This window comes from Miniopterus natalensis, chromosome 9 (genome assembly GCF_054644295.1).
Source record: "Miniopterus natalensis isolate mMinNat1 chromosome 9, mMinNat1.hap1, whole genome shotgun sequence".
Classification (NCBI taxonomy): domain Eukaryota; kingdom Metazoa; phylum Chordata; class Mammalia; order Chiroptera; family Miniopteridae; genus Miniopterus; species Miniopterus natalensis.
Window position 1 is genome coordinate 16,869,874 of NC_142089.1, and position 576,716 is coordinate 17,446,589.

A 576,716-nucleotide genomic window follows, 5' to 3' on the forward strand; every position below is an offset into this window, starting at 1 on the left:
ACAAACAACTACAAAATACAACGCTTTAAAACAGTACGTATTTCTTATCTTACCCACCTGTGGTCAGCTGGGCGGTCTGATTCTGAGCTCAGGCAATTGCAGTCAGCCTGGGGGTCCGCAGCGGGTCGGCTTTGCTGATTGTGGCTGAGACAAAGGGCTGACTCAGCTCCACGAGGTCTCTCATCCTCCAGCGGGTAGCCCAGTCTTGTCCACCTGGAGACCACAGGGATCAAGGTCAAGGCCTTTGGAGACCTGGGCTCCCATGTCACATCTGCCACATTCTCTCTGCCCAAAGGAGAGCCCAGATCGAAGGGGTCGGGAAGGCACTCCACTTCTTGATGGAAACAGCTAAAAACACATCGCAAGGAGGGAATGGAGACTCAGGCTCCTTTACCAACCAACCTCCCACAAGGTAGGCATTACTACAATATCTCATGGAGACTGAGAGGAGTGGTGACTTGCCCAAGGTCACACAGTTACAAAAAGGTGGAGGTAAGCTTTGAGCCCAGTCCTGTGCCCTTTCCCACAACTCTCCTGCCCCTTGGAAGCTGTGAGCAAACCCATAAAGAGAGAAACCCAGGGCTTCCAAAACAGAGAGCCCAGCACTCCCCCAGGGTGGAGGGAGACTCCTGTATGTTTGTGTCAGGTGGACTGAAGCCTCTAGCACCAAAGAATTAAGGGGCTTTATCCCCCAGGAAGACAGAGGTGGACTCACCAGGCTCTGAGAGAGAACCTAAAGTTCACCAGAGCTCTCTGCTGCCAAATGGAAGGTCTGAATTAGATTCATTCATTCATTTGTTCATTTACTCATCCATTCAATAAATATGACCTTGTAGGTGAGTCCCCTAGACACGTTTTGGCCTGACACTAGCTTATTAAAACTCATCTCAAACATTTTCTCCTCCAGGAAGCCTTCCCTGATTGCCAGGGCCAGTTGCCTTTTTGCTTTGCTCCATAGGCCTCAGGGAGTGTCCTTGGGTTGTCAGTGCTGATCCCTGCGCTGCCCCCATCCCACCCCGGGTCCCATTTGGGATCCAGACTCTGGGAGGCAGACGGGGTCATCTTTCCTCCACACAGGGGGCTCTAGGATGCCTCCCTGGACCAGAGCCTTCCGGAGCTCGCAGCAGAAGCTGTGATGAAGGAAGAAGCAGCAGGGAGACTGCAGGGCCTCGCTTCAGAGGCACCAACAGAATGGGAGGCAGAGAAGAAAACCGGAAATTAGTAGGTTGTGGGAGTGAGGAAACCAGAAAAGAGTCACCATAAAACGTGGTCACAAGGTGACCAGTGACATTTTGCTTAATCAGGAAGAAATTGCTCTGCACCCCAGTAGATCTGAGAGGTTTCTGGAGCAGAACAATTCCTTGCATTTCTCGTGTTTCCTGCTGAGCTGGACACGTCCCAGATTCCAGGAGCCAGAGAGAAACCCCATCACCCGGGCCTCTGAGAGAGCAGAGGCTCCGATCCAACGTGGGGTCTGAGCGCTGCCCTCTCCTCCCCGGCCGCGTGATGCCCTCGAGTTCCCATCTAGTGGACAATCTTCCTGCGTCCCAGGATGGGGGGATCAGAGTGATAGACATAGGGCCAGAGACACAGGGCCCACGCACTGTCGGAGCTCAGGCCATCCTACAGGGCCTCGACGCTCTGCCCAGCCAGGTCGCCAAGCCCCTTTTCCTCCCCAGCCCTGGCCCATCTGCTCCGTGAGGGCAGACTGATCCCAGCAGGTCCCTTCCCGGCTGGGTGACTTGGCCATTTGGTCTACCTCCCTGGAGCCACAGCCCCTTTCCCTGTAAAGCCAGGCAAGTTGGGGGCTTTCTTCTCTGTAACAAGGGAATACCAACGTGTCCCTCCGACGGGGCTGCTGCGAGGACTCAGTGATGCAACCTGTGTCCATTTCTGAGCAGAGAGCCTGGCACATGGTCACTGCTCAGTATTTGGGAGTTTTTAACAACCACAAAAATAATATTCCTCCCTCGCATTTGTGCAGCCTCCCTGAAAGTAGGGCCCCCCTTGTTGTCAGATGTAATGGCCACGGACTCTGCTCACAACCAAACACATTCTGACATCAAGGGTCAGCTATGGGCTCCCCAGCCCCTAACCCCCTCTCCCTTTCATCGAGTGCCTTTGAGCTTCTGCTGTGAGTTCTTCAAGATTCTGGATGAAGCTTAACAATGTGCTCACTATGAAGAATAAATGCTTAAGGATTCCAGTCTATCATTGCAGAGTGAGAAGCAACACACTGATAACTGGTACAGTCCACCCCTTTGGCTGCTCGGCTTCCATATGCTTCTCCACACCTTTGAACACCAGACCACAGCTGCCTCCTCTCTATTGTTCCCTGGCCAGACGTAGCTCTCCTTTGTTTTTAGGCGCAGAAATGCTCACCCTTCCCCACACTGGGAAGTTGTGTAATCCCAACACTCCTTCTCCTTGTATTCATCACTAACCATATGAATTGCTGCTGGAATTTACTGATGGTTCCACTGAATATGCTCTAAGTTGTAAAGTCAACCTTCAACGTTATAAAATAAAAATGGGGAAGGGGGGGATCGAAGAAGAAAACGCTTAATATTATAAATAAACACATGCATAACACAAACAAGGAGGAAATATGCGAAGTCATGACAGCCCTCGATTCTGTAATCGATCACGGGGCCGTCGTTGATATCCACGGCTTCCTCCTCTAAATATTCATTCCACGTTTCCGTTTCCCTCAGTTAGAGTCTCAGGTGGTCAGGGCTCTTTACTTGGTAATGTGTTCCAGACCTTAATTTATGAAGGGCCTGAGTCCATTTAATCCACCTTTTTCGCTTGCTATAGTTTTCCATTAACCTTTAGTATTGGACATGGAAGGGCTGAGAGGCGCCCCAGAGAATCCCGGGATTCCAGGCTTCGTCCTCCCTGCCCCTATTCTGTAGCAGCAACAAATCCCCCTTGCTAATCGGATAAATAAAGCATCGCCGAGAGCAGATTAACCCTCTCCCGGCCTGTTGGTTCAGTGGCACAAGGAGCCCAACACGGCCACGGTGGCAGCCTCGCCGCCTAATTCCGCGGAATCACTGTCATGCCCTTGTCCCCCGGTGTTTTCCATCAGTTGAGGGCGAAGCTCTTCGAGCCAGAAGAGTTCAGCGTTGCCAGGGCGGGAAGCGAAAACCCGGTGGGTGGTTATTAGGTGTAGCAGCGGCAGGAGCCCCTCCCGCTTCTCCCTGCGGCCCGGCTGTGGGGGGGGGGGGCAGCCGCGGCCGGTGGGCTCAGCTCCCAGACCTACTGGGCACCCTGTAAGCGAGAACGCCATCTTCTCGGGGTGCTGTCTCCCAGTGGGCTCCACAGAACCTTCAGCAGCCACTGCACGTTTCAGTTAGGCCGGCCTTCGGGGGTGTGGGAAGACCCGTTCATCCCACACAGCCCATGGCTGCGTGTCCCTTGCTGCGACAGAGCTCCCTGGTCAGCAGCAGTGCTGGGAGGAAGGCCATGGTGGTGGAGAAGGTATTCTGGGATTTCTTGGATGACGCTGCTGCAAGAGGAGTTATGGGCAGGGAAGACAGGTCCAAATCCAGAATATGGGTCTCTCACTGAGGATGAGCCTCTGTCTCCTCTGACACAGACACCACGCCATCCAGCCCTGGCGCTCCCAACACCACGCCCGCCCATCTCAGCTCGCCTGAGCTCCAGAGGGCTTTTCCTGCTTACCTGGAAACTGCGGTGACAAGCCAGTGAATGTCCCTACCACCCAGCGGCTACGAGCACACATTCTCCAACAAGTCCTGAAGCCCAACTTTGCAAAGGGGCCCCTTCCAAGAGTCTCTTTCCTTTAAGGCGCTCCCATCAGCCCTGGTGTACTCTTTAAAGTTCCCTTTTCAGCTTTATGATTACTCTCCTGTTGGAGTAAATTATTTTCATATTAAATTTCCCTTGTTTAAATTACTGTGTGGGCCCTGGCCGGGTAGCTGAATTGGTTAGAGCATTGACCTGAGACACCAAGGTTGGCGGTTCTATCCCAAGTCAGGGCACATATAAGAATCAAACCATGCATGCATAAATAAGTGGAACAACAAATCGATGTTTCTCTCCCTCCCTCCCTCCTTCCCTCCCTCCTTCCATCTAAAAAAAATCAATAAAAAATAAAAAAAATAGCCCTGGCCAATGTGGCTCAATGGTTAGAGCGTTGGCTCATGCACCAAAGGGTCTCAGGTTCGAGTCCCAGTCAAGGGGGCATACCTGGGTTGCAGGTTTGATCCCCAGCCCCTGTTGGGGCGCATGCAGGAGGCAACCAATCAATGTGTTTCTTTCACATCAGTGTTTCTCTCTCTCTCTCCCTCTCCCCTCCTTCCCTCTCTTCCAGTCTCTCTAAAAATCAATGGAAAAAATACCCTCAGGTGAGAATGAACCCCCCAAAAAATTTAAAATAAAAATATATCAACATAAATATAAATTCCTGTGTGGTTTGTCCCCTGATTGAACCCAGACTGATACAGGTCCCTCACTCACGGTGATACAATGAGGAAAGAATGCTACTGTGTAGCAATAGGCTCACGGAAATCACTCAGCAAATATTTGCAATTCTTATTTTGAACTAGAAAGTCTTTTTATTTATGCTGCAGTGTATCCAATGGGTTTGAACTTGACTTTGTTTTGTTTTGTTTTCTGTAAGAGGAACCATTGAACCATGGACATGAAGGACGGTGGGCTTTAGAATGGGTAATTTTCCTAAGTAGCCCAGGGCCTTCAGGGAGGGAATAAAGAAGCAGATCGATGCCTGTTCTCTGAGATTCAAAGATCTGAAAACACATCAGGACGGTCCAGGCTACTCTGACGGAGGCCCAGGGGTAGGAAAGGCAGTTGGTCCCCTGAAATGACACCTCCATTTGCGGGGGAGGAGGGGGAAACACAGCTCGTCCACTGGGGCAAGTCAAGTGGCTAAAAATTCTGAGTGCTGAGTGTGTTGGGAAGCGACTGGGAAGAAACACGCGGCCCCTCTGTTGGTAACCTGGTGTGTTCCGAAAGGTGCCATTAGGTGGGCCTGGAGGATTGTCCCTCTGGGGGCCCGCCTGTGTCGAAAGGGAGCAGCCTCTGCGGTGAGCGGTGAGCCTCTGCCAGGCAGGGGGAGGGACCGCAGGCAGGGCTGGGGTGTTGAGCTGCGGCTTGCCTCTTGCTCTGAGACAGAGCATTTTAAGACATGAGAATTTTTTCTTTCTGAGGGTCAGAACCAAAGACCTTTCTCCCAGGTCCCAGTGCTGTCAACCCCACGGCCCTCAGCCTCAGGGTGATGCAACACCCAGCCTGGCACCACGCGGCATCTCTCATTCATCACGCGCCCCTCACTGTTTGTGGAAAATGGATACACAGACTGGGGGGGGGGGGTAAGGGAGCACAGTTATTCAGCCTAAAGGATCTGTTTTGCACACAGGCAGCGGGTGACAAAGGGACTAGCTGGCAAGGCCAAAATGGCAAAGGCTTACAAGGGGATGTGGCAGCTCCGTTGCTTAATGGGGGAGGCCAGACATGAGGACACCAAGGCAGAACTCCTGCCTTGTCCTCTCGGGGACAGGGGTGCGGCCAGGAAGCCTGAAAACATTTTCCAGCAGGAGGGCCGGTGTTGGTCTCACCTTCTCCCCTCACCTGGTTTATTTTTCAAGACATAAAGGAGGATCCTAATGTGAGTTCTCCGAAATTTCTCCATCCTATGGTTTGCACTGACTATTACGTGTCTCTCGTATTTGTAATTTTTCCCCTTTGCCACCTTAAATGTCAAGCATCTCTTCCATAGAAGCGATAAAGTGATAAAGAGGATTAGGGGATATTTTTATCCCATTTAAAGATAACCTGGATCGAATGGGGGTAAATAGACCCACTTGGAGGGCTCACCTCATTTTACTTCTCCCCCCTGGCTCCTGCCCCCCTGCCCCTCCTTCCACCCTCAAAGTTGCCCTGGGAGCCGCCTGACGCAGGGTCGGGAGCAGGGGTAGGATTAATGCCTCCTCCAGGGCCTGCGGTCCAGAAGCCCAGTTCCCACATTAACCCTGATCAGAAGCGAGTTAGCATGAAAGGCTCTGATTTTCTGGGAAACTGAGGCAGGGGTCTGGTGAGCAGGGTGGAGGCGCTCTGTGCCTTGGGGTGAGATTCCTGCAACTCTCCTCTGGGGCAACACCCTGGAAATCATCCGCAGGCCCCACCTGTAGGCCACGGGGAGCCACCTGAGAAGACAGGCACTTTGAATGGGTCTGCAGCAGGATGTTAAAATCAGCTGACAGGAGCTTAGCGGGAACTTATTGAGGTTTAACACAGAGCAGCCAAGGCTGCTGAAATATTTAAAAGCCCAGTTAATCACTTAAAGGCCAGTTAGGGCTGCAGAGAGATGCCAGTCTTCTGGGAGCTTCCTCATCAGGATTCTAGCTCTCTTGCACCAAGTACTCATTCATAATAATACTTTTTACGTATTGAACACCTACTATGTGCCAGGTACTATGTGATAAACTTTACATACATGATGTCATTTTATCTCCACAATAACCCTGAGAAGTAGAGACTATGTTAACCATTTCAGATATGAGAAAATACAGGCTCAGAGAGGCTGAATGATGTGTTCCAGGGAAGTAATAAAACACCACTTAGAGGGAAATTTACACCTTTAACTACTTGGAAAGAATAAATGAATAAAATTAATGACCAAAGTTTTTACAATAAAAGCTAAAAGGGGGGAGGTAAGTTAAATCTAAAATAAGGAGAGAAAGAATATGAGTAGAAATCAGTTTTTTTATATGTTTTTATTGATTTCAGAGAGAGGAAGGGAGAGGGACAGAGAGACAGAAACATCAGTGATGAGAGAGTCGTCCCTGATCGGCTGCCTCCTGCTCTCCCCTGACTGGGGATCGAGCCCGCACCCCGGCATGTGCCCTGACTGGGAATCGAACCTCAATCTCCTGGATCCTAGGTCAACGCTCAACCTCTGAGCCACACCTGGCCGGGCAGTAGAAATCATTTTTGATAACAGACAATATTGAAAGATGAATAAAACCGAAACCTGGGTCTGTGAGAAGATTAATAAAATGGATCAACGTTTGGGTAGACTGATTAAGGAAGGGAAGTCTCAACTCAAGTATCAAGAAAGAAATGAGGGACTTTCTCCAAATGTATCAAAATGAAAAGAATGAGACTATTGTTAATAATATGCCAAGGAATTTGACAACTTACATGAAATGATCCGATTCTTTTAAAGACACAAATCACCAAAAGGAACACAAGCAAGTGCCCAACCGTGGCACACAGGCCGTCCCCGGCTGACCATTCCAGCTCCCGTGGAAATGGTGGGCACTGAAAAGCACATGCACTTTGGTATCAGAGAAGCCTGAGCTCTAGTCCTGGTACTGGCTCTTATTTGCTGATAGTTTGGTGTGTGGGGGTCTCTTAACCTCCCTGAGCCTCCACTTCTTTATCTGAAAAATGGGGTAAGGAAAGTTTCCTTGCACTGTGATGAGAGAACTTGCTTGAAAATGCTTCGCACAGGGTCAGGGAGGTGATGGGCCCTCCAAGAGTGATCCTTCCCTGGTCCAGAAGGTGGGGGAAGGGGGGGGAACTATCCCTGGAGTAGGAGGAGGCAGGCACAGGGCCTCAGGGATCTTTTAATGGGGCCGATGAATTCAGATTGCGAGAGAGAGAAGTTAAGGAGTAATTCACACTCACCAACTTACTTGAGCACCAACTTTGTGTTGGGATGGTGGTAAAGCATTTAGCCTGTAGTATCTCATTTAATCTTCCCAACAGCCCCCACACAAGGCCTGGTAGGTTTGATGATGTGGAAAAAGGAGGCTTGTGAGCAGCGTTTGAGGTTATAGCCTCATGAATTATGGGGGGGGGACCCCACAATTTTGTTTAGGTATTTAGGGGAACTCTGGGCTGCTTGGCTGCTCCTGCAGCTGAGACCTGGGGAGCCCACCTGGACAAAGCAATGACTGCCCAATGACGGCTTCATGGCCCCCCCAGACTCCCACCCAGGCCTTTGGTCAGCAGGACAAACACGGCAGGTCAAACCTTGTGAGTAGAGATAGTACCTCCGCTGGGGACAAGTCTCTTTGGCATGGCTCAGAGAAAGCAGGACCCCATCTATCTGTTCCTTAAAAAGTAGCATTTTGAGAGAAAGAAGTATACATCAGCCACCTCCTGCACATCCCCTACTGGGAATCGAGCCTGCAACCCGGGCTTGTGCCCTGACCAGGAATCTCTAAAATCAATAAAAACGTACTTTAAAACAAAACAAAATGTTAAAAAGCAGCATTTTGAGATTAGTTGAAGTCCATGCATACCCATTCTTTGGAACCAGGTTAAGTATGGCAGCTAAATAAATCTGACACATTTGTTAGATGGGAATGTGTGGCAACCAGTGCCTACCACTTGTTTTTAGAAGGGTGTAAGCAAGATGCACTCTTTAGCTTGGCTCTGGGAAAGATTTCAATCCACCATTGCACTGCCATGTATCAATGACTATGTAAAAACTTAAATCTAAAGCCTCAGAGGAAAGAGTTCAGTTCCCAACAGCACAGCAAAAGCGTAACAATGTAAAAACTTTAGAGTATATCAGCATTAAATTAGTACTGAGTTACAGTAACCCCTGGAGGCCCTTCCACGTACATAAAGAGAGGCACAGAAACTTTTGGTATTACCAAACTTCTTTAATGGCCTTACAGATTTGGTGAATCAAAAGGAAACATTTCCATTGCACAGCCCATCCTTTTTCTCTAAATTAAGGTGAAGTTGATTCTTATTTTCAAGGTAGAGTTTTAAGAGTCCATGTTCTTTAAACCCGATTGGTCAGCTGATTTTGGCTATTAGCTCTTCTTTCAGCCTTGTATACAAGATGCTGGCAGATTAATATCACACCGAATTCTTCAGATGCTCTTCAATGCCATCCAATGTGATGTTCTCAACATTACATCAATAAAATATGGAGAAGAATTAGTAGGCTTGTTCTTTTCCTTACAACACTGACCATCCAGAGCCATTTGGGTTGAGTTTTAAAAGATGAGCTGGAAAAATGAAAATGTTTCTCGGCCTGAGTCTCTCAGAAGTAGAGACGGAGAAGAAGGGAAGAGAGTGAAGCCATGAAGACCTTGACCGTAGACTGCCAGATTCTGCTGCTGCTAGCGGTAGGAGCGGGGGTGGTGGTGGTGGTGGTGGTGGTGGTGGTGGTGGTGGTGGCTGCTGCTGCCATAGTCAGAGGGGGAGTAGCATCAGAATAAACCTGCTGGGGTATGAGCAGTGACAGAAGGAGCAGTCCCAGCTGCAGCGTGATCAGCATCCTTCCTCTTCCCATGTCCACTCTATGACCAGTGCTGTGGAAGCTAAAGGACCATGAGCCCTGGAGATTTCAGGTGAAATAGCAAGTTCGATTGCCACAAGACCTTATATACTAGAATGTCACAATGCCGTGATATGTCGCCCACCCACCCGTGTCACAATGCATGACATGGCACTGGCCAACCAGAGTGTCACAATGCCATGACATGACCCTCATCCACCCAATCGCCTGCCTGCCCAATGCTTTGCTTTTGAAATAAAACATGTGTAAGTTGTTTAGACTGCCTAGTTTCCATTACATAGAAAGGTAAATTTCCCATTGTCTTTCTTCCACATGGCATTATTTATTTCCTGATTTTTTTTATGTTTTATCCTTATTGTTGAAAGTAGTACAAATGTCCCCTTTCCCCCGCCCCCATTGATCCCCTCCACACTGCACGCCCCCCCCCCCCAGGCCTTTACTACAGTATTGCCTGTACCCATGGGTTATGCATATATGCATGTAAGTTCGTAGATTAATCCCTCTCACCCACCCCTGCCTTCCCTCCGAGATTCGTCCAGTCTGTTCCATGCTCCTGTCTCTGGATTTATTTTGTTCAACAGTTTATTTTGTTCATTAGATTCCACATATGAGTAAGATCATATGATAATTGCGTTTCTCTGACTGGCTTATTTCGCTTAGCATAATACTCTCCAGGTCCCACCATGCTGCCTCAAAGGGTAAGGGATCCTTCGTTTTTACAGCTGCATTGCATTCCATGGTGTAAATGTCCTAGAAGATGCTTGATATTATTTCAACCTTCTTGAATTTGTAGAGACTTGTTTTGTGTCCTAACATGTGTTCTGCCTATGAGAATGTCCCATGTGCACTTGAGGAGAATGTATATTCTGCCGCTTTGGGGTGAAACGTTCTGTAAATGTCAGTTAAATTCATCTGATCTAGTGTGTCATTTAGAGTCACTGTTTCCTTGTTGATTTTTTTGTCTGGAAGATCTATCCAGTAAAGTCAGTGGGGTGTTCAAGTCCCCTACAATGACTATATCATTGTCCATCTCTCCTTAAAATCCTCCAGAAGTGGTTTTTTTCAGCCTGTGTGAGTCTTTTGCTCTGAGGTGGGTCTCTTGGAGACAGCATATATTTGGGTCTGGTTTTCTTATCCATTCAGCTACCCTATGTCCTTCGATTGAACCATTTAAGCTATTTCTATTTAAGGTTATTATTGATAGGTACCTATTGCCATTGTATTTCTTTATGCCTATGTTTCTCATTCTCTCTATTTCAACTTCTTATTACAGCAGTCCCTTTAATATTGCTTGTAATTCTAGTTTGGTGGTGAAAAACTCTTGTTAGCCTTTTTTTGTCTGGGAAGCTCTTTATTTCACCACCTATTTTGAATGATAGCCTTGCTGGATAGAGTAGTCTTAGTTTTAGGTCCTTGCTTTTCATTACCTTGAGTACTTCATGCCATTCCCCTCTGGCTGTAGAGTTTCTGATGAGAAATTGGCTGACAGCCTTATGGGAGCTCCTTTGTAGGTAACAGATTGTTTTTCTCTTGCTGCCTTTAGAATTCTCTCTTTGTCTTGAATTTTTAACATTTTAATTATGATGTGTCTGGGCATGTGCTTCTTTGGGTTCTTCTTGCTTGGGACTCTCTGTGCTTCCTGAACTTGTGTGACTTTTTCTTTGACCAGGTTAGAGAAGTGTTCTACCATTATTTCTTCAAACAGGTTCTCCAACCCTTGCTTACTTTCTACATCTTCTGGCACTCCTATGATGCAAATGTTGTTACATTCCATGTTGTTCCATTGCTCCCTTAAACTGTCTTCCTCGTTTTTTCTTTTTGGATCTCTGATTGAGTGATTTTTTTTCTACTCTTGTCTTCTAATTCACTGATCTGATCCTCCGCTTCCCCTAATCTGCTGTTTATTCCTTCCAATTTTTTTTTTTTAATTTCTACTGTCATTCTTAATTTCCTTCATAAGCTTCCACTTGTTTTCTCATGCTGTTGAGCATCCTTATGATCAGTATTCTGAACTCCATATCTGATAGATTGTTTATCTCCATTTCATTTAGCTCTTCTTCTGGAGAATTGTGTTCTTTCATTTGGGGCTTGTTTTTTGTCTCTCCATTTTGGCTGCCTAGTTGGATTTGTTTTTATGTATTAGGTAGATCAGCTAGGACTCCCAGTATTTTGGATGATCTCTGGTGCAGGCCAATGTCAGATGCTGTTTGTGACTGGCCTTGAGCACCCTGTTTGAAGCTTTCTGCACTCCACAGCCTGTGGTTCCCTCAGTGCATTTAGAAAGGACCAAGTTGCCCACCAAGGTCTGCTTTTCCAAGCACTAGGTCCAGACGCAAATCAGGCAAAGACTCAAAGCACCTAGAGGCTGATTGTTTATTCAGTCTCTTAATGAGCCTCAGGCTGTAGAAACTCTACAGGGTGGACTGAGAGGTTTTCCAATTGGGTGGGGCAATTGCTTCCCCCTACCCCCAAGTATCACCTCATTCACATCACCACCACTGTCACTTGCGGCCCTCAGGCCTGTGAAGTGCTGCCCACATCCTTTGCAAAGTGGCCCTTAATCTGTGGGGGGAAGGAAAAAAAAAAAAAAAAACTAGAAAAATTCCTGGGCAAGTGGAATGGGGAAACTGAGACAAGAAAATTAAACAAGGCTAAACAACTTGAACAACTTACAGCCAGCTAGTGAATAGCAAGACCTTATCTCCCCTAACCAAGGACACGAGACCAAATGGTTTATACCTCTCCTCCCCAACCAGAGAATACATAGCTTAAATCATCCTGGTCTGGGAGATGGAGAACAGAGACCCAATTAATGCCATTTGTGCCAGCCAAACCCAAGGGCAGATGAAGTTGGGGAACAAATAACTAAAACCTCATCAGAGCAAGATAGACCCAAGATAAAAGTCAAACAGATCAGAGCCTCCCACGCCTCCCACAGCTCCTTTCTTCACAGATGGATGTGAAGAAGTTGGGGAGAAGCAAATCAGGGTGAGCCAGAGCCTGCAGTGAAGGCAGAGGGCAGGAGGCAAAGGGGCCTTGGGTCCATGAGCACCCTGGGCAAAGCAGGATTTTATCGCCATGAGCAGCACATGACCATGAAACATGGACTCTGGGAAGAGGAGTCTTTGCCGGTTGTGACAAGGCCATTGGTGGGCTCATACCAACTGGACCGGAGGTGGTTTTGGGACTGATCCCAACAGACCTGGCTTTGAATCTGGTTCTGCCGTCTCCAGGCTGGGCTGGCTTGGGCTCATCTGATGGCCTCCCTGAACCTCAGTTTCCACACCTGAGTCCTTTGGGCTGGACAGGAGTGGGTTGGGCAGGAGCTGGACCCACAGGGCCTTGAAAGCCAGGCTCCAGGCTGAGTCTTTGCTTTAGGAGCAACAGAGCCTCTGATGAGCTTTCACCAGCTGGAGGACAGGGAGGTTTTGCATTTCAAATAGATCAGGACCTTTATCTCAGCCCCCCTGTGGGTTATGAAGACAAAAAGATAAAATGCTGCTGAAAAGCTTAGACCAGTGATGGCTCAGCTGCATTCCAGGAAATAACAGCAAATGTCATGGCGGGGGCGGGGGGGGGGGGTTGAAGCTCAGCAGTGGCTCAGGACTGATGTCCTGTCAGGCCCAACACACATCTCCTCACTATGTCCTCCCAGCCCAGGGAGGAGAGTGTTGTTAACCACCCTGTTTTACAGCAGGAGAAACTGAGGTTCAGAGAAGGGCAATGGCTTGCCCAAAGAGTACTGCCTTAATGAAACAATTAAATGAAATATATCTTGCAAAAACCCTGTGTCTGGGGCCTGTCGTGTATTTGAGGTTCAATAAACAGGGATTTCCTCTCTGCTTCTCTGGCCCCTCCAAGGCCACTGTCTCAGAGTTCCAGCTGGTGAGCATCCTTCAAGCAACATCAGGAGGCAACTGAACCTGGATGAACAATGTCAGGACAGTCAGTCCTCCCTGTTCTGTGACCCCAAACCTGCTGGAGCCCCTCTTTGCCCAGGGTGTGATGGGATCCTCTCTCTGATTTACAGGCTGGGCCATGCTCCACTGGCTCCCAGCACCCAGATGTCCTCTGAGACCTCTGAGGGCAGAAGCCAGGGCTGGCCCCACTGGGACCCAGAGCCCAGGGAGGGGGCTAATGTTGATCTCAGCTGCAGAGGATTGGGGCGAGGAAGGGGGGTGGGCTGTGTGGGAGCAAGGAGGGCTTTCTGCCCCCAGGTCACACAGGAAACTGAGGAATCCAGAGAAGGGAACAGGGGTGGGAGGGGCCTGGGGGTTAGGTCACATAGGGCCAGGTAGGGGACTATGGGAAGCAGGGGTGCTGAGAAAGGACTTCAAGGAGCTGCCACACATGGGAAAGGACCAGCCAGGACCTCAAGGGGGACTCAGAGGTTCACTGCATTAACTTTCCCTGGAGATTTGAAGACGTCTCCCCTGTCCATGCTCTGCTCAGAGGGTCAAGTTCCTGGGTGGGGCATCAGTGCTCAGAGGACACCCCCATTCCTACATCACAGTGCCTTGTGGAAGGAAGCCTATTGCATCGAAGGCTGACAGTAGAGAGGGTGTGGTTTCTGGGCTGGGAGGAGTCTAGAGTGGTGCTTAAAGCCATCTGGTCCACCCCACCTACCTCTCATTTTTCAGAGGTGAAACTAGGCTCAAAGACAAGTGGTTTTTGTCTGGCCAGCATGGCTCAGCAGTTGAGCATCGACCTATGATCCAGGAGATCAAGGTTTGATTCCCAGTCAGGGCACATGCCTGGCTTATGGGCTCAATCTCCAGTCAGGGGCGTGCAGAAGGCAGCTGATCAATGACTCATCATTGATGTTTCTATCTCTCTCCCTCTCCCCTCCTCTCTCTGAAATCAATAAAGACATATTTTTAAAAGAGAGAGAAATGGTTTTCTCAAGGCCTCACCACAATTTGGAGACAAGGCATCTCTTTTTCTCTCACTTCTCCACCCCTCTCCTTCTTTCCCACGTTTTTTCTCACGGTCTTTTATCTGCATCTTGCCCCAAGTCACATGAGGGACCTTGTAGTGTTGTTATCACAAGGCCTGGGGAGTCGGCAGACCTGCGTTCAAATCCCAGTACCGCCACCCCCTGGTCATGTCATCTGGCAGGAGTCTGTGAGATTCTTGAAGCCTCAGTCCCTCCCTGGGACATGAGCTAGTCTGAGAGCCTGCCTGGTAAGATCCTGGGGAGGGTTAAATGAGGTAACATGTAGAAACAGCACTGTGCCTGATCTACCCTTATAGAGAGCAATGGGAAAGGGAGGGACAGACAGACCGTCAGAACAGAGCCAGAACCAGACCTCCTGACCCCTCTTCCTTGGCTGCAATGATGATAAAGTGATGAAGGACCTGCTGTGTGCTGGAACTGCCCTAGGTTGTGTTTAAAGGACAAGTGGAAGACTGCATATCAGTATCAGGATTTTTGCAAGGCCAGCTTATAGGAAGGCAGGAAGTAGCATCCTGCATTTGGCGCCACTATCCAGCCTTTGACTGGCACTGAATCCCTCTAGGACATAAGTGTGGAAAAGTCCTCCGCCAGCCACTGTGAAGCCTGGCCAGGGCCACCAGCCCATCCACGGCTGTCGTTGCCTGGCAAAGCAATGGGAGGAAGCGTGAAGGGGGTGGGTGGGCACATTTTTGTCTCAGGTGTTCAAGGAAGGCCTCTTGGAGGAGACTTTAAGTTGAGAGTCATAGAATCTTAGGCCTGATCCTCCAGCCTGGGGTCACCCTCCTGAGGTCAGAGGGTGATATATTCAGGTGGCAGGAACACAGCAGGACAAACACAATGCTGCCTGGGGCTTAGCCTCAGTGCTGAGGGGCCATGAGGAATGGCAGAGCCAAAGTGAGGTCCTTTTGTGGATAGAAGCTGCCCAGCTCCACTGTCCAGGCCAAACCCAGAGTGGTCAGAACTCCCATTTATTCAGGAAAAAAGGAAATCAGATTTTCATATGTATTATCCCAATTTTAAGCACTGGGCCTCCACCTCCACACTCTGCTTTCTCTCCCACCTTCTTTTCTTCCCTTCCGTGCAGAATGTTTATTTTCATACATCTCCCCCAGCCGCTGACATTTAAATTTTGGAATTAGAATATTTTCTATTTCTCTTCCCCAGAGCAAGGCTGCTGGGTGAGGGTTCCCTGGGATTCATGCCTGCCCTTCTGGAGGTGAAGGACCAGGGCAGTACTGGCTTTTGTGAACCAATTATAGCTTCCACTATTTACTGAGCACCTACTGTGCAACAGGCCTCCTCTCATGAATGGTCAGGTTAATCTATTCCAAGAGCCCTGTGAAGTTGGTGTTACCATCTGCACATGCCTGGTGGACAAACCCAGGCTCAGGGCTGTTCAGAAACAAGTTTGTAGTCACACAGCAAGTAAGGGATGGAGCAAAAACAAAAACTCCTGATGCAAAGTCTATTTTTCCCCCTATACCAGTAGTTCTCAGTCAGGGGTATTTTGCCACTCCCCCAGGAAACATTTAGTAATTTCTGGAGATGTTTTCAATTGGCATGACTCAGGGGTGCTAATGGCATCTAGGGGATAGAGGCCAGGGATGCTATAAGGCATCCTATACTACATAGAACAGCCTACCTCCCATTAACAACCCAAAATGTTAACAGTGCTGAGACTGAGAAAACCTGATCTAAACTTCAAGGTCAGTGAGCTTACAGGTGCACTGAAAAATGTGCAGCATTTGGGCAGAAAAAGAATTTGTGAGGGGCTATTCCAGACAGAGATTATGACAAGAACAAAGCACAGAGTAAGGAACAGGGCATGTTGAGGGGCCAGTCAGTGCGTCTGGGTAGAAAGTTCATGCCCCAGAGCAGGAAGAGACAAGCACAGCTGCAGAGGGTGAGTTGGCCTGTATGGGCCAGGGCCCTGTGGTTGCAAGTGACAGAAAATGCAGCTCATTCTGGCTGAGTTTAAAAGGAAATCCATTGGCTCAGCTGAGTGGTCAGTCCAAGGGTGGACAGGCAGGGATGGCACAAGAACCTGAACAAAGGAAAAATGTGACTGGGCAAAAAAGAAAATGATATGCACAAGAGTCAATACGAGCTGAGGGCGTATATGCATCAGCCCCTGTTCTAAGCATTCTCCATGGATTATTTCTCTTCACCACGATCCTATGAGATGGATATTATTATTTACAGCTTATAGACAAGGAAACTAAGGCTCAGAGAGGTTAAGTACAATGCTCAGGGTCACACAGCTAGTAGTAGGTGGCAGAGACCAGATTTGAATTTGGCTCCAGAATTTGCATCTTAACCACTATACTGTCCCACCCTCCTGCTGTCATAGGCAGAATCATGGTGGCTTGGCCCATGAAGCTAAGTGGCTTATTCGGGTAGGAAATGAAGAGCCATCAAATATAGCAGTGGCAGGAAAATAAGAAACTAAGGGAATTCCTGGGCAAGTGGAACGGGAGAACTGAGACAAGAAAATTAAACAAGGCCAAACATTTTGAACAACTTACAGTCGGCTAGTGAATAGAAAGACCTTATCTTCCCTAACCAAGGACACGAGACCAAATGGTTTATACCTCTCCTCCCCAGCCAGAGAATACATAGTTTAAATCAACCCAGTCAGGGACATAGAGGACAGAGACCCAATTAATGCCAATTGTGCCACCTAAACCCAAGGTCAGAGGAAATCAGGGCAACAAATAACACAAACCCCGTTAGAGCCAGGCAAGCCCAAAATAAAAGTCAAAGAGTAAAAAGACCAAAGAATACTCCCAAACTCCCCCATATGCTCATTTTAATGCATCAGCATATTAAAAACATACTTGGAAAACTGAAGAATATTGTGATGAAACCCTCCCCTAAAATTCTCACCTGCAGAAGAAAGATAAAAACCCTCAAGACAAAGACCCAGCACAGGCTCACTCTAGAGCACGCTCAGGTCCCTTTCCGGGCATGAACTTTTTACTTCCTCCTAAACTCTAAGGGTCCCCACGAGACTTGCAACCAGAGGAACAGTGGGCAGCAGCAATTTGTCCCTGGCTTACCCCCTGATCCTGTCTCCAAACCCCCCTTTTCTCTGACTTCCCAGTGAGCTAAAGCAGCCCACTTTGGCTCACTTCTATCACTGAGACCTTCACTTCCCAGGGAGCTGACAGCAGCCCTGCCTTAGCTCACTTTTTCCAGTAATGTTCCTAGAGAGCTAAAGCAGAGCACCGCTCAGGCTCTCTCCTGTTGCTTCTTCCACCTTAAGTCCTTCCTTTGTTCCACTGTCCCCAGCTCTAATAAACATATTCTCAGAATCACCTGGACTTGTGTCGTGAAATCTTCCCTGCACAAAGTCAGGAGCCACAGACCACATGCTGGCCTGAGGCAGACCTGCTCTGGGCCAGTCCCCATCATGTAACACACTCAGAGGCCGTGCAGGAGCAGTCCTGGGGGGATGACAGGGCAGTGGCCAGGCCACAAACCTAGGAGGCCTGGTTCTGCAGTGGGGACCGTGGGAGACTCCCATGTGAGATGCTCACTAGAATTCCCTTGGACACTTGGTCTATGCTGGTGGAACAAGTGGTGGGTACAGGGTGGGGGCTTGAAGATGATTGATGACCTGGCTCTGAAGGTGCCTCCGGGTTTGCATCATTTTCTGGCTCATCCCCCTCACTCTGGCAGATGGAGACTAGGTATGTAAGTCATCCATCTCCTGCTACCTGGAGGGAGGCGGGAGGGAGACAGGGACTAGTGGCAGGAAGGCAGCAGTGGTTCTTCTCCCTGATGCATTTGGTGAGCAGCAGGCCATCATCCTTCCTCATTACTGTCCAGCAGGAATTCTGTCCCAGAAACTCTTGGAGGCTGAGATCCCCAGGGATCAATAGGGCCATTAGCTAATGATGTCCTTTTCTTGGTCCTAGAGGGATTCTGGGATGCCCAGCTTGCCTCGCTGCTGGACTCAGCTGTCTTTATCCCATCCCCTCAGATCAAAGCCCCATTCCTCACTGCCACCTTCACCACCTCAGGGCTGGCTGGTGACAGACTCACAGCTTCCATACACTCAGCTCCACCACTGACCTGCACCCAGAACCAGGGAGGGAAGGCAGAAGACAGATGCTCCTGCAACCCCCCATACCCCCACCCCTCACCCCCGCCCAAGCACCAAGTCCACCCCCTGCCCTGTCCAAACTAACAGCCTCTCAGTCGCTGACTCACTGAGGCTGGCCTCTGCAAGTTGCCTTCTGAAGGACTGGGTGCTGTTCCATGAGGCTGCATTTCTTCCTTCTTCCCTCCCTCCCTCCCTTCCTTTTTCTAGCAAACAGGTGAGCCTTATGCTGTGCTGAGCCCTGAGGAGCACAGTGAACTAGACAGACCAAGGCCTGTTCATGGGGCTCACAGTCCAGCTTTACCCACAAAGGATTCAGCGCCCCAAGAGGCTCCTCCCTTCCCCTCTGAACCTGCTTCTCCCTCTGTGTTCCCATCTCAGTGATGACTTCGCCATTCACCCACCCCCCCAGCCCCAGACCCAAAACCAGGGGGTCATCCTCACTCCTCCCTCTCCTTTGCAATCAATCATGAAAGCTATTGACTCTAAGTCCTAAATTCCCCTAAAAGATACCTTCCCCCTGCCTTAGCTTAGTTCCCCACCATCTCCTGGTGAGCTGGGTCAGTTCCCTCCTGGTCTCCTGCCTCTAGTCTCTCCCTCACCAGAGCCAGAGCATTCCTTTTAATTCAAAATCTCTGACCCCATGGTTAAAACCCTTTAATAGCCACTAAAGCACAAAGGATAATTCACAAACTCCACCATTTGGCACAAGGGCCACTTAAGATTCATCTTCCACTCCCTTCTCCAGACTCAATCTTGCCTCTCTCTTGTGACAAGAATCACTCAACTCCATTGAACCTCTTGAGGTTCCCCAAAGCATCGTGTCCTCTGCCTAGTGGATTTTCCTTTCTTCTTCTTGGTCACCTTCTAACATCTCCTTCAACATTCAGCTCAAGCATCAGTCCCTCTGGGAAGCCTTTTCAGATCCCCAGGCTGAGTTAGATTACCCATCAAGTACTCACTCACTGCTCCCAGTGTTCACCTCTAACACTGCCAGCCGACAGGTGGCTTTCCTCCGTGAGGTGATTCAGTGCCCAGGCTCCTTCTACCTTGTGGCTCCGCCCTCCACCAAGGCCTCAGAGTTCCCTTCGTCCAGCTGGCAGAAGGAAAGAGAGAGTGGAGAAGACAACTGCGTGTGCACATGAAACTTTCATGTTGTGTCCTTGCAGGCAAGGGCCTTCCATGTCCTCTCACAAAGGAAATGTGGATGTCCTCTCATTCCCCCTTCCTTCTGGCTGAAATGTGTATGAGGAGGTGAAGCGTATCGAATCAAGTGGATGAGATGAACACCTTAGGAAGACAAAGCAACAAAATAAAAGAAGCCTGGTCCTCAACACAGCGGAACCATCACATGAGCCCTAGATAGCTAACACTGGGGATTTACCTCAGCAAGAAATACAGTTCTGCCTTGTCCAAGCCACTGGTGTTTGAATCGTATTAGCCATGTGTTAATAATACACTGATCAGGGCACTTGTCAGCTTTGCTCAGCAGCTAAGCAAGGTCCTGTGTGTCAGTTACCTAGTGCTGTATACTAAACCACCCCAAAGCTTAGTGGTTTAAACAGCAGTCTTTCGTTTCATTTACGTTTCCAAAAGTCAGCAATTTAGACGAAGCTCAGCCCGGCAGTTCTCTCCTGCAGATTGGCTGGGGGGCGGCTGGGACAACGGGGTGCCAGGGTTTCTCACCCTCCAGCAGGTTAGCCCGGACTTGCTTTCAGAGTGGAGACAGGGTTTCAAGACAGGGAAACAAGCATAAGGGCGCACGGGCTTTGGCACGTCACTATTTGCACTGCACTCTACTGACCAGAGCAAGTCAAGGGATAGAGGCAAGACTCCACCTCTTGCTGGGGGGAGCCACACACTCCCTCAGGGCAGCCTTCCACAATCTAATCCAGTGGATGTTCTCAGAGCTCCTGCACAGCCCGTCCTGTAACACTCTTTACATTTTATTATTATGACTTTTCCCGTGTTCTGCCTCCTTGGCTCGACTCTGAGCTCCATACAGGCAGAATTCTTGTCTTCTTCCCCTCAGACTCACTAGTGCTTCACCCAGTTTGTAGCAGGCACTCAATATAGGCTTTTGAATGAATGAACGAACGAACAAGGAAGGAAGGAAAGGAACAGGTACTGCTGCTTGGCCACGCCTTCCCCACTATGGGCAGACAATGGACTGTGAGGACCAGTGCTCAGGAACTCCCTTCACACACTGGTTCTTCCACACTCCTGCAAAGGGGTATGGAGTCCTCTGCCTGAGCTGGAACTCCAGGGAGACCACTTCTTGTCTCTGTGTCCTTGGGCAAGGGGTTCTCCCTGTCTGTGCCTGAGTTCCAATTTGGAGAAGTAAAAGTATCTCTGTTCACAGATGCCATGATCTTATACATAGAAAACCCTAGAAATCCTACCAAAAAAGAAAACCTGTTAGAAGTAATAAGTAAATTAATCAAAGTTGCATGTTGTAAAATCAACATGCAGAAAATCAATGTTTCTGAACACTAACAGTGAACGATCTGAAAAGGAAACCAAGAAAACAATTTCATTTACAATAGCATCAAAACGACTAAAATACTTAGGGATAAATTTAACCAAGGAAGTGAAAAACTTGCAAACTGAAAACTACAAAACATTGTTGAAAAAATTAAATAAGACACAAATAAATGGAAAAACATCCTGTGTTCATGGATTAAAAGACTTAATATTGTTAAAATGTCCATACTACCCAAAGTGGTCTATAGGCTCAATGCACTCCCTACCAAAATCTCAATGATATTTTTTGCAGAAATACGAAAACTCATCTTAAACTTCATATGGAATTTCAGGGGAACCCAAATAACCAAAACAGCCATGAAAAGAACAAAGTTGAAGGCCTCACACTTTCAGATTTCACGACAAATTGTTACAAAGTACAATACTCAAAAGAACCTGATGGGAGAAGCGAGCAGAAGAGCTATTGCCCCCCCCCCCCCCCCCCCCCCCCCCCCCCGCCCATCACAGCCCAGCCTGGGACGCCAGGGACTCCTCCCAGGCTCTGCTGCTGGCTGCATCTGGCACAATGCTGAGGGCCCGCAGAGTTGCCCCTGACAACAGCTTCCTGGGCACGTTCTGCCTTCAGAGCCGCCTCCGGGGGAGCACGGCAGCCTCCACCTCCCTTTGAACACGGGTCTTGCGCATCTTGGCTCCCCCACACCCACCGCACCCTGCACAGGGCCCAGCACTTAATAAGAACTTAGAAACATATTGGTTGAATCAAACCGAACTTGAAACAGACATTGAACACACTTTTAAGGTGGCATGGGACCATAAAAAGAAAATGTTTGAAAGCCCGAATCCTTTGTCTGTTGCTCCCTGGAGAGCCGGCACTTGAAGGAAGCCTTTGGCAAATCCTTTTCTGAAGAGCAGAAGTGCAGAATTCTTTGGTACAGAAAATACCCCTCACTCGTGATCCTGTGAATGTACATATGCGTGCGTGTGTATATGTGTGTGCGCTATTAATGTTAACGTTGAATATAGACTGTTAATGTATACTTAATATTAAATAGTTAAACAGTAAAGAAAGCATTCAGCGACATATGAAGCCTCTACTTTATATCTCTCTAGCCCCATCCCTCCAGGACACTCACTATTATATTTGGGGTTTTAATGAAGATTTTCTCAAATTAGAGATATTTCATCTTCTCAGGATCAGATAAACTTTAATAATTTTTTATCACAAGGCAGGAAATTCAGGAAACTAAATAACAGGATCTGGCCCAAAGAGTTTTTCTGTCCCTCTATTCCCTAGGATAAGTGGTACCCCCAATATACAGCTGCTACCTGCCCTCGGACTGTAGGGGGAGCTGCCATCTATCAAATTGGTCTGAGGCCCAGAATCGCTCACGTCACAGATTTGGGCTGGGGGGCGGGGGCTGGGTGGGGACGGAGGAGGCGACTGGGAAGGCAGCTGTCTCCAACTCAGCCTCTACCAGCAAGTTTGGGCAACTGCTCCTGACGAGGGGTTCTGACCACGGGACAGAAGCGAGGCCCAGGGTCCAAATCTACTCACATCTGTCTTATCTCCTTCAGGACGCCGAGGTGCAATAATTATTTCCCTTTCTATCCTTGATAGAAATGTTAAGAGGCAGGAAGACACTCAGAACTCTACAGAACTTTGCGTGAGAATGATATATGTGGTCTGTGGCAGGTTTCTGGTGTTTGTTGTTGTTTTTTTCCTCATCTAAGGATATGTTTTTTTAATTGATTTTTAGAGAGAGTGAGAGAGAAAAATATCAATATAAGAGAAAAACATTAATCGATTGCCTCTTGCGCTCACCCCGGCCAGGAATCAAATTTGAAACCTTTTGGTGTATGGGAGGATGCGCCAACCAACTGAACAGCTCGGCCAGGGCTGGTCTGTGGCAGTTTTTAAACATGTTTGCAATTCCCTGACACTCCTCCCATTGAGACATGGGTCCTATGTCCCTCCCCCTGAATCTGGGCTGAGCATTGGCACCTGTTGGTCCACCAGGAGACACAGACAGAGCACCCTCACTCCCTCCCTAGGCCCCTGAGAGGCCCATGGAGGATGTCATCAGGCTCAAGGCCCAGGATTTCATCATCTAAGGCAGGTCCAGGGACAGGTGAGCCCCTCAGGTACAGCTCAGTGGGTACAGGTTCCCTAGGGCAGGAGGAGTGGAGGAGAAGGGTGCAGAACTTCCTTCAAGGATGGGACTGCAAAATGGACAGTGAGATGCGGGTGTAGCATGACTGTTTTCTTGTGATTGAAGACCTAATGGCTGTGCACTAACGGGAATGCCACTGATGGGAAGGACCTTTGATGACTCCTGGAAGGGAAGTGTTACTAGAGCCATGTCCTTGCTCAGTCAAAAGGGGTAGAACCGGAGGAGGAAACAAGCTGGTAGCATAGGTCACAGCTGCACCCGCCGCCTCCCACAACCACATCAAAATCACAACTAAAATACAGAACCACCATCACTCAGAGCCTCCTGAAATCTGGCTGAACAGAAGCCCCACAACCAGGGAACTGAAGAAGCACCGAGACCAGGAGGAGGGGTGGACACAGGCGGATGGGGGCTGAATCTCGGAGACATGGCCTCAGGCCCACACCCGGTGCCGGGGGTTAAACCTGGGAGGGAACCTCGGCAGGGGGGTGGTTCCCAGAGAAGCAAGGGGTCCCAGCCCCCCAGCAGGCCCCAGCTCAGGGCTTCAGGGCCGAGAAGAGATGTCCCCACAACTCCGGGCTGTGAAACCAGCGGGGACTGTGGCTGAGGGTCATGAAGGCTGCAGGAGCCCCAGGCTTTCCTCTCAAAGGACCCGCGCACTGACTCACTGGGACGCGCTCCCTCTGAGTCCAGCGCCGGGCAGCAGCCTGAAAGGACCTGGGACACTCAGGGAGGAACTGACCTGCCTGAAGTTGGGGCCAGAGCTGGAGGGGCGGCTTCCTCCCAGGCAGAAGGGCTGGCAGAGGCCCTGGCTCCTTTGGCGAGTCCTCCCCGCACACAGCCGGCAGGCAGGCGCCATATTTGAATCGCCAGCACCTGGCTCTCACCTTTGGCCCCACCCCGTGATTCCCGGAGGCCCCGCCCCTCCCCACCTGCAGGCTCATCCAAGCCATTTCCAGGGGCTTTTCTGTGCAAGTCGCCTCTCGAGCCTCATGCTTAGGACTTTCCTAAAATCTCTCAAACAAGCAGCAGCTGCCCCATACAGCTTGATAAGCAGCCCCAGGCCTGGCACTACACGCAGCCTGCATTGGCTCATAGCTTGGCCTCTCCTGGACACCTCCAAGCCCAGCACAAGTAGCGGCCAACTACAGTTTGCTGTGTAGCTCATGCTGGGTGGTCCTGGGCAAGGCACTGGCACAGGCTGACTTTGCATCTCCCGGGGGGCCCCAGAGACAGTGCACCCGGTGGTCAGACTTGACCACGCTGGACTACAACCCTACCACATCCACGAGTGACACTCAAGGGATGCACTCAAGGGAACACCAAAGCTCCACTGAAGTAAATCCTGCTCCATAGGGGTTTCTCCAGTGCAGCAGCTCTTTGGCTGTAGTTGCAGCTGCTCCTACAGCTGATTGGTCTGGGGGTCAATTCCTCCCAGTGATGCCAACAGCAACCAAGGCTCAACTGCAACAGGCCAGTGCACACAGCCCACATGGGGGAGCACCTAGAAGGCCCAGCTCAAGTGACTGGGGAGGCTGAGCCACTGGACCCTACAGGACACCTACTACACAAAGCCACTCTACAAATTCCAGGAGACGTAGCAGCTCTACCTAATACATAGAAACAAACACCTGGAAGCAGCCAAAATGGGGAGGCAAAGAAACATGTCACAAAAGAAAGAACAGAAGAAATCTCTAGAAGAGGAACTAAATGAAATAGAACCAAGCAAGCTACTAAATACAGAGTTCAGAATTATGGTTATAAGGATACTCAAGCATATTAGTAAGAGTATTACAAAAACAACTGAGACCATCGATGACATAATAAAGTACTAATTTGAAATGAAGGCTACAGGAACTGAAATGAAGAATAATTTACAGGGAGTGCCCGGCTGGGCTTGGCTCAGCGGTTGAGCGTCGACCTAGGATCCAAGCGACTGGGGTTCGATTCCCGGTCAGGAGGGCTCGATCAATGAGTCTCTCATTATTGATGTTTCTATCTCTCTCTCTCCCTCTCCTTTCCTCTCTCTGAAATCAATAAAGATATATTTAAAAAAAAAAAAAAAAAGAATAATTTACAGGGAGTCAACAGTAGAATAGTGGACGCTGAGAATCAAATCAGCAATTTGGAACATGAGGAAACAAAAAACACCCAACCAGAAGAGCAAAAAGGAAAAACAATCCAGAAATATGAAGATAGTATAAGGAGCCTCTGGGACAACTTCAAGAGGCCCAACATTCGTATTATTGGGGTGACAGAAGGAGAAGAAGGGGACCAAGAAATTGAAAACCTATTTGAAAAAATAATTACAGAAAACTTCCCCTACCTGGGGAAAGAAATTGACTTACAAGTCCAGGAAGCACAGAGGGTCCCAAACAAGAGGAACCCAAAGAGGCCCACAGCAAGACACATCATGATTAAAATGCCAAAGGTTAAAGACAAAGAGAGAATCTTAAAAGCAGCAAGAGAAAAGTAGTTAGTTACCTACAAGGGAGCACCCATATGGCTGTCAGCTGATTTCTCAACAGAAGCCTTGCAGGCAAGAAATATTCAAAGTGGTGAAAAACATGGAACTACAACCAAGATTGCTCTACCCAGCAAAGCTATCATCTAGAATTGAAGGTCAGAGAAAGAGCTTCTCAGACAAGGAAAAGCTAAAAGAGTTCATCACCACCAGACCAGCACTACAGGAAAAGTCGAAGGGTCTTCTTTAAGAAGAAGCTAATGAACAAAAGAATCTGACTAACTAAATAGATCCAGAGACATTGACGCATGGAACAGATGATCATATTTCAGAGGAAAGAGGGAAGGGGGTGGAGGGTGGGAAGAGATTAACTAAAAAAAGTTATATGCATATACGCATAACCCACGGACACAGTCAATAATGGGGTGAAGGCCGGGGGAGCGGGTGGGAGCAAAGTGGAGGGGGTCAATTGGGAGGAAAAATGGTATACCTGTAATACTCTCAACAATAAAGATAATTTTTTTTAAAGGGGGGGGTGGAACCTTGTGCACAAGTGGCCTCCATGGGTCACAAAGAGCTTCTTTCAGAGAGTCCCTGACCCATGACAGGTTTCCCCCGGGGTTTCCCAACATGGGGGCATACCCTTTCTTGGACAGGAGGCAGATTTTAGCTGGGGAAGCACCAGCCAGTGTGGGATCCAGGAAAACATCCGTCACCTCTAAGCTATGGGTGCTGCCTCACCCAGGGACTGAAAGTGAAGAAAGGGAGACCCAAAGGAAAGCGAATGCTGCTGATAAATAGGTAAGGAAAGCAAGCAAGCAATCCTAATGGACACACCACCTCATGGGCAATGGTGAGGGTGAAATGAAGCCCCTTATGAACTGCGTCTATAAAAAGCTGGTGCTTAATAAATTCTGATTTCTCCTCTGCCTTTCCCTGGTGAACAGACTATACGCGAACCACCCCTCACTCTTCTTCCCAATGGAGTGTCCCCTGTGGCGCATGTTTCAAGCACATAGTTTTCGCCTCTTGATAAAGCGTAATTCGCTTCAGGCTTTCTGATGGTTATCTCATATGTCTCCAAAGCACACTTTTCAGGGACAGATGAAGCTGGGGAAAGTAAAAATTTTTAAGGAGTGCTAAGTGGCCAATCCCGGAGGGGGTCTTTGACAAAGACCTAGAATTGATAAAAACTCTGACTGGGCCACTCCGCTGGGAGCCCTAGAGCACCATGGACAACAAGGCTTTACAAGTCTTAATTATTTTTCCTCTAGCTGAACTTAAACTTCATTTCTGAGTCTAGAAGAAAGATTAAGGGAGACTTGTCCGAGGGCAAATCAGCCACATGTTGTGGATGGAAGAACCCCTCTCAGATCACTTCCAAAGGGTCTCTGTTCCAAAAACTCAGTGAATATGTCAGGAAACAGCCTCTGGTCGCCACAGACCCCAACCTCCACCCCAGAGTTTGGGCATCAGGCATCCTCACAAGTTCAGGGACAGCAGGGAATGAGGACACCTGAAATGCTACTTGAGTACCACAATCCACCAGGAAAGGGAGGCCAGGTGGGGATTCTGCACCAACAGAGGCCATTTCTAGGGGTTAGAGAGGGCTGGAGGTTGGGGGGAAGGAGGCATGGGAGACAGTCTCTTAATTCTAATACACTCATTGAGATATCATTTCCCAAGACTCTGAATCCTGGGAGTGGACAAAACTCAGAGCCTGGTCAGATGCCAGAATGCTCTCAATTTAAAAAAATACAACACGGACTGTGGTATTGCCATCAGCTCTCAGCCCACTGAGAGCTTCTATGTGCCTGGCCCTATGTGCTTGCATTTATTATATCATTTAAATCCCTCCATAACCAAATGCCATACATAATATTATCCCTATTTTACAGATGAGAAAACTGTGGCTCACAGAGTCCAAGTCACTTGCACTAAAACACCCAAGTTGCAAGTCAAAACTGGGTGTGTCTGATGCCAAAGCTGAAGCACTCGCTTTACTGTATGCCTCCCTGTATCTCCTACTTGCAGGACCCATGTGTCCAGGTCCTTTGCAATTCCTCCTATCAAGAGGCAAAACATATTTCCCCTCTTTTTAATCTGAACTGGCCTTATAACTTGCTTTGGCCAATGTGGAAGTGACATTGTGCCATTTCTGAATGTAAACCACAAAATGCCTTGTGTACTTCTGCTCTATTTTTTGTAACCCACCGTCACTATGAGAATGACTCTCTCATCACTGGAGAATGAGAGAACATAAGGAGCTACCCCAGTTGAGGCCATCGCAGACCACCCAGCCTCCAGCCAACACAGCAGCTGTCTAAATATTAATAATCCCATCTAAAATCAGCCAAGCCCAATTCACAGCAGCAGAACCTGCCAGCAGATCTGAAGACTCCTATGCTAAATAAGTGCTTTTTATTTTAAACCACTGCTTTGAGATAGTTTGTTATGCAGCATCACTACCTGATACACACAATTCCTGATTCCAAAGCAGTTGCTCTTGGCCATCTTTCAACCCTGCATCTAATACCTTGTCTCTTCCAAATTCTCCCTCTTTACTCCTGAAAGAACAGAGGAATGCCTCCCATGTCTAGAGACCATAGACACTCAATTGCTAGAATGCATATCTCCTTCATCCAGTCATTCAACAAATGTTTATTGTGTGCTCACTATATGTGCAAGGTTGTGGTCCCTCCCTGCCATCCGAGAACATGCAGGGGATACGGGCACTGAAGGAATAATTGCAGCAATAACATTGGAATGAAATAGCATTTCACTGAGTTTGCATGAAGTACCCCAGCCTGAAATTAAGTTGCAACCTCAGTGCTTAGAGAGCACTTTATGAAAGAGCAGGTGCTCACAGGGAGGAGCCCTCACACCTGTGAATGAACAGCTGGCTTGCCCTTCGTGGTGAGAACATCAGCTCCAAATCACAAGGGGAGCTTGTGGGCCTCGCCGAGGATTTCAGGATAGTGCTGACACATGGGGGGAAGGGGAGGCTTCAGCTGGCAATACATGAAGAGCTCAGTGAGTCCTCAAGTTTGTCCCTCAGGACACATCCTGAGTGGGAGCCAATCCAGGGAGGAAGGGGAGGTCCATGAGGAGAACCAACACTGCCCAGCAGAGCCTGATGATGTAAGAGGCCCCATGGCGAGTGGGGAAACTGTGGCCAGCAGAGCCAGGCACATGGGGAGCGAGCAATGGCTCTGCCACTTGTGAGTAGTGTGTCCCGCCAAAATACACACTTTGAATAGTTAAAAGGCAATGTTTGTACTTCAACTGTGTTTTCAAACTTCTAGTAGCATTTTAGGATGAGTTTCCTTTGTTCAAACCTTAGTCTGGCTGAAAAGAAAGAAATATCAATTGAACTATCAGCTGTTAAGTGTGTATACAAGATTTTGGGACACGCTGTATATGCATGTTCCATGACATAGGTGCAAGCACGTTGTTTGGCTCAGTAAAGGCTGGCTGAGCCTGGCACTGGGTGCCCAGCCCCAACCTCTGCAGCCCTGCCTCTTGTCCAGAAGCAAAACCCAGCTTCAACGGTCTCAGAGACGACAGGGGTAACATCACGTGAGGACCCTCCTTTACTCCTAGGCCCTTTCTTAAGTGGCCAAAATATCTGAATTAATCAGGCAATGTCAGTCACAGGGGTGCCCCAGTCCCCCTGCCTCCCTTTGTCCTCTGTCCCCCATCACCCTCTCTCCCTAGTGCTTCCGTCCCTGAGCGCGTTTGCAGAGAGTTCCTAACTGCGGCTCGGGTCCCTCCGAGAATGCTGCGCATTCCCTACAATGACATTCATTAGTCTGTTCGACATCAATACTGTTCTCAGGTTAATATGTTTAACTTAATGAGGCATTGCTTTTCCATTTGAAAACTCTTGAAGAAGCATGTTTTCTTCCTATGAGCTAAACTGATTAATAGATTAGTCCTAGACTAAAAATAAATGAAGCTAACCAGCTCATTTCTATTCCTCAGTTATGGCGGGCAAGCCTTGAGGTGATTTGAGTTAAGCTGGTTATTTCTTATGGGAATAAATAAGAAGTCCCCTGCTTGGCTCTGTGCTGTGTCCTCTGTTCACCTGTTTTTTCCCTTTCTATCAACTCCTAGGAAATACAAAACCAATACCAGCATATAAATTGCAGGAGTGGGAAGAAAAATGCCTGGAGTTGAGCAGTTGGAGACTCAACAAATGGCTCTTATTTATTCAAGGAATCACATGATCTCAGTGTCCCAGACACATCTAGTGGGTGAGCCAGTGTCCACAACTCCTAGCCCCAAACCAAGGATGACCTGAAGGCCAATTTCTTTGCTGACCTGACTGGCAGCTACACAATGTCTCTCCCTGCAGCTCTTTGAACCACTGTGAGCCATGAGATGCAGCCAGCTCATAGGCCCTGCCTCCCAGGAATGGGCTGCCAGGCCACGCCAACGTAATGCCTGTCCCTGGCCAAAGTTGACAGCACAGGGGGCTCTGTGCACTTCTGTGACTGCCCCTCATTGCCATCCCTGCTTGCTCGATGACCAGAATTCACCCTAGAGGCAAGGCCAGCCCTGATTTTAATGTGCTGGCAGGTGGGGGAGGGCTGTGGTGAACAAGTGTGGGCTTCTCGGGCACAGACAGCTGATTTCCAATCTCAAGTTAAGAGGCTTTGCCAGCTGAGAGGCTTGGCAAGTCCCTTCACCTCTGAGGTTCCATACCTAAATTTAAAATGGTGATGACATTTTCTTTCTTAGGTTGCTAACACGATGAAATAAAACCACGCGTATAAACTGGCTAACACAGTAAATGCTCAGTGCCTGTGTTGAATGGATTTGAAAAGAGGAGGATTTGATATCACTGAGCACAGCTAGCATGTTACCTTCATTTTCTTCAAATTTCTCTTCCCTGCTGCTGGTCTGTTCTCTGACTTCATCTGATTCCGAACTTTGAGTCTGAGTCGGATCTGTTGGCTTCTCCTTGCCCTTCCTGACCCAGATCCCTCATCTTCCAGGATGCTTGCCATGGTTCTGACAGCTCATCTAGGATCTTGGATGGTAGCCTGACCATGACCCCTGGATGTTACTCCTTTCTAATTTATCCAGCACCTATTGAGGGAAGGTCACATCCAGTTCCCTCCACCTTCTGGGGAGGCCAACTCCTCTCCCAGACCGGAGTTCACATAGGGATGTCGAGTCAAATGAAAGAGAGCTTTGATGTCCCTGATGTTAGACTACCCCTAGACTAGGACAGATACAGCCTGGAAAACACAATCCATACAGCCTCCTTCCCCTCCATTTAGGAATCCCAGTGCATCATGGAGCTTTGGTCCTGGTTTCAAAGGCACCTACCATTTTCTGTCCTTAAGGCCGCAGGAAAGGGCGATATGGTGGTCAGAAGAGAGAGTGATCTTAGGGTAAAAGAAGTGCCCCCACCCTGCCCTTGGTGTTGAATGCCCTGTGGCAGTGCCAGGCCTTTGGCTGCTTCAGAACCTTGGACAGCAGCCACGAAGCCCTAAACTCTTACCCCACAGACTCAGAGACCATCTTAGTTCAACAGTACATTTTGTTTCTACATTTTGCAGGTGAAAGAATCCTCGGAGCATTGAATTGAGTAGTGACCTGGTTTGATAAAAAGGTCACTGGACTAGAAAGCTCAAGCATTGAGTCTGCTGTGTGACCTTGAGCAAAACACTTTATCTTATGAGGCCCAGCAGCCCTAAATCTATGAGTCTGGGATGCCTGCTTTGAGGCACCAGGGGCAGGTACTAGTGCGCAGCTCTAATCCTGACCCTATATGGGGAAAAGCGCCCCAATAGCCTTGTGGAGCTACTGATGCCCTACCTAGTGTTTTTCCTTACAAGCATTTTTACCCCTCTGCCCTACACAGAAGCAGTTTGATGGTTAATCGTTGTAGCTGTGCCCATCAATGCCAAGCTAATTAGAGGTTTCCTAAAAAGCTCCTTCATAATGTACCTCATGGAACGCTGAAAAGACTTCCAAGTCAAAAGAGCAGCTCCAAGGCTCAGAGACTATTCCAGCCAGAAGGGCTTTGGCAATTGTTCCACCCACTCCCTTCATTTTCCAGATGGGGAAACAGAGAGGAAATGACGAGTTAGTGCCAGAGCTGGGGCCAGAATTGGGGCTGACTCTTGGCCTCCAGCCAATAGCTGTGACTATAGGTGGTAGAAAAATTGACCAGAAACATTTTTATCATGTAACTGGGCTGAGCACCCCGAAGATGGGTACAAATAGCAACGATGCTGCCACAGGCAAGAGACACCATTGTTGGCTCCGCCGTAAAGATGAGGAATCTTAGACTCAAAGAGACTTGAGAATAATTGGCAGGAGAGATGAACAAAATACCTGGGTCTTGCTTACAGCAAAGCTCACATTCTCCCGCTCTCGGGGGCACTCTGGCTGCAATCACTGACTCAGCCTCCTTTGCTTCAGACTTTTTTTGTTTTAACAAAGCATGTCCCGCATCCCAGGAAATCCCTCGGCCCTGGGCAAACCAGAGGGTTGGTCACTCTGTCACTCCAGATGGCACCCAACTGACACCCATCTCTACATCTATGCTTTGCCCACTGCTGGAGTGCCAGGCATGGGACATCTCCCCAGGCCGTGAATATTACGGAAAGATTTGGAGGGCAACGTTTTTACTAAAGTAAATATAGCTATGTTATGGAGTCAACTGCAAAATTCACAGGGCTCTAGAAGATATGCTGTCAGTCTTTAGACTGTTTTATTCTTGGGGAGGATCAGCTCTGTTTATGCCCCTGGAGCCCCTGGAGGAGCATCTGCCCGGCCCTGAGAAGCCTCTTCACTAGAGGTCACCTGATCCCAACGTCGAGCTTGCTCTGTACATTGACTCAGCCCTTCCCTCTGTCTGGCGCTAACCCCAGCTTACAATACTAAACCAAAAGTTAGCTCCGCCTTGTCCATGAGGCTGATCCTGAACTTTGCCCTTGAGCTGATCCTAATCTATCTCAACCGAAAGCCATCCTCGGATGCCTGAGTCTAAGAAACACACTTAGGCATTAGACAGCTGAATTTGAGGACCAGCTTTGATGCCAACAAAGAATATCACTCACTAAGTCTCCATTGTTTCGTCTTTCAAATGAAGACAATGATGCCTCATTGTGATATGTTACATAGTTGCAAGGATACATCAGATGGGATCATACACGCTAGCATTCAGGACAGGGCCTGGCAGGTCAAAGAATTCTTGACGGGACTCTAACCTTCACTTTAAACTTAGCCCAACCCTTCCCCAGCCCTTTCCCAGACTGACCTCAATGTTCACTGTGATGGTGACAAATTCAGACCCGCTCCCTTGCAGCCTCTGGATTTATCACGCAGGTGACCAGCACTCCACACTGAATCTCCTTCTCCACATATACTGTCTTGTCAAGAATCTTTCTAGAAAAGGTAAGTAAATCCCCCAAAGAGCAACAGCCTTGTGAGAGCAGCTGTCGGGTGATTGGAGGGGACCGGTGTCAGGAGCTCAGAGGCAGCGGGAGGACGCACCCCTCTTTTGGCCTCAGAGCCTCTCACCCTGACGACCTGGGCTAGGCTGCGAGCCCGGTCTGCGCCCCAGCTCTGCCCCCGACCGTCCCGTCCGCGCGGCCCTGGTCAGTCCCTCATCCTTTCTGGCCTCAGCATCCCACCTCTATAATAAACTGCCTGGGTCTGAGCCTCTCTAAGTCTCCTCCAGCCTGACCTTCAGGAGACACTGCTCAGCACTGACTCTAGGACATGGGTTTTCCCATGCGTAGGGCTGTGGGGACTTCATGTGCAGCCAGTGCTTCCCCAGACATCTCCCCAGAGGCACAGGAGCCCCCATTCTGAGTCACCTGGATTCCTGTCTCGACAGCCAGGCTTCCAGAGCCTGCCTTGCAAGGAAGTGGTATGGGTAGGACCCGGAGCAGGAGACCAGAGTTCAAGTGGGAACACGGACACTCACTCAGAGTGACCTCAGGCACATCCATACCCTACCCTGGGGCTTAATTCCTCCATATAAATAAAATAAACTTAGTTTTCTCCAGGATGCTCACAGCTTGATAGTCCCTAAAGCTTACATTCTGCAACATACCCTCACCCGCCCCACCTGAGATTCATTCAAAACCCCCCTGCAGAGGCCCTACTCTGTGCTGGCCCTGTGGGTGGTCTTGGGGACACAAGGATGCATGAGGCCCTGTTTAATGTCCCAGTAGCTCTTATTCCCATTAGGAGAAAAATCATGTGGAGTGATGACCACAAGGCAAAAGGACTGAGCAAGGTCAGCACAAGGCACCGCAGGACCCAGGCCTCTGTCAATTTTGGTGTCCGGGAGAGCACCCCAGAAGCCTGGGCACCCCCTCCCTGCAGCCTCAACTCCTGCTCCCCCACTCTCCGCCTGCACAGCCTTGGACAAGCCATCCCCTGCCTGGGCTTGTTGCCTGGTCTGTCCAATCCAGATCTTAGCTCAAACACCACCTCCTCCAGGAGGCTTTCCTAGATCCCAACCTGAAACGGCCCTGGTCACTCTCTTCCACATGGTTCTGAAATTGTATTTTTATTTGCTACTTGTTTATTGTCTGCACACCATTCTTCCATTCATCCATACAATAAATATCTATTTTCTAAGAGCTGGGGACTCCGTGGTGAACAACTGTCCAATACCCCTTCCTTCACAGAGCCTGCATTGTAGTTGAGGAGACAACAGACAATCATCAAGGTAAACAAAATAGACAGAAGGCGCCACATCGTGGTAAGTGATAAGGAAATGAATTAGGCAGAAAGGAGGGGAGAGAAGTGTCAGGAGGTTGGGGTGCAATTTTTCATGGGTGCTTAGGAAGAGCCTCACTGGGAAGGACTCTTGTGAGCACAGACAGGGTGGACGTGAAGCTGTGAGCCAAGAGTGGACCTGGGAGGGGTGCCCAGGCCCCACGAGCCACAGCACAGAGGCTAGAGGCGAGAGCATGCCCGGTGCTCTCAAGGGTCAGCACGGAGGCCTGGGATGCTGGGGTGTTGCAGGGATAATCAAGTTCAATGAAGAACTCCAGTTCTACCCTGAGAAAGATGGGAGCCATGGAGGGTGTGAGCAGAGGAAAGAAGCGGTGGCACCAGCGTTTTTTAATTTAATTTTTTTATTTTTCAATTATAGTTTACACACAATATTATATGCATTTCAGGTGTACAGCACAGTGATTAGAGATTTATCAGCCTACGAAGTGATCACCCTGAGAAGTTTGATGCACCAGGATTTTTACAGGCTCTTTTCTTAGTGCTCAGTGGGGAACAGAGCAGGACTAGGGAGACGGCTGGGTGGAATAATGCAGGCTACAGGCCATGGCAGACAGAATCAGAGTGAGAGTGTGATGTCAGAGACGAGCAATTTTTTAAAGTATCCAGTGCAGCTCCTGGCCCTCAGGAGATGATAGCTGTGACAACCGGTGTATGGAAGGTGCTGAGAAATCGGAAATGAAATCTCTCAGCTGCCTGCCCTCATCCTTCTGTGGCCCAGTAACTATGTTCACTCTCTCAGAGGGGATTAAAAAAAGACAAATCTTCAAGCTGCAAAGAGAAATCACCAATGACATGGTGAGGGGGCAAGTCGCCTGCCAAGGTCTTCAGACGGTGGGAAAAGACAAGATGGCCAGATTTTACAAGTGACAAACCACTAGCATTCACACATCTGACATGTGCTTGGGAGATGCACGCCCAGATTTTTAAGGGTAGGGCAACCTTTAAAAATGGTTTGCTCTTTCTTGATTTAAAAAACTTTTGAGAGATAAAATAAGTACGTGTGTGTGGTGACGTGAATTTTCCCAAATGAAACCCTTCCCTGTATTATATTCTGTCCCTGGGGTTTGAACTGGATGTAATTACACCAGTAGCCATGTTATGTTCACATGGGTGACAGATCACATACATTTCTTTTGGTGTGAAACTGACAGCCAGTTTCGATCAGCAAATCTGCTTGGTTTGATGTGTGTGTGTGTTTCTAGTTTAAAAAGAAATAAAATAGCCCTGGAGCAATTCGGCCGTTCAAAGGCAGCCATCCAGTTTGTTGGGTCTGAGAGAATTCCTAGGCAAGGTCAGAGGTGACCTTGAGTCCAGCAGAGCAAGAAAATGGGGCTGGGCCAGGGCTGGGGCTCGGGTGGGCGTGCAGACTCTGCCCCACACAGGCAGGGTGACCCGGAGCCCATAGTTTCTCTTCTTTGGGCCTCAGCGTTCCCAATGTGTAAAACAAGGGGGTTGGACTATTTCATCTCTAAGATCCCTTCCTTCCAACTTCTGCAATTGTAAGTAAGTGAAAGAAGAAGAGAGCCCAATGAGGCAGAAATGGAGAGGCGGCAGGAAGGGTAGTGATACTGTGCCTGGGACTTAGACTCAAAGAACAAAAGTAAGAAAAAGCTAAGATCTCTGCTTCACCTGTCAAACCTTCGCCTCTTCCATCTACAGCTGATGATGACACCTCTGTCACAGGGTTGCCGGGCAAATGGAAATGAAAGACCATGGGAAGCACAGCACAGGACCTGGGACGCTGAAATCACTCAAATCACTGTTGCTCCTTTATTGATGGAGTGAAAAATAAAGGCAAAGCCAAGTTGTTGGGAGAGAGGCTCTTGCCCCTTCGTCTCTTTGGAAATTGCCTGGAGGGACTGCTTGAGACAGTTTGGAACCTCTTATTCTCCTGATAAAATAAAGCCTGATGGAAAGTAAGAGTATAAATAAAAGAAAATATTTTTGTACAGCTGGACAACATGGTTGAGTTTTGAGCTAAGTGTTATTACAAAAGAGTCAAAAGGTTTTTAAAAAATCAAAAACTTTAGAAAGTAAAAAAATTACAGTGAGCTAAGGTTAATTTATTATTAGATAAAGAAAAATCGTCGTAATAAATGTAGTGTAGGCTAAGTGTCCAGCGTTCACGGAGGCTGCAGTGGTGGAGGGTAATGTCTGAGGCCGTCCCGCTCGCTCACCACCCGCCCGCTCACCCACCCAGAGCAGCTTCCAGTCCTGCGGGCTCCATCCACGGTCAGTGCCCTACACAGATGTAGCATTTCTCTTTTACACCAGATTTTCACTGTACCTTTTCTATGTTTAAATATGTTTAGAAACACAAATACTTGCATGGTGTTACAAATGCCTTCAGTATTCAGCACAGGAGCATGCTGTGCAGGTTCGGAGCCTAGGAGCAGTCGCTGTATCCTAGCCTACTATACAGCTGTTCGTAGCCTAGGTGCGCAGTAGGCTGGACCATCCAGGTTTGTGCCAGTGCACTCTCTGATGTTCGTGCAATGAAATAGCCTAACAATGCATTTTTCAGAACATATTCTCGTTTTAACTGATGCATGACTGTATTTGATCAAACTTTTCTGGGGTTTGCAGAGGGAAGATTTGCAGAAGTCAGAACCCATCTCTATTTGGGGTTGTTCCCTGCCCCACCTACCTAAAGCCCATCTGGGCTCACTGTTTCAGAGGATCCTGTGGGTCCTCCAAGGGCAACTGTCCAGGAGGCAGCGGGTATATAGGTGAGGGCTCAGCACACAGGGCCGGGGTCTGGACAGACCTGGAACACAGCGGGTGTGCTTGCTTATATCCTTGGGAAAGTGCAAGTGTCCATATGGGTGTGTTTGGAGTTTTGTTCCTTGCCTGTGTGTGCCTAGCCTTGTGTGGGTGGAAGCATGTATTTTTGTGTCTGAGGCCTGGATCATAACAAATATAAGTGGGAATTTAGGGGGCACCACATCCTGCTGCCTTTAGGGGAGGAACTAAGTGGGTTCTTATGAGCTAAAGAAGAAAGGCCACAGCTCGGGGCTGTGCCAATAGCCCAGGTTCTGGCATTTATTAGGTATGTGACTTTAAGCAAGTCGTTTCTCCTCACTAAGCCTCAGTTTCTTCATCTGTCAAAAGGGGATGACAGAGAATGCCTTCCAGGAATGCATGCTGTGAGGATTACCTGGGATGAACACATCCAGATGCACCAAGGCAAGCACATAATGGGAACAGGAACTTACCAAGTGCATGGGGAGCCCCTGCTCTGTGTCCAGAGTCATGTCAAATAGATCCGGGCTCAAAGTATGACCGAGAAGATGATGTCTGATTTGGGCCTTCAAAGATCAAATTTCACTAGAGAGGTGGAGGGAAAGGCTTTCCAGGCAGAGAACACAGCGTGGAGATATTGAAGAGTATAGAATGTTCCAGGAGCAGTGAGTGTTCTGTGTTGCTGGTGAGAGCAAGGGGAGAGGGGGTGCAAACTCCGTGGACATCTAGGAAGATTCAAGGGACAAAACCGTGTATAAAAATGATCCTACTGCTCATAGTTGGCCACAGGCTGAGTTTGGGTGAGACAAGAGAAGCCTTGATGACAAGAGCTACCAGGGAACTGAACTGTCTGTGCCCAGAGGAGTCAGGGCTCAGAGGCCAAGCAGCGAGCCCTCGTTCTGGGCCTGCTGCTACACATGCTCATGAAAGTGTAGGATCCTGTGTGGCTCTTCCTTTCTAGTGGACATGGGAAGTCCGGACAGAGTCCAGAGGAGGACTCAGAAGATTGCAGGGCTAGAGCCAGCTGATCTCCAAGGAGGGAAGGATGATATTATTGATTACCTGAATTAATCAAACCTTTGAAGACGATTCCTGTGAGGAAGAACTTGAAATTCTAGAAAGCGAAGCAAAAGCTTCCCTGAACATACTGGGAAGAAATAAATCACCAGGGGGTAGATTGGATACTCACAGAATTATTTCAAGCCACAGAGATTGAATCTGTCAAAATCCTAATAAGAGTAAGTCGATAAATATGGAAACGAAGCCGTGGTCTACAGAAATGGAAAGGGTTGATATACATTCCACTTTCAAAAAAGGAGATGCCAAGGAGTGGAGCGTCTACAGGATCATTGCTCTCATTTCCCACGCATGCTCAGGGTGATGCAGCACAGGCTTCTGCCTTCCATGGAGCAGAAAAGCTGCACGTTCAAGCTGGATTCAGAAAAGGGAGAAGCACTTGAGATCTAATTGCCAGAATCCATTGGATACTGGAGGTCTCCAAAGACTTTCAAAAGGTTAGTCTGTGTTTTATAGACTATAGTGAAGTCTTTGGTTGTAGTTTATGTGACTGTCAATTATGAAAAGCTATGGGTTGCTCTGAAAGAAATGGGTGTCCCTCAGCGCTTGATTGTCCCAGTGTGTAACCTGTATCGTGAAGCCACTGTCAGGACAGAATGACTTCTCCTATAAGCAAATGTGTCAGACGAGGGTGCATTCTATCTCCCTATACACTTCATCTGTACGCAGAACATGTCATACAAAAAACTGGCTGGACTCAGAGGAAGGAGTGAAAATAGATGGAAGAAATAGCAGTGGTTCCAGATCTGCAGATGACACCATCTGACTGGCAGAAAGTAGCAATGATTTGAAATGACCTCTGATGAAAATGAAAGAAGAAAGTGCCACAACAGAACTGCATTTGGACATCAAGAAGACAGAAAATCGTGGCTACAAAAGAAATACACCACTTCAACACAGACAGTGAAGACATTGAAACTGTGAAAGATTTTATTTACCTTGGTTCAGTCATCAATTCCAATGGAGACTGCAGCCAAGAAATCAACAGAAGGCTGAGACTTGGAAGGGCAGCAAAGGAAGAATTAGGAAAGATCACCAGGAGCAAAGATGTGTCATTAGAGATCGAGGCTGAGATCGTCCACACCCTTGTTACTATGTGCAGGTGTGAAAGTTGAACAGAAAAGAAGGCTGATAGGAAAAAACTGATTCATTTGAAATATGGTATAAGCCTGAAACATCACTGGCAGCAAAAATGACAAAACTGAAGCTGTCTTACTTTGGGCACATCATGGGGAGGCAGGGTTCCTTGGAAAAGACAATAATGCTGGGGAAAATAGAAGGCAAGAAGAGGAAGCCCAAATACGAGAGGGGTTGACTCCATAAAAGAAGCCACAGGCATGAATCTACAGGAGCTGAACAGGGCTGCTGTGAACAGGACACTGTGGACATCACTCACTCACAGGGGAGCCAGGAGTCAGAGCCGACTCAGTGCACATAACACACACATCATAGCTAACATCTGTTAAGGGATTTCTATGCACCAGTCACTGTTTTGTGCATTAACTTATTTCATCCTCACGACAAGCTCATGAGGTAAGTGCCACTATTATTCTCATTTTACAGATGAGAAAACAGAGGCACGAAGGAGTTGAATTGACTAGAGAAAGGGAGGTGGGTGGGTGTGTGGCATGAACTTGGGAGTCAGGCATGTCAGAGTTCAGATCTCCATCAGGCCCCTCAACCTGCTGTGGCCTTGAATAAGTGACTCCCATATCTCTGGCCCTTAATTTCCCTCTCTGTAAAATGGGGGATGGGATATGACCCCTGGACCTGGGGCAGAGTAGAAGCTAGAGAGAAGAGAGTGCCCTCTCCATCCCTGAAGCTGGCGTCAGCACCAACTGCCGTCCAACTCCAGGCACCTTTGGGGTCAGAGATGCCCAGAGGAGGATGCTGGACCCTTCGTGAAGGGGTTGACTGAGCTGCCTTCTGAAAACTGCTCTGGAGACCTGACCCCCAGTGTCACTTTTGGGGCCCAAGCCCACTTGGCCAGGGACAGTGGGTGCTCCATGCCAGCCCTAAAAGCCTTTCAGCAGAGGAGCTGAGCTACCACTGCTGGAGGCTGGACTCCCGCATGCAAGGATCCCTTCAATTACTTTCTAATGAAAACCACGTTTGCATTCAAACTGAAATTATATTGTCAGCAGTTAATTATCACTTGTCAAACAAGTGTGTGCCCAAATTGTGGGTTTAATTTTCATATCGGTTTGCAAACGCCTCCTTCCTCTTATTGGATGAGGCCTCTCTGAACAAGAGACACTCATTGTTAGAATTGTTGCTTTTTTTTAACTAGTTTTTTTTTTTGTTTTTTTTTTTAATAAGCAGATTTCTTTGCCATCTGAGTCGGGGCTCTTTGCAAATAACAGAAAAGCACTCGGTGTAATTTAAGCCAAGAAAAATGGGAAGGGAGGTACCAGGCTCCAAGGGTGTCTGGGAATTTAAAAGCACCTGAACCTGGCGCAGGCCTGGAACCAGGAGCTGGAACCGGGAGCTGGAACCTCCCACTGGGACCCAGGCAGGCGCTCTGCCCAGCCTCTCCCGAGGGCCGTGGCCTCTCACTGCTGTTTCTCTTTGTGTATCTGTTTCCTTCTTCCTCTTGCTTCTTGGCTTCTCTTCTCATATTGCAGGAATGGCTGTCCCTCCTCTCACTAAGGAATGACAGAAAGGGCAGTCCTGGAAACAAGGACCTGGGGCCCGGCTGTGTGAGAGAGACCAGGAGCCCGCACTCAGGCCTCAGTTCCCGCGTGTGCACAGTCTCTGCCGCACCGCCCTCCCCGAAGCCCTGAAACCGTCCGAGTCTCTTTTGAGTGCAGCCGCCCAAGCGTATTTCCAGCCGGTGTATTTCTACCTCCAGGGCCGGTCCCCAGTTCGGCTGATCTGTATCCCAGAGCAGGGCCCCTCCGCACAGAAATAGTTCAGAGGCAGATACATTACCTACCAAGAGCTAGAGAAGCCCCGGACGCCTGTGCTCTGGCTGGGACAGACTGTCTTCTAGTAAACGGAAGAGGGAACAGGTCACACAAGGTCATGGCAGTGGGCACAAACCAAACAGGTGACGTCGGATAAATCTAAGAAGAGAAATAGCCTGGATTGGAGGGGGTGCAAGTGTGTGCGTGGAGGATGTTTGCGTATTAGTCGTGTGTGTCTGTCTGTGTGTGCGTTGGGGGTGTTTGTGTATGTGTTTCTGTGTGTCTGTGTGTACGGGGGGATATCTCTGTGTGTGTCTGTGTGTCTGTGCACTTGTCCGTGTGTGTGTCCGGGTGTGCACTGTGTCTGCACAGTTGTCTGCACATACAGATGTTCCAGGTGGAGCCCTCAGAGGCTCACTAAGGCCAGAGCCCAGTTAGAGCCCTGGGCCTGGCGCTCCCTCCACTGCCCACGCTGCCCCCCACTCTCAAGGAAGGGTCTCCTCCCCAGTCCCCCCCCCCCCCCCCAGGCCATCTTTCTCTCTGTCTCCAGCCATAATTGATGTAATGTTGTTCTAAGCTCTAACCGCTTCATGCAATTTGCAAAATGGTTTCTTTGGTGCAAAAGGGGCTACACAGTCAGCTCTGATCTTCTTTCTTTTTCTCATAGTTAAGCAAAGGGAAGAGTAAGAAAGTGACAAAGCATCATGAGCGGGGAAAAGATGAAGCGAAGAAAGGCAGCCCGGGGCTGGAGGATGATTACAGGGAAGTGATGTGAGCAAGTCATTTCGCTCAATTACATTTTAACTACAGATGAGCCTGTTCACTTAATTGCACGGGCCTCACTGGCCCTGTGTTACGCGCCCAGCAAGGAGGGCGAACGGCCTGATTCCTCCTGACTGCCCACTAACCGGCGCCCATGGGGTCTTGTCTGCAGAGGGCTGTGGCCTCCGGTTCCATCCTGATCATCCAGGCAGCTGTGAGCAGAGCAGGCAGATCCTTGAGCAAAGGCGGGGTTTGTCCCATACTGGTCCCCATCCCCTGTCCCTGTCGTTCCCTCCCTCACCTCACAGGGGCCTCTTGCTTTCTAGTCCCCTGAGCAAGCTGGGTCCCCAATATGTTTAAGCACCTGCTCTGAACCAAGTACAGAGCTGGGTGCCAGGGAGTAGGGTGACTAAGGCAGACATAGTCTGTGCCCTGCAGGGTTTCCAGTCAAAAAGGATGGGCTGACATGAAAGCAGTAACTACCTAAAGAATCAGCTATAACATGATGGGGGCCACAGGAGAGCCACCCTGTTGGGGGGTGGTCAGGTGGGCTTCCTGGAGGAAGTGACACTTCCTTGTTGAGACATAAACACATAGGAGTCAGCCAGGTGAGATGTCCTAGAAGATGATCCAGGCAGAGGGCAGCACTGCTTGAGAGGGGCAGCATCATTTTGTGACTGTGGCCATCACTGTCCTCTGGGTGGAGGCCCGTCAGGCACAGCTGGGGTGAGTGGTGGCCACCTCAGCTCCAGAAGCCCTGAATCACTGTGGGCCCTAAATCTAGGGCGTCTCTCACCAGCATAATTGTTCTGATTGTCGTTGTCACGGCTAATAACACTTTGTTATGGCCATAAACTCAGGCAGTCTGAAGTGGGCCCAGGAGAAGGGAGAGGCCTTGGATGGTTTGGACAGAATTTGAAAGGGAAAGGGGATAATTTGAGGCCTTGGGGGGACTCAGGTTGGGGGGCTGGCTGCCTATTTTGGAGAGAATGGAAGGCATTTCACAGTCACAGAATGCGACCCTCACCAAATATTAAAATCAGAGACTATTAAAGTAAAATAATAAGTTATAGTTGTTGGACATGAAAATGCATAACATTAAAATAGAATTGTTAAAAATCACAAAGCAAGGTTCACAAAACAGTGAAATAGTTGGGTATTAGAACGGGATGTGTCTATGGCCATACCATCTGAATGCACCCGATCTTGTCTGATCTCGGAAGCTAAGCAGTCGGGCCTGGTTAGTACTTGGATGGGAGAATGGGAAGGGGGTGTTACTGGATGCTTAGAACATCTCAGACCTTAGAATCAGCACGGAGCATCGCGGGCTCAGAGAGAGGCCCCGATTTAAGGCTTGGCTCTACCGCTTACTAGCGCTGGGACCACTCACTTATCTTGTTTAAAAAGGGTCTTCTTTAAGAAGAAGCTAGTGAACAAAGGAAACTGACAAACAAATTAGACCCAGAGATATCAAAGCATGCAACGGACTGTACCACAGAGGGAAGAGGGGTGGGAGGTAGGAAGAAATTAACCAAAAAAATGTGAGCTTCCCAGAGCTCAGCAGCAGCAGAGCCCTGGGAGGGGGCGTGTTAGAGATGCAGCAGGCAGCCCACCCTGCACCTGCTATCTGCCGTCTCAAGAAACAGAACCTGGCTCCCCCGATGCTGCTGATGGAGCCAGGTCTCCGGTCAACACTTGGGGAACGTGGCTGCAGAGGATTTCTCTGAGTTCTGTTAGGGATTAACTCATCTAGGGAAAGAGAGGGGAGAAGGGAAGGCTGGAGGGAGGACCAGGCAGCTTACTCGCAGCACGTGTGGCTCCAAGAAAGGAAAAGCAACCTGGTCACTGTTGGTGGCAAAAAAATATTACTTTGGTTTGATGGAAATTGGTGTTTTATATGTCACAGTGGTTAACTGTCATCAATCATATGTGGTGATTCAACTGAATATGTCTATTTCTGCTGCTGAGGTTGCATTTACTGAGAAAGTCAGAAGTAGGTGGGCTCCAGGAAATGAGGGAGTCCCTATCTGGTGACAGAAAACCCCCAAAGACCTCTAGCCTATGGCAGCCCTGTCCCATTCTTGCCTCCCTCCTCTTTGTCCCAGCTCCCAGTTCTCAGCCTCGGCCCAGAGCCTGGGAGCTGGGGAGGGGAGGGAAAGGGAGGGGAGACCGAGGGCAGCTGCTCCTCACCCCTTCCTAATGCGCTGGTCTCCTCCACCCTGACCCTGTCCCTGTCCAAGAGGCCTGCAATCTGCTCCCACCCACCCGGGGCCTCTCCAAGCCTCCCTCCCCCAAGCCCCTCGCACTGTCCCAACCTTGGGCTGGCCTCAGCTCCTCTGTCACTGAGCCCTTCCTGCCACAGGACCCTCATGGGCGCTGCTCCCTCCGCCCGATAGCCACAGACTAGGTCATCTCTCTGGGAATCGGGGAAGACCAGGAAGGCGAGGAAGGGGAGGGATGGGAGCAGGTCGGCAGCAGTGACAGCCAGGCCCCCAGCAGGGCTGGGCTGCACGTTTTGTTCAACACTTGAAGCCGCAGCTTACATCACGGTGCTGGCCAGGGGCCTCGTGTGCGGTTATTAAACGTGATGTGCCTGTAGGTGTTTAATTGTCAGGAGTGGTTTTGGGTATTTGAGAAATCTATAAATGTGGAGTATAATTACCCATCATTAGCATATGCTTATGTTCTGCATAAATGTATATTGTTTCCTCAATAATGCAAGTTGCCAATTCATCATCCAGTCACAGGGACACCAGCCTGACATGTGTCCCCACCAACAAAGACAGAACCTGTCCATTCATCATCCTGGGGGTGGAGCAGCCGGGACGGTGGGCAAGTCGCCCATGCTTCAGGCAGGTTCTGGGTCCCTGGAGCTCCAGGAGGGACAGAGAGCAGGCTCAGGAGAGGTCAGCCCCAGCCACCGCCTGGACCCGGTGGCGGTCAGCAGGGCAGGGAGGGGCTGCCTGACCACCCCGCTGTGCGGCTCCACCCAGGCCCTGCAGGGGTCAGAGTGGGGGTGAGAAGAGCCCCCTCCTCATGGGTGGTTGTGAGGATGAAGCGAGTGAGCGCCAGCGAAGGGCGCCCAGCACACGGAGGAAGTGTTCACGTGTGTGCACTGGTGCTCCCGCTGCTGTCACCCAGGACTGCTACAGAGGAGGCACCGCGGGCCCATTTTACAGATGGGCTCATTGCTGCAACAGCAAACAGCTGTCAACACCCCCTGCACCAGGCACCTACACATATGACCCCATGTCACCTTCATAACAGGCACTGCTATGGTCCCCACTCCACGGGGAGGAAAGCTGTGCTATGAGTGGGTCAAGTACTTCCCAAATCACACAGCCCCAGGGTGGGGAGGCAGAGGATCAGAGCAGGGCTTTCTGCCCCCAGGAGGGCCTAGGCTTGGCCACCATCCCAGTGCCTACACTGCTTGGGAAACTCAGTAACAAACACTGAGAAGGTGGCAAACACAGCTGCCCACCCAACATCCACCCCCTTCCTTCCTTCCCTTGCAGAACTCTGTGTTTGTTCTGCAGCAACAGGCTCAGGCCTGCCCCCAAGGTGAATGAGGCCAAGCCTGGTACTCTATCTTCCTTCTCCAGAGATTATTTCAGGAGTGGGCATGTGGCCCAAATCTGGTCATTGAGGTGTGGGAAAATCTGCTCATAGGAGAGGACTGCTACTGCTACCAAGAAGTATCTTTTCTGCCTCTTTACTCCCCTTGTTCCTGAACTGAATGCTGTGAGGAGAGTAAGTGATGTTTGGAGCAGTGGCAGCCATTTTGTGACCATGAAGCAAAAGCTAATGACAAAAAGCCAGCACAGCCAAGAATGATGAAAAGGAAAAGGTCTTTGTTGACATCCCTGAGCTTCTGACCAAGGCGGGACCACCTCCCTCAGGAAGAGAATTCAGGAAACATTTCAATAGAGGGAAAGACAGCAAATAGTTTAGGCTTTGTGAGCAAAGAAGCAAAATCAAGGATGTTATGTAAGTATTTATTTAACAAGAGAGAAAATAAATATCCACAAATATTTTATTGATAAAATTCAGAATATAATAATTAAATGCAAGCTTTATAACACAAATCTGGTAATGAGAATAATGGCATTCTTTTTATGGCAGTGAGGGGGTAACAAATTACTTACTTGAGATTCAGTTAGTTTTCCCTGTCATCAGATTGATTGCAAATGTTCATCTGTAACAACCATCCTTAGCTCCTGGCCATGCAAAACACAGTGGGTCAGACTAGCCACAGGCTGTAGTTCACCAACCGCTGCTCTAAAACTTCTGATATGTGAGAGCATTTCTTGTCCTGACTGCTTGAGGCATTGCTGTGGGGTTTCCTGGTACATGCCGTCCAATGCGCACTAACCGGTGGAAGCGCCTGCTGTGTGCCAGGCACACGTCTCTCATACGGGTCATGGCCATCTGACTACACCCCATCCAACCCTGGAATGCTGGGGGCGGGGGTTGTGTCTTGTCGGTCTCCAGAGCTTCATATGGATTATGACCCTTAGTAAGCCCAGTTAGCATGGTGTGAATAATATGAATGAATGGATGACGAAATGAAGCTAACTGAAAAGTGCTGAGCTCAAACGCAGGGTTGGGTTCTGGGAGGGGCCCAGACATGGGGTGGGAAAGTGTGCAGGGCAGAGCAGGGGCGGAGGAAAGGCGGCAGCCCCTTGCTCCTGCAGAAGGGAGGCACCGCCATGCTCCCCGCCGTCCCCCTGCCTCTGCGCCCCCCAGCCCCCCCCCATGCCGTCACCCCCTGGGCTGCTGGAGCCGTGACAGCCAGCGCCTCTCCCTCCCCCCAGACACCGAGCAACAAGGCTTTGTGCTCTGCCGTTTCCTCTAAGAAACTGCTGCCAGAAGCCAAATGGTTATCACCCCGCCGGCGACAGGTCTTTGCTGTGTCATTTTGTGGGAGACAGAGGACGGGGCGCCGGGAGAGGAGGCCACGGGAGGGTAGGAACGAACTTCTCAGGGTGAACAGGCCTCAAGATTTCAGCTCCAGGTTTTGCAGGGAAACTGGATTAAAGGATCATTGCAAATGAATTTTGCCATCAGAGTAAGAGATCTGTCTCCCCCAAATGCTTCACTTTGACAGTTGGTTTCAAGAGATTTGACAGATTTCATTTCTCCAGCAGACAAGAGATCAAGGTATTAAACAAAACACGTTCCGCCGGGAGAGCTCTGTTAGCCGTTTGACACCTTTGGTCAGAGTCAGGCAAGGGCTTTGGCCTCACCCTTCCCTTCCCTTCCTTCTTACCTGATACGCTGGGGAGAGGCCAGGTGGGAAAGGCCCCACGTCTCTGACCCCCAGGCCCCCACTCACCAAGATGACCTTGTAAGGGGAGGGGACTGAAGGCAGGGAGTCTGAAGGCAAGGAGACCCCTGGGGGCTGCTGAGTGTCTATGGGGACATGACCAGGAGCAAACAAGGCGGAGGCTGGTAGAGGGGAGGTGGGGAAAGAAGTGGAGAGTGGAGGGGAGATCTTCAAGACTGGTGGCTCAAGGGACTCAACAGGCTTTGGGGAGGGTGGCAGGGAGGGGAACATGGGGAGGAGCCACATTTTCTGGTCACATGAGTGGCCTCTAATCAGCTGAGAGTCCCTGGTGCCCTTCTCCTGCAGGCACTGTAGGGATCCCAGGGAAAAGCCAGGAAACCAGAGCTGGAGCTTGGTGACAAACTCTGCCCCTGATCAATTACTGTTCCCACTAGCAGTAATTAATCGTTGAATAAAAGGTCACACTGGGCATGATGTATCTGGATAAACACTCTCAGGGGGGCTGAGGAGGACCAGCAGGTCATAGGAGGGCCCTGCCCTATTCTCTGGACAGGCCGGGTGACCCATCCACAGATGGAGACTTTGGGGTCAGGCAAACCTGAGTCCCTGTCCTGGTCGCAGCCAGTTACTTGCTCTGTGTCTTTGGGCTTCACCTGGCTGAGCCTGTTTCTCATCTGGAAAATAGGCTGATACCAGCATCTCCCTCAGAGCTGTGATGAGAGTGAATGAGAGACCATGCTGACCTGTGAGCAGTGCCCAGAAGAAAAAGTCCCCTTCTAGTGCCTTCCTCTGTCCCTGTCCCCTCACCCAAACCACGCTGCCTTCCCTGATTCCAGGACATGACTCAGTATGACAGCTGCGATCCAGCCTCCTGAGCCCCCCTGCCGGGCCCTATGCTGAGCTCTCCGTATCCATTCCCTCGTTTCTCTTATGGGTCTGCTATAGGCTCTGCTATTGGTCCCATTTTACAGGTGAAGACCCTGAGCCCCAGAGAGTAATATGAAAAGTCGCAGAGCTACAAGGGGCTAGATCCAGGCCACAAACCCAGTATGATGCTGGCATTCCCTCTCCTCAGGAATGTTACTTATCAATAGCGGGGACACAGACTATAAAGTCACAATCTTTTGTGTCTCTCCAATAAGGGACCATTGAAAGCCCAGAGATTCTGAGAAGGGGAGGAAAAACTCAGACAAAACGCTGTGGGAGTGAAGAGAAAACAGAGATGTGTCAAGGAGATTAATCCACCGCTCAGACATGAAAGAAATATGCTCAATTATTTTGTATTGCATTTCATTGAAATGTACATGTAACTAACTGCCTGCAAGCCTTGGATTACCTGGAGAGAAAGCACAGTGAAAGACTAGAATAAAAATACTGACAAAAATATTCCTGAAATTGGAATTATTTAGAGAGAAATAAAAGCCAGGCTTCAGGCAAAGAGGCCACTTGGCACCAAAGCCATCAGCACTGGTGCCTGGTCTCCCAACCAGATCAGCCAGAGTCCGGACCCAGGCTGTCATCTTGGACTTGTCACCAACATGCTGTGTGACTTTGGGTAGGTCACTGTCCCTCTCTGAGTCTCCTTCTCCGAAAGTCCTATGGGGCTTCTCAGCAGCAGCACTGTTGACATTTGGGACTGAATACTTCTTTGTTGTGGGGACTGCCCTGGGCATTGTAGGATGTTCAGGAACATCCCTGGCCTCTACCCACTAGGTGGGCACCCACCATCACCATTCCAGTTGTGACACTCAAATATGTGTCCAGACTTTGCCAAGTGTCCCCTGGGGAACAAAATCACACCTCCTCCTTTACTTTCCATCACCCACCCTTTGCCATGGGAACCCAGAGCTGAGCTCTCTGCCCCTCCCCCATCAACACCCTCTCAGAGAAGATTCTAGACATCCCCTTTCACTGCAGCAGCATGATTGACTGAGGAGGGGAAGAGGCAGGTGCCAGGTCCCCCAGGGGCAGCATCCTCCATTTTCAGAGAGAGATCTTAGAGGGAAGGGCCTTTGGGACCCAGGCCACTGATTCTGCCTACCCTAGAATTCGGAAAACCATGAGAAGATGCAGCAGGCAGAGAGCTAAGGAGGGACCCACAGCTCTGAGAGTGTGTGTGTATGAGAGAGAGAAAGAGAGAGAGACAGAGAGACAGAGACAGAGACAGAGACAGAGAAAGGAGAGAGACCAGTGCCTCAGTAACAGCGCACAGTGGGAGGTGACTCAGATATACTTTTTAACCCCGGGCAGAAGTAGTGAAGCTTCCTTAGTTTCCCAGACCCCCAGCAGCTCTGGAGACACGGTCATGAACCAGACACAGCCCTACACTGGAAGGGCCAGCAGTCTGGCTGAGCTCCTGCCATGTCAAGCCTTAAAAAAAAAACAAAAAAAAAACAACCCAGCATCCATTCATATATTCATTCAGCAAATATTTACTGAGCATCTACTATGTGCCAGCTCTATTCTAGGCACTTGCAACAGCAATGGGCAAAACACAAATATCTCATGGAGCCTATATTTAAAGCTCTCCACAAATGGCAAACTTTAGGTAACATTTATGGAGCATTTGCTGTGTGCCCTGTGCCATGCTAAGCACTTTGCATGCCCCATCTTGGAGTTACGAGTCCTCATTTTAGAGAGGAGAAAACTGAGGCTCAGAGAGGTTAAGTAGTTTACCATCATTATTCTCATTGTCACTATGAAGTCAGATGGAATCAACCCCATCAGCCCCCTCCCACCCCCATTGCCAGACCCTCCAGCAGTCAAGATACCACCTGACTGGGCCTTCTGAGGTCATGACAACCATCACCAATGACTGAGCAAGGCCTATGGGGCACCACGGCCAGTAAGTAGACAAATACCACAAAATTCACACCCAGGGCTCCCTGTTCCCTTCCTTGATCTGAGCCTGCAGGGGGACTGACGACCAGGCCATAGCTGAGGGGAGGGGGCTGCAGGGACAGGGGCCCAGCTGGGGCCTGCAGGGAGGGCAGCCGGGACAGCCAGCCCCCAGGTCTCTGATGTCACCCAAGTTCTGAACTTTGCCAGGAACTTCCGACTTCAATCCTTTGCACAGCCAGAGCCTCCTCAGAGAGCCCAGAGCTGGGAGGAGACGAGGCGCAGCTCTCTCTCTGTCCCCTCCCCGAGGCATCTGCAGAGCTGTACATGTGCATCAGAAGCTACATCTTCAAGGACCCAGGACAAACCCCACACAGATGGATTTTTTTCTTAACCTCATTATCTTTCCCTCTCAGGGTCCCAGGTCACGCCAATAACTTCCTGCCCACTGGCTGGTGCAGGTGGGAGGCAAGGCTGCAAGCTGTTTTCGAGGCTTATGGCTCCATCCCCCCTCCCTTTGGAAATCAATGGAAACCCAGTTGTTAAACCCACTTAAATCCAGCGGTTCATGGATCAAAGGCCTCTTCTGGGCTTGTGCTGGGCTGGACGAAGTTCCATCTCCCCAGACCTGGTTTCTATGCAGGGTCCAAGCAGCAGAAGGACCCACCAGGGACAGAATGATGGCAGGAGGAAAACCCCAATCTAGGTGACCAGCCTTCCAAGGAAAATGCCAGGCAAGCCTGAAGGGAGAGAAGCCACACGGGTTCTAGAGCCTCACCCTCAGGCAGGTCTCTTCCCTCAGAAACAAGCAACTGTCCAGCACCGGTTCCAGAGATCACCCCTGTCCTGAGGTTGCCCAGGACTTTGCCTAAAGTCCCATCACTTTGCAAGCCCAGAAGGCTTAAGGCTGTGCCCCCTCCAGGTGGTGATGTTGGACGGAGGTGAGTGGAGCCCATTTCCAGCTCCCTTTCCACATGGCATCTGAAGACTAGGAGCTCTCGGTGCACTGGCACATGCACACCGCCGCCATCTAGGGCCTCTAGGGAAACAGCGGAATTATTTCCTGATCCTCCTGCTCATCCATCCAGCCTGATACCCCATCGTCCTACAGACCCTCCCAATACCATCCGCTCCAATTTCAACAAGCCCCAGGTTGCTCCTCTGTGGGAATTCTTTTCCCACCCATCCCTGAGCTCCAGGAGAGCAGGAACCTGTGACCAGGTTTGCCCAGAGCTGGCCCTTGACTGCCTGATAGGAGCTCAACACATACCTGTGAACAAATAAATGAGTGAGGGATGGAATGATCAAGTGAGTACAGAGATTATCTGCCCCGGGCACTTCCTGTGAAGAAACTTGGCCCCCAACCACTGTCCTCACACTGCCAACAGCAGCCCTCACAGGTGCCCAAACTACAGGTAAGGCGATTTTTCCCCTTTCCTCATTTTACCTGCACAGCATGGGAAGGTAGGGGTAGCTATCATCCCCATTTGGGAGGTGAAAATACAGAAGCCAAGAAGGACTGAGTAAATATGGCAAGACAAGATCAAACCCATATCTGCTCACCCAAATCCTTGCCCTTACCTTGGCTCTTGCTTCCCCAGGCCCTTGGCCAGGCAGTATTGTTGTGTCAAGACTCAGAGTTAGCGCCTCCCACTCCCTGGACTCTGAGGGCATTCCCTCTGAGCCTTACTCTCTGCAGGGGTCTATTAATAAAGATTTAACATCCAGATTGAAGAAGGTGAAGGTCCTGACAGAGGATGCTGGGCTTAAGAGGAAGCCAGACTAATGGGACCATGTACCAAGGATTGGGCTATAGGGTAACAAGAACCACCCCTATACCTCACCCCACCTTCCCCAAGGCTAGAGTACAGTGGCCCCAAATGTGTTACCTCATCTCCTCACACACCCTGTGGAGAAGCAACTGCTATCAGTCCTGGATTGTCAGGATTGGTTTTGTTGAAGTGAAGGAGCCCAGCTTGCCCTGGCTGAGACCAAGGGGCCACTGGTGGGAAGACTGGGACAATAAGATGCAGCAGGGCACACAGGAGGTCAGAGCCGGGGCTCAGAGGCCCCAAGGCTCTGTCTCTCACCTCTGCATCCGCTCCTCCCACCCGCTGAAAACCCAAGGCCCAGCAGTAGTTGGAAGTCACGTCTTCAGCCACCATAGAGAGAATGGCAGCTTCAGTGATGGGTCAGATGTCCAACCCTGTGGCCAAAGGCACGGGGCTCAGATTGGCCCAGCTCCAGTCAGGTGCCATGCTTGTCAGCCAATGAGCTATATAGCCAGGGGTGGTGACGGAATCAAGTAAGACCATGGGAACCTCCAGTATTCCCTTGTGGAAAGGGATGGGGGACAGATGCCAGGAAGAGGGAGGGCAACTAGGCAGACAGCGATCCCCATTTTACAGATGAGAACTGAGGCTTCTGGAGCAGAAGGAACTTGCCTGAGGTCAAGTTCTGCCTGAGTAAGTGGTGGAGCTGGAACCTGAACCCAGGTCCATTGGGTTTCAGAGTCTGTGCTCTAATCACTAGGCAGCACTGCCCACTTGGCAGTCCGGCCCACAGAGGTCAGAGGGGGCTACAGGGAGGCAGAGCCAAGCCTGAGAGCTCCCAGTCCCAGGAAAGCAGTGAAGGCAAGCGCTCTGCCCTGGCTCCCTCGGCTCCTTCCAGCGTCCCGGCTGTGAGAGCGCGCCCAGGGCATGAAGCCGAGGTGGGCCGTCCCGAATGCTCCATGCCTCACAGCCCAAGCCCGCGCCGGCAAATTACTCCCAGCAAGAGGATGTTTGCCAAGGGAATTAAAGAGGCAGTAAACAGTTACCAGGGTAATTAGACATGAACGGTAGACGTGCCAGGCTTCTCCAAGCTGTCTCCAAGCCACCTCCGTCGCCCCCTCCCCTTCGCAGGGTGAGGTGAGGTTGCTGGGTTGCACTGTTAAGTTGAGAGCTAGAGAATCGGACTCTTATGCACGTGAGAACCAAAACGAAAATCATCGATTCTGTTCTTTTGGCCCATGTTAAAAATATGCATCAAAATGGGCACCACCTCCCTACCAGCAGGTACCCTAAGGTAAATGGTTAAGTGAACTGCTCAGCATCAGCCCTGAGACCTGGCGGCCCAGGCACCCCTGCCGCTCAGGATGCAGGGCTCAAGAGAATGGGAAGGGAAAGCCTAAGGACAATAATTTAAAATTTTCCAACAGTATCAAAGTGTAATTGATTATTCTTATCTCCATTATAAAAACAATGCCCAGGGCCCTTCAGACAGAACCGGAGAGAGTATAAACAGAGACAGTATTTTAGAAGGCAGTTGGGCGATGCTGGTCAAAATGTAAATATTTATACCCTTTGACCCAGCAAGCCCACATCCAGGAATTTATCCTGCGGAAATAGACACACAGATACCTGAAAATGTTCCGACAGGAGTGTTCTTAGAAGTGCTGCTCATGCAGGGAGAAACCAGAAACCCCCAAATGTCCATCACGGGGGACGAGCTAATAAATCATGGGTCGTCCACGCAATGGAACTAAATACAGGTGCTTTTTAAGTAAGGTAAATCTATAATGCTGTCAGAGAGATATTTCCAAGACAAATTAGAAGGGGGAAAGAAAGTGGAGAAACAGTATGAAAAGTGCAATCACATAAAAGAACTCCAGAGGTCAGAAAATGGAACTGCCAGCTCTTGAAGAGGAGGAGGAATTGTACTTTCTACCATGGGCGGAGGACATATTTGAAGGCTTATATTAACCGTTTAGTCAGATAAAACAGTAACAATAACCATATTCATTTTTAAATTAAATTAAATCGGTGAACACTGGTAATAAAAAAAAATAAGTGTTTTGATCTTTCTTTTTAATATGCATCCTTAATACCCGAAGGTGTATTTTTAACATTTGGTTGCACGTCTTTCAGTATTTTTTAATCAGTTTTTCAGGCACGGCTGCTATTGATCTGTATGTATAATTTCACATCCTAGAGTTTTTAAAAAGTTAATATTATAGCATTAAGCATTTCCCACCCAGAATGAGTGTAAACAATATTTCCATAGCCTCTGGAATATTCCAGATGGTCCACAGTTTAGTTAACCAAACCCTCTTGTTGAGTTGTTTGGGTTGTTTTGTTTTGTTTTTCACTATTATAAGTAGCCCAGTGGTAAATATATTTATGTCTGAAGCTTTGGAGGAGAGGCACATGGGAGTCCCCGAGCCTTGTTTAACAACACAAAATATACATATAACCTGTCTATTGAATGGGCTGAACTTGATGGAAGCACAAACAGAAATGACGTAATTTTCCCCCAACTCTGCCTTCAAATGTGCTTCAGCTAAGGCCCACCTCACCCCACCCCCACCCCAGGACATGCCAGGTGGATCCCGCAGCTCTGCACTGTCCACTAGCCAGCATCAAAAGGTCCAGTCTGATCCAGCCACACATCTGTTCCTGCTCCCACTCAGGCCTAAATGAAGCTTGGGGACCCCAGCTGGGAAGAGGCAGGAAGGTGGGGCCGAGGGTCCTCTCACTCCCTCTCTTCCCTCCTGCCCTCCACACCTGGTTCAGCAGCAAGACTTAAACTTTGGTGGGAGGCCAGCAGGTATCCTCTAGGGCCTGAATCGCCAGCACACACTGGGACACACTACTTTCTATCCCTGGGAAGTTGGGGGGCAAGAGAGCAGCCAAGCTTGGGAGATGCAAGGACTAAAACCAGGTCTTAGTTCTCTCTGAACCTCACTGTCAGCATAGTAGCAGCTCAGGAATCTTGAGGACCCAGCCCCTTGACACAGACACTGGCGTCTCCACTGGGGCACTGCCAACAGGGGCACCTTAAGGCAGCCCCAGAGGCTTCCCCAGTAGAGGAGCAGGGAGGAGAGAACTGACTCATGAATTAGCAGTCACCAAGCACCTATTATGTGCCAGGCTCTGGGCTGGGCATTTCACATTGGCTCCTCCCAGGCCCAGGTGGTAAGTTTGGGCATCTCTAGTGAGGAATCTTGGACCCAGTGAGGATGTGTCCAAAGTCACCCCTACTAAGCAGCAGGGCCCATGTCCAAGCTCTAAATGGTTCCAGGGACATTTCTGAAACAGAATCCATAGGCCCCATGGGGGTCTAGGATGGGGTGAGAGGAGGGAATCCACAGGCCTCCTTGCCCTTCCCCTGTCAAGCACAGCCTCACGGCCTTCTTGTCCAACACTGCCCTCACTGCCACCTGACTCACCCAAGCCTGACAGCTGGCCTACCTGAGGCCTCTCAGATGGAGCACTGAACTTGGAGTCTACTGGCCCAGGGCTGGACCTCATCTTAACACTTTTAAGGTTGCCTTCCAGTCCCATCCCCTCTCAGAGTTTCAGTGTCCTCCTCGGTGACGTGGAGATGACAGTGTGCTCTTGCCCATGTTGCTGCAAGAACAAAGCAATCCGTGCATGAGAGAAGCCGCGGGGACCCAGCCAGGCAACGCTACCCACGCAGGCGCTAGGTCAGCTTGCTCAGTGTCCCTAGGCAAGGCTGGATTTTACTCAGTTTGGAGCATTCCAAGTTGTGGCACGCAGTTGGACTTTGATGGATGTTTGTTACATGAATTAGTTAATTATGGGCTTGAATTTTGGCTCTGACAGTTATTAGTTCTGTGACCTGCAGCTGGGGGCCTGCCTCGCTTCCCTTGTCGGTGACTCTGTAAAGCAGAGTCACTCACTCCCTAAGTTCCGAATATAAAACATAGTAAAACGACTCCACCCTGGTTCCAGGAGGGAGAAGCCCGGAGGGAAGAAGTAGAGAGACACCCTGTGGGGAGAAGGCAGGTATCACAGGGCTCACTCTCTGCCAGGGCTGGACCAGCTGTGTTCCTAACTCCCTGGTGAACAGAACCCAGTAATTAAGCGTGGACCTAGGGAAATGTGAATCTGGGAGGAAGTTTTTAATTAACTTTCCTCTGGATGGAGGGAGAAGGTGGGTGGTAGGGAGTCCTGCAGGAGAGTGGAGCCCTGGACACCCTCCCTAGTCTGTCTGCCAAGTCCAGTCCTCTGAGTCTCCACCGCCTTGGGCTTCCCCAGAGCGCCTTGGGCCTCCCCCCAGCTGCTTGTTTAGAGCCTGGCCCCCAGTGGGGTACACGTTCCCAGGGGCCCAGAACCTGCCTCCCTCAGACTCTCCTCCAAGTGCCAGCCTGTGCTTCACAGGAAAATGCTCACTGTCAGCTGGACTGAATGAGGACTTGGTCACATTTGCATCAGTGACAAGTCCCACCACCGGTGTCTGGAATCCCAGCTCCCCCAATGTACAAATCCCCATGTCTCTCCTGCATATGACCAGGGAAAGAGCAGGGAATCCAGGTCCACCAGACCCGGGCTCCCCTCCCCTCCTGCCACTGACAAGCTCAGTGACCTGGAACAAGTCACTACATCCCTCAGAGCCCCAGACTCCCCTCCAGAAAAGTGGGAGCAGCAGTGCCCACCTGGGGTAGAGTGAGGGTTGCCAGGACTCAGCATGAACTCAGCTTTGCACACAGTAGGCACTCAGTAAATGCCCGCCCCTCCCCTGCAAAGGCAGGCACACTCTGTGAGCTGCATCCAACTCAGAGCTAAGAGTCTAAGAAGCTTTTGAATGAATCTTTGTCCAACAGCCTCCGAACCCCCAGCCCACCTCCCTCAGAGGCCCCAGCCCAACCTCCAGCCCACCTCAGCCCCACTTTCCTGACATAACTTGTGTGGTTTTGTGGGATTTGTTCCAAGCACTACATACAATAAATCTTTCCGGATGTTTAAATTCCAATCTTTTTTGTAATTTCCCCCTCCTCCCTCAGGGGAATGGCTGTGTTCAGCAAAGGTCACACATAAAACACCCCTATCAGACAGGAAGAGGAGGCGGGGACTCGAGTGAGGAGCAGCTGCCATTGATTAGGGGACATCGCAGTTCCCTGTTCAAGGAGCACAGGCTCTGCTGGGGCTGCAAAGCCCTGAGAGACGCCCTGTTCTCCCCACAGCCTCAGAAATACCTGATTTAGGCGCTTCCAGTGGGACTGCTCCTTACAGCAAGGACGTGAGTCCTGTTTATTGAGCATCTGCTTCCTTGCCTCCCACCCCAGCCCTGCACAGTCGAGAGTATTATCATCCCTGCTGCACAGTGGGGGGCACATGGCACAGAGAGGGGAAAGGACTCCCCAAAATCATGCACAGCAATAAGAGGAGGGGCTGGGATTTGAACCCAGGTCTGACTGGTGCTAAGGCCCCTGCTCCCACCCTCCTGCTCCCTGGGAACAGGAGAGAATTTCAATGGGAAAGGTGAGCAGAGAAATCAGCCCAGTCCAGGTGGATGCTCACCAGGCTTTGGGTTCAACCCACTCCTCTGGTTATTTGCATATATTTGCATACCATGGCTCCAGAGGCCTCAAGTATAGGCGATAAAATCAATTAATTAGTGCAACCAACCAGTGGGCCCTTAGACCACTGTAACACACAGGATTGATTCTGGACGAGACCCATCTCCTTGCCTCCTGAGTCAGCAGAGCCCACCCTGAACTAGGCCCAGCCGCAGCAAGGGCCCTTCCTCATCAAAAAGTGAGATCCTCAAGGGAAAAAGACTGTTTAATTTTCTGGAATAAAGAGCCTGCTATTTTGTGTTGTTACACCATCAAGCACCTTAATAAAATCAGGGCTGTAACAGGATGGACAATAGCCTCTGTTCTCTGCAAATGCACCAGAGGCAGCACCTCCTCCCAACCCAGAGCTCATGGGTGCTCAGACGCCCTCCCCGGAGGTGAAAGGACAGAGCAAGGGCAAGTGGTCTGGCCCAGGTCTCACAGAAACCACATAGAGGCAATGGGTTTCCCTCCAGATGCTGCTCTGACCAACCCTCCAGGGTCCACCCACTAATGGGTGGTTCCCAATTGAACAGAGAGAAGACCCCGGTGGTCTTGCAATTCCCAACAACTTTAAGTTACACGGGAGTGATCACAGGTTTTCTACCAGCCCCATGGCCCAAGTCACTTCTGGGGCCCCGACAATCTGCCCACAAGCTGGAGAAAGGCAGGCCAGCAGCAGGGTTGAGCATGCCAGGACGCCTGAAGGAAGTAATGTGTTGAACAGTGCAGGAACAAGAAGACTGATGCCTAAATGCATGAATGATGCGGAGAATGGGTGAGAGCATGAATGAATGAATGCACTGAGCAAGTGACAGGATGAATTATCGGAAGGATGGAAGGAAGGAAGGAAGGAAGGAAGGAAGGAAGGAAGGAAGGAAGGAAGGAAGGAAGGAAGGAAGGAAGGAAGGAAGGAAGGAAGGAAGGAAGGAAGGAAGGAAGGAAGGAAGGAAGGAAGGAAGGAAGGAAGGAAGGAAGGAAGGAAGGAAGGAAAGAGAGAGAGAGTCAGGATTCCCACCCAGACCTGTCTGGCTCCAAAGTATATGATTTTCCTTGTGTCCCAATCAACATAGATGGGAAATAACCAACAGTTCCAGGATCTGTCCAGCACCCAGCACAGGGCTCCAGTCCACAGGCCTAAGTTCCAGGACGGCCTGGGGAAGGAGGTTCAAACCGTGACACTCTCACCTTCCCGATGTGTGACCTTGGACCTCTCTCACCTTCAGTTTCCTCATCTGAGGAGGAAAGAAAGGCTCAGGGAGGTGTAGTAACCTGCTCAGGGTCCCTCAGCCACAGGCAGAGCCAGGCTGGACCCTGGGGACCTCACTTGGGGCTCACAGGCCTCATCAGTGTCTCCCCAGCTCCATCTGCTCCTCTAGTCCATCCATCCTTGCCATTGCCACCCTCCACGTGCATGACATTGACTCAACCCCTCCCTTTATATTGACTTGAAATGGGATCCCTTTTTCAACTTGTCTCACCCTGAGTAAAAATATCCATGAAATCAAGGGTTCAACACACTGTTTGTGGGGGTTTTCTGATGCCCATTAAAGCACAGACACAATTGGTAAAATAGAAAATATTAATGTTTGTTCATGCACCACCCATAGTCACCTCTCAGACCCCCAGTGAGGCACTCAATTCCCCTGAGAGGCTCAGGCCTGCTGCTGGGGAGGAGGGAGGAGGGGGTGGAGGTGGCATCTGGGTAATGGATGTAGTCTAGCCTCTCTCAGCCCAGCCCAGCCAGGACAGTGGGTTTCTCTTGCAGGGGAAGCCCCACCCTGCCTGCTGCCCACAGGCTGGCCTCAGAAAAGGAAACCCTGTGGCAGGAGGAGGGAGCTGGGCTTGCCTCAGACCCTGTGAGCACAGCCCTGTGGGGAAGGGATCAAAAGGCTGTGATGGCCCCAATGCCCCCTGAGCATGGGATGCATGTTGGGGTGCTCACCACATGCTCTCCCCACCAGTCCTGGCTCTTGGAGGAAGCCCCAGGCCTGGACAGAATTCTGGGCCCTGTACCACCCACAGGAGAGAGGCTGGGAGGCGCTTGCTGTCCTCGGGCCAAGGGCTCCTGCCAGGAATGAAGGCAGGAAACTGCAAGGGAAAATCTGATACCAAGAAGAGGGAAAAATACTTTTTTCAGTTGTGGCCACCTGCCCAAGCAGCAGCCATGCCAACCATGGAGAGAAGCAGGCAGGGAGGCCTCCAGACGGGAGGGGAGGCTGCAGGGGCCGGGCAAGGGGTCTGTTCCAGCCCACACTGTAGAGGGGACATAGAGGGATTAGCTGAGCTGGAGGGGTCTAGAGACAGGGCTAGGACCCTAACCTATGAACCCCAAAGAGCACCAGGGTGACAAAGGGGTTTCTCTCTAGAGAAAGGAAAGCTCTGGGGCCATGTGGGGCAGGCAGGACTGGATTCAAGTCCCAGAGCCTCAAGCCTCTTCTGCTGAACCTCACTCTACCTAACCTTTAAAATGGAGATAGTCCTTTCTCCCAAAGTGGGTGTGAAAAATGAGTGAGATTGGTTTAGCATTATGAGGACAGTGCTCTACTCATAGAAAGCACTGATATATGTTAGCGATTCATAGGTTCATATTTATAAATTACTACTTATAGTTTAATATGCTATAAATGCATTATTATATAACAGTATTTTATATTTTATATTTATATGTATTATTTATATGGTTATATTTTTATTTAAATATCTTAATATTTATATATTATATGTAAGCATGTATAATATAATCCATATACTATATATGCTGTAAATCACTATTTATAAGTTATCTATTATTAAATCTATTATTATTACCACTGAAAGGCTATGGGACACAGAGCAGGCATGTTCGTGTGGCCTAAATGTTTTTCATTCTTTCACACATGCAGAGTGGGGCACAAGTAAGTTTATAGTTGTGAGTTCTCAAAACACAGAGTTTATTCTTGTATTATTATTTATCAATTATTGTATTCTTTTCTATGCCAACAACTGTAAACCTACCTTTGCCCCACCCTGTATTTATCAAGACCCGGGGAAGCAGAGTGGAGCTCATTCTGGGGCATAATCGAGCAGCGCCCCCGTCAGGGTGGCTACCTTAGAAAGGATGCGAGGAGTTGCTGTAGCTGTGGGGGTGTTGGGATTTCCAGTTCCGGTCACATGGATGAAATGCCTACTATGTGCCTGGCACAGCTGGAGGTGCCGTCAATAAAATGAGGCTCAAGTGAGGTGAAAACTTGCCAAGGTCACCCAGGGCCTGACTGAGCCACACTTCACACCCAGGTCTGGGCACTGGACACCACCCCCGGCAGACCCCAGACTCCTCCTCAGGTTCATCTAGTAGGGCAGCCACTTCAGGTCCTTCAAAAATGAGGGGACGGAGAAAAACAAGCTGGTGGCGTAGGTAGCAGCTGCACCCGCCGCCTCCCGCAACCACATCAAAATTACAACTAAAATACAGAACCACCAGCACGCAGAGCCTCCTGAGATCTGGCTGCACAGAAGCCCCACAACCAGGGAGCTGAAGAAGCATTGAGTCCATAGGAGGGGCAGAGACGCGGAGGGATAGGGGCTGGATCGTGGGGACCTGGCCGCGGGCCCACCCCCGGTGCCCCTGTTTAAACCCGGGAGGGAATCTCAGCGGTGGAGGTTTCCTGGAGGAGGGAGGGGTCCCAGCCCCCCAGCAGGCCCCCAGCCCAGGGCTCCAGGGCCGGGAAGAGACGTCCCCACAACTCCGGGCTGCGAAATCAGGGACACTCGGGGAGGAACTAACCTGCCTGAGATCCAGGCGAGAGGCAGAGGGGCGGCTTCCTCCCAGGCAGAAGGGTTGGCAGAGGCCATGGCTCCTTTGGCGAGTCCTCCCCGCACACAGCCGGCAGGCAGGCGCCATGTTTGAATCGCCAGCACCTGGCTCACACCTTTGGCCCCGCCCCTCCCCACCTGCAGCTCATCCAGGCCATTTCCAGGGGCTTCTCTGTGCAAGTGGCCTCTCCAGCCTCATGCTTAGGACTTTCCTAAAATCTCTCAAACAAGCAGCAGCGGGCCCCATACGGCTTGATAAGTGGCCCCAGGCCTGGCACTAGCGGCAGCCTGCATTGGCTCATAGCTTGGCCTCTCCTGGGCACCTCCAAGCCCAGCACAAGGAGCAGCCAACTATGGTTTGCTGTGTAGCTCAGGCTGGGTGGCCCTGGGCAAGGCACTGGCACAGGCTGACTTTGCACCTCCCGGGAGCCCCCAGAGACAGTGCACCCGGTGGTCAGACTTGACCATGCTGGATTACAACCCTACCACATCCACGAGTGACACTCAAGGGATGCACTTGGTGAACGCCAAAGCCCCACTGACGTAAATCCTGCTCCATAGGGGTGTCTCCAGCACAGCAGCTCTTTGGCTGTAGTTGCAGCTGGTCCTCACAGCTGACTGGCCTGGGGGTCAGTTCCTCCCAGGGACACCAACAGCAACCAAGACTCAACTACAATAGGCCAGTGCACACAGCCCACACAGGGGAGCACCTAGAAGGCCCAGCTCAGGTGACTGGGGAGGCTGAGCCACTGGACCCTACAAGACACCTACTACACAAAGCCACTCTACAAATTCCAGGAGACATAGCAGCTCTACCTAATACATAGAAACAAACACCTGGAAGCAGCCAAAATGGGGAGGCAAAGAAACATGTCACAAAGGAAAACAGAAGAAATCTCTAGAAGAGGAACTAAATGAAATAGATCCAAGCAAGCTAACAGATACAGAGTTCAGAATTTTGTTTATAAGGATGTTTAAGCAGACTATTAGGGAAATAACTGAGAAAATCGATAACATAATAAAGTACCAATTTGAAATGAAGGCTACAGGAACTGAAATGAAGAATAATTTACAGGGAATCAACAGTAGAGTAGAGGAAGCTGAGAATCAAATCAGCAGTTTGGAACATGAGGAAACAAAAAACACCCAACCAGAAGAGCAAAAAGGAAAAAGAATCCAGAAATATGAAAATAGTATAAGGAGCCTCTGGGACAACTTCAAGAAGCCCAACATTCGTATTATTGGGGTGCCAGAAGTGAAGAAAGAGAGTAAGAAATTGAAAACCTATTTGAAAGAATGACAGAAAACTTCTCCTACCTGAGGGAAGAAATAGGCCTACAAGTCCAGGAAGCACAAGAGGGTCCCAAACAAGAGAAACCCAAAGAGGCCCACAGCAAGACACATCATATTAAAATGCCAAAGGTTAAAGACAAAGAGCGAATCTTAAAAGCAGCAAGAGAAAAGCAATTAGTTACCTACAAGGGAGCACCCATAGGACTGTCAGCTGATTTCTCAACAGAAACCTTGCAGGCCAGAAGGGAGTGGCAAGAAATATTCAAAGTGATGAAAAACATGGAACTACAACCAAGATTGTTCTACCCACCAAAGCTATCATTTAGAACTGAAGGTCAGATAAAGAGCTTCACAGATAAGAAAAAGCTAAAGGAGTTCATCACCACCAGACCAGCACTACAGGAAAAGTTGAAGGGTCTTCTTTAAGAAGAAGCTAATGAACAAAAGAATCTGATGAACTAAATAGATCAAAGGACATAGACGCAGTCATATAACAGACAATCGTATTTCAGAGGAAAGAGGGAAGGGTGGGAAGAGATTAACCAAAGAAGTTATATGCATAACCCATGGACACAGTTAATAACGGGGTAAAGGCTTGGGGAAGGGGTGGGAGCGAAGTGGAAGGGGTCAATTGGGGGGGAAAATGGGATACCTGTAATACTCTCAACAATAAAGATAAATTTTAAAAAAAAGAAAAGAAAATGAGGGGACAATGGGAGGGGAAAGTTCCAACCTGTTCGGAGGTTTCTGTGAGGGAGGAAAGGAAGGTTCTTGATCTGGAGATCTGCTGCCTCCTCCTTGAAGCCCTGGTGGGAGATCTGTGGCTGAGGTGGCACCTGGGCCCAAACCCAGGCAAAGATGCTGTCCCTTGAGCACCCACGGGCATGCGCCCTGCTTGGCACTTACCAGTCTCCTTTCAGTCTCCATGCCCCAGGGGGAGGAAACTGTTCTCCCCATTTCCTAGGTTAATAAACTGAGACCCACAAAGGCAGTTACATGCTCACAGTCACAGGGCACATCAGGGACAGTGCAGGGCTCACCCAGCCCTTTGGATTGTGGAGTTTGTTCTCTCCAGAGTGTCTGAGGGGGCCTTACTGGGGCCCCCAAGTCACCTCCACTTTGGAGTCCCCAATTCCCAGCCTTCCCTCACCAGGCCGCATGTATTGGCTTCAGAAAAAATTGTATCCTAATTTGGAGACAAAGGGCTCAGCCATTTGACCACAGAAACAAGGGAGGAAGAGGGCAGGAGGCTCCTTCCCTGGGGCACTCCTACTTAGGTCCTCACCCAATGCCCTACATTTAAGTCTGAGCTGCCACCCTCGGTCCAGCAAAGCCGCTGGACAGGTCCTGGGAGACCAGATGTGCATCCATCCGGGGCCCTTGCAAGCACCCGGTGAGGGACAGGAGAGTGCTGGCTGGGGTAGGGAGGTAACACCTCTTGGGAGACCCACACCCTCGGTCTGCCCCTGGAGAGAGGTCACTGCCTCCTAGGGAATCTTTGTGTGTGGAGGGAGGGGACAGTTTAAAGAGATTAGGTTAGATGCTACATGTGACAGAAATTAGCCCAGCTCAGAGACAACAGCCTGAACCCCATCCCCCAGCTGGGCTCAGCCAGCCCATTCCTGTGCCAATGCTGCTATCGTGTGGCCAGATGCCTCCATAGCAGCCCAGGTCTGCGGTTCCAGACGCACAAAGATCACTCAGCTCCAAGGTCCAAGGAAGTCCTTGAGATCATCTTTTCCAGTGTCAGGGAACCGTTTCACAGAGAGGGAAACTGGGTCACCCGGGGGCAGCAACGGGGGAATGGGAAGAGGAGGAGGTTTGTAGTCCAGGAAGCCTGGGCACCAGCCGGGCCACACGGTACCTAGGGTGTCCAGCCAAGTTTTAATTTTATCCTAGAGACAATAGGGAGCCGGAAAAGGCTCTTGAGCAGGGGTGGGACCTGATCAGAGGTTCACTGTAGGACCGTCACTCTGGTACCAATGTGCATAATGGGCTAAACAGCAAGGGAGGAGGGCCAGTCAGCCTGCTGTGGTCCCAAATTGTGGAGAAAGGCCTAGAACTCCCTGTCGACGTAACTTCTCAACCTCAAAGAGGCAATGTTCTGGAAAGAGCCCTGACTTTAGAGGCAGGATTCCAGAGTTTAAGTCCCGGCCCTGCCACTTACTGGCTGTATGACACTTCACAACTGGCAGCCTTGGTTTCCCCTTTTGTGAAACAAATGTATTAAATGAATCACTGAGAAGTCTGACTTAGAAATATGTCTATCACCCAGCACCTGAAAGATCAGAAAATGGCAACACAATGGGTGACCTAAGTCTGATTCTGACCTCAAATACTCAAAGGTTGCCATGACCCCATGAGCAGACCTGGCCTGTTCCCGTGTCAACATACTCAGCTGAGCTCTGGCCCGGAGCCTCCGAGCCTCTGGCAGCTCTGAGAGGAGGCAGGCCCACCCCCCACCCCCCACACACACACCCCCACCACCCCCACCACCACCCCCCACCCTGTAGCAGGAAGCCTCTGAGCAGCTCCCGCCTCCTCCCCTATCAATCGTATTTGCATCTGGAACAGACGGCATGCTGGGACTTCCCTTCCACCCCATTTTTCAGAGCATTGGTCCAGGAGAAAATGGTGTAATTAAAAGAGGAGAATGCAGAACAATCCCCTTAGCGGACTTGCATCTTCCCTCCCTTGTAAATCCACTAATGAACTGTAATTGCAAAGACAAACCCCTCATTGAAATCTGGTACCCAATTCACTGTGGGCCAAGAGACTCCCATTGTCCTCCGAGGCGTAAGGAAAGAAAGGAAGAAATTCTAATTAGTTTAGTTCCATTTATCTATATTTTAAAGAAACAAAAGAACAAAAATATCAGTTACAAAATAATGCGCTGTCTGCCAATAAACTGGCCGCCCTGGGGAAGTGCTGAATTCCTTCTTTCTGGGATTTGCTTATAGCCTTCTGTTAATCAAACCAAGAGCAGAGACAAGGGAATGACGGGGAGGGCAGATTGCTTGGGGACCCGGAGCAGCTATGGGGAGAATTATGATGCGTTAGGGCAGGAACTCATGAGTATGGCCTGAGAGACCCCCAGATGCTGGCTCCACCTTCCTCGGAGCCTGGCAGCATGATCCTGAAGAGCTAGCTCCCCCACCCCAGATACAGGGACCAGTGAGATCCACAGGATCTAGTCCAGGCAGGGCTTCCAGCCCGACCCTGGCCCTACCCTTGGGGTCACCTGTGGGTCCTGCCCAACCAGCACCCAGGGATTGGCACCTGATAACCACCCTTCCTTCTCCTTAAGGAACCCCTACTGAGCCTTCTCAATCCTGAGGGGTATTATGCAGCTGATCCCAGCCTGGCTCCAGGGACAGCAGAGCCTCGGTTCAGCCAGTCAGAGCCTTGCATGGCCCTGGCCACCGTGGTTGATCAAAGATGGGCATAGGATGCAGGCTGAGCCCATGAGGCTGAATTCTGCGACTCGGAACTGTCGGGGTGAGCGTGGAACTGGGAGCCACCCAGAGGAAAAGGCCTGCCTGGGCGTGAGGTCCCGGTGGAGGCCAGAGTCAAGAGCACAGAGAGACCCAGGCCTGAGGTCTGCACCTCCCCCAGCACCTTCAGCCATGGGGTCCCACCAACTTCTTGTGCTTAAGCTGGTTGGTGTGAACTTTCTGTCACTTTAACCAAGAGTCCCAACTCACCCATTCTGGCCATGTGCCTGTGGTCCAGTCCCCAGATGGTTGCTTTCGCTACTTTTCCCACCAGCTGCGTCTTGCACTCACCCTCCTGCCACAGAATTCCTCATTCCTGGAGCAGGATACTGGAGAGAGGAAGTAGCCCTGCCCCCACCAAATGGCTGTGTTCTGGGCACATTTGTTGCTTTCATGGACAATCCTGAGGCTCAGCCCCAGAGGCTTCAGGTCCCCAACCCACCTCAGCTCAGCCTAGACTGGGGACGGAGCTGGGCCTGACCGGGTAAGGGGACACAGCGGCAGCCTCAGGTCCACCAGTTCTAAGCTCCTGGGCTGGGGCTCCCCCAGCCTTTGCTCAGGGGGCCCCTCCTTGGCCTTGGTTCTAATCAGTCTCTTTGTCCAACATCTTCTCCAACCCCCGGCTTGCTTGGTGGGGACCTCATTCCCTGCCTGGCTCCCACCTGCCCCTCCTTTGGGGTCCAACCCTGGCCCCTCTGCCCTCAGGCACCTGGTCCAGCTCACACAGTGATGAACAAAGGGACTTTTATCTACTTTTGTTCTCTGTTCTACCCCTGGTGCTTAGAGAGGGTGTGGCTAGGTGCTGTACAACCTGTGTCACATAACTGAGTGATGGACCAGCCAGCTGGCCCGGAGCTTGCAGGCTGACCACGCCCCATGCCTTGCCCCCCGGAGCCCTGGCACACCCAGGCTGGCACCTCTCTAAGCAGAGGCAGGGCTGTCCTCACCCGCCTCCTGGTGGAGCTGGGCTTGGCATCCATTAACATGAGGCAAGTGGGCCGAGTCCCCTGCTGAGGAGCCAAAGACACGCAGAGAGCGTGGTCTACACTCAGAGTGGTCTCCCGGCAGGTAACAGGTGCTCCAGGTGGCGCAGCCTCTGGAAGCCAGGTGGCCATAGCATCTCGAGGGACACCAGTGCCAGATGGGAGCATGGGAGGTGTTGAGAAACTGACAGGTATGAATGTGTCCCTGAGGCCCAGAAACCACCCCCCCAGATGGCAGCAGTGACACCAACTCCAGCTTGGATGCAAAGTGTGGGCGGCACTGTGCTGAGTGCTCCCCACACATCATCTCATTTGCACCCTGAAACCCCCCATGAGGTAGTGCCAGTGTTTCTTTTCCATAGAGAGGTGAAAGTCCCCGCCACGTCACCGGGTGGCTGAGGAATGCTTCTGGAGCCCGGGATGGTCCAGTCACTTCCCAGAAGAGAAGGACAAGAGCCAGGCCAACAAGGCCACCAACGTAAGTGGAAGTAAATGGAGGTGAAAGGACAGGGCTGTTGCACTGCATGAAACAGAAACTGACCTGGCTGTGTTTAGCACTGTGAGCAGGTTTCCTGGGTGTCTTACAAATGGCCAGTGAATGACCCCATGTGGTAGATTAGAAATGGCCACAAATTCCTTGCCACTCCCCCCTGCCCCGGGATGTCTCCATGGAGTTTCCCTCCCCACCCCTGGAATCTGGGCTGGTTTATAACTTCTTTGACCAATAAAATGCAATAAAAGCAATTCAGTGCCAATTTGGGGGTCTCAGATCTGAAAAGCTTTTGGAAGATCTGAGATGCTGTGTAAGAAGTCCAGTTTCCCACTGGAGAGATCACTTAGAGAAGGGAAGGCCCTGACTACAAAGGCCAAAGTCACACGAGAGGGCCATGCTGGGTGTTCCAGCCTGGCTGAGACCCAAAGCATTGCAAGTGTGGGTGGGCACTGAGCCGCACCAACCCACAGAATTGAGACAATAACAGAGGGCTGTTTTGAGCCACGGAGTTTGGAACGGTTTGTTACACAGCAACAGATGACTGAAACACCCTTGGATGGGATGCCATCAGCAACCCAGCAGATGCTGCTTTTCTCCTTCCTGAGGATGGTTGCCTCCAACCTCTGCCTTTAGTGCACCTGAAAGAAGATCTAGGCCTCCCAGCTCCAGGACCAGCAGCCAGATAGCTAGTGTCCCCATGTCCAAAGTCCCATGTCTACCCATTGACCAATCAGCTGAGTTCAAGAGGCAGGCTCTGTGGGGGTGGGGAGATAACCTCAGGAGAAGAGAAGTGTGGGATGAGCAATCACCACAGGGTGTGTGACAAGGAACCTCCTCAGACAGCAGGAAAACTTTGGACTGAGACCTGGCCACCACGCATACCCTTCACTGAGCCCTTTCTTTGTGCCAGGCCCAAACCTCCTCAGACAGCAGGAAAACTTTGGACTGAGACCTGACCACCACACATACCCTTCACTGAGCCCTTTCTTTGTGCCAGGCCCAAACCTCCTGAGACAGCAGGAAAAGCCCTAGTCCGGGGCTTGGCACAAAGAAAGGCTTCAGTGAAGGGTGTGCGTGGTGGTGGCCGGGTCCCTGTCCCTGGGTGGTCGCTCTTGTCAGGTGGTCGTTGTATGATGTGGCTCCTAGTTGTTGCTGGTAGTAATTCTGCCTCCTTTACCTGTCCCTGAGGAAGACCTTCCAAGATGCTCTGAGCTTCCTGTGAAAGCCTGTTACATCCTCTCAAGTGTGAATCTGGTAGTAACACTAAAAATGCTCCATCAGACAAGAATGTGTTCAGAAAGTCACCCAAGCTCCCCCTCTGGAAGGCGAGAACTTGAAATTCCAGAGGGGCGCTGATCCAGAGGGCCTGGGAGAAGCTGGCAGACCCCTAGTAGGGGTGGGGGCTTGGGGTCAGCAGTCTTTCCCTGTGCTGCCCCTGAGGTGGGGGCTGCAGCTGTCTGGATGGGGGTGGGGGTGGGGGTGGGGGTGAGGGTGGGAGCGAAGGTTGGGAAGCACAAGGAACCAGCAGAGAGGACTCCACAGGGGCACCTGGGCCAACCCAGGCTCAGGCCAGGCCCCCTCCCATCAGCTGTCTCACACACACTCACCTCGCATGCAACCTAAACACTCTTTTCCTCCAGCTACATGAGGTGACAGGGCACCCTGCTCAGCTGTAAGTACCTTAAGAGCAGGGACTGTGCCTTTCATAGGCCACCATCTCCCCACTGTCTGGCATGGGTATATGCCTGCGTGGATAGATGGATGGATGGATGGATGGATGGATGGATGGATGGATGGATGGATGGGTGAGTTTGATCAGGAGCCACTGCCCTTCTCTGTGCCTTTTTTTTTTTTTAATGCCCTGGAGTCCTGGATGCAAGTCCTGTCTCTCCAATGGACCCAGTGCCGAGCAGTCACTTCATCCTCAGACGCTCAGCTTTCCCATCTGGGAAATGGGGATGACTCAAGTCTGTTCTGGGTAGGGTTACTGGAAGGGGGAAATGGGATCATGTGTAACAGGACAAAGGTGAGCCAGTTTTGGGTTTTGGAGCAGTCACTGTCATCACTGTTACCGCCACTGTCACCAGCCTGCAATCACTCTCATCACCTCCACCCTCACCCATCCTTTCTCCTGCTCCCCAATAACCACACTGCCTCTGGCCCATTCAGTGCTTAACTTAAATCACATTTAATTGTTTTTCAAAAAGGAATACAGAAATTGGAAGAGATTCACAGCACTCACAGTCAGGAAGGGTTAACTGAAAACAGGAATATATTAAGCTTTTGGTTAAAAAATGCAAACGCAATTCCAGTTACACTCACCCTGTGCTCTCACTCTTGCACTGCTCCCAGACACACCTTCAGCCTCAGGCACATGTGCGCGCACACACACACTCACACACACACGCTCCCAGACTCATGCACTCCCAGCACTCACACTCAAGCACACACTCCCCCGAGCAGGGCTCAAAGGCTGGTGGGAGAGGGAGAGGCCTGGTGCCATTCCAGGGGCCTGTCCCTCCCAAATCCCCCTCACTAAATGACAAAGCTAGACTAAACTCAGGCTCTAGGGGACACACACAAGGCTCTGTGAGCTGTGCTTAGGGCAGGGAGATGGAGAAGCCACAGCAGGGACAAGCGGCCTTAGACAATCCTGTTCTCCATGATGGCCAGTCGCTTACTCACAGCTTCCAGTGGACTCGGAGTCAAGGAGAGGTGCAGGTGGACCAGAGCAGAGCAGTCACGGTGCGAGACCTGAACTCAGGATCCCCACTTTCTGGCTCCTGCAGAGTACCCCTCTCCCAGGGTTTTCTCTCCCCATCCCCACCCATAGCATGTGTTTTCCCCAATGTCAAAACATATCCACCTACTGATCTCAGAATGGTGCTCTCCAAAAACACAGCCAGTACCATGAGCCCCGCATGCCCAGCCCTGCCCTCCTAGTCCTGACCAAGCCAGGGAGCTGCCCGAGGCCCAGCCCCACCTGATGGGGGCTGGTGAAGAGCCTGAGAACTGGAGCAGCCACGGGCACCATGTTTTTCTGAGTGTGTCCAGGACTCCGTGTGTGCTTGTCCCTAGATCTTGACCTCTGCCTCAGTTTCTCTGATTGCCCTCTAGGAACCCCTGCTTTTGACAAGGTCAGTATCATACCTGGTGTCAGCCTGTCTGGCCAGGATCTAGCCCATCTTCAGCAGGAAGCAGGCAGGAGGAGCCCGCCCCGACCCCATTACACCTCCTCTCCGCACAGTGCCCTGGCCTCTGCCCTATGACCCCTGTCCCTTCCCCCTGTCTCCTGCCCCCGGCCCTCCCCTTCCCTGCACTAGCCTCCAGGAAAGGATATGTTTCCTGGTCAAGGCCTGCAGTAGCCCGTCCACTTTGGCCTGGAATTTCAGAAGGGACTCACAGTCACACGGATCTTCCTCTGGAATGGACAGGGAGCAGAGAAAGACAAGGGATGGTGGTGGTTGCCAGGCAGGGAGGTGGGGTAGTCACTGCTCAGGGCCAGGACCTGGGAGTCTTGAGGGGGTGTGTGGCCTAGGACATCTAAGGGGGCAGAGATATGCAGAATTCTTGAGACAGAGCTCCTGGGAGTAATGGAGGGTGACCCCTGAATGTCTTCCTGATCCCCAGAGCCTTGATAAAGAACTCCAATAACAGCATCACTGCACTGAGCACCTACTATGTGAAGGACACTGGTGTCAGGAACATTTACGTCATCATGGTGACTCCTCACCTCAATCCTTTGGATTTGAAGTCATTAATCTCACTGTACAAATGAAGAAACTGAGAAGTGAAACAACTTGCCCATGGTCAACAGATAGTTAGTGTCAGAGCAAAGATGCAAACGCAGGCACGTTTGGCTCTGGAGTCCATGTTCTACCACTGGGAACCAGCTGGCAAGGTCACCAGGCAGGGTCAGGGGAGGTGACAGGGTTCAGATCCCAGATCCTCCAGTTATTAACAATTGTTCCACCCCCCTGGCCTTGGTTTTCCTGTCTGTAAAGTGGGGATAAAACTATTCCTACCAATTAGAATGGAATGCTTTGATACCTGGAGAGCACTGAGGACAGTGTCATTCATGTAATGAGCATCCAATAAATATATGTTTGCTGGCCAGCTCACCTCCTGGTTCTGCCAATCCTTGGTGCCACCCCAGCTCCTGCTTTCCCCCACCCACTTCCAGTTCCAGGATGGCTCCATGCTCCACCCCAGAGCCCCACCTGCCCCTCCCATGCATGCCAGCTCTGGCCTCACTCACCCACGCAGATCTTCTTCTGCAACTTCATGCCAATCTGGTTGATGGTCTTGAAGTCAGCTGTGTAGAAGTAGTGCTCTGCCACGGGCTCCGAGGCGATCTCCCTCAGCTCGTCCTCCACAGCGTTGCCCACACCCACGGCAAACATCTTAAAGCCTGCCAAGGGGGACAAGACAAGTAAGGGTGGGGGTGGGGACAGGCAGCCATGGCCGGGCCTCTTGGAGGATGCCTAGGAAATCAACATCAGATACCTCCTGGTGGCAGCTTCTGGAATTGCAGGCACAATGCCTGGGACAATGAACCTTTGGAAATGAACCTGAGGAAATGAACCTTTATTGAGATACTACTATATATCAGACCTGTCCTGACTGCCCTGGGAGCTTTGTGATATCATTTACTCTCAAAACCATTATCTGGAGGTTATTATTACCCTCATTTAATAGGCAATAACACAAGACTCAGGTTTGTCCCAAAGTGGGCTGCCTTTCAGAGGTTGGTATGCTCTTGAGAACATTCAACTAGAAAAGTGCCCTCTTACTAAAGGACCATCAAAAACAAGCCACTTACATTTCTGGAGCCTCAGTTTTGTCCACCAGTATAAAAAAGACATGGATGAACCAACCCTTCCTCATTCAAATCAAACCTGGGTTTAGGGCACTAATCAGAATACACACTAAGATAGATAAGAGTTGGATTGTGCCAAGTACCCCTGGCCATCGGTGGTGTTCAGGGTCCAGGAGGGAGCACCTACCAAGGTCCTTGGCCTTCTTGGCAGCATCATTGATATAGTCCTGGCTCCGGCCGTCGGTGAAGACAATGCCCACCTTCTGGGCGCCAGGCCTAGCCCCACTGGACACAGTGAAGGAATTGTCGATGAGGTACTTGAGGGCAGCCCCGGTCATGGTGCCCTTTTCCATGTAGGACATGTTCCGCACAGCCGCCTTGATGTCCTTCTTGGTGTGGTAGCGGCCCAGCGGGAACTCCTGGCGCACAGAGCTGGAGTACTGGACCAGCCCCACCTGGGCTAGCTTGTCCGACACATCCAGCGTGTCCACGATCTGGTTGATGAACGTCTTCACTAGCTCAAAATTCTCGGGCCGCACGCTCTTGGATCCATCGATGAGGAAGACCAGGTCGGTAGCCGAGCTGCTCCCGCCCCCGCTGCAGACTGGGGAGTGGGGGGGGGGCAGGGAGATGCAGCTTAAGGACAGTTACCCATGTGGCCACCGTCTGGGCTCTGCCACACACCAAGCTCTGTGCTGAGCGTCATCCCAGCGTGTCCTCAGAACCCTCTCTATGAAGCCAAAGCTTTTCAGCATTGAAAACTGAAAAGCCACACGGCTCAGATGCAGTGGCACTAAGATTTGAACTTAAGACTGTGTGACTCCTTCCACCACACTAAACCCACCACCCATGGTGTCAAAAAGGGAAAATCAGAAGAGAATTCTCGGCTGACATCAAACTCTAGAAGGAATCTGTCACCTTTGCAGATCGGTCCAGAGGCACAGTGTGGGAAGGCTCAGGTGCCCTGGGGAGTAGATGAGGCTCCGTCCCCTCCCCCAGCCCACCCTGCCCAGGGCTGCCCAGGGCTCCAGCTCACTGACCATTGCAGGTCTTGCCGTCGCTGTTCAAGGTGAAGCCCTCGCGGCAGGCGCAGGTGTAGGAGCCCGGGGCGCTGATGCACACCTGCTCACAGTCATGGTCTCCCGTGGCACACAGGTCTGACACCACTGTGGGGACAAGAGGAGTCTCAACCTCACGGTCACGGGGCCTTGGATATCTCAGCCAGGGTGGGCCCTCACATACCCAGGGAAACTGAGGCACCCTACTGGGTGGGGTCCAGGCCCCAGAGCCCCAGCCCAGGGCCAGATGATAAAACTAAAACTTCCCGCTAAGGAGGTAAAGGCCACAGGGACAAGAGCTTGCTTTTGGTTTTGTTCACTGCTGTATCCCCGGTGTCTAGAACAGCACAGGCAGCGAAAAACAGGGCATGCGCAAGACGCTCAACAAGCACTTGTTAGATACCACCTACTGAGCGCTGTACCATGCGTCATCTCACTGAATCCTCACAAGAAGGTGCATGTTTTTCTCAGACCCATTTTACAAATGGGGATAAGTCCTTGCCCTGGTCCCTCCCCATCCTACTTGAGACCCCGCCCCTTCTGAAAGGTTACATCCCAACGCCGGCCCATAGGCCCACCTCCCTTCTTCTAAGGACTCTCAACCTTTTCCTACCCAGAGCCCAAGCCCCCCCCCCCCCAGACCCTCCTGCATCACGAACACCTTGGCACCCAACCCCTCGTCCCCCAACATCCAAACAAGCACAGGTTCTTCTAGGTCCTCTCCTCGCTGGATTCCTGCCCCTCCTGGGTCCCCAACAGGACCCTCCACATAAAGGCGTTCTTGGACCGCCTTTCCCCAGCGCCCCCAGCCTGGGCTGAGGACCCGCCCCCAGACCAGCGCCCCTGCCCCAGCCCCAGCCCTGGCCCCGCCCCAGACGCTGGCACCTCTCAGTCCCCGCCCCAAGGCCACCGCCCGCCCCGCCCCGCCCGCCCCGCGCACAGCAGAAGGCCTCCTGGAACTTCTTGGACAGCTTCTCGATGACACTGTAGCTCTCCACGTAGTCGACGTGCTCCTCCTGCGGCTCGCTGGCGATCTGGCGCAACGTGGCCTTGTCCACGCGGCCCACGCCGATGGCAAAAAGCTCAACCCCACTGGCCCGGGCTCGTGCAGACACGTCCCGCACGCTGTCCTGGGGTCTCCCGTCCGTCACCACGATGACCACCTGCGACACGCGGGGACACGTGTGAGAAGCGGGCCCCCTCCCGGCGCTGGGCTGGGCTGGGCTGGGCTGCGCGGGCGCTTGGCCCTGCGGTAAACCCCGGGACCGCTGGCAGGAGCGGAGACTGAGGTTAGCTGGTTGCAGGGGGATCTAATTCCCCGCCAGGTTTCTGCCCCAGGGAAGAGAGCAAGGCTGGAGGAGGAGAGACCGGTTCCTCTGACGGAGAGAGCCTAGGCTGAGGTGTTCTCCCATCCGACTAGGGCCCCTGGGTGTCCCCGGCACCAGGCAGGCGGAGGTCAGGAGCGTGTCTCCCCCACGCCCCTTCCCCCGACGGGCCTCTGAGGACAGGCCCAACGGGTGTGCCCAACACCGTGCAGTTCCGGTTTGGGGCACCAGGTGGCGGCAGAGGGAGCCATTCCCTCATAGATGCCCATTAAACCGAAGGAAGAGGGCAACTTCTCTCCCTCCATTGCCAGATGCTGTATGTCCTTCCCAGAGAGGAGAAGACTGCCTGCTGTCCTCCCACAAGTCTCCTCTGTTCTGCACTCTGGAAAGGGAGACAGAGGGGACCCTGGCGCTGAGCCTGGCCCTCATCACCCCCTACCTGAGCCTGCCCTGAAGCTGAGTCCCCACAGCTCTTCCAGAATCTGGGACTCGGCATCCAGCCCCTTTGGCTGCTTGTTGGCTTCTGACCTGGCTCTGCTTCTGATTCCTGGGTCCTCACCCCTGGCCTGGGTGCCCAACCCTGGGCTTGTGACCTGTAGTATAGTGATTTAGACAGGCCTGGATTAGAAATCCCCCCCCCCCTCAGTTACAGTTCACCTTCCAGCCTGTTTCTTCATCTGCAAAAGGGGGTTGTGGTGAGGTTCAGGTGAGATGACTCAGGGAAGAAGCCAGGAAGGAGAACTATTATTTGTGGTATCATTGCCCTGGGTGCCCTGGGGAGTGAGTTTGCACAGTCTCTTCCCCTCCAGAGGCCTAGGCTCCTGGCTCTGAAAACCTAGCTGGGAAGATTCACTGCCACGTGCATTCCTCTGAGGCCCACTGTCTCTTTGAGTCCCTAATGTCCCCCTTCAACCAGTTTTGGGACTTTCCTTCCACCTTATAGGACTTCCCACAGATGAATCCCAGGTGGAACGCCTAATGTCTGGTGCCAGCTCCCCCGATCTCTGTCTCTATCTCACCTAAAGGATTAACTCTCCTCAAGTGCCCACCCCAGGCCACTGGCTTGAACTGGGACGAAGCCATTAACTCTAGAGATGTAACAACTACCGATGTCACCATCATCCCCTTTCCCTCTCTCCATTAGGATCCTCTGGGGCCACCATGCCCTTCCTGTCACCAGGACCATCAACCTGGGCCTACGGCCAAAACTTGTAAGTGACCCCACAAAATAACACCAACAGGCTCGCCCAGCCAGGTGTGGCTCAGTGGTTGAGCATCAACCTAGGATCCAGGAGATCGGGGTTCGATTCCCGGTCAGGGCACATGCCCGGATTGTGGGCTGCAGCCGATCAATGACTCTCTCATCATTGAGGTTTCTATCTCTCTCTCCCTCTCCCTCTCTAAAAAATCAATAAAAATAAAAAAATAAAAATAAAAGACCAACAGGCTGCCCAGTGTCATTTCTTTGAGGGCCGTAATGGCTGGGGTTATATGCTACTGTCTGTGAACATTTCTACCACTTTTTAGCTGGAAAGCTGCTTAAGCTCACTGTGCCTCAGCTTCCTCATCTGTAAAATGGAGACACCACCTCTGAGCAGGATTGTATTCATTTGACACTCATGCCTCAGTTGTGTACTGTGTGTCAGAGAGTGGGGGATAGAAGGGGGTAAGAAAGACTGCTTCTCTGTGCTGGGGCCCTGGGCAGGTAAATGGTGAGTCCTCAGTCCAGCAATGGCAGCAATGGGGAGGTACAGGAGCCTGTGGGAGGACCAGTAGGGGAGAGGACACCTAACTGGACTCACAGGCCCTGGGCTGAGTCCTGAAAACTTATACCATAGACACAAGGTCTGTGAAAATGTTAAGCACTCTACCTGGAGCCCTCACTGACTGTGCAGCTTCAGGAACATTGCCTCATGTTTCTGAGCCCCTCCCCATCTAAGGCTTATTAAATAAAATATTAGCTAATGCTTATATGGGGCTCGTTAGGTGCCAGGTGCTGTTCTGAGCACTTTGTGCTCATGAACTCATTTCTTCCTCCCAGGAGCCCCTTGAGAAGGTGCTATGTTGCTCCCGTTTTATAGGTGAGGAAACTGAGGCACGTGAGAGGAAGTAACTCACTCCGAGGCTAGTTTGGTGGAGCAGAGCATTGAACCCAGACAGGCTGGTGGCAGTGTCCATACCGTTAACCATCACATAAACATTTGAACTGTCTCGCTCTGCCTTCGAGGAGCACAAACTGGCTGGGAAGCCAAGGTCAGCGAAACTGAAATAACCCAGTGCTTGCCTGGGGTCAGAAGGGTGGGGAAAGATGGGTTCAGCTCTGCCACTTCTCTTAGTTGGTTCTGGTCCCCAGCTGTAAGTGGCCACTTCGTAGGGGTAATGGGAGAATTTAAGTGTATGCAGGCAAAGCTCTCGGTACCCAGTGGGAGCCCGCAAAGAGCAGTACCCCAGCATGGGGGGGGGGGTACCTTGCTGATGTCCGGGGACTTGGTGCGACCACCCTCAGCATCACTCAAGGCCTTGGTGATGGCGAATTGGATGGCCAGGCCGGTCATGGTGCCTGTAGACAGCGGCTGGATGCGGCGCACGGCCTGAAGCAGCGCGGCCTTGGAGTGGTGGGCCCGCAGCGGGAACTCCTGCTTCACCGAGCTGGCGTAGTTGACCACGCCCACTCGGGTGGCATTGGGCCCCACATTTAGCGACTCGATGACCTGGGACAGGAACACCTTCACCTTCTCAAACTCCACGGGCCGTACACTGCGGGAGCTGTCAACAACAAACACCAGGTCCGTGGGCCGGGTCCTGCAGAGGTGCCCTGGGGGCACAAGGAGAGAAATGGCAAAGAGCAAGGGTCAGAGGTCAGAAGGCTGGACCGAGACACACAGACAAAGCAGCAGGGCACCAGGGGCCACTTAGACTCAGACCAGAGGCCTCAGGCTGCGGAAACTGGGCCTGAGCTGGGCTATCTTGAGCCTTGGCTGACATGAGGACACAGCCAATCAACTTGCTAAAGGCCTCACAGTGCTGCTCCTGGGAAGAGAGGCTCAGATTCCGGCCTCGGCCTCGAGTAACTCACTTTACCTCTCTGAGCCTCATTTTCTTCATATGCACAATGAGCTGATAATCCCTTAAGCAAAAGTGCACCCAGGGTGCCAGCAAAGGCAGGGAGGCCTTTAAAACCTGCTTCTCAGGTTTGAGCCAAGAGCAGCTCCATAGACAAGGGGCAGCTGTTTCTCCGAACTGGGCAGTGGGGCAGAGGGTGGGCCCTCCAGGGTGGACACAACCTGGAGGCCCAGCACCGTGCCTGTCCACATGGCCTCTTTCATCTGAATATCAAAGCAAATCCCCAAAGTGGACCCAGTTTACTCAGCCAGGCAAAGCCTGCTGGCTGCTGTCCAAGGGCTGAGGAAGGACTGAAGTAGCCACCTTGGCAGCGTGACACACGCTAAAGACATTTCCTTCCAAAAAAAGACACATCCTTTCAGCCCTGGGAGGCAACTTTAGGAGTTTCCATTTCATCTGTTGGATGGGGAGAGAGGCTACTGCTTGTTAAGGTTACTGGTCTGGGCCTGTAGCCAGAAATGCCGTTCTATCCCATACCGATCTCCATCCCACACTGAAGTTTGGCACAACCTCTCCCAGATAAGGATGAAGGGAGATTCAGGAAAAGGCCTGTTCTCTCAGCGGTCCCAGCTCCCAGCACAATACCGTAAATCCAGGAATAGCAGAGCCCCTCAAGAGACCTTAGACATGACCTTGCAGCCGCTCCCTGTTCCTCTCTAGCTAAGAGCACAAAAATGGGTAAACTGAGGCCCAGAGAGAGAGAGAAATGGCCACAACATAGAGCAAGTGGATCAAGACCCAGGGCCCAGGGGACTCTGGGGCTCTTTCACTGTATGGTCTTAGGCCCACCCCTGTCCAGCTTCAGTTTCCCCATCTGTATAGGAAGAGTTGGACATTCCAGGATTCAGTGCCACACTGAAACTCTGGAAGTGGTACAACAAGCAGGGAGTCCAGTCCGGGATATGCTGAAAGGGCTGGTCACCAGAAATGGACTCCTTCCAGCAGAGCCATGAGCTCAGTTCTGGGCACAGTGCAGCCTCTGACATTAGCAGCTCTCTGTGTAGCTTCTACCCTCAATGTCCCAAGAGAGAGCGGTCCCTGCAGCATGCATGGTCCCTGAGGGCAGCCCTGGAGCTGAGAAACCTCAGGAAAGACTCTGGGGCTCCAGAGAGAAGCCCACTCATGTCCCCTGACAGAACAGACTGAGGGTCACTCCAGCTTGGCCCTGATGCATGTCACCATCTCTGTCTGCTCCTGTGCTAGCCACCCTGCCCCCCTCTCCTCACCTCTCCTCCTGGATCCCATTTAATCTCTGCCCATCTCAGTGCCCAGCCCCCCAGGCTGTTAGTCAGGGGCCACTCGTCCTATGTCCCCCACCTCACATAAGCCCCCTCACCTCTGGGCTGGGGGGCAAGGCCATGTGTGCGAGGAGCCAGGTGCAGCAGCAGCAGATGGCAGAACACGAGGATGGCACCAGAGATGACCCTCATGGTCCTAGCAGCGCAGGCGGCAGCCGGCACAGTTGTGGAGGCCAGTGGGAAGATAGCTAAGAGCTTAGACTTGGAGCCAGCTTAGCTGGATCTGCTATATGCTACCAGTGGGCTCCTGGTCTTATCAACCTTGCTGCGCAGCCTCCCAGCGAGGAGGCCCTCCCTGCCACTCGCCTCCCCGCCCCTCACCTCCACGCCTCCACCTCCGCTTCCTTTTGAAGTGATGGACGTGTCTGGCCTGGGCTAGAAAGGATAAATGACCTCAAAGCACACATTTTCTCCAGAAGCGGACCACAACTGTCAACTGCAGTTCACAAAACTTCCAGTAGGTGGAGGGCCTGCACTGGGGCCTGCACTGATCTGAAGCTGTGACTCTGAGGCCAAGAAACCTGAGTTCCAGGGCCTCACACCCCTGCAGCCTCATCCCACACCCAGATTCCTCTTACCTGCAATTTCAACGCCAATTTTCTCATTAAACACACTTCCCTTCTCCAGCCTCGGCTATCCCCTGCCTCTCCATGTAAGTCCTGCTCTCCAACTACACCTGGATTCCCGGAGTTCTCTTCCAAGTCTTTGCACACGCAGGGCAGTCTGCCCAGAAGGTTCCCCTCTCACTCACTCTGCCAAGCCGAATCTTTCAAGATCATGATTGGAGTAACGTGCACATTAGTACTTGGCATGTGCAAAGCAGCAGAGAAGATAGCTAAGAGCTTAGACTTGGAGCCAGCTTAGCTGGATCTGCTATATGCTACCTGTGTGACCGCGGGGGAGTTACTTCACCTCTCTGTGCCTCCAATTCCTCATTGGGAAACGGGATGCTAACAGTGCCTACCTCCTAGAGTTGCTTAGAGGAGCAGAGTTATACAAACTACCTCAGTTCTCTTGACAACCCTGTAAGGCAGCTACTATTATTACCCTCATTTCCCAGATGAGGAAGTGATGAACAGAGAGGTAAAGTGACTTGTCTAAAGTCACACAGCTAGGAATTGTCATTGCCAGGAGAGTGCCCAGGCTGGTCTTCTCAGCCACCCTGCTTTCTCAGGTGTAGCTTGGTGGAGGTGCCTTCCCCATGCCCACCTCTTCCCCCTCCCCTGGGTTAGGGCCTCTGCCTGTGCTTCCGTGCATTGTCTGTCGGATCCATGAGTGGGTAAGAGCCTGTTTGATTCATTCCTGCATCCAGGCTCAGCTCAGGGTCTGCATGGAAGAAGCAAAAATAAAGGTTTGTCAATAAAGGAGCACACCCCTGGCCGACGTGGCTCAGTTGGTAGGGCATCGTCCCATGCACTGAAGGGTAGCCCTCCAGTTTGATTCCTGGTCGGGGCACATGCCCAGGCTGCAGGTTCTATCCCTGGTTGGGACGCATACAGGAGGTAGCCAATTGATGTTTCACTCTCACGCCATGTGTGTATCTCTCTCCCTCTCCCTTCCTTTCTCTCTAAAAATCAACAAAAAATTTTTTAAATAAAGGACCATAACCAGGAATGGTCCCTACTGTTGCATCTAGAGCCAGTTGTCGATGGGATAAAGCGAAATGAGCATGGGCTTAGCCACCTGAGAGACCCAGTTAACAGCACTTCCCTCCTACTTGCCCCAGTAAGTTTCATTAATTCATGTAATTTATAGCCCTCCCCAATTCTCCAAACCTGGAGGCTGCTGGTTTTTTCCTTTCCCTCTGCAACTTTTAAATCTAATTCTCTTCTCTAGGGACACTGCAGGAAGGATGTTGTGCTACTGGAATCACTTCCTCCAGTTGTCACCTGCCTCCCCCTCCCCAGCATGTCAGCTTCCTCTGAGCAGGGGTCTTGCCTGTCTCAGTCACCACTGAATCTCCAGGACTCAGCATGGTGCCTGGAACAGGGTATCTGGTGTGCAATGAAGAAATGAATTAAAAGAAAGAACTAATGACAAAGTGTCAGGCTGGAGTCAGCAATGGTGACCGATGGTGACAGAGGCAGAGTGGTCTCCCCATGGCCCCACTGAAGGTGCACGAGGACAACGTGAGCTCAAGTCCCCTCGCCCACCACCCCCTCTCCCCGTGGACAGGGCTGTGTCCAGAGCTCAGGGTACAAAGCTCTCTTGGCCGGGGCAGCAGCTGGGCCCATGAAATAGCTCTTTCAGCTCCAGCTCTGAATGGCAGTTCTATGGACTCCTCAGAGGAACACAGGCGCCTTTTCTGGGTCACTTCTCCGCTCATTAGCGCAGCCACAGAAATATGCTACAGGTAAGCTTTCAGGAACAGAGATGGATTTCCCCCAAAAAGGGGCAGCTTTAACATTCCACAGCGAGAGCAGGGCTTGTGGGAAGGGAGACCTGGAAGTTCAGCATATACATTGAGAAAAGAAAATAAATATTTGTGTTTTAAAAATGTGAAACATTTGATTCCCCAGGAATCAAAACTGGGAACAGAGTGTCCGGTATTGGCCAGAGGAAAAAAAAATGCGTTGAGGGGCTTTGCTCCAGGCTGCTCACCAGTCAGGATGCCCACTGTTCCCTCTTCTTGTTTTCCCACACCTCAGGCTGCCAGAAACTTAAAGCCTTTAGTGTTTTATCCAAGAGAAAGAGCATTTGTGATAAAGTGAGAGGCCCCTGGGCAGAGTGTGGCTCAGTGGAAAGCGCACAGGCCACCGCCCCACCCCCACCTCCAGCCCCAAGGCTTAATTTCTTTCTGAAAGAATTAGCCTGGTTACCTCGGGCTCCCATGACAAGAGATGCAACCTGGCCTAGGGCTGCATGTCCCCCTTGTCCTCACCTACCATCATCACAATGTGGCTGGATCTTCATCTACCTTTACTGCTATTTATTTCATCTTTCTCTTTAACTCCAAAGCCACTTGTTGAAAAATTGTCTCCTCCTCCTAAGAAGTAACAGCCATAAAATCACGGTTTGATCGAGTTTATGTAATATTTATTCTGATATGCCTTTAAATAAATTAGAAATAAATTAAATTTAACCTTTTCATCCACTTAGCACCAAAAATGATCTTGCCTTCTGCCAGGGGCATGCAGGCCAGACTTTGAGGAACCCTGTGAAGTGAAACAACTTTGGGATCAGACAGAGCCAGGTTTGTTTCTGTCACCTGCCAGCTGCATTGACTCCAGGTGACTCCTTTCACTTTTCTGCTCTTGGGTTTCATGTCTTTAAGTTGGGATCGTGATGGCATTGTCACAGGTGGTTGAGAAGAAAATATATTGAACGCTGCGTCAGTGTTGCTTTCAGCGTGCCTTCTGTCTTAGTCAGGATAGAACAGGCTAAGTTGCAGTAACAAACAGTCCCTCCAGTCACAATGTCTCTAACACAAGGGTCTGTTTCTGTCTCATGGCACAGGCTGGGGCTAGACAGGCAGCTCCCTGCACAGACCCTCAGGCTGCCTCTGTCCTGCTGTCCCACTGTGTCCAAGTCCTTCATCTCCAGCCACATGGATGAGAGAGAGACAGCAACTTAACTGCCTCAGACAAGGCATGCACATCACCTGACTCTCTAGAAGTCCAGGGGTGGGAAATGGGTATTTAGTGAGCAGTGACCCTTCCCAAGTGAAAAAAGCTTCTGTTGGCTCTATATTACCTCTCAGTGAAAATTCAAACTTAGCTGGGCATTTAAAGCACTTCACGAGCTTTTCCCAAACCAGTGCTGGCCTTTCTCCCTCCCCTCCTTCATCACCCTCTCTTCTCTGAAACACAATGAGTCACACTCTTGTTTTAGCACATTTTGCCTTAATTGCAGCAGATTTTTTTCAGATTTTCTTACTGGTTTTAGGGACTCTCACCCCAGGGGACTTTGAGAGCCTTGAAGGCAGAGACTGCCTTTTGCACCAGGCATTTTCAGAATTCGAGCTCAGTAAACAGTGACTCATTTTGTTTGGGGGATGGCGCACATAAAACCTTAAATCTCAGGCTTTAAAGGAAACTCAAACATCATCTGTACATTTTATCCAGCCTGCCACACATCATACTCATTCTGGAGAGGTTGTGAGTCATCAGAAGTGAAGTTTCCAGATTGGAGTCACCCTCTGACATGTCCATCTCCAGACCTTCGCCCAAGCTGTGTCCCTGCCTAGATTGTGCCCCCAGCAGGTGGAGTAGAAGAAGTTGTAAGGCCAGTGTCCTGCTTGACCACCTGGGCCCCGGAGGTGGCAGCAAAACTGTTTACCACATGGACTCTGTTGACTGAGGGCTGTAGCTCCCTTGTGCTGGCCACTCTCTGCCAAGCCCACCGCCTACCGGACACTCTTGGTGGCCAATTAGACAGGCTTCCTCCTGGAATCCCAGGAGAGTGTGAGCACTGGCTCCCAGAGAGCCCATCAGGGCAGGTGGTGGGCTAGCCTGTGGCAGCGAGACCCACAGTCATTGCTTCTTAGATGCCAACCAGAGACCCCAGGTGGGCCCAAGGGTGGGTCCTCCCCAACTTCCTTTAACCTGGGAACTGCTTTTCTTGACACTTAAAACTATTTCATTGCAAACTGGAGACATTCTCAGGGTGCCTGATTGGATATGAATTTCTGGTCTCCCCACCTGTCAGCAGAGACCCCGCAAAGTGGAGAACTTGTCCATCAGCACAGGGCAAGTTTTCCTCATCTGCACAGTGGATACACACCCCACTGCCAGGCTGTTGCTGTGTCCCTGGGCCTCCCATCCTATCCAGGCCCCTTCGGGTCACAGCCCCTGTGCTGTAGGTCCTGCTTCCCAAATTCCTCTTGAGCCTACCCAGCCCCATAGCCATGGCCTGGTCCATGTTCCCAGCATCCCTCTGCTGGGCCACCTCCCCATCAGCCTTCTGCCTGGGCCCCGCGTCCACCATGGGCCCCACCTTCCATCACACATCACAGCTCTGAACCAGGCCTGTTCCCAGTGCCAGGCATATGACAATGACCATGCCTCAGCCCATCTTCAAGAGGCGTCCCAAGGCTATTACTCTGCTCACCTTTGACATGGGGGCAGGAGGGACCAGAGGGACAAGCTCAGGCTCTAGTCAGGCCTATTGGAGTCAAATCTCATCTCTGCCCCTCAACCAATTGTAACTTTGGGCAATGGCTTGCCCACCCTGAACCCTAGGAATAGCCATTGCATAGCACCTGCTGTGTGGGGCCAGCGGGAGAGTCATGAAGATGACACACTGCAGAGCCCTCTCAATTATGGGGACCCTTCCTGCCACCGTCTCACCCTGAGGACAAAGGTGCCCCTGCTTGGCAACCCGCGTTTGATTTTGCAGGCTCTCCTCCCCAAGAGACAGCCCTCCCGGGTGGCCCTCACCTGCCCAGCCTGCGCACAGTCCCCTCTGTCCTGGGGCCAGCTCCTTTTAGGCTTCTAGCTCAAACAGGCCCTCTCAGTGGGTCCAAACCTGGCCTTGTCAAAGGACCCCTGTGTGAGCCTCAAACAGGGCATTGATAGGGCCGTGGTGAGAGCTGCCCAGCGGGTTGTGGGCTGGCTTGGTTTGGCCGGTCCACGCGACTTCCCCAAACCCAGCTATTTCCTGTCCCTTGGGCCGGCCCCCTCCCAGCCGCCTGGCCACAGGGTACAATCCAGCTATACATCGCAGCCTATTTCCTGGCTCCAGGCCAGGGCTGGGGGGGGCATCGCCTCAGCTATTCCTCATGGCCCACAGCCGTGGCCCCTTGGTGTCCTCTTGACGAGGATGCCAGGCTGGAGACAAGGCCAATCCCTTCTCTGGTAACCCCTGCCCTTAGTCCCCATTTGATGGGGGCTCCTGGGGGGCCTCTTCATATGGACCTGCGTAAGGAGCAAGAGCTCACATAGACTGGGACCCCAGCCCCTCTTAACGGCCTCCATTTGGAGTAGGGGGGAGAAAGGCACTTGGTATAATCCCTGCCCGCTGTGTGGCCTCAGGAAAGTCACTTGATGTCTCTGGGTCTCAGTGCCCTCATGTGTGGATGGCAGCTCATTGTCCATCCCTATCACAGCCTCACTTTATCAGTTGCTTGGGGATCCAATAAAGAGCAGATGAAATCCATGAAGAAACCTGCTAACCCCAAGAAAAGCTGACAGCACCTCTCAAATCCATCCCCTTCTCTTCCCCACCCCACAGGATGACTTCATTAGCCTTCTATGGGCCCCTGCATTTGGTCTCTTCCTTCCTAAAACCCAAACCCAAACCTGACCCTGTAACTCCTCTGCCCAAAACCCGTCAAAGACTCCCCCATCCCAGGAGAAGTCAAAACTCCTGGGCATGGCATTCAAGGCTCTGTTAGGTCTCTGGGTACCAGTGAGGGAGTCCAACTCCAACTGCCTCAGGCTGCCTGCTGACTTCACTCAGGCAGGCCTGCAGCTGCTCAGCCAGGGAGGAAGAAGGCGAGAGGTGGAGAAAGAGGAAAAGATTATTGAAGAATCTGATTCCTAGGTCCAACCATACCTGAAGCCAGAAGTCCCTGGACTTTTCATTTATGTGAACCAAGAAGCATCATGACCACCTTTTTTGTTTTTTTTAATAAACTTGGTTCACTAACATCTCTGTTACTTGCAACCATCTCCTTCCTGTAAATGTCCTTCTTGACTGAAGTTGACCAAGGTGGGCTTGAACCAAAGAACCCCAAGGTGTGAAAGGCTCCTCCTGATCCAGGCCCCAAGACCTCCCAAGCCACCTCTCCTAGCCTTTGCCACTGGCAGCCAAACTGAGCTACACAGCCCAGCTCCCTCCCCCCACATCCACAAAGGCCTTCCATATATCCTGCTACTCTTGCCTAGAACATCCCTCCCCACTTTGCTTACTGCCGTTCACTCATCCTTCAGACTCAACTTGGTGAAACTTCCACCAGGAAGCCTTCCTTGGCTGCCTGAGGTTCCTCACACTTCCCCTGGCATGGTGTTGGCTGTTCCTCAAACTATTATAATTAGTTATGGACCTGTCATCATCTACCCTGGGCTGTGGGTAACTGGAGGCAGGTCTGACCCATTGCAATCACCCCCAGTGCCCAGTGCATCACCTGGACCCAGGCGGGTGCTCTCCAGGTGAGTGGAGCTCACACCTTACCCAGGAGACATCATGGTGCTTAGTGGTCTGTGATTTGTAATCAGAAACAGTGCCAAGTCATGACACTCTCCAGCCAGACATGACCCCCTGTAGTCTCTGGACTGAACAAACAGGTGTGTGTGGTGTGTGTGTGTGTGTGTTGGGGGTGATGGAGCCCCACCTACTCCATATTTGAGGAACCACATCAGCCCGAGAGAAGCATGTCACTGCTTTATTAAAACGTCTTCCCCGTCACACACAAAGCAATTCATGAGCGGGTGTTGGCGGGGAGCCTCCTGCACAGCCCTCTCCCTTTGTACCTCCCTAACAGACACCAGAGAGCCTGCCCCTGTCGCCCCATCTCCACCTTCGAGTCAGCTCCCTCAGGAGCCCCAGTCCTCCGGGAAGCGAGCAAAAGAGGGAGTGTTGGGGCCAAAACTTCCCTGCAGTTCCAGCAAAAGCAGCCCCCGTGGCCAGGTCTGCACCCACGAAGGGTTTGCCTGTTTTGAATGAGCTAACCTGTGGATTTAGTCCAACAAATGGATTCGCCTGATTTCAGGGCTGAATTTCTGCTTGACCACAAGCGTCGGGCAGAACCAGGTCACCTACAACCAAACTGGCGATGGATGGACTGGGCTGTGGAATGGACTGACGGCTCGTTACTAGAGGTGACCGTGGTTGAGGCGACCCATTTCACAGAGCCCACTGCTATGTGACTGCTTTGACCATGTGACTGCTCTGGCCACGAGTCACTGATCATTGACGATAACAACTCTTAAACAAAACAATGTGTGCTCCAAGGGACTGTATGATTATTGAAACTACAGCTATTTCCTGGCACTAGCTGTTGAATGACGGTTTGGCAACTGTCTGAATTTTCACTTGAATTAACAATTCCTCAGCCACTCGGAAGTACTGAATGGACCAGAGTGGGCAGCCATGGATTGGATTGGATGATTGGATTGGATTGGATTGGATTGGATTGGATTGGATTGGATTGGATTGGATTGGATTGGATTGGATTGGATTGGATTGGATTGGATTGGACTGGACTGGATTGGACTGGACTGGATTGGATTGGATTGGATAGTTTGGGAGGCAATCTGATTTTTTTATTATTGAATTTAATCCCTATTCTAAATGGACTGGGTTGGCTGACTCAATAACTATTTAGCAAGCTATTTGAAGAAGTGAACATATAGACTAATTGATGGTCATGTCACTAATTGCTGTGTGAACTGACAACTATTTACAAACCAGTGCAATGGACTGCTGTAGTTTGACTAAGTTATTTTACTGAACTGACAAGTGAGTGCACGTGTTTTTAATTTGTCAGCCGCTTGGTTAAACTGGTCAAGCTGAACGTTATTTAACCAAACTCAATGAATTTAGAATGACCAATTGTTTAAACAAATGTCAGAGCTGATCAAAATAAGCCAGGTGTTGTTGGACCGAATCTTTGAGAGACCCAAGGAATCATTTAGCCTAAAGGGTTGACCCAGTTGCAAGCATCTCCCAGGCCCCGTAGGAAAAGCAGGCCAGCAAGTGGTACACAAGCAGGTTGTCCTGAAGTCAGCCGGGTGGTTCTCCCAGGCCATAGGGGCCACCAAAGCGAAAAAGGGGATTGCGAGGCAGCTCCGCCCCTCCCAGCACCAGGGCTGGGGCCTGGCACTGTCACACCTCGGAGTATGGGGGAGGCGCTGGGCCCATCTCGGGAGTCTTGGATGGCAGAGACACAGCTTCCTCGTAGGACGGCAGAACCACCTGGTAGGGACAAAGATGAGGACTGATGACTAGCCAGAAGGAACCTCTGTCAAAAGGCTGACATGACTAGCACGCCTTGTACACTTGCTATGTGCTGGGCATTGTGTGCACCAGACAGGTGCAATTTCTCTTCCTTTAGTGAACAGACTTCCCTCTGCCTGTTCAGCATCAAGCCCCCTTATGTTGATGGCAACACACCATTTCCCCTGGGAAAGCATTCTCAGTCCATGTGCTTTCAGAAAAATTGGTCCCATCCTTCAGATCGAGGGGGTGGACATATGACCTAGGCTGGGCCACTCATAGTAGGATTTCATCCGCCCGGCTAACTATAATCTTGATTTGGGGGTAGGCCTGTGACCCAAGCTGGTGCAATCAGACGTGCTCCTGGGACTTCCTTTCTGCGGGGGTTGCTGAGAGGATGGGATGTCAGCCTAGGGATTTGGGCAGCAATTTTGCCACCAGGGAGAAAGGGCTGCCTGAAAATGGAGCCAACACTAAGGAAAGTGGAGTCAAGGGATGGAGAGGGTGAGATCCCAATCTGGATGTCAGGACTCGGCAAGGCCTGAGCCAGACATATATTGGACTTTCAAGTTCTGTGAACTAATAAATTTTCTTTTTTAACTTAAGTCAGCTTAAGTTGGATTTCTGCCACTTGTAACCAAAAAAGTCTTGACTAATACAATCCCCATTTTATAGATGAGGAAAGTGAGCCACAAGTAATTGAAACCAGCTGCCCTTTTCCCATCACTTCTTCAATCAGCTGTTTCTAAGTGCACCTCATCCCTCTGCCTGGAAGGCCCCTGCCCTTTCCCCAGCTAACCTGTACTATTGACAATCTAAGACTTGGTCAAATGTTACCTCCTCCAGGAAGCCTTCCCTGACACCCCAGATGAGACCAGCTGCCTCCTCTGCTCCCATTGCCCCTATGCGGCACACTGGGTTGTAGGATTCGCTCTGGACTATACCCTCCTCTAGAACAGGGTGGCATCTTAGTTTTCTCTGTACCCACAGGGTTGGCTATGAGTCCAACAAAGAGTAAGAGGCAGAAAATGCTGAATGTGTGCCTGCGAGAAAGAACCCTAGACTATCAGAGATCTTCACATTTCTTCCGGTCCAACCCTCATCTTACAAGTGGAGAAACTAAGGCACAGCAAGGGAGAGAGACTTGCCCCAAGTGACATAGCAAGTGGCGGAGCTAACACTTGCCCCCCTCCCTGCCCCAGGCTCACCTTCTGCAGCATCTTGGAGCTGCTCTTCTCTTCGGCTGAGTTCATGTACTTGATGAGTCTGTAACATCGCCACACGCACTTGAACATGTAGACCTGGAAAAGGCTTGAGTCAGGCTGCGCATTGCTGGCCCTCTTCCTCACTGCCCCAGAAGGCCTGAGAAATGCAGGGCGCTTTCTGGAGGTCCCAGCTCACCCTAGAAGGCAGCATCCAGCTGCTGCAGCTCAGACCCCTATTCTGGTTGAGGGTTGCCTCACCTGCCAGTCGCAGGTGCTACAGATAATTCCCTTTTTACTGCCCCAGAGACTGAGCACAGGAAGGGGCTTTTAGAGGTTTCTGAGCCACCCTCAAGCCCCCGTCAATAGTCCTGCAGATCCTGCTTGTCTACCCCTGGTGACTGGGGGCTCACTACCTCCCAAGATACCCTTGCTCATCTTGAGCCAGAGCTCACAGTGGGAAAGGTTTGCTTGAAAATTGGTTATATATTGCCTTTAAAGCAGGTTACAAAACAGTGTATGCAGTAGTATCCCATGTTTATAAATGCAAAAAATATATATGTACAGATGTTGTAAGGAACTGCTTTCTCTTAGCAGTTGAAATAAGAGCTGGGGCGATGATTCCCAGGGTGGCAGTGAGGTCCCAGGGGCATTCTCAAGTAGCAATAGCCAAGTTTCTGCCCAGACTGCCCCCTAAGGGAGAAGAGCTGGTCCTGTCATCTGGAAGGTCTCTTGTTCTATGGAGTCTCATGATGGGGAATTAGAGGAGGCAAAGATAAATAAAATGAATTATAGAAGAATGAAGTAGGAAAGGCCAGGGGAAAATCAAGTAGGTGGAGGGTGGCCAGTGAGGCAGAGTGAGGGCCCAGAGATAACCTCCATCCATGGAGAAGGGGTGGAGATGGGGTGGGGGGGTTGGGGAGTAGTTCTCTAGTCGAGTGTGTGATGTAAACCTACACTGGTTTCCCCCCTAGGCTTCAGGAAAGTTCTCACTACCCATCACTAATGCACTTGGATTTTGGGGAGAGGTTTCAAAGAGTGAAGTTCTGTTTCCAGGTTGGATTAGGTGAGGCCAGAGGCTGCTCAGGGCCTCCAATGAAAGGAGGCAGCGACATCTCCTCATACCACCCACATAAAAGACGGGGAGGAAGTGCGCCAGGTATCGTGGAGTGCCGGTCCCTGGGGGGGAGTGGATGGGGCCTGATTGTCTTCTTTCTGCTCATCCGTAGTTTCTAAACTTCTACAATGAGCGTACGTTACTTTCACAGTCTGATAGGAACACTTTTTAAAGCCCTTTCTTCTGTTGAGTCAACACCAGCCTCCCTGTGGCTTCAGGCCACAGCTGTGGCCTCTAGAATCCCCATGAGAGCCCTTTGAGTATTTGGAGATGGTGAGCATGTCCCCCTTGGGCCACCTCTTTTCCAGCCGAACTGCCCTGGTTGCCTTGTCCCTCGGAGGGCAGAGCTTTTCTTGCCTCTGCAGCCTCTGTCTGTCACTGTCTCGCTAAGAACTGGGGCCTGAAACTGGACCCTGTCCTCTGGGTCCAACCACCCCAGAGAAGAATAAAACCATTTCCCTCCCTCCTTCTCATCACCAAACCTCTAGTGATATGACCTCAGGACCCATCTACATTTTGGTGCCTGAATCATATGAAACTGTGACATGGGCAAAGCAAGACTTATTATGTCCCTTTCACAGAGGAGACCTGAGGCCCAGAGAGACGTGACTTGAAAAGTAACCACACAGCTGGTGAGGGGAGAGCTGGGATCCAAACCCAGGTCCTTCTGAATCTAATTCCAGACGGAACAGCTCCTCCTTCCCTAGATCAGGGCCTGTCTGGGTTACACACTAAGCTCCTGACACCTGAAGTAGGTGGTCTTCGCAGATCCACTGCCTCTAACTGGGGTGTCCCCGAGGGCTCCCACCTCAGAGGAGCTGGTGTGGGGAGGGCTGGAGTAAGGAGCCACGAGCAGGGAGGGTGGCAGCGGGAGCCGTACCCCCCGCCTCCAAACAGTCCAGCACAGTGGCTCTGGGGCCACACAGCCTCGCCGCCCCTCCCGGAGCCATGGAGCAGGGGCCACTCACCTTCAGGATGAGGACAGTGATGAAGGCGACAGAGAAGATGATCATCATCTTGATGAACTGGTTGTAAGCCATTCCCTCCTGGCTGGGGAGGTAATTCTGCAACAGATTTGGAGGCCGTGTCAGTGCCTCTGGCCACATGAGGAGGCGTGGCGGGCCTGCTCTCCGCACACGCAGGAACACGTGTGGCGCAGCCGTTATCTTGGCTGATCCCGCAAGGGCCCTGGGGGGCAGGTGCTACTTACCATCAGTCCCACTGACAGGTGAGCAAACCAAGAGCGGCAGCCCAGCCGCTGCGGGCCCAGATGGCCCTCACCTGGCGGTGCCCCCACCCCCCAGCTGGAGGTGGGCAGGCCCTTCCCTAGAGCACAGTCTTGGCTGATCGAGCCACCTAGTCCTGAGTCCCTGGGAAATCGCCCCCTCCCCAGGGGTAACTCAGAAGCAGCAACTAACGACTAACTAACGGTGCCAGGCTACTGCTCACAGTGGGACAGCCTCTATGGCATTGGCAAATATGTGCACACACTCTCTGACACTCCTCCCTTCAAAACGTAAAGCTCATTTCTCCTCCCTCGAGTGTGGGCCAGACCTAGGGGCTCACTTCTCATGGATATTAGCGGGTGGCAGAGGTGAGTGTGACCTCCGAGACATAGTCTTCTCTTTGCTCTGCCTCTCGGGTACCCACTCTGGGAGAGCCAGCAGCCACGACAGGAGGATGCTTAGGCAGCCTTCTTAAAGGTGCACAGTGTGCAGAATTGAGGCAAAGAGCTGACAGCCATGTGAGTAAGCCGTCTTGGGGGTGAATCCTTCAGACCTAGCCAAGCCCTCATTGTCTGCAGCCCATCTCCATCTTGGGTGCGACCTCATGAGAGACCCTGATCCCCCAAAAACTGTGTGAGATAACAATTGTTTATTGTTTCAAGTTGCTATGTTTGGGGAGAATTGGTTAGACAATAATAAAAAGATAGCATTATTTCTGAGGTGCAATTCATACTCCAAGGCTCCCTCTGGGGTGGGGCAGGGCTACTCCTAAAGCCACACATCTGCCTGGTTTCTTCCTTGTGTCTAACCTGCCTCCCTTTCTCTTTTCAAGGTTCTTCCTGACACTCTCCCTCAATCAATCACTCAGACAAGAATCTTCCTCCCAGGCTCCACTTCCAAGGAACCCAGCCCAGCCTAAGCACCGAGGCTTAGAGAGGGGAAGCAGCTTACTCAAGCCCACACAGCCAGCGACAGGACTGGATCCTTGGCCCAGCTTACCATGTGGTTCATAGACTTGAAGTTGAGATAGGTGGGCACTTCCATGTAGGAGCTGCAGAGGGTCAGGATGCTCAGGCAGAAGTCCAGCAGCTGCAGGGTCATCAGTGGGACCTTGGAGGGGTGCTTAGGAAGACAAAGACAAGGAGGAAGATACATCAGCAATTAAGGCCAACCAGAAGCCCTGGTACTGTGGGGCATATGGGGGGCCCTCGGCCTGAGAGACTCCCTGCTAGAGAGTACCAATGCCCCTCTCTAGTCCACCTCACCCAGAAAGAAATGGATGCCTGTTGCTCAGACATTCACACCAAGGGCCAGTGCAGACACTGGGACTAGAGCCAGGGTCCTGACTCCCTGCCCAGGGCCCTTCCACAGTGCAGCTCTCCAGTCTTTTCAAGGACAAGAGTCAGGGAAAGCGTGGAAAGCAGCTTTGGGGAGCCATGTCAGCAACTGGCACCAGCCATCACGGCATCCCACTGTGGCTGCTCAGTGTGGCTTTATCATCTTTATTTTCCGTTAGAGCTCGGTTACAAACGAGGGACAAGGCAGGGCTGGGCTGAAGCGGAGCATGCGCCCTTCCCTCCACTGTGGACTCACCCGGGACTGGCATTCGTTGAGGGTCTGCCATGTGTGAGCACCCTCTATACCCCTGCCTCATTCCCTGCTGCTGGGGCACACTGAGCAGATGGCATCCCGGACCCATTTGACAGAGGAAGGAACTCAGGGTGATTCGGAGGAACTCAAGGACTTGCTGAAGGTCACCAACTAGGAAGGGGCCTTGGGGGCTTCCCATCACTGCCTGAGCCCCTCCCACCTTCTCAGGCTGGGTGGGTCGAGGGCAGGACTGGGCACTCACAGACCGACTCCTGGAGACAAACTTGAGGTAGGCAGGCAGCTCCACGTAGGAGCCCAGCAGGGTGAACAGGCACAGCAGGTAGTCCATGATTTGCAGGGACATGAAGGGCAGCAGATACTTCTCCCGGTTCTGAAAGGCAGGCCCAGCGCGGTCAGGGCGTCCCTCGCACACTTCCCCATGCAGCCTGATGTCCCCATGCACCCACTCACTGGCAGCTCCCTTCCCCCCCCAAATTCTCCCACCCCGCGTGGATCCACATGACTTCCTCTGAGTGAGGCTCTGGGGATGGGGAGACGGCAAGACCCAGGCCCTAAGTGCAGGGAGCCTTGGTGTCCGGGAGACACAAGAAGAGTCCCTATCTACAGAGGTAAGTGCTCCAGGGATTCTAGGGGCAGGCTTGGTTGAATTCCCTTTCAAGAACTCAACCAGAATGGACCATTTTACAGATGAGAAGGGATCAGAGAGGACTTCCTGGAGGTGTAGACACCAGGATAGATCTGGGAAGAAGCAGAAGAGAAAGGGGGAGGGGGTCCTGGAGGCAGACAAGCCAGCATGAGCAAAGGCCCTGAGGTGGGAAAGGCCTGTGCTGCTAAAACAGTCAGATCTCCCTGCCTGCGGGCGCTCCTGGGGACGTTCATGCTAAGAGGCCCTAAAGGGCTGAGGCTGAAGTCCCTCTCTTTCAACTGAAGGCAGGTGACCATTGCAACCAGTATTACTGCATAGGATCCCACAGTTGGGGACAGGTTCACAGAAAGGGTAGTTTTTTGGTTTCTCACGTGGTTGAATAAAATCACTCAGGAGGTGGCCAAAACAACCCAAACTGAGGCTCAGCACCTCAGGGGATGACTGATCCATTTTTCTAACTGAACCATCTGCATTTCTTTACAAGCACCACCCTGAACAAGGTGGAATCCATCCCTGGTTGCAGGGCTGGGAGGATCACATTAGCCCGAGGTGACAGTGACATTTCATGCGAGGTGGAAACATTCCAACCTAGCACCAAATCATTGACTCCTTGTCTGGGCCCTGAGAGTGCCAGGCCACCGTCTGCCCAGGAAGGACCCTGTTTCCGGTCTGGCTTTCCCTCTCCTTGGGCCAAGGGTCAGGTGGTTCCTCTTTCAGGAGGTTGAGCCACAACCTGTCTCTCTCATGCACTCACTGGATGGAACTGAGGTGGATGCGTCTACACTCGCCCCTCTGCTTTGGTTCCTCTCACAAATTACAAAACCCACTGCATTCTCCCCTCCTCCCTCCTCCAAACAGTTCTTCCTCTTTTCTCTACCAAAATTCCCTGCCTCCATTTGTGTTATAGAAGGGTGCGGGTCACTAGTGATGATCTCTAGGGTGCAGGTGGGGTCTCAGCAGCCAGTTCTGGCCACCCCGTGGGTGTGACTAGAAGGGGGCAGGAGGGCAGCTGGGGTTCTCCAAGTCCTGGCTCCCCTCCCCCAACGGGGCCCTCACCTTGACCACACCGACCAGCAGGCTCACACTGATGACAAAGAGCATGGCGATGAGCAGGAAGCTGGAGATCAGGTCAGCTGAAAGGCAAGGAGAGTAGTGAGGGACCAGAGGTGCCCCAGGGAACCCCATTGGGCTCCTAGGATCACACTGAGAATCACTGGTGTGGGGCTATGACAATGAACAGGAAAGCCCAGGCCCTGCCCCCTTGTAGTTCTCACTCTTAAGAGGCTACAAAGATGCAAACAGAACATTTTGGGTGACACAAGAGGGTATAACAGAGGGCCCACTGGGGCAGGGAAGGGCCAGGCTGAGGGTCTGCCTTAACCAGGCTGAGGCCTCTGAGGAGGCAGCCTGTGAGCTGCGGGACAGGGCACGCAGGCAGGGGCCTGAGACAAGCAGCTGGAGCACGGAAGCCAGGGGACCTGGAGGAAGCCCAGAGGGAGATTCAAGTGACTTCTGTGGCCGGCAGGTCCTCAGGGCCTGGACTTCACGACTTTCTTCTAGTGTGATGGGCAGCCACTGATGGCTGTAAGTCTGTCTAAGCTGGGTGGGTTTGCAAAGCGCCATTCTATCTGCTCCGGGTCAGGGCAGGTGGAATAGCCCCATTTGCGGCTGGAAGATCTGAGGCTCAAAGAAGGGAAATGGCAGGGCCTCAAACCCCAGCCTGTCTGCCCCCAGCCAGGGCCCACTCCCCTCTCCTTCCCTGCTCCCTCTTCCTGTCCCCTGGACCTACCAATCCTGAGGTAGCCTGTCTGGGAGAATTTACAAGAGGCTTTGCCATGGGCCACCTCCACGGAGTGCTCGATGAACAGCAGGACACTCATGATCTGGGGGCGGAAGAGAACATCAGTCAGTGGGGTCTGCACCGCTCCCCACTAGCCCCCCTCCCTCCTCAAGGGTGGACAGTCAGGGGCCTGCGAGGAGGGGTCCTGGAGGAGATGGAATGGCAGGTCAGTAGAGCATCCTGGGTAAAAGTGTGGCCTGTACAAGCTCATGATCACGGTTCTTCCTCTGCCCAGCTGTTTGAGCTTGGGCAAGTTACTTGATCTCTCTGTGCCTCAGTTTCCCCTTCTGTAAAGTGAAGATACTGTCATAGCTACCTTAGGAGGCTATTACGACAAGCAAATGAGAACATCCCAGTGGAGCCCTTAGACCCATGTTCTCATTAAAGCTGTAACTGGAACTACTGAAGGTCAGTCTGGAAGAGGAGATGGGGGGCTGAGGCTGGGCCCCTCCTCTACACCCCCTTTTATAATGACAGGCATTGGGCATCATGGGATCCTAGTCAGAGCATCTGAACATCAGAGAGCTTCAAGTTCATGGAGTCATCAATACAGGCCTGGGGGCGCCTGACTCGTGAATCCCCAAGGGTGCCCTCCAAAGCCGTCCCTCGTGGCCCCTCAATTTCCCCATTTGCAAAATGAGGATTATAACCATACCTGCCTCCTGGGGTTGTAGTGGGAACAAATGGGATAAATTCACTTACAGTGCTGGCAGATCGTAAGCACTCAGTCTATGTTTCTATTATTATTACTATTGTCCCCAGTGGACTATAGTTTCCTGTGTCTCTCTTGTTCACCCTGTAGCTGTTTTATATGATGAATAAGTGGCTGGATGGATGGATTGATGGACCCCAGGAGAATAATAGAGAAGGGGCACATTTGATAGATGAGTGTTGGGGTGGCCCAAGCAACTGATGAAGTCCAGCCACAAAACTGCAATTTGAAAGGACATGGGAGGTCACCTTGCCCATGCCCTCCACCTTCCAGTGCAGGAATCCTGTCCATGCAGCCTCTATTTAAATGCTTCCAGTCACAGGGAACTCAGAATCTTCCATGTCTTTGTCCTTGCAGCAGGCCCTCTGCCCTTCCCCCACCACACTCACAATTCTCTGGGCACCTTCTACCCACACTAAGAGCAAGACTATCTCCTCCCTCGTAGTAGGTGTCCTACCTCTATTAATATGGTCTACGTTTACAATGGCTTCTAGGCAGCCCTGCTCTGGTAATTCATGCTCAGCTGACAGGCAACCCAACACCCACCATCTGTTTCCCCCTTGCTGACTATGTGGATTTTTTTAGCTCAGACACAGGTCTCAGTCTGTCTTTCTGCCATGTTACATCCTGTTCAGTGGGGCAGAAAGGGACAACACAGAGGAGTAATGTAGAGCTGGACTCCAGAGTCAGACAGAGATGGGTTTGAATTCGGGTCACTGTGTGACCTGGGGCAAGCCACTTCACCTCTCAGTTTTCTCATCTGGAAAATGGCAATCGCTGGATTTAGTAAGGAATAAATTGCATTGTATTTGCAAAATACTGATCTTGGAGCCTGGCAGTAGATGCTCAACAAACATAACCTGCTTTTGGCTGATGTGAGCTTACAAGGGGTGGTCAGGCAATACCAGCAGCAGGGCGCCGGCGCACTGACAATGAGATTGCTCTAGCTGCCCTCTCCACCTGGGGAACCAAACAGGCTTTGTTTCACCAGGAAGGCTGAGAGCAGCCCAGAACGGAAGGCAGATGCGGCGGGGCCTGTTGCTAACAGCCACATGAAACAGCCCTGAGAGAGAAAAGCTACTTCCTCGGCCTCTCTCCTCCCAGTTTCAGCTTTAACGAGAGAAAGAGAAAGGGAGGCAGACGACAGTTCAGTCTAGGACAGGACAGGGAACAGGGCACCCTGCAAGGTGGTAAGCTCCCCATCCCAGGGAGTGTGCAAGCAGAGCACAGATGAGTCACAGCTGGGCTTAGGAAGGCCCCTAATTTCCACAGAAGACACCAGTCCCCAGTCCAGGTGTGGCACAAAAAGACTTTTGAAGTCCCAAGAATCCAGGATTGTCTGAGATGTGGAATGAAGCTCAGAATCAGACAATCCCAACTTGCAGTTGCTGAAAAGAGCCTTCGTCCACTTACTTTATAAGCTCCCTCTGCTTGTTTTATGAACTCAGAGAAGTTAGGTGGCTTGCCCAAGGACACACAGCAAGTTGGAGACAAAGTAGAACTGAAGTCCAAGTCTCCCGGTGCTGTCCTGGTGCCATCCCACATACCCTGCCCCTCAAACCCTTCAAAGCCCCTGCTAGCCCTGACCCCTGAGGGTTCAGATATTTTGATTGCACACCTATGTCAGTGAACCTTTTGAACATGCTCCTCTGTGTTTCTTTATTTCTAAATTGTATGCCTGTGCTACTATCCTAGTTTCTCATGAACATCATGAAACATACATATAAAAATTTCAGATATTAATAAAGAATGTGATTGAAATTTTTATAAATTCTAATACTGTCATCCTGAGACCCCAGTGGTCACTTTGAGCATCGCCCTGCTCTTTGGAAACTGCTGCTAACTCCCAAACCTTCCCGCCTCCCCAATTCCTCAATTCTGAACCTAAGCAGCTGTCACGACCCTGCCACCATGACTGAAATTCTGTCATTAGCACCCCAACCACCCCTCCTGAATGTCCTGTAACCCCAGAAAGGAGAGGCACATTTGTACAGCCTGACTCCACGTGGGCCAGGTGAGCCACCCACACCATCCCAATGATCCTCCCACAACCCAGTGAAGGGACTGTTCTTAATTCTCCCACCCCCATTTCAAAGCTGAGGAAAGCGAGGCTCAGAGAGGTCCAAGGCTTCCCAGCTTGTAATCTGTAGGGCCAGGGTTCAAACCCTAGGTCTGATTTTCATCCCCTCTCCACTGTCCCCCCAGCATCTCCCAGCCTCCAGGCTCCGTGAGGCCTGTCCCCACTCCCATGTCAGTGCCTCAGGGGGGTCAGAGAGGGATGCCCTCCTTCTGAAGCCCCCCCTCTCCCCGCAGCTTGTGTAAGAAGCAGCAGCAAGCACCAGAACAGGGCTCCCTGTGAGATGGGGAACTCCCCGTCTATGTTTAAAAACAGCTCACCCTTCACCCACTTCACCTTCTCTACGATCCTGTAGGAGGAGGGATATGGTTCTGACCCCTTTCACCAGATGAAAACCCTGAAGCTCAAAAAGACAAGAACCAGCCCCAGGTCACAGAGCAAGGCAGCCTCAGAGCCTGACTCAGGCCCTCCTCGGGCCCCTAACCTTCAACAAAGACACAGGTCCCACCCAGCGGGTGTGGCTCAGCAGTTGAGCATCCACCTAGCATCCAGGAGGTTGCGGTTGGATTCCAGGTCAGGGCACATGCCCGGGTTGCGGGCTCCATCCTCGGGATGGGGGGCGTGCAGGAGGCAGCCGATCAATAACTCTCCCATCATTGATGTTTCTCTCTCTCTCTCTTCCTTTCTCTCTCTGAAATCAATCAAGATATATACATATATTTTAAAAAGACAACAGTCCCCAATCCAGGAGAAAGATAGGAGACTCAGCAACCTAGAAGATGGGATGGAGAGAAACTGACACTTATTAAGCGCATACTGTGTACTCAGATCTGTACCCAGAGGCCTGCACCACAAGCTCCCAAACGCTGCAAGGAAGGCAACATTTCCCAGTGTTACAGATGAGGCAATGGAGGCTCAGGGGGTACTCACATGCTCTGTGTCATGTGGCCTGGCTGGGCTTTGAGCCCCGGTGCCTGTGCTCCCAGGGTCCAGGGCTCCACTCAAGGCCGAGTGACTGCTGAGGGCCCAGCCCCTGGTCCCACCAACCTTCTGCCCATCCTCCTTCAGCTTTGGACACTCAGAGCACAGGACACAGCAGCTGGAGCAGGATGAGACGCCTCCCCCACTGCCTCACTGCTATCCTACCATAGCCAGGCCCTGGCTCTTCCCTGGCCTCAGTTTCCCCCTCCAGTCAATGAGCAGAGACACTCCAATTGCACCCACTGCCACTGGGATGATTGAACACATGAGAGTCAGAGGAGTGGAACTTTTGCAAACTGTGGCAGGTCACAGCCAGGCTCCCAGCCCGGAGCTGCACCCTGCTGGTCAGATGCCCCTCACTGCTCCACCCAGATCTGGAACCAAGAGCCATTTGCAGCTGTGGAAAAGTACCTGGTTTACCTACAGCATGTGCTGGGAGAGCCTGGAAACCCCAGGATCCAGTTTCCCAGGCCTTCATTTTCCCGCACCTCCCTCCACCCCACCCCCACCCGGCTTCCACCTGGACTCTGCTTCCCTCTCCCTGAGCTCGGAGGGCCTGGCTGGGCTGAGACCCACACCCTCTTAGAACAGGGCTTCTCTCCTCCTACAAAGCCCGGGCAGACAGCACTCACTCACCCACCTGTTCCTCCATCACAGCATCTTCTCACCCTCTATTCCTTAGTTCACAAGGTGAGATCATGTGGTTAAGAGCCAGGTGCTGGAGTCAGATGGTTCTGGGCCTAAGCCGAGCTCTTTGCCCTTGAGTGAGCCACTAAGCTCTCTGAGCCTCGGTCTCCTGGTCTGGGAAATGGGCATAATAACCGGACCTGCCTTGTAAGGCTGCTGTTAGGTCAAATGGCAGCTGGCACAGAACCAGGCATAGGGCAAGCACTGCATAAACTAGCACTGCCGGGCAGTGTTTGTTAATCTGTGTGGGTGCTCAGTCTTCCCCTTGTTTATTTGTCCAGTAAATACTCTCTGAGCACATGCCACGTCCAGGTCCTGTCTGGATAAGCCACTGACCCTGGTCTGCAGGTGTCAGTGGCTTATCCAGAACCTGATGGGTGAACAGTGTGTTCAGAGCCATGACAGGGGACACGCAGGGAGTTTAAGGTCCCTGATGAAGAAGTGATCACCGCTGCCTGCAAGATGTGGGAGGGTTTCACAAATGGGAAGGGCTGGAGCATGGCTTTGAAGGATGAAGAGGAGTTTTCCAACAGAGAAGGAAGAAAAGTATTCCAGGAAGAGGGAACATCATGTGCAAAGGCCCGGACTCTGGCAGTGCAGATCCAGGGGTCTGGGGGCAGGAATGCCTCCTCTCTGAGAGAGAGGATGTTACCAGTGGGAAAATGAGGCTCAGAGAAAAGTAGCAAGCAGCCTGAGGTCACACAGCAAGACTGTCGCAGAGGCAGAACCAGCCATTAGGGCTCAGGCTGTGTGACTGAGTCATTTCTGCCTGTGCCCAGCCCCCCTCACTGCCACTCCCACCCTCCATTCCCCTTTCTACCTCTTCTTGCTACTTCTCCCTGGTTTCTGTTCCCACTCCCACCCCCAACCCTGCTCCTTCTTTCTCCAAAACAAGCACAACTTCCCCAAGCTGAGCAGTGAGGCAAGTGGCCAAGATGCCAGAGGTTCTGTTTTCCTGAGGTGCGACCAAGGGCTTGAGCTAAAACAAAGGTTGCAGGAGTTCGGGGGTGGGGGGGGGTGTCAGGGGTCAGGGTCGGTGGGGGAAGGGGCACTATTAAATATGGCCTTGCCCAAGATGACAGCGATGCCACAGCTGAATATAGCAGAAGTTTTGGTAGGGAGAGGCTGACAACGGTGGCCGCGCTGGGAGGTGGGGACTGGCTTGCATGTCACTGGGTTTGGTGTGGTGGTAACAGTTATGATCATGTGAGTGGTGATTATAGAGGTGACAGTGGATGTGGCTGTGATGGTGGTGATAGAGGTGACACCGGTGAGCATGCTGGGAAGTGACGATTAACTGCAGTGATCACACAGCCTTGCTGCTGCTGATGATGTCGATAGTGGCGGTGACATCATGATACGATGGTGATGAAGACCATGGCAACACCGGACCCCTTGATTCTGGGGTTCAAATGCCAGTTCCCTCTCCAGAAGTTGGGCCCACTCTCTTGGACCTCCTGGGGGTGCAGGACCCATTCTTTCAGAGGCAGGCAGAGACCTACCCTCTGAGATGTCGGGGGATAAAACTGACAGAGAAGGCAATCCTCAGTGAGCACCTGCTATGTGCCAGCGGGACGAGGGCACGTCCCTGTCCATGAACTTCACTGCCTCCTCCTACCAAGTCTGTGAGATCAGAATCGTTCCCCCACTTTCTCATGGGCTGGGGTGGGGCGGGACAGGGGGCAGGATGTGTGTGACTTCGCAGAAGTTGCACAAGCAATTGAGCCCGGGCTTGATCTCAACGCTTCCCCCACAAATAATGCAGGTTGCAAAATTAGTCCCAAGTGCACACCCCTTCCTGCACCCTCTCCCTTCCACCCTGGCCTCCGCTCAGAGGGCCTAGGGGCTGAGAGCCCTGCACACTTAGGCCATCATGGTTATCATACCAACCTTGTCCTGAAGCTCGGTCTTTTCCATCTCCCAGGCCCACTGTTTTCCCTGTGGCCCCACCCCCCAAGTTTTCTGGAAGGAGAAGAGAACCAGATGTGTCAGCAGCAAGAGGAAGCTCCCCTCCCCCACCCCCACCCCAGACTTCCTGTCGCAGCTTATCAGGGGGCAACCGGGTGGGGGCCATTCCCCAACAGCATAACCTCCCCAGCCACATCCCGGGCAGCCCAGATACCATCACGACGCCCCCCTCCCGGAGCCTCGGCTCAGCTGCAGCCCCAGTCAGGCTCCCCGCACCTGCCCCAGAGACTGGCTTCCCTCCCCCCATCTCTGTCCCCTCCTGGCCACTTTACTTCTCTGTGCCTCAGTTGCCTCATCTGTAGAATAGAGAAAAGGACCCACCCACTAGTAAACCGGTGTGCAGAGTAGGTGAGGTGACATACGCCTGCCCCCAAAGTGGAAGGTTCAGAAGATGGACTGGCCCGCAGAAGCTCTTGTGTGTGGAAACCAAACCCTAGGTCCCCAAGGCAGTGGCCGCTCTATTCGTAACTGCCCCAAGCTGGAAACACCCGATATTCCTCACCCCCAAAAGAACAGGCGAATGCATTGTTATATATTCACGAAACAAAGTACTTTATGGGGGGGCGGGGGAATGAGCTGGCTGCGCACAGCAAGATGAAGGAAGCTCCCAGGCATACTGTCGGGAGAAAGAAGCGGCCCAAGAGCACGTGTGTGATCTCATCCCTGTGTCGTCCCAGAACCACACACGCTGGGAGACGTCAGTGGGGGCAGGGGGGCACTAGGGGCCTCCAGGTGCTGGTCCTGCCCTTTTTCTTTATCTGGGTAGAGGCTGCATGGATGTGTTCACTCTGTTAAAGTTCATCCAGATGTGTACTGATGATATGTCAATTATACATCAATAAAAGATTTACAAAAGTAAAATAAAATAGAGATCGCCTGACCCCTACTCTGTGTCAGACTCTAGGGATGAGCCCCCAGATATGAGCACATGGCAGCTGCGAGCGGGAGCTGCCCTGGGACAGCGGTAGGCCCTGGGAGCGCGGGTCCGGGAGGGGGCTTCAGCTTCTGAGAGGTGGTGAGCCAAAGATTTCTCCCAAAGAGCAGTGAGAGGGGTGTTCCAGGCAGAGGGAATGGCAGGAGCAAAAGCAAAAGTGGATGAGACGTATTCAGGAAACTGCAAGATGTTTCTCTTGAGAAATTGTGACTCGGGGTAGGCCCCCAGGAAATGGTAGCTGCCATGTGGCTGGGCTGGTGGAAGGATGTAGGAGAAGCTGGGGGGCCTATGGTTTAACAAGGGTGGCGACTCTGGGCCTGGCAGGGACAGAAGAAAAGCACTCCAGGCAGAAAGGACAGTTCATGCAAAGGCCAACAGACCACGCTCATAGCTGTTTACCATCCCGCAGTGTAGAAATTGCCGGGACAAGAGCGTTATACAAGGAGCAGCGAGCTCTGGCCCAGGGCCACCTGGGAAAGCCAGTGTGTCATCCTCAGCCCCTCCCCTGCCTGTGCTCAGCCCGTGGCACCCAGCAAGGCATGCCCTCTGCCTTCTGATCTTCCGGACCTGCCCCTATGAAAGAAGACAGGATGGCAAGGAACGGGGGCTGAGGGTAAAGCTCCTGGCCCAATAAATTCCAGTGGCCTCTGCCACTCTTGGGGGTGGAGAGTAAGTCACCAAATCTCCTTTTATGGGCAGCCATTCAGGGGCACAGATTCAGCCTTCAGGCCTGGCCTGGGCCCCTGTCATCCTCCGCTTCCCTAGTTTCTAGGGAAACAGCCTGTACCCCGCAATCTGTCCCCATAAACCATTACTTCCCCTTTTACATTCAGAGCCACAGCCCCCCATGCCCCATGGTGATAAGTATCGCTATTGCTGCTGAGCAGGTAGGAGAGGCAGGTCCTCCTCTGAACACCGGCACACATCCTCTCACCCTCGCCTCAGCCTTGGGGGCCGGCTCTGCTATCAGTCCCATGGGCCCCATTCTGCAGGTGAAATTGGGGCAGCATCTTTCCACGAGGGCTCTGTGTTAATAAGAACAAGGCCCGTGGATAAGAGGTACAAACGTCCAGCTATAAGCTAAAGAAGTCAAGGTGTGGCGTGGAGCACAGGGAATACAATCAGTAATACAGTAACTTTGCTCGGTGACAGATGGTTACTAGAATAGTGGTGATCACATCATGAGGTACAGAAATGTGGAATCACTGTGTTGAATGCCCAAAGCCAACATAATATGCATGTCAGCTACACTTCAATAAAAATTGTTTAAAAGAAAAAAGTGATTAGGGCAAGGCTCCCCGATAGTATAGCTGACCACCCCCCACCCAACCCTCCCTTCCCCCTGCCACAGTCTAGAGCAGCAGAAGAGCCTGGCCCCTCTGAGCCTCAGTTTCCTCTTCTGTCAAGTGGGGGTTCTGGTAGGAGCTGTCATTTGTGGGGTGCCGACTAGGTGCCAGGTGGTCTCTTCTGAGACTCCAGATGGCTCTGCAGATCATGATCATGACCCCCATTTGACAGGGGAGAAAACTGAGGCTGCAAGGGACGCACTGGCCCGTGGAGGGCTGAGGACTGGAAGGGCAAGGCGCCAGCAGCCTCATTTTGCACCGCTCCTCCACCAGCTTCACGCCTGGTTAGGCATCCTGTGCACCCCTCCTTTCCCCTGTCAAGGTAGAGGCCCCTGGGAGACCAACACAGGCCTCATAGTGACCTCAGAGCAAAGTCCTAGTTCCAGACCACTGCCCTGGGCTGAAAATAAAAGCCTCACTTCCTGGGAGCTCGGGACAGGGCGGTGACAGAGGAACTGCCCCCCCATCCCAGGCTCTGCCCGCCAGCCACAGGCCAATCTGAGTGGGGCCCCAGTCCCTGCACCAGGGAGGACCCTCTCCCTGCCTGGTGCCTGCCCTAGCTGTGGTCCTCTGACAGCAGTGAGTCCCTCCAACCAAGGTGACCCCTGGTGATGGGGACACCACCTTCCTCCTGCTCCCAGAAGCCTCTTCCTTCCCTTCCTCTGGGCCTAAGAACCAAGAAGCTGGGGAGAGGATAAGGCCCAGGCTGGGGTCTGGGCCACCCTGGCTGAGCTCACACAAGTGACTGGCCATTGTCACTCAGTCCACCAGACCTGGTGTGGCACGAAGAGCCCAGCTTTGCCCATAGTGGGCCCTGCGCGCCTCTCCCCATCGTCCTAGTGGGTCCAGTGATCTATGGGCCTCCAACGTTTTATAAACTAGACAGTGGGATGCACACCCCAGAGATGCGGAGCACAGCTCAGTTGCCTCAGCCAGGGTGCTGGGAGAGGCAGAGACTCTCACCCTCCCCCACCAGCCTCCCCACCCCTCCAGGAAGGGCCTAGACTCTCAATAGCACCACAGAGCCAGACCTCTCTGCCCCACATGGGGGCATTAGGCATGAAGGCTTCTCTGGCCCACACGGGGGCATTGGGCGTGAAGGCGAAGAATGTAACAGATTGTCAACCGGGGCTTTCCTCATCTGACAGTTGGGGCCTATTTTAAGGGCCGAAACAGCTGAGATTTGAAAAGGAGAGTAGCCTCTGTGGCCTGCTCTGGGCACTTGTCTGCCAGCTCCCCACCCCACCCCACTACAGTAGGGACACATCAGCACCATACCTTGAAATGGTTACCCTTGAGACAGGCACCACTATTCACATTTAATGGATGAGGAAACTGAGGCCCAGACAGCAAAGGCGCCTGTCTGCTCAAGGTCACATCGAGAGTTAGCGATGAAGAGAAGTCTGTGATCTTTTCTATTCCAAAGTAGAATGGAGAGAGAAGCCCCTGAAATTCTAAGGAGGACAAATCTGGGGGGCTTCCTGGAGGAGGAAGCTTTCTGTGAGCTGGACCATAAAGAAGAAATGAAGGGCTTCCAAATACTCGGACCACCCTTAGCCTGTGAGCCTGGTAAAGAATTCATTTGTTCACTCACTGGCTTATTCCACACGCCTGTGTGCCAGTAGTGGTGACCCAGGGGAAGGCCCTGCTCAACCTCCCTGTGTGACCTGAGCAAGTCAGGGACCATCCTGGACCTCTGTTTTCTCATCTGTAAAATTCAAGAATTGGACCAGGCAGAGGTCCATCATGTTAGCTATGACGCCTGAAAGAAGCGAGGGACTTGGTCCAGTCCCATCCCCTGCTGACCTCTCCAGCTTCCCCCGCCTCACCTCACAGCCATCCCTTCCTCCACCCAGCTTCACGAACTTCTCAGGGTTTCCAAAGCATCGCAGGGCCTCCCCAACTCCAAGCCCTTGCTCATGCTGTTCCCTCTACCTGGCATGTCCTTTCTTTCCCAACACACCCAAGCGAAGTTTTACTCACCTTTAGCACTCAGACCCCCTCCAATAAGCCTTCCCTGAATCCCCCACCTCCACCAGGAGCAAGGCTAAGAGCCCTCATCTGTGCCCCCATAATAACCAGCGCTGTCATCCATCAAAGCCACAGTCACAGTTTCCCCCACACACACACACACACACACAGGCTAGAGCCCCTGGGGGGCAGAGGCCATGAATGAATCAGGCCTGGATCCTGGCCTGAGGCTGAGCAGAAAAAACAAAGACATGTTCGAGAACCTATCTGCACTCACTAGAGACTCCTTTAAATAGCAGAGGTAGTTTTGCTATATTTTTTTCCAATTTAAAAAGTAGTACACTTGAGCAACCAAATAAATAAAGTAGCATTGGATTATAGCCCAAAGTATAAAATAAATATCTACGAGGCCCTGCTGATAAAAACATAAATCAACCATTTATTTATATAATAAATGAGGAGAACTAACAAATGTCCCATGAGGAATTTAAAATAATTTATGTGGCTACTCTGCCCCCAAGGAGGGGGAGCACACCTCCCCACTCCTCAAGTGTGGGCTGTGCGCCGTGGCTTCCTTCCCAAGAGGACAGGGCAGGGCGGGGGTACCCTAACTTTGCAGTGGGGAAGGCGGCAGGCACCCCTCAGCCAGCTGGTCAAGGTCAACATCAGCAGAGATGCGATGTGCTGAGAATGGCACTTTAGCTCTGCCGTCTGCCTCCCAAAAACAAGTTACTCGAGTCCAGCCAAGCAAAAACTATCAGACAAGTCCCTTTGAGGAATATTCAATAAAGCGCATCTCCGGGACCCCTCAAAACTGTCAAGGTCATCCAAAACAAGGCAAACCTGAGAAAACGCCCAGCCAAGAAAAAACTAAGGTCTGAATGTAACATAGGAGTCTGGATGGGCTCCTGAAACAGAAAAAGGGCAGCAGGGGAAAGCTGAGGAAAGCCGAATGAAGTCTGGATTCGGTTAATAACAGTGGACGATACCAGCTCATCGACTGGGACAAATGTGCCTCATTCGTGTAAGGTGTTAACAATAAGGGAAACCTGGTGTGCGGTAGACACGAACTCTGTACTATGTTCAAAATTGTTCTGTAAATCCAAAACCGCTCCAAAATAAAAAGCTTACTTTAAAAGGTAATCATGCTCATTGTTCCAAAAATAGAGAAAAGTGGAAAACAATTAGAGCTCGAAATCCTGTAACCGAGAGACAACCAGGGCCAGCACCAGGTCCTCTCCTCCTCACCCATGTCCTGTCGCTACATGGTTGGAATCAGCAGATGTGAGCTCCATCAGGCGATGCTTTCTGATGGAATTCGAGGCACCCCCTGCCATCGACTTAGGACATGCTTTCGGCTGCCAGCTAAGCGAGGACCAAAGTGGCCCCTTTAAGAAAGTTCTCGAACTCAGCACTACCTGTGCAAGTTTGGGTTAGAAATCATCTGCGACCCAGCGAATCCTCTACCCACACCCAGCAAAATCCTGAGGAAGGCCCTCCAGCCATCGGACACTGGAGGGTCCTCCAGCAATAACGCTCCTGATGAGTCCATAATGTGTGACGCCCTCCCAAGACACCCAGGACCCGATTTAACCCTCCCCAGGGGGGCCAAGTCTATGAATAGCTCAGTGTGCAGGGTCGTCACCCTTGACTGGCTCCAGATGAAGACGAACCTGGTGAAGGACACATCTGGAGGGTGGCTTCCTTTTTTCCATCCAGATGTTCAAGGCCCTGACAACACACCTGCCACCCAACTGCTGGGCCAGGCCCTGCCCTTTCTGGGAAGAAGCAGAAGCCTATCATAGAAGGGGCAGGAGGACTACCCCCACTGGAATCAACGAAGGACCCCAGTCCAGAGGTAGATGCTTGAGCCAGTCGTACAGTTTCCAGGCTTCTCCTCTCTTCTCATACCTCCTGCTCTAGAACACACCATGGTTCCCCATGACTCACACTATAAAGTGTTTCTCACACCATGGTTCCCCATGACTCACACTATAAAGTGATTTTGCCCCCAGGGGACATTTCCCAATGTCTGGAAATATTTTTGGTTATCACAACTGGAGGGTGCTACTGGCATCTTGTGGGTAGTGGCCATTGATACTGCTAAACATCTTACACCATACAGCTCAGTCCCCACAACCAAGAATTCTCCAGCCCAAAATATCAACAGTGAAGGTCCAGACTCTTTCGCTTGTCACTCTAAGCCCCTCCTACCTCCTGCTCCCCAACCTGAAGCCTCCAGGTTGGTCTGTGTAGTGTGTCACCTGCACAAGCCAATGTCCTTCACCCTCCACACTTCTGCATACCCATGCTCCCCCATCCATACTCCCCACAACCCAACTCTATGCCTCTACCAATGGCACTACCTCCAAGAAGTCTTCCCTGATCACTTGCCCACAGATTATCCAGCTCTGTGGGCAGGCACTGATATCACTTAATGACATGTGTATCATGTCACTGATGTCATCATGTACAGGTCAGGACCTCAGACAGCATGATCAAGAAGAAACCTTGCCCAGCCGGGCGTGGCTCAGCGGTTGAGCGTCGACCTGGGATCCAGGTGATCCGGGTTCGATTCCCAGTCAGGGCACATGCCCAGGTTGTGGGCTCGATCTATGACTCCCTCATCATTGATGTTTCTATCTCTCTCTCTCCGTCTCCTTTCCTCTGTCTGAAATCAATAAAGGTATATTTTAAAAAAAAAGAAGAAACCTTGAGAGTCACAGAGTCTGGGGTTTGTAGGGCCCAGGCAGCCTGCAAGTGGATTTGGCTTGCCTGCACAGGGATTATTTTTTTACTTTGAATCAGTCACCAACATGGAAACATCAGAAGATATGACATCATAGCCTGTGTTCCCTCCTTCTCTAAACATCAGGGGAGCCACTGCCAGGGCCACATTCCTTCATGGCAACAATCAACGGAAACAGAGAGCAGCTCCCAGAGTAGCCCCAGAACAGGCCCCCCATGTCACCACAGGTCCAGCTGCCCCACGACACTCACTCACATGCCCTGTCTGGCCCCTGGAGGCACTGGAGTTTGAGACCTCCTAGCCAGTCCACACCTCCTACACACCCTTCATTTTATAAGGCCCAGGAGAGAAGATTGTCCAAGGTCACACAGCCAGTTAGTGGCAGAGCGTGGCTAAGGACCAGGGGCCTGCTTCCCATGGGGCCTCCTCTGCATAACCACACCGATCTTCCGAGAATGTTGCGCAGTCTTAGAGCTTGAAGAGGCCCTAAGGACATGGTGTGGGGACAGCCCAGGTGCCATTTGCTCCTCTCAAAATCACTCTTGCATTGGCAGAAGCCAGGCAGGGCAACCTCTGAGCTCCTTCCAAAACCAGCGTCTGAGGTCTGCGAGGTGGACTCGGGTGTGCTAGCAGCAAGCTCTGCGTCTGATGTACCGCTAAGAAGGTGCTCAACTTTGCCCAGCACTCCTTGTAGATGTTAATGCCCTTGATCCTCACAACCAACCTATCAGAGGTTGCAATAATGCCCATTTATTAGAGGAGGAAACTGAGGTTAAGCAAGTAGGCTAAGGCTGCACAGTCAGTCAGTGGTGGGGCCAGGACTTGCACCCAGGAGTCCAGAGCCAGAGGCCGAGTAGAGCAAAGGGCACCACCCTTCTGAGGCCTGGGCTCCTACCACAGTCCTGCCAGCCCAGCCTTCGACAGGAAGCAGATGCAGCCAGGTCTGAGCGTTTAGAGCACCCACCACAGCCTGCGGGTCCAGGCTAATTTTGAGGAAGCCCTTCCAGGCTCATGACAGAACTATCAACCACAGGCTATGAGTCACCCTGGGAGCAAGGCTCCTGGGCCTGGGGGCGCTGGGCCTGGCTTGGAGTTATGGGGTGGGGAAGGGACAAAACAGAGACCCCGACCGTCAGTCACTGAGATGGGGGACCTCTGGCCCTGGGGAGGCTGTGGCTCACCCAGAGTCAAGGCTCCACATCCAGCGGGTGCACACCAGCCTCCAAAGTGGACCGGCTCGGCCTGCTCCCCCTCAGGTTGCCCCACAAGAGACTGGGCCAGGCAAGCCCTCCTATTCATTAGCACAAGGTCTCAAGCTTTCCTTGATGGGGAGAAGGCAACGGTTTGGCAAAACTGTAAACTAAGAGGACTCCTTCCTCCCTCCATGAGAAGCACAAAGGGAGATTCCCGCTTGTCAGCCCAGGCCCCAAGGGGGGTGGCATGAAGCTGGAGCTGGAGCTGTGCCTGTGGCCCGGCCCACATCCTGGCAGCAATCCCAGCCCCTGGTTCTCCCAAGAGTCCTGGCTCCCGAAGCACCTTCCCATCTGCGGTTCCATTCGCACCCAGTTGACCTTGTGGCTGTTATTTTGTTCCATTTTCCAGAGGCAGAAACTGAGCTTCAGAGGGAATGTGAGTTATGTTATCCTGCAACGAGGACCCTACTTCCACCACTTTCTGCTCAAGCGGCTGCTACAGGGTCGACAGAGTGGGAGCCTGACACCCAAGCAGGATCCCACAGAAAGTGGTGAGCAGCTGCCAGCGTCCAGTTGGAGGGGGCTCAGTAGATCAGGGGCCCCCTCTCTCTCTCTCTCTCTCTCTCTCTCTCTCTCTCTCTCACACACACACACACACACACACTGGGTCTCCCTGGGCCTGCCCCGCACTCACCACATGGTAGATAGCCAGAGCGGTGGTGGTGATGCGGACATTGAAACAGCAGCAAGTCTGGCGGACGGTGGTGCTGGGGGCCATGGCGCTGCTGTCCCCTCCTCCGAGGCACTGAAGGGGAAGGACCCCAGCTCCTGGAGCAGGACAGAAAAGGGGAAGCTGCCGGCTGCCCTCCTCACTTCCTTCCTGCTCCTCAGACAAGCAGAGACAAGGTCGTCACAAGTGGGGCGGGGCAGCTGGGAAGGGCCACAGCCTGCCCTGGAGCACCACGCTGGCCCCCTGCCACTCCCAGAAGGGGTTTCCTGGGGAAGGTAGACCCCTAGGCCATCAGCACCTACCTACCTTGTTTAAGCAGTTTCACAGGACCTGCTGGCTGGGTGCTCACCACCACCCATGGAAGCAGGGATTGTTACCAAACCCACTTCCAGATGGAGAAACGGAGGCCCGGAGAGATCAAGGCATTCGCCCAAAATCACACAGTAGGTAGTGCTGGTGGCAGGATTCAAACCCAGGTCTGGCAAGCTGCAAAAATAACAATTACTGACTAATTCCTACCTGTTCTAAGCATGCTCTTGGACTCAATCCCTTAATCTTCACCTCAACCCTTTGAAGGGGGTACTATTATGATCCCTATTTTATAGATGAAGAACCTGGGACACAGAGATGGGAAGTGATTTGTCCAAAGTCACTCAGCTAGCCCGTGGAGGAACGGAGATTTGGACCAGGGCTAACTGGTTCTAGAGGCTGCCCCTTCGGAGCTGGTGTTTTCTTCCCTCTCCCCACACCCTCAGAGGGAAGCATGTTCTTCCAGAGCTCTGTCCAAACCAAAAGAGAAGAATAATTACTAAGCAAATCTATCAAAACCGTGTGTCAGGCCCTGAGCTAGGCCCTTCCTATGGCTGAGTCATTCATGCCTCGCAGCAATTTGGGAAACCCTCAGTCAAACCCCTCCTTGTGGACCTCAAGACCCCCAGTGATCACTGGCAACCAGAGATTTTTTTCACCTCACTCTTAGGAAAGGTTGGAATTAATAAACCATGACTATTCGGCAAGCAACACTGGGATCTATATTCCCTCTCGGATGATAACGATCCATATTGCAAGAAGAGAAGGGAATATGAGGCACTTGCAAAATTCCTGTAGGAAATCTGCTCTGAGCTCACTTGCAAACTAAAGCTTCTAGTGAAAACACTGCAGGACCCACAATGAAGTCCCGCCCACACATGAGATCATGGAGTTGGGATTGGCCACTACAGCTGCCCATCATTTCTGCCCCAGGAGGGCTTATGAAAGGCCTCTAAGCTCCTCCCCCTTGACAGGAGTTGCTCTTTTGGACCCTCAGAACTTGTCTGGTGAACTTGATCAACACTTTCTGTTTGCCAATGTGACCAAGGGGGTCTGCTAGCATGGGGTTCCTGGGTGACCCAGCCAATCCCTTCCCTGTTTCATTTTCAACCCTGCTTATTTTTCATCATAGGCTTTGTTGAGACCAGACATTGTAGAAAAGTGGTACAATGTAATGGTTAAGTGCTTGGGCTCCAAGGCTCACGGCCTAGGTTCAAATCCTTGCACCTTCTGGCTGGGTAGCCAACACAGCAAGAAAAGTTTTACTTTGTCAAGAGCACCAGGACCAGAGTGAGTGGAGATGAGGAAAGAGGGGCCAGTGGGGCCCTGAGGGCATGTTGAGGAATCTGGATTTAATTGTGCTAGGAAGCCATTTGAAGTGTAATAGCATAATAAATGATAGCTATTGATAATGTTATGATTTGGTGAAACCGGAGCAGGGTTGGAGCCAATTCCCAAAGAAAAGGCCAAATTCACTGCTGGTATATGAGACCGTTTTATGTGATATACAGATGAACACTTCTTCTTTATGGTGATAGATTCATTTTAATGTGCATTATAAAAATACACATAACCAGCTCATAAATTCTGTGATTTTTCCATTTATGAGAGTAATATAAGGTCTCATTTTAAAACAGATACATTTAAGTAAAAAAACAAAGCAGTAAGTTGATTGAAAGAAAAATATCAAGGCAGCCGCAGGCCAGGAGGCAGACAGATGTGGCAAACAGCCACGGAGGTGGAGTGGGCATCACCAGTTTAGGCATCCTGGTGGGTGAGAAATCCCACAGTAGCTGTATGATCTCAGACAAGATGCTTGATCTCTCTGAGCTGTCGTTTCCACATGTGCAAAACAGAAGCAGAAGCTTCTGTGACAATGAAATGAGGTCACTTGCAAACTCAGCTTGTTTGTTTCCTCCCTTCCTGGCCCATCCTGCTCCCCTCCCCTCCCCACAACCACCCTCAGGCTGCTGGGAGGCAGAGCCAAGATTTAAACCCTGATCTGTCTGATGCTAAATCCTGGGCCTAGCCTCCAAGGGGCCAGAGACCACAGGACAGCCTCTTCCTGAGCAAGTAGCATCTCCCAGGCACCGGGTGCCTTGAAAACTTCAGGTCTTCCATCATAGCAGCACAGTTCACAATAGCTAAGATCTGGAAACAGCCCAAGTGCCCATCAGTAGATGAGTGGAAAACAAGCTGTGGGACATTTACACCATGAATACTACGAAGCTGTAAAGAAGAAGAATCTCGTACCCTTTGGGACGGTATGGATGGGCCTGGAGAATATTATGCTAAGTGAAATAAGCCAGGCAGCGAAAGACAAATATCACATGATCTCGCTTATACGTGGAATCTAAAGAACTTAATAAACTGATGAACAGAATAGATTCAATGACATGGAAGCATAGATGAGACTGATGAATGTCAGAGGGATGGAGGAGGGCGGGTGGGTGGAGGGGGAGAGAGTAACCAAAGAATTTATATGCACATATACACAACCCAAGGACACGGACAATGGTGGGGAGAGGGACTGGGGAGGGGGAAGGGATGGGGTGGAATGGGTCATTGGGGAGAAAAAGGAACATCTGTAATATTTTAAACAAAAATAAAGATTTTTTTGAAAAAAGAAAAAGTAAATCCCACTATGGAGGGGTTACTCTGCCTATGGAGTAGCCATTCTCTGTCCCACTGCTTTACTAATAAACTCATTTCACTTTAAACTAAAAAAAAAACAAAACGAAATAAAAAAAAACTTCAGGTCTTCCGAACTCCTCAAGATAAGAGGGAGGAAATGTTCTGCGTTTCCCTAGTCACAGCCAGACGGAACAGAATCACTTGTGCAAGTGTCCTAAATGTTACTTCTGACCAAGGAAGTCCTTTAAGACCCACTGACTGCAGAGGTGCTTCTCATGCCCCAGAAAAGCACCTCTAATCCCGAGACAGTCCGTAATCCTGGCTGGCTGTCTCATTTAAAAATCACTGCTGTGGTACATTAATATGTCAGCGGGCATCTCTGCTCTCTCAAAGGAAGTTATGAGTTTTCTTTGTTAAGTGAGAACATCACCAGAACTTCCCTCTTCACCCACATGCCTAAAGGTAAAAATAAAACCTACGACTCTGCCAAGTTTCATATTTAAACAAAGAGCTGGACAGTCCTGTGTCCCTTCTGTGAACAGAGGGCCTGGCTCGGAGTCACACCTCGGCGGAGCGGTGTTGAGTGTGATTCCTGCTATGATTGTCTCTGTCCTTGCTCAGCCCTTTCCCAGCCCGAAGCTTAGCGGGGCGTCCCCCGCCCCCCCAGGCCGGAAGGCAGCAGAGAGGTGCTGATCTGTGCCCGGCGGGCCCAGGAGGGCAGCGGCTGGTGCACAGCAGGTCAGCAGCAGAATGAGACCTGGGGTCCTGCTCAGAGAGGCGTGGGAGCCGCGCGGCCATGGGCAGCTCCGGGGCTCTCTACCCTGGCGAGCTCCTGGGTGCCCTTAGCACCTTGCCAAGGCCTGGGTTCGAGCTCCCTTCCTGCTAGACCGCTGGCCTGTAACTCCCTCCTGGCTGCCCTCACCACCTTGCTCCTGCCTCTGACATTGGAGCTGCGGCCTGGAAACTGTAAGAAGTCACACGGCACTCCCTCCCCTTATCCTGTCCCCCCAGCCTCGCCTGCTCACCAGGGGCTGGAGCCTGAGCATGCAACCTCGGGGTCTCTCCCCCACTCCCCTGTCCCTCAGAAAATCCCCCTGGCAAGGACAGCCCACAGGCCTGGGCTTGGGGACAGCAGGCCCTCCAGTAACCAGCCAGTCAGTCCCACGGTCAGGCAGGGGCCCCTGAGGCTGTCTGCCCAACACCTCATCAAGGAGGCCACCTCTCAGCCAAATCAGAGGTCGCTGGCCACCCCCAGGGCCACATAGTGCCATATTCTGGTCTGTCAACGCTGCTGTGACTCTAAAAGCAGAGGCCCTGGATAGGAAGCTGTAGAATGAGGGCACCATAGCCCGAGAGGGTGCTGTCTGTGGGGAACAGAGTGCTGACCCTGGAGCCGGGGACCCCACTCCCCTCCGGCTCTGGCCTCCACCCAGCCCCTGCCTGGCTCTGAGGCTCTAGAGTGGGAATTGTCTGCTGTGTCCAGGGCTGCTGTGAGGACCAGAGATCAGCACCTCCCTCCTCCCAGCTGTTAGCCCACCCTCGGAAAGAACCTCAGAGATCCAGGTCCCTGAAAAGCTGGTGCTACAGTAGCACACCTGCGGTCAACACCGTAGTAAGAATGACTTCATTAGGGCATTTCCCCCAAAGAGGGGATTTTTACTTAATCTAATAAAAACAACAACAACCACAACCAATAAAAGTGATAGGCCCTGCTGAGGGCCCTGTCCCTAGAAGAGATTTAAGAAAAGAAAAAGAAAAGAAAAACACTACTACTCTTGGTTCTGGCCAACGCACTATTAAGGGACTTCTAGGAAATCTCCGGTCACCCTGATTAAAGACGGGCAGACTCAGTAAGCAGGTGCCTCTGCCCTTTATCCTCACTCCCCTACTCCTGCCAGGAATGCAGGCACAGTGTCCGGAGAGGCAGCAGCCATTTGGGAAATGTGAGGACAAAAGCCACAGCCTGAGGGTACAGGGGGAAGGAAAGAAAGAGCCCGGGGGGCCTGATGGCATCATGAAGCCTCTGTTGCAGCTCCGAACCCCCATCTTCTGGACATCTGCAACGTGAGAAGAGGAACCCAACCAAGGTCTCTGACTTCATCCATTCAGCACGCAGCTTGGGTTAGGTGCGTGGGACACAACAGTGGACAAGATCGACAAGGTCCCTGGTCTCACAGGGTGAACATTCTAGTGGGGACATAGTGAACAAGGACCCACATAAGCAAGGGCATCTCAGCAAGTGAAAATTCCCAGTCCCTGCTCTGATGTCCCCACTAGCCTGGCTCTGGTCTGGACTGGAGAACAGGCTCACCGTGGGGCTTGGGGACAATCCCTTCCCCACTCCAGCCTCTGTTTCCCTGTCTGTCACATCAGGGAGGGGTCCAGCGCCATACTCAAGCCTCCCTCTCAGCCAGGCCTCGGGGCCGGGCAGGTTACTCACTCTGAGCAGCTGTAGCCCGCGCCTGGACCCCCTCCAGCCTGGGTGTTGCTGCCCTCAAATTCCTTAGCGCTGGGTAAACAGCTGGGAGGCCCCATCGGCCAGCGCAGGCCTCCTGACTGCAACCCTTTCAGGGCTGCCAATAAATCTTCAACGACTGCTGAAAGATCTGTCCCCGGCCGGCTGCAGGCTGAAGAGCCTGATTGTGGCCAAGTCCTCTCCCTGCCAGCACTGGGCATGGCTCCAAGCAGGTTGAGAAGCTGGGCCGCAAGGCCAGGCTGGACTCTGCAGCCACCACTGCTGCTGGTCCAGGGCCGCCAGCCGTGCTCTGGGTACCTCAGCTGCCACCAGCCCCATGCTCAGGTCAGCCGTTGGCCTCATGGTCAAGGGAACCTGGGTCTGTTCCAGGGTTCTCATCGGGGAGTAGAGGGAGGACCTACTAATGGGACAGGTGGCTGCCTCGCTTATTTACTCATTTAGCAAGCATTTATTTTGCACTAGGTGTCAGGCCCCGTGCTAGGCCTTGGGGATTGAGCTGTGAATGAGACCAAGATCCTGCCTGCAGAGGGCTGCCATTCAAGCAGGGTGCCAACTAGGTCCCAGCCCCCACTCAGAAAAGTCAGAGCGGGGCCCTCCTGCACCGTCAGGGCAGCCTAGAGGCTGAGCAAGGCTGGGCCCACAGATGGCAGCCCCAGTGACCCGCCAGAACCCATCTGGGAAAGACAGAGGCCAGTAATAGTCACAATGCTAGTAATAGCATCACAGGAACAGGGTAACAATACTACCTCTTAGTAAAAAGAATAATTGAGATGAAGCTGGTGATCTAAAATTAGCGGGCCCCCTGTTAGAGAGGTATCGGGTGTAGGGGAAGTCCACAGACCCTGGCAGGGGGCAAAGCTGGGTTCACACCCCACCTTTGCACCTGGCAAGCTGGGTGGCTGACGGCCAGTCTCATTGTCTCTCTTAGTTTTTCCTCTGTGAAGTGGGCATAACAACAGGCCGGCCTTTCTTGCAGAATTTCTATAAAGATTAAGACAATGAGGATGTTGCACTGGATACATCGTGGCCTCTGAGGCATTCATTCTCCCCCAGCTCGTCACCTTTCCCCCTTCCAACCACGTTTCCTAGAAGCTGACTCAGGAACTCTCAGTGGCTCCTTAGGGCCTGCGGGATCCATCCTTTGGCACCACTCACCATCTGCAGCTCCCCGATGATGTCAAGACCTTCTCTGGGGCAGAGCTCTTCTGGACCCCCCAGAGTGGGGCAGCCAGGAGCCCAGAGTCCTGCAGGGGCACTCCCCACCCCCCACGGACACCTCAGCCAAGAGGGTTTGGGGTACTAGACCTGAAGGCGGCACTGGTATCACCAGCCACAGCCCCACCCCATTCCCCCAAAAGCCCCTTGTGCTGGAGGGAAACGTGGGGGTGTTTGTGGTTGGAGAAGTGTGCTGTTTCCCATCGGGCTAATCTGATGTTGACATTTTCCACCTCACCCTTCGGTGGCTTTGCTAAGCAACGTGGCTGTGTGCTCCTTCGAGGAGGTGAGACGGAGCCGTGCCCCCCAGGGGGTTCCCGGGAATGATGGAGGGCAGTGACAATGGCCAAGGAGACCAAAGAGGCGGTATCATGGCCTCCGTCATCCCCGGGAACCCCCTCGGGGTTACAGAGCACCCACAGAGGCTTGGCCTTTCGCATGCATTGTCTCATTTTAACTCTGGGACAGCGCTGTGCTTGTCCCCATTTTACAGACTAAGAAACTGAGGACTGCAGGGGTGAATAGGTTTGCCCACTAGAATCCGGGTTCGGGCTTGAGACGTTCCTATTTCCCACCGCATCACAGGGCCCCCTGATGCTGCTCGGGACTGGAACTCAACGCTGAGGTATGCCCAGGCGCAGGCCTGCTCTGCCCTCCCCACCTCTTCATTCTGTGCTGCCTGAGACTCCCCCATCGGCCCTTCTCCCTATGGGTAAAGCAGTGCCCTTGCCATTCGATGTTTCACAATTATTTTTGAATAGATAACAACCACAAGTGCTATAAAATTGAAAATATACAAAAGGATAGAAAGTGAAAAATTGGTATCATTCCACCCCTGCCCAGCAGCTACTCCAGTACCCTCCCCTGGGGCAACACTAATACCTGGTTCCTGGCTTTTCCTTCCAGAGATTTCTATGCATATACAAACATGTCATTACACATCTTACCAAAAATGATAGCATACCTTATACATGTTCTGCACCACATATTCTTCGCTGAATGATATATTTGGTGCTTGTTCCATTTAAGTACATAAAGTGTTCCCATTCTTTTATTATGGCTGCATAATATTCCTTTGAGTGGCTATCTCATAACTACATAAACTTTAACCAGTGGATATTAGACTGTCTCTAATATTTTGCAGTTACAAACACAATAGCAATTGATCTCATTTTATATGCATTATTTTCACATTTGAGTACATGTGTAAGATCAATTTCTTAACAGTGGAATTACTAGGTTAAAGAACACGAGTACACCAATCCTGGTTAATACTGACAAATTGCTCTTCATAGAGATTGTACCAATATATACTCCCACTGGAACTGTTAAAGAGTGCCTGTTTCCCACATCCTCACCAACACACCGAGTTATCAAACGTTTTTATCTTTACCAGTATGACAGATGAAAAGTGGCTTGCACTGCATTTGAATTTGTTTTATCAGTAAAGTTAAAAATATGTTTGTGTGTGTTTATAAGCCTTTTGTATTTCCTTTGCTATAAACTGTCAGATCCTTTGCCTGCTGGTTGTTGATCTATTTCTTATTGATTTTAAGGTGCTCTTTACATAATAAGGAAGTGAATCTCTTATAAGTAATATAACTGGTAAGTATTTTTACACAGTTTAGCTTTTGATTTGCTGGTGGGGGTTTTTTCACTGTTTTTTAAAGATACTTGAATTTATTGATATCTTAAGTTATAGTATCAGTTATAATGTCAGATTATAAAAATATTCTGAGTTACTGATGGTCCTGGTTTGTATCATTTTCAGTCCCTGATTATGCCGTCTCTCTATCCTGCTTGTGTGTTAGGTCTGGAGTGGAGACTTACCCAGGCAAGGGCGAGGCTGGGCACAGAGTGGGTATCCATAGATATTTGTCCACAGGCTACCCGGGTTACTGGAAGGGAAAGGGTGCAGTTCCAGGAAGCCTGGTTTGGTGCTGGGAAGAGCTAGGAGCTGGGGATGAGGGGAGAAGTACATACTGAGCCCCTGCTTTGCATCACACTCTCTTACCTTCACAACAACCCAGTGACCCTGCAAGACTGTTACCTCACTCTCCCATTTTACAGGTGAGAAAACTGAGGCTTTGAGAGGCTGAGTTATTTGCCCAGGATCCCACAGCCAGTAAACAGCAGAGCTGGGACTCAAATGCTGGCCTGGGGCAAATAAAAGCTGATCCCCAGCTTCTATGAGGACTGAAGGGAGCTGGGGAGGCTGTGTCAGGGCGTAGACAGTAGTTGGCGGTCAGTGACTCTCCTCCGTGGTAGGAGGGTGGGTGGGGGAAGCAGCTGAAGTTAGGAGATAGGAAGCCAGCCGCCACAGATAAAGCAGGAGGTGCACATCCCGGTAGCTGGAGCTGAGATAAAATCTCGACTAGCCCAGCACAAAGGCTAGAAAGGCGACCATGCGGCTCCCAGGCCCTGCTGGGCCCACTCCCTGCTTCTCAGGCCGCATCCCAGAGCACCCTTGGGATGTCTCCCGGGGCCTGGATGCTGCAGCCCTTGGGGAGACAGAGTGACAGAGCAAGAGCAAGCGGTCTGTCTTTCTGTCTCATGCCAGCAGGGCCTGCGAGCTCTCAGTGCTTCCTGTGACCACAGGTACGTTGATCTTGTTGCTGTTTGACTTCAAATGCCGTCAGGCAGGGCACACTCTCCAGCTCTCCACAGTCCTCCCCTCTCCCTTTCATCTCACCACGGCTCATGTCACACGTTTACCTTCTCTACCTGGCCCCTGACGACTCCTTAGCGTGAGGACCTGAATTAGTGCGGCAGGTGCACTGGGGGTCAGGGTTTATAGTTGCAGGGAGTGGAGATCTTTGAGATAAAGGAAGGAAGCCCAGAGGAAGACAGCAACATCCCCAGAGCTGCACAGCAGAACTGGGCAGAACCAGGACTGAAATCCCCGAGTCCTGACTCCCAGTCCAGTGCTCCCTGCCTCCCACAAGCCACAGGGAGAAAAATTGCAAACACCCGAAGGAAAAGAGTGGAAAACCCAAATGATGGCTGCCCCTGCCACTCACACTATCACGCAGGGCGAGTCCCTGCCTCCTCTAGGCCTCAGTTTCCCCATCCGCACAGAAGGAGGTCGGACCAATGACATCAAGGGCTCCTGTGAGCTCCTGAGGCGTCTCTCCCTCTCCCTCTCTGTCCCGGAGGCCGCAGGGGACACGCCACACATTCCTCGGGCCTGTTCAGCACGAGCTAATATTGACCCGGCTGTTTCCCTTGGCCCCGCGGCCGCCCGGGCGGAGGCGCCAGGCGGAGGACGGGCCACAGGCGGGGAGGCAGAAACCACCGGCGGCCGGGGCGCACTCCCGCGGCACCCACGCCCAGCTGTTAAAGCTTCTAGTGTATTTTTGAAAAATAAGCACTGCCCAAACACAGTTATAAAACGTCTGGGGTATTTTTTAACGTTGTTATTTCATAAATCACCTCCTCTCACACACATACAACACGCTCGCGCGTGCACACGCAGGACACAGTAACTGTATGTTCTGCCTCGTTTGGGAATCACGTGGGAAACTTAAAATTAGGCCCTTCCTTTAAGAAATGGCCAGTTCCAGGGTTGGGCCAGGGACAGAACAAGATTCGCCCAGAGCAGTTTTTCGTACCAGAAAGTAAGGAAGAGCCCAAAGAAGGTTGGGGACACGCGCGCCACATGAAGGGGCTCCCTCCAGCCCCCTTTGAACATCAAAATTAAAAATGATGATAACACGTTGTCATCCACTGACTAAAACAGGAAGCAATAAGACCATGCTGACCTGAATAATTGAACAAATGAATGAAAAGTTAGATGGTGGCCCTAGCTGGCTTGGCTCAGGGGTTAGAGCGTCGGCCTGCGGACTGAAGGGTCTCGGGTTAGATTCTGGTCCAGGGCACGTACCTGGGTTGCAGGTTCGATCCCCGGCCCTGGTCTGGGACGCATGCAGAAGGCAACCAATCGATGTGTCTCTCTCACATCGATGATTCTGTCTCTCTCTCTCTCCCCTTTTCCATTCTCTCTCTGAAAAGCAATGGAAAAAATATCCTCCAGTGAAGGTTAAAAAAATAAGTTTGCTGAGGGATGGGCTGTTCACATCGTCTCGGAGCAGCTCCCAGCACAATGCTCCTGCATCGCCAAGGGGAAGAGGAGCCTGGCAGTGGAGACGCCTGCAGGCCGGCCCCAGTCCAGGGATCCGGGTGAACTTCACCAGCAAAGGGAGCAAATTCAAAGCAAAGGCCACGTAGTAGAATCACATGGTGAAATATTCACACCTCTTTCCCCAGAATGTCTTCTGTCCCCTTCTTCCCCTCCCAGCCCCCCTGCCCCCAGTCCCCACTGCTGAGCCTTAGGAATGGCACAGAGGGGCGCAGATAATAGGAGTCAAATTCACTGCCTTTGAGTTTCATGGTATAGAAAACGTGGAAGCTGTGTGATGAGCCAGAGAAGTCCTCCCGGCTCGGGAGACCAGGAAGATTTGGGGGATGAGGGATGAGGGATGAAAGGAGCAGTGGAGAGAGCTGGGAGGCTGGGTCCTGAGCCCCAGCTGGAGTGAGAGCTCTGGAGACCCAAGACAGAGGGAGCCCCGGGATTTGTTGAGAGCAGAGATCCCTCCTAGCACAGGAACAAGGGACAGGGCCCTTCCTGTGGGCGATGCAGCAGCCAGAGCCTTCCCCGCCATGGAGGGTGACCAGAGAGCTCTCCGCTCAGAGGGGCAGGTGCAATGAAATGCCTTCCCTGTACCCACAGCTTAGGCACCAACATGGCCCCAGGAAGCTGGTGGCTCTGGAGGGACATTGTAGTCAGGAGTGACGGAGGACTCAGCAATGCCCTGCAAGGACTAGACAAGAACAGGGACAACTCAGGAGAAGCCAGGGGATAACAATGCTAGGGTCTAATGTGCCCTTCCCACCAGTGTCTCCTAAACCCCCAGACCTTAGACAACCCTGGGGCAGGGCCAAAGAACCAAGAATGACAGGATAATGATGTTTCGATCACTGACAGGGTAAAGGCATCAAATGCAAATTAAGGTCAGTTCAGAAAATAGAAAGCTGCTTCCCTCACACACACGTGTTTCCACGTCACCATTGCTATTCACCATGTGTTAACCAGAAATAAGAATAGACCAGCGGCATGCTTGAAGCAGGCTCCCCACCAGCCTGTGAGACCAACTCTGCACAGATGTCCTAACTGCACTCAATGACCTTATTGGTCACACTGGAAGTATTTACACCATGGAAATTGGCAAACATTACCAGTCAGTAATAACTGTCGTTTGTCAGCAAGCCTGTTTACCAGCACTCCCCTGAATAGAATCTCCCCCATGGAGTTGTCATAGGCATTAAATGAGATTGTGTAGAGTGCTTGGCACCAGGCCTGGCACATAGTAGATGCTCAGTAAGTGGTGGCTGCCGCTGCTGCTGTTGCCCTAATAGAAAGACAAGGAGGTCTGGCCCCACCTCCAAGCTCTGTCCCTTTCTTGTCTCATGGCTGGAGGCAGGATGGAGGGGATCTTTTAGCCCTGTGAGTCATCAAAGCTGTCCTATGTGAAGGGACACACACACACACACACACACACACACACATACGAGACATTGATAAAGCTTTGTCTTGAGGATGCTGAGCTGGAAGATTTGCAAGGACCCAGGTCTACTCGGAGGACGGTGGGACTTCTCTGGCTATCCCAGGCCAGCTAGGAATGTCCATCTCTGGGGAGGATCCCATAGAGAGCTAGCAGCAGGGTAAAAGCCCCTGACTGGGGGGACAAAGTGATGACAAAGAGGGAGAGGGACCTCTGGACACCCAGACACTCAACCATAGCCAACTTTGTAAGGACTGAAGTGTTCTTAGTGGAAAAATTGCAGAGTTGTTTTGCCCGTCCCATGGCCATGTATGTGTTTGTGATCGGCTGACAGGAAAAAGGTTTTCTTGATGGTCTGGGCTGTATCGCATGCCTGTCACACACTGGAGGCCTCACAGAGGGGTGACATTGGGATTGTTTATGTTTATTTTATTTTTATTTTTATTTTTCTTTGGTTCAGGATGCCCCTGCCCAGCCGAGAGACCACAGCGCCATTAATAGGTCAGGACATGTTAGGGTCCTGTGCCCACTCCACCCAGCCCGGGCTTAAGGAATCCAAGGCACACACCAGATTCCGGCCACGGACCAGCCACGGAGCACAGCAGGGTCGTAAATGAGGGTGGGAGGCAGATTTCCGGGCCTCGCCGGTTGGGACCAGTTTATTTGGTGAGAGCAGACAGCACTGGCCAGGGTGTCCCAAAATAACTCACGTGGCAGGGCTTAGAGCCAGCCCCTCCATGGAAATTTTAAATGAATTCTTCATGGCTGCGAGGTCCAGGCCCCCAGATGGGCCACCCAGAATCACCTGATCACCGCGGCTCTGATGGTCCCACAACCCCAAGGAAGCCAGGCCCCGACTCCGGGCTCCCTCAGGTAGCCAGAGGTCATGGGAACAGAAGGATGACCTGGCTGCCAACTCCTCACACCCTCAGGATGCCAACCCTTCCAGCACTGTACAGATGGGGAAACTGAGGCCAGAGAAGGAAAAATAAAACCAGAGCCTGGCTGGCGTGGCTCAGTGGTTGAGTGTCGACCTAGGATCCAGGAGGTCACCATCCAATTCCCGGTCAGGGCACATGCCCGGGTTGTGGGCTCGATCCCCAGTAGAGGGTGGGCAGAAGGCAGCGGATCAATGACCCTCTCATTGATGTTTCTCTCTCTCTCCCTCTCCCTTCCTCTCTCTGAAATCAATAAAAACATATTTTAAAAAATAAAAATAAAACCATAGAGAAGAAGTGAGGTTTGTCCAATCCTTGTAGGTACCCGGCACTGTGCTAAGTACAAATTAATCCTGAAGAGAGCAACTGAGCAAATGGGGGTGGGGGGCAAGGAGGGGGGATAAATGAGTGGAATGAGGACCGCCCGGAAGGTGAAGGAGGCTTGACAGCGGAGATGGGCCTTGGGGACCAGGCAGACACGGTCTGTGCCCAGGAAGGAGGCGAGGAGGCAGCCCAGGCAAAGGTAGAGAGGTGGGAACGCAGTGCCCCATGCGCCACTCGGTGGGCCACAGGGCACCCAAAGTACAGCTTCATTTCACAGTCAGAAGGTCACCCTCGGGCCACAGGACAGCAAAGAGGCAGGAGCCGGAGCCCTCATCCCTGATCCTGAACCGTGTGTCCTTTCCATGGCCTGGGGCTCCCCACTGAGGGGCTGAAGGAGCCAAGAGTCAGCCCAGGGACCCACCACCACCCTGCACTTGGGCATCTAATATGAGGCAGAGGCCTTGGATGGACCAGGTCTGGGCCTTGGGAATTTTCTTGTCCCTGGACTCCTCAGGGGGAAAAAGCCTGGGCCTCCGGAAGAGCTGGGACTTCAGAGTCATGCAGATGGACTCGCTCTAGGGTTTGCTGCCGGCCATGGTCAACGCCGCTGAGCAACTCCCAGCCTGGTACAGTATCTCATTTAATACCCCCCAGCCCCCAGCCCTGCAGGAGGCACTGGTATACTCCCCATTTTACAGATGCAGGGACTGAGGCACAGAAGACAAGCAACGTGCTCAAGGTCACACAGTATTAAGAGGCCAGACCAGGAGCTCAGCCCCAGGTTGCCTGACACCAGCGTTGTCACCAACTACTTCCATTTCTACCAAACTACTGAGCGCCTCCTGGCCTCCCATCCTCCCAGCCACAGCGACTCCTGTCCGGGGAAGCGGGAGGCGGGAGGGTGGTCGGGAGAGGAGTCAATGCGATAACGCCTGTCAGAGACCTGGCCCTTTCCCAGCCAGGCAGCCCACCTGCCCCGGGGGGTCCATCCCTGAGACCTTCCCTGGGGTCCCTGGCACCAAGAACAAGGCCCCGCCCCTCTGGCTGGCAGCGCAGGGGAGTTCAGGAGAACCGGGGCCACCTGGGGGCTCAGGCAAGGGCAAGGACCAGGAAGCCTGGGGAACACAGGTCCACTTCACCCTCTGCTCAGCCAGCTGGATCCTCCCTGTCCCCTCGGGCCCGCTGGGGACTTGGGGTTTTCATGCATCTGATTAGCATAAATTAGCAGCTGCCAGCAGAAGGGAGGAATGTAGCATGTCAGGGGCCCAGTCTTGTTTTTGGAAACCTTATGGAGTCCTGCTGAGGGCTCCCCTTGTTCACAGGGCCCCTGGATGGAGGGCTGGTGTTTGTGTACCCAGCAGAGGCCCACCCCAGCCCCAGTGAGCCCACGACCCACAGGCTCCAAGGATAACACAGAGGGAAGGAGGACGGTGCCCAGGAGGGAGCATGATGCCCCAGGGGAGCCTGGTGTCCTCAGACTCCAAACTCGACCCCAACCCCTGGCCTTCACCTGGGGTTCCCTGCACACTGAGAGAGATACCTCTCTCCTGGGCGGTGGGAGGCAGGGAGAGGGACCAGGGGTCCTTCACAGCTTTACAGGCTGGGGTTCCACCCACACAGTCCTTTCAGCTGGGCACACCAACCTGGTTCCTTGGGGAAGAAGCTGGTCTGTCCTGATTTTCCAGAGAAAGGGAAGGCGATCTTCCATCCCAAATGGCCCACTGCGTGCCAAGCCCAGGGCTGGGTGCCTCCTGCATCATCAAAGGATCCCATGTGGTAGAAGGGCTGTGGATGGCTTTTGTCAGCCAAACAGCCCTTCCCTCTGCTTTTGACAACTCTGTGCCTTTAGAGTGGTTCTTTAGGTGAACTAAGAGCCTGAATGGCTCCAGAGAACCATACTAAGTTCAAATCCCAGCCACACCACTCACCAGCTGTGTGCCTCCCTACCTCAGTTCCTTTGCCTGTAAAATGGGGTCATTGTTGTTAGAGTTCAATGTTGTTAGAGTTCATTTAAGGTGCTTAGACCAGTGCTGGCACATGGTATGACGTGTTAGCTGTTAGCTGATTGCCTTGATGCCACCCCAAGTGGTTCTGGTGAGGTTGTTCATCACAGGACTCCTCTCCCCAACCATAACGGTGGACATGTGATCTAGATTTGGCCAATTGGAAAGTCTCATCTCCAACTGGCCACAGTAATTGCCCCAGGTATAGAGAAGCCTAGCCAATCAGACTCTTTCCCTGGGATTTTATATTTGGATGTTGGTAGAGACGCTCTGTTTCTCTGGCATGGCTAAGCTGGAAAGACGCAGCCCAATGCTGCCTGTGGCCTGGCCCGCCTGTCCTCACCCACCACACTGAGGAAGCTCCTGGCAATAGGAGAAAGTGAGGCCACCACCTAGACACAAGCAGAGCCAAGAGAGATGTAGAGGCAACTGAGAAACCAAGAGACTCACAGAGACCCACAGTGACTGGCAGACTGAGAAGGCTGCCCCATTATCTCCATCCCTGAGGCCAGCTGTATCCTTGTACATCCCAGACTGTGAAATCTTGAGTAATTCAGGACTTACTATTTCCGTTGTACAAAGAAGAAAACTGAGGCTCGAGGAGGAGGTGTCTTAGTCCGTTCAGGCTGCTGTAACAAATACCACAGACTGGGTGGCTTAGAAACCAGAGATTTATTTCTCATAGTTCTGAAGGTCCCCACCTCCAAATACTATCACCTTGGGGGTTAGTTTTCAACATATGAATTTGGCGGGTGCACAAGCATTTAGCCTAGAGCAGGGACTGATCTGCCCATGGGGGCACAGCTAGCATGTGGTATAGTCAAAGGCAGACAGCCTAGTCCCAAGAGTCCAAAGAGGAAGAGAAAGGAGGGGGGGAGAGAGAGAGGGAGGGAGGGAGGGAGGGAGGGAGGGAGGGAAGAACAGAGAGAGAGAGAGAGAGAGGGACAGAGAGAGAGAGAAGGAGGGAGAGAGAGAGAAGGAGGGAGAGAGAGAGAAGGAGGGAGAGAGAGGGAGGGGGAGGGAGGGAGGGAGGGAGGGAGGGAGGGAGGGAGGGAGGGAGGGAGGGAGGGAGGGAGGGAGGGAGGGAGGGAACTTCGCTTCTCACACGGCACATCAGCCCTCTGTTTGCACAGCTGTCTGGAAGAGAGAGAACCTGAGTTTGAATCCCGGCTCTGCCCTTTCCTGGCCATGCGAGCTTTGAGCAAGTCACTTCTTTTCTCTGAGCCCAGTTTTCTCATTTTTAAAATGGGGACAAAAATTTCATACTTTATTTTGCTGGCATAAACTAAAATGTCACATTGAGAGCACCCAGCACATATTTAGCACCTGGTAAATGTTCACTTTTCTATTCCCCCAAATAGAGCGTCGTTCATCGCAAGCCTCCAGGAAGCCAAAATGCTTCGGACCTGAAGGTCTGTCATGTTCTCAGTGGATCTTTAAAGCAAGCATGGTAACCCCATTTTAGAGACTGGGAAACGGAGGCTCAGGCTGGTTAAACAACACAGCTTATCAATGGAACCTCTCAAACTTTGACCAAATTGCCCTGAGCCCCTGCCTCGGGGCTCTTTGCAGTCAAGGACTGAGAGTCCAAGTGGGAGACATAGGGGTCAGGTAAGTGGTTTGGGACTGATGGGAAGTGACCCCTGAGAGTCCCAGCTTTCAGGGGCTCCTGAGTTCTATAGGCCCCATTCCCTCCAGGCCTAGACTCTGGGCCTGGGTCAAGGGCTCCCCCTACTGGCCATGAAGGGAACCTCAACCCAGGCTGCTGGTAAATCCCAGGGAAGGCATCATTAGGCAGTTTAGGAGCCTGCAGCTCCTGCTCCATGGGACTTAGGCGAGGGGCCCCACTTCTCCCAGCCTCAGTTTTGTTATCTGCCAAGTGGGGGTAATAATAATGTAATAAATTAAATAATGCTATCAAGTGCCTGGCACAATGGCCAGACCAGTGGTTCTCAAACTTGAGTGTGTATCAATTAACCGGAGTACTAGTCAAAACCCAGATTGCTGGGCCCAGCCACAGAGTTTCCAATTCAGTGGACCCTGGAAGGGGTCTGAGAATTTGCATCTCTAACAAGTTCTCAGATGATGCTCAATCTGCTGGTCAGGGCAAATAAGAGCTAGTTTAAAAATAAAAGACCAGTAAGTACATGAAAGGATGCTTATCACCACTAATCATTAGAGAAATGCAAATCAAAATGTACTTCAATAAGATTCCACTTCACACCCATTCAGATGGCCACAATAAGAGACAGAGACAGAGACAGAGACAGAGAGGGAAAGAGAGAAAAAATCACAAATGTTGGCAAGGGTATGGAGAAATTAGAATCTTGTGCATTGCTGACAGAAATGTAAAATGGTACAAACACAGTAGAAAATGGTGTGGAAATTCCTCAAAAAATCAAACACAGAGTTACCATGTAATCCAACAATATATATCCACTTCTGGGTATATATCCAGAAGAACTGAAAGCAGGGGTTCTAATAGATACCTGTACACATATATTCATAGCAGCAGCATTCACAACAGCCAAGGGTGGAGGCCACCCAAGTGGATAAACAAAATGCAGTAGAGACATACAATGGAATATTGCTCAGCTTTCACAAGGGAGGAAATTTTCACATATGCTGGAACATGCACCAACCCTGAAGACATGGTGCTAAGTGAAATAAGCCAGGCACAAATGGACAAATACCGTATGATTCTGTTTTTATGAGGCACCTAAAACAGTCCCATTCATAGCGACAGGGAGTAAAATAGTGGCTGCCAGGGGCTGGGGAGGAGTTATTGTTTAATGGGTACAAAGTTTGAGTTTGGAGAGATGGAAGGGTTGTGGAGACAGATGGTGGTGACAGCTGCACAGCAATGTGAATGTACGTAATGCCACTGAACTGGACACTTAAATGTCTAAAATGTAAATTGTATGTGATGTATATTTTACCATAAAAAATAAATAAAAGATCACTTGAGCTGAGACCTCAAAAAAATAAATTAAAATGGAGCAGTAACTGAGCAGAGGGAACTGTATGAGTCCGGCCTGGGAGGCCAGAGTCCGCGGGACGTCCCAGGACAGAGCAGGTCTGAGGCCTGATTGGTCAGCCACAGACTGATCCTGAGGCCCCTGAGGCTCAGTCTCCTCATCCGCAACATGGGGATGATCCAATCACCTCACAGAAACAAGGTACCCACATCAACTCCCCAGAATTAAGAGAAAAAATTCCCAGCCAGGACCTTGGTTTCTCTGACGTGGGGATGTCGGTGGAAGGGTTATATTTGGGGGCCCTAAAGTGTCCCAGAAACTATAGCAATCTCACCTTGACCCGTCTCTCCAAAGGGAAAGAAAGCTGCTTCCTCTGGTTTCTCCTGGCCCTGCCCATCCGCGAGCAGAGAGGACTGGGAGCCGGGAGCCTGGGTGAGCAGTGCTCCAGAGCAGCCGCCAGAGGGCACACTGCACACACGAGCCCAGCTTGTCTCCTGCTCCGGGCAGAGAGGGAAGACCACTGTCCTGGGGCACCTCCCTGGGCAGGGGGCTCCAATCTGTTGAAAGCTCCCCCTGGGTAGGGGACACCCTGAGTCATGGACTCACAGTCACAGAGATGTCCTAGTTTGAAGGCTTAGAATGGTGAGAAGCCCAGAGAATAGAAGATACCCACCCACGATCACAGGGCAGGTCGGGGCAGACCGGGACTGGAACCCCCCAGCACACTCACACCTGCTCTTTCTCTCAAGGCCCAGAGAGCTCAGCCCAGACAGAGACCAGGGACCAAGACAAAATGGAAGTGTGGGGAATGGAGCTATAGCATTCCCACCATCCCCTGCTCCCCCAGGATGTTGGGTCACAAGGAAACTGAGGCACAGAGAGGAAGAAATTGTGCCCCTCCCAAGCAGCTCAAGGCCCCAAGGTGGGTCCCAGTGAGCCCCTCAGCTCCTCCAAGGAGTTAATTTGGAGACAGTGCTGTGACCGTCCAGGCAGGCCAGGCCACTATGGTTGCTGGCTCAAAGCCCAGCAGAAAGCCACTGATGGGGCTGCGGTGGGGAGGGCACCGGGGTCAGCCCATTACAGGCCCACAGAGGACACACTATCTGATGGGTCCCTTGGGCCCTCTCTGGAGGCAGCAGGACCTGGAGAGGAGTGATCGGGGAGCTCCACAGGCCTCTGCAGCCTCCCTCCCCGATACCAGCTCCTGGCTCCACCTCCCTCCTCAAATCACTGCTGAAAACAGCACCTCCTCCCTACAGAACAGGAACTTCCAAAAGGGCCTCACCCTTCTAGGAATCCATCCCAATCTGTCTAGGAAATCAGAAACGGAGACAGCCACTGCAGCACTTTGGCGCATAAATTCACTGAATCCTCAGAACAGCTCTGCGGCATAGATATGATTAGATCGTTCCTGTTTTCCAGCCGGGGAAGCTGAAGCCTGGAGAACAGCGAGTTGCCACCAGCAGTACTCCAAGGACGCCACGTGCCGCCTCCGGCACCTGCCAGCATGGCCAGGCGCTCTGTGCGCTGTCTCATCCTGCAGGCCACCCTGCCAGCCAGGTGGGTCTAAGGCCACGTTTTTAGGAGAGGAAACAAGTTGTCCTGATAGACAAGCCCTCTAGGCTTCCTGTCACTGCCCAGACCTTGGATGGCAGAAGCACCTAAAAAGTCCTGTGATTCCCCGGCTGGACTAGAGCCTCTGCAGGGAACATGGAACCGGTGAAGAGACCTGCATGAGGAGACCACATTGCCTTTGAAATTCCAGAGGTTTGAAGGCGATCTCATTTTCTACCTTCCAGCCAAGGTAGCCAGGGGTGTGTTCTGGCCAAGAGAACGAGGTGGGAGTCTGCTAGGAAGGGCTGCACTTCCCAAACAAAAAGACAAAGCCTCTCAAGGTGAAGGCCTTTGGCCTTTCCACCGTCTTTCTGCCTGGAGTGCAAATGTGAGTGCTAGAGGTGTGGCAGCCACGTTGGAACTGTGAGGGCAAAAAAACACAAGTTAGGGATGATAGAGTGGAGAGAGCCTATCCTCTGACAATGTTGCTGAGCTGCTGCACCAACCCTAGATCTCTCGTTAGGGTTGATATATTGTGAGAATGATAAACCCCTGGTCCTCTCAACATGCTAAGTGACCTGTTGCTTACAGCCCATCTGGGTTTGCATTCCCATCTGATGCAGAGCAGCACTGAGCAGGGGGTAAGAGTTCATGCTTAAATTCTTAGCCTACAGATTAACAGCTGTATGACCTTGGGCATGTGGTTTTGTCTCTTTCCTCATCTACTAAATGGGCACAAGTGTACCTACAGCACAGGGTTGTTGGGAGGGTTAGAGAGGACACTGAGTGCCCTTAGCCCAGGACGGAGCACACCCACATGAACGTCAGCTATTATGAGGAAAGGAGAAAAGGGCCATGAGAAGAAACAGAGACTAGATGCCCTCTCCTTAGGAAAAGACATTTGGAAATGACGTTTGATTGGGGGAAATTGAACAGTGAGTCCTGACAGATTAGTAGTTCCCTGAGCCCCTAGACCATTGACTTCCCTCCCCTTTAATTAGGTGCAAAGCTTAGCAGACTCAATTAGCTGGCCCACCAGGCAAAGGGGCTACTTCTCAGTCGGGGCTGGCTGAACACACTGGGAATGTGGGAAGGACCCCTACCCACCAACCCCAGCCTTCCGACTCTCCCCTACTACCTGTCACATTCCACTCTCAAGAATTCACTCCTTTGGATATAAAGGCTTGACGGAGCTTGGCTCAAAGTCTCCAGAGTGGGACTCAGGGCCTGGGTCTTTGAACAGCTCCTCAGGTGATTCAGGCCAGTACAAAATCACCTTGAGGGGATGCTCCAGAGGCCACTATTGAGTCGTAAGTGCCTCAGAACATGTCACCCCTTGAGTTGTGGTCTGCAGTGGCACCTGAGAGTAGGGAAGGAACCCATACCCTGAGGCCCTGCCCTGCACCAGGCACTGCTGAGCACAGCATCCCTCATATCATTTAGTCAGCACAATGATCCTGCAAGGGGGGGAGGGGGTACTGTCCCCAAGATGAGAAGAGGTGAGGGACTTGCCCAAGGCCACACAAGTGATATCAAGGAGCTGGGATTCAAACCCAGGCCTCTGCATTCCATGTCAGGGTCCTGGGCTCTGGCCCTGGCTTCATCCATAACTGGCTGTGTGACTTGGACAACTCCCTCCCCCTCTCAGGGCCTCTATAAAATGCAGGGGTTAAAAGTCGTGATCTTGCGTGAGCCCACCAAGTCAGACACTGCCTACAGCCAAGCCTCAGACCCACTCCTAACCCTGCTGTGCCTTCATTTGCTCATCTGTAAAATGAAGATAACTGAGTCTATACATGGAAAATGCTCAGATGGGCCTTATCGGGCACATAGTGAATTCTGTCACTACTAGGACTCTCATCTCAGTCACTCCTGGGCAGTGAGGCCTGATAGGTCCCTGGAAGGGGTGAGGCAGGAAGCAGGGCTGGGGTGGCTCAGAGATGCTCAGTGAAATACAAGAGTCATGCACTCTCCAACCAGCACTACGATGTCCATGACAGAGGTCTGGGAGAGCCCAGGGCTCTGAGATCCTTGGCCCTCAGATGGTCCCACAAAAACCTGGGCGGATAAATCCCAGCTCCTCACTTCCTGGCCTCTCAAAGAGATCCTTTGTCTGGCGGGTATCAGAGGCCAGTTCTGGTCCCACTAAGGCCTGATCAAACTGCAGCACCGACCCGGGGACAAAGGGCCCTCACACAGCCAGAGAGCCCGGTTCTGCCCAGGACACGCCTACTGGCCCCCAACTTCCCTGCCGGGTGGCCCAGCAGGAGCCCACGCACGCAGCCTGGGAGATCAGAGGCAGCGGGGCCAGAGGCCAGGACCCTCGGGGCAGACAGGCGAGGGGCCCTAGATAAGGGGGCAGCAGGAAGGCACCCAGCAGGGGGCTCAGAATCAAAGGCTCCTAAAGTTCCTGGTTTGGAGCCAGAGAGCCTTTTTAAAATAAATAAATAAAGCGCTCAAAGTCCTCATAGCTTCCCATCACCCTCCAGGCTGGATGCGAGCTGCTGCTCCCAGCCCCGGGGGAACTCTGCCCAAACCGCCCAACCCCCACCAGCGGCCTGAAAACCACCCCCCCCCCCCCTCCCAACCCGTCCAGCCCTCCTCTCTTGGGGACTTTGCTCCAGCTCTTTCCTCTGCCTGTAGAACTTTCCTCCACCATGTGCTCATCCCTGGTTTCTTCCTCTTACTCAGGCTTGGCTCAAGGACACATCCTTGACCCCCGACCCCTGACCTGTGACCCCCAGCCCTTCTCTGGCAATGTCTCCATTCCCCATTGTCCCTTTCCCTCTGGAACCTGCTCGAACTAGATTTTGCCCCCTCTGCTCTTGTCAAAGCCACCAACTACTTGCCCGTTGCTGGTAGCAGCAGGAGGAGGGAGGTTTGCTCACACAACTAGAATACTGAAGGGTAAACTTCAGGCAGAGTTGGATCCAGGCCTCGAACAATGGCTGGCTCAGCTTGGGACACATGCCACCCCTTGAGCCAATCATTGGGCCAGAGGTCTGCAGAACTCTCTGTAGTCAAGCTGGGTATAATATGCCCCCTGGAGTGGGGGTGAAGTGGGGGGCTGTGTCAGCCCCACATGACACCCCAGGATTGAGAAAGGGGCCAGGTGGGCCCCAAAGGAAAATGAGAATGCTGACCTGAGAAGGGGGAACAGAAGCAGATGTCCACCCCACCCAGGAATTCAGAGAGAGAACCAAGACCAGAGCCCCAGCCACCTGCCTACATGCCCAGCATCGATCCCAAACCACGTCAGCAAGACTCACTAGACATCGGTGTGGGCGATGGGTAGGGCCCAAGTGGGGGGACGGGAGCAGGAGGCAGGGGACGAGTAAAGAGGTCGCCTAGGCGAGAAGTAATGAGCCCCTTGATAAAAACCAATCAATCTTCTAACTCCCTAACCCGCTTTCCCACTTCGGATTTTGTAGAGGAAAACATCTGCTCCTTCTTCAACATGAATCATACATCAACACCATTATTAATGTGTTTTTAAGTGGTGTTTAGAACCCACTTCGTTCTAAATAAAAGAAATGACATAGATCTCTCCTGCCTCATTTAGACCCTAGAGGCACAGGCGCAACATGGCTGCTTAAACAGTGACATGTGTCCCATCACAGTGCTCAGAGCCAGGCCCACGGCTGATAAACGGCAGGAGGCTGCAACCCCAGTGAGAGAAACCTAGTGCTGGGAGGGTGGGCAGGATGAGGGATTTTGTCTGCTGCTGGAGGGAGTGTCAGTGCTATTTTTCTGGAAAGGCCTTTAGCAAGATGTTTTATTGCTTGAAGAGGTCCATACCCATTGGCCCACTCAGCCCAGTTCCGGGAAGACCTCCTGCAAGTATCCCTGGAGATGTGCTGAAGATGTTCATCACGGTGTTGTTTAGCATAGGAAATGGAAATAACCTAATGCCCCACCAGAGGAGAGCAGTTGTGCAAACCAAGGTCCACTCAACAAAATGTTCTCTGTCTGTTAAAAAATGTTGCCTCCAAAGATTATTGACTCAGATTATTTGATCAGAAAAAGCAGAAACTTAGGGAAGCTCCAAGCGAAAGGAGGATTATTTTAAGCATCAGAGGAATTTCCCAGAGTTCAATGGTCAGCCGCACAGCTCAGAGACAGAAAACCTGCCGGGTCCTCGGGCAGCACACATTCGTCACTTATTGCTGAGTAACAAGTAGCTGCCCCCAACACTGAGTGGTTTGAAGCAGTATTTATTGTCTCAGAGGGTCAGGAAGGGCAGGGCAGCTAAGCTGGTCGTTCCGACTCGGGGTGTCTCATGAGGTTGAAGTCAAGATGTCAGCTGGGCTTCCATCTTCTGACGACTCGGTGGGATTGTTGGCTGGAGGGTCCACTTTCAGATCAGCCACGTGGCCACTGGCTGGAGGCTGCACACAGGCCTCTCCACCGGGCTGCTCGTGACAGGACAGCTGGCCTCCAAGTGAATGACCGAGAGTGAAGCTGAAGTCTCTTCCCACCTAATCTCAGAAGTGACACCTGTCAGCTCTTCCCCATCTGATTGGTCACAAGGACCACCCCTGGTGCAATGTGGGAGGCACTACACGTGAGTGTGAGCACCAGGAGGACAGGTCACTGGGACCACCTCCGAGGCTGGTTACCACACACGGAAAATCCATTCCATGACAATGGTTTCCAAAGTGTATGGTTTTTTTGTTTTTTGTGCGTTTTTTTTAAATATATCTTTATTGATTTCAGAGAGAGGAAGGGAGAGGAAGAGAGAGAGATAGGAACATCAATGATAAGAGAGTCATTGATCGGCTGCAGCCCACAACACGGGCATGTGCCCTGACCGGGAATCGAATCCTGTTCACCTGGATCCCAGGTCGACGCTCAACCGCTGAGCCACGCCCGGCTAGGCCAAAGTGTCTGGTTTTTAATGTGTGAATCAAGTGGCGTGAACATAGTCCAAAAGAAAGCCTTTTAGTAAAATAACTTGCCCTTGATGACTTGTACTGGGTACCAGAGGACCTGGCTAGGCAGAGCTGGGACTGGGCCCCGCCAGTGCATGGGGTTGAGCAGTACCCAGCACTGTTATCCACGACCAGGCGCCAGGCCACGTGGTGGCAGCGGGCCCAGGGCGCTCAGGTTCAGACACACATAAGACACGAATGGTGGACTAGAGGCAGGCGCCTCGTGGAAGCCAGGAAGGACTATCAGGAACCAAAGGAGAAGCTCTCCATAGAGAACACAAAGGGTGGCTGGCAAGTCAGACACAGCAGCAGGGGCCTGGGATGGAGGGAGTCCTGGCGCTGGAAGTGTCCTGCCCACTGGTTCCTGCACCTGCCACCAGTCACCAGGCCCAGTGAGAGGAGGCTGACTATGAGCAGAGGGCTGTCCTGTGAGATGGTCCGAGCAGCCCTGCTGGACCCACCCTCAAGAAGCATTCTTCTCCTGGTCACCCCCAACAGTGAGCTCCTGCAGGGACAGGAGGACTGAGAGCCTGGAGGCTGGGAAAGGCAGGACCAGGCAGGACAGGACCCTGATGAGAAGCTGAAGGCAGCAGCGGCAGTGATGACTGATGGGGACAGAGGACAATGCGGGTGGCTGCCTTTTCTAGTTCATTCACACAGATTCCCACACACTTGAGAACTCACCCAAGACACGGGGTTCCTGCAGGAGAAGGTGGGGTGTCAGCACCAGCAAGATGCGGATATTAATGGTGCTAGGGTGGCATTTATCACTTAAGGTCCTTAGACCCACAGGCTGGAGGAAGCTCATTAGAAAGTGAGTCCAAACCCCACCGGAGGCTGAATCCCTTGTCCACACATCTCGACCAGGCACTCAAAGGCTTGACTGCTCCCAACAATGGTGGTCTCACTATCCCATCAGGAAAATCACTCCGTCACTGGAAAGCTCTGACACAAAAAGTTCTTTCCAAAACTTGAGACGAAATCTGACTCCCTATGGATCCCTCTGATTGGCCCCAGTTCTGCCCTCTGGTGCCTCATAAAACAAATCAACAGCCACTCCCCCGCCCCTGCCCCCTGATGGCCCAATGGTCATCCTCTTCATTGTGCAGGTCAGCTCTTTCCAGCACATAGTAGGCCCCCAGAAACCAGTCACTGTCCAAAACGTCAGCAGGAGCCATACTGAATATCACTGCACACCCAGTAGAATGGCTAAAAATAGAGACCAACCATAATAAGTGTTGGTAAAGAGGCAGAGCAACTGGAACTTTCCCACCCTGCTGGTGGGGATGTAAATGGTGTGACCCCCTTGGGAAACTAGTCCCCATGACCCAGCCCTTCCATTGCCTGAGGTTGGCAGTGGAGGGAGGAAGGGGTGGCTGAGGGGAAGGAGAAACCATGGCGTGACTGTGGTGACTGTAGTGCTCTCTCACAGGGTATACATCCATCGACACTCACCAGATTGAGTGTTTTAAATAAGATCGAGTTGTACCTGTTATATATGTACGATGTATGTTAATTTGTTCCTGGAAAACTCTAGCATGCCATCCCTTAACCGAGTGAGAGAACAGACCGTGGCCAAGCTGGAGGCCCCCAGGTCTGCTCCGACAAACCCCCTGTAATCAGCACATGGACGAGCCTGACCACTGCTAACTGAACCCCCTGGCAGGTTTAACCTTGCGCACCTGTGACTCGGGAAACACGTTTCTGACACTCACAAAGGCCATTCAGCAAGTTAAGGGACGGAGCCAGGAGCTAAGCCCAGGTCTCCGGATTCAACAAGCCGGCTCTCCTTCCCCCCAGCGGCAGAAGAAACTGAAGCCAGTGCCGTGGACAGCTCTGCGGTTCTCCAAGCTGCCTGACAGCTGTAATCTCGTTTCCTGGGTTAATCCCATTTAACACAGCCAGGTGTGTAATGGCTGAGCCGGAGCTGGGGAAACCTACAGCTTGTTTATTTGGGGCAGGCATCTACTCTGATGGCTCGGGGCCGGGCCATTGTCAGATATGGTGAATAACCCTCCCGGCTTAAGCATTCTGGGCTTTGGAGTCAGGCAGACCTGGGCCAGAATCCAGGCACTACCACTTATTAGCAAAATACCTTGCGCAAACCATTTAACCCCTCTGAGCCTCAGTTTCCTCCTCTGCAGGATGGGGACATTAGCAGTAACAATGCTGCTGGGAAGATTAAACGGCTAACAGCACCCAGCCCAGACGACACACTCAGGGTCGGGCAGCCATCATTAGTCCCATTATTACTGTTAATCCTCACACTACTCTTACTATCCCCATTTCACAGACACAGAATCTGAGGCACCTAGAGGCAAAGTGACTTGCCCAAGATAAATAGCAGATAAGTGGCAGAAGCAGGATTTGACCTCAAGTCCCCTGACTGGCTCCAAAGCCCACTCTGGCTTATGGCACCATATGTCACCTGCTTGGGTGGCAGCAGGTACAGCAGGGGTCCCCAGATGGCAAGGTGTGATGAAAGTCCCCTCAAGACCCACTGGTTACTGTTGGAGCTGAAGAAAGCCGAGGCCTCGCCAGGCAAGTGTGGTTAAGGTTGGATCAGGAGTCTACTCTCTGCACCCTGGGCTCTGCCACTTTGAAAAGCAGGCCCCTAACCCCACCACACCCATCAATGTCCAACCAACAGAGTCAGCCAAGTCTGCACTCACAACTGCCACAGGGTCCCTGTGTGACCCCGGGCAGCTCCCTGCCAAATGAAGACCCCACACCCAGCCCTGCAAAGGCCTATCTAGCTCAGTTGTTTACATGTTTCCTCAAATGGCCAGGCACATGTGTGGGCACATGCATGAACACATGTGCCCACCCATGCACTCAGGCAGCTCCTGCCCAGATGACAGTGCTCCCATATAGACACCCTCATCGCGGACACCACAGCCCACTAGCAGATACGCCTCCCCAGACTCAGGCACAGATGCGTGTGCAAACCCACCCTCACGCCCGCAACCCACACGGAGCCACATGCCCACCTGAGCACACACACCTGAGACCTTCACACACAGTCTGTGTACCAGGGGACTCGCAGCAGGAGCTGCTGGAGAAATACAGAAAGTCGACAGCTGCTCCGCTGACGCGGGGTGTAGCCAGCTCCCCGCCAGGACTTTCCCACAGGGCAGACACTTCCTCACATCTGCGCTCGGCTGCTGGAGGAGACTTGGCTTCAGTGCAGCTTTGGCAGATTTCTCATCAAGCCAGCAGGTCCCTAGCACAGCCTGCGGCACCAGGGACCTGGGCAGGGGAGAAGCCAGAGTCCCCAGAGGAGGATCCTTCTGCCCGGCTCGCCCTCCTTCTGGGCCGAGGCTGTGCCAGACCAGCCTTGGGGTCAGCTATTGAGTTGGAGTGTCCCCAGGAGGCCAGGATGGAGGAGCCCTGGTGGGCAGGAGGCTGGACAGAGAGTACAGGGGTCACTGTGGTAGGATTGCCTGGTGATTACACAAGTGAGCTTTGGAGCAGGAGAGCCCTGCTTTGTCCCCCAGCTCTACTGTGTGACCCTGGACAAGTTAATTAATCTCTCTGGAGCTCAGCTGCCCACCTATCAAATGGAGATGATAATATTACCTAATAGGATAATATTACATGGCAGAAATAGTGGGGGTCAGTGGGAGGTGGAGAGGAGTTAAATGACACCATACATGTCCCTGGACACAGTAAACACCCACCAATATGAGTCATTTTTATCGAGGGCCTAGGACAGGAAGGGGCCCCTAGATATTGAGGCCCATGGATTACAACATGACACCCACAAGCCCAAGAGCAGCCCACAAACAGGCTTTGTTTGGCCCACACAGTGTCTTTCTTTTTTTCTCTTCCTTTTAAAATTGTTGCCAACATTTAAAAATCAGATTTTACATCAAAATCTAGATTTTCTGCTTCTCTTGAGAAGTTCAAACATTTGGCCATCCTGGGTCCGCGTCTCGCCCAGGAACTACCCGCCAGAGCTGGGCAGTGGTGCCCAGCGCCCCCAGCCCTCCCCGCTCCTGCCCAGTTCTGGGGGCACTAAAGTTTGCACCCCCTAATCTGGTCCTGTGCCCTCACCATGCACATGGGGAAATCAGGCTCTGGAGGGGACAGAGACCCACCCAGGCCACACAGCAAGTCACAGAGTGGGAAGGAGTAGGACTCGTGTCATCAGATTCCCAGGGCTTCCCAAGCACTGGTGAGATGCCGAGGCAAGAAACTGGCTGTGGCCCCAAAGCTCCTATCTCTACATCCCTTACTGGAGAGACAAGGTCATCACTGGGCATGTGACTTACTTCTCTGAGCCTCAGTTTCTTCATCTGTAAAATGGGATAATAGTTCCTTCCTTGGGGTGATTGAGAAGACAAAATGGGTTAAATAAGTGGGGATCTGAGAGCAGGCCTGGCACACGGTAACTGCCTGCTGAGCAGCAGCTGTCGTCATTGTTACCAGTAACTCCTGGCGTGTGATGCAGGCACGTGGCCTCACCGATTCCTCAAACCAGCTGGGAGGTCGCTCTAAGTTAGTCTCCTCTGCCAGATGAGGAAACTGAAGACCAGGGGGGACAATACCTAACTTCACCCTCCCAGGCACCTGTGAGCTACAGCTCACTGTTCCTATGTGTCAGGTAAGGACACTGAGGTTCAGAGAGAAGCAGAGACTTGCCTGAGGCCACCCTGCTGGGGAGAGTGGGGGCAGGCCTGGAACTCCCACCTGAACTCTAAGCCAGGTTGTCTCCACGCACTCTGTCAGGGGAGAGAGCAGGTCCCCTGACCTCGGTGTCATCCCAGAAGGAACCAGAGGGTCGTTCCCCAGCCTAGGCAGGCCTCTTCCTGGGGCAATACGGCTCTCAAGGCCCCATCTCTGGTAACAGCCAGCTTCCGGCCCATTGGCATGGACATGCACAGCTTACGCACAGAGAGAGATGCCTGTGCACACATGCGCACATGCACACGCACTCACATGTACACAACAGCCCAGCCATGAAGACACGGGCAAGACACCATCAGGAGGAAACAGCGCTCTCCATAGGTGATGAGCTTCCAGGTACCAGGTGACTGTGGCAGGTCCCCCCAAGCTCCTCATCTCATTGAAGGGTACAACCCATCTCCCAGGCCAGAAGCCTGGGAGCACCCTCGACTCACCTCTCTCCTACGCTCCCACTCCTGATCTGCTGCAAAGCCCATCCTCACTCCCACACCAATCTCTGTCTTCTACCCTGGCTCTAAAGGCAGGAATCGTTCCTGCTCTCCTGTCCCCTCACCACACTGTCACTGTCTCACGTTGGAGAGCCAAGGCCCAGACAGTGGTGGCAGCTCCTGGGGCCGGGGGAGGGGTGCAAGTCGGTTTAAAGAAAGACCAGAGCATCGGTACAGTGATGTCACCAGCCCAGGCCACCTGCTGACAAACACCCTTTCACAAGCACACATGTGCGTGCGCACACACACACACACACACACACACACACACACACACCTCCCTCTTTCCCATGTTCCCATTTCATGGCTATCAGGTTACAGTGACGCTGCTTCAAGACAAAACAGGAAATCCCACGACTGACCCAGCCAGATGGGGTGAGGGGCTGAGAATCTGAAACCCCCTCTGCTCTCTGAGATCACCCCGCATCCCCACCTCCCCCAAGCTGGAGCTCAGCTGCAAGGACGCCCCTTGGGGAGGAGCTCACCTCCCCACTCCAGGTGTTGACAGACCCAGTCTTGGATTCAGGACCCGGAATTCCTGCTCTGGGCCGGCTCCCTGCCCCACCCGGGGCCCCCTGCCTCCGTCGGGGGAGGCGTGGGTGGATGAGCTCTGAGGGTCCTCCCAGCTGAGATGGTCCACCTTTTATGGACATTTGGTTCCCAGAGCCAGCGTCTGAGTCTCCGAAGTTGAAGGTGCAGTCATCAGGAAGGCCAGCAGGGGGCACACGCACCTCGTTTACGGGAGATGGAGGCACTAGGGCCCTGGAAGGACCCTGGAAACATTGAGTTCCTGCTTGTACCCCTCCCACTCTAGTTTTTGTAGAGCCCCACACAATTGCAGGGGCAGGCCTCTGTGCCTTTGCACAAGCAGCCCCCCTTGAAGCCTGTCCCCACTCCTCTGGGCACCACCTCTCCCAGAGCTGCTTTATCTGGATCCTCAGCACCCACTGCAGCTCTGGCCCTGGCCAGGGACTGACACGTTGGTGGATGGATGGGTGGATGGAAGAAAGCCAACTGCAAGCAACCCTTGTCATTTTTCAAAACAAATAACATGGGGTGGAAAACCCCCGGAGAGGAGATCATTTTTTAAAATAAAACACTGAGGTCTGAAAGACTGGGGGGACACTTGTGCTGGTACAATGACCTTATTAAATCCTCACCAAGCTCCTTTGGGGAAGGTAACAATGCCCTCACTTTACAGGCGGGAAGACTGAGGCTTAAAGAGGGCGCGTAAATTGCCCAAAGCAAAATAAGGAAAAAGCAAATAAGTATAGAAGCAGGATTAGAACCCAAATCTGTTCTGCTGTTACCCAAACACCAACTGTGAGCTCACCCCACCCAAGCCCCAGTGGGGTCCTCTGGGTGACCCCAAGGAGCAAACACAGACAGGCTCTAAGCAGATGGCAGCCGTTAATTCTCTCCTGACGCTCAGCCCAGCCACATTCCAGGGAGCCTCATTCCGAGCCACTAATAAGGCCAAGACTTAGAGTGCAGCTGCAGGCCGTGATGCTCCCCAAAACCCAGCATGAGGCAGGTTACCCCCATTTTACAGGCGAGGAAAGGGAGATGCCAAGAGGTGAAGTGATTGCCCAGCGTCAAGCAGTTAACAGGTAACAGAGGCAGGATTCAAACCCAGGGCTGCCCGTTTCCATAGCCTGAGCTCTTCACTGTTACTTAAACTCACCTTCTCCCATCCTCCAGCCTCTCCTGGCCAAGCCTCAGCTGGACTCTCGTCCTAAAAATCTGAGGACCCTGCTCAGGCCCCCGACAACCAGAGTCAAGGCCATGGCTCCCAGCCCTGGCTTCAGTTTGCTTTTCTGGGATTCCCATCCAGGGGGTGGAGTTGATGAAGCTAAAAGGAGCCCATCTTCCCTCTCCAGAAGCACAGGGGTCCCCAGACCCTGTCCTAAGCTGGGCTCTGGATCACACAAGTCCTGGCTCTGCCACCGACTCTCCCTGGGCCTGGGAGGGTCCTTTAATAGCCCTAAGCCTCCGTTTCCTCGTCTGTAAACTAAGGTAATATTGTCAAGGTCCCAGGGCTGCTGGGGGGGCTCCTGGCACATTCAGCGGCTCACTCCACGCTAGTTCCCTTCCCTTGAACCTCCCAATGCTGTTCTGGAGACGCAGCCATGGGAGACCTCCATTCACTCATTCATTCATTCATTCATTCATTCATTCATTCATTTATTCATCCCCTGGGCACAGCTGATCCACACTGGGCTCTGCTGGGAAGGAGGCAGCGGAGAGGGCTGGTTAAGACACTTGCTCTGCAGAGAGACCAGTTGTCCCACTTCAGTGCTGCATGACCTTGGGCAAGTCACTCCACCTGAGTGCACTTCCATTTATCATCTATAAAACGGGGGTGAATGTGGCACCAGCCTCTAGGGTTGTTGGGAGAACAGAAAATCATGCAGATAAAGCTTTATCACTGTACCCACACATAGTGAGAGCTCGTGATGGCAGCTATCAGGATATTATTGAGGAGCTTTTAAAGTTTGATGGGAGGAAGAAACAGCTAATGAAATACTTGTCACATAATAGGATCACTGCTCATACCAAGCTGAACGAGGTGCTGGGGGACACAGGAAAAGGAGCAGCTAGCCTTGCCTGGGAAAATCAGGGAAGGCTGCCCAGAGGAAGGGCCATTGTAGGATAAGTAGGATTTCACCATAAGAATAAGAGAGGAAGGGCATCCTTGGCAGGGGGAACAGCAGTTACAGAAGCTTAGAGGTTCCTGGAGGCACAAGATGCTCAGTGAAGGGTTGGTTGTGCCTGGGGAAGTTGTGAGATACTGAGCTGGAAAGGTCTGTCTGGAGGACTGGGGCCCTCTCCCAGGGCAAGAGCAGGCAGGAAATACAAAATTCAATTTGTCTTTGAGAAAAATGACCCAGGTGGCAGGGTCTAGGAGGATGGCACAAGGGCGGCACTCAAGGAGGAGACTGAGGAGCCTGCACCTGAGGTGGGACAAAGGGGACGAAGGGGAGGGAGGGTGTTAGGTAGTGGGAGAGCAGTGTTCTGACTCTAAGCTCCCAAGGCCCCTGTCAGGAAAAAGGGGCTGAGGCAGGGAGAGGCGGGGGTGGGGTGACCATGACCCCGGTCAGCCAGGACCAGAGCTGAGCTGAGGCTGAGGCTGAGGGGTTGGGAGGGGGGCTGCCCGCACACTGAGTCACTCACTGGGCTTATTGGATTTCTGAGAAATTGCTCCCCACCCCCACGCCCTGGCAGCCAAGGCGCTCCATTACAGCTGCATTGTCAGTCAGCCTGGGAGAAAGGACCCAGGCACTGAGCAAGAATGGGCTGGGCACAGAGGGGCGGGATACATGACCCTGGGAATGGTGTCCAGGGTTGATCACACAGCGGGGCAGGAAGGGGAAGTGGCTAGGGGAGTGAATATTGGAATAGGCCAGCCTGCTTTTTAATGGCTGTGTTACCTAAGGCCACTTCCTTAACCTCTCTGTGCCTTAAATGGGGATCATCATAGGGCCTACCTGAGACAGTGGGTTGTTCCGAGGATTATTAAGTAAAACCTGTCAAGTTTCAGCCACCTTGTGGTCTCTGGGTGGAGGTGGGTGCTACTGTTAGTGTTAACAGTGGAGTTACCCCATGCCCCCAGCCCTATCTCAGTCCTCAGCATCAGTCTTCCCAAGATAAAACCCAAGCTCCTTGCTGGCATCAGGCCATTCACAACGTACCCAGTCCCCCTCAACTGCTCCTGCCACGCTGAACCCCTAGCAGTGCTTCCTACAAGTGATGATGGCTCACACCTCCACGCCTTTGCCCCTGCTGGGCCTGCCAGGGGCGCCCTGGCCTAGTCCGTCTCTCTGATAAACTCCTTGTTTTTCCAGTGGGCCGCAGCTGAGCTCTCCCGTCCTCCGGTTTGGGATGCCTTTCCTGTCCCCTCCGTTCCCTGCCATCAGGAGTGGCTCCCTCCTCCCACCTGCCACTCAGAGCACTGGCTACCACTTGCCATTTATGGTCTCCATGTTTTCTCCCTTACAAGACTGGGAGCCCTGAGGGGGGGGGTTGTGTCCATAGCCCAGGGCCCAGCACATCTGTGGGCATCAGCTAACAGCAAGCGGCTAAATGAACACGTAAGCACTAACAGGCCCTGGCATAGCTGGTCTCGTAGGCACCACCTAGGAGATGGGCGCGTGCCAGGCACTCTGCATAGCACCTCGTCCAAGCCTCGAGACTGCTTCGTGAGGCAGGGGGCACTGTCATGCCCACCCTACAGATGAGGACATCGGGGTCCAACACCAAGAGACCGTCCAGGGCCACCCAGGCAAGACAGGGCCAAGCAGAGAGGAGACCGGGTCTGACCTGCCCTCGGCCAAGTTCATAACCACTGCCCACACTGCCTCACCACAGAGGTTGGCTCAGGCTCTCCTCCATCTCCCCAAAACCTGCCCAGCTCTGCAGATGACAAAACACAGACAGATATTAACTCCTTTGCTGGCAAAGGCCACACAGAACCAAAGACTTCACTTCCAACCCCGGCTCTGTACACAATGACCAGGTTCCGGGCTGTGGGGCCCTGAGCAGGTTGTAAGTAGGGTTACTGTGAGCTTATGTTCCCCGCACATTGAGCGGGTGGCACCATGCTGGGCTCCCCAAGTGGGAGCTGATGTTTTGCTACTGATCTGCATAATAATCAGCTAAGATGGACATTGCCTCATTTTACAGCTGTGGAAACTGAGGCTCCAAAAGCCAAAATGATTTGCCCAACCTCACATATGTAGTAAATAACAGGGGGGAGGGGGGGCTCAAACCACTGCTTTCAGCACCAGACCTTGATCCATCCCCCAAATCACTCTCAAAACAGCTCTCACCCCTACAGCAATCCAGGGGCATCAAGGCGCAGTCCAAGTAACAGCCCCAGTGTTTGGTGAGCGCTCACTGCGGGCCTTCCTAAGTCCTTTACTTGTTCTCACATCTGATTTCACAGCAACCCTGGCGTGGGTGCTGCATTATCCCGTTTACAGGGGGCAGACTGAGGTGTGGAGAGCGTCAGCGACCTCCCCAAATCACAGGCTAGTAAGAGGCAGTGCAGGGATCAGAGCCGGGCAGGCTGCCCCCAGGCCCAGCGCAGGGCAGGAGGGAGGTGGGGTCGTGGGTAATCGAGAGACCAGACCCCAAGTCCGCAGGGTCCCGGAGGGGCAAGACCAGGACCCAAGCCAGGGGACCTCCCCGGGAACGTCTCTCCCACCCTCCCAGCCAGCCGGCCAGCGAGGCACCGGGGCGCCTGGGGTGAAGCTGCGCCCACCCGGGGTCCCAAGGGCTCCCCCGGGAACGCCCCGGAAGCCAAGGCTGCGCTTCTCATTAGCGACTTGGCCGCGGGCCCACAGTGGGGGAGCGGGGGGGGGGGGGGGGGAGGAACCCAGATTCCTGCTTGGGGCCTGGCCGTTTCCTTCCCGCGCAAACATCAAACCCCCCCCCCCCCGACCATCCCCCCCCCCAGGCCTGCCTTCCCGCCACGGTAATGAGATCAATGGGAACAATAGCTCAGGTTGTGCCTCGCTCCCCGCGGTCACTGATGACACTGCTGGCACCGCACAGTTTCCCCGCAACGCTCAGAGCAAGCGCTCCTCTGGGCTCCAATTGACTGTGGAGGAAACTGGGGCCCAACGTCCTGCACGATGAACTGGCGAGGACCCATCTTCTGAAAGTTTCCTCCATGCTGAAGGAGAGCGACTGTCCTTTACTGAGCACTGACTTTCTTTCAAACCTCACCGCCCTCGCTGAGTATCAAAGTTAACCAGCTCCCTACTTTTTGCCTATTAAAAATCCTCACAGAAATGACCCGGCTTATGAAAAAGTGGGAGATAAATGATATTCCCATTCTAGCAATGAGGAAACAGGCCCAGAGAGGCTGAAGAACTGGCCCAAGGTCACACAGCAGCAACTGGAAGAATCAGGATCTGAACCAAGATTCAGTTGACTACAAAGACCGACCTTTCACGGCCGCCCATTTCCCACGGGTTGATCCCTCACAATTACCCTTTGTCTTGTTTTCGCTCGCCTGTCAATAACAAGATGTTTTGCTGAACATCTCTGTGCCCAAACCTTTGCCATAGTTTCATTACTTCCCAAGACTGATCCTCAAGTAAGATTATTAGTCCCAGAAGTACGAACAGTAATGGCTTTTGATAAATATTTTCAAGTTGCTTTCATAAGGGTCACCATTCTGCAATCCCACCTACAGCATAGGAGATGTTTTCACTGGATTCTCAGCGGTTGCTTTTTTTTTTTAGTCTCCCAAATATCCAAGGTGAAAAGTGGTATCACATAGTTGTGCTGGCACTTTTTATTATTATCACCAATAAAGAGGAGCGTTTCTAAGGGCTGGAAAAGTAACAGGACCCATATCGGAAGTCACAGGCCCTGGGCAGGGACTAGGGTCAGGTGCAAAGGCACCCAGAGCAGAGAATGTTTGTCTCTGGTTGACTGGTTGGGGACAGGAATGCACAGCCAGGGCAGGCAGGGGTCCCGGAGCTCGGGGACAGGCTTTGGCACTTCCTCTTTTCTTCCTGGAGCAGTGTCTCCTGGCTCCTCACCAGCTGGCCCCTCACCAGCTGCCCCTCATCCTGAGGCTGTCAGCTCCAGCGTCAGCCCCTCGGAGAGCTCCCCCCTGACCCCACCATCTGGAGGTGCCGCCCTCCCGGCATCGCTCTGATTTATTTTATTCGCAGCCCTCTGCACACCTGAAGTGCTTATCGTTTATTTCCTGTCCTGTTAACTGCCTCTAGTATTGGGAGCCCCTGGAGAACAGGCCTCTTGCGTGTCCGTCCAGGGCCTGTATCTGTGCCTAGAACAATGCTTTTAATGAATTAATTAAATGTTTTCACTTGTGGGTCATCTGCCGTCCAGCAGTGCTATTCTAGTCGTCGTCACAGTGTTTGGGGACAGAACTGGCCCCTTTTCTTGCATCCCCCTCATCTGCCCCCAACACCACTTACGTGAGGCCTGAGTGCACAGCAGGCTTTCCTGAGGCCTGTACACCACGGTGTTGCTCAGCCTCTCCCCTCAGACTCTGCCTCCCGGTGTCAGGGCTCCCCTCCCCTAGGACTGAGCTCAGGGTTCCCTTCCTCTCCCGGTGTTAAAACAAGCTCACTCCCCTCTACTGGCCTCTGGAGACCCACTAGCATCCCCGCTAGAAGGGCCATCCACTCCAGGTCCCCTGTAGGGCAGCAGGCAGGAACAGGGCAGAGACACCCAATGCCCATTGTCCCCCTCTCCCTCCCCACTGGGCTCTGGGCAGCAAAGGAAGTTGTCTAGAATTTTATCTCCCCATGAAATGACTTATACCACGACCACCCCTTAACCAGCCTTAGAACCTGAACAGGAAATGATAGAGACTGTTTGGGGTTTTAATAATAATTTTTCTCTCTGATCTCAAAACGTGTCAGTCTACAGTGACCATCGCATAATAGTACTTCTCTCTTGGGGCCTCCCAGGAGCCGTCTCTCCTATTCTAAATGGCAGTTGCCACCTTCCTTCTTGCCAGTTCCCCTGTAGGCAAGGCCCCTGTGACCCCTGGAATATTGAAAGCCACCATGGAGGCTCTGCTGCCAGCTCCACCGAAATCACCAGCAGGTACTTGTTGGCTGAGCCCGAGTTAGGATGACAGCCTCACAGGCCCCAGGGAGGGGGAGTCTGTGGGGTTCAAATGGGTTTCCGTGTTCCGAGGGAGACAAGATTGTTACCTTTAAGAAACAGGCTGACCTGAATGAGCGGTTAAAACTGCCAGGCAAAGCAGAGGAGTGATTCGATGCTAATGAGTATCGATTACAGAGAGGAAGCAGGTTAATTGAGTGAGTTTGTAAGCTGGTTGCCAAGGTAACATCTCACTTGGAGTAGAATCATCACCTCGGCGATGAGCAGGCTGCACCTGGGTAAGGACCAGAGGTGCAGCCAAATCCTTCCTGTTATTGGGCCAAGAATATGAGACGTTAAAACACTGGAAAGTGCTGGAGAAGGGAAGTTTAAAGTCTTCTCTTAAACCGAGGCTAATTGCTTTCTACAACAAGATATTTGCACTTGAGCTTGAGGACTGAAGCCTGTCTTTCCTTTGTATCTCACTGTCCGCAGGACACAGGAGAGGAACTCGGGGGGCCTCTCTGTGGTGTGTGGGCAGGTCACTGACTTTCCACTGGTGATGGTGGAAGCGAGAGAAATGAACGATTCTCCTGAGATTTAAAAGAAAAGCCGAGCTTTGTTTGCGTGGAAGGTGATAACAGTTGAGCTTTGGAGAAAGGTGAGAGTTTATGCGGAAGGTTTATATTTCTTTACATTTTGCTCTATATTAAATCATAGTAAATGCTGGAAATAAGCCCCTGGAAAAGACCAAACAACACAGACATCCCAGTCCAGCGGATATTCAAAACCTGAAGCACGTGCTTTATCTACTAACTTTACTCTTTTCTGTCTTATTTTCGTATCATTAGCTTTCCTTCACCTTGATTACCTCGATTGTTTTTACCTTATTATACTCATATATAATTTGGTGAGCCGCCTCAAATGCTTTTGAAAGGACATGAGTATAGATAAATAAAATCCAGAATTTCTTTAAGGTGTTGTAATGATGGAGATTTTAAATAGAAAAACCAAAGAGACTGACTCTCAAGGCCGATACTCCCCCTTCGCCATCTCCGCCTGGAGAGGGCCTTCCTACCACACCCGTTAGTGTTCTCTGGGTTGCAACTCACTGAACCCCGGAGTTAATATCTAAAAAGATAGGACAGACCTCTATTTGCAACTGTCAAGGGAATGAAACTGTCGCAGCCTGTAAGAATGTGAAAAATTATTATTTTTTGAATGGACAGCGTCTGGCTGTGTAGCCTTGTGGGAAGATTTGCAAAAATAAACAAATAAGTGGGATAAACGTGTGTGAATTGACATGGGTGAGGCATGCTCTAATTACACCGTCAAAGTCATGCGGATTAGAGCGTGAACTGTGAGCAGCTGCTCTCCATCCCCTCTGAGGACAGAGCCAGGGACAGGAGGGCCACCTCCTCCGTGTAAGAATTCTTCATGCATGGGCGAGATTTCCAATGGCGAGTTGTTTTTATGGTTGCACACCCCAGTTAACACCTTGCTGATAAAAATCCCAGGTATTTCTCTCTGCACACACGCAAACATGTTTTTTTCTAACAAAATGGGGTTATAGTGCACTTTTGGAAACTTGCTTTTTTATTTACATAGCAATATGTCAGGAATGTGCACGCCAATGAGTTACCTTCTACAACATCGTTGTAAAGGCTACACAAAAATCCAGCCTACGAATGGAGAATTTTTATTTATTTACTCATCTATTTTTGTACACTTAAAGTAGAGGCTTCTTTGTTTGTGTCGGGGGGTTGGTTTTTTTGTTGTCTTGGGGTTTTTTGCTATTATAAACTTCAAAATTATCCTTGTAATTAAATCACTTGGCACATCCATGATTATTTCCTTTGAATAAATTCTGAGAAGTGAAATTTCTGGGTCAATTTGTATGCAAATTGTAAAGCTTCTCAGAGATATTTCCAAATTGCAGAAAGTTTTTAAAATCCAATTTACATCTAGAAACCATGTCTTTAAAAAGATAATTATTTAAGTAGAGAGAGAGAAAAATCAGAAAATAATATGAGCTAAAGTATGAAAGTCAAAACCACTCATGGTTTTACCACCCACACCTAATGTCTCTTACTGTTTTTGGATCCGCCACCTCGATCTGTCTCTCTCCCTCTATCTTGCTCTCAGTCTCTTTTTGTCTCTCTCTGAGTCTCTGTCTCTCTTTATCTCTGTCTCTTTCAGTCACTCCTCTCCCAAATCTACCTACCTGCCTGCCTGCCTGCCTGCCTATCATGCACCCATCTGCCTATCTCTTCCTTTCTCTCTCTGTTCCTTTATACATCTCTCTATCTCTGCTGTGTCTCTGTCTTTCTCACCCTCTGTCTTGTTTTCTGTCTCTCTCTTTGTCTCTCTGTTCTCTGTGTCTCTCTCTGTCTCATTTTGTCACTGCCTCTCTTTCTGCCACTTTTTCTCTCTCTCAACAAAATTGGGGTCATGCCTCACACAGAGTTTCGTAGCCTGGGCAGCACTCATCATTCCTCACACTTGGGCAGAACCTGAGAGCTGGCAAAGCATTTTCACATGTTATTATCACCCTTTGCCAGGTGAGACCCCAAGTCTCCGAGCATCTGGTCGCTCCCTGCCCAAGGCCCGCGGCTCATGAGTGTCTCTGGGTCCGGCCTTCCAGGCCCCATGCTGTCCCAGCCGTTACCTGAGGCCACACATGTGCCTGCCAACACACTTGTGCGTACACCCCGATGCTGCCCTCCTCGGGGGCTGCGTGGCTCCAGGCAGGCAGCTAAACTAAAACATAGCCCCCGCTGTCTCCAGGATGCCAAGGGCCCCACTCAGGACCAGGACCGGGAACAGAGGAGAAGCTGCCAGACTGCCCAGCGGTTCCTCCCCTCCCCTCTGGGCCGCAGCCGGCTTCTCTCATCTCCCTGCAGTCTCGCTTCCCACTCCGCACCCCCTCTTCGTCACCCTCTTGCCCTCCTCTCCCTCTTCGTTAACGGAATGTACCAGGCCGGTCTCAGCCTCCAGGTTGCCTCCCCAGGAAGCCATCCCCTCCCCACGCCCCAGATAGAGTGTGGCTCCCTACATAAACATCAACTCACAAGGGTCTGCTCAGAACCTTCCAGTGGTTTCCACCGCCCTTTGAATAAACCACACTGTGCCTCCCAGCCCACGAGACTCTGCGAGGTCTGGCCCCTGCCTGCCTCTCCAGCTCCTCCTGGGCCTGCCTCCCCCTCGGTCACCACCTCCAAGCTCCTCTGACCCCTTCCAGCCTCAGAGACACACCAAACCCATTTCTACCGGAATAGACCAGAACCCAGAGACCAGCAGGGCCAGGGGAGAAACAGAGTGAAGAGAGCAAAGCTATTCAAGCAGAACAGACCAGGATGCAGGGACAGACAGGTGGGACATCAGGCGGTGGCCACAGAAAGACGTCCCCCCAATTGGCCTAAATATGAGGGAATTTTGGTTTCTGTATTTTTTTTAAATATGTTTTTATTGATTTGAGAGAGAGAGGAAGGGAGAGGGAGAGGGAGAGGGAGAGGGAGAGGGAGAGGGAGAGGGAGAGGGAGAGGGAGAGGGAGAGGGAGAGGGAGAGGGAGAGGGAGAGGGAGAGGGAGAGGGAGAGGGAGAGGGAGAGGGAGAGGGAGAGGGAGAGGGAGAGGGAGAGGGAGAGGGAGAGGGAGAGGGAGAGGGAGAGGGAGAGGGAGAGGGAGAGGGAGAGGGAGAGGGAGAGGGAGAGGGAGAGGGAGAGGGAGAGGGAGAGGGAGAGGGAGAGGGAGAGGGAGAGGGAGAGGGAGAGGGAGAGGGAGAGGGAGAGGGAGAGGGAGAGGGAGAGGGAGAGGGAGAGGGAGAGGGAGAGGGAGAGGGAGAGGGAGAGGGAGAGGGAGAGGGAGAGGGAGAGGGAGAGGGAGAGGGAGAGGGAGAGGAGAGGGAGAGGGAGAGGGAGAGGGAGAGGGAGAGGGAGAGGGAGAGGGAGAGGGAGAGGGAGAGAAACATCTATTGGCTGCCTCCTGCATGCCCCCTACTGGGGATGGAGCCCGAAACCTGGGCATGCGCCCCGACTGGGAATCAAACCCCTGATCTCGGTGCATGGGAGGATGCTCCACCAACTGAGCCACACGGACCAGGGTTGATCTCTGTATTTTGAGTTTAATGTGGGGTCCTGGAGCCACCAGATGGACCCTTCATACTGGAATTACCACCTCTCTGACCTTGGGAAGTCTCCTGTCCCCGGCAAGGTGGAAGGGTGGGGACTTGGATGGCAGAGTGACTGCAGGGCACCTCCTCAGGATGCTGAGGCCATCAGAGATAACACATCAGCAGGTGGACTGGCGTCCGGGCCCATCCTAGAAAAGGCCGCTGTGCGTTTCCATGGAGCCTGTAGCCATGGTAACCAAGCCTCAGCGGCAGGACTCCAGCAGAGCCGGGAAAGACAAGCTCCTTTCTTGTCCATATCCCAGGAGCCTAACCGGAGGGGGCAGAGGGAAGTGGAGACAATCAGGCTTTCTGAGCTAGGATGGGGGTGGGGGCAGGGAGAAGGGGGCTTGTCTTCCTGTTCAATGGGCCAGCCATAAACTACTAAAACGCAGCACCCTATCTCACGCCTCCATGCCTTTGCTCACACTATTATATCCCATGGAATGCCCCCCTCCAACCCTGTCTCCCTGGAGCCCTCCCAACTGTCATCGTGCTCACTTTTTACCTGCTGACCTTTCCAGGCTGAATCAACCCCTCCTTCTACTGACCACACAAATTCCTCCTCTCTCTTATTCCCAGTATGTCTGGCTCACCCAAGAGCTCGGGGAGGTGGATGGGGGTTAAGAGTGCAGGCTCTAAAATCAGAGAGACCTGAGTTCAAATCCCAGCTCTGCCATTAACATGTTGAGTGACAGGGTAAGCCACCTATCTTCTCAGAGCCTCAGCTTCCTAATCTGCCTTTTTCTGCTGTGTGATCTTGGGTAAGTTTCCCAATCTCTCTGAGGCTCAGTGTCTTCATCTGAAAAATGAAATGATACCATGAGGTGTCTGGGGCACTGTCAGCATGTAAGAAGTGTCGGTGATCATTCTCATTTGTGTGAGCACTGCCTCTCTGCCCCCTTGGGAGGGGACTTCCAGCCCCACCAGGCCTGGTTTTCCCTAGGCTCACACCCAGAGTCTGGCACACAGCACAGTGCTGACATTTGCAGCCAGTGAGCAAGCACTGTGAATAAGAATAGATGCCCCTCCAGCTTGCTGACAGCAAGGCCAGCCTGCAAGGTGTGTGTGTGGGTGTGTGCATGTGCATGTGTAAATGGTTGACAATACATGTTCTAATATGTGCACACACACAGACACATGTGTAGCCACATTCTCACAAGTTCTCTCACACATCAACCTGACAGAAGAGGGTGAGAGGACATCCCTACACACTCTGGTCAGTCTCCAAAGACCACCCCATGACCCCATTTCTTCCCAAACTGCCCCCTCTGGAGCCCAACCTGGGGCTGTCTGCTGTTCATGGAACAGGGGAAGAGAGAAGCAGCAGCCCTTCCCAGTCTCATCAACCTGTGACCCAGGCTGTGGAAGCGAAAGGCCAGGTACCCATGCAGACAACCGGTCTACCTCAACACACATCTCTACATTTGGAAGCACCTGGATGCCTGGGATGGCGCAGACAGCACTCTGCTGAAGTGAACCCTGCCGAGGACTGTCACACGGCCCCCACCACCATCCTGTTACCACCGTCTTTGGAGTTCCCTGTCCAAGGCTTGAGTCTTCAGCCCCTAGCCCCCATGTTCTGCCCTGGGCATGCGAGTCCACAAGGCAAGGCCACATCTCCTGCCTCCCCGATGTCCCTCCATAACCATCCTGAGCTGCAGGGAGGGTAGGTGGTCACCTCCCTCAAGTCACAAAGCTGATAAATGTCTCTGACACTTACGAAGCACTTAGTCTATGCCGGGCACTGTGCTGAGCACTTCACCTGTATTATTCCTTGATCCCACAATATCCCTATAAGGGGGGCCATGGTATAACCCCAACTTTATAGATGGGGAGACTGAGGCACAGAGAGGTTAAGAAAGAAGGCTAAGAGGGTGTCTCAGTCAGAACTTAAATTCAGTAGCCCAGGTACAGGGCACAAACTCTTGAGTATTTGTTATATCTTCTCAGCCACAGGGACCTGAGAACAGCTGGGGGATGTGATGTGGCTCAAAAAGTGACACCCTAGTTCCACTCCCGAGTTTGGAACCAACCGTGAGATACATGCAGGTAACAGTAAGGTGGAGAACAGAATTCCAGCTCCATTCCTTCATTCAACAAATATTTACTGAGCACCTACTATGTGCAAACTCTGCACTAGGCACTGGGAATATTGCAATGAAAAGAGCAAACAAAAATCCTCGGTCAAGTGGAGTGGTCATTCTAGTGGTGAAGGCACAGTAAACAAGGTCAATAAATAAAATAGTGTGTTAGCAGTAAGCACTACGGAGAAAAGCAAAGCCGGAAAAGGGAAATAGGAAGCATTGACGGGTATGCGCAGCATTTCAATTTTAAAAAGCCAAGGAGGTGATGCCAAGTTAAGACCTGAAGCCATCGGGCCACGCATTCATCTGGGGAATAGCATTTCAGGCTGAGGAGGCCTCATGTGCAAGGTCCCTGAGACAGGAGCATGGCCAGGAGGTCCAGAATCAGCACAGCCTGCGTCACTGGAGTGAAGTGAGAGGAAAGAAAACAGTGGGAGTAAGGTTGGATGAGGTCAGAGGAGCCAGGCCTGGATAGTGAAACTTCTGCTGGTTATCTTGGTGAATCTGGCTTATGCTAGAGAGGTGGAAGCCAGTGAAATGTCAGATAAACTGCCTGGAGGAGGGGGCTTTAGACCTACAGCCAAGTAGGCTTGCAAATGCCCATCCCTGAAGTTAGACAGACTCAGCCTCCTGCCACTGGCAGCCCTGAGCAACCACAGGCCTCTCCAGAGAGGCAAAGCCAGCCCCCTGAGGCCACCTAGTATCACAGAACCAACTGGAACTAGCTCCTCTGCAGGGAGACACAGAGGGAGCGGAGCTGAGCACACTGTGCCTTCCCCCAAACTCATTCAGCAGCTCAAAGTAGTCACAGAGGGGCACAGAAACACTGGGAGGGTCACAGTTGGTTATAAAAAGGCTGGAAATTAGTCTGGCCCAGGCATCCAGTGGTGGGGAGGCTGTCTGGGACTGGGCTTGCACAGGCTTTGGTTTTTAATGTCAGCATAGTCACCAACTCCCTTCAACGTAATAACTCCTCAGGTCTGTAGAGAAATGTACATTCTGTAATGGGCTTCCCATTTTAAGGAGGGGAAAACTGAGGCCCAGGAAGAGGAAGGGCTTGCCCATGGCCTCAGAGATAAGTGGTGGCGCTGAGATTTGAACCCAGGGCACTCACACATACCAGGTACTGTCCTAAATATAATTCATTAAACCCTCATAACAACCCCATGAGGGGGGGTAACAGTATCATTTAACTTATATTTGAGTCTAACTGATACACAGAAAGTCAGATAATTTGTCAAGGGTCAAACAGCCAGAAAGGGCTAGAGCAGGATATGAAAGAGGCTGCCCACCTCGGGGTCTTGGCTCTCGATGACATAAGAAACATCCAAACATGCAGAGAATATTTATGAGTTTATTTGAGTCAAATTGACAACCATTGCCAGGAAGCAAAATTTCAACAGCTTGAGAAAGTGCTTCGGAGAATGGCAGTTTTGCAGCTTATTTTATACATTAGAATCAAGAAGTGCAGGGAGGATTACATGAAATCTATTGTCGGTAAATTACGGGGGCGGAAGAAAGCAAAGCGGGGAAACCTCTGGGATTGAGTAGAAAGCAAGGTGGAGAGACACAGACGTCTCCTACGCGGGCGAGCACAGGATGGTTATTACACACAGAGGTGGTAGAACAATATCACAGTAATGGTTCTGTGGTCTGGTGTGGTGGTGCCCTGAGGGGTCTGGAAAAGGAGATTACTCTGACTTTCCAAGGGATTGTTGTCTTAGATGCAAAAAGACAATAGACAGGCTCAGCTTACGTAAACATTGACCTTGGTGGAGGAAGCTGCAGGCCTGAGATGTGACTACACGCCAGGACCCGCTTTTAGTTAGGAATTTTTATGTTCAGACCATCCTGTGTAGTTACTTTAGGTCCCCCAGTTTGTAAGACCCACTATGCAGGCCTCCCCTGAGCTTGTCGGGTTTAGTATGTGGACCCTGCTTCATCCACACTCTTGACCACTGGGCTAAGGAGAATATATTCATGAATAATTCTTATGAAATAAAGACATTTTCAGTGGGGAGGGTGTAGAAGGGAGAGAATCCCCTTTTGTGTCTACTTTTTGCTCTGGAAGTCTTTCAGGAGCATTGGCCAAATGCAATATGATACAGGCTTGTAAATATTTGATGACTTACGTTTTCCAAAGCACATTTGCAGGCATTCTATATTTTGATGCCCCGATGGCATGAGCTCTCTCTACCACCCTTCCTCCAACCCATGTTCCAGTCAAATGAACTACTTTGCAATTTAAGTCAAGTAAACCAACACTTATTAAGTGGAGACCTTGTGCCAGTCGCCAAGCTATAGCCTGAGGGCACAGATGCTGAGACTCTGAGGCCCTGAGAGGAAGTGACCTGCCCAACAGCAAGTTAAAGGCAAGAGCTAAGGCCAGACTCCATCTAATGCTCTCAAATGTGAGGAGAGGAAGTGTGGGAACCGCAACAGTGGGCTTTCCTCCCGTGAAAACCCACAGGCCAGGGGTGAGCATGGACTCAGAGCCCGGGACTGGCAGGATCTGCGGGAGGGGTGTGGATGTCCAGGCTTAAGGCAGGAAGCAGCTCCTGCTCAGACCTGGGCCTTGGCTCAGCCCCTCCCTGCCTCTCAGCCAGGCACCTTTCCTACCAAAAGGGGCAATTACTCCAGGCTACCTGGAAGGCCATAACCAGGACTCTAACTCCCCAATGTGACTCTCTCTAATCTAGACTTTTATCTCCAAATGAGGTCATGCACGCAATCCCTTTATCATTGTTCAAAATATTAATTTATAAATGTGAACACAAAAATAACCCTTTTTGTTATCCTGTTTTTGGCAGATTTTTTTCTAAACCATATCCAGAAGGCTTAATAAGTGGCTCTGCTAACAGATCAGGGGACAGCAGCCCAGAAAGGAAGAGTGTCTTGCCCAAGGTCACATAGCAAGCCAGTGTCAGAGTCCAAATCAGAACTCAGGATTCCTGACCCCTTGCCAAGTCTCCCTAAGGTTCTAAAGGACATCCTCACCTGAAAAACCTGCTCTTAAATGTCCCAGTTCTTATGTGGCTTCAGTAGCCACCTCTGTGCTGGACACCCAGCCCAGACCTCTCCCACAGACAGCCCCACCTGAACATCCCACAAGTACCTCAGGCTCTGTGGACCCTACTCTAAATTAACCACTTTTCCCTTGAAATCTACCCCTACCTGTGTTCCCTCTCCCTGTTCTCCCTGGCCTCTGGGTTTTCACAGGAGGAAAGCCCACTCTTGCGGTTCCCACACTTCCTCTCCTCACATTTGAGAGCATTAGATGGAGTCTGGCCTTAGCTCTTGCCTTTAACTTGCTGTTGGGCAGGTCACTTCCTCTCAGGCAGAAACATAGGCATTACCCTGGGCACCTCCCTCCCCATCACCACCACAGCCTCCAGTGAACCAGGAAGGCCCATCCTTTCTACTGCTTTTCCATCTCCTCCCATCCACTTTTCCCATCCCCTCCACCACCACACGAATGCCAGCCTCGTTGTCTCGCCCCTCACATATCAGAACAATGTCTGTCCTTCCAGTCTGTACTTCCCTTCAACAAATGCCGGAGCACCTACTGTGGGCTGGCGCTGTGCTGTGTGCTAGGACTCGGCGTGGAGCAAAACAGACAAGAACCCAGCTGCTAGGGCTGTGGCTGGAAACCCACATCTGACCACGCCCCTCCCCCTGCTCAGATCCCTCTGTGGCTCCCCATTGCCCCTGGGATCAAGTGCAAACTCCACATCCAGGTATTCACATTCCTGCACCCTCTCCTCCCTATGGATCTATCCAGACTGGCCTCTTGCATTTTTGCACCACCCAGGCTGACCCAAATAAGCTATTGGCCATTCTCCCAAACACACCAGCTCCAAGGTCACCTTCTCCATGAAGCTTTCCTGCCTGAGCCCTGCGCACACCTGGCAGAGTGAGTTTCGTCCTCCTCAGGAACCCCATCAAAGCCCAGGACTTGGGGTGCCTGCCTCCCTGACTGGGCGTGACTCCTGGAGCCCAGGGGACTGAGCCAGTGTCAGTCCAGGGTCTGGCGCTGAGAGGCACCGACATGCTGTGTTGATAGATGGGCCAAGAGATAGAAGAGCAGAGCAGAAGTCCAGCTGCCTTCATTCACTCATGCCAGGGCCTCCACGGGTATTGTTTTCTGGAAGTTCCTCCAGTTGTCTAACCTGAACTCCGCCCCCGGCTGTGAGGACTGAAGTTTATGTCCCTTCTTTCTCAAGTCTGTTCCCTATGCCCTTCCTCGCCCCAAAGCACGGAACATCCGCCTTTCCCTTGACTGGGGGGCATGCCAACAAGAACAAACGTCTGGTAAGGCACTTTGGGGGAAAGGCCAGCCCGGCCTCGTCACCGTCTCACAAACCGAGCCGGGTGCCAGTTTCCAGCAGCTCCGGAGACGGCGCCCGAACCGGCGAGGCGGACCCTGCGGTCTGAGCACTGAGTCACCTCCTGGCTGCGCGTCAAGGCGCTCTCAGTGCGCCCTTGTTTGGAGAAGGCACCGGCCAGCAAGGCTGGAGGGAGAGCCGGGCAGGGCCGCAGAGCTGCGGAGACGGGGAGACGCACTCAGAGACCTCGGGGCAGAGGCGGGGGGGGGGGGGGGGGGGCGGGGCGCGGCAGAGTCATCGAGACCCAAGGGGGACCAACACCGAGAGGAGCAAGACGACCGGGCAGGAGCACGGCGCAGGGCGCGCGCTGGGACAGGCGGCCGCGGACACGGGGCGGAGGGAGGCAGGGCGGCGGGGCGGGGCGGGCGCCGGGCGCGCGGGGCTAACGGAACCCGCAGCGGGCCAGCCCCGAGCTCCCGCGCCCTTTCCTCCCAGCGGGTCTCCCACCCGCAGCCCCGGCAGGGCCAAAGAGGAGCCAATGGGCTGCAAGGCGTGAGCATTACCTCACCAGAGCCGGCTGCCATTGGCTGGCCCAGCCGCCGGGGCGGGCTGTTGCTATGACAGCTCCCGCGGGCGCGGGGCAGGAAGGAGAGCAGGCTCAGCTGGGCAGAGTCCCGTCCCTACCTCTTTCCAGCGCATGGGGGACCCAGGGACCCCTACTCAGCCCCCAAGGGGAAAGCCAAGCTCCTGCAACCCGAGTATCCAAACTCCTCCAAAGGTGCCCTTTCACTCCCTTGCCACAGCCTGGCCCCCAGTCCCGTGCCAACCCCACCCAGCCTCCCAGCCTCGGAACCTAACACCCATCCATTCACCCTGCAGATGGCGGTGAGCACCCTCCACCGCCCAGGTGCTGCCTGGAACCCTCAGGTACAGAGATAAGTACCCCTCCACCCCTCCCTCACCGAGCCCCAGCCTCAGCAAGCGAATGGTTCAGCAGGAAATCACAGTGTTACAGGCTGAAGGGAGGTGAGCGCAGGGCCTGTGGGCACACAGGGGGGGTCCCTGCTCAGCCTGCCAGATCAGGAAGGCTTCTGGGGGAAAGGGATCCGGAGCTGGGACCTGAAGGAGTTAGTCAGACAGGAAGGGCGGGGAAGGGAATTCCAGGTGGAGGGAGCAGCCTGTGCAAAGACTGGGAGGTGAGAGAAGGCAAGGAGCACTTGGGATACTGTGGCAGAAAATGATATAATGGAGGAGAGGGAGGGTTGGAAAGGAGGGTGAGTTCAGGGTAAGGCTGAAAGGGGAAGCATGAACAAGATCCCGAGGGGCTTGAAAGCCATGCCATGGGATTTGGACACATATTCCCAGGCAACTGGTGGGATTTAAGGGGAGGAGGCTGTGGTTAGGTTTGCATTTTAGGAAGATCTCCACCCTTGCTGCTCTGTAGAGGGTGGGTTGGAGGGGGCTAGGAGACCCATTATTGCAAGGGCTGGTCAGAGTTGGGGTAGGAGGGACTAAGACCCTAAAGTGGAGATGGGCAGAACCAAATTCCCCAGGGGGTATAAAGGCTGTGGAGCCACAGGTCTGGTGGCTGCATGAATGTCACTGCCTTACCTGGGAAACTGGGAGGGTTTTCTTGACTACCAGACGGCATCACCACTCCCCTTTCCATATGACATTGATGCGTTGTGTGTGCAACTTTTATTTGGAGAGTCATGCTGCATTGAAAAGATGCCTGTCTCTTTCGGTGCCTGCCCCACCACACACGCATACCCAGACTGCTATTCACTTCTGTATCCCCAGCACTGGGCCCAGAGCCTCTGCCAAGTACAAGTCCACAAAGCTAATCTGAACTCCTCAAGCCCCCCCACCCCATGACCTATCCCAGCCCTTACCCATTTTTCACTTCTTCCATGTGTCCCTCCCCTTTCTTACAGTCATGTTGTAGCCAACGCCTAGCAGCTGAGGCTGGTCTCCTCCCCCACTGTGTCTTCCTTGTCTCCCCCCCAAGCAGAGAGGAAAGGTTGACTATCTGCTGGGTCAGATTTCCGAAGACTGATGGGGCCTGTTTTCTGGTTAGCAGGGTCATTAAAATACAATCATAGGGCTGTTAACTATCCAATGAATCAGCTGTCCTGATGACATTATTATTACTGGGTGTTATAGGACAATAGAAAGTCCCTGCTAGGACTCTAATATCACACAGCTCGGCATTTGGGGCACTTGCTTAGCTCATCACAAAGTGGTGCTTAGATGTCCCATTTGTCACACATACTTCTTACACACTCTCTTGGGAAAACACAAGAGGAAGTATGATGGTCAGACAAGAATCCTGGGTTTTGTCATAATGCCACATTAATACCATCAAAATCTCACCTAAATCCCTAATACGGTGGTTACAGATGCCCTCTCCCAAGAACAAAGGTAAAACAAGCTGGCAGCTCCTTAAATGTCAAGAGAATCCATCCAGATCTTACAACCAAGGAACCTTCAGGATATCCGAGCTGGCTGTGCCTTTGGAATCCTCTTACTCAGCCTTGGGTTTTACAGATGAGGAACTGAGGGCCAGAAAAGGGAAGTGACTGCCCAGGGTCACACAGTTTTTAGGCGCCCCAACTTCCAACTCACTGAACTTTTCTGACTCCGGTCTGTCTCACAGTTGAACACTAGTTAGAACACCCTCCAGCCCAGGGCACACATGGGACCTTCACATACATTACCACCTCAGACATTCATGACAACCCTGCCAGGTGGGTACTATCATTCCCATTTGAATGGTTCAGAAAAATAAAGTGACTCACCCAAGACTACACCACGTTACTGGATCGAACCCAGGTCTGCCAGATTGCAAAGTCCACGCCCTCGCATAACAGTATGTGGACTCTAGGACCACTCAGTATGGTTTGTTGGGGCGTCAGAGAGGGTTGCCAACATCATTGCTGAAAGAAGAGATCCTCAAGTCTCTTGCACGTTTGTTTTTACACACCTCCTTTGCACTCCCTAAAGTAATAATACGACTCACGGAGTTTTGCCCCAGCCTGAGGGTCCAGAAGGGGAACATGTGGGAGGCTGATGGAGAGACTTTGGCACATTTTCAGACAGAGACCCCACCCCCACGTTCCCTGAGCAGAGGGCCCTCAGAATGAAATGCCCAGAGGAAGTTTCAATGAGGCCTCTGCAGGAGTTTGTGGGTCTTGAAGTGGCCATAGGCCCGGGGTGCCTTGGAAAAAAGGCCAGAAGGATGAGACCCGCAAAAGAGCCCCAGGCACAAAGTTGACATAACATCATGCCTGTGGAGCTCCCACAGCGCGGTCCCCTGTGGCCTCCTCCATGGTGGCTGAGGGAGGGCGGGTCCCTCAGCCCTGGGAGAGGTGTTCTTTACTCACAGGAACTGGATGGTTCTCCAGTTATAGCTCTAGACAACACCTTGACTGTGGATGGGGGAAATGCTGGATCTAGCTTGAGCAAGGATGGTCAGGGAAGCTTCCCTTCGGGACACTGGAGTTGGGGCCTGAATGAAGAAAAGGAAGGAGCCATGTGAGAGTCTGGAATGAGTCCAAACACTTCTGTCATGTGAAGACTCTAGCCTGGAGAGAAGTGCCTAGGCCAGAAAGAAGGCCAGAGTGGCCAAAGCATGACACCTGGGAAGGGGAGGCAGAGGTCGGCAGGGGCAGAGCCATCCAGGCCTCTAAAACCACAGGAAGGTGTTTGGGCTTTGGGGACTTCAGTGAGGAGAGCATCATGCATGGGGGACAGGAACGTAGAACATGGAGAAAGTCAGGGGTTCTTCGAGGAATCCAGGCTGGAGGGGCTGGAGACTCGAAACAGTGAGGGGACAGAGTTATTGTTTTAATGTTTGTTAGGCCCTGACGATAGCGGGACAACATACAATGACTCCCCATAGATGAAAGGCAGAAGCAGAGAAGGCCGCCACGCAGGGCCACGCAGGGCCACGCAGGGGCTGCCCGGGGAAAGGTAGCAGGAAGCCGGGACACAGGTGGCAGCGAATGTATGGCAAGGAGGGAGGGGTTAGTAGGTTTCGGGCTCCTGTGGATTGGCCGTTTGAACAATTCTGTGGACTCAAAAAAAGGGGTCATCCTTAGATGTTTGGCTTCAGGGTCTCTGGTAGTTAGGTGTGTTGTAACCGGGAGTGTGCGAGTCCAGCAGGGAAGCAAAGTGCCCATGAATGGGAATTGAGAGTTTTTAGCCAGGATCTCAAAAGTGGGTCAAGCCAGCACTTGTGAAATGTTACATTACAGGGTGACAGCTAGATAGCAGTGGGTGGGGCTGGCTCTGCCTTAGAAGCAGAGCTGATGAGACTTACGGAGGGATGTGCTGCACGCTGGACAGGAGGCAACGGGAGGAATCTTAAATGACCATGACCTTCCAGAAACAGACGGCCGGCCCTCCCGTCAAAAAAAATAAAGATGCTTGATAAAAATGTAAAAGCTCCTTCAAAGCAAAGAAGAGCTGACAAGATCATAAGAAATGACCAGGGCAAGTTGGAAAGAAATATAAGAACCCAGAGAGGAAAATGATCATGGAAGCCACCTTGCCCTGGGGCCATTGACCGAGGACAATACCAGGCAGGCACAAATGGACAGTATCCCAAATAAACTGGGGGAAGGGAGTCACGGCGGATGCTGCAGGCATCAAGAACAGGAGAACTGTCATGCTCAGTATATTGGAAATTGTGGGTGAAGTGGACAAATCTTGAGAAAAATATAGCTCACCAATACTAACTTAAGAAAAACAAGTGTGACAATTACTTTAGAAAAGAGTTTGGCTTTTTTTGGGAAAGTCGAAAATAGATATACCCTGTGGCCAGCAGTTATACTTCTAGGTGTGTACCTTAAACAATTCATGCATTTGTGTATCATAAAAAATGTATAAGAATATTTTTAGAAGCACAAAAGCACTGTTCTTAGCAGCTGAAAGTTGGAAACAACCCACATATCCGTCAAGGGGAGAATGTGGCATATACGGTACAGTGGAATCACGTGCCAGTGAAAACGCATGAACAGTTACGTACAACAGGATGAATACTATGTCGAAAGGAAGTATGGAAACAAAGCGATGTATTCAGTGGGACCCATCAACAATAAAGTTCAAATACAGGCAAGCTTAAAATGGTTATATATGCAGTTGGCCCATGAACAACATGGAGGTTAGGGGAGCTCACCCCCACACAGCCAGAGATTTACGTATAACTTTTGACTCCCCCAAAACTTAACTACTAATAGCCTACTGTTGGCTGGAAGCCTTACTGATAACATAAATGGTCAATTAACACACATTTTGTGTGTTATATGTGTTATACACTGTGTTCTTATGATAAAGTAAGCTAGAGAAAAGAAAATGTTATAAGAAAATCATAAGGAAAATACATTTACAGTTTTTATTGAAAAAACCCATGTATAAGTGGACCCACATAGTTCAATTCTGTGTTTTTCAGGGGTCAAGTGTGTGTGTGTGTGTGTGTGTGTGTGTGTGTGTGTGTGTAGATAGATAGATGATAGATGATAGATAGATAGATAGATAGATAGATAGATAGATAGATAGATAGATAGATAGATAGATAGATGATAGATAGATGATAGATAGATAGATAGATAGATGATAGATAGATAGATAGATAGATAGATAGATAGATAGATAGATAGATAGATAGATAGATAGATAGATGATAGATGATAGAAGATAGATGATAGAGAAGAAAGAAAGAAAGAAAGAAAGAAAGAAAGAAAGAAAGAAAGAAAGAAAGAAAGAAAGAAAGAAAGAAAGAAAGAAAGAAAGAAAGAAAGAAAGAAAGAAAGAGAAAGAAAGAAAGAAGAAAGAAGAAAGAAAGAGAAAAGAAAAGAAAAGAAAAGAAAAGAAAAGAAAAGAAAAGAAAAGAAAAGAAAAGAAAAGAAAAGAAAAGAAAAGAAAGAAAAGGGAGGGAGGGAGGGAGGGAGGGAGGGAGGGAGGGAGGGAGGGAGGGAGGGAGGGAGGGAGGGAGGGAGGGAGGGAGGGAGGGAGGGAGGGAGATTTTTCCTTTTCAGGCATCCACAAGAAACTTGAGGGCTGGCAGTGTATTTCTTGGCCTGACGGGCAGTTGCTCGAGTTGATTTATTAAGTCATGCAGTTAGGTTTATGTACCTTCTGTGTGTAACTTCTCTCTCCCAGTAGGAAAAATGGTTCGGAAAAGTGGGGCTGGGCTAGGGTATGAGGAGCGGCGCCCACGCCCGACTTGGGGAGCTTCAGACGGGGTGGAGCGGGAAGGGGGAGAGCCCGGGAACGGGAGGTCGCCCACCCTGCCACGCAGGTCGTGTCCACTGGGCGTGCAAGAGGAGGCCTTGAGCGTGCAGCTGAGCCCAGGGTTTCAGAGGAGAGCGGCAGGCTCTTGATGACAGTTGAGTGGAAGGAGGTACTTAGGACGGGCCTGTCTGGCAGAGAAGGCGCAGCCAGATCCGTAAAGGATCCTGCGGAGTAAGGAAGAGACAGCCTCCTAGAAAAATGGGTAAGAGACGAGCACACTAGGCTGTAAGGTCAGAGATTACACAACTGGGCTGTTTTATGGGAATGAAGTGAAGTTTAATGGCCTGGAATCCCCATCATGGATTTAAGAAACTGGTCATCTCCGGGAAATGACCTTAGACGCAAGAAATTGAAACGTATTATTGGTTAAGTTCCAGCCAAAAGGCAAGAGTTTAAAAAGTACTGATGACGTGGCCAACAGATTCTTACCATCAGGTGCCTGGAAAATCCACCCACAATTGGGCCTCTGTTGGTCCTGAGTATCTTTGATTGGTGTCCTACGGCCCAATATCCAGGATTCGGCCAAAAGTCGCTCCACCAATGTCATGGACCTGAGTTTCTGCGAGAACCTAAGCTTTAATGCAAGATAGCCATGTGCTTCATCTTGAGAGGGGAGATCAATTTATAGGCTGACCCACACATGTTTCTTTTAACACAGCAAGATGTTAAAGAAATGAATAATAATATTGATACTTTTGTATATAAATTGTGTTTACAGTTGTGGTAAGAAATTTTATAATCATTGTTTTGTGGTTCTGCTTTTTTTTTTACCCCGTTGGAAGTAAGATCTAAGCATTAATGTTCTGTCTGATTAGATTTACAGAAGTTGTTTGAGCGCTTAGGGATAATTTGTTTGTCATCGTTGTAAATCTCCCTTGTCAGGTGTTTGGAGTGTCTGAATCAGATAAATTGAATTTGTAATTGTAGTTTGAAATATCTACAGGAATTTGCTTAATTAAATGTGTAAATGGTGTTAAAAGTTTATGGGAATTTAATCTATCAAATTTATAAGTTAATTGAATATGAATCGATGAACAAGTAAATGTGATCTTGCTTTTCTATGAAAATTACGAAGTTCATGAATAAAATATCGGGCTCCATAAGTTGGAAGTAAGAGCTGAAGAGCTAGGTTCTAAGATCTATTAACTTTAATAAATTAAATATTGATTGAAATTTAAGTAATTGTAATGATCCCTTACTAGCTGAATTCTCGTATCTGAATGGAAAGAGCGGTGCCCCAAGCATACTAAACAAATAGAATATATGCGGTAATTAATCCGCATGTGTTCACTGCTGGAAGCTCTTACTATGCACACAAGTGCAGGTGGGACGGTGCCGCGTGAGCAGCAGCTGAATCTCTGCTGTTCTCCTGCGGGGATCAGGGGTTTCGCCTGGTTATTTTCCACACATTTTCCTTGCTTCTGCCAGACACCTGGGGGCCCTGCCAGCCCAGGTCGATCCAGATGGCCTGGAGCATCTTTAACGTGCCCACCACTGGTTAGTGACCCTGCGGCACGTGAACCGCCCTCACACCCTACATTGTCGGTACCGACGTACAGACCCATCCACTGCCCCTTCGTGCAGGGTGCAGGAACTGGGTGATTTAAAAATATCGGGAAAAACCTATAAAAATAAAATTAAAATAATAAAAAACAGTAACTAATTTCTATCTATTTCAGTTTAAAATGCTTTGTTTTCAGCAGGAATCCTTGCAGGGTTGCTGATTACGCGTTCAACAGTGAATTGGTTGGGAGGGTGGAGGGGCCAGGGAAACGGGCTCGTCTCAAAGCGCTGCTTTCCAGCACAGCGTGGGGACAGTGCGGGGTGGCGAGAAGGGCTGCGGTTCCCTGCCGGGCGGGAGCCCTTCTCGGGCACAGCAGGCAGCCTCCGCTGCTCCCGTGTCACTGGGACACTTTCATTTCCCATCTGATTTTCATCTTTGCACGTAGAGATGCCCAGAAAGTCTGGAGGGAGGAGGGTCGGTTAGCCAGGAGGTGTCCTCCGTCCCTAGGTGACCATATTTATACCACGAGAACCTCACCTCACCCTCCGCCGAGATGTTGATGACTGTCACTCCAGGCGCCCAGAAATGACTCAGCTCCCCCTGCTCAAAGCGCAGGCTCTGGGGCAGCTTTCTGAGGGCCAAGGCTCAGTTCCTAGAGTGGGAATACGTGTCCGAGCTGGTGTGGATATTAACTGTCACCATCCCTATAACCCTTGAATCTTACAGCGTGGAAAGAGGACCAGAGGAGGAAGCGAGCCTCCCAGGACGCCCGGCGCTGTTCTGCTCACCGCCCTCATTGCGTCTTACATTCATCAGGAGGCTCCCGCTTCGGGGAACCCCGCCGGGAGCTTCCCACGCAGGATGCGCTACAGAGCTGCCGTTTGTTCAATAAGGAAACCGAAGCACAACTGGGTAAGTAGCTGCCCAAGGACCCTACCCTGGATCTGATGATGCTGACGCCCTCTTCGTTCCAATATCTAGTTCTATTCACTCCGATTTATTTAGGGCATGTGAGCAAGTCACCAAGATGTGACGGGCCTAATGATGAAAGGGAAGAGATCAATGCTCCAGGTGACAAAAGAGGCTCTAATGTCCTTGCTCTTAGACTTTCTTTTCCGCTGTAGTAAGAGGACTCAGTGAGCTTTCACTAGGACCTGAGGGCCTACATCTGCATCATCTCGGAGTGTGGACCACTCTCCAGTTGATTTGTGTGGCTAAGATGTGAGGAGCTTGCTACTCTGTCTGGGAGCCGCAGCCAAGGAGAGTGGGGTTCGATGGGACCTCGGCATGACTGTGGGGACCCTGGGATACTGAGCAGCCCCTCATCTTGAAATGTTTTCATGCTACCTCTGGAAAAGTCTATGACTATGAATTAGGAAGTCAGGGAGGGGGCTACTGTTTCTGGCTTAAGAAAATTCTCAATCCCCAGCTCTGGAAAATTCTATTCCCAAGTCTGGGGACATTTCTGCCCATAGCTCTGGAAAACCCTCCATCTTAGATCTGGGAAATGCCCCATCCTTGCATCTGGAAAACACTCCTTCTTGAGCTCAGGAAAACTCAGTGCAGGCTCCTGACAGCATTGGTCCCAGCCCTAGAAATCACTCCATTGCTGGCTCTGGACAATGCTCTGTCCTAAGCTGTAGGAAGCACTCTCTTCATGACTATGAAAAAATTCCTCTGCCCAGGGTTCTAGAAAATGCAATATTGAAAAGTCTTTTTGTCAGAAGATGTGGAATACCCATTGCCCATGTCTGTGGAGAGTCCTCCACCCTTAAATCTGGAGGGCTTTCCCCTGTAGGTCTATAGGCCTCTGAGCCTAGCGGTGTGCTGGTAAATGTATACCAATGGGCTCTTGGTGGAGGAAGGGGGCTGCTGATTGGTAGTTTGTCAATTCCCATAGTGTAAATACTTCTACCATGGCTCATGCCAAGTTGTCAGTGTGACATCACCAAAAACGGAGTTGAGAGATATATACAATTGCTTCATACAATAGTCAGTACAAGCCGGTTCCCTCATCCTCCCATCTGGTATAGACACAGCTCAGAGGTCTGATGGCTTCCTGGCCCTGGGTGTGGAGAACTCCATGCAATGCATGTCCTAGCCTTTTGTCACCTGATTTTATGGGATCTGTCTCTAAAGCAATAACTTCAATTCCAAGACTTACGGCGACATAAAAGGCAAGAATGTCCTGAAAAGTTCACATTCCTAATGTCCTAATGTGTCCTGATATTATCCTAGTGACCTCAATGCCACATGCATAATTCAGGTATTTCCTCCCATCTGGAAGGCCTAGAATTGGATCACTTGGGAGGTGAGGCCCATTTTCTAGCTGACTCATGAATGGAAATGGCTGTACTACAGGCAGACTGTCCCCTCTGTCTTAGCAGAGAAAGTCTTGGGAGAAGGAACAGGGGGGGATGTGTTTTGATGGACTATCAGGGTGAATTGGGGGGTCCTCAGGTGTTACATGGACCAGTCAATATACCAGGGGTGAAGGATGGGGGGAGGAGTGGGTCCGACTAAAATGGGGGCGTCTGAGTCAAAGACAGATTGACATCTACCAACCACACAGTCCCTGGAGGGCTGGCCTGGGACACCGCCCTGTTTGGCAGAGAAAAAGTCTGTGCCCTTGGGTCACTTGGAGATGCCCGCTTTGTGCTGACCAAAGTACAGTTCTATCCTGCTATGCCCAGAAGAGACCCTGCCTTTGGACTGTGAGCCCCCACGTGGCTATGAGCCATACCATCACCAGCTCTGGAAAATGCTCAGTCTGTTGATCTAGAAAGGCACTCCCCTGTCTCTGGAAAACCTTTTTCCCTTATCCCAGGGGGAGCCCCCCACAGCAAGCCTGACCTCAAAGGACTCCCCACCCTCGGCTCTGAGGAAGGCCCAGAGATGCTTCGTTCCTGCAGTTTGGTCTCTGCCTTTGGAGGGAGGGCTCTTTCTGATAAATGTAGGAAAAAGCACTTTGTAGAACTAAAAAGCTGGGCCTGGAGTGCGGCAGATGCTCAATAAAACGTGTGTGGAATGAAGGAGTGGTCCTGGGAGATCTTTGCAAACTGCAATGCACAGCACGATCTTCAGATATTATTCTTACTGTGACTAAATAAAGCAGTAATCAGAGGTATTATGGGAAACTCCATATTTCTCCCTAATGAGATCTTTTTCTTGTGAGCTCCCACCAGACAGGAAGCATAGGGACTGGCTCACAGTGGGCATCAATAAATGTTTGATAGATGAATGAACGCATGGATGGATAAATGAGGGATATATAGATGGATGAATGGCTGTGTGGATGGTGAGTGAATGGAAAAGATGGATGGAGTGGCTGACACATTTGCCTACTCATCAGCCACCTCCCTCTTCCCTTTCCTTCTTCTGTGCTAAATGAATCTCAATTTTATTCAAGACTTCTGCAGCTTAGGAGGAGACTGGGGCCCCAGGCAACTGATCTTGTTTAGTTTGAAGCCATCTTGGTGATTTTCCCTTGCCAGAAAGTGGTTTGGGAATAGCCGAGTGATGTGATTCTGACCCAGGAGACATGAGGGGAAGTCTACTGGGGATCCTTCAGGAAAGTTTTCCTCATTAAAGGAACCCAAAGAGGGGGTGTTCTCTCTTCTGGCCTTTCAACACTGATGTGTGAGGATGAGATGTGTAGAGACGCTGCAGCCATGAGGAGATAGGATGGAGGACAAAACTTGATGTTCTGAGTACCACAGAGCAAGAATATAGAAAGAGCCTGGGTCCTTAAAGCTTCTCATCGAACCACTGAATTAACCAATGTGCGTAGGTGGGTGGGTGGGTGGATGGATGGATGGATGGATGGATGGATGGATGGATGGATGGATGCACTGAGAGTAGGTAGACATGCAGATGGATAGATGGATGGAAGGATGGATGGGTCAGTTAATGAATTGGTAGGGGGACGGAAAATGTTCATGGGGATGGATGGATGGATGGATGGATGGATGGATGGATGGATGGATGGATGGATGGATGGGGAGGTGGATGGTTGGGTGGTGAATGGACAAATAGATATGTATATTAAAATATAAAGGACCATCAGTAGGACTATTGTCTCTCTCTGAAGAACACTCACTCCAACGCACCCAAAGTCAGACCAGGCTGAAGAGAACTGAACTTTTCCAACACTCCACCAGGCCCTCATTCCTGCTTCCTATTTCATGTGCCCTGGACCCACCTGTCAGGACCAACACTTTTGCCTTCAGTATTTGTTACCTGGCTGGAAGGGCTTGTGCCCACCTGACCCTCCTGTGCAGGGCCTTACCCTGCCAGAGATGTATGGTTTTTTAAGAGGCTCAGGAGAATTTGGAAGGTAGACTGCAACAGTGGACTCAGACAATCCTGGGTCCAAATCCTGGCCCTGCTTTTCATGAGCTGTATGTCCATGGGTCAGCATCCTAATCCCTCTGAGCATCAGCCTTCTCATCTACAAATGGGGATAACAGTGCCATCTCAGGGCTGCATTGAGTGAGGAGAGCATTTATGAAAGTTCCCAGCCCCATATGTACCCCCCAGTAAATCCTCAACAAATGTGAAGCTCTCCTGTATTCTTCTGGCCACAAAGCTCAGTCATGAACCTGCATGCATGGGCTGTGGCCAGGCAGCTGCCAACATCTGCATGCAAAAGAGCCTCAGGCTGGAAGAGCAGTCCATGCCTCTTCCATCCATCCTACTGTGCAAAGCCATCTCAAGGCATTGGTCCTTGGAGCCAGCACAGGGATTATGGAAGGACCAGAGGAAACTAAGCAAACCAAGATTGCTTCCTTCCTTTTCGTACCACAGAATCTGGCAGGATGTGTTGGTGACCCTGGAGCCTCAGGAGCTTGCAGGTTCAGATCTGACAGTGAACAGCTGGCTCAGCAGCTAGGGCAGGGCCAGCCCAGGGTCACAACTTCCCATCCTGCAGCCTCCAGCACCTTCCTGGACAGAGACAAGTCTTCCCAGCAGAGCCAAGCTTTCCTTCATCCCCAAGCCTTTGCACAGGCTATTCTCCATGGTTTGCCTATCCCTCCTCACCTGTCCCTCACCCTTCATCGAGGGTCCCTCATGACATTGATACCTGGCTCTGAGAATTATTAACTGTGTCCTTGATACCCTATGAGCCTAAATTTCTTATGTGTCACTCATTGATTCAACAAATATTTATGGAGGTCTGTCCCAAGTTCTAGGAATGCCAACGTGAGTCAAAAATGATGTTGGCCTTTGCAGAGCTCAGAGTCCAGGCAAAGAGATGGACCATTCAACCCCCAGGACAGTCAAGACCCCACCAAAGTCCAGGGAATGGAAGTATAAAGAGAGTCATCTGACCGAACCTGGGAGCTTCAAGGAGGGCTTCCTGGGGGAGGTGACCTCTTGTGAGATATGAAAAGCATGTGAGATATGAAAAGCATGTGTGAAAAGGCTGGACACAGCATCAAGCATAGAATAGGAGCCTGCTGATGAGCCTCCTGTTTCTTTCCTTCCCTGTGAAATGAGCAAGGCAGAGCGCTTTCTCCATTTTCCATAGGAAGAAGCTAAGACCCAGGAGGAGAAAGAGACAGATTCAAAGCCCCTTGCAAGCCAGGACCGGGCAGGGGCCAGACCTCACTCTGCTCATCCACAGGCCTAGGAGGCTCTCCCCAGATGCCCACACAGCTTGGCCTTCTGTCCTGTGGTGGCTGAGATGTAGTCAGCGCCTAGCATTTCAACTCCACAAAGCTCCCCGAGACACTTCATAATCACACTTCATTCTGAGTTTGATAAATAAAGGCAATTGTGGGACAATTAGACTCTCTTCTTTTCCAACATCTTAATTGGAGCAAGATGCATGAGTCCTGCTCGCATGTCATTTTGCCAGGTGTGTCTGAGGCTTTTTGTCTGGGCCCCTAATGCGCTGTGGGAAGAGCGATGGCTTGAAGCCACAGCCGTGACACGCCTGGAAGCCAGCAGGCAGTTCCCACGCGGCCCCTGACTGATCACCGCGGATGTCGCCTGTCACATGCTGGGAGGGCCCCAAGTAGATCAGGGCCTAGTAACCACCGTTATCCATCACATGGTTGTGGCTCTTTCCACAGAGCCTGCGCACATGAGAAGCACATGGCTCCAGGAACCTGAAGATCCAAGTTCAGGTGCCAGCTCTGCGATCATTTTGCTGTGACCTTTGGCAAATTGCTCAACCTCTGGGAGCTTTGGATGCCCCAAATAGGGGAGATCATCCTTGACACCATCAAATAAGACAACACGTGTGACAATGCTCCCTAAAGGACCGGGAAGTTACCACATGTGTGCCGCCTGCCCCCAGTGCCAGCCTCTGTCCACATAAGTAGCCAAACAAAACCTGACCCAAGAGGGGAGAGCAAATGTGAAGATGGACAGGCCCTTCCCTTGATATCAACAGCTTAAAACCGCACACGAGAACCCTGGTGCACACAGAAAAGTAAAGGCATCTCTCACACTTCTCACCAATGATCTCATCTCACGCTCCAACACCTATCCCGCCGATGGGGGGGCGGGGGGAAGGGGACTGTTAACTGCCAAGTTCAAAGGTGATTACATATGACTCTGCCCCTCCAGTTACATATGGTCTCTTCGGGGTGAATGCTCAGTGCTTCAGGGTTTCCCCCTTCCCACTTCTCCTCCGAATATGGCAGCGGGGTAGATCCAGGTGGGGGAAGCTGGCCGAGCCTCCTGGAAGCAGGGGGTGAGGTCTCCGTCTATGTGCGGCTCACCTTGTCCACACTGGCACCATTCAAGGCACCTCTTCCTGCTTCTCTGGGCATTGGCCATGGTCCCCACCGTCACTGCTGGTGATGGAACTGGTCCCTCCTCCACAGCAGTGGCCCAGGGATTCCTCCGTTGTCCCTGGTCACAAGGTGCCCTTCTCTGCTGGTCTCTTGACCCTGGGGAGCTGGACTTCTGGACTTCCTGGTCACCCCACACAGGCCATGGGGACCCAGCAATGCTAGGTCAGCCTCACCTAACCAGACACCCCCTCTAGCCAATGTTGTGGTCCCACCCCCAATCTCACCCACTTCCCCACATTGGTACGTGGCCAAGTGGACCATCAGCACTGATGTCCTGGTATCTGTGGTCTAGTCTCATACCCACTATAGGCTGATGCCCCGAGGGCAGGCCCCCGGGTCTCTCCTTGAGACCAGGCCATGGCCTCGCCCTGGTCCCTCACCAGAGCCCCTGTGGTGGCAGACCCCACGTCCTTGCCTTGTCTGGCAGGAATTTCTCTCTTCATGTCCATCTTCTTCGCTCTCCCCCTCTGATCTCACAGGCAGCCAGGCGGGGCTCTTGATGTGCAAAGAGGACTTTGGGACTTGAAAGCAGCTCCCCTCTCTCAACGAAGCCCGGCTTTCAAGGCTATTATCTGTCTAAGGACCACAGGACCCTATTCAGTCAAAAGCTGGGCATCAGTTCTTCCCTTTTATATTCCTGATCCCTGATCCTCTCCCTCCCGAAGGCCCTGGATGCCTCGGGTTGAAAAGGAGGAGAGGCGCATAAAAGCAGTTAAGAAGCACGCAGGCGCCTTCAAAAATGGTATCATTCCTGTGACACCAGACTCCCTGGATGTCAGAGAAAAGAGACCTTGGAGAGAGCTTCCCCGCCCACTCTAGAGACCAGAGAGGGCAAAGATTGCTTCAGGCCACACAGCCCGGCCCGGCAGGGCAGGAGCTGAAACCACGTCCCAGCGCCCAAAGGCCCTTCCACCAGCCGACTCCGTCAGGGGAGGGCTGTTAAGACTTTCATCTCCTGGGCATCCTGTGTCTGAACACTTTTCAGCTGCTTTTTGAAGCAGGGGCTGTGTCTGTCTTACTCACCAGCACACTCCATCCCCCAACCCGGGGTCTAGAACATATTGACAGGGACTTCTCATCTCATGTCACACTGCTCCTGTGGGTTACATTGCTGCCCCATTTTCCTTCCCGGTCACGATGCCTCCCTCTATCCCGGGGTGGGGAACATCCGGCCCGCGGGCCGTTCTACTTCTGCCTGCTTCTGGGTGCTGTGTGAACAAGGGCTTGTCCCCTCCCCTCTGGGCTTGGACACTGACTTGGGCCCCAGCAGCTCTGACAGTTGCTCTCAGAAGCTGGCTGGGTTGTTGACAGGACAGGGCTGGGACAGGGAAGAGGGGGGTCAGCTGGTTTCCTGTGGCCAGGGTGGTGATCTGGGCAACATGCACTTCCTGTTTCCCAGAGGGAGTCCAGGGTCGATTTGTCCTAGTTTGTCCCTGGGGCGGCCCTCCCTGCTTCAGTCAGCTCCTGGGCACCAGCAACAATGGCCTTTTGTCTCCAGCTCTGCTGTCACCAGCCTGAGTCTCATGCCCATTTTCCAGATGAGGAAACTGTGGCACAGGGAGCTGAGGTCACTTGCCCAAGGTCATGGGGCTACAGAGAAATAAGGCTGGAATTAGACCTGAGTCTTCTAAAAACATGGGCCGGCTTCAGCCAGGGCCCTGAGCACCCGTGGACACCCACCGGACACTGAAAGAGCCTGAACCTTGACTGTTTAGTGGCCCGATGCCCTCTGATATGACTCTCCAGCCACTGGACCCCCTCAGCATACACACACTGAGCAGCACCCAGTCTCTGGACACACAGAAACTCATGCTGTGGAACCTGGGCACAAATAACCACCAAACAAGGTTGCCAGGCTGACATGAAGCTGGCCAGGAGCAGGGGCGTGGGAGCGAAGCAGCCCCAGGCTCTGACGCTGAGGTCTGGCGCCTTAGCCTCTGTGGGCTCCAGTTTTCTCTTCTGTGACATGGGGCTGCTCTAAACACATGACTACAAACGTGACGACTTAAAATGGCAGCTATTTATTCTCACACAGTTCTGGAGGCTAAAGTCTGAAATTGAGGTATAAGGAGGGTTGGTTCCTTCTTGGGGCTCAGAGGAGAATCCGTTCCATGCCTTTTTCCTGGCTTCTGGTGGCTGCCAGCGATCCTTGACACTGGTGTGGCATCATCACTCCCGTCCTTGCCTCCATCTTCACGTGGCCATCTTCCCTGCATGCGTATCCGAATTGTCCTCTTCTAAGGACACCAGTCATTAGATCAGGGCTCGCCCTAATCTATCATGACCTCATTTTAACTTGATTACATCTGCAGAGACCTTATTTCCAAATAAGGTCACATTCAGTTAGCAGGGCTAGGACTTGAACATATCTTTTTGGGGGACACGATCCAGAGCAGGGGTCATGAGCTAACACGTGTGTGTCTGGGTTGTGGTGCAGATCAATCAGTAACTCACAGAAAACGCCCAGCCCCGACTCGCAGTCCTTACACAGCAAACGCTCTCACTCTTACTTGGCCTCTCCACCCCAGCAACCAGCGCAGCTGACTGTCCGCCTGGTGCCCAGCGCCTGTGGGTCCAAAATCCTGACTTGTGCCCGTCAAACTCCCACAGGCTGCACTAATAATAAGAGCCAATGTCTGTCGAGCACTCACTGCATGCCAGGCACTGTCCATGCATGAAACGAATATCCTATCCCTCTGTCCACATGCCACCCCTACGAGATAGCAACTACTGTGACCCTATTTTACAAAGGAAGTAAAGAGGTTCAGAGAGGTTAAGGAACACTAGCTAGAAAAAAGCTGGACTCGAACCCACTTCCACTATACAGCTCTCCTGCTTCCCAGACAACAGACCTGTGCCGAGGCCACACCAGCCACCGGCCAACCGGCCCACCTGCCTGCCTGGTCCTCCTCTTATTCCCATTGCAACTTTCCCTAAGCATTTTTCTGGAGAGAGGGGGCGGCCTGGACCCCTGGACCTCCCACTGCTGAGCCAGCCTTGCCTGGCACACGTCACCTCGGGCCGAGGCCAGCCATGCAGCTGGATCTTGAAGACAGGCTGCATTTTAAGTGGTGCAGCTGGAGGAGAGGGAAACAGTCCAGGTGGGAAACAGCATGAGCAAAGGTGTGCAGTCTGGAAGGAGGAGGCGAGTGGAGCCACAGGATGGACGCTGAGCAAAGAACAGCAGGAAATAAGGGAGGAGGTCAGGCTGGGGCCTGGTGGGGGTGGGAGGCGACCCTGAAGGCCAAACTAAGGCATTTGGATGGGATCCAGCGAGTGCTGGGACACCCGGGAGAGTATGGGACAGGCTCAGGCTAGTACTGTAGAAACCCTCCCTCCAGCAGTGCAGGCCGGGTGGGGTGGAGAGACAGCCAGGAGGCCACCTCCAGAGAGAACGCCATCAGCAACTGGCTGCAGAGGAAGGCACATGGGCCGATGTTTCCAGCATGTGGCCCCTCCACCCCTGCGTGTGCACAACCCTCCCCCAACACACACACACACATGCTGCCCCATCACCAGGATGGTCCCCAGCCTGTCTGTCTTCACTAGTCACGAGGAGGGAGCAGGCGTGGAGGTGCCTTGCCCCCATCCCTGTCCTGAGCCAAGCCCCTGGGAACAGGACAGGTGACAGTAATAGCCGAAATGGCATTTACTGAGCAGGTACAATGCACCAGGTGCTGTTTGAAGCATTCTGTGTGGATCGATTTCTCTGAAAAGCAACCCTAGGAAGCAGGTGCTATTATTATCCCCATTTTATAGGTAAGAAAACTGAGGTTAAGCGACTTGCTAAGGAAGGGTTGGAGCTGGACTTGGAGCACACACCCAAGGCCAGAACAATCCCTGTGCACACAGGACGGGCGAGAAAGCCACGGCATAGCTGTGACATCTGAGGGCGGGTCTCAAAGGCCAGGCAGGGAGGAAGGCATGAATGGGGGAATGGGGGATAATGACAACCCAGAGGGCGTGGCCCCAGGCCCAGCTCCTGCCCTCTTTCCCCAGCCTAGATATAACCCCCAGATAAGAGGTCCCCAAATAACTGAGATTACATTTTTGCTATACTCAGTGAAATAGAAACTCAAAATACAAATACAGGTCAGTGATTTTTTTGTTTTTAAAGTTATATTTCTTATGATCTAATTTTGTGCCTTCAAACATATCTTATCAAACCCATTATTGTCCAGATGAGGAAACTGAGACTTAGCACAAGTAGTGAAGATGTGCATGGAGGACTTCCAGGGTCCCAGGCCATGAGCTCGGAATTTACTCCGTTCAGTTGGGGTAAACCCGGATATATAGCGGGACAAGCTAGTGGTTCCTGGGTTCAAATCTAGTGGTTCCTGGGTTCGAATTCTGCATCTGTCTCTTGGTTGCTGTATGACCTTGGGCAAATTGCCTCTCTGAACCTCAATTCCCATGTCTGTAAGACATAGCTAATAATAGCCTCCTTCATTAATTCATTCCACATACATTTACTGAGCATCTACTATGTGCCAGGCACTATGCTAAGAACTGGGGATACAGCAGTGAATAAACTTTTGTAGTATATCAGGATCCACCTAATAAGTATGGGCCCTTCTCCATCCCTGTGGGTATGACCACAGCCTGGCCCTGGAGGTTCTAAGATGCTGTAACAAGAGGCTGTGGTGCTCGAGGGGTGTTGCCTAAAAAGAAAGACAGCTGGGGCCTGGCCCGTTTGGCTCAATAGTTAGATGTTGGCCTGAGGACTGAGAGGTCTGGTGTTTGATTCCAGCCAGGGGCACATACCTCGGTTGCAGGCTCGATTCCCAGCCCTGGTCAGGGTGCGCGCAGGAGGCAACCAATTGGTTTGTCTCTCTCACATCGATGTTTCTCTCTCTCTCCCTCCCTTCCACTCTCTCTGAAAAGCAATTGAAAAAGTATCCTCAGGTGAGTATTAAAAAAAAACAATGCCCAGCCGGGTGTGGCTCAGCAGTTGAGCGTCGACCTAGGATCCAGGCGATTGGGGTTCGATTCCCAGTCAGGGCACATGCCCGGGTTGCAGGCTCGATCCCCAGTTGGGGGCCTGCAGGAGGCAGCCGATCAATGACTCTCTCATCATTAATGTTTCTCTTTCTCTCTCTCCCTCTCCCTTCCTCTCTCTGAAATCAATAAAGATATATTTAAAAAAAAAAAAAAAAAAAGGACAACCAGGTGAGAATTCCTCTTCCAGGCCCCACTGCCTCTGCATTTTCCAGAACGATTACCCTGCAGGGCGGCCTGCCATCCTGCTGTCAGAGGTGTGGCCACATGGGTGGAAATGGACAGCACAGGGCGGGGCCGGCTGGCGCAGGAAAACATTCTCTTCGGGGAGGGGAAACCCCGGGAACCCATTCCAGCCAGCCTGCCCCAGGCGGGACTCCCAGCCTTCCTTCCGGAGGGCAGCGGGGTAGCCCCATGCGGGGCCAGCCCTAGGCAGGCCCACAGGAGGTCTCCAGACAGGCACGCGCGGGTGTGTGTGTGTGTGTGTGTGTGTGTGTGTGTGTGTGTGTTCAACTGTGGGTCTATGTGTGTATTTGTGTGTGTACAACTCAAGGTTACCAAGCCCCAGAGGGGAGTGACCCCCAGACTATACTATATCCATAGTCACACTGAGGCAGACACACAAAATCCCCCCATAAAATCTCCACACAGACACACTACACATCCACAGTCTTATACACACCCTGGTGAACATATATGCATAAACACACCCCCATAACCACAGACAGACACACATACAAACATATCTTCACACGGAGACATATACAGAGACACCTGCAGACACCCAAGAGCTGGCAGGACCCAGACTTGGGGAAGGGGTGCTAAGAGAGGTTGGCTTCAAAATGCTCACAGCCTAAAGGGACACAGATATGTGGGTCCCTCACTGGAGCACACGGTGGGCTGTGCCCAGACAGAGGCCAATAGCAGGAACACGGGCACCAGAGGAGGGGGCCACCAGCTCTGCCAGATTGGGGAGAAGTCAAGGAGGGCTTCCAAGAGGAAGTAACAGAGTGTACTTTAGAAAGAGGAGCCTGAAACTTCTCAGTCCATCGGCTCTCATAGGTATTGGTTTGATGCATTCTTCCCTAACAATTAATACACCAGGAGCCCAGAGAAAGGAAAAGGGGATTGGGGTGCATTTGGAGTGTGCTCACTGCTGGGCGACAGGCACAGAAAAACTATATCTCAAACATCCATCAGCCTCTCCCCGCATTAGGCCTTCCCACCCCCATCCCCAGCCACTGTCTCACATCCTCCCACATGCCCCTTCTCCCCCTCCATATCTGCAGTCATTACTGATGACTGATCTAGTCTCCAGGTAACAGAAAAATGCTTCTTTCCTTAGGGAAATTCCTTCTCCCTTCCTCCCTGCAGGTGGCACAATCCCAGAACCCCAGCCCAGCCCCCTTGGCCCCAGGCTGGACAAGAGATCCAGGCCTGGCCATCGTAGCAGCCATCCCCCGACCACAGTGATGGGCCACGGATGGGCAGGCGACCCCAGCCAGGTCCCCTTCTCTGGGATTTACATGTGGCTGCTGGAAGAAAGGAGCTAAAAGGAGGTGACTCCAAGCTGCCTGTGGCCATGTCCACCTCCTGCCCAGAGCATGGAGAAAAGCTGTATGGAACCGAAGAGTGAGCTCAATAGAGACAGGTGGAGTGGGGAGAATGGCAATCCGGACAACTCTGAATCTCCAGTCCAGGGTGTCCTTCCCAGAGTTGAGAGCCAGTAATGTCCCCTTTTTACAGATTCTGGTTGGGTCTCTGTTACCTGCAACTAGAGGAGTCCTGGCTAGCACAGTCCCCCCTCTCATTCTTCCTCCCATAGGTCCTTGTCCCATCACCGTCTCCCACTCAGGTGCCCTCTCCACCATCAGCACTTTCCCACCCACCCCTCACTCCTCCCAAGCCCTCTGCCTCCCACCCTCAGCTCTGCACTGCCAGCCCTCCCCAGAGTAACTGTCCCAGGGCTCCCATGGCAGATGAAGGGACTCCACAGAGCTGATTTCCAGGCCTGGGTGAGGAACCCGGCCCCCCTCTGTCAGCAGGGACATACGGAGCCAGCCTGCTCTGGGTTGGGCCTGGCGATCTCTGCTCCATTCTAAGATACCCACCACCTCTCTGGTCTTCCTGCTTTCTGTCTCTCTCCCCTCCCACCCACCCTGCACTCTGCTGCCAGACAGATCTTCCAAAAATGCAAATCTGACAATGTCACACACACACACACACACACACACATGTCACCAGAACTCTAACAGCTCTCTGTGCCCAGGGTAATAGCCTTCAGCCTATTAGCTAATATACAGGTTTAGTTCCTAAGGCAGAGACCTCAAACAACACTGACTAATAAAAGAGAGAAGTGTATTTGCCCCTCGTATAATAATTCACACTAAACCATCCAGTGGCTGGTGCTCCTTGGCATCAGGGACACAGGTTCCTTCCGACTCGTTGCTCTATGATTCCCGGCTGTTGCCCTCGTCCACGTGATCCGAGGTAGGACCGTGTTCACCTTCCAGGCGGTGAGAAGGGTCCACGGTAGAGGAGAGGGCACAGCCCTACTCTTGAAGGAAACCACCCTGAAACTGCCGGCAACACTTCTGCTCCTATCCTATTGGCCACATTAGGCACATGGCCCCGCCTAGGTGCAAGGGAGGCTGGGAAACGTAGTCTTTCTTCCAAGCAACCCTGTCTCATTACTGTGGGAGAGAGAGTGGATATTAGGAGAGAGCCACAGTCTCTGCCACAGCCCGGCATTCAGGGCCCTTCACAGCCAGCCTCTTCTGGGTCTTCATACCTTTGCACACGCTGTGCACCTTGGCCCACGCTCCTTTTCTACCTTTGATTCTGGGAAGCCTTCCTGCCTACCACTGCCAAGCCTGGACTAAGGGTCTCAGTGTCCACTGATCACATGGTATTGAACATAAGGGTCCATCACCCACACTAGATTAGGGGGAACTCAGGACAGAGACCACAACTGATTCAATTCAGTGTCCCCTGCCCAACACCAAGCCTGAAATGGGATGGGCACCAGATAATACAGAATGAAAGAATGAAGAAATGAAGGAGAAAGTGAACTATCTAAATTAGAAATTTTTAATTGAAAAATGTTGAATGAATGATGACTGATCCTGGGAGGCACCTGTGTGCTGGATGCTGGGCTGATCAGGCAGGCAAGGCCTCCCTGGGGATCTCGCCTCCACCGATGCCACTCTTTCTGTGGGAAATGCTCTTGGCCCCCTCTGAGACTGTCCCAAGCCTGCTCAGCTTTGTGTCTCATCTCAAATGTCACTCTCTGAGAGAGGTCTTTCCTGAGGCACCTTGCGCTCCAACAGCACTATAGCCCCAAGTCCAGGGCAGCACCCCCAGTGGCAGGTCTATCCACACTCCACAGGCTTCTGTCCTGCCTTTGGGGAGCTCAGTCCCACTGTAAGTAACTATGTGCCCTGCGCTGATTTGTCCAGAGACTGAGAACTCCACAAGGAAGGTGTGTCTCTCATCATGTGTCCCCAGAGCCTGGCACGGTGCTGACAAGCAGTAGCTGGCCAGTGAAGGTTCAAATGAGTGAATCTGGCCTCTCAGAGTGTATCCAAAGTGGTTGATGTTTGGGGCCAGCGAGGGTCATAAGTGGGTAAGTAGCAGCCTCAGCTTTGCATGGCAGATGGCACCAAGAGTCTATGCCCAGAGGTAGGTCTGACTGAGGCGCCAGTCGGAGACAAGGGACAAGAAGGAAACTACCCACAAGCTCCCAGTCACAGAGCCCTCAGCTCCGTCTGCTAGGGACAGATCAATAGTGTTTGGGAATTGCACCTTCATCTTCACTGCTGCAAGGGGGTGGGGGGGCCACTGGAGGCAGAAGACATTGCAACATGGATGGCAAGTTACTCAACAACTCGGTGCCTCAGTTTCCCCTCTGTGGATGGGGATAACAATAGTACCTTCCTGGTGGGGTTGCTGTGATGATGAAAGGGTTAATCCACATACAGTCGAGTTCAGGGCTCACTCCGCTGTAAATGTTTTCAGATAACATTAAGAAGCAATGAAAATGCATGTGCTCGGGGCTCAGACAGGCATAAGAGGACCCCAGCCCGCCCTCACTGAGCCTCAGTGTTCCCATTTGTAAAGCGGGGGTGCCAATAACTAACCTGGCGACTTGGAGAGGTGCAATGAGACAAGGATGTCGTGGGCTCCCCTCCATGCCTGGCACCAGGGAATCCTCTCCCCTTCTCCCGAGTCAGAGGCCAAGAAGGAGGGAAGACAGGCAGAGAATGCCCGCCCGCCTTGCCCGTTGTCAGCAGGCGGCCTGGGGAGGGGAGGGCTGCCTGATGAATAATCTTGTTAATGGTAATCATCACCCTGATGCTTGTTAATATAATAACACTGGGCTCCCAGCCGCCGCCTGGCTCAGAGCTGGCTCCTCAGCCCCTCTCCTCTCTGCCTGGCGGGGGCTCCGTAAACACTCATTACACTCCAGTCCCCAGGGAGGCTGCTGGGAGCAGCAGCTATTCTGGGCACACAGCTCAGCTCTGGGAGGCAGGTCTGCTTTTAATAAGCAGGCACGAGCCCACACACTCACACCCTCCCAGTCACACACACAGTTGTGCAGCACTTCCCAAGCTCCTCGCTGACCACTGACAAGGATCGCTCACAATGATGGAGCCTGACATCATAACTATGATAGCTGGACACTTATCAAGCGCTCCCCCTGCCAGGCGCTGGCCTAAGTGCTCCACTTGTATTAACCCGTTTACCCTAAATGAGAGTTCCTGCTGTGTCCGCGCTGCAGCTGAGGAAATGAGGTAGGTGCCGGTGAGGGGACTTGCCCCGAATCACTCACCCATCAAGCAGCCCAGCTGGGACCTGAAAGCAGGGAGCCTGCACACCATGCCACCTGGGAGAACATTAACTCACTCCATCCTCCTGGCAATCCTGGGTCCCTGTCCTCCCCAGGGCACTAATGAGAAAAGAGGCCCAGAGAAGTGGTGTCATTTGCTAGGAACACACAACTAGGACCTGAGCTCCGTGGCAGACTTCAGAGGCTGCCGTACCCCTCCCTGGAATGGAAGGGGGGGGGGATGAGGTATTATTCCCCTCTTGAATATGGAGAAACTGGGGCCCAAAGAGCAAATGACTTGCCCAAAATCACACAGGGATTGGGGCGGAGAGCCAGGGCTAGCTCGAAGGCCTGGAGTCCTGGGCATGTCCTCCCTGCCTCCCACCCTCACCGCACCACAGAGCCTCTTGCTCAGAGACCTTATTTCAGATACAGAAGCTGCTGGCTCAGCCACAGGGGGATTCGGCGTCAGAGGGCTCAGCCCACCTGGGTTTCCCTCCGGGCCATTGCCGGTGCCACCGCTTCCCAGCTGTGTGTCCCTGGGCAAGTCATATCACTTCTATGGGCCTGAGTTTCCTCAAAACAGAGACAACTGACATTCAGGGAGCTTTTTACCACATCCCGGGACTGTCTATGTGCTTGCCATGTAATATTTCATTTTATCTTCACCACACCTTAAAAGGAAGACATTTATAGTGAATGACTTTTAAGATTCTGCCATCCTACAGGATTCTATGATTTCCACAGGGTCCATTATGAAAGATTTCATGATCCTAAAAAGATTCCATTAGTCTAGGATTCTCAGGTGCTAGAAGGTTCCATCTATCAGTCTGTGGATCATATTAGTAAAGGTTTTTATGAGTTGGTGATTTGTTAAGCCTCGAAGGCAAGCGGCAATTTGTTAGCCCTCAGCCAGCCCCGAAGGCCACCAGCGCCCGACCACTGCCCTTGCCCAGGCCCCTTCCCTCAGCTATGACATCAGGACAGCCGAGGCGGAACCACCTCTCTATGGCACATCCTTGGGTCCAAGGCCGGCAGGGGCCGTGGAGGCCACTTGAGTACTTGATGGGTGACTTGCAAACAAAGGGCCCCATGGACCCGCCTCCGCTGCCGGAGCCTGGCCTCACACACAATGGAAGGACCTTTCCAGGCTGCACACGGCCCACCCCCTCCCTCAGCCAGAGGCACCCAGAAATGCAGCTGAGTTCAGTCTCAGAGGGGGCTCCCTCCCTGCTCAGAAGGGCCCCAGCAAGGAAGTGGGGAGGAGAGAGAACAGAAAAGCAGGCATTCTCGCTCTTTCTCAGCCACCCAGTCCTAACCTCTCTTCCGCTGCTGTTGCTGTGCTGTTCCTCTGCTTGGCACAGCCGTCTCCCCCTATGAGTCAGCTCAAGGCCCCCCTCCTCCAGGAAGACCTGCCTGGTTACTCTAACCTTCACCAATTTCCTCTTTCTCCAAAGCCCTTGGGAACCAATGTGTGACCTAAGAGCCCAGAATCTCCTTTCCTCTGAAGTCCCTCTTCCCTGCTGCCACCAGAGTGATCTTTCTGGAACACAAATGTGACCTTGTCACTCTTTTTCTACAGATATTGACTCTGGAGCATGTCATTTAAAATCATTCCCAGCTGTGGCTTCACCTTTTCCGCCTGGCTTCCTTTCCTGCTTCATGTCCATGACTAAGGCTTGACCAGGTGAAGTGAAAATGTGCCTTCCAAACATCATGGGCACCTGGGCAGCCTTCTGAGACTGGAGCAGCTTGACCCCTGCCTGGATCCCAAAACAGATGCTAAGGGTCACACACACACACACACACACACACACACACACCCCTGCCACCAGGAAGCCCTCAGGTTTGCAGCCTCATGTTCCCTAGTACCATGGACAGCGGGGCAAGCTCGGGTGCTCCTGAAACCACTGCACATGCCCTGGGGCGCGGGTGAACTTCACACAGCAGGCATTTGTTGAGCACCAGCTGCAAGTCCCCCCTGCCAGGTATTATGGGAAATACCAGAGGGAAAGACGTTGACTGTCACTGTCCCCAAGGAACTTACAGTCTGTTTGGGAAATCAATTGCCTTGCCACCAATTTCTCGCCTACCTCCCTGAGGGCTGCCAGACCATGTTTACAAACCACAAATCTGACCATATCACTCTCTAAAAAGCTCCAGCACTCCACCCCCTCGTTGCTTATAGTGTAAACTCCAGACCATTCAGCATGAAATTCAAAGCCTGCTCTGACCCAGGCCGGGCACCCGCTCCCGCCCTCGCCAGCCCCCAGGACCCCAACACACCAGCCTCACTTGACTTCCACCCATCCCCAAACACCTCCCTCTTTCCCCCTCAATTAAGGAATATTTCTCCTCCCCTTGTCACAAAGAACTCCTACATAGCTTTCAAAACTCAAATCAAATATTTCCTCTTCCTGGAAGCCCCAAAGCTCGTTGCTTCCTCCTTCCTTCTCCCAGAGGCTTTCTACACACCTATGTCACCTGGCATCCTTGAGTTCTGACTTATGTGCATCCGTCATTGCGACAGAGGTCAGCTGAAAGTGTCTGGGCCAGGCAGAAAGGGAGTGGCGGTTCCCAGAAGCTCCCAGGAGCGCGGCGGCCTTCTAGGAACTGTGGCTGAGGAACCACAGTGCCAGTTAGTACTCATTCCACAGCTTCAGATTTACTTGGAATCCTAAAAATAATGTCAGAGCTGTGCTTTTTATGTCAGTTTTTCACTCTAGAAACTGTCTGCCTTGTCTCTGGGAAGAGAGATTATTATGTAGACCATATGCCCAATCATTGTTGGACTATGTTTAACTAAAACAGCCTCTGATGGGCCTAACGAAGACGTGAGGCTCAGCCCCGCTCCTTCCACGTCATGGCTGTTCCCAGGCACCTGATTCCAGGACTGTCGGGTCCTGGAATCAGCCTGTGTGTCCTCAGCCTGTGTGTCCCCCAAGGGCCAGGACTGTACATTTTTTAATTCTGTATCTTGGCACCCGGCCCAGTGGCTGACACACAGTGGCTGTCTATTAGTATTGGGTGAGTGATTAAGAAACTAGAATGAATCACACGGGCTCCAGGTCAGGTTGCCTGGGTTCAAATCCTCACTCTCCCACGTGCTAGCTATATAATTGTAGACACGTTTCGAAGAGCTGTTTTCTCACCTGTAAAGTGGGCATATCAATAGTATCTGCCTCATGGGGTTATTAGGACATCTACATGGAACACTGTATGTAAAGGACCAGACAGAGCCTGGCCAAGAGTAAGTGCCCAGCAGGCTCATCACTGCCATCATTACTGGGGGGTTGACTTGAGTGTCTTATAGTTTAGCTCATCAGATTCAGAGAAGAAAGCAAGCACCATGAAGTGGAGTGGTTCAAGGTGACTGCTGGCTAATAGGTCCTAAGCATTTGCTACGCACATGTATGAACTCAGCTACCCCTCGGGACTGCTCCATGAGAAGGGCACTATGATTACCCCCCTCCCCCCTTTACCCCGAAGGAAGCTGAGGCATGAGAAGCTAAGTAACTGGCTTGGGATTCCTTAGTCAATAATAGAGGAGCCAGGATTCAATCCAGAACAGTTTGAAAGCCCCAGGATATTTCTTAACTTATATGCACACAGCTAACCTCGAGAAAGCTAGAGACCTGGGCCTTAAAGGACAAGCCAAAACAGAGGCACCTTTGGTGGGAAGGACCAAGAACTTTTCCCAAGAACATTTCATTTTTTTTGGAATGACCAAATCCAAAAAAAACCTCCCTCCTCCCTCAGATTCTCTTACTCCCCACCTTCCTCACCCCACCTCCTCCTCTGGCCTCTCTTCCTTCCCTTACCAGCCCCAATGACTAACGCTGCCTGGGAGCTCCCAGAGGGAACTATGCCTCAGTTTCCCCATCGGTAAACATGAGAGTAATGAGTATCTAATACCTCTCAGGGTTTATGTAAAGACTAAGTTTACTAATCTGCTTGGGCTCTCATATACTGTAGCCTGGGTTTACTGGCCTAAACAAGAGATTTATTTCCTCATGGTTCTGGAGGCTGGAAGCCTATTTACATATTTCCAGGAAGACATGATAAAGGTCTGGACTTGGCCGGAGGCTTGAAAACAGAGGGAAATGACCAAATCCAATGTCCTTCAAAGTCAGAGGACAGACGTGAACAGTAAACAAGACCGAGGAGTCTTGGGAACGTGTTCTGTGAGCCATGACACACTGCCTGCTGCCCTCAGGGAAGGGCTTTCTGTTCCTCTCTCCGGCAGAAGACAAACACTGGGGAGGGCAAGAGCCGGTGCCTGGGCACGCATCACAACTGCACATCACAACTGCACAACAGCTTCACATGCACACAGCTTCACATGCATCACAATTTCACATGCATTCTTTCGTCAGAGCCATTCTCGAGTCAGTGTTTGTAAAGGAGAGGACGCTGGCCATCTGGAAGCAAACATAAAGCTGGGGAAGATATGACGTCGCAGAGTTCATGGAATGGACAGTGTGAGGGGCAGGGGCCTGGGCTCAGAGTCAGAAACCCTAGCTCCGCATCTACTGGAGGTGCCACCCTGGCATTCCCCATGCTTCTCTAGGAATCAATTTCCTTTCTTTTTAACATTTGAATATGGAGAATTTAAAATTTAACTTACAGTGGATAAAATAATGAAACCCTTATGTGCCCATTACTCAGCTTTTGCAATTACCAACTCCACTCCTGTCTTGTTTCCTGATCTCCCCCCACTCCTCCTGCATCATTGGTAAGCCAGTCCCAGATGTGCTACCATTTTGTCTGCAAAGATTTCAGTTACTATAAAGATAAGGACCCTTTTTAAAAGCCATTAACTGCAGGGCCATTATGACAGCGAAGAAAGCATCGACAACGGCTCCTTTATCAGAAACAGTCACTCAACGTTCACATTTCCACTTGTCTCATAATTAGCATTTTTTAAGAATTTGTGTGAACCAGGATTCGAATCAAGTTCCACATTGATTAGTTGCATGCCTTTGTCCTACAGAAGTGTCCCACAGTGTGGGTTTGGCTCATAGGATCAATGCTTTTGTCTGTAAAATGGGAGCAATCATTCTCTCCAAGAATTAACCGAGATACTGTCTGTGATAGGTGCTGACCATTGGAAGGTGCCCACCAATGTCACATGTTAATATACCTTCTGAGCCTTTCAATACCCTATTGCTTCTGTTTTACTGATGATATAACCGCGGGTCAGAGAAGCTGAGTAACCTGCCCGCACTCACACAGCTAGCTGATAGCAGAGGGAGGAAGGAAATGGCGTGATAGAACTAAAAGAACTCTGACTTCAGGTGGAGATCCAGGTTCAAATCCCACTGACCCCCTTTCATAGCTTTAGGGCCTCAAGTTTCTGCTCTTTGAGCCTCGGTTTCCTCATCTGCGAAAAACGGCCAGCAGGCCAGACCTTCGTGAGGCTAAAATGAGATGCTAATGTGAGAGGAGCCCCCATGGGGTGCCTGGCACAGCCAGCCTCGCCCCACCGCTTCTGCAGCCCAGCCTCCTTCCTGGCTCCAGGCCTGGAGGTGATCCACCTGGCCCCTCGGTCCGCCCCAGCCCCCCCTCAGGCCCGCAGAGACCGGGTGGGCGGCCCTCGGAAGCTGAGCACACTCTGTTCTCAGGGCAGCTTGGGCAGGCGGCTGTGACCTCTTGGGCTCCAGTAAACAATCAGCTATTCTCCCTCCTTCCCCCTGTTTGCTGCCCATCCCTTGGGCCCAGGAGTCCAGCGGGAAGTGCTCCGACTCCTAGCAGCGCCCAGCCCAGCCCTGCAGCCCAAATGCATGGTTTCCAGGCACCAGCCTTGGCTCTAAGAAGCCTAAGCCTAAGTCAGAGTTCATACCAGAGCTGACATCAATATATATATTTTTTTGACACCAATATTTTTATGTCTACTCAGACTCCGTGTCATTTACTCACTCAGTAGGGGGCATGCTGGGTCCTACAAATAATACAATAACAACAATAATAGCCCAAACTTATATAGTACCTATTCTATGCCCTAGGCACTGTGCATATGAGGCAGGTACTATTATTGTTCCCATTTTACAGGTGAGAAAATGGAGTACTGAGAGTTTGAATAACTCACCCACAGTCACGAGGCCCATCGGTGGCAGAGCTTGGATTTGAATAAAGGTTTGCCTGTGAAAAGACAGACATTACAAAGAGAGGGATTTAAGTCCAGCTGTTGGCTGCTACATGTGCCAAGCTTTGGGCTAGTTGCTTCAATATATTATCTCATTTAATCCTCACAACAGCCTCCAAATATCAATCTTATTGTCCACATTTGAATGGGAGGAAACTGAGGCTCAGAGAAGTTGACATTGGGCCTAAGTGCACACAGCTGGGTCCACTTGACTCCAAGATCGTGCCCTTTCCCAGCTGGGAATAACATATGGATGCACAGCATTAGAATGCAAATGACAAGGGGATGGGCTCCTGCAGGAGAGAGAACTACAGGCCATAGGAACTCAGGAGGGTTGAATTATCTTCTGAAAGCTTCTTGGATGAGGGGTCATGTGGAGAGCTAGGCCTCGAATGATGGCAAACCCACCCCTCGCATCAGAGCAGGCTTCTAACTGGGGCCCAGTCCTCTGTTAGGACCTCAAGGTGGCAGGGCTGACCCGTTTATAGCTGTGCAGACTGACTCCCAGGGGACAGGTTGTCTGAAGTCCCACAGGGAGGCCCCAGATGCTTGGTCCCTTAGCTGTCTGGCAGGAGGGGCTTGGAGGTGGTGACTGAGTTCATTACACAGTCATGAAACTGGTTATTGCCTCCCCCCTCCCTACCCACCCCCAATAGATGTAAGTGCTCTGAGGGCGGGGGCTGGTCTGTCTTGGTGGCCTCTCATCATCCAGGGTCATCATCAAGCACAGGGTCTGGTACAGGGTGGGTAGTCAAGAAACTTTAGTGGAGGGAGGGAGGAATGGGAAAGATCTTGGACCAAAATCGGGAACCTTAGACTCCAAACTACCCTAGACATCAGGACCCTGTGTGAGCACATTTCCAGAGGAAATATTGGTGGGACATGAAAGGTCTCCCTGGAGGAGGGACGTTTGTGGCATCTTGCTGGGGGCTGGCCTGTGGCAGGGGGCAGAGCGCAGTGTGCCCCAGAGAATGAGGGCTGGAGAAGGGAAACACCTGAGAGGCGGCCTGGCTGAGAACAAGGACGGGCTTGCCGTCAGGGAGCGACCCACTGGTGCCAAGATGCACACAGGTGTGCCAGGAGGCACATCCCCACTGAAGCCCTGAAGAAGGGACTTACACCAAAGGGCCAGGGCTGGCTCAGAAGTCCTCCCAGCCCTGTCCTTGCCATCGCAGGAGCCAGTCTGTGCTTTCAGGCTGTGGGACTCCTCCTGTCCTGGGTTCTGTTGTTCCGAAGCCATCATCCAAGACCCTGTAACCGGCTGACTGGGCCAGGCACTGTGCTAAGTGTCCTCCTCATGTAATCCCTGCCACACTCCATCTAGGGGATGCTGTTCGCTGTTGTCCCACTTTACAGGTGAGAACGCTGAGGCTCAGAGAGACCAGGTAGCTTCTCCAGTCAGGGCGGGGAAATGTCACCTGGGCCTGAAAACAGGCCAATCAGATCCCAAAGTCATCCCACCTCGCCAGTCCGATTCCAATATCCTGTGGTCCCAAGACTCCCTCTTTGTGGCCTGAAACCACGGTTCTTCCCCTGGGGGTGGACCACAGGGCCCCCCACCACCACCACAGCCTGGCCCCGGCCCAACCACGACCTCACCAGTCAGCTCCGTGGTTTCCTGAACACTCTCAACCAACAGCGGTTTTTACCATAATAGTTCCCACAAGGGGTTGCTGGTCAATTCTCCTTGCTTGGCTCAAGTCCAAGGGGGACCGTGGGCTGCCCTTCCCCAAATGACCTCTATGTTTATCTCAGACTCTGGCGACATCATTTCAGCTTAATTTTATTTCCTCTTATAAATGGGCACAGCACGGGAAGTGTTAAAAAAAAAAAAAAAAAAAATCAAAAAACAAAACAGAAAACCCCAAAAAGTTCCTTCACAAGGCTAGGACAGGTGAGCACCCACAGCGGGCAGCGCCTTGGTCGTTTTCCAGTCTTTTCCCTCCACTTTCCCTTAAAGTTTTGGCCATGAACTCAGGACAGGTGTGGTTAATAAACAGGTTATGGGGAGAGAGAGGGCAGGGAAGGCCTGGGGCAGGGAAGGACAAGCTCCCACCCACCAGGACAGGTTCTCGGAGGGCTCTGTACAGGAGAAAGGACTCGCAGGAGGGACATTGTCTTCAGGGGGCTCTCTGGAGCCACACTGCCTACAAAAAATATTTACATGCATTCGCCACACTGGGGCCAGGTGCACTGAGCTGCCAGCTGGGCACCTAGGGGATGCTGGGGCCATCAGCCCTTAGACAGCAACTCCGGAGCCCAGTCTCCGCATCTCTGTAAATCTGTACAGTTTATGAGCTTCTATTTACAGGCAGGAGGCCTGGGGAAGCAAGTCCAGGGTGGTGGCTGTCAGAAGAAACAGAGAGCTGAGGAAGCGGAAGCCACTCCTGACCCAAGACAGAGATGGGTTTGCTCCCTGTGCCCAGGGCCCCAGCTGGAGGCTAGGACGGATGACTTTGCCAACCCCAGGGGGGTTCAGTGCTGAGCACCCCAAGCCACCACCCACAGACCTGCCTGGCCCGGCTTTTCAGAAGGTACCCCCTCTTGCGCCCTAGGAAGATGTAGCCTAGCCCCAGAAATCACAACTGGGAGTGGTCCAACCTTCAACTCCCCAGCCTGCCTCGTGCTCCCTGGCAGCCTAGGCCCCAGAGGTTCTCAACCCACACAAGCTCCCTCTCCTTTGGCATTGGCCCTGCTTCCAGGAAATGCCAGGGCCCACCAGGCACCCTCCCCAGGAGCACTGGGGTGTCTGGGGATCTGTCGGGGCAGGCCCTGCACCCACATTGCACCTAGGCGAGCTCCAGCTCGTCCTTTAAACCGACCTCACTCTTGGATTGCCTTGCCCGGCTCAGGCTGGACAGAGTGGATTGGGGCTGGCTGGACTGTTAAACTTCATAATAAAGCCTGGATATTTGTCTCGGGACCAGGGCTCAATGAACGAGTCCCTCGGTCTCCTCTCTCAAATGCTAAGGACACAGAGAAGAGGCCGGTGCCAGAAGGTTCAGCCCTAGGTTAAAAGCCAGGCCTCAGATGTGAGGAGCCAGGCCTGCTGGGGCTGGGCTGGACCATGCTGGCCACGCCAAGCCCACTCCAGCCAGCCTAAGCCTGAGCCATGCATCCTGTGCTGGACCTGCCCTGGCTCCAGCCCCTGCCTCAGGTCTCCTACATCAGTCTCAGCACCCTGGGCTTCCAGGGAGCCAGGTCCTCTCTGCTCCATGCTCTCTGGTTTCTCAGCCTTGGCCTGCCCAGGCCTTCTCACCAGAGCTGCTGCCCCAAGACAGCAACCCACCAGGGATTAGAGGAGAATGGCTGGGACTTTGGTGTCTCCCACCCTGTGCCCCAGCCCTTCAGCTTCAGGGGTGACTGAGGCCAGGCCACCTGCTATAGTTTGTGGGCCCGGGATGTCTCTCCCCATTCCCATCCCCCTCCAAGGCTGGGACCAGCTGGGCTCCTTACAAGCCTCCAGGCCCTGCTGAGAGGGGTTTTGGGGTCGGAAAAATGGAGCCCCAGACTGGAAGACGGTGGGACAGGCTGTGGCAGCCCCTGGAACCTCGCTCTCACCGCCTTCGGCACTCCCACCCCTCACCCAGCAGAAGTCTGTTGCCAGTGCATCTTGAAAAGGGGACAGAAATAAAACCTGGGTTCCTGGCTTTACCTGGCTTGTAGGTGAGGGGTGGGGGTGTGAGCACCAGCCAACTACCGAGCACACCACATCCCAGCTCCAAGAGCCCCCGCTGAGCACACCCCCCAAAGGAGATTTGTGACCCCCACATTTAAAACCCATGGAAGTGGCCCACTTGCAAGGGTAAAGAAGGGGGAGTGGGGGGGGGCCATGACATCCCTGCCCCCACCTGCTCTCAGCCCTCGGCCTGGGGCGCCGTCTGGATGGGTTGCTTCCAGCTGCAGGTCCATTCAGCTGCAGCCAGAACTGCCAGGTTGTTTGGCCAAATAAGCAGACAAGGTGTCTACAGGGGAGGCCGGTGGAGGCCCCCGGGGTAGGGCTGAGGTGGGCCTGGAGAGGCCAAGGGGAGAGGGTGCAGAGGGCCCGGGCGGCAGGGCCCACCCTCACAGGCACTTTGGAGACTTGTGTCCTGGGAGGCAGAGTTGGCCCCTAGCTCAGAGCAGGAGAGGGACACAGGGAGACCAGGAGCCAGACCACACGCTCCCTCCCCATCTGGGGCCTTTGGTCCTGGGAGATCCACGCCCCCTCCCTAGCCCGAGGCCTAATTCCAGGAACCAGCCTGCCTTCCTCAGCAAGGCTCCCCGATAGTGGGGGACTGGCCCCAGACTAACCTCTTTGCAGGCTACGGAGAGGAGGGAAGCAGGCCTGGGCTGTGCAATGCCCTCAGGGGCAGCGTCCTCCCACACCCCACTTTATGGGAAAGGCAAGTGCCCACCTATCTTCCTCCAGTGTGAGAGCGGGGCTGTGTGGGGTGAGACTGTGCATCCACGTGGGATTGTGTCTTGACACGCCGGGGTTGGTGGCAATGTGGCTGGTGGGGGCACAATGGTGAGGGACTGAGAATGACAGGGCAATTCAGGGGACCCAATATGGGCTGACTGTTCTGGCTTGATTCCACCCTCCCCGGTGAGCCTGAAAGCTAAGAATGCGTATGCTGACAGATTTCGTGTGTATGTGGAAGGAGATGAGACAGAGAGGGGAAGCAGGCCACAGAGTCACCACTGGGTGACAATGACTTGTGACTTGCACTGTTGTAAGCATTTGGGGATGCGTGAGAAACACGAGAAGAAACGTCTTTGGGAGAATGTGTATCTGCGACATGTCTAGACTGACGGGGTGGTCAGAATTGCTTATGATTTCGTCATTTCGTGCTTTTGACTTTGGATGTGACAATATGTGTGACATTGTGGGAGATGGTGTCTGTGCACAGTCCACTTGCAAGAGGGAGGTCCAAGCAGCCTCGCCCTCCTCACAGTGGCTGCCAGGCACTCTTGGGAAGCTAATTCCTCAGGGACAGACTGGGAAAGAGGTGAAGCCTTTGGGTGTATGTGCAGTGGGCGGGGTGAGGAGAGTGACCCCACAACTCGGGACAGGCTAGGATAAAACAAGCTGGGATAAGGAACACATTCTCACCCGGGTACAGAGGGGCCCTGGCACAGAAGCAAGAGGTGGCAGTGTCTCGATTTCAAGGGCTGAGCTTGTAAATGCTTGTCCTGGAAACCAGCCTGAGTCCCTCTCTGCCCTTAAAAGAAGACCTCAGCCAGCCCTGTGGGCCAGGTTGGAGTTCAAGCCCATCTCAAGCCCACCCATTCTTCCACCAGCCGTTCAGGAGCTTCTTTCCTCCTATCCACCTGACAGGAGGTCCTGAAGCCCCAGGCTGGTGGAGGACAAGAGATGAGCTCGTAAGGGCACAGTCTAGGGCAGATGGCAGCGCCCCCTGTGCCTCGGGGAAGATCTGTGTGAGGCTGGCAGTCTGGGCAGACCTTGGGAGGGTGGGCAGAGATGAACTGGGGCCAGGCTTCCTCCCAGGCCTGGTCCCAGACCAGGGCTGGTGGGACAGGCCAAGGACTGGGGAGGGGGCGACGCTGAGGCTCTGGGGAGGCACTGTGGCTCCGCTAGGCGTAGAACTCCTCCTGCTTGTCAGGCTTCTGGTAAGTGACGCTCGCCTGCTTGGGCTCCTCCAGCGTGTAGCTGCCCTCATCCTTCTTCTTCATGCGGTAGATGAGCAGGGTGACCAGGAAGGCAGCGAAGAGGGCACCCACCACCCCGCCCACAATCACAGCTGTGGAGGAAAAGGGCAGAAGTCACACCCAGGGGAGGGGGGAGGGGTGGGGGGGTATGGCTTGGAGGTGAGCAGAGGGCCTGGGGAGGGGGCAGGGCCTGAGGGGTAGGGGCAAGAGTGGGGAGAGAGGGTGGAGAGACTAGAATCTGAGACTGGAGTTGCAGTCAATTCTAATTGCTGCCATTTACAGCCCTCACTGCAACCTGATCAGTTTTAGTCGCCTAACACACACTAACCCATCGAAGCCTCGTACAGCTCAAGGATGGTGCTACGGTCCCCATCCAATGGAAGGCACTATCAGTCAGGGGATGCTCCAGTACTTTATATACCATTTGGAAATAAAAACTCTGCCAACCAAACTATGACCCATCCCAACCAAAGGAGTTAACATATGAACAGATGTGCACTGAGAATTGATTAAGTACAAAATGACTATCTCCATTCTACAGATGATGAAAGGGGAGCCCCGGGAGGTGAAGGACCTGCCCAGGGCCATGCTGCTCCTCCTCAGTAGGGAGCAGGGTCTGCACCTCAAGTCCACACTCTTCAGGAAACTCAGCCAGGGAAGGTCCTCAGTGACTGGGGTCAAGAGTAGGGGCAGATCAACCCAAAGAATGGGCTCAGAAATTAGGACCCAGGGGGTGAGGTCTGGGGGGTGGGGGTAGGGGTGGGGTCAACCAGCATGGCCCAAAAAGCAGGGGTCAAGGGCAAAGTCTGGAAAGGGGTCAGAGGGTGCTGAGGAAAGTGCTGGAGGTAAGTAACACGAAGTCAGAATCAGACCCTGGGATAGGTGACAGTAAGGGGAGGAACCAGAGGGCAGGTCCTGGGAAACTAGGCTCCTAGAAAACTCACACCCTGACCATCCTCCAAGGCTCCTGGAGGACAAACTAAGGCCCGACCAGCTGCCCCACCCTGAGCTCCTTCTGGGCCCAAGCCTCACCTACGAGCACCTCCTTCCGCTCCAGGATGCTCTTCTGCGGCAGCTGAGCCGCTGAGCTGCCCGAGTCGATGGCATTGTCCAGGAGGCCAGGGCCTGGGCGAGCACCCTTGGGCAGGTTCCCGGTTGGAGGTGATGGCTTAGCTGCAGCCCCACCTACGGCCACCACCTCATTGGCTGTGTCTGGCTGCGTCGTCTCTTCCTCCGGTAGCTCAAAGTCCCCACTGGGCCCGCCACTCACTGGTACCTCTGGCTCATCCCGGATGGTGGTCAGGAAGGACTCTGGAGTTGGGGTCTGTAGGGAGGACGGCATGAGACCAGGAGCCAGGCCCCAGCCCCCCCTGCCACAGGGCAGCCCCCCCCCCACACACACACACACTGGGCTAACAATTACCAAGCACTCTCTATGTGCCAGGCACTGTGCTAAGTGCATTATGGGCATTTTACCCTCACAACATGTCCATGAAGGAGGTATTATTAAGCCAAATTTACAGAACAGGAAATAGCTCACAGAGGTTAAGTGACTTGTCCAAGAATACACAGCTAGTAAGTGGAAGAGAACTAAAATCCAGATCTATCCAATTCCAGCAAATGTGTTTCTAATCATATACTACACCGTCAACATCTGTTCTCACCTGGCCACATGCTGTCCCCACCCCATCTCTGTCACTTCCCCCTCCAGCTGCCTTGGGGGATTCCTGTCGAGTTGCTGTTAGGGGACTGCTGGGTGCAACTGTTACATACTTGGGCCTGGTCCCCAATCCACGTGCCGGGGGCAGTCCGAGAGCACAGATGCAGAGTATGGTACCTTGTGGGCAGGTTCCAGAGAACCAGCCCAGTGACCATGAATCTGGATGGCTCCCACCACGTGGGGCAGGGCCAGAGCTGGGATCGGGGCAAGGATATAGAGGGTGGGCCTGGTGCCTGAGCTGAGAGGCAGTGTGCAGAGGCTGTGCCAGCGACCTGATCTCGTCACTGTCTGCCTTCCTGCCTAGCCAAGCACCTGAGGAACATCAGGCTGCCCGGCTGCTCAGGGGATCGGGGCTGCCTCTTCTGGGGCTAACGCTGACCTGAAGGCAGCTCCACAGCCCACAGGCCCTCCTCTGTGAGGCTGGCTGCAAAGGGCTTTAGCACCCCATCAGTGTCACCATGGACCCTCCTTGTCCGGCATACCCAGCAAGGACCAAGCTACTTCTCCCATCTCCTTGACTCCATCCATCCCCGACATGCTGACCTCTCCACTCTCTTCCCTCCAGTCCCCTACCCCCCAACCCCCACACACACCCAGGCCTCTGGAGCCAACTGACAGGTTCACATCCTGACTCTGCCACTGCTGGCTGAGTTCTGGGGAGAGTGGCCTTGCCTGTAAGGGAGGGTGACACAGTGCCAGCCGGGGCTGGAGGTGAGGAGAGAGGAGATGACACAGGTGACATGCACAGCACTGAGCTGCCCCCCAGCTACAGCGGTCCCCAGGGGCAGGGTGCCTGCTTAGTCACCCTCAGACTACTAATAACAACAATGACTATGATAATAACACCCAAGCCTGTGGTGTGTTTCACTACCACCAGGCACTGTCCTCAGTGCTGGACTATGTCAGGGAACTTAATTCTCTCACCACTATGATTTAATTCTTATTTTCTCCCTTTCACGGATAAAGAAACAGGTACAGAAGGTGTAGACAGGACAGGTGACTTCCTGAAGTCACATGGCTAACAAGTGGCAGCGGAAGAATTCTAACCCAGGCTGCCTGGCTCCTGAGGCTGTGAACAGAGCACAGGCCCCTCCCCCACCAACACACAGCACCCAGTTCCTTCCCCAAGCTTAAGACCCAGCCAGGTCTCTCTTCCATCCCCACCTGTGACTCACCCAGCCGGGGCCCTCCAGCCCCATGGCCCTCTCACCCTCCCCAGCCCTGCCCAGCTCATCTCCAGAACCTCCCAGTCCTCACCTCTGCCCAGCTCCACCCTCTCCCTGCCCCAGGGCCTGACCCACTCTCCTCTACTCTCACTCCCTGTCCTCTCCTAGCCTGCTTACCTGAGCCACCTCAGTTGGTCCAGGGGCAGTTGTCCCCAGGGGCAGGGTGATCTTCTCAGGGATGTCAGGCTCCTGGGTGGTAGCTGGCCTGGGAAGGGCCCTTGGCCTAGAGGTAGCTGTACTGACCAGCCCGGGTGTTGGAGCCTCAGTGTCCAAGACAGCAGCCGTGGTGGGAGGTGAGGGCGCTGCTGGGGTGGTGGCCCGGGCCGTGGCTGCCGTGGTCAGTGGAAGAGGGAGAAGCCTCCGTATGCTGGTGGTCCTTATGACAGAGGTGGTGGTCGCGGAGGGGGCTGCCACAGGGATGCTGGGAGTGGCGGTGGCCACTGTGGCAGGCACCAAGGCCATGGTCGGGGCCCCTGTGGTCGTGGCAGCAGTGGTAGCCATGGGAGTGGAGATGGTAGTGGCTCTCTGGCTGGGCTCTTCTGGGACCTCTGTCACCACTGGGAGGCTAGTGGCTGGTTCTCGAGTGGGACGCTCAGAGGGGAGCTCTTCAAATGGGGTGTCCACGGGCTGGATGTCCATGGTGGGCAGCACAGCAGGTGTGGTGGACACTGCCAGGGCTACATCTGGGCTGAACCGCATGGCTGTCTCAATGCCTGACTCCTGCTCGAAGTCTGAGGGGTGGGGAGAGGAGAAAGCTAGAAATCTGGGTGATTGTGAGGGGCCTGGGCGTGAGGATCCCAGGTAAGTCATGGCCATCAAGATGAGCGGTCCCCACTCTTCGCACAATGTTCCCAAGACAAGATGAGGGAAATGAGGAAGGCACTGTCTGGCCAAAGGTTACTAGTTGGCCAACGGCTGGTTCCCCATTCCTTTCTGCCCAGCCAAAAATTCCTCTAGGGGACCATCTGTTCCAGGAAGTCTTCCCTGACTACCCCAGCCCACCCAGCCTGGAGCTTCTAACAGGCTGAATCCAGGCAGTGGTAACCAAGGGCCTACTGGCTACAAATCTCGCTAGAGGTTGGGGAAACGGGAAAGGCATTCTGGGAAAAGGCAGTGGGTACATCAAGGGCTCCCTGAGGTGCAGGCAGAGGGCAAGAGGCAGAACGAGACCTTTCTACAAGGGAATACTTGAGCAACCTGGAGGACTCGAACCAGGTCAAGTAAAGGGACTTGGGAGGAAAGAAGAGAAAAAAAGAGAAGCTGCATCGGCTCCTAGGAGGCCTGAACCAGGCAGAGAAGCAAAGGGGAGCCAGGAAGGTTTGGAGGCAGAGACATGGCCCATCAGAGACGAATCTAATGAAAATTAACTTGTAAGAGGCTTAAAAAGGTGGGCTAAAGTGAGGAGACTAGAGGCAGGTGGCTGCAGTGGCCAGTTTTGTGGCACAAAGACCTTCCAGGATCTCATGAAACCTGTCCTGTCCTGTCCTCTCACTGGGCTCAAATCTCAGCACACACCTGCTTAGAGCTCCCTCTCTGTGCCAGACCCGGAGGACTATGCTGAAGCCCTCCAGAGACCCTGAGAAGAAGGTATATTTATCACTATGCACAGATAAGAACAGAGACGCTGAGAGGGAAGGCGGCTCTATAAAAGTGGCACAGCTGTTAGGTAGTGAAGCTGGGATTCGAACTCACACCATTCCGCTGGCCTTTCCCAGGGTGGCCTCAGACCCAGCGGTCCCAGGCCCCACCCTTCTCCATCAGCGCCCTAACCCACACTGGCCCCAGTGGCTTGGACGGGAGGGGCTGAACCAATCCAATGGTCTCTGCTGAGGATTTGCCCGCTAAGTTCCTCTGAGTGGTTGGAACAGTACTGAAAACTGGGTTACTGAGTGACATCTGTGTTCCCACATGGAGGGCGGAGGTCTACAGGGAGATCTAGGTAGTGCACAGAGACAAAGACTGGGTCCTGGGCTTGGAGGCCTTAAGGCCCTGGTTCCATCCCCAGGATAATTGGCCCTTCTTGTGTTTGAGGTCCATGAGATTCCCCTGCCTGACCTCCCTGCCCCCACACCACCGCTTAAGTGAGCCTGCAGGGGTCCCTGTTCTCAGATCAAAGCCTTGTGCTGGGCACTGGAGACAAAGGAAGGGGAGGTACTTACAGCCCGAGCCTGACCCGGAGTACAGGTCGTCCAGCTCATCGTCGGGGAAGGAGTCATCATCCCCGGAGCCCTCGAGGTCCACAGGCCTCTCAAAGTTCTCACTGCGCCAGCGCTGAGTCTGGGGAGGGCAGAGACAGGCACAGGGTTCAGCACCTGAGGCCAGCAGCTGGACAAACCCAAAGGGACGACAGACATGCTCACGGACCAAGTGGCAATGGAGGGACGGCATCAGGTGTGGCCTCCAGGTGGACAGAGCCAGGGTGGGCCTAATGAGCACTTCCTGCCCACCCAGGGGCCAGGGTAGCAGCCCCACCTTGCTGACGGTCACTACTGAGGATCCGTCACTCACCCAGGCCCTGATCAGAACTGCTGGGTGGCAGAACTGGGTTTAGAGCCAGGATGCTGGACTTAAGTCCTGGCTCCATCTTTCTGTTCTGGAACAGGCCTGGCCTCTCCAGCCTCTCTTGCTCATGCCGTTCCCTCCACCCAGAACACTGTTCCTTCCCACCCCTTCATCCTCCAACTTTGTGCCAACTAATAGCTGCTCCTTCTTCCGAGAAACCCTCCTACTTTGATCTTTCAGAGCATCTTGTGCTTCCAGATTCATATCTGTCACTGCTATGAGCTGGGTCAGCGCGGGTGTGCGCTTGTTTGGTGACTGCTCACCCCCACTAGACTATGCCTCGATGGAGGCAGGACCGGGTGGGCACAGAGTAGGTATTCAGGACATACCTGTTAAGGAATGGAGGTGGGGTTGGCAGATGTGACAGGGGTGGGACAGGAGCAGGAGCTGAGGTTGGGGAAGCCAACCACAGAAGGCTTCAGTGGCCACCTGACAACTTTCTCAGAGGTGGAGGCTGAGCATCCACAGTGCTGACTGGCATGGAAGCCACAGAGGGTGTGTGAGCAGGAGACAGGCGGGATCAGTACTGTGTTCTGTGCTCAGCCTCTCACACCCCCGCCCCTCACAGGCCCCTCCTGGAGTTCAAACAGAGCTAAGAGAGGATCCCAATCCTGGCTTCCTGCCCCCGCCTCGACCACCTGCTCTAAAGCCTACCCAGGCCAGGCAGGGCAGGAGGCCCGGGAAGGGGGCCAGGAGATTCCCCCCTCCACCCCGCCCCCTTTAAAACACACACACACACACACACACACACACACACACACACACGGTCTCGAAGTAATGAATTAATCAGTATTTACTTGCTACCCCTGAGTCATGGAGTGAAACAATTAGTGTAATTGCTCCCATGACTAATTGCTGGGTCTTCCTCCAGCTTAGACATTCCAGGAGCTCAGAGCAGCCATCGTCCAACTTTCCCCAGCTCCCATATCCACCCCAACTGCCCAGAACAACAACCCCAAGACCTGGGGTGAGGAGGCTAGGAGGCTCCCCACACTGCCGACCTCCAAAGCTGGGCCAGCCTAGCTGGAGTCCCTTGGAGACTGCTCAGTTCTTAGGCAAACCACCTGAAGCCAGAAACTGCAGCTCCTGCCCAGGGCCACACAGCAGGATGGGAACTGAGCAGGGACCAGGGCTCAGGTTCCACTCCTGGGTGGGGCCATCCTCACCGTCTTTCCATCCTTCCAGGCAGGCCAGGGAGACCTTTAGCTGGGAGGAGAGGTTCTAAGAAGTCTGTGGTCCCTAGGGACTCCCAAGCTGGGGTAGACATGAGGGTGTCCTCACGATTCCTCAGTGACAAGTGCCACACAGCAGCCCCTGACACGCTGCTCCCAGAAAGGTCTGCAGAAAAGTCCAAAGACCCCCCCCACCCCAAATTAACACAGACCCTTGAAACGACACACCCAGAGACACCAACAGAACGTATACAGACACACCCAGACACACTAAAGGCAGCCACAGAGTGCCGTGTGCTGGCGTGCCTTTGGGGGCAAACAGGCACATGCATGGGGGGTGGGACTGGGCAGGGGTGCACGCTGTGCAGCTCTGAGGCTCAGAGACAAGGAGGGAACCTCCTGTGAACCCATCAGCCTCCACTCAGGTAGCTCTCACCTAGATACTATTCATCCCCAGCTCAGTAGCCATCGACATGACAACCGTTACCATGACGACCATCTCCTCCATGCTAAGGACCAGGAGCTCCAGCTCCCCACAGAGATGGGGGGGCAGGAGAGGGAGAGATCATGAGGAACAGGGAGGAAGGCAGAGAGGGGGGAGGGCAGAGGCATGGGACGAAGAGGTAGGGACAGAGGAAAGCCAGGGGACAGAGGGGCACAGGGTGGGAGTGAGAGAACGAGAAGGCGAGAGTGGGAAGTGGAGGGGGAGAATTCTCTCTCATCTTAATTTAGCCTCATGCTCATCAGACAAAGCTGGGGAAGGGGCCACCTCGGTGATTTTCCAAACGTGCATCCAAGAGATCGTTCTTTTGGGGAGGCGCACGAAGCAGCCCCAAGACAGCATAGGGGGAGGGGTGGCCAATGGCCCAGTCACCCCTGAACTCACCCTGGGAAGCTAAATTCTGGGAACTCCTGTGACTTGTGGGGGTGGGAGGTGGGGTGCAGAATGCAATCTTGCCCAGCACCTCCCCCCAAGGTGACTGAGTGCCAGCTCTACCCCTCCCCAGGCCAGCTAGGGACCAGGGCTCAATGGGGCCTCCCGGGAACGCCACAGGGTGCTGCTGGTGGCTGTAGCCCCCAGGGGGACAGAAAGGATAGAGGAAAGAGATGGGGGTGGGGAACTGAGCCTGGGAGGCAGGAGGGAAAGCCTCAGAAATCACAAAATGCCAGAGGATGGTGACAAACAGCCTTTGACCCCCAAACGACCTCTCATTTGCATAATCCATGCATAATTAGCATAATAACCACTCCATTCCCTTAAAGGAGAACTGAATCAGAATGTCCCCAGGACCATCAGCCTCCCCCTAACCCTCACTGCACCCCTCCAGGTAAACTCACACAAACACATGCACGCATGCAGCTAACAGGCAATCCAGTGACATCCTTGTGCACACACCACACATCCCAGCACACACAGCCACACCCCACAAAACACACAGCTATATACACACAGCCCGACATACACACACACATAATTATGACCAACCTCTACTGACCCCAACCTGTGTGCCCACCTTAGCTCACAGACAATAGAGCCCAGTTCACACCATCACAAGATCACCTGCTCTCTACATCCCTAGCTACATGTGCACACACACACACACACACATACACATACACACAAACGCACCTGCTCCACACCTAACACAACCACAAATGCCCCACACAGACTTCATAATCTCGCCACATGGGTGGCACACACCTCACCCAGGGCACACACTGACGCCTACCCATTCCCAGCACATCACTGAACACAGCCCCAAGGCAGGGACACCCTTGGGCTCTGACACCAAGCTCACAACCTGTAAACACCATGTCTCCTGCTTGCATCCCCCACACCCACCGTGCAGACTCAGGCCCAGGCAGGAGAGCTTGCCCACTGCAGAAGCCCCTGACCGCATTGCCAACCCCAGGAGCAGACTCCCAACTGGAGGCTCCCTGAGCAGCCAGTGAAGGTTGAAGATCCCCAGTGGAGCCACTAACAGGGCTCAAGGGGGTTCTAGAGACTTCTGCCTGCCACTGCTGAGGGCCTGCCCCAGGTCAGCAGCTGGAACACACTATCTGCTGCCTCCTTCAATCCTCACAGCCTTCCGGAGTTTTATTATCCCCATTTCACAAATGCAGACACTGGGGCTGGAGGTTAGAACTGAGACCCAAACAGGCCCTCAGTCTCTGGAATCCTTGCCCTGGGCCATCCCCAACCCGATGCTCACCCGGGGCTCCTGCACCTGTGACCCATAGCCCCACTCACCCCTGCATGAGCTCAGCTCAGAACTACCCTGAGCCATCCACACATCCAGTGTCCACACACACCATACACACACTCCAGCACACGGCAAACACACCACGTGCTCTCCCACTCCATTCCGCCCACGCGTCCCTGAACAGGCACCCACCCATCATATATATGCACGACACTCTCAGATGCCCACCAGCAAGCCCCGCTACCTGCACCCCCAGCCCCCTCCACACGCATGCACCACATTCAGCACCAGGCACTTTCCCTCGCGGTACACACAATACCACGCGAGACATGGCACCCTTCCCAGTGGACTGACACGGCCCTGACATTTGTCCTCACTGACCCCTCACCACCATTTATCTTGAGCTGATCCACACAGCCTCACCCTGAAGAGACACCTCAGGCCCCCATATTGATCAGAGGGGCCCCCTCACTCACCACTCACCCCTACTGGATTCTCTCCATAGAGTTTCAGGTGAGGCATCGAAAGCAGCTAGATATCAGCTAAGTCTCCTCGCTTCACAGCCATTCATTGAGTGTGGGGGACACGGTCAAGGAGAAAGCTAGGGCATCTCCCTCTGCCCTCAGCCTTCTGCCAAGACCAGAGGTCCGGAGTCTCTCGTGCCCGGTCCCCACCATCAGCCCTCCCCAATCACGAGCCTTCCCAGAGAAGCAGGACAGCACAGAGGTTAAGCCAGAATGGATCAGCACCCCCTTACTACCCGTGGGAAAGCAGGCAAACCACTGAATCTCTGGCATCTCTGTTTTCTCATCTGTAAAATGGGGATAATCATAGGATGTCGCTCATAGAATTGCTATGAGAATCAAGAGTGTGCAGGTAATGAGCTGAGCACAGGACCCAACACCTAGAGTTGAACCAACAAACGCAGCTGCGATTATTGTTAGTTATATGTTAATATTTTTTTGTTATTACTTCTGAAGACCTTATCTCATTTAAGCCTCACCATCCTCATGAGGGAAGTAGAATCAGGATGATTACACCCATGCTGCAGATGAGGCTACAAATGCCCAGAGAGGTTAGGAGGCACTGCCAAGGCCACCCAGCAGGGGAGAGCGCAGAGACAGAAAGAGGTTGGATGAGGGAGAAAGGGTGAGTTACAGACACAGACACAGACACACAAATTAGGTCGGCTGGCGGGAGGCCAGGAGCCCAGCACCCCTGTGCGGTGCTAACCATGCTGCAAAAGCTTAGAATAAAATTGCGTATAATTAATTCTGCCCACGCTTCCTTCCCCACACCAGCCAGACGCAGGCACTGCTCTTCCGGTGACCAGAGGCCATGTGAGTGGGGGTTGGGATCCCAGCCTTAGATTCAGTCTTGGGTTCAAGTTCACCTCTGCTTACTTGCTAGGTGACTCTGAGGAAATTCTTTTACTTCTCTGAGCCTCTGTTTGGTTAAATGGTGACAATAATAATTCATACTCCACAGAGAAGTTATGGGAATCAAGTGAGAAAACGCACCAGAATCACACACAGCCCAGTTCACGGGCCGCTCAGGAATCGGTGCTGGTGTTCCCACTAGGCATCACCATGGCACATTTTCCACCTCGGGGCTCACCTTAAGGCTAAACCTTAAGGCCTGAGTGATCACTGAGTTTAACTCTCCCTTCTTGCAGATGTGGAAACTGGAGCCCAGAGAGGGGAAAGACCTGGATCATCTCACCCCCTGAGAAGAGGGGTCAGTGGTGGGGAATTACCAGGCCAAGCAGCGCTCAGAGAGGTAAGGTGATTTGTCTAGAGACACACAATGGCTTAAGGACCAGCTCCCGGAAGCAGATTGTCTGTGCAGAGCCCTCTGGATCCCCACAGGCTTCATCCCCGCCAGGCCCCATCCCCAAAACGCCCTCAGTCCTGTGAGAACTCAGTGCCCCTCACGCTCACCAGTTCCAACCTGGAGACCCAGAGCACCACGGCAGGAATGTGGGCCTGGGCCAGGCTCTGGGCAGCAGCACGGCCAAGTCCCCTTCTCCCACTGCCACACAATGGACAGCCCGGCCAGGAAGGGGGAAGCCTCGGCCTCCACCCCCAGCCCGTCCACAGCTGCCCTGGCTGGGGCCCAGCAGCCACCGCATTCACTTGCGGCTGGAGGGGGTGAGGGGCGGGAAGGCTGCATCTGCTGGGGAAGGGGCCACAGGACCCAGGTCCCAGAGAGCAGAGGAGCCGAGGCGGGGAGCAGGGTGAGGGGTGCAGAGAAGGCCCAGGTAGTTAGCTGGGCGTTGTCCATGCACTGGAAGGTTGCCGGTCTGATTACTGGTCAGGGCGCATGCCCGGGTTTCGGGCTCAATCCCCACCAGGGATGTGCAGGAGGCAGTTGATCGATGTTTCACTCTCACATTGATGTTTCTCTCTCTCTCCCTTCTCTCTCTCTAAAAATCAATAAATATGTATTTTAAAGAGATCAGCAAAGCCCAGACCCACACTGTTGCTGACACACCCTCCCCGGATATTCCACAGGGCAGCTCTGAGAGCATGAAACACTCCTTTGGGCCCATCTCAGCCAACTGCTCTGCAAAGAATATCCTGTCAGCAGAGCCCTCCCTAATCCACATCCCAATTCCACCATAACTTCAGCTCGCCCCTCTACCACTTTCTCCACTCCCCACCCCGGTGCTCCCACCACCCTCCCAGAATACCCCTTCCCCAAGGAGCACTGCCCTCGGCCACGCCTACCCTGGGTCAGACAGGGGAGCAGGCAATGTCCCAGGTCAGGAGGCCACAGCCTCTGGGACCCAGACAAGTCCCCTTCTCCCCTCCCTGCACTTCTGTTGCCCCATCTGTAAGATGCACCATTGAGTTGGATGTGCTAAGGGCCTTTCTGATTTGGACACTCTGTGTATCTAAAAATTCAGCCCTTGGGTCAAAGAGATCCAGGGCAATGTTAGTTATGAGAGAGAAAAGATGGAAATAACCTACATTCCCAGCAACAGGGGACTAGTGAAATGAGCTAGGGCACAAGCCTGCCGTGGAATAGTACACAGCTCTCAATAACTGGGTTGTCACAAATCCATACTGTTGAATTGTGTCTTTAAAAGGCATAGATGCATAACAAGAGGCTTTTATTTTTCACTTGTTTCAAAGGATAATTAAGGACACGGATCTGCATGCCCTGAGAGTCAGGAGGCAACACAGCCAGGCTGTCAGAGGTCACAAAGCTCTGTCTCGCCATACCTGGGTGTCCTGGGGCAGGCACCTAACTCTCAGCCTGGTTTTCCCGGTAAACAGAGAAAACACCCACCTCGTGGGGTTCACTGAGAAAGAACCCACGTGCCCACACCTTAATGAAATGCTCCATAAAGGTTGGCTATTAATACTATTATCATCAGGTTTTTAAAAATAGGTTACAAAAAATACAGAAAGAAACTTGATCCTGCTTTAATGAACTCACCACCAAAGTGAATTTCTAAGCGCTGAATTCTATTAAGGGTCCCAGAGGCTCTCTCTGGGCAAGGGGGTTACAGACAGGTTTTCATTTTTTTCTCAGGATCTGTGTACTTTCCAAATTTTCCATGATGAACTCGGTGCTTTTATTAGTAGGAATAGCACCACCTTTCTGCGTGCCCGTCTCTGCCATCCTCTGGTCTGTGAAACTCCCTGACCCCTTCATTCTGCCAAGACCTCACTGGGACTGTTCCTGAGGAAACTTAGGACCAAAGAGAGAAACCGGCAGAAAGGAAACAACGCAGAGCCTCTGAGGGAGCTGGCAGGGCCCGGGGCCAGGCCTGCGTGCTGCGCCTCCCCGCAGACGGGTGGCTTGGCAGGGCCTAGCTCCCCCCCTCCCAGCTGGCATCAACGTGGCGGGTGGCCACGCTGGCCCACAGTACCAGACGCCTCACCCGCTCGCAGCCTTCTCGTCAGCCCAGTCCCTGGCCCTGCCGTCCCCGCCAGTCCCAGCCAGGGTGCTGGCTGGCCACCCTCGAGCTGCTCCTACGGGTCACCTATGCCTGGCCGCATGATGACAATGAAACCCTGGGAAAACCAGCCCCCTCCCCAACCCAGGACTGGGACCCCTCCCCCTCATGGCTCCATCAGTTCCAGCCACCTGCCCTCTAGCGCCACCCTCTTGGCCACCCTGACTCACACTGCTCATTTATTCCTGTCCCCAAGCTCAGGCAGGACCACCCGCTGAGGCTGGGTCCAGACTGGGCAACCTAGTCCCCCAGCTGCCCACCCCCTACGCTCCTCCCACACTAAACCCTTACGGTTCTGGGACTGCAGGCCCCTTCAGGCTCTCCACGTGCTGTTCCTGCTTTCCGGGACACCTTTCCCTGTCTCTGCCTCGCCAGCACCTACGTGACTGGTTCATCGGTACAGCAGTATTTATTAAGCACCTACTGTGTGTCAGGCATTTTTCTAGGTTCCCAGGGCCCCACAATCAGCAGGACAGGCATGTGCTCAGTCAGCTCAAACAGCATGTCCTCTGTGAGGCCTCCACGCACCAGCCACGTGCCTGGTCTGAATTAGGAGTCCCTTTGTGGGGTCTCTACCTCCACTGTGCTGTCATTTGCTAGGGGAAGAGGGGCCACCAACCATGCTCCCATCACTCACAGGGGCCCTTCCACCAAGTCTTACGCTGGGAAGCAAGGACTACTGTCCTATCTCTAATGGGGTCACAGCAGGATTTGAACCCTTGCCTTGCTGACACAATGTCTTGTGCTCAGTGAATTCCTGGGCCCCTGAGAATGCCTGCAGGCTCTCAAGCTGTGACACAACTCATTTCATGGGGCTTTTTGCAGGAGGAGGCCTGGACCATCCCATCCCTCATCATGAACGAGTTACAGCAGCACAAGATAGTACCTACTGTGTGCCAGGCTCTTCACATGCACACTGCCTCATTTCTCTTACCATGAGGGATTGCTATCCCCATTTCACAGATAAACCAAAGTTCAGAGAGGTAAAGCAACTGGCCCAAAGTCACACAGCAGTGGAGCCAAATTTGAACCCAGGGTCAGGTGAACCCTAAGGCCCAAACATACTCTTTGTATTGCAGTGCACACCTACCCTCAGCCCTCACCCGTATCCCCCACCAAAAAGCTCCTCAAGGGTGAGGCAACTGTCGGAGTCCATGTAAACCCTCCTTCCCCCCACCAGGGCCCTGCACAGGGACAGAGAGACTGACTGAATATCCTGGGAGAGGGAGGACAGCTCCTGCTCCCATGACAGGTGGCCTGGCTCAGGTGAGCAGCCCCACCCATCACCCCATGACTCATGAGCAGGTGACTAGGATTGAGCCTCCGGGCTCTGCCACCATCTCTGCCAACAAACGGACAAGGGCTCACCCATTCCTGGGGCCATCAGCTTCCAAGGAGCCACCCAGTGTGGGGACTAGGTATTCCAGTCCTCGCTCCAGAGAGCCCAGTCACGTCCCTTCACCTCGCTGGGCCTCAGTTTGCCCTTTTACAAAATGGGGACAATGACTCCCAGCACACAGAGATGCCAGCTGCGATGTGCTGAGCAGTTACTGCAGTTAGTAGGTGCCAGAACATGACAGTGTCCCTACTCAAAGCTCACCTTCCTGCCTGACCACCAAATCCACCCAAGTGACCTCCCTGTCACTGTCAACAGCAGGGCTGTCTCATAGCTCACCACTGCCTGAAATTAGCTTGTTTGTTTACTTGTCTAATGTCCATCCCCCTCCAACAGCTCCTGGGAGCAGTGACTAGGTCTGCCGAGGCCACTCCCATGTCCCGAGGGCCCAGAATTCTGGGACATAGTCGAACCCCATCAATGAATACTATGAGTGTGATCACCCCCTACAGAACCCTATCACCCACTTCCTGCCCCCAGTCACTGTGATTCTGGGCAGGGCCTGTCCTCTGGCCTGTCTCCCTATGTATAAAACCAGAGGCTTGGACAAAGGTTCTCTCTGGTCCCTCCAAAACCCAACCAGGAGGACTCCAACTGAGCTGGGAGGAGGGAAGAGAAATCGAGACTGATCCCAACATATTTTTTTCATAAAACTATGCAAATTATATGCAAAACATTCAAATTAGCAGGCTCCAATTCTGGCCACTTTACAACCAGGCTTGGGCTGGGAGGAAAGTTGTATTTACTGAGCCCCTACTAAATGCCAGACCCCTTACTGATGGAGCCAGATGAAATGGGCCCCCTTACTCCACAGAGGCCAGGCTGCTTGCTGGAAGTCACAGAGAATCCAGTTGGAGAGTCAGAAAGGAGGTGATGGGGGCAAGGCAGGTGGTGTGGGGCCTAGTGGTGGGGAAGGGGCTGAGAGAGTGGATAGAAGCCCCAGTGCCATGTGCCTGGTTCCCAGGCCCACAGAACCTGAGGGAAAACCAGTCCAAAAGGCAGAAGGATCCTGGGGCCACTTGAAGCCAGGTGAGGGGGCTCCAGGGACCTGGCTAGCCCTGGGGTTCCACTAGGCTGACCCCCAGCCCTCCTCCAAGAAACTAAATAGAGCCTGCTGGAGTCAGCCCAGGACAGGCCCAGCCCCCTCAGCTGTGCTGGGACACCACGTGGCTCTGACATCCTCCCCAAAGCCTCCCAGACACATGCCAACATCACCCTGAGGTCACACAATACGCGCACACACTCCTACAACATCTCCATCTGTGTGTGAGTGTGTGTATGTCCAGGCCCAGCCTCCTGAGCAGCAGGCTGTGGTCCCCTCACCTCCCCAATTGCTGGGTTATTTATAACCAGCACGAACTAACACAGGGTGGAGATGTGACTTCCCACCCCCACCTGGAGCTGTCCCACTGGCTTCTGAGCTACTCCACTTCAAGGGACAGAACAAGCCAGACTCAGTGTGAGCCATGGGCCTCCAGGGCCACCACCACCATGGCCCAGATGGGAAACTGAGGTGCAGAGCAAGGTATCGGACCAAAAAAAAAAAACTGAGGAAGGGACTGGCAGAGGCCCCAGAGACTTGCCTGGAACCACGCTTGCCTTTAGGTCCACCGCTAGCCCATGATGACACTCTGGGACACAGATGGGGTCAGGAAAGGGAGGGGACGGATTGATGCCCACGCTCTCACCCTCACCTCCTGAGTCCTGGTAGACAGGCAGGCCTCGTCAAATATAGATGTCCTATAAATACCTCCTGAGGGATGAATGGGAGCAAGAACGAATATAATGAGAAAGTCAGAAATGCTGGTGAGGCATTGGGGAAATCGGAACCCTCACCCGCCGCCGGTGGGGATGGAAAATGGTGTGGCCACTCGGAAAACAGTCTGGTGGTTCCTCAAAAGCTTAAACAACACAATCACCATACAATCCAGCAGTCCCCCTCCTAAGGCAGCTATATATCCAAGAAAACTGAAAACATATGGCCACACTTCTTTTTTTAAATATATCTTTATTAATTTCAGAGAGGAAGGGGGGGGGGGGAGAGAAACATCAATGATGAGAGAGTCATTGATCGGCTGCCTCCTGCACGCCCCCGACTGGGGACGGAGCCCACAACCCAGGCTCGTGCCCTGACCAGGAATCGAACCACGATCTCCTGGATCCTAGGTCGAAGCCACGCCCAGCCGGGCGGATGGCCACACATTTTTTAAGTAGCAGTATTATTCATGACAATCAAAAAGCGAAAACAACCCCCATGCTCATCAACTGATGGAGAAACAAAAGGTGGCATGTCCATACAATGGAATATTACTCAACAAAAAAAGGAACAAAGTACTAATATAGGTCACCACGAGGATGAACCCGGAGCACATCATGCTCAGTGAAAGAAGCTGGTCACAAAGGACCACGTATTATATGATTCCATTTACATGAAATGTCCAGAATAGGCAAATCCATAGAGACAGAAAGTAAGTTAGTGACTGTCTAGGGCTGGGGGTGTTGGGGAGAAGTGGGGAGTGACTGCTAATAGGTAGAGGGTTTTTTGGGGGGTAAAAATGTATAAAATTGGTGATGGTTGCACAACTCTGTAAATACACTAAAAACCACTGAATTATATGCTTTAGATGGGTGAATTGTATGGTATGTGAGTTAAATCTCAATAAAGCTTTTGTTTAGGGGGAAAAAATGGAAAATGTGAGATTGAGGCTCAGAGAGGGTAAGAAACTTGCCCAGGGTCACACAGCAGAGCCTGGACTCAAATACTCAGCTGTTCACCTTCTCTCCTTCTGAGTCTCCCCAACAAAGGTCCAGGTGAAGCCTCCCCGGCTCCCACCTCCGAAGGCAAACATTGACTCTGCAGACCACAAGCAGGAGTGGCCAGCACAGCAGGCGCCTCCTCCGTGTTTGTCAAAGGCCACTTTGTCAGGTGGGACCACTGGAAGAGGGCAGGCCTGGCCCAGAATAACCCCAGCGAAAGGCGGCGGCTCCAAGCTCAGGCTGGCTGCCATCGCCACTCTTGCACCCAGTGTCTCAGCTCCAGCCCTCAGTGGTCCTGAAATGCCCCCACCCAGGCCCTCTGTCCATGTGGCAGGCCCCTGGCTGCACTGAGGAAGAGGCATGAGGACATGATCCTAACAGGGAAGGGGCAGGACGGTGGCAGGGCCCCAGCAGTGAAGCACATCTGAATTTGAAGACATCTGTCTGTCCCCCGCCCCGGATGGCTGTCTAGGGCAGCCATGAGGACAGACACGTCTTCAGGACCCACCCCTCATCCCCTGTCCTGCAGCCACTTGGCTCCTGGGCACCACCTCTGCCCAGCCCAGCTGGCAGCCACCAAGCCCCGGCTGGTTTCCGCTCCCAATTCTCTGCTCAGAGGCTGGTCTGTCCTGAGGGCTGGGCTGGGCCCAGTCTGGCAGGTGTTCAGTACCCCACAAACCTTAACTACGACAAACTCAGGTATGAAGCCTGTGCCCCTCAGTCCCTGCCTCCAGCCTTCTACCTCAGAGACCTTACCCATCCTTAGCTCTGGCTCTCGTCCCCCCTCTAGTCACCAGAAGGGGAAGAGGTGGTCCTGGCCAGTGTGGCTCAGTTGGTTGGAGCATTGTCCTGTACACCGAAAGGTTGTGGGTTGGATTCCCGGTCTGGGACACACCTAGGTTGGGAGTTCGATACCCCATTGGGGAGCGTGTGCGAGACATTCAATGGATGTTTTTCTCTCTCTCTTCCTTCCTCTCTCTCTAAAATCATAAACATATCCTCAGGTGAGGGTTTTTTTAAAAAGAGGGGAAGAGGTGACCTCACAGAACCTTATAGAGCAGACTTCAGGGCAGAGGCCACCTGGTCCTGAGGAGGAAAGCTGAAAACTCCACAAGGACGGTCCAGCTCTGGGGTGGAGGGAGCCACAGAAAGCCCCAGAGCCCCATCTCCTCTCCCCTGACATCATCCGCCAGCCTCCTGTGGGTCCAGCACATCCCTCTGTCCAGCCAGCCCATCCTTAGCCACTGCCATTCAGCAGAGCCCCCCTCCGCCCACTGAGCTCAGACAGAGGAGCCCAAACAGCCACAAGGAATTTAGGGACCCTGTGTGTCCTGGCCCCCATGCTCCCTACAACCCAGGGATGAAGCATGCCCTCCTCTCCTCACGTGTCATTTAAACGTGGCTTTCCCAACGAAACCCTCCCTCAGGTCTCAGCCCACTGATCACCTGACCCTCTGCAAGAAGGGTCAGAGGCCGAAGCCCTGGGCTCCCACCATCACAGCCCCCATCACACCAGGGCCCACCCCACCCCAGCTAGAGCAGGGCCTCGGGGAGGCCTGGATGAATGAGCCCCAAAGGTCCAACCCAGAAACTGGAGCAAACAGTGCCCATGGGGAGAAGCACCTGGACTGGAAAAGCGGGGCTCAGAGCTGGACATCAGCAAGGAGCTCTTACTGGAAGCCAGTAGTCTTCCCTAAACCCCAGGACAAGGATGGGGTGGTGGCTGTCACCTCTGTGGTGACAGAGGCCTCTCATTTCCACTGCCCCCTTATTATCAGAACTGGTCACCAGCTCTGGGCACTGCAACGTGCTGGACCCTGGGCCAAGTAAGCCGAATGCTTGCAATGACCCAGCAGTAAAGCAGTCACCATTCAGCTTTACAGAGGGGACCTGAGTGCAGTGAGCTGCCCAAGGCCACCCAGTGGACAGTGGAGGTGGCAGTCCGAGCCCATGTGGGGCTGACGCCCAAACCATCCTGTTTCCACCACTTCTCACACCACTCCTTATAAACCAAGGACAGTCCCTGTGTACTTCCAAATACGCAGGCACTGGTGCCTCCAATACCCAGCTCAGGCCTCGCTCCTCCTGGAAGCTTCTCCTTCCCAACCTTTTCCCAGTGACACCCACTCCCTACTCAAGGCCCCCAATTCAGCATCTCCTGGTTGTGCCTCATCCTCCCTCTTGGTTCAGAAATGCTCTGGCCAAACACAGGGTTCCCAGTGATCAGAGTCCACGGGCTGCCTCGTGCTGAAGGTTCGGACTCAGGGTGTGCATCAGGGAGGTGGTTAAATGAAGGGGCTGCCTCGCCTGGCCTCTGTGACCCTGGCTGTCACTTTCCTCAGGGCCACACCACCACACCCCCGCTCCTCCCCAGCGTGTCTGCGCCCAGGGTTTGGTGAATTACACAAAACCAAACCTCTGAGAGACCCAGTGCTGAAATCTGCAGTGTGCCTGGAGGTCAGGGGGAAAACAAAGAAAGCTCTGAGGCCCTCTGCACCCCCTTAATCACTGCTGAGGAGGCAGATAACCAGCTGCCCCTCTGGCCCGGGCTCCCTAGATTTGAGGATTAAGAGCTGGGATTAAGGGCGGTCAGCAGCGGAATAGGAATAAGGACCCAGGGAGTGGATTCCTTCCCCAGTGCTCCTCCTCTACGCAGGAAAACAGACTCACGGCTCAGTGCTCCCCTACCCGCGTCAGCCTCAATTTGATCACGTCCCAGAGGCTGGGAAGATGTGGTGCTCAGTGTGCCCTGGCCCAAGAGGAACCACAGACAGGCCACATGAAGGAAACAGGCCTCCCATCCTCCCCCTGCCCAGCAGGCCTGCGCTCCCCTCCCAAAGGGGCCACTTCGGGTCAGGCCCCGCCTTCTCTGCCCTCAGGTCTTTCTGACAGTTTGGCAAATGTGAAGACTGGAATGGTCACCCATTCCCATCTTCCCACTTTACAGATGGAGAAGTAGAGACTCAGAAGGGAAAAGCTATCCACAGTCACTAGACCAGTCAGGAGCAGATTCACTTCTGAGATATAAAATCTTTGGGAAAGTAGAACAATGGAAATAAGTAAAATAAAAGTAACTTATCCTTTTAACTAGTGGCTTCCTTTTAACTAGCTTCGGACGAGTGAACCAGCGGAACCTTTCCCAACACTACCCCTCCACGCAGCCTAGTGAGTGAGGCCAGAGCCCACCGGGCAGAGGCAAGGAGTCGATGCCCAAGTTCACACTGCTCCTTAGCAGCGCTGGAACTCAAACCTGTCACTGAGAAGGCCAGGCTTCCCTCCCTGCTGCTCTTCAATCGTCCCCTGAAATCTCAAGCAGGCACAACCACCACAAACACCTCCCCCACTCCGGCCAGGCTCACAGACAAGACGCAGGACACACACACAACAACCTGCACACTCCCAGCTCCCAGCACCAGGCCCGAATACAGCCAGGTGCTCAGAGTGTTTGCAGAATGGACCACTCAGTGAAGCAAAAGCCAGACCCCAATGCATATGCACACAGCCACGTGTGCCCTGGGCGCCCAGTGCCCCCTGGGTGCCCGGTGCTCCCAAACAGCATGGCATCTGGGAAGCGCAGACAGCAGCTGCCTGCCAACTGCCTCACCCTGGGCAGGTTGCTTAACTTCTCAGGCCTCTGGGTCCCCACCTATAAAATGGGGTGAGAACTGAGTGCATGGTAACCACTTAGAACTGTGACCAGTACGCAGCAAGCACTCTTACTGGCCGTTATCATCGTCATTGCTGTCACCGTCTGTGCCTATTTCCCCAGCACAGAGAGTAAGCATCCTGAGGGTAGGAACCAGGCAGACTTCAGCTGCAGACATTCCCACCTCCCCTCAAAAGCAGCCTGGCCCTGAGAAGGTGGCAGTAAACGTGGTGGGTAAGTGAAGGGTAGAGACAGACACAGGTGCCCATGCCCCAGCTGCGGGCCCTGGAGAGGGTGGCAGTTTGTGGGTTCTGCCAGACACCCCAAGGAGCAAGGCTGTCCTTCCCTTGCTCCCTGTATAACAGCCCCCCAGCTCTCCAGGAGCCTTGCCTGCTCAGGCCTCACACAACCCCCCCAAGCCCCAGCCCAGAGAAGTAGACTGGCCTAATGAGCCAGCCTGGTGGCCACAGTCAAATTGGCAATCAGTTTGCTGCAATTAGATTTCCCAGATCCCGCTGGCAATTGATTCTAAATTACCCTTATTAAAGTCTGGGCTGGCGACCAGGGTGGGAAGGGGGGCGGGATGGATGGGGGGCCTGGCTGGCGGTGCAGGAGGTACAGGGAGCACTAGGAGGCCTTAGGGCTGAGACTGACCCCAGGTAAAGTGAGCCCATGGCCCATTCCAGAAGCAGGATGCAGGTCCTGATCAGCACATTGTCCTTGCCCCACCCTCATCTTAGAACACTGGCCCCGAAGGGGGTATGATGACAAGGTCAGCAACAGGACAGACAGAGTCCAGGTTAGGTGAAGGGGCGGCTGACACCCGCTCCACCAGTACTGGCCACGTGAGCTCAGGCAGGTGGCATAACATCTCCAAGCCTTCTCCTAAGTAAGGCGACCACCACCAGCCTCCACGTGGTCAGAAGGCTCAATGAGACGACCTAAGGCGCAGGACCATGCCCAGTCCTTGGGCAAGACCCAGCCCATCTCCGGGCTTTGGGACCCTCTGTGAGAGGCAGGCTGTGGGGCTGACCAGCTTCCACCTCTGAGCTCCCATGCAGACATCAACAGTCACCTGCTCAGAGCCAGGGCAGGTGTGATGAACGGAACACAGCCCCCGGCTCCCAGCTGGAGGAAAATGAAAAGAACCTGGTGTCCCCATGTCTTGGGCTAATGCTGCGGACAGCAAGGTCTCTCTGGGGTCCAGGACTGGAATAACCTAAAGAGTCATCGAATCCACTCCTCTAGCTCCAGACTGGACTGCAGGCACCCACAGCTCCCGGGAACCAAATTCCCCGGGAACTCAGCCCCACGAGGGTCTGGGAAGAGCTTCCTCTAACCTGGACTAATCCTGCCGGCTCCACTGGCAAGACCTGCCCAAGTTCTCCCTCATAGGGTGGCGCCACCTCCAGGGTTCTGCTCTGGATCATCGTGATCATTCAAACTTGGGGCCCACACTCTCCAAGGGAAAACCTTATCCCCACCTCCAAAAGCAATTCCTCAAGTGAGACCAAGAAAAGGACAGGAAAAGAGAAAAATGGAAGCAGGTAAATGGGAGAAGTCAGCACTTTCTTATTTCGCTTTGCTCTAAGGCAGAGAAGTATTCTTAGCTCATTTTAAAGAAGAGGAGCCTGAGGCTCAGAGAGGTTAAGTGAACTTGCCAAGACCACAGAGCAAGAAATGGGCAGAACCAGGATTTCAACCTGGTCTGGCTGGCTGTAGGGTCCCTGCTCCTACTACTACCTCAAGCTTCACCTTTAGGTTTGGGGAACCCAAAACAGCACCAAGGCCTGGACACCTGGAGGTGGGGTCCCGGAGGGAGGTGGGGAGAAGGCGGAGACCTCAGCCAGCTAGGGCAAGGATGTCGTAGAACCCTCTCCACCTGGTATAAAAAGCCAGCTGTGCCCTCCACCCTCAGCAGCCAGGTAGGGAAGGGGCCAGAGCATTTGTCCAGGCCGCCCCCACTCCCATCCCCCAGCTGGGCCCTCAGCCATTGCTGCTCAGGCTCCCCCTGTAATCACGGCTTCCTGTTTGGCGCTGAGAATAGGCCTGGTCAGTGGGGGAGGGGAGGGGCCACCCCTCAGGCCAGGGCCTGCTCTGGAGGGATCCGGAGGGAGAGCGCCGGAAGTGAAGTCTACCGGCCTCCTGCAATCTTGGGAAGCTGGGGGGGGGGGGGGGGGGCAGTCAACAAATATTTACCAGGCACTGGCCTGATATTCCCAGGATATGGTGGACCATTAGAGGGGACAGCAAGCCAAGGCAGGTGGTAGAGGACCAGCGCAGACACTGCACCCTACTGGGGTGGGGGTTGGGGTGGGTGGGAATAAGGGGCTGGGCCTTGGGACAGTTTCTGGCTCTGGCCACCCTGCCCCCTCAGACACAAAATCACAGGGCTCCAAGCAGCTGGGCTGCAGCCCAGAGCCACAGTGCCTCTGTCCCACCCTGATGTGGTAACCCAGTTTCAGCACTCAGACCACAGACTTGCCCCACGCGGGCCCCTGGTACCCCCCAGCCCACAGGTACATGCCAGGATTCTGCCAGCCTCACTCTGTCCCCCCAACCACCCTCACAGGAGAGAACACAAAGTCCCAGCTTGGGCTCCAAAACTCACAGTCCTGGCTTTCTTCCTGCCTGCCCTCCTTCATACATTCACTCATTCATTCATTCAAACCATTCAGTTCTGGGCAGGACACAAAGTTGGCCTTGGGGGTTTAGCAAAGAACAAGGCAGCCACAGAACTGATAGCCCAGTTCTATCAGCCCGCCAGGCCCTAGCTCAGTCCAGCTCTGCCACTTTCCAGCTGTGTGACCTTGAGGTCATCATTTAACCTCTAAGCCTAAGTTTCCTCCTCTGTAAAATGGGGGTTCTAATCATTTCTACCTCTGAAGATTACAATGAGGATTAAATAAATGCTGGTTCTATTAGTAAGCCCTCGGAGGAGTGGAGGCCACCTCCCAAATCAAACCTTCAGGCCCTGCCAGGCTGGGGAGACAAGACTTGCCCACCTCCCATCCCCAGCTGCCTCAGCGGGTCGGCTCCAGCCTCAGGAATCCTACTGCAGCCCCTTCTAGAGCAACCCATCCCTCTCCCCCCAGAAGCTTTGGGGGAAGGTCCCAGCTCCAGTGGCAGGGACAGGAGGGAGGCCTTCACAGGGCCTAGCCTCTGGGGGAAGATGCTTCCCTTCTACCCCTCAGGATGCCCCTCACCCACCCCCTGCTGCTCTAGCATTTTCCAGAGCCCAAGCCCTGAGCTGCCCTGCCCCAGTACTACGAAGGGGCAAGGACCCAATGCCGCAATACAGGAGGTGGAAGGAGCCACTTGATTTTCAAAAGGCTAAACTCTCTTCCTCCAGCAGCGCTCAGCCCCCACCAAAGCCCAACACGAGGGAACAAAAAGCGCACTGGCTTCACAGCCGGCAGCACCATGTTCCAACCCCAACTACGTCCTGAGGATGCTGTAACCCCAGTACAGCCCTGTAAGTCAAGCATGTGTCCCCAGTTGACAGATAAGAAAGCCAAGGGCCAGGGCAAGCTACAGCTTGCTCAATGTCACATGGTGACCACTTTTACAGCTTAGCTCCAAACCTCCTCCTCCGGATGCCCTCCTTGACCTCTCCAGGCTCTCTCCTGAAAGGCCCCATCTGCTGAGAGCTCCCTACATGGCTGCCTGTGCTCAGTCTACTCAAAAAGCTCATTTTCTCATCACAACATCTCTGCGAGGCTGGCACCGTTATTGTCCCCACGTTACACATGAGCAAGTTGAAACACAGAAATCCCTGACCCAAAATTGCACAGCAAGTGTCTGTCCCCAGAGCCCCTGCCACCTTGGGGGCTAACAGGCAGCAGACCCCTGTGGTGTCCCTGTGTCGGGCCATGGCCTGGAACAACCCAGGGGTCCCCACCTTTTCATTTTTACAGCGAGAACAATCTTGCCCTGGCAACCCAACGTTCAGAGTCCACTGGAGTAGCTGGAGGGGAGAGGAGTAGGGAGCTCCTGGATGACTGACACGGTGGGGGTGGGGAAGGAGTAGGACCACCAGGCCTGGGGGTGGGGCTTCAACAGAATTCCAAATTGATTTCCACTCCCCAAGGTCCCTCAACCTTCCACTGCCCACCCCTACCATAGTCCCAGCCACAGAGCGGCAACCGTGTAAAGAACAAGAAAACAACATTTGCTGAGTGCTTGCCATGTGCCAGGCACTGTGCTAAAAGCTTTACATACGAGCCCCTTTCATTCTCGTATTCTCCCCATTTTACGGAGGTGGAAACAAAGGCACAGAGGGGTTAAGTAAATTTCCCAAGGTCACACAGCCACAAAGTAGTGAACTCCCGTCACTGGGAGTATTCAAACAAGACTCAGGGGCCCCTCAAATCGCTTCCAGCCCTGAACTTCTAAAAGGACATGTTTCAAAGCTCAAATTTGGTGGCCCTGAAGGCAGATGTCCCCTCAGAGTTATAGTTACCTGGTCTCTCAGAAGAGAAGATTCACCAAAGCAGATGCCAGGAGACACACACACACACACACACACACACACACACACACACACGTAAGCACACGTACACACGTACACAGACACCAACTCACCATCTGCAGCATGAGAGCTGCTATCCCCACTGAGGTCACTCTGGAAGCTCCCCCAAACACACACGCACTCCCTTTCAAGCTGGTGGGCAGACCTAGGGCCCTCTTGTCCCACTGAGCCAGCTACTTCCCAACCCCAGTGATATCCTTAGAGGACCCCGCCATGGAGGCCACTCCTGGAGCCATCCCAGTTGGGGCTCTTCTGGTCTAACTCAGTCCCTTCTCCTGCAGGCATCACCCTTTTCCTCCGGTGAGGCATCCCTGGCAACTGGACACCACCCATTAACCCTTTGCCTCCCAGCTCAGATGAGGTGATGCCCCTCCTCCACAGCCCACTCCAGGGAAGGTGTGAGGCCTGGGGAGGAACTCGTCTCCCCTTCATCTGGAGCTTCACCCCTCCTCTCCTTCAAGTCAAGTCCAGGCATGTGGGCCTCAAGGCCCAGAGCCCCAAGGTTTTGCTTTCTCTGCCACACAGCACTGGGTCTGAGCCACACCTTCTACCTCGCCCTCAGATCCAGGGGCACCCTGCCTCCCTGAAGCCCTACAGCACCGGGCCCATCACCTGGTGTGCTCTCAAATCAACTCCTTCCACCACCTCCTGGGCAATAAATTTGTAGCCTTGGTTTATGAATAAGGAACAGTTGTTCAGCAAGGGACGTGACTTGCCCAGGGTCACACAACTTGAGATTCCTGCTGGGCCTCCAAGTCTAAAGCATTTTACCCCGAGCCCCTTTTCACTCATTTATACACAAAGCATTTACTAAGCTTCTTCTGAGTATGAAAACACACATCTTCTCATTTAATCTTTGAGGAGGGTGTCATTATTCCCTTTTCACAGAGGGGAAAAGAGAGGCTCTGAAAGGTGAGATGATTTGTCAAAGGTCAGACCACGAGCCAAGGCAGTAGCAGGATTTGAACCCAAGGCTGTGTGATTTCCAAGACGGTCTTCCAGAAGTGTAGCTAAGAGTGCCCCAGCTGTAGGAAGGGCTGGGTCTCTGTCCCTCCCAGGGACCTCTTCTCCGCACCCTACACGGGGGAGTACCGGGGCTGAAGCATCCAGCTACCATGCAGGTACTTCCCCTGGCATTCAATACTCCCCTATTCTCAGCTCGAAGCCCCCAGGTGAGGAAGGCGGGTGAGTAGCCCATCTGTCCAAGAAATCCACGAAGCAACCTCTGCCCCCCTGCCTGTCCTTGTATTTTGCAGGCTGGCCTCAAGGAGCCTTGCAGGGGTTGGGAGGGGGGGGGGGGCCTGAGAGGTCTGGGTCCATTTCAGTGGGGAGCAGGCAAAGTTCTTGGAATGAACCAAGGAGATTGGGCCTGGGAACCCCCAGCTCATTCCCAGCCCAGACATGTGTCCACAGGGGACTCACTTGGAACCTGAGTCCTTCAAAGGACCGAGGTGGCCCTTCTTCCCTATACCCTCCTCCTCCTGTTCCCCCTGTTGGAGCTGAGACAGAGCTCAACCCCACAGCTGCTGCTGCTATGGTCACTCAAAGGGACACTCAGGAGTCACCTCTCACATTCGCACTCACCTCCACCTTCACACACCTGGCCCCCTCGGGGGTACATGCCCCGTGTGCAGACTCACCCCTGCACCTGCGTGCACAGGCACATGCACACACTCCCAAGGGTCCCAGCACACGCCCACCACAGAGGTCTCACCCACGCACTCACCCCTGCAGGCACACAGCCCAGTCCCTGGTACTCACCAGGCACAACGGGTCACCCTCCCACCACCAGACACACAGGTAGGACATGATGGCACTCACCCACACACACCACAGGTCCCAGCACCCTTCACTGAAGTGGACACACACGGTCCCCTCAGGTCACCTTCACACAAGTCCCCCTCCACCCCTCCCCTTCCCTGGGCCCCACTGCCCTCATCAAGGCTACCCTGGGGGGAACCAAATGCACACCCTCCCCAGCAGGAGGAACAGACCCGACGCCCTAAAAGTGGCCGCGGTCTGGGCACACCCACGAGCAAAATCCACGTTTATCCAGACCCAAGACACACCCAGCCCTGGCCCCGCGCCCGGCGACCCCCAGCCACCGTCAGGCCCTCCCCGCACCCCTCCCCCGGAGCAGGGGACCCGGCCGCGCGCGCGGGGAGGCGGATTCCCGGAGCCACCGGGGAGGGGAGCAGCGCTGGCTCCCGCCGGGCCTCCCTCTGGGGAGGGGTCCCGAAAGGAAGGGGAAGGAGCCCCCAGAAGGCGCCCGGCGGCGGGGGTGGTCTTCCCGCCCCGATGTCACCCCAAGGGGCGCCCACGGGGAGGGGCGAGGGGCGCAGTGGGGGAGGGGCCGGGGGACGGCGAGGGGGTGCGGGCGCGCGTCACTCACCCCCGCGGCGCGCCCGGCCAGCAGCAGCAGCAGCAGCGGCGGCAACAGCCCGCGGGCCCCGGGCCCGGCCGCGGCCCCGGTCCCGGCGCCTGCCCCGCGGGCGGCCCCGGCGCGGCGCGGCGGCCCCGGCTTCATGGCGGCGGCGGCGGCGGGCGCCTTTGTTCCCGAGGCGCGGCGCGCGGGGCGGCTGCTCGGCGGCGGCGCGGCCCGGCGGCTGCACCGACGCGCGGCTCGCTCGGGGCTCCCGGCTCGGCCGCCCGGCTCCGCCTCGCGGCTCCGCGCCCACAGCCGCCGCGCCCGCAGGAAGCGTGCGCCGCCGCCGGGCCGCCCCCAGCGCGGGCGGAGCGGGGAGGGGCGGGGCGGGGCCGAGCGCGCCCCCGGCCCGCCATGCCCGCCCCTCGCGCCCCCGCCGGCTCCCGCCCCGCCCCGCGCCCGCCCGGAGCCCTCGCGCCGGGTCCCCAGCGCCCCGCGCCCTCGCGCAGCGCGTCCCCGCCGCAGGGGGGTCAGCGGGGCGCGCGCTCCCCCGGCTGCCGTGCGACCCGGGGGAGGACCCTGTCCCGCGGAGCCTCGGCCCGGAGAGCGGGGGCCCCTCGGAAGGCGCCCCCTCGCGCTGTCGGGAGAGAGGGAGGGTCCCGCGTGGGAATGCGGGGCAGGGGACGGGCCCGGCTCCTCCGAGGCTCTGAGCAGATGGGTCGCATCCGTGTGGTCATTAGTAGCCTCCCCGCAAGCGCCCCGTTCACAGGGCTCTTCCAGGACCCACCACCCACCCCAAAGCCAGGTCATCCGAGCCCACTGGGATTGCTGTCCCCAGGACGCGGGTGGGCAGGGTGACCTCAGATCAGGGGCAGCCCGCTCTGGGCCTCAGTCTCCCCTCTGTGCCCCTGGGTGTTGGCTTCTGGGCCCTGTCGCTGGATCTGCAGAGGAAACGCTGGGCAGACCTGGAGTGGTGCTGCTTCCCCACCGGCTGTGTGACCTGGGGAAAGGGGCCCCACCTCTCTGAGACTCAGATTCCTCACGTAGAAGGGACACCCCACCCCCTCCAGTGCAGGCGCTGCAAGAAGTGTGTCCCTGAGTGGCGGTCTTTTTACCCTGAGTGGTCATCCTGCTTTTGTCTCCACGCCCTGATGCCCACCGGGCACACTATGCGCTTACTCACTGGAGTCTCCCATTGCCAGCTAGGACCTAAGCTCCAGGAGGGCAGGGCTTGGAGTCTTCTTTGCTGCTGTGTCCCCAGTGCTAGCACAGAGACTGGCACATAGTGGGTGCTCAACGCAAATTTGCTGAATCAATGAATGTGTTGCCCATTTGCCAGAGCTCAGGCCACCCAGGTGTTTTGGGAGGCGTGAATATTTATTAAGTCCTAACCATATGCCAGGGGTGGCACCAAGTGCTTTACATGAGTTATCTCATTTCATTCTCTCAGCAGCCCCATGAAATGGGTGAGGTGAGTATCTTCACTTCCATGATGGGAAACTGAGGCCCGGAGGGGGAGGTTATTACTAAAGATGGCAGGCTGGAGGCCTCTGCCCTCAGCCCTGTGTCCTGGTACCCAGTGTGGGGCCAGCCATCAGGAAATAGGAACTAAATTGAGCTGAATCTAGAACAATTCCCTGGAGCAAAAGGGAACTGAAACCAGGACGAGTGTAGCCAAAAGGGGAGTGTGCTAGGGTGGGCCCAGAGGAACAGACTCTGGGGCACCAGCTAAGACTTCGGGGTGTCAGGGGACCCGGACTTGTCCTACAGGGCCCTTGAAAGGAGGTCCAGAGGACAAATGGAGCTGAATTAGGAGGTGTCCCCTGAGAGGGAGTGAGAGCCACATCCCTAAAGGCTATGTAAGGTCAGGCCAACTACCCTTTGGCAGAGATCCTGGAGAGGAAGGAAGGAAGGAAAACTTTCCAACTCTGAAATTTAAAATTCCTTAGGAATTTTGTGGTCCCAGCCTCTGGAAATCCCATTCCCAGCTTCCTGTAGGAATTCTGACCCATGGGCAGATGAGTGGAGAGGGGCTGACGGGCCCAGTATGTGGGAAGCTGGTCCTGGTTGAGACAGCACAGCTTGGAGCTAAAGAGCTTTGACTCAGCATTGGGCAAATACCTGGGTTCAAACCCCAGTTCTTCCTGTTATGAGCTGTGTGACAGTAGACAAATAGCTCCACCTCTCTGAGCCTCAGTTTCCCAACTGTAACATGGAAATAACAACCACACTGGATTCACTCACTCTTTCTCCAGATACCAGTTGAGCGCCTATGTGTGCCAGGTCCTGTGCCAGGTCCTGTGCCAGGTGCCGGGTTGTGAAGATTAAATGAGCTCTTCCCTGCCACTGTCCTGGGGGTTCAATAAAGGTGGCTGGGGTGAGGCTTATAAAGTAAGGGACCTGGATGTAGGGATAATCACCTCCCAGAGGAGTTGCCATAGGCCCAGGGAACGGACTGGTTCTAAGGAGCTTCCAAAGGGCAGAGTTAAGGCCAAATGTCGGCTCAGTATAAGGAAGGACTTTGGAATAGCTGGAGCTGGTCACAGATGGCAGTGGCTACTCTGAAAGGTAGTGATCACTGTCTTGGGAGCTATGCAAGGTTCAAGAAACTAGCTCTCGGGGAGGCCATTAGCACAGTCTCCATGCACAAGGTGAGCAGTGAGCACTGCCCATCTTGATAGGTTCCTGCCAGTCCTGAGACTTCTGGGGGCAGCCGCCACTCTTCGACGACACCCTGAGAGGTGGGGTGTGGGATCCCTGGGCTGGGCGGGAGCGCCACCTGCTGTTCCTCAAGAATACTAGTCACAGCCAGAGCCAAACCAGGTCTGGCCCCTGAGAGTCTCATTCAGTCCCTCACCCCCTGCTCGAGCGCCCCTTGGAGTTCACAGGTGTGCACACTCACCTGCAGGCCAGCACAGGGCATGCACAGTCACCCTTCCGCACTGCCACTTGTGCATTCAAGCCACATGGCAGCCTCTCGGGGTCTCCCTTCACCTGCAGTCACCACCGAGGGCACGACTCCCCTGGCCCACTGGGTGCCTCTGGGGAGCCTTCCTGACTCCCTCGGGCAGGGCTGGTCCCACCCCTGCCTAGCACCCTAGACAAGCCCCATCCGTGCACTCCCCATCCTGTTCTTTTTCGTCTCTACTGTCTGGCAGGCACTGCTCTATGAGGTGCGCACTGACATTATCCCCAGTTTAAAAGGCACAGAGATGTTAGGAGACCTGCCCAAGGTCACACAGCTGGTGAGTGAGAGCTGAGATCCTGAGCCAGACTCAACAGCTACACTCTAACACCAGGTCCCAGGTGTGTCAGGAAGCATCTGATGAATGAACTAGAGTCATTGAGGGGGTTCACACTGTCACATGGACTCAGCCAACCCACAGACATCCTTTGCGGAGCCTGGAACCCAGATAACCCAGGACAAGCTGGCAGCCTTGCCTCCCCTCCTACCCCATACCCCATCAGACCTTTCTCTGTCCCTGGCGGGGCCTCCTGGCTCTAACAAGGTGGCAAAGGGGAAGGGGAGGCCTCAGCCAGCATCTCTGAGCTCCACCCCTGAGACCCTCATGCAGAATTGCATCTCCAGGCCTGGCACACAGTAGGTGCTCAGTAATAGTTACCTGACTCTGCCTGCCCCCAGAGGTCTGGCTCTTTGGAACTCATGCAGTCCTGAGAGCCAGGGTCTGCTGAGGGCCCCCTCCCGCCGGGCGCTGTCTGGGACTTGCTCCCTCTCACCCTCAGCAGTCCAGGGGCTTGGGAACAAGCACGATTGCCTCCCAGGCTGGCCCACGGTGAGCACAATGCACACATCGCTCTTTACTTCGTCCAGTTTTATAGTTGGGGAAACTGGGGCTCTGAGAAGCTGGGTGACTTGCTTCGGTTACACAGCCTCACTGTGCCACCTGTGGGCACAGGGGGACTTTTCGATTCTAACCAGCCCTCTGACTCAAAGTAATCACCAGCCTTGGAAACGCGTTCCTGTCTCTCCAGCCCCCACCCCATCCACCCTGCTCCCCCCACTGCCCTCTCCATCAGGACTTCCAGGCTTGCCCAAGACTCAGGGTGGAGGCCAGAGCCGGGTGTGCTCCTGAGGAAGTCTGAGTGAAGGCCATCTTGAGGTCAGTGACCCCAAAAGAAGGAACCGAAATACGATTTTGGCAAGAGGACTGCTGATTGAGAGCCCACAGAGGGAACTTGGGGAGACTCAGCTGCCCCAACAAGTAGGGGTGAGCTGATGGGCTACTGGGAGCCTCCCCAGGGCCTGAGCCTGTAAAGGACCAGGACTTGACCTCCACCTGTAGGGACCTCCATCTGTGCGGAGCCCCCTGCCCATCCTGAGGGTCTCACAGGGCCAAGTCTCAGGCTAGTCCTGAGCCCCCCTGTGTGCTAGGGCACGGAGCTGCCAGGCATGAGGTCAGAATTTGAGCCTAGGCCTCAGGTTTGTGAACTGGAGGTTTGCAAACTGTGGAGACCAAAAGTTTCCCTGGAGGCCCCTCGGGGCAGGTGTGGGTGAGAGGGGAGGGAGTAAGTCAGACTTTGCTTGAGCTGAGTGACCTTATGGGCACAGAGCAAGGCTGGCCTGGCCTTGACAGAGGGAGGGAGAGGCTGCAGAGATGCAGAGACCTTGGCCTAGGTCAGGTCTGCTCCGGTGCCAGGCCAGGTGGCGGGTGAGGGATCAGGGAAGAGGGGAAAGGAGGGCTCTGGAGCCGCAGGCTGGGTGTGAATGAAAATAGGAGCGGGTCCCAACTCTGTGGGGCCCTGAAGTTATACAACTTGAGGGGATCACAAATTCCAACTAGGAGCAAGGCCTTGGACAGGGGCGCTATGCAGGTGAGGGGCCCTAAAGCTTAAGCCTCATTAGTTTTACTGTAATTTGCCCACAGCCCAGCTTATTAGACCATCACCTGAGAGCAGCAGAGTCCTGGGGAGGGGGAGAGAGGGTGGGGAGGAAGGGGTGGGGGGCAGGCCGGGCTGGGTGGAGTTAACACCGCTCTGAGGGTTTGGGTGTCTCAGAGAGAATCCAGCAAGACTTCTCGGTGGTGGTGACATCTCACTAAGCCGTGGCAGGCAAGCCTGGAGAGCGGATGCTCCGAAGGGGTCACACTGAGGTCTTGAGCTCCAGCTGGAGGTTCCGATGGCAGGTATGTGGGGCACTGTGCTGCTCTCCACGCTCCACCCACTCCATCTGCCCATTTCATAAGTGAGAAAACTGAGGCCCAAAACGGGAAAGAGACTGGTGCAAGGTCACACAGTATATGGCAGAATGTGGGCCGCTTCACTCCTGCCCTGGGGCCTTTCTCTCACCCACCCCCTTCTTCTAGACCAATTGCTCTATTGTTTGGGAAAACTTGGGGTAGGACCTACCCCACAGCCAAGGCCTTCATTCCAGCCCTTCCTCAGGCCTGCCCATTCTGGCCAGTTCAAGGTCACAGGGCTAGGAAATGATTGTGTGGGGAGTGGGACGGGAGAGAGGGAGGGGCAGCAGGGATGGGGAGGGGGGGGAGGGGAGGGCAGAATGGTGAGGGGGAGAGTGGGGGGGGGGAGAGAGAGAGAGAGAGGAATGGGGGGGGGGGCTTTGCTGTAGCAGGAGCCGGTCCACTAACACGCTCCCCATTCCTGGGAATAAATTGCACATTTGGAGTCATTTTCCTGGAAGAAAAAAATTGCCTCTAAAAATATTTTTCTTTTCTCACCTCATGCTGGGGCTAGAGCGCCCCAGCTGGTGACAAGCAAAGAAGGGGGCACAGGAGAGTGACCGGCGAGGCGTCCAGGAAATCTAGTCCCTGAGGCCATGGAATCTGAGGGAGCAGAGCTGTCATCGAGATATTTAATGTGTCATGTGGGTTTTGGGATTTTTGAGACTTGTAGAGGCTAGCATTCAAACCTCGCCCTGTAGTTGCTGGGCCCCTGCTCTGGGCCTTGGCACCCAGGGGGCTGGCATCTCAGAGCGGGAGATAAGGTACATTCACATGGGACAGTCCCTCCTCTGCCCCTCTCTACTTGGGTGACCCTGAGCAGGTCACTGCCCTCACCCTGGGCCTCAGTCTCCTCCTCTGTAAATGAATCAGACCTAGGAGGCCAAACGTAATTCCCAGCACCACGCAGGTGGCCCTGGGACAGGGCCTGGCTGAGGACAGCATCCAGGAGGGACTCTGCTAGCACGGCTCTGAGGACAGGCCTGGGGACTCTGGGGTCACAGCCTGTGCCTGCCACTTCTTGGCCAGTGACCTGGGGCCCGTTTCTCCCACTGAAGTTAGAGTGAGAGACTGGTCCCCCCTTCCAGGGTTTCAGGGAGGTGAACAAGGTGACACAGGGCAGCACCCAGCTCAGGGCAAGACCCAGTCACAATCCAACTGGCACCATTTGCCAATCATTCCCTGCTCGGGGCGCTCCAGGCCTGAGGGGTGGGTCAAGGCAACAGGAGGCTGAGGGTGGCTACGGCCTCCTGGGAGGCCCTGGTGCAGCCCCACCCAAAGGTCTGCCTCCACCCTGGGCTCTGAGGAACACCCAGAATTTCCCAGAATCCTGGCAAGGGGCAGCTGGTGGGGGCAGGGTGGGCATGGGCAGAAACAGGCTCTCCCAGGTCAGCACAGAGTAGGGCAGCATGTGCCTCAAAGAAGAAACGGGAAACGGGCCTTCCGATTTCCCCGGAACTGGCCCGGGCTGCCCGAGGTTCTGTGCGGGGTATTTGTTATCTATTATTGGGTAACAGGTGACCCCAAACACAGCAGCTTAAAGCCACAGTGAACACTGAGTGCTTCCCCCGGCTGCTGCGGGTCAGGAGTCGGGGAGCAGCTGAGCTGGGGGCTCTGGTTGGGCCGGAGGGGGTGTCTCATGAGGCTGGAGTCAGGATGTCAGCCAGGCTGGCAGCCACCGAAGGCTGGGAGTGGGCCGAGCTGCTTCCAAGAGCGAAAGCGTGACTGGCCAGTTCATACTGGCTAAGGCAGGAGGCCTCGGTTCCTCCCCACGTGGGCCTCGCCATGCGTCCTGGAGTGACCAAGTGATCCTAGAGAGAGCAAGCTGGAGCGACAGTGTCTTGTGTGGCCTGGTCTCAGATGTCACGCTCAACCCTTCTCGCAAGATCCGATTGTTTCCAGGCGGCCCCTCTTCACATACGCGAGGGTGAGAACACCAGGAGGCGGGCCCTTGGAGGGCGCACTCCACATGTGGTAATGATTTAGCGCATCCGCTTTCGTGCTTAAAAGTATCCCAGTTGGCAGGATAAACAGTCACACTAGTAAAAATTCTAAGGGCCCCAACTTAGCAGGGGAAAATGTGAGGTAATAATAATTAATAACAACTCCTATTTTGGGCTTACTATGTGCCCAGCCTTGTGCCAAGGGCTTCCAATGTACCCTGTGAAACAGAACTATTATTGTCCCCATTTTCCAGATGAGGAAAGGGAGCAGTAAGAGGGCAAATGACCTGCAAAGGTCGCATAGGGCCGATGGGGCTGGGATTTGAAGCTAGGCAGCTATCAGTCATAAAAAGATTGGGGGGGGGTTAGTTCTTTGAAAGCTTGGTGCATAAACTAGGAATGTAGCACCAGACTAGCGACGTGGCCCCAGAAAGAGGCACCTAGGACTCAGGTCACATTAACAGAGGCGTGGGGCTGTCCTCACCCCAACCATCTGACCTCACACCAGGTGACAGTTGAGGAAACTGAGAAGTCAGTGATTTGCCCGAGGTGACAAAGTCAAAGGCAAAGCTAGGGCCTATGAGCCAGGTCGGTGACCAGACCCTGCCAATCCCAAGCCAGAGTGAGGGCCTCGCCCTGTGCCCAGGGGCAGCTGGGGGGGGGGGGAAGCTTAGTCTTAGGGCAGATGCCAGACCTCTGGTCTCTGGGGAAGCCATCCCCCCGCCCTGACCCGGCGCCGGAGTCCTTAGGCCTCTGTGCATAAAGCTTTCTATAGGCAGCAGCACCCTCCTGTGGCCACCGCTGGTAACGACACGAAGTCACAGGTTTCGTCCCCTAAATGCTTCGCTCTCAGTGCCTCACACATCTCCGGAAACCCGCTCCGAAAGGAGAGGACAGTTCCCTGGGGCTGATGCACGGGGGCATGAGTGAGACGACATGGACAGAGCCCTGGACTTGGAGTCAGGACCCTCCAGAGAAAATCCTTGCTTGGTTAGCGGCCTGACAGCCTGCGGGCTCCCTCGCTCCGTCAGGTCGTGGTGAGGCCTCGCAGATGCCCGTGTGCCCCATAAAGCGCTGTGATCAGGAAAAGGGCTGTTTATAAACTGTGAGGAGTCTATCCTGCGGGAACTCTGCAAGGGAGACCAAGAATGCAGGTTCCCAGATGCTGGTGGCAGCCCCATCCACGTGTCCCTGGGATGGCCTGGCGGCGGGGCAGTCAAATGAGGAAGCGGACGCCCGGCCGAGCTCAGCCTCTCGGGAAACTCGGGCCTGCCAAGGGGAGAAGGCGCGGGCCCAGGGCTGGCCTGAAGGTGGGGATAAATAACCACATTTTTTTTGCAGGATGTTGTGAAGAATAAAATATGCGCGGGGGTGGGGGCGGGTGGCTGGGAGAGCAGAAAAGAACCACAGAAAAAAGAAGAAATGGACACGGACGACAGTGTGGTGACGGCGGGGGTGGGAGCGGGTGGGGGGATAAATGCTGATGGGAAACAATAAATTTAAATTTTTAAAAAGAATACGTAAAACCCTTATCTTTTGGTGCCTGGCACAGTCAGTTCGGGACGAGTGACGGGATCGTTCTGTTCACCAAAACCTGTGCGGAGCCGCCGGGTGGGCGACGCTGAAGGTGAGAGACGGCAAGCGCCCCTCGTTTACTACACCAGTGTGCCGGGGACTGCGCTCAGCTACACAGTTCCGTCCTCTCAACCCGACTCTGGCAAAGGCACTATTATTTATTTCCCTCATTTCACAGAGAAGGAAACTTGGCCTCAAAAAGATGACCCAGGTAATAAAAGGAAGTTGAAATTAAACCCTGTATTTGTCCAACTGAAAAGCCTCCCCAGGCTTCCAAGGCGCTGACTTGAAATAAGAGGGGGTGAGAGGGTGATCGTATTTCTAAGCTTTGTTTACCACTAAAAAAAAGCCACAAAAACGAAACATTTCATTAAATGCTAAGTCTTGAGATAAAAGCCCGAGTGTAAGGTATAAACAGTCCGGATGGAAAAGAAAACCAACATTTGAGTGCCTACTATGCGCCAGGCACCTGACATTTACTACCAATTCTACCCTCCACAGCTCTAGGAGGCATTAGTCCAACTCACAGAGGAGGAAGCCGCTCAGACGGGCTCTCCCAAGACCACAGACGGTAAGCAAATGGGAAAGACACCCGAGCCCCCCTACTCTGCCCACTGCCTCTGCCAGGGCCTAGTAAAACCGTTCTTTAGGAGCCGTAACTTTCCATGACATGATGTGAGAACCAGCTGGCATATATTTTCACCCTCAATCCGTTTCCAGCAAGGACTGTGGTTGAAGATGAGGGTACAGCTAAGCGCACAGTTAAGTGGTGAGACGCATTTGAACCCAGTCCAATTCCAGGGCCACAGTATGCAATGTCCCAGCACGTTCCCTGGTGGGCCCACAGCCCCCTCATCATAAGGTTGGGGAGAACCTGACTCGAAGCCTACATCTCTCAGCGTCCTTTCCCCCTTCATTCCTGGGACCTCAAGGCCTGCTAGTGACCATCCCCTACCCTTGGGAGGGGACCACACAAAGTTACATTCAGCAACCACCCCAAGGTTCTACTTCCAGACAGGAGGTCGTGTGGCTCCCCTTGGCCTCCCTGACCCTGTAGTTGCCAACACAGACCATTGTTTCAGTGGCATTTTTTGCCAAAGCAGCTCCAGAGAAGAGGCAGTAAAGAAGAGCAGGTGGGCATTCTCAGGCATAAGTGACAGTCCTCTGTACTAAAAAATGGAAGATGTCACCAACTGGAGGATAAGGTGAGCAAGCTAGGACACTGGGGCAGCTGGGGCACGTCCCAGCATGTGGGCGCAGTGAGCAGGGTGAGGGCAGGAGCAGCCCAGAGGGAAGGGGCTCAGGAGGAGAGGCCCGGACAGACTTGGCAGCCACCCAGACGCCTACAGCCCAGCCTCAGGAAATCAGGTGCCCCAACACTTCACTCAGCTGAGTGACATTTGCGACTGACTGCATTCTAATCTAGACCAGGGCTCCTAAATGCTGAGGCCGGCAAGAGGCAGTGATGACCATCCGGAGAACAGAGCAAACCACAGGGCACAGGCTCGCTGGCGGTGCTCCCAGTGACTGGTGGACAGACTCTAGGCCAGGGAGGCAAATATTCTGATTGTTCAACAGAAGCTGGAAACCTGGATTAATGTGGACAACCTTGATTCTGAAAGCACTGGGCAGGCTAAACCCAACACCTTTGGGTCAAACTGGGCTGAAGAACCAGTCTGACACCCTATCCCTGTCCCTATCTCAATTCCCTCCCCCCTCCCACCCCGCCCTGCCCCACCCAACAAAACAGGCAGAAAGAAAGAGGCACAAACAAAGAAAGGGATGTCCTGGGGCACTATATTGGAGAAAAAAGTTAAAGCACAAACTCAGATTCCAAAGTTCTGTATTTTTCAAAATAAAGATCACACATTGTTTAGAGACAATCTACACAAGAGTTACAAAAAATAGTTGCCCAGGCATAAGCATACACAGGTTTGTTAATTATACACATATGGTTACAAGTGTGCTTGCAAAAAAGTTCATTGGAAATATACACAAGGCTCTGGAAATGTACACCGTGTAGTGTTACAATTCTATATTCAAACAAGGAAATTTGACAGTATGTTACATTCACTTACAAGTAGACAAAATGCAAAATACAGTTCATCTTCTGTACAAAAAGGAAGGGCGGTTCACACTTTACAAGGTGAGAGGGCTCTGATTGTAAGGAAAGCTGGGGCGGGGCTGAACTTTGCACGTCCTTTTGACTGTCACAAAATAAGCAAAACATTACTTTTTAGGATTAAAAAAACACTACTGTGAACTGAATCATCTTGAATAACATTTAGAAAGGATCTCGCTACAGTCTGACTAGGTGACAAATAAAACCAAGCTATTTTTTTCTTTTTAAACATATAACTAGGCTGTATAAAGAACATTTATTCCTTCAAAAGAAAAAATTTACTTCTGGTTGAAATTACAATTTACAATATACAACACTATATGCTACGACCATAAAAGGTGTGAATATACACTGAATGCACAGGGCTGGCTAATTCTCTTTTCTTACCAAAAAACGTGTTTATGTTGATTCAAACTTCTCCACATTTACATTACAGGTATACAAATGTACAATTGTACAATCAAAAGTATGTTCGACTACTAGGGTACATTATAGATACAGATTAGACATCAAAACAAGAAAATACTACAAATTTGTATATATGCAAAGTCTACACCAAGTATACACTATATATTTATAGAAGCAAGACCAAAAGCAGAGTTGGATTTTTTTTTTTCTCATGCTAAATAATCAAGATTTTGCCTTTCAATGTTAAAAGAAAAAATCCAACAGGCAGTAAACAATTACACCCGCCCGGCCTTGAAAGACATTCTGGGAGCTCACGTCTCCTCATCACAAACAGACTACACCATCTTCGTCAGCATAATAGTCTCCAAAAAAGGCAATTTTTAGACGTTTCATAAACTTAATGTCATAAAATGAAGCTTTAGCAACTCTGAAACAATTTTCATTTTATATATATATATATATTTATATTTTATAAACAGTGTTAAATGCCAGTTTGGGGTCATTTAACTAAAATTCAAACTTCTCAGGTTTTTTTGTTTGTTTTTGTTTTTTACTAAAATGAGGAGGTGGGGAAGAGCTATTTGCAAAACTTGCCAGCAAGGCAAATGAGTTAAAAACCTTTTTTCTGTATTTTTAAACTTTTTTTGTTAAACCAACCACCCTGAAAGTTTCCACACGTTGGAATATAGATACAACATTGAACAAAATATGTGGCCTCCCATGTACATTGGTTACCTATGTACAAGTATCCTATACACCAGTAAAACAACAGGGCAATTAGTCAATTAAAAAAAATAATTAGTACATGTTATGCGTAATAAAATTAAACAAATTTACAAAGGCTTTTCCACTAGTGGATTTGATTCCTTTTTTGGAGAGGGTAACCCTGGTGCAACCATTTCCCATTTCAGATTCTATACTAGAATGTTTCTGGTTGCTGGTTGTATTCACCAGTGGGCCAGTGAGGTCGGTGGGAATGAGGGGACAGGGCTGACACGGCCTCAGATAATGCCATTGGGGGGGCCACAGATGGGCCCTAAGTCGACCCCATTCTTCATGTAGTACTTCTCCAGCTTGGCCAGGATGTGCTTGCCATAGGTGTACTTGCGAAGAGTCGCGATGTGGGGCCGGATCTGGGGAGGAAGCACAGTTTGTGTCACTCCGGCCTGAAAACAGAGTTGGGCAGACTCCCAGTGTGCCCCCAGGCACTGGGAACACACAGCCACAGCAAAGCCTTTCGCTGGTCCAGCTAAAGCACCTGAATCTAGAGCTCTATTCCTGAGGACTGATGGAGCACATGAGGGCTTTGGAGACTGAACCACAGGGACCACTCCCAGGAAAGTACATCCTGACAATCACAGTCCACCCCACCCCACCCCAGGCACACTTTCAGCCCTTCTGGCCCCACACCTGGCAGCTCAGCCCTCCTGAGAGGGGGAGTTTCAGGGCACCATGGATCCTAAGCTCACCACCTGACCCTGTCCTCCAGTTCACCAAGGATCACAGAAAGCTACTAATGACAATAAAAATGACTCACATGAGCCAGGTTTGTTCACTTAAGCCTCCTAAGGGAGGTGTGATTGTCTCCATTTTACTGATGAACAAGATGAAGTCACTCATTCAAAGCCAAATGGCTAATAAGAAACAGCACAGGTATTCGAGCCCGACTGCCTGGCTCCTCCAGAAATCCTTTCTCCGCACTGCTCCCCCGGCACTGCCTCCTGCACCAGCTTGTCCTTCACCCCCTCCGAGGCCAGCTCGGCGCATCTCCCGGCATTCCCCGCTCTCCGCTCCCCGGGACATCCACGCGGACAACCACACAGGCGCTGCCTGCCTCTCGGGAGCCACCTTTCCTCTCTGTGAGCTCCTGGAGTTCTCTACATCCGTCAGCTACAGCACGGCACAGTGTGTTCACAACCATTTGCTGCACCATCTACCCTTTGGCACAGACAGTGACGGTCCGCGGCTGCCCCCATCCACGCTGGCGCTTGCATCTCCAACACCCTGTACACTCTCTTGACTGACATCCCCACGAAGACAACGGGTTGTCTCTTCAGCTGTGTCCTCACAACAAGGAAGAGCCAAGTAGCTCTAGAAACCACTCCTACACCCCACACAGGACACAGACCCGTATCCACTACGGCATTCTTACCCAAAGCCTATGAGGGAAATTTATTAACAATAGTCCTTGGCTTGAATTCTGAGCTGTGACCCAGACATCTGCCTAACCTCCCTAAACTCATCTGTTTTATTTATGTTTTTTGGTTTTTTTTTAAATATATCTTTATTGATTTCAGAGAGAGGAATGGAGAGGGAGAGAGATAGAAACATCAATGATGAGAGAGTCATTGATCAGCTGCAGCCTGCAACCCGGGCATGTGCCTTGACCAGGAATCGAACCCTGATCGCCTGGATCCTAGGTCGACGTTTAACCGCTGAGCCACGCCCAGCCGGGCAAACTCATCTATTTAAAAAAAAAAAAGCAATGCTATACTTTCATTTGGGTTGCAGTGAGGACTGTGTGCATGGCTAATGTTTTTGTCATTAGTATTTGGAATTCAGCCCCCTGGCTTTTCGTAGCTGTCCCTGGGACTGGCTGGCTGATGAGTCCAGCCACTTAAACTTTGCACCTCTCCTTTTCAGGACAAAAGAGCTGACCCTACATGTGTGCACACATGTGTAATACTGTGGAACTCCATTTTCTACATGATTTAATGGGAGGTGGTGCATAATCACCTGCTCCACTCCCAATGCTTCCTCTTGCTAAAAAGGATACAGACCAGTGGTGAAGGAGTTGAAAACTCTTCGATTTTTAGATTCTTGGGACCCTTTCTCCTCTCTCAACTCCCTCAACCAACGGCCTGCTAAGCCCCATTCATCCACTTCTCTATAATCCCAAATCCACCATCTCTTGGCAGATTTATTTTTATTTTGAAAATTCCATTTTTATTTGGCTTTGTTAACTAACTCCTTCTAGACCTTGGGTACATGGCTCAGACCCAGTGTTCATGGTGGCTTTTGTTCTGTTTACATTTTCGTATGCATCCTGAACTGTTTCCAGTTTGCAGGCGTAGTGTACTGCGCACACCACACTGCTACTTAGAGCTCTCCCCTGAACGCGAAGCCTCTGCTGTGTCACTGACTGTCCCCTGCCAGAGCTGCGAGGGTGCTGGGGAGTTAGGACTGTGGAAACTCTGAGGAAACTCAGATATCCAGAAAACTTTGTACCTGTTTGTTTGGGAGACGATGGTTTGATTGGTTCTTAGCTTCCCATCCAGTCTCCTCACTGCTCCATCTGCTTCCCACCTTCCACTTTACTCACCAGCCAGGACAATTATTTGAAATGTAAATGTGACTTTGGAACCATGGTCCTGCCCTAATGAACTTGTTCTACAATTTGAAATACACTGTCTTGTCTCCTGCTTCCAAACCTTCACAAACCAGGTCCCCTCAGTCTGGAAAGGTATCCAGGGCTTAACTCAAATGTCACCCTCTTAGGGAACATTCTCTGTGCCCCTACATTAGAAGAGGCACCCTGCCAACAGCCTCCCACAGCCCTCCCCAGTATTTCCCCAGCATCACCAACTACACTATTCTTGCATAATACTGTCGTACTCACCAATACAGCAGGCCTGCTGGAAGGAGGGCTTGCTATAGAGTATGTGCTTACTGAGTACTTGCTGAGTGAATGAATGGATATGTTTTAAACATCTGCATATCTCCTATATTCCCTCTGCCTTCACCAGCCTCCTGGCTCACATACACTAGGTGTCTCACAACATAAGGACTTTGGACTCCCCCAGCCTTCACCTGCCATCACCAGCACCAATGCGGTGTTTGGTTTTGTTCTGCTTTGAACTGGAGTGGTAGGTGTCTCGTCTGGCTCAGAACTCGAGTCCATAACAAAGATTCTCATTATAGAACTTTGTTCTCAGTGAGGGCAAGTGGCTCATCACTGCCAGACCAAGGCCCTCCCCTCCACTGAGAAGGGCTGAGGGAGTTCAGAGCCCAAAGGCTGAAGGTCCAGATCAGAAGCACCCCAAGGCTCACAGCACAAACACGGCTGCAGCACCCCTGCCTGGGGGGTTATCTGGCCTCCTGGGCCCTGTGTCTCTGTGGGCTGGTTGGGCCTGCTTCATGACTGTTCCTGAATCCCTCGGCCTCTGCAGGTGCGTTCTGGGCCAGCTGCCACTCACAGTACCCAACACTTCAGATTTCTGTCCCTTTCTCCTGTCTGACTCCTCTTTAGCTGGACTTCTCCTCCTGCAAAGCCTTCCCTCAAAGACTTGGGGCATGTGCTCTCACCACTGCTTTCCATCGCTCTTTCCCACACTGCTGTGGGCAGGGGTCAGTCTTACTCATTGCTGTGCTGGTGTCTGGCACAGACTGGGCGTCAGGTCAGTGTGCCAGGCCAGCCACTGCACTGGGCAGGCACTCATTTGGTAAATGGCGGTGGGTGAACGAATGAGAGAGAGGAACAGAAAAGGAAATGAGGCAAGCAGCTGATTTGTTGGATGAGAAGCTGGTCTCCCAGGAGCAAATGGATAAAAGCATGGCCTAAAGATCAGGGAGGGAAATCCCTCCCAAGGACTGAGTTTAAGACTCTTTCACAACAGTGAATTATTGATGAAGGAGGAGTGGCAAACATGGGACAATGGCCACTCCAGATAAAGGGGAAAAGGACCACAGCATGTGACATAGTCCAGTGACAAATTCTGCATAAAGAAGCAAGATGTCCACTCTCCTCTGCACTTCAGAAATATGAAGAACCCAAGGCCTTGCAAACTTTCTCTCTGACAGATCTGCCCAACCTGGCCTACCTTATGCATGACTATCTTCCGCTGGGCGGGCTCTGCCACATCGATCATCTTCTGGACCACATAGTTGGCATACTGGTCCTTCATCATGGTGTATAAGGCACTGTGGGGACCATCGTTCATGGTGCAGACCTCGTCGATGAGCACAGCGCGCTCCGTACGGGAGGCATGAGTGACACACTTCTCCACAACATTGCTACAATGAGACAAACCCAGGAACTATTAGAAAAGCGGACCTAGTGCTTGTCTGGCCTCTGCCCTGACCTCAGGATCAGCAGCAAGAGATCCTAACACTTTTAGGAGAATTCATCAACTGTTTGGCTCTGAGACTCTCCACCTTTGCTATCTGTGGCTTCCAATGTAAACCATGGCTGAAATCCAGATCTTGGAGGATAACAGACCCAACCCTCTAACAGATGAGGGTAACAGGCCCAGGTAAGTGAAGGAACTTAAACACAAGGTTCACAAGACTGGTTAATAGCAGAACTGGTTAATGAGCATAATTTCAACATGAATGAATATCTTCACCTCTGGGGGCTTATGAGGCCAGAAACAAATCTTTCTTATGTCTATATACCTAGTGACAAGCACAGAGCTGGGCACTTAAGACAAGCTTTACATACATACTGAGTGAAGAAATATATCAAATCTGATGAGCAAACCTATCAAGTCTAATTAAGACAATAGCCTCTCCCATCTGGTACAGCCGTATAAACCACTCCCTTCCTTCTACAGTACTATGCAATTCCTGCATGAGCTGAAGGCCTGGAAATGTGGAAATGAATCTCCTAATAGCCACTGGCTTCTCCCTTAGCAGAAAAGGGAGTTAAGATATTACTGGGCTGGTTCAGAGAGCATGAAGCCAGCCACAATCTCCAAATGTTCAGACAAAGAACTCAACACTTCTCATGACTGCTTGCCCGGGTATATCTTCATCCACTCCAGGCCCATTTCCCCAAACTATCCCTTCTGGGAATGCTGGAGATTTTCTATTCCTACTTAGGAGCCTAGCTTGGCGCAGTCTTGGAAGGGCCTAGAGGCTAAAAGCTATTAAAAATAGGAAATTTCCTAATTATAGTCAACAATATTATAAACTTAAAAGCTGCTAAGAGACTAGATCATAATGGTTCTCGACACACAAATTAATTATGTGACATTAAGGTGTTAGCTAATGCAACTGTAGTTATAGTGTGATATATAAATGTATCAAACCAACACACTGTACACCTCAAAGTTGCACAGTTATATGCCAATATTATCTCAGTACAATAAAAAATTTTAGGAGGGGCAATTTCCCCAGTGCAATTACCTTCTTCTAAGTATCAACAGCCCCCCTCCCACCCTGCTATCTACCTGCTCTGGGTCATTCTCTAATGCCTTCAGATATTTTTTTGGCAATTTGTCCACAATTTATCATTGTTATCTGTGGGAGAGCAGGACCCACAGTAGCTGCTCGGTCATTATTTGACCCCAAGTCTACTGTAATATTAACATTTATGCTAAATCCAAGGATGAGATATTGAATACAATGAACAAAAAAGTAAACAGGACAGTGGCCCAAAAAAGAGACCTAAGAGATTCTGACCCCTATCTCTCTGGTCCTGGAAGAAAAAATAAAAAGCAACACAAGGTCTAAGAGATGACCACGGATATGATTAGGCTCTTCAGACGATGGCTCTATGGGTGGTTTTACTTCTTTTCTCTACTTTCCATGCTATTATAAGATTTTACAAACTAAAAATAAACCATTTAAAAATATCAAGATTATATGAGTCACACATGCCTTGCAATTTATCCTAAAAACCAGAGCAGAAAAATATTCCAAAAGTATAAACTACTATGTTATGTGTATGGCAGGATATGCAGATTCTATTTAAAAGACATACCACTAAGTCACTGGAGGGCCATCAATTTCTTCTCCAACCTCTGCTACTTATAAGTTACCTAAATCATCTTTCACAACTAGGAATAACTAGTGCATTTTATTCTTGAGCTGGTAATATATGAAGAATGAACGAGAGACTCTAAGAATACAAAGGCCTGTACGTAGGAGTGACGTACTGCCTCAACTCAGGTGCCAAAGAGGAAACTGAGTCAAGAGCGTCTTGCAATTCCAAACAAGCAGGTCAATGAAATCTTCATCTTACCAAAGCAGAAAATTTACATTCTTTAGATATTCCCAGAGGTTTCAAAGGGAATGAGGGACTAAGGGACTTCTTATGTTTTATACTTTGTAGTAGAACAATTTAACTTTTTAAACTATGTACACTTTAAGAAAAATAAACTTGAAAAAAAAAAAAGGAATGAAAAGTAGTTCTTTCTCCCTAGACCTAAAATACTATTTAATCCTCTCTTCTGGAAAACTGTCTATGTAATTCAAAGCCCCTACCTTGCAAATTTGTGCTGACTCAATACAAGTACATTGCCTCGAATTTCTGCTACAATTTTACTTTTATCCTCAGGGCGACCATGCTCCAATACATGTTGGATTACATAATTTCCATATTGATCCTGTTTGAGAAACAAGAAAATAAAATTCATATAAAAATGAGTTCAGTGGATTACGAAATCCTTACATCTAACCAATACCAATTTTCCTGTAGCACTCTGATAGCTTACCTAAACACTAATGAACACATAAGAATTTTCAAAAAGATAGGTATTGACAATTTCCCTACAGTCACAAAGCAGGAACATATTACTACTAGACAATGGGATATTTCAATATATATTTATGCCCAAAAGTCCTAGTTGGGTTCTTCATAAAATATACACAAAAAAGTAGGCCTCATCTCATTTGAGGAGTAAAAGGGGGTGGGGGAGGTAAATGGGAATAAAGAGATACTTTTCTCAAACAGAAATGTACAAATGTACCTAAGCACAACAAAGAAAAACTGGAAACAAAGCTCATGTCCAACAAAACAGACCATGCCTAATTAAATAACATTACAAGCATATAATAGATATACTCATTCATCTAAAGTGAAATATACTTTGAGAGAATTAGTGTGTGTAAGGAATTCTAGAAGCAAAAATATTTATTTGTAAGATGTAAAAAATAAAAGCATACAAGTAATATATTTTTTAAAGTGTCAATGCCAAATGTGTTTGCTTCTGGATGGTAGGATTATGAATAAATTCTTTTGTTTTCTTGCTGCTTTCTGTACTTTCAAATTCTTCACTTAAAAATGACTAGTTAATAGAATTACAATATCACACTCCTCACCAAAACAAACAATACCACTAACAACAAAAAACTGCTTTAGGACATCTTTGGGCCTTTTTAAATTCCCTTGAACATTTTTAAGTAGAAATAAATTCTGGCTTTAAAAAAAATGCTTCAGTATAACATACTACATGTAGAAAGTGGGCAAATGGTTAGTATGATGTGGAAGAAATTTTTAATGGTAGATGCAAGAGAAAGTATCAAAACTAGAAAGTAACCAACTCATCCATTTAGTTCATTTGAAATTATGAAACTTAGACCCAGACAATTCAAAGAACTGCCCGCGGTGACATAGCTAGAGAGTCCACAGCAGAGCTCTGGCAGGTACTTCTCTTCGCTCCAAGGCCAGGCTCTATTTACCACCCATATTCACAAACAATAACCAGGCTGGTGTAAGTGAAAACTTGCCCAAAAGCTTCAGTGGGCATTTTAAACCCATTAACATTAACCTCTACTGGAACGGATACCTGTGCTGAGAAAACACACAAGCTCTGGGCCTGTACAAGCCCACAGGTGTTTCCAGTTACTCTAGTGGCAACTCCACTACCTGTACAAGTTGCTCTGTGTGCTGGTGAAGCTCCTCTAAAATAGGGAGTGTCTGGTCAGGGAGGCAGTGCTCCAGGATCCTCTGAATCACTCGGCAGCCATAAGGATGTGTGGACAAAGCAAATACCTAGGGCAGACAAACATAAGAAAGCCAAAAATGACAGCTGCCACTTTCAATGCTTCAGATTATTAATACACATAATCCCACTAATCTTCACAATGACCTTGAGCGATGGTCATGGTCATTCTCCCCATACAAATGAGAAAACTGAAGCTCCTATGATGTTACATAATGTGCCAACAGTCACAGATAATAAATGACAGAGCCAGGATGTTATTTCCTAGTCTGGCTCAAAAGCCCAAATTATAAATATGGCATTATGTTCTCTCTACAAATAATAAGGTGTGTAGGTACATGTGTATGTATACCCATTTCTTCACTATTCTAGGAATTCACACATCTACATACATTCAGAGGTAAAAAGTACTTTTCCAAGGAGCCTAGAAAGGAACAGAATTAGTCAAGGTCATGAAAAACACAGTTAAGGGTCCATCATGTCAAAGGACAGGGAAACACGGAGACGGACACACGGGGACACACACGGACACACCGACACACACACACACACACACACACACACACACACACACACACACACACACACACACACACACACACACACACACACACACACACGAGAAAGCATCCTAGGTGCTTTCACATAATCACAGAGTAACGTTCTAAACTGAATTGGGGTGTTTTCCACAATGTACAAGAGAAGCTCTTTTGCTGGATCTGACACAAGATAAGACACAGGCTTCAGGTCCAGACCACCCAGTCTCAATTTTGCCCTTCCTAGACAAATAACCTGGACCAACTTACACCTCAGATCTATTATCAAGAATAATGGCAATAGTTCGGCTGCCGTGGCTCAGCAGCTGAGCGTCAACATAGGATCCAGGAGGTCTTGGTTCGATTCCCGGTCAGGGCACATGCCTGAGTTGAGGGCTCGATCCCCAATGGGGGGCTATGCAAGAGGCAGCCGATCAATGATGTTTCTCTCCCTCTCTCTCTTTTTCTCTCTCCCCCCTCCCTTCCTCTCTCTGAAATCAATAAAGATATTAAAAAAAAAAAAAGAATGACAAGAATGATAAGAACAGTACCAACAACTAACACTTATTAGAGATTTACCAAGTGTCAGTTGCTGCAGTAAGTGCTTTACATATGGTTTTACAGATGTAGCTTCATGTGCATAACTACATACTTAAATAGTACACTGTATGGTTCTACTCAATTATAACATTATAAATATGTTAAACACAAACAGTCTGGAACAACTTGACTTATTTCACTCAACATTATGTTTCAAACATTTATTTACATACTGTGGACTTCTACAGTTTACTCTGGATAGTTGTATAGTATAATGTTGAGTTAGTGCACAGGTTTTTATTTTTAAAATTTCTGTCCAATCCTCTGCTAATGTTCATCCAGATTTAGTCTTTTCCTACTAGAAGAAGAATGCAGCTTTGAACATGTCCAACCACACCTCGTGATGCACACCTTCAGATGACTCACCTGGTATACACCTAGGCCAGGAGTGCTACATCACAGAAAGTGTGTGTCAATCTTCAAAGATGATGCTAAATTATTTTCCAAAAAAATATAGATACTGTGCTAATATCTATTCCCACCAGCAGCGGATCACATCTCACATTCCTGCCAATACATAGCAACCGATGAGTAGTAAATGGTCTGTCATTTGTGGCCTTATTTTGCATTTTCCTTATTACTAGAATGGAATTATTTCTTCATGTCTACTGGTAATCCATGTTTCTTCTATTTCTCCATGCTGTTGGCCCATTTTTGCATTAATTTATATTGTTCTCTTTGATTACAGGAGTTCTTTATATATTCTGGTTATCAATTCTTTGGAAGTTTCACTTTGAAATTTTTCTCTGCTATTTGGATGCTTAATCTTTTTATTTTTTGTTACATATTTAAAAAAATATAACATCTTAATTTTATTATTATATTAAAATATATCTTTATTGATTTCAGAGAGGAAGGGAGAGGGACAGAGAGAGTTGAAACATCAATGATGAGAGTCATCATTGATTAGCTGCCTCCTGCAAGTCCCCGAATAGGGACTGAGCCCACAACCTGGGCATGTGCCCTGACCAGGAATGGAACTTCGATCTCCTGGATCATAGGTCAATGCTCACACCCGGCCAGGCAAGATCTTAATTTTAAAGTAAAAAGATCTACTCTTGCCCGGCTGGCATGGCTCAGCGGTTGAGCATCGACCTAAGATCCAGGAGACCGAGGTTTGATTCCCAGTCAGGGCACATGCCCAGGTTGCAGGCTCCATCCCTGGTGGGGGGACATGAGGAGGCAGCTGATCAATGACACATTCTCTCATCACTGATGTTTCTCTCTCTCTCTCTCCAAAATCAATAAAAATTTATTTTTAAAATAAAATCTACTCTTTTTTCTCCAATAACTCAGAAAATCCCAATAACTCCCTGGGTTACTGTGTCATTCATGTTCCCATGCCATAACTGAGCAAACCCCAAACCAAAACAACTAAAAGAATCCCATTTCAATCTAGGCGTAGCAGAACACATGACTACACCTGAAAATCCGTTTGTTATTTCCCATTGTTTTTTCCCTTTTCTGGAAAAAAATTTCACACACCTAAGAAAATATGTTTTATACTCTCTTGTCCCACCTAGTTTAGGAAGAGTATGAGGAATTTTTGTGTGTGAAAGAAATTAATGAAAATAGCAAATTAAAGGGCAATTCTAGAAAAACCATGGTCTAAGAAAACTTTGCTTGGAAGGTGGTGCTAAGAGCATATAGGCTCGCAAGGCTGGAGTGGCTCAGTTGGTTGGTTGTTGTCCCATGAACTGAATGAAGGTTCACCTGTTCAATTCCTGGTCAGGGCGCATGCCAGGGTTATGGGCTCAATCCCCAGTAGGGGGTGTGCAGGAGGCAGCTGATAGATGTTTATCTCTCATATAAATGCTTCTCTCCCAAATCAATTAAAAAAACATGTTTAAAAAAAACAAAAAACTGACTACATTAAAAAAAAAAAAGAAAGAAAGAAAGCATATAGGCTCTTATGACATACAGCTAAACTGGAAAAATCTGAAGTTATCTCTACTTGTGATGTCACTTAATACAATTCAATCAACCTGATCACCACCCACCCCTCAAAAAATAAGCAGTAAACACTTTATTTTAAACACATATTCACTCAAGACCTGCAAGATAAGTTCTGTAAATTACTTGAATTTAAAAATGTGATCAAAAGTTTTAAGTATCAAGATAAATAGTACTTAACCAAAAGAAAAAATTTATTCTTCAAATATGAGATTTAACCTTAACAACCCTGATAACTAACTCATCCCAACATGAGCAGACATCTGCACTCATGATGGAGAGATGATCTATGGACAGCTAAGGGAGGAAAGAGACTTGGGTACACAGAGCTAGGTACCGGATACCACTGAACAGAGCTGCTCTTTACTGCAGCACTGAGAACACTCCACAAATCCTATCCTGTCCTTTGCTCACAATGGAAACACCCATCAATTTGTGTCCCTTACTTCTTTCCTAACTCACTTACCTGTCCCTTAAACGCATCAATTATAAATTGCAAAGACTGAGGCTGCACGCATTCGATGCATTTCTGAACCACGTGATTGCCATTCTGGTCTTTCACACACTTCAGAACGTGGCCATCTAGTTCCCGAACCATCTCATTCTGTTGGAGACAAGGAAAGAAAGCACCACCAGAATCACAGCGAGCAAACACCTGGACAATCAATGTTCTCCTTACCAAAAAAGAAAGCAGTGAGCAGGGAGGGAATCCATGATAATGAAAATGGGACAACTCAGATGTGGCACTATGGTAATAAATGAATAGTTTTTCCGCATGTTAGCAAACCTCCTGTAACAGTAACAAGTCTAAAAAAACTATTCTAACTTGCAAAACACCACTGGGAGATTAAAAATAGAGACATCTTCAAATAGAATGGAGCATATATCAAATACACCTCATTAGAGAATTTCACATGCAATTCAATATGCTTCTATTAGGAAAACCCTGTAAAGTACGTAATATTAATAATGATAGTCATTAATCTAGGGCTCACTGTAAGCTAGTCATACCTCTAAGTGCTTAACATGCTTTGACTCAATGAATCCTCATAACTATCCTATGAACTCGACACTTTTATAGATAAGAAAACCAAGACAGACAAATGAAATGACTTGTTAAAATCACAGACCTGGACTGCCAAGATTCAAACCCAACCAATATGGCTCCTGCATGTGGCAAACAGCGTGTGTCAGTAAACCACCTATCAATTTTATATTATCCTCCACACACCCCTCCACCCATATCTAAAGAAACTGAATCTCAATAGTGACTAAATCAGAATTCTAGTCCAGGTCTGGGACTCCAACACATTTCCACCAGGCCACAGTGGCTGCAATGTCAGCAGGATCAGTGCTCTCAGTTAATTAATGAAAAGTGTCCAAAGTCAGGGCATACAGAAGGACGGACCCTGAGGGGTATGTGTGTGTAGGGCATGAGTGGGGATGACAAGAGTCTAGAAAACAAGACGATGGGATTTTGACTGGACCCCTTTCCCACAACTTGCTGCCTGAGATCTCGGGTATCTTGAGGCTGAATGCCCACACCATTCATGTCTGGAACCTGGTAACTGCTCTCCAGTTTCCTTGCTGTAGCCAACCTCTGTGTGTTAGCTCTCCTGTACTGACTCTGTATTTATGGTAGAAGACCACAAGCCAGTTTAAAATGGTGACATCTGTGAATGCAACGTCTTAGGATTTGGGAGATGTTGAATATGTCAAGGAATCTAAGAGATTTCTCAATTTTAACAAACTCGGTATTGCAATGCCAGGGACAAGCAAGAGACAATAAACTCAGGAAAGATTCCTAACGCAATTAATCAAATGTCAAAAAAGGATACTTTATTCTGGAAATACAATTATGGAAATAAGAAGTAGGGAATGGTGTCTATGTAAAGGTAAGAAAGACTTATAATCACCCAGCCGGGCGTGGCTCAGCGGTTGAGCACCAACATAGGATCCAGGAGATCCAGGAGATCCAGGTTCGATTCCCAGTCAGGGCACATGCCCGGGTTGCGGGCTGCAGCCAATCAATGACTCTCTCATCATTGATGTTTCTATCTCTCTCTCTCTCTCTCCCTCTCCCTTCCTCTCTCTGAAATCAATAGATATATTATTTTTAAAAAAAGACTTATAATCAAAATGAAGGGGAGGTGGCTTCCCTAAATATTTTCTTGAGCCCAAAGAAACCACTAGAGATTAATTCATTTCACCTAAAATAATAAACTTGTATCTAGAAAACAGTAAATTACCCATAGCAGGAAAGGAGATCAGGCCCAGAATAAGATTATCACAGAGAAACCAGACCAGTAAAAGATAGATGGAAATATAGGGTAGAAATAACAACTGGGGAGGAATGGAAAGGGACGCCAAAAACTACTACGATGTTGGGATGCAATCAGAAAACAATAATATCTGAAAAGCTGGAGACCAAATCAACAAGTTACCACAATCATGGGAGAGGACACAGATGGAAAAAAATACCTGGGAAACTATAATATTCCTGATGTGTTTCAGTAAATGGGCTCTAAGGTTTTTTGGAGGGGAAAAGGTGGGGGAAACTTCAATGTTCAAAAAACCCCAGAGATTTGACCATGAAATTTTCATCCTGAAAGTCCCAGGTAAAATTAAAACTGATAACAATCTGAACATTAGAAGAAAACTAAAAGTAGCAGCCTCACTCCTGCTTCTATTACTTACTACACCAGCACTGTATCACTGTGGCATCTCCACTGAATGAACAAACTCCAACCTGCTGTGCCTCCAACATTCTCTCTGCCTTCACCAGCCTCCTGGCCCACATACACTAGGTGTCTCACAACATAAGGACTTTGGACTCCCCCAGCCTTCACCTGCCATCACCAGCACCAATGCGGTGTTTGGTTTTGTTCTGCTTTGAACTGGAGGTGGTAGGTGTCTCGTCTGGCTCAGAACTCGAGTCCATAACAAAGATTCTCATTATAGAACTTTGTTCTCAGTGAGGGCAAGTGGCTCATCACTGCCAGACCAAGGCCCTCCCCTCCACTGAGAAGGGCTGAGGGAGTTCAGAGCCCAAAGGCTGAAGGTCCAGATCAGAAGCACCCCAAGGCTCACAGCACAAACACGGCTGCAGCACCCCTGCCTGGGGGGTTATCTGGCCTCCTGGGCCCTGTGTCTCTGTGGGCTGGTTGGGCCTGCTTCATGACTGTTCCTGAATCCCTCGGCCTCTGCAGGTGCGTTCTGGGCCAGCTGCCACTCACAGTACCCAACACTTCAGATTTCTGTCCCTTTCTCCTGTCTGACTCCTCTTTAGCTGGACTTCTCCTCCTGCAAATTCTTCCCTCAAAGACTTGGGGCACGTGCTCTCACCACTGCTTACCATCGCTCTTTCCCACACTGCTGTGGGCAGGGGTCAGTCTTACTCATTGCTGTGCTGGTGTCTGGCACAGACTGGGCGTCAGGTCAGTGTGCCAGGCCAGCCACTGCACTGGGCAGGCACTCATTCGGTAAATGGCGGTGGGTGAATGAATGAGAGAGAGCAAGTGAAGGAAAATGGAAGTTGGTTTGGATTAAAGTTTGGTTTGTTGAAATGGTCAGTTCAAGCTGAAGAAAATGACAACGTACTAGTATTTTACTTCCCTCAACTATTGCCAAACAAAAAAACCCACCTGTAAAATTGCACCTACTAAAGACTGTTGCTGTTAAAGAGTATTTAAAACCACTGGTTTTAACATAAGACACTTGATCTACTATAAATATACAAGTTGCACAGTTCATGCTTGCCATGCACAGAAAGGCAGCCACAAGCACCAAAAAAAAAAACTGTAAAAGAAAACTAAAAGCTGACAAATTTACAAGGTTCACTACATGTATCATGGAGAAACATCAAACACCAAGAGAAAAGTTAAAGGGGAAACTTACAATTACCTGCTGGTCTGAGGGAATAAATTCAAGAGCTTTCTGGATAACACGGCAGCCATACATCTGCAGTGCCAATGACAGGACATGACCTCGAATCCGTTCTGCCAAAGCCAGCTTCTGTTCGAGGCTGCCAAACTAGACATAATGTGTGGGTGAACACCATTACTTAGGTAGAAGGAAAGAAACCAGAGAAAGCAAAGGGTTCATTATTCTGTATCAGACTACTGGCATACCTCTGTTAGCCAGTAACCTATGATTAAAACCTTTTGTTTAAAAAGCCTGTTTCTTTTTTCAACATATCTTTAGTGATTTCAGAGAGAGGAAGAGAGATAAAAACATCAATGATGAGAGTGTGTCATTGATCGGCTGTGTCCTGCACGTCCCCCCACCCGGGATTGAGCCTGCAACCTGGGCATGTGCCCTGACCGGGAATGGAGCCTCGGTTTCCCAGGTCTTAGGTCGATGCTCAACCACTGAGCTACGCCCCGCCGGGCAAAGCCTTTATTTCTTCAAGAAAATAGTTCTCAGTCTCTGATTATGAGAAACTGTTTTTAATATCAAAAAATTTCTCAGTGCCCAGCCAGAGTAGCTCAGAAGTTGAGCATTGACCTAGGATCCAGGAGATCGCAGTTCAATTCCCAGTCAGGGCACATGCCTGGGGTTGTAGGCTCCATCCCCAGAGGGGACACTGATCAGTGACTCTCATCATTGATGTTTCTATCTCTCTCCCATTCCCTTCCTCTCTCTGAAATCAATAAAAATACATTTATTTTAAAAAAAAAAAAAATTCTCAGTTACCAACATAGTAGTTTCACTATTAATATCTGCTAAACAAAAATATGTAATTCATCAAAGCTGCCATTAATTCATTAGAACTATTAAATAAATCTATGCTCAATTCATTACAAGAACATTTGTGTTTACTCTAAAATAATAATACATGTGGGAGCCCGGCTGGCGTGGCTCAGCAGCTGAGCATCAACCTAGGATCCAGGAGATCGTGGTTCGATTTCCAGTCAGGGCACATGCCCACGTATCAGGCTCGATCCCAGGTAGGGGAACCTTTTGTTCCCCTGCACCTGATCAGTGACTCTCTCATCACTGATGTTTCTCTCTCTCCCCCTCTCCCTAAAACCAATAAAGATATATTTGTAACAATAATAATAATACATGTGGGAAACATTGTTCATTAGGGCTTTAGACAACGTCTGGGGAAGATTCAAGGACTTTATACAGCAAATCAAGAGCACTTTAGGTGTCTGAGGCCTGCGGGCTGAAATGTTCTTTCATCTACATGAAATTTAAGCCAAAGGTACTCTTCTGAATTAGTGTTCAGTATCATTCCAAGAACTGATGTTATCTACTATACAATGCAATTGGGGGGGGAGGGGGAGGGAGAGAATCATCAAGAGGTAAGGCTGCACAATGTTAAAATTCTTCCTAGAATAATTTTCCATCCTGGCTTTTCAGTTTTGAATAGCATAATCATGAGACTGAAGAGACTTTATGCCCAACCAACTCATTTTCCACACAAGGGAACTAAGGTCCAGGGACTTTCTCTAGCTTGTCCCAAATCATATGGCTATAATCCACTATTCATTTGGCCACCAAGAGCTGCATTAACCTTTGGAGCTGGAGATCTCTATATTTTTCTACCTGTGACAAAATCACAATGAAAAGATATTCTAAACCAAAATTACAAGTCATGTTTAGGTTGGTTTCTTAATCCACAGCTGGAGAATTAAGTGTCAAAGAACTGAAGTCTTTATGAGGAAAAATTGGGAAAATATAGGCTGTGAGCCTTTTAAAATCTTCACATAAATCAAACAAAATAAGACGTAAGAAGCTGACAAATTTCTTTTGTTTTGCAGCAGGTACTGTACACTTCCAGCATTCCCCCTGTACTTAATTCTTCACCTCAATGCTTCATTCCTTTCTGGATTTATAGCTTGGGGAGGTTGATCCCAGTGCACCAGGGCTACAAGGGCCAAGAATTCCCGCCTTTCTGAGTTTGGTTAGTAAGGGAACAGACACTAATCCAACAATCTCATTAATGTATTCCAAAGACAAATGATAACAGAAGTGGGCATTACTCACATTAATGAAAGAAAACTAAGAAACCAAGGCCGAAGGATAACCCAAGAAACGTTTAGCAATCTCAGACTGTAGTTTATGACAAAAAAACACTGAAGTTGGTGTTCAAAGATAATTCTCTAGGAATCCTTAAAAATTTTTCAGAATACTTTATTGGGGTCCTGCTAAAATTATAAGAATTATTTCCTCCAAAAATGACATTTTAGTGAAACTATTGTAACAATCAGAAATAATGTACTGGATCCTAAATGGTGACAATGGTTCTCCACACACATTTCTAAAATAGACTGGCATCATCTGTCTGGGTATTTAAATGATACACTGATGCAAATGAATTAGAAAACATTTTAAAAGTCTTTAAAAAGACCACACAAACTTCACTTTGAGGACTGGAATAGGGATTGCAATTCTAGAAACAGCTAATGAAAATCCAAATGCTCTGGAGAGTCTCTGAAGTCAAAGGACAGAAAGAACAAAGGCCTACTCACTTCAAAGAACTTCTGAATGACGTAATTTCCAAATACATCCACCATTAGCTGGTAAGCGGCCTGGAGGATTTCATTGAAGACAAGCTGGCGCTCAGCTGGTGTGGCTCGCTCTAGTTTCAGCTGAATGAATCTGAAGTACAAAGTAAAATGGGCAACCACAGCATTTTAGGAAAACTTGGAAATAAATAAGAATTAGCTCAATTTGTATAACGTATCAGTTCTGAAAATATATTTGTGTGTTGATGTACACAGGCACAAGTGCCTGCGGGTGCACACACAACTGTTATTTAAATAATCCCTTGAGCTCACTTAACTGAAGAATTTCTAAAAAGGAAAAAATAATGTTTATAATGTGAAGTATATCTTAACTGAGCTTTTAAAAGTAGATTTAAGTTTTAGTACATTTCATTACTGTAGGACATATGCACAAAATTGTATTTACACCTAACCAGCGTGGCTTAGCAGTTGAGCAGCAACCTATGATCCAGGAGATTGCGGTTGGATTCCCAGTCAGGGTACCTGCCTAGGTTTCGGGCTCGATCCCCTGTAAGGGGGCATGCAGGGGGCAGCCGATCAATGACTCGCTCATCATTGATGTTTTTCTCTCTCTCTCCTTTACTCTCTCTGAAATCAATAAAGATTTTTAATTGTATTTACATGTGGGTTTGAGGGGGAGACGAAAAGGGGAACAGAAAGAGAGAGGAGGGGTGAAGCGGGCATAACACAAGAACTTCTTCCTTTAAAAATCAGGCCCACATTAATTAAGAGGCTCAAAACTTACAGTCCTTACTATATTATTTACCTCATAGTCATCTGGAGCAGTATTCATTAAGTATGGGGACCAGTTGTTATAAATGTCTGCAGGGTGTTCTGAAGTAGAAGCTACTCAGTTTGCCTTTTTTGGTTCAAGCGACTATCAGAAAAAGCATGTTGTCTTTCAATCTGGTCTATAAGATCCAAATATGAGAAGTCCTTGCAGTATCAAGATGGCAGGACTTAGTGAGAAAGGTTTTTTAGAAGCTCTTTCCATGGGCAGAGAGAAAGAGAAATGGAGGCAAATAGGAAAGGCGGCTGGGTAACCCCATAATTATGTTTTCTCCTGGGACCAGGGTCCCTTTCTGTGAAGCCCACTGGAAGAGTTAAACAGGGAGGAGTAACCCAAGCTAAATTCTGTTTTGTAATAGCTGTTTCTCTCTCACCTCTATGCAGACTCTCACTTCTACAGAATGAAACAAAAAAGAAAAGTGGTGGAGTTGTCTTACTCCTGAGCAGCAGAGATCCAAACTTATATCTGAATAGTTCTTAATAGGGATAAAAGTAGCAAACATGTGTGGATATGCATCTTTGTGTTAAGAGTTTCTGTTTCTTAAATTATAACCATTCCGCGAGGTTCTTGTAAACTATAAACACTAGGCTAATCTTTCAGAAAGGTAAAAAGGTTTGTTTAAAAAAAAGTTTAATTATGCATGTGACACCAATTTCAATTTCTAAACAGTTCTTTTCAATCACTTGTGTATCTGGTGACCCTCATAATCCAAGTTTTTCTGAAATAATGGAAAGTATACTAAGAAGCAAACTTTCAGTTATTTTTTTTGACAATCTACTTAGTGTATACCTTATCTGAGGCATTGATTTAAGGCATTAAGATTTCAGTTACCTTAAGTGCCAAAGCCAAGTCCTCACCTGGACCCATGCTGGTCTTGGGAAAATTCCATTATGTGCCCAGCAATTTCTCGCAGTTGTAAATTGGGGTACCGGTTATTTCGAAAATCTTCCAAAAGTCTGCTCCTGCCAGAGGGCATGACATCAGACATTCCATATCGCAAACGGGAGGAAGAAAAGAGGGTGCTGCTGGGGCTGAAGAGGCTGGAGGCACTGCTCGCACTGCGGTACTTGGCTTCCGCGCCTGGAGCAGCAGAGATGTATCTTCCACTGCCATTTGTGAGTCCTCCTGTTGGTTACAGAACAGGAGAACTCAAGACTCATTCTTAAGGAACTTTGTTCAAGAGTGGAAGAAGCATCCCACACTTGAAAGCCTGCACCATCTCTGACTCCTTTTCAATTCTGTTGCTTTTGTATTAAGATTCAGCTCTATTAGTGTCATGACTTCCGTAAGGGCAACTCAGCAAGCTGGAAAGAAACTTTAGTGCAAACATTATGAGGGGAATGCTTTTAACCACTGATAGGATACTGCTAGCAAAAAAGGAGCAATAGTTAGTGTAGCCATTGAAACTGCCTGCCATGTGAACCAGCACCTGAGTACCAGGAATCAGAAAACACAAAATGCATGGAGACTTCAGTGGTTTTCCATTCTGAGCTCTGTGGAGATTCTTGCTGTTAGGGAATAATCCCCACCCACTCTCCCGTCTGAAACCCTCCTTTTCAAAAAGTAAAATAAAATAAATTCAAGGTTCCTAGATTCACCTGTTTCATAAAGGGAGTGTCCCCGCCCCCCAAAATCTTTGAAGGAATCATTCTGAAAATCACTAAGGCAACCCCAGGCCAAGGACTAACACGTAAGGGGTTTAAAAAAAAAGGACATATGCTTTGAAATAGAGTTTTCAAGTTCTTCAACAGGAAGGAATGGGCAGCTCTTAACACCTTCTGCTGAGAGAGAGCCTGAAATGATTGCAATAGCAACAACTTTCATGCCACTGATACTGCTGCTGTGACTGATGAAAAGGGAACAATAATTGTGAATTCCTAGACAAATAAAATAAGAGATAAGACCAAAAGGCTTATCAAAATGTAAAGCAGCCCTGGCCAGTGTGGCTCAGAAAGGTTGCCTGTTTGATTCCCCATAGGGTGCATGGAGGGAGCAACCAATCGATGTTTCTTTCTCTCTCTCCCCCCTCCCCCCTTTCCTCTCTCCAAAAATCAATTTTAAAAAATAATCTTAAAAAGAAAAGTAAAGCAGAGTAATAAATTATGAGTATATATTTTTTTACAATAGTGGGATTTTTCAAACTTTAGATTGTACTGTAAAAAGAACGTGAAGCCTTTTTTTTTTTTTGGTCCCCCACACTCCTTTCAAACAAAAAAGCAAAGCAGATAAGAAGTACACATAAATGAAAAAAATGCAGATGAATAACAATTCAGGATCCATGAGAAAAGTCACCTAAGGTGAACTTCTTCATGTTTTAATGAATGTCTGGTTTGGAGATTAATGGAAGCTACAAAAATATACCCAGCTTGGGTTTCTCCACAGAATTCTAGGGCTCAACTTCAAAGGTCTGGGTCTCAATGACAGCGATGAGACCAAGAGGAAAAGGTTCAGTATTAAAACTTGCAAAATGTTTTTACTGAGCATTTGTCCTAAGCCAGGCTCTATGATAGAAGCATTTTATATATACTTTCTAGTAAATTCTCACTGACATTTTAGAAAAGTTTTTAATTTCCATTTATGTAACGGAACATTAAGGCCCAAAGAGGTGCAATGCTCACCCAAAGACCCAAATTATCCTGGCCAGAATTGTCACAGGACTCAATTTCAGAGTCGGTGCCCTTGCAACTACACAAGACTCATTTTCAGACTCGGCTATATCAAGCATCTTTATTCTAAAAGACCTGCTATTCTTGTCAAATTCCACAATATTTCTTAATCCAAATGGAAAACATTTGTTAAGAAAAGGAAGAGAGGGGTTTATAAGAAAAGAGAACAGTGGCCATATGGCTGTTCTTTATTCAATTTCAGAAACAATTCTTCCTTCCCTGACTTGAGTTTGGGGGGAATGGGTAAAGAGATGGTAATCAAGTAGCTCACAGGTACTGAGAATGTGTGATAATAGCAAGGGACATGCTTAAAGAGAAGAAATGGCATGAACACATATTTTGAGAATAATTTCAAGAGCTTTTAAGAACAAAAACACTTAGGGAAAAGTAATAAATCACGAGAGAAACAGAACCTCATTCCTAAAAGGCCTGACATACATCCTTATGAAATGGAAGGTAGCCAGGTCCTCTGTGACAAAGCAGAATGACTGGAACCAATCCTGAACACTGCCCTACTTCTACACTTATATGAGCCAATAGATGCACTTAATGTTTCAGCCACAATTACTTAGATTTTCTTACTGTGGCCAAAAGCATACTAATCCCTAACACTGGATTCACTGAAAAGTACATCACAGGTAAAGCCTAAAATAAAGATTTATACATTTGTCCTGAGGTTTTGATTTTTGAGCTCTGGTCTCCTTGGATGCCAGACAGCACACACAGGTGTACCTACACACACACACTCAACACATACACACATACATACAGGCTTTTTTATTGAAAAAGTAAACAAATCTGAAAAAGAAAATTTTCCAGGTACTACATTATAATCAGCAAACTGGCACCGTTCACAAGCATATTTGCTTGAGCCAGCTAATTTTTCTATGAACATAAAACCAACTGCTTAAAGTACATTTTTGCTTAAACTATAGTTTCCTGGTTTATGGAAAGGTACCTGGCAAATCATAGGCCATCAGTAAGTATCTCCTTTAGATGAAGACTATGCAGAAATGTGTTTTCCAGTTCACTGTGGTTTACACATCTACATATTCTTGTACCCAAACTACTATACCCGTGGAGGTGACACCTACAAGTGTTTGAATTTACAATCCCTGTTTTTAAAGGAACATTTCACCCAGGCCTCAAAGGGAGCCTCTTAGTGATCGCATCAGGTTTCCCAAAGTATTTTGACAAAGGGCTATGTCCCATGACAACATTCCACAGAAATTAAGGGCTTAAAGGTTTTGTTTAAATTAGTATATGCAGGTTTCCAGTTCCACATGTAAGGAGCTTGGAAGTGACCACTCCATCCTAACAAGTATAAAGCTAAGCAGACTGAAAAATCAGCAGTTCTTCTTGGATACATCAGAGAAGGAAGAACAAAGAGCAAACCACTGCCCATAAGACTGGAGAGACAGGTGAATACAGGTCATATCACAGCTCACCAGAACAAGAACTCGAACAAAAACCACTACCAGAACCAGTACTGAATAGGAAAACCTGCACTGTAACTGACAAATTGCTAGAAGCTCAGTGTGGACAATTCTGAGAGTTAAAACCCCAGGGGGAACCAGTCATATGGGAAAAGGGGGACACGAGCACACTATAAGTATCAGAGAAAATATTCCTCAGGCTTTCAGGCAGAGTGAAGCGAAAAGAAACAATTTTGAAATATGCCAGAGCACCATGTCCTTAAATAACAAAGCCTGCCCTCTGGGGAAACTGGTTAACCAGAGCCTAACCAACAGGGTTATGACCTGGGGAAGGGAAACAGTAACTCCAGCTACTGAAACCACTATGTCCCACCAAGGAGGGGTGGGGGTGGGCACAGGGGCTAAGAAATACTTGTGAAGCTGATAGTCCAGGGGCATAGGCTCACTATACGAATGAGATATGGATCATAGGACTCCCCTGACACCTCACCACCACATTACTACAAGCTTATTTACAGCTAGTTCCTTTTACCCATTATAACAGGCCTGACTATTGAAAAGAAAGAAAAGAAGAAAAGGAGAAGAAAAAGAAAAGACAATACAAGAAACGAAAAGAGGCAAAAAACAAAATTTGAAGATAAAGAGCAATCATCAGAAATATGTATGGCGCCCGGCTGGGCGTGGCTCAGCGGTTAAGCATCGACCTAGGATCCAGGCGATCAGGGTTTGATTCCTGGTCAGGCACATGCCCAGGTTGCGGGCTGCAGTCAATCAATGACTCTCTCATCATTGATGTTTCTATCTCTCTCTCTCCCTCTCCTTTCCTCTCTCTGAAATCAATAAAGATATATTTAAAAAATATATATATATATATATATATATATGTATGGCAAGGATGTTGGAATTAACAGACCTGGAATTTAAAACTAAACAACATGCTAAAGACTCTAATAGATAAGATGGGCAATATTAGCAGAGAGACAGAAATCCTAAGAAAAAAATTTTTAAATGCTAAAGATAAATAAATAAATAAATAACAAACAAACATAAAACCAAATGGAGAATGCTTTTGATGAGCTTATTATCAGACTGGACACAGATAAGGAAAGAATCTCTGAGCTGGAGGTTATATCAATAAAGTCTTCAAAAACCAAAAAGGAAAGAGAACAAACAAACAACAAAAAAGTACAGAATATCCACAGACTGTAAGACAACTACAAAAGATAGAACATACATGTGATGGGAATATCAAAAGGACAAGAAAGAAAAGAAGAAAAAAACCGAAGTATCTAAAACAATGACTGAGAATCTCTCCAAATTAATGTCAGACACCAAACCACAGATCCAGGAAGCTAAGGGAACACCAAGCAGGATAAATGCCAGAAAAACTACAGCTAGGCATACCATCTGCAAACAATAGAAAAATCAAAGATAAAAGAAAAGTCCTGAAAGAAGCCAAGGGGGGAGAACAGGGGAACTTACCTGAAGAGGAACAAAGAATTACATCTCACTTCTCCTCAGAAAAAATGCAAGCAAGAAGAGAGAGGAGTCAAGTATTTAAAGTGTTGAGAGAGCCCTGGCCGGGTAGCTCAGTTGATTAGAGCGTCGTCCCTGATACACCAAGGTTGCGGGTTCGATCCCTGGTCAGGGCACATACAAGAATCAGCCAATGAATGCATAAATAAGTAGAACAACAAATCAATGTCTGTCTTTGTCTCTCTCTAAATCAAAAGAAAAAATAATAAAAATAAATTGTTGAGAGAAAAAAAATCCTACCAACCTAGAATTCTATACCCTGCAAAATGATTCTTGAAAGGTGAAGAAATGCTTTTTCAGACAAATATTGAAGAAATGTGTTGCCACTAGACCTGCCTTGCAAAAACGGCTAAAAGAAGTTATTTAAAGAGAAGGAACCCACTTTAAAAATAAAGACACATATAGATTCAAAGTAAATGGATGAACAAAAATATACCATGCTAAATTAATATGGACTTCAGTTGCTTTATAAAGGTCTCTGAAAGGGTTTTCTGCCAGTAGCCATCTGGTATTACATCCTCTTGCTATGCAGAATGTTTTCAATCATTTGCTTTTTGTACTTGTAGATCTAATGGAGATGCCTAATGGGCAAAGAGCCTTGCCTTCTTCAAAAATTTCCCAAGGCCACCAACATCTGGCTCTATATTGAATATAGGCAGAGGCAATACTGTGTACCAAAATGTTCTCCCCAATCCGCTCCCTAATACCACAGCAGCCAGGTAGCTCTAAATTAAAATAAGTCTAGAAATAATTGTCTTTACTGTATTATACTGAACCCAAAGTAAGTTCATTTTCACATGGTTTAGTTTTACAGATGACAAGTCACTTTCACAGAACCAAGTGAGAAATCACAAAATACTCAATTTCCATTTAGAATGGAGAAGTACCTAAAGGCACATCAAGACTAGTAAACAATCTGAAATTGTTTAACTGAACAATGAATTAGTAACACCTACTGCAGGGACAGAGGCAACGACTTGATGTTTGGACTTCACTTTTCTTAAAGGACTAAGGGCACATACAATCTTGAATTTAAAGGACAGAATCAATTATAAGAAAACAGAAATTCTATCACAATAATAAAACTAAATGCTTGTATTCTTTTGCCCTGGACAGATTATGAACTTTTAAGCACGTTTTGCAGTATTTCAACACTGTGGTAACGACCGAGCACAATAATACTTTTCTCCCAGGGTACATGAAAAAGCTGGGGGTGGAGCGGCTCAGGTTACCATGTATATATGATAAATTTTATCTGCTACTTCTTGGTTCTTAAAGTTTAAAAACGGTACAATCTGAAATTAAGGAGAAAATCATAAGCATGAAGAAGCATTTCAGGAAATGGGTAAGGAGGACATGAAACCATTGAGAATCGGACTTTTAGGAAACTCATATCCACACCCTTTACTCTTTTTCTTGTTGAGGTAAGAGGTGGAAGATGATTAGATACGCATTCTTTAGGTATAGATGAGAACCTAATGACTTCACCTAACCCACATATAAACTACAAATAAGGATTACAGATCTAGATGTTAATATAACTAATTAAAAAATATTAATAATTATGAAAACAATACTTTTAAATTGAGAAATATAACATATTAAGCCAAAAAAATAAATACTTGCAACATATACCTTGCTTGGGGTGCATAAAAATGTTATTTGTATTATTAAATGTGCATATGCATAGTTATATATGGGAGAGATGGAAAGAATGAGAAAGTGGAAGATTTTACATTTTAAAAATTTACCACCCTATGTCAAAAAATTTGACAATTTAGATGAAACAAACAAGTTCCTAAAAAGTCACAAATTACCAAAATTAACTTAAGTAGAAATGGAAAATCTGAACTTATAAAACCTAAAGAAATTTAACTAGTAATTAAATATCTTCCTACTAGTAAAAACCCAGTCTAGGATGGCTTCACTTGAATTTCATCAAATGTTAGAAAAAATAATACCAATACTTAACAAATTCTTCCAGAAAATATAACCTATTTCCAACCTACGTTATAGGGTCAATATACCAAGTCAAACAAAGACATCAAAAGAAAGAAAATAACAGAATATCCTTCATGAATATAGATGTAAAAATCCTCAACCAAAATACTAACAAACCAAATCCAACATGACCAAGCGGGATTTATCCCTGGTATGCACGATTGGATTAACATTCAAAATACAATGTAAAGTACCACATTCATAGAATAAAGGGTAAAAAAAACATGATCATCAATAAACACAGAAAAAGCATTTAACAGAATCCAAAACCCATTCATGAAAAAACTCTTAAACTTGGAATACAAGGGAACTGAATCTAAGTAAAAGCATCTATGAAAAACCTGTAATGATTATACTTCAAAGTAAAAGAGGAACACTTTATCCCCAAGATCAGGAACAAGGCAAGGATATGTGTTCTCATCTCCTCTATTTAACACAGTACTGGAGGTTCTAGCCAGTGAAATCAGGCAAGAAAAAGAAATAAAAGGCATAAAGATCGGAAAACTGTCTTTATTCACAGGTGATGTGACCCTATATAGAAAATCCTCAGGAATCCATCCAAAACTATTAGAACTAATAAATAAGTACAGCAAATTTGCAGAATACAAGATCAATATATAAAAATCAATTGTATTTCTATAAACAAGCAAGAAACAATCAAAAAATAAAACTAGAATGCAATTCCACTCACAATAGCAAAGAAATAAAATATGTAGGAGCAAATTTAACAAAAGATATGTAAGACCTGTACACTAAACATTTCAAAACTTTGCTGGGGGGAAATGATGTATGCAAAAAGATAAACCACCACCTCACAAAATACACTCATTTAACTCAAAATGGGTCACACACTTAAACATAAGAACTAAAACAATAAAACTTTTAGAACAAAACATGTAAGAAAATCTTTAAGACCTTGAGCTGGCCAAAGATTTCTATACCAGAAAGCATGATTAACTGGACTTCATCAAAATGAAAAATTATTGCACTTCCAAAGACACCATTTAAAAAATGAAAAGACAAGAAGACAACATATGCAAAACGTGTATCTGGTGAAGAATATATAATGTGTATCTGGTGTAGCTAGAATATATAAAGAACTCTTACAATTCAGTAATAAAAAGACAAACAACCTGAATCAAAAAATGGACAAAAAATATGAGCAGAGCCCAGCCAGGCATGGCTCTACAGTTCAACATCAACCTAGGATCCAGGAGACCACAGTTTGATTCCTGGTCAGGGCACATGCCTGGGTTGCAGGCTTGATCTCTAGTCGGGGGCATGCAAGAGGCAGCCAATCAATGACGACTCTTTCATCATTGATGTTTCTATCTCTCTCTTTCCCTCTCCCTTCCTCTCTATGAAATCAATAAAGATATATTTAAAAAACAAACAAAAAAAACATATACATATGAGCAGACATTTCACCAAAGATACATGAGTGGTTAATAAGCACATGAAAAGATGTTCAACATTATTACTCATTAGGGAAATAGAAATTAAAACTATAATGCCAGCCAGCCGGTGTGGCTCAGTGGTTGAGCCCGACCCATGAACCAGGAGGTCACGGTTCAATTCCCAGTCAGGGCCCATGCCCGGGTTGCAGGCTTGATCCTCAGTAGGGGACGTGCACGAGGCAGCTGATCAATGACTCTCTCATCATTGATGTTTCTATCTCTCTCTCCCTCTTTCTGAAATCAATAAAAACATATTTTGAAAAAGAAAACTACAATAACATACCATTTCATGTCCACTAGAATAGGTATATTAAATAAGTAAGAACAAATGTTGGTGAGGGTGTAGAGAAAATGAAATCCTCACACACTTACTGGTGGGGATATAAAATGGTGCACTAACTTAGAAAACAGTTTGGCAGTTTCTCAAAAAGTTTAACATAAAAACAACATACAATTCAGCAATTCTACTCCTAGAGAAATGAAAGCATGCATCCACAGAAAGACTTGCATACAAATGTTCATAGCAGCATAATTTCTAATAGCCAAAAGCTATAACCAACAAACATCCTTCAACTGTGAATAGTCAGACAAAATATGGTATACCATAAAATTGAAGGCAATTCAGCAATAAAATGGAACAAACTACTGACACACATTACATAAAGGATAAAAATCTCGAAAACATGCGAAGAGTCAGAAGTCAAACAAAAAAGATCACATATTGTATGGTTCTATTTATACGAAATGTCCTGAAAAGGCATATTTAAAAACAGAAAGTAGATCAGTGGTATAAATGGGGATTAACTATAAATGGTCATGAGGAATCTTACTGAGAGAATTAAAATATTCTAAAACCGATTAATGATGGTTGCACAATTCAGAAAGTTACTAAAACTCATTTAATTATACACTTGATATGAGTGAATTTTATGATACAATTTTATGGTGAGATAAAACTCAAAGTTGTTTAAAGCTATTTTTAAAAGTTTAGTATTTAAATAATGGGTAATGGAAAAAGCATTGAAGAGTCTTAAACAGGCACTCAACAAGTGACTGTTGAATAAATAATGAGAGAAAAATAACCAAGCAGGTCACTGATTTTTCTCAGAGTATCCTAGAATAGTCTGAGCACTGGAAGGAAGTGTGAAAATGCTATCATAGAGAAAAGATCCACATTGGGATAACAGAGACATAGGCTAGAATGTGCGTTCAAATATTTACTAGCTGTGTGGTATTATGAAAGTCATGAAACCGTGCTGAGTTTAAGTTTCCCTGTGTAGAATAGTTTGAGTATTTAATACAATGCGTTAATGTTTAACATGGTTGTTAGTAATCCAAGAACTGATGGCTGGTGGCAGCAGTGAAGTAGTACTAATAGTAGAAGCTGCTCTGACCAGTTTGGCTCACTGGTTAGAGCATCAGCCAGTGAACAAAGGGTCTTGAGTTTGATTTCTGGTTAAGGGCGTGTATTTGGTTTGCAGGTCTTGATCCCCGGCACTGGTCAAGGTGCAAGCAGAAGGCAACCAGTCAATGTGTCTCTCTCACATCGATGTTTCTATCCGGCGCCCCTAACCCCACCCACGTCCCTCTCTCCCTTCCACTCTCTCTAAGTATCAATGGAAAAAATATCCTCAGGTGAGGATTAAAAAAGATAAAAATAGTAGAAGCTATATGAGGTCTGGCCCAATATATATTAGGTAAAGAAATACAAAGTTTCTTGCACCAAAGTGTCTTTTGTGCCTTTGTATGGATACTGCTAGAAATCAAGTCACACACTTCTATTTAAGACTAAAGCATTCAAGAACTGTTTTCTAAAGGAGATTGAGCTTAGTCAAAGTTCTAGCCAATCGAGATACAAAGTTCCTCAAGAATGACACGTATGATTTTGTAGTATGTGCAGCAATTCAAGTTCAATGCAAATGCATAAAACTAAATTGCTTAAACAAGGTACACATTTTAAGGGGAAAGATATGTTAAAAATAAAACTAGGCAGAAAGCAAGAATCATTAAGAAAAAAAATAACTCCTACCAATAGTTATTTCCTACTTCACAGAAGAAACATGAACTAAGAATAAGGTGCTATTTCATTAAACTGCTAATACACTGGAAAGAGAAAAACCACCATGCATGCAAGTAATGCTTCCAGCTCCATTTTCAAACACCAAGAGCCACGGCATTTAGTTGAGAGGCTGGCAAGCTGCAGCCCACAGGATCAACCGGGCCTGCCACCTCTTTTTGCAAATAAAGTTTTATTTTCAACAGCAGAGTTGAATATTCACTACAAAGACCATGTGACCTGCAAGACCAACTGACTGTGCAGAAATAATTTTAGTAACCAGTAAGTGCTGACTCAGTTCAAATGTTTAAACCAAGGAATTAAAAGGTAAGATTATTGCATCTGATAATGCACTGGTTTAAAAAATACCCTGGGTACATCATGTGACAGGATATACACTGACAACTGCTGAAGTCAAAAAGGTTTGACACAATATCTGTTCAGATATGAGACCTAGGCAAGATATTTAAGTCAGTTTCCTCACTTCTGTATCATAGGCATAATACCTTCCAGAATTATATGTACAGGATCCAAAACCATTAATAATATCAGGTAATAACTACTCAATAAATGCTAGTTCCTTTTATCTACATACTGAACTGGTACATCCATCTATCCCTTATAATCCTGCATTAACCCTCAGTCTTTAAAGCCAGGCATTCTATCACTAGAAAATACTACTGTGCAATGTACCCCATTCCTTTAGCTATCATCCAACATGGACTCAGCAATCTGGAATGTCCCTACACTTTCCTAATATAACCTGAGTCAATGAGCTCTACAGCTATGTAGTTCTTACAGCATGAAATTTCAGGATACACACACACAAATGTATATGTACTTATATAGATATAGTGTTGCCTCAATACTCATCTCTCAAACTCAGAGATAGCACAATTAGTTCTAGAATAATAATTGTATTATCCTATCCCCTTTAAGTCTTTTTTTTAAATAAATCATTTCCAAGTCTTTGTCTTTCCAAATGAAAGCATGGTATTCATTTATAGACAGTCCTCATTTCTAAGTCCATTAAGCCATTTTTAATCTTGCTACTTAGAGTGAAAAAAAAAGTCCATGCAAATCATGAACTCTAGATGATAGGTCCATGAATTTTAACAAATACACCACTCTGGTGGGGGATAGTGATTATGGGGAAAGGCTATGCGTTTGTGGGGCAAAGGGTACAGGGGCAATCTCTGTATTTTCCCCTCCATTTTGATAAGAACCTAAAAGTACTCTAAAAAAATAAAGCCTTAATTTAAAAAAAATAGAGGCTTAAAAAAAAAACACACACAGAATCTTCTAGACAAAGTGGCCATACATGATAGTTTTTCCAAGGACCCTAGTTCATATTTAGGCCTTTCATCACAGAATAATAATTAACAGCACCCCCAAGTCACTGTCAAGTGTCCTTGGCTTCAAGATAAAATATATGATCACTTCACTTCTATGCCTCAACTTACCCCATCTAAGAAATAAATCAGTACTTCAAAATCCAACCCTGATACATAACTGCAGGAAAGGGGTTCACAACATCCCCCATCTCTTCAGAGACTTAGAAATCTGCCACCTGGAGTGAAAATGCAAACGCCCTTGCACCTCATTGGCCTGCTGCTTACGGGGCCTCTCCAGCCTCTCCATTTTCTAGGGTCTAGGCGGCAACATTTTTAAATCCCACGCAAGTAACAAGCCAAACATATAATTGGGAAATATACATCTGTACTCATTAGCATGCTATACAGTTTAAGAAAATATATACAAATATATATTTTTTAAGAATCTGGAGCCCAGCCAGGCATGGCTCAGTGGTTGAGCGTCGACCTAGGATCCAGGCAATCGGGGTTCGATTCCTGGTCAGGGCACATGCCCCGGTTGTGGGCTCGATCCCCAGCTGGGGGCGTGCAGGAGGCAGCCAATCAATGACTCTCTCATCATTGATGTTTCTACCTCTCTCCCTGAAATCAATAAAGATATATTTTTTAAAAAAAGAATCTGGAAAACTTTTTTAAATAAAATGCTTTATGTGAAAAAGTTAAGATATTAAATGTATACGTGAGGGGAAGTCTAAAACTAAGGCAAAATAATAACCATGGTGATATTTAAGTGGTAATACTAGGTGACTACATTCTTTTTCTCTATGTGTCTGTTTTCCAGCTTTACTTAAAATGAATTTGCACTGTGTTTATAATGAAAGATTCTCACATGCAGCCAAAGAACAAGATGTTCATACTAAAGCTGAAGAGAATATATAGGGGGATCACCCAAACTTTAATAAATCCAAATCTGCTATGCTATCTACATACAGCCTAAATAACATGAGATACTCAAGGAAGGCACAGAACACCCAGGATACTTCCAGGATAAAGGGACTGTCCTTTGCTTATGCAAAGTACTTCTAATGGCATCGGTGGCAAGAGGTTTCTAAAGTTCAAGGTGGCGTTAGAGTAATGATTCTTACCCAGGTTTAAGCTTGAAGAGGATCCATGTGAAGAGAGGGAAGGAGGTGGTGTCTGTGAATGTCCTGGTCCCTGACTAGGGAGAGGCATGCCCACGGGTCCAGGAGAGGAGGAAAAGCTAAGGCCGTTATAAAAACTGTGTCCAATGGGGGTCAAGCTGCTCGATGTCCTCTTATAAAGGTCACTGCTGCCAGTCAGGGAGTCACGGCGGGAGCCACTGCCAGTGTTGGAGTTTGCAACTAAAATGGAATTAAAACAATGCAGATAAGAACAGGCCTGTTCTTTGAAGAACAAGCCCAGTGACCTGTTCCTAACACTTTGATCCAGACTCCTTACCACCGCAAATTTGTCAGCAGAGACAGCCTAACTGTTCATGTGGCAGTTCTAGAGGCAGGTAAGGTAATAAAGAGGACATGGCTCAGGTTAACATGAAACTTTTGTTCAAACCATCACACATATGCTAAATTTACCTCCCTTTTGTGTCATATATTATGGGGTGGGGTGGGTTAAAAAGCTCTGACGGCCACATAAGCTATGAAAAAGGTGAAAAAAAAATGGGCTAAAAAGAATGCCTTTCATCAACCCAAAGGTTCTAGTAGAAAAATGGAGTACAGAAAACAGATTTGTAAATGGGGTATTGCCCCATACACAAGACTTCTATATGAAAGCCTGTTTTCTCAATGGGTTCATTCAATCAAGAGTTATTACTAGACCCCAATTTAAGACACCTTCTCTCAAACACACCCTTCTGTTTTGACATCACATTGTTTTACAAACACTGCAATTAACCCATTGCTTACCTTACTACTTTCCCGCTTTTTCCTCCCATAAAACGTTAAAAATATCTTGGTCTAATTTCCTTCCTCCCACTTTTCCATAATATGTACTTTAATTCTTCTCAGAAGGCTGCAGAAAACTCATGGCTCTTTGAGGCCTGCAGATTGTAGAGTCCACTACCCTGTGATCTTTGGTAAGTCATCCTCCCTGTTTTTAACATTCACATTTCTATGCTTCCTTCCACATCCTCCCAGTGCCTGCAAAAATCTACCCTGCTTTCCTAATCCCTGTAACATATCAACTATGAGATATAAATAAGTAGCAACAAGAGCATAAACCTGAAATAGGCCCCAAATGTATACTTATTTTAATAGTCCATCATCTCAAAGACATGTGGGACAGTTGGATTCCTACAGGGCTCAGTCAAGATCTGCCTGTGGTATCTGTCCAGGGTTCCATGCATTGTCAGTGTTCCATAAATATTGTAAAAATAATTAAAATTCAGTTTTAACAGCACATCAGTCTGGTTTCTACCTGCTGTTCCAAACCCTCCAAGGGCTGATCCCAGGGTGGCGCCGAGAGAGCTGCTGCTTCCAAATCCCAAGGATGTGTTGGCAGGCTGGGCAGAGCCCTGGGAGAAGAGGGAGCTGCTCTGGGAATTGCTGCTCAGAGAGTTGTTGCCATAGAAAGAGCTGGATGCCAGGTTGTTATTGGGCTGCTGTTGGGGCTGGGGCTGAGGTTGCTGGGTTCCTAAAGGGCGAAATGGTCCATTTGTTGTTCCAGCAAGACCACCGGCTGCTCCATTTGCTGAAGCTGCGGCTGCTGCAACAGCTACAAAGAAGAAAGCAAACCATCTGGCTATAAAAGGGATTGTACAGATTTCCAAACTACATTGCTATCCTTTTTTGAAAATCTTTTAATTCTGCTGTATCTTTTTAAAGTAGACACAAACCTTGTAAACAGCTATACACAGATCTGTCTTTGATCCCTTCATTTGAAACTTTTATTTTCTATTTCTACTTTCAAAATAGTACTGGAGCAAGTTCAGTATGTTGGTGGCTTTAAAGAATCTGTAGTTTAAAATAGGTACAGATATCAAATATATCCATTTTAAATATAACTACTTCCCAAAATCTCATGTTTCACAAATATCTAAGTTAAAGACACTTTTCTAGAACCAATATCAACCATACAGTAAAATCCCTCAAATTCCTAAGACATTTAAGCATGTTGCTCTCCTCGAGATGTTTCCACTATTATTCCTGATTAAATGTATACAGCTTCAAATAAAAACCTATTACCGCCCCAACCAAAATTTATTTATCTGTCATGTCTCACTACTGCTCCTCTCCCACCTTCCCTATTCCTGCCCCATGAAAAAACAACCAAAAACAAAAACAAAAAACCTACATTATTTTAAAATAATGACATGTATTTCTATGACATCAGCCTTGGACTTCTGCCAATGGTAACATTTTTATGAGTAATCTAACTGGCCATGCCTACAGTGGAATGGGCCTCTGCTGTTCACCAACCGGTACATGCCACCAACAAAATCAGAATCTATTGATGCCATTTTTTGCTTCTGCTTCTCTTTGAAATATTACAGGGTAGAAATGCTATACTGAGAACTGTCACATAAAGTGCATTTCAACACATTTTAAGAATGTCATCCTTCACCCTTTTACCCTTGTAGGTATCTGATATGAGCTCACCTGCTTGTGCAGCTGAGGAACTAATGATGACTGGGGCGGGAGCTACAAGTCGCACAGGAGCTCCAAGACCATTTCTTGCTCCTGCATTCACCACAAGGGCACCTGTTTGGTCATAGTAAGCAGCAGGAGCCAAGACCGGATAACCTAGGGATAACAAGCCAACATATTGTAAGTATATATGAAACTAATAAATGTCTCCTAGCACCAGCATATTGTAAATAGTCCCAAACTCTGCTCTGGGGACAGACAGACCTAGGTGTATAATCTGACACCAACACTTAGATAGCTGTATGACCCTGAATCTCCAGTTATCCAATTCCTCGCCTGTAAAATGAGGATAATTATAGTACACATCCTCATAAAGTTCTTGTGAAGATTAAGCTAAAAGATGAATGTGAAAGACCTAGCATGATAGCTGGCACAATAAAAGGAGTATTGTTTATCACCCACTAGGTGCTGGAAAGGGAATTTGGGGTAACAGAGGATACCTATACTCTTTAAAGCGTTAACCAAGGTTACTACCGGCAATCATACACCGACAAATTTTTAATGTTTTCCTTACTACACAAATAACAGAGGGTACAAATGATTACAACAATCATAGTACTTCCATACCACTTAACAATCTAAGCACAATATGCTGCAAGTTAGCAGGAAAAACCTAGATAGGCTTCAACAAACAGGATCTTTTAATGCCATATGAGATGGAAATCTTCAAATCCTATTAAGCCATATAAGAAATTATAGATGACTTAATAAAACACAAATGCTTAGTAACTAACAAAACAAATAATACTGTTAAATTTACTCACTGCCCAGCTGGTGTGGCTCAGCAGTTGAGCATCGACCTATGATCCAGGAGATCAAAGTTTGATTCCCAGTCAGGGCACATGCCCAGGTTTTGGGCTCAATCCCCAGTGGGGGCAGTTCAGGGGGCAGCCGATTAATGATTCTCTCTCATCATTGATGTCTCTATCTCCCTCTCCCTTCCTCTCTCTGAAATCAATAAAAAAATATAAGAAAAAAAATTTACTCGCTAAATTTGTAAGTGAATTGGTTAATCTGGCTATACTCCACAGTACGGATCCATAAAATTATGCTGTCTCATAAGGACCTGTTTCAAAGGAAGAGCCTCAAACTACATCCAATCCATGCAAAGAATAAGACTGGACAACAGTGAGCCAAAAATGACATACATTCAAGATATATATAATCATGCGAAGGCAGCTACAAAATACCTCTATTATTGGTTCAGAAGAAATCCTAGAAATGTAAGGAATGACCCAATCAAGAAATACCAGAAATTTCTTCCTAATAATGCTATTCAAAAACATCAGCATAAAGACTAAAGGCTTGGAATAATGCTAAAGTGGCCAGGCCAATTCTTCTATCCCTAATCCTCAGAGAGAAAATAGATCATCACTAATGTAAACAGCATATTCTAAGCAATTGTGGAGATGAGTGTATCTCCACCATATGAGATTAAGACTGGCTCAGAACAGTTAAGGTGCTCTCATCAACGACTGTGGTCTAAGTGAGGGCAAGTATATGTCATCCTTGCCAGTCACCAAATCATGACAAGCCTAAGCAAGCTAAATGCACTACCCAATCTCCTCTGAATCTCTCCGAACAAGCAGATTTTTTCTCTCTCCAAGTATTAGGAACAAAATGGAGCCTCACCTGGCATGCCTGCAGCCAGTCCTTGTCCAAAAGCAAGGGCAGAATTCACTGCTGCAGCTGCCACTAGCGGATCTGTTTGCTGTCCCTGCTGATTCTGATTTGGGGTCAAAGGACGCTGGCTGGCTCCTCCACGGAGAACCTGGGAGACAGAAATAAATCAACTACATTCTTCTTGAATTAGTTATATCTAAGACCCACCACGTACTTAAGTTGGGTCAACTTTTTTGTTTTAAATCAAATTTCTTGAGTTGGTATTGGTTAATAAAATTATATAGGTTTCAAGTGTACAATTCTATGATACATCATCTGTATATTGTATTGTGTGTTCACCACCCAAAACCAAATCTTCAGTCACAATATATTTGATCCCTTTTACCACCCCCCTCACTCCCCTTCCCTCTGGCAACCACCACACTGTAGTCTATGTTAGGTCGACTTTAAAAACTGATGATTATAAAAACATTTTTCCTGCCTATCTGGTGTGGCTCAGTGGTTGAGTATCGAACTAGGATCCAGGAAATTGTGGTTCAATTCCTGGTCAGGGCCCATGCCTGGATTGCAGGCTCGATCCCCAGTGGGGGGCGTGCAGGAGGCAGCCCATCAATGACCCTCTCATCATTGAGGTTTCTGTCTCTCTCCCCCTCCCCCTCCCTTTGAAATCAATAAAGACATATTTTAAAAACAAAACAAAAAACTTAAAAACATTTTTCCTACAATGGTACTATATAGAATTGCTATTAGGATAAAAATGCCGTTAACATTATTCATAGAGTGAAGTTCATTCTACCATTTTTAGTTTAAATATATTACCTTTATAAAGCAGTGAAAAGCATATAAAAGTGATGATTCCATCATTAATTGAAGACTTTTAATGCCTATCACCTGGTGAGTAATAGGAATAAAGCAGAGTAAGGCAGACAAAACCCCTGCCCTCTTAGAGGTTTTATTCTGTGACTGAGACAGACAATAAGTAGTGACTACAATATAGTGTCACTGGCTCTCACAAAAAGTGAGTGAAGAAGAAAAGAGTATGATGCAGTGGGGGAGAGGATTTAGATAAAATGAACAAGGATAACTTACCTTCGAAATGAAGTTAAAATATCTGTCTCTGTCTCTGTCTCTGTCTCTCTCTCTCTCTCACACACACGAAGCTATCTTTTCTTTATGGAATCTGAGAACACCTTCTCTTCCCTGCCACACTATTCCTGTTCCCATTCATCAAGGCCCAAATGAGCTCACCAGGTTTGATTTAAGAGGCTTCTGACCGGCCTATTTCTATTTCTCCTCTCATATATTCCACGAACACACAGCAATCTATGGAGGTATTAGTCAAGAACACTGACATTTCAGTACAGAACGCCATCTCTGTCACTGTAATAAAGGATCTCCTTTTTTATTAATGAAACATAGGTGTCAAGATGCTGGTAATCATTCTTACTCTGAATACTCTGAAAAATCTATTCCACTAGATCTATAAACTATATAGCAAGTAAAAATGTAAAAGCCACAGACCAGAGCTAAAATTACCAAAGTTTATAGACAATACATTTTGCAATGTTTTCAAAGGCAAAGTTCTTATCAGATCATGTTCACTATCACTGCTATTTTTAACAGACATGTGGTTAAGAGCCTGGGTACAGATTATTCTTGGTACCATTTGGTAAAAAAATTAAGAGAAACACCACTAGCAATCAATTAAAGATTTATTAAATAAGCATAAGGTGAATAATACCGTCCATATTCACAAGAAGAGATGTAAAAACATTTAAATTACCCTAAGTCTCTTATTTCCTTCTCTGTAAAAATAGTGAGAGTAACAGCCTATCTTGCAGATTTGTTGAAAGTATGAGAGCTAATGTATTACCCAGGAGCTAATCAGTAACCAATAGCTAATTACTATCAGAATATTAGGCAATTTATTTCTGTTTGTGACCTAAAGAATCTACCAAGCTTTACAAGAGAAGGAACACTTCAATCTACATAGACAGAAGAGGTTTCCCAGGTGAATGTTTGGGCCAAGACTCAGAAGATGCCTGACCAATAACCCAGGAGAGCCTCACTCTAGGAAAAGTAAACAGTATATACAGAGAAACGGTAAATACTAATAGTTCAAAACTACTGGAGAACTAATTAAACCTCAATGCAAGCATTGTTTTTATTGGGCAAGATTAACAAGGCTTATGTCTAGTTAGAAGTTGTACAAAAGGTCAGGGGACATAGGAGTGGACATGGTGCCCAAAGGAGGAGGTAGTCCTGACTACTGAATCCGGTTTTAATGAGGAGACTAACATGTTTCCTTTTAGTACACTCTCTAGAAATCTATGTAGTACCTTGTTGATAAGTCAAAGTTCTTAAGTCAGCTGCCAATATTGATGTGTTTTAATTTCATCAATAGGTTATCAAGTCTGGGTTTTATGGAAACGTGGAAATAAATATATAAAATTTCACAAGTAACATCTTAACATCTAATAAAATCATTAAAAAATATATGAAAATCTATTTGTAAAACACTATCCAAGGAGTTAAGTTTACTACCTATCTTCAGAGAAGTTATGCAACTTGCCCTAGTTGCAACCAGTTAGTGGTAGAACAAAGACCAGATTGCAGGTGTTACGTAACTCCAGACATCACAATATGGTCAGAAAACAGCACAAATTGTGAAATAATAGCCTTGTGTTTAAATCTTAGCAACTTCATATTTGTGTGACCCTAGGTTCACAAATTCCACTTCTTCAATCTCATGATGGGAAGTCATATAATCTACAGAATTAGAGTAAGTAAAAAATTATACGTAGGGCACTTAGCTTTTAAAAGCAAGCTTTCAATAGGAACTGTTACTATCTCTGCTGTTCACTCTATTACAGCTCATTTTAAAACATGGTAATTATTACTTCAGTCTTTCAAATCCATAAGGATTTGGCAGCCATTTAAACACAAAAATCATGACAGAAATAGACTAACTACAAAGAGTAGCTATTAACAAATTCATTAATAGATCGCCCATTCTGTCAATAAATCCCCTTAAATTCTTGGTACTAGAATTGTATCTACTGAAAGGAAAATTATGGCCTGGCCGGGCATAGCTCAGCGGTTGAGCATCGACCTAGGATCCAGGCGATCGGGGTTTGATTCCCAGTTGGGGTACACGCCCGGGTTGTGGGCTAGGCAGCTGATCAATGACTCTCTCATCATTGATGTTTCTATCTCTCTCTCTCCCTCTCCTTTCATCTCTCTGAAACCAATAAAGAGATCTTTTTAAAAAAAGAAAATCATGCATTAGCTTCCCCAAAATCATCTTACTGTAAAAATATTGGCCCAAGATAAACCAGCTAGAATTTCAAAACCCATGTTTTTCCTATAATTTTGTGGAATCTAAAAAAATAAACATACTCTCTTAGTGAGACTGATAAAAAGCAAAGGATTCTTGTTTGGATTATGTCATATAAACATATATGAACATGGTGTGTCATGTCAAAAGACAGCTTTAATTTGACAATGCATATTGAAAGGTACACTGGATGACACCCAACCAACTGAGCGACACCAGCCAGGGCCATCAGTTTTATTTATAACACCAAAATATTGCTAAGTTAAATATAATAATGGACTGGTCAAAATAAAGTTCAGGATATTCTTTGATGGATTTAAACATAGCTAGTAAATGTTATTAAAATGAACATTAAATAATATGGAAAACTGTAAAAGCAGGATGCAAAACCATGTGAACAGAAAAATTCCCATTTTATAAAAAATTCATTAAATAATGTTAAAATGACAGATACCAAGCATTAATAGTGGTTTCTTCTGACATAAAAAAATATATATATGTGTGTGATTTTTTTTTTGAGTTGTCCAATTCACCACAATATTCAGCAATAGGTATTATTCTAATAAGCAGGAGAAAATGGCCTACTTAAAATAAAAATGACATACTGAGTTTTGCATTTAATTATCCTTTCCCAACTCAATTTAAAAGCTCTTATTACTGTAAGTTAAAACAGACATAATAGGTTTAAGATTTATATCTAATGCAATAGATGTTATAAATAAGCAGTCTTAAAAACCAGTACCTCCCCTTCAGTGGCAAGCTACTTGTAACAGAACCAGAAGTGACCTGAGAATGGTGCTTAGCAGGTAACTACAGTACAGCAGAAAGAAAAATTACTATCAGTATGATACTCACTTTGCCACTTGCTAACCAGGTACCCTTAACTTGACCATTCTCTATGCAGTTTTCTCAGATGTATATCATTATTTCAACTAGCTACACTGACCAAGAACCTGATTCATAAATGGCATTCAGTAAGCACAGCTAAGTCTGAGCCTAAACTCAAACACAAACATGAGAGGGAAGTCACCCATTCACAGTGTTTCTCTATTTGGACCAACATTACCTTTTAATTATATATAACTAAAATTCGCACTTACGCAGCATGAATTTTGTTAACATTTACCTGCTGCTGCCCTTGCTGAGCCTGGGGGGTGGTCTGCTGATTAGCAGAATTTGTTGCTGCAGCAGCAGCCGCAGCTTGCTGCTGGAAAAGACTGGCAGGGTAGACGCCCCAGGGAGTAACTCCATAATACTGGTGAGGGACCACAGCAGGGCCTAAAAACAGCAAGAGAAAGGTAAGAAAACTTTAGACTAGTAAGACTAATCTCAGGGAATACATCTGACTCAGCAGATCCTACTGTACATTATTAATTTAAGAATATACTGATTCATTCTAGCTAATCATTAATTCTATTTTTTAATAGAAAATATTATGCATGATCCCCACACCCAAGTCTTCGAACATCAGTAATATACTCCAGCCCTAGAGGAAGAGGCTAGTGAAGGATGCAACACTGGAGATATCAAAAGGGCACATAACTGACAGAAGTAGGAGGGGGTGGGTTTAAGAATACGTGGAAGAATTTGCCTTGGTCAGGAAGAAGGCAAAGGCATGCTTTTCCACATAGGAAAGATACAAAGTTTGTTGCTAGAAGGGAAATAAATGGAGAGTTTGTGTGCTTATTGTGATGGAAAAGAACAAAAAATTAAGTTGTACCCTGTTTTCAGCGTTAAGGGTGGCACCTGAGGTGATTAATAGGAATAGAGATCCTGGTGCTTCATGAACTCCAGGAGCATGAAAATCCATCAGTCCTCTGACAGCAAAACCCAGACAGCCCACTGAACCTCCACTGCTCAATTTCTAAGATGCTTGTTTTTCACAGTTCTATTTTTAAAGTCACAAATATCATTCAATACAACTATATTCAGATATTGATATCTGAAAATTTACATTTAAGTTAAATAAAAACAAAAAATATAACACCTTGACTTATTACCAGCCTGCTCAGTAGTCTAACAACTGGGCTTTCTGCTTTTAAGCTGTATTATCTGTTCACCTTCTTTCACAAGTTACAGCTGTAATCTTTGCCACACAGAGTAGGCGCCAGAGAGGTAACAGAGCTATAGAGACAGCAATCTGGATGTGGCAGAAACCTAAACCATAAAATTTTCTGAAGCTGGTAGCAAGGAACATCAAGTTGCCTACTTGCCCATCAAGACAAAGGCTCAAAGCTAGCTCCTCAAATCTTCTGACACACATCTCCAATTTGAACTTTCTTAGTTAAAGAACAGAGTTTAATAACCCCGTCTTACAATGGAGCTCCTTCCAAAGAGCTGTTTCAATATAGCTCTTCTGATATTAATCCTATAGCAAAATATATTTCATGAATAGTCAAAATAAACTGGTACATGTTTTCTGTTCCCCCATTTTAAGCTTCTCAAACACAAGTCAAATGATATCACTGCTCAATGTTGCTCTGACATTTCTAATTTGGCATTTTCTGTACCTGTGGGCTTAGCCAAGATCAAGAAGCAATAAACATATAAGAGTGCCCACTGTGAAACATTACAACTGCCTACAAAAGCTATGCTACAATTGAGCTATATTATAATAAGCAAATAAGTTAAAACATTTTTATCAGAACCTAAATAATCTAAAAAACATACCTCCAAGTTAAAGAGAGTGGTTGGCCCCCAAACTCATCTGGCTAGTGTCTATAAAGAGGAGTGGTCTTGGGCATTTAAGGAAAAGAATGAAAGAGAAAACACAAGAAGACCTTATCTGTGTTTTTGTTTCCTCACATGCAAAATGCGGGTAATAGGTGTTAGGATGTTGCCACATCTACCTTGAACCGTTAGGCTGCAACCTGCAATGATAGTCCCAAGGTCACCCCCCCAAAAGCTAACAAAGCAAACCCCTATTGGGCACAGATAGTGTAAATGTTTATGGTAAAAACAATCTTTTAAATTTTCTTTAAATGACACTCTTACTATTTTCCCTGGTGTTGTGGCCTTATGGCTGAGTTTAGGAAAATACCCTCAGGCACCTAATTTCTTGAGCTTGACTCATCTGGGTGCCTGTTTCCATTTCTGTGCAATTAACACTCCTTAAGAATATGCAGTTTCAGGGTTTGGGTAGTTAACATTTCCAGTTTTGTGTGGAAGTACTTAAGTCATTTTCAGTCTGGCTTAGCTGATGAGTACAAAAAATAAGATTCTCATCACCAAACTATGGTATCAGTGAGGACAAGTGTGTCAGGAAGAACTTAAGACAAGTTCTCTGTTTTAAATAACATACAGTAAGTTAGCAGAGGAAAGTTAGTTAGTAGAGGAAAGAAAGTACAGAAAAGACAATTTAAGATAACATAGAGCGCTGGCCAGGTAGCTCAGTTGTTTAGAGCGTCATTCCCGATACGCCATGATTATGGGTTTGATCTCACATCAGGGCACATACAAAAAGCAGCCAATGAGTGAATTAGTAAGTGAAACAACATCTCTCACGCCCGCTCTCTCTCTCAAATCAATAAATTAAAAATATTTTTAAAAAGATAACATAAATATTATACAGTATAATGAAGTGCACACATGGGCTTTGAGTTAGACCTGGTTCAAACCCCAACGCTACATTTCAATTGCGTGATCACAATAAAAGACAGCTTTCTGTTTTTTGGAGCCCCAAGTTCCTAATCTGTAAAATCATCATGTATCACTCAGCATAGTGCCTGGCAAATAGTTAATAAGGGTTCAATAAATATTAATGGTATTTAGCAAAAATCATTCTTCTGGGAAGAGCTTTCTATTTCTCCCTCAAAGGCCAACGGGAAACAGGGGAACTACACTACATGTTCCCAAAACTTATGCCAAGATGCGAACAATTCTAAAGAAAATATGAACTTCTATACTGCATTTGAGTTCATAATTACAAATCACATGCTATATAAAAGTGAAATCTTAAAATAATACTTAGTCATGATTAACATGACTTGGCAGGTTCTGTCCCCAAAGAATATTTACTTTGGAAGACATTTAGTTTGTCCTAAAGATGAATTCAATCTACCACACATTTATGACCCCACTATGGTAACAGCAACTATACCAAAGTCAAATAACAAAAGTGCCTGCCTTTGAAAGAGTTCAGTCTCAAGGGGGGAAAAAACACATTCATGTTTACATCCATAAGCAAATAAATGCAGAACAATAATAAGTAACAGAGAAAGAATAGGGAGGGTTAGGAAAGGAAGGCTTTCTAAAGGTGGCACTGCCAGCTAAGGAGCTTCCCAGGCAAAGAATGGGAAAAGAGTTTACTTGGGAGGCCACAGTATCCAAAGGCACCAAGATCTAAACCACCATGTTATTTACAACAAGCTAAAATCCATTTAGCGTTGCTAGAATGCCCGGTGTGAGCCAATGGTAGCCAATTTGGAGGGGAGACAGTGGCATGCATGTGAAGACATCAATGTACAAGTCATGGAGAGATCCCTATATGTAATGGGTCCCAATCCTCATTAATCCCCTGAATGCCATGATACCGCATTAAAAATATGGATACCAAAGAACAGCACACCCCACCACCACCATCCAAGTAGGTTATAATGATCAGCCATGTTTGATAATTACCATATGCTGCATCAGGGTGGATAATACAGAAAGTAATCAAGGGTTTAAGCAGAATGGTAAAGAGATAAGCTCTGTGTTTGAGACAGTTTTCTTGAGCAATTTTGGGAGGCAGAAGAGGGGGAAGAAGCAAGGAAATTAGGAATATGTAAGAAAGAAAAGCTACAAAAGTTTAGGTAAAGCACATAAGGACCTGGATTGTGATAGAATAGAGGTAGTAGGAACCCCTGCGTAAAGGGAGAAATTCTCAAAATATATATGAGCAACTGGTGGCTTTGTGGGTCAAAAATACCTACACAGGAGGTGGATGATTAGTTTGCCTTTGGACAGGTTCAAGTCTCAGGTTACAGCTAAGCAGAGCTACACAGCTGGCAGGTAGATGGCACTGAAGTTAGGAGAGAAATCCCCACTGGAGACATGGATTCATCAGAGTATAAAGAACACATGCCCAATTCAAATGACTTTCAGCAGGTGAGAAAAATCCCTCATGCAGCAGAATGTCTCACCTAATGTCGCTGCTGCAGCCAATCCAGCTGTGTAGGGGTCCGTCCCTGGGGGAGCAGCGCTGATGATGTATGGATTGGGGACAAACGCAGCGGGAGCTAAACCTGCTGAAAACATACCTGTCAGTAAAAGCAAACTTGACTAAAACTGCAGCCCTACCAAATACCTACATAGTTTGTGTATTCATTCCAGGCTGCCGGTGGGGATGGGGGAAAGAAGATAGGGTAGGTGAGACTAAAGAAAAGTCTTTGAAAGATAAACAATCCCCATACTAAAGATTATGGTGACATTTATCTTTGTCTTTTTTTTACCCTTGCTAAAAAATTACAATTAAAACTGTTAGGCAGCTTTAAGTTCACATAGTTTCTAAAAGATGATTAAAATTATAACAGGCTAAAATACAACAATTTAAAAGACATAGTAATGGGATGAAGGGAAGGACTTATTTCCACTTATAACAATTTTCCAAACAGTTTTCCTCAAAGGAAATGTATCGGTATTTATAAAGACAACTATCTACCTTCAAGTATAAAATACTAGACCCAGGCACAGGCCTCTATGCCTGGCTTTAATAGATGTGCGTTGAAAGCAAGTCTTCTCTTCCACAGCACACACCACAATCCATGATTAACAGCCTGCTTTCTATTCAATCATGTCATTTTGACACATTAAAAAATACTTCTCGTACTTGTTTACATGTATAACACTGTGTGTTTCAGAGACCTTAAAAAGGCCAGGGGCAGGGGGGTGTCTAGATGAAAATATGCATGGCAGAACTGATACAGAAGAAGCAAAAGCTACTTTAAAAACCAGCAATTAAATAAGAATATTTTTAAAAACACATGCTGCTAGGAAAATGGATTTACAGGTACTACTTACTAATTAATAAAAGACATTGATATATTCACAGTCTATACCACCCCAACATGGACAAAACTATTGTTATTTAATCAATTTCATCCAATCTTACCAAAAGAGTTGATGCTAGTCACCAATGCAGTAAATACTTTAAATCCTGAAAGAGCTGAGGTAGAGCAATAATAGCTGGATACTAAGAAATCTTATGAGTTGAGGTGTAGAAGGTGTGCCAAAAATAAAGGATGTAAGCTAGAGACAACTGAACAAAAGGAAAAAGCCATTTACTTTGAGGGATTTGCCTGGACTTTTATAATCACTCTACTGGGTTTCACAGCAGCCAGTACCTAAAATGATGGCCACACTGATAGTGATAAAGGAACTTCAGGCTTAAGGACTTACCGATGTGAGGTTGATGGGCAGCTGCTAGTGCATACTGCTGCTGCTGGGCAGCTGTCAGCTGCTGGACAGCAAGCGCATTAGGTCTTTGGAACAGCTGAGGTGAGAAAAAGACATGGGGAGGTTAGAGAAACTATCTCATGAATAATTTTAAAATCTCTCTGAATAAAAATTTCTATACACCCCAATGAGGCATGATACCTTAAACAAAAATGTTCTCATGCTCTACTCCATTCACATCCCTCTTTCTTTACCTCAGTTTGGTGTGTCCATTTCCTACACGCTGACTACTTTGCACATTACATGTCCCCAAACCACACCTACATATAAATGCCCTATTGGTTGTCAACAAGTCTGAGGGGCCCGCCTAATCCAAGGCGCACAAAAATTAAACAAAGGTACTACAAAACAACTTAGCATGTTGTTCCTACATGCTCCTCCCTACATTCTTTAAAGACCCCACAAAAACTTGACTTCATCCCCACCTGAGCACTTTCTGGAAAAGAAAGTGAAAAGTATTCATCCTGTCCTCTGGCTGCCTCTTCCTGGGGAAATTATATTGGATGCCTTCCTCAACTAGTGCTTATCATAATGAGTAAGCTGGATGAGTGCCCAATTTTGGGGGGCTCTTGAGTTTACTGGAAGTACAGCTGCTCCTAACAAAACCTGGATTATGAACTCAGACCCTGCACACTTCTTAGTTTCCAAGAAAAGGACAGGAGTTCAAAGAACCTTAATACAAAGTCAATTATTCACTCATTCATTCTAAAAATATTTATCAAACAATTAATACCTACTAGGCACTGCACAAGGAACTAGGAATAGAACAATGAATAAAATGTTCAAACATTTTAGTATGAATAGTATCAGTACAAAGAAAGGGGGAGCCAGTAACCCAAATCTGGATTGCTTTGACAAGCCTCCTTCCAAGCAGTCATAGTGAAGACGTCCATATTTGCTAGAATCACACAGGGCACTTACTGAAGGGACCTCCCTAGAAAGGACCTTCAACCTACCTGTTCTTTCTAAAGCACTTTTCAGCAGCTCAGCTGACCTCACTGGATGATATCTAACAGACACCATGGATCTTAAATTACAGATGTCCTCATAAACAGACCCAATTATTTCAGACATTAGGAGATAATGTCATTCCACCAACTCTGCTTAATTATTGTCATGACTGAACTTTTAATAGAAATACTTTATACTATGATTTGGCTACTTGTATGCCTCAAATATAGGAGTAGACTGATTTTAAATAAAAAAAAACACAAAAGGTGAATATTTTGAACACACTCACCAACTATCTTTTTAAAAACCAGAGTAGAACTTAGTCTTTGTTCTTACAGTATGTCAAAAATAACCATGTAGAGATTTCAAAAATACTTGTTTTTTCCCAAAGGTTAAAGAAAAGAGTAACTTCATTTATGATGCTACTTTATAAGCAATCATTAAATATCAAGTCTTCAAAAGAAATACTGAACTACATTGACAAATATATCAAAACAATTGTTCACTCCCAGGAAGGGAGCCCATCAGTACTATGTGGTAATTGTGATCTTGGGATTTCTGCCAAGTTGGTTTCACATTTCTGTTTTGTCTAAAAGACAGTCTCATAGAACTCCTACCAACAGAAGGGAGTCCACCCAAGAAGGAGTCCAGCCAGGAGGCAGAAAACAAGTAAAATTGTGGGAAGTGTTATTTTTTTTTAATTTTTCACAGATTATAAAAATGCTTCCTAGTTCCACTAAATATCTACTGTTTCTTCAATGGCTCCTCCAGAATTTTCCTAGCCTAAAACATTTTGAAATATTTAACATCTCAGACATGGCTCACGGCAAACCTCTTCCCTCCACCCTGCTGTAAACGAAATAATTCAATTCATTCAACAAACTTTTTTGTTAGCACATTATTAGCTAGAAGCTGTGACATATGAAGGAAAGATGGTCCATTCAGAATATAATCTTGATGTTTTCTTGATTTATTAACCAAAAATAGTACTCTAATGCCATTCCATATGACTTCTCGCTTCATGTTTTTAACATGTAACTCATCATATGTCTGTGTACTGTATCTTGTGAATACAGACAAATAAACAATGTGTGAATACCATAAAAGTAATAATTCCACATGAGTTTGTGGTTCTAACTACATGTTACCACACTTTGAGAGTAGGAAGCATTACTTTTAACCAAAAAAATACAGGCCCTACAAGAACTGTCATATAGCCTGCATTTGAGATTTGATTAATATCTCAGTGATTATGGTGACTAGAGAAGGAATTATTTTGAGTGCATTTTGCAGTACACAATTAACAAAAGTAAATTATGCATCTACAGCAAGGCAGATTTGATTACAGATTACAATTCTGGCAATTTTCTTTATGTAACTGGTCCAGTATTAACTGGAAATACAGGGTATTGAAAACAAAATTGGGTAATTGGCAAGTGATGGATTCCAAAGGATCCTGAAAAACTCATACAAATACCATCTGCTGGGCAAAGCACTGAGTTCTGTAAACATTTTTCATGATTTTCACAAAGCAAGCTAATCATAACTGAGAAACACAATACTGTGATATTTGGAGAAAATGCTTGTTTTAAGGTCCATATAATGATAAATGTACCACTACTGATTAAAATTTACTTGGGTAAAATTCAAAAATTGTGGAAGAGACCAAATACAGAGGAAAATATATCAACTATTTCAAGATTTGGGAACTACACAAGCAGGCTGGTTTGACTCCCTTCTCTACCACTATATGACCTTACAGAAAGAGATCTTTGTGGGGTTTTTATTCCAGAAAAAAAATTCTGGGCAGTCAAAAACTCTGTGACTGACATACAGCTGGTATCTTATAAAATACAGCAACTACTATTACTGTTGTTACCAATAATTGCGGGCATAAAAACATTGTTGTTGAGTTTTCAGGACATGGAGGAGTGATATCCAGATATGGAGTTAGCAAATGTAAAAGACTATCCCCTCTGCTGCTCCCCCCGCCAAAATAAAATATACCGCCAGACCTGGCTTTTTACCAGTTTAAGGTTATATACACAGTGGGTAAGGGATAGGAAAAGACTCTGTAGTCAGAAAGCCTGGATTCATATCTCAAGCTCCACCACTGACTTTCTATGTGACTTTGGGCAAGACAATCTCTGTGTTTTGCTCTCCTCCTCTAATAGAGACAATAAAGATATGTCTAACTCATAAAGTTGTTGCATTAAAATTAACACACGTAATGCACTCAAAACAATCTTTTATGTGTGATGTTCTGGTTGATAAATGGGAAGAGGCCCCCACACAGACACAGTGTGCTTCTGTGAGTCACCTCTTACAGCTCCTCCCCCAACAAAGCAGCCCAGGGTGGGGAAATCAGAAGGTAAGACTCTTCAGAGTCAATGTTAAAAGTCAAAACCCCACTGAGTTCATGAGCACCAATTGTTCTCAGCAGTTCACAAAGACAACAGAGAAAAAAGAAAAACTTGTTGTTGTTGATGATCAGTGCTTTTTACAGTATATCCATGCAGAAAAAAATTATGAATGCGGCTGTTGAAAGTGAGACAACTCCACATATCAAAAGGCTTTCTGTTCTAGTACTAGAACCAAAAGAAACAGCCTGAATCGAGAAACCAAAACATAGGTGTTTGAATAGCTTATAGAATATGACCTTTAGTAAGTCTTTTAGCTGCCCTACCTCATGGGGCTGTTGTCAGGATTCATAGAGAAAAGCTCTACATCAATGGTGGGACTAAAATTTTTAATAAAAAAGTGTATCTTGGAGCCAGTCCTCAGTACATGAAATTTGTAAAAGTTTGCTATTGTTTAAAGCTTCCAGGTCAAAGCCAATTTTTGGCCAGGTTACTTAAACAACTGTTTAACAGTTAACCAGGTTATATGACCAACCAATGATTACAATGATTTCTGGTTTAACAGGTACATACACACCATGCTGCTAAATTTTTAAAAATAGAAACTTCTTTACATTTCTTTAACAGGTGAAGAATCTCATTCCAAAATAAATGGTTTCTAAATAAGGTGCGAAAAACAAAACATATCCTTCTTCCAAGTAATTTAATATCTTTCTAAGAAAATCACATCATAAAATTTCAACAAAGTCAAATAATAAAGGCAAGCTTCAATCAACCAAATTACTACCTAATGGAAGCATTTTAACAGTGATTATACAAATGGCACTAATAGAATAATCCACTCAATTGTAAACTGAGAGGCAAGCCAGAATTAAATTCCTATGTTAAAACTATGCACAAACTTGGCCTCATAAGAATTACATTTAATCACTACCACACTTTTAAAAGCAATGCATGCCAATTTCCTCTCCCATCTGACTAGGGCTGTGAAGGAATAAATACAGTATTTCAATTGTGATCTTCAAAGTACTTTCTCTTTGTTAAAATTCATGCTTAACAGGGTCTCAGTTTTAGTATATCCAAATATAATTTTGTAAAGCACGCTTCATTAGGTTATTTTCAGGTTAACTGAATTCTAAATAAAGAATATCAACAATTAATCTGATTAATCTATCATGACATAATCCTTCCTGGCTTTAATTTCTGCTATATAGGATTGTAATTTAATGAAACCCCATAATAATTTTCTAAAATATACTTAATAGTTGTATAGCTCTTTATTAAAGTAAAATATTCCTCAACCATCATAAAACAAAATGGTATCAAACACTATATATGAACTGTTCACTGTTTTTCCCAGAATTGAGGAGAAAACAGTAAGGGGAAAGTGTGAGAAAAAGGGAGAATATTCCAAAAATATCAATGAGCATTTTAAACTGCCCTGAATTAGGGGTTTTTTAGCCCTAGATCTTTATGCTTGGGATAGGTAAAATTATCATTTCCACAAAATTTAGCATGTCTATCAATTATGATTTTAAGCAACGAACCACATTAACATCTATGCCTTAATCACCAATAGAAATCACATACATTTTCATAATTTGCAATTGTCAGATATCTCAGAATCTTGTTTATGCTCATTAAGATAGCTAGTACAGCCCGGCCGGGCGTGGCTCAGTGGGTGAGCGTTGACCTAGGATCCAGGCGATCAGGGTTCGATTCCCGGTCAGGGCACATGCCCGGTTGCGGGTTGGATCAATGACTCTCTCATCATTGATGTTTCTATCTCTCTCCCTCTCCTTTCCTCTCTCTGAAATCAATAAAGATATATTAAAAAAAAAAAAAAAAAAGATAGCTAGTACACCCAACTCTTTCTCGTGCTTCACAGATATTTTTATACAATTGGATTCCTTTGTAATTCTACTTACACTCTACATTTTAAAACATCAGTCCAAGAATTCAGTCCACAGATCTCAACCTAACTGCTAAGGGGTTCACAGCACATTAAAAAAAATCCCTGATCTAAAACAATTTAGGAAGGTTAAGTTTATGATTAACAATGACTAGACAAGTACCATTAAGTTTATAATGAACTAAATGAAAATTGCCTTTTCTGCATTTTGAGGCTGATCTATATTACACATCTCATTAAAAGCTGATATTAACAGTTTTATGAAACCAACTTACTACACCAAATCAAACCTGATTTAAGGGTAGTAAGACATAAAAAGAAATTATTTTGTCAATTTCCAAACCAGATCCCCTCATAAAATCACAAATAAAGCTACCCTATCAATTGTAAATAACTATTGTAAATTGTAAATATCAATTGTAAATTGCAAATAACTCAAAACTAAAAAAAAAGAGAGACAGCCTTAGTCCTCAGCTGTCCCACAAGTGCTTCATGTATCATAGCCGTACGATGAACACTAGCTCTGTTCATTATGGGCAGAACCTAAGGGTCCTGGAAGGACACAACGGTCAACAGTTAACTGATTAATATGGGTAAAAAAATGTCTAAGACTGCTACTAAACACAACACTGGGCACAAAAAAACTAAACCATACTAATTAAGTCATTCCCTCTAAAATTGTCCTGTCACTGCCTCTAAAGCAGCACAGCAAAGTCATTAAGACACACGCTATCTACACAACCTCATTTTTATTCAGCCTCAACTACCACGTAGGGTGACGTCTTCTAAATTAACTAATGAACATGTACCTATTAATTTCTAATTTGAAGCCTTTAGTTTACCACTTCCTCCACTGGAATTTTTATTCTTTTCCTGACATAAACAAGTCTTACAAGGCACGGCTCAAGATTCACCTCTTTCATAAAGCCTTCTTTCCTCAGAGAACAGAGTATGTTCTCCTTTGTCTATGGTTCCTAAGACATGAGCATGACTGATCTTATCACTTGTGATGGAGGACTGCCTTGCGCTACTTAAATGAGCAAATGAGTTACAATAACTAAACTGAGCCACGGGGCAGGGGAGGCCATTCCTTCATGAAAGATCTGCTTGGCTAGAGGTAAGAACAAAAAATGTGAACAGAAGTTTATAATCTGCAGTCGATAAATCTGTGATTTCCCTAAAGTTATCCACAAAATTTAACATCAAAAGAATTATGTTCATTTATCTGATGAGAGAACCATAGCTTCTGATCACATAGCAATAGAGGACTGTCACTCTAAAAAGGTTAAAAATATTGATCCAGGAGGTAAATTTCCTGAATTTATACAGGTCAAGTTATCTGTATATGAGACACAAGCCAGCAGGCTAGATCTAAAGGACTCATATGTTACAATATATGCTAGGCCTCAAAATGTGGCTTCCGGACCTCTTAGAAGGCTAGTTTCAAATTTTAGTTTGCTAAAGCATATTAATTATGGGGGGATGTTCTGAGACATTATAAGAGGGAAAAGGTTCCTTGAAAATTTGGTCTGCTAAAGCAAAGAAGAGGACACAGCGAGGACAAACTCAGGCCTTCCCCACAGGGAGCTTAAAATCTAGCAAGGGCTATTAGACAAGCAATCACCACACAAAGCAGAACATGGTGACTCCTTTTCTTAAGCAAAATACAAAGCACTGCAGAGTGCAAAGGAGAAAGAAGTGACAATTTTTTGATTTGCAGATCAAGAAAGATAACAGCACTGGAATGAGAATGATTTTAATAAGCAGAAATGGAAAGGGGAATAAAATGTGATGAAAAGCAAAAGGGTAAGAAAGGCTGGAGGGATAAAATATAAAAACAAACACCAATTTCCGAAAGGAAAATGATCCTTCTTTGACAACTTACTGGCAATTATGAAGGAGCCTTTGGGAGGCTAAAAGGTCTTGAAGGTACTTAGGAATCTTGAGCTAGTGGTCCCCAAGCATCCTATTAAGGTGCCCAGTACAAGAATGTGTAAAACAATCTACTAAGGAAAGCAAGAATTACAGGACTTTGAGATAAACATCCCATCATATGACGGTGGTATCTCTGTGTAACAATGCCCTATGTTCAGCAACCAAGACAGGTACGGAAAGCCAGAACCCAACAACAGTTTCACTTTCAAAATAATTATGTTCACTTCCAAAAACTGCTGAATTGGAATTCGTGGTGAAGGCACCCATGGGTTTTATAAATTTGAATACGTGTTGTGTTTGATGTAATCATGCTAAACTGTGGGTGTACAAAAGTACATTTCTGTTGTTCAAGTTCTAATAATTATCCAGCCTCCCAAAAACTTGGTAAAATGTTGAAAGCACAGATCAATAAATCAAAAGAGAATCCCAATTCTGATTACAAAGTAAAGAACAACTAAATGAAAAAGAATCAGATTTTCATTGATAAGAGGTTGAAGACAAATATTTCTTAAATAACAAGCAAAAGGTTAGATTTTGGAATGGAAGCTAAGAACCAAAAATGGCCACAGTTCTAAGGGTTGCTAGAAAAACTGACCACAAAGAAGAGTAAACAAATTCTGATAAAATTTCTTGGTAATAACTAGGTTAAAGGATCTGATTAGGAACAGCCTGCACTAGTGAACCTCTTTAGATAAAGAAACTGCCAAATTAATTTTCTAAGCTGGACAAGTTTGAAGTCTACACAATAATATCATGTCCTTATATCTGCTGGTGTGGCACAAAATATTTTGAAATCTAGTATATCTGCAGCACCCAAAGTAATTTCTGGCTTCATGCAAAATGGCTGTTTTGAGGATTTATTCTGAAAAGGGCAAAACCATAAATGAGGACTATTTCTTATAAAGATGATAAAAAACACAAAGTCAATTTCTATGGAGAAGTGGGCATCTCTCTTGGGAACTACAAGGAAAATAATGTGCACGTTCAGTTTACTCTATAAAAAGTGTGGGATTAATCCTAACATATCCATCTGACAGCAGCACAGAGCATATGCAGGTGAGAAAATCCTTAAAGGGATTTCGTTTTGTAAACTTCCTATGGTTAACCTTATTATCCAATCATCTACCATTCAAAACTCATTTAAAATCAGCTATTTATGACAAGTACTAAAGGAACAGTATGGTACAACTGATTTCCAAAGACGATAAGCCAATTTCCCTACAGATAAAGAATTTCTAAACTTTAATATGAGACGTTAAGCTTTCAAACCTAGAAGTTTATATTTATGTTCCAGTCCAAAATTCATGGCCCATCAAACAGCTTCCAGCCACAAGAGAAAACTTATGGTACTTAAGATCAGAAAGCTACCAGCCCTCTTTCAGTAATCCAGACAACTGATTTTACTTAAAAAAAATAATAATTAAAAGAAGGATTAGTAAACCCTAAAGTTAGTCATACCATGCCTTCAAAACCAGAAGGCACACACGCAGTATTTTCCAGGTATTTATGAATAAAAGAGCCAAGTACTTTCACTGTAAGGAACTAACTTTCAAAGTGCAATAACTCAAAAGACAACTAACAAGACGACCTAGTACTGGGATCTTAACAATAGTAGATAACAGAGTTTGTACTATTTTAAAAACAAAGCAAACTAATACCATTACAGTCACATTACTCTTCAGAGAGATCAGCATCCCAGAGGACTGTGTTACAAGAGGTAACACCACCTCACCCACTCTTTAGGCCCTGAGAGGAGCCAAAGGAAGTGCTTGTAGAAGAGGGTGGTTTCTTGCCAATACCCTCAGCATGGGAATCAGCTTCTTGAAGGGAAGATACAGAGGCATTGTAAACCCACATCACTATTGGGCTAAGAAAGACTAGCCATCAATAGCCTAAAATAAAGCCACCCTCCTCCCGTTCCCCCCATTCTTAGTTACTTGAATAATGTGCTGGCTAGAGGGAGAGTAGAGAGAGTGACAGAGACACACACAGTACCTGTTGTTGAGAATTGTAGTCAAAAAGTCCCACAGTTGCTGCTGCTGAGTCCACAGGTACCTGCGTGCCTGAATAATCAAACTGAAGAGGCTCCATGCCCACATGTTCCATGGGGTCCAAGGGGACACTCTGGGACTCCATGTTGGAGAAATCCTCCACAGGCTTGGCACCATTGGTGCTGGTCAGCTGGGCTAAGCCCTCAGAACCATTCTGGTTTGGACCCAGAAGATCCACTTCATTAGCAGAGTTCTGGCAATTACCAGGGGTACGGCTAAACAGAGAAAGTAAAGGGCATTAAACCTTATTTTGAGTGGGGAGGGACACTACAGCAACCCAAGTTTAAGGACAATGTCCATGACATAGCTTATATCAATAGTACTTAACACTATTTCTACAAAACAACCAAGACCATTTATGGTGTTTCCATGCTGTATCACAAAATGACTTTTCTACTGCTTGCCTTCCCACAACCCACCCCTTAAATTTGTATTTACTGCTATTAATTTACAATCCCTTCAACCAAGAGACTAAGATTTGAGGAACACTGGATCAACTGGAAAAATCACTACCTGTGGCATCCATGAAAACAGAGATCCCAAAATTCGATAGTAAAATATGTGCCCCAAATCAACATATTTTTAAACATAGAAATAATGGAAAAGTTTCTAAGGCGGAAGATCCACATCTGAGAATGATTCTATTAAAAATAATAATTTTTATATAGGTGAAAATTTTTTTTCTGTATTATCTAGATATACTGGCCAATGCTAAAACTGTTTCCCTTCTAAGAAACCAGAAGAAGCAGACCATTACAAAATAGTGCAAAATAAATTCATTATCTAGGATATGGCCCTACTAAGGAGATAACTCTAAGAATTAAAAGTAATAAGATATAATTTATTATCCAAACCAGGACACTCCTAACAGCAAAAAAAGGGCGCTATTAATAAATATCCTGGGAAACAGGTATAAATAAGTACTGTCCTGGGAAACCCAGGGCACATGATCACTCTATGCAAAAGGATTGCAGGATGATACGATTCCAAATCAGACTAATATAGAATAATGTTATAATCTAGTCAGGAGTGTAACCTGTGACTATATTCTATGCATTTCATCTCTAAAATAAATCCTATAGTGGTACAAATTAAAGCTATTGTGTTCCTTGACACACACAAGCCCTACCACCACCACCTGCCCCAAAGTCAAATACCAGAAAACACTGCTACGGACTGCTTGAGATTCAGGATGGAGAGGCTACCCAAACTCATCTGAAAGACCTTAGGCAACTCAAATTTCTTCAAAAGACTGTAATTCTTTACATTCACAAGATACAAAAACTAGATTAGAAATATTAAATTTAACATTGTTCTACCAACAATGATCCAAAATATATTTTAATTTTGACTTTGGTAGATATTAGGGTAAGATATATGTGTGTGGTCAGACATACACATATTTACTTTAGATTAACTTAAAACTATTCAAAATTAAATTCTCTATCTGTATGTACATCACTGACTGAGGATTTTTAGATTTTTTAAATTATATAACATCACTAAAGGTTATCTACATAAATGAAGAATACTTGCCAAATGTGGAAGACAAATATACAATATTATTTTAATACTGCGTACACATATTAAATTATAGGTTAAAACCAGCAAATCAATCATGACCAGAGATGGAATGAAAGGCATCCACGGAATGGGTATGATTAAGAAAAGCCATTTAATCTGCATCTCTGGTTCTTCAAAATAAGGAGAATGATACACCACCTACCTCAAATAAGTTCTCAAATGTTTTTCCATCTACTCTAACATGCCAGAGAGGCGACAAACTCCCATTAGTAACCACGGTTTCTCCAAGGATAGTGATTTGGGAGAAACTTGGGAAAAGTCCCAGGGCACCCATTCCAGGTGATTTTGATATTTGAGAATCCTGAAATGCTCTTTATGAAATTAATGTGCAAATTACAGAGCCCTGTACAAGTGCAAAATCTATTGTTTTGGCAAAGCACCAGGCATTGACAACTCTTAGAAAATTCCACCTTACCAGTTAATTTATAATCTTTGTGGTATGGCCTACACTAGATCCAATTCTTAAAAAAGACACATAAGGAGGGAAAAAGAAAACTAAAATCAAAATAAAACTAAATCAAAACAAAAACCCATAGTCCCCATTCAAAAATCAGAAGTGTAAAACATACAAACCTAAAATCTTTGACGTCTGCATCAATCCCATTCTGCACTGGTAAACCATTGGTCTTGTCCATCACATCACCCTCCTCCTTCAAATCTCCTAGCTTATCTCCATCAAACGTACCCTTGTTCTTCTTTTCACTTTTGTCGTTTTCATCACTGTCTGCATCCCTTGGGCCCTGTTTAAAAAATAGCTTCAGCTTCACTAATCATCAACTAATGATAGTGGGCAACCACTGTGGACACCAGACTACACTAGATGCTAATTAGAACAGGATAGTGTCTGTGCTCTTCTAAGACATTACAATCTAATTAACAGACAACACAGAGGCAGGAACACTGCAGAAAGTCTTGCCAAATGGGGGAGACAGACATACATTGACGTTACAGAGTTTAGGACAGTCTTACCATGCCCAATGTCCCACCATCCCATGTTTTTCCTTTCTACCCAAAGCCAGGCCAAAACTTTATATCTCTTGGTCCCACTTCTCTACTCTCAAATCTAACTCTATGTAATAGCACGACTAACAAGCTCCAGGTACGGCAGCTAATAGTATAATTGGAAAAGTGTTACACCTATAAAAAAAAAAAAAATCTCCTTCACATTGTGTATGTAAACTCCTCCCTTATTTCCGAATATTGAGCTAAGTGTAGCCTGACATCATTCCAATTCAATTATGCTCATCTTGGAATATAAGCCCTGCCAATTTGCACTACCACCACCACCCCAGTTATTGCATCAATAATTCATCAATCATCCTTAACTTTAATTTTTTAATCCTTCAAAACACGTTAAATCTAGCTGTGAAATTCTCTCACCAATAAGTGTTGTCTTCTTCTATCGGCCTGTCCCATACCAGATTATTTTGAGGCTACCTGGAAGCATTGTAAGTTGAATCACTGATCAACAGAAGTTATCTTTGAAGTGTTTCAAACTGTGAATAATGAAAGACTGGACCTAAAAGAATTGTGATGCCAAGCACACTGATGTCCTGTTTTCTAAGGGAATTAAATCTGTCTCCTCTGACCAATACCCTAAGTTAAGACCTGGATATATAAAGCAAATGTGCCTTGATTTCCAAAAGGAAACAAATATTGGATATAGAGACTTGATACGGTACAGAGAGCTTGACACAATCTTACCAAAGAATAAATAACTATTTTTGTTTGGTTTTGATTCTGTTTGTTTTTTTAATATATTTTTATTGATTTCAGAGAGAGGAAGAGAGAAGGAGAGAGATAGAAACATCAATGATGAGAGAGAGTCATTGATCGGCTGCCTCCTGCACACCCCGACAGGGATCCAGCCCACAACCGGGGTATGTGCCCTGACCTGGAATTGAACTGTGATCTCCTGGATCACAGGTTGATGCTCAACCACTAAGCCACACCGGCCAGGCAATAGCTACTGCTTTTGTAAAAGTAGAGAGAGGCACTCTCACTTGTTCCCACCACTGACTTCTGGTTTAAGGAAGAAAAAACACACCTAGACCAATTAAAGCTCCTGGTAAAAGGCAAAATGCAATCAGAAGACGAGGGCTGCTGCACAGCATTTCGTCACTACAAGCAAATTTCATTGGGGGGAAATCAATAATGGAGGCTGGAGCAGCAGACACTGTTGTGAATGGGCAGGCCTACAAATACAAAATAAACAAATGCTCTCAGAGTAGTTCTTAAAGATCTCTGGCCCAGAAAGGGGAACTCAACTCGTAACTTGACATGCTTGGACCTCTCAACTACCAGTTCAGAGTCCATTGTACTTTCAAAATCATGCTCTGTTCAAATGCAAAATAGAAAAAGATATCATGGCTAGTGTGAACAAAGGAACACATACAAGAAGGATATACAACAGTTTCATGTGGCATCAAGATGATAGATTAGTTTTAGCAGCCATTGAGATGTGAATTTCATAGCAGAATCTTCAAAAGAATAAGACTGTCAGTGGTACAAAAAGGGTGAGTGACAACCAATTAAGCACCACATGGAGATCCCAGCGCTGAGATGAAAATATGACAGGATTCTGAAGACAGGAAAATGTTTCAAAATGTCCAGAGACAATAGTTCCCTCCTACTGCAAAGGTAAAACTGACAGAAGCTGTGTGTTCATTTTTATATCTCCAGCACTAAATACAGTGCCTGGCAGAAGTTTAGAAACTATGACAAAGAAAACTGAATGACCAAAAAACTCCTACAAAACTGAACTGATAAAACGAGCATCCTCTCATTGTCCTTACCATCAGCTAAGAATCCCATAGGTGGAGATATGGTCTAGATAACAAACAACTCCACATAAATCAGACATCATCAATGTCAATAGTAAAAGCGTATTAGAAGCATCACCCAACTAACACGTATAAGTCACCTTCTACAAATCTACAAATCAAGTCACTGGCTCGGAAGAAGCAGTTAAACTCCCATTTCTCTTAAGTTCAAAAGGTCTGTGCGCAAAAATAGGAAGACAATGGGATAAAGTAGTAGGAAGTTTCACCAACAAGCAAGAAATCTGGTGACAGCGAGACTCACTCACCAAATCAATGCTTTGGTGTTATCTTTCCTCAGTGACCCTTTACAAGGGCTTGCTGAGAAGCTGCTCAGCCCAGCTGCTCTGGCCTGAAAATGTGGTACTGACACTTCTATTATCAATTATACTCCCAAAGGGTAGATTGTCAAATGTAGCCCTGGGGTGGGCTGTTTCTCACCAGTATTATAGTCCTTTCAATTAAAATACAACTGCCTGGTTTTCTACTCTGAATAGAAATGCCCCATCAGAACAGTAGGTTCCTTCCAGCCTGAAGGTGGGGGCTCCAAAATGAGTCTTCCATTTCTTGGTGTGGATGCATGGGTGTATTCACTTTGTGGAAATTCACAAAGATGAACGTTTATGGCTTATACGCTTTTCTATACAGTCATATTTTAATAGTAGAAAGTTCAGTAAATCAACAACAGCCCTAAACAAAAAAAGTTGACATAAAGTCTAATTTCTAAATAAGAGAATAAAGGGTTCAGGATCATAAAATGGTCTCTCAGAAATGTGAAGGCCCTAAAGAGAAAATAGCAGTAGAAATGGGCTGGAACATTTTACGGAATTTCTTTTTTTATTTAAGAAAGAACTAACCCAGGTTGCACAGACTCTACATTCTATCTCAACTGCTAACACTTACTGGTCACAAGACTTTAGAAAGGTTATTAAACTGAGGCTTAGTTTTCCAATCAGTAAAACAGGGATACTTTTGTTTAAAACAGAGTAGTTACAAACATCAATGAAATAATACAAAAGTTTTGTAAACTATAAATCATTTTATACAAAGGTAATATATTAGTAAAAGCTATGTACTAGGATGTATTTCTTACGTAGCATTATCTATGATACCAAGATTAAAACCTTAAATGCCCCAATTAAGTGGTTTAACTAACATAATCTGATCCTACCAGGGACATTGTCATTTTCACAACACAATGGCTCTGTGATCAGTGTTGACTACCGCAATCATTTTAAAATTTACAAGTGTCTGGACTTGTTCCCAGAGATTCTGACTTAATTGGTCTGCACAGGCTCCCACAAATGTTATAAACACTTCTCTAGTAACTCCAATAAGCAGTCACAACTGAGAACCACTGTAATTAAGTCCAATATAAACATCATAAAAAGCAGAGTTTATGGGGTTTTTTTGATCATGTTACCTAGTACATAATAGTACTAGAAAAGTCTATTAACTGAGTGAAAGAAAAAATAAAACAGGGTGAATAGCATCTTTTTATTGTGGGTTTCAATGTTAAGCCAAAGCTGTAGTACTCAAATATAGGCTTCAGTGAGTGCTCAAAATGCAAGTGGCCAAGCCCAACCAAAATGTCAAGAGTGCCCAGCCGGGTGTGGCTCAGCGGTTGAGTGTCAACCTGGGATCCAGGTGATCAGGGTTAGATTCCCCGTCAGGGCACATGCCCAGGTTGCGGGCTCGATCAATGACTCTCTCATCATTGATGTTTCTCTCTCTCTCTCTCCCTCTCCCTTCCTCTCTCTGAAATCAATAAAAAAAATTTTTTTTAAATCTCAAGAGTGGGGCCAAGAGAGCTGTGAGACCCCTGATCTACAGAGGCAGAGGAATGAATATGTTCCATTGCTAGATATTAAAGAACTGAGAGAAGAGCAAGCAGATAGAAGTAACATATATTGTAGAGATCATAGTACATCCAATTATGGCTCAGCTTCCTCAAAAGCTTCATATAACAGGAGGAATATTTCAGGGACTATCTATTAATTCTGAGTATCTGAGTGAAGTCAGAGAAATGAGAATTTAATCTCTTCTCTTACCGCAGTGATCTTACCACAAAGCTCCATATGGCAGAAGTTACGTTCAATGAAAATAGTAATCTTCCTCCCCTCCTTTTAAAAAGGAATATTTAACACATCTGCTTGACACACTGAGTCTAGAAACTGTAACATAGCTAAAAAAGTAGTTTCTTGTGTATACATTTGTCCATTTTTTACAAAATGGAGGGGGGAAAGTCCATTTCCTTTAAAGTTCAGCAGTTTATAGCTCTACCATTAACAAAAACGTGAAATATTAAAGTGAATAAAAGTTTGAAATTTCTAGCCATATAAATTACTCTCTTAAATTGATTTTTACCTATTGTGAGAAACTCGACTAATAAACAAGCAAGTAGGGCATAACAGAAAGCAATATAGTTAAGAACTGAAATTAGAACAGTTTGAATCCAGGCACCATCACTTCCTTTCCAAACCTCATTTTACTCATCTATAAATTCATAGGGCCAACAGTTACCTCAAAGGGTTGTTTCAAGGATTAAATAAGGCAATACATGAAAGTAAAATTCTTTTTTTAAAAATTCTTAGCAGTACTTTATCCAATTTTCATTTTTTACCACTGCCTCTTTCAAATAAACCCACCCTCACCTCTACTTCCCCAAAGCTTCATAATTTCAAGACAGCTCATGTCTCCCCGATAGAAGCTGTTATGGCTCTAATCATTACTCCTTGTCCTACTGATTTTTCTGAAATATTCATACAGATTCAAGCTGCCACCAATTACATTTCATCAAATCTGAGACACCATCAATTTGTAAGACATACCATCACTTTGTGTGCTGCTAAAAAGGAAACACTGACAATTAAACTATGACTATCATTTGAAAGATACATCCCAACTTCAAAATGAACAAAGTAAGGAGGTGTGTACTTTAGAAAGAGTAAAACACAAAATATACCAGGCACTGCATATATGATCACGAAATTCCTATTGTGCAGAAAAGTAAAAAGTATTCCCCTCTGCTGTTTAACGGCCAGATCCAAGAGAAAAAAGAAAACATATCTTACATGTGTAGAATGCTATTTATTACAGAAATGAAAACCAACAGCTTTTCTCAAAGTTTTGGGGGATTTTTTACTTTTTATCTAGTCAATGTCTAAAAGCTTGGCACTGCAAAGTACAGCATGTAGACTTCTTACTCAAAGGAAACTCAAATCTGAAGGAACTCCACCCTGTAAACAGAAGTTTCCGAATTTGATCCATAGCTTCCTGCTAACTTAAACTTCCAAGCACCCAGCCAGGCGTGGCTCAGCGGTTGAACATCAACCTAAGATCCAGGAGATCACGGTTCGATTCCCGATTGGGGCACATGCCCGGGTTGTGGGCTCAATCCCCGGTCGGGGACGAGCAGGAGGCAGCCGATCAATGACTCTCTCATCATTGATGTATCTATCTCTCTCTCTCCCTCTCCCTTTGTCTCTCTGAAATCAATAAAGATATATTAAAAAAAAAACACACACACAAACTTCCAAGAAAATTATGTCTTATAGTATTTTTCAGACTTTAACGTACATACAAAATCACCTTGAGCTCCTGTCAAAATGCAGATTTTGATTCAATAGGTCTGGGGCAGGGTCTGAGAGTCTGCATTTCTAATAAGCTCCTGGGTGATGATGATACTATTAGCCCATAGACTTTGAGGAGAAAGATTTTATAAGATTTACAAAGCATTTCTATAAATATTATTACCTAGCCATATGAATTAGACTTCTGGGGTTCTAATTATCCCCATTTTGCAGATGAGGAAGTTAAGATCCAGTTGAGACTTAAACCCCTAACGTCTATCTGCACTATACTGCATAAAGTCTTTAAACAAAATAAAGTAGCACTGGTTACCTAACATGCAGTGAAAACTAGAAAAGCAAGTCTTCAAGTTTTATGACCCAAATGAATTTATATGTGTGCATGCATCCTCCAGGTTAGAAGGCAATCTGCTCAGACAAGCAGAAAGGTCTTCCCAAGATGTTTTTTCTAAAAAGCTTTCTTCTAAGGTAATCTTTCTTCAGCGTAATCGAAGTTTATAGTGGTCTTTATCGTTTCCCTGGGCACTATGAACCAGAGAGACAGAAATTATGCAAGACAGCCCGGGCCAGTGTGGCTCAGTTGGTTGGGTGTCATCCTGTGCACCAAAAGGTTGCTGGTTCAATTTCCAGTTGGGGCACATGCCTGGGTTGCAGGCTCTATCCCCAGTAGGGGGATGGGGGGGCGGCATGCAGGAGGCGGCTGATCAATGTTTCACCCTCACATCCATGTTTGTCTCTCGCCCTCTCCCTTGCTCTCTCTAAAAATCAATAAAAAAATATTTTTAAAAAAGAAATTATGAAAGATAGAAAGTTCTGGCTGGCTAGGCTTCAATCTACTTGAAGATCAGCTGGTATTCAAAAAAACCAACAGCAGGGTCCTTAGGCAATTTCATTACATGTGATTTTGTAACAATTCTGAACCATGCGTTTTGGGGGGTCGGGGGGGGGGGGGTCTTATTCTCGGAATAAATAAAAGATACAAAAAGAAACTAAATAAAAGACTTGACCCTGACTTAACTAGTATTCTGAGGTTTCCTATTCTGAAAACTGCTATCCTGAAGTTTCTGGTTCCTATGTGGAATACTACTGAAAATTTATAGTGGGTGCTAAGAACAAAATATTGCTATCAGATTCTTACTGTTAACCTGAAAGAGCTCTTTATCATAGAAGCCAAAACTACTAAACTGAATCCATTTGTACAATCAAAATGAACTTTAAAAAGCTAGACAAAGAGTTACTTTCAGTCAAGCTGCAACCAGGAAACAACCTTATTGAAAATGGGAAACCACCATACAATGAGTAGAATGCTTTGGTTCTAAATCTCCTTTAACTGAAAAATTAATCAGAGCCCAGATTATCTATTGTCAGTATCTGAAAATGACCCCTTAGTACTTGTTTTGAGGTCTACATTCATTATACCATCAGAAATGATGTTTCCAGCTCTAAGGGGATTCAAATAAGGCTTCTTCATGGCTTACTGGAGGTAATGCTGGTACAGCCACCCAAAAAGTAAAAACATCTGAGTGCTCTGACCCATAAACTGCCCATTACCCACCCTTTAGTACAATTAGCTATAAGAAGCAGATATTCTATCTTTTTGGCTGCTGAGCTCAACACTTTGAAGGACAGGCTAGATTTGTTTTGTTTCTAAAGCTCACCTTTTCCAAGAAGATGCATGCACATGACAATCAAAAAGTGATTTGGGTTTCCATGACCAGAGCTTTGGTCAAATGTCATCCTAACCAATAGGCAGAACAAAGCCAAGTTAGGTACAAGATCAGCAGGATACAACGACAAGCAATAAAGTAGTTCATTGATCCTCATGCATCCATCAATACTGAATATGCCAATGTGGCAGCTTGATGTCACTGATCAGTACTCCTACATCATCCTTTAGATGGCGCCCATGTCAAAATATAGAATAATCTTTCATTACCCACAACCTTCCTCTGAGAAGCTGGAACACAGATGTGCAGAATTTTCATTTATCTTAATGCAAGCCTAAGCAGGTCAGTAGATTATCTGACTGCTAGAGTTCAATTTTCCAACCTCTGTCCTGTGGTCTTAACTTCTGGTGACAATACTGTAAGAGCTAAGAATCACCAGTCTCCCAAGACAACTAAGGATGAGAGGTGCCTTTATAAATACAAATACAAAACACAATGCAAAAGACACAGCTTTGTTGTAAGATCAACTAATGAAACAATTGTTTAAAAAGAGAAAAACAGACAAAAACATTCATTCAATCCCAGCATTTTATCTTTCTCCTTATCCCAATTATTTTTCTGCCTCCTGCAAACTTCACAGTAACCCAGGCACACGCCACCTTGGATAATGCACAAAAATTAAAAACTGATCAGACACATAAACAGGTTCCAGTTCACCACAGTAACAACTTACTACACACGATACTAACTTTTCTCCTACAGTAAATAACAAAGTTATAGACAGAAATTAGAAGGCAGCACTTCCTATAAGAAATATGGGCTCATGAGAGAGACATGTATGAGGACAAACAAAGAGGTGCGCTGGGGACAAGGTGAAAGAGGAGAATCAGTAACACCACTCCTCCTGTGGGACAGCAGGCAAGCAATCATTTTTGCCTGATCCCATTCCTTTCTTCTTCCCAAGCAACCTCCTGGGAAGTTTCAAATAAAAAAAGTCTTTTCCTATCTGATCGAGGAACCACTAAACCTGACCTATGGTCTTTACAGGTCAAAACCCCAAAAAACAATCAGGCCAGCTTTGGAAGGGCTAGTACTCAAGACTAAGACAAAAGCCCCAGTTTAGTTCCTTGATCTTCCTAAGGGTTGTTATAAAAGATACTCTTGTGGCTAAATTCCTCACACTAAACTTCTAAGTGTGGAACTGGGAGAAATCCAAACCAGTCTCCTAGAGAAGTTCATCTCACTTCACTTTTTCTGTTTGTTTTTTTTCTGTGGAATTAAAAGCTCCAAGCCACATCAAGTGTCAATGTAAACTGAACCAACAACTTAGACATGCCTAGAATAAAACTAACTCCATGTGTACCTGGTTCTCTTCATGCCAACCAAGTTAACAATCATTCATTTAATATCCACCAACATTAATTAAAGTATTGGACTTGACACTTGAGGAAGCAGCACCAAAAAAGAACTACTACTATTACTCTAAAGAAGTTTCAAGTGGAACGGGGGAAACAGGACCAAGCCTCTGACATCTAGCAACAGATATATGCCAAGAAAAATATTGACAACAAATGCTGTAAGATAAAGAGTTACGGAGGAAAAATTAATACGATTTGAAGGGAAAAGGTTTCTAAATGATTGGCAACAATTAGTATTAGCCCAGAAAGATTTCAAGCAGAAAGAGCTTTGGAAATACACAAAACAAACTGAGCTGGGGGGAAAAGAGGGCAGACAGACTCACAGTACCTCTTGTGGCCTTCCTATCTGTGACTTGAATATAATACTAATCACAGAATACTAAATGAGGAAGACTCAAATGTTTCCATCTTAAGACTTCTAGATCTAGAAAGTTGATGACGTAAGAAAGGACTAGTTTTGAAAAAGGCTATCAAGGATGCCTGAGGAGGACTGCTTAGACTTAAAAGGGAAGAAACTATAGACAGAGAAGCTGCTTTGGCTAAAATGTGGCATCAAAGAGGTCGATGATGATGAATTCAAAAAAAATTACAGATACAAAATTAATAGAATTATTAATTTCCTGACAGGCTGGGTGTTAGAGAAAAAGCTGTTCAAAGAAGGTCAAAGATCATTCCATAATTAAAACCTGGCTAGCAAAACAAGAATGATGCTACACAGCTGATCCATTTTAAGGGTTCTTGGATGCTAACAAGTCACTGCTCTCCAATCTATTCACTACTGGCACCCCAGTTTCAGCTTTTCTAAAAATTCCTACTCTTTTTTTATTTTTTTTGTTTTAAACTAAAAATGGTATTTTCTGGTAGACCAATGAACTGAGATCTAGATTTCAGTTCTTACCTCACATTACTATCAATGTGTCCCAAGAAAACATAATTTCTGTTTTTTAATAGCTTGGTTTACATCTCCTACTTATTTCAATAAAGTGTTTTATAATACCCTCTAATTAGTGCTGTGAATATCTAAGGAAACAGGCATGTTTTGTTTTGGGGGATAAAAAAAAAAGATATAGGAACAAGTTCCTCAAGCCAACTTACAAATCCTCCTTTTCTTAGACAGGAATCGCCCGGGGATGAGCTCAACACATACTCCACCATGCTAACGCCTAGTCCCCCACTCTCCGACCGTGGGGACAGTACAGAATTGACCTCACTGTTCACATGGAAACTCTGACCAGGTCTTCTCTGCACCATGATTGGCTGGGAAACTGAATGATCTACAAAAAAGATACACAAGCATGATACAGTGCAGCCAGAGGCTCAAATAAATTACGAGTGATGTCTCATGGATAAACCAATGACTGGGAATCAGGAAACCTGCCATGGTCAGTTGAGTCAAAACTTCCTATTGTGTTTATCCCTAAGTATAATATTCTAAATAACTAAGAAAACGGAACACACCCCTCATATATCCAGGATAGCAGAGCAATACAGCAGTTCACATAACTGGTTTACCTAGCTAAGTGAGTAAATTAATGTTTGCCCCTTTCAAGTGGTAGAATTCCTTTTTAATATATTTTATTAATAATATTACTAAAACAAAATATGGCTTTACTGCCCTTTTTTAAAACAACGTAATTTGATCTTTTCTGATGATTTGCTGTTGTCTGAGGTTCCATTCTTATACTGTGCTGTAACAGCACATCAGCTTTTGTGTTTTCTGTCTCCTTCCTCCCTATAATGCCATTTCTTTCTGCTGTCAGTATGTCTGCCTCTACAAGTTCTCCCCATCCCTCTTCAAGGGTAGTCTGTCAGAAAAGCATCCATGCCCAGTGACTCGATTTGGCCCCAACCACATTCACAGACAGATCATCCCATACATGTTATACAGGGGCCAGGGGAGGAAAAAGAAACATGACTTCAAATGGCAGGCATGGATTTTCTAGTTCTAAGTATGCTGACAGCAGTACAGAACAAGAAGTTATAGCTGAAATTATGGTCATTTCAAATAAGACCATTCCCCTGTGGCTAGCACTTCAATAAAATATTGAAGATTTGATTTTGTCTTAATTATGTTTTAATAAATTACATCATATAAGCTCCTTCATGGCAATTATATGACAGGACAGGACACTGCTTGACATGCTTATGTCACTGATGTAAAATTCATGGCTTGCCAACTGCTGAGGAAAGGAGCTCTAAGACAGGCATAAATCACAGTACAGATGCTAGATCTAGATTACCTGATGTTCCCCAGGCACTGTCTCGCCATTGATCACCCAGGAATATTCCTTTTGGTCCATCTTTGCTGGATTCATCTGTTTCCCAAAACTTTTTACCTGGCAAGAGCTGCTGCAAATTAAAAATAATAGATGCTTTTAAAGAATTCATAAAGGATGAAAGTACAGCAGTCAACACTTTCTTTTAGACACGGGTACTGAAGATGCTCAGGTGCCCTGAAGATCTTTAATCACAGTGTTCTAGCTACCCAGATTGTACCCAGAGCACTATGGTACATTTGGCAAAAGTCACAGAGAGGCCTAAGGCAAGGGGGTTGGGGGACTGCACAGATCAACCCATCACAGTAAAGGCTCGGCTTAAATATTTAGAATTATTCACTTAACCTATGCCAAGATTTGTAAAGGGGCGAAAGGGGACAAATATTAAACCTATTAGCTAACTGCTTGCTAAGAAGTCTCTTATTGAAAAAAGAAAAGTACTTACAACTACTAAAACACTTCTGCCTACAGGTATACTAACTGACCATACAAAGTTACTCAAGCTAAAACATGAACTCAGACCCCACCTACAGAATGTTAGAGGCAAAATCCACCACCTTTATATACAGAGATTCTATTAACCAAAACACTTCCATCACCAGAAAAAAATTTTTAAAAACCCACTTCCCAACCACATCATTAACCTATTCCAAAAATTTTGGAAAGACAGAACTGCTGGCTTTCCCCATTACTGGAAAAGAAATAAAATCTCCTAACCTCAATTAATTTTAACAATACTTAATAATGCCACTAAAGTGACTTCACAAAACATTCTCTGCTTTGTAGAAACGCAGGCGTCACTGGCCCTAAACCAATATGAGAACTTTAAACTAGCTTCAACCAAAGAAATGCAAGGTATCCTTCAAGCAAAACACAGTATAGTTTTGCACAAGATCAAAGCATTCGTGACGAGAGTTACAAAGTAAAATTCCACTAGAATGCCATCATTCCTCATTCTGGTCATCGGCTTTACTTACTAAAATGTCCCTCTTTATTTCCTCTAATTATGTTTTCATTTCAGCTGCTACTAGTCAGACAAGAAACTCAGGTGTTTGAGACAGCACTTAATCACTGCTTTGGAGCATAAATGAGCGCACCTGGAGAACTGAATTTCTCAAAGGAACAGAATTAAAAACCAGGAAGCACAAAACATTTGCTCTCCTCGACAATAAATGTCTACCTTTCCAATTTAAAACCCGTAACTCAATGCTAATAGAATAACTCGACTTTGTCCTCACTAAAATGAATCTCGACTTTCCAAACCTAAATTCTAGGTTTCTCAGCATAATTTTAATCTAGCTCTAAAAATCTGATAGGCATGGGTTACTACCTGGACCAAAGCAGTTTCCCACACACTTTTCTCTTCAGGCCCTAATTTATTTCAAAGTCAACAAGATCATGACAGAATACAGATTTTGGTCTGGCAAGTGAATACAAAGGAGCATAGGTTTACTTGAAGATGAGCAGTTATAAGCAGTCAACTCCTAGTGAACCCCTTGGGTTCACTCCTAGGAGGAAACAAGGAGATAGCTAGTCTGCTACCTTGAGGAGATTTGGGGAGCAGGGAAGGAACAAACAGGAGGAAGAGCCCAGACCATAGCTAAGGAGTGGAAAAAGGAAGCCCTAGACCAGACAACTTTGATGTGGTGTCCTAGGACAAATCACTGAACTGTCCTGGGCCTCATTCTCATTGTACTGATGAAGAAAATATTTTTCAAGTTGTTGCGATAATTAGAAGCACAATGCCTGCTACATAGTAAGTTCTCAATAAATGTATTCAGTGGCATCGTGGCATCACCCAAGGCAAAATAGCTGTAAATCACAGAAGGGACACTGAAAATTAACGTGAACTACTCAAGCACAATTCAAGAATTCTTGTTTTTAAACAACTTCTCCTTTTAATCTCAAAACTGTCCTCTCACAAGATTACAAAGAGAATTTATTTCCCTACTGGTTGTCCCTTTCCAACTAACATTCTGGTTTTTCTCCTGTGTCCTGTAGGGAGTGTGAGCAAACAGAAGTCCACATCAACTTCTCTGTGCACGAGAAGAAAGAATGTCAGCACAAGAGACACTTCATTTGTTGGCTAATTTTATTCTCCATATAACATGGAAAGAGAGCAAAGGTGATCAAAAATATTATAGTGCTCATCCCTCTCTATACAAATTGGAAAATCTTTATTCAAAGCTCAAGGAAAAGATTCTATAAGCACCAGATTCCATGTGCAAAATAATATAATCTGTCCATAATTTGTCAAATTGCTAATTGAAAACAGCAGTCCTTGAACTGAAGGCTTCAAAAATGACTTCTGGATCCTGTCATCTTTCACTGTAGCTTGCCAGGCTGTCATAACACCCAAAGCCAGCAAAAACAAGTTAACATGTAAGCAAGGCTGTTTCCAGGCCAAATTCTCTCAAAGGAAACAACTATACAACATGTAGAAAGGTGCTAAAAAGTGTAGATTCTACTTCAAAGCAGTAATAAATGCAACAAGTCTCATAGGAACACAAGCCAAAAAACTCAAGACCCTAGTCAAATACCAAGAGGCCGTATCTCCCACTATTAACAACTGGTATAAATACAATCCTAAGTAGATGCTAGGAACAGCCCCAAAAGCACTAGAACTCCATATGCTTTGGCAGAGTGGCAGCAAGAAGATCAAATAACTATTATCAATGAAAACAGCAGGGACTGAACAGGCAAGTCTGTAAGAGATAAAGAAAAAGGAGGTGGGGGAGAGAGGGTGGCAGCATGCTGATTCTGGGAGAAAACAAGGTAGAGAAACTACGGGTTGCAAGAGTGCCCTGCAAATGGGAGGAAAGGAAAAGTACTGCACCAAAGTACTTGAGCAAAGACAGAAGCAAACTCAGCAAACCTTTTCAGAATCTCCGGACCTTACAAAGAAACTAGTACTTTTTTTTCTCCAAAACATACCCATCCTCTCAGTTGTGTGGTAAGTGGCATATGAAATGATTCCTCTGGTACTCGAGCCCTTACGTAACCTCCTTCCCTTGACTGTGGGCTAGACCTTGTGAGTTGCTTCTGAGGAATAATACACGGCAAGAGTGATGGGTCATCACTCTCCAGATTGTTACTCCTCTCTTTTGCCCTCATACTCCCATTTCTCCTGCCTGCTCCCTGGGATAAAGCTAGCCACTGCGTTGTGGGACCACGAGGGATCACTGGACATCAATTCATTAGGAATTGAGACCCTTAGTCCAACAACTTGTGAGGAACTTAATCCTGACATCAACCACATGAATGAGCTTGGAGGCAGACCCTTCCCCATATGAACTTTGACGGCTGCAGCCCCAGCTGAAATCTTCACTGCAGCTTGTGAGGGACCCTGAAATAGAGGTTCTTGCAAAGCCATGACTGGGTTTCTTGACCTCCAGAAACTGTGAGGCTTAAACTGTTGTTTTAAGCCACTAAATTTTGGGCTTGTAATTTATCATGTAGCAATAGGTAACTGATACAGCAGTGAATATATGGGGGAGTTTTCTTATAATCAAAATAATTCTTTAAGAGTTTGATTTCAAGAAGCACTTCTTGTTCTATTTCTAATATCTAAAATCCGAGTACTTTTGAATTTGGGTGGGAAATGTCAATTCCATTTCATGTTCTCCCCTACTTTGTCATATAGCCCTTATTTAAAAATTTAAAAATGACTGGCTTTTAAAAATTCTGTTAAATCAAATTCAACTCATACATGCTAAGCTTACTAAGAATTAGTAGCAATCACATATTCAAGAGTCAACTAAAATACATTACTGTTCTAATCTGATATTAAAAGGAACTATACTATCATCTACTGAATTATAGGAAAAAGTGATGTTGAGTATCCAACTGTTATTTCAAATTCAGCAGCAACCTTTCTGGAGGTAACGTCATCCACAACACTGGCTAAAACATCCTGGGGTTCACCAACCTACTGGCATGTTATGTCAGAAGCTGCCAAACCTTCACTTAAACCACATCTCAGTTCAATCACCAAAAACTGCAGTACAACTAGTGGATGAAAAGAGAGTTACTGCTTACTCCATCAAGAACTTGGAAATAAATACTGCTCTTTGACAGGACAAAAAAGAACAGATCACAGCAGAGGCTTACAAAATATATTAGGCAATAAGAGGATTAAAAGATTTGACAATTCTAAACGAAGATAACGAGAACTAGGAAGGGGTCCAACAAAAGCAAAAAAGACCCAGGAGTCAGATGTAGGCAGTATTATCCAGTTGGCATGTTTGTGCATATGATGCACAAAAAAATTCTATCCTTATAAGCAATTAATGCATCAGGATAGATAGTAGCTTGACTACTGCAGCCACTAAAAACATCCAAGCAACTTCCCTGGCTCAGACTCTGCTTACCAAGCAAGCTTTTTATAAGAACTTGGCTTCCTCCTGTAGCCGAGCATGCTGATTACTGGATGCAATCATCCTGTCCAGTTGAGAGTTATTATTTCTCCTTATAAATTAGTAAACTGCATTAGTCTCTTGTGGTTCCAGTTAGTGTGGGGTTAATTTCATAATCCAATCATCTCTGAATTAGTTGCTGGCACCCCTTTCAAGACCTACTAAGAACCAAGACTTGGGAGAGCCTGCATCCTCCCCAGCAACACAACAGGCCTCGTACTCCTCTTTGTCTTATCCCATTAATGAGATTCCTAATTACCCCTCTAATGCTGTGTGTTCTCCAGTCTTTGGGAGAAAACACACACATGCACTATTATCCCAGCTTGAACTATAGGTCTGTAAAAGAGAAGACTTAAAGAAGAAATCAAGTAAGCTTATTCGTGAGGCTTCGGAGAACATAAAACAAATCAAGCACTGGTTTACAAATACTGTTATCCAGTGAGAATCCTCTAAATTTTTATTGGAAACACCTTTTTTATTTTATCATCTAACAAAACAAGACACACAAAGCCATACTTGCACAATCAATCATCACATTATTGTGGAGACAATAAAGGGCTGAGAACGTCAAGAACCTCTAGGTTTCTTATTTTAAGACATAATATAGTGTTAAGCTTAGGGTAAAGCACATGGTGCCCTGAAATCTTTTTTTAAAAACTGGTTTTAAATATTAACTGTGTGAATCTAACCACCCTATGCCTCAGTTTCTCACCTATAAAATGAACTGTTATGAACATTAAATGAGATAATGTATAAAGTACAATGCTAAACCCAGAGTAACTACTCAAAAAATTAGCTGTTATTTAAGAACAAAGTAGTGAGTATGCTGATCTTTAATAATACTGATAATACTGACCGGCCAATAAAATGTTCCCGTGTGCCCAATGCATCACCCATCCCACTTCAGTGCGAATCCCATAAAATTAAGAGCCCTAACAAAACACTGCAAGAAGAACCATGACTACAGCTTTGCAGAAACTAAGAGGCAGGATGATTATTAAGGACTGGGCCTGCTTGACCATACCCCCACTAATATTTGCATAGGGAAGTATCAATGAAGTTTTCTAATGGTCTCAACACTAAACGCACACTCTAACAAGTACTCTGCTCAAGAGGCAAAAAATATTAGGTGACTGCTTATACACTCAACACAGGCTGCATAGAGCTGTCTCAGCAGAAATGTGTCTTCTTAAAGAATACCACCAGTCACAGGAATGCTACAGCCCTGCAGGCACGATCAGGTCTGATCATGTTACCTGGCAATGCAAACTCCCAACAGAAGCTTAGTTTCACTGGAACATAGCCAATGCTCAAGTCAAATACCTGATATATTAACTAGCTGGTAAGATATAGCCACCCCCTCCAATTTTTTCAGTTTCTTAGTAAATATCTCATTACATTCTCATTACATTAAAAGAATCTGACATTAACTCAGAAAAAGGACAGCTCAGACTGACTAAAATAAAGTATTACTGGTTAGTGCTGAGTCACATGTTCTAGTCAGAGCTCTGATACATGAACATGTTCAGAAATCCCTTCTCAAAACCTTAATGCCCTTAGAAGATTTACCTAGCCCTCTGTACCATAGAGGGTTATTGTGAAATCAAGTGAGATAGTATACAAAGTGCTTTCACAAATACTATGAACTACAACTCATATAAATTACAAAAGCTTCAACAAGAAAGAGTTTAAATATAAAAGTATAATTTACAAGGCTTAAAGAAAAGGTATATCCATTCACTGTTATAATTCCTTCGGACAATTCATTTTATATCAAAAAATATATACATCAAGAGTCATGTTCATTCCTGAGAATTTATCTCAAAGACAAAAAAAAGTCAAAAGAAAAAACTACATTCAACATATAAGAACAAAAAAGTTGGGAGCAAACTAAATGTTCAATAAGTAGCAGTTAAGTACTATAACAATGTAAGCTCACCCAAAATAGCCATAATGACGATATGTAATATTTATAAAATAACATTAAATTTTAAAAGTAAAATATACATGTAAAGGCTGCTTATCCTAATGCATCCTTCCCTTTCGAATCAAGACTGAAAAGAGCCCTGGCCGGTGGGGCTCAGTGGTTAGAGCGTCAGCCGGAGATTCTCGGTCAAGGGAAAAATAAAAAACACCCCGGGCAGTGTGGTTCAGCGGTTCAGCATTGACGTATGATCCAGGAGATGGCATCAATTCCCAGTCAGGGCACATGCCTAGGTTGCAGGTTCAGTCCCCAGTGGGGGTTGTGCAGGAGGCAGCCAATCAATGACTCTCTCTCATCATTGATGTTTCTGTCTCTCTCTCCCTTCCTCTCTCTGAAATCAATAAAGATATAATTTTTAAAAACTTTTTTTTTAAGATTAATCTGGCTGGTGTGGCTCAGTGGTTGAGCATCAACCCTTGAAACAAGAGGTTGCTGGTTCGATTCCCAGTAAGGGCACATGCCCAGGTTGTGGTCTAGATCCCTGGAAAGAGGTGTGCAGGAGACAGCCGATCTATGTTTTGCTCTCACATCAATGTTTCTCTCTTCTCTCCCTTTCTCTCTAAAACTCAATTTTTAAAAAAGGGGGGATTCACTATATCCATTTGTTTAAAAGGGGTTATTTTTAGCTTATGTGGTAAGATAATTACTACTGAAAACATATGTCCATACTCATAGGCTCTTAACTAAATATCTCTTTTGGCTGAAATCTAACATAGTCCTCTAAAAAAAAGTTTCATTTTTTGAATTACAGTTACCAAGTATATAAAATTAACAGATTTTTAAAAAATAGTTTGCCAAGTTATTAAGTACTTTTAATAAGCACTGTTAATAGTTGTATCTAATGTCCTTTAATAAAATTTCCACCAATAAGGATGAAATCACACAAATCACTTAGACTTGAACAATATGAGGCAATTTGATCTCTCCCACATCTGGAAGACCAATACTACTTCTCTGGCTACTGAAAAAAAAATTTTTTTTTAATATATCTTTATTGATTTCAGAGAGGAAAGGAGAGGGATAGAGAGACAGAAACATCAATGACGAGAGAGTCATTGATCGGCTACCTCCTGCACGCCCCCAACTGGGGATCGAGCCCACAACCCAGGCATGTGCCCTGACAGGGATTCGAACGTGCCTGAAAAGATTTTAAAGTTTCAGCATCTCAAGTACGTACTGATGTAAAAAGTAAAGTATTACTTGAATAGCCTGCATTAGCCACTACTTGAATAATGAAAGTAATAAAAGACTTTTCTGCCCTGAAAGAAAAGATTAAAAAGAAAAGATTAAAAAGAAAACCCTACCAGGAATCAAATTGATACAGTTACAAAGCATTTTAAAGTAAACACACTAGTAGTGTGGTACAGACTGTTAAACTTCACAACTCACTGCAAATGAAGAAAGGTACAATAACCTGGGATAGGACTGGTCAAGGAATGCCTTAAAGGAGGGGCGGGTGAGGGGTTGAGAGTGAGAAGAGAGTGAAAAGGACTTTCCACAAAGAGCAAAGCTAGAAAAAAAGCAAGTCAGGTAGGTGTCCAATAAAAAGAGCCTGGCTTTGACAGAGGAGAGGAGTAAGGAGATGGTGAAAAAGTACTAGTCCAGTTGCCAGTGAGGCTTTATGGAACACGGAGGAGTTGAGCTCTAATCCAACAGGGAGTAACCTCATAAAAAACTAATTTTAAAAAATTAATCTGGCATTCCTCCATAAAATGGGGTGAGGGAAAGCACATGGATGCTGGGAGGCTAAGCAAAGAGGTCGCTACAGTAATCTAGGCAAAAAAAATAGTAAGAGAAGGGACCTGTTGAAATGGGATCAAGGAAGGTACAAACTGCTGCTTAGATGCCTCTCTGTTTTCAAAGCATTAAAAAAAATAAAGCTATGTAATTTCAAAAACGAAGACTCATAGCCCATATGATGATCAAGAATGAAGTCACTACGTATACATAAGCCAGTCTATCATTGAAGTTCTTTTAATCAGGAATCTATTGCATAGAGTCAACTGAGTGCAAAGGCTATATGAAAACAAGATACAAATATGTAAGAATAGAGTGTCACAAGTTTAAGTTTACAAGTCCAAGGGTAAAGTTTTAAGGTTGTCCTAGAGATCCACTGTGGGTTGCTGGGAACAGTAAGAGCAAAAAAAAGGAATCAAAGAGAGATAAGAAAAATTTGGTAGCTCTTAAACTTTAGGACAACCCCATTAGATAGAACTGCAAACAGTTCTTCAATTGATGATTACTGTTAGAATGCATTCTCTTCAAAGGAGCAGAGGGATTTCCCAGTGTTCTTTACCAAAGAACATAATCATTATTAACAACTTTATCCTTGAAAAGAAACACACAAAAGAAGACATCGGCCACACTTTCATAAAGCATGCTCTTCAAAAAAATTCAAAGATATTGTTAGCACCTCAATCCCTATGTTATTTTGTGATAAATTAACCTGGGTTAAGGTCCACAGTAATCCTTTCTCCACTGCTGAATCCACTGAAAACAAAGTTTTCTTTATACCTTCCCAGTTCGAGTTACTGGAACAGAGCCAAAAGAAACTTTTCTCTGCTATCTTCATAAAACTTGACAGACTAACAACAAACTGTTCAAAAAAAGAAGAAATGCCCAAGTGACCCAGGTTTTTTCTGCAAAGTATAGGAAAAGTATGTAAGTAAACAGAGGACTATGTCACCTCGGCAAGTTACCTATAAATAAGGTCATTTGTTTTTATATATGTACATAGTACATGTTTTGATCTGTAACATAACTACATTCATGTTATACAACATCTAGACTTTAATAATTATATAAACGGTTCTTGTTATAGTACCTGAGAGCCCAGTGCACAAAAGATAAGCCTCCAAATTACTTAGGAAACCTGTAAAGCTCACGAATAAAACCATGAAAACATCTAGATTGCTTCATGATCTACCCCCTCATATCCCAAAAGCAAGAACAAATAGCTTAATTAAGAGAGGAGAAAAAGGCCCTTGCCTCAAAATGGGACCAAATACTCAAACCCATCTCCAAACCCAGTCAGCCTCAGAGTATTTTTAATTATTCACTTGACAAGACAAGGATCTCAGTAGGCCATATATGGACAAGTTCCCCTTTTCATGCATTCCAGGAAGTGACTATTTCATGGATATGGTTACTATATACAGGGAAGACCAATACAGAAAATAAACAACGTCTACATGCTTTGTTATGAGAACCACAGGATGCATTAATTAACCAAGAGACAATGAATTAAACTTTGGTGAGGAAGTTCCTCATCAATAAAACAACAATATACAAAAATTACACACAACATAGTTTAATACATGCTTAAACAAGAAATATAACAAAAGTAATTTCAGTTTTATAAATACCCTTAAGTCTAGTTGTGTATATATGAGGATATTTTCCATCCCCCAGCAAATGGCCCAGAGAAGATGTCCTATTGATCTAGTTAAACTATATCAAACACAAATAATTAGCTAACAGTTCAAAAATATAAAAATTTGTGGGAAAGAATAAATGTTTTTCAGTTGTGTCTGTTCCTCATCCTCCCCTTCACACATCCCACATCCCTGAGGGTGGAAAAGTATTCTGAACAGAGAATATGGCAATAAACATTTACTGAATTGAACTGTGTTCCCTTGAGGGGAAGGCAATACCAACTTAGGAAGTAAAAAAGAAAATAAATAGGAATCCATGCTTAGAAAAAGGTATTCACTGGTATAGGATTCATTCGAAACAACTTATTGGGCAGCCACTATTTACAAACTACATTATTTGATGAAGCCCCTGCCCTCAACAAACTTAGGTGCAAGCAAACAGAAAACATTTACACAAATCACTATGTATAAAATAAATTAGGGCCTTAAGAATGATACAAATAACTTGCTACTTGAATTCACCTCTATAAGCTTCTGGTTGGTGAGAGCAGGAAAGCTTTTATAAAAAAGGGGACACCTGTAATTCTATCAACAATAAACATAAATTTAAAATAATTTTTTTAATTTTAATTAAAAATAAATAAAGTATACTTATGTGGGTGAAAAAGTTTTAGCCAAAGGAAGACCAAAGGGGAGAAATTAAATGAAGACAGATTAAGCAGTATGTGGATCAGCTATATTCTGCTTTAAGGGAGCACGTTTTACTGCATTCAAACAGCTCAACATACACGGTGTTAGGTCTGCCTCATCTGCCCAGTGCAGGATAGAAGACAGATACTGGAATGAGCGGGGTTCCACAAGGTCTCAATGTGACAGGACAGAATTGAGAAGCAGGTTCCAAGTGTCATTTGCACCTACATACTCAGGGTTGGAAAACACCTTCTTATCTTACTCCTCAAAATGCCCAATCTCAATCCCAAAACTATTACCAGATCCCAGGAACTTTCCCAAACAAGACTCATGAAGAGATCACTTCACCTCTAACACAGTCATTAATCTAATACAGAAAAGTTATTAACTAAAATTGCATTCCTCCAGGTCACTTGGCCTGGCTAATTATGTTTTCTCTAAACATTTCACTTTAATAAGCAAGTTGTCAAAAATGCCGGACAACCAAGTGTAACTAGGCAGCTTTTATCATTCCTATCTGTACTCAAAGCTACATTTTGGGGGGAAATGGATTTGTTACACTGCTTGGACAGATATTTTTATATTAATACACCACAAGGCAATATTACCTTTTCCTTCCTTCTGTAAGAAAGGAAGGTCTTGCTAGCAGATAATGTATCTCCTTGCCAAAACTCAATCCATTTTGGAGTCACCTTAGTTACTCTTAGGAGACTCTAATAGAAAGGAATTGCCAGTGTGAACTAGGGCTGTAGATCCTGGAAGTATCCTTTTTAGCTACCCAAAAGCCTCCAAGTCTATGAGCCATTCTGTTTGCCATGATGGAAAGATATGGAAAAAACTTTTAACAGACTTGGTACCCACACTAGACTCTCCCTTGTCTTAATTTTGGAATTATCAACCCACAAGCCTTATGGACAGACAACCAATGTCTTTGGCAGCTGCAGACTAGTAAATGAGTCACTTAGCGAACCCAATGAAAAGTTACAGAACTTCTACATCAGCAAGGCAAAGTCACTCTAAAAGGGCATCTTTTAGATGCCCTATGGAATATCCTAGGAAAAGCAGAACTATTTCTGTTTTCTGTTTATTTGGTTTTCTCTTTTTATTGAATTGGGGTGACACTGGTTAATAAAATCACACAGGTTTCAAGTGTACCGTACATTGTAGGCTCACCATCCAAAGTCAGGTCTCTTTCCACCACCATTCATCCCCTTTGCCCTCTTCCATCGCCCTGTACCCCTCTTTTCCTCTGATACTCACCATACTGTGTCTGGTTTTTGGTTTTCTTTGTTTTTTGCTTAATCCCCTCACCTTTGTCACCAGAACCCTCTCCTCTCCCCTCTCCCCTCTGACAGCTGTCAGTCTGTTTTATGTATCTAGGAGTCTGTTTCTATTTTGTTAGTTTATTTTGTTCATTGGATTCCACACAAGTGAAACCATATGGTACTTGTCTTTCTCTGACTGGCTTATTTCACTTAGCAAAATACTCTGCAGGTCCATCCATGCTGTCACAAAAGGTAAGATTTCCTTCTTTTTTAAGGCAGAGTAGTATTCCATTGTGTAAACGTACCACAGCTGGTGAGCACTTGGGCTGTTTCCAAATCTTGGCTATTGTAAATAATGCTGCAATGAACATAGGGGTGCATATATTCTTTCAAATTAGTGTTGCAGGTTTTGTTGGATATATTCCCAGCAGTGGAATAGCTAGATCATAAGGCAGCCATATTTTCAGTTTTTTGAGGGAACTCCATACTGTTTTCCACAATGGCTGCACCAATTTGCATTCCCACCAAGAGTGCAGGAGGGTTTCCTTTTCTCCATATCCTCACCAATACTTACTGTTTACTGATTTATTGATAACAGCCATTCTGACAGGTGTGAGGTGCTATCTCATTGTGGTTTTAATTTGCATTTCTCTGATTAGTAACATTGAGCATCTTTTCATGTTTATTGGCCATCTGAATGTCCTCTTTGGAGAAGTGTCTATTCAGGTGCTTTGATTGTTTGATTGAATTGTTTTCTGTGTTGAGTTGTACAAGTTCTTTATAAATTTTGGGTATTAATCCCTTTTCAGATGTTTCAATGGTGAATATGTTCTCCCATTCAGTGGGTTGTCTTTTCATTTTCTTGATGGCTTCCTTTGCTGTGCAAAAACTTTTTAGTTTTATGTAGTCCCATTTGTTTATTTTCTCCCTTCCCTTGCCCAAGGCGATTTATCAGAAATAATAAAGCTACGAGAAATGTCAGAGATTTTATTGCCTATGTTTTCTTCTAGGATTGTTATGGTTTAGTGACTTACATTTAAGTCTTTAACCCATTTTGAGTTTATTCTTGTGTATGATGTCCAAGGAGGTGGTCTAGTTTCAATTTTTCATGTATCTGTCCAATTTTCCAACATCATTTATTAACTAGACTGTCCTTATCCCATTGTATGTTCTTGCCTCCTTTGTCAAATATTAATTGGCCATAAAGACCTTTACTCAGAAAATTATAGAATACTGAAGGAAGAAATTAAAGAAGATACAAATAAGTGGAAGCATATACCATGTTCATAGATAGGAAGAATTAAGATCATTAGAATGATACTACAGCCCGGCCAGCGTGGCTCAGCAGTTGAGCATCGACCTATGATGCAGGAGTTCTCGGTTTGATTCCCAGTTAGGGCACAAGCTCGAGCTGCAGGCTGGACCGCCAGTAGGGCATGTGCAGGAGCAGCCAATCAATGACTCACTCATCACTGATGTTTCTACTCTCTCCCTCTCCCTTCCTCTCTCTGAAATCAATAAAGACATATTTAAAATAGATATATCTTATAAAAATAAATAAAATGATACTATATACTACCCAAAGCAATCTAAAGATTCGACACAATTCCTATTAAAATACAATAGCATAGCTCAGAAAACTAGAAAAATATTCCCAAAACGTATATGGAACCACAAAAGACCCGAAACAACCTTAGTAATCTTGAGAAAAAAGAACAAAGTTAGAGGTATCATGCTACCTAATATAAAATATACTACAAGGCAATAGTAATCAAAACAGCATGGTACTGACATAAAAAAATAGGCATATAGGTCAATGGAACAGAATGATGAGCCCAGAAATAAATTGTTTTCAATATTTTTACAGATAGAATTATGGGCAAAATCCAAGAATCTTAGAGTTGAAAGGATCCTGGCTAGCTAACTAGTCCTACTTTGTCTTACAGATGGAAAAAAGTAAAGTCCAAAGAAGATGAATGTCTGAGCCAAGACTGGAAACTGTGGCTTCAAAGTTCTGGTCCAGTGAGATCTCTATCTCACCAAGTTACACTCTTCTTTGGGTTACCAGCTCTATAAGTCACTATCACAGTCCTCCCTCTACAACCTATCTTGCTGTCTCACACTTATGGATAGAATTCCTATGTAACGTCTAAAGAGAATATGAAGCTATATTTTAAATATACCCCATTTTATTCTACTTCCAGGAAACATGTCAGGATTCATCATTACTCCATATACAGGAGCACTATCCAGATTTCCTTTCTTAGGTATACAAACTCATCGTTACCAAAGGTAAGTTTTTCTATGCTTAGTTTTCTAAGACAAAGATGATGGGCCACATCTAAATACATTATTTCAAAATAATCACTATCTTAATGTTCCTGAAAGTTGTCAAGTTTACCACATATAAAACATTAAGTAATCGTAAGAAAAAAAGTCCTTAGTTTTTAAGTTAGAAAACCAATTACACAGAATAAAATGCCTCTTCTGTCAAAGGCTCTCAAAGTACTCTCCAATTAGAATGGCTCTCCTCTTTGCAAATCCATCCCTTTTCAGGAACATGAACAGTAATAATGCTGCCCTCCTACAGGTGGTCATGCATGCAAAATTATAAACCAAACCAATGTAGAAGCAGAGTTCAGAAACCCAAGGTCAGTGAGCCTTGCTAAGTACTACAAAGATACACTCTTGAATACACAACTACCAGACTCATCTTATCATATGTGCATAAAGAAGATGCTCAAATATGTGCCTTTAAACTTTTCAGAACTTTGACTTTAAGTTGAATGAAAGGGGCTAAGCAAGCAGTGGATGAAATATCTGAAAATAAAGTGTAGCCTTAATCCTAAAACATTTTCCTATCTTTCTTTTTATGTCAACTTTCTAGAATAGGGGGCAAGTAAAGCACTTGTACTGAATCCTTCAGCTAAGAGTTGTAATTCAGACAACCAGCAAGGTCTGAAGGTGATGTTTTAAGGAGCCACTTCTTTAGCAAAATTTCTTCTAAGACGGGCTCTAAATCTTGCAAAGTGACACAAAGAATGCAGTAATGGCTTTGATGAAATAAATGAAGCCATGCAGCCTGAACGTTACTAAAGACCAATTACTTTTAATGTAGTCAATTCTCTTTGAATTATAAAGATTCATACATTCTTGAACATAGGTAGTTTACTCTAATGAGGCGTCCCTTTCTTTCTTCTCTTCTCCCCACCCCACAAATACACATAAAATAACTGCAGCAAAAATATACCATGCCTAGCTTAAAAGTCCATGAAATTTACTTGAAATTTTAATGTTTATATGGGTAAATTTTATATTTATACACATCCCCTCCCAGAGAGATTTTTTACTGCTTAAAGGGAAGGAAATTTAATGAAGTTTAACTAGAAGCTGTGCTTTCTTAAAAATTTTATTATAAAAGCTTATTTTCTTCATTTCTTTGATGCTGATCGCCCTTTTATCAGTGCAAAAAACATCCTCCAAATTTGCACCTTGGGAATCCTACCTAACTAGAGGATGTTTTCCAAGTCTTATACCTCCCCCTCCATTCAAGTAATCACAAATTAGTCCTGCCAATACTGATCACTCCCTTTTTTTTTAAATCCTCACCCGACCCGAAGACATGTTCAGTGATTTTAAGAGAGAGAGGAAGGGAGAGAAATTTATCTGTTGCAGAGGATCAAACCCGCAACTCAGGTATGTGCCCTGACCGGAAATCAAACCTGAGACCTGTCTGTGTATGGACAACACTCCAACCAACTAAGTCACACCAGTCAAGGCCTGATCTCTCCCTTTTGTAAACTCAAACCATACATAGAAAAAACTGCACTCTCTCTATTGTCATATGTATTCACTGCTTCCTCAACTAGCTAAAGAAAAAACTACTCCATACTTAGTTTGTCCCCTTTGTGCCTAAACACTGGTTATGCTTTCAAAACATAATTTTAGTAAGTATTTGTATTTTGAGAGGGAAGTATATTAAGCATTTCTGAAATCCTCCCCAAAATCAATTTTAACAAAGCTTACTAAAATGAGATTTTTCACCGTCAATCATTTTGCAAGTATTGGCTTTGTTTATTCTAAGGGCACATGCTTTGGAGAGGAAGCCAGGTCAGAATCCCAGCTCCAGCACTTAACAGCTGTGTGACCCTGAGCAAAGTGATTCGTTTCTATTGGCATTTTTCCTTATCTGCATAATAGTACTGGCCTGATAAAGTGTTACTGATGAGATATTGCATGTGTATGTATTTACTATACTTACATACAGGTCTGAGGAATTCTATATGTATATCCAAAAATAGCATTTCTAACAAAAGGAGAATGAGGTTTGAAGACCTTGAGGAAAAGGTATTTTTGGACCAAAAAAAAAAAGATTTAAAAAATATTTGTTGTGTCGTTTAAGTAAAATTCACTTTTTACTCAATTCTGTTCACTATTCTTCAATTAGAATTAAGTCTTTAGAGATTATTTGAAGTCCTGCTTGCAAAACAGCAACAGGACATTACTTTGATTTAGAATCTGGGATTAGCTTTTTGGTGGAGTGGACCAGGTTAGAATCACATGAGTGAAGAAGAAGATAAATGTTTCCCCATCTATACTTAGTATCAGACACATCTGTTAACTTTCTGTTCAAACTTTGCTCCAGAAGTTATTTTAGAAAATCTTTTACCCAATAACCATATATGGTTTATTGATGTGCAGTTTTGACAGTATTACACAGGCACAGGAAACACAATGACACCTATCAATCTTCTCTTAAAGCTCGAGGGGGAAAACAAGAACATGAATCTAAAACCCATGAACCTAAGATTATAGGACATTGGACTCTGGCCACAAGAGGATTCAGAGAAGTTGAAAACAAAATCTTTTGCCTGGCCGGGCATAGCTCAGCGGTTGAGCGTTGACCTAGGATCCAGGTGATCGGGGTTTGATTCCAGGTCAGGGCACATGCCCAGGTTGCGGGCTCAATCCCTAGTCGGGGCATGCAGGAGGCGGCCGATCAATAACTCTCTCATCATTGATGTTTCTATCTCTCTCTCTCCCTCTCCCTTCCTCTCTCTGGAATCAATAAAGATATGTTTAAAAAAAAAAAATCTTTTAACAAAGGAAGAATCTCAAGACCAAAACACCAAATGAGTTTAACCATTTAATATCCATCCATAAGGGCAGTCTATGAATATTTGTTATAAATGAGGAAAGGAATTATCTTAATTTTGAATCCTCAGACCCTAGCACAGTGCCTGGAGCAAAGAATTCTGGCTAAATCAAAGAACAAATGTACTTAATGAATGGTATCAAAAAAGAATGCAGAATAATAGCTATTATCCCTTCATTTAAAACATTTAAATAGATGTGGAAAATTTTAAATATTAGATACACAAAAAATAAAACAGAAGAAAAAAACCTAAGGTAACTCTAGAACAAGAAAATCACAAGCCAGAGCCCCCAATTTATGAACCTGTAGCATCTTTAGCAATTCAAACTGTATGTTCTACCTTATTATCATCAATACATTCTTATTGTCAACAACTAGAATCACCAGAAATCAGCTGTACTTCATCTATACTCCCCTTTCTTTTAGAATTATGGCAATCTTCCCTAACAATATAATGGATGATAGTAAATTTTGTTTTTGCAAATTTTAAACATTACAAACAAACCAAAATTCTTGTTTCTGAAATCTATGTACATAAGGAATAACTGACTCAGGCCTCTACTACTGGAATTATTTTACCAGAAAACTAACAACTTCCTCTTCACAATGGACCTCTAAACAACTTCCTCAAAAATGGCACTACTGTAAAAATAGGTTATCACATTCTGATGAGCAACAATCTAAGTCTCCCTTCCTCCAGCAAATGGAAAATGAAGCAAAGGATGTTGGATGCATGTAAAATTAAATTACTTTGTAAAATTTTAACACTTCAATTTACAACTGACTAAATACTAAATAATTTGTGCTCATATTTTGGTTGCTTTATTTTGTTTTTAATACATTAGGCTAAGGTTAACAATCTTCTTATAATGAGATTGTTTTGGCAAAATTCTGCAATCTTCCATTCCTATCATGAGAATGGCAACAAGGAAAAGCAAGCACATACTTCTGGAGACTAGATTCAGACACATCTGATGAAAGACAGCTCCAACCTTCCCTTAAAAACAGGCCCCCTTTTCTGACACACCAGTTCACTTACCTCTCCCATCGCTCTTCCCTCCAGAGCAAGTGCTTGAAAATCATGATTCAGTTCATCCATAGAACGTACCTATTGTTCAGAATAGAGGAGGGAAAGTTTCAAGTTAGCATCTTGAATTTTACATACATATTAAACACAACTGAAAAGCTTTTCTATGTTGACTTTCAGAACTGACAAAGACAGTAACAATTTTCAAGTGATTGAGATTAAACATTCACTTACCTTTAACCATCAGGGTTCAGCAATGACCCCTGCTTTCTCCCCTCCCATTCCCTTTTGTTTTCAAAACATGAAAAATACATAATCCAAAAAAAGAAAAAGCAAATTACAGCACGTAAGAATTATGTTGGCTATTTTTCATACATTTTAATTTAATAAGTAAAGATCAACATACTGAAGAGCAATTACACATGAAGATGATTATGTAACCTAAACCTGGTTGCTGAGTGAAAGACCACAATACTTGTCCCCTAGTCCCCAACTAGGAACATATAAATTAGGGAACTCATTTGATCCAACTCAGTGTTTCTTTGATAAACCCCAAGGAAAGGTGCTGCCAACTATACAACAGAGTGCCTGAACATTTCTCCATACTGGAAGATCTCAGGGAGGCTCCAAAAATCTCAATATCAGAGAGGGAAAAAATAGCACATATCACAAGAATTCCTTCAAACTTTACCTAGCAGTAAATGTACTACCCACATCATGACAATCTTTCTGGGCTTCAATTAACTCATCACTACTGTTATTACTACAAGGTAATGTTAAGATCAAGAATGAAGTATGAAATAGATTATTGAAAACAATCAAAATTTGCCCTGGCCAGGTGGCTCAGTTGGTTGGAGCATCAGCCTGTACACCAAAAGTTTGTGGGCTCAATCCCCAGTAGGGGCGTGTAGGGGAGGCCACCAGGATACAGCTCAGAGAACCAACTTAACGATTTTATTAACATGCTGTTTGTGTATCACCCAATAATCTTAATTTAACTGAACTGACACCCCATAAAAATACAGTTTCAGCCCTAGCCAGTTTGGCTCAGTGGTTAAAGGGTCAGCCCACAGACTGAAGGGTCCCGGGTTCAATTCCAGGCAAGGGCACATACCTCGATTGCAGGCTCAATCCCTGGGAACCTGCAGAAGGCAACCAATCCATGTGTCTCTCTCACATCAATGTTTTTCTTTCTCTTTCTCCGTTTCTCTTTCTCTCTCTCCCTCCCTTCCACTCTCTAAAAAGCAATGGAAAAAATATCCTCACGTGAGGACTTAAAAAATATATATACAGTTTTAAATCACACTATTTTCAAAACTCAGAGCTGATATTATGCTACAAATGACACATTGTGTCACTAAGATGGAACAGCTTTGGGATGCTTGCTAAAAATATAAATTTATAAAATTCAAAATAGCCCTGGCCGGTGTGACTCAGTTGTTTGGGCTTTGTCCCATGCACTGAAAGGTTGCAGGTTCGATTCCCGATCAGGGCATATGCCCAGGTTTTGGACTTGATCCCCTGTAGGGGGCATGCAGGAGGCAGCTGATCAATAATCGATTGATAACCGGTTTCACTCTCATAGTGATGTTTCCCTCTCTCTTTCTCCCTTCCTCTCTCTAAAAATCAATTTTAAAAATAATAAAATTTGTAAATGATAAAAATAATTTGTTTTTTTTATTTCAAAATGAAGCTAAAATTCAGCCAAGAGAACAAAGACAGAGACAAGCCTTGTTATTGAGGTAAAACAGTTTGAAAAGGCCTTGAAACAGAAAGTGACCAAACTGTAAAGTGTTTTAGGTAAGCACGCTGAATAGGCTCCTAAACTATATGCAGTAAAAATAAAGGGGTAGGGGTTGGGGGGATGAGGACAGGCTGTTAGCTGGAAACTCTACATGGTAGATGAAATCATTTTGAGTTAACATTTACAAACCATATAAATCAAATGCACAGAGCTCTGTATCTAGCTCTTTCTGTGGAATCTAATCATACATTTAATTGGAGCTAGACATTTCTTAAAAACCCAAAAATCTACAAATAGTTTTAACCAAGAACACTGGAAATTCTATTTATTATTTCCAACGGAAAATGTAGGAGGACTAAGTAAGCAAAGACAGAACATGCAGTATGTATATTTATATAATCATCACTACGTTCTCACTGAAATTATTCCCATTTAAGAGATTAAAAAAACAGTGTTTTCAGATAAATGACTTCCCCAACCACTGTTAAGTAGGGAAGAGGACTTAAACGGCACTGCTAGGATCTAAATCCAGGTCTTCCAATTTAACAAGCAAGGTCCTTTCTACATCACAAGCTGCCTCCATACAGCCACAGGAAGTTTCCACCCCAATAAAACTGCCTCATGTTTCTGCTGTTGGCTTTGATAAGTATGCTTTCACGGTCTTGTCTTTGCTTTCCACTGTCTCCTCCCCTTACCTTCAAAATATGCCCAGCCTCCCCATGTAGCAATTTCCACCCCTTTCTATCTTCCCACCCATCATTCTCTCTCACCACTTATTTGCTCACTAGCTCACTCTCTCAGATCTCCTCTCTCACTCTCTTGATCTCCAGCCCTTCCTTTTTCAGGGTATCTCCCTCTGCCTCACCTACCTCTGTATATTGCCCCTCCTACCTCCTAAAGAGGACTGCTGAGAAAGCACCCTCACTCTGTGAAGCCCAGAAACTCCATTTTAAACCATTTGTCCATAGTTGACTGCACCAGACAAAACAAATCATTCTCACAAAACTGTTTTTAACTAGTAGGGAACTTATTTTTTTAAAATGGGAGCTACACCTAGTATGGTTCATCAACACCAGGCAGACTCTCCAGACAAAATTCTTCCTAGGAAACAAAACTAATGATCAGAAGATGATGTTCAGGAATCAAGAGAAATCAAAGAATGAAGACAGAGGAATGTGAATAATATTATAGGCCGATAACAAAAAGCCTTTTCTATCATAAAGGAGAAAAGCTGGCTGTAAATTACTATAATCAGAGTAAACGCTCCTATCAAGACAAATAATCTTTTCAAGTTCTTATACTCAAACTCCCCTTTCTCTAGAATTCGATTTAAGTAGCCAATGTTAACGTCTAGTACTACTTACTAATTTCTTCACTTTTCCTAAATGTCTCTAAGACTCCCTTCCACTAACTGATCTTATCTATCTCCTTTGGTTTCACAAAATTATTTCCTATTTTTTCCTTTGGACTACCTGCCAGTAATGTAACTTTCTCTACTGCTGCCCCTCCCCATAAAGACACCTCCCACTCCCTTTATTTTTTAAATATATCTTTACTGATTTCAGAGACAGGAAGGGAGAGAGAGAAAGAAATGTCAATGATGAGAGTCCTGCATGCTCCCCACTGGGGATTGAGCCCACAACCCTGACCGGGAATCAAACCGCAATCTCCTGGACCATAGGTTAGTGCTCAACCACTGAGATACGCGGGCCGGGCCCCACTCTATTAAAGAGTTAAAGCAAGATGACCACTTCAGTGCCTGACTACCTCTACATTCCTCTCTTCATCCCCCCCAATGATACCATCCGCATATATGACCTATGCTTCTGAGTTACCCTTCCATTTCCCAGCCCCAGAACTTTCTTTTGTAAGCCTCAATATCTGCCTTCTTCGAACAGGGACTGTCCTAACTAGAACCATAATTTAGCAAATTAAGTTTGTGCTTTACCACACAGGAAGTTATAAAATCAAAACAGATAAACTCAGAACTATACATCACATTTGAAAAATACAAAATTAAGCAAAAACATCGCAACTCCTTATTTTAAGAACCATATTCTGAAGTGCCTACCCTACCCATCCTCCCTTGGAAGGAAGCCCTACTTACCAGTCCCAGTGCCCCACTGGTGACACTTATCAGAATCACCAATGAATGATACACACTTCAGTGTTTCCTCATATGTAAAACTGAGATGGGCTACTTTACAAGTTTGTTATAATGATTAAACGAGGCAAAAATGTCCAATTTAGTAGGCACTTATTCAACTGTATACACTTCACGGATCATTCTGTTTAAGCTTCTGAAATGCCTCCTCCACAGATTCATGCCTTCTTTCCCTACCCTTAGTTAGTACAGGGCATGCTTTGCTCATTCCTTAGGGAAAAGGGGGGAAAGGGGGGCAAGGGCAGGAGGAGGCTCTATTTTGCCATTTCCATACTCAATATATTACAAGTACCTAACCATGTGAATATCTAACTTATTTTCTAAAACTTAGCATTTCAAAGTACTTTCATTTTTCTCTCTTCTCAATTCCAAGCTAAATTATCAATTTGGAGAAATTTCCATTCTCAATTCTCATCCATTCAGAAACTTTAAAAAAAAAAAAAAATCATCACTAGCTCAAGCCCATGTTCTTTCAGTTCTCATTTTGTTAAAAAGAATCTCAGTACAGTTACCAACTAAAATTCCTTCATTCCTTGACTTCCATACCACCAAGTCTCCTGATTCTCCTCCTACCTCTCAACTTAGAATTTTGTCTCTTTTTGCCAGCCAACAAGTCAGGCAAAGAAAAAAAACTGAAGCCCAGCAGGTGTGGCTCAGTGGCTGAGTGTCAACCCATGCACCAAGAGGTTGCCAGTTCAGTTCCTGGTCAGGGAACATGCCTGGGTTGTGAACTCGATCCACAGTGAGGAGCATCAGGAAGAGGCAGCCAATCGATGTTCTCTCTCATCGATGTTTCTATCTCTCTCTCCCTCTCCCTTTCTCTCTGTCTAAAAAAATCAATAAAAACATATTTTAAAAAATAGAAATAATAATAATAAAAATATAAAGAAAGCCCGGCCGGGCATGGCTCAGCAGTTGAGCGTCGACCTGGGATCCAGGCAATCGGGGTTCGATTCCCAGTCAGGGCACATGCCCGGGTTGCTGGCTCGATCAATGACTCTCTCATCATTGATGTTTCTGTCTCTCTCTCTCCCTCTCCTTTCCTCTCTCTGAAATCAATAAAGATATATGTGTGTGTGTGTGTGTGTGTGTGTGTATATATATATATATATATATAAATAAATAAATAAAAATATAAAGAAAAAAAACTGAAACTTAGACACAAAGGAATCCGAATTTAAGAAGTTAATGATCCAAATACTTTATGAATTGTAATTTATTAGTTTTTCAAGCAGGTACTACTGAACATTAAACCACAAAGAACAAAATAAAGCAGATACCATGGTGCACTATCCAGAATCAAAGATCTAAAAGAAACAGTTTTGAGTTTTAAAGAACTGTTTATGAAAATACACAAAATGGAATTAGGACATGGAAAGGGTCCTTATATTGAGAAACAAAATTACATTCATCACCAATAAAAAAATGACCCTTTGCCGGGCCACGCGTGGCTCACTGGTTGAGCATCGACCTACGATCCAGGACATCGAAGTTCAATTCCCAGTCAGGGCACATGCCCAGGTTGTGGGCTCAATCCCCAGTTGGGGGCGTGCAGGAGGCAGCCGATCAATGACAACTCTCATCATTGATGTTTCTCTCTCCCTCTCCCTTCCTCTCTCTGAAATCAACAAAGATGTATTTAAAAATTAAATTAAAAATAACCCTTGTTTTAAACATCTGCAAGATGGCTGATATACAGGGTAGGGCAAAAGTAGATTTACAATTGTTCATATGAAAAATAATACAATAATTAATAAATAATACAAGAATAAACTATTTTTGCAACTCACGTCTGTAAAACTACTTTTGCCACACCCTGTATTTTTAGATGTAAAGGGAAAAAAATCTCTGGTGGGATAACAAAAGCTATCTATATAATTAACCTAATATTTATTAGGGAAAGTTTCTCAAGTTGAACAGTTCATTATCACTGGTCTTGGGGGGGAGCCTACAAAATGTCTTCATCCATTCAGCAAGCCTTGACACTATCCTCACTCCTCATTTGTTTCAACGTTCTATTAATTGTAGTATGTAAGGGAATAGGGAATTTCCAATGAGTAAGTCTATCCTGGTAAATCATGACAACATAATTAAGTGAGCAGCTACCAAGCATATCAAATAGATCATTCTGGACTTTATGATCCTAAGACAGAACATAATACATAAATCCAAAACTTTATCTGTGGGGAAAAATATTTTAATAGAGTTCTATCTACTCTGAAATTTTTTAAAAAAGTACTGAGACAAAAAAGAAGAAATATTTTAAAAAATATACTAATGAAAATGGTTCTTAAACAAGAGATAGAATATTAAGGAAGACACAGAACTTAATCACTAATATGTATTAATTTGTGTAGTTTAATGCTCTACATAATCCCACCTGATGTATAGTAAACCTTAATTTGCTCATTTTTAAGAACAGCTACTATATCTTTCGTTTTTCTTTTTTATAAGATTTTATTTTTATTATTGATTTTTAGAGAGAAGGGAGAAACATCAATGTGAAAGAGAAACATAGATCGGCTGCCTCCTGTATATCCCCTACTGGGTATAGAGGCCAAACCTGGGCATGTGCCCTCACCAGAAATTGAACCAGCAACATTCCGGTGCACAGGACACCAACCAACCAACCGAGCCACACTGGCCAGGTATATCTTTAGTTTCTTTTTTTTTTAAATATATCTTTAGCCCGGCCAGGCGTGGCTCAGCGGTTGAGCGTTACTGACCTAGGATCCAGGCGATCAGGGTTCGATTCCCGGTCAGGGCACATGCCTGGGTTGCGGGCTGCGGCTGACCAATGATATATCTTTAAATATATCTTTATTGATTTCAGAGAGAGGAAGGGAGAGGGAGAGATAGAAACATCAATGATGAGAGAGTCATTGGTCAGCTACCTCCTGCACGTCCCTGACTGGGGATCAAGCCCACAACTCCGGCATGTGCCCTGACTGGGAATTGAACTTCGATCTCCTGGATCCTAGGTCAATGCTCAACCACTGAGCCACGCAGAGGCTGGGCTCTCTTTAGTTTCTTAATTGGTAGTTAGTTTGTATTACTGTCAGGTCATGAAGCATGGACGAAGTTTTCCCTCTTGAGGTTGAGAGGGACTTTAAGTATAGCAAATTTATTAGGTTTTCAACTTGGAGACTATGGATGCCACGGAATAAATGTTTAAAATTGGATTTAAAAATCAAAACAAAAATAATTTGAAAATTAAAAAAATAAACCAAAACACGTTTTCCTACCATCAAAAAATAATGTCTTTTAGATCATTTTGAATTCTAAAAACAATGCTCACTGTAAACATTTTGGAAAGTAGAGAAAATTACAAAATGGTGATAAAGGATATTGAGAAAATTAAACCAAGGAAGTGGACAGAACTGCAATTTAAATAATGTACATGGAAGGCCTGAGAAGGTAACGTTTAAGCAAAGGACTTGAAGGATACCTGAGAGAGGAATATTCAAGCAAATGAATCTGCAAGTCAAAACCTTGGGCAACAGCACATACTTGTTATTCTTTAGCAATTATCTTAATGTCATTCTAAATCCCATTAAAATACAATAATTAAAAGTGTAGACCTGGTTTCATGAGTGAATATTTTGGTGTCAAAACTTATCAAATTATACATTTAAAACGGGTGCATTTGCCCTGGCCGGTGTGGCTCAGTTGGTTGGAGCATCATTCTGTGCACCAGAAGGTCGAAGGTTCAATTCTCAGTCAGGGCACATACCTAGGTTGTGGGTTCAACCACTAGTCGGAGCTTCTACCAGAGGGAAGCAATGGATGTGTCTCTCTCATATCAATGCCTCTCTCCTTCTCTTTCTCTCTCTCTCCCATTCTCTCCCTCACTCTTGTTCTCTCCCTTCCTCCCTCTCTAAAATCAATTTAAAAATTAAAAAAAAATAAAATGTATGCATTTTATTATGTCAATTATACCTCGATAAAAATATTTTTTTGGGCCCTGGCTGGTATGGCTCAGTTGGTTGAGCGTCAAGTCCCATGCACCAAGAGATCACTGGTTCCATTCCCAGTCAGGGCACATGCCCGGGTTTCAGGCTCAGTACTCCATAGGGGTGTACTGGAGGCAGACAATCGATGTTCTCTCTCTCATCCATGTTTCTCTCTCTCTCCCTTCCTCTCTAAAATCAATAAAAACTTTTTTTTTTAATTCTCACCCAAGAGTAAAAATAAACACATCAATAAAACAAACATGTCAAAGCAGATCCACATACATAGGAAGACTTAATTTACTATAAAGGTTTTTCATATTATAAATAGCACTAGGATCCCTAGTTGCTCATTTGAGAAAAGTAAAATTAGGACTTGAAGGATACCTGAGAGATGTCCTTATGATACACAGAAATAAACTCCAGATGAATTAAATATGAAAGTACAAAAACAGAACTATAAAAATACTATAAGAGCCCAGCTGGCCTGGCTCAGCCAGTTGAGCATTGAACAGTGATTCAGGAGGTCGTGGTTCAATTCCCAGTCAGGGCACATGCCTGGGTTGCAGGCTCGATCCCCAGTGGGGGGCGTGCAGGAGGCAGCTGAACAATGACTCTCTCACCGATGTTTCTATCTTCCTCTCCCTTTCTCATTCTGAAATCAATAAAAACATACAAAAAAGTTTTAAAGCAGTCTTATCTAGGAAAATAATATATACACCAAAAGAAAAAATAAAGAATACTCAGCGTTGATGGAACTTTAAATTGGTTCAATCTACCTGGAGAACGATGTGGTGGAAATACGTAACAAATTTTTAAATATATTCTTTGTCTGATCTGTCAGTTTCACTTTGTAAACATTTGACTTCTAAAGGCATTGTTTAGAATGTCAAAAGCTGAAAACCACCCAAAAGTACATCAATCCGGGATAAATCGCTCAAAATAAAGTATCGTACTGCCCAGCAGGGCATGGCTCAGCAATTAAGCATTGACTTGGATCCAGGAGATTGAAGTTTGATTGCCGGTAAGGGCACATACCCCAGTTGTGGGCTCGATCCCCAGTCAGGGGCGTGCAGGAGGCAGCCGATTAATGACGACTCTCTCATCATTGATGTTTCTATCTCTCCTCTCTCTCCCTCTCTCTGAAATCAATAAAGATTTTTTTTTTTTTAATTATCGTACTCCTATGAACAATGGCTCTTAAAAACTATACAGAGGGTTTTTTTTATATTTTAAACTGGAAACCCTAATGAAGGCTCTGGATGCTTTTTATTCTTATTTTTTTAAGAGAGAGAAAGAGAGGGAGGGAAAGAAACATGGATGTGAGAGGGGAACATCAATCAGTTGCCTCCTGTACGTGCCCTGACCGGGGATCAAACTTGCAACCTCTCAGAATACGAACCTACAACCACTCCAACTAACTGAACAACTTGGCCAGGGCAAGTGTTTTTTTAATTGATTTGACTGAGGAAAAATGAGAAAGACAGTGAGAGTGAGAGAGAAACAATCATTTGTTGTTCCACTTATTAATGCATTCATTGGTTGCTTCTTGTATGTGCCCTGACCAGGGACCAAACCCCCAACCTTGCCATATCAAGATGAAGCTCTAACCAACTGAACTAGCCAGCCAGGACTGAAGAGTACATTTTAAATAGGTAAACTGTATGGTATGTGAATTATATCTCAATAAAGCTGTTTTTAAAATTCCACTTTAGAACAAAACCCACAACCATAATATAGAACACTTTTCATTCTAATAGATACACTGTCTGTATTTTATATACTGTGTGCCAATAGGAATTGTAAACCCAAACTGCATCTCTTAAAAGGCTTCTAATGAGAAAACAAAGTCACTAGTCTGAAGAGCTGTTAACTGTTGACAATATAGAGGTAAATGACAACTTTCGTTCTGTCTTCATAAGGATGCTATCTTCTTGAACTAACCTAGATGATAAAATTCACTTCTGCTCAGCGGTTGAGCGTCAACTTAGGATCCAGGCGATCGGGGTTCGATTCCCAGTCAGGGCACATGCCCAGGTTGCGGACTCTATCAATGACTCTGTCATCATTGATGTTTCTATCTCTGTCTCTCCCTCTCCTTTCCTCTCTCTGAAATCAATAAAGATATATTTTAAAAAAAAAAAAATTCACTTCTGGGTAGGGGGAAGTAGAAGGGTATGGGGGGAATAAATGGTGATAGAAGGAGACTGGACTTGGCATGGTAAACACAACACAATATACAGGTGATGTATTATAAAACTGTATACCTGAATCCTATATAATTTTATTAACCAATGTCACCCCAATAAATCCACTTTAAAAAATTCACTTCTGCCCGGCCAGGCGTGGCTCAGCAGTTCAGCATCGGCCTAGGATCCAGGACATCAAGGTTCAATTCCCGGTCAGAGCACATGCCCGGTTGCAGGCTCGATCCCCAGTCAGGGGCATGCAGGAGGCAGCCAATCAATGACTCTCTCATCATTGATGTTTCTATCTCTCTCTCTCTTCTTCCTTCCTCTCTCTGAAATCAATAAAGATATTTTTTTCTAAAAAAAAATCCACTTCTGAGAATAGGAATGAAGCTTGAAAAGTTGAAATGGATATGGCTCTGTTTCCCAATATGTGATGTGACTGGGAACAGAAACAAGTTTCAATGTTTTACAAATTCAGGAAAGTAAACCTTGTTCCTATAGCCCCTTGTCTGGCTATCTCTGATATGGTTTCAAGGAACAAAAAAGGGGGGGAGCGGAGGAAAAAAGCATAAAACCCATAATAAGAGCTGATAGCAATTACTTTAAAATTTTAATGCAGCCCTTCAAAAAATGTTTACTGACTCCTCACCTTCAGGCCCAAAAGCCTCTCAGTATTCAAGACCCTACATTCTGTTCCACCTTATACCAATCAATTCAAAATGACATCTTAATCGTCTTCAAAATAAAACACTCCACTCAATAAGTCTCTTCAATATGCCCTGATGACATAATGTAGTCATTCATCATTTATGAGGTACATACTATTTGCCAGGCACTGGAGACAAAGGCTGAAAGACTCTTCAAGATATGGGTCTTAACCAAGATGCACATGAGGATCATCAGGGAGAGCTTTTTAAAAAATACATGAACTGCATCTCATCACTGGAAATTTTGATTCACTAAATCTGGACTTAGGCCCAAGAATTTCTTTACTGAAACAGCTTCCTAGCACCCAATGGTGAAGGAAAAAGTAAATATTCAACTCCAATACAGAGAGCTGAATGCTTCATGTATGCCAAACATGACGATGGCACCAAAAGAGGACACTGAACCTTTATGTAGAGACTTTAGTTGAAGTTTGAAAGATGAGGGAGTGGCTAGCTGGTTAAGGAGGGAAAGGGATTCCAAGCAGAGACATTACATAAATAAAAACAGCACAACTACTATATTGAGGAATTGCACAAACTATAAAAATAGCATGTGTGTTCAAAAAGTTACAAATACTTCAGTACAGCTGAAGTGTAGCGCCAGTGAAGACTGGAGAAGTAAGCTGGTTGAAAACACAAAGGGACTACATTATGCTAAGCTGAGGATTTTGGAAGTTATCTAAAAGCAACTGAAAAGTAAAAAAACAAAATTTAGGCAAGGGTGAGAGATAAGCAGGTTTGTCTTCAAAAATATCAAATTGGCAGCAGCATAGAAAATAGCCAGAAGAAAGGAAAAAAAGGGGGGGAGAGTGTTACAGAAAACCAGTCAGAAGACTACTGTAAATGTCCTAGGAAGAAATATGAGCCTATAAAATAAGGCAATATGAATATAACCTTGGAATTGTTCAAGGCAAGAGGTAGGAACCTAAGATTCCTAGGTTGCCTGTAATGAAAATGCCATCCACAGAAATAAAATATAGGGAATGAAAGAAACTAATGAGTTCCATTTTGCAAAGCATCACACCATTCACTGAGCATCTATTATGAATCAAGTACTGGGCTCCTATAATTAGCCATGCAAACTCAACTCTTACTGGTGTCCCTAGATTATAATATATGAGCAGCAAGTGAAGCTTAAAATGTGTGATATGCAGCCCTGGCCAGTCAGGGCACATGTCCAGGTTGCGGGTTTGATGCCCAGCTGGAGGAGGTACAAGAGGCAACCGACTGACATTTCTGTGTGTGTGTGTGTCTCTCTCTCCTCCCTCCCCCCAAAAATCAATAGAAATATATACTGGGATGAGGATTAAAAAAAAATGTATGGCCCAGCCAGGCGTGGCTCAGGGGTTGAGCATCGACCTAGGATCCAGGAGGTCGGGCTTCGATTCCAGGTCAGGGCACATGCCCGGGTTGCGGGCTAGGCAGCCGATCAATGACTCTCTCATCATTGATGTTTCTCTCTCTCTCTCTCCCCCTCCTTTCCTCTCTCTGAAATCAATAAAGATATGTTTAAAAAAAAAAAAAAAAGTATGATACGTAAACCAAAGCCTGTGTGTGTGTTCTAGAGAAAAGCTGACTACTTGATGATGAAGAATAGTAGGTCTCCAAACAGTTCTAGTTGAAAGAACATGGAAATGCTCAGTGTGGCTCAGCTGGTTGGAGCATAGTCCAAAACATGGATTTGTATTCCTGATCAGGGAACATGCCCAAGTTGAAGGTTCGATTCCCAGTCAGAGCACATGTGGCAGGCAACCAATTGATGTTTCTCTTTCACATAAATGTTTCTCTCTCTCTCTTCCCCTCTCTTAAAAAAAATATATATATATCAATAAAAACAAAGAATTTTTAAAACATGAACTAATCACCTTCAGCATATATCATCTATGAGAGCTTAAAACATGGTACTTTATTTTTCTGACCCTGCATTTCCTCATCCATAAAATGGAAATGATAAAAAACCAACACAGAGTTACTGGGGGGTTCAAATCATATGTAAAAAGACTAAATCAGTTCCTGCACACCACTTAGAGTACATGTCGTTATTACTTCTAGATACAGAAAGGAAGTACTCAATAATGAAATTATCTCTATATCTCACTGGAAACACTCAACCTATCCTAGTAACCTCTGTTCAACACACTTGCATTTTTTATTTTTTTTTTATTTTTATTATTTTTAAATATCTTTATTGATTTCAGAGAGAGGAAAGGAGAGGGACAGAGATAGAAACATCAATGATGACAGAGTCATTGATCGGCTGCCTCCTGCATGCCCCCAACTGGGAATCGAGCCCGCAACCCCGGCATGTGCCCTGACCAGGAATCAAACCCTGATCTCCTGGATCCTAGGTCAACGCTCAACCGCTGAGCCACACCTGGCTGGGCACACTTGTATTTTTTAATTAAAACAGGGATAATTAATATAAAGGAAATCACTGTATTGTGAAAAAAAAATGACTTCCAAGATATTTTCCAACAACAAAATTCCACTGGAAATGTATCAGCCCATTCACTCTTTTTTCATTCGATATGGTAAATCAAGCTCTTAATAAAAGGTATAAAGTTTGTCTTTTTTTGTCTTTAAAAATTTCAGAGTTTGAAATGTGGAAAATACAAAATGTACAAGAAACCAAATTACTTGTAATCTCCCCATCCACACAAATAAAAGCAGTATTTTGTCATATGTCCTCCCAGACCTTTTTCCATGTACATCATCACTCTAAATAAATACATAGTTTAAAGTCATTCTCTAGGTAATATTATTAAACGAAGGAACTGTAATATAAAATTCCTCCTCTATAGCCCATCTCAGCACCCATTCCAATATAGACACTCACTGAAATTCTCATTTTAAAGCAATTTTCTTTATAATTTCTTCCTCCCTTCATGAAACTAAGCTTCTTCAGAGAAAGAATATATTAATTTCATCATTTTGCTAGGCTTCTGATCCATAAAGTAGTGTCTTCCTAATTTGGACAATTGGGGTGGGGGGGAGAAAACAATTCAAATCAATAAATTCTTAGCAAATTAAAGAACATTTTTTCATTAACAGCAGGTACGGTGCTTTTAAATACACACAGTAACTAGAATTAGGTTAATGAACCGTTCCCTTGTTGAAGTCCTTAGGGAACTTTAATATAGAGAAAATTATTTGTCATTAACAGATCAATTGACTGTATACTCGTGGTATCTCAACGTACAGCTCCCTAAAAACACCGGTTCTCTATAAATATTCCTCTTTCCAGGGTTATGAACAAGTTATTTATGCTGTTAACCTAAAAAAATAAATTCAGACAGAAGAGAGTTACCATTAGCCCCAGAAAAACTTGTTACTTGGAAAAATTCCAAATCCATGGCATAAAGTAGATAAACTAACCCTCCCTACTTCTATTTCTAAAAAATACTTGGCACCACTGAAGAAATCTGTGATTTTTTTTATCTGTACGTTAGAGACATATCCACCTTTAAAAATCTTTATGTCCAAACAAAAAGTTGTACATAGATGTTCACAATAGTACTGCTCATAACCACCAAAAAAAGTAGAAACAACCCAAAAGGCCCATCAAAGTGATAAATGGATAAATAAAATGTGGTATATATCTACATAATGGACTATTATTCAGCAATAAAAAGAAATGAGGCACTGATACATGCTACAACATGAACGTTTAAAACAAGCTAAGTGAAAAAGAGTCAGTCACAAAGGACCATATACTGTAGAATTCCATTTGCCCTGGTCAGTGTGGCTCAGTTGGTTGAATCATATCCCATACACTGAAAGGCTGCAGGTTCAATTCTCACTCTGGGCACAGATCCAGGTTCAACCCCCAGTCGGGTGCATATGGGAGGCAACCAATCAATGTTTCTCACATCAATGTTTCTCTCTCACATCGATGTTTCTCTCTCCCTTCTCTCTCTAAAATCAATTTTTAAAAATTTTAATTTTTAATAGTATAATTCCTATTGTAGAAAATGTCCAGGATAGACAAATCCATAGACACAGAAAGTAGACTGGTGGTTGCCTAGGGCTAGAGAGCAACTGCTCCTGGGTACAGGTGTTCTGGGATGATGACAATGTTCTAAAATTGACTGCAGTGATGACTATACAACTGAATAATATACTAATAACCACTGAATTATACACTTTAGGCGGGTGGGTTACATGTCAACAAAGCAGTTATCTTTAAAATCTTCAGAGCCCCCAATTTGCACAAACTTAAAAAGTATTTTCTTGATGAGATTAGTAAAAACATTAAGAAAGGTACTTTAACCATAAAAGAGCATTTATTAAAGCCTAATCTTCTGGAATCTTTAACAAGGCACTTTAAAACCAACAGTTCTCAAAAAATATTACATGAAAAAAATATGTAGAACATTTCCCTGGAGAAGGTCCAATAACTCTTCAGCTGGGGGTTTTTATCATCAATGTCATATACACCCAAGTTCTTTTTTTTTTTTTTAATAAATCTTTATTAATTTCAGAGAGAGGAAGGGAGAGGGAAAGAGACAGAAAAATCAATGATGAGACAGTCATTGATTGGCTGCCTCCTGCACGCCCCCAACTGGGGATCGAGCAGTCAACCTGGGCATGTGCCCTGACCAGGAATCGAACCTCGATCTCCTGGATCACAGGTCGATGTTCAACTGCTGAGCCACACCATCCAGACTACACCCAAATTCTTAAATCAAATTCCCAAATGTTAAACTTCCCCAACCTATTGCCAATCACTTCTCACAATATTCACAGCAGGGAGCAAAAGGCCAGAGCAGTCCACTGAGCTGAAGCCGCACTCCCATCTCAGCTCCTTACTATACCCAGAAGATAAAGAAACTGCATATAAAATAAAGAGTGGATAAGAAATCCCTCAACAACAACAAAAAAAACTATTCTTTACCCTATCCCCAGCACTTATTATTCTCTTAGCGTTGTGTTGTCAGGCCTATGTTATTCTGAGGGTATTAAGCCGTTTCTCAAGGGTGATCAGATAGATTCTAAACTTTCTGTTTAAGTACTCTGTACTCATGCTCAGTCTGTGAAAAGTACTCAGTAAATGCTGTTGCCTGCGACACAATGGACACATGCACAAAAGATGTGTATCTCTTCTACAAGTACAGAGAGGTGTGATGAAAAACAATATATTACTTTACAGTTTACAAAGTACTTCAACCATATCCATAACTGAAATCTGAAACACACCTCTTCCTAAGTAACTACTCTGTTTTTCTTACTAAACACCTCATGACTCATCCCATTTCCCTCTTTTCTTTGGCCACAGGGGCACACAGAGTAAATTCTGTAACCCACCACTCTGGTACCTATTCCTAAATTCTAAACATAACCCCCCTTCATTTTCCTGACATACCCTTATTTTCCCACTGCAACATCTCAATACTACCAATCCTTTTTTTTTCCTAATTCCACACCAAAAACCTTTGAATCAAAACAAAAATATATTCTAAATCTCTGCAGGTTACCATCTAGTAGGTACATACAATCAAGTGCCATACAGTATACATTAGTAAATATTTTAACACTGGGACCTAATTCTTAAAACTGGAAAATCTTATTTTAATTTTTATTTATTTATTTTACAGAAAGAGAGGGAGAGAAGGGTAGAGGAGAGAGAGATAGAGGATAGAGGAGATAGAGAGAGATAGAGAGAGATAGAGAGAGAGAGAGAGAGAGAGAGATAGAGAGAGAGAGATAGAGAGAGAGAGATAGAGAGAGAGAGACATCAATTTGTTGTTCCACTGATTTATGCATTCATTGGTTGCTTCTTGTATGAGCCATGACAGGGATTCAAACCCAGCAACCCTGGTGTATCTGGACAATGCTCTAACAAATCTTGCTCCCCGGCCAGGGCTAAAATTGGAAAATCTTAAAGTTATAGTCAAAGAAGGCCTACTGATGGTCCTTTTGACCAAGAGTATAACATTAAGTCTTTGTTAACACTATACACAATTTTTTTAAAGGCTCTAAGAGTGCCCTGACGGGTGTGGCTGAGCTGATTGAAGCGTCATCCTGTACACTGAAAGGTGGTGGGTTTGATACCCAGTCAGTTTGCAGGTCCAATCCCTGATCAGGGCTAGTACAGGAGGTGGCTGTTCAATGTTTCTCTCTCACATCGACGTTTGTTTCTCTCAAAAAAAAAAAAAATCTATTAAAAAAAACTTTTAATGGCGCTAAGAATACAGGTGTAAAAAAAAACACAAAATATGAAAGAACGAATTACTCAAGCTTTATCACATGTTAACTAAATGCCACTGGCCCAAATGCTGGGGCTTTTTAGCAATCTACCCAGAAAGACAAGAGACTCATAGTCTCACAGTCACTCAGCAGGGACAACAGAAAAGGATCTCCAAGGAATGTCAAAACCCCCAGTACAGAGAACACTTGGGCTCCTTCCTAGTTTAACATAGCACTTATTAATTATAAGTATAAGGATTATCTCACAGTCACTGAAGAGGAAGGAGGGTAGATGTCAAACGTGTGTCAGAATACCACTAGATGGCAACACCAAGTGGAAGGAAAAGGGGGTACAAATAGAGCCACAGATTCATCCACAGAATTCTGTCTGCCTATCTAGAATTATCTCCCACTAGCTGTCAATTTACAGTGGCTACTGATACACTCTAGAACCAAAGGACTACAAGCAAAAGTGAGAAAGCTCTGTGGGGTTCTCTAAATTTTCTTTTCCCAAAGCTGAGCTTCTAACCTATCTCTGCCCCTTAAAACCCAGTAGAGACCATAGTTCAACTCATCTGATCTTAAAATGTTTTCCCTATTTCATCACCTATTTTATCTCACAGAACTTTACAGAGAAAACAGATTTCACAAGAATAAAATGATCACAACAAGTCAAAGACTTGACCTTGGGCTTTGCATGATGAAACCTTTAATACTATTGGGGAGGGGAGATCATGTTATAAAAATTACTGTTAAAATAGACTTTTGTATGTAGCATTTTAAATATTATTCACTTAGTTAGGAAGATGTGTTTTCCAATGTTCTACATCTTGATCCACATCCATTGTCCTGTTTACTATGGGTAAATTAACAGGCAAAAATAAATAAATCTTTTCCAATGGGAATTCTTTCCCTCACTCCCCTCCAAAGAACCTCAATTTGGCCCAAAAGTGGAGGCTTTTAAGTTTCTGAGTATACCAACTACAATAACTTTATGTACTAAAACAAATGATACTCAATGTTTATCATCTTAATGTAGAAGAAAAAACACAGAAAGACCATACTGTTTGCAAATATTCCAACTTTTTAAAATAAACACACATGCATTTAAACACCCTTCCTTACCTCAAAATACTATTTTATGGTTTCTAAATTTCACCTAATTTTAAGTACCTCAGTTTGCAAGATTTTTAAAGTACTGCATATTACCTCAACACATGGTCTCAAGTTGCTGATGTTTTAAATTCATTTAAAGGCCCTCATGCTAATTATCTGTCAAGTTCATACTTAGAAAATAAAACTTAAATATTAAACAAGTCAGTCACATATATATTCAGGTACAGCTTAAAGAGCTCACTATTAAAAGAAGGGAAAACTCAGAAACTAAGAATTTCTACATCAGGCAGGAAAGTCCTAACTTCAAAAGGTCAGAAAAATGTTTTAGTGTAAAAAAGTAACTAATTGCTCATAAATGGGAGTAATGAGAGAAATGAATGTAAAGTACCTGGCACAACAAATAATTCCCTTCCCTCCAACACTGCAGGCTGGCATCACAGCCTGTTATATTCTTTATTTCATTGGTAAAAGCAGCATTCTGACAATCTGATCTTAAATTTTGTTCCATTATGCCAAAGTCCTTTTTAAAAAGGCAAAGGAGGCTGTGCTCTCCCTCCCAGGAGCATGCCAGCGTCTTTCCCTTCCCCCTTTCCTTCCCACACAGGCTTGCAACTCCTAAACTCTAAGGGACCCAGGCTAACCCCCTGACCTGTCTCCAAGGCCCCCTTTTCTCTGACTTCTCAGTGAGCCAAAGCAGCCCCACCTAGGCTCTTTCTTGTTGCTTCTATCCTAAGCCCTTCCTGTTTCACTGTCCCCCGCGTTATTAAAGGTACTCTACAAATTTAAAAGGGGAGGGGGACACAAGGCCAAAAGGCCCACCAAATAGGAATAGCCCAGAAGCATTTGAGATGTTTCTTCCTAGCACATCATTAGTTTGGCTCAAATAAACTCCTAAAAAAATTAAAAAAAAAAAAAAAAAAAGAATAGCCCAGTGATATTGCAGAATGTGCTGGCACTAGGATCACTTTATATTGAGTCATTCTGTCTCAAGAGAGAAAAGTTTCCCACAATTACTACTTAGAATACACACACAATAAAAACAAAACTGGAAAAAACATAGACTTTAGCATTATTGCTCTTGTGGGGAAAGGGGGGGCCTTTTGCAATTATAGTAGAAAAGTCAACATTTGTATTCATCTCCTTCCTTATTATCAAGTTTCTTCTCTCTAAAATTCAAGCAAAATAAGTCTTTGAATGTGTTACTTTGTTGCAATAGTTTGGTTTGGTTTGGTTTTTAAGGCTAGAAATATGCTTAGGGAGGCAGAAATAGAGAGAGGATGGGCACTGGAATTCAGAGACCTAATTTCAAAACCAGGTATTACTTGGTAACTACGTTTCATTTTTCTCATCAAAAAAGGATATTACTTCCTTCCCTCATGAGACTGTTCTGAGGATTAAATACAGGAAATATATAGCCAGTACCTAGAACATAAGTGTGCATTGTCATCAGTGATTCTTAACCTCTTTTGTACTCCTACCTGACAAAGACACCCTCTTACTCCAATCAGTAACAGTGGCTAATGAGGGCAGTGATTCTCCAGGGAGAGATATGCCCCTCCACTCTTCAACTACACTGCACTCAACATGCTGCTTGTCCAAGTGGTCTCTACCTGTTGCCATGTTTCCCAACAAGAAACCTAAGCTCTAAGTTCCACCACTTTACCTGGTGCAATCGGAAGAACTTAAGTGGTTCTTCCCTCATTCAGTCAACACAAAAATTTCAGGCACCTTCTGGGAAGGGGGACATGAAAAATACAATACAATAGTCTCTGCCCTAGAATAGTTCAGTCCAGGTGAGATCAACACCAAAACCAGTAAATTGTAACACACTGGAATGACTGAAGAAGTAATTTGTGGGTGACCAACATCTGCAACATAGCAACTACCTTCAATTCCCTAAATACTGTTCATTACATCATGTGTTCAGTCCAACAGAATTCTGTTGTGATGAATTCAACACCTCCTACCTTGATGTCTGTGTGTCTGTCTCTCTCTCCCCCGCCACGTGTACAGCTGCCTAAAGTCTCAAATTCAACATGTATACTACTAAATGTAATTACCTTGGCCCCAAACCATATTCCTTTGTATTCCATTTCCTGTATTACTTCATTTTCCCCAACACCTAAGATTTCTAATTCAATTACCAAATTCTGTGTATTTCTCAGTGCCATCCATACCTTTTTTTCCATTGCTCACACAAGAACTGTTAGAGTAGTCTCAGCCCTTACCCACTCCAACCTCTTATTGCCGACTCAATCTTCCCAAAACACCACTAAAAGCCACTCCACACATACACACTCAGACCCTGCTGCCTACTGAATTAAATCTTAGCCTAGCATTCCAGGCCTATATCTTTATGACAATGTCCTTTTCCCCAACTTTATTTTAAGGCCAAAGGACTAGGGACTCATACATTCAATAAATATCTTTTGAGACCCTATTATATGCCAAATTCTAGAAACTGGGATATTGTGATGAATAAAATTTGACTCCCTCCTCAAAGACTCCAAGCAAATAGGAAACGAATAGAGTGCCTTAACAGGTACATAAGAAAGATAAAAAGTGCCCTAAGTTTCACAAGACACCCCTTACACCCCTTACACCTCATACTTCTTAGTATCACTCACATACACATAGTAGGTGCTTATGAAGCAGCACTGATATTGATGATTGTTCCAGTAAACCAAAGACCACTGATCAATGTGCTCAATAGATCTCTGTTGAGTAAGAGGATAAATTGCACCTCTTCACTTCTACTATGGTAAAGAATGATGGTACATGGGTTACCTTTCTGAAGGACAGGGGAAGCACAACTGAGACTTCAGATTTGCAAGTATGCTTGTGCCTAATTTGTTTCTGAAGCAGAACAGAAGCACTAGAAGCCTAGTGAAACATGTCAGTTCTTTTAGCTAGTCAGTACTCACATAGTGACAATATAAAATGAACCTTTGCAAATTCAACCTATGCCCAATTTCAAAGAATAGCCTGATTAAAACACTCTAATCCTTTCATCACTACCAGGAAGTTAGGAAACAGATCAGGATAAACTCTTCCCAGTAAAATATGCTGTGATCCCAGCTATGGTTCTGGATTATAAAAGTAAGCATATTAAAATTAACCAAGTGAAACAAGTTCTTAGAACAAGAGGATGAAGATGGTTAAAACCTAAAGCCACAACCACTCCTCTGACACAAAACTTTAGATATATATGTTTCATTTCAAATAAATTTCACTTGAGCAGCTGATTTGTTATTAACTATTAACTTCTTACTATTTTCGACTGTAACATCTTGAAAAACAAGTCACCCACACCCAACAGGAAAGGCTCTAAAATATGTGTATGGCCTATAAACAGCCCAAAGAGTTCTTAAAAGAATACATCAAAAGGATAAAAGTATTCTTTGTTAAATATACCCATAAATGCAATGTACACATTATAACAATCTTAAGTCTTTTTTTTAATGAATTGGTCATTTACTATTTAGCACCAGAATATGACCCAATGACAATGTTAAAACAATCATTCTTTAAAACAAGTAACTATTTAATTTAGACCAAATGAAATTAGCAATTTAAAGCGTTTGAAAACATTCACTCAAAGCAGATATCCTAAATGGACAGCGATTATAAAAGTTTCAAAGCTGAAATAGTGAACTTTTTTTACCTGATGTTCTGCATGAATGTTATCCCCAGTAGGCCATCGGTGTTTGCTATTATTATAGCCGCCTCCACCACTTCCTCCTCCCCCAAGCTGCTCACCATGCTGCCTCTGAAAGAAGTAGTCCACCATAGCGTCGTCCTGGGAACGGCCTGCAACTCCTATGGATCCTGGGACAGGGCTGGAGTGTGTCCCAGCTGCAAGAGCCTGATTTGCAGCTGGTTGTGGCTGCGCTTGCGACCCTGTTCCAGATGTCAAAACAACAGGCATGTTGGGATTAGCTGGTTCTTGAGGGTGATGTTTCAGGTGGGGGCTGAAAGAGTCCTGCCAAAGCACTGCTTTTCTCTTCAAGACACATGCAACGCTCATTCCACCAACACCTAAGAACAAACAGGTTACAAATGGTTAACATTTGCATTTTTTAAAACATTACTTGAGCCCTGCCAGGTAGCTCAGTTGGTTAGAGCATCGTCCCAATACCCCAAGGTTGTGGGTTTGACCCCAGTCAGGGCACATACAAGAATCAACCAAAGAACGCATGAGAAGCAAGTGGAGCAACAAACTGATGTTTCTCGCTTCCTCTCCTCTCAAATCAATAAATAAAAATTTAAAAAACAAAAACAAACATTCCTTGACATACACCAAGATAAAAGTGAGCTCCATGTCTTTTGCAATACATCATCTACAAGTAGTTTATACCAAGCAGCTATACATTTTAAAATACATGACACAATTTTCTAAACTGAGCCCTCCATTTTTAAGTTGCTGAGTGTGTGTGTATGGAAATAAATGTAGTTGGTGGCAGGTACTCAGATGAGGTATGGAGATCAGGACTCAATACAGCAACTTCGGGGAAACTTATTCTGTTACCAAAGGTAACAAAATAGAATTAGACTCCAATCAATGGCTCTACCCACCTTATTTACACCTTAAGCCAACTGTGCTTTTTAAATGAACAAGAGCTTTATAAAATATCACTTTAGATACTTTAATGCTAAAGCAGACATAGGCAATAAACCAAACAAAAATCCAAACCCTGTATATAATTAGCAATGACTCATATTGTCTAAACTTGACAGGATGCTCCTTGAAGAACCAACAAGGGCCCCTGACCCAGAAGAGCAACAGAATGTTCCTAGCCTGAAACTTGCCCTCAGCTGCTATTGATTGGGGGGGGAGTGTGATTCAAAATTTTTACCAATAATTTACAATTATAATTGCAATTGCATTATTCCATTTAGTACTTTGACTCCTATAAAAGAATGAGACCAAACCAAATGCTAGAGTAGAAAGTCTCACTATAAAAATACATATAGCAAAAACATAAACATGCCCTGGCTCAGTTGGTTGGAGTATCTTAAGTTTCTTAAAAATAAAAAACTACATTTTTACTACATTTGTACATAAGATGTAACACTTGTCACCCATGCTGTAGGTGCTAAGCAAAATTGCTACAAAGTAATTAATCAGTGACCAATTAGAACACATCTGTCCAGAGAAACTAATCTAATTTCAAGGCTATCAACGTAACTGCTACAAATGCCTTCTGTCTCCCTAGCCCAACTGTGACATCTCAAAAACAGACTCACAAAATTTATGAGAAATTTTTTTTTTTAATGTTTTTATTGATTTCATAGAGGAAGAAAGAATCATTGATCGGCTGCCTCCGGCACACCCCCTACTGGGGATCAAGCCCGAAACCTGGGCATTCACCCTGACCAGGAATCGAACCGTCATCTCCTGATTCATAGGTCAATACTCAACCACTGAGCTATGCTGGCTGGGCTTAATTTTCTTCTTTAATCCTCATCTGACAATATTTATTTCTATTGCTTTTCTTGCTTTTCAGACAGAGTAGAAGGGAGAAACATTGATGTGAGAGAGACACACTGACTGACTGCCTCCCACAAGCACCCTGATGGGGGGGGGACCCCAGGGATTAAGCCCACAACCGAGGTATGTGCCATTGGCCGGAATCAAACCCAGGACCCTTCAGTCCAAGGGCCAATGCTCTAATCACTGAGCCAAACCAGCTAGGGCTATTACTTCTTTATAAAACAACTAAACGTCCTGATAAAGTATTAGCTTCTCACAACTAATTCATGTTTTGAAGCCAGGAGTAAAAAGACACAATGTAATCTGTAATTTGTTCAAAGCCTAATTTGGAAATGCCTACTCTCAATTAACAATTCCAATCCATGAGGCCTTACTAGGGTACTGGGTTACTCTGGCTTTCTAGACTTCAGTTTCTGCTTTCATGAATTGAATTGTGTTCATGGTTAAGTGCCAAAATCAGAAAGTCATTGATGTGTTTACCATCGGTCTTTGCAAAGTGCTAACCAGCCTAATGCCTCCCGGTTTCATTCTCAAAAGAACTCTTTATTAGCAACAGTAGCCAGTTCCATTTTCTTTTACAAGGTAGTATCAATCTAACAGTCTTTGTTTTAGGGCAAGCCAAGAATTCCACACCCCAAGTTTTCCCATTAAACTAGCAACCTCTTTGAGCCTGTTCCCTCATCTAGAAAATGGGAAAAATCCTTCCTTTATGCCTCACAAATTTGTTTTTAAATCAAAATAAAATAATATGCACAACCCAAGGACACGGGCAATGGTGGGGAGAGGGACTGGGGAGGGGGAAGGGACTGGGTGGAACGGGGCATTGGGGAGAAAAAGGGACATCTGTAATATTTTAAACAAAAATAAAATTTAAAAAAAATAGATGTAAAAGTTTTTGGTAAACTTAAAGTCACTATGCTGAGACCCCAGGAATTCAATTACCATCAGTGAAGGCCATTATGGCACTCCAGTCCTGAAGATGATTCCTAAAACAGCCAATGCAATCTTTTCTGAAATAAAAGATTTGCCAAAATACTTATCTAGCAAATAATTTCCATATGAAAAGGGTGTTTACCACTGAAACCACACGGAACACAACTTCATTCCAACAAGAGGTGGGGGAGGGGGAAGATTCCTATAAAAATGTTCAAACAAAACAATTGGCTTTTGTAAAGCTATCTGTATGCCAGAGACTTCCTGCTTTACCTAATGAGGCAAGGCAGTTTTCTCAAGAGAAAACCTGGCAGAAGGGACAATTTGAAAGTGAGCAAATAACTAAGCAATTAACATATGTCTTGGGTAGTTTTGTAATATCTTGGCAACTACAGCACAAAAATTTTTAAATCGGTCACTTAAATATTAGAAAACATTCAAACTGCCGATGCCTTTTAGAGGACTCTCACAGTCCACTAAAAAGTTACATGTAGCATTTCAAATGAGATTTTTTTACAAATGGCACATTGTAAAAATAAGTATTTTAAGCAACTAGAAATAAGGGCTGATTCTAGTTACTCTTCCAATTTTCAAACTGTTTATATCAAAATTGGTTTTTTTTAATAACACTAATAGATTTTATTTCAAACAAAGGAACACCATTTAATCTATCTCCAGGGCTCTTTTTTTTTCGACGAAAGTGCTTAGTGTTTTAAAAGGTGTTTATTTTTACCACACTGAAAAAAACCACACTTCCTATGGTCATAAATTTATTTTTAAAAACTTCATCTCAAACCCAAATTAAACTTCAAACCCAACTTCAAAACACTGTGGCCTTGAACAAAATGAATTCAATTGTGGCTAAGGCAAAAGACGAACTCAAAGTTCAGAATCCAGTATTTCCCCAAAATCCAGATAAACAATCAACAGCCCCCCAAGAGTGTTTCATAAAGTTAAAATTAGCAATGGATCAAATGTTTAGTATTTTGCTAACTAAAACTGCATCAAAGAGCCACATATCTTGGAAGAGGCTTGTCTTGGTGAGTTTTTACGTGTTTTCATAAAACAAACAAAAAGCCAAAGGTACAAACCTACTGCTTCAAAAGTATAGGACTTTAAAACAGAGCCACAAAGAAGCCGCCTCATAAACTATCATTCTTAACCCCAGGAAGAGTATGAAGTGAACAAATTGAAACAGTGTCTTCCTAAGAGAACAATGAAAAGTAACAATCCTTCAAGTTACGGTGAGACTAAAACCTTTCCCGATAATGGTGTGTGTGTGTTGGGGGGAGGGGAAGAGAGACTATAGTGGGGAGAAAAGTTACAGGAGCGGATTCCTCACTTGACGTGGGAGTGGTACTGACAAGTATAACAAATGATCTATGTTTACCAAGAACGTCTGTGAGGACTAATACTATCTAGTATTGTGTATCTGTTTTCCTACTACCGAGGAGTGAACCCCTCTTTGAGTTAAGGCAGACACGCACCAACACAAGGAGGCTCAAAGAGGAAGAACCCACCAAAAACACCAGCTCTCTCGGAAACAAAAGGCCACAAGCACCCAGGAGCCTAAAAACCGATCTGAAACTTCCTGATCGCCACTTCTCCACATTTAAGGCTCGCAAAGTTCCCCCATGGTGGGTCTCGCCCGTAGACAAGGGCCATGGCTGCTGCTTAAGCGATTTATTGTTCCTCCTGCTTCGGCGCTGCCACGGAAGCTCAAGAAGTCGAAGAAATCCAGAGTGGCACGAAATCACACTTCATGACCACACAGAAGACTCGGAGCTTCGCAAATCCATCAAAAAAGCAACCCGAATGGCAACACCAATCTTCGGGGGTTCCAAAGGGGCCGAGCAGAAACGTAGAGGAACGTCTATGCCGTGGGCCCGGGCCTAAAGCCCCGGCATTTGCCTCGCTTCGACCCCGCTCCCCACCCCCTCCCTCCTTTGATAACAATAGGGGCCTTGCTTCTGACTCCAAAACATGTACGAGGAACATCGAGCGAGAAGCCTCAGCCAGGGCCCCGGCGGCTTTTCCAAAGCCCTTCTCATCCTCCCAACCGCTTTCAAACACCAATACAATGGGACAATCTGCTCGCTGGGGGTCCGGAGCAGCATTTAGGGCCGGCGGGGTACGGATACTCACGGGCGGAGCGGTAGGATGAAGATGGATTTCAGCCCCCCGATCTTCTCTCTCCAGCGCTCTCGTTCCCCCTTACCTTTCACTCCGACAACATGGCGGCCCACTGGGGACTGGGCTGGCGCGGTGCATCATGGGATAGGCTCCGGCCCGGGCGCCGGCAGTGGCAGCGGCGGCATGTGCGGGGAAGGCAGGCGGCTCTGGAACAGGTTGCCTGGTTGCCATGCCAACCGGAGGCCTGTGTGAACTTGGGGAACTCGCAGGCACCACGACGGCCGCGCGCGCGCGCGCGCAGCCGCGGGGAGAAGGCGAGGGCCGGCGCGGGCCCGCACGGGAGCGCGCGGCACGGAGCGGGGCGCGCCGGGCCCGGCCGAGGCGCCCGGGAAGGGCGAGGGCGTGCGGACGCCTGTTTCAGCCCCAGGTTGTAGCAGCCGCGGCGCGGCCCAGCGCCCATCGAAAGTTAAGAATTTCGAGACGACGTCAGCCGAACATTCAACCGAAAACACTGTTTGTAAGGACTCGAGCAGTGTTGGCTGTTGTCATTCTGTCCGTTCTTGAAAACGAATAGAAACCCGGCCGCTTGACACAAGTGATGTTTCCAATCGGTGGTATTTGTTAAGATACAGTTATTCTGTCTCGAACGAAAGCCGAGATGGATGGAAAGCTTAGGCAAACCACGGCTATAAGGGACCGGAAAAAAAGACACGTGGGGGGAAAGCTTTATGAGGGAGGAGAGAGAAGGAATCAAAATCAATAAGTCATTTTAAAAATTAAACATCTTTACAGTAAAAGATGCCAGCAAACAAAGAACAAATGAGAAAATAGCTTTAAAATATTTCAATATATGTGGTCGACACATAGCTAATCTTCATGATCAATACAGGACTTCTCTAATCAATTAAAAAAGAGCAATCCGAAAGAGACAGACGTAAAATTACTCACTAACCTGGGGCTGAGAGGTGGAGGAGGGGAGAGTGGAGAGGGACTGCTAGCCGGTAAAGGTTTCTTTGGGGGTGTTGAAAAAGCCTTAAAATTACATTGTAACGAGGGTTGTACAACTCTGAGAATATACTAAAAACCACTGAACTGTGCACTTGAAATGAGTGAGGTTTATGGAATGTGCACTATATCTCATAAAGCTGTAAAAAGTGAGAAATGCAACAATGAAAGCAATGCTACTTTGAAATATAATATTTCCATCTATTACATACAGTGGTAAAAATTTAAATGCTTATTAACACCCTGTTTTAGCGAGTTTGTGTAAAAAATTTTGTGAGAAAATTAGCATTCATATTGATTGAATTGTTTGCATATACATATATATATAATTTTAATATATCTTTATTGATTTCAGAGAGAGGACGGGAGAGGGAGAGAGAGAGAAACATCAATGATGAGAGACTCATTGATCAGCCTCCTGCACACCCCCAACTGGGGATCTAGCCCACAACCCGAGCATGTGCCCTGACGGGGAATCCAACTGCAATCTCCTGGATCCTAGGTCAACTGCTGAGCCACGCCCAGCCAGGCAATAATGTTATTTTTTAAATTATTTTTTTAATCCTCACCCAAAAACCTGTTTTATTGATTTGAAAGAGGGGAAGGGAGAGGAAGAGAGAGAGAAACATCGCTCAGCTGCCTCCCACATGCACCCCGACCAGGAACAGAGCCCGAAACCTGGGCATGTGCCCTGACCGGGGTTCTACTGCAACCCTTTAGTATAGAAGAGTGAGATTTTTATTTCTGGGGGAAAAAACAAGACTTGGAAGTTAAAGATTGTGAGCTCTGCTACTTCCTGGCTATGTGACCCTGGGCAAGTACCAGAGTCTCAGCTCCCTCATCTGCATAATGAGAATATCAATGCTCTGCTCACAGGGTGGTTACAATGGTTAAATGAACTACCAGGTATAAGTGACACAGAACTAGCACTCAATAAATGTAGCTGTTTTATTGTTGCTGCAGTCTTAATATTCATTTCTGAATCCCAGAGACCAACATAGTGCAGGGCATAGGGTCATTGCTCATTAAATGTTTGTTAAATGAATGAATTCAACAGCCACTTAGAGCGTCAACCCTCAAATTCAGCAACCCAACAAGTGATATGTTGTATTCATAGATCCAGCTCTTAAGCCAAACGAGAAATATAAGCTCTATAAGCCTCATTTTCCCCCCATGGTACATGAGATTAATAATATAACTGTACTAAGCGAAATAAAGCAGATAATGCATTTAACCCCATGGGGTGAGGACACTGGAAAGTGCTAAGTAGCTATAATGCGGAAACATGTAAGAGAAGGAAACATGGCCAACATGAGAAAAATTTCCAGAATCTTACCATTGCTGTGCTCCATGACTTCATTCTGAGGTCCACGACTAACTCCTTAGTTTTAAACTTTAACTTTCATTACTTGAGTGTAGAGATTCTAATACCAGTTTAGTCACAGCCATGCGGTATCACTCCCAGTTCAGGCCCCTCCCCAGTCAAATGCTGTAATCCCAACAGAATACTAGCTACCCATCCCTGGTCTCCCTTAAGGAATTGCTCTAAAGGACCCGAGGCCCCTGCTGGGCCCCAAAATAACCCTATCAAAGCATCACCTCCAACAAATTCATGAGACATCCTGTTATTTAGCAAATGCTTACCTGTGTGCCATGCACTGTGCTAGGACTTTTATATTCATTATTTTATATAAAACTCCCCAAATACCTATGACATGGATATTATTCCCATTTTATTTTTTAATTGAATCTATTGGGGTGACATTGGTTAATAAAATTATACAGATATACATCATCTGTCTATTGTATGTTTACCACTCTAAGTCAAGTCTCTTTCCATCACCATTTACCACCACCCCCCCATTTTTATTCCTGTTTTAAAAATTGGGAAACTGAAGCTTAAGGAAGTTAAGGAACAGGATTAGCATTTAACCAAAAATGTTATCTAAGGCTGTTTGCTGAGAATTGTCTGGTCTGTAGGATGTTGAAATCATCCCTAAAACCTGGGAATCTTCACAATTCATCTGGTTAAACTCAGAAAACCTTATCAAGATGGAGTGAGGATTAGGGTGGATTTGAGAAGGGTATTTTAACTCTAATCAGTAGAAACCCAGTCCATCCCATTGTAACCTAATCAGAGAAAGTCCAAGATCTCAGACAGAAAAATTTAGTGAAGACCACTTAAGAAAGACTTGGCTCGCCCTGCCAGGCATGGCTCAGCGGTTGAGCTTCGACGTGGGATCCAGGCGATCAGGGTTCGATTCCCGGTCAGAGCACATGCCCGGGTTGTGGGCTCGATCAGTGCCTCTCTCATCATTGATGTTTCTGTATCTCTCTCTCCCTCTCCTTCCCTCTCTCTGAAATCAATAAAGATATATTTAAAAAAAAAAAAAAGAAAGACTTGGTTCAAGAATTTCAAATGTTGGGGGGGGAGGGTAGAAGAGGGCATAGAGGGGATAAATGGTGATGGAAAAAATAAAACAAAATAAAAAATAAAATAAAAATTTCAAATGTTACCACTTCCTTTAGTAGTGATTTTGTCAAACTATGGTCTGAGGCTCACTGGTGAGTCGGCCAAACTGGCCATGCTGACACCAAATCCCAGCTGAGAACAAATCCCAGAATGGACAAATGCTATTCAATTCCACAGTCTTACATTCTTCAACTGCTATTGGCTATAAAAGTTACCATAATGTGGCAAACTGAATATAAAACAGCCTCAAACAAAACTAGAATGCTCCCACTTACCTGGAAAAATACTTTGTTATCAGTGTTGGTTTCAATTGCTCTTTCAACTGTGTTACACTTGTGTTCTTGCTATTTGTAGAATCTCTCTTGGGTGGCACTTTCATACATTGTTTTGGTTCTCGGTAATGGTTACACTGTTAGCATTTCCATTGTCATTTTGTTTCTTAGCAAATCTTGGTTATTAGACTGTGTTTTCCATAGTAAGGTAGGAGTGGGGGAGGGTTTGGGCCTCCAGTATGGGTGACTAGGTAATTCTGATCATTCTCCCACTGAGGAAAACTGGTAAAACTAGAAAAACCTAAAGCTCTTCCTCAATTCATTGGAAAGTTAACAAATTAGTGTGGAATTACTGAGCCCGAATCTGGGAAAGGAGAGAAATTGAGGAATTTCAGCCCCACATTTAGGACTACTTTTCCAGGTGGCGCATTTCCTGAGAGGTAGTTAAGAGACTGAGTGGTGCTTTTAACAGCCTTGGGTAGTTATAGGCAAACAGACTAGAGCCCAGAACCTGCTGAGAGAGAGAGGGCGGGAGGAAAGGGGTGAGAGAGAGAGAGAGAGAGAGAGAGGGAGGGAGGGAGGGAGGGAGGGAGGGAGAGAGAGGGGGAGAGAGGGAGAGAGAACCTAGTAAGTAACTATTACTTTGGATTAGGATCCCAAGGGACTGCACCCTAAAAGCAAAGGTGAATAGAGTTGACAAGCTCTTCTAGAGATTAAAACTCAGCTTTGAACTATCTCAAAGCCTGAAATTGTATTAAGGTGACCTCAGAATGTTACTGCCTCCAGGTACGTGGCAGAAAACAGTGAATCATCCTAGGCCTCCAATAGTTTCTATGAACAATTATACAAATATAAGATTCAGTCCACAAACAAAATCACACAAATTAGAAGAGAAGGTAACATGAACAAAAAACAACAGCAACAAAAGACAATTGAAAAGGACCCCAAAAGAACCCCAGATATTATAGTCATTAAATTGTTTATTATATTTAAGAAGCAAAATAGGAGATTGATCACGTTGGAAGAAAATTAGGAAGTATACAAAACAACCAAGTGGAAATCCTGTAACTGAAAAAAATATAATAATAGAAATTAATAAGCCAGTGGATTGGGTTTGACAGCAGGGTAAATGCTGTTGAAGAGAGAATTAGTAAACTTCAAGGCCGGGAGTAAATATAAATGAATGAAACATCGAAAGGCAAAAGAATAGAAAAGAGAGAGAAGGTTGAGCCACAGAGGAGAGAATGACACAGTTGAATAGAGGCCCAGAAGGGGGAAACCAGAAGGCCAGCAAGGAAAGGGTGGGGTGGGAGAAATATTTGCCATGAAAGGGCTAATTTACCAAAACTAATGAAAAAATAAAGTCACAGATTGAAGACACGCTGTGAATTATAAACAAGAAGCCTCAGGAAAATGAAGGCTGATACGTAGGTGAGGGTTGAGGCCCTGGTGACTGTCCCTTCACCATCCTCGAGAGACCTGCGGTCCATGCGGGCATTGCAAAAGCCTCAGTGGAAACAGAGCTGAAGCAAATTCAACACAGGGCAAGAAATGGAGGAAGCATAGTGTCGGCAAAAGAAAGGAAGGAGGGGAAGGAAGGAGGAGAAAAGCTAATACCAAAGGCAAAGAGAATGAGAAAGTTTATTAATATAATCCCAGAACTAAAATTCTAGACAATATGACCATGGTGATCCCCTGGAGAAAGAACCCAATGGCACACGAGAAAGGTGCAGAAGTACTGGCTTGTTGGGGGATGCAGGTGTCCATACGGGCATGGGTAGATTTTAGAAATTAATAGGAATTAAAGACACGTGAGTATGGGTTTTAAGGTAAAGACAATTACCAAAAAATTTAAAAAGCATTTATAACTTTTAAACCAGCAAAATGTCATTGAGAAATAAAAAAAAAAAAAAAAAAGTACAGTAAATAGAAAATAAAAACTAATATAACAGGAAAAAAGTCTTAAGGGTAATTAGCCCAACCAGCATGGCTCCTATGAACCAGGAGGTTGTGGTTTGATTCCCAGTCAGGGCACATGCCAGGGTTGTGGGCTCCATCCCCAGCCGGGGGAGTGCAGGAGGCAGTCGATCAATGACTCTCTCGTCATTGATGTTTCTCTCTCTCTCTCTCCCTCTCTCTGAAACCAATAAAAAACATTTTTTAAATGTACGGAAAATCCTAAGTTGCCTTCCCTTGAATGAATCATGCCTGAATAAAAATAAAAATAAAATTTAAAAAATGAAAAAAAAAAGTAAACATTGAATTACAATATATAGTCTAATTTGTGAATGAATGAATATTGAAATGATACACACTGTGGGTATATTTTAAGCCCTTAGGTAGTTTTCACTGTTCTGCTTGTCCTGTGGTTACGTCTAAAACTATATTATATGATTCTCTTCAAAGTATATCAAGTATTGTGAATGCTTTGGTTCAGATGTATCAAATTAACAGTAAAACAACAAATACACCACTCAAAAAAATTATGGAAAGTCACCAGGCAAAACTATCTTTTTATGGGCATACATGGAGATAAATACTGTTATTCAGTGGACACAAGCAGTGACTCTGTTTGTGACATTAAAGGCATATTTTCCAGAATATAATATTGTGCGGAAATAAGAAAAACTGAAAAATTACCCAAGTCCTTGCCTTTTAAAATGAATGTAATAGCCCTAGCTGGTTTGGCTCTGTGGTTAGAGCCTCGGCCCTAGGACTTCAGGGCCCTAGGTTTGACTCTAGCCTGTGTTACAGGCTTGATCCCCAGGCCCAGTCGGGGCCAGGCACGTTTGGGAGGCCAGCAATGGGTGTGTCTCTCTCACATTGGTCCCTCTCTCTCTCTCGTATATAAAATGCTTTAGGGATCTATTTCCTAATATATAAGCTTTTATAGTGCACTCAGGTGATAAAAATAAAGTGGATTATTTCTCCATGTGGTCACATTCGGATGAGACATTTCTCAAACATTTCACCTTGTCAGTGGTCTCCCGCTGCTTTCCTGTGGCCATCAACTTGGAAGAATGTAACTGGTGTCACCATGAAAATGTGGCTACATCTTCAGAGTGCCTAATGACTGTTACCATTGTAGTCATTGCAGGAATAAAGCTGCCATCATGGAAATGGGTGAAACTGCCTTCCTTGCATTTGACCCGGCACCCAGGGTCACTTTACCTGGCACATCCTGGCTACTTCCCACGGGTAGCTTCTGGGAAAACTTCACTTTGTGTGACAAATTGTATCTGGAGTGTGTGTGTGTGTGTGTGTGTGTGTGTGTTATTTTTCTAAGAATAATAATCTACATGTAACAAAATCGAACATGCCTGGGAGTTAAAATTCATCATGGACCAAAGCTTCCTGTAATTATGGTAAGAATTCAGCAAAATTTGAGGTTCAAATTCAATACATCATGTCTGAGATGTATCAATTCCACAGTCCATTTGCCTGATGTATTTATCTGAGCTAACCTTTCTATTCTGGATTGTTTAAAAAGAAAAGATAACTAACTCCATCTCTCTTTTTTTCTTTTTCCATTTATTTCTAAATTTTAATTGTATTATTAAACTGGCAAAGTTAAAAGGAAATTTGAAAACAGGTTTAAGGGAAACACAATCTAACTTCCACTTCTGTTTTATTTTATTGGAACATATGAGTAACTTAACTGGAGAGCTAAAAGATTCCTCTCACAGTTATGTTGTCAAAACACTTAGAGTGAGTTCCCTATTTAGGATAAAATGATGTAATGTCTGGGATCAGATTCAAAACAATCTGGGGTGGGGGAGGTAGAAGAGGGTATAAATGAAACAACATGGTACCGGAGCTGATCACTGTTGAAGCCGAGGGACAAATATATGGTAGGATTTGTTTTGTTTTGTTTTGTTTTGTTTTTAAATTTTTATAACAGTTTATTTTGCCAAAACTAATGGCATACGTCAGGGAGTCAGATCTCAGATGCTCTGCAGAGCAACAGTTTTGCAGTTCCTTTTATGCATTTGAAATTAAAGAAGGAATATAAGGAAGACTACATGCAGGTGGGAGAAAGCAAGTGAGGATGGGATTACAGGATAGTTAACAAGAGGGCGGCTAGGCCTTTGAGGGGCATTGCTTCTGGCGTTTTGAAGGTGTTAACTAGATGCAGTGAACAGGGCTGGCTTGAAAACCTCTCACTAAAGACGACATAGGCCCGGCCGGGGGTGCGCAGCGGTTGAGCATCGACCTAGGATCCAGGAGGTCTCGGTTTGGTTGTGGGCTCGATCCCCAGTGAATCAGTGACTCTCTCATCACTGGTGTTTCAACTTTCTCTCCCTCTCTCTGAAATCAATAAAGATTTTTTTTTTTTTTAAAGAAGAAATTATAGGCCTGGGGTATGATAGCTTTATAATACCATAGTAAGAATAAAAGATCAGGAATAGGCAAGATACTTAAAATCTTGTTATTGCAGAAATTTCAAATATATATGTTTAAAAATAAAATTTAGTCGTGGCTATTCTTGGTTTCCTATTCCTTGTTTGTTTGGTTGGTTGGTTTTGGTTTTAATTTTTGTTTTGGTGCCGAAATGCAGGACCGAACCGTTGGTTATCTGTTCTTGCGTAGACTTTTCAGAATCAGCTTGTCAATCCAATACAACGTGATTGTGATTGAAAGTCTATTGAATCTTTAGATCGGCAGAGAATGATCTTTTTCTGATATTAAGTCTTCCTACTATAAATAAGGGATAGCTTACTTTCTTAGGTCTGCTTTAATATCCTTTAGTACAGTTTTATAATTTTCTATGTACAGGTCTTATACCTCTTTTTTTAATGTACTTATTCCTGACTATGTCATAGTTTTGTTGTTATTTTAATGGCTTCTTTGTATAATTGTATCATATGATTGTTGCTGGTGTGCAGAATTGCAATTGGCTTTCGTATACAGACCTTGTAATTGACTACCTTGCTACATATTCTTCTATTACTCTAATAACTTGTCTATAAATTATTTTGTGTTTTTAATGACAAAAGTCATCTCAGTATAATGACAATTATATTCCTCCCATTTCAATAGTTACACCATGAATTTCTCTTATTGATTGATTGATTGATTGATTTTCATCTTCTTATTTTTCTTTAAATTTATTGATTGATTTATTTTTTTTAAAGAGAGAGGGAGAGAAACACTGATTTCTTATTCCACTTATTTATGCCTCATTGGTTGGTTCTTGTATGTGCCCTGACCCACCCGCACCTTGGCGTATCAGGACGATGGTCTAACCAACTGAGCTACCCGGCCAGGACATGCATTTCTTATTATCTTATTGCACAGGCCAGGACCTCCACCACATTGTTGAATAGAAATAGTGATAGTTTGCATGTATATCAGCTTTATGATTTTAAAGGGAATGCTTTTAAAGTTTCCACACTTAAGATAATGTTTGTTGTCAAATTTTTGCAGATGCTCTTCTGGGGTTATCATTCTATTTCTAATTTATGTTGAATGTTGCCACATAATTCTCCTGTATGCATGATTTTTTTTTCTCCTTAATCTGTTGAAAAAATTTTGTATAAGACTCACTTTTTAATTTTATTTTTTAAATATGTTTTTATTGATTTCAGAGAGAAAGAAAGAGAGAGGGAGAGAGAGAGACAGAAACATCAATGATAAGAGAAAGTCAATGATCAGCTGCCTCCTGCACGCCCCCTACTGGGGATCGAGCCCAAAACCCAGGCATGTGCCCTGGCCGGGAATTGAACCGTGACCTCCTGGTCCATAGGTCGATGCTCAACCACTGAGCCACGCTGGCTGGGCTCCTTAATCTGTTATTATAGTGAATAATATCTATAGATATTCTAACATATAAATATAATATTCCTGGGATAATCACAGCCTGAACATGGTATATTGTTTCTTTTAGTCATTATTGGATATTATTCACTTTTTTTTTTTTTTTAGGATCTCGGCACCTGTATTCCACATGGGAAATGGTTCTGTAATATACTTTCCCTATTCTTTTTTTATCTGGATTTGGTATCGAGGCCATAATGGCCTAACAGAGTTAGCATGAGGGGAATATTCCCTTTTTTCTACACTCTGGAAAAGATTGTATAAGATTAGAATGATCTGTGCCTTGACAGTTGATAGAATTTGCCTCTAAAACCACCAGAGCCTGGTGTTTTCTTTGCTGGAAATTGTTTACTGCTTCAATATTTAAAAGCTTTTTATTATGAAATTATTATAGATTCACAGAAAGTTGCAAAAACATGTACTGGAAGCTCCTGTGTGCCCTTCACCCAGTTTTACCCAATGGTAACATCTTGCTTAACAATATCAAACCAGAAAACTGGCCTTGAACAGCCCACACGGCTTACTCAGATTTCACCAGTTTTGCGTGCGCACATTTGTGGGTGTGTGTGTGTATACTTTTGTGCAGTTTTATCACATATGTAGATTTGTGTAACCACCACCACAACCAAGATACAGAACTGTCCCGTCACCACAAGGCTCCCTCCTACTACCTTTAGAGCCAGAGCCACCTGCCCCCATTTCTAACCTCTGGCAATCACGAATTCGTTCTTTAATTTTGTTAATTCAAGGACATTATGCAAGTGGATTCATACAGTATGTAACCTTTCGAGATTAGGTGGCTTTTTTACTCAGCATAATTCCTTTGAGTTCTATCCAAGTTCGTTTATGTGTCAATAGTTTGCTCCTTTCTGTCGCTGAATAAGTAGTATTCAGTGGCAGGGATATACCACAGATCAACCATGAGGGCATTTTGGCGGTTTGCAGTTTGGGGCAATTACAAGTAGAGAGCTGCTAGGAACTATCATGGACGGGTGTTCTGTTTTGCGAATGTAATTTTTACCTCTCTGGGATAAATGCTCAAGAGTACAATTGTAATCATTAGTAGATTACTTGTCTTCTGCTATAAACATATCTATACAAGATTACTTCCAGTTAAAATTTACCTGAAAGGTCTTCTTTTTCCTTCAATATGGAACGTTTCACAAGCGTGTGCATCACCCTTGCGCAGGGGCCACGCTAATCTTCTCTATTTTTAGTGTAACCTTCTAATTTTTAGTGTATGTGCTGCCCAAGTGAGCACTTTTTTTTTGGAAAGGTCTTTTTTTTTAAGTCCCATCTGACAAACCCTAACTTTTAACTGGTGAGCTTTTCCCTTTAACCTTGTTGCAATTATTAATATATTTAGACACTCCCACCTTCTGTTTTATCTCATTTGATCTGTGTTTTCTTAGTTTCCCTTCTTTCTCTTTGAACCGATGGCTGTGCTGTTCCTCTCATAAGATGAGGGCTTGAGCGTGGCCTTTCATGCTCCTTGGTGTCTCCTCCCTCATCAGAATGATGGTGCCTGAAACTTTAATTCTGGGTTGCTGTGAAAAGAATTTTTCCTTTTTTGGAGAAAAAGGGTGTTTGGGTTTTGTTTTGTTTTGTTGTTTTAAGACTGCAGCGAGCCTTTCCAAAAATTCTGATTCACCTTCCTTCTTATCTCCTACGGCATCTCCTGGATTTGTTTCTCCTCTTGGACTCTCCCCAAGAACGTTTTCTACGTGAGTCTTTGTGCGGCAACACTTTGCGTGCCCGAGACTATTTTTATTATTCCGCATTCACATTTGAATGACAATTAAACAGCTCAGAAATTATTCTCCTTTAACCCCTTAAAAGATTTATTCCACCGTCACCTCGTATCTATTTACCTGTCACACTGCTACATGGCACAACTCTAGTGTAGTGATGTGGTTGAAAAGTCCAATTTCTTTTTGTTTGTTTTTTTAATTCTTTTCTGAGGATACCCTTTCCATTGCTTTCTAGAGAGAGCGGAAGGGGGGAGGGAGAAAGAAAGAGAGAGAGTGAGAGAGAAACATGGATGTGAGAGAGACATAGAAGGGGGGAGGGAGAAAGAGAGAGAGAGACATGGATGTGAGAGAGACACAGAAGGGGGGAAGGAGAAAGAGAGCGAGAGAGAGACATGGATGTGAGACACATCGACCGGTTGCTCCTGCACGAGCCCCAACTGGGGCCGGGATCAAACCTGCAACCCAGGCACACGCCCTTGACTGGGACTTGAACCCCAGACTCTTTAGTGGGGCTGGCGCTCTAACCATTAGGAATACCAGCCAGGGCTTTTTTTTTTTTTTGTAATTCTCATTGATCTGAGAGCGAGAGGAAGGGAGGCAGAGAGAGAGACTGGTTTGCTGCCCCACTTACTCATGCATTCACTGGCTGATTCTTGTACGTGCCCCTGACCGGAGATCGAACCCGCAACCCGGCGACCCTGGCGTGTGGGGACCGCTCTCTAACGAAGGGAGCTACTCAGCCAGCGTGAAAGGTCCAATTTCAATCCTGTTTCTTATGCGTTTGTAAGTTCTATTTTTTTCCTGATTAGAAGTTTTTAGAATTTCTTCAGTTGGGTTGATATTCTTAAATTTTACTAAAATGTATTTAGAATTTTTTTTTTATCATTTCTCTTTGGCACTTCATGGGTCCTTTCAGTCTGATGTCATTCATTTTCCTTTAATGCCAAAAGTCCTTTCTTTAAAAGTATTTTTTTCTCTAATATTCCTAAACCGCAAGCGTTGGCACTTCTACCCCTTTCCTCCGTGTTCCACACGATCCTTTTTTTCTATTTTCTTTTGCTTTATCTTTCTGAAATCTGATCTTAAATCTCAACCATTCCCCTTCAGCTGTATCTAACAACCATCCAGCCCATCTATAATGTCTTTTACTTCATCTATTACATTTTTCCTGGCTAATATTTTCAGTCGGCTCTTTTTTTATTATTATTGTTCATTTTTCATATTCTTAATATGTTTCTTACCCCTTTAGCAAATTATTTTTCTTATGTTAAATGGTTGTGCTCTTTGGTCTTAAGACCCTCTGTTTCTGAAAACACGGGCAATCGGTGTGCTGGTTTTCTTTTGAGGTAGTTACAGTCCTGCGACAGCTTCTTAATTTGTCCTGTCACCTCACATTCTCCGGCGGCTACTGAGTCCTCTGCCTGGAAATGCTTCTTGGGAAACGGGGAAGGGAGAAAGGTCAGCTCCGGCCTCGGTCCCAGAGAACAGCAAAAACCCTTTTGGTTTTACCTCCAAACCTCTAAGAAACAACCAAAACTGCACACGGGGTGGGAATGAGGGGGACTGAGGAAGTCATCGCCCAAGGCTGCTGGGCCGCCATCTGTGTCCCACCATCTCCCCCTCCCGCTATCTTCCCTTGACCACTGTCACAGGTCTGGGTCATGACCCCAGATCTCTGCAGCAAGTGGCCAGGCGACAGCTAAACCGGGGTGACGGTGGAGGGGAGGCAAGAACAGAATTTAAAGGGCTTCTTGCTGGTTTCTCCTTGCACAGCCCTGCAGGCCACCCTTTGTCTCAGGCCGCAGGCGTGTATACAAACCAGTTAAAAAGAGCCTCCGGGGGCTTCTCCCTGTTGTTTTGGTGCTTTATCTTCTAGATCTGTTTCAGTTTGAGTTTCTTGGGGGGGGGGGGGGGCCTTGGGAAGGAAGCAGCAGCCCACAACATTTTGCTATTTTAGTAGAAAGTGAAAGCACATGTGTAATCTTGATTCCAATCTGGGATAAAGGTAAATTCTTCAAAAAATTCGACAGCATACCCTGTGACCGTCAACCCCACTCCTAGGTGTATACCCAAGAGAACTGAAAACAGATGTCCCCGCAAAAACTCACCCGCAAAGGTTCATGCTGATTTTATTAATAGCTACAAATGGGAAAAACCCAAGTGCTCATCCTTTGGACAAAGAGGAGGATGAGCAGTAGCTGTTAATGAGTTCAAGGTTTCTCTCCGAGACGCTGAAAATCTGGAATTAGATGGTGGTGATGGTGGTGCAGATTTGTGACTATACTAAAACCCACTGAGATGTATACTTTAAAAGGTTGAATATTACAGTGTGTGAACTATATCTCAATTTTTAAAAAAGTTTAAGGTAGTAAAGAAGTAGTAGAAACTATTTTTACTTATAAATGGAAACACAAACACAAATAAAATATTAGCTAACCACATAAAAAATCAGATACTATAGTGTAGTAATTGAGAGTGTGGACTCTGGCCCTGGCTGGTTTGGCTCAGTGGTTAGAGCATCAGCCGATGCATTGAAGGGTCCCAGGTTCGATGCCGGCCAAGGGCGTGTACCTGGGTTGCAGGTTTGACCCCTGGCCCTGGTCAGGGTGCATTCAGGAGACAACAAATGGGTATGTCTCTCTCACATCAATGCTTCCCTCTCTCTTTCCCTTCTACTCTCTCTGAAAAGCAATGGAAAAAATATCCTCGGGTAAGGATTAAAAAAAAAAAGAGTGTGAACTCTGGAACCAGGTTGCCTGTAATACTCTATGTTCCAGCACTTCCTGAGTGACCTTCAGCAACCTGTGCCTCAGTTTCTCCACCTGAAAAGTGGGTATAATAACAGTTCCTACCTCATCGGGTTGTTGTGATGATTAAATGTAATAATATAATATAAAGTATTTAGAACTGTGATTGATACATAGTAAGTGTTAATAGATAAATGATGAAATAATAGATTATTTCAATAGATGTTGGAAAAAAGGTAGTTTATAAAGTTTACCTTATTATTATAATACTTTTTAAACTCAGCAAACTAAGAATAGAAGGGAACATCCTCAACTCAGTCAAGATTTTATACCAAAAATCAACAGCAAGTATTACACTTAATTGAGACTTTTTAGTGTATTCCTTTTAGAATGGGAACAAAACCAGGATGTCCGGTCACTTCATTGTTTACCATGTTATGGGAGGTCTGGCCAATGGTGTAAGGAAAGAAAAAAGACTTAAGAGGGGTGAGGATTCAAAGCAGAGATGAGCCTGGCCGGGAGTGGCTCAGCGGTTAAGCATCGACCTAGGATCCAGGCGATCAGGGTTCGATTCCCGGTCAGGGCACATGCCCGGGTTGCGGGCTGCAGCCAATCAATGACTCATCATTGATGTTTCTACCTCTCTCTTTCTCCCTCTCCTTTCCTCTCTCTAAAATCAATAAAGATATATTAAAAAAAAAAAAAGAGATGAAATTATCACTATTTGTATATGACATAATCATCTGTCTAAAAAGCCAACAGAATCATCAGAAAAACTATTAGAATCTATTAGAGAGCTCAGCAAGTTTGCTGAATATCAGCCTATTGAAATCAGTGGAATTTCTCTCCACCAGCAGTAACCAACTAGAAAGCATAATTTAAAAAAATAAGAGCCCGGCTGGGTGTGGCTCAGAGGTTGAGCCTAGGCCTAGGATCCAGGAAATCACAGTTCGATTCCCAATCAGGGCACATGCCTGGGTTGTGGGCTCGATCCCCAGTCAGGGGCGTGCAGGAGGCAGCCGATCAATGACTCTCATCATCATTGATGTTTCTACCTCTCTCTCTCCTCCCTTCCTCTCTCTAAAATCAATAAAGATATATTTTTTAAAAAATTTAAAATAAGAAACATGTCACAATAGCAATAAAAATCTTAATGTATTTAAGAACTAACCAAGATATTCAGATATCTACTGAGAAAACTTTAAGACCATGTTTTTGTTTGTTTGAGATAGATGACAACCTGAAAAAATGAAAAAAAAAAGTCTTAGAAATAACTCAACAGTATCTAGATGCCAACTATCCCCAATAGTCTACAAATTAATTGCAATCTCAATAATAATTCCAGATTAGAGATCCACAAAGAAAGGTCCACCTTGAAAAGGCTGAGTAAAGAAGGGGCACTAGCCTGGTCAGTTATGAAGACACACTACAGGAAGACAAACCACAGGAATGGAATATACTGTGGCATTGTTCAAGAACAAACAGACCAATGGAATAAAACAGAGCTTGGAGGCAAATCCATGCGGATATGAGAACTTAAAGTACAAGAAAGGAGGTGCCACAATCAGTGTGGAATGGGTGGTTTATTTAGTAGGTGGAGCTGGGAGAACTGGCTCACAGTAACGTGATGATGACTTACCACTGTATTCAAAGGTGGACAATGGAGTAAAGACCTAAATGTGAAAGGCAAAGTCTCAAGTTAATGGGGGAATATATTTGTGACGTAGGAATGAATAAGTATCTTAACTTGAAGAACACAAACTATGTTGATCACATTAAAACGAAGAACTTCTATTCAAAGCATGATACAATGGACAAAGTTAAAAGACAGAAGACCGGCCCTGGCTGGGTAGCTCAGCTGGTTGGAGCTTCACCCCAATAGCCAAGGCTGCAGGTTCAATCCCCAGTAAGGACACAGACAAGAGTCAACCAATGAATGTATAAGTAAGGGGAACAACAAATCGGTGTTTCTCTCTCACTCTCGCTCAAATGAATAATAATAAGAGCCTGGCCAGTGTTGGCTCAGTGACTGACCGTTGACCCATGGACCAGGCAATCACAATTTGATTTCCCGTCAGGGCACAGGCCCGGGTTGCGGGCTCGATCCCCAGTAGGGGGCATGCAAGAGGCAGCTGATGGAGGATTCTCTCACATTGATGTTTCTTTCTCTCCTTCTCCCCTCCTCTCTGAAAAATCAATAAAAAGATACTTAAAATAATAATAATAATAATAGAAGACAGAGTAGAAGAAGATATTTGCCATGACTGACAATGACCAAACAAACAAGGAATTCTTGCCAGTCAACATTGGCAAAAGATATATGAGCAGGCAATTTACAGAAAAGGAAAAGCAAAAGGCTAACAAGCATATGAAGAGATGCTCAGGCTTATTAGTCATCTGAAAAATGCAAATTAGAACCATGGTGACCTCCCACTTCATACTATTACAGTAGCAAAAAGTAAAAAGCCAAATGATCTCAGTGTTGCCCAGGAGAGAGGCATATAGGACCCCTCAGGCCTTGAAACCATTTTAGAGAGAAATATGTCTGAATCTGATCAGATTAAGGATAAGCCCATCCTGCGATACAGTAATTCGCCTCCTATCTTAGATCTATCATGGCCTTGTTTGTGGCTACAGAGACCATTAGCTATGAGGTGTCCAAGACTGGGGTAGTGAAAAGATGAAACTGGTGGCCCGGCCGGGGGTGGCTCAGCGGTTGAGCATCAGCCTGTGATCCAGGAGATCGAGATTCGATTCCCCGTCAGGGCACGTGCCCGGGTTGCCGGCTCGGTCCCCAGTCGGGGCACGTGCAGGAGGCAGCCGATCAGTGACTCTCTCATCACTGATGTTTCTCTCCCTCTCTCTCCCTCTTCCTTCCTCTGTCTGAAATCAATAAAGATATATTAAAAAAGAAAAAAAAAGAAACTGGGTGGGTGCACAGTGCTGTGCTTCATACCATGGCACAATGAATGGATATTTACTTATTTATTTATTCTTTATTGAACTTATTGGTCAACAAAATTATATAGGTTTCGAGTGTACAGTTCTACAATACATCATCTGCATAGTGCATTGTGTGCTCACCATCCAAAGTCTAGTCTCCTCCCACCACCATTTACCCCCGTTTACCCTCTTCCACCTGCCTCCATCCCCCTTTTCTCTGGTATTCACCATACTGTTGTCTGGGACCATGATTGATTGATTGATTGATTGATTTTTGCTTACCCCCTTCACCTGTTACACCTAGCTCCCCTCCCAGCCCCTCTCCCCTCTGACAGCTGTCAGACTGTTTTCCATATAAATGGATCTTTAAAATATACTATTGTGGAAAAAAATTTTAAGTAAGAAACAGTCCCATTTGCAGAAATTAAACGCAAACAAAAATGCTATTATTAAAATATTTTATTAACAATGCTAATTATCATTCCAAGAATATATATTAAATGGTTGTCCTTAAAGGGAGTGGGGAGAAGGGGACAGGAAAGGGGAAAAGAGAGATGTTATTCTGGCAGCAGTGGGGAGACTGTATCATAAAGTGGCCAGAATGGAAACAAAGGTGAGGGTGTGATGGGAAATTTGCATGGGGAAAGCTCTGCTGTCAAGTGTGTATTCGGATCCTTTCAAATTTTTCCCAATAAGCAGGTGAAAAATTTGACTCTGTCTGAGCCTTTGGGTAGGATGCCCATATGCCAGTTTGCTGGGGGAAAGTCCTTTATACTCAAGATGTCCCAGAAAATAGCATCTCCTTTCACTCCTGGTTGGGATGATAAATGTATGGCCACCACACCTTTGGGATACATCAGTAAATAAACGAAGACTTTTGCCCTGGGGGAACTTCCATTCTAGTACGAAGAGAAAGACAGTAAACACTAAATATAACAGGTAAGTTGTGTCAAACAAGAGAGTTCAAGTGCTCAAGATAAAGGAAAAACCAAACACAGATTAAAACAGGAGGGCTCAAGTATGCTGGGCTGGGGAGGCCAGCACAGATTGTAGTATTTAAAGAAGGTGCCAGGGTAGGTAAGCCTCCTCCAGAAGGCGACGCTTGAACAAAGGCTTGAGGGAGTTGGCCAAGCTGACATCTGGGGGAAGAGTAGTCCAGAAAATGGGGACAGCTCTTGCAAAGGCCCTGGGGTAGGAACAGAGAGAGCAAGAAAGAAAAGAAAGGCTAGGGGAGGTCAGATCTAAGGGGCTGGGTGGACCTGTGGGGCCTCAGAGGTCACTGTGAAGACTGAGATGAGGAGCATTGCAGGGTATCGAGCAGGGGCTCCACACGGGGTGACTTAAGTTTCTAAAAAATAACCCTCTGGCTCTTGTGTCAGAAATGGACTGAGGGGGGAAAGGGTGGAAGCATAGACCCCTCCTTGGAGGCTATTTCCAGTAAACCTGAAGAGATGGTGGGGGCTCAGACTAAAGCCTCAGGAGGCATCTATGGAGGTGGTAAGAAGAGGCTGGATTCTGGATGTTTTTTAAAGGTAGAGTTAATAAGATTTACTGAATAAAGGAATGGGGGGGCAGTGAAAGAAAAGAGACGAGGAAAGGAAGGTAGTGTACCAAGGTGGTGATGACGTAGTTCTCGCTGGGTTTAGGCCGTAAGGAAAAGGAAGGGTGTGCTCTGCCTGTAAAGAATTTCTAGGTCATAGTAAAATGGGCTAGTTTATTATTATCACCAGGCACTAGCAACTTTAACAATGCCTAAAAAGTTATAAGATACTCCCTCCCCACTGTCTGTCCACCCTCCACCCCAACTGTGGTATGCCACCTGGATGACTTGAGGGTTGGGAGGCCTGAGGACTGGAGAGCTGTCCTCATGTCGTTGCAGAAGGTTATGGGATGAGGAAGTTTGGGGGATGGGGAAGGGACAGATTAGTTCAGTGCAAATTTTAAATTTGAGGCGTCTAATTGTCATCCAAGCAGATTCAAGCAGTGTTGGTGACTAGACAGAGAAATGAGTCTGGAGTTCAAGAAAGAGATCTGGGCTAGACCTATAAATTGGGAAGTTGCTGGCATACAAATGGTATTTAAATCATGTGACTGGATGAGATTAGGAAGGGAATAAAGGTCGACAGAGAAGAAAACAGAACAAATTTAAGCCTTGGTGCATTCCTACATTAAGAGGCCTGGAGAAGGGAAGGAACCCCCAAAATGGGAGGCAGATGATGTGGGGTCCTGGAGACCAAGAGAAGAAAGTGTATCGAGGAGGAGTGAGCACACGTGCCGAACTAGAGGAAGAATGGAAATTCACCACTAAATTTAACAGAGTTGAGGTCATCCGTGACCTTCACCAGAGCAATTTCAGTGGAATGCTAGGGACAAAAACCAGATTGGAGCAGGATTAAAACAGAAGGAGAGGGGAGAAATCAGACGTAGTGAACAGAAACAACTCTTTGGAAGAGCCTGGCTTTGAAGACACTGTAACTGGTGGAAAGTTTCTCTTCAGATGGGAGAAGTAGCAGAAGGTAAACTGATGAGAATGATCCAGTAGAGAGGAAATGCTGAAGATGTAGGAGAGAGAAGGTCACTGGAGCAATGTCCTCGGGTCTAGCCACTCAGAGGAGAGATCGACTTTCGATAGGAACCCAGAAAGTTCATCTACGTAGCTATGGGAAGCATGGATGTGGGTGCAGATTTTGAGATTGCCATGGTCTCAAGACTATTCCTTTAACAAATCTCCATCTGAAGTCAAAACACATGGGCCAAAGTCTTATGTTCAAAGATAGTGGAGTGTTGGGCACTTAGCAAGTGCTCAATAAATGAGAGATATGATAATATTATTCCTAGCTCTTCATTTTCAACAGGCTCAGGACTGTCCCCATTGGCTACTTACTGCCTTATCTCTCTTCCCCTTCACAGACAAAGCACTTAAAACAGTTTAATAAAGATTCTACTTCTTTGTCTTAAAATTTTTTTATTGATTGATTGATTTTAGAGAGAGAAACAGACAGACAGACACACATCAGTCTGTTGTTCCACTCATTTATGCATTCATTGGTTGATTCTTGTAGGTGACCTGATCAGCAGTCGAACCCACAACCTTGGCTTATCAGGATGATGCTCCAGCCAACTCAGCTTCCTGCCCAGGGCGCTTCTTTGTCTTTTAATCATTCTTCAAGTATTGAAATCTAATTTTGCTCTTATCACACCCACTAAAAATCTCTCACTGCTAGATTCAGTAAACATGGCTCAGTCCCCATTCTCCCTGATCGCGCATCTGACCCTGATCACTGTGGCCACTTGAAATTTTCTCTTTCCTTGCTTCCAGTAATATCACCTCCTGTGGGGTCCACCTTCTATTCCTCTACTCCTGTCTTTCTTTCTTTTTTAATCCTCAGTTGAGGATATTTTTTCCATTGCTTTTCAGAGAGTGGAAGGGAGGAGAGAGAGAGAGAGAGAAACATCGATGTGAGAGAGACACATCGATTAGTGGCCTCCAGCACACGCCCCAACCAGGACTGGGGATGGAGCCTGCAACTGAGGTACATGCCCTTGGCTGGAATCGAACCCCGGACCCTTCAGTTTGTGGGCCGATGCTCTAATCACCGAGCCAAACCAGCTAGGGCCTCACTCCTTTCTCAGCTCCTTCCTGGGCTTATATCCACTGTCTGTGTAACGGGCATTGCTGGCTTTTGTATATCCAGGCTCCACTCCCCCTTCCACTGCTAAGAGAGGCTCCATGACCCTGTGGGAACCATCCTTCCTCCCACCTTGGTTCAGAGGACACTGATCTCCCCCCAACACAGGAGCACGCTTATGGCCCAGGCCTGGCCACATTGTCCTGGCTCAGGAAATGTCTAATGCTCAATACGAACCATCGAGAATCACCCCCAGGACTTTTGCTGGAACTATTGAGAAAATGTGTTCTTCCTGTGGACTTTGCTGAACTGTTAGGCTATAAGTCTGCATGTTGTCATCTTTGCTGCCTTGTAAGAAGAGCTTTCCTGAGAATAAAGCTAACCCATAGGAAAACGAAGCCAAGACACAGCAACCTGAGGCCTCTGAGGCCGTGGTTCTAGCCACACTCCTCCGGAGTCAAGAAATTTTGTTTTGTTTCATTTTTGCTTAAGTCAGTTTCATTTGGGTTTCTGTTATTCACAACTGCAAGAATCTTGGAAGTTATAGCCTGGATACTTTATGTTGCTGTTATCCATGTTTGTAATCCTGGATTCTCTTTTCTTTACCAGCATTTCCTTGTGTGGTTCTGTTTGCGCAGCTATAACTTACATGCCGGTTATGCTCAGATGTAAGTGTTTAGTACAGGTTTCTCTCACGGCCACCGGTGCTTATTAGACTCTTCCACGTGGGTATCCCAAAGATAACGATAACCCACTTTGTCTAGACCTAGACTCATCTCGCTTTTCCTCCCCAATCTACTGTTTATCCCCACGTCTAGAGGTGGCACCACTATTTAACCAGTTGCCGAGAGAAATCATACTAAGCTTCTCTCTGTTTCATGCAATCGGTCCAGAAACCTCAGGTCATTGCACCACCTTTACCCACATTCTTCCTCCAATCCACTCCTGAGCGTATGGCAGGTGTTAAATGAGATAACCCATGTAAAGTATTCAGAACATGGCCTGAAATATAGAAAGTCTACCTGCCTGAGTCCTCCGTTAGGCCCAGAGACCAGGGACTATGACTGGTCCACCTTCAAACCTCCAGAGTCTAGCACCTGTTATACTTATTGAATGAATGAGTAAATGAATGAATGAATGAATGAATGAATGACAAGATGGTAGGGGGAGAAAGACTAGAAGCAATCCAAGGGTATATTGTTATGGTCCTGAGGAAAGTAGGAAGAAAAGCAGCTTCGAAGTTTGAGAGGTAATAGGGGAACCGACACGGTGCTGCGTTTCAGAAAGCTTGAGCAAGCACCAGGTTGCCTACGGGGCTCCGTTCTTCAGGTCAGAGAAAATGAGAGTAGAGAGGCTTGATCGGTAGCCCTCCTCTCATTTCTCCTTCCACCCTTTCCTGGGGTAGTTGTCATGGGATTAGGGTAAAATAATGCCCCTCATCTGGGATTGCTTTTCCCTCCCAGGGTATTAATCACCATCTTCACCTGATCACTCCCACAGCAGAGCCTCTGCGTTTTGGTTATACACTACACACCACCACCACCATATCATTCAAATGGTAGATATCCTTGCTATTTAAAAATTTTTTAAATATTTTATTATCATTTTGCTGACTCCATAGTCATTCATATTGCAACAATGTTCAAGCATCTATTAAAGTGTCTTTTTCTAACAAAGTCAACATACATCATTTCATTTTGACAATAATGAAAAGATCTTGTTGCTCTAATATCATCTAAAATAAGTTAAATACATAAAAGAAAGAAAAAAAAGAACTTAAACAACAGCTGCTTTTCTTTCACTACAGTATTGATCAGTAATAATAAAAAACAAAACAAAACAAAAAACCAAGAATCCCATTGGTATCATTGCCCCGGCCAGAAGTGATGTGTGTTATCTTACAGTTCACACCATCTGCTGTTCCTGTACAATGAGGTTATTGTTGAGTTTCCAACTAAATTTACTAGTACTTTCATTATGGCACAAATTACTATGTAATAACTGGCCTAAGTCTGCCATTAAAAATCTACAAAGAGGCGCGCTCTTCCTCTCAGTGACACACCCATGTGCCCTCCAGGCTTGCCACCTTTGCCTTTCTCTCTCCGAAACTCCCAGGGCCCTTTTTTTGCTTCTGTAACTTGTTTCCTGAGCCCATCCAGCCCAGCTGGCTCACTTCTACTATCTCTTAACTTTCTAAATAAACTTTCTCTTATAATTTGAAAAAAAAAATCTACAAAGAATTACACGAATATAACAAAGATTATTATATAATGATCCATTAATGATATTATATCACTTATCTATTTGTTGCTATGGGAATTTCATTATTAGAAATAGTAACTACTGTTAAAGTTTATTAGCATGTAACAGCGATAAGATTTTAAAGTGTTATAAATAGTAAGTAAAATACTAAATCATTAAATTATTTCTCTCCAGATATTTGAAAAAAACATTGTTTAAAACATCATGAGAGCCAGAAAAAAAAAAAAAATGGGAAAGCTGTTAAAGAAATTTTATTTATTTAAAAAAACTTGTATATAGTTGCTTACAATGGCACCATCTTAAGCATTTTGGTTGCACTGGCCAAACTTAGGGACTCCTCTAGCTGACTGGATTAAATGGCCTGCCAGAAAAAAAGAAAAAATCCCCGAGGTACCATTTTTGCCAGGGGGCTGCGGGGGCGGGTGGGAGTTTACCGTCCACGCCCACGCCCCACGCCCACGGGCTCGAGGCGTCCTGGGAGAGAGGAAACCACAGCCGGGAATCCGTTGCACTAAATGTCCTTTCTCCCATCGGGAGCCTGACCGCGTAACTTCCCGCATGAAACAGGCAACTCAGGTTGAAGCGATCATTTCAGGAGAGAAACATTGTGTTTCCAGCAAACAAACCAAAAAAAAAAAAAAAAAGAAGAAGAAAAATTAAAAAGAAATGTTAAATTTCCAGATAACCAGACAGGTAGAAAGTTTTGAAACTTGGCACTCATAGTTCTTGAGGGAAAAAGAATCACTGAATCCTGGTTACTCTCTTGCACCCCAAAGGATATTCTGTCTACCTTGGAAACCCTTCGGGGGCAGAAAACATCAGGTCAACCCTCGAATGCGAATGAAAGCCAAGACGGCAGCATCTATTGCACATACAAAAAGGGAAATGCATGCCGGCCACACCGGAATCTGACTCCAAAATGTGTTACAGGAACGTGAACCCGGGAAACCCCTGGGCGCTGTTTCGGAACGTGTGACGCTTCCGATTCACCTTTTGATGAGGGACCCGCAAGAAAGCTCATGAGCGCGATAGTGGGAAATGTTTTTTACTTGGCAGGAACCATAACACGATTTGATACCATTGTTTCAGAACATTTATGCAACATATAAACATTGACACAAAACTAAATAATTAAAATTATAGGTGCAAGGAATAAGATCGTGTTACATAAAATCAGAAATGTTAGACATTACTCAGTTATATATATATTTATTTATTTATCCTCACCCGAGGATATTTTTCCCATTGCTTTTCAGAGAGAGCGGAAGGGGAGGGAGAGAGGAATATCGACGTGAGAGAGGCACAGCGATTGCTTGCCTCCCACGCGCACCCCAATTATTTTAAATACAACTCCAGGAGCAAGCTCTTTTGAAGACATAACAATTCCTTTAGGTTTGTTGATTTCCAAAATGCAAATAGATCTACATGTGACCATCTTGGGGCATTTCGTTTAATAAATGACTCCACTAGGGAAGGATTTTACATTCGCAGACTACTTACAAAAACTGAATCTAGACAAAAGTAACCCAAGGGGCCAAAAATAGGACAATACAACAAAAATGCATGGAAAACTATGATGGATCGTAACAAAAGATCTTTTAAAAATAATTCTAGGGAAACCTCTCCTCTTTTTTTATGTATTCTTTAAACTTGATAGTGAATGATGTGGTAAAAAGTGTTTTTTGACATCATAGCATTTTAAAATATTGTCCAGGAGCTAGCAAGCAAAATTTCCATCAATTTTGATGAAATGCTGGAGTGTTTTGAACATATAAACCCTCCAACATTTCATCAAAATTTATATATTTATTTATATATAAAAACAAATAAATATATTTATTTTATTTTTTATCTTTATTGTTGAAAGTATTACAGATGTCCCCTTTTCCCCCATTGACTCCTACCCCGCACCCCCCTACCCTGAACATATATTTTTAACACAAATTTTCAAATGTTGAATGTCAATGTTGAATTCACGATGAGAAAGTCAAGTGGATGCAATGTCACCAAAAACTCAAAAGGCAGAGCCCTTTTTAGGAACTATGAATTATGTTAATAAAGAAATAGACTCTCCAGTGCTGAGTATACTCAGTAGCAAATTTCAGCTTTTAAGTATATTTATTCAAGGTTAATATGAAATGGTGTTCAGGTAAAATCTTATGAATAAGTCATACGGGAACCAAAACTTAATGTATATAATGCCCTTGAAAACTGTGAAAAACTTAAGGCATTCTTTGTTTAAAAAAGGAAGCAAGATTTATGAAAAATAGGTTATTGGTGCCCAATGACAGGATTTCAACATTGATGCCATTGCTCATGTAGAAAATGCTAAGAAAAAGGAGGAAGATTTGTCTTATCGTGATTTCCAAGACCCAAAACTAAATTTCAAAATTGTTTTATTTTATTTTGCTATACTGGACCCACTAATAGCACCCTTAAAAGAAAGATTTATGATACTGAAAGAATATCATGACCTTTTTAAAGTGTTCTAATCCAGATACTAAATCTAATTTGAAGAATTATAAAAAATATGGGATACTATAACTCTGTAAAAATTTACAATGGAAATCAACTGCAAACATGGAGGTGATTTTGATGGGACATGAATGTATTAAGACTCCAAAATCTTGTTATTTTCTAAAGTCAAATATGACTACCATTGAAGAATTGCAATACACAGGGTGGGGCAAAAATAGGTTTATGGTTGTTCATATAGAAAATAATATAATAATTAATAAATAATTATATAAGAATAAACTGCATTTCTACTCACAACTATAAACCTATTATTGCCCCACCCTGTATTTGCAAACAATGATACTTTTCTATTATTTTGTTTTCAATATTTTTAATTTGTGTAATTTATACAGAATGACTTAATGTCTGTCATAATTGTTATTATTGAGAAATAATAAACTAACTTATAAAATGTCTTACTGGAGAACAGGGCAACTTTTTCTAATTCTCCAAGACAGGAATCAGTAAAGTATAGCTTGCAGGTCAAATTCTTGACCTGCTTCCTGTTTTTATATGATCTCTACTAGCTAAGAATAGTTTTAACATTTTTAAATGATTGGGATAAAAATCTAAAGAAGAATACTATTTCTTGACACATAGAAATGGTATGAAATTCATGCCCTGGCTAGATAGCTCGGTTGGTTAGAGTGTCATCCCCATAGGGCAAGGTGGCAGGTTCAATCCCTGGTCAGGGTACATACAAGAATCAGCCAATGAATGCATAAATAAGTAAAACAACAAAAATCAATGATTCTCTCTCTCTCTCAAATTAAAAATAAAAATGATATGAAATTCAAATTTCATTGTCCATCAGTAAAGTTTTGTTGTGACATAGTCGCGCTCATTTGTTTAAGTATTGTCTGTAGCTGCTTTCACACCCCAACAGCAGAGTTGAGTAGGTTCAACAAAGACCATATGACCTACAAAGACTAAAATATGTATTTGTGGGGCAGCCCTGTAGAGACTTGAATCCAAGCAAAGCTTCCTCCGGATCTCCCAAACACCCAGCCACCACCTGAGCATCTCCCCTGGATGGCCTACAGATACCTTGAATTCAGCCTGATCCATACTTTCCTGCCATACCTGCTCCTTCTGGCGCCCCCAACAACCCAGTTGCTCGAGCCAGTTTTGGAGTTACTCTTGAATCCTCTCTACTAGAACTTTTTTTTTTTTAATTTTCACCTGAGGATATTTTTTCCATTGTTTTTTAGAGAGAATGAAAGGGAGAGACTTTCGATGTGACAGAGACACATCAATTGATTGTCTCCCAGACGTGCCCGACCGGGGCCAGGGACGGAGCCTGCAACCCAGGTATGTGCCCTTGGCTGGAATCGAACCCAGGACCCTTCAGTCCATGGGCCGATGCTCTAACCACTGAGACAAACTGGCTGGGGCTCCACTAGAACTTTTCTGTTCCTCTATCCCATTAATCATCTCTTTTTTATCTTCCAAATCCATTCCCTTCTTCACACGCCTCCTGCCACCACTGTGGCTGAAGTCATCAGCATTTCCTGCAGGATGACTGGACCCATGTCCCCACTGGGGATCCTAGCCCTCACTCTTGGACCCTCTAGCCTATCCTCTACCGGGTTGCCAGTGATCTTCCTAGAATCCAAATCTGACCCTAGCATTTCCCTCCTTAGATCCCCTCCATGGTAGAGAGCTAGGCCATTTGTCTATCCATGACCCCTCAGGTCAAGGCATCTCTCCTCTGGCCTCCCTCGCATGGGTATGACGGAATTGACTATCCGAGCATCTGGCCCCAGGGGCCACCCTTAGGCGAGCATGAGTCCCACACTGGGCCCATCCTGCTCTTTCTCCTGGGCATTTTAATCTTGAGTGAAGATGCATAGAAATGCTGAGTCAATTGATATGGGAGTCAGCTTTATAGGGTAGGGTTTCAGTTGTGAGCTCAGGAGCCCTACCCGAAGCTCAATTATGAATTCAGTTATGAATTTCAACTCCACCACTCACTATACTGTGGGACTTTGGGCAAGTCACATAACTGGGTCTGGGTGTCCTCACATGTGCAGCAGGGATCAGAACAACAGGTCACACTTACTGAGGCCTCACCACTTGAGGGTTAAATAGGCTCATACATGTGAAGGGCTGAGAGCAATGCTTGGCACATGGTGGGACCGTAGTAAAGAAAGCTGTCCTTAGTCCCTAGTGAGCTAGCACACAAATTCCTGTAGCTGGGACCCACTCTTCCTCTTCCTGGGCCTGGTTGTCAGCTCTCTTCAAGAGAGCCCTTCGTCTTTCTCAAAATAGAGTAGAATTTTGTGGCCTTTAACCAGAGAACTCTAGTCAATACTCTCTGTGGCTTCCCATTGCCCTGGGGACAGAGGTCAGAAAGGGCTCAGGCTCCTAGGTGCCAGCCCTGGCAATCTCCCAGCCTCACTCTCACCACTGCCTCTCTCAATACCTCCTCCCTCCAGCTCTGTACTAGGCCATGAATTGCCAAGCTCTCCCTTTGACCTCGGGGGTCCAGATTCTGCTTCCTAATCAAGAAGGCCCTCCTCCATCCTTCAGATATCCAACTTTTTAATGCCTCCCCATTCTGGTAAATAAAAACAGGTCACACCCACCCATCCCTGATTGGCCCCTGGAAAGAGGCAAGGCTCTGCTCCCCTCCACCCTCACCAGATTTGGGATCATTGATAAGAAGACACTTGTAATAATTCCCAAACCAGATTATTATTTTTTTAAAAATTTATTTACTGATTTTATTTTTGAGAGAGAGAGAAACAGAAACATCTATTAGGGGGTCTATGCTCCTTGCTTTAACCAACTCAGCTACTCAGCCAGGGCCCCAAGACCAGATTTCTTGACCAGATTTCCTCACATTTTATTTCCCATTGGCTGCATATAAAAAAATTTATTTTGTTTTGCATTTTCCAAATGAAAATGCTATTATAATATATAACATCCTTTTTTAAATGGTCCACACACATCCTAGGGTTCTGCCACATGCCCTTCCTTCATCTCTCCTTTGTCACCTCCCTCTCCTTACATTCCTGGGGTGCCCCTTGGTCACATGTATATTTATATTTGTTATTTATATTTATATTATTTATATTTATATTTATATTTATATTTTTTATATTTATATTTATATATTTATAAAATAGATTTGGGAGAGAGAGAGACCCTAACCCTAACCCCCTGCCAGGGATCAAACCTACAATCTGTGGTATGTGCCCTCACTGGGAATCAAATCTGCCACCTTTTGGTGTACCAGATGAAGCTCCAACCAAGTCACCCTCACCAGGGCCATTGTCCCTTACTTTTCCCTTGTCCCCAGCAGGCTGAGAGCTCTCAGAGGCCCCAGGGCCTGGCAGGGTGGGGGTCAGTTAATATTTAACAAGTGAGTGAATAAATACATTTTAAAGGGAGCTGAAGGAAAAAGAGGCTTATGCTCTGCCTTCTGGGAGCCCTTCCACTGAGTCAAAGAGCCCAGGTGAAACCTTATCAACTTACTGTTCCCAACAGCAGAGTCACAAACTGCCCTGGTCATGGCTCAGTCCTTAGGTCCAGCCACCGGGAATGAGCCCTGCCAGAGCTCTGACGTTACCTCCACGCTCTCCACCCTGGGGGAGGCAGGGATGGAGGGGCACCTCATCCCACAGGTGCACAGCGACAGGTGGGCTGTCTACCCAGCCCAAGGGGTAAACAAACACCACAGGTGTCCTGTATCCCTAAGGGAAGAGACAGGCTGTTCACAAAAAGGTTGGCTGGCCCCTGGCTGGAGTAGCTGCATTTTCATAGTGTTTTCCATTTCGTGCCGTCTAGAAAATGTATTACCTTTAGAAGCAAAAGCAGAACCAGAATAAATGTTGCTTTCCAAGTCATGTTTTTCTGCATGTGTTTTGATTTTGTGGCTTATTATTATTATTATTTTAAATCCTCACAGAAGGATATTTTTTTCCATTGCTTTTCAGAGAGAGTGGAAGGGAGGGAGGGAGAGAGAGAGAGAGAGAAACATGGATGTGAGAGAGAAACATGGATGAGAAAGAAACATGGGTCAGTTGCCCCCTGAATGCCCCTCCACCGGGAATCAGACCGGAAACCTGGGTATGTGCCCTGACTGGGAATCTAACCCGAGGCCCAACCAACTGAGCCACAGAGTCCAGGGCTGTGGCCTATTATCCTGTATTTTCAGTTGCGTAAAAGCCAGGCTCCTTTCCCCAATCCACGCACAGATTCTGCACACATACAAACCTCAGGAATTAAATCATCAAAATTACAAGGAGGAAGGAGGGGGTGGGGGAGGAGCCCAGGTCCTGGAAGGCCTTAGGGCAAGAACCGGAGCAGATCCAGTTGAACCAGGTGGCCTGTGGATTGTCACCTCACCGCAGGCTTTGCCCCCAGGCCCCAGAGCTCTGCACACCTGGTGAGCTCGGTGGGTTCGAGAGCCCGCGTGACACCCAGGGCCCCCCCGGCGAGGACACATTCGAGGGGCAGCCCTTGGCTGCACCAACAGGTCGAACAAACCGATATTTCTCTTTCTCTCTCTTCCTCTCTAAAATCAATGTGTTTTGTTGTGTGTTTTTTTAAATCAATAGATAAAATTAGCAGAGTTGGGATTTGAACCCAAGCAGTTTGGCGCAACACAGCGCTAGGGCCCCTGGTTGCACAAACACGACAAAGCCCTTATGTGCTAAAAAGAAGGGTGTTTTTAAGTCGGAGTGGACTTAAAAAGGACAAGAAGAGGGAAAACTAAGAAGAGAAGAGAGAAGAACAGACTAAACAATCAACACAGGCCCCGGCGGTGTAGGCAGCTGCTGAAATATTCTCTTTAGTGCTCTTATTTTAAAATAACATTTATGCTCCTTTATTCTTTTTAAGGTTATGATTCTAATATGTGCTCATAAACATTTCAAACGAAATTTTTTAAAAGTCACCGTCATTATGGACAACAGTATGGAGGTTCCTCAAAAAATTAAAAATACTACTACCATAGGATCCAGCGATCCCACTTCTGGGTGTGTACCCGGAGGAAGTGAAAGCAGGATCTCAAAGACATACCTGCACTCCCGTGTTCTCTGGAGCATCATTCACAATGGCCAAGATGTGGGAACAGCCCAAGTGTCCATTGACAGATGAATGGATGTTATTCAGCCATGAGAAAGACGGAAATCCTGCCATCGGGGACACATGGATGAACCTGCAGGACATTATGCTAAATGCAATAAGCCAGCCCGGCCGGCCTGGCTCAGCGGTTGAGCATCGACCTAGGATCCAGGAGATTGCAGTTCGATTCCCGGTCAGGGCACGTGCCCGGGTTGCAGGCTTGATCCCCAGTCGCGGGCGTGCAGGAGGCAGCCGATCAATGACTCTCTCATCATTGATGTTTCTCTCTCTCTCTCTTCTTCTCTCTGAAATCAATAAATATATATTTAAAAAAAATACTGTATTGAGCACTAAAATATGCTAAGAAGTTAGATTTCAGGTGCACTCGTTATACATACACAAAAAAATGGCAACTAGTTGAGATATGTTAATTAGCTTGATTGTAGTAATCACTTCACTATGAATATGTATGTCAAATCATCATATTATACACCTTAAGTATACATAATTTTATTTAAACATATATAAATAAACGAAAAAGAAAATCAAAGAAGTCAAGCATGGAAGTTCTCTCTGACCCCTCATCTATTTATTCAATGCAACATCACCCTGTATGTTCAGCTCTACTGCATTCCTTTTATTTATTTATTTTTTAAAATTTATTGTTGAGCCCGGCTGGGTGTGGCTCAGCAGTTGAGCATTGACCTGGGATCCAGGCGATCAGGGTTCGATTCCCGGTCAGGGTACATGCCCGGTTGCGGGCTCGATCAATGACTCTCTCATCATTGATGTTTCTATCTCTTTCTCTCCCTCTCCTTTCCTCTCTCTGAAATCAATAAAGATACATTTAAAAAAAAAAAAAAGTGAGATTTAAAAAAAAAAAATTTATTGTTGAAAGTATTACAGATGTCCCCTTTTTTCCCTCACTGATCCCCTCCACCCCGCATCCACCCTCAGGCCTTCCCCATACCAATGTCTGCGTCTGGGTTATGCATATAAGCATATAAATTCTTTGATTAGTCTTTCCCCACCCACTCCCCCACCTTCCCTCTGAGATCTCTCAGTCTGTTCCATGCTTCTATGTCTCTGGATCTTGCATTCCTTTTAAAAGCTATATAATATTAAAGAGGTTTTTTTTCATGCATTGTCTTATTGGAGAACATTTATTTTGTTTGTAACTTTCTTTTCACTACTTCATATAATGCTTTAGTAAATGTTTTTATAGAAATATCTTTGTCCCCTTATGAAAGTTTGTTTTTTGTTTGTTTTTTTTTGAGAGTACATTTATTAAAGCTGGAGACAGTGAAACAAGGAAGGGCTTAGTTTAGAAGAAGTAACAGGAGAGCCTAGGCGGGCTGCTTTGGGTCTCTAGGAACGTTATAGGGAAGAAAGAGCCCAGGCGGGCTGCTGTTGGCTCACTGAGAAGTCAGAGAAAAGGGGACCTGGAGACGAGGTCAAGGGGTTAGCCCTGGACAAGCTGCCACTGCCCATTGCTCCCGTGGTTGCAAGTCTCATGGGGCCTTTAGAACTTAGGGACAAAAGGTACGCCTGGGAAAGAAAGGTGTGGGCGTGCTCCAGAGGGAGCCCACCAAAAGTATTTTTTAACGATAGCTTTCCCCACAGCAGAATTTCTGTGCCTAATGGAACAGGATACTAAATTCATGCTTTCATGGAGTGAGTTAAATATTTATCAAAGGTCTATTATGCCATGAACTCTTGCAGGCGCTGGTAACATAATAGCGATTATGACAGTAAGTTCCTTGTCACCTCATGGATCTTACATTCTTGGGGAAGAAAGCAAACAACTCGAGTGTTAATACACACAGTGAAATCCCTCTCTGTAGTGGTTGCCCAATCTCAAGTCTATAGTAACATATAAGGGTACACAAATACAAACACTCCCCTATCGCACAAGACTATCAACCTGTTTAAATTTTTTCAGCCTGATAGATGAAAAAAATTGTATTCTTTCATTGGATTTTTCATAACTTTGCATAGCAGGGGTTCTAAAAGTCTTTTTATGTTCCTCAGCCATTTCTTTTGTGAATTGCCTATTTGTATTCTTTATTTTTTATTAAGTCATTTGTTTTCAGGTGAGCTGTGCTTACACTATGTATGCCACATATATTTTATAAATAGTTATTTCCAATCTATCATTTTTTTAAACTTAGTTTGGGATTTTTTGGCAATACATAAGTTTAATTTTTTTTCTCATGAAATGATTCAATCTTTTACATAGTGGCTTCTGGTTTTGTGCTTGTTAGGAACAACTTAGGTTTAACATTTAAATCGGTAAGGAAGCTGGACTCCATCTGGGCCACAATCCAGTCTCTCTCTGAGAGCTGTCCCTCCCAACCACCAGCGACTTGCTGGGGCTTAAGTATTATGGCCCTGACTTCCCTGCACAGAGGTTGACACATACTGAGCCACCCTCAAACAAAGAACTCTTTTCCTTCTAATCCTGCAAAAAAACCACTGCTGGCTGTGGGAAACTACCTTCCCGGTTTGCCCTCGGGCAAGCCCTGCTAATCCATAAAACCTACCCTTTGTTCTGGGTGCCTGCTTCTCCCTGTCTCTCCATCACTCTTAACTGTCAATTAGAGGTTCACTCTCTCCAACTGGCCCTGTCACCTGCACACAGCACTTCATTCCCACCCTTACCCAGTGAATCACACCGGGAACTTCTTAGGGCTCAGATCCCGGGTACTAGTTCTCACAGCCAGGGCCTGGTAGACAGTAGGTGCTCCCTAAATGTTTGTTGAATAAATATATAAACAAACAAGTAAATTGAGTGCTTACTATAAGCACTTAGCCTATAAATATGTATATATAGGACATTCTTCTGTACATACTTTCCTACTTACAAAGTAACATATGACTATTATAAAGTATTTACCGTTACAGGAATCTATGAGACATTCCTGTCCCCCATAATCCTGCCCCTTAGTGGTAACCACTGAGAACGATTTGACATACAAATATTATTTTAGGTTCTTCCAACAGCTGTGCAAGATAGGTGTTATTACCCCATTTTCCAGTTAAGGAAACTGAGACCCAGAAAGGTGTAGCAACTTGATCAGGGTCACAGAGCTGGCTAAGTGGCTGGTTCAGGCTTGGCAGGGGCAGCCCCTCGCTCCTTTCACCGGGACTTACTGTTACACCCACAGGTTAGCAAATGTAAAATGCTGAAGTCTTTTGTGGAATTAAATGGGATAATGGGTGGCTGCTAGAATTAGAAGGATCCCCTAATGGTTTCTCTTGAATTTACCACTTTTGATCCTTCAAGGATTCTAATATTCTGGAATTTGGTGCATAACCCAGGATCACACGAGGTGTTCACCAGCAGAGGTCACGGACCTGGACTTAGCTTGAAAGACATTATGATGGGGGACGCATCCTAGACAAAACTCAGGAGACTGGAGCCCTAATCCTGGCTGTGCAACACACATGCTGTGTGACCTTGGGCAAGTCATCTTGCCTCTCTGTTTTCACTTTGTGTTCATAAAATAGAGATAATAAAACCTGTCCTCACTGAGTCACAGGGTGATGGGGAGATGATGGGCATGAAACTGGACATGTGGGGGGGCCTCCTGCTCCTTAAATCTCTTGTGCTTTTCTCTCTCTTTACATTTGTTATCCTGCATCGGAAATATCTTTTTACTAGTCTGGCACCCCTGAGGGGAGAAAGGGAAGCAATCATATACACAAGTAAGCGCCAAGTCCTACTTGTGCATTAGGTTTGTTGGACAACAAGGGGTTAAGCTTGCAAACTCCAGAAACAACTGTTTGGGTTCAAATTCCAGCTCCACTAATTCATAATTGTGTGGATTGGGGCAAGTTACTTACCCTTTCCAGGACTCGGTTTCCTCTTCTAAAACAATAAGGACAGCACACACCGCATCCTGTTCATGAAGAGATTAACTGAGCCCTTCATTCCACTTACTGTGGTTAGAACAGGGGTCAGCCAATTACAGCCCACGGGCCAGATCTGGCCCACTGTGGATTTTCACGCAGCTCACAGCTTTTACATTAATAATTCCATCAAAAATTTAGTGAAAATTTGTTTCCCCTTATGTTATCTAAGTACCTACATGATAGCTTCAATTTTGGCTCTTTGCCTGCAAATCTTAAAATATTTACTCTCTGGCCCTTCACAGAGAAAGTTTGCCAACCGCAGGTTTAGTATAATTCCTGACCCCTAGAAAGAGCTGGGCGACTGTTAACTATCTATTACAATGATAAGAGATAAGTATTTTTATCTCTCTTTTCACAGATGGCAAAATTAAAGTTTAGAGATGGGGAGTGGCCCTGGCCACGCCTGTGATTCTGGCAGCGTCGCTCTGGGATGTCTGGGGCCCACCCGTGCGGGTGAGTCCTCGGTCATCACCTGTCGGCTCCTAGAGGCCTAAGGATCCCTGGTCGACACGGGGAGTGGAGCAAATTCCCTTCGCTCAGGGGTCTCCCCTCATCCAGTCTGAGGATCTCAGCACCCCATCCTCGTCCACCCATCATGCATTCATAAAACAAATACTCATGGAGAGGCTCTGGGCTTCGTGGTTTCCCTTCCAGGCCTGAGGGTGGGACAGACAGGCAGCTGGGGGGCTCCTGCCAGGGCCTCCCCGCTGCAGCTCAGGGTGGGACAGGAAACTCCGCCAGAGGATGACCGAGGGAGGATGACTCGGGGTGACCGCGAGCAGCTGCAGAGAGCAGAGCCCCGAACAGGGCTGTGTGTCCCCGACGGAGGGCTCCCGCCTGGGAACGCGCATCGTAAATCTGGACCGGATTAAAAGCTCAGGGTCTGGAATCCCAGCTCCAGCCACTATTTCTGTGGCCTTGGCCCAGCCACTTCCTCTTCCTCTGAATGGAGGCAGGAGTGACCTTAACAACCATCCGGGGGGGGGCCTTCATTTTGCAGTCGAGAAACTTGTTATGGGCTAAACGGTGTCCTCTGAAAATTCGTATGTTGAAGACGTACTCCTCCGTGCGTCCAAATGTGACCTTCTTTGGACATAGGGCCTTTACAGAGGTAATCAAGTTAAAATGAGGTCGTTGGGGAAACCTGGAGGCAGCTGTGCGAACAGGGAGGGCACCCTGTGACGATGAAGGAAGAGGTCGGCGTGGTGGTTCCACAGCCAAGTGTCTCCAAAGATCACCTGCACAGCAGCACAGCTCGCGGGGGGGCCCGGGCCACCTTCTCCCTCGTGGCCCCAGGGAGGAACCCACCCTGTTGACACCTTGCTCTCAGACGTCCAGCCTCCGAAACTGTCAGACAATGCATTTCTGTCCTTTAAACCAACCGCATTGTGGCACTTTGTTACGGCAGCCCTAGCAAACTGATACAAAAATTGAGGCCAGGAGACCTGTATTCTAGCCCCAACTGGATTTAGCTGTGTCACAACACTTAATCTCGTCCTAGGATCAGTTTACTCCTCTACAAACTGTGATCAGGATCCTAGCAATTCAACAAGTATTTCAGTCACGTATTATGTTCCCAGTCCTGGGAATTCAGAGACAAATAAAAGCCAGTTCTGGCCTATGGAGAGATCACAGTGGGGGCGCAACACTGTACATCTGTTGTAATTTATAGCGCAGTAAAAGGTTATCTGTAGGTTGATAGAAATCTGTACCAAGTGCAGTAGGAACAAAGAGGAAGGAAAGGCCAGTTCTCCCTGGAAGGTGCAGGTAACACAGGAGCTGGGCTTTGAAAGGTGGGTTAGTATTCACCAGGCTGGGAAGGCCAGGCGGGAGGGTGGCTGAGGCACTCTAGGCAGAAGGAACAGAACAGCTTGGCAGAAAACCAAAGAAATGAAATAATAGCAAGAAGGTTTGGGGGAACTGCAAGTCATTCAATAGTGTCAGGCCCGAAGAAAGTTGAGAGATAGGAAGAGGACTGCCCTGAGAGTTGGCCTGTCACTGGAGTAGAGTGTTAGGGGCATGGACTCTTGAGGGCCTGGAATCAGATTGCCTCCTGCCAGGTATCCAGTGTGACCTTGGGCAGCTTAATCAACTGCTCTGGCCCTCAATTTCCTCACCTCATTTATTCATTCGTTAGACTATTAAACATCTGCTCTGGGTGGGGCACTGTTTTTGGTGTTTGTAATACAATGGTGAACAGGGCAGTCGGGGCTAATGGGTTCTTGTCCTTATGGAGCTTAGTGTATTGGGAAAGACAGACTACAAAACCAGTTATGTTTATTAGGATTAGGTTTAGCTGCTAATGTAACTAAGCCCAAATCAATTTTGTCTGGGTGGTGATCCAGGGTTTCTATGCCATTCTATGTCAGAACGCAGGTTCCCTCTGTTTTATGACTGCACCATGCTTTGTCTTAACCTAAAGATCCAGGTTCTACACTCAAGGAAGAAATGAAAAAGTGAAAGGGACACCCAGACTCCCTTAAGAAGAGTTCATACTTAAGATTCTTGCCCAGCTGGCGTGGCTCAGCGGTTGAGCATCGACCTAGGATCCAGGAGATCGCGGTTCGATTCCCAGTCAGGGCACATGCCCGGGTTGCGGGCTCGATCCCCAGCGTGGGGCGTGCAGGGGGCAGCCGATCAATGACTCTCTCATCATTGATGTTTCTATCTCTTTCTCTCCCTCCCCCTTCCTCTCTGAAATTAAAAAAAAAAAATTATATATCGGCATCTAAAAATGGGGGGTTGTGGAGATTCATTTATCAGTGAACTAGAGTGAACAAATTTCGGGATGATGGCAAATGATGGCAGAGAGTTAACTGATGACACGCATTGGGTGTGCGAGGAGGGGGCTGCGGGAAGAGAGAGAAGCTGTTTTCCACAGAATTCTCAGGCGAATCTGCCTGGGAAGTGAGAATTGGGATAAAGGGTTGGAGTCCGAAATGGGCTGTAAATGTGGGTCCTCACTGAATGTCCTGCTCAAATGCCCTTCAGCCACACAGAACGCAGGCTCTGATGTGAGGGCTCTTCTCTAAAGCAATTAAATAAGCTGCGGAGACAGGGAGGACAGCCAGGGTGGAAGTGACTGCCCCTGTAAATCTCTCCTGCAGAACCCCTCCAGCACCATGACGCTCCCTCCCACTCCTAACCCGAGGCCTCAAGTCAGAAAACCTCCAGCAAGTTGCCACAAGTGCCAGGAGCCTTGCACCCCGCCTTCCTAGAAATGCACACCCAACGCAGCTCACCAGGCATTTGAGGAAAGCCTGCCACATAAAAGCAGAGGACCAAGATCTACAAGTAAGAAAAAAAGACCTCGGAGGTAAAGAGATAACCTAGGGGACCCAGTTAGCATTCTTAGAGAAATCTGAAGTTATTGCAATCCATTAAACAGTGACAGCATGCTTTTAGAGATGAACAGAGAGCAAGAAAGACTTACTGGCATGAATAGTGGTTGTTTACATTTTTTGTGTGTGTCTTTTTTTAATGCAGTTGGAGAATTTTAAATAAAAGGTGGTAAAATTTCCTAGAATGTAGAACTAAGAAGACAGGTAGAAAATCTGAAAGCTGACCCAAGAATAAATAGACAACTTGAAACACCAGTCATCAGAAAGAGATTGGAAAGTGCTTAAAGCTCTATTATTGTTTAAAAGGTAAGAGGCCAGATGTCCAATGAGGAACGGAATATTTAAGTGGTCTCAAAGTAATGTCCCACAAATATTTACTAATTACAAATTGAAAAATGGTAACTTTGCACTGAAGAGACTAGGAGGACACCAGCTTAATCAAACAGTCAAAGCTAACATCACCGTGACTGGACAGCTGACAGTTTACAAGGGACTGAGCATTGAGAAGGACACAGCTCACTTCTATGACATTCCTGCTAAAAAATGCCCAGCCTGAGCCTAATCATGAGGAAACATCAGACAAACCCATCTGAGGGACGTTCTACAAGATAACAGCCTGGATTCTTTCAAAATGCCAAGGTCGGAAAAACAAATTAAGGCTGAGGAACTATTCCAGATTAAAGGAGATTTTGAAAAAGGCAATTAAATGCAATTTATGATCTTAGATCAGATCCTGGACCTGGGGGGAGGGGGTGGTAATAGTTCTAAGTGGCATTACTACAACAATTGATAATTGAATATGGGTCGTATATAGGTAATAACAACACACTTATATTAAATTTCCTGATTTTTTTCATTGTTTTGTGGTTATATAAGAGAATGTCTTTGTTTTATATGGAGAGAGAAAGAGAGAAAGACTTAGAGAGAGAGAAAGGGAGAATTATAATTGTGAAGGGCAAAATATAAGTAATTATTGAATCTGAAATACCTTGTACTGTACTGTTCTGTAAGTCTAAGGTTATATCAAAATTTTAAAAAATTACTTTTAATAAAGATATCAGATCAGATGATTTCACAGCTGAATGCTTTCTAACCATCAAAAATCAAATAAATTTAATGCTATTTTAGATAATATTGAAAGCCTCAAAATTTATTTGTATAAAACTAGCATAACTTTAAAGCGTAAAGTTGATAAAGAAGTGCACGGAAGTAGACACCAAGTTTCCATTATATAGATGTAAAAGCTCTTAATAAATCCTTGACAATTCAAATCTAGCAACATAAAAAAAAATAATGCACTCTGGCCAAATAGGCTTAATTCTGGGTATGTAAATGCACTAACTATGAGGACATATGCTGATATAAATTTAAAAAGGAAACCCATAAGATTATATAAATTGAGCCCTGGCCAGGTAGTCCAGTTGGTGAGAGCGTCATCCCCTATGCCAAGGTTGCAGGTTCGATCCCTGGCCAGGGCACATACAAGAAGCAACCAGCGAATGCATAAATAAATGGAACAACAAATTGATGTTTTGCTTTCTCTCTCCGTTCTTCTCTCTCTCTAAAATCAGTTTAAAAAACTGTAAATTAAAAAAAAAAAAAAAAAGGTTATATAAATTGAAGCTAAAAGGGCACGATTAGTTGTTCCTAATAAAAACTCTTAGGTAAAATATGAATAAATGAAATGACATGTTTGCAGCAGTTTCACTAATAATAGCCAAAAAAATGGAAATAATGCAAATAAGAGAACTGAAAAATAAATGTTTTATATTTATGTAGTGAGATTTCATAGAGCAATGTAAAAACAGCCTGCTCCACAAAACAGCCTAGGTGAATCTCATGGTAAGAGAAACAAGCCAGATGTCAGAGTACATACATACTCTATGGTTACATTTATATGAACCACTTAAATAGGTAAAATTGCTCTATCATGATAGGTGATTGCTTTGGAGGGGTATTGGTGGAAGGGGTAAAGGGGAAGCTTCTAGGTGCTGGAAATATTCTCTGTTTTCATCTGAGAGATGGCTCTATGGGTATGTTTCTTTCTAAAATTCAATGAGATAAATAACAACTACTTAAATATTATTTTTTAAAGTCCAACAACTTATTTTCCAAAATTCAACAGCAAACATCATCCTAAATGGTTGATCCCTAAAACCATTTCCATCAAAATTGGCAGAAGTTAGGGATATCTGCTTACATGTTACTAGTCAACACTGTTTTCAGAGATTTTCTCAAATTCAATTAGACGAGAAAATGAAGAAATGTGCATAAATATCAGAAAAGAAAGAATAAAATTATTATTTCCAGATCCCTTGAAGCTTCCACACCACTTCTCTGGTCCCCTTAGAGCAAAATGTCTCAAAATAATTTTTGTAATCTTATTGTCTCCCCTTTTTCTCCCCCTATTTTCTCTTAAATCTCCTCCAGTCAGGCTTTTGACCCCACACCTCCACTGAAACAAGGTCACTGCGACCTTCATGCTGCTAAATCCAAAGGTCAAGTCTCAGCCCCCTTTTACTTGCCCAGCGGGCAGCATCTGGCCTGGTCGATCACTCCCTCCTCCCAGACACCATTTCTTCACCTAGCCTCGGGGACACCACACTCTTGTCCTTTTACTTCTCTGGCGTCTCTTCCTCTGGATTCTTTGACAAACTCTCCCTTCCTTTCCAGCCTCTAAATGTTGGCACTCCCCATGACACAGACCCCTTATCTGGCTCCTCTTCCTAGGGGATTTCATCCATTCTGTGGGTTTAAATTCCATCCATTTCTATGCTGACAACCACAGATTTGTATCACCAGCCCTGACCTCTCCCCTGACCTCCAGACAAGGAGTCCATTGCCGGCTAAACTTTTCTACTTGGCGGCTCAAGTAGGCCTCCCCAACCTAACCTAATCAGAATGAAATCTAGATTTTCCTCACAGAGCTTGCTCCTCTCACAGGCTTCCCCATCTCATCAGTGACAGCTCCATTCATCTAGCTGTTGGGGCCAAAAATATTGTATCCTTCTTGATTTTCTCCCGTGTCTCTACTCTCCAATCCGTCAGCAATGCTGTCAGCTCAGCTCTGTCTTTAAAATATATTTCTAACTCGCACGCTTCTTACACCCCCCCGGTCCCCAGTACAAGCCACCATCACCTTTCTCCCGGATTATTTAATTTGGCTCCTTTAGCTTCCACCTTTGCCCTGCCCCATAGTCTATTTTCCACTCAGCATGCAGAGCAATACTTTCAAAACTTGTCGCTTTTCAACTTAATTCTTTATCTCCAAAACACGTCAGGCACGTGCTCACCTCGGGACCTTTACCTCTGCCAAGAATGTTCCTCCCAGTGATTCACATGATTCAAATCATTTCTCAAGCATCAGCTGACCACAGGTGCATCTAAAAGAGCCCTTCTAGTTACTCTCTATCTCTCAGCTTGCTTTCTTTTCTCATGGAAGTTATCATCCCCTGGTATATTTTATATTTGTTACTTGCGATTGATTATCTTTCTCTCCTCACTAGAATGCAAGCTCTTTAAGGTCAAAGAGTTTTATACGTTTTGTTTATTAATGTGTTCCCAGCACCTAGAACCCTTGAACCCATAGCAGTCCTTGTTCTGTAGGAGTCGTTCCGTACGTATTTGTTGAATTAATGAACGCTGAATGATATTTTTATTTACTTAGGAAAAACCTAATGAACTCTAGTAGAAGGGAAAAAACCCCCACACCAACCTACCAGCAGCAGGTGGAATGGTAGGTAGCTCCCTAAAAAGATATGTCTACCTCTTGGGACCTGTGAATGTGACCTTATTCGGAAAAAGAGTCTTTGTAGAAGTAATTAAGTTAAAGACGTTGAGACAAGATCATCCTGGATTATCTAGGTAGCCATAAATCCAATGACAAATGTCCTTATATGAAACACAGAGCAGAGACGGCCAGAGAAGAGGAAAACGCCATGTGAAGACAGAGACAGAGACTGGAGTTATTCAGCCACAAGGCAAGGAGCGCCTGGAGCCACCAGGCGCCCGAGGAGGCAGGAAGGCCTGCCTCCTGCAGGGCGTGGCCCCGCCACCTTGAGTTTGAACATCTGGCCTGCAGAACTCTGAGAGAGAAAATTTGTTTTAAGTCACCAAGTTTGTCACGGCATTTGTTATGGCAGCCCTAGGAGACCAGGCCACAACCAGACGAAAGAAAATTTGGTAAGGAGGTGACTACAAGATAAACATGACAAAACCAATCGTTTTTCTTTGTACTCTCAATAAGTGATTAGAAAAAATAATTTAGGAGAGCCTATATTTTCTAATTTTTCTGGATTAACTTCAAATCTCAGAGGAAAAAGACAGAGATGAGTTCAGAAGAATATCTAATCACCAGGAATTCCAGAAAGAGAACAGAGAAGACATGCTATTCCCAAGAGAGGTCTAATAACACTGACCCTCAGAGGGAAGGAGGCTGGGTCTCAATTTGATCATTCCCAGAATGTGGATTTCCTTTGGTCCCCCTGTCTCCATCCAGGCACCAATTTGGAGAGGGAGCCCATGTCTGGCCACAAAGAGTGTAATCACACACACACACACACACACACACACACACACACACACGTGCACATGCTCACGCATACACAGCAGGCAAACCAGTCTTACTTTTACATAACTAATAGGGGTCACTCCAGGAATCCTCCCTGGACAGCTCGGCCCCTAAATGACTTTCTGTGTCCATCTAGGCCGAGAAGCAAGCAGCAATTTAAAAATAGCAGCTTCTCTTGCCAAACCAAAAATTAAGGTCTGTCTCACCAGGCAGCCTTCTAGATTATTAACAGCTAAGAGACCATTAAAACTTGCCTGGTCCTGCCCACAGCCTGGAAGAATCAGAAAGCCCCAGCTAGCAGCGCTATCAGGACCTTAACGAGACAGCTTTGGCTTGCATCTCCCCTTATTTACAGCGACCTTGAGCCATGAGCTAGTGGACTACCAAACTCAGATCCGAGCTCATCTCCTGTGCCTTTCTCAGTCCACTGTTTAGCAGGCTATTCTGACTGTGATGATCCTGCACAGGAAAGGGTAGTCAGCGTGACGGATGTCACCACTGGTCTGCCGGTCACTGTCCAACCACCGGCTGCTGGGTAAAAAGACAGCTCTGGTTTGTAGCATTTGGTGATTTCCTCGGTGTGAATACTCTCACTGCGGCTGATTTCAAGCTGATCTCCAACTCAACATCAACCTGAAAGTTGAACAGTGGAGTCAGCAGCAGAGGTGAGCAGACTCCAACATCCACGGTAAACTCAGGGCCCCTCCTGAGGACATGCTACCAGGGTTCTGACCTTGTAGGTCAAGTCTTGCCTCCATCCCACCTTGGCATTTTAAACATAATGTCACTTGTAGGGATTTACACTGAGGCGACGTGAGCAGAATGGGACAGAAACTCAGGTGTCTTATAGCCTTGGTTCTCAGTAGCTGTCCCACCACCTACGGCCAAAGCTACCTATTAAGCTGCTGCACCAATCCGTGGCCTCGCCTGTAAAATCAGGATATTGATACCTGACAAGGTGGTTATCAGAAATAAATAATATTCATGTACTTGACCATCAGTCAATATCTCTTCCTTCCATCCATTACCATGAGCAATGGCTTATAACACTATGTGCAAAAATCCGAACATGAAACACTTCCTATTCTGTATTATCAAGGAGGTACTGGTTGTCTGGGATGGAGGCAGGGACATGAACAGAGAAGGCAAGAGGGACCTTTCCAGGTGATGTAAATATTTTTTACCTTGAGAAAGGTGAGGGTTACAGAGGTGTATGCCTTTGTCAAAATTTACCTAACTGTACATTTATGAGCTGAGGATGCCCCTGTTAAAAATGAAAAAAGGTGGGGAAGGGAGCATGGGAGCATAGATTACAAGGGACTTTAAAAAGCATACAGATTAACACGGGGTGAGGGTGAGAGAAAGGGCTGGGTGAGCCGCTCACCAGGCCAGGCTCAAACCCTCCTCGGGCGCCTGGCTCTCTCCCCGGCATGGCAATATTCAGGTAGCTGCTGCTCAGTGGCCACGCAGGCCCCGGGCGTAGGCAAGGGCACTCACACTGCGGGGCATCACTACCCCTCGCCAACCATCTTTCCAGCAGACCAGTGCCCCAAGGCCACCTGCGGAGGGAGCCGAACTGGGAGGCAGAGTTTAGCCCAGGCTTTCATTGCGCCAGGGCTGCTGAAACCAGGCCATGTGGCTCAGCTGGAAAACCTCGCCCTGTGGAGCCGGCGGTGGCACCCAGTTTATCTGGCAGACATGCTCATCAGCCCAAGCACGCCTTTGAAGGCCATTAAGCAGCCCTTCCTGCTTCCTGGACTCCTACCGCCAGTGCCCTGGGCACTGCACTGAATTTGACCCTCCCCAGCCCAGTGGCATCTGTGATCTGACTGGGAACTGTCGCCAAGATACCAAAGGCTTAGGAAGCCCAAAGGAAACCTGTCCTGCACCATTAACAGAAGAAGACAAAAAATGTCAGAAACATTCTCTTGAACAGAAACCAGTAAGATCCGGCCTCTTTTATATCCTTTCCTACTCCGAAATAGTGCCACATATAAGCCAAAAGGCAGCTGTTATTTCAAGATGAAATCTGAGTAATTAGTAAGATGAGCAGAACTTCCTTTTCCTGTCATGCAGAAGATACTTGGCCCAAGACCCTAGCAGATATAAATTCTTGCATACTGTCTTCCCATTTCATTTCTACGAATTTAAATCTGTAGACCAAAAGGAGGGCAACAGAGTTCATCGTTAAGATTTAGCTTTTGAAAGAGTCTAATGTGGTTTTCACTTAGTTGTCTCTTGTGGGTGAGCAAATAATATAGAAATGTCTAAACATCAAATTATACAGACTTAAAAAAAATTTTACAGTAAAGAATAAAAGAGGAATGGAATGTTATTTCTTTTTATCTGTAAAAATAATGTGTTTATAGTGTTTCCCTATTTTTCTGGGAAAGTAATACAAAATTACATAATATTAATTTGGGGAAAGTATCTCAACAGGGGTTTTTGGGCGAACTAATGCCAGAAAACCACATATTCTACTCCAGGGTATAATTTGTGATGCTCTGTGTCTGCAAAATGCAACTCCAAATGAAGACACCTTGACTTGCAGATTGGATTCTGCGGAATATAAATTCACTACTGCCTCTAAAATAGGAAACTTGTAAACAAGTTGGCCACATATATTGATTTAATTTTGTTGATGTACACAATTTCAAACCTGTTTGAACCTGTTTCAAAAATAACCCCGATAGAATTTTCTTTTTTTAGTTGACTAGAGAGAGAAAGAGAGAGAGGGAGAGGGGGAGAGAGAGAGATTCGTTGTTCCACTCATTTATGCATTCATTGGTTGCTTCCTGTATGTGCCCCGACTGGGATTCAAACCCACTACCCTGGCATACTGGGATGATGCTCTAACTAACAGCTACCTGGCTAGAGCCAGATAGAATTTTCAATAGTCAATCTGCTATTAAAAAAATCCATCAAGTGACATATCAGAAAATAGTATTTTTATTTTTTTACTGTATTTTTACAGTTTTCAATTACAATTTACATCCAATATCAGTTTATATTTCCAGTGCAGAGCATAGTGGTTAGACAATCATATACTTTACAAAGTGCTTCCCCCCGATATTTGAAGGTGGGTGCTTAAAATATTGAGAAGACCTAATTGGTTGGTTTGTTTTTTTCATGAGTTCTCTCCCTTATTTTTTCTTTTTTGCTCAATCCCTCCACCCCCCCAACACCCCCCCCAACCAGAGTTGTCTGCTTGCTCTCTATCTAAGAGTCTGTCAGAAAATATTATTTTTAAACGGTTTGCTTTTCTTTTTCCTTTGAAAGCACATGTGTGCTGAGAGTTACAGTTCATGCTGGGAATTGACGCCATGACATGAGTGGTTGAACAAGAACCAAGGTGCTTGAGTTTTCTCAGGGACAAGCTGAATTAGATCTTGTGTTATCAGAAGATACTCAGCTTACGAACTGTATGGGTTGCAATCCACTGCCCAGCTTTTCTTTCTGCCCAGAAACATTTTGATGGCTAACAAACCAAAGTAGAATAAAAGAAACAAAAGATAGCCCAGGGCTCTGGGTACAGCCAGCATTCCCTGTCATTGGGAAATAGGAACACACTGAGCATATAATGGGGGGAAAGTTCTTGACACAAATTACAATTGTAGTTAGTAAACAGGAATAGCAATAAAAAGATTTTACATGGCTAGGGTCACAGGTCAAGGAGGTCTTGGAAAGTAATTTAGTTTGCTGCGGAGGGATCTTTGTCCCTGGGGAAAGCAGTTGGGACTGGCTAGCTTTCAGGGCCCTCCCGTCTCGGGCCATTGAGTGTAACCTGAGCAGCAGTTGGATCGTGATTATTGTACTGGATTCTTAAGTGAGGCAAAGGGGTTAGGTGCTTATGCCAGGCATGGGGTGGGATGGGGTGAATCAGTGCCCTAGAGATGGAGGGGTCCCTGGCTATGTATAAAATGGCCCATTTCACCCTGCCTTTACTTTGGGCTAAATCAAATTCACATTCGCAAGCTGAATGCTATTACCTGCCCTTGAAAAACTGTTCCACCTCATAATATTTTATTTGAGGCACTTACAACATGAAGGCTAGCAAAAGGTTCTCATAATTTTTTGGTGAAAAATACTTTTCCCCCATACTTTTAAAATCTTAATTCACTGTTGGCCTTTCAAAACGGACAAGACTTTTAAAAGGATTACAACTCATTTTACTTTTAACATTTGTTTCTTTTTAAAAAAGAAGTTTTTGTTGATTTTTAGAGAGAAAGGAAGGGGGTGGGGAGAGAGGGAGAAACATCGATGGGTTGCCTCCTGTTATAGACAGAGATCAAACTCACAACATGGGTATGTGCCCTGACCAGGAATCGAACCAGCAATGCTCAACTAACTGAGCCACACCAGCCAGGGCTAACATTTGTTTCTTTACGAAATCTTCTATATTGTCACATTTTTCTATTATATAATATCATGTGCTTTCCAAAATTATTGTCAAGTATTAAACTATATGAACTGTCAATAGGCTTTAAAGCATTTTCTATTGCTCTACTAGAACACAATCAAATTTCAGGGGAGAAAATAAAGATAATACTAAGAAGTTGACCCAGAAGGGAAAGAGAGGAAGGAAAAGGAAGGGAAAGAGAGAGAAAAATGAAGAGATATGGAGGCCAGACTGAGAGTATGTACCAAGCATTCCAGAAGTTGAGAATGGGGTAAATGACAATGAGGCAATACTTGAAGAAATAAGGGCTGAGCGTTTTTCCAGAATAGGAGAAAGACATTAGCCTTCAGACTGTAAGTACCCAAACACTGAGCAACTTCAGTGAGAACCAGTCATCAAACTGATGGCCATGGTAACCTCTGAAAGGGGTGGGATCAGCATGATTTTAGCTTTAGCTATAATGCATACACTTTTCATAAGGAGACTAGATCTGTGAATTTCATATGCAGCCAGGAACTATTTATTTATTTATTTGTTTATTTATTTTAGAGAGAGAGAAACATCGATTTGTTGTTCCACTTTTTATGCATTCATTGGCTGCTTCTTGTATGTGCCCTGAAGGGGAATTGAACACGCAACCTTGGTGTAGCAAAACAGCACTCTAACCAACTGAGCCACCCAGCCAGCGCCTTGGGGGGAGAAACCTTGAGTGAGCAACCACTTGGATCCTCACATAGTTTATCTGCCCACAAGATGCCAATGCCTAGGGGAGGGGACAGCCACAGAAAGTACACTGTGCAATCTCTCAGACACATGGTGACATCCCCTGCCGGGGCAGCAGCTCCTCTTCGCCGCGTGCTGATGACAACGCCAGGTGCTTCACAAGCGGCAGCTAATCTAAGTCTCATGACAACTCTGCGAGGCCGGGCTATTGCAGTTTCCACCTTATAAACAACCTAAGGCGTACAGGGCAAGCTACTTGCTTGAGGATAAGAGTGTATGTTAATAATCACAGCAGCTAACACTTAATATATGCTCACTACCAAACGGGCGGCGTTCTGGGACGGTATTCTGTGCATGTGCTAACTCATTTAACCCTCACAGCAATCCGATAAGCAGTACTAGTTCGCCCCATTTTATAGGTGAGGAGACTGACATCCAGATGATTTAGACCCCTGTCCAAAAAAGTAAGTGGCAGAGCTAGGATTTGAACTTCACCTGAACAGTCTGCGCTCTGAATTTCATAATATTTTGCATATGCGGTGAGAACACCAGAGAGGCTAGGAAATAATCTGCCTTTGAAGAGGAGGGAGCAGGGCAGGACCCTTTTGAGTGGGTCTTGGAGGCCAATAGGATTTTGCCAGGCAGAGCTAGGGAGAAAGAGCATTAAACAGAAGACAAAGCATGAACAAGGGGGCAAGCTGGCATGTGGCCTGGAGGGGGTGAGAAGAGAGGCCGTGTGGGCAGGAATGTCCCATTGAGGGGAGGGTCTCTGCTTGAGTTTTAATCCCAGGCCATAAAAATAACCCACCTGCTCTCAGCTTCTTTCTTTCTTTTTTTTTTGAGACAGGGTGAAGTTTATTTTTTCTTTTTAATATATCTTTATTGATTTCAGAGAGAGGAAGGGAGAGGGAGAGAGAGAGAAATATCAATGATGAGAGAGTCATTGATCGGCTGCCGCCTGCACGGCCCTGTCTGGGCATCGAGCCCACAACCTGGGCATGTGCCCTGACCGGGAATCAAACCCCGATCTCCTGGATCCTAGGCTGATGCTCAACCGCTGGGCTCTTTGTCTGTTTAATAGAGGCCATTCTAGGGCCCACCTCAAGGGGCTATTGGAAGGGCTGAATGAGGTACTACACGAAGAACATTTACACACCGTGTGGCACATCAGAAGTCCCCGTACATGTCAGTTATAATTATGAATTATTACACAAGTGAGTAGAATTGCCTTCTTACATTTCTGTATTGGGCACAAGTCTTTGTTTCAAGTGATGGAAACCCAGCTCAGACAAATGTTTTTATTTTGTTTTGGAAGACACACTGCTACGGAAAGTGCAAGGGTCTAGCTTGCACTAGTTTCAGCGACAGCTGATCCAAGGACACAGACACGCCGAGTCTCTCATCTCCCCTCTCTGTCTGAACTCTGATTTCAAATTATTGGAGCCATGACGGCCAGCAGCTGTAGAATCCCCCAGCTTTACCACCCAGCAGGAAGGCTGTCCTCTCTAGCTCTGAGTTTAACAACCACAGGGGAAGCTCTGATAGATATAATGTGGCCAGGGAGCTGGGGGCCTGTAAGACCGGGGAGCACCCATTTGAAACACCTGGTATATGAGGGGAGAAAAGGACAGGGCCATCTCCCAGAATAAGGTATAGTTCTGGGCAGACAAAACAGCAGAATACACCCAAAAAAGTACATTCTTGCACACACTGCTTTTTGCATAGTAACAGGGTCAATGTCCTTTGTTTCTCAAGATTCAACCTCACAACTAGACTCTGTATATGTGTGCGTGTGTGTGTAAAACTTGCTTTTCTCTTTGGAATCTTGTAACATCTTCTTTTTGTCCCTATTGTTCTGAAATTTCCTGCCCATATAACTTGGCATGGGCCAAGTTTCATCTAATTTTCTAGGGACTCAGTGGACCTCACTATGGTAATGAATGCTCTTCAGAGTTCTGGAATTGCTGGGTTTTTGGTGTGTGTGTTTTTGAGGGTTTCCTCCCGTTTCCTCTGTTCTTTCTGGAACTCCCAAAACTCAGGTTCTAGACTGGCCCTCCAGTTTTCTGATAATTTCTCTCCTATTTTCTATCTCTTTGTCATCCTGCTCTACTTCCTGTGACATTCCCATAACTTTATATCCGACTCTTTCTGTTCTAAGTTTCATTGCTGTTATCATAACTTTAATTCCAAGGGCTGTTTCATATGTGTGTAAAACATCATTTGACACAGAAAAAAAGGTCTGAACTTCTTAAAGCATCCCCATGAGCAAAATAAAGAACAAAGTTCTTTTTATGAGATTGACTTTCACAGTATCAGGTCCAGCTCAAGAAGATGCTTTTGAACTTTACACAGTTAGTAGCTAAAACCAAGGTCCTGGCCGGGTAGCTCAGTTAGTTAGTGCATCATCCCAATACACCAGGGTTTCAGGTTTAATCCCGTCAGGGCACATACAAGAAGCAACCAATAAATGCATACATAAGTGGGAAAACAAATACAAATTGATGTCTCTCTCTCTCTCAAATCAATAAACAACAACAACAAAACGCTTCTGTGCAATTGCCCAAGTGCTGATTTTACTGGCTGATGCAGAGCTAATCAATATTGCATTTTGGACCAAAAGAAACCCCACGTTTGGAAGCAGTAGAAATGGGATAGGTGCCACCTTACACTAACACTGTGACATTAGTAGGCACATAGACATATGTAGGCACTGTGACATTAGTAGGCACATAGAAGATTTAGCTTCAATCTAGAAAACTGTTAGAAACAGTAAAGCTTTTATTGTAGACTGATGACCCTACAGGCCTTAGTAACGGTTAGAATCCCCAAAGAGAAATGTCTAGAAGAACATAGGAAGTTCCAAGACAGTCTACTGGGGGTACAATGTTTAAAGTGGTAATGAACAACACTTTGAAACACATGAGGTATTCTGGAAACACTGCAAGTCTGAGTAGGAGGGCCCAGACAGGAAGAGGTGCGGCTCTGCAACAACAATTCCTGCTAGGAAACCGGAGTCAGGAAATACCTGTCTTATTTGTACAAAAGCTTCCCTATGTAAGCATGTAGACGTTTGCCTGTGGATCTGAGTTCCACATTAAGTGAGGTTATCAAAAGTGATGACTCTAGAGATTCCAAGGCGGTGGCAGATTGAGTAGAAGCTACACTGACATTCTCCCAGGAGCAAACTGGAATTACAACTAAAATATAGAAAAACCATCCTGAATCATCAATTGAAGACGAGCTGGAGAGCACCCTCATAACCAAGGATGACAAATGGAGACGGCGTAGAGACTGGTGGGAAGTGTGGAGGCGCGAGAGGGCTGGCCGGGCTCCCACAGGCAGCAGCTGAAGGTCCGGAGGGAGATCTCAGCTGTGGGGGGTTCCCACTGAGGACTCTGGGGCCTGAACCCCAGGCTGGGCTTCCCAGCCCAGAGCACCAGAACTGAGAAAGGTGCCCACATAACATCTGGCTGTGAAAAGCAGCAGGATTTCTGTCTGCCAGGGAAATGCAGGCACCCTCTTAAAGGGCCAAGGCACAAAGTTTTGTGTGCAGCCACTCACCTTGGGCTCCGGCGAAGGGAGGGCAGAGTGGACTGGAGGTATGTGAGGAGAATCCAGGATTTTTGGCTATGGAGATAGGGCTCAGAGGGCAGTCATTCCCTCATACTGCAGAGGACATCTTTTTCAGGCAGACATTTACCATCCAAGCAGCTTTTGCCTGGGCGGGGGTTGGGGGGAGAAGCAATTGCCCCACCTGTTGGAAAACCTCGAGCCCCACCCTATGGAGTTTCTACAGCCTGAGGCTCATTAAGAAACTGAATAGCAATCAGCCTCTGGGTGCTTTGTCTTTGCCTGATTTACTTGTGGACTCAGGGCTTGGAAAAGCAGAGCTTGGTGGGCATCTTGGTCCTTTCCAAATGCACCGAGCTGCAGCAGAGGGAACCACAAGCTGTGGAGTGTGGAAAATTTCAAACAGGGTACTCAAGGTGAGTCACAAACAGCCTCTGACATTAGCCTGCCCCAGAGACTATCCAAAAGACTGGGAGCTCTAGCAGATCTACCTAATACATAGAAACAAGCCCAAATGGGCAACCAAAATGGGGAGACAAAAAAACAAGCCCCAAATGAAAGAACAAAAGAATTCTCCAGAAGAGCAGCAAAATGAAATGGAGATAAACAATCTATCAGATACAGAGTTTAAAATACTGATCATGCTCAACAGCATGAGAAAAGAAATGGAAACTATAAAGGAAATTGAGAATGGCATAGTAGAAATAAAAAAAATTGGAAGGAATAAACAGCAGATTAGGGGAAGCTGAGGATTGGCTCAGTGAATTAGAAGACAGGGTAGAAAAAAATCATTCAAAGAACCAAGAAGAAAAAACAATTAAAAAACAGGACAGTTTAAGGGAGCTGTGGGACAACATGAAATGTAACAATATTTGTATCATATGAGTACCAGAAGAAATATTTCTTCAACCTGTTTGAAGAAATAATGGCAGAAAACTTCCCTAACCTGGTCAGGGAAAAAGTCACACAAGTTCAGGAGGCACAGAGAGTCCCAAGCAAGAGGAACCCAAAGAGGCCCATGCTCAGACACATCATAATTAAAATGCCAAGAATTCAAGACAAAAGAGAATTTTAAAGGCAGCAAGAGATTAGCAATCTCTTACCTATAAAGGAGCTCCCATAAGGCTGTCAGCTGATTTCTCATCAGTAACTCTACAGGCCAAAGGGAATGGCATGAAGTAGTCAAGGTAATGAAAAGCAAGGATCTGAAACCAAGAATACTCTATCCAGCAAGGCTATCATTCAAAACAGATGGTGAAATAAAGAGCTTCCCAGACAAAAAAAGGCTTAAGGATTTTGTCACCACCAAACCAGCATTGCAAGAAATGTTAAAGGACTGCTGTAATAAGAAGTTGAAATAGAGAGAATGAGAAACAGAGGCATAAAGAAATAAAATGGCTATAGATAAGTACCTGTCAATAATAACCTTAAATATAAATGGATTAAATGCTCCAATCAAAAGACATGGAGTAGCTGAATGGATAAGAAAACAAGACCCAAATATATGCTGTCTCCAAGAGACCCACCTCAGAGCAAAAGACTCACACAGGCTGAAAAACAAACCAACCACTTCTGGAGGATTTTAAGGAGAGATGGACAGTGATATAGTCATTGTAGGGGACTTGAACACCCCACTGACTTTACTGGATAGATCTTCCAGATAAAAAAATCAACAAGGAAACAGTGACTCTAAATGACATACTAGATCAGATGGATTTAATTGACATTTACAGAACATTTCACCCCAAAGCTGCAGAATAGGCATTCTCCTCAAGTGCACATGGGACATTCTCAAAGATATATCACATGTTAGGACACAAAACAAGTCTCTACAAGTTCAAGAAGATTGAAATCATATAAAGCATCTTCTCAGACATTTACACCATGGAATACTATACAGCTATAAAAAAGAAGGATCCCTTAACCTTTGAGACAGCATGGTGGGACCTGGAGAGTATTGTATTAAATGAAAAAAGCCAGTCAGAGAAAGACAAGTATCACATGATCTTACTCATATGTGGAATCTAATGAACAAAATGAACCGTTGAACAAAATAGATGCAGAGACATAGAAGCATGGAACAGACTGATGAATCTTAGAGGGTAGGAGGGGCGTGGGGGGAGATTAACCTAAGAACTTATATGCATATATATATAAAACCCTTGGACACAGACAATAGTGTGGTAAAGACCTGGAGGTGGGGGTGCAGGGTGGAGGGGATCAATGGGGGAAAAAAGGGAACATTTGTAATACTTTCAACAATAAAAATAAATTAAAACAAAACAAAACAAAATGATGACTCTAAGTAATACAAGCTGCAACAGTCTATTCTGTTTAAGATCAGAATACCACTTGTGATATTTTACATGGGCTTCCAAGAGACAAATTTATGGCTTAAATAAATACCGTTTACCAATAATTCTTACTTTTCTGACTTGTTGAAGGTTATTCTTGCCTTTTATTCACCTGACATTTAAAATTTATTTATTGATTGATTTTAGAGAGAGAAGAAGAAGGAAAGAGAGAGAGAGATCACTTTGTTGCTCCCCTTACTTACACATCATCGGTTGGTTCTTGCGTGTGCCCTCACTGGGGATCAATCCACACCCTTGGCATATGGAGACGACGCTCTAACCAACTGAGCTGCCAGGCCAGGGCTACACCTGGCTTGCTTTAGATTCCCCCCAATCACCTTTCTTCTCATTTTAGTAAGAAGGAACACTTATTAAAGCGGGTGTACAATCTGCCATATTTAACTGGAAATAAACTGATTTTTTCCAAACTCTTTTTTGAACTTTTTTTTTTCTCCCCCCAGTGGGAAACCACCTGGAAGTCTAATACATTAAAGAGAAAAAGCAGAGTTGCTTTCGTTGGGGTGGAAATGAGACGCTCTCCACACAGGCTGCTTTCTAGTTCTGAGTCCATTAATCTCCAGACCAAGGTTTCACTTGACTCAGTTTGTCTCGATTAATTGGCAGCAATAATGTGCTGCTTCTCAGCCTGGCCCTGTGCTAGTTCCTGCTCAGGTAGCTAAGGCCAACACAGTCCCTGCCTTCGGGGAGTTCATGGTCCACTGGTAGAGACAGACGTGTGTATGAAGAATTATGAGGTTTCCAGGCACTGAAACGAGAAGCGGAGTGGGAAGCAGCAGGACACTGTCTTTCGGTTGCTCCTAATAGACACCCATTCAAACCGGCTGAAGCAGAAACAGGGGAGTGAGAGGGCATCCGAGCCATGAGTGTCTGGGATGAGTCCCCAGGGCCAGGCGTGCAGGCAGGAGGCCCGGACCCAGCAACCAGCAAAGCCACCCGTCTGTTCGCAGCTGTCCTCTGGCAGTCACGTGGGCCCTGCCTTCCCTGCTAGTCACTCCTGGAGTCATCCTTGACCCTTGTTTTCTAAACCTCTCTGCAATCTGTCAGTAAGTTCTGTTGGCGTTACCTTCAAAATACACCCAGAATCTGATCCTTTTCACCGGCTCCACCACTGTTTCTGATCCAAGCCACCGCCTGTGCCGGGGATCCTGCAGTGACCTTCTAACAGGTCTCGCTGCTCTGCCCCTGCAGCCACCATACTGATCGTGCTTGAGAGGGCAAGTCAGATCACGTCACGCCTCTGCCCCAAACTTCCCTGTAGCTTTTCTCACGTATAAGGCCCTGCAGACCCAGCCCCTGGGGCTTTTCTGACTTTAATCTCCTACTACCCTCCCCCTCCCCCTCTGCTCCTGCCTCAGGGGTCACCAGGCAGCCGCAGGGCCTCTGCTGTTCCCTATCCCTGGACTGTTCTTCCCCCAGGGGCCACATGACGGTGCTTCCTCTCTTCCTTCAGATCTTTACCCAAATAGCACCTTCGCAGTGAAGACCTCCTGAACACCTTCACTATCCTCTCAGTACTGGCCCTCTCCTGTCCCACCTCTCAGCTTTATTTTCTTCTCCTTAGCTCTTATCACCATCTAACTTTATTGTTCTTATTTGTCTTGCTTGCTGTCTCTCCCCCACTAAAGTGTACCCTCCAAGAGAGCAGGCGGTTTTGCATTTGTGGTTCACTGCGGTACTCCCAGCACACAGAACATTGCACAACACATTGTTATTGCTCAACAGATATTTACCGAGTGAGTGAGAGTCTGTGTCCCCCTTTTCTCTCTGTAGTCAGTGGTCTCCTCCATCTCCTTGCTTTCTTGAACATCTGGTGGTAAGCTGCTGGGTCAATTCTGGAGCTGGTAACAAATTCCAAATTCTCAGCACAGGAACTCTGATTGACCCAGCTTGAGTCAGAGGTTCACCCTGGACCCACCAGCTATGATCACTGGGGTGGGATCATATCCACACCCTTCTGAAAGGTTAAGGTCGGTGATGGTGGTGCGCAGGGCAGGCTAAATAGCCATCTCAGATGGGTGAATAAAGAAAAATTAAATTTATTAAAAGGGGGTGGGGATATCCAAAGAGAAGGGCTACACAGCACTGCGCCAAAGGGTATGTGTCCATGATGGCAGCAAAGATATACCTGGGACAGTGGAACAAGAAAGGGCATAGAAGGGGCAACAGGAGACCCTAGCTGGGCTGCTCTGGCTCCCTGAGAAGTCAGAGAGAGAAGGGGCCTTGGAGACAGGTTCAGGAGGTAAGCTCGGGATGAGCTGCTGCTGCCCATTGCGCCCCTGGTTGCAAGTCTCATGGGGTCCCCTTGGAGGGATGGAGATGGCACTGCCGCGCTCCCCTGGTGGGGAGCAAGTATGGGGTCCTTTGTCCTGATTATCTCTTTCTTGAAGGGGGAATCTTAGGGGAGGTCTCAGGGGAGGTGTCAATAGAATATTCATCAGCTTTCCAGGTGTGCTCTTTCAGGGGGCGGGGGCCATTAGTGAGTGTATCTGGTCCTGAGGCAGCCACAGCATCACCTGTACCATTTGCTGCTTTGCGTATCTGGGCCTGGAGCTGAAGTCCAACTAAGGCCTAGATGTTATCTTGAGGGAGGAATGATCAGGGGGTCTAAACTGGGTGACCAGTGATATGCTAGGGGCTAGGGGAGGATACGTTACCCTAGGGACAAAGTTCTTGTTTTCCTAGTTTCGCCCCTTGCTAGGCATTCAGGGCTTCCTGCCCTCGTGAGTCTCCATACCTGAGTTTCTGTACCTGGTCCATCCAACACCTTCTCTGGAGTAGGGGTCACTTCCCAGGGAATCAGGGCTGGACCGACAGCCCAAAATGGCTCTATGAATGTAGAGAAGCAACTTACAACTTATCTAGGAAGCAGTTATTGCCATCTCAGTTTTTTAAACAAGAAAAACAACCCAACTCTGTATTTTTAGTTCCTTTTACATCTGTGACAAAATGCTAGTCAGATTTCCTGCCCCACTCAACTTCCCCCTCTTGACTTAATCTGCCCCGGCTCCCATGGTCCTTCCTACTGCTGTTCTGGCCAGAGGCCGGGGAGGTGGCTGGGATGGACCCTGGTGGTGGGCTCCAGGGCAGAAGGGTCCTGCTGGAGAGTCAAGACCCTGGTTGGTCCAGGGGCCAAGCCCAAACTGTGGGGAGGCTGAAGTGATGGGAGGGCGGTGCTAACTGTGAGTGGTGGACATTGGTCTCTATAGAGAGGCAGAGCCAGGCGGCCCAAGAGCAAAGCAAAGATAAGGGACAGCACTGCCTCAGAGAGAGGAAAACCGAGAGAAGATGCCTGACGGCTTCTGTGCAGTTCTTCCTTTCACTTAGGCAGCGACCATTTGTTGAGTCTCTTCCTTGCATGGAACTGTGCTGGTCACTAGGGATATGCATGAACAAGACAGAAGAGGGAATTTTCTTGTGGAGCTTGCAAGGCAGTGGGAGAGAGAAACATGACACGATAGTCATATGGATACTTAACCTATTATTTAGAAGCATACTCACCAATGTGATTTAATGACAAGACTAATTAGTTATTTACAAGTGCCGCAAAGGTAAAGTACGGTGTGCTGTAATGAAGTACGATAGGGGATGTCACCCAGCCTGGGGCCTCAGGGAGGGCTTTTCTGCTGAGACTGCAAAGGTAAGTAGGAGTTAGCTAGGCAAAGAGGGAGGGAGAAGAATATTCTAGAAAGAATGGGTTATGCAAAGGCCCTGAGGCAATTAAGAGTATGACATGTTCAAGTGACTAAGGGGAGTCCCGTGTGGCTGGAGTATGCTGTTCGAGAGATGAGTGTGAGATGAGACAGAAGTGGTAGGTGGGGCCAAATCAGGCCACACCTATAGCTGTGGAAAGGGGTTTGGATTTTATTCCAAGTGCGGTGGGAGGCACTTCTACAAGGTCCCTAAGCAGGGGAGCAGCATGATGTCACAGGCAGCTTAGGAAAGTCACCCTGGAGGCAGGTCTAGATGTGCTAACATGGAAAAACATTCAAGACAGAATGTTAAGAAAAAACAAGGAAACAGCCCTAGCCGGTGTGGCTCAGTAGTTAGAGTGTTGGCCTGTGCACTGAAGTGTCATGGGTTCGATTCCTGGTCAAGGGCACACGTACCTGGGTTGTGGGTTCACTCCCCCACCTGGTTGGGGCATGTGCCAGAGGCAACCAGTCTTGTGTCTCACACTGATGTTTCTTTCTCTCTTCCCCTCCCTCCCTTCCTTACACTCTCTGAAAAGCAATGGAAAAAATATCCTCAGGTGAAGATGAACAATAACGAAAAACCCACAAGCAAGCAAAATACAAGTGTGAGTGAAAACACATAGTCAGAGGTCTGAAAGGACACCATATAATTAACAGCACAGTTTGCCCTCTCAGGGAACAGTGGATTTGGGATTGGTGAAATTAAACATTGTTTTGTGCTCATTTAAAACCATTTTTTTACCAGTGATAGTAAAGTGAATGTATTGCTTGCCTAATTAAACAAAGGACCAAATAAATAAATAAAGATGTCCTGTTTTAATAAAAGCAAATGCCCATAGACACAAACAACAGTGTGGTGATGGTGGGACTGGGCGGAGGAGGGCAAAGAGGGGGGAGAATGGGGAACATCTGTAATAGTGTCAACAACAAAAATAAAGAAAAAATAAATAAAAGTAAACAAACAGATAGTTGGTTTTTCCAGAAGCAGACCCCATGATGAAGATTCTTGTGCAGGTGATCGGTTAAGGGAGGGCTCCCAGGAGACACTGGTAAGGGAGTGGGGGAAGCAGAACAGGAAAGGGCAAACAAGGGTGTGATTTCACACAAAACCCTGAGGGGGAGTAGCAACTGCCCGACCCTACCGGGAATTCCCGAGTGGAAATACTGAGCTGTCCGGAGTCTGAGGCAAGGGAGCTGGGCTCCATTCCATTCTGATCAGTCATTGGCTAACTCGTGCCCACAGGGTGGGGGCGGGGGGTGGGCAAGGGCTGGAACTCATTCCAGGTACTTGCAGCTCTCTGGAGGGCAAAGCAGCACCAGCAGCTGAGTCCAGTCTTCTGAAAGAGGCTCTCCAGGGTGGGCCATTGGAAACTAAGTCACCAGCACCAAAACCAGGAGAGGGCCACACAGAAATGATCAAAGGGGTCCAAGGGAATCCGGATTGAGCAACAACAATGTCCATTACAACATTTAAAAAAATTAATAGAAAATACGTGCACATGGTTGAACAAAAAACTCAGTACAAAATTGTATAGTCTGGTCCTGGCCGGTGTGCTCAGTGGTTAGAGCATTGGCCGGTGCACTGAAAGGTCCCTGGTTCGATTCCCAGTCAAGGGCACGTACCTGGGTTTGATCCCTGCTCCTCTCAGCATGCTTGCGGGAAGCAACCAATCCATGTGTCTCTCTCACATCAATGTTTCTCTCTTTCTCTCCCTCTCTCTCCCCCTTCCACTCTCTCTGAAAAGCAATGGAGAAAATATCCTCAGTGAGGATTAAAAAAACCACCCAAACCCTTCTCTATGGCCCCCCAGGCCTCTCAAAACTGGCCTTCGCCTGACCCCCTGATCATCCCCGCTTCTTTCCTCTCCCACTCTACCCGCTGGACTTCTTCCCATTTTCCTGGGAGGGGGAGGTCTCTCTGCCGGGAACTCACCCCTATGGCTTGCTCCCTTACTCCCTTCATAACTCAATTCCTTGATCTCATCTCTCCCAGGCTCCCATTTTCACACTTCCAAGTCCAGTAGGAAAAAGAGAGCTCTCTTGCCCAAGAGTTTGGACACAAGGCCGGGGCCAGCTTTCATTGCCCAAGATTGCACTGGGGCACATCCCTGAATCAATCACTGTTGCCAAGGGGATGAGATGATCTGATTGATTAGGCTGAGTCACATGCTCACCTGGAGCTAATGAAAGTGAGAGCTGATGGAGGAAGTCAATTTCCCAGAGAAAAATTGAGGTCCTCTGGTGAAGTAATGCTGGGCAGCAAAAATGACAATGTCTATTTTCTGTTTACATAGTGCCTGACATAAGAAGTGTCTGGAGAAAAAATTTAAAAAGCCAGGTTGCATTGCCTGTAAGAACTGCTCTGGGGATCTCCTTATCAACATTCATTCATTTAATAAACTTTTATTAATATCACTCAATTCCAGGCTCTGCCCATAGGGACCATGCTACTCTCTTGAATCAAAATGTGATAATGTGGTAAATAGGTTATATGATATCTAGAACAGTGTCTAGCACTCATTCAACGATATTTATTGGGCTTTTATTAGCATTGGAGAGGAGCTCAGATCACACCTGTGAATACTTAGGTGGTCCCTCTCCTCCTGGGGCTTATATTCTAGGAGAAAAATGACAGTGAAAAAGAAAGTTCATGGACATGTAAGTCACTCATAAAAGCTGATACCTTCTGGGGAGAAAAACTGAGTGGCCTGGGCCATCTCTTTACTCAATAGCCTTTTGTATCTTTAGAATTGTGTACTTGTATTAATCATTTTTTGAAAAATATTCACTCGTTATTTTAAAAATAATACCATAAGGAGATACACTACACTCATTAGAATGGCTAACATAAAAAGATTGGCAATGCCCAGCCAGTGTGGCTGAGTGGTTGAGGGTCAACCCATGGACCAGGCAGTCACGATTGGCTTCCGTGTCAGGGAACATGCTGGGATTTTGGGCTTGATCCCCAGTAGGGGGGGTGCAGGAAGCAGCCAATGGATGATTCTCTCTCATCACTGATGTTTCTATCTCTTTCTCCCTCTCTCTTCCTCTCTCTAAAATCAATAAAAACATATTAAAAAAATGGTTTTTTAAACAAAGTTGTAAAAAAAAAAAAAGATTGGCAATGCCAAATGCTCAGGAGGCGGTAGAACTGCTGGAGCTCTCATACATTGCTGGTGAGAATGGATCATGGTATAACCGCTTTAGAGAACTCTTTGGCAGTTTCTTAGAAAATTAAACATACAACTACCCTATGACCCAGCAATTCCACTCCTTTACCCAGCATCAAATAATGATGAAAGAATGTTCATAGCCCCGAACTGAAAACAACCCAACCCAAATGTCCATCAACAGAAAAACGGATAAACAAATTTCAAATTATATAATGAACTATTACTCAATTTTTTAAAATTGCTAATACGCATAATACGGATGAATCTCAAAATTATGCTGAATGAAAGAAGCCAGACTAAAAAAACAAACAAACCGCGTATTGTATGCTTTACTTTATATTATGTCCTAGAACAGGGAACAGAAATGGGAGCAGTGGCTGCCTGGGGGGGGGGATTCTTTGAGAAAGAATTCAGTGAACTTTCTGTGCCGCTGGAAATGTTCCGTCTTTATAGAGGTTTGAGCTACAGGGGTGTTTTCATTTGTCAAAACTCGTGGAACTGCATGTTTAAGTTCTGTCTGTGCATTTCGTTGAATGAAAATTATACCTTAATTTTTAAAAAAGTATTTGAATAGGGAAAATTACTGCTTCCTATGGAAACGTGCGACAGGCCCCTCCCCCCGGGCCGGGTGAGCCGCTCGGGGGGGAGCGCGAGGCGGCAGCCTGCGGCGGGACGGGAGGCTGAGCTGGCGCTCGCCCTGTCCCTGCAGCTTTCCTATTTGTGTTTCTACATTTACCGTCACAATGACCCTTCGGCATCAGCACTTTGGCTCCCATTGTACATGTGAGGAAACTGAGATTAAGGGAGGTCAAAGGACTTGCTTACGGCCAACTACTAGGACGTGGCGGAGCCAGGCTTTAGCGCCCCACCGTCGGGGTCGGTTTCGCGAAACTTTACCTGGAGCGGGAGCCGCAGTCTCCGCAGCTGGGAGGGCGGGAGCGCGGGAACGTTCCCCGAACAAAAGGTCTGGGCTGGAAGCTCGCACCTCCCACCCCCCACCTCCCCGGGCGCCAGCCTCCGGGTCTCCGAGAGCGAAGGGTGGGGGTGGGGCGCCAAGGTCGGCTCCACTCGGCTGAGTCAGCGGCTCCCGGGACCGCGGCGGGGCGGCTCCCGAACAAAGAGTGGCCGGGCTGGGGGCGGGGCCGACGGGGGGAGCGCGGGCGGCGGGCGGGCGAGTCCGGGCGGGCGTGAGAGGGGCGGGGGCGGGGCGAGAGGTGGGAAGGGCGGGGCCGGGCCCGGAGACGCAGGGGGCGGGGAGGGGTCCCCCCTGGAGGTAGGGAGAGGAAGGGGAGGGGTGGGGTGGGGGCGGGGCCTGAGCTGCAGAGAGAAGGGTCAAGAGCGGCGGGGCCGGGAGGGTTTCTATTGGGAGAAACCGGGCGCCTAGAGGGGTCCGAGTTGGGGGAAGGGGGAGGGGAGGGGAGGGGAGGGGAGGGGAGGGAGGAGCGGGAGGCGGGACGCAGAGTTGGAGTCCGGTTGACTCCCGGCGGCTCCAGTTCGCAGCTCGCTCGGCAGCCCCGCCTGCCGGTCCCGCCAGGCCTGGAGCAGCTCTTTGCCCCGCTTGGGTTCTGGTTCCCGCTCTGTGAAGTGACAAAGGCCAGACTTGAATCACAGGATCGTGGGAGAGTGGGTTGAGAGAATGGAAATGAAGAGGAAGGCTTGTTGGCATTCCCTTTTGTATTTTGTACTGGCTGGGAAGAACTGTCTTCATAGCAGTACTAATACTTCATACATACATTTCCATTTATTCCACAAAACACCCCAAAATAGGTAATATTATCACCCCCATTTTACGCCTGAGGAAACTGAGGCTCAGAAGAGCTTTTGTAGCATGCCCATGTTAACAAGCTAGTAAGTGGCAGAAGCACTTAAACCTGAAGCCTGAGACCGTATGGGAAGACCCTGAGACTACGTGGAGAGGGGTCAGCTGAACTCAGTCTTATTGTAGATGCTATCAAGACACCAGGCATGTGAGTGAAGCCTCATGGATGTCTTGAACTCTCCGACCAAACTAGCCATCCACTAAACATTGCCAAGTGACCCCTCCCTTGACACCATATGGGGCAGAATGACCCAGCTGAGCCCTGCCTGAGTTCCTGATCCACAAAACTGTGAGATGTATTAAAATGTTTTAAGCTACTAAGGTTTGTTGTGCAGCAATAGATAACTGGAACAGATGGAACAAGTCCCTTGGGGAGCCAGACTTAGGATGCTGGCTGGGCAACCACCAGGACTCAAGAGGGGAGGCCAATGTTACTCTGGTGGAAAAAGAAAAGCAATGAGAGCCTCATTTGTATCCAGGCAGGGCTGTGGCTGGAGGGACAGGCAGTCCTTACCTCTCCCTGGCTGGCCATTGGCGGTCCATGGCATAGACCTCACAGCAAAGGTACTGATTTACAGGGGGCAGAAAGGGCACAAAAATCTGAGCTCAGTGATGCATGGCTCTTTACAAATCCTGTGCAACAAACATAGAAACACACACGTACACAGGGCTAATGGGTCTGCATTTTACATAGGTAAAACTGAGGCAGAAAGAGAGATTTGCTCTTAGGGCAAACAAAATTCCAGCTATGAAACTGTGGCCTGGCTAAGACAGAGGGATCAGAGGCCCTCGAACATGTCATGGTGGTTGTGACCCCATGGAGCTGAGTGGCGGTCACCAGCATGTGTGCATTATCCCTGGGGGAAGGGCTTAGGTGCTCTCTGCCAGGAGGAGGTTTTGTATACCTTTCCCAGGGAAAAGAGGGTGAGGAGATGTGGGGAGCCCAGGTCCCCTAAAACCCAGGGAATTAGGCCAATGTTCTTGCTATGCCCAGGGAGAGCATGAAATGCTGCAGGACCCAGGTAAAGAAGCAGAATCTGCACAAGTAGGACAACAAGGACTTTAGAGTCCAGTCACTGCTGTGACCTGGCGAGGGAATGGGCAGTTTGCCTCATTATGCCTCAGTTTCCTCAACTGTAAATAGGTTTCAGGGCCCCAAGTACCTATCCTGCTCTTTCATTCCTTCACTAATTCATTCACTCATTCACTTACTCAACAAACACCTATTGAGCACCAACAGGACTAGGCTAGATACCTAAGGCGCACCCCCAGCAGTAGTGTGCCCATAAGATCCAGACCCCTGGCCGGTCCTTGCAGGCCACAGGGAGGGAGAGATGAACGTCCCCAGAGTTGGAACAACTCCTTTCCTTTCCAGGAGCTCTGTTCTCACCTCTAGGCAATGGGAGTGTTTTTCACAGTGGAGGCTTGGAGAGATTTCCTGGGGCCTCTGGGCAAAGGCTGCAGAGAGGGTGAGCAGATCGTAGGGTGGAGAGAAAGCAGGAGATGGTGGCTGGTTCTCAGGGCTAAGTTCTGTGACAGTGAGATGGGCTCTTTGCCCATTGCCATCCCAGGAGGGCAGGCTGGGGCTGCAGGGGCTAATGGAAGAGGTGGGGCGGGAGGGAGGGTCTAAGAAGCTCCCAGAGCTGCCCAAGGCCAGGGAGGCCTCTGTAAGCCTCTTCGGGGATCAGAGCTGAGACTCAGGTCCTTCTAGACGGCTCCAGAGTGTGGTCTGGCAAGGAGGCCTCAGTCCATCCAAAATATAGTATGTTCTTCCCCTGCGTACAGCTTTTACAGTTTCCAGCCCTTACTCTTAACCTCTGTGGCCCAAAATGATACATTATTAGGGTCATTTTATAGATGGGGATATTGATGCTCAGAGCATCAGGCTAACCTGCCTAAATCAACGCATTAAACTGAGACAAGAACTCACCTTCCTGGCCACTCCCAGTGTTCCATCTCATTCCCACTCCTCCCATCTCCCCACTGAACTTCTCCCAATCCCAACTCCCCATCTGCCCTCTTCTTGGGACTCTGAAACTCCCTATCCCCATCGATGGTGATCCAGGAGCTGTCATCTCTCAGGAGGAGTGAGGTGGCAGGGAAGGGTAGGGATTCCAGGGTTCAGAGGCTGGAGTCGAATTGTACTGTGTTACTCTCTGGCTCTACTCAGGCAGAGAGGACGCAGTCTTGTTTCCAAATATTCCTCCCTCAGACACAAGTGCCTGGAGGCTAGGGGAAGGGAGCTCACATTTCATATTTTCCGTTTACTACCACCTGTGATTCTCATAGAACCCTGCCTGGTGAGACATTTTACAAATGAAGCTACTGAGCTTCTGAAAAATTATAAGACACAAACCCTGGTCTGTCTAACTTCAGAGCCCAGGACCTCTCTACTATGACCAAGAAAGCAGGGGGGAGCACTGGCTGGGCAGTAGGATGGCCAGGCATTCAGGAGGACATGGACTGTAGGGTGCCTGGGTCACTGGCTCGCTGGCAGGGAGGGGTGCTTTCCTCCCAGGTTAGGTGTCTGGAGGCCTCGCAGATGCAGCACCAGCCGGCAGGTGTCGCTGTGACAGCAGGTTCCTCAGTGTTCTGATGGATGGAGTGAGAGTAACACTCAGGAGCGAGATTAAACGCCTTGCTGACCGGTCACGAGATAACTCGTGTCTGCACTTACATTAATTTAAGTAATTTTAAACACCTTGCTGACCAAAGTAGACGGCCACATGGGTAAGTTCTGGCTTGAAATAGCTGGTCAGCAAGGTGTTAGATTATGAAAACAAGGAAGAGATAGCAACGGGAAAACGGGGCTGCTCCTCTGCTGGACATGGTGGGGGAGAGTGAACAATACCACTGATGAAAAGGGCCCGGCCAGGTGCTCAACACTCAGGCACTGTCTCCCCACTTTACCACCTGTGAAATCTTCATTTCTCTATGCCTCAGTTTCCTCATCTCTGAAATGGGAACACAGTGGCTGCTTTACAGGTCGCTGTGGGGATTAAGAGAGTCGGTAAGTCTGGCACATTGTAAGGATTCATGAGTGTTTAATGTTGACTTTTCCCCTCCTGCTGGGCCCCTAGGCTTTACTTCCCATCCTCCTCCCAGACCCCCAGTCAATCTAGGACCCTCGTGGGACACAAGGCCAGGATACCAAGAAGGTGGACACAGATGCATACAGGGTGTGTTCAGCTGGATGGAGAGAGTTTGGAAGTCAGTGTCCTTGGTAGGTGCCATCACTGTTTGAACCTCAGTTTCGTTCTCGATGAAACGGTGACAGTACCCGTGAATGAGCCAGTGGGGTATGGGAAACCGCTAGCCCAGTGCCTGGCACCGTAGCCGCAGGACTTTTGGTGCTGGCGTTGAGGGATGGTGTTGGGGGCTTGGGAGTCCCTGCTCTCTCACAAATCCCCCACTGACTTGTGATTCTTAATCTGATATTTGGGAGTCTGTGGTGGCAGAATCGGGTCCTTGTGCTGCTGTGGTATTTCTGAAAGCCAGAGGACCATCCCATGTGTAAGTGGGGAGAGGTTGCTCGAGCCCACAGAAGAGTCTCTGTTCTGGGCTGGGATCACCAACTATCCAGAAAGTTATGTGGTGAGTTCTGCTCCATGGGGCTGGGACAGCTCTTTTGGCAAATGAGAAACAAATTAATAATTAATCAGTGTTCTGTTTCTTCACCCTAATGCCATTTCATGGGCAGAGGACACGGAGGCCCGAGTTTGGAGCCTCAAGATCAGTCTTGGAAGTTGCCCATGGTTGGGGAGACTGGGGGTCAGGGACTGTCATTCTTGTACTGCTCTGTAAAGGAACTAACGTTTATTGGGGGCCTCCTATGTGTCAGGTGCTTTACAGGAGTTCTCATTAATTATCACAACAACACTGTGAAATGTTATGCCATTTTACAGATGGGAAAAATGAGGCCCAAGGTAAATGCTTTACCCAAAGTCTCACTCGTCCTCCTTGATGACTTCACTTACTTTATTTCCTCTGTGTAAAACCGTGGGGGTGATGTTGCTCTGAAGACATTCGGCAATGTCCAGAGACACTTTTGGTCTCACTCACATCCCACATGCAATCTACCAGCAAATCCTGTTGGTCTCACCCACAGACAGATTGGAATCCAGCTGTTTCTCATGTCCTCCACCGCTGCCACCTGACTGAAACACCAGTATCTCTCATCTGGATTATCTAAAGGCATCTGACCTGGTCTCTCTCTGTCAGCCCTGACTTCCCATAGTCTATTCTCCACATAGTATCCAAAGGGATTTCCCCCAGTGCTATGTTCTGTTCTTCCAGTGGTTTCCCATCTCATTCAGATTAAAAGCTGATGTCCTTTAAGTCCAATAGTGTCTGACATGCCTCCCCACTCCCCATCTCTGACTTTATCTCCTACCATTCTCCCCCTACCTTGCTTTAAATCACACTGGCCTCCTTGCTTCCCTCCAATAGTTACGAGTACTCCCACCTCAGGGCCTTTGCACTTGCTGTTTCCTTTGCTTCTACCTAACCTTCAGGTCTTTTTTTATTAAAAAATTATTCTCAGTGAGACCTTCCCTAACTGACCCGAAGTCCAGTTTAAAACTGGAATTGATTCCTATCCTGTACTCCCTTCCCTGCCCTGTTTTGCTCCCTGACACTTGACTGATATACCATAGATTTTGCTGGTTTGTGTTTCCTCCCAATAGATAGCCTCCCTGAGAGCAGGGATTACTTTCTGTCTTGTTCACTGTTGTATCCCCAATTCTTGGCACATAGTAGGTGCTTAATAAGTACACCTGGAAGGAGTAATTCCAGTGCTTGGGTCCCAGTGAATTAGAACCTGGTAGTATGTAAGTGGAGCCCAGGAATGTGTATTTCAAAAAGGCATCCCAAATACTTTAGGGTTGAGAAGCCCTTTCTCAGAATGTCAGCAGGAAAGAATTCATCGTGCAAAGTTTAGCCTTCTGATTTCACCAATGAAGGCACCTAGGCCAGGGGTGGGAGGAGTTACCCCATGTGCCAGGCGGGTGGGGCAGAGGAGGAATTATTTAGGTATTGGACACCCAGCCGCGGGCTCTCTCTGCAGCTCCAGTAGGCCAGGGCCTGCCCAGTCTGGTTCCAGGGCCTGCTGAGAGGGGAAGTGCTGAGTCACTGGAACCCAGGCTTAGGGCAGGGCGTGGCCCCCAGCTCCGGTGGCCTTGGGGGCAAATTGGAGCTGCACTCACCTCCAGGTAACAGAGCATGGTTCTGCCTTTGCCCAAACTAACTTGTGAAGTTATGTCAACGTTTAAGTTCAAGAGTTGATCAGACTTTGAAATGCATAACCCATTAAAAAAATTGTGACAAATGAAATTGAGCTTTGGGAAGATAACTAAAACCTAGCTGATATGAGGGAGCTGACAAGCATATTTTAGTGGGGCCTCCACGACTTTGGCTTAAAGGAAGCTTCAAAACTGTTTGCATGACTCTTTACCTGGGCCTAGGATTACTTGTCCAAACCTGGATCGCCTGGGGCCACTTATTAAAAACCCACAGATTCCAGCCATTGCCCAGATGTTGTGTTCAGTGAGTCTTGGATCAGGCTCAGAAATCTGAATTTAAGGGATTCTTATATCTGCAAGTTTGAGAAACACTGCCTGGGCCTTGCCTGTGTGGTAATGAATCATATAAAGCAACAAGGCCTTGGCATCAGGCCCTCCCTTATTTCTAATCTGTTTGGAAACTGCAAGACCCAATTCCAACATGTTAAAGAAAACACTAGTAGGTCTATAAATCCTAGGAGATTATTGTGCTTGTCAAGTGCACCTCAGGGAATTTATATTCTATTGCTTCAAAGAATGCCTTGGGCACCTGTATGACTGAGCAGTTATTGAAGATGGTCTGTCCTATCTGGATTATTCTAATGTGCAGAGGTTGCTGGGAGATGGCCCCAGGGTGGCAGGAGCTGGGGGAGCTTCGCTGGGCTTGGTGGGAAGACCAGCTTGACAGGTTCCAGGGATACATTTTGCCCCAGGTATGCCCGACTTCTGTGTTTCATGCTCTTCATGGCTGCACTAGCCCTCCCATGTTTACACAGAGTTCATGGTCACACACATATCCCCAATCTCTCTCTCTCTCACACACACACACACACACACACACACACACACACACACACACACACACACACACACACACACACACACACACGGAAGTGGAAAACCCCAGGCCTCTTCCAGAAAGAACACTGCTTCCTGCGCCCCTCCTCCGACGCCTTTCCAGCCCTACCCGCTCTCTCCCAGGGACAGCTGATGGGCAGCTTCTGTTCGAAATCCTGCAACAGCCACCACGTCAGGCTGATGTGCCCCGGTTCGACATTCAAAGCTGTGATTCCTGGGTACAACTGCCCCGTGGAAGGCAGAATGGCCCCCAAAGTTGTCCACATCCCAACTCCTGGAGCCTGTGAATGTCACATGGCAAAGGGACTTCTGCAGCCCTGGCAGGGTGGTTCAGGTGGTTGGAACATCACCCTGATGCACCAGGGTTGCAGGTTCAACCCCGGGCCAGGGCACATACAGCAACCAACCAACGATGCATAAATGGGCAGAGCAGCAGATTGATGTTTCTCTCCGCTCTTACCTCTCTCTAAAAATCAATCAATTTTTTTGCCCGGCCGGGTGTGGCTCAGCAGTTGAGCATTGACCTAGGATCCAGGAGATTGCGGTTCGATTCCGGGTCAGGGCACATGCCCGGGTTGCGGGCCCCATCCCCAGTTGTGGGGTGCAGGAGGCAGCCGATCAATGATGACTCCCTCATCTTTGATGTTTCTCTCTTTCTCTCTCCCTCTCCCTTCCTCTCTCTGAAATCAATAAAGACATATTTTAAAAAATAATAAAAATAAAAAAAATATTTTTTTAAAAAAGGACTTTTGCAGATGTGATTAAGGGCTTTGAGAAGGGGAGGTCTTCCTGGACTACGTGGGTGGGCCCAATCTAATGGCGTGACCTTAAAAGTGGAGAGCCTTTCCTGGCTGTGGGTAGAGACATGTGATGGAGGAAGGGTCAGAGATGCGACACTGCTGGCTTAAGACGGAGGAAGGGTGGCCAGGAGCCAAGAAATGAGGGCAGCCTCTAGCAGCTGGAAAAGGCAGGGAATGGACTCTGCCCTACAGCCTCCAGAAATGTACCCTCGACATCCTGATTCCAGCCCAGTGATACCCATGGTGAACTTCTGTAAGATAATATATTTGTATTGTTTTAAGACACTAAAGCTGTGGTAGTCTGACAGCAATAGGAAACGAATCCATTCCCCATGGAAGCTTCCTCCAGCCAGTCAGCCTCTGGCTAGTCTCACTCCAGACACCATGTGTCCTCCCTCCAGGCTTTGCTCATGCTGTCGCCCCCAGGAGACTCGGATCCCCTCTCCTGCGCTCCTGTTAACAATCGCCTTTCCCTCTACACCGTCCTCAGTATCGACCACCCGCCAGCAGCGTTCACTCTTCTGCCTGCCCATGCTGTGGGCTCCCCTCTAGACCGTAAGCTCCTTATAGGCAGTGTCTGTGACTGTTTCCTCTGGACCCCACAACCAGAAATGGCTCACAGAGGTTTGCACAATGCACCTGGGGCATCCTTACATAGCACCCCTGGTTCTCAGTCCCTACCTGCATCAGGATCACCTGGGGATCTCTACAAAACCCCCAATACTACCAAATCACTGTGGAAGGATGAGAGGCTGCTATGCATATATTACTGGAAAGATTTCCAAGATTCAGAAAGTGAAAAAAGCAGGGAGTTGAAGTGAGTGGAATATGTTGCCATTTGTGTGAAAAAGCAAAAAAAATAAAAAAAATTTGTATAATTTTTAAAAGAATTGACTATCTTTGGAAAGATATAAAAAATGAGAGAATTCTGGCAACTTTCTAAATTCTGTACCATACATATATATTACCTGTTCACAAAAGTAAGTACATTTTAAAAATTCAAAATACTGATTCTGGTGTATCTCCAGAAAGGATCCAGGTTGCCCCAGGTGGGGCACAGGAATCTCTTTCTAAAGCACTGTCTGCCAGCTGATTCCAGGACAGGAACTGAATTGTCAGGAAGAGGGCAGAGTCAAAAATTGAAGGATATTTGGAAGCATAAGCTGAAAATGGACTTAATCAGAAAAATAAATAGAAACTCTCCAAGGGATTGGGAAGCCCCAGGAACCCAGATTCAATCCCACCTCTGAATTTTATGGACCAGAAAAGAGAGGGAGAGTAAGTTGCCCAAAGCCACACAGCCAGTCAGAGGCACAGGCCAGTGCCCCAGGAACATTTGATAGTGACAATGACATTGCCTCCCAGCCCCTGCCCACCCTCCTGCAGGGGCCCTGCTGACTCACAGGGCAGGAGGACAGGAAGATAGAGAAGAAAACACCGTCTTTAATCAACCCACCTGCACAGAAACCAGGGGAACACTCCCTGCCTTGCAAGGTCCCAGTGAGAACTTGGTCTCCTTGCAAAAAACGTCTTATAAAAACAAAAGGCTTCAAAGCACCAGTGGCTAAACCCCTTGAGTAGAAAGGGGGTTGGGGGAGTGAAGGTGAGATGACAGCTGCCTGGGGGTGGGAGAAGGAAGGGCTGGTGGCCAAGTGGTGGGGCAGCAGCAAGGCCTGAAGGGAACTGTCCCCATCTTGAGCTGTACCCATCAGCTAACTGGGCTGACCATCTAGGACCTTGGTGCCTGTGGTGACTAGAGGAATTCCTGGGGCTAGTTCCTTGGCACAGAACTGCACTTGGGATGGTGGAGTGCAGTCTTAGCTCAGGATATTTTGGCTTTAGACAGTAGGAAATACTAGATTGGAGAGTGGAGAGCGTAGAACAAAGTGGTTACCATGGACAGGCTCAGGGGTGCAAACCATCTGCACTTCCCTCCTGTTCCCTGATGACTCCCACCCTTCCTTACCCAGGGCCACTCCTATTTCAGACTGGGAAGCTGAGGCCTGATTCTCCTGCCCTTGGACTCACCAGCCAGGGCACAGGGTGCAGGGTGCTCGGGGATGTCTGTGGAAGGAGGGGAGAATGACTTCTCACGTCTACTTGCTCTCAAGGAAGGGTGCTGGCCCTCCTGACCCCCACAGCCCCAGTCTGCCTCTTCAGAACTCCTGGACACTGGAGTAGTCATAAATGCTAGTGATCTGTGAGCACTGGTGACCACGCAGAGCTGACCAACCCTTTTCCACTCTTAAACCACAGGTCTTCCAACTGGTGAGGTGGATGGAGCTGTCAGGGGTTGGTGGAGTTGCTGAGGGGGTAGGGAACCATGGGTGCAGCAGCTTCAGGGATGTGGAAGGGAGGTGATGACTGAGTTGTAGGTCCTGTTTCCTGGAGAGAGTTTGAAAGGTTTGCCAAGGGTGGACAGAAGCCGAGTCTAGGAAGGCTTCCCTGTGGGTCAGGCTGAATTCAGGGCTCTGGGCTTCGTATGTCTGGTTCCCAAAAAGAGAACGGGTGTATTGCTTTAAGAGAGGCGTTGGCAAGTGGTAGTAGTGATGTGTAAATGTGGTTCTAGAGTATCCAAGCTGGAAAGGGTCTTGAAAATGAAATTCAGAGACCAGACACTGGGTTTTAGAGGCTGAAACTACAGAAAGTACACTGTGTTCCAGGCCCGCCTCCACCAAAGGCCTAGCTGTGTGGCCTCAAAGCAAATTGCTTTACATCTCTGGGCCTCAGTTTCCTTATCTGCAAAATGGGGATTGTAATACCAGCCTAACCCAGGGAACTGAGAGTCAAATGAGAGAGAAGGCTAGAAAGAGCTCAATCTGCTAAGGGATTACTTTAATTATTTGAGGTGGGGAAACTGAGGACCAGAGGGCAAGGGCCTTGCCAGATGTCACACAGAGAGTAAGTGATGGAGCTGCGATTAGAACCCAGGCCTCCTGCTCCTAGTTCTCAGTAACTTTCCTCAGAGCTGGTGAATGAGTGTGGTGAGATGGGGTGAGTCTGTCCATCCTGCCCTTCCTCTCTGGACAGTGGACAGGATGCTGGGTGAAGGTTGAAAGGGAGAGGCTGGAGAAGGGAGGGAGGCCCCAGCGCAAGCCAAGGCTGAGATAAAAAAAATACAAACCCCGAGATTCCCCTCCCTCGCCCCACCCCGCCCCACCCCTGAAGTCCAGGCTGCGAAGGGCCAAGTCCAAGTCCGCTGCAGACCCGGATCGAGCCGCGCAAGCTGCAGTCGACCCGCGAGCCACCAGGGGGCGCGCCTGCGCCTTAGCCCGAGCTCTGGGCAGCAGCCGTCAGTCCAGCCACAAAGCACGCGGCGCCGGGGTGGGCGCGGGGCAGAAGCTACCCGGACCTGCAGGAAACAAAGGCAGGTTAGGAAAGCGGACCCCAAAATGGGGGAGCAGAGAGATCAGACTGCTCTTCCCACCTCTCATCCCCCTTTTCCCGACACTAACTCCTGGTTCCCCACCCCACCCCGCCTGGCGCCATGACCCACGTGTACAGAGGCTGCAGTTGTAAATGCGATGTCTTCTGGGGCGCCTGGTATCCGTAGGAGTCAAAACCACCGATGAAGTCAACTGCGAAGTGGAGGTGGCACGTGGTTAGGAATGGGCCTGGGGCGGGCAAGGAACAGGAGGCTGGGCTTTGAAAGGAAGGAATCCGAGGGGCAGGCCACCGGCGGGGCCTTAGGGGCGGGGCTTTGCTGCGGGATCCTGAGGGGTGGGCCTATGCGGGCGGGGACGCGGAGGGGCTCGCTGGGACCCGACCTGGCCTAAGGCCCTAAGAAGATGGGGGGGGGGGCATCCTTAGGGGAGAAGGCTCTTGGGGTCAGGGCTCCAGCCACTTAAGGGGAGGAGACTGGAGTGGGGAGTAAACGCTGGGAATGGATGGTCCTGGCAGGAACTAGCCTCGTGGAGCCCCTCCAAGGGGCCGGGCCTAAGAGGGGTGGGCAGGGGGTGGTGCTGGGGCCAAGGATGGGCACCTGGACATCTGGGCCCTAGCCCAGAATGGGCTCGCTGTGCAAACCTCCCCCCCTCCCCTCCACGAGGGGCGGACCCGAGGCTCCCTCCCGACGAGGCCGCTCGGGTCCCTGTCCAGGGTGCTGAAGGAGCGGGGTGGCCCGCAGCCCGGCTCTCCCGCTTCCCTAGGGGTGCCGCACACTCACAGCTGTCCTCCTCCTCCAGGAACACTTTGCTCACGTAGCAGGCGAACACGAAGCCGAACAGCTGAGGGAGGAAGGGCACGAGGAGAGGGAAAACTCTTCCTCCACCCTCTGCCTGCCTTGCCTACCCGGACCCCAGGGACCGGTGTGCTAAGCTGCAGGCAATCCCACAACTTCAAGTTAATGACTGGGCCTTAAAGTCAAACACACCTGGTTCCAGTCTTTGTTCTGGGAGTGTGACTTTAGACAAGTAATTCTTTTACCTCTTTGAGCCTCAGTTTCCCCAGTTGGATCTGGGCAATACCTTACTGGCTTGTTAAGAGGAAATAGAGTTATATGACTTCATATGTGTAAAGCGCCTTGGGCAGGGCTGGCCCTTCTAGAAATGAGAGCTATTACTATCTTGGAGCCATTTTTACTGTATTCTTATAACTCCTTTTGGTTGATACTGTCATTGAGTAAGGAAACAAGCTCGGAGATGGCAAGTGACTTGTCCAAGGTCACACAATGGGTATACTGGAAATTTAAACCCAGGACTGACTCATGGTCTGTTGCCTCATCCTATTCATTAAATCTGCTCACTCTCTGAATGGGGGCTGGGGCAGGGGTGAGGGGAGGAGATACAGGATATGGAAACAGAGCCAGGCAGAAGCACAGACAGGCTGGAAGACCTTTTTAACTAGGGCTAAACAAAGGGGTTTACAGACTCCACTTTTGGGAGTATTGTGAGTTGGGGGGACAGGAAGACTTACAGCCAGGAAGATCTGCAGGGCACTGCTGAGGGCTTCAATGTAGGGATAGTCAAGCAGGCAGCCAGTCACAGAGATAACATGGTGGTCCTCCAGGGCCAGGCGGGAGTTCAGGACAGGTGTCACCAGGCAGCCTGGCCCGTTCTCCATCCACCAGGAGCGGTGCAGGGATGTGTTGAAGGTCATGATGAAGTCCCGGTCCTGGGGGCAGAGGGGCCTAGGATACTGAGCTGGAGTGCGGGAAACCTCCCCAGGTCCCAGGAGACTGTATATAAAGCCTATTTTACATCTGCACTATTACAGCAGCCTCCTCCCATAACTTGATTTGAGGAGGGCATGGGGGTGGGGGTGGGAAGAGTATCTGCAGATCTACATTTGGCCAGTAGGTGGCGCTTGATGACCACGCAGACCTCGCTCTCCAACAGCGATGGAAGGGGCTGGTACTGACCCACAAGAACCCCAGAATTTCTGGGCTGGAAGGAACATTAACAGTGACCATGTACAGTTTTCCAGCCATTGGTAAAATCTTCAATACAGGTCCTTTCATGGCCTGTTCAGCCTCTCCAATGCTCTCCCTATGTGTGACCCTGGGCAAACCTCTTCCCTCTTTGGTCCTTAGTCTCCTCATTTGAAATGGAGAAGGGGCTGGCCTAGACCAGAAGTTGTTATTGATGATGTGCATCCATGTGTTTATCAATCCATTCAATCATACAGCCGCTAACAAATTTCCAATGCATGCCGACCGGGTGCCAAGCACTGAGATGTGTGATCTTGCTTTATCCCCTCAGCAACCAAAGGAAGTTGGGGTTGCTCTTATCTGCACTTAATGAGGAGCTGAAGTTCAGAGAGGGTAAGACACTTGCGCAAGATCAGAGAGCTACTGTGACCTTGACAGCTGGGATTTGAATCTAGTAGGTGTTCAAACTACAAAGCCAAATGCTCTCATTCATGTATGTTGCCTTCATAATATCTAAAAATGGAAGTTGTGCCCTCTGGGCTTACTCTTCTTGAAATTAAATACTCCCACTTTCTTCCATATTTCTCCATGTGCCATGGTCTAGTCAATTTTTCCTGAACAAACTCTACCTAATCTCTTTTTCTTCTGAAAAATATTGATCAGCACTGGACTCAAATCTTCGTGTCTAAACAGTACAAAGTGCATAGGATTTTCACCCCCTTTGCACTGAACACACATGGGGCCTAAGAGTAGTTTTCTGGGCCACCATATACTGTTGGTTTCTACTGAGCTTGTTATCAACTGGGACCCCAGCCCATCTTCACACGGACTGATCTTCACCCTTATCTGCTCCATCACCATCTGTGTCTAAGAAGTGCAGAGGGGGCCCAAAACAAAAATGTGGGGTGAGGGATGGGAACACAGATTATCTGGATGTGTAGAGGGAAGTTTCTTCAAGAGATAATGCCTCCCCCCAAAAAAACCCCAGAAGAAATTGATGCCCAGACCCACACCACCATGGGAGCCCTTAGGGTTGGGGGTAAGGGGAGGGTCAGGCTCTGCCCTCTGGCACTGCCAGGCCTGAGGCTTACCTGGGACAGCTGTCCAACCTCCAGGTAGAAGCAGATGATAAACGCATTCCAGCCAACCCAGAGCACCAGCCAGGCTGCATACTGGGGAAAGCAGAGGTGGTGGGGTCAGGGTGGGGCCTGGGGAGTGGGGTTGGAGCATGTCCACAGACACAGAGCTAATGGACTGAGGAGACTTTTGCAGGGGAAGTTATGACAATATGTTACTCACAGAGCACTGAGAATAGTTAACAAATCATTTTTATACCTACCCGGTCTTTACATCAGCCCTGCAGGGAAGGCATTGTCCTCGCTTCAGAGATAACTAATTTAAGGCCTAGAGAGGGTCTTTTTTTCCAAGATCACACAGCTAGAAAGAGGTAGGGCTGGCACTCAAACCCAAGTTCCTGGGCAGCTGATCCTATCCAATCAGCAGAGAACAACAGCCACTGGGCATGGCAAAGAGCTGGAGAGGAGCTGGCCATTTCCATCCAAGCCTTAGGTCTACGATGCCAGTGGCGACCACCTGGCAGACACTGCTGTTACCCTGGTGCCTGGGGCTTCTTCAGAACTGGAGAGAAGGGTTCTCCTATCTCACTCAGATGAGAGGAGACTCTGGAGGAACCCTGTTCTCCTGGTCCCTGGGAGCTGAGCCTGTGGGACATGGGAGAAGTCCTGGAATGAGTGGAATGGGCTGTGGGGCTAGCAGGACACTGCATGTCATTGTTATGGCAGGTGTCAAGCATTTCTGTCTTAAATCTACCAAAAAGCCTTTTCCTCAAGAGACATATGTAAGTGGGTCACAGATGAAGAGCAGGGGACAAAGGTCAACTGAAAACAGGAGTTTAACAGAGACCATCAAGGACCAAGACCTAGAAAAAGGAAGGAGGAAGGAGCCAAGGATGCAATCCACCCTGGGGATGGGCACACAGGCACTGACCTCAGAGCCACTCTCGACCATATTCTTGATGAACATCAAGGACAAAAGCCCAGCTTTCCTGAGGCAACCTGAGAAACTAAGCTAGACAGGGCTCCTGAGGCAGCGGGCGATGTGGCCGGAGCCTTCACTCTGGATCTGATGCTCTAGTCCTGGCTCTGCCACTTACTAGCTGTGTGACCTTAGGAAGCATCGTGACCTTTCTGAGACTCATTTCCTCATCTAGAAAATGGAGACGGTTCGATACGCCTCGCAGAGCTGCTGTAAAGATCCAATAAAGCATCGAAACTCTCAGCAGAGTGCCCGATACATGGCAGGCACTCACCAAATGATGTATCACGTTAATAGTTGGATTTTTCCCCTAGGAAAAATACCAACCTTGTCTCCGCTGAACAAAGAAGCATTGGGATTTGGGCATTCACCCACAGGGCTGGAGGCAAGACAGGGCAGGGGTCTGGGTGCCCGAGTGGGGCCAGTTCTGGCTGGAGGAACGGGGGAGGTGTGGGGGTAAGGAGAAGGGTGGCTTGGGAGGGGCCAGGTGAGCCATACCAGAATGAGGTACCGGGAGCGGTACTGCACCGTGCCAAAGATGCCCAGGATGACCGCCATGATGTGCAGGAAGTTGGCTAGGATGGGAGCCCACTGGTAGCCCAGGAAGTCAAAGATCTGCCGCTCCAGCGCAGCCACCTGTGGGAAAGAGCAGACTGAGGCCACGCGCACCCCCTAAAAGGGAAGGTCAGGGACTCCTCCTTGACCCTGTGGACGTGACATCAGTTATCATGGTGATGAGGCACCATGGCCTGATTGCGCACAAATCTTAAAGCCATCCCAGTCCCACAGCACCAAAGGGATGCTGGGAGGTGGGGGCAAGTTTGGGGGGGTGAGGGACTGAGCCCTGATCATGACTTTGGGGTGGGCTGAAGGGAGATGGAAGCCAGGGTTCAGTACACCTGCCTCCGTGCCAAGAGGCCCTACCCACTGGCACCTTCCTGATGTGAGGCTCTCAGCTGAAGTCAGGATCCAGACTCCTCCCCCAGCTCTGCCCAAGGCCTGAGCCCTCACCCTGGAGGCCCAAGGAAAGCCCGTGGGTCTGAGTCACCTCTTCCAAAGCCCCCTACCTGGAGGTTGCCCTGGCCTATGGGATCCACAGTCCACAGAAAAAGGGATTTTGTTTTACTCTCCTTTCCTGAGGGAGCTGTAGTAGATTGCAAAACTGGCCTCAAATTCTTCTTCTGTTTCAATGCTCTGTGGCAGTGCCCTCCCGCACTAGCTCTTTACTTGGTCATGTGACTTGCTTTGCCCAATGGGACTTAAGTAGATGCCAAGCAAGTGAAGGCTTGAAAAATGCTTGTGCATTGTAGCTTGCTCACACTTGCTACACTGTAACACAGAGAACACCTTGTTAAAGAGCCAGAGCTGACCTGCTGGAGAACGAGAGGCTACATGGAGGGGCTCTGAGGCACCCCAGCCAACAGCCAGTCAACCATCAGAGTGAGGCCATGCTAACTCACTGACATGCCAGCCAACCCACCAGCTGACCACAGACAGGCAATCTAGACCAAAAGAATCTCCCAGCCGACCCAGAGAATCATGAGCTGAATAAAATGGTTCTTTTAGACTACTACATTTTGGAGTGATTTGTTATGCAGCAAAAGCTAACTGATACAGGACACAATCAACATTCTCTTTTCAACAGCCCCTAGCTCAATCTTCCAGCTGATGCACTTAGGAACAAAGGTGCCAAGGGTACCTACTGATATTGACTGACCAATATCCCTTCTTCTGGTGACAGAACCCATCTCTTTGTTTTGGAAGCTGCCTCCCAGACACTCAGTGGCTTGGGTGGGGCTGAGGCCACTTCTAACTTCAATAGTGGGCTGTGACCTAGGCCTAACCAAATAATCGACACAGTGATCTGTTCAGGGATGGGCACTCACTGTGTGCCCTGCTCCTGAGAGTCACTAAAGCTAAGGGACAGCCCAGCCGGTATGGCTCAGTGGTTGAGCATTGACCTATGAACCAGGAGGTCACAGTTCAATTCCCAGTCAGGGCACATGCCCAGGTTGTGCGATGCCCAGTAGGGGACGTGCAGGAGGCAGCCGATCAATGACTCTCATCATTGATGCTGCAATCTCTTTCTTCCTCTCCTTTCCTCTCTGAAATTAATAAAAACATATTTAAAAAAAAGCAAAAAAAGCTAAGGGACAGAGAGTGAGGAAAGAAGATGAACAGGCAGGGGGAGTGTCCCTGGTGACATCGTTTTAGGTCTGGGGATCCAGCCATGCCTAAAACTAATGGTCTCTCCCTGTTCTTGTGATTTCTGTCACTTGCAACCAAGAGTCCTGACCAAAACAGAAGGGGAGAGAAGAGGGTCCGGCTGGGGAGGGAGAGGGAAGATTCTGATAAAGCGAAAAGATCCTAGAAGCTTTTTTCCTGGCAGGGAGAGTAAGGAGAAGAGAAGGTGGAGCTGATGCTACCACACAGATGGCAAGGCTGGGCAGAGACCCAGGAAGCTGTGGGCTCCACCCTGGCACCCACCCACCTGGCGCCAGCCTGCCTCTTTTTGGCGACTCTCCTCCCAAGGCTCTGCAGGTTGTAAAGAGTGTTCCAAGTGCATCTCTCACTTGATACTCCTAGGCAGAAAGGCAGAGCTGAGATCATTATCTCACTTTGCAGAAAGAGACCATGAGGCTCAGAGAGGGGACGCGACTTGCCCAAGGTCACACAGCTGGTTGGTGGCAGAGCAAGGCAACCACTCTGCCTTTCTCTGCCATCTGTCTCATCTTGGCACCAACACACAACCTTTCCCAGTTGGCAGTGGCCTGGGAGTTAAGAGGTGTGGTTCTAATTGAGAGTCTGACACTGACCATAGGCAACCCTGGATAGGCCACCTTCCTGCTGGGTCTTGGGCAAACTCCACGAGAGCAGGGATTTCTGTCTGAGATGTTCGCTGCTGTATGTCTAGTGGTGAGGGTCATGCCTGGCACACTGTAGGTGCCAAATTTAAACTCACTCTCCACCCGCCCTGGCCACTCCCGATTCCAGAGCAGCTCATCCTACCCTGCACTCAGGCCCCTCAATATCAAAGGACCTCAGGGCTACATTCAGCCCTTCTTCATGCTCCACTTGTCCCAGCAAACACATGTCGACCCAAGCTTCAGTGACCACCTGCTCATGTTTCAGCCTCCAGCCCCTTTATAACCAACTATCTGATGGATGACTCATCATGAACTTAATACACCCAAACCTGGTCCCTTCCCAGTGTTTTTGGGTCCCACGGTGTGTCCAGCTCCATGAGCTAGGAAGCTAAACTTTAGGTCCGGGTCTCCCTCCTGCTCCCTCACCTCCATGCCGGGCCTGTCATCAAGCCCCGGCTGTCTGATCTGCTGAATCTCTTACACACCCGGCCACTTTTCTCCCTCCACTGTCTTCTCTCACCTGGCCATTGCAACTGCCAGCCCCTCCCTTTCAAGCCTAACCCGCCTCTCTTTCCAGAGTGAAACCTCCAAGAAGCTCCCAGGCTGCCCCTCCCCTTGCCCTTAGCTCCCCACCCCCACCCTGATTATTTATTTATTGGGCTGCCAGCTGAGGGGGATGCGGTTGCCATGGGAACCTGCAGCCCCGAGTCAGGGCTGCCTCTGTTCTCAGTAGGATGCTCTTGTCTGTCTAGACGCCAACCCCTGGAGCCCAACACCAGGTGGGGGGTGTGGCGTGGGGGGCAGGGGATGAATAATGGACATGAGCCCACCCCAGCCCCAGGAAGCTGGCTGGGGGAGAGGGCAGGGAGGGGGGTGGGCTTGGGGCCACAAAACCCATCAGGAGTCTCTTGCATCCAGGCCCTTGCCAGCCAATTCTGCAAGTCAACTGCTTTCCTGGCCAAAATTCCAGTCATGTCGCCATGGACTTAGACACAGAAGTCAGGCTGTTTGAGAAGGGATGAGGGAGAGTTCCCGGAGAATGGCTTGGTCCAAGCCAGGTACTATCTCTTTTATTGACTTTAGTTACCAGAGGGCTGAGCTGTGAAGATTTCCCCATTTGGGACCAGGCAGACCTGAGCTCCATCCCCTGCTCAGCCGTGGTGTGACCTTGGGCGAGTTACTCCCCCTCTCTGAGCCTAGGAAAATGTCCTAAGGATTCAAACAGTGCATGTAAAGCTCTCAGCCCAGGGCCTGGCACACAGTTGGTGCTTGGTATATGGCGATAGGCTTTTCTGCATCCCCAAACTCAAGCCCCCGTTTTCCCAATGGATTTCTGAGGCAGCTGACAAAATTAAACTTGACTCGGCCCCTCATCCATGAAATGAGGGAGTAGGATTGAAGCCACAGACTGCAGAGCTGAAAGGACCCCTGGAGATCTGCTGGTCCAACCCTCTCATTAGGAAGGTGAGCAAACTGACAGCAGAAGGGGACAGTGACTTGTCTAAGGGGAGGGTCTTCTCCCTCTCCCTGAGCTCTGTCCCCATCTCTAAGGTCCATTTGAGTCTGAGTTGAAATAAACACCCAAAGAGAGATTGAAAGGAGTACAGTTATCGAGACCAGGTAGTCTTTGTCAGGACCAGGGAAGATGGATTTCACAGGGACTCAATTCATTGAACAAATGTTTCTTGAGCACCTACTATGTGCCAGGCCCTGTGCAGGGTATGTGGCCATGAACAAGCTGGTGTGGCTCCTGCCTCAGGGAGCTCAAGTCTAGAGACTGATACCACAGTCTTCTGGGAGCTGATGATGGGGGCTTCTCTGCCAGGTTCCCCATCCACCGTGTGCAGTGATCTGTGGGGACTCCTTCCTATCCGTCTTCCCCCCCACTCCCTTTGTTTTCCAGGGCTCCTGCAGCCCTTCTGCTTCTCTCTGTCCCAGCTTGGATCCTGCTGGAAAATGGCCAAGGCAATAACTGTTAAGTGAAATAAAACAAGCTGCAAAACAATATGATTCCATTTGTGTAAAAAAAAAAAAGCTGAGAGAGAGAGAGAGGGAGAGGGAGAGAGAGGGAGAGAGAGAGAGAGGAAATGTGTGTGACTGCAAATGCAGAGTCAAGAGCTGGGGAAATACAACAAATGATCATGAGAAGTTCTCTCTAGGGAGTGGGAACAGGGAGATGCGGAGACTTTTACTTTTAAATGTACACACTTCTATATTTCTGAAATTTTTTTACATTATACTTTTTGAAACAATGTTTTTAAATGTTGATTCATCACTTAGACCATGTAAAAGAGGCGCTAGAGTGGCTCTGCGGATCTGAGGTCGCCTCTGACGTGAATGTGTGTGGGACCCTGGGCAGGTTTCCTCCTCTGGGCCTCAGTGTTCTCATCTGTACATGGGGGCCTCTGTAGCTCCCTATCGCTATCTCGGCCTGGTGGTGCTGCAGCCTGCCTGCCTGCAGGGGACTGGCCTTGGGGTCCTGGGACCCCTGCTGAGAGCCAGAAGGCACTTTCCCCCCAGAAGCTGGTTCTTCTGGCCCCAGGTTCTGCCTGAATCATCAAAGCCCTGCTTCCCCTGCCTCGCGGGACCCAGACCCAACATCACCTTCCTCTAGGTTCTACCAGACAAGGGTGCCCTCTCCCCACAGTCCTAATGCAGCTGCCTCGATATGAAGGTCCCCCTTTTACAGAGGGGCCTCAGAGCGGTCACCAGAGCCTCCTGAAATCACTCAGGCGGGAAGTAGCAGAGCCAAGATCTGAGTCCTTGTCTCTACACCCACCACTCTTCCCACTTGCCAGCCATCTCTCCGGAGACAGGGGATAGGCAGGGACAGAGTGGAGGCGGGGCAGAGCCTGCTCTGGATCAAGGGCCTCTCAATCACCCAGCCCAGCCTCCTGTGGGCAGTGATGTAACAGCTCACACTTATTAATCTTCAATTAGTGCCAGACACTGTTCTGAGCACTTCACATCTGTTCATTCAGTCATTCTACAAACAGTTCTCAAGTGCCTTTTGTGTGCTAAGTGCTGAGAACTCAGCGGTGAATAGAGACAGCCCAGCTCCTGTCCTCATGGATGACAGTCCGCCTGTTCCCTCTTCAGTGCAGACACTAGGACATCGGCCCCAGCCCAGACAGCAGGGGAAGCAGAAGAGGGACAAGAAGAGGGAAAATTCTTTTCCATTAGAAAACAAAACAAATTCTCTCTGGAGATTAATACCCCTTCTCAATGGGTCTTAGAATTGTAGAATCATTTATTGAGCACCTATTGTATACTACCCTTCATACTCACATCACATCTCTTACGCCTACCCCACTGATAGACAAGGCCCAGAGAACTGCACGGCTGACCAAGGACACACAAAAGAGCTGAGGTTTGGGGCCAAGCCCTCACTCTTCTGTACCACATGGCTCCCTGAGACTTGCTCGGGAGCCTGTCTGCATGACCTGGCATTTGGGAATTTCACTCCTTACAGTCCTGCTCCCTCTTCTTCAGGACAGCCCCCATCCCCCAAGCCCCCAGGACAGCCCCCATTCCCCAAGCCCCCAGACTGCCATCTGTCTGTCCTCACACCCTCCTGCTGTGGCCCAGTCCTCTACCTCAGTGGGGCCTGCGGAGCCAGGGAGCAGCTGGTCACCACCTTCCAGGTAATTAGTCCTGGGAGACCAGCTTGGAGCTGTTAGGGAGCCCAGGACCGGCTCAGAGGGCTGCTCTGGCCAGCCCTGGTCCTGTCAGGAGGTAGTCACTAGGGCTTGGCCTCAGTCTCCATGGCAACGCCCCTCCCGTGACTGCTGACCCATCGCCAGCTGGGGGGCTGCTCAGGCCCCTTCTGGGCAGATCTATCCCACTGCACCTCTAAGCTGGCAGCTCCATTAAAAAGAGGGGATTGGTAGTGGTCTAATTAGCATATATCTACATTAATTTGCATAAACCCCCAGGCCTAGCAGCCCAGGGTGATACCAAGGTCAGTCTAAAAAAATCAAAGCGTCCCTCCATCTCCTACGGCTGATCTCCTCATGCACCATCTGGTCCAAACCCACAGGCAGTACATTGGGAGGCTGGGTGGGCAGTGCACAGAAGGGCCTTCAGGCCAGTGACTCTCTGTGACTCAGTCTCCCCCCCCAAAGAGTGGGGACAGGATGCCTGCTTCACATAGGTGTTGAGAGGACTGAGGGGTCTTCTCCATCATGTCCAGGTCCTGCCCTGTCCCCACCAACTCCCAATCTCCATTCCTAGAGTTCCTTGCTTTCTGCCTGCAGGCAGACCCCTCCTACACACCCAGAAAACGTCAGCTGGAGCTCAGTAGAGACCGTACCTTGGATCTATGGCTACTATGCCACCCTCCTCCACCCAGGCCCTTCCCCTGCTAATTTCTGGATTCTGGCAGGAAGTGGATTGGAAGCTGGAGGCCACCGGCTTTGGCTTTTCATCACACCTCTGGGCTTTGCCTTGTGCTGATGTACAGCGGGGAGCAGGGAGCATCTGCCCTGCGCCCCCCACTCCAGTGCACCCATGGGAGGCAGCTTAGGGTAATGGGACCGTGGGGGCGCTCTGGAAACAGGCTGCTTGGGTTTATTATGCAGACAAGCCTCAGTCTCCCCATCTGTAAAATGGGGATAATGGTCTCCACAATCCCTGGAGTTGGTGTGATAATTAAATGAAATATATATGCCAAGTGCCTGACACAGTAAGCGCTCCATAAATGCTAACTATTATTATTACAGTAATGACAGTAATAAGAAAAAACCTGAAACCACCTGGAAGGTCAAGGGAGGGCTTACAGAGAAGGTGATATGTAACTTTGGCCTTGAACTGACTATAATAATGAAACACTGGGAAGCCTCTGGATGTCCGTCAGAAGGACCCACAATGAATGAAGGAAACTCCACATAATGGGACAACCCAGCCATTATAATGGGTGTGGAAAGAAGGCCGAGCTGGGTGGCGTGAAGGGCTGCAGCTTATGAGCTGGAGTAGTGCGATCCTTTTTGTGCAGAAGAAAGAAAAAGAAACAACCTTTAAATTGTTAACTCTGGAGAGTGGGACTGAGGCATTGAGATATTTCTGTGAGGTTTTACATTGAGGGATAATACTTTTATAAGAAAACAAAGAAGAAATTAATAGGGCACAAATGAGCATGGACAAAACCCTGAGGTGTAAGTGAGGTGCCCAACTGTCCCGGTTTGCCTGGGACTGTGGATTTCCTTAGGGTGCATCACTTTAAAGGAGAAAATCCAAAAGTCCTCGGCAAACTGGGACAAGTTGGTCACCCCAGATGTGGCAGGGTGTGGATGACTTGGGGGCCTAGGGCTGGCAAGGTGGGGAAGACCCAGGGCTCTGGCTGAGGTGAGGAGGGGAAGATGGGCTGGAGGTGGCACATCTGGTAGAGATCTGAGGCCTTCCCTGCTCAGGGTCCCACTCTCCCAGGACTCCCACCTTCCTGGCGATGCCCACTGCCTCTGTCCCCAAGTCCAAACTGTTGGGGCATCCCCAGTCCCAGGCCTCAGAAGTTGAGACCCCAGCAGGCTCTAGAGTGGGCAGTGAAGGCCTGGGAAGAGGGCACCCTCCAAGAGGAGCATTTCAGGCAGGGATGGAAGGAGGGGAAGACAAGCCGGGCGGAGAAACCCAGCAAAAACCAGGCTCTGCCAGAAGATGCCAGCTACCGACAAATGGACATTTGGAGAAATGTAAAGGTGATTAATCAGATCTCCCCATTAGGTACCATGAATGACACCATATAATTAAGCCAAAAACTCATGGCAGAAAGCATCTTAAAGGAGCAGGCACTTAGGCAGGGAGAATTAATGAAGGAGGCACTGAGAATTTCAGGAGTGGCTATAAGGATGGAACTGGGGTGGGAAAAACCAGAAGGTGGACAGAAAACATCTGCTCAGCATGGGACTGAGGCCTGAGTCCAGTAGTTAAACGCTCAGGCTCTGGGGGTCTGGCAGACCTGGGGTGAAGTCCCAGCTCTCACTTACTTGCTTTGGGACCTGGGAAAGTCACTTCCTGGAGCCTCAGTTTCCTCATCTATAAAATGGGAATACTACGACTAATATCTAGGGTTGTGTGAGGATTCAGTGAGGCAATGTGAGTAAAGGACTTTGCATATAGTAAGTGCTCAGTAAATTATCATTAATTGAACAAGTCACTTTCCCTTCTGGACCTTAATTTCTCACTGGCAAAAACAGGATAATGATTTCCTGTCTTCTTTGCAGAGAAATTAGAGCTCAAATAAGATCACAACCATGAAAGCAATTTATATACTCTAATGTGCTTTTTATTTTTAAACTGTAAAGTACTGTGCCCACATTATTAGGATAATTGTTAAGTCCTTGGTTTCATACCAAGGTCAGATTCTTGCCGCTTGTTCCTTGAGAAGCTGTACAGTGTTGTGGTTAAAAGTGTGGCCTTGGAGTCAGACTATCTGGGCTTGAAGCTACCTTTAACACATTAGCTGTGTGACCTTCAGCAAGTCACTTAACCTCTCTGTGCTTTAACGTCTCCATCTATAAAATGGAGATAATGATAATAGTACCTATCTCGTGGGGCTGTTGTGAAGCCTAAATGAGGGAATATGTGTTAAGTGCTCAGACCACTGGCTGGCCTAGAGCCAGGGGTAAAAAGCCATGTTAGCTGCGATGATGTCACTCACAGTGGAGATTCCTCCACTGAGGACTCATGTTCTGAAGGAGAAAAGACAACAGCTGTCTTTGTCTTTGGCGTGCAGGTGCCTTTGAGGCCAGGCAGGGCTACCCCACCCCCATCCGGCCCCTTGCTCTGCCCACCAAGTATTCATGGCACCCCTTGCACTGGACTTCAAGTGGCAGCGTTGCACAAGCCCAGGGAGCAAGGAGTTCCCTTTGGGGACCGGCATGGTCCACTTCACTTAATCCTCTCAACTCTTGAGTGGTGTCATTTCCTAATGTGGAAACAGAGGGCCAGGGAGCAAAGTAATATACTCTAGGTCATAGAGCGGGTATGTGGCAGAGGCAGGATTCAAACACACCTGTGGGCTCTGAAACCTGGCCCCCCCCCCGACATTTCCCCATCAGCTCTTCTGGTCCACAAATAGCTGTTGGGCCCCTGCAGTGTCCCCACCAAGGCCTGACTCTCTTACTGCTGAGACTGGCAACCCTCCCAGTGAGTCTGCTAGTGCGACCGATGACGCTGAGATGTGCTGTGTTCAAATCCATCATTTACTAGCCACGTGACCTCCAGCTTCCTCATCTATAACAAGGAAAAGATTGAAACCTACCTTTCAGAGTTGACATTAAGGGATGCAAAATATGGCACTTGGCACACAAGGGCCACCTGGCAAATGTCACTGTCATCAACTCTGAGTCCAATCCTCCCAGCTCCCATGCCACTCTCCTCCCTGTGCTCCTGGGGGCCTGTGTTCTGACCTAGCTCAGCCTGTGCTGAAGCTTTCTCATTCCCGCCTCCTTCCTTTGGGGAAGGTTTCTTTCATTTTTTTTCTGGAGGCCTTTCTTCCTTGCTAATGAGACAAAACAGCCAGAGTCTTTCCCGCAGCCCTTTTGCTCTCCTCAAGCAGGGTGGCCTGGCTGCTTCACAGCACCGTGGAAAGCTCTCATGTCAGGGCACAGTTTGCTGGGCCTCAGGGCTCCCTCAAAAAGCTCCCTTGAAGCTGACCTGGGGCTCCTGCATGCCGGGCCAGCCTCTGACAGTGGCCATCCCTTGCCTGCAGCAGAGCCACTCCAACAGATACCAGACGAGATGCTGCTGTGCCAAATACTCGTGACTTTCCATTCCGCCCGACTCTGGCTTTTCTGTACTGAGCTCTGATGTGGGTCTGCAACAGCCTGTCTGACTCAGAATTATGTTGCTAAGACCTTGGGCAAATCCCATGACCTTTTAGGGCCTCCGTTTCCGCATCTGTAAAATGGGAATTGTAATCCCTACCCTTTTTGCCTCCTGGGTTAAGGGTGGATCCAACAGGGTAACTGAGATCATGGAACCATCAAGCTCTCCCCTCAGAGGGGAGACCCCCCAGGGCTCACACTGTTCCCACTGGGCCAAGAGCAGCAGCTCAGCAACGTTCAGGCCCCACCTCCCTCCCACCTGAACATCCCCAACAGCTGCAAGAGGGGGCTCTTCTGTGAGTTTGTTTTATCTGAAAAGAAAACGTATTCAGTATTCTACTCTGAATTAGAGCCTTCTTCCATTTCCCAGGAAATCAGGATAGTATTGATGCTCTACACAGATGCATGGTATCTATATCCTGGGGCTTTTATTCCCCCTCCCCCCAACTTGGCAGGTACAGGAACTGCAACCTGAGATGCTGTAAGGCTGGGTACCAATCCTGTCTCCACCACTTACAGGCCACACGGCTAGTAAGCCACTCAGCATGGTTAAGGCTGTTTTCTCATCTGAAATGGGGATAGTTTATACTTAAACTTAAGTCTGTGGATCAAGGCCACGGTAAGGCTGAGAGGAGTGAGGAGAAAGGATCCAAGCCAGAGGTCAGGGACATGGACAGCTGTAGGAAGGGTCTTGAGAAGACTGGCTCTATCGGCCATCAGTAGACCTTTATTCTCGCCTCATTTATTGAACGTCAGTTACAATACTAGACACTGGAGATACAATGGCAAACAAAGCAAAAACAGACACAGCCCCTTTCAGGATATAAACACCCTACAAAATGAAAACACCCTTCAACCTGGTTAAGGACATGTATGAAAAACCCACAGCTGACATTATACTTATTGGTGAAAGTCCGAACAAGTTCCCTCTAAATTCAGGAACAAGGCAAGAATGTCTGCTCTCCTCACTTCTATCCAACATTGCATGGAAAGTCCTAGCTAGTACAATTAGGCAAGAAAAAGAAATTAATCAGAGGCATCTGGGCTGGAAAGGAAGAAATAAAACTAGATCTACATGCAGATGACATGATCTTGTATGTAGAAAACCCTAAAGAATCTATAAAAAAATTTAGGGCTACTAAATTAGATCAGCAATGTAGCAAGATCTAAGATCAATATACAAAAATCAGTTGTACTTCTATATACCAGCAATGGACAATCCAAAATTGAATTAAGAAAATTCCATTTATAATAGCATCAAAACAAAACAAATAAAGTACTTAGGAAAAATTTAACCAAAGAGGCAAAAGATTCATACACTGAAAACTATAAAATGTTGTTGAAAAAATTAAATGAAAAGGCATCCAGTGTTCATGGATTGGAAGACTTAACATTGTTAAGATGGTAATACTTCCAAATTGATCTTATAGATTCAATACAATCTCTGTCAAAATTCCAACTAACTTTTTTTTTTCCAGAAATGGATTAGCTGGCCCTAAAATTCATACAGAAATGCAAGAGATCCAGAATAGCCAAAATAACCCTGAAAAAGAACAAAACTGGAGAACTTATACTTCTTGATTTTAAAACTTATGGTGGCGCTACAGTAATCAAGACAGTGTGGTATGACCCGGCAGGCATGGCTCAGCGGTTGAGCATTGACCTAGGATCCAGAAGATTGCAGTTCAATTCCCGGTCAGGGCACATGCTCGGGTTGCAGGCTCGATCCCCAGTAGGGGCGTGCAGGAGGCAGCCAATCAATGACTCTCTCACCATTGATGCTTCTGTCTGTCTTTCTCCCTCACTTTCCTGTCTCTGAAATCAATAAAGACTTTTTTTTTTTTAAAAGAAAAAAGACAGTGTGATATAGACGTAAGGTAGGTATATAGATTAATGGAACAGAACTGAGAAGCCAAAAATAAACCCATGTATTTAGAGTTAATTGATTTTCAACAATGGTGCCAAGATCATTCAATGAAGAAAGCAGGTCTTTTGAACAAATTGTGCTGGGAAACCTAGATATCCATATGCAAAAGAATGGAGTTGGACTCCTACCTCACACCATATACAAAAACTAACTCAAAATGGATCACAGACTTAATGTGAGAGCTAAAACTATAAAACTCAGAAGAAACCATTGGCATAAATCTGAGTGACCTTGCAATAGGCATTCTTAGAGAGGACACCAAAAGCGCAAGCAGCCAAAGAAAAACTAGATAAATTGGACATCATCAAAATCAAAACCTTTTAAACATCAAAGGATACTATCAAGAAAGTGGAAAGCCAACTCATACAATGGGAGAAAATATTTGCAAATCACAGGTGTTATAAGGGTCTAGGATCCAGACTACATAAGAACCCTTTACTATTCAACAATAAAGTGATAAACAACCGAACTAAAAATGGGAAAAGGATTTGAATAGACATTTCTCCAATGATATACAAATGGCCAAAAAGCACATGAACAGATGCTCAACATCATTAGTCATTAGGGAAATGCAAATCAAAACCACAGATACTACTTTATGCCCGTGAGGGTGGCTAAAATAAAAAAGACAGATAATGACAAGTTTTGGTGAGGATGTGGAGAAAGTGGAACCCTCATGCATTGCTGGTAGAAATATAAAATGGTGCAACCACTGTGGAAAACAGGCTGGCTCCTCAAAAATTAAACATGGTTATAATATGGCCCAGCAATTTCATTCCTAGGTATATGCCTGAGAATTGAACTGAGTTTGCACAGCAGTACTCACAGTGGCCAAAAAATGGACACTCAATGTTCGTCAACTGATTAATGGGTAAACAAAATGTGGTACGTCCACACATGGAATAGTATTAGCCATAAAAATGAATGAAGTACTGATACATGCTACAACATGAATGAATCTTAAAAACATTATGCTAAGTGAAAGAAGCTAGTCACAAAGGACCACATGTTGTATGATTCCACCTCCTTAAGATGTCCAGAATAGGCAAATCCAGAGAGACAGAAAGTAGATTAGTGGCAGTCAAGGGCTGGCAGGAGGGAAAATGGGGTGTGACTGCTAATGGATGTGAGGTTGTTTTTGGAGGGATGAAAATGTTCTGGAGTTAGATAGTGGTGATGGTTGCACGTACTCTGTGAACATACTAGAAGCCACTGACTTTTACACTTTAAAATGGTGAAATTAAAAAATATATATATCTTTATTGATTTCAGAGAGAGGAAGGGAGAGGGAGAGAGACAGAAACATCAATGATGAGAGTCACTGATCAGCTGCCTCCTGCACGCCCCTGACTGGGGATCAAGCCTGCAACCCGGGCATGTGCCCTGACAGGGAATTGAACCGCGATCTCCTGGATCCTAGGTCGATGCTCAACCGCTAAGCCAGGCTAAAATGGTGAATTTTATGGTGTGTGAATCATACCTCAGTAAAGAAGGAGGCGGAGGACAAGGAGGAGGCGGAGGAGGAGGGGAAATATCCCAGACGCAGCTCTTGTCCTCATGGAGCTTATATTATATTCAGTGGGAGGTGGGGAGAGAGAAAAACAAACACTCCCCCGCTACACACACACACAAAGCAAAATTACTGTTGTATTAAGTGCCAAGAATGAGAGCTATGATGGAAGTGGTCTAGGCAGACTTTCGAGAGGAAGTGATCTGGAAGAAGAGGGGTTAGCGAGGGAAGAAGGCTGAGGAGGAGGAAAGAGCATGTGCAAAGCTCCTGTGGTGGGAGGGAGCTTGGCAAGTAGAAGGGCCCAGGAAAGATCCCTGTGGCTGGGGCAGGGGAAATGAGAGGGAGCAGGGCAACAGAGGGAAGGGCTGGAAGGGCTTCTGTGTCCTGTGGCCAGATGCCAACATGGCAGGGTCGGAGGCTGAGCAGGAAAACAGCTTACAGTTGGAGAGGGGGCACCAAGCCCCGAGTACCTCCTTGGGTCAAGCATCACACTGGAGGTATCGGGTCAAGTGCTCCTAATCAACATCTGGAAAGGAGTTGGGAGGTCCTTTCTCTGGGCTGAGCCACTCTTGATGGGACTTGATAGAGACAGAGGAGGAAAAAAAACCCAATTCCCCGACTTATTTAGTGGCACCTCCTGTACTGAAGCTCCCAGGAAGAAAATACTGATGGAAACCGGCCTCACTGCTATGGTAACAGCAACCCCTTCTGGCTTCCACCCGACTAAAGGCCAGGTGGGAAGTCTGCCTAGCAACAGTGGTGGGCGCCAGGAGCCCCTCCCCGGGGCTTCGGGATTCCCCTTCCATTCCCCTCCCAGCCTTGGCTCCCATCCCAGCTTCCCCGCTTCTCCTTCCCGTGGAGAATCACAGCAGCTACCAACAACTAAACAGGCCCTCACAGCTCCGTTTGTGATTTATGCCACCACCGGAACGTGGGACGATTAGCCCCACTGGACAGATAAAGACGCTGGGGTTCAGAGATGGAGGCCGGCCTGGTGTCCTCCCTCGGCACAGCCCTTACTCTCCAGTGTGCGACAGGTCTGTCTGGGAGTGCAGGCCTCCTGCTCTGATTCCTCTGTGCACAAAGGAATAAATGAATGGAAGGAGTGTCATCCCTCAGTGCTGTCCCCCTCTTCCTCTCCTGGTAATCCACCAGGTCTGTGGGGGGCGGGGCTCTGTTCTGGTCTAGCCCAAAAGGGCCAGGGGAGGGGTCATCTGGGGCCTGTGGGAGCCAGGGCAGTAAGAAGGGGTGCAGGAGAGGCCCTGTGCAGGGTCCAGCCCTGGCCCCTGAGCAGGTACCCCCCTCCCCCCCAGAGGACTGCGCTGAAGTGTTTCCCTTCCAAATGCCTGGCTCTGAATTTTAACACTAGTATTAATAATGGTGGCTAATATTTTGTGCGCACTTACCCTGTCAGGCTTTGTGTCAAGCCCTTCGCAGGCGCCATCTCATTTAGCCCTCAACCCCGAGTGAGGGATGGGTCACCGCACCTGTCTTAGAGACGGGAGCACAGCCCGAGATCTCAGAGCTGGAGAGGGGGCAGAGCTGTGACAACCTTGGTGGGTCAGACCCGAGCCCAGGCTCTTAAAAGATACTGCAGCCCCCAGGCTGGCTGAACACTAAAGGGAGGGCGGAGGGGCTGGGAAGAGGGAGTGGAGCTGCCTCCTGCAATAGCTGCCTGGCCCCCGGCCAGGGCCTGTGGGAGGGAGAGGTGTGCTGTGGCAGCGAGGGTGGAGGGAGGGCCCCTCCTAGGGGCTGGGCCCCCTGCCTGATCTCCAGGCCTGGGGTTCCCAGGAGGAAGGAAAAGCAAGAAATGATTCATAAGTGCCTACTACGTGCATACGCTGAGCATAGCACTTTACAGGTGGCATTTCATGTTATCCCTAGAAAGACACTAAGAGATAATAGCTAACGCTTATTATATCCCAAGTAGCTCTCGAATGCTTAGCAGGCTTTGATTCATTTAATCCTCACAGAAAACATGCCAGGTAGAGACTGAGATCATCTTGGCTTCACACATAGGAAACTGAAGCATAAAGAAGAGAAACTGCCCAAGGTCGCACAGCTGACGAGGTTTGAACCAGGTTTTCTGGCCCCAGGGTCCCTGAGGAACAGACTTACTATACTGCTAGGGGAGCGGGGTCCCCATTTTCCAGAAGGGGAGAGTGAGGCCCTTTCTTGAGGGCACCAGGTGTCAGAGTGGAGTTTGAGTCCCATCTCCTGGGAATGTACGCAGCATTATGACTTATTTAGTGGCACCTCCTGGACTGATGGGCCCCTTTGCCACTGCTTTCTCACCAGCTCTGCCTGGAAACATTGAGACCATGGGGAGTGGTTCTAGCTGCAGACTCTTGGCCATGGCTGCCCAGAACTGAGCAGAGGAGCAGACCACTCCCACCCACCTGGGAGTATTTATTTTTGTTCGGGGTATTTTTGTCTGAAATCACACACACAACTGTGATCCTTTCCAGAAATGGCATCAGCCCACTTCCTAGAACAGTTGGATTGGACCCAAAAGGCCCCACTGCCTCCCTGGGCCTCTGTGACCCTGTCTGTTCAAACAAAGGGTTGGAGGGATATTCTCTGGGGATCTTCCTGGCTTCCAAATTCCAGGATGCTCTGCCCTGGAGCTTCCTACTCAGCACACAGTCATGACTGTGTGCGTTCTACAAGCACCACCCTCCAAGAGACTGATCGTGATTCCTGTTAGCCGTGATTCCTGTTAGCCGTAATTACAGCAGCTACCACATCCTAAGCCTTGGCTAAGTGCCAGGTGCTATGCTGAGTGCTTTGCATGGATTCTCTCATTGAGTTTGCTCAGTAGCCCTAAGAGGCATTTTACAGACAGAAAAACTCAGCTCAGAGAGGCTGAGCAACTTGAACGCACTCACACTCCTAGGGAATAGCAGAAACAGGATGTCTCAACATCGCCTGGTGCAGGCCTTGATAAACCATGCCCCCTATCCTCCTCCTGTCCCATCCGACCCCAGGGGCCAACCAGCCTAGCCCGTCACAGCTGACAAACACGGTGTAATGCCCAGGATGGGCCCGAGACAGCCTCTCACTTTAGTGGGGGATCCCTGAGTCCCAGGTGGCCTGTCTTGGGGATGGCAACAGCTAGTAGCAGCTTGGGGACAGCAGCCTACTCAGATGGCACATGGGGCGACTGATAACAGACAGGTAGTGACAGGCTGGAGCAGTTGGAATCGCCCAAAGCTGATCAGGCACCTGCACCCCACACCAACTCCATACCCTTCTAACACTGGGGGTCTTCAGGGCTAAGCCAAGAGTGTCTAAGTATTTAAGCTATAAACCAAGCTGACAAACTCTTAAATACACTATGTCCTATGCTCTTACCTAGACCCAATGGTCTGGAAGGTCAGGCTGTGAACTTAAATTTCTCTGCCTCCTTAAGGTCCTGTGCTGGAAGACAGCATCTTCCAGCTGCAGCCAGCATTCCTACTTCTGGCTTCCTTCTGGGCAGGGGCCTCGTACACAGGTCTGGACACATGTGTAGGTAACACCCACACCTGCCCTTTCCCACATAGGCTGCTTTTGTTCCTGGGGCCTGGAGGTGCACACGCCAGCCACCCAGGCTGTCCTCGAGAGAAGCCTGGTAGGTACTGAAAGTGGGCTTGGGGCTGACTGGACAGGGGAATCGGGTCTGTCATGAGGAAACTGGTCAATCTTCACTGGAGACAAGCTCCCAAAGCAGAGTCTCAGGCCACACAGGTGCCTGGGCTCTGTGGCAGCACAGGGGGATAGACAGAGCTCAGGATTTAGTGTTGGCATCCCGGCAAACCACAGCTCTGCCACGTGCTTGCTGACTGCGGCCCAGTGAATTCCCCTCTTGGGTCCCATTTGCTCATCTGTAAAACAGGGATGACAGTTTCTGCCTGGTAGGGCTGCAGCGAGGAGTAAACGCAATGAGGTCTGCGCAAGGGTTCGTGCTTTGTTTGCAGACCCTTCAACTCCACACGGACCACCATGTCTAAGAAGCCCTCTCTGTAACACCCAGATCCTTCACCGTCTTCTGTACAGCACTGGCCCTGCCCCAGCTCAATCACTGAGAGCACCTGAGCCCGCAGGGGCAGGGACTGTGCCTCCCACACCACGGAGCCCGCAGTGTGGTGTTGCAGTAATGGAGGTGGTGGGGGCAAGGTGTTGCCAGAGCCTGAATGAAGACATCAATGTGTAGGTAGGGCTGCAGGAGTACAGAGAAGCTCCAAAGAGGAAATAATGGCTTAGCTGGCCTTAAAGAGGGGAAAGGAATTCCAGAGGCCCGAACAGCATATGCAAAGGCCCTGAGGTGTGAGGTGCTGCTGGCGTGCTTGCATCAATGTGGCCCGAGCTCAGGGACTGGAGGTGGTGAGTGTTAGGGTTGGAGGGCAGGCCAGCTGGACAGCCCAGTGTCCCACTGGCTAGACCACTAATTCTCTCAGAACAGCACCCGACTGTGATCACTGGGCAGTCTGGTGAGGGGCTAATAAAAGGCCCTCATCTGAAAGTTGGCCCCGTGTGAACTTTCACCTCTAACTGGACAGAGCTGCTGTGTGCGGCAGAATGATCTATCTTCACATGCTGGGAAGCTGGAGACCCCTGCTGGGCACAGAGTCTGCTGCCAGGGTAACCACCTGTCACTGGAAGAAAGGGGACAGCTCCTTACAGAGAGTCAGTGAAGGGGAACTGGTTATCATGGCAACCTCCCCTCAGGTGGGACAGGGTAAGGGAAGAAGGAAGCCCGGTTGTTCCTAGGATCCCCATTCCCAGGATGGAGCCCCACTGACTCCACAATCCTTCTCTGACTGTATCTAGCCTCCATCCTCTCCTCTGTCCATTTTGGCCTTAGGTGACAGTTTTCCTTCATGAAGCCACATCCTCCCTGTCACAGCCTAAAGGCTGGGGGGCTATCTCCTTGGTGACAGCAGGGGCTCCTGTATCCATGGTGACCCTCTCTCAAGAGAGACCCTCATCTGCCAGGGCTTCACTTTCTTTGCCAAGGCTGGTTCTGGGGGCAGTAACTCCTGTCTGGGGTGGTGACCCAGATCAGTGGCAGGGCGCTCCCACTCTCTCCTCAGCTGACACAGAGTGAGAAAAAGAAAATTCAATGTGTTACCTTCCACCAGGACATGGATGCAGAGGGCACATTAAACAGCCTGACAAGGAAGTTCAGACCAACTCAGGACCAAACTGAAGCTCAAAAGAGAGCAAACTGTGCCCTCAAACCTGGTGGGGTACAAAGCATGAGGGTTCTAGAGCCCAAAAGGCCTGGGCTCGAGTCCCGCACTGACACTGTGTAATCTTGGGCAGGCTTTGTCACTTCCTGAGCCTCAGTTTCCTCACCTGGACATCGGAGATATTAGTATCTACCTCCTAGGGTTCCTGCATAATTGAGGAAAGGCATCTGAAGTGAGAAACAGCACCTGACACCTCCCTACATCTGTCTCCCTTTCTCCGAGAGAAGGGAGGCACGCGGCTCCTGGTGACCTTTCTCTGCTGGTGGGGCATTTGGTGGGGTAGAGCAGTGGCTATAGGGTCAGAAACACATTGGCTGCTGATACTGTAATTATTACTACTAATTATGCAGCCACGAATGCAGTCCCATCTGGTAAATTTCTTCCTCCCAGTAACTTACATTTCCTATTGTCACTGTAGTCTTCCTTCACTACAACCTGACAAAGGAATGTTTTCTAGAAAGCAGGAGCCACGAGTGTCTTAGTTTTCCTGCAATGCCCACCCCAGGATCCCTGGCAGGGAGCACCCAAGAAGCTCAGCATGGAAGGGACTTGGAAATCATCTATTCTAACTTAGTATGCCAGGCAGAAAGCCCTCCTTCCCAGCCTTATCGAGCGCTTGAATGCCTCTGGGGAGAAGGTCCTCATTCCCTGCAGAAGGTGGGTGGTGCCCAGGACTCCAGGGAGGCCGAGCTCCACAGGGGCAGCAGAAGCTCAATGGGCAGGGAGCTGGGGCTGGAGGGAACTCCCAGGGCCATCCCCTCGCCCTAGCAGCCCCACTTCCCTTCCCGCTGAGAGTTGACAATAGGAGTGGTTCTAATTATGCTCTAATTGCTTTCTTCCAGGCAGTTTCTCTGGAGCCAAGGAGTTCAGAGTTCATGAATAAATGAAGAGGGAGGAAGCGGGAAGGGATGTTTATTGATCCACAAATTTCTACGTGCCAGTGTCTGCCCCACAAATGCTTAGGCATGGAGCTGTGTGCCGTTCCGAATGCATACAAAGAAACAACATACACACCAAAGCTCCCAAGCCCCTCTCTCCAAAAGAGAGGGTAGGGGTTAAAACAGAGGTTACAAGAAGTGTCCTAAATTGGCTTTGGGTCCCAGTCCCAACTCTGCCACTGACTTGCACTGTGGTCTTGGGCAAATCCTAGTTTTCTGGGCTGTAGAAAGTAGGGACGAAGGTAATGCCTGACAGGCCCCTCTCAGAAAACCCACACATCAGATGTCAATGGGAACCATCCAGCTAGATAGAACCCTGAGCTGCGCCAGGCGGGCACTGTCACCCTCAGAATGCCCTTTCACCCAGATGCCTCATTCTCTAAGAACTGGCCAAGCAGCTGGGGGCTCCAGGGAAGTGGCAGGAGGAACACTCACACCTCCACGCTGGCGGGACACCTGTGGGGGAAGAGCAGGGGCTCTGAAGCCTGCTTAGCCACTCACTGGCCCTGGGCAAGGCCCTTGAGCTTCTTGAGCCTCAGTTGCTTCATCTGTTTAATGGGAACGACACACTATATGTTCTGAAGGTTCACCGAGGGAATATAACGGCCTTAGCTGAGTGCCTGGCATATAGTAAGCATTTGGCAAGTGGTAGCTGTGATTGCTAATACTGTCAATGACACTGCAAGTAGAGCTTGGTACCTTCTTAACAGATGAAGAAACAAAGGCATGGGTCAAGCAGCTTGCTCCAAATCATTATTAAGTGGCAGGGTTTGAACTCGGGCCCATCTGACTGTACTCCAGTCTTGCTTCTCCACTGCCATCCCCAAGAGCTGGCACATAGTTAGTGTCCATAATAACGTGCTGAGCGACAGAGGCATGTGGGGGGAAATGAGTATAACGGGCTCTGTTTCTCATGACCAAGGTAAGGGCGGGTTGATGGAGTTAGAATGAGGCCCAAATTTCCTTCAAGGTCAAAGCCAAGTGCTGGGTGGGCCTCCTCAGTGCCTGGGGCCAGGCAGGTGGGATAAAGGGGATCCTTGGTATGTGTCTGTGGAAGGAAATCTTTTTACCCCTCCATGACTTCCACTAAGAGGACAAAGTTAGGAACCCTGGCTTTGGCATTTGCCAGAACCCGCTCTGCCACTGTCTTGCTGTGTGACTTTCAGCAAATGACTTCAGTTCTCTGAGCTCCAGAGCCCTCGTCTAGGAAATGGGGATAATCACAGCCCACCTCTGGGGCTGCTGCGAGGGAGATGTGAGATGACATGTGTGAGGCCATATGTTAGAGGGTAGGAGTGGGGCCTACAGTCTGGCTGCCTGGGTTTGTACCCCAGCTCCAGCACTGCCTGCAGCCTCAGGCTCTGCTTCTGTAAAACTGTGTCTACTACATAAGGGTGTAGCGAGGGTGAATGAGCCTCTACAGGTGAAGCCGTTCCAACAGTAGGCAGTGTGCATAAGTGCTCAATAAATCTCCTCTATTAGACCACACCTCGTGCAGAGAGCCTGAGTTCATTTCACACAAGGGGAAACAAAGCCCCAAAGAGGTGTGAGGGCTTGTCCAAGGTCCCAGAGCCAGGTCACCGCAGACTCAGGCCTCTGAGGGATCCAGCCCCTGTCCAGATCTCAGCTTGCACAGATGACCACAGACCTTTCACAGCACCTGGGCCATCCTACTCAAGGACTGAGGACTCTAGGAGGTGGGGAGAGGCTGAAGCGCCCCTCTCCTGTCCTCCCTGGTGGCTCCAAGGCTCGCTTAAACCAGTGAGGTGTGTCAGAGGGCAGGGAGGACTGACTCACCTGCCTGGCCCACCTGGCTGGCCCCTCCACTCCAGGGCTGGCTGCAGAGGCCTCAGAAGCAATCCAGGGATCCGGACCAGAACACCATTTGTCAGCCCTGGATGGTGGTGGCAGGCTCATCTCCATGGCAACAGTGCAGTGTGAAGGCATCCTGGCATCATTAGGGAGCGCACTGAGTAGTATAAACAGAGGCTGCAGTAGATTACACGCCTATTATGAGCAGTCTCAGGCTCTGAGCACTGGTAATTATGCCTAATTGTGCATTTAATTGTGTAATTGAAAACCCGCATCTCTGGTTCAGGTTGGGGCTGCAGAACTTATCCTCCCTCCCCGCAAAAAGAGGCTTAGGAACCACCCCTACCCTGAAAACCCCAGGGCTGCCTCCTCTTCTAGGGCAAGGGGTAACCAGAACCATCAAGGGAGGAAAAGTGCCTATAGACTCCCATTCCCTACTTCCTGTGCCAGGTTCTGTGATTTGGGGTGGGAGGGGGTGGAGCATGCTTAAGGCAAAGGCTCATGGAAGAGCACAAAAATGCTCGCAATTTTAATTATTTGTACTAGGTACCATTTTGTAGTATCGTCACTGTCCTCTCAGGACCCAGAACCACATCTGGTGGCTCCAAGGGACCTGGATCCATGTCCAAGTGGTCATCCAACGTATATAATAATTCTTAATCACTGCCAGGGACAGGGAACTCATCACCTGATTGTCAGTCTGCCACTGCAGGGCCTCTGTAGTTCGAAAACCACTGTTACACTCTCCTCCATGCCCCAGTGTCAGACTGGTGAAAATGAGGCTCAGAGAGACGCAGGGCCAGCTCAAGGTTGCACAGCAAGTGAGTTTGAGAACCAGGGGATTCTGGCTTGCAGCTGAGGGCATGTTTTGTACCTTAAGGTGAATCAGCACTTAGGATTGTGCCCAGCACTTTGTGGGTTCTTCACAAATATCTGCTGACTGTAACTCCAGGTAGGGTTAGCTGGAGACAATGCTTACTCTCTGACCCAATGGTGTTTAGTTTTTCTGGAGTTCAAAAAACTCACCGGTGGTGACTAGGGATTAATGATGGGTCAGAATCTCCTGCTCTCAACCTCTGTGGTCTGACACTTCATTTTACAACCAAGCATGCTATGTGGGCATTTGGGATGGGGACAGTATAAACACTTATTCAAACAGAAAGAGGGAAGATGTCGCCTGAGTCCCTGACAATCTGACAGCCAGGTGCAAAGCCTGGAGAAGGCCATCAAAGGCAGTCTCCTCTTCCCAGAGCCTGCAGCAAGGTGGGCCGCTGTGGCAGCAGCTCTGATCTCTCTCTGGGAAAGGACAGACTCATTGATGACTCACAGCTGGAGTCCAACCTTCTCCCTTTACAGAGGGGGACAGAGAGGGTCAAACTTTTCTCTCTGATTCCCTCTGAGTGAGCACCGGGCTCTGTGCCCAGAGCTCTCCCTGCATTACCTCAGGTCACCCTCACTATAGTCCCCATATTAAAGAAGAGAAGACCAAGGGACAGTCAGGTCCAAGGCCACAAGATTTAACAGAACTTCTGCTCCAACTTGGGCCTTCTACTGGTTGAAAAAGGAGACATGTCCTATTTCCTACCCCACAGAATTCAGATTCATAGAACCTGCTTTCTCATTTCCAGTGCATTCAACAGTGTGAATTCTTTGTGAGCTCCTTCTCAGCATATCTTACCTCAAAGGAGCCTCTGTCAACTCTTTGAGGCAGATTATTACCATCCTGCCTGGCTGGGTAGCTCACCTGGTTAGAGCATTGTCCTGATATGCCAAGGTTGTGGGTTTGATCTCCAGTCAGGGCACATACAAGAAGCAACTAATGAATGCATAAGTAAATGGAACAACAAATAGATATTTCTCCCCCCCCCCCCAAAATCAGTACTACTACCACTACTACTACTACTACTAATAATAATAATAAAAGATTATTACTATCCTGATTTAGAGAAATGCAGGTGAAGCTCAGAGAGGTTAAGTGTCTTCCCAAGGTCACCCAGCTACAAAAAGACAGAGATAAAACTCAAATCCCAGCCTGACCCCAAAGCCCAAGCTCTTTCCAGTCAACCTCCCTGCCCCAGGATTTGCTAGCTGCTTTGAGAGGCAGGGGTCAGGAGGCCAGGGCAACCCAGTAGAACCTGCAACCACAGATACAGCTCTTCTAAAACCTTGGTGCTTATTGGCAGAAGCATGTGTCTCAGGAAGGCTTGCTTTGCTGCCTGAGAGTCTCCCCGTCTCCAAATCACCATTCCTCTCCCTCTCCTGATCAAGAAGGGAAGCCAAGGGCACTGGGACTGGGATTCCCCAGGCCAAAGCCAGCTGCACTCCCTGTGGACTAGAACTATTTTTGAAAAAACACATCCCTGGTCTCAGCCTGCTCTCCCAGTACCCACCCCTCCCTGACACTAGAGGAAAGGGGACTGCAATGATTAGAGCTTGGTTCAGATTTTACAACTGTCCTCAAATCCTTTCCCCCTGATCACTCACCTGAGGCCTAGACTGTATCTTATTTCCTTGGCAACAAGTCACTTCATTCTTCTGAGCCTCAGTATGCCCATCAGTAAATGGGTATAAAAACCATACCTACCTCGTAAGGGTTGTTATGAGGGCTGATAAGTCTTCAATACAGGTTAATTTGTTTTGGGGGGAACTTTTTCTCAACCTGCATCACTTTCCTTAAACCCTACACAGGCCTTGGGATGAGTAGAAATGGGGACAGGGTGGTGGCCATGAATAAGCCAGATAGTAACAAGGGACAGGTATACAAAGTGCTTAGCATAGCACCTGGCTCATAGCAGACACCAAACAAAAAAGGAAGTTGTTTATTATTATTATTACTATTATTGCTGCTGCTGTCATTATTATTTCCAGTGAACCATAGTTTCCTTATAAAGAAACTGAGACCTGAAGAACTTACAGGCATGACTCTGATCAGCAAATCTCTAATCCAGACAGAGATGGGGGCAGAAGTGACCTGTTCAAGTCTCAAGGCAAATAAGAGCTAACCACAGGGAGCACATCCCCTCAGCCAGGCACGTGCTGTTTGGACACTGTCTCATGGAATCCCCCAAACTGCCACGGGGTAGGAGTTGCTGTTCTGACTACTTTATAGGAGAGAGTCAGAGGCTCAGAGAGGGTAAGGGACTTTCTGGAAGTCACAAAGCAAGGCAGCAATGACTGTCTGACCCGAGAGATATTGCTCCTAACCCCTGTGCCAGATTTTAGAGCAGCTGCCATTTATGGGGAGCTTATCGCAAAATCACCCACTCACCCACCCCTGCAAAGGAGCAGAACCAGGGCCACCCCCATCCCACAGAGGCCCCCTTCTCCATTCCACCCTGCTCTGCCACCATCATAAGGGTCTTGAGAGCTGTCTAACCTCAGCCTGTTCATCTGCAAAAGGGAGGTGATTACCCCACCCCCCACCTGTCTATAGGGGTCAGTGGCTTGGACAGTTTCATGCTCCTGACTCCAAAGCCTGGCTCAAGGACCTGAAGTACCCACAGCAAAGCCAGATGCTCCCCAGGAAGCCATGAGCTGGCAGAAGCAGCTGCTTCAGAGCGCAGCCCGCCCGCCCCCACCCCCAGGCGCCGTCTCCCTCCGGTCTTCACCATCACTATCGCTAATAACGACATCAATCAGGTTGACCATGTTTCACACCATTACTCGCAGCTCAGCAGGAAGCTACATATTTCCGCCCTCACCCACCACCTTCAAGAAAGCAAAGTGCGTTCCAGAAGGGAAGAGAATGAAACTGATGTCTTTCTGAGTCCCTACTATGTATATGGCACTGGCTAAGTCCCTTTCATAACTCTGAGAGGTAGGGATGACTCTCTTTGACAGAGAAGAAAGCTGGGGTCCAGAGGAGTGAATGCATGTGTCCAAGGTCACACAGGTGGGACAAGAACAGGCACAGCAGTGATGTATTTGAGCACTCCCAGGCTCCCAGTGCCAGGCATGTGCATGATCCTATTGAAACATTCTCAGTTTCATTTTCAGATGACACAACTGAGGCTTGAAGCAATGAACAGACCTGTGGGAGGTCACACACTGCCGAAATGTGAGCTGCAGAGTGGTCCAGGGCGGAGAGGGGGTGGCTCTCTGCTCAGGCAGAAGAGTGCTCGTATCCTGCTTCTGTCACTGACTAGCTGTCACTGTTAGTGATCGCAGGCAAATTTTATCCCTTCTCTGAGCCTCACTTTCCTCATCTGAAAAATGGGGTAATAATGTCTCTTCCATTGTGGGGAATAACAGTTAGAAGGATAAAAACAGTAAAATAGCTAATATCGATCATTTAACATGTACCGGGCAATTTGCCAAGCACTTTACATATGTAAGCTCATTTGGTTAAATGAGGTAATGCATATAAAGTGCTTAGCACAGGACTCCAGAAATGGGAGTAATAATGGCGATGATGAAGAAATTGATGATGACTCCCTTGGGCAAATCTCCTTGGTTCATCCTCTTACGGGAAGAACAGACTGGCCTGTAAGGTTTCAGGAAAGAGGTAGACTAGAAAAGAAGGGCAGGGTCTGGACAGGGGAAGGAAAAGGGAAATGCATGAAAATTAGGGAGTGAATAGCATTAATAATGTCAAGACAATACGTCAAGTAGGAGCCAGGAAAGCAAGGGATCCAAGATATTCTACAGAATGGAACCAGATTGAGATGCACCGAAACCTCCAGGCCAGCCCAGACCACATCCCAGAGTCACTGATGGGCAGAACTGGCAGGACCCTAGAGACACAGACTAACGGTTCTTCCCATTTTACAAATGGAAAAACTGAGGCTTGTAGTGGGAAAAAGACTTGCCCAGGTATACATGATGTCTGTGGCAGAGCTGGGCTTGAATCCAGGCCTCCTGACTCTCAGCTCAGAGCCCAATACTTGCCGTTTCCCACAAAGGTCGAGTGCAGAGGGGCACCTGGATGTTTGGGCCACAACTCCAGGGAAGCATCCCATGGTATATACATCATTAAGATAGTAACAATAAAAAGCTAAGGTTTATTGAATCTGTCGTGGCACAGTGCTAAGTTCATTATAAGCATTTAATCCTTACAACAACCCTACTTAGCAGATGACAAAACTGGCTCAGCGAGGGTAAGCAACTTGCCTAAGATCACACAGCTAGAAAGTGACAGTTAGGACTCACACCCAAGTCTGATCCCTATCAAATCCCAGAGCCTTGTCCCTATACTTGTTCACCTGAATGGTACAGCCCCCACCTGCTTCTCCTACTCTCCAGTACACCCTCACACCCTACTCCCTCACCCAAAGCCAGTCTACCCCAGCTGCAGAGGAGTGTTTAGAACTGGCCTGTTTTATTGTAATGATCAAACCCCGTTCAAAACAAGGAAAACGACACTGTTCCTCTTGTAAAGTTTTCAGTTGAGAAACTAATAGCCTCTTCCTTCTCTGCCCCTTTCCACTGGGTGAGAGAAAACAGGCTCCCTTTTCCCTGGGATACTGTCAGGCTGGTGAATTCCAGTATCTAGCAGCACATTATGGAAGCTGCCAGGGAGCAGAGGCTCCTGGGGGTGACAACTGAAGGGACCCACTGTGCAATTAGCTCAGACAGAGCAACAGAGCCAAGAAACCAATTTTCAAGTCCCTCTTCTGAGTGCCTCCCCAAATTATCTCATGTAACCCTCACAAGCTGCCCAAAGCCACCCAGCAGACATAGGAGATTCAGAATCCCAGCCAGGTCACGTCTAACTCCAGAACCCCATGAGCTGTGAACCCTCTATGTGGAAGGGTGGTTTTAGATTAGCTGGTGAGCACTATGGAGGCAGGTGAGTGGGAGTCAGGGAGGCTACCTCCATCTACCACCTTCATCTCTTTCTAGAGAGTAGTAACCACTCCCAAGGGACCCCTGACTTAATCGGGGCCAGAACTACTGATTTTATAATTAAGAAGGCAATGGAAGATGCTGGTCGGCTGCCTGGCTGCAAAGCCTGGCTCCTAACTGTAGAACTTTGGGTAAGTTCCTTTAGAGGTTCATTATGAGGATTTAATGAGTTAATACTTGGAAAAGTGCTTACAAGGGTACCCAGCACCAAGTAGGTGCTCCCTAAAGCTAACTATTATTATCATCAACAGAATGAGCATGGGAAAGCTATTAATAGTGCTTATCTTCAGGGTGTGGAACTAGGCAGAGAAGGAATCTTACCTTTATGTTCTGCTCTGTTTGATTATTTATTCATTTTTACAATATGTGATATTACTTTTTTCTAATAAAAAGTCCTAGTTTAAAATTAAAAAATGAACAAATACAGAAAAAAGAGTCCTCTGAATAGTTTCAGCACTTCTTGGCATTTTATGTTCCTCAAAGCAGATAAAGAAGGGTGTTTCTCCTGTGAGCCTGGAGGTGCCAAAATAACAGATTCATTCATCTATTTTACAAATATTAATGGAGTGCCAGGCACTGTTCCAGCTGCTGGGGATTCAGCAGGGAACAAAACCGATCATTTCTGCCCTTCTGGAGTTTCCATTCTACTTGATCTTAATTAATCGCCTCTGCAACCCTCAAGGATGAGCAATTTACAGAGGGGCAGACCAAAGCAACCCAGTGAGGGGAAGTCTCCTGCCTGCATGCCACAGCTGGGAGCAGGACTGCGATCTTTTAGGCTGGGCCGTTTCTACCACTGCCCAAGAGGGCAGGTCTGAGGATGGCAAGTTTGGGGCAAGAAGTGAGAAGCAGGATGAATGAGGAGGTCTGCACATCCAGGCTCAAAGCTTCACTCTGTATTCCTGTATGCGCCTATGGTGGAGAGGGGCGAGGGTACAGGAAGGGTGGAAACCAGGTCACGGAGGCAGGTAAAACTCACACTCAAACTTGAACTTTTCCCACGCAGAAACCCCTTGTTGTTGGGCCTCAGTTCTAGGGTAGGCAGAAGACCCTGGCCTCTCCTTAACCACCTTCCCAAATCCACCTGCGAGAGCCTGAATTGGAGAGTCGGTTCCCTTCAGCTCCTGAATTCATTCCACTAGCCTCCCTGAGACAAGAACCTGCGACAAGAACCTAACCTGGGCTGGGGTTAGGCACAGTGCCTTCAGATGCTCCCATCCTCCCCAGAGCACCCAGGTATCCCCACCTCCTTCAGTGCCAGCCCAGAGAGACAGGAGCTGCTCTGTCTGTCCTCAACCCTGGTGCTCTGGTGGAACTGATGACTGATGGAACACCCATGCCACGGTGGTCACAGCCAAAGCAAGGAGGAGGGGGAGCACCTGGTTGGTCAGACCGGTACCTGGCAGCTCCTTGTGATCCTTTCCTGGAAGGTGCCTCTCCATTCCCAGGCCTGCTCCGTCAGGGGGATGAAGAGAGGCAGAAACAGCACAAAGGAGAGGACGGTTCTTGGAGTCTTAAGATCCCAACAAGATCCCAACACACACAGATGAACATGGACCAGAAATGGTCGGAGATGTAGAGCCATACCAAAGAAAAAGCCGGAAAGAGACGCGCACAGGAGCAGAGACTTTGTGAGAAACACTCGCAGGGGCGGAGACCAGAGGCAGAAACCCAGAGGAAGCGAGACCCATGCAAACGAGTGACTTAGAGGAAAACACGCGGCAGGGACCTCCAAGGACCCACAAACCAGCCCCGGACACCCCCAGCCCCAGTCCCACAGCGCACCTCCCAACAGGGGGCCACTGGTACTGTGTGGGCCAGACGCGTGGAGCCCGGGGCGCGGGGCGGGCCGGGGACTCGCACACAGGGCGCGCTCCGGGACTGGGGAGCGCCGGCGAGGAGCGCACACAAAGAGACAGCACGGCCAGCGGGAGCAGGCTCCGCCCGTCCACTCAGAGACTCCAGACCACCCCCCACCCGGGCACTCGCACCACACGCACACAGACACAGCACCCCACCCGCACGCCCAGGGACCCCGCCCCGCCGCGCCCCACCCTGCTCTGGCCGCCCGGGAGCGAGGCGCTCACCAGCTGCAGGCAGCAGAAGGCGACGAGCGTGCAGCGCCCGCTGCACTTGCCCATGGCTCCAGGGGCCGCGCAGGCCGTCCGCCGCCTCCTCCGCACCGCGCGGTCTCCGCGTTCTTCCCGCTGGGCGCCCCGGGCGGCGCGGCCGGGCGCCTAGGGCCGGGCCCGGGAGCGCCGGGTCCTCAGGGCTGGGGCGGGCCGCCTGCGCTCTGAGTCCATGGTCGGTCCACCCGCGCGCTGGCTCAGCCGCGCCGCACCTTCTTTGTCTGACCCGCCGGCTGCCAGGCGCGCCTCCTGCCCCGGGGCGGCTGGCGGGGAGCGCGGGGCGGGGAGCGCGGGCACCCGGGGAGCGCAGGCACCGAGCGCGGCGCAGCGCGGAGCAGCACTGCCCAGCTGGGGCAGCCGCCTGGGCGCTCCGCGGCCGCGGCTTCCCGGCCCCACCACGTGGCTCCGCCGCTGCCGCCGCCGCCGCCACTGAGAGGGAGGGAGGGGAGAGGTGGGGCGGGGCGGCCCCGGGAGCAGAGGGGAGGTGGAAAGGGGCAGGGAAGTGGAGAGTTGAGGGAGAGAGGCAGGGAGTGAAGGGGGAAAAGTGCAGGCTTCGGGGCTGATAGCCCTGGGTCAAACCCTGACTTCACTGCTTGCTCACTCTGTGTGACCTTGGGCAAATCACATCACCTCTCTGGGCCTCAGTTTTCTTTTAAATATGTCTTTATTGATTTCAAAGAGAGGAAGGGAGAGGGAGAGAGGGAAACGTCAATGATGAGAGATAGTCGTTGATCAGCTGCCTCCTGTACGCCCCCCACGGGGGATCGAGCCCGCAACCCGGGCATGTGCCCTGACCAGAATCCAATGGCGATCTCCTGGATGGATCATAGGTCGATGCTGAAGGGCTGAGCCACGCCCGCTGGGCCGAGCCTCAGTTTTCTTAAACAAAGTAAGAATGATAATGTCTGCTTCAGTGTTGCCACAAAGATGAAGTGTGTTTCTGTGAACAAAGCCCTTAGCCCTGTGCCTGGCCCCCCGAGGGTGCTGGAGCAACCCTCTGTCCATCCTGTCTTTAGGGTCTCTGGGCTCAAGCCTTGGCCCTCTACTTCCACTCCAGTTCCCAGATCTTCTCCTCATCCCAGTTTCCCTCCTGAATGCCTGGTCACATGTTCTTCCTTCCCTATTTTCTTCTACTGGCATTTATTAGGCCCTGACTGCACATCCATGCCCAGGAGCCCTGGGATCCAGAAATGAGCCCTGCTTTTTCAGAACTCCCTGAGCGAGCTTCCCGGTCAGGCTTCCAGCCCCTAACCCAGGTAGCAGTGGGGACGGGAGTGAGGAAGGGCTTGCCAGCAGAAGAGTGCCTTCTCCAAGATGCCCCACAAAAGCACTCAACTCTCAAACATATCCCAAATCCATTTAATCATCCCTGCCTCACACCTACCTTCTTTTTTTTTTAATCCTCACCCAAGGAGATATATATATATATATATATATATATATATATATATATATATATATATATATATATAAATTGTAGAGAGGAAAGGAAGGGGAGAGAGAAAGAGAGAGGGGGGAGGAGGAAGAAAGGGAAACATTGATAGATTGCCTCCATTACCCACCCAGGCTGACCTGAAACCTAGGTATGTGCCCTGACCGGGAATTGAACCCACAACCTTTTGGTGTATGGAAGGATGCTCCAACCAACTGTGCCACCCGGCCAGGGCTACACCTAACTTCCTGGAGTCATCTTGGTGATTAGCATCACTCTGGTGAGAATCCCTCATCCTTCCTCCAGGCTTCTCTATCCCATCTGATCTGTGAACTGTACCTTCCAGCTAGTATCTATGAAGCACCTACTATGTGCCAGGCTCTCCACTGGAAATAAGAGGATGCACCAGTTTCTGTACTCACTGAAAGAACAGTCTAGTGAGGAATTGTCATTAAAACAAGATGCCCTGGCAGAACATTTCTCATTCTTGCCCTTCCTCTCCCCTCTCACTAGACCTCTTACTCAGAAGGCAGTATGATATAGATTAAGACCACCGTTTGGACCCAAAACGCCTGGGCTCCAGTCTTAGCACTGCCACTTGTAAGCTGCTTACACAGTAAGCACTCAAATGCATTATTATCTACTCCTAGGACCTGGCTACATGATTTGTAGGGTCCAGAGCAAAATAAAAATGCAAGGCCCCTTGTTAAAAAATTAAGAATGATGACACAGCAGAGTGTTAAACCAAGCACAGGGAGGGCCTTGCATGACTAAAGCCAGCCCTATCTTCTCCCTGGACTATTAATATGGTCTCTTCACCGGTCTCCCTCCTTCACCCATTCCTTAGCATGCTGCTTGGTATTTTAAAGCACACAAGATTCTCATAGAATTGAAACAACATGTGCTGAGGTTTTCACTTGGAATAACAAGCTGAGATAATAGTGGGAACTTTTCTCAGCCATGCTTGGGCGAGTAGCAGCTGTGTCCAACCAGGTTCCATGACTAGACAGGCTTCCAGGAGCCTGTGAAGTCCGTGAAATAATATGCAAAGCTTCACAGGAGCAGATGTGCCTTTTTCTGGGGAGAGGGTCCACAGCTTTCATCAGATTCTCCAAAGAGTCTATTTCCCACAAAAGAATAACAATCAGCCCCCAAGGGATCAGCCCAGATGTACCAGTTCTCTACCAGATCCTCTTTGGGGCCTCTTCCAGATACAGCCTCTGCCAGTTGCCTCTGTGACACTATCAATGCAATTCAATAATACTAACAATAACAGCTACCACTTATTGGGTGCTCTTTCCAAGCTAGGCACTTGACATGTATATTAATCCTTATAATAACAGTAGGTTCCACTGGGGCTGTGATCAGCCCTTGCAAGGTTTTAGGCTCTATCCTGCCTGTGACAACTGTTCCAAGGCCTGGCTGACTCACTCTTAAGTCTGTCCTGTGGGACCAGGGATGGCCTGACCTCAGCAGAACTAGTCTCTGCCCCTGGGTTATTCCCACCTATTACAAGTCTTGGCCTGATGAACCACGCACACACCATGCCCTCTCTCAGTTCCATGCTTTGCATATGTTCTTTCTGTCTACACCACATCTCCCATCCAAATTCTTGCCTGAAGAATTGCCATTTAAATTTCAAATCTCAGCTCAATTGTCACTTCCTCCCAGAGATCTTCCACAACACTGTGATCTGGGGGAAGTGCCCTTCCTTTGGGCTCACATGTGGCCTGTGATACCTTTATTATAGCTTTTACTGAGATTTACTGTACTTGTCTGATTTTGTTTATTTCCCCCAATAGACTGTGAGCTCTACGTGGGCAGTGACTGTGTTATAAATTATCTCTATATCCCACAGGGCTCAGATCACGTCAGGGGTAAGCAAATATGTGGTAAATGGATGATCTTCCCAGCCCCAGGCCCCAGTGTATCTTGTGCCCTCTTTATCACCTGAGGGTCCAGAGTTCTAAGGGGAAGGGTGATCTAATTATAGGAACAGATGGACTAGTCTTTGACAAGAAGTTGGAGGGGGTTAGGAGCTGGGGATGTCACGAGGGGCTTGTAGTAGTCAACACGAAGGATGACTAAGCCCTCAACTAGGGAAATGTTGTGGGGGATATGAAGCAGAACTTAGTAATAAAGGACAGATGATAACAGAACACATGATTCAGAACACACCACATTCCCTGGAAGGCAGAATCACAGTCAGCTCTAAGGTCAGCTCTAAAGAGGCAGAGTAGGAGCTACTAAAGTGCTGAGATTCGTGGGTGGTGGTTAAGAAGCTCCTCCCTTGGCCTAAACCAGGGCTAGTCAGTGTTTGAATCAGTCCCTCTAGGGGTTAAAACACGGAAAGCTTCTGAGAAAGTTCACTCATCAGATAGCTAAAATGTAAAACCTATTTCTCCTTCTTTCAAGTTAGAGGACGGAATGTGCCCATTAATTATAGTTTCTGAGGGTGTTTTCTGTCACCAACCAATTCTCTCACGCCAGCTGGTTGTCCAACTCAATTCAGTTCTGGCAATAACTACCTGGAGTTAGCGTAGAGCCACAGCTTCAGGGTTCAGTCCCACTAGACTGCCTCCACATCAGGTGACTGTCTCTGACACCAAGACAGATCTCCCTTTGCACTAGTTCTCGGAGGCCACATGGACTTTCAGTTAAAGTTTGCCCTCAGGCCAGCAGAGCTGAAGACACTGAGAGATGGCAAGCGGTCCTGTCCAATTGGTGCCACACTCCACGGGGCTTTTATTATGCTGCACTGGGCTTGTCCAAGGGCCAACTGGGGATAGGAAGGCAGCTCAGGCCTGGTCCCTCCAGCAGGTCCCAGATGCACTCATAGGATTCTCGACTCCCTGCTGGCTCCCCATCACTTATCATTTCCCAGAAGTCCTCATCCAGGCGCCCTCTCACAGGCAAACAACTCATTGAATCCTAAAATCACCATCTTAGAGTCTGAGGAAAATGGCATCTATGAAAATACATAAAACAGTAGAGCTGGAAAAGACCACAGAGGTCCTCTAATTGCGTGGCTCCTAAATGTTAGTGGGCAGACCTGCATCTGAATCGGCCCCACACCAGCCCGACTCAGGCGAAATCTCTGGAGGTGGGGCCTGATTATGGGTATTTTAAAAATATACTCCTTGGGGACTCTGATGAGCAGCTCTAACCATCTAAAGCAATACCACACAGGCATTCCTGCCAAATGGTCACCCAGCTTCCGCCTGCACACCTCCAGAGGGGAGGAAGGTGGTACCATGCTGTATGGACGGCTCTGATTCAGTTGCTTTCTCTGCTGAGTGTACATCTGCCTTCTTACACTTTGTCTCAGCTCTGAACTTTGAGGCCTCCCAGGATGTGTTTTCTTTTCCAAGGCAGCCTTTTGATGTTTAAAGACAGTGATCTCACCTGTCTTCCCTAGTTCCCACAACTGTTCCCCACAATGATCTTCTCAGTGGGTACTCAGAGCCAAAGCACCCTCAGGTGTGGTCCTCTGACCACAACCAAGAAACTCTGCTGGCTTCCTTTTCATAAGATGAAACCCACAGCTGCCAGCCTGGCTTTCAAGACCCTTTGTAATCAGGCTCCAACACTTTCCAAGGTTCCTAACTCATCTATTGCTCCCCCAGCATGCTGTTACCACTGCGTGCTGTATCACTTTAGAATATACCAGATTTGATCTGTGCTCATCCTTGTTTTTTCCACTCCGAGACTGTACTTACCCCCCTCCCAGATCCTTCCCTTCTCCCCAATTTCCAATCCTCCTGTAGGACTCACTTTTAGTGTCATTTCCTTAGTAAAATTTTCTCTAACAGCTCCTTAGGCACTGCCTCCTAGTTTGTAGGGATAACTCTTGACAGTATGTATTAGATTGTATTTGAATTGCTTATTTATTGTTACTAAAACATGTACATGACAAGACACAAAGCACAAATAAATGTGGTACATTTTTCTGGAGTGTCAATTCTACTGGGTGCTCAGTGATTTAAAACATTAACGTAAAACAAGCACAACCATTTTTATGAAACAGCACACAGAACCATATACATTTAGTCAATTTCACCGGAAAAAAAGGTAGGGGGACTATTTCAGCTTAAGAGACAGAATAGCCAAATGCATGACTTGGTTGATTCCAGATAGAAAGCTATGAGGACATTTCTGATACTGAGAAAATTTTAACATGATCATTAAATGGTATTATGAATCCCTGTTAATATTTTTAGGTATGGTAATGGTATTGTGGTTATAAAAGAGGATGTTCTTAGGAGATACTGGCTGGAGTATTTAGGAATATTTGGGAGTAAAGAATTATGTCACCATCTTACTTTCAACAGTCTGAAAATTGTATATATGTGTGTGTATATGTGAGACAAGAGACTATTGAATCTAGATGGAACGTATAGATGCTCCACTTATGATGGGGTTATATCCCAATAAACCCACTGTAAGTTGAAAATATCATAAGTAAAAAATGCATTTAATATTACACTGTGGAGCATCAGCTGTTTACCCTCGTGGCTGTTTGGGAGCTGTGGGTCCCTGCCACTGCCCACCATCATGAGAGTATCATACTGCATATTGCTAGCCCAGGAAAAGATCATAATTCAAAATTTGAAGAATAGTTTCTTCTGAATGCATTTTGCTTTTGTACCATTGTAAAGTGGAAAACAGTTAAGTTGAACTATTGTGTCGGGGGCTATCTGTATATAGATAATTATGTTTGAAGTTTTTAAAAAAAACAAAAGTAGAGGGGGAAAATCATACATTTTACAAATTCATGCTAAAATTTCAAAGTTATTAATTTCAGGAGTCCCTCCTCCTGCTCCTGTTCATTCTCCTCTGTCATTAAGGACACTTAATGGAGAACTTTGAGAAGCCCTAATTTTTTTCTCCCACCATTCTGCCCTGTGAACCCCAAAGAGGCTGGACTTGTCATTTCTGTATTCTGAGCCCAGAATAACTGGCCACAGAGGGTTGGGGAATAAATGCTCCCTGAATAAGCAAAGCCACTAATTTATATTAGCATGTGACCCTGGGAAAACTGTATCTAAGCTCAGTCTCTTCTTCTGTAAAAGGAGGTTGGCCTAGATGACCTAAGGCCCTTTCCAGCCCTAGCACCTTGGATGCTATATTTGGGGCACTGAAGGAAGGCCAGTCAGCATTGGCTAACACCAGTGTCCTCAACCTTGACTGCACAATGCAATTACTTGAGGAAGCTTTAAAAAATACTGATTTTTACCCCAGGGACTCGGATTTCATTGGTCTGGGGCATGATCTAAGCATCTGGTTTTTTAAAGGCTCCCTAGGTGATTCCATGTGCATTCTAAGGCTGAAAGCCACTAAGGCCTACATCATGGTGATGGGATAAGAGCTCTAGCTGAGTTTACATCCTGGCTTTGCCATTTCCCAGTTGGTTGATCTTGGGTGTTACTTCTCTTTAAACCTGTTGACCCATATGTGACAATCAAGTGAGGTAATGCATGTAGCACGAAGCAGAAAGAACAGCTCAATAGTTAAAGACACCTATTAATGGATAAACAGGAGGAGCCTCTGTGGCTTTCCTAGGAAAGATGAAAACTTTCTGAGTCTGAAGAGCAGTGGTTCTCAAACTTGCATCAAAATAGCCTGGAGGACTCGTTAAAAGATGGCTGAATATCTCCTTTCCCCAAAGTTTCTGATTCAGTAAGTCTCAGGTGGGGCTTTAAAATTTGTATTTCTAGCAAGTTCTCAGATGATGCTGATGCTGCTGTTCCAGACCACACTTTGAGAATCGCTGTTCTCGAAGAGGGTTTCTCAACAGCACCACTAACAACATTTTGGAGTACCTAATTCTTTGAGCATCTTTGGCCTCTATTCACTAGTTGTGCATAGCATCTCTTCAGTGGTGACAATGAAAAGTATCTCCAGACACTGCCAAATGTCCTTTGGGTGGCAAAATTGCCCAGTTAAGAACTGCTCTAAAGGACATAAGTTAAAGAAGAATCTAAGTCTAGGTGTGTTTCAGAGGCAAGTGAGGAAAAGAAGTTGAAGCCCAGAAGGAGAGTTTGGGATAGCTCAGGGCTTGATGCAGACAGGGTGGGTGCCCATCCAGAGCTTTTTGGGAGAAAGATCACCATGGGTCTGAGGTACAGAGACAACTGACCAGAGAGTAGGCTCAAAACTCAGACTTGGTTTCATTTGGTTCCATAGGAATAGAGGCTGTCTTTAAAGTCTGGCTCCTCCTTCTGTCCTGGGACACAGCTGTCAAGCCCTAAAATCTCTTGGAAGGAGCAATCCTATCCTAACTCAAATGGCCTGACAGCTTTTCCCTCAGGCTCAACTGCCTGCAGCCCAAAATTACCCAGAGCTCTCTCACACCTGTTTCCCATCCACACACCTGGCGATATTAACAAGCAGCAGACTCCAGGTCTATCTTTGAGAAACAAATAACTTTGTAGTGTCACTGTGAAGCAACTCTGACAAGAGCTCTGACCTGTCCAAATCCACCTCCCTAATAATTCAGCACACAAAACTCAACCACCCAGTGGAAAAAAAAAAGATCTGGCTCTTTTAAGTGCCAACAGTATTAAGTGCTAGAGAAGGTGGAAGTCATAAAGGGAAATTAACTGAAAACTAGAGATGCCATTACTCATTTGGGAGCAGTATCTCTCTCCCAAAGTGAGAATACAATTTGTACCTTCTGGGGATATTTTATACTCAAATCTTGATTCCCCAGGCTAGGGCCTCTATTTCCTTCAGATTCTAAGTGGTGCTGCTATTTCCTGCTAATGGCCTCTGCCCAGCTTTTGAAGGTACTTGGCAGGAGTGAAGAGGCTAAGGTCAGATGAAAGCCCTTGCAGTCTCCAGGGCCCTCATTCTACCCAATCACTGTTACCTTCTTAAGGCATTATTTTATTTTATTATTTTATTTTATAAATATATCTTTATTGATTTCAGAGAGAGGAAAGGAGAGGGAGAGAGAGAGACAGAAACATCAATGATGAGAGAGTCACTGATCGGCTGCCTAGCCTGCAGCCCAGGCATGTGCCCTGACCAGGAATTGAACCCCGATCGCCTGCATCCTAGGTTGACGCTCAACCGCTGAGCCATGCCCGGCCGGGCTCAAGGCATTATTATTAGGCTTTTAAAAGTGCAATGTCAAGGTTCAAGCCATGTTTTGGCCCAAGTCAAGAAAGATGGGTGAGTGGAGGGTACTAGACTAATTGTGAGGTATGTGGACCTTAAAGGGATTAGAAGGTAACCTGTGCTAGTGCGAGAAATGTGAAGAGTAGCTTGCAAAACACCTCTGGCGGAACCTCTCCTGGTTAAAGGCATAACCACACATATAATTACTGCCCAGGCCTGAAATCTGAGTCACCATTCCCTCTGAAGATCCCACTATACTTTGTATACTAAAGTATGACTTTATGGCTTCTACTGTCTCTAAGCAGTCCTACAGTAAAGAAACCTGCCTCACTTTTTAACCTGGGCTTTTTCAAATATATTTGAGAATGGAATCTTATGGCCCAATGTTTCTAACATATCTGGGAAACAGTGTTCTGTGGAATATATTTTAGGAAACCTCAACTTATAGGATCAAGTTCATGAAGTACAAACTCTCCAGGATTCTGTTCCTACTTACTCTGCAACTTTACTACCTGCTGCTCCCCACCTCTAAAGATGCTGATGTTCAATGCACATGTTCCTTGTCCACCTGGTAAAGCCCCACTCAAAGTCCCAATCTAAGCATAATCACATAATGTGTGAAGCTTCCTCAACTCTCCCAGGCACAGTGAGTTGCTCTGACAGCTTTACCATCCTGCTGGCTCCTCCTTCATTAATGAGTTAAATATTGGACATGTGCTCACTTAAGACCATCCCCTCTCTCTTATAACTTATACACAAGTGATTCAACATTTTTTGAGCTAAAATTATAAAATCAAACATGTTAGAACAGGTTGGAGGCATGAAGACCTCTGTGTTGAGATACAAGACTGAGAAAAGACACACTCCTCGGGTAAAATCCATGAGTGCTGGCCTGTGTGCTCAGCATAGTCCCCTGGTGATCCAGGGTGACAGTAACCTCTCTTAGGGGTGGAAGACAGTTACTAGCATTTCTTACTACCACTGTCCATTTAGGAAGGAGAGACAAGTAGGTGGAATCATAAATAAGGCTCAATGTCATAACCCAGTTACACCAAAACTTTCTCCTATTCCTTTTGAGTTTAGTGCAGCCTTCCAGCCAATGTTGTTCTGCCAGCTGAGACTGCCCCAAATCTGCCCGCTGCAGGAACCCTGAGTGTAGGAACCACTGCTCAGCAAAGTGATTTTTGGCAGGAGGCAGAGAGACCCTGTTCATTAAAGTAAACAAGGCTCTCTCAGACCTTATTCATCACCTCTTCACTGCGTTGTGTCTAATAGAAGAGCAGAATTTGTTACCGATAATTATTCCTTGTCATTTTCATGGGAGTAAACACAGAAACACAAAAAAGGGGGGAAAGCCCAGAATACCCCAGTAAAGAGCTTCTTGGGAGTTTTAACTGGATTGTATCACCCGTCCATATCATGTCCTGCTCAGATTTATAGTGGTCAAGCATCAAAGAAAAGACAGCAATAAGCCCAATCTACATGGCTCTTGTAAAAAGGCATCTATTTGGCTTTTAATACAAAATGACTCAGAGAAACACAGAAAGAAAATATACAAGCTGGTTACTGAATTAAAAAAAATCCCCAACAAATTTCAGTCACATTCCGTCTTCAGTCTGGATGAGAAAACAGGAAGCTACAAACCAACCAATGTCTGTCCCTTAGAAGAAATATTAAAAAAACAAAAAGAAAGTAAAGAAGAAAAAAACCAAACAGTCCCTGAAATCTGGCAGGTGGTTTTTAGAGGCCTTCGTAAGCTTGCCTTAATCACTCATCCGGGTGAAATGAGACACACGTGGTTGCTGGACCAGGGGCACCTCCTCCTGATTTCTTGATCTTCATCTGAAAGGAAGATGCTGGCCTGGGCACCACTTGGTGCCACTCATGCAGTCTGAGGTCAAGCAGCCTTGGAGTCCTTCATTCCGTATCTTCACTGAATCTCCCCCATATACAGTCTCTTGTCACTGGATGCTGAGAGAACTGAGGTGAAAGAACATAGAATAACTGGAAATAATGAAGGCTCAAGGAGACTTGGTGTTCAAGAGCTCTTAGTTCAAGAGCCAATTTTGGTATAAAAGAACAACTGGATTTAGCTTAAATCCCCCTCCCCCTAAACACGATTCATAGGAAACTAGCTGGGCTTTTCAATCCACCTCCTCTCAAAACGACAAGGGTGGACTGTGCTACGGGAAATACATTACATTATCAGGCTCTAAATCCTGATGCCTCTTGTCAGTCAAACCCTAAGAAAAAGACCATCTCAGTCATTCTAGAAAAGAAAAATCAATGTCTGTGCTAGTCATTTTGTAAATGAGCTTGTATCTCCCTAAATCCAAGGCTTATTACTTAGTTTACAAAATGACTGGCTAGCCAATAAAATGTGAGTTGAGTTATAAAATGAAACACTGCTCTTACCCTCACCACTTAGAACATAGTGAGACTGTCGATACCCATAAAGAATGTTTGCATGAACATTCACAGAAAACAGACGCCCAACTCTGCCTCTGTATTCTCAGGGTCCTTTGGGACATTCCATAGTTACCCTTTCCCCATAGTCAGGAAAGACTTACTGATGGGCTCGTCAGGGTGGAAAGCTACTTCATTGATGGAGCCAGCATGGCCGGGTAGCTTATACAAAATCCGCCTGCTTGTGGTATCCCACACATACACAAACCTGCAAGGTATCATGAAGAACAAAGCTAAGGCCTTTCAGAGCTGAGGAAATGGGAGAAGCATGGCTTTTTAAGGAAAATGGAAGCAACAATTTATTTATTCGCCCCATATTTATTGAACTGTTTTCTGACTTTTAGAAACTAGAAATGCAGATTTTGAATAAGGCATAGATCTGCCCTTGAACAACTGAGTGGAGAAATCGGAATAGCAAAAAAATATATAAACATTACTTCTATTTTCAAACACAAGGTTATGAAATAGGAAAGAACATGGAAGAGAAAGACAGTTTTTCCTACCGACCACATACAGAAATCTTCTGCAAAAAGCACCCCATATAATTAGACTGTAGTTACCGTCATATGCATCCAGGAATATCTTTTTTTTTTTTTTTTTTTAAACCCATATCTTTATTGATTTCAGAGAGAGGAAAGGAGGGGGAGAGAAAGAGATGGAAACATCAATGATGAGAGAGTCACTGGATTGGCTGCTTAGCCTGCAACCCGGGCATGTGCCCTGATGAGGAATCGAACCCCGATCTCCTGGATCCTAGGTTGATGCTCAACGGCTGAGCCACGCCTGGCTGGGCGGGAATGCCTTAAAGGTAACTGAATTCATGGTAGATTGGGAGCCTAGGTTGAGAGGCACCTGAACTTTTAGTATAATATTCAAATCACAGAGCCAGAGAAGGAACAGGAAATCTGTGCTATATAAATATAACCCAAATATACACTTGACCCAAATCTTGCACTGAATTCATAAGCAGAAAGAATACTAGCATAGGAAAGGGCCCATAGAAATCAGCTAGTCTAACCTCATTTAACAGATAAGAAAATTATGGTACAGTGACTTTTCCAAGGTGACACAGTTCATCAGTGGCAGAACTGAAATTAGAACTCTTAATATATTCCAGTATTCTCCTTTCTCTTACCACCCTCAAACACCTCATTCCCCCAGCTCCCAATAAAGAAGTTCCTTTGACCCTCAACCCTGCTTGGGTCATTTGAAGCTGAAGGTAAAACAGAGATATTATCTTTATATGAACATGCAAAAATAACCTCTTGGTAAATTTAAAGGGTTTGTGGTTTTCAAACAGGTTATACAAATTTACACATTTGTTTTGTTCTGTCAACACCTAAAAGGGTACAACTCACAGTATTTGATTATAAAATGCCTAGTTCTGATGTGACAGTAAACACTTTTGGTCTAAAATGCAAATAAACAAGACCTTCATAATTATACTGTTTAGTTCTCAAGAGCTGGCTTCATAGGAACTAAATAAAAGTTCCAAGCAAGACGGAAGAGAAGCAGGAGCCCATCTGTCTACAGACTCCTTGCCTCTGATGCTCATGCTCTCCCTACTGTCTTTTTTCCTGCCATGTACAAATAACTGTCCCCATTAATCCAGCTAAGGATGACGTGGCATGGTGAAGAAGTGTATGAGCTCTGGAGTCAGAAAGACCTGGGTTTAAGTCTCGGTGCAGCTATTTAATAGCTAAGTAACTTTATACAATTATTTATTTTTCTCTGAGCGTCTCTTTCCTTAGGTGTAAGGATGGAGACAATATTGATCTCACAACTTGGTTGAGAGAAATAATAAGATAACACACACAATTAACGATAGCTATTGCTATGACAAATACATTAGTTATCAATGTATCAAAATACAGTCACATGAAATCAAGAGGTTAATTAAATCACTCATAGTAGAAAAACTGGCCTGTGTTCCCATGGTCTGTGCTGGGACTTTTGAAGGGTTTCGAGTCTGAACATGAGTAGGCAGATGGTTTGCAAGTATAGAGGGGAAATTTGCCAAACCCAGGACAAGTTGCAAAGCAGTTTTCTGAGAAGGAAGGTTACATTTCCCAGGTACACAAAGGCCAGCAGAACACCAGATCTCCAAAGGTTTACTTCAAGGCCTCACTCTCCATGGCTGCCAATTAGATGCTAAATTTAGAGGGGTTCCATGTCCTCTTGTTACTTTGGCATGGCAAGGCTGGGCAGGAACCAGGCTCTTTATGTAACAGAGCTGCTTGCTGACTTCAGGCTAATTGGTGAGGAGGCCTGTGAAATGTGGCCAACCCCCAGCAGGTAGACAAGCAGACTTTCCCCAAACCAGAGCCATGCTTCCAGGGAAAGAGGGAAGAGGGGACATTGAAAGTCAGGGCCAATGAATGTCAAAAACAAACTGCTCAGAAGAAAAGCTTAGGCAAATATCATTGAAAAGCTTAATTACAGCCTGGCCAGGCATGGCTCAGTGATTGGGCATCAACCTAAAATCCAGGAGATGGAGGTTTGATTCCCAGTCAGGGCACATGCCTGGGTTGTGGGCTCGATCCCCAGTTGGGGGCATGCAGGAGGCAGCCGATCAATGACGACTCTCATCATTGATGTTTCAACTTTCTCTCTCCCTTCCTCTCTCTGAAATTAATATAGATATATATATTTTTAAAAAGCTTAATGACATAGGAAAGATACAATCTCTCTGCTGAAAGTAATGTAAAAATACTTAGAATGCTTCTTACTCTGTCAGAATGCAAGACACCTTATGCTGTGGGCCTGCTTAAGATCTTTAGTAACCTGACAACTGAAAATCTCTTACATTCCCTCTTTAAGGCAGCTCTCTAAACCACCAGGACTCAAACCATCAATGTAGCACTGTTTCACCTGGACTCCTTTTCACTCCAGAAAATAGCTGAATACTTCTTCGTTTTCCCTGGCATTAAACTTGCCATAAAAAAAGAAGCAAACCTTCAAGTATGTTCACAAATATAAAGTTGTGGGATACACCAAAATGAGGTTTCTCTATGGCTGTGCTAGGGCCCCAAATAGGAGAAGATCCTGGAACATGTGGAAAGCCCAAGCTAGTCCAGGAAAGGCTTCATGTTTATAGGATGGTGCCTACTTTAGCAAGGGAGTAGGAAAATCTCTAAAGGGGGAGAAAGATGGCTCATTGATTGGGCATCGACCTAGGATCCAGAGTTTGTCCTCAGAGGGCGTCCTCACTCTTTACCATTCCACATCTGGGGCCCAACAGCCTGGGGACCTCTGACTATTCAACCTCTGACTCCCTCCCAAGTACAGGTCACCACATGCAGAGTAATACCTGACTGCCATCCTTGAGCTAGGAATTCGTTCATATAATATTCACTAAGTGCTTAGAATAGGTCAAACACTGCCCTCGGTTCAGAGGTGACTAAGACTCATTCTCTGACCTCTACGAGCAAATAATGTACTGAGGGTGTCCCACTTACTGTAAGGTATAATAAATGCTAATAGGGGTTAGGTGTACAAAGTGTGACAGCACAAAACAAAGGGAAATTAGTTATGCCTGCAAGGTAAGGGAGAACGAGGGTCGTGAAAAGTTTGTAGGCATAACAGAGAGAGGTGATTAACAGAGAGAGGTGATTGATTACTAGAGAGATATAGGAGTTTGAATAATAAAGAGGAGCTACGAGTGAGAAGCCTGGAGGCACAAGGGATGTAGAACAGGGAAGGTTCCGTGTGAGTGAAGTACTGTGGTGATGGTGGGTGAGGAAAGTACACAATAAGTATATAAATAAACTGAAGCACGGCAGAAGAATCTGATGAAAAAAACTGGAGTCAGATTACGAGTCTGAATTTTATTATGATGGCAAAGGGAATTCAACAGAATCAAAGAAATTGTTTACCCTCCAGGTCTAAAGTGTATCCAAAGAGGGTCGAAATGATGTGTTTGTCCGACATAAACTTTAAACCCTACATAGTGCACATGGCTTCATCTCTGAGTACAGCTGTACCCCTGTGTCTACTCTAGCTTGGTATCCACACTTAATGTATTAAACATGAAAAGGTACCAGCATAGCTCTGTCATTCTTTACCACATGCCCAGTAATCCTTACCTGTCGGCTGAGCCAGCTGCTATCTTGCTTCCATCAGGCGACCAAGAACATCTCAGAAGATTCTAAAATGATGAATAAGCAGGAATCCAATGAATCCAGTAATGTACCAAACCCCCCTTTATGACGGAGTCACTGAGAGACTTTAAATGTCTTAAGTAGAATTTTAATTATTTTCCCCAGAAAGGTGATCAGCAATTATTTTATATTCTGTGACCCAAGATGGCATGCTTTATAATTTCACACCATATAAAAACTGTAGAAAATGCTTAATTCCTAGTAAATTAGAGTGCACTGGGCAACAAAATTTTGTTCTACCTACAAATGGAGTCTCCCTTTGCTCCATTTACCTTGATCCTCATGAAAAGGTCTTTCATTTTATCTTGAAGGGAAAGGAAAAAAAGGAACCAAATCCAACAAAAAATAAGATTTGATTTATAAAGTGAAACAATCTCAATGGGATCTCAAAAGAAAACCATTAGTCTCTATTATCAAATTATCTTGGGGAAAAGCTGCTTTTAAGAGCTGACCTGGGATTTGAGAGTTTAGAAAAAAATTTCTGACTCTCAGAACTTGGGCCATGGTGCTTTCTGAGAGAGATGTATTCTTAGGGCTCTAACAGCTGATTGCTGGGAGGATGAGTGAGGTCGTCTGGGTCACAGCAATGGGAGCCTGGGTCCCATTTGGAACACTAACCTAAGAGGGTCAAAGTTACCAAGGAATTAAAAGGATAGGAGTGTCCTGTTGAAGTTGGAAGCCCTAAACTGAAGGGTGGCCCCATCACCACCTATCTATGTGATTGCCTTCTACCCTATCCTTCCTTCTATGTTTTATTTCTAGCAAGTACAGTTTTGATGGAGAAAAGTATTACTGGAATGCAGCCCCTTCTTAGTAGAGGTACTGATCTCTTTAAATTTAAAATGAAATAAAACTGACCTAACATTGTATTAGTTTTAGGTGTACAACATAATGATTTATGTAGATACTGCACCTTAGCACCATCTTAAATGCTTCTTTGAATCAAATGGACGAACTCCTTTGCTGTGCAGAACTCACCTTTTCAAAGTTGTGCACATTTCCTTGAAATATCTTTACACATCTCTCCTTGGGAGCAAATGGCCGGACATCCCAGACTCGCACTGCAAATTCAAATAAACCAAACAAAACAGTTGTCAGCAAGGGGGCCTCCTGAGAGCCCAGCTGAAATCAGGACCATGTCAAAGAGATGCTATTTCCTGGGGAGGAAGTCAGCACAGTGCACTGCTACCCAGTAGGGCTCTTTCCTTTTTCTAAGAGGAATAAAATGTGCTCAAGTCCCACTCACTGGGCCCACGAGCACAAAGGAAAGCTGAGCTGACAGGAGGGGAACGTCAAACACTGCCGGGGATCTGCAACGGAGAGTAGTTGGGGTAACACTAATTTCAACGACATGTTTTGCAAATGATTCCTCTGCCAACCCAAAGAGTTACATTTAGCAAAGCTTCGACATGACAATCTAACCATCATTGACTACTGTGACATTCAATCTATAAAAATCAAACTCAGGACTAGCCTTTTCTAATTTTGCTCAGAGGGGAACCTGGAAGGCTAAACTTGAACAAGGTCAAATATATACATCAAAAGAGTACTGTACAAAGTATCATAAAGTGAGCTTTGATTTTAATTTTAACTCTACTATATATATGATGGGTAATATCAGATAAGTAGTGAGATCTTTGTGTTTTGGCCTCCCTGTAAGAAGGTATTAGCACGGGTATTTTAAGGATCAAGTAAGATGATATATGTGAAAGAGATCTAAAAGATTGGCAGCAATAAACAAAAATAAAAAAATTTATAATTTTATTATACAGCCATAACAAGAAATTCTCTCTTTTTTAAACCCTCACCTGAGGATATTTTTTCCATTGCTTTTCAGGGAGTGGAAGGGGGAGGGAGAGAGAGAGAAACATCGACGTGAGAGAGACATCGATTAGTTGCCTTCTGCATGTGCCCCGACTGGGGCTGGGGATTGAGCCTGCAACTGAGGTACATGCCCTTGACCTGAATCAAACCTGAGACCCTTCAGTCTGCTCTAACCACTGAGCCAAACTGGCAGGAAATCCTTCTTCTTAATAACCCTTTAGGGAATCTCATTTTTCCTTACTGTGAACAATGCTAGAATCAGTCAGTGGTAAATCCACTAAAATCAGGATACATGTATAAATACCCAGAGTGAGTAGTAGCTATAGCTATCATTTTGAGTGTGGAAAAAAAGAACAATCCTTGAAGTCAGAGAGGCATAAAAAGGCAAAGCTATGCATAAAAGTTTGCTATAGAGCTGAAAATACAGTCAGAAGGTAAAGAATGTTCATTCATTCATACTGAGCACCCATTGAGTGCTAGGCACTGCTTTCATTACAAAATGTTGGTGAAAACACTTTAGCTCCCAATAAACCCATGAATTTGTGTACCAGAGGAGTATTTTCAAAAATATTAAGTCATCCTCCTTTTCTGCTACACCCATTCTCCAACCCAACAACTCAAAAACAAGCAAAGAAAAGAGTGTGTCTGTGTAAATTCAGAATGTTGGGATACTTTAATGAAGGCCTCTTGTCACACTAATGGTTTTGAGTGGGGAAGGAAGACAGAATGGCAGAAAGAGCACAACTGAGATTCAATAGGTCTACTGATTATCCAAGATGGTGTTTTCTGAAAATGCCTGAGAACTGCCTTGGATGGATCTCCAGTCTCTCATCTTTTTCAATAAAATTATCGAGTTTCTTGAATCATGCTTGAATCCATATAGCCTTGGATTCATAGCATACCAGAGCTAAAATGGGCCTTAGAAGTAAAGTCCACTCTTCTTTTTCATCAGTGTAGAAACTGATGTTGAGAAGTGTGATGTGCAAAGTTGCTCAGGGATTAGGTGGCAGATCTGGGACTAGAATCCTGGCTTCTTGACCATCTTTTCTAAAGCTTTTTCTATTACATGTTCTCCTAATTGCCCTGGTGAAAATCTGTGAGCCGTCCTGACTCTTTCCTTGGACCTTCATTTATCCCAGCACACATTTCTAGCACCCAATGCCCACTTTCCTTAGGGTCCACAGTGACTGGGCATTTGGAATACTTTCTAAAGTACCTGTATTGTCCATTGCATTGGACAAGAGATAAGAGCCTTCAGAACTTAAACTCAGGCCAGTCACTGAATCTGCATGGCCTCTCATGGTGTAGGTCAGCTTGTTTTGGCGCAGGTCCCAGACCTGCAAAACAAAAAGGTGCTCTCAGAAATCAAGTTGTGAACAGCAAAGAAACAGAATTATTGAAGAGTCAATTGCCTGGAGAAATTGGTATCCCTTCTTAATCTGACTCTGGACCAATAACTACTTTATCACAAAATATAGGCTTTCTATCAAAGAGGAAAAACTCTCCTCTTTCTAAAAAAGGAGTCAAGCCCAACTGACGTGGCTCAGTGGTTGAGCATCGACATATGATCCAGGAGATCGCGGTTCAATTCCCGGTCAGGGCACATGCCCAGGTTGCGGGCTCGATCGCCAGTAGGGGGTGTGCAGGAGGCAGCCAACCAATGACTCTCTCATTATTGATGTTTCTGTTTCTTTCTCTCCCTTCTTCTCTCTGAAGTCAATAGATAAATTATAAATAAATAAATAAATAAATAAATAATAAAAAAAGAGAGCCAAAGTTACTATATTTGACTAGACAGATACAAACAAATGAATGTCGAATATTAAGATAAACTTCAACAAAAAATACTGGAATTTATAGAAGCTATTTTCAAATCATAACAAAATACATTTAAAATGCTTCAACTATGATTCTTAGCAATTAAAAATAAACTATTATAACTACACAAAAACAAGTAAACATGTTATATAAAAAAGGCACGGTTGTATGTAAAATGTATATAACAAGATAATACGCAAAGACAGAGACTTAAATTTTTCATTTAATGTCATATGTATATACACACATACAAATTATGGAAAAGCATATTTATTAAAAGAAAAATAAAATGCATATTCACTGTTTCCTGGGTAGGAAAGGTAAGAGAAACATTTCAGCTGGAAAAAACCTAATGTCAAACAGAAAAAATATATGGTTTATTAAGTTACGGCTCATAAATACAATGCAACACTATGAATTCTCATACGAGAGGTAGGATAACAGAGTGGAAAGAGTAGAAATTTAGGATCAGACTGAACTAGTCTTCGCTCCTTAAGAGTTGTTATTGGAGCCCGGCTGGGCACGTCAACCTAGCATCCAGGTGATCGGGGTTCGATTCCTGGTCAGGGCACATGCCTGGGTTGCGTGCTCGATCCCTAGCAGGGGGTGTACAGGAGGCAGCTGATCAAGATCAATGACTCTCTCATCATTGATGTTTCTATCTCTCTCTCCCCCTCCTTTCCTGTCTCTGAAATCAATAAAGATAAAAAAAAAGAATAAGAGTTGTTATTGGTGACTAACCCTTTCTGAGCCTGTTTCTGGCCTGTAAAATGGGAATAACAACATTTACTTCTTGGTAAATGGTGTTATGAAGATGACAAATAGAATGCTTAGCATATATATACTTGGAAGACAGAAGGCCTTCAATAACTGGTAGCTATCATTAAGCAACTCCTAAAAATAACTCTGAAGACCAAATGTAAAAATGTGAACTATTAAGCAAATATAAAAAATACAAAACAGTATTTATATTTATATAGACTATAATAATGTGAAAAATATATTAAAGCCAAAAGAAAAGGTCTGGAATGTTATATAGAAAAAGAATAGCAATTTTGTTAAGGTCATTGGTATTATACAAAATTTCCCCCAAATCTGATTTAATACTGTCATATAATTTTTCTAAGTGAAAAAAAACTGCTGTCTCTTTAAGCAAGGAACTTTCCTCATCTAGAAATGAGTTCCATGTTGTATGTCAAAGCAGTACACAATGCAGACAACTCCACTTCTCCATCAATAGCTCATTCATGTGTGGAATCCAACACACTTTATATACAATCATTTTTTTGGTCAAGATGTGTGTTGGCTCAATAATCAGGAAAGCTTAAAATGGCTGACTTTTAAAATTCAAGCTATTGTTCCTTTTCTTCAGAGAAGGCACTGTTGAAATCTTTAGCTTTATAATAACTAAAAGAGAATGCAATTCACCATCCCTCACTGAACTTGGGTGCTATTTCCAGACTTTCCCCCTCAGGGCCCGCATCTGGGATATGCACGAGAAAGAGCGAGTCGGGCACTAATTTAAGCAAATTATTTTGCAAATGTCCTAATCGACTGTTCAGTGAATGTTTGGACATCTCATTAGTGGCAGGCCCTTGGACATTAAAAGGACATAATCCCTGCTCTCAAGGAACTTTCATCTTAGTAGGGAAAACAGACATATAAATAAGTGGTGAGAGGCCTGTACAAAGTGCAATAGCAAAGAGGGCAGAGGGATTAACTCTCTTGTGGCACAGGGATGGGAATGAGAAATGGAAGGTTTCACAGAGAATGAAGCACTTGGGCAGGGTATGAAAGAAGAAAGAGGTATTTTTCACTTAGACAAAGCAGAAGGGTATTCCCAGGCAAAAGTAATGTGTTTGAAAGCAGAGAAGCATGGAGAGATTTCTGGATTGTAGAGAACTTGGCAAAGAAAGGCAACAGACAATGCTTGAGAGGTAGGCAGGCAAAAGCCAGTTCATGAAAGGTTTTGAATGCCTGGCTCGGACTTGATCTTCCTCACTGGGCAGCCACAAAAAGGTTCAGAGTAGTGGAATGAGTTGGTCAGATGTGCATTCCAGAAAAATGCTTCTGGCCCAGATAACTGACGGATGAAAGCAAAGGCTAGGAAATTGATGAGGACCGGTTCTAACCCCTTACAACTACATTAAACGCAACAACACCAAAAAAGAAAACTATCCACTAAACTCCCATTCTAGAGTTCAGGATCACAAGAAATGCCAAAGAATTTACAGCTGGACCTTTAAGCCATCAAGCAGTGGCACACGTTCTTTTTTTACTCATTTTCCTGATTCTCCAATCTATACCCAGAAAGACAATCCCAAAAGGTTGGCAGGAACAGCATATTTGTTCACTAACACACACAGAAGTTGTTCCCCTCCGATTTTATTTTATTTATTTATTTTTAAAGATATCTTTATTGATTTCAGAGAGGAAGGGAGGGAAAGAGAGAGAGGTAGAAACATCGATGATGAGAAAGTCATTGATCGGCTGCAGCCCGCAACCTGGGCATGTGCCCTGACCAGGAATCGAACCCTGATCTCCTGGATCCTAGGTCGATGCTCAACCGCTGAGCCACGCCCGGCTGCAGTTCCCCTCCAATTTTAAAAGGGGCTCCTGTTCCCTATTTGTTCCCCTTTCTTAGAATAGGTGGCGCTAGCTAAAAGACTAAAGCAAACAAAAACTGGGCTCTTTGAGGATCACCTCCGAATCTAGTGAGGCAGTATAGTGATTTGTCAAACAAGTGCTCAAGGTACCAAAGGTTACATATGTAATGATTCCATTTACTGCATATGATATTCTAAAAAAGGAACTGTAGGACAAAGAACAGATCAATGGTTGGTAGCAGTTAGGGATGTGGAGACGATGTGACAGAGGAGAGCACTGTGAAATTTTGGGGAGTGATGGAAATTGTTCTATACCGTTTGTGGTAGTTGCACAAATCTATGCAAGCATTAAAATTCATAGAACTGTACACTAAAAGAATTTCACTGTATATAAATTTAAATACTAGTAGTAAGTTTAAAAGTATAAAAGTTACCATAACTTAATGACACTAACCTACTTTGTGTATAAGAGGTCCTCTAGTGATTCTAATGTGAGTTTCCAAACCTCACTCTGGGATGATCTAATTAAGTTCCCATGTTCTAATTCCACACTTTCCATATAGTTAATTATATGGTGGAAAAGGGATGGACAGTTGAATTTTTGAAATGGTGAATTTTGAAGTACTTATAAGACATCCAAGTGGGGGATACTGAGTATCTGGTTGTATACAGGGGTCTGAAGCTAAAGATCTGGTCTGGGAATATAAAGTCATCAGCACAGAGATGACAAAGTCATGGAAGTAGATGAGAATTTTCCACGGAAAAGGTATATAGTGAAAAGAGCACCTAGGAAATAACCGTGGAGAATAATGGAATTTATTTACCTATTTTTTTGGGGGGGTTAATCCATTGATTTCATATGGAGTGGGAGGGATAAAAGGGAGGGGAGGAGAGGGGGAGAGAGAGAGAGAGAAAGAGATAGACAGAAACATCGATTGGTTGCCTCCTGCAAGAGCCTGGATTAGGGTTGGAGATCGAACCTGCAACCCAGGTATGTGCCATTGACCAGGAATTGAACCTGTGACCCTGTGGTGCGCAGGCCGATGCTAACCACTGAGCAACACTGGTCAGGGTGAGAATAATGGTATTTAAAGAATGCATAGAGAGAAAAGCTCAAAGAGGTATTTGGGAAGCATATGCCAGAGTGATAGGAGAGTATGTGTCACAGCCAGTTTTTGAAGAAAAAAGAAAGAAAGGACTAAAAGGATTTACTGGATTTAGAGATCATAGAACAGTGTCAATGAAACAATGAAGGCTGAAGCCAACCTGCTGAGGAGTGGTCAGGAGACATAGAACTGAGGAATGAAAGGGAAAAAGGAATTAAAGAGAGTGAGTATAGGAAAATCTTCAGGGGATTTACCACAGATATTAAGAGCATGACTCTGGAAACAAACTCTCTGAGGTCCATCACTACTAGCTATATAACCTTGGATTAAGTTGCTGGATCTCTCTTGGCTCAGTTGTTCATTTATAAAATGGCATTAACATAGTTATTTCATAGGGTTGTTGTGAATTACTAAGTGAATTAATAACATAAAGCTCTAAGTACAATGCCTGACACAAAGTAAGCACTATGTGTTAGATGCATTTATATGGGAAACCCTTGACTTAGGAAATCAATGAGAATAGGTCAGAAAGACAACAAGATCTAAATTACTATTTTCCTTTTCATTGGTATAAGTACAAGCTACCACAATCTCAGGAGCTTGAAAAGATTCACCTGTGTGAGTAAACGTAGTGAAAGGGAAATGTAACATAAACACCAAACATACCTTGATATCATTGTCTATTCCACCAGAAATAATCTGGTCACTTGTATCATTGAAGGTTACAGCTAACACCTGGTAGGTATTCTGAAATGTCTGGATGGCTGCTTTCTTCCGGATGTCCCAAAGCTGAAGCAGAAGAACAGGAGAGTCTATAGCAACAGCACTCCAAGAAGTAATTGCATAGTACACCCCTTAGCCCAAGGACTTTGTGGGGGTGAACCCATCTCTAATAGAGGCCTGTTCAGAAAGTTTTCTGGGTATCCTAGTAACATGGTGGGAAGTGACCATAATTTTGCCAGCATATCTGAAGATTGATGAAATCATCTGAAGATGATTAAAATCACTTTGGTTATATTTTCAGAGTCCTTTGTTAAAATTTAAATAAACATAGTTAATCAACATGCCCTTAGGGTGGAAATCCTCTACCTGTTCAGTTCTATGTCCTTAGCACAGCAAGGATATTAGACCAGTGTGTACAAACAGTAGATCCTACCTTATTAGTAGGCTGCAACTCACAATGTGTGTGTGTGGAAACACACACACAGAGGAAGTTACATCAGCAAAAACGGCAGAGTGGGGAATGTTAAAAGACTCTCTCTCTACAAAAGCAGAGAATTACCTAGCAAAAAAACACTAGCAGAATCAACTTTATCAGAACCCTAGAAACTAATCAAAAGTTTATAGCAATCAGGAAACACTTAATGAGGAAAAAACCCACTTGAGTCTTAGGAAGAGTTTTGTAGTGTTTTATCTTACCCTGCCTCCATCCCCTAACTCAGTAATACCTTTAAAGACAGCAGTCTATATTCCCAGTAGAGGTTCCTAGTGTAGAAGGGAACAGAATGGACCTTAATCCTTATTTTTAAAGATCTGTGGTTGTTTTTACCTGTCTGGTGGCTCCCTGAAGGATGAGCTCAAAGGGGTTTCCTTCATTTTTCCTAACTTGGAACTCTCCCACCAGGGCAGAGGTAGTTGTCCAAACCATTTACAGGCAAATACATTATTAGCCTCTGCTGGCTGAAGCAAGGGGTAACGGTTGGAGCAAACAAAAGACAACCAAATAGCTAGCTGGGGAGGAAAGTGGGGAAAAGAGGCAATTTGGAAAACAAGGCAAACTTTGAAAAGCTCTGACATGTTCCTGGGACTCTAAAAGGTCATTTGCATGCCCATGGCTGGGCACATGCTCAGAGAAGACCTGAGAAGGCCCTATACTCTCATCTTCAGGCTCTATACAAGTAGGAAGTGAAGGCTAATGGACAGTTGTAAACTGCCTGGCTGAGATTAAAAAAAAAAGGGTCTCACTTCAGACTTACTGAACCAGAATCTGGGTATTTTTTTAATCCTCACCCGAGGATATTTTTTCCATTGCTTTTTTGTAGAGTGGAAGGGAGAGAGAGAGAGAAACATCAATGTGAGAGAGACACACTGATTGGTTACCTCCTGCATGCACCCAAAACCGGGGCGAGCCTGCAACCGAGGTACGTTCCCTTGGCTAGAATCAAACCTGGACCCTTCAGTCCGAGGGCTGACGCTTTAACCACTAAGCAACCCGGTTAGGGCTGGGTATTTTTTTTTAAAGAGGTTCTTTGAGTGATTCTGATATGCACACAGGTTGGAAATCACTGGACTAAATGACCTTTAAGATCCCATTATGTGTTACTAAACCATATACTAATATTTTTATATGCTAATTTCACAACAGCCATGTAAGACATGTATACTACTATCACCATTCTAAAGATTGAGAAACTGAGGATAAGAAAAGCAAACTGCATAAGATCACACAATTAAATCAACAGCTGAGCCAAGAATCCAATTCAGGTGGTTCATCTTATTCCAAGTCACAATGGTTTGATTTGGTTCTAATATTATTCTGTAAGAGACTTAAAGTGTCTGTTTTGAGAAATGACTGCTACTAAAACAAATCTGTGGAGAGGAGGGTATAGCAGAGAGGCTAAGGCAAGATAAGGTTCACATTGTGTCACCTCAGAAATTGCAACACTCAGAGAGATCAACACTCACCTTAACTGTACCATCATCACTGCCCGTGCAGACAAGCTGGGGCCCCCTCCTGGCTGGATAACAGGAATTCACAAAGGAAGTATGTCCTTTCAGCCTTTTAACCCTCTCGCCTGTTTCACTATCCCACACTGCCACAGTTTTATCTGTGGATGCTGAGAAGAGCATACTAGAAGGTAAGAGGAAGAGAAAAGGAGTGAATATAAACACCAGCAATTTATCCTTCCCTCTTACCAAAATGTATCGAACTCTTTAAGGTGACTGACATGTTGTCCTCTGACAGTCTGGTATGTGATGATGAAATTCCTGCCTCTCCCTACCTACCAAATCCTACTAGTGCTTTAGACCCCAATTACAAGGTCTACACTAGTAAAAAAAAAAAAAAAATTCCTTCTATCAGTCCTCATAATATATTACACATTTAATACAGCAGTTTTCTCAATCTTTTCCTCCTCTGCGATAGACAACACTTTATACATAAGACATCCTCCCACTTGGAAATGTTTAATCACTCCTTGCTGAAGTAAGAGGCTAGCAATTCGTAACCCAATGGCTCAGCAACTCCGACCCTTTCCCTAAAAATCAGTTTTTATTTTGTCTCTAAGGATAATTCTTTTTTTCTTTTTAAAAAAATATATCTTTATTGATTTCAGAGAGAGGAAAGGAGAGGGGGGAGACAGACAGAAACATCAATGATGAGAGAGTCATTGATCGAGCCCGCAACCCGGGCATGTGCCCTGACTGGGAATCGAACCCCAATCGCCTGGATCCCAGGTCAATGCTCAACCGCTGAGCCCACGCACGGCCGGGCTCTGAGAATAATTCTTAAGTTATAGTTATTTTATAAGGCTTTCTTTACTCAAATATTAATAGGAAAATGTATACAAGGCTATGTACCAGTTGATTCAAGGAACCCTAATGTTTTAGAGGTCGGGGGTGTAAAACAATGAGTATTTACTGAAATACCTAATGGAATTAATTACCTTCTAGAAACATATTTATATATTATCTATAGTTATCCTAAAGTTATGCAATCATTAAAATGTTTATAATAAATAGTATGACAAACAGATATGTTAGGTGAATAATGTTAAGGAAAAAAACAGCAGACAATATCGTAAACATAGTTCTAATATATAAGTAAAAACCAGTTTTGAGTAAGAAAAAGGCTTGAGAAAAATATTAACAGTGATTGTCGCTGGAGGGTAGGAATAGGGGCTATTTTTTCATGGTTCTGTTTTTTGGGTTTTTCAAAATAATATTTTATTACTTTTATAATAAAAATAGCTAATTTCTACATATAAAAATTATTGTTTTATGCCTTAAGAAAACAAATTTGTCTGAGATGCTGATATGTTAGAGGATAGAGATGATGTATTTATAAATGCCTACATGGAACAATAAACACCTTACTCGGAGTGACAGTGACAGAATAAAGCAATTGCCCAAATGCAGCGGTTTTTGATAGCATGGTCTCATGAAGGAGAAAACTCAAGGACAAAACGCAAAAGGATGCCAAGGAGAATTAGTGTAAGCAGCAGCTGTCATTCCACTATGCAGAATACTCACCTGCCATCTGTGTTATAATGCAGCTCCATCACTGCTCCACTGTGTCCCTTCAATGTTGCATAGTTATCACAGTCGCCATAGACATTCCACAACACTGTTAGGGAGACAGGGGTTCTGTGAGCATTGCCAGGCAAAAGGAAATTTATTACTGGCCACGGAAAGGGTACTTATGAATTTACCGGAACAACAGTTCTGAAATAATACTCCCTTGGAACACTATTGGTTCTACCAGTTGGACCAATTTTCCTGACACTAACAAAAATAATGCAATACTTTTGTATTTTATAATGTAAAAAAGTTAGTTAATACAATTTTTTAAATCTTAAATTTTTCCCCTATAATATTTAAAAAGCTGACACTCACTATTGCTTGTCTCCTATGAATATAAGTAGATTGCAAAATGGCAGCACTTTTGGAAAATCTAGGAATCCACAAATGACTTCAAGGTGACATGGCAATGACTTTATATTACACTTACTCAATCCACATGTAGTAAGCACCTATAACATGCCAGGTGCTAGAATAAAACGAGGTAAATGAATAGACACAGTTGCTATCCTTAGTAAGCTTGCTCTAGCAAGGAGTAAACTTTAATGAGAATTATTAAGGAGCAACTCTGTACCTAAGGTACATATATACAGCAGTTATGGATGTTCTGCAAAGATGCCTAAGCCTTCCAGATGCATGGCCACCAGAACATTTAAGGATCATAGAGCTAGAACATCTAAATCAAAACAGACAGTTCTCATCCACTCTGAGGTACAGAGTTATAAGCAAAGAGGCAAAGGGCTCATTTCATCTCACAATGCAGTAAATGATGCCAGAAGAAATAAAGTCAGAGGCTTCTATTACCTTCTTTTTTGCTTTTTCTCATGATCTCCCAAAGTGATTTTTTCTACTTATTTCTCAAAAATGGTGTTCCTGACTAGGAGCTGAGAATCTGGTAGCAGATCCTAATGATGTACAGGTAGGTAGATTATCCAAGTGAGTTGCCACTTTAAGATACACCCCCCCCCCCTTCCTTCCCATATGCTAAGATTCTGAGAGTGAACAAAGAGGAGGGCCTTTCACCTTTGGGGAAAAGAAAAGTTACCTCTCTCCTTATTGCTCCCATTAACCAGTTAAGCCTAGAATTCTTATCTTGCTAAATCAGCTCAAGATTCACTTCCATGAGGAAGATATTCTCAAACTAGAGGAACTCACTTTTCAAATACATAATTGCTTCTGTATTTACCACACGGACCCCAAGTTCTACAACCAAGGTCACTCAGCATTTTCACGACCCTATTTTAGCACATTAGCCATGTAGTTTGTTATGTGACCAAATCAGAATGATACCTTCCGTGGCACCAAAAGTTTTAAGATATAATCACTATTTGGCAGAGAGCGATTATTCCAGATTCAAAAAGTATGCCTTACATATAAGTCGGTCAAATCCTGCGGATGCTAAGGTGGATCCATTGGGGTGAAACTTGCAGCAGTACACTTCCCCTTCATGTCCTGAGAGAAGCATAATTGGGGCTTGAAGGGAGGAACACCTTGGAGGCCCCTAAACAAAAAAGAGACAATCATCAAATACTGGCAAAGGAAGCTGAAAAATAGGGGAGTGGGTGTAAGGAAAAGACAAGGAAAGCCATAAATGAGTGGATTTCTCCTGATCTAGAGAATTGCAACTCTTCTCACACAACTTATGTCTCCAATTTGATACTCTCCTGCTGAAGTTTCCAGTGTCTCCCTGCTTTAGCAACTTTCCTGTCACTCTGCTCCTGCCCCATAGCCAACTTTTAATTGCTCAAACATGTTAAACTCATTTCTGCCTCAGGATCTTTATATTTGTTGCCCCCGACAGAAATCCCCTTCCATTAGATTTTCCTGTTTGGCTCTTTTCAATTGTTTCCTGTTTATCAAGTCTTTCCTTGACCACTCAAACTCAAGCAGCACCCAACCTTCCCTCTTTATTCCATGAACTCTACTATATCCCCTCACAGCACTTACCATTACTGAAATTACTCTCCTTATGTATTTGTTTACACATTTTATCTTTTTCCCCACTAGAAAAGCTCTGTAAATGCAGGGATCCTGCCGGTGTCATTCAACGCTATTTTCCCAATCTCCAGCTCATTTAATGAATGAATGATTGAACTGAGCTTCCCAACAACCCTGCAGGGTACAGATTATTGGGGAAAGTCCTTTTGATTATGGTCTTGACATTAAGTCTAGGCTGGGGCAATATGCTGGAACTTGGGCTGATATTCATACTTGTCAGATAGATGAACAAGTACATTATCAATAATCCCCAAATCTCTTCAGTAGTTTCTAGCTTATTCATTATGTAAAAAATACTATGTGCCAGGCACTGTTGTAGGCACTGGCAAAATAAATGGAGTTTGCATTCTAGTGGGAACCAGGGATAGAAAGAGGAAGAGAGAGAAAACAAGTAAAACATACAGATGGTGGTATGTGCTATGAAGAAAAACAAAGCAATGTGGGTTAATGAATACAGGGTATTGCAATTTAAAGCAGATCAGAAAACCCTCACTAAAAAAGTGATATTTGCGCAAAGATTTGGAGGAGCTGAGTGTGTAAACCATACGAACATTTGGAAGAGTATTCTAGTAGAGGAGCAGCAAATGCAAAGTACTCTATCTAGTAGAGGAGCATGGAAACCAGTGGGACTGGAGCAAGTGTGAGCAATGGAAAATTGGTAGATCAGAGAGGCAAAGGCAAACAGGGCAAAAGATTGTAAGGATTTTGGTTTTACAGTGAGTGAAGTGGAAAGTCTCCAAAAGTTTTCGGCAGAGGGTAACATAACTGGATGTTTAGAATTCCTCTGGCTGCTGGACTGAGAATAGGCTGACCATACAAGAGTAGAAATAGGAATGTCAGTTAGGACCCTACTGCCATAATGCCTGGAGAGATAATAATAGCTATCAGGAGCTAGTGATGGGGGTGGTAAAAATGGCAGCAATTGCGGATATACATTATGAACACAGTGCCAGCCAGATTTGCTGACCTGCTCCTTGAGGAGTTGAGAGGACACGTATTTCTTTATCTGAGCCTAACAGAAGGAGAGGTGTGATCACTACCTCTATCTTACAAAAAATGTTAAAAACCCTAGGTTCTGGGTTTAAGATCTGTTTCTACCACTACTAGATAAGAGTTTTTTTTCCCATCCACAAAATGGAATAACAGTTCCTAGCTCTTAGGCTGTTACCAAGATTAATGGAGTTTTCATTTAAAATAAAACCACTCAATGAATGTTAACTATTCTTCAGTTGTTGTTAATAGTGCAGAGAAGTAAAGGGGAAAGGAACTTGCCCAAAGTCCCAAAGCGATCCAGTGCCATTAATGTCCTTCCTTTCCTCATTCATTCATTCATTCATTCATTCAATTACTCATCACCCTCCCATCCATTCTTCACACTTTTCTGAATGTTTATCCTATGCCGAATCCCTGAAGATTTAGGATGCGAAAACCTCGCTCTTGATTTTGAGCTCAAGGTCCTTAACTTTAATTCTACCACAACTTCACAGGGAGATCAAGACGCTGAAAACGGGCGTCACACAGGGAAACGGGTGGAATATCCGTAGGATGTCGGCCGCTTTCAGTGTTTTTCTGCCTTAACTCTAGGTAGCGATTCCCGTTCCGCCCCGCAGTGCGCTGAAAGGGCCGGTGCGGGATCACCGGGTGCAGGGCTCACTGGAGACAGGAAGATGAGCTGAGGGCCGAAGGCCGCCTGCTCCTTCACTCACCGCTTGCAGCAAAGCTCCCGGCGCCGCCTGCTGCTGTCCCGCTCCGGAGCCCGACCCCGCCGCTCCCAACAGCAACTCATGGCGCTGCCTCTTGACTGGAACCAGCGGCAACTCTGGACCCTTACGCTTCTGTTGTTCTATCATGGCGGTAGCCGCTCTCCTCAGCGCCGCCACGGACCGCGCCGATACCCCCACGCACCGCACGATTGGTTCCGACTTAGCCCTTCCCTAGAACATCCGGTTTGGAGAAACCAATCGGCTCCCAATACTCCCTCAGCGCCCCTACAAAAGATCTCCTGTTATTGGTCAGCTCTTTCTGATGTCACGAGAGTACGATTCCAGGATTGGTGGATGGAGCTGGAGTCCCGCCTGGACGCGCTGTGTCTTGTGGGTGGAACCCGCTAACGGGGTTTTGGCGTTTCGCGCAATGCAGCGGCCGGGAGACCTGAAGCTGAAGCCGAGTAAGTCTGAGGGAGGTCGGGGGCGGGCGGCCGCGGGATCTGGAGGCGGTGCCTTGGTTTTGTGGCGTGAACCTGGTCCTTCTCAGCTGAAGTTTTGATTGCAAGGGGCAGAGGCGGGCCCAGCTCTCCCAGCTCGGCTATGTGGTAGCCTCGGCTCCCTCTCGAGGCTGGAGCGGACCTTTGGGGTGTCTGTGGCCGCCTGGGGCCCTCGACGGCTGATTTCAGCGAGCACCTACTGTGTCCAGCCGGGTCCCGGGCGCCCCGGGGGAGGAAAGCCCTGTCTCCCAGCCTCCACTAGGGTCCTGTCTGAGGAGGCCGACTTGTTTCTGCCAGCCTTTTATCAGGGCCTGCTCTGTGCCCCTGTGAGAGACAGAGATGAAGGAATTGTCCGACTCCTGACTGTCCAGAGAGCACAGTCTTGTTGAGAAATTTGGATTCGTACCTGGGAACTAGGCCTTCTCCTTAGTGGTCCAACTGATATTTATTGTGCAAAGCATTGAGGATACATTGTGAACCAAACATGGCCCTGACCTCAGGGGTTTGAGTCTGGTGGGGAAAATAAATGTTAAACAAAGTATCTCACTAAGAAATGTAAAATAAGTGCGACCTTGGAGGGGCACCTGATGTTCTGAGTGCCTGAATTAAGCAGGGAGGCTTCTCTGAGGAAAAGATGCCTGAAGGGAAAATTCTAATTAGGTGGGTGAAGAGAGGAAGGCAGACTATTCCATGTAGAACCTCGGTGCAGAGGCCCTGTGACAAAGGGAGGAAAATGACTAAAAAAACCCCACAGAGGCGGGTGGGGCCAGTAGGAAGAGAATGAAGGGGAGTGGGGTACAGGATGAAGCTGGAGGTGAGTAGAGGTCAGGCCTTGCAGGACTTTGTAGCTTTTACCAGAAGACTGATGAGTGTTTTTGTTGGTGTTTGTTTATTTATTTATTTAAAAACATTTCTTTATTGATTTCAGAGAGAGGAAGGGAGAGGGAGATAGAGAAACATCAATGAGAGTCATTGATCGGCTACCTGCTGCACGCCCCCTACTGGGGATCGAGCCTTCCACCCCGGCCTGTGCCCTGGCTGGGAAGCCAACCTCGACCTCCTGGATCACAGGTCGATGGATGCTCAACCGCTGAGCCAGGCCAGCCCTGCCTTGTTGGTTTATTTTTGATGGGGGGGGGGAGTGAGTGGTGTGATGGGCGAAAGGGCATGATCCCTCAACGGCTCAATAGTGTGAATAGATGGAGGAGAGTAAGATGCGTTTAGCTGAGAGCTGTTGGCAGTGAGGACTGAGATATTGGTGGAACTGCAGAGTTGGACAGATTCTAGAGATACATAGGAGGAAAAATCAGTAGGACTTGGTGATGGATTGGATTCAGGGAGTGAAAAGAGAGGACTTAAGTGTAACTTCTAGGTTTCTGGCTTATGGCAACTGGGTAGTTATTTTTTTGGGTAGGGCAAGGGAGAGGTCATTCTTGACATCTAGGAGGCATTTTGAAATCTGGCTTTGGGCCCTAGCTGGCCTGGCTCAGTGGTTAGAGTGTCCGCCCATGGACTGAAGGGTCTCAGATTTGATTCTGATCAAGGGCACATATCTCTGTTGCAGACTGGATCCCTGACCTTGGTCCCAGCGCCTGCAGGAGGCAACCAATCCATGTATCTCTCTCACATCCCTCTGTCTCTCTCTGTCTCCCTCTCTCTCCCTTCCACTCTCTGAAAAGCAATGGGAAAAATATCCTCAGGCGAGGATTAAAAAAAAAAAGAAATACGGCTTTGGAACACAGGAAAGAGATTTTTGTTGGAAATATAAATCTCGGAGTAACTTGTATTTGGTGGTAATTGAGCCATAGGTGTAAGATCATCTAAGAACCTTGAGTAATTCCAACATTTAATGGCCAACAACAGGAGCATGAGCCTACAGGAGAGAGAGGAAAGAGCTAGAGAGTGGAATCAGAGGAATGCTGTCTCAGAAGCCAGGAAGTGGTCTGTGTTAAGTTGCTGACCTGATGCCCCATCACCCCTGAATACTTTAGTTTTCCTACAAACAAGGAAGTTCTTCTATACAACCACAATGTAACTACTAAAATCAGAAAATTAACATTGCCTTACTATTGCTAATCCTCAGGCCCTGCTTCTCCATGCTTGGGCACCGATTCCCCATTCTAGACTAACCAATGTGTAGGTTACCTCATCACCCTGCTCCTCCCCACATTGGGTCACTCTTCTTTGCAGATTTCCTCCTCACCCAACATAGGCTTTGACCTCACTCTGGGCCACCATTCCCTTGCTATATACCACCTATCCCCACATTATACTTTTCTTGCTCTGCCCCTTGCTTTGGGAAGGGAGTGCCCGGTATTTGGGTCCCTATTGCTTCCCTGTGTATTAAAATATGCAAGTAAAATGAAGTACTTAAGGAAGACTTTCTGTTCCCAGAACTATTGCAAGGTGTATCAAGTGGTGTATCTCAATCCTTGTCAATTTACTTGCTCTTTTAAGGCTACAGATGTGGTCCTATCTGATTAGACTGTATTTCAACGTTTTATAAACATTTTTAAAGCAGAATAACTCCCCCCCCCAAATGAAATCTTTCATAGAAGCTTAATAGGTAAGCTGGATCAAAGCAGAATACACTGTTAAGTAAGCATAGTGGTTAAAAGTGTGGACTCTGGTGTCATCCAGAGTTTGACTCCACCATTCCCCGGCTTTTTGATATAGGCATAATAATTTGACCTCTGGAAGCCTTCGTTTTCTCATCTATATAATATGATAATAATAAAACCTGTATCTTGAGACTTTTGAGGATTAAATGAGATGTTGGATGCCTAGTGCTTAGCACAGTGCCTAGGCATAGTAAGTGCTTGATAAATGTTAGCTCTTACTACTACTATTGTTTTGTGTGTGTTTTTTAAAGATCCATTTACACCACCCCCCCCCCCCCCAAAAAACAACAACACACACACCTTTCCTTGGCAAAAGAATACCAATAGCAATTTAAAAAAACAAGAAACAAAACAGCAGACTGATGGCCTTGGGTAAGTATCAAATTGAAAAGAAATAAAATCAAGGTTTCCAAAACTCCCCACAATTAAAGTAGACAAAAGAGATTTGGATAAAAGAACATGGTGTTAAATCTGTGTTATTACTCTGTAGAGAATAGCTGTGGATTGTCTGTACTTTTTCTTCATTAATGCAGATGTCTTTCAAATTGTTGTCTGTCTTATTTCTTTGTGACAGGACACTTGAATTAGCTTTAGCAGAAGAGATATGGAGGAGCCATAGAACATTAAGGATGAATTCAGGAAGACCTGAGACCATGGAGAACTTGCCAGCTCTCTACACTATTTTCCAAGGAGAGGTATATTCTTTTGGCTTTGAAAACTTAGCATTTATGGTAAGCATAGATTGAGGGTGAAAAGCAGCTGGGTTTAGAACTCCTGTCCATTTGAAACGATCTTGAGCATTTAACAGGAAGGGCTAGTGGAGCATCTGGCTATCACCTGTACCCCTTCTATGCTCCAGACTTCTAGCTGCATACTTGATATCTTCATTTGGATACCTCACAGCATCTCTGATTTACATTTTACACGGAATTTTTTATTTTCTTACCACATTTCTTCTCCTAGTCTTTCCCATATCAGCAAATGAACCACTGTCTATTTAGAAATCTAGACACTAGAAACCACACTAGAAATCTGGGCATCATCTTTGATTTTTCTTCTTGATTTGATCTTGATTTTTTCCTCCCTCTCCAGTCCATTAGCAAGTCTATTATTTCTAAGCTCCAAGGGCCCTTCTTTTGCCTCTGTAACTTGTTTCCTGAGCCTGCTCAGCCCAGCTGTCTCACTTTTTCTGCCTCTGTGACTTTCTAAATAAATGTTCCTTGTATTTGGGGGGAAAATATGCTGAGAGGAGATTGGTGTTGGTAAGGTGGAAATTGCATTGGACTGGAAATCAAAGTACTTGTGAGTTTGCACAAGTAACATATCTCTGAGCCTCAAATTCCTCATTTACATTATGGAGATAACTAGTTTCAAGGCCAACACAACCTCTAATCTGAAGATGGAAATTCATTTTACCCAAGCCCTGCGTTTAGTTCAGATAATTACTGAATTTTTCCCCCCTGAGTTATTTGACTAATTATTCTGGGGACACCAGGGCAGACGGTGTGATCATCTATAGCAGGTGCCATTCTGTTAATTTCAACTCTGCACCCTAGGAGAACACAGTGATGGAAACACCTGGCACTGGAAATAGGCACAAATGCCTTTTCCTAACTGAATGGTTGAGTGCATCCATTCTGGAGCACATTAACCTTTCCTTTTGGGAGAGGCCAAATTAAGGTCTGTTATAATATTTTCTCAGAAGATCATAATGTGACACTAGAGCTTCAGGATTGAAAAGTGAGATTGTCTTAATTTACAACAGCAAGGTGATTTGGGCTCCAATTTCCAGATGCTACTTTTAAGTTTGTTAGAGTGTTATGCCTTTTAATAATGTTATACAATATGAGATATCTTAGCCTTGTTTTTAAAACCCTGAAACAAAAGCCAAAGTGCCTTTGGTTGGTTCGGAAAGAGGGAATTTGCCTTTATTGTAATTAAAAATTTAAAGTCACCTTTTTTATCCATATGGTCCTGTTTTACAGGGAATAAGTTGTTTTGTGAACTTAGGTAAGCTCTTCATGTCTCTGATCTTCACTTTTCTCATTTGAAAAATCACAGGATTAGGCCAGCTGATCTCTAAGGTCCTTTCCTCCAGTTCCACCTTGTTTTGATTTTAAATGCTAGTATCTCCCTGATCATATTTTTTTTTGGGACTGTCCAGTCCATATCCCAGCATAGCATGTTCATGTTCATCAGTGTAAAACAGGAGTTTTGAACTTTTGGTTCTTAACCCATTCTTATGCTCTATCTTAGATGGTTCAAGTGCTCTGTCCCAATATCTCCATTACAAATGAGGAGAATGGAGATTTTAATCTGTTATTATCCTAACATTGAAGTGAGTAGTGAAGCTATTTGGTGAAGTAGGAGACACTGGACTAGGAGTCAAGGGACCTAGGATCTGTGTCTACCTTTTATCTAAGTTAGTTGTGTGCCTTTCCACTGGTCACTACCTTTTTGTGCTTCAGTGTCTTGGACTGTAAATTATTAAAAAGCTAAAATTTATTGAATGTACATTGGTTCCCAGATACCAGTGCCCAGTGCTTTATGTGTATCATTCGTTATCTGCAGCAGCAAAGTGAGTACAACAGGAACTTAGACCCTGAAAGGCAAGTTGTATTCAAGATCCAATGGGTAAGAAGTGGGAGAGCTGGGATTAGATGATACATCTTTCACTCCAAAGCCTGTGCTCTTTCTACACCTCCGCTATTGCACCTCATCTGCAACATGAAGTGTACTTCTTAAGACTGTTGCCAGGAACAGATAAGCTTTCAACTGTCACATTGCTTTCGACTGCTAGAATTTTATAGTTAAAGAAAACCCATGAGCAGCTCTAGTGTAGTTAAGATTCCCTGGGTTCAGATCCTGGTACTGCTACTTACTAGCTTTGAACATCGATCAGGTTATTTAGTTTCTCCATGCATTAGTTTTGTCATCTATTACAGAGCATAATTATAGTACTGACATCATATGGTGTCATGAGGATTATGTAAAGCACTTTGAATAGTGTTTTGCATGTAGTGAATATTCATTATATGTTAGTGAATAGCAGTACACTTATTCCATCCCCTTGTAGTTGTGGTGGAGCTGAGACAGTGAACAACTAATTAAAGTCACTGAGAAGAGTAAAGTTTATATGTGTAAGACTGCATTGAATATTTTATAAAAATAATGATGAATTTAGGGTAAATGTAGTATGTAGTGACAACTTTAATCTCAATCCACAGGTGAGGGGGGTGGGCTAGAAGAAAGACAGGAGGAGATAGAGGTAGTCTGGAATAATGATTTATCTGGCAAGGGATCTGGGCCTTTCGTTGCTATTACATGTTACACAGTACATAGACTGATCAAACCTCTAACCCAGGGGTGAGTAACATCACCCTTATACAGCCTGTGAAATAATTTGGTCTGGCCCTGCCAAGGTCTCACCAAAGAGAAGCAGCTCCAGCCATCATGTTAGAGGTGAGTTAATTAAATGTTTGACCAAATATAGCAGGCTAATTTTTAAGTTGATAATTTTGTATGGCCTGAGAATGATGTTGTAAATATCCAAATAGCCCTTGGAAGGAAAAAGGTACCCCATCCCTGTGTCTAACCCCTCCTTAGGTCAACTTTGCATAAGACTTGAGGACAACTCTTTTCTCTTTCTGATTATATCTTTTCAGTTTTTGTCAGATGTCTATGTATTGGCTTTTTCTCTCATTGTCTTGATAAAACTCAGACTCTGGTTTGAAGTGAACTAGAGCAGGCTGTATGGTCTGGTTTGATTTGATGTTTAGGAAAAAGGAATGTCCTACATGATTTATCCCATATTGTTAGAGTTCTCTGTATTGGGATTAGAGGCCTCAGTCCCAGCTAGTATAAAGTGTAACTTTATTACTTGATTTTCTGCTGGTTGTTCCTTTTGTTCATGAACTACTTTGGAGATTTCAATAGATGTGGGGGTTTGGGCATTCCTAGGTACTGTCATACCGTCTGACAGTAGTCCAATCTCACCAATTTTTTTTTAAAATATATCTTTATTGATTTCAGAGAGGAAAGGAGAGGGGGAGAGAGAGATAGAAACATCAATGATGAGGGAGTCATTGATCGAGCCCACAACCTGGGCATGTGCCCTTCCCCTGGAATCGAACCCCGATCACCTGGATCCCAGGTCGATGCTCAACCACTGAGCCACGCCAGGCCAGGCAATCTCACCAATTTTTTTAAAAAAATATGTTTTTTATTTATTTCAGAGAGAGGAAGGGAAAGGGAGAGATGGTAACATCAATGATGAGAGAGAATCATCAGTCGGCTGCCTCCTGCACCCCCCCCACTGGGGATCGAGCCTGAAACCTGGGCATGTGCCCTAACCAGGAATCGAACCACAGCCTCCAGGTTCCTGGGTCCACGCTCAAGCACTGAGCCACACCTGCCGGGCACACCAATGTTTTTAATGGGTTCACACATACTTGTCAGTCTAAATTTTAAAAAGAATGGAAAGAACGTTTGACAGAACATCACTGTTAGGCAGTTTTGCAGCACACAGAGGCAGTCAATATCAAGTAGAAATTCAAGGAGATTAGGTTAAATGCTGCAGAAGAGAGACTCATTTGTGTGACATTGATTCTTTTTTCTTCTTTGTCTTTATAGGTTGCTATGGTGACAGACTATGGCGCCTTTATCAAAATCCCAGGCTGTCGGAAGCAAGGTGGGAACCTATAACTTGAAATTCAGCCTTCCCAGTCCACTATCTTTGCTGTCACCCCCACCACATCCTATGTATAGGCTCTATATTTTTAGGCAGTAGTTTTGTTTTTGTGTAGAGATATAATGAATACAGACAAGTGATGACAGTTAATTTTTAGCAGGTCTTAACTCAGAAGAATGGTGCTCTTTGACTTGTAGGGAGGATTGGAGTATAGCTACTTGGCTTGACTTTGGGAACCAGCGATTCCCCAGATTTCACCTGTGACCCAATACAAATATATATATACATATAATACTTTAAATTTTCTTCATACATTGATAGACATTCATTGAACATTTTTGGAGAATCTCTTTTACATCTATAATCTTATTTGTTTCTCAAAACAATTGTGGTAAGTAGAAAAGGCAAGTTTTACAGACTGGTAGCCTACTCAGAGTGTTTTAGCTAGGTAATGGCACAGCCAGGACTAGAGCCCAATCCTCCTGATTTCTAGCCTCATGGGCTCTCTACTGCATCACACAGCTAGTGAATCCAAAGACAGCTTGCTAATTTCTTGTGTTAAAATAAATGAAAGATTATAATGGAAAAATGCAACTATAAAGATGTTATTAGAAGAAAATACATCATAATATTTGATGGCATAGAAGTAAAAAACTTTATTGCAAAAATTATAAGCAAAGTTAAGTTGAGACAAAGAATTTGTAGTACTATGACAAAGGACTCGTAAAAAAGGGGGGAAGTAGAAAAAGGGGCCAAGGATATGAAAAGAATTCACAAGAGAAAAAAATAGCGGTTGATCAGTAAATATCTTCTTAAAAGATGCTCATTCTCAGTATTAATTTAAAAAATAACTTAAACAGTGGTACATCCATACAGTGGAATACTACTCAGCAATAAAAAGGAGTAAGAATGAAGTATTGATACACAACAATCTGAATCAATCTCTGGAGAATTACAGTGAATAAAAAAGAAGTTAATCCCACCCAGCCAGCTTGGCTCAGTAATTGAATGTTGACCTATGAACCAGGAGGTCATGGTTTGATTCCCAGTCAGGCACATGCCCAGGTTTTGGGCTCGATCCCCAGTGGGGGGTGTGCAGGAGGCAGCCGATCAGTGACTCTCTCATCATTGATGTTTCTGTCTCTCCGTTTCCCTTTCTCTCTGAAATAAATAAATAAATAAATAAATAAATAAATAAATAAATAAATAAATAAATAAATACAGCTTTATTAAAAAGAAATGATTTAAAACACTCAAGATTTTTGAGATTAACAAACATTTTTAAAAATTGCTCTTAATACCCAGTATTGGAAATGGGTATTTCCAGCAATAGTTTTACTTACTATTGGGAGCATAAATTGTTATACAGACTTTGGCAATATCTATTAACATTTTTCATGTGCTTACCCTTTAATTTAGCAATTCGTCAGAGAATTTAGTTTGTTATATAGCACTAGATATTATGTACATGTATGCAGTGGACAATGCAGATGAATGATAACTAAGATACGTGGATGCTGGTGCCTTCCTCATTTTACCAGGAAAGGTCAATGGAAAGTTTTCATACAATTCTACCACACTGGTACATAGATGATGGCAATTGTAAGACACTATTGATTATAAGAACCATTCTGATTTCAAAGATGTTACAGTGTGTGTGTGGTTGCCCTAGCCAGTTTGACTCAGTGGTTAGAGCGTCGGCCCATGGACTGAAGGGTCCCAGGTTCAGTTGTGGCCAAGAGCACATTATACCTCGGTTGCAGGCTCCATTCCCAGCCCCGGTCGGGGTGCATACGGGAGGCAACCAATTGATGTGTTTTGCTCACATTGATGTTTTTCTCTTCCTCTTTCTCTTTCTCTCCTCTTCCTTCCTCTCTCTGAAATCAATGAAGATATATTTAAAAAAAAAAAATTACTGTGTATAGGGGTGGGCAAAAATAGGTTTACAGTTTTAATACAAATAAATAATATAATAATAAATAATAATGTAAGAATAAGCTCTGTTTCATATACTCACAACTGTAAATCTCCTTTTGCCCACCCCTTGTGTGTTCAGGAGAGTCTGGAAGAATATCCAGCAAATTGTTAACATTAGTTACCTCTGAGGAGTTCAGTTTGCTAAGGAAGAAATGCACATCAAAGAGGAATTTACACTTTTTGCAATTTTTAAAACAAAATTTTTAAAGTCCAACAGCTGATCTTTGGATATTAAAGATACGCTCTAGCCTTGGAGATACTATGCTGCAAATTGCATTTTTTGCATTATAAATGGCTTACCAGTAGTTTCCAAGCTAGCAGTAAACAATCTGTAATAACATTTCTCATTTTATGTTGACTCAGATTTAATGAGGTGGAAACTCATCCCTGTGCCTATAGGGCTTGCACCTCCTTTGGTCTGAAGACAGGTTTTCTTATTAGTGTACTTGCCATAGCTGATAGTATCTGAAAGCCACATCCTTACTTGAACATTTATGTGACACTTTGGGGACTATGTGAGTATTAAAGGCCTGCCACCTTCCATCAGTCAGTCTTCATCTCACTTGTGTACATGCCCTGTCAGATGATGCCTCTGATTGTGGCTGCCAGCTTACGAGTGATTCTGTCAGTTTGACAGCTGTGCTGAGTGAGACCAGCCTCGGAGGGAGAGCTGAGGGAGCCAAATAATTAGGTGGAAACTCTGAGTTCTAATCCTGGGCTCTTCTATAGGTTTATTGGATAACTTGAGCAGTTGACTTTCCTGCAGTGTATTTTAGATTCTCTACTTTTAAAGGAGAAGATAATTAAGTCCCACCCTGAAAGGACTGAGCTATGAAATAACTGGTGTCCAGATTTTAACATTTTTGATTCAGGAAGGTAGACTAATTTGAGCTACTTTTCTCAGACTTCTGTTCTCAGAATTCTTTACTACTGAGTTGAAGGTCTTTCCCAGTATTCAGATCTAAACTAGATTTTCTTTCCCCTCTCATGGTATTGACCAATAGAACTTCCTGCAATAATGGAAATGTTTTGTTTCTGTTCTGATGTGTCTCTGACATCAACCAATTCTCCAGTTCTCCCAGCACCAACTTGGTGTCTAACAATACAATTAAATTCTGACACTATCTACCTGGAGTTATTGACGGGTCCCATAAGTTAAAGGGTGTCATTCCCATAAGACGCCAGTTGAAAGTTCTAAGCCACCTGTACTTCTGACTGGCTGGCTATGAATCGGGGGTCCCACAACCCTCTCCACAAGTTTGATAATTTGCTACAGAGTTCAGGAAAAACTTTTCTTATGTTTGCTTGTTTATTTTTTTTATTTTTAAAATATATCTTTATTGATTTCAGAGGGAGGAAGGGAGAGGGAGAGAGAGAGATAGAAACATCAATGATGAGGGAACCATTGATCAGCTGCAGCCTGCAACCCGGGCATGTGCCCCAATCGGGAATCGAACCCTAATCTCCTGGATCCTAGGTCGACGCTCAACCGCTGAGCCATGCCTGGCTGGGCTGTTTGCTCGTTTACTTTAAAGTATGCAGTCAGAAACAGCCCAATGGAAGAAATGCATAGGGCAGGTTATGGAAGTCGGGCACGCTGAGCTGCTTTGTCCTTTCTGGCATACCACTCTCCCAGCAATCTGATGTGTTTGCTAACCTGAAGCTCTCTGAATTTCATTGTTCAAGAATTTTTATAGAGCTCTATCTCCAGCCTTTCCCCTTCTTTTCTGGAGGGCTGTGGGACAGAAAGTTCCAATTCTGTAATCACTTGGTCATTCTGGTGACTATCCCCATCCAGAGACTGTCTAGAGGCCCCACTCAGAGTCATTAGTGTAAACTCTGGTGTGATCAGAAGGGGCTTGTTATGAATAACAAAAGACACTTCTATCACTGGGAAAATTTCAAAACTTTAGGAGTTCTGTACAGGGACTGGGGACAAGGACTAAATATATTTGTGTTATTTCACATCTGTACTGTCCCAATACAGTAGCCACTGACTTTTAAAATGTTGTTTATTTAAATTTAAACTTAAAACAATTATGTGGCTAGTGATGACTGGACTGAAAAATAACCTTTGAGATCAGGTGGGAGAAGGACAAATGGTCAGTGCCGTTCTTTCTTTTGTTTTGGTACTCCAATAAATAGACCTTCTCAAGTATATTAGGTTCATCATTCATTTTCTTCACAACTTCCATTAGCAATGAGGAAAGAAGTGAATTTTAGAATTAGAGGACTGTTGTGGCCAAAAAATGCCAAAGTGAAAGGTTTCCCTTTCCTCTAGGGCTAGAGACTAGGGCATCTGAGTTTACTCTCTAGACTTTCCAGTTAGGCTGCTCTGTTCATTATATCATCATGGGGTAGGCAAAACCCCGAACTCCTTGAAATGTACTGAATTTGGAGATTATGTGATGGTCTAAAATTAAAAATGGGTATATAAAACACTTTGGAGCCCCAGAGTTATTCAGGGAGATAGGCTATCAGCCTCCAGAGTCAGCTGGAGTAGGTTTGTGAGGCCCAGTGACCATGGTCAGAGAAAGCAGTGGCTTCAGTAGGAGCTCCGAACAGAGAGGGCCAATACTTTGACTTGTAGGCATGTGCTGACACCTGTGTGAATGCATGTGTGTGAGAGAGAGATTGAGAAAAAGAGAATAAAGGTTACTAATTTCCCCAACAATCTTTAGGGAGGGCAGTTATTGTAGATATAAATCTTCGCTTGATCTATTAGTTTTTTCTTTCCTTTGATTCCTGGTTTATATTCATTCAAAATTGTTAATTTTATCTATTTCCCTCAGAATAGATATAGTTTTCTCCATGACTAAAACATTTGAAAATAAAAGAAAAAATCCTGTAATTCAATATCCTAGTTAAACCATTGTTATAGCATTTCGTAGCATTTTTTGTAATTTTAAAGACCTAATTTAAGCATTTGTAATTACATTATACAACTTTACGTTGTGTTTTGTTATTTACATGAAAAAATACTAGTTGCCTATAGTGTTTGGCACATAGTAGGCACTCAATAAATATTTACTAAAAATGAATTATTGGCATATTTTTATGTAATCTTTTGAACATACGGACCATCAAGTAACTATCCTATAGTTCATTTTCCATTACCCTATTGTTGGGTATTAGGTTGTTTCTCATTTTTTTCTGTCTTAAAAATACATTGTGTCGCCCTAGCCAGTTTGGCTCAGTGGTTAGAGCGTCAGCCTGTGGACTGGAGGGTCCTAGGTTCGATTCTGGCCAAGAGCACGTATGGACCTCTGTTGGAGGCTTGAGACTGGGCGTGTGTGGGAGGCAACCAGTCAGTGTGTCTCTCCCCCATTGATGTTCCCCCTTTTCACTCTCTCTGAAAAGCAATGGAAAAAATATCCTCAGGTGAGGATTAAAAAAAAATACATTGTGTATTTTGATGTAGATTGCTTTCCCAGATGCATATAGCTTTTTCTATGTATAAGATTGTTTTCTTAGGACAGAGTCCCAGAAGTGATTGTGCCAAATTAATTATTAGTTAGAACTCTTGGTGCAAGGGACAGAAACATAAGTGAGAAACATTTTGTTAGTTTTGCGGGGGAGTGCAGGATAAATCTAGCTTCCACCAGAGCTGTCTGTATCAATGCTCAGTTTACACCTTCAGGGCTCTGTCTCTAGTTACTGATGCTCTTCTTTGCTTCCATCTGGCTGACTGTTGCCACCTGGTGGTAAAGATGGGCATTAATAACTTTTTGTAGTTTATAATCCTGACAAAAGTCTTGAGAAAGATGATTTGATTTAGCTAGTGTCTTGTGTCTGTCTGTGAACCAATGAATTGCTGTGGCCAGCAGGGTGAAGTACCTTTTTTTTTAAAAAATATATCTTTATTGATTTCAGAGAGGAAAGGAGGAGGAGAGAGAGAGATAGAAACATCAATGATGAGAGAGAGAGTCATTGATCAGCTGCCTAGCCCACAACCCGGGTGTGTGCCCTGACCAGGAATCGAACCCCAATCTCCTGGATCCTAGGTTGATGCTCAACCACTGAGCCACGCCCGGCCGGGCTGAAGTACCTTTTTAAAATTTTTATTTTAGGAGAGAGGGGGAGAGAAACATTGATTTGCGGTTCCACTTATTTATACGTTCATTTCTTGATTCTTATATGTGCCCTGACCAGGGATTGAACCCGAAACCTTAGCGTATTTGGATGATGCTCTAACCAACTGAGCTACTCAGCCAGGGCATGAAGTACCTTGATTGACTGAGCCTGTGTTATGTGCCCACAGTTGGGGGTTAGGTCAGCTTCAATCAAATTACATGGACTGACCAGATTACTTTAGAATGTAATGAAGGTGTTCACTCAGGAAAGGACCTTGAGCAGACAGGAAAAGGATATCTGTTGTCAATATTTTATTAAGTGTCATTAAGTTATTTAATAATTATTACATATTTTAAAATTAATTTTATTAAAATTTTTTATCATTCTTGATAACCATTGCTAAATGATTTCTAAAAATTTATACTAGCCCTAACAATATTTCTTCTTTTTCTTTTTTTTAATATATATACATTTTTTATTGATTTCAGAGAGAGGAAGGGATAGAGAGAGAGAGCTAGAAACATCAATGATGAGAGAGTCATTGATTGGCTGGCTGCCTCATGCACGCCCCCGACTGGGGATTGAGCCCGCAACCCGGGCATGTGCCCTGACCGGGAATCGAACCCCGATCGCCTGGATCCTAGGTCGACGCTCAACCGCTAAGCCATGTCCGGCTGGGCTCAAATAGTTTTAATTTGCAATTTTAAATTAATGAACATTTTTTTCAATGAATTCCCAATTTCCATCTTTTTGTTACCTTGTTATTTAGAGTATACTTAGAGTATAACACCAGACATGCCTTGTGCTTTCTTTCTTTTTCTTGTGCCCAGGTTTGGTCCATCGAACTCACATGTCATCCTGTCGTGTGGATAAGCCTTCTGAGATAGTTGATGTTGGAGACAAAGTATGGGTGAAGCTTATAGGCCGAGAGGTAAAGTTCTGTGCAACTTTCACCTGGTTAGAAAGGATTAGGAAAAGCTGGGATTTTCTTGGTATTTATGATGGTCAGTGTGAATATGTTGTTAACTGTGACTGAGAATCTTATTTTGAATCCTGCCACCATAATCTGACCTGAATATAAACCTTCTGGCTGGTTCTCCTACACACTCAGAAGGAATAATGTGAACTACAGTAAGTGTGGTGCAACAAGTGCATGTTTATAAGACTTCCCTCCCTGAAGTTTACCCAAATGGTGGTTGTGAAGAAAAGCCAAAAAAGTAAAGAACCAAAAGGAGAGAAGGACACTTAACCTATGGGACTAGCTTTAATATTCTTTATCACAGATGTTAAAGAATTCTTGCCAGGTACACTTCAGTTTGTACCAAAACAAAAAAGAACATAGAATTTATAATCACTTTTCCTAATAACTGGCACCATGCAACATGAGGGAAGTGAGAAAGCTCTGGATGACTCTGAAAGTTCTGAAGCTCACATGAGGGTATGTGGGCTGTGGGTGTGGGCAGACCACAGGAGAAATACGAACATACACTGAGGCCTGCCCTTCTACCAGAAAATGGCAGGGGAGATGCCTGAAAGAGATATTATTCAACAGTAGTTGAGTGCTTCATATGCACTAGGTCTGAGGGATACAAGAGTGAACCAGACATAAATGATCCCAGCTGTTATAGAGCTCGCATAGAATATAACTGGAGGAAACAAAAAGTAAACAAGTTAAAATAACTGAAAATAGTGGTAAGTGCTGTAATGGGTTCAAATAATATCATAAGTAGATTTAGATAAAGTCCTCAGGAACAGGCTTTCTGAGGAGATGGTATATGAGCTGGGACCCAAAGGAAAGGGAAATAGTCATGAAAAGTTGGGATAAAGATTTTCTAGGTAGAGAATAGCTAGTGTAAAGACCCTGGAGTGAAGAAGGGTTCAAGTGCTGGAGGAAGCAGAAGACCATTGTGGCTAACAGTTGTCTTCATGTGTATAGAGCCTCTAGACCAAGTCCGAAAGGACATCTAGCCTACTGGAATGTTCTAAAACCCATTCTGGGCTCATCGATCTCTGCATTGATCATTATGTTGAACCTACCTAAAAGAAACAGTTTTTCCTTTCTGCTGGGTTACTTCGGTAGGCCTTAGATTTCTGAACAACCATTTTTGTCTTTCCCCCCAAGAGGGACAAGAATGAGATGAAAATCATTTTCTAAAAATTCTTCTGCCATAAGATCTGCCTATTATGTTTGTTAGTACCATCAATGCTCTTAGCACAGGACCTTGGCTGTTGGAGTTCAGTGTTTGCTATGATGATGAATACTTCAATTCTTAGTCAGATAATTCTAGACCAGCGGTCTAAATGATGTACTTTGAGCTTTTGGTGACTTTGCTTTTGTCTTTTTCAGATGAAAAATGATAGGATAAAAGTATCCCTCTCCATGAAAGTTGTCAACCAAGGGACTGGAAAAGACCTTGACCCCAACAACGTTATCATCGAGTAGGTAAAAAGTTTGCAAAAGCTAAAATTTTCCTACCTCTCAAACCATGGAATGCTGTAGTGAATCAGGCTGACCTGGAAACCCTGCCATTTATAGACTGTGAAATAGATGAGTTATATAACCTCTATGATCTTTGGGTTTTAGAGGTATGAAGTGTTACAGACAACACTTCTAACATGCGAAGCTCCTAGCACAGAAGTTAACCAGTCAGCCAACAAGTATTCACCTGTTAGTTGCCACTCTTCTAGCACTGGGGCTGAAAAAGGAAAAGACCAAATGGGAGGGGAGGGTAATCTAGGAGCAACTCCAGTTGGGTTTAGATGCCTGTGTCTTGGGATACACTGTGTTCTGAACACAACACCTTACTTTCATGGGCTCTTCTGACCTTTAGTTTAGGAGTGGAAGATTTTCTATTTATGTAGGATAATGCCTGGTGATACAGGGAATTTTTCATCTGTCTCAAAGTATTTCTTGACTATGACAGTGATTTCTAACCAAGGGTTCTTAGATCCTTAAAATCCGTTGAAAAGGGGTCTTGGGGGTTTAAGGAAGGGAAGTGATATTTATTGAATATATACAATGTACCAGGTATTATGCAAGGCAGTTTATGTACATTAGTGAATGTGATTCTCATAACAACCTGCAAAGTAGGTGCTCCCTCCATTTTACTTTGTATCCCTAGTTTCTAGCTTGATGCCTGGTAATAACTTGGCTGTGGTTTTATAGCAAATTATAGTGGGTTAGGATCTTTAATCTCGGTCTCCCTGACATTAAAGCTAATGCCCCTTTCACCACATGACGCTTCTAGCTGTTGCATGTGACTTACAGAGTTTTTCATATATCTGTAGTTTAGTCTCTAAATATTGACATGTTTGTGGGGCTGGTTATTGACAAAACACTTTCCATTTACAGTAGTAATCTTTTATAACTCAGCTCAGAAATGTTATTTAATTCTGGCACTTATCAATTGCATTGTAATAAATTGCTTCTACTCCAAATAATTATATGCTATACAGGCTCATTAAGAAGCAGTGAAATGTCTTAAAGCCACCCTTGTAAGGGTAAAATATGAAAACAAGTAAGATAAAAGAGCTACCTCTCTTTCTCAAAACAAGGATCGGGAAGGGAAAGGGCTTCCTGAGTATAGACTGTTTCTAGTAATAACCAAGTGGCTGAACAATAACTTTTGTTATAAACAATTTCTAGAGTTCACCCAGGAAAAAAGCATGGCATGGGGGAATGAACTCAGGTTTTAGAGTTAGACTTGAATCAGAAAGACATGTGTTAGAAAGTTCATAGAAGCACTGTTCATAATAGAAGTTACTCAGATACTTTATATCAACAGCAAAATACAGCAAGTTAGAACAAACTACTGTACACACAACAATATGGATGGATCTCACAAACAAGTGGGGGGGAAAAACAGACACAGAAGGGTTCCATATTCTGTGATTTCATTTATATAATTTACAAAAATAGGTAAAACTAATCTGTGTTATTAGAAATTAGAATGAATAGTGGTTACCATTGGGGGAGGCATGGTAACTAGAGGGGCTTCTGAAATGCTGGTAATGTTCTGTTTCTTTATCTCAGTACTGGTTACTTGGGTATTTTCAAATTGTGAAAATCAGTCAAGCTGTATGCTATAAACACTTTTCTTCATGTATATTGTACCTTGGTCAACAGTTGAGAATTTTTTAAAAATTTATTTTTGTTGAAAGTATTATAGATGTCCCCTTTTTTTCTCTCCACTGACCCCCTCCACCCAGTTCCTACCTCCTCCCCAGGTCTTCACAGCACCATTGTCTGACTATGGGTTATGTATATATGCATATAAGTTCTTTGGTTAATCTCCCCTCCCCCCCAAATTTAGAATTTCTTAATGTGCTATGGGAATATGAACAAAGATTAATTTTGACTGAGTGACTCAGAGAAGACCTGATAGAAGGAGAAGTGGTAATTCAGCTGAGCCTTGCAGTGTTTGGGTGAAGTGGGAGTAAAGAAGAGAAGCAGAGCATTTTAGAGAGAGAGCTGCATGAGCAAAAGCAGTGAACCATCTGGAGAAGGTAAAATAGTCTGATTTGGCTAGAGCATATTGTTCAAGTAAAGATGAGGCTGGAAAAGTAGGTTAGAGGCAGATGGTGAAAGGACTCCAACTCCAACGTAAGGAATTTAGACTTGATTTTCCAGGAAGCCTTTGAAGGTCTTTTAAACCCGGGAGTGATCTTATAAGGGTTGTAGGGGACTTAGCAGGGTGAATAATTATGTCTATCCTCTGTGATCAATGAGATAAAGTCTAATTTCATTTATAATTATTAATTCAGAGCCTTGTCCTAAATGAAAAAGTGTCTATTTCATTATTGCCCATCTGCTTATGCGCAACACTTTTCCTTCGTTCTCCCTTCTACCTGCCAAAAGCAAAACAAAAAACTAGCATACTGCCTGGCTGGGTGTGGCTCAGTGGTTGAGCGTCGACCTAGGATCCAGGCGATTGGGGTTTCGACTCTCCGTCAGTGCACATGCCTGGGTTGCAGGCTCGATCAATGACTTTCTCATCATTGATGTTTCTATCTCTCCCTCTCCCTCCCCTTTCCTCTCTCTGAAATCAATAAAGATATATTTTAAAAAAACAAACAAACAAAAAACCTAACATACTGCATTGCCTTGTAGTATCTCTGTCTACATCTCTAAAGAGGGCCAACAGTCACAGTATCCTTTTCGTTACAGGCAAGAAGAGAGGCGGAGGCGGTCCTTCCAGGATTACACTGGACAGAAGATCACCCTCGAGGCTGTCCTGAACACTACCTGCAAGAAGTGTGGCTGTAAAGGTAAGATGAAGCCTCTGCTATTTCAGTTTTTCTCTCCTTGTGGGCAGACCCTTTATCTACCCGATGAGCAGCCTAGTGAGTTTAGTTCACCCTGTTTTTAAGCCAAGTGATGGCCTCACCTGTTCATGTTGTTACTCCTACTAGACTTACATCAGAGTTCATGACTTACTACTTTTTCCGTTTCCTTTTCTGAATGCTAGCCCTGTTGCTGTCCCTCGTGGTGATACCATATATACTATCACTACCTCTCCCCCCACCTTTGCAGCTGATGCCCTTACCTAGGCAAGGCCCCAGGTACTATGCCAGGAGGTAAGAGTGTTGGATTATGATTAACACTCTAAATTTTATCTCCAAGGACCATTATTGTTCTGCTGCAAGAATTAAGCAACTTAGAAATATATGCCTTAAGGATCCAAGTTAAACCCTTTCTTGCTCATTTCTTCAACTTTGGAGTTCTGGGTGCAGTATCCTTTTAGTAATAAGGGGCACTCTAGTCATTTCCTTTTAGCTCGGTTTCCTCAGGTTTCCTCCAGTCTTACTCAAATATTAAAGAGCTCTTTCAGCCTGACTTCCTTGTTGGAGCTGTAATGAGAGGGATTGCCAACTTCTCATTTTCAGAGTGACCTCAATTTGTCACCACGTCGCCCTAGCCTTGCATCTACCTAGCCTTGTTGATTTTTCTACAACTGCTGGTAGCATCTTTGTGCCCTGGTTGAAGTGGAGTTTAAGTTCCTATTTATCATGAATGTAGAGGGAGGAAGGGAGAATAAAATTGAGAGAAAGAATACCTCCTCGGGAATTGTGGGAGCATTCAAGATATTTGGAAAATTCTGCTGTGTTCTTCCTGGCACCATCCAGCTCCTGGATTCAGAGTTACAAAGTAGTTTGCATACTGCTTTTGATGATTTTACTCAATTCTCTGTGCCCCTGAGATAGGGTCTACAGTAAGCTCAGACAAAACCAGCTCTATAGCATATGTTAAAGAGGCCCTCAATAGCACTGTAGGCTCAGGGTCTTTGTACCTTCAGCTTGTGTCCACCAGGTATTATATGAGGCAGAGAAGAATAATGAGAGATGAAATTTGGCCTGGTCAGCAAAGGCTGGGCTAAAAGGTGGTTGGTTTTGGTGCAGCAAAAAGAGTGTAGGGCAGGGAGGCACAAGACACCAGGTAAGTTTTACCTCTGCTGCTATCTGCGTGACCTTGCGCTACTTCTCTACTCTGGACTTCCGTATCCTCTGCAATTGCATTGTTGGATTTGATGATCTCTAAGGCCCTTGCCAGACCTGACAGTCTGTGAATGTTGAGTGCCCCTAGGTGACTGTGCCTGTCTCTATGTGTTAGCTTGGATGCTGTCTTCCTGCCAGCTACCTAAGAGCTATCTTGCTTCAGGGCCTTGACCTGCCACTTGGCTCCCTCTGCTAAGCATTGTGCTCTCTGGAGCAACCTTTTGCTGTTAGGAATAAGTTCCAAATAGATCTTTAAAAATTACTAAGCTTCATTGCTAATAGAGGGCAGCACCAGCCTGTATCCTTGTGTCCACTGCCATTTCCAAAGCAGAGCCAGTGTGTCCCATAGCTTTAGGACCAGCTGCTAGTCTGGCTCTGGCTGAGTGAGCAACGCCATCCTGAGGTGACAGAAAATCTGCTCTGAATCCACTAGCTGCTCTCAATAAGCTCATAATGCCTCCTGCACCAGTCAGCCCCTTCCAGGAGCAGGGGCAGGGGCAGGGGCAGGGGCAGGGGCAGGGGCAGGGGCAGGGGCAGGGGCAGGGGCAGGGGCAGGGGCAGGGGCAGGGGCAGGAGCCTCTGAGGAAGACCTGCCCGCTGAGAGGGAAGACCGCCCCGTTCTCCCTGCCATTCCAATTTTCGATTTTCTTCGCAGGCCACTTTGCAAAGGATTGTTTCATGCAGCCAGGTGGGACCAAGTACTCTCTGATACCTGACGAGGGTGAGGAGGAAGAGGCAAAGCCAGCAGAGTTTGACAAGCCTGACCCTACGAAGAATTCGAGAAAAAGAAAGAAGGTGAGTGCTATCTGGATTTTATTTATCACGGGTTTTCTGCTTTAAAATGAAAATGTACTTTTTACAGAAATGTTAGAAATACTGAAAAATATAAAGAATATTAGGTTTCTACTTACCAAAAGCATTTTCTGGTGTCTTATGTGTTCTTCAAACTTGATTTAAGAGCCGCTACGTGATGTTTTATTTAATAATTTTTCTATTGTTGGATATTTTTTTATTACTTCCAACCTAAACTTTTGGCCACATGTCTTATTGTTTTCTTTGGATACATTACAAAATAAGATTACTAAGTTAAGTCTTTAAGGCTTTTGATACATTTTGCCAAACTTATTCCAGAAAGTCCTTATCTGTACCCAGTGGTGGATGAGTGTCTGTCTCATTGTCTCACTACTACTTACAGCAGAAGAATTCATAAAACAGACATTGTGGTGCAGAAAAACTGCATTTGTAATTTGTCACTTACTACACAGAGGAAATGAGAAAACTATGTTATAGTTTGGTCAGGAAATAGTGGTTCTCATGTTGTGTAGTATTTTTCTAATTCTGTCCAGTTATTAAGTTTTGGGGTTTTGTTTTGTTTAAAGCTTTAGCAAACTTTTGTTGCAGTCAGCTTGTTCCAGGCATTGCAAACCTAGGCATACAAAAACTATGATAAAGTCCTTGCTCTCAGTATGCATTATCTACAAAGTAAGTATTATTTAGGTGAGGAAAAGGGTGTATTTTAACTCTTCTAACTATTGTAAGAATTAGCCAAATATATGAATAATAATTTATTGATCTGTATATTCTCTCCCTGGGTAATCACGTCCTTTCTAAGACTGTAGATGCCTCAATGACTTCCATATCCCTAACTAGTATCCCACAGGTATCTCAAACTTTGACTTGGAATCCACTCTCTAATCTATTCCATTGGTCTATGTCTGTCTTTATACTAGTGCAACACTTTTGATTATTCTTACTTTGTAGTAACTTCTGAAATCAGGAAATGTGAGTTTTCCAACTCTGTTCTTTTTCAAGATTATTTTGGGTATTGGGGCCCCTTAAGATGCCACATGAATTTTAGTATGTATTTCTTATTTCTGCAAAAATCTCACTGGGATTTTGATAGTCATATCAAATCTATTGATTTGCTTTGTGCATTGACATCTTAACCAATCCATGAATACAAATGTTTCTCTTTCATTTATTTGTATTGTCTTAATTTCTTTCAGTAGCATTTTGTAGTTTTCAGAGTACAAGTCTTTTTGCCTCCTTAGTTAAGTTTATTCCTAAGTATTTTATTCTTTTTGATGCCATTGTAAATGGAATTGTATTGGTTTTTTTAATCCTCACCTGAGGATATTTTTTCCATTGCTTTTCAGAGAGAGTGGAAGGGAGGAAGGGATGGGAAGAGAGAGAGAAAAATATCGATGTGAGAGAGACACATTGTCTGGTTGCTACTGGCTGCCTTTTGCATGCACCCCAACTGGGGGGGGCATGAGCAAACCCAAAACCTAGGTACGTGCTCTTGACAGGGAATCAAACCTGTGATTCTTTGGTGGGCTGGCCAGTGTGCTAACCACTGGCACATGCCGGCCAGGGTTGGAATTGTTTTCTTAATTTCCTTTTTGGATTGTTCATTGTTAGTTTATAGAAATGCAACTGATTTGGGGAGTGTTGTTGATTTTGTATCCTGCAACTTTGCTGAACTCATTTATTAGTTCTAACAGGTTTTTTTGTGTAGAATCTTTAGGATTTTCTGCATATAGGATCATGTCTGCAAACAGATAATTTTACTTTTTTAAAAGTAGAGCTAGATTTTATGAACTTCTAACTTATGAGTCTGCTTTGTTTAAAAAGTGTTCTAGCCTGACCAACATGGCTCAGTGGTTGAGCATCAACCTATGAACCAGGAGGTCACAGTTTGACTCCAGGTCAAGGCACATGCCTGGGTTGTGGGCTTGACCCCCCAGTAGGGGGTGTGCATGAGGCAGCTGATCAACGACTCTCGACTCTCTCATCCTCGATGTTCCTATCTCTCTCTTTCTCTCCCTTCCTCTCTCTGAAATCAATTAAAAAAAAAAAAAATTAAAAAAAATTATTTAAAAAAAAAGTGATCTAGGGATTTGAAATCATTAAAACTTCCCCCTTGCCCGGCCAGTGTGGCTCAGCAGTTGAGCATCAACGTATGATCCAGGAGATCAAAGTTCAGTTCCAGGTCAGGGTATATGCCCGGGTTGCAGGCTCGGTCCCCAGTAGGGGGTGTGCAGGAGGCAGCCAATCAATGGCTCCCTCATCATTGATGTTTCTCTCTCTCTCCCTCTCCTCTCTCTGAAATCAATAAAGATATATTTAAAATAAAAACAAAAATACTTCCCCTTTGATGTTCACTGTCTCTCCCAAGATATCATCTAGCATCATTATCTTTTTACCTCATTGTTAATCCCTTATCTTTTATGCCTTATATCTGTTTAGCACTTACAGTTTATAAAATATTTTCATATTTTTGTTTTATCCTCATACATTTCTATGAGGTAGTCAGAGTAGGTATTGTTATCCCACAATTTTACATATTAGGAAAATAGAGATTAAGAGAAATGTCTCTCGCTTAAAGTCACACAACTATAAGAGACGGTGCTGAAATAGGAACCCAGGTCTTTAGTATTGGGATTACTAACCCAATATTCTTTTCTGTATACCACACTTCATCCATTAATTCATTTAGCTCTTGATTATTTATTTACTCAACAAATATGTATTGAGTACCTTACATGGGTCTGTTTTGCATTGTGTTAGGTGCTTGAGTTGTTAGGACTCATAGGGAACCTTTTTTTGCTAGTTTTTGCCCTGTCAGCAGCTACCCTCAGCAAACATTTGATGTTATCTTTTGATCTATTTCTGTTCAAAACTGTAAATCAAGATTCTAGGCCTCCTTTCTGTTTCATTTTACCCTTTAAATCTGATTCCAACAGGAGGTTGCCTTTCCTTATCAGTAAAAACTCCTACCTGAAATGGATGTTTTGGAGTGTGTAAAAGTGGTAGATTTGATACCTGTTCCAGCACAGGTTGACTCTGGCAGCCAAATGTAGAACCGAGGAGGTTCATCTGAAGGGAAATGCCTTCCGTAGTCCGTGTTGCTGAATAGGATTGTGGGTAGCAGTAATGCCTAGTGTGTGGAAGGCATATATGAGGGACAACTCACTTACAGTGAAATAAAAGTCATACATAGCACCTATACTCAAGCAGCTAACAGCACAAGGGGAATGATAAGCAGTTAAAGTATATCTGGTGGCAAAGGACAGATACTCCAAGGGGATTATTAGATCTCATAGAAATCCAATGATAGGAAGTGAAGTATGGCTGGAACTGGAATCAGAAAGGAACAGAATATTGGGTTCTCATCTCTGCTTCTTCACATGACTGCTTCATTGCCCCACTTCTTTCTGCAGTCTGGTGAAAGAGAATGCCTAATGTAAAGCCTCTAAGGCAGGAGAAGGTGCTAGACATGTTGGGGAACCAGCCAATAGCCCAGGATAAGGAAAGGATGTCACCTGTTCCAAATAATGCCTGGCACATAATAGGCATGCACTAGCTGCCTTTGAATAGATAGGCTCCATAATCTCTATCTATAGCTCCTCAGGTTCCATTACTCAGTGAGACCTGCCCTCAGTTTGGAGAGTAATGGGGACTGACTCCTGCTGCTGGTAAGTAATAATGAAGGGAGCAGGGGCAGGAGTAAGAGAAATTCTAGCCTGAGCTCCTCAACTCTTTTTATCTCCCAATTCTTTTGATCAAGTATGCATGTGTTGAATGCATGACCTTGTCCAAAAATCTAGTATGCATTGGTTTAGTTCTACATACCAATTTGGTACAATGACAGTTTTTGTTCCATTGTCTGAAATTTTAAGTCATTTTTGTTGGGCATAATTAGAACAAGAAGAAACTGTTTTGCAAATGGAAATGGGATGTGAAGTAGTTGGCAAAATACGAATAGAGGTTTTTGTAATGAAGCCCTGGATAATTTTTCCATGAGCCTGTGGTCTGTGCTTTGCTGGCCTCTCACTTATCATGTGCCATCATGGGTCTTTCTGAATCAGTACTATATTGTGAGGAAGCATGTGCCTCGGGGATCAGGCTGTCCACTGATTATAGTGAAGTCTAGCTATATTTGATCCAGAATATAATTTTCTTCTTTTGATGTGGCTACTATAATTACTTTCTGCTGAACTATATATAGAAGAACAGAAATAGGAATGTGATCCCTTGGCTGCATGCTGGCTCTGACCTGTTGTCCAGAGAATCTCTGGTGCCCATCTGAGAGAGATTGCCAGTCCTGGGCCCATTTTGCTTGAGCACAGAGAGTCGTCCAGTGTGGTCTGCGTAAAAACCTTCAGTGATTCCCCTTCTATGGAATAAAGTCTGAGTTCCTTTAAGACTCTTCACAGTCTGTCCAACTTCCCAGCATCATCTCTCACAGTCCCTTCCCACACACACTATATTCCAACCTGACTCATTAAAAGAGCATCTACTGTGTGCCAAACTCTGTCTAGTCACAGCAGGTACAATAGTGAACAAAACAGGTAAAATCTCCATCTTCATGTACCTATATTCTAATGGGGTCGCAGACAATAAACTGCTAAACAAAATACAAAATAATACTAATATGTCATGTAGTGATAAGTTTTATGGAGAAAATTAATTTGGTTATAAGAGACAGGGAGTAATGGAATGGGGGCAGGTGGAATAGGTGATGACATTTTAGATATGGTGGTAAGGGCAGGCCTTTGTCCTGAAGTGCCATTTGAGTGGATGTTTGAAGGAAGTGAGAAAGCAAGCTACTCATAAGTGGAGACAAAGCACTTCAGCAAGTACAATAGCCGGATGTTGAGAGTGAAGTTGGCATGTTTAAGGAACAGTAAGGAGGCCGGTGTGGCGGGAGTGAAGTGAAAGAGAAGAGAGGAAGTAAGAGGAAGCCCAGGGCCATCTAGGAGAATATGAGGACTTCACCTTTCACTTAGAGTAGATGGATGTCATTAGAGGTTTTTTGTTTTTGTTTTTTAAATCCTCACCGGAGGATATTTTTTTCATTGTTTTTCAGAGAGAGTGGAAGTGAGGGGGAGAGAGAGAAACATCGATGTGAGAGAGACACATCGATTGGCTGCCTCCTGCATGTGCCCCAACCAGGGCTGTGGATCGAGCCTGCAGCTGAGGTATGCACCCTTGGCCAGAATTAAACCTGGGACCCTTCAGTCCGTGGGCCAACACTAACCACTGAGCCAAACCAGCCAGGGTATCATTAGAAGTTTTAACTAGAGAGATGACATGTTGTAACTTACCTTTTAAGAGAATTATTTTGGCTGCTATGTGTAAACTAGGTGGTCAGAAAGCAAGGGTGGGAACAGTTAATGACCAATGTTAATAATCCAGGGGAGAAGGTGGTAGCTTAGACTGGAATAATAGTGGTGAGGGTGGTGAGAAGGGAATGGAAGTGTGGCTCTATTTTGAAGGTAGAGCTCACAGAACTTGTTGAGTGATTGAATATGAGGTAGGAAAGAGAACAGCTAAGAATGACTTACTGGAAGATTTGAGTTAAGAGGAGAAGGAATGCAGAAGTAATATGGGAGTGGGGTTTGGTTTGAGTTGCTGTATATGAAGATGGGAAGGAAAGCTGGAGGGGAGTAGGTTTAGGAGGGGGCAGGGCATAGGCATTGGGATGCCTATCAGATTTTGACATGGAAGTGTAGAGTAGGCAGGTGATTGTATAGTTCAGAGTTAAAGGAGAAGCTCAAGTAGGAGAGATAAATTTAGAGAATATAGTCAGTAATAGTATAACAACTTTGTATGGTGACAGAAGGTAACTAAACTTATCAGGGTTATCACTTTGTAATATGTATAAATATTGAATCACTATATTATACATCTGAAACTAATATAATATTTTAAGTCAATTATACGTCACTTAAAAAAAAAGACATGAATTTGGGAGTCATCGTCATATAGGTGGTATTTAAGTTCATATATGAGATCACCTGGAGAGTAAATGTAGGGAAGAGAAGGGGTTTGAAGATTTGAGCCCCAGAGTGTTCCCACTTTTAGAGATTAGGAGACGAGGATGAACCAGCAAAGAAGACAAAAGGAGCAGCCAGGGAAGTCGGTGGAAAAGTGAGAGAGTGTAGTGCAAGTGAAGTGAGGAATGTGTTGTAAGGAAGATGGACTGTGTTGAATGTAACTGATCAGGTAAATAAGGCCCAAGAATTTACCATGGATTTGGCTGTTTGAAGGTCATGGGTAACTTTGACAAGAGCTGTTTCAGTAGAGTGGTGGGGTAACAACTGGTTAAAATTATTCCAGAGGGTTTTTGTTTGTTTACTGGTGGGAATGAGCCAGTAAAGAGGGAAAAATTGATGCAAAAAAGAGGCAACAATTCCTGGACCAATGTTGAGTAGAAGAGAAGGGATGGGATCCAGTGCATAGTTAATAAGCCACACAGGATCATTGTCACTCTTGAAAGATCTCACAGGCATTTGCCTTATTCTGTCTTCCCTTTGGCTGAAAGGTCCTTGCTTCCGTCAACACTACCATCCACCACTCCTCCTGCCAAAACCATATTCATCCTTCAAGAACAGAACACATACGTATCCTTCATGAAGCCATCCTCAAATTCCTTGGGCATAATTGATTTCTTTCCCTTGTGTGTCCTTGGCATGTTTTTTGTACTTTTCTTACATCACTTCCATGGACTGCCTAGTATCTTAATTAGTCTTTCTCTTTGATTAGATAAATTGTTCCTTGAAGGCTCCTGGTTCCTAATTTCTGACCTCATTCAACTATTATAAAAGACAAATAAATTAATAGACATATCTGGCTCATAGAAGGTACCCAATAAATATTTGTTGAATAAATGTACTATATGATTATAAGGAGTTATTTCCCTTGTTTGATGAGGTTGGCTTAAGTTTGGAGGAATGGTGCCAGGCTCCACTCAATGAGTGTGTTTACTTTGCATCTACTACTAGTGCAAATAGTACTCTTTATTTGTCTGAATTCTATTAAAAAATCTATATGTTCTCATCTCCTAAGCAACGCTGTATGTAACTACAGGTGTCTAAAGGGCTTTGTAGGTAGTAAAGTTCAGTAAATATTTGAGTTGATTAATGAAACTTTTTCTTCTGGTCTTACCTTTTCCAATCTATGGTAAATTGATGCCTTATAGGCAACTTCTAGCCAAGAATCACCCACTATCCCAGCAATTTTCAACCTTTTTCATCTCATGGCACACATAATTACTAAAATTCTGTGGCACACCAGTTAAAAATAGGATAGAGTAGGATAGAGTATCCTACTCTATCCTATTTCCCAAAAGCTCACCCCTGAGAATCAAATTTCCTCTTGATAATCATTCATTTCTCAAGAATAAGAAAATAATGATTTCTCAATAATTCTTAAGAATAAATAAAAATAGTAAGTCCTTGCTTGCTTGATTTCTGGCCAAATCAGTGCCTTTTAGTTGGGAAGCACTAAGTTAGGTACTGCCTATCATCTAGACAGGGCTAAAAAGAACACCCACATTGGGACCCAGCTTGAATCAAATACAGGTTCTACCACTTGGGCAAGTCACTTTATCTCAGTCAACCTCTCTGAAGTTAGAATTTTCTTTCCTGAAAATACAGGGATAATTATGCCCACTTAATAGATTTGCTGTGAAGGTTAGATGAGGAATGTGTGAAAAGTGCCTAGTTCAGCATCTAGAAATGTTAGCTGCTGTTATTTCCCTTTCACAGTTATTCCCCTTTCTCAATTTTTGGTTTTGTTTTTCTCTTACGCTGGTTTGCTGCTATCCTGTTTCAGAACTATAGAGAAAATGGGTGGGTTATGTGCTTGTCCTAGAGAGCAATTTTGAGCAGTGGCTTCTTGCTCATGTCCCTCTTAGCCTGTCCGCCAAGGCCTCACACCCATGGGTCATTTCTTTACCCTTTATCTTCTCCACTTCCCCCTTGAGTGCAGTTGAGGGACCAGAAGCTAGTTTCACCTCTGGCTGTATATCTTCTTCCACCCCAACTCTCAACTTTCCTTTTGAACCACAACTTCTGAAGTGATGGTTCTTTGTTCTCTAGCTCAAGGTTAGACACGCAGTGAAAATGATGCCATCTACTGGAGTACTAGATTTTCTTTGCTCAGGTTGCAGAAAAGCTTTTGCATCAATCTTGAGGTCTATTATTCCTCCTTGCTAAGTAAGAGTACACGTCCCAGAATGTCAGGATTCTCAAGTGATTTGTTTTTCTCTTTCCTTCTCCTGAGCCTGCATTTTTGAGAGAGAGCAAAGTGGAAATGATGCCAAACTCTGAGTAAGAAAGTGCCACATTCTCATCACGGCGTATAGGTTGACTCACTGTACTTCTCTGAGTTGCAGTTTTCTTATTTCTAAAATGGGACTAATAATTCCAAATTTTGACCTTACCAGATTTTCATTATAAGATAAGGGATGCAGTTGTTTGGGGCATTGTCCTGTACACCAAAATGGTTGTGGGTTTGATCCCTGGTTGGAGTGCATTGGGGGAGTCAAACAATTGATGTATCTCTCACATAGATGTTTCTCTCTCTCTCTCTCGCTCTCTTTCTCTCCCTCTTCACCTCCCCCTCTTCTCCTTCCTCTCTCTCTAGAATCAATGAGAGCATATCTTGGGTAAGGATTTTAAAAAGAAAAAAAGATAAGGGATGCAGAAAGCTTGATAAACTAGAGTGCTACTTGGATGTAAGGAAGTATTATTATTCTCCTTTCTCATTTATTTTTCCAGGCTGGGCCAGGTTTGGGGGGAATAGGTGCCAGACTCTCTGCATTTACTTGTTTGCTTCCCCAGGACCCTGCCTTACCTAAGGGGCAGAACCTGGTGAGAGTCCCAAGCCATATAGTCTGTGATGGGCTTTCATGATCTTGCCACCCAGGAAGGTGCGTACCATAAGCTAAACCATTGATTTGCCAACTCTCTGCTCCTCCCAGCCATGGTTCCTGTAGCTTGGTAATGTGGGCCTAGGAAGCTTGGCCTCTCTCTACTTCATTGGAGACTCCAAGAAAAATTTCTGTTTAATCTCTCAAAACTTTGACTTATCTGCCATAGATACATAGCCAGACTGTCAGAACATTCTGGGAGTTCTCTGAAATGAGAGAATAATACAGTACTTCTAGTTACCCCTGAGTGTCTACCATGTATCAGGTACTACAGTTAGAACTTATCTTGTTTAATACTCATAGCATCCTTTGAAGTAACATTTATTATTTGCAGTTTACTGGAAAAAAAGCCTAAGGTTTAATAAGTTAAGTCTCTATTTCCAGACACATAGCTGGTAAGTGGTAGAGTTGGAATTTGAATTTACTTCTATCTTATTCCAAAATTGTTGTTTGATCATCGTACCACGAGGCCTCCCAGCACTGTATAGGAAGAGGGGCTGTGTGCTACAGAGGAGAATTCAGGTTTCCACTCCCGTGATCTACATGCAGATCCGAACCTTGCCTGTGCAATCTGGGGCAAGTGGCTTTCAACTTCTCTGGCCACAGATACTGTCTCATTAAATCTTAACCGCAGCCATGTGACTTCTCCCCTCCCCCCCCCCCCTCATTTTTTTGCTGCTATTCTTATCTCTGTTTTATATTTGAGGAAATGTGGTAAAGGTGGAATAATGTGCCCAAGGTTACAGAATGGTAAGGGGCAAAGCCAGAGCTCAAGTCTGGTTTGGTGTTCTGTCCACCATTTCTCACAGCCAATTCCTAAGACTTGGTGCATCACAGGCAATCTCACAGCTTTCAGGATGCTGGTTGAAAGCTTATAGGAGCAGGAGCCTCACCCTCTTCTGCTCTGTTTCTTTCTCTTCCCATAATCTCTTCCTCTTAGAAACCTTACTAAGACAATATAAACATTTGCAATTCAAGAAGATTTATATGCAAAGCTTAAAAACTGCCCAGAGCACCCCACAGAAGCCTGGGAACCTGCCTCCCATCCTTTGTATGAGTTTGTGCTATTACTCTGGCAGCATGGTGTAGTGGGTAGTTTTGAGAAAGTTCTTTCTGAACTTTTTTTCTTTATCAGTAAAATCTTGTAAGGTTGTTGTGAAGGTTAGAGATGATAAATATTCAAGAGCAGCAGGTAGAGCCTTACTAATTGGTAGCAGTTATTTATCCTGGCAGCAGAGTCTAATAGAAACCAGACTGGGAGTCAGGAGTCCTAAATCTATTATTCTCTTATTCTGTGACCTAGGGCATGTGAGGCACTTTCTCTAGATAGACTAGGTGATCTCTAAGGACTTTTCAGCTTTAATATTTGTGCTTTTAAAAATGAAAGTAATGTTTAAAAAAATAAACTGGACAGAATTATATGAAGTAAGAAGTGAAAGACCCCTGTCTTTCCCTATTCAGTACATTCCCAAGGTAATACTTGTTACCACTTTGTATGCTTTCCCTTTTCTGTGTATTTTAAATATATACAGGTACATGTAAGTATGTATATGTATATGTTGTGTGTACATATATACACATACACATTGTATGGTATGTTAAACACTGGAATCTAGAATTCATACTGTATTATGATTTGATCCTTTTACTTGCTTTGGGCATTTTTTCTTGTTAATACTTGAAGATTTAATATATTCTTTTGAATTAATGTTAAGTGGTCCCCTAGTAATTACATGTCATGATTTTTTAAAGCAAATATACACAGGCAGTGTTGAGTTTTAAATTTTTCTTTTCAGGAAAAGAAGAAAAAGAAACATAGAGACAGGAAGTCATCTGACTCTGACAGCTCAGACTCTGAGAGTGACACAGGCAAGAAGGCAAGGCACACATCCAAAGACAGCAAGGCGGCAAAGAAGAAGAAGAAGAAGAAGAAGCACAAGAAGAAGCACAAGGAGTGAGGGTGCGGGGGAGAGGGGGGCGTTGAGAGAAGGGACCGGGGGCCTTGTGTCTTGCAGCCCTGGTTCCTAGAAAGACGCAGTAGTGAGAATATGGCCTCCCACCCCATGACTCTCTCCCATGGGAGATGGCTTCCTCTTCATGCCGCGGGCAGGTCTGGGAGCTAGATGTCAGAAGCATCTGCCTGAATGAGTTGTTGTTTCCTTATCACTCCTGGTCCATTTGCAAGCGATCCCTGCAGCTCATCCATCCATTCACCCAACTTCCTCCATTCAGCAGAGGTCCTGTTACCCTCTCCAGCTGCCACTGCCAGAGCCTGATTCCTGCACAGGAGTCCAGGCTAGAGCCACAGTTAACTGCTGTGGAGGTGAGTCTGGCTGTGGTTGGAGAACAGTGAGTGGCCCCTCCCTGCTGGTTTGCCCTGGGCTGATTGGTGGGTGATCTCTGCTACATCCAACACTGGGCAGATGGAGGGAGCCTGGAAGTCTGAGGGAGGACATGGTAAGAAGTGGTGCTCACTCTTTCCGTTCCCCCTAATGATTCTACTGTGCTAGAAGTGACAAGCCAGTGCCTGCAGCCAGAAAACCATCGTATGCAGTGACTGAGCTTGTGTATGACATTCTGCCAGACCACTGAACCAGACAGCTCAAGCCAAGATCATTGCTTTACTTCGTGTTTACTACTGTGTGAGTCAATTGGTTCCACTTCAGGTTTCTGCTTAAATGCCTGGCACTAAATGGAAATGTGTTTGGTTTTAAACTTATTGAAAGTTCTTATTGCTGTAATACCTCTTTCTAGGTAACTTACAGACTTAGAAGTCACCAAGTCTACATGAGTTGACAGAAGGACATTCAATATGTAACCTTAGACTTTGGAGAGAGGCCTGGCTGAGATACAGAGCCATATGTACTAGCAAGTCACAGCCTTCTTAGATCACTAATAAGCCCTCCCTTCTGTAATGTTCAGATGACCTCTTCCCCCTGAGCTGATTAGAGAACAACTGAGAATTTATAACTCAGTAATGGCCTGGGCATAGGTGGGAGCTCAGCAGTCATCTTGGCCAGTGGGCATTTTCTCCCACTTCCATGGAATAAGCCTGGATCCTTTGTCCTGATCCCTGATTCTGGAGAGAGACCACAGCATTGCACAGAGAACAACTGTCCATCCTGAGGGCATTTAATGCAGATGGGCCTGAGGAGGTGATAGTTCAGTAGCCAAGCCTGGGGAAGCCCTGCCACTGATTGATTATTCCAGGTTGGACTAGCTCATTTGGCCATGGAGAGGAAGTAAAGGCAAGGTGTAGTACAGCTGTTACATTATTGTACCTGTAAGGTGGTCAGCTACCGCTGTCCCCGAGACTGTCCATTTCAGTCTCATCCAGTGCTTCTTCCTGAGTTACTTTCAGGCAGGTGTGCATTTCTGCCCACTGCCCACTCTGACATACTGAAACTGAGACTCCCAGAGTCATGTCACCAAAGGCAAAAGGGCAACTGGGTGGCCTTGGCTCTGCTTTATTGACCTCAGAGCACTCTTGGGACGCAGTTAAAAAAACAAACACAATGGGAACTGGAACTGAATCCAGGATGGTGCACTTGACCCCAGAAGAATTTCCCCAACCAAGGCGGATTTATACAAAATGCCAGAGGAAAAAATGAGGCAGTCTGGTGCTGAGTCCAGGGCTAGCCAGAGGATCAGGTTTGGCAGAGGAGAAGTCAGTGAAGCAGTGGGCAGGTCATGCCTCTTTCTCGTAAGTGCGAGTACAGACTGCACTGCCATGGGTGAGTGTCTGGAAGGAAAGAGAGTCAGGTTAGGGTAGGGGTGTGGGAACAAACATATTGGAAGCACTCCATTCTGATGGGGAGAGCCCTGTGCCTTCATCCTAATCTTCATTTATTGACTACCTACTATGTGCCAAGTGCTTGACATATATTTTTTTCTAATACTTACAACAGAGGTCTTTAAGTTATGCATATAACCCCTCTTTTAGAGATTTGGGAAAATGAGTTTTGAAAGAGGAAGTAAGTTGGTCAAGATCCCAGTGTTTCTCTTTCCCTTGTACCATTTTTCTCCCTCATCCTTAATGCCTAAGATGGTGCCTGGCATGTAGTAGACAAATAGGTGAATACAAATATCCAGAGACTCTAGGGAAAGACTGTGCTAGACCACCAGCTTCCTCTCCTTCCCTAACTTGGGGTAGTCCCAGGACCAGAGTCCTGAGCCACCACTACCCAGCCTGGCATTGTTGAGACAAGCCTGTGGTCTCATCATAGCTGATTGCCCAGTGAGTATTTGGTCCTGCATGTCACATTTCTACCAGAGGTGGGCACCTCATTCTTAACTCTGCAGGGACCCTGCTCTGTGTGAGTGCAAGAATGCAGTGAGCAGGTTACACTACCCAGGAAGGTCTGCCGTGAAGACACGGAAGTGAAAACCTGTGGCCCTATGGAATTAGGAGGTGGAGACCAAGGGCAGCTGCTATCTCTGCCCCTGGGTCTGTTCACTCAAGTCTACCTTCTCTAAGTGAAGTCCCCAGGTTTGCCCCTAAACAGACAGATCTGCCAGCCTAGTTGTCACTTCCTACCCAGTCTGTATGCAGGTACTTGCAGGCCAGGCTTGAAAAGCACTGAGAGTAGGCAGGGCTGAAAGGAGGTAGGACGGACTATTCCCTCAGTCAGTACCCCACAGGTCACCAGCCTGTTATTGCCCAAAGGCTTTACATGTGGCAGCCTAGTCCTAGGGAGGAGAGGGAAAAGGGAATGCTGTGATAGGAGGTGGGAACCTTTTCCTAGGGACTTGGGATCAGATCTGGCCCTGCTATCTACCTCTATGGGGTGAGGCAAGGCAGCAACACAGAAAACTAAGGCTGTGGAGCACCTGCCGTCTTCTCCATGTCAGTGATGCTCTGTGTCCACTGCCTCATTCAGACTTCCGAGCAGCCCTCCGGGGTTGGTGTTACCAGTACCTTTTTTACATTTGGACTTAAAGGTGACTTGTCTGAAGTCTCACAGCCTGTTAGCTGAGATTTGAACCTAGGCTTGAGGTGTAAGTCCAAAGCACTACACATAAAATTCCCACCCAACACCACCCCGACCTGTTCTCCATCCTCCATGGTCCCAGCTTTCAGTGCTGCCGGGGGAAAACCTTGACTCTTTACAACAGGCTTGGCTGAAGGGGCAGCAGTAGTAACTGGCCAGGCAAGGCTCCAAAGTTGTTTGTCTTACCAGGATGAGTTTTCCATCAGTGAGTTCTCGCACAAGTGTTGTTTCTTGCCCGTCCCATTTCTGCACATGGACAAGTTTGCCTCCATCCAGTGTCACAGTGGACTGTGGAAACAGGGTAGAGGCCTGAGCTGTGATCTGAGCCAGAACTGAGGGACAGCATGGGGTCTGGTCAGTGGGCCACAGAGGACTCAGCCTCTGGCCTAAACTAATGATGGTTCTAGGCCCAGAGCTCAGGCAGCCCACCTCCAGCCTTTCCCTGCAGGATGTCCAGCTCACCTCCAGCCTCTGCTCCACTACTGTCTGGCTGGGGGAAGGGCCTTCAGGTGCTGGGCAGTTAGGAAGAGGCGGGCAGTGTGGTAGAGCCAGAGAGCCTGGCTCTGAGAAGTACCACCAGTGTTCAAGACAGGCATTTATCTCGTACTCTAGGTGATGCCATAGCCCCAGTGCCCCTAAGATATAAGGGGCATGTACCAACCTATATTCCTGTGAAAGACTGGTGAGGAGTCCTGAGACTCTCCAGCCTAGTGGTGATCACATGTAATGTCTAAAAGACCCTTGGGGATAGGGGGTATTGGAAAATTAGACTTCCCACCCTGTATTCCTAGCCCTCTTCTTGGTCCACATTATGTCACCCCTTCAGCTGACAAAGTGGTCAGCACTGCCAGGTCCTGGGACTGGGTGCCCTTGGAGTGTTCCACAGCCCTGGCCAAATGCCCACTTAGTCTTCCAGGTGCTACCAGCCTGCACCAGCTGGTTCTCACTTGGCAGCTCTCCCAGGTCTCTCCTCTAGGAATTTGGGGGTCTAGGCCAGGCTAATGGACCCTGAATGAGCAGAGAGCGGTAGGAGAATCTGAGGTTGTGTACATGTGTTTGGCGATGGGGGAGGGGGGCAAGTTATGTGTCCTTACCACCACCTTACTACTCATTCCCATTCCCTTAGTTTTTGCCCACTCAGCAAATTATTTTTAGCCAGGCATCCCAGAGAACTACTGTTGTGTTTAGTTGGGATTCTTGCCCCTCAAGAAGGTAGGGTAGTTCAAGGAGGTACAGGCATGGTAGGGGCAGCCACCTTCCAGGTAGGCTGCCATCCTTGGGCACCATCCCAGCTCTGTTGCCAGCCTCCGGTGATCCTGAGCTGGGTTCTGGCTTCCTCCACAGGGAAAGGACCAGACCCTCCCCTGTCCTTCCTGGGGGCAGCTGTGAGGAAGAGGAAACAGCTGAGGGGCTGAATGATAGGGTCTGGTGGAGGGATACTGCTGTAGGGACACCCTGTAGAGGCCAAAGCCGCTTAGTCCTCTGTCTTCCATGCCTAGCCCAGGGGAGGCCTGAGGCAAGCTGCCAAGAAAAAGCCACGGCAGGGTGATAGCCCTTAGGATGTGGACAAAGGCTTGGCTGGAAGACACTATAAACACACCCAAGACAATGCCCCATCCAGATCACAGCCTGTCCTGCCTGTGGACTGGCAGCATTAGAAATACTTCCTTGGGGCCATTGGCCATGCCCAGGAGGTAGAAGTTGGGGAAGAGGAAGCATCTGAGTAGGTTTCATTCACAGCTTGTCCCCAGCTGCCTCCCTTGCTGCCGGAGGCCAGGATGACCTCTAACTCAGTGGAGGGCCCTGACTTCTGGGCATCATTCCTAAAGCACTTGAGGTAACAGCCATGGCCACACCACTCCCCCATCTATGGAAGGGGAAAGAAACCCAGAGTTATTGCATGCCATGCCCAAGGTCACCTAGCCAGAGCTGGAGTAGACACTGAGGTCAGAAGAACTGGCTCTGCTGCCCACTCCCAGAGGCAACTGGTAGATGCTTCCCAAGAATGGAGGAGGGAAACGAGGACAGGAATAACATGCATTTATATAGCACTGGAACATTCCAGCATGACAGACTTTATGGCCCTTGTTTATTTCAATTCCCCACTGCAATAATGGCTATAAGACTACCAGCTCATTCCCTTTCAGGGTCTCGATGTCCTCCATATCCCATGCCCCGTCTTGACTCACCTTGCACTTCCTGTCATCTGCTGTTGTCTCATCAAACTCCACCCCCAGCTTGAAGCTGACCTCTGTGTTCTTGAAGGTGCTTTGTGTTTTTATAGTGATAGTGTCTCCATTTATTTCGATGATTGTGGTAGGCTTGGTCATATTGGCCACCTGCCTGGTAGCAAAACCCACACCTGAAGGCAGAGGGAAGGTTATAAGAATATGAGTTGAAGCAGAGAGAGAGGATACAAGGAGCTCAATGAACAGCTCTTAAGCCGGATGTGGGAAAGAGGGAAGAAGAGGATGAGACCTTTACAAGACTTGGATGGTCATTTTTTTTTATTCAGTCATACGTGGTGAAGAGACACTAATGATCCCATTAGACAGATGAGACTTAAGGGACAGGCATGCCACAGCAGGCCCTTGGCAGAGCTGAGATTAGAATGTTACTAAGTGCTTTCTGTGTGGTAAGAACTGTACATGTGTTATCTCATTCAATCCTTCCAGTCTTCCTGAAGGGTTGATGTATTATCTCTACTTTACAGATGCAAAAATTGAGATAGAGTTGAAGCCCAGGGTCACAAATCTGAATTGTTTGACTGCAGAGCTCACTTAACTGCTCAGCTACAGAGCCTCTCGGGCTGGAGCCCAGGCTCCTTCCAGGGCACCTGAGCAGCTTTCAGGCCACAGGCTAAGGAAAAAATGTGTATTTTGCCTTCCAAGGCCTTGGGATAAGAGGTCTACCTTTGGAAGTTTCTACCCTGAGATGCACTGGTGCTTTTGTCCCCCATATATGGCAACAAGACATTTTCAAAGTCTCTTATCCCAGATCTAGGAGGTAGACAAAGGGTGTGTTTGTCTCACTGTACAGATTTAGAAGAGGCCTAAAGTGGTAGTGCAGTCAGGACTCGAATCCAGGTCTCCTGGCTGTTAATCTAAGGCTGGATAGGGAGCCCCCTCCTGACCCATGCATAGCTTTCCTGGGTGCCAGTGTCCTGCAAGAGAGTGCTGAACGAAGAGCTCTTAGGCAAAGTCTAAGGTGTGTTCCTGCGATCTGTCCTTTTGCCTCCAACCTCCCCTCATAACTGCCTGGCCCTTCTGCCACCCAGCAGCCTATGCTGAGCTGTCCTCCAGGGCAGGGGCGAGGCAGGAACAGCCCAGTGTGGTGAGGTGTGAGTAAAGTCCCTCAACATGCCTGGCTACATAGTGCTTGTTGGCAGCTTGGTACTTACCCCGTGCCCTCCATGGGTTAGTGTACTCTAAATGCTAACAGCCCTGAACAGTGGGTTTTATTAGCCCCACTTACAAAAGAGCCTCAGACAGTGAAGTAACTTGCCTAAAGTCAGAGTCTAGGCTCCAGAACTGTGTTATTCCTGGCCCATTCTGCCTCCTGTGATGTGTGTCCACAATCACTGGTACTGCCTTTGCCTCCGGAGAATCCTTGGTCTAAAACAATGGGCACAGTCATTCTCAGCAGCTATCATGTAGCTGGCCCACCCTGCCTGGCCCGTGAGGGACTTTGGTCTCACCCCCTGCTGTCAGAGTGAGTCAAGCCAGTTCCACTGGGCAGCAGAGAGCTGGGCCTTATCACTGCACAGGGAGTTCTGTTTGCCTAGGACCTACCTGGAGGAGTGGAGTGTTTGAGGAAGGAATCCTCTGGAGAGGGAGGGAGGGACTAAGCCAGGAGAAACTGAGAAAGAAATGACCGACAGGGTTTAGGAGACTTGGGAAGAGGTGGATTCTACTTAGACGTGAAGTTGAAGCTACTTACTGAGAGACCTGAGGAAGGGCCTTTCTATCAGTACAACAACAAAAGCAGATCGGCCGGAGCCTGTTGCCCAGTGGTTAGAGCATCGGCCTGCGAACTGAAGGGTTCTGGGTTCAATTCCAGCCAGGGGCACATACCTCTCAGGCTTGATCTCGGCCCCGGTCAGGGTGCTAGCAGGAGGCAACGAGTCAATGTGTCTCTCTCACATCAGTGTTTCTGTTTCTCTCCCCCTCCCCCTTCCACTCTCTGGAAAGCAATGGAAAAAATTACCCTTGGGTGAGGATTGAAAAAGAAAAGTAGATTGGATGTACTCTTAGCCCCCTAGTCCACGCTGGGGCAAAATAAGGGAGCAATGGTGGTAAGGATGTTGCTGCTCACTTCAGGGACCAGGTTTTCCACTGGAATGCCTGCTGTGGGAGGCTTGAGAGGAGGAACTAACCCTGGGCAGTCCAGCTGCCCAGGACTCACTGGACATAGTGCCCAGGATAAGACAGGCCTCAGAACCTACAAGTGTGGTCCCTATTTCAGGAAAGAGGAACAGAGGTGAGAGGTGCCTAAAGTGGATCTATCTCCCTTCTTCAAATATCTGCCGAAATCCAGCCCACCTTCCCTGGGAGGGAGGCATGGAACGTCCGTAGCTTGACTATGATTAACATTCCAGTTTTCCCAGTCCCGGCCTGGAGATGTAGGATAACTTCATAGCTGGGGGAATTTCAGGTCATGGTATCACACTCTCCAAAGAGGCAGCACCAGGAGGGGAAGGGCTGAGGTTGATCATTAGATAAGTATTTTCAACCACTCCCACCCCCAGGGCCCATATGGGAACTGATCTGGGTTGCAGATCTAGAAATCTAGGTTTTCTGCTCTGCTGTGGAATTTTTATGACAAGCTTCTACTTTCTCTGGGTCTCAGATTCCCCATCTGTTGAACTAAGCGAGGTATGGGGATCTCCAAGGACCTCGCCTATAAGATTCTTTGAGTTTTTACACTTCTGCATCCCAGCACCACACTCTCCTAGAACAAAGACCCCACCACCCGCCTTTAATAGGTCTTGGCCTTGCTCCAAGCCCCATTGCTGCACCCTGGAAGGCCAAGGGCTTTCTCCACCGGGCCCCTCCCACTGAGTGGCTAGACCTTGGGTTGTAGCTGATGTTGGGGCCTCTTGTCCCACCTCACCACTAGGCTCACTGACAGTGCCTAAAACCTGGTACACACCACTGCAGGAGAAGGTCAGAGACTGGCTGGTGAGAAAGGGAATCCTCCAGGGGAAATCCTTTTTCCTAAACCAACATGGAGAAGCAGGGTTTGTTGCTAACTGTGTGGGCTCCTACCTCTCCTATCCCATCACTGGGGTTACCCATCCCTCCTCCTGGGAATTCCCTCCTTCTGCAGGCCATAGTACACTCCCTATCCACACCATTCCCATTCTGTGCTCACCATTTCCAATTCCTAAACCACCTGGGCTCCTGTTCTTTTCCTCCCCTAGCTAGCCTCTCACCTTGGATCAATGCTCTCTTTTTATCCAAACCCTCCACAACATATACCCCTCTTCCCGAAAAGCACCTCAACCCCACATGGACCGGCAGGCACAATTGCCTCCTTGAGCCTTGCTAACTGGATATCCCTCTCACCATGTTCAGACCATAAGAGCCCCCTCCCAGGCCTCGCATGCCCTAGCCCAGGCTGCCCCCTTCTCTGCGTCCCCTTACCCCCCAACCTCGACCAGGAGGGATGGAGCAGGCGTGCAGGGTACCAGCCAGGGCGGGAGCGCTGCGCCCGGCGGGCACACGGCCAGCCCCTTCCCTGCCCAGCATCCCGAGCCCTGCTCACCGATGGACTTCATGTAGTCATCGAAATTCTTGCTTTCCACTAGCTTCCAGGTGCCTGCGAAGGCGTCCACCATGGTGAGGCTGGCCGAGGCTGAGAAAGAAGCGATAAAGCTAGCGTGTAAGGACTCCGGGACCCGCGGCTGCCTGCCGGTGCCGCCGCTTTAAATAGCCCCTGCGTCACGTGACGAGGCGTGACTCCCCCTGCTCCCCCCGCTCCAGAAATAGGAAGCCCCAGGCTGGCAGCTCACCCTGCAGGGGCTGGCCGCCCCTCCCCCAGCCCGCTGAAGCGGAGTGGGCCGGCAGTGGTGCCAGGCTAGCCTGCGTCAGCGCGGGTGCCTGGCCTCCGAGTCCCTGCCCCGGGCTGGCAGGACGGGCCGTCTTCCCTGGCCTCAAGGCCTTCTTTGGAATCTGAGAAGGAAGCAGTTGGGGGCGCAGTGCACGGGAGAGATGGGGCCCACGCCCCAGACATCTTCTATCCCCCCCAGTCCCTCCCTAGCTTGGCGGTATTAGAGGAGAAAGGAAACTAACTCGCCCTTGGTCTGATGCCCACCCCGGGAAAGCTCTGGCTGACTTCGCGGCGCAGGCATCTTGGTCCTCATTTTACAGGTGAGGAGACTAAGGGGAACTGACAAGGTCGCAGAAAATGAGAGGGTGAATTGGAGCCCAGATTGCAAGCCTGGTTTAGCTGCCTCCAGAATCCGCGCTCTCCGGCCACTCCCCTCTGCCTGGTGGCCCGGACAGTCACCAGGGGCACCGTCGGAGGCAGAGCTGCCTTTGTGCCCTCCGCCTGCCCGCGAAAGTGTGACCCTACCGCCATGCCCGCCCCACGTGTGCTCGCCACTCCCTGAGGAATGTCTGCCGCGCGCCTCTCCGCCTCGCAGTGCAACTCCCCACGCGCCGGCCGCGGGTGCTCCAGGCTTTTCTGACCTCTGCGCGCAGCTCGGCATTCTCTGCGGTTCTTACCCCTCATCCCCCTTCAGAGATTCTGTCCCTCGCCTGCCTGCTGCAGCCCCCACCTGCTGCCCTTTCTCTAACCTCTCCTCACCCAGGAGCTGTCAGTCACCCCCTTTAAGGAGGCTGTTGCGTGGTTGACGCTTGACTGTTCACGCAGCACTGTTACTAATAGTAAGACCCACGTTGTATTGATGTTTACTGCATGCTGAGGGAATTAAGTACATTGTCTCACTGAACTTTTAAAACAAAGCCCATGATGTAGGTGTTAGACTATTATCCCTGTTTTACACATGAGCAAACCAAAGCTTAGAGAGCCATTCATTTCAGTTATTAAAGCACCTACTTTGTGCCAGGCCCTGGGTTAGGCTCTGGAGAGACAACCATGAATAAGACATACTCACATAGCTCACCTTTGGGTGGGCAGACAGAAAACTAGCATGGTGGCTTTTAAGGGAAGGCCTGGCCTGATCTAGGGGCTCAGGGGAGACTTCCCAGAGGAAGCGAGTTGTAAGCAAATTCCTGATAGGAGGCCCTGCATAAGGGAGTGGTGACCACCTGAGCTTCAGGCAGCAGAGGACAACTTAGGGGGACATGTAGGAGCTGCAGGCCCAGGAGCCCTGGGCTCCTGCCAACTCTGCCACACACTTACAGTGTGGCAGACCCCACTTGCTGGACCTCTGTTTCTCCACATGGAAGCAGAGAACATCTGCTCCTACCTCCGTTTCCCTGACTGTCTGGGAAGGAGGCCAGGGAGGAAGAGCCCTCTCCCCCAAGGTCTCAGTTATTTTGGATAGTTCACCTGCCAGAAGACCCAGGGGTCTATTTCTGCCAAAGCTGCAGGGACAAGCCTCAGGGCTGGGCATGGAGCCCTGGTGACCTCACTGCTGGAGCAGGTTCCCCGGGGAGGAGGGGAGTGGGATGATTTCTAACTCAAGGTCACAGCCTTTAGACACAGGGCCTCCTCTCTCAAAGACTGAGTGGCTAGAAACCCAGGAACCAGAGCTGTCTCCCTACAAGGTCTTTATAATGCAGTGGTGGAGATCTAGGGCTGACAGATCTGAGTTCCAATTCTAATTCCATTGGGTTCTAGCTCTGTGGCTGTGGCCAATCCACTTAAGCCTCTCTAAGTCTCCCGTTCATCTTGAAAATGGAGGTAATGACAGTATTTACCGAATAGAGGTGTTTGGGGAATCAAACAAGATTATGTACTTAAAATGCTGAGTATGGTCCCACTGGTGTGGCTCAGTGGACTGAGCACGGTCCCATGCACCAAGAGGTCTTTGGTTGAATCCCAGTCAGGGTACATGCCCAGGTTTCGGGCTTGATCCCCAGTAGGGGGCGTGCAGGAGGCAGCCGATCGATGTTTCTCTCCCATCAATATTTCTATCTCTATTTCTCTCTCCCTTTCTCTTTCTAAAAATCAATAAAAAATATTTTAAGAAATGCAGAGCATGGTAGGCTTAATAAGGTATGTTCACTCCTGCTGCTGCTATGATTACTATCTCCATGAGTTCTAAGACCTGGTCACAGCTCTACCCCTCACCTGCCGGCCACCCAAGGCAGATAGCCTTGCTTCTCTAAAACTCAATTTCTTACTCCTGAGACAGGATTAGAAACTGCTGCAGCTGTGAGGAATGGGCAATAGAGATCTTTGGGATGGGTCTAGGGGGATACTGCCAGAAAGCCCTTTTGCTCCCTCTTTTGGGCCCTGCCTATGTTGAACAGCATGGTGCTTGAGGAACTCTAGACAAACCTGAGACCCACTGTTCTAGCTGCCCTACCCCCATCTCTCCACCACACTCAGACCTGAGTCACCAAAGTTGACTCCTAAGCTGCGCCCTATCTCCTTTCCACCTGGCTCTCAGCTTCCTAAGTTTGTACAGTCTTCTCATTCCTCCAATTACCTGCATCCTCCTTGCCCTGTTATGCTCACTACATCTGGGGAGAGAGGGGCAAGGGAAGAGAATATGAACCCTGTCCCATTCTCTACCCCCTTCTTGTCCTTGGCAGATCCAGATGTGGATATAACATCTGTCAGGCAGCAGGACCAATCCCTGCCAAGAGCAGCATCTCCCCAGCCCTTGCCCCTATGGTGATATCACTGTCTCTGTTTCCACGGCAACCACAGGCTGGGAAGATAGAGGAGAGGAGAGATGAGTAACCAGGAGAGAGCCAATGAGATGGGCCGGCAGCACCGGGTGATCCATGGGGCCATAGGGAGGGGGAGAGGGAGGCCTACTCAGCATCTTCAGCTGTTCCCTCCACTGGGGGATGTATTGCTGGCACAGGGAGAGATGCCAGATTTAGAGGCCAAAGAAGCTGAGTGGGAGGCTTCACTGACCCAGGGACATGGAGGCCCCCTTTGCCCCTTTAGGGCCTCAGTCTGTGAATGCTGACCACCCCCACCCCGCCCCCAAGTACCTGAAACCTGAAATTTTTCTCTTTGGCTGGTAGTGGTGGAGGGGCTCTGTGTCTCTGCCTGCCACAGAATCATCAGGTTTCTCCACACCCTCCCAATCCTCCCTTGGTGCCTGGTGTGTGCAGAAGCAGTATCTTTGGAAAGAGGCCTGGTTCTAAATCCCAGCCTGCTACTTACTAGCTAGAGACCCAAGCAAGTCCCTTCCCCCTTCTGAGTCTCCCTCCCAGATGGAGGAAGGCCATCTACTTCTCTAGGCTGTTATGAGGATGAAAAGAGATAACATATGGAAAGCCTAACATACACTAATATTCAATGGATGGTGATCCCCCCTTCTCCCTTTTGAGTTTCCTTCCCGGGGCATTTGTCCCAAAGGTGCACCACAATGAGCCAAGTATATGTCCCCCTCCCTGAGGTCATTGAGTGCCTTCTGGGTCCTCATCTCTCCCTTTCTCTCTCTTTAAATAATTCATCTATTCCACCAGTCTTAATTGAGCACCTCCTGTGCCCAGGCACTGTGCTGGGCTCAGTGGGGATCCAGTACAAACAAGAGAGCCATGGCCCCTGCCCTCTCTCAACACAAGAAATATCCAAACCTGTAGAGAAGCTTTACAAACATTTATTTGAGCCAAATAGAAGATAGGCCTGGAAGCAAGATTTCAACAAACTGTGAGATAAATGCTTTCAAGAATAAGTTTGCAGTTTCTTTTGTGCATTTGAAGTTAAGGAGGGAACATAAGGAAGATTATGAAGGTGGGAGAAAGCGAGGTGGGGATGGGATTACCAAATAGTTAAGATTATGTGCTTTCTTGAGGGTTGTCATGCTTTAGGAGTAGGGGTGTCAGAGGGTGGTCCCCCAGTAGCATGAGGGTCCCAAAGGGGGCATTTCAAGGAGGCATTAACCTAGATGCAGAGCTGCAATGGGCAGGGCTTGCTTGAGGCAAAGATAAACCTTTTACTAAAACAATGAGGCTTGGGACCTGACTGACTACCCACATGACCTGCCCAGTTTGGAATTTATGATCAGATCACCCTGTGAGGTTACTCTCTAGAAAACCCCTTTTCTGTCCACACCTCCCCGAGCTGACAATGCAGGGGGACTGCAGCCACAGTGGGTGAATGGAGTGTTCTTTCTGTCGCTAGGAAATCACTTCCTTGTTCCGCAGGAGTTCTAGATACTGTGGGTCTGAGAGCACAGAAGATGGCAAAAAAGATAGTGGTTTGCTTCTCAGAAGCTGTGGCCTGTGGCAGAACACTCCCGGAAAGGAAGCCAGTGGCACTCCCTACCCAGGAAGAGGGGATGCAGCTCGGAGTGGGGGGCAGTCACCTCTGCCTTCTGGAAACTGCCTATCCCACCTGTCGCTGACAGAATAAAGCCCCAGCTCTTCAGCCTTGTCTTATCTGTTTCATTGGTTTACTTTATTACTGAAATCCTGCTCCAAAAAGAGTACCTGGCAGATAGTAGGCATGAATGAATGTTGCATGAATAAATAGAATGAATGAATGAGTGAATGAATGAATGAATGAATGAGGGAATCTATCCACCTCTCTAGCTTCAGGCCTCTGGAGTGAGACTCGCTTGGATTTTAATCCTGCCTTTCTTACTTACATACACTGTGTCTTTGGGCAAGTCACAGTCTCTTTGGGTCTCAATTTCTTTATTTGCAAAAAACCCAGCCAGCCTCCCAAGGACTCTGGGAAGATCAGGTAGGATTAACCTGAGAGTGCTATACAAAGATGAATTGTTTCTCCTCAGTCTCCCTCTCTGGCTGTCTATGGCCCTCAGCACAAGACTGCCATCCCTTGTCCCATGGCCCTGTGGCTCTGCCCCTGCCCACTTCTTTAAACTCTCCACACTGCAATCACTCCACCCTTTTAGCACCTTGAAGGGGCACCGTGTTTCCCACTTGCCGTTTGCCTAGAATACTCTTCCTCCCTGGCCCCTGCTCCTTTGGCTAACTCCTAGTTACTTTTCAACTTTCAGCTTAACTGTCCCTTCCTGGGGGAGCCCCACCTTCCTTATCTAGCACTGATCCTGCTTTCATGGGATCCTTTGGTTTCGGAGTCTGTCTTTCCTATTACACCAGGACTGGGTCCATGTGGCTCTGTGCTGTGTCTATGGGGCCTAGTACAGGGCCTGGCACGGATTTGTGGAGTGGACAAACAGGCTCTCTAGAGCAAAGAAAGCCACTTGTCCTCTTCAGTGTTCTCTCTGTTTGAGAATTCTGCTACTCTTCTCAACTTTCTTCCTGCCAAAGTATCCTGTCTCATGTCCTCTTTTTCACTCCATCCACGTGGGCCACGAGACTGGGCCATTTCCGTTGTGTAGTGGGCCCCAAGTAGTCCTGTTACCTGAAAGGAGGCCGGGCTCAGAATGGGTCTGCCTCGGGCCAGCCTGCAGTGTGTGGGTCCTTGACTTCGCGCAGGAAACATTTCACAACGCAAGTGCAGGTGATTTTAAGAGTATGTTTATTAAAGCTGGGGACAGTGAGCCCAGCCAGCGTGGCTCATCGGTTGAGTATCAACCTAGGATCCAGGAGATCGCAGTTGGATTCCCAGTCAGGGCACAAGCCTGGGTTGCGGGCTCGATCCCCAGCAGGGGGCATGCAGGAGGGAGGTGATCAATGACTCTTTCATCATTGGTGTTTCTATCTCTCCCTCTCCCTTCCTCTTTCTCTGAAATCAATAAAGACATATTAAAAAAAAAAAAAAAAAAAGCTGGGGACAGTGAAACAAGAAAGGGCTTGGGATAGAAGTAACAAGAGAGACCTGGGCGGGGCTGCTTTGCTCTCTAGAAACACTGCAAGAAGTGAGCCAAGGTGGAGCTGCCGTCAGCTCACTGGAAAGGCAGAGAAAAGGGGCCCTTGGGGACGAGTTCAGGTTAGCCTGGTACCAGCTGCCACTGCCCATTGCTCCTCCTGGTTGCAAGTCTCATGGGATCCCTTAGAGTTTAGGAGATGAACGCCTGGGGGGGGGGAAGGAAAAGGGGGGAAGAAAGCCACTGGGTCCTTCATTTTGAGGGTTTTTAAAGACTGGGAGTTTAAGGGAGGTCTAAGGGGAGATCTCAATAGAATATTCATTAGCTTTTCCACGTGTTTCTTTCAGGGCTGTGGTCTCCACCAACTGGTCAGTACCAGGGCAAGGGGTCATTAGTTATTGTAGCTGGTCCTGGCTTTGAGCACCTAGTTTGGCTCCTTTTCTGGGCCTGGAGCTGAAACACAAATGAGGCCTAGATGTTATCTCTAGGGAGGACAGATCATGGAATGGTCCCAATCCCATGATCAGTGATTTACCAGAGGAGGAAAGGCCACCCTGGGGGCAAGGTCCGATGCCAATTTTGCCCCTCGCTAGGCACCAGGGGCTTTCCGCTCTGGTGACCTTCTGTATCTGGCTGTAAATTGCTTGGCTAGTTTGTTCGGCTCTCTGTCTCAGTTTCCCCATTCCACTTGCCAAGGAATTTTCCTAGCTTCTTACTATCCTGCCTCAGTCCCAAGCAAGAACTGCCTTTCTGGGCACAGGTGTAGCCTGAATCTCAATGGTAGCTCTCAGAATGTGAGGGTGATCTGGCTGCAACATCTGTCACCCCACTGATCACCAGGGTTGTTGATTCAGCTGATCTGGCTGGCTAGGTGGGTGTCCCCCTCCTCGCTCACTGCTCCACGTATGAAGAGGACAACCTTCCCCGACAGAGGAGAGGACCACTCTTCAGTTAAGGGTATATGAATCGCTGCGCTCCCCTACTAGAACCTCCAAGCCAGCTCTCAATGGCAGCTCTCTTTAGGGAACCCGATCCCAGACTTGGGGCTGCCTCTGGCTCATTCCCCAAACCACTTCTCTATCAAATGAAAATGTTGCCTGTGCAAGAATACAAATTATATTAGGTTAAGTCAAGTATAACTAGACTCAGTGGTTCAACAGTCACTCCCCAGAATGCGCTTCATGCAGGACCAGCCTGCTCAAGATCCAGGCATTTCCAGGAGGTCTGCTGAGGCTGGTTGTGTGGCCAGGTGACCACTGTGTGTCCTTAGGTGAGGAGAGTTGGCAAGCCACGGCAGGGGGCCTGGCAGAGAGTGAATCTTGGCCTCAGGAGTCTGGGGCCAGGTGTGTTCCAGGAAGCAGTTGCAGAGCCAAGGCTGTTAGCTGGCTTGAGCTGTTTTAGGGGCCTGGGATTTGGGGGTCGGCTGGGAGGCGGTGGGGGGAAGCACCCCTGGGCTCTGTAGTAAACAGAGGCACTAGATAGGAAAGGGGAGGGTCCATTTGCAGGAAGGACTGGGGGCACCAGGACTGGAGCCTGTGATGAGAGAGTTCCCTTTTTAGGGGGAGGGGAGGTGGGAAGACCAAGAGATGAGAGGAATGGGGTCAGAGTCAAAAGGGGTGATCTCAGATGGATAAAGCTGTCCTCCTTGCCGTGGAGTCATCCAGTGTGGGGGTGAGGAGCTCAGGGCGGCATCAGGGCCCAAGGGCTGGCTCTCCACTTGGCTCTCCGGTCCCCCTCTCCGTGTGATGAATCGGTGGCAAGGAGGAGGAAGTGGAAGACTGCCAGCGCAGTTGAGGGACATGATGCCAGCTGTGTGAACTTGGCCTGTCGACCTCTCTGTGCCCATTTCCTCCTCTGTGTGCAGGGGCCAGTGGTGTCTACCTCTCAGGGCTGTCGGAAGGAACGAGACTGCAGGTGTTCATGCGGCAAAGTCTGGTACAGAAAACAACGGCCGACTTCGATACAGCACTGACCAGGTGCCCGGCTGGCCTAGCAATCCACTCTCTTATAACTCGGATAATCCTGACAATAATCCAGCGAGGCAGGCACTATCGGCCCCACCCCCAATATGCAGCTGAGAGCCAGGGTGTAGATCAGGAAGACCAGCTCTAGACCTTGTGTGGCTTACCACCGTTCCACATTGCCTTTCCCTGTGATAGTCTTTGCTCTGCCTTGCTCCTTGACCTTGACCTTGACCCAGTCTCTTCCTTTCAGTATTCCCATCTCCATGGGAGGGGGTTGGGCCAGATGGTCTCTTTGATCCTTCAAGGTTCAGGGAAAGAACTTCCAAGTGGGGAAGAGGGTGAGGTGGGGCCAGAATGGAGAGAGAATAAACTTTTCCAGTGTTCCTGCCCAACCCTGCCTCCTCCTCAGTGGGTAGACTGGCAGTCTCCCCTTTGCCCTATAAGCTGTGGGGCCAAGGGAGCAGGTGACACTCAGCCCCAGCCTGAAATACTCACTGGTTACTGAGGTCACTGAGGTTTTGAGTGCCAGGCCTGCCCGCAACAGTCAGGCAGGGCCCATCTTGCCTTGGCCAGCAGATCCCAGAGGGCAGCAGGGTCACAGCCTGCTTGAGCCACACCTCTTAGTCTCTGCCCGGCCACCCTGGGCCCCTAACCCCTCTCTCAGGGTCAGTTTATCTGGGCAGCAGGCCTGGTCTAGGGCCCAGTCTAGGCTATTTCTAGATGTCCTCCCTGTCTCCTTGGCCTGGATCTCCAGCCAAGTCAGGAAACATGCACACGCGCACATACGCACACACATACACACACACATTCTCTTTCTATCACTCATTGAACTTGACTGCCACTGGCTTGGTGCCTGGCAAGGTACTGACAACCAACAGATGACACAGACTTGGTTCCCACCCTTACAGAGATGGGAGAGGTGGATGCGTCTACAGACCATGACAATACAGAGAGGCTCTCACTATCCCAGAGGGCTGTATCCCAGAGGGAGCTGCTCAGTCTGCCAGGGGGATCTGGAAAGACTTCACACAGAAGGTATTCCTATAGGCTGGGTCTTGAAGGGTGCATAGGAGTCTGCCAGGCGTGGGAAGAGGAATTGGGGAGGCAGAGGAAGAAAGGATTGTTAAGGAAGAATGAGATTTTCCTGATGATTGGTATGGAATTAGGGCAGAGGATAAATGTGGCAAGTGATGAGACTGGGAAGATAGTTTAAGATCAGACAGGAAGAGACCTTGCCCACCTTCTGAAGGCCATGTCACTGAGGGCTTGGGGCAGCGGAGCATCATGATCTGACTCGTACTGTGGGAAGAGCTCTCTGGCTGGTGTGTGGAGGCTGGACTAGAGACTGGTTAGGAGGCTGTGGCAGCCGTCCCAGTCTGCTCATCCATGCCCGCGGCCAGCAGGAAGGGGAGCGGGGAGGGGCACACCTGTCCCAGTTAAAGGCGTGAGCTGGCAGCTGCACCAGCCTCCTCTCCCTTGGCCAGAAATTAGGCACATGGCCACATCTAGCTGCAAGTGAGATGGGGAAACATGGTCATTATTCTGGACTGCCTGTTAGTCTAACAGTTAGAGACCTGTTAGGTCTCTACCAGTGGTTAAAATTCTCTCTCTTCCCTGGCTGGTGTGGCTCAGTGGTAGAGTTGACTTGAGCACCCAGGGTTGAGGGTTCGATTCCGGTTAAGGGCACATATCTGGGTTGCAGATTTATCCCCCGGCCCTGGTTGGGGGATGCAACCGATCAATGTGTCTCTCTCACATTGATGTTTCTCTCGCTCTCCCCGCCCCTTCCTCCCTTCCGCTCTCTCTAAAAATCAATGGAAAAAATATCCTCAGGTGAGGATTAACAACAGAAAAAAGTTGCTATATAAACCCCCAAGCCTACCTGTTTCTTTGGGATTCTATCTTCTTTCCTATGAAGCCCCCCCGCCCCCATGCCATGTAAAAATATTAACATCAAATAAAATGTGTATGCTTTAAAAAAAAGTCTCTCCTTGAAATCAGGTTTCCTGAGTTTAAGTTAAGTGGTCCCTCACCACTTACCAGGTGCGGGTAGATAGATCACTTACCCTCTGGGCCTCAGTGGCCTCATCTGAAGTTCCAGTGAGCTAACATACCAAGTCCTAGGGTGGAGCCTGGCATATATGAGGCCCAGGGCTGTCTTTAGTTCCCGAGAGGAGGGAGTGCTCCCCGAGTCCCTGGCAGAACTGAGGTACCCATCTGAGGGCTGGTGTATGGCTAGGGCAGCCAGGACTATTTGGGACCCCATCCCAAACCAAGGGCTTAGCTGAGGCAAAGGATGCTGGGAGCAGGACATGGGGGTCCTGGGAAGAGAAAGGCCAATTTTGGAGGGAACTCAAGAATAAATGGCCCAAGAAAAGATGTCCCTGGGCCTAGTCGTTTCAGAGGCAGCCCAGCCTGTAGCTCCTCACTCTCACAGGACAACAGATCTCCCAGGACCGGGAGGAGGAGGTTAGTTTTGACTCAAAGGCACTTGAAGCCAGGCTCAGGCTGGCTGCTGTGTGACCCCAGGCCTCTAGCCACCATTGCCCATCTCTGAACCTGGCCTTCGTGTTTGGAAGCTGGGGATCACTTATACTGCCTTCTGCCACGTGACAGCAAAGATTAGATGTTAATCCTTGGCTGTGGAACTGGGTTACACCTACAGGGCTGAGCTCCAGGGAGGGATGGGTCATGGCAGGTGGTAGTGCGCCCCCTCCTGGGGAGGAGGAGCATTGCAACTCGTCCTGCTAAGCCACTTGCCCTGTCCTATCTTCTTCCTCACTTGGCCTTTCCCCAGGACTTAGGCCTTGAAACAGGGTGAGATAAGAGAGCTAATGTGAGAGGGAGAGGAGAAGAGCCCAGAAGAATTAGGATAGGAGGGAGGAGTGTATGGGGGGAGATGTAGCAACTTCAGGAAAAAGGCAGAGAGTAAGATTGAGGGCTCATGGGCAGGGAAAATAAGCTTAAAGTGAGGGAGGAGGTGTCTAGAGTTCGATTTGGAGGGACCCATTCTGCCCATATTCAGGCCCAGATGGGAGCTTGCTGTGGGCAGGTGCTGTGCCTTATTCAGCCCCTGTCCCCTTCCTGGGGCACAGCATAGGCCCCCAGTTTGTCTGACCGAGTTTGTTGGTTGAACCCGAGTCAGGCCCCTGCCTCGGCCTTCATGAAGCCCCCACCCAGGCCCTGCCTAGGGGGAGATCTGAAAGGCAGCTTTAGGAAAAAGGAAATGCATCTGGGCAGCAGGAGACAGGGTCCCAGGCAAGTCCCCCTCTTTGCCTTGCTCTGTGACCCGGGACAACCAAATGCCCCCTAGAGTGGTCTCCCCATCTAAGTATGGTGAGGGGGTGCTGTGGTTTGAGAACTATTTTTACACCAGAGAATTCAAACCAATTCTTAGATGAAAGTCCAGGAGATGAAACAAATAAAAAGGAGCTGTGATAGTGGAAGCCGTGCCTGGAACCTACTGGGTGTGGTCCTGGTGCTTGAATGGACCTCTGGGCCTGCACAGGCCTGGCTGCCTCCCCCTCGCCTGTTCTTTTGCAGCCTGGGAGAGGGGCAAGGTGGTAGTGGTGGTGGTGGGGAATGGGCATCCAAGCAGCTCTGGCAAGGGGAAAGGCAGAGCCCCTCTCCAGTTGCCCTTCCATTCCTGGGAGCAGGTACCACTGCCCACAAAGGCACAGTGGTCCCACCCTGGGTCCCCAGATTCCAGGGCCTCTGGGTGCTTTGCAGAGCTCAGAGTAGGAGTGCTGAGCCAGAGCCCCTTCCAGCTGGGAAGGTCCAGCTGCCCCCATCAGGAGAATTACGATGCCCTTACGCTCATCCCTGATCTGGCAGCCAGCTCTCGGCCACCCTCCTACTCCATACAATTCCTCTCCAGTACACACAGCAGCCAGTCTGCCGGCTTGGGAATGGGTAATGGAGAGGAGAGGGCAATGCCAGCCTCTTCGCCCACTCTGCATGCCAGCCTGCAACTGAGCGTAAATGCCAATAATGATAATAGTAATAATACCGAACACTTGTTGAACATTTACCATGTGCCAAGCACTGTTCTAACTTTATAAATACACACTTATCTATAGTTACCTCTCAGAATCTGTGGGGGATTGGTTCCAGGACCCAATCTGATACCAAAATCCATTAATGCTCAAGCCCCTTATATAAAATAGCATAAATATAAAATTCCCAATTATGGATTGAAAATACTGTTTCGATCCTCAGTTGGTTGACTCCTGGGATGCTAAACCTGAAGTATGGAGGGCCATGAAGTTGGTACTGTTATTTATCCCCATTTTACAGATAAGGAAACTGAGACACAGAAAAGTTAAATCACTTGCCTAAGATCACACAGCCAACGAGGGAGCTGGAATCTGAACCCAGGTCATCTGCTCCGGAGAGCTGCCCTGTCTGTTGTTGCTGTGGCCCTGTACGGGGCACTGTGGACCCCATGGTTCCCGGGCCTTTCCCCGAGAGTTCAGGGCCTCTCGGAATGAAGGAAAAAGATGATTGTGCTGCAGCATCACCTCGACTGGGACCCATGACAGCTCTGGGAGCCCTGGATGGTCACCAGAATGCAGGAACAGAGATGATTGTCTTTTATTACTATCTCAATATTTAAAAGGTGTCTGAGGGAGAGACATATCTTTATCTTTTACAAAGAAAATTGTCAAATATGTAATTAAGGCATCTTCACTGGCAATGGTGGACGTGGCGGGATAACGGACATGGTTTTGGGTTACCTAGAAGACTTTCTCACTGATGGGAATGAAAGAAACCCGTCCTGTCAATGAGTCCTGGGCATCCAACCGGCAGCAGGTGTGACCTCCCTGAATAGCACAGCCCTGGGGCGCGCCTGCGCAGTTCTTGCCCACCGTGCTCCCAGAGTTACTCCTCCGCGCTAAGTGTGGTCCTTGAGGCGCTGCCTGCGACCACGCCCCTCCAACCCCTGGCCGTGCTGATTGGTCCAGGAATGCCTACCTGATCCAAGCGGACCAATCAGATCGTTGTCTGGGAGTTGTGGCTCTGGCTGGTCCCCGAGCTAAAGCCGGGTAAACTGGCCGGTGAAGCAGCTGCCTTGACTTTCACTGCTGCTTGCAGAAAGGCAGAAGCAGGGAGTTGTGTCCTGGGAAGGGGAAGAGAAAGATGAAGAAGCGATGAAAGGGTATGTGGGGAGGGAGAAGGGAGCTGTGCGCGCTCCCAGAGATGGCCACAATGGCTCTTCCAAACCATCATCCTTCAGGGAAGTCCCGCTTCTGCTTCAATTGGCCTGAGAAATTGCTGCTACTTGAAGTCCACTGGCCTCATTTAAGGCACTTACATTGAAAAACGTCAAAGGAAAGTGCCGCAAAGCCCCTGAGTGTGTTGGTTTTATTGTCATCATTGAAAGCGGCATATCCCAAAGCACAGAGCTGTGTCCTGGGAGCGTCCCCAATGGAAACATGAGGTCATCTGTCATTTTGTCCTGAAACGACTTTGCCTAGTGGAGAGGACTTTTCCAAGAAAAATTTGCTTTGAAAAGGACTCAATTAAACTTGGATTTGTCCCGTGCTGTGCTGGCAGATGTTTGACAGCTGGTTCTTCAGAAATCCAAATGTATACATTATAGATGTGCGTATGTTTATTATAAACTTTACTGACCCAAAGAATGTGTAGCACACAATTTATAAATAACAACACAATGTACACATTCTTGCTTGTAAATCCCATCTAATCAATTGGTTCTCACAGAACCCTTTTGTTAATTTTTGCCAAATTCTTGTATCTGTAGTCAACCTATGGTGTAATTGAACAAAAATTTGACATGGAGTTGCACTCCAGTCTACTAACTCTTTTCCCAATACATTTATTGTCATTAAATCTGATCCACAATGTACTGTTGCACGATTTTTTACTCTTCTACAAATGTATTCATTAAACTAAAACTTCTTTCAGCTTCAGTATTTGAGTTTAGGCTGCACTATTGACATTTTGTCCATCACTTTTTTTAGTCTAGAAAGTCAACCGGACAACAAATCGAGTTCTGAGCACAGAGTTGGGGAGATATGTGGAGAAGCATGCCATGTGTCGGTGTCCAGATACAATAGGTGTAGATGGGCTAAGAAGAATGGGAAATAGTAAAATCTCTAGGAAGTGAGGAGGAGGGGCAGTTCCGTGGGTCAACTCTGAGCTGATGGAGGGATGCACCAATTTGTCCACCAGAGGGCACTACAGCTCCCACATGGGAGAGTGGTCAGCTCCCTGAGCCTCCAGCCTTGGTTTATCTATACTTGGGCCAGACAGGAAAACCCAGGCACAGGGAGGAGAGGGACTTGTTCAGGTCACCCTGAGAGCCAGAGCCAGAGCTGGCACTTGACCCAAGCCTTCTGCAGTCCCTGGGTGGCTGAACCAGCCTGAGAGCGTGGCTTCTCTGTCCCTTCAGGATCTACAGCCCTCAGTGAAGGCCCTCCTGGGTTAGGCTGTGCTGAGTCACATCCTGCCTCATCCCTGCTCTGTCCAGGGCTCCCACCTTCCTGCTGCCCGGTCATCAACACAGGTCTTTGTGGTTTTAGGAAACATTTCTGTGCTCTCTGCTTACCTGCTTTGTTTGTGTGGAGAAAAGAGTGGGACTGGGATTAGATGAGATGGGCTCCAGTCAGCTACTGAAGCTCAGACCAGGTTCACATTTTTTGTGCCTCAGTTTCCTTATCTGTAAAGCAGAGGTTATAGTAGCCCTTATCTCGCAGGGGTGTTGGGAGGATTAAACGAGATGGCATATCAAATCCTTAGGAGCTTTTTATTAGGACAAACCTGCACCAGCATCCTGGGAAATGTGAAACTGAGAGGACCGAACTGAGGCTCAGAGAAGTCACGCAATGAGCAAAAACTATGTATGCTCGCCAGGCCACGGCAAGTAGAACTTTCTTTTTCTTCAGTCGGGGTTGTACGTGAATTGGGGTGAGAGATGAATTTATGTAGAGCTAAGGTGGGTGGGCCCATGTGTTTGTTTCCCAGTCGTGTGTCCATAGGGGTCACCTTGGCAATACTATTGTTCCCTTTGCAGGGCTATGTCTCTCCACTTCTGGGTTATACTGGAGGACACAATATCGTTCTGCCGAGTTGGGGGTCACACTGTCGTTTGGGGTTGTTCTGGCAGGTCCCCCTCTGGGCTGTGGCTGCCATCCACAGGGCCCTCACCACCAGCTCCATCCCTCTTCCCCTCCCAGCCTGGGGACGCCTCCTGTCTGCCTACAGTCCACCTCCTCTACGTCTTGAGGTTGCAGCTATGAGCAAGCAGACACAGTCCCTTCTCTCAAGGGTAGCTGGAGGGGGCGGACAGGGATGGTCACAATGGCTACCGTGGATGGAGCTCTCCTCTGTGCCAGGTCCTGTGTCATTCCATTCACACCTTCCAGCAAGATAATGACATAGGTGTTGCTATAATCCCCATTTTATAGGCAAGGAAATAGAGGCACGGAGAGGTTCAGTGACTTGCCCAAGCTAGTAGATAATAGGGGTGGGATTCTGACCCAGAGAGTCTAAAAATTAAGCAAGGTCATGGGGTCAAGAAGGGCTGGCTCTGCGTCCAGCTGAGGAGGACACTTAGTGTTTCCTGGATCAGGAGGTGGTGTTTGAGCTGAGACATGCGTAATGAAAAGAAGCGGTCATTCCCTGGAGGATAAGCACAGCAAGCAGAGAGGACAGCCAGTGCAAAGGCCCTGAGACAAGAACGATCTTGATTTACCAAGGACTGAAAAGAAAGCTGTTGTGGGTAGGAGGGCAGGAATGAAGGAGGGAGAGTGGTAGCAGGTGAGTGAAGGAGTAGAGGCACCCAGATTGGCAATATAATACTCCACAAGTGGTTTGCAGACATCTAGGCCTCTTCCCTTGAGCCGGGCAGGGCCAGACCCTATGCCCATAAATGCCAAGAGGTCATTATCTCTCCGTCCCTGCGGGCAGCTGGGGGACCCACTGCTGGGGCCTCTAACTTCTCATTGGTCCTGGGACTCTGATGATCATCCAGCTTCTGGGGGCTGGGCAGGTAGGGGGAAGGGGACCAAGTGTGGGCTGGGGTGGAGGACTGGAAGTGCTGACCCCTGAATCAGAGGTCCTGGGATCTGGCCCAGTGGTGGCAAAGGCACTTTGGCGTCATTAAGGTCATCCAACCTTGATGGCCTGGCCCTGAGCCAAGCTGTCCCACTGGCTCCCTTAACTTCCTGGCCTAACCTCTCCGACCTCGACCTTGGATGAGAGAGGCCCCTCTGAGGGTACTAATAAGCACCTCTTCTGGATTCCAGGGCTTTCTCCCTGCCCCCAGCTCCTTCCAGAGACCAGGCATTTCCTCTCCCCCCCCCCCCACTTCCCCTAGATCCTGGGGGTTGAGCAGAGGTCAGTGCAGCCACCTTTCCCAAGGCCTCCTGGTTCTGCCTATAAGGAATTTGCACCAATGGGTACCTTGGCCCCTGCCTCTCCTTCTGCTTGGACTGTCCTTCCAACTTTTGTTAATATTAGAAATTCATTCTCTCTAAAAATCAATGGAAAAAATATCCTCAGGTAGGGTTAACAAAAAAAAAAACCCCAAAACACAAGTTCAGACAATACATTAATAATGAAGAAAAGAAAATCATTTACAATTCAATTTTGTTTATATCCTTTTAGACTGTTTTATATGTACAGTGGTAGGAGGAAAGGGAGAGGGAGAGGGGGAGGGAGAAAGGGGGGAGAAAGAGAGAGAAACATCGATGTGAGAAAGACATCAATTGGTTGCCTCCCACATGCACCCTGACCGGGGCCGGGGATGGAACCTGCAACCCAGGTATGTGCGGTGGACCAGGAATCGAACCCGCAACCCTTTGATGAGTGGACCAATGCTCTAACCACTGAGAAACACCAGCCAGGGCACTAGTTGTGTGTTTTTGTTTGTTTTTAATAACTCCCCATTCCCCGTTCTCCCCAGGCCCTGAAACCCCCATTCTACTTTCTGTCTCTATGGATTTTATTACTCTAGGAACTTCATCTAAGTGAATTATACAGTATTTGTCCTTTTGTGTCTGGCTCATTTCACTGAGCATAGTGTCTTCGAGTTTCATTCATGTTGTAGCATGTGTCAGAATCTCTTTTTTGTTCAAGGCTGAATAATACTCCATTGTATGGATATACATTAGGCGGTTTTTGAGCTTTCTTCAGCTCCAACATTGTAGGATTCTCAATGCCAACATCTCTCCTCTGTGGGGCTGATGCTGCCTAGTGGGGTGGGGCCCCTGGCTTCCAGCAGATCTTCCCTTCTGCTTGTGTCACCCTGAACCCAGCAGCCCTGGGAATGAGAGACTTTGGCTAAATACCTGCCGCCTTCTCTCTGGGGCTTCAGCAGCAAGCCCGGGGCCTGGGGCGGGGCAGGTGTGGGGAGCTAATGATGGCCTGCTGGGGGCTTGGTTGTCCAGATGAAACTGGGCTCGGTCTGATTACAGGGAGCCCTGCACTTCCTCTCCCCAGGGCCTGGCCTGGCCTGGAAGCAGCTTCTGCACACCCAGCTGTTCTGGAGCAGCTGTGGAGAAAGACAGACTGAGGAATCTGGGGTAGTAGCTGCCAAAATGCGTTGGCTTTGGGGTCCGAAACAACAGATACGAATCATGGTGAAGCCAGCGGGCCCATGTGTGGCTCTTCTCTGGGGTTAACTACCAATAACAGCCACTATTCCTTGAAGTTTTAATATATTTATTATGTGCCAAGCATTGGACATAATTCTCTCATTTAACCTCACACAGCCCTATGAGGTTGGTGTCGTTACCCCCCGTTTTACAGGGGAGTAGACTGAGGCTTGGAGAGCCTGGGCTGGGGCCATGCAGCCAGACGTGGGCCCTGGTTCTGTGCTGAAGACTGTACTTATCCACTGGCCTGCGACTGAGTGGGAGTCTCTTTGGGGAACTTCTTGGTGGAGGGCAGATGAGGGGGATGTAAGGACAGGGGTTACCTGCCTCTCCTACTTGGCCCAGGGAAGCAGCTCTTTTACTTGCTTGGGAGTTCGGCTTCATAACATTATGGAAAAGCCACAGCTATAGTTCACCTCGTACATTTTACAGATGGAGAAACTGAGGCCCTGAGAGGGGCAGGGAGCTGTCCGGGGTCTCTCTGACAGAATCCAGGGCAGAGCTGGGATTGGGTCCTGCCTCTCAGTCATGTACTGTTTCTGATGCCTGCATGGCCCCCTGGATCCTGTGTGTAACCCACACAAGCCAGAGGGCAGTCTGGGCCTCACCTACTGGGTCTGCTGGGCCTGGACCCCTTCCTGCGGTGACTTAAGGGAGGAGATGCAGAGGTGGCTGGCAGTGAGGACAGAGAATAGAACCTGGGCTGGATCTCAGTTCTGACTGCTCTGACTTGCTGCGTGGCTTGAGCAGGTCCATTCTCTCTAGACCTCAGTTTCCCCGTCTGTGCAATGAGGAGGTGCTGACAGCTTGGGCCTACAGGCACTGGGTAGGGGAGAAGGAATGGTTAGACAGGCGACAATGCACATGTGGGGAGGAAAGGAGGGGCCTTGGCTGCAGCAGGGCTCTGGGCACCCTGCCCTCGCCTCACCTTCCTCCAGGAAACACCTCAGTTTCAGCCGCCTACACTCCTGCTGCTGGCCCAGGGACGCCGCTTGGCCTGAGCGTGTCCAAGCCTCAGATAACAGAGTTCTTGGTCCCCAAGGCTGCCATGGGGTAGTGGCTGCCCTTCCTCAGTCCTAAGACATTCTCTCATTCCAGGAACAGTGTTGGCCTTATGGGGGCTTGGAGGAGGCAGAGCTCCTGGGGTGGGCTCTCACATGAGTGTCAGCCTCACTCACCCACCTACACGTCCTTACATGTGCACATACGTGCACACTCCATGCATGCCTCACACAGCAAGAACTCTTATAGGCCAAAAGAGGCCCAAGGCAGTTCTGTTTTTTGAGGATCCCAGCAGTTAAAAATGAAGAAATGTCACAATTGTGGTATTTTTACATGTTTTTATTTTAAAAATTAACATGTTGAACACACATACACACTTACAAACAAAAGCAATGCAATTGACGGATTCAAAGGGTAATTACAGGAATTATAAAGAACATGAGTTCACAATACTGTGTGGTGGGTGATGGGATATAAGTTTAGAATTGCACAGCGAGCTTTCTGTTCTTTCCTTCTTGTGCATGATTCTTTGGGCCTAGACATCCAGCCTCCTTTGAGTTTACATTGCTTAACATTTTACTATGAACAATTTCAAGCGCCCAAGAAGGCTTAAAGAATCGTACAGTGAACACCCGCATCCACACCACCTGGAACCTACAATGAACGCTTTGCAATATTTGCTTTATAACATATCCACCCCTCTATCCACCCTCCTTTCCTTCTATCCATCAATCTATCCAAATCCACCCATCCGTCTGTTCATCTATTTATCCCTCCATCTACCCATCTCATTTTTTGATGCATTTTGAGGCTTATGAATGTGAGGCCTGGGCCAAACGACACTCTCTTTTCTCAACCTTCTCCCCTACAGTAACAGGCCCCGATGCACACACAGACCCCTACATGCAAAAACCCCATGTGCACACACCACATATGACTCACCCATGTCCCCCAATCCATGCGTGTCCATTCTACACACATATTCACATGGATCCACATCACACATAATCACTCGTGCACACGTGCATAAAGTTACATACGCACAGTGTCCATATGTGCATTCATGGCAGACCCTCGACGTCTGCGAGGGAAGCATCCAGAGTCCTCTTAGAATCCTCAGACCTGTGACCCAGTGGAACCCATGCCAGGTCCTGACTTACTCTGCACCCCTCATTTCTGGCCAGGCGTCAGGGGCCCCCCTGCAGCTCCCCACCCCACCTGTCCCACCTTTTGCATATCCACCACAGCCTCCTCACCTCCTAGCACATCCCACCAAGAAAATCTCCCACAGATTCCTTGCAGAGTATCGCCGCGTATGGGTATAAAGCCTGCTAAGCTGTGGCTCCGAGAGAACAGAGACTGTGTTGGCCTGTTCACACACATCCCCAGCACCCGCCACACAGTGGGCCTGGCACACAGTGGGCCTCTCTGAGTGTTGATTGTAAAAAGAACAAAAGCAGCCCAACGGTGCATACACCAGGCAGCCTCAGGGACACCCCTGTCACACACACTTACATTCATGCACATACACAGTATGCATGCACCTATGCTCACACATGCATCAGGCACGTGTCCACACACATATGAACATGCACCGTTTGCACACACTTGTCTGCCTGTCTCCCTACTCTCCAGACGAAGTGAATTCTGGGACTCGGGTCCTTTCCCAAAGCCTTGGTCACCTAAGACCACGGTGAGCTCCTGTACTGGAGTGTGAGGTTCAGATGTGGCCCCATGACCGTGTGCTCCGGGCTCCCAGCTAGGCCCTGTCCGTCTGGGCATAGGGTTCAGAGCACCAGCTCTGGAGCGTGACCGAACCCAGGTTCCATCCTCGCTCTGCAAGTAACCACTGCGCACATTCCACATGTGATTTATGTGTGAGTTACTTCACTTCTTGGAGCATCAGTTTTCTTATCTGTTCAACGGGGAAAATAGTTCCCACCTTAAAAACACCTTACAGGAGATGCTCTTATCATGATGCCTGGCATGTTGTAAACACTTAAAAATGCTTGCTGTGGATATTCTTATTATATTTGCCCCAAACTCCCATGCACCCTTTGGGAGGGAGGGCAGCCTTGATGGGGGGCTGTGTATGGAGAGGTCAGGTGGAGGGAGGATGTTGACTCTGTGAACACCTCTCCCAGATGTTCTCCCAATCCCAAGCCTTCATTATCCCACATGCATATTCATAAGGGATAGTTTCAGCCCTGCTCTGTAAATGCGGCAGAAGTGGGAAGTGGACGCCAGTGCAGAGAGTGAGGCCCAGGGGACAGGAGGCTCAAAGCCAGAGTGCATCTGAGTCCCCATGGACGGGAGGATGGTGAGAAGGGATGGGGCAAGGATGGGTTGGGGTTATTGGGGGCCATTGGGGGCTTGAGCAGGGGCTTGTACCTATATTGCAGGTTTGAAAACTGAGGCCCAATGAGAGCAGATTAAAGGCCCCTTGGAGTGACTGGCCCAAGAAGCCAGAGCCTGCTTCCTTTGGGTGCTGGAGAGCTGAGCATCTGTCTGGGCCGGGTGATGGGGACAGGGGGATGGACTAAATGACCCCTGCATGTTTCTCTCTATGGATACAGTTTTCATGGCAATGCATGGTTGGAAGAGCTTTGGGGGTCCTGAATCTCAACCCTCAGTGAGGCTAAGAGAGATTGGGTGACTTCCCAAGAACACACAGTTACTGACTGTGATCTTGCCTTTGGAGGTGTGAGACAGTGATTCTGGCCCCATGCAGGAGGCTCAAAGCTGGGAGAAAGGCTGGTCAGGACACAGAGAAATGAAGCTTCTTTCTCTACCACCTCATTTCATCTCCCTAAAAGTCCTCTGAGATACCTGGAGCTAAACCGATTATCTCCATTTTACAGATGAGAAGCATGAGGCTAAATGAAGATGAGTCACCGGGACAAGACCACACAGTGAGTATCTGCAGAGCAGTTTGGCCCCTCCATGCAGGGTCACCCAAGGTGGGGGGATGAGAGCCTACATCGCCTCGGTCTTGGGCAGGGTGAGGCCAGGACAATGGCAGTACATCAGTCTGTTCTGGAAAATTGCAATCTAAGAACAGAGGGGGGCTGTCTTCTTTACACTTGCAGTCCAGTTACTCCCTCACTCCTTTCAGATAACTGCCTGTGCGGTGAGGTTAAGCAGGAAACCACCCCCATTTCAGGGGAGGGGATGGAGGTACAGAGAGGTGAAGTGGCCCCCAGGACGGCAGAGCATGTGTGAGAAGCAAGTCTCAGGTGTTGCTCAGCTTGGTCTTAGGAGCTTTCTGCTGGACCAGCTCACGGGAAAGGGAGGGGTTGAGGAATGGAAAATTCGGCCCGTGGGGCAGAAGTGTCAAAAGGCAGCTGACTCTGAGGTAGGAGGCTATGAGAAGGCAGAAGGCTGCTTGGTGGCATTCCAGGCACAGAAGACTGCTGGGTCGAAGGGAACCTTGTATGGGCCATTTTAGCATCAGTCAATCACAGCAGGATGAGGAAACTGGGCTTGTGGTAAAAGTTCAGACATTCATTCATTCATTCATTCATTCATTCATTCATTCATTCATTCATTCATTCAGTAAGCATTTACCGCCTTCATGTCAGAGGTGATTCAGGCAGTCCCTGGGCAGCTCAAAGCCTCCTAAGGGCCTCGGACTAGGGAAGGACTGAACATATTATTGGACCAAAAAAAGAAGAAAAAAAAAGAGGTGGACTGGATATTGTCACCTCTGCTTTCCAAGACAGGCAGTGAGATGTCAGGGACAGGCCTTGGGTTTGAGATCAAGGCCGGGTAGGGTGGTCTTCTAGTTCTGCCCTTCTGAGCTGTGTGACCTTGAGCAACACTAGCAACCACACAATCACAGGCAATGTTTACCCAGTACTCAGTTTACAGGTGGGCACGCCACTTTACGTGAGCCTCAGTTTTCTCATCTGTAAATTGGGGTGAGGTGGGAAATGAATTTACTTCCCGGGTTATCATGGGGCTTGAATGGGACCCTGTAGGTAGAAGAGTTTGGTACATGCTCCAGTTTTACTTGTGAGGCTCATATTGTAGAAACACAGGGAAGTTGGAACGTTCATTCCTCACAGAGCCAGGGTGGGGCTGGGGGGGAATGTTCTCTCCACACAGAAGATATGGGATGTGAACAAGGTTTCAGAGGGCAGAAATGGGCTAAGGAGGAAAAGGACTTTCACAGGGAAGGACATCGTGTGGGCACAAGCTTGGAGGAGGGAAACTGTTGGGAGTTTTTGCGGGACAGTGCTGGCACAGTTAATGGCTAAGCCTGGCACCATGAGTCACCCAAGGATGCAGTCAGGCAGGATCTTTAGCCGGGGGGCCATCTGTGTGGCGCCTAGATTTCCTTTCCTAACACTGTCCTGTCTAGCGTTGAGTGAGGGAAGGGCTGGAGAGTGAATCTTGAATAATTACAGAGCCCGTTTCTGCGTCCCTCCCACCTACCCCTTTGGGACTGGTCAGTCTGCCAGGAATGGGACCCACCCACCCTCTCTGACCTCCTTTGCAGGGGACCAGGGTTTGGCATTTTGCGGAGCGATGAGCCACTGAGCAGGGTGGCTCTGGGGACAAGGAGTCAGTAGAGCTTGAGGCACAGGTGGATAGAGGGGAGGGCAGCTGAAAGGGTGCGAGGCTGGGTCTTAGATGAAACAGGGATGGCAGGGAGCTCACATTTGTCAAGCATCTAGCACGCGTTTTAACAGCCCTGTGAGGCAGGTATCCTAACCTTACAGGTGGAGAAACTGAGGCTCAGGGAGGGGTAGTGACCTGTCTGTGTCTTGAGCCCATCATTCATCCTTCAACACCCATGTGTTGGGCAGAGGCTCTACGCCACGCGCAGAGGAGTCGGGGGTGACCGCCTCTTGACTTCTGACCCCTGCAGGGGGCAACGTTGCGCGGTCACACGGTGGCTCTATCGGAACTCGAACCCAGGTCTTAGCGCTTCCCAACCCTCCCTTGGGACCAGGACACGCGCTCCCGCCAGGGTCAAGTCCGGGGGCGCGGCGCGCAGCCGCGGGAACGGCCACCCCACCCCCTTGCCCACAGGCCCCGCCCGGCGCACCTGCGCTAGGTGAGTCCCCGGGGCCCCGCGCGCCGCCCGAAAGCGGGGAGCGGCCAGGGCAGGTGGGGCGGGCCCGGGGCGGGGCATCGGGGCGGGGGCGGGGCCGTGCCGGGGCGCCCGGAGCCCGAAGGGATCCCGCGGCCCGCGCCCCGCCGCCGCGCCCCGACCCGCGCCCGGACCCGCGCCCGGACCCGCGCCGCCGCCATGGGGGCCTGCCTGGGCGCCTGCTCCCTGCTCAGCTGCGTGAGTCCGCCCGCGCGCCGCCCGCTCACTTTCGTCCCGTCTTCTTCCTCCGAACACTTTCCTCATTTTCCTTCCTCCAAACTTGTCTTTTTGGGCCCGCACCCCGCCTCCTCGCCCCTCGGCCCCCCTGTCACTCGGTCCTCCCCGCCCCCCAAACTCCAGCCGGTGCCCGCAGGCCACGGCGACAGCTGCTTTCCGGGGCTCGGGTTACGGGCGGGGGAGGGGCACGCGCTCGGCAGGCGCTCCTCCGGGAACTGGGGAGACGGGGCCCAGCGTGCGGGGCGGGGGTGGGTGTTGCGGCCCCACCGCGCCCAGCTTGGAGACGTCGTGGGGGTGCGCCTTTCCCGCGTGCCCCGGACGCCCTGACTCTTTGTGTGGCCTGCCCGGTCCCTGCACCTCTCCGTGATGGGCGGGTCCTTCTCCGTTCCTCCCGCGGTCTCTCCGTCGGTGTGTCCGCCCCTGCCCGTCTGCTCCGTTTGTTCATTTGTATTTGTCTGATATATGTCTCTGTACGTTCGTTTGTCCGACTGTCTTTGTCCGTCTGTGGCTTCTTCATCTGTCATTGTCTGTCCACAGTTTGGGGTCTGTCCGCCTGTCCAGTGTGTCTCTGTGCGTCCTAGTCTCTGCCTCACTCGGTCTGGCTCCGGCTAACTCCTGGGCACTTCTCCAAGGAGCCCCAGACCCTTCCCCTCGGGGCCCCAGAGCCGAAATGGAGAGAAGGGAGGAAGCCCCCGTGTGCCTTTGTGTAACGCCCTTGAGTGAGCTCTGTTAGGGTTGCCTCTGCTGGGCGCAGCTCTGGTTAGAAGGCCCCCAAGTTGAGGGAGGTTAGGGTGTGTGGGGGGGAGAGTACCTGGTTGCCTGTGCTCAGGGACCTGGTGGGCAGCCAGCCTCTGTTTTGGGGCTGCAGCCAGCAGAGGGGAGGAGCTTCAGCCAGACCCCAGCTGAGGCCCCTTCTCCTTTGCCTTTCCCCTCATGAAATCTGAGGTTCATTCAGGCATCCCCCTCCCCCTCTGCCCCACACAAAGAGGAGCCGAGGAAGAGGGGGTCTGGTGGCTGCTGAATCTCAGGACTTGCTTTCCTTTGTCCCTGGTGTGTGTGTGGGGGGTGAGGGTGTGGGGGGGGAGTATGAGCGGGAGTTGTAGGCTAGAGATTTACTTTATAGCCATTTTTTTTAGAGTGATATCTGAACAGAGAGGCTGTAGAGTGGGTCCCTGGACAGTTTTTGCCCTCTCTGGGCCTCCATTTCCCCATGTGTGGTGTGTGTGTGTGTGTGTGTGTGTGTGTGTGTGCATGCGTGCGCGATGGGGAATCTAGAGCTAGTCCCTGAGATCCCTTCCTGTCCAATGAAATCAAGGTTTGGGCGGGGTCTCTGGCCAGGAAGAGTTTGTTTCCTGGTGGGGGAGGGAGAGTTTCCTAGGAGTTGACCAGATTTCCATCTGGCTGCGCTGGCCTGGGGATAGGGGATGTTGAAGGGACACCTGCCAATCTCCTGTGCCTTTGTCTCCCCATCTGCCTCCCTCATAATGCTGTTGGGAAGATTAAAAAGTGCCCTGCCCAATACTGCCATATATAGTGCATGCTCCAAATGGGAGCTATGGTTATTATCATCTTGGAGAGGTGGGTGGAGAATTTCCTCTGGAGCCAAGTGCTGGTCTCTGAGTCATCAGATTCTACCATGCTGAGACCAGAAGGCACCTGACAGGCCTGCTCATGTCCTCAGTTCACAAATGAGGAAACTGCAGCACAGAGAAGGTAGCTGATTTGCCTAAGGTTGCACAGTGAAAGGATGGGGAACTACAGTGAGGATTAAAATCTGATTTGTAATCCAGGCTTCTTCCCACATCCTAGGTGCCTGAGGAACAGGGCTGGCCCAGGGTAGAATCGAGAGTTTCACTTAGTGAGTATCAAATATTTTCAAGGGACAGCCTTTCAGCGGCCTCCCCTGAGGGTTCTGATCGCTGACATTTACTGTGCACCTACTGCATGCCAGGCACTGTGCTGAGCTCCTCACCCTTGTCATTTCATTGGTTTCTCCTCAGCCCTGTAACATAGTTATCCTATTTTACAGGTAATGATACAACAATAACCACCATTTACTACATCCTTACTATAGGCCCAGCACTCACTGCCCAGAGCTGTCGGTGGTGGCACAGGCCCAGCACTGTAGTGGGCACTTGATATATATCCTTTCATTTAATCCTTACAATGACCCCAATGAGGCAGTTAATATTATTCCCATTTCACAGATGAGGAAACTGGGTCAGAGAGGGAAGATGAATCCAGAGAACTGATACCAAGGAAAAGTCAGATTCTAGAATTCTCATTGTGCACTTTAGCCAATAATATTTACTCCTTCTGACAATACCACTCATCAAGATTGATATCATTAGGGTTGTATTTGTTAGATATCCATTTTAATATATATCATGTTTCTTAAAATAAGTTACCAGCTCCTTGAAGACAAAAAAAGTTAAGTTAGTAAATTTTGTTATGTCTGTTCTGCCACACAGTTTTACATAGTGCAGTTGGTGCTACTGGACATTAATAACCTGTTTCAATGGAGATTAGCCCCAGAGAAGTGGAGTTCCAGTAGGGGGTTTTCAGGCATCCTGAGCAGAATATGGGTAGGTGGGTGGGAAGACTTTTCTACCCTTCCAGCTGGAGGCATTTGCATCTGCCCATCCTGGCTCTCTCAGCCAGCATTTGTACTGGGCTGAAGCTGAGTCCTGGCCTGGAGGAGGTGAGATGGGTGCACAGAGGGTGGGGATCACCAGGCAAGCCAGCACACAGTAAGATGGGTAGTGAGCAAATTTATATTTAGGGAGCGCCTTCTGTATGCAAGGGAGTGTGAAAGGGTCAGACTGGCTGGACTCAGATTCTGGCTTGGCCTCTTCTTAGCTATGGGACCATGGGCAGTCACTTCTCTCTCATCTATAAAGTGGAGAGAGCAATGGTACCTGCCTCTCAGCATGTGGGACTGCAGTGAACATGCCAACACTTTTAACATGAAGCTGGCATGCAGTGGCCACTCTGTAAACACCCCAGAGTGGTAATTTGCTCTAGACCATTCAAGGAAGTGGTGAGGCCGGTAGAACCCAGGGCTGTAGAGTTTGGGCTCTGAGCCATTTTCTAGTCCTGCCCAGGAGCCCATTTTTATGAATGAAGAAACTGAGTCCCATGTAATCTTAGCGGGGGAAGTTTTATAGTCGGCCTCGGCCTTTCACGCTGCATCACAAGCATTAGCCCAAGTTGCTCTGCAGCCTAGTGACTTTCATCTTTCTTGCCTTAGTAACATCTATGGAGTAAATGGGCCGCCACTGGCCTGTGGGCATTTAGGTCATTTGCAGTCTCTTAAGATTCTAATAAGCTCATAAAACCTAAAGCTTTGCACCTATTTTAGTTTTTTATCTTAACTGAAAATTTTTATTTTTAAATAATAAAACCAACTGTATTGGGGTATAACTTAATTATATTTTGTTACGTGTGCCCATTTAAGTGCTACCTCCCCCATCTGCTCCTTTAGCTCTCTTGGGGAGTACCATGAGGTATAGATGGGCGTGTATTTTCAATTTCCCACTATTATTTTCCTGGTGTGAACAGGACCACAGTGGACTTCCGAGTGTACGTGTGTGCGCATCTGTCCTTCCTCCCAAGGCTGGTACTTCTGTAGGAAGAGGCTCTCGTAGGATAGATCCCCAGAGGTGGAGGGACTGTCAGAATGTGAGAATGCTCCAAGGCTGCTCCAGAAGCAGCTGAGGGGCTGGCATGTGTTTTTCTCTCCCTGACCTGGTCTCTCTGGCCACTGGCTGGCCCTTGGAAATCCTGAGGTTTCAGGTGTAGGGAACACCTGGATTTTGATCTCCAAAAAACAAAGCGAATGGAAAAGCCAGGCTCCCTGACTGCAGTGGGGCAGCTTTTCTTGCATCTCAAATGTCTTAAATTGAAATGGTAACAAGCCAGAGCTGGGCCCTGCCCCGGCAATTGGGTACCAGTTTCTGAGGTCAGTGCCTGTTGACCTCCCTTGGTTTTCTCTGGCACCGACAGGCTTGTTTTTCTTTACGGGAGTCTTTTGAAATGAAACCGGACTGCCATCAATGAGTTAGAGAGCTCTTGGTACAGATAGAACTGCGCCGAATCCCAGCTCCTGAGCTTACTTGCTATGTGACCTTGTTGTGTTACCTCTCTGAATCTCAGTTTCCCCATTTGTAAACGGGAGGTTATAGCACACTTACATCATAGTGTCAGTGAGGCTTAATGTAGATAAGGTGCTTATCACAGTGCCTGGGTAAGTCTTCATCATGGGGAGCTATCACTGTTATTACTTGAATCTCAGCACTGCTGTCCACTTGCTGTGTGACTTCTGGCAGGTTTTTTAACCTCTCCTATCTCAGTTTCCTCATCTGTAAAATGGGAACTAATAGCCAGCTCTCTCTGATAACCAGAATGCTCTGTGTGGTTTACAAAACACTTTTCTGGCATTTGCTTATCTCCTCACCCCCAAAAGGTGGCCATGGATATGAGTCAGGGCTTGGGGTGGGGGCTGCAACCCAGAAGCTGCTGGGTTGATGAACTGGTAGGATTTGGACCATGAGGGAGAATTTCATTCCACAAGCATTTCATTTAGCATTCATGTCCTTGGCTTTGCAGGTGAGAGCTGGGTGAGAAGGAGCATTTGCAGGACAGTTCCTGTCTGGGGAAAAGGGGACAGGCAGACGGGAAGGCAGATACACCTCAAGCAGCGTGTGCCTTATGCCGGGGACCAGTCCAGAGAGCAGGGTGCTGGGTCTCAGAAGAGCAAGGTCCTCTTTCAGCCTGTTCTCCACAAAGCCGATCATTCAGCAGAAGGCTGTTACGGTTCCTCCGGGCTTCAGACCCCTGAGTGGATGCCCACTGCTGTTAGGACGAACACCATGGTCCAGCACGTGGTTGCCAGGCTCCACCAGCCTGGCTGACCTTGCCACTCACCGCTCGCTGCCGTTGTGAAGCTTTGGCTGCAAGGCCCTTCTTTTCCTTCCTCCATTGTCCAACTCCTGCCTGCCCCAGAGCCACCTCAGGCTGTGTTTCCTCTGTCTGGAGAACTCCTTCCTCTTGGTCAGGAGAGTACATGCTCCTTCTCTTAGCTGAATTGTCACTTCTTCATGGAACTGACATGCCACCCCAATCTAAATCAGTCACTCATGGCAGTACGCATGTTTTCTTCTTAGCACTTACCATGATAGGTGCAATGATTTGTTGAGTGTCTTTCTCGCCCTTGGAAATTCCACGAGATGGGGCCTCTGCCTTTCTAGACTCTTAAATACCTGGGTGAGAGTTGGGGCTGTTTGGGGGAAGATAAACAGTTTACCAGATGTATCTGGAAGTAGGCCCATTCCCTCAAAGGCTGGGCTGGTGGACCCAGCTCCTGGAGGGGTGAGACTCTTTTTGGGGCACCAGCTATGAATGGTGTGGCATCACCAGCCCCTAAATTATTTCCATTAGCCCCAGATTGGGAAGGGGCTGACTCCAACTTGGGCAGAGATAGCTCGGACAGGAAAAGGGTTAGGCCACCACTGCTGTCCCAAACCGGGCCAGCCCCAGAGCCGGAAATCCCAGCTACTCACAGTTCTTCATTCCATTCATTCAGCAGGTGTCTATCATGTGCTTGCTGTTTCCTGAGGTCTTAACATGAGTCTGGTACTACACCAGACACATTACAGTCTTTCAACAGATGGTCACTGAGCTCCTACTATGTGCCAGGCACTGTTCCAATTTCTGAGAATACTACAGTGAGCAAAACAGACAAAAATTCCTGTGCTGGGGGAGCTTACATGACAGACATGGAAGGCAGACAAACATAAAATATGAATCTTAACAGATGATAGTAAGTCCTATGGAGAAAAATGAAACAAGGAAGGGGAAAGGGAGTCTGAGCAGATTACAATTTAAAACTTCAGTTTCATTCTTATGACTGCCATATTCTGATTCCTGTTTTAGAGAAGAGGAAACTGAGGTTCAGAGAGGTTGAGTGAGTTGTATAAGGTCACACAGCTAATCAGTGATGGAGCTAGACTTTTGGATTTTTTTTTTTTTAAATATTGATTTCAGAGAGAGGAAGGGAAAGGGAGAGAGAGATAGAAACATCAATGATGAGAGAGTCATTAATCAGCTGCCTCCTGCATGCCCCCCACGGGGGATTGCACCCGAAACCTCCGTATGTGCCCTGATTAGGAATTGAACCGCAAGCTCCTGGATCATAGGTCAATGCGCAAGCACTGAGCCATGCCTGGCTGGGCCAGACTTCTGGATTTTTAAAAATTTATTTTTATTTTTTACTACTCTGCCTCCCCTTGAGTAAGACACAGTGTGACACAACTCTCTCTCCGAAGCCATGGTAATACCTGAGATAGATTCAGGTTTGAATCTGGGTTCTTGTTCTTGCTGGCTGTGTGATGTGTGTGACCCAGCCTCTTCCAAGCTTGATTTCTTCAGCCTCCCACTCGGGCTTGAAAGTTAGGTGGGATCACACTTGCCTGGTTCAGTACAGGTGGGCTTGGTGCAGATTTGGAGGCATAAAGCGGGCAGTAGTGGGTGCTGTGTGCTTGGGCATGGAAGGGGAGAGGGGAGAGTAAGGGAGCCACCCCTCCGCTCCCCGCAGGCATCCTGCCTCTGTGGCTCTGCACCCTGCATCCTGTGTGGCTGCTGCCCCTCCAGCCGCAACTCTACCATCAGCCGCCTCATCTTCACGTTCTTCCTCTTCCTGGGGATGCTGGTGTCCCTCATCATGCTGAGTCCTGGCGTGGAGAGTCAGCTCCACAAGGTGAGCAGCCCCAGGGCCTGGCATGGGCGGGGCTGGGTGTGCTGTGGGACCTGCTGCTAAGGGCCACAGGCTTGAGGTCCCAGCTGATCAAGAAGAGGTGGGCAGGCGTGTTCCCAGGCATTTCTTCAAGTGGGGAGGAGGGTTTGAGCCTCACATGGGGATTCTTGGCTCTCACAAGGCACGGGCTCCTTGGAAAATCATATTAATCATTATTGCCCCTAAGACACACAGGCCTGGGCAAGCTCTCCCCTCTTCCATGCGCAAGCCCAGTTTGGGGCCCCAACTCTTCCCTTCATCCGAGTGTTTCATGGCCCAGCACAGACCTAGTGGGACATTTAGGCTGGTGGTTATAACACGTGTGTGTATAAAGGTGTGAATCCCTGGGGAGTGTGTGGACATGTAGTCTCAGCTCCCACCTTAGAGGCTCTAGTCTGTAGGAGAAGCGCCTCCAAATCTCTGTTTCCCCGGGAATCTCGGGTATTCTGGTGCAGGTGGTGGGTGGAGAGCACTTTGGGAAAGCCTCCTCTAGACAGTGCCATGCATTCCTGAGGCTATGGGCATGTGGCAGGGAAATAAACAGATAGTAACAAGATGCAACTGGACCGTCTGTCTGCGGGGCACTCCTAGGACTTCAGCCCCAGGCTCGGGTGGCAGTGGGGACAGAGGTGGGAGGCTCAGCTCCCGTCCTGGCCCGGCCACCCTCCTGGCAGGCCTCGGCAGAGCCAGGCCCAGGGCGGGGCGGGGCCGTCCAGCTGCTCCATCTGTCTCCACAGCTCCCTTGGATGTGCAATGAGGGGGCCAGGACCCCCGTCGTCCTGCAGAGCCACATCGACTGTGGCTCCCTGCTGGGCCACCGCGCAGTCTACCGCATGTGCTTCGCTACAGCAGTCTTCTTCTTTCTCTTCACCGTGCTCATGATCTACGTGCGCAGCAGCCGGGACCCCAGGGCTGCCTTCCAGAACGGGTGAGGTGGGCCCCGCCTGCCCCCAGACCCTCCCCACCCGCAGTGCTTCCCCCTCCCCTGCCTGTCTCCAGTCATCTCCAGGCCCTGCCCCATCCTCGGGAGCCCTGAAGCCGGGAGGGCACAGCTCAGAGGTCGGCTCATTCAGGTCTTTCCATTTCTCAGATGAGGAAATAAAGCTCAGAAAGGGCAACAACATGCTAAGGTCATACAGCATTTAGTGACACAGTTGGGGCCAGAACGTGAGTGACCGTCCTTACCCCTACTTGGTCCTTTCTTCTGCCCCTTGAGGCTTTTTCTAGGGCCAGGACAGATTTTCTGTCCCCTTTAGACCATCAGAAAGTCCCTCTTCACCTCCCCTAGTCCCCGCTCTTCAGGGGGTGAGGTCCTGGGGGTCAGGCCTGTTCCTCTAATCTGCTCAGCTCTCTTGTCTGTCCTAATGCCTACCCCCGTGCCCCACAGGTTTTGGTTCTTTAAGTTCCTGATCTTTGTGGGCATCACTGTGGGCGCCTTCTATATCCCCGATGGCTCCTTCTCTAACGGTAAGCGGTCTTGGTGGGGAGGGCTGGAGGCTACCAGGAGGGGAGTGGGGTCCCCAGAGGGAGGACCACGGGTGGAGGCTGCTCTTTGCCCTGGCACACAGACCCCAGGCTGCCAACTGGGTCCTCGGCTTCTACTCAGGAGGCAGCACTCTGGTGCTTGGCCATGTGGCCTTTGGGCAACTTTCGGGTTAGGGGGTGGGGGGGCAGAGGGAACCTGCCTAACCCTGACCCGTTCCCTGCCACCCTGTGTCTCTGTGCACGGCTAGCAGCTCTCTGAGAGCAGGAACTTTGCTTTTTCTGTGTCCCAGCGCAGGGTGTGACACACATGATTATTGAATAAATAAATGTGTGTGCGAGAGGGAGCCCACGGGACTGCGCCTGCCCCAGGGATCCCAGGGAGCCTGGTGGGTCAGGAGCGCTGGTGCCCGGGCTCGCCTCACTCCCCTCTCCCCCCGCAGTCTGGTTCTGCTTCGGCGTCGTGGGCTCCTTCCTCTTCATTCTCATCCAGCTGGTGCTGCTTGTCGACTTCTCCCACTCGTGGAACCAGCAGTGGCTGGGCAAGGCCGAGGAGTGCGACTCCCGCGCCTGGTACGCAGGTCAGTGCCATAGCGGCCTCGCAGGGCTGGGCTTCCGGAGGAACCGAGGGGGCTTTGAAGCTTGATGAGTGGCTGGAGGACACCTGGAGCAGCGCCCAGCCTTAGTGCAGGAATTGAACCATCCAAGGCAGGTGGAGGGAAGGGGGTGTGGGGGCCGGGGCAGCCCATTCCAGGGCGACTTTGGGAGATCAGAGGGGAGAGGAACTAGAGAGCCCTCTGAGGGGCCTAGTTCAGTGGCTCCCGTGGCATGGGCCACGTACATCCAGCCCCACCAAACTTCAAGTGACACTTGGTCATTGAAACTCCAGCGGCAGAAAGGGTCCCTGTTCAATTCTCTTTCGGTTCTTCTGAGTCTATCAAAAAGAAAGGCTCGCTGAGGCGCTGGCTTGGTTTTCATGCCTCTTAAACTTGCTGACCCTCTGACAGCCAGACCCCCGCACATCTAGTTTACTCCTTAGACAACTGTTTTGTATTCACTGTTTATTTTTATGGTTACTTTATTTATGGAAAGTGAATCATTTTAGTTCAGGATGGGGCAAAAACTCACAAAGGTGTCGGTGAAGGATGGAAGTTTAGGGGACTGATGTCATTCCTTGGATGACAAAGCTGAGGCTTGCCCAATAAGTCCCCTTGAGGGAGCAGGGCTCCCTGTGCCTCCTGACGCCCCTGCTTGCTGCCCTCCTGCCCAGGCCTCTTCTTCTGCACCTTCCTCTTCTACTTGCTGTCCATTGTGGCCGTGGCCCTGCTCTTTGTCTACTACACCCAGCCCGATGCTTGCTACGAGGGCAAGGTCTTCATCAGCCTCAACCTCATTCTCTGCATCTGCATCTCCATCATTTCTGTCCTGCCCAAGATCCAGGTGAGTTTGCCAGTTTCCGTCTGGTCTGAAACCACGCCCTTTGGTGTGTGGGATGTCTCGTGGGGACCTTGGAGTCCTGGGGTAGGGCTGTTAGTCACAGAGGCTTGGGCTAAGAGTGTGGGCTCCCAAGTCAGCCTCCTGGGGTTAGGGTTGGGGCTCTCACAGCTACATGCTAGGTGTCTTTGGGAAAGCGCCTTAACCTCTCTGTGCCTCTCTCTTCTTAGTTGTAAAATGGGGATAATAATACCTACTAGTTGGAGGTATTCTCAGGGTTGAGACCATATTTGTGAACACTTAGAACAGTGCCTGGCATATGGATACCCATCAGACATTGGCTAATGTTCTCGTTGTTGTTTTTATGCAAACTGGGAGAACATTAGGGAGGGTCACCGAGGTGATTCTTAAACACCTCAAGAAGTGGTGTCAGGAGGTTTCCACAGTTCCTCATCCCAGACCTTTGGATAAAGGATGGGGTTTCCCAAGTGTTTGTTCCTCAGAAAGAAAACCTTCTGAGTCCAGTGAGACTTCCCAGTTTGGGATCTCAGCCCACCAAGGGATCCAAAGGTAGCTTAGGTAGTCTTTGGGGGTCTTTAGCAGAAAGTCTGGGAACCTCCCTTCTGGTCAGAGCCTCCATTTCTGATTGAGAAAATTGAAACCCAGAGAGGGTGATGCCTCTGTCCCAGGTCACACAGCAATCAGTATTCGTGCAGCTAGTACCTCCTGAGCACTTACTGCATACCAGGCGCCTTCTAGATGTTGGAGATACAGCTGTGAGGAAGAGGAGGAAGAATAATCATAATAGCTAACAGTTAATGGCATTAATCATGTCATTTAGTCTTTGCACCATCATTGTCCCCACTTTACAGATGAGGAAACAGAGGTGTAGAGGAGGAAAGAGACTTGCTGAGGACCACACAGCTATAAGGGGTGAAGCTGGGATTTGAACCCAGGCAGACTGTCTCCAGTTAGTTACAGAGTTTAGATTCATATTTTCGGGTGCGTGTGTGGTGAAGTCAATAGACCAGGCAAAGTAAGGTCATTTTGGATGAGCGCTACCAGGGAAATAAAAGAGTAGTGTGTTAAAAGGTAGGCAGGGCCGGGGCTGCTATCGGCAGGGTTTTCAGGGCCTTGTTGGGGGTCCTGTTTGAACTGAGGCCAGAAAGCTAAAGAGGGGCTGTCTGTGCAGAGATCCAGGAAGGAACATGTCAAGGAGAGCAAAGATCCTGAGGTGGGAGAGCGCTTAGCATGTTGCACGGACAGCAAGGAGGCCACTGTGGCTGGGGTGCAGTCAGCAGGAAGGAGCGTGGGGAGGGGTGGTCAGGTAGAGAGGAAGGTGGGACAAGCCAGGGAGTGCTTTAATTCAGAGGATGCCACCCTTGAAGGGTTCTCAGCAGGGGAGCAAATGGGTACTCTGTTAGGAGGAAGAATTAGGACTCTACTTTTGAGTGGGCTAGGTGGGTGGTGGGTAGCTTGAGTGGTGTGTTTTCCCAAAGGGTGTGGGGTGGATGGCCCTAGGGTGGTGAGGGTTTCTGAGGTCCCCTGGTTGGGTATGAGTGGGTGAGTTGGGGTGGAGCGTCCCCAGGTCTGACAGGACTCATGCTGATTGACTGCTCTTACCAGGAGGCCCAGCCCAACTCGGGTCTGCTGCAGGCCTCAGCCGTCACGCTCTACACCATGTTCATCACGTGGTTGGCTCTGTCCAATGTCCCCGGTGAGTACAGGCCTGGGTTTGAGGAGGCCTGGTCTTGTTCTTGGGCTAACAACCTCCCTCTCGGGGGCTGGGGATCCTCACAGGTGACAGGGACATCGCGGCCCCCACCCATTCTGAGGCTTAGTCTTTCAGGAAAGTGGGAGGACTCCCCGTCTGTTCCTGGAGCTGTCTCATTTTGTCTGCTAAGTGTGATCTGTCGCTGGGACTTGGGTGATGGGTTGCGTGTCTGTCCGTCTATTTGGGTTGGCTCTCTGCCCATCCTCAGGGCTAACTGGCTCCTCAGACCTTGCCTGCATGGGCTCAGGGTGACCATGCTCCTGTTCCCAGACCAGAAATGCAACCCCCACCTGCTGACCTACTTGGGCAATGGGACGATCCTGGCAGGCCCTGAGGGCTACGTGACCCAGTGGTGGGACGCGCCGAGCATTGTGGGTCTCATCGTCTTCATCCTGTGCACCTTGTTCATCAGGTATGGCAGGGGTCCAGTTTCTGGGGAGGGATCGTGATTGGGGGCCCAGAGCCGGAAGTGAAGGGAGGACGTGCAAGTGGAAACACTAAGCTGGGAGCCACATGTCCAGCCCTTGCGTTGTGCTGGTGCGGAAACAGTCCATCAGAGGGCTGAACCCTGCCTCCTGGCCCAGGGCCCTTTCCTGCACACTGGGCTGCTGTGCGCCCAGCTCAGTTGGTTGCAGGCAACTGTGGGGTCAAGGAAAGAGTCTGGACTAAGGCCAGTGGGTCCAGGCTCTGTCACTCACCTGCTGTGGCCTTGGGGTAAGTGGCTTCACCTTTCTGAGCTTCAGTAAAAGGGAGATGATAAACTCCAATGCCCAGGGTGGCTGGGACCCCACAATCTCACCCGAGAGGGGGCAGCTCCTGCTTAAGATCACATGACAACTTTTTATAAAGGGGCATCTTAGCCAGTGCTTGTCAGTAGGAACTCTGGATCCAGGCTGCCTGCATTTGAACCCAGCACTGACTAGCAGTGTGATTTTGGAAAAGTCACTTAACCTTTCTGTGCCTCAGTTTCCTTATCTGGAAAATAGGAATAAAAATAGTACCTACCTCATTGTATTTTTATAGGATTATGGGTGAGTTAATATGTATAAGGTGCTTAGAAAAGAACTTGGCAAGTAGTAAGCACCAAATAAATGTTTGCAAATCACTTTGAACAATTGCACAGAGGGTGACTGTGAGTGGCTGTTTTGTAAGTGTCACTAGATGGGAAGCTCAAGTGCAATTTTGTTTACATGGAATCTGGCAGACTCAGTGTTGCCTCTCTGTGGCCCATTGTTTCTCCAGGTGCCACTTTCTTTATGTGCCCTTTACTCCTAGAGGAAACTTGCGGCATCAGGAGAGCCACATCTCCCTGTAGGCTCTGGGCTAGAACTTTCTGAGGCTGTTTCACATTTTGTTTTCTTTGGGCCTTTTCCAAAACCTTTCTCCAAGTCAATGCTGGGCAGTTTACAAACAGCTCGTCTTTGTCACCTTGTTGGATTCCTTTTCCAATCTGGAAAGGTCTGTGTCACGTCCGTTTTAGAGGAAGCTGAGACTCAGTGTTGAGCAGCCACTTGTCTGAGGCCGTGACCCTCAGTGGTCATGGGGCTTGAGCACACTGTCCCTTCCTAGCCCACCCAGGCTCCCCAGCTTCCTGATGCTTCTCACACTCTCACCTTCCTGGCCCGAGGTCACTGGGCAGCACCTCTGAGCGCCCAGGGGGCCTGCATGTTCTTAGCTCTTAAAACACAGGAAGCAAAGCAGCATAAGCAGCCAGGAGGACAGGGACCGTGATGGTGGCTTTTGCTCCAGCCAGGTTGCCTGATGTGGCCTCACGTGTGCATAGTGTTTTGGTGAGCCAAATTTGATGGGCTGGGGCTGGAATCCAGGTCTCCTCTCACTTTTTTTCAAAATACGAGTTGGATTTTCAAAATTGTCTATGTGTCTCAGACTGTTACTGTTAAAAACACCAAGACCTCATTATAGAAAAGCAATGACTGAAAAATCATTACTATCATCATTTTTACAATTAGAAACATGAAGAATAGGGGAGGTAATTGGGAAAACTACTTACTAAAACTAATAAAAGGAAAACAAACTTAATAGAAAATGAGTAGGGTTAATTATTATTATTTTATTAAATAAATATACTTTTATTGATTTCAGAGAGAGAGGAAGGGAGAGGGAGCGAGAGAGAGAGAAACATCAATGATGAGAGAGTCACTGATCGGCGGCCTCCTGCACGCCCCCGACTGGGGATCCAGCCCGCAACCCGGGCATGTGCCCAACTGGGAATCGAACTTCGATCTCCTGGATCCTAGGTTGATGCTCAACAGCTGAGCCACGCCTGGCTGGGCAGTGGTATTAATTATTAACATTATTAATAAATGTAGAACCTGGTATGGTGCTTTGCAGTACTAGGTACTCAATGCACGTTAAGGGAAATGGCAAATGAACAACCAGAATAATAGTGACTGCTTATTCATTTATACTGTGTACCAGGCACAGTACTAGGGACTTTACATCATTATTCCATTTAATCCTCCCGGCCACCCTGTAAGGGATGTACTGTTGTCCCTGATTTTATAGACAGGAATCAGAGGCTCAGAGAGGTTAAGTGCCTCCCCAAGTTCATATAGGGAGTGGGGGTAGAGGTGAGACTCAAAGTAGTTTGTTAACTCCTGGGCCCAGGATCTAACCCCCAGGTCCCTGGCCCTCAAGGCTCTGGGACCATTGTAACCATTGTTGTTCTGACCATGTGCCTCATGGCTCCTGAGGCCCCCCAGCGTTGCCCACCTGCCCACCTCGGTGGCTGCAGCCCTGACTGCCTCCCTCCTCTTTCCCTTGCAGTGTGCGCTCCTCGAACCACCGGCAGGTGAACAGTCTGATGCGGACAGAGGAGTGCCCGCCCATACTGGATGCCACGCAGCAGCAGCAGGTGGCGGGCCGGGCCTTTGACAATGAGCAGGATGGTGTCACCTACAGCTACTCCTTCTTCCACTTCTGCCTGGTGCTTGCCTCCCTGCACATCATGATGACACTCACCAACTGGTATAGGTGCGTGCAGCCTTGCCGGCCATGGGCGAGCCCACAGTGCCCAGGATGTGTGCCACACATCTCCTCTCCTCTGGTCCCTCACTGGAGTTTCAGAAAACCTGCTTAAGGCTTGGGTAGGGAGGAGTCTTTCCATGGAGCTGCCCCATCTGTGACCCAGTTGCCCTGCCAGTGCCTTCCACTGCTCAGCATCTGGTACCTTCACTAAATGCCTGAAAAGTGGGGATCACAGGAGGTGGGGCTGGGCCTGTGCAGGGTAGACTGGGTTTACAGATCAGGCAGGGTTATGGGGTCAGACCAGGAATTCTTGGTTGGAGGATTAGGATTAGGGTATGGAGGTCAGAATCAAAGTCACAGGGGTTAAGAAGAGGAGTAATGAAGTCAAGAATTGGGATTGGGATCATAGAAAGTCACAAATTTGGTCATTTGCTTAAAATTGGGGTTAGGAAACCATAAAGCCAGGTCAAGGAGCTAAGATAAGAGTAACAAGGTCAGGGACTACGACTGGGGTTGAGGTGAGATATCAAAACTGTGGTGATAAGACCAGGCATCGGGGATGGGATTATAGGTTTGAGGGTCAGAATCAAGGTTAGAGGTCAGGGCTAATGTCTAGAGCTCCAGGATTCCAAAGTCAGGGGCCAGGAGTCAGGTCACAATATTAGTCAAGGACTGAGGTCAAGATTGGAACTGAGGTCAGTATCAGGTGTGTGGTACAAGGTCAAGAGCTATGTCTAGAGTCTTTTTTTTTTTTTTTTTAAATATGGTTCAGAATTTCTCACCAATAATATTTTCTCCTGAGGACTTCCTTTCAACACCTTTTAAAGTCAGATCTATAATTTTTTTCCATTTTTGCTTGTCTGAGAAAGTATTTATTTCTTTCCTACCCCTTCTTTTTTTGAAGGATAATTTCACTGGGTACAGAATTCTTGGTTGATCACTTTTCTTTCAACGTGTTAAGCGTTTACTCCACTCTCTTCTTGCTTTCATGATTTCTGAAGGGATGTCTGTTGTAATTCTTACCCTTGCTACTCTATAGGTAAGTGTTTTTTTCCCCCTGAACATCTTTTCAAGATTATCTCTATCTTTAATTTTCTGCAGTTTGAATACAGTATGCCTAGGTATAGATTTTTTGGTATTTATTTATTTTTGGTATTCTCTGAGCTTCCTGGATCTGTAGTTTGTCTTTTTTTTAGATCCTCACTTGAGGATATTTTTTTCCAATGCTTTTCAGACAGAGTGGAAGGGGGGAGAGAGAGACATCAATGTGAGACAGACACATTGACTTGTTGCCTCCTGCACGAGCCCCTACCAGAGCCATGGATTAAGCCTGCAACCAAGGTGCTTGCCCTTGGTCAGAATTGAACCCAGGACCCTCCAGTACCCAGGTGAACACTCTAACCACTGAGCCAAACCGGCCAGGGCTATGTCTAGAGTCTTAAGGCCAAGTGTCAAAAATACCAGACATGGGGACTAGAGTTACAGAGTAAGAGTCAAAAGTTGGAGTCAGGAGTCACAGCTGGATCATAAGGTCAGGGCCAGGACTGAGGTCACAGACTGGGGCCAGGCTCACTGGGATGATGGTGTGTTGCAGACCTGGTGAGACCCAGAAGATGATCAGCACCTGGACCGCCGTGTGGGTGAAGATCTGTGCCAGCTGGGCCGGGCTGCTCCTCTACCTGTGGACCCTGGTAGCCCCCCTCGCCCTGCCCAACCGTGACTTCAGCTAAGCAGCCCCTTGCAGCTCGCCCACCTGGCGCCGCGGGGCTCAGTGACAGTCAGCCAGGCTGACCTCGCTCTGCCTCCAGCACTTGCCCCTGAGCTGGGTGCCTTATACTTAGTGCCTCCAGGGGTGAGGAGCATCAGGCTCACGCCTGAGCCCCACCCTTTGCTGTCCCCAGACCATGGGACCTCCTCTTCCTTCCCCTTGTCCCTGGTCACCCACACTCACCTTCTTGGGGGAAAAGGGCCCTTTGTTCCCAGGCTCCACAGGAGAGGGACCTGAGGAGAGAAGCTCTTAACTTTGATGGGATGCCCAGCACAGAGGTGTTGATGTTCCTGACCACATCCCCTGGCACCCCATCACCCTTCTAGACTCCGTGCCTTACAGAGTCTCTAAGACTTTGCCCAATAAACAAGCCAGAGTGTGTGCCTCCCATTTTCTCTGCCCCCTCACCCTCAGTGCAGCCCCCATCTCATCTGGGGTCAGTGTGGGGACTGGGAATGGAATGTCAGGGCGGAGGGGCCAGACCATGAAGAGCCAGACAGAGGGGCCTGGGCTGTGTCCTCTGGGTCATGGGGAGCCTGGGGGAGGGGCTATAGAGGAAGTAGGGGCTTTGAACAAAGAGACTCTAGGGGTCAGGAAAGGGGGGCCTGGAATAGTGCCCACATGGGGAGGCCAGTCAGAGTAGAGAGGGGCCGTCTTCAGGGCCATCCTACCACTGTCTACCCTGAGGTCCTGCCCACCTCTGACGTGCCTCCAGATTTACCATTCTGCCCTACTTCCTGCCAAAGTCATTGACACCTGCTCCGGGCCAGGTGCCATGGGGAATGAAGACGAGCATGCTCGGGAATGGCCAGGGTCCCGCTGAACTGTGGAGGCCATGGCGATGCAGGGAGAGGGTGTCAGTGCTCCTTATTCCTGTGTTGAAGGGCCAGCTGCACTAACAAGCTTGCGGGAAGGATGAAAGCTCCTTGCTCCAGGCTGGATGCACAGGGACCATCCCATAAGCACTGGCTCCTGCTAGCATTTTCTCCCCATCTCCCGCCACCTGTCACTCTCTCTCTCACACACACACACACACACACACACACACCACCCCACCCCACCCCACCCCACCCCACCCCACCCCACCCCACCTCACACAGTTGAAAATCCACATAGGTAGATTCCCAACCGTGGATTGAAACAGACACAGAGAAAGAAATTTATAAGAGAAAAGAAAGATAGAACCCCTGACTCCTCAGTCTTCTCTGAATCGGGGGCCCCCCAGTCTATAAATAAGGGTTACCTTTTCTCCTAGTAAACTATTTCCCTGCATAGTCTTTATTACTGTGTGGGATTGTTGTATCCATTTGTGTGATTACCACTGTGTTGTCTGACTACCCCTAAGACCAACAAGGACAAGAACCTACCCTTATTAATAGTATATAGTTTCCCTGGTGCTTAGAACAGAGCCTGATAAAAAGAAGGTGTTCAATAGGAGGTTAATTGATAGACTGACTGACTATCTGAATGAATATTAGTTGATTCTGGAGCAGCCACAGGAAAACCCAGGGGGTGGAGAGTTTACAGCAGAGGACAAAGGGGGAAGAGCCCTGGGCTGGGGTCAAGAGGCCCGAGTTGTTACTGAATGTGCCGGGTCAGAGGAAAATTGTAGGGAATGGCTTTGAAGCTGAGACCTGCAGAATAGGTGAGAGCCAGGAGGGGCGAAGAGCATGGGTAAAGCGGCTGGGCTGGGGGCTGCAGTGAGAGGAAGGACTGTCATGGTGAGGGGTGAAGTGGCAGAGGTGGGAAGGCCCAGATACGGAGTTCAGAGGTCACAGACTAGAGACCCAAAGCCATGTCTGGTTTGGCCCTCACTGTGTTTAAAACAGCAAGAACCTCACAAAGATTGCGGTGCCTCCCTTGCTATGGAGCACACTCTCCATGCACCCCAGTTCCCACTGCTCCTCCTCAGCACCCACCCGCTGCTTCATCACTTAAGCAACTCACTGGGCCCATGAAGACATCTGAGTTTGCAGCCTGAGGCAGCATTGGGTAGGCTGTGGTCTGGGCACTGGGAAGCCTGAGGTCTGCCCACCATCCTCTGAAAGGCCTCAGGGGCTGTGGGCTTGGTCTGCCTCAGCCTTTCTCTGTTCTGTTTCCCAAGGAGTCCCAGGCCGGTGAGTCCTGGCTTGTGAGGGTGAAAGGGCCTTGGGAGGGACAGTATCCAGAGGTGGTGAGATCCTGAGTGCAGTCCGGCAGGCTGGTTGCCTTTCTGGACCCTCCATTTGCCCACCTCTCTGAGCCTCAGCTTCCCTGCCTGTGAAAGGATGAGGAGTCCCTGCCCCACAGGGTTTGGGGTAAGTCCTGTTTGACCTTGACTATGAGCTGTGCTGGATGGCCCACTCATGTACTCATTTGTTCAACGTGCCAGGGTGCAAGAGCTTAGCCAACTGTACTGTTTAGAGGAAACAGTTCGTAAGACCACCCTCACTTCGGACATGAGCTGCAAGTTCAGGGGTTTCCAAAGCCACCCTTATGCCCGGTTATTCACTAGAACTGATGGGCTCATTGGAGTCCACTACACTCACAGTTTACGGCTTATTACAGGGAAAGGACAAAGATGAAAACCAGGCAAGGGGAGATGTACGCAGAGTGGAGTCTGGGGAAGCACCAGACGCTCAGCTTCCGTTGTCCTCTCCCCGTGAAGTCAGGTGCCCTCATTTCCTTGCCGCCATCAGCAGCGACATGCACGGAGCTCCACCAAGGGCAGCTCGCCTGAGCCTCGGGGTTTAGAGTTTTGATGGGGCCTCCATTAGGTAGGCATGGCTGATGGGTTGATGGTTGGTTGATTTCAGACTCCAGGTCAACTGATACCATGCGATCCAAAGCCCCCAGCCTAAGTCCCGTGGTTGTCTTTCCGGTGTGGCCCGCCCCCACCCTAAGTCACATTGTTCCCCTCGGGCTAGTCCAGGACTCCCAAGCAAACAAAGATTACCTGCCAGGAGCTGAGGGCAAAGGTCAGACCTCTCTGTGGTAAGGTTAAATTATATATATTTTTCGAGCTTTATTGAGATATAACTGACATAATATTGTGTACATTTCGGGTTTACAACCCACTGATTTGATACATTTATAAACTGCAAAATGATTACCACCACAGTTTAGCTACCATCTCCATCCCATCACAGTTACCTTTTTTGTGTGGTGAAAACATTTAAGATATACTCTCAGCAACATTCAAGTATATGAAACAGTATTATTAGCTACAATCACCAAGCTGTACATTAGATTTTCAAGCTTGTTAATCTTATAACTGGAAGTTTGAACCCTTTGACCAGTATCTCCCCGTTTCCCCCACCTCCAGTCCCTGGTAACTGTTAAATTCTTTATTATATACAAGGTCAGCCTGGAAGAGAGATGTGACTTCTACATGTTGGAAGTGCCCAGAGGAGCTGCCTTGCCTCTTCCCTTAGGGGTCTGGTGCTGGCAGGTTTAGAATAGGATAAACGGAGCTAACGCTTATTGAGGAGTCCTTATGTGCCAGCACTGGCTCAGGCTTTTCCATGCATTATCTCACCTAATCCTTCCACCTCTTCCACAAGGAAGAAGTATTCATGGCCTCGTTTTATGGATGAGCACACCAAAGCAAGGAGAGGGTGACAGCTCACTCAAGGAACACAGCTAGTAAGGGCCTGAACCTAGGATTTGGACACAGGCCTGGGTGACACCTAAGTGCACACTCTGCTATTCTGTCTCCTGTATTCTAAAAGCATGGGTTTGATTTAAATATAATGGGTTCAAATTCTGGGCTCAGCCACTTATGGGCTGTGGGACCTTGGCCAGGTCAGGGATCCTCAATTTCCTTATTGGCAACAGTAAGGAAGTCCCCTCAGTACCCCATCCCTCCTGTTGGCCTCCTGACTCTGTTGAGATTATTTACCCCACTCCCCGACAAGACTAGGGATTACCAGAGGGGAGGACTCATACCTATGTGTTCACCACCTCCCACCTGCCAGACTGCCTGGCGCAGAGCAGGCATCTGTAAATGTCCGCTGTTATTGAAGCACATGGGAGAAAGCTGCCAAAAGACCAGAGACAAGTCCTGTTGAGCAGGCGGAGGGCTGGGTGCACACAGTGGGAGGATCCCACATGTAAAACCCTTCCTGGGAGTCTGGTCACATATCAAGTGAAAAACATGGACCTTACCCCCTGGAGGACCTGGCTGGGTTTTAGGCCAATGCCTAGCAATGTGGTTTTGGGCAAAGGACATGATTCCCATGGCCTTGCTTTTCCCATTAGGAAAATAAAGGGGTAGGACTGGACTATTGGACAGTTAAGGTCTGTTTTCCCACCTTGGCCAAATGGCCTCGGAGCTCTGATCCAGGTTCTCAAAGAGGAAGTGTTTGTGATGGTCTTTTTGGTAATGCCTTCTTCTCTCTGGTCCTGATGGTCCATTACTCCCCAACTTCCCCCTATCACACATGCACACAAGCACACAAGCATGCACACATGTGTGTACATGGATTCACAAGCACAAATGCAGAGACTTGTAAATATGTACACAGCACATACACCTGCATGCACATGGTGATGCATAGGATGGACTGCACTCCATATCCATTCACCCTCCCCCTTGCCAGACCTGCCTGCAGGGGCTGGAAAGCTGAAACCATATTCCCCAGACTCCCTTTCAGTTAGCGCCAGAGTTTTGGGTGTGACTTAGGTTCAGCCAATTGGAGAGAGATACACGACCTTTGGAAGGTGTGAGTTTCTGCAGACAAATTGTCTGCAGATGTTTGTTTTTTTTCCTGTGGCCATTTCCGGAGTGTGGACACCAGGTTCAGAAGGGTAAGAGGCGGTGCTGGCGGTGCGTCTGCTGGTCGTCCCTCTGAACCGTGGCAGGGCGTGGCTCTGCACTGGCAGCCGGGGCCCTGCTCCTGGTGGCTTCAGGAGGGGTGGTGAGGGTTTAGAGCCAGGGGCAGCTCCCTGGGTAGCCCTCTTCCCTGCTGTGATTTGGGAGTTACTCCTGAAAGCTCAACCTTAAATTTGTTTCTTTCAGGTCTCTGGGTTATTTATAACACATAACACACTGTAACACATTCCGTCCTGTTTAAACCAGCTGGAGTCTGTTTTCTGTCCTCAGCACCTAAATCCTTCAGGTTTTAGCTCACATGTCCTGAGGCCGGAAGGGACTTGGAGTGTTTGAGGGAGAGCAGGCAGGACAGCGTGAGTAAGGCGGAGGGGGAAGGCACAGTGTGGGTCACATCTTGCAGGGTATGAAAATTAAGAGGGAAACTTCGCTGAAATGGAGCCTGGAGGCCAGAAGGGGGCGCTCTCACACACGGTACCGCTTCATGCCAATTGCAGGAAGAATTGTCAATTGCAGGAGGAATTGTCAGTTACACACCCCAACAGAAGAACAGTCAATAGCAAAAAACGGTCAGTTACAGGCCCCAAAAGGAAGAGATGCACCTTGCATCTCCTAGAAATCAACCACCCCAGCAGCTCAGCCAACAAGAAACCATCACTAGCCTGGACGCTCACTTTTCTCCAATGGATTTTCTTCCAGAACAACCTCTCCCAACTTTCTTTGTCTCCGTAAAATAACTTTCCTCTCCTTTGCTTGGTGGACTTGCCTATGGCTTTTGCTATAGCTTGCTTGTCCTCAATTGCAGTTCTATGCTGTTTCCGAATAAACCCGTTTTTGCTGGTAAAATAACTGCCTTTTATTTTTAAGGCCAGAAGAGCACACTAAGGAATTGGATTTTATTCTAAGTACAGTGAGAGGCTATTGGAGGCCCTTATGCAGGGACATAATGTGACTGATTTATGCTTTAAGAGACCAGTGTGATGTCAAGAGGTGGGGGAAGGTCAGAGTGGCAGCAGAGAAACCATGCCGGAGGTGATGGTAGTGAACCAGGAGGAGATGATGAGCTGGTGTGATAGTGGAGATGGTGTGATGGGAACAGAGTTGGGAAATATTTTGGAAGTAAAACTGATAGAAACCACTGCTGGGTTAGACATGGGGGTGTGGATAACAGAGGGGATCAAAGGTGACACCTGGGGAGTGGGGTGGAGGGGTCAATGGGGGAAAAAGGGGGACATCTGTAATACTTTCAACAATAAAGATAAATAAATACTTTTTTTTTTTAAAACAAGGATGACACCTGGATTTTGGCCTGGGCAACTGGGTCATTTATCTCAATGCAGAAGACGGGAGTTGGTTTCAGAGAAGAGAGGTAATCATATTTTCTATTTGGGATTGGTGCCAGACTGGATTAAGGGATAAGTGCAGGAGATTATGGGACAGTCCAGGTAGAGACAATGGTGATCCGAACAAGCGTGGAGGTGAAGAGGAGAGGGTGGGTGGAAGTATTTAGGAGGTGAAATCAACAGGGCTTGGTGATGGATTGGAAATGGGTGGGGTGAGCTTGTGAGAGCGGCTGTCAAAAATTTCTCAGCCCTGTCTGGTTTGCGCAGTGGCTAGAGCGTCGGCCTGTGGGCTGAAGGGCCCCAGTTTCAATTTCAGCCAAGGGCACATATCTCGGTTGTAAGCTTGATCCCCAGCCCCGGTCGGGAGGCGACCAATCAATGTGTCTCTCTCACATCGGTGTTCCCCTCTCTGTCTCTCTTTCTCCTGTCCATTGTCTCTGAAAAGCAGTGGAAAAAATATCCTCAGGTGAAGATTTTTTAAAAAAAGTGTTAAAAAAAAAAAAATTCTCAAAAGCCTGTGGTTCATGAGAGGGCTAACTGATGGTGTCATTCACTGAGATAAGCTGCAGGGACGTCCAGACGTGTAGGGGATGATCAGAGTTTGTTTGGGGATCTACTGACATAATGTATATAAAGTGCCCTAAGGCACTGAGCTCGGCACGCCTTAGGTGTGCAATCAATGGTAACTGCTACTAGTCTTCCTTCAAAGTCCAGTTCCACCGCTGGCTTATCTTTGGAGCTCTCTATGAGGTCATTAAAAATGATGAGCTACCAGGAACCCTTTGGTTCCTGTTCACTGCAATGCAGACTGCTGCCCCCATATTTTTGGGTTTCTTGTCTGAGGTGGGGGTCTTCAGTCACCCGACATCATCAGATCCCCAGAGCTGGTGCAGTTCACTTGGCGACAGAAGCCATCAGGGCTTCTTACCCATAACCCGCAGCCAAACTCCTGCTGGAGCAACCAGGAGACTGGGAAAGTTGAGGGCAGGGCCACCCCCTTTTCATCGTTTCACTAGGGTAGAAGTTCAGGGCAGGCGGTGACATCACAGATTTCTTTCACCTGAACTGGGACCTTGATGTGTGAGCTCTTATTTCACTGAGCATGTCTTCTAGGTTCATCTACTTTGTAGAGTATATCAGTGGCCCATCCATTCCGTTTTATGGTTAAAAAATTCTAACAAATGGGATATACCCCATTTGTTAATCCATTCTCCCACTGGTGGAAATTTGGATTATTTCCAGTTTTGAATATTGTGAATACTGCTGCTATGAATACAGTGTACGGATATCTGCTTGAGTCCCACTGTCAATTGTTCTATTTGGTGTGTTTTTTAAAATTTTCTTGGACATAGTGTAGTATTTTTAAAAAAATATCTTTGTTGATTTCAGAGAGAGGAAAGAGAGAGCGAGAAACATTAATGATGACAGAGTCACTGATCGGCTGCCTCCTGCATGCCCCTGACTGGGGATCGAGCCCGCAACCCGGGCATGTGCCCTGACTGGGAATCGAACCGCCATGTCCTGGATCCTAGGTCAACGCTCAACCGCTGAGCCACGCCCGGCAGGGCCAATTGTTCTATCTGTTGGCCAGGTTGAGTGTGGAGACTATATGTGCTCCAGGTAGATCTATGATTGCCAAGTAGGTCAATGCAAAATGACTCCACATAATTCAAGTGTTATTATCAAATTGTTTTAAAATCACACATTTTGTATTGTGAGAATTGTAATACACAATTCTTCAGAAAATGTTTTACCTTAGAAGACTAGAGCTGGCAGGCCCACCCCAAAAACTGAAATAAAATGAGAGGACTCTTTAGTGGAAGCTCCAAGGGCAGAGGTGAAGCCGGACACAATGGGTCCGGGCCGCCCGCTGCTGCTTCAGCCACTTTGAGCATTTATTCCATTCCTGCAGGCGGACGATTGGAGAGCAGCCGGCCACCCTGGAAATTCTGCTCTGACCCCCTCACCAGCTGGCTGGTTATGTACCAGCGAGGCGGAGATAGCTACCTGCGGCTGCCAGCTGCAAGTGTCACGGGGGGGGGGGGGGGGGGGAGGCTGCAGTGGGGCCTTCAGGAGCTCAAAGTCCCGTAACCAGGTGGCTAATCTGTGATGTTACAAACAGCTCAGCCCGGTTCTTGGGACCAAAGAATGGTCAGCGTTCCTGAGGCAAACTCCTGGAGGGGGTCAGGGTCCAGGCACAGCAACCAAATCAAAGCGTGTTCTGTCCTTGGTCTGTTCTCAAAATGTATTTCTTTTCTGAGTAATGGACCCACCGAGGCATCTTATCTTTTCACAGCCTTGCTTCACCCTCCAGTTTCCCAGGGTCTGTAAGAAACCTTATCTATTCTTATTACGTGCCCTTCCCTACTATCAGAGGTGGAGAGAAGACTAAAGTCCTGAATAAGGAAAGGAGGAGGGCCCTAGGAGTCTTTTTAAAAAATTTTAAATCTTCACTGGAGGATATTTTTTCCATTGTTTTTCAGAGAGAGTGGAAGAGAGAGAAGCATCGATGTGAGAGAGAGACATAGACTGGTTGCCTCCTGCACGCGCCCTGACCAGGGCCGGGGATCGAGCCTGCAACTGAGATGCATGCCCTTGGCTGGAATCGAACCTGGGACCCTTCAGTCCAAGGGCTGATGCTCTGATCACTGAGCCAAACCGGCTAGGGCCTAGAAGTCTTTAAAATTGTATTTTTAATGAAATCCAAACAGCATAAAAATGATACATTATAGAAAGAGTTTTATATAGAATTTCAAGGTAAAATTTTACGATGCATTGTATAAATTATATGTTATAATTTAATCACACATTATGGCATGGTATATTTTTCTTATAATTCTGAGATTGGCTATCTTTTCTGCCATTCTTGAGTGGTTTGAGTGGGGTTAGGATTTTAAAGCGCTGAGATCATGGATATTGTGAATTTCCAAAGCTTCTAGAAAACAAGTTCACCACTAACATGACCTAAGACGAAGGAATGAATAATGGCATTATTAAAAGAAAGTTTAAGAAATAGTTTCACCTAGTGGGACTGAGATAAAGAAAGCTAGGTTGGTGTTTTTAGCCCGTGAAAATACAAAAATGAAGGAAACTTTTAGACAAAACTTGAGAAGCACGTCTTGGTCCATAGCTTCCTTTATACAATAATTCTCTACCTATTTAATGCATGGAGACTATTTGTGACATTAGGGTCCTGTTCCCCACAACTCTTCTCCTCTTGTTCTGGATAGTTCAGCTCCTCCCCACCCTTGGCAACTGACAGAGAAAAAACCCTGCCATTACCCATGTTCAAACCTGCCCTTGAGGGGCTCAGTCCTCCCCCAAGTGACTTATCAATGTATCTTTTCCAACCACTTAAGTGTGAATTCCATGAGGGAGACTTTGGTTTGTAGACTGCTATATTCTCAGTGCCTACATCATTCTGGGCCAGTGTAAGTGCTCAATATATATATATATATATATATATATATATATATATATATATATATATATATATATATATATATATATTTTTTTTTAATCCTCACCTGAGGATATTTTTTGAATTGCTTTTTGGAGAGAGTGGAAGGGAGAGAGGGAGAGAATCAAGGCTTGTCAGGGGTCAAGCCTGCAATGAAGGTAGTTGCCCTTGACCGGAATCAAACCTGAGACCCTTCAGTCCACGGGCCAGCGCTCTAACCACTGCGTCAAACTGGCTAGGGCTCTCATATTTTTATTTTATTTTAAACTTTTCTGTAACCACATTTTAATTATAGCATACAGTTGGGTTTTCATTTTTAATCCAATGTGGCAATCTTTGACTTTTAACTGGAGCTTTTGTCCATTTACATTTAGTATCATGTCCGATGCATTATAGATGGTGGTTTAAACCTACCGTCTTACACAGTGTTTAATATATGTCTTGCCTGCGCTTTCCCCCCCTTCTTTTGGATCGATACCCTTTTATTATTCCAATCATCCTCCCCCTCCACTACTTTGGAAGTTTTATAGCCTTTTATTTTTTCGTTAAGGGAGTCACTCTGGAGATAATATTATATCCTTGGTGCATCAAAGGCTAATATTGAATAGTTACTTTACCCTCTTTCTTACAATGCAAGATTTTAAAATACTTTAAAGTGTTTGAACTACCCCCTCTCCAAATTACATGCTATTGTTGTTATTAATTTATGTATGTATATATATATATCTCAAATCCCACTAGATAATATTGTTTTTTAAAAATCAATATTCATTTAGATTCACCCACACATTTACCACTTTCATATCTCTTCATTGTTTTTTGCATCTTGACTTCTCATCTGGGATCATTTTGTTTCTGCCTGAAAAACACCCTTATTTCCTCCTTTGGTGTGAGGTATGCTGGTGATGAACTATTGCAGTTTTTGTTTGTTTGAAGATATCTTTTTAACCTTTATCTTATCTATTGCTTTAAAACTCTTTATTACGAAGATTTTCAAACATCTGCAAAAGGAGAAGATATAAAAATTTTCACAAACGGTTTGCCAGACTTATTTCATCCCTCCACACTCCCCACATACCCTTCAGTTTATTTTTTGCTGAAGCATTTTAAAGTAAATTAAAGATGTCATTCATTCTAAATACCTTCCAGTGTATTTCAACAAAAGATATTTTCTTACATAATTACA

The 576,716-nt window shown here is 47.4% G+C and overlaps 9 protein-coding genes, 3 non-coding genes and 1 pseudogene across 23 annotated transcripts; 2 read left to right on the forward strand and 11 right to left on the reverse strand.

Annotated features, from left to right (window-relative positions):
- Positions 1-69,442: 69,442 nt before the first annotated feature.
- On the reverse strand, positions 69,443-79,130 carry MATN1 (matrilin 1). Its single transcript, XM_087820825.1, has 8 exons — positions 78,940-79,130; positions 76,949-77,295; positions 74,096-74,318; positions 73,138-73,263; positions 72,285-72,701; positions 71,537-71,689; positions 70,619-70,699; positions 69,443-69,971 (listed from the first exon to the last, which is right to left on the reverse strand). The coding sequence occupies exons 1-8, from the start codon at positions 79,031-79,033 to the stop codon at positions 69,922-69,924; spliced, it is 1,491 nt and encodes a 496-aa protein (XP_087676951.1). The 5' UTR covers positions 79,034-79,130; the 3' UTR covers positions 69,443-69,921.
- A 7,081-nt stretch (positions 79,131-86,211) lies between these two features.
- LAPTM5 (lysosomal protein transmembrane 5) lies at positions 86,212-191,153 on the reverse strand. Of its 2 annotated transcripts, XM_016217164.2 has the most exons (9): positions 190,735-191,153; positions 189,559-189,611; positions 95,370-95,463; positions 94,637-94,713; positions 93,176-93,304; positions 92,323-92,445; positions 91,066-91,161; positions 88,987-89,079; positions 86,212-87,757 (listed from the first exon to the last, which is right to left on the reverse strand). In XM_016217164.2, exons 3-9 carry the CDS (start codon positions 95,458-95,460, stop codon positions 87,668-87,670), a joined length of 699 nt encoding a protein of 232 aa, XP_016072650.1. In that variant the 5' UTR covers positions 95,461-95,463; positions 189,559-189,611; positions 190,735-191,153; the 3' UTR covers positions 86,212-87,667. The 2 variants fall into 2 exon arrangements, with proteins under 2 accessions (XP_016072650.1, XP_087676952.1); XM_087820826.1 differs by lacking the exons at positions 189,559-189,611; positions 190,735-191,153 and adding an exon at positions 110,733-110,853.
- Positions 191,154-191,382: 229 nt separating this feature from the next.
- SDC3 (syndecan 3) lies at positions 191,383-222,975 on the reverse strand. Its single transcript, XM_087820528.1, has 5 exons — positions 222,841-222,975; positions 200,373-200,490; positions 198,331-198,944; positions 196,300-196,591; positions 191,383-195,359 (listed from the first exon to the last, which is right to left on the reverse strand). The coding sequence occupies exons 1-5, from the start codon at positions 222,973-222,975 to the stop codon at positions 195,193-195,195; spliced, it is 1,326 nt and encodes a 441-aa protein (XP_087676654.1). The 3' UTR covers positions 191,383-195,192.
- A 10,380-nt stretch (positions 222,976-233,355) lies between these two features.
- PUM1 (pumilio RNA binding family member 1) lies at positions 233,356-347,864 on the reverse strand. 8 transcript variants are annotated; one of them, XM_016217250.2, is made up of 22 exons: positions 347,767-347,864; positions 342,859-343,232; positions 321,148-321,216; positions 303,190-303,298; positions 302,045-302,223; positions 292,029-292,195; positions 289,816-290,086; positions 280,606-280,699; positions 279,351-279,452; positions 275,354-275,505; positions 270,900-271,038; positions 269,220-269,363; positions 268,039-268,335; positions 266,730-266,966; positions 253,977-254,244; positions 252,294-252,423; positions 249,718-249,846; positions 246,281-246,418; positions 242,650-242,775; positions 241,266-241,387; positions 238,880-239,072; positions 233,356-235,192 (listed from the first exon to the last, which is right to left on the reverse strand). In XM_016217250.2, exons 2-22 carry the CDS (start codon positions 343,219-343,221, stop codon positions 235,061-235,063), a joined length of 3,561 nt encoding a protein of 1,186 aa, XP_016072736.1. In that variant the 5' UTR covers positions 343,222-343,232; positions 347,767-347,864; the 3' UTR covers positions 233,356-235,060. The 8 variants fall into 8 exon arrangements, with proteins under 8 accessions (XP_016072736.1, XP_016072729.1, XP_016072723.1 ...); XM_016217243.2 differs by having other exon boundaries at positions 249,712-249,846; XM_016217237.2 differs by having other exon boundaries at positions 249,712-249,846; positions 279,351-279,455.
- LOC148092373 (small nucleolar RNA SNORD103/SNORD85) lies at positions 237,938-238,022 on the reverse strand. Its single transcript, XR_015715088.1, has one exon. It is a non-coding gene; the product is annotated as a small nucleolar RNA SNORD103/SNORD85 (small nucleolar RNA).
- Positions 248,733-248,817, reverse strand: LOC148092374 (small nucleolar RNA SNORD103/SNORD85). The gene has a single exon (XR_015715089.1). It is a non-coding gene; the product is annotated as a small nucleolar RNA SNORD103/SNORD85 (small nucleolar RNA).
- Positions 270,707-270,784, reverse strand: LOC148092375 (small nucleolar RNA SNORD103/SNORD85). Its single transcript, XR_015715090.1, has one exon. It is a non-coding gene; the product is annotated as a small nucleolar RNA SNORD103/SNORD85 (small nucleolar RNA).
- Positions 347,865-358,465: 10,601 nt separating the features above from the next.
- LOC148092376 (U6 spliceosomal RNA) lies at positions 358,466-358,582 on the reverse strand (annotated as a pseudogene).
- A 61,310-nt stretch (positions 358,583-419,892) lies between these two features.
- NKAIN1 (sodium/potassium transporting ATPase interacting 1) lies at positions 419,893-454,325 on the reverse strand. 2 transcript variants are annotated; one of them, XM_087820261.1, is made up of 7 exons: positions 454,220-454,325; positions 424,679-424,816; positions 423,217-423,297; positions 421,672-421,869; positions 420,923-420,983; positions 420,254-420,335; positions 419,893-420,109 (listed from the first exon to the last, which is right to left on the reverse strand). In XM_087820261.1, the coding sequence occupies exons 1-7, from the start codon at positions 454,271-454,273 to the stop codon at positions 420,100-420,102; spliced, it is 624 nt and encodes a 207-aa protein (XP_087676387.1). In that variant the 5' UTR covers positions 454,274-454,325; the 3' UTR covers positions 419,893-420,099. The 2 variants fall into 2 exon arrangements, with proteins under 2 accessions (XP_087676387.1, XP_087676388.1); XM_087820262.1 differs by lacking the exon at positions 420,923-420,983.
- Positions 454,326-464,302: 9,977 nt separating this feature from the next.
- SNRNP40 (small nuclear ribonucleoprotein U5 subunit 40) lies at positions 464,303-484,951 on the reverse strand. Its single transcript, XM_016217311.2, has 10 exons — positions 484,799-484,951; positions 482,466-482,595; positions 481,047-481,140; positions 479,481-479,646; positions 477,462-477,584; positions 472,482-472,602; positions 470,420-470,502; positions 469,367-469,428; positions 465,386-465,489; positions 464,303-464,795 (listed from the first exon to the last, which is right to left on the reverse strand). Exons 1-10 carry the CDS (start codon positions 484,940-484,942, stop codon positions 464,746-464,748), a joined length of 1,077 nt encoding a protein of 358 aa, XP_016072797.1. The 5' UTR covers positions 484,943-484,951; the 3' UTR covers positions 464,303-464,745.
- Positions 484,952-485,179: 228 nt separating this feature from the next.
- ZCCHC17 (zinc finger CCHC-type containing 17) lies at positions 485,180-516,920 on the forward strand. 3 transcript variants are annotated; one of them, XM_016217320.2, is made up of 8 exons: positions 485,180-485,259; positions 488,491-488,647; positions 492,549-492,606; positions 499,488-499,588; positions 501,005-501,096; positions 503,825-503,925; positions 505,808-505,947; positions 516,670-516,920. In XM_016217320.2, the coding sequence occupies exons 2-8, from the start codon at positions 488,546-488,548 to the stop codon at positions 516,829-516,831; spliced, it is 756 nt and encodes a 251-aa protein (XP_016072806.1). In that variant the 5' UTR covers positions 485,180-485,259; positions 488,491-488,545; the 3' UTR covers positions 516,832-516,920. The 3 variants fall into 3 exon arrangements, with proteins under 3 accessions (XP_016072806.1, XP_016072813.1, XP_016072821.1); XM_016217327.2 differs by having other exon boundaries at positions 488,491-488,611; positions 516,670-516,919; XM_016217335.2 differs by lacking the exons at positions 485,180-485,259; positions 488,491-488,647 and adding an exon at positions 491,169-491,378 and having other exon boundaries at positions 516,670-516,919.
- A 1,404-nt stretch (positions 516,921-518,324) lies between these two features.
- Positions 518,325-525,756, reverse strand: FABP3 (fatty acid binding protein 3). The gene is made up of 4 exons (XM_016217346.2): positions 525,631-525,756; positions 522,054-522,226; positions 520,051-520,152; positions 518,325-518,615 (listed from the first exon to the last, which is right to left on the reverse strand). The coding sequence occupies exons 1-4, from the start codon at positions 525,701-525,703 to the stop codon at positions 518,562-518,564; spliced, it is 402 nt and encodes a 133-aa protein (XP_016072832.1). The 5' UTR covers positions 525,704-525,756; the 3' UTR covers positions 518,325-518,561.
- Positions 525,757-549,565: 23,809 nt separating this feature from the next.
- Positions 549,566-566,307, forward strand: SERINC2 (serine incorporator 2). The gene is made up of 10 exons (XM_087820264.1): positions 549,566-549,639; positions 556,274-556,435; positions 557,209-557,399; positions 557,859-557,938; positions 558,397-558,534; positions 559,224-559,393; positions 561,014-561,104; positions 561,432-561,573; positions 563,949-564,155; positions 565,744-566,307. Exons 1-10 carry the CDS (start codon positions 549,601-549,603, stop codon positions 565,877-565,879), a joined length of 1,356 nt encoding a protein of 451 aa, XP_087676390.1. The 5' UTR covers positions 549,566-549,600; the 3' UTR covers positions 565,880-566,307.
- Positions 566,308-576,716: the final 10,409 nt, after the last annotated feature.

Bases quoted from the DNA above. Each gene is read 5' to 3' on its own strand.
- SNRNP40 (XM_016217311.2), bottom strand. From the start codon at position 484,942: ATGATAGAACAACAGAAGCGTAAGGGTCCAGAGTTGCCGCTGGTTCCA. The intron at 481,141-482,465 runs GTAAGGCATACT...TCTCCCTAACAG, and splicing joins AGGATTTGACCGACTTATAT to TGTTGTGGAATGTCTATGGC. The intron at 477,585-479,480 runs GTGAGTGTTGAT...CTTCTGCTTCAG, and splicing joins GTGATGATGGTACAGTTAAG to CTTTGGGACATCCGGAAGAA.
- SERINC2 (XM_087820264.1), top strand. From the start codon at position 549,601: ATGGGGGCCTGCCTGGGCGCCTGCTCCCTGCTCAGCTGC. The intron at 558,535-559,223 runs GTCAGTGCCATA...CCTCCTGCCCAG, and splicing joins CTCCCGCGCCTGGTACGCAG to GCCTCTTCTTCTGCACCTTC. The intron at 564,156-565,743 runs GTGCGTGCAGCC...GGTGTGTTGCAG, and splicing joins ACACTCACCAACTGGTATAG to ACCTGGTGAGACCCAGAAGA.
- SDC3 (XM_087820528.1), bottom strand. From the start codon at position 222,975: ATGAAGCCGGGGCCGCCGCGCCGCGCCGGGGCCGCCCGCGGGGCAGGC. The intron at 200,491-222,840 runs GTGAGTGACGCG...TGCCCTCCCCAG, and splicing joins TGGCCGGGCGCGCCGCGGGG to ACTCAGCGCTGGCGCAGTGA. The intron at 198,945-200,372 runs GTAAGTACCTCC...CCCACCCCTCAG, and splicing joins CTCCGGGTCAGGCTCGGGCT to ACTTCGAGCAGGAGTCAGGC.
- ZCCHC17 (XM_016217320.2), top strand. From the start codon at position 488,546: ATGAATTCAGGAAGACCTGAGACCATGGAGAACTTGCCAGCTCTCTAC. The intron at 492,607-499,487 runs GTGGGAACCTAT...TCTTGTGCCCAG, and splicing joins CCCAGGCTGTCGGAAGCAAG to GTTTGGTCCATCGAACTCAC. The intron at 501,097-503,824 runs GTAGGTAAAAAG...TTTTCGTTACAG, and splicing joins CCCAACAACGTTATCATCGA to GCAAGAAGAGAGGCGGAGGC.
- FABP3 (XM_016217346.2), bottom strand. From the start codon at position 525,703: ATGGTGGACGCCTTCGCAGGCACCTGGAAGCTAGTGGAAAGCAAGAAT. The intron at 520,153-522,053 runs GTGAGTCAAGAC...CTGTTTCCACAG, and splicing joins CAGATGACAGGAAGTGCAAG to TCCACTGTGACACTGGATGG. The intron at 518,616-520,050 runs GTAAGACAAACA...CTTTCCTTCCAG, and splicing joins CTGATGGAAAACTCATCCTG to ACACTCACCCATGGCAGTGC.
- PUM1 (XM_016217221.2), bottom strand. From the start codon at position 343,221: ATGAGCGTTGCATGTGTCTTGAAGAGAAAAGCAGTGCTTTGGCAGGAC. The intron at 275,506-279,350 runs GTGAGACATTCT...TGCTGTTTTTAG, and splicing joins GGCTGCAGCAGCGACATTAG to GCCCTGCTGTGGTCCCTCAC. The intron at 254,245-266,729 runs GTAAGAATCATT...TGTAACCAACAG, and splicing joins CTCTTCAAGCTTAAACCTGG to GAGGACTCACAAATGGCAGT.
- MATN1 (XM_087820825.1), bottom strand. From the start codon at position 79,033: ATGAGGGTCATCTCTGGTGCCATCCTCGTGTTCTGCCATCTGCTGCTG. The intron at 73,264-74,095 runs GTGCGCGGGGCG...TTGTCCCCACAG, and splicing joins GTTCCAGGAGGCCTTCTGCT to TGGTGTCAGACCTGTGTGCC. The intron at 71,690-72,284 runs GTAGGTGCTCCC...CCCCCTTGGCAG, and splicing joins CAAGAAGGCCAAGGACCTTG to GCTTTAAGATGTTTGCCGTG.
- LAPTM5 (XM_087820826.1), bottom strand. From the start codon at position 110,816: ATGGCCCCCAGCACCACCGTCCGCCAGACTTGCTGCTGTTTCAATGTC. The intron at 95,464-110,732 runs GTGAGTGCGGGG...TTCCGCCCCCAG, and splicing joins CTCTGGCTATCTACCATGTG to ATCATGAGTGTCCTGCTGTT. The intron at 93,305-94,636 runs GTGAGGGCCCCG...CCTGCCTTTCAG, and splicing joins TGCTGGTCGGTGTGGTCAAG to AACCGGGAGAAGTATCTGCT.
- NKAIN1 (XM_087820261.1), bottom strand. From the start codon at position 454,273: ATGGGCAAGTGCAGCGGGCGCTGCACGCTCGTCGCCTTCTGCTGCCTG. The intron at 423,298-424,678 runs GTATGGCTCACC...TGCTTTCCCCAG, and splicing joins GCTCCCGGTACCTCATTCTG to TATGCAGCCTGGCTGGTGCT. The intron at 420,984-421,671 runs GTAAGTCTTCCT...TTCCTCCCTCAG, and splicing joins CCCTGCAGATCTTCCTGGCT to CTGTTCGGCTTCGTGTTCGC.